Source organism: Streptopelia decaocto, assembly GCF_964273445.1.
Source record: "Streptopelia decaocto genome assembly, chromosome: 1".
NCBI lineage: Eukaryota > Metazoa > Chordata > Aves > Columbiformes > Columbidae > Streptopelia > Streptopelia decaocto.
Genome location: NC_138663.1, coordinates 95777258 through 96353973, shown reverse-complemented (window position 1 = coordinate 96353973; position 576716 = coordinate 95777258). Strand labels below are relative to the sequence as shown.

Genomic DNA, 576716 nt, shown 5'->3' with positions numbered 1-576716 from the left:
TGTGCTTACTGCACATTCCTCAGAAAAGCAGGTATTTTAGGACACCACCGGCTCCCTCAGGGCACTTCCCAGCTCCAGATGACTGACTGGCCCCACCTCACACCCCCTATCCCCTTCTGTCCCTCTTATCCCACACAGTGCCCTGACCCACAGGCCATCACCCACCACCGGGTGCTTGGGGACAGCCTCTGCCATGGGCCCAGGTGCGTCTGTCCTGGCCCTGGGGCTGGTAGGGGCTCCACTGCCCTGTGGGGCTGATGGGGCTTCCCCTCCCTGGGCCACCTGCCACTGTCATGATGCGAGGCCACCTGGGACCCTGCACGGTTCACACACAGTTGCTCACCAACAGTTTGGTTTTGCGGCGTTGTTTGTATTCTGAGAGGCATCTTTGTAGAAAGTCATAGCTAATGTTAATTAATAATTAACTAACACATTAATTAGTAAAATAGCGGTTCCCAAATGTTTGCAGAAGAAAAGTCCTCTAAGCATAAGAAAAGTCCTCTAAGCATAAGAAAAAAGGTTGGTGATGGAGCGTGAGATCCTCTGCAGCTTTTGCTGTGGTTATGTGTATATATATATACACACACCTGTATATATGTAAGGCATGGATTCTGCTGTGTCTTACAGAGTTTGTATGAGGGTGCCAGCCCGTCCGTCCATCAGTCAAGGCACTCATAGGTGTGTTCTCCTGTTTGTAGCAGCCTGTTTTCACGAAACCTATACAAGCGTTCCTTTTTTTGTTGTTATATTCAGGTTTGGTTGTTGTTGTTGCTTGGTTGTTAGTTTATTTTGTTTTGTTTTGTTTTGTTTTGATTTCTCTTTTTTTCCCCTTAGAAATTCCTTCAGTAAATTTAGCTGCAATATTCCAAACAGCTGATAACCTACAGCACACACACACATTTGAAAAAGCAGTTGCATCAACCTGGTTTCCTTAGGAGCCAATCCACATGCCAAGACCATTTCAGCAATATCTACTATGTACAAACAAACAAACAAACAAACAAAAAAAATCAGTTATTTCTAAATCTGAATAAAACTGAGTTGTTGTTGTTGTCATTGTTGGTTTTTTTTCTCTGTAGAAAATCTTTGAACTAGACAAAACAGTGTTGATGAAGGGTACTTTTCCAAATAAAAGGGCGTCTTTGAATACTCAACCTCCCAGTTCTGCTGCAGATTTTAGACACATAAATAATCACAGCACCTGTAACAGTATGGCTGGATCTGGATGCTGAAGTGCTGGTTATAGGTTGATGGTCTGTGACTGTGTCTCAGTTTGTCAGATTTTGACACATCCTCCTTTCTCCCATTGTTTGTTTGACATGGGTTAGTTAAACTGTAAATTTTTTGAGTTGTAGATAACCTCTAAGTATTTATGTGAGTCTGTCCTGACTTTCTACTTTCATCTATTGGTAATTATCACTAGGCATACTCTTTGCAATATCATACTACATTTCATAAGGTTCTAATAAAATTAATTCAAATTCACTTTAATTACATTTACCTACTTTACTTGCCATCTTCATTATCTCTAAACTATCTTTGGGTGTTTTAATTTCAAGCTGTAATTGATCTTCCAGACCTAGTAACCAGAAGGTATTTTCTTACGCTTTTATAACTGTTATGTATCTATAATACATGAAATAGGTATCAGATGTTAAATATGGAAAATAAGTATGAAGAGTGGTTGTTAAAATCTTACTGTGATTTTTTGCTAGACAAAGAAGATAAAATTGTAATGGTATGAATCCTTGATTCTTACACAGAGAGCTGAATTCCCAGGGTGACCAATGGGTAGTTTGTGTAGCGTGAGATTTCTGTATTATGATGAGACTGAAAGACTCAGGTTAAAAGCAAAGCTAAATCCTTCACAGCAAAACTGTAATCTTCTTGAGAATTTCTTTACTCCAAAGAGGAAAATTTTCTGCATCGTTAAGCAGAAGGGAAATCTTCATGGCTCTTCTCTGGAATATCTAAAGTCAAGATCTTATGTTGTACTGCAAAAATATGCACAATAATGCACAGGCAGTAAAATCTCTTCTTGAACAACTCACAAAGAAAATGAGCAGAAAGAAGAAGAAAAAGCTCTTTACAGCATAAAATAGAAAATGACAAACAATAATTTGACACTCTCCTGCCTGCTTCATCCCCTGCCACACATGCAGGCTTTTAAGGTGGTTGACAAAATATTGGCTATATTATATTTCCCTGCTTTCTTTTTATGTGCAAGTCCTGGCTTCCTCTGGGAGAGAGAAAGAAAATATTGTTATAACAAGAGAGACAGGGAAATATGGGTACTAACAAAACAAATCTGAAAGATTTCAATCGATATGACATGCGGTTCTCCAGTTGAGTATTGCACCACATTTAGACATCTTTATTGAAGTCTTTTGAACTCAAGTCAAAGCCCAGACATGTATTCTGATTATGTTTTACATCAGGGATTAGGATTAGGACATTATAGGTTTGTTTTCTCTTAACAAAAATCTTGAAAGGAAGAAATAATTTTTTTGTGAGGAATGTTTTATCCTTTTAAAAGTTTGAATATACACTACAGATGTACATGTGCTAAAGACAAAAGACTGAGTCATGAAGCAGCTTAGAAAGGAAGGAAATTACAGATAAGAAAGAAAAAGGGAGTTATTGATATATGAGAGTTTTGAAGGATGACAGACCAGAAAAACTAATGTCTGGTATCAGCATCTGACTAGCACAGTAAAACAAGGTGAAGATATACATAATCAGAAAATATCCAAGCTAGCCCAGGAAATAGAAACAACATAGGCATATCAGCATAGTCCTGTACTGGAAATGCTTGACCTTACCTTGTAGATTAATAGGAGTATTATATAGATCACACAGAGCACTGTGTCAATTTTCAGCTTCTCCACAGCACTACATTTACTCAAGTATATCACCGCTCATCTGGCCTGACTCATAAGAACAAAAGTGGCCAAAAGTCAAGTAGACTTGACGTTCAGTGAGAGTTAAAGTATCAGGATACAATCCTCTAATGACAGGGGCTAAGAAATCCTAAGACCATTAAAACCTGGAACTGGTGGGAGGGGATAAGCACTGCAGATGACAAAATGCTACAGAATAAATGGATGTGAAGAAACAAGGAGCCTTTCCAAGGAGAAGGCACAGTGTGATGATAGTCATCTCATGTTTGACAAAGAATAAACCTTTCTGACAGAGCTTTTTTTTCCACCCAGCAGAAGGCGGCAGCAAAGACATAAGAGAACCTCGAGAACCTCTTCAACGTCAGATCTCAATCAGGAACAGTGATAAACTGTGACCTTATCAAACTGCAGGAAGTTATGCAGCAGAAAGGCTTTCTCAGAGCAGTGGACATGTCTACATTGGATTAATAATTAGAGAACACTGTGTAATATCTACCTAGTGGTAGACATTAAAATAATTTATTACTTTTTAAATGCATCAGACTTTTGGAGAAATTACTCCTCTCTCCTCTGTGAAATTTCTGGCCTGTTGCTAAAGATACATCTCTGATAATACAAGATTTATATGCATCAGATATTGCACCTTTAAATACCAAATCTTGAGTGCTAGAAAGAGACAGGTCTGTTATTCCTGTTTTTTAAGGAGGTTCATCTCTATAAAACCATGGTAGGAAAGTTATTAAAATAATAGGAAATATAGTATGTGTACATTAAGTACAGAAAAATATGTAATTAACACCATTACTAACATTATGTAAGCATTTTAATAAAGTGAAACTCTAGCAACTTTTATATAGACCACACCTCTCACCTGGTAAGAATTAGATAAATTAAGATGTCAGCATTCTTTTCTAAACATTTTCTGTAAAAACACCTCATCTACATATTCTTTGTAACATGCTTGTGCTGCATTATGCTGATGGTTAATGCTACACATACGTCATTCCATCACCAACATTATTAAAGTCACAGAGTTTAAAGAAACAGTAAAAAGCAGAGCTGGATTTCAGTGATGTCTTATAAGGTCTCTTCACATAAAAATGTCTTTGTTTTGTTTTAGTTTAACACATGCTGAACTACCAAATTATCAAGAGTTATCTAGCTTTGTGGGTTTTTTTCTTTGTTTGGTTGTTTTGTTTTAGTTTTTTTTTAACTACTCTATTAACAGATGTTACACACCCTTTTCACTCTAAAGACAAATGATTCTGCATTTTACAACCAAAGTTCTTCTTTGTTATAACAAATAGCCTGGTGTCTGTTGTAGGAACTAACCTTCAGATAAATGCTTCAAAAACTTAATCTTGGCTTATACTTTCATAACCATCACAAACAGAACACAAATGACGAATAAGTGCAATCAATGTGACCAAAGGAAAAGAACCTTCTCAAGAGAGAGAACAGTACAGTGAGACTCCAGGACACTGGTAGTTCAAGATGAGAAAATCTCATGTATCAGGAGTCTGTTTGGATCATTTTGGAGGAGTTTTTTATTTATTCTTTTAATTTTCCTCTCCCTTAGAAGTCTTGGTAATTGCTTTCATAGTAACTTATAGTTTTATTTCCCTAGGCAGAAAGATCAGAAAATAATTAAAAACAGTCTCCGCTCAAGTTTTTAAAACCTTTGAAATGTTTCTTTAAAATAAGTTTTGCTGATCTTGAAGCACCTGCTCTGTATAAGACAAAACTGATTAGAGTCAAATACCTGAATGTGTTTTAATTAGGTGAACATTTTGAACATGTACTTCAATAGAACATAGAGCCACATAAGACAGGAATTGTTCACACAATGTCTAAATTGTGTAGGGATGCTGGAAGCCAAGGATAGGCTGTCTTGGCAGAGAAACGAAAAGACAAAAAGACTCTTGTCAGTGTTGTTACTCAAACATCAGTTTTGAGCTTGAACTTATTCAGAGTTATTCATTATACAGAGCAAAAGAGCAGGACTATGCTAACAGAAACTGCTACTAACACAAAGTCAGGAGACATCATTGCATACAAGGATGAGTAGGTGGTAAAGGAAGTTTTGTATGACCCTAGGAATTGTAGGAATTGGGTAGAAGACCATTCATTTAGGAACTAATAATTAGAATCTTGGTTATAAACCAGGAGCTCATCATTTGGAAGGCTGTAGAGGAAAAGAAAAATTTGATAGAATACTTGGCCACACAAATGACTGTGAGCAGCTAATGAAGTATGACTGTGAAAACATCAAATGTGATCAGGTAAGATTTTCCTAGTAGAGAGGAAGAAGCACCAACAACTCTGCACCAGGGAAATATTCTGCATAGTATTATGTACTTCCCTGAAAAGGACAACAGAGAATTAAAAATTCATCCACTTCCAACCTATTGTCAATACAATTTTCTAATTGGAATGAGCTATGAAGTGAAACAATGGAAGGACTTTCTATTATCCTAATATTGGCAATACTGAAGATAGATCTAAAAAGAGGCATCTGTCCTGTCTGCTCACTCATAAAAAGCCTGAAACATCTGTCCAGGTGTTTACAGAGTGTTGCAGGTGATTGTGGAAAAATGATGAAAGAGCACCTATGGTAGAGTATTCCTGTTAATTCCTAGCTTGAGATTTGATTTAGTCAATTTTTATTCTAGGAGTGATTGTTTTTTGGTTGTTAATTAGGGCACTTTCCTGGCTTGCAAGGGCATGTATATGAGCTGTAATGTGTGGTGTAAGGATCTGAGCTCTTAAAGATCAAAGTGGTAAAGCCACATGAGACAGCGCAGCATTGCTCAGATCCTGGTGCAGACGGCTGGGTGTCTCTGCACTGGCCCCTCTGCCTGTCTGGCTCTGATCCGTGCATGTGCAGGCACTCTGGCTATTTCTGCACATATGGCAGGGCACTTACTAATTAGGATTTGCAAACAACAAAATGACAAAATCCCTCTGTGAGTTAGCCCTGAGTATTTTTACATTTAGAGTTTTCTGAATAATTTGCTTTAGGAACTGAGGTGCCTTCAGGTTATTATTGGTTCTGGTAGAGGAGATAGATGGTCTGAGGGATAACACAATCTGCATTATGAAAAACTGCTAAGAATGGAGGATAAAGACTGAAACAAAGATATTCATTGTGTCTGTCAAGTCCCAGAGAGTTCTCACTGGGTGAGAGTGGGAATATATAATGAAATGACAAGTTTCTGTTCTTGAATAAAATAACCAACAGCTTTATGACTGTCTCACCATCTTTGATCAAGATATCATGAGTTCCCTCCAGTTGAGAGGTCTGTGTTCCAAAGAGGGTGCTGGTATGGTCACACCTTCTGGTGACCATTGCCTGATCAAAATGATCTTGAAATATTAGAGTCAGCAAAACACTTTTTCCTGATGAGATGTTTAGATGGACAGATGTTTAAGTATCTTTTCAGAATCTGAACTAAAAAAACCGAACCAAACAACCAAAAAAAAAAAAAACAAAAAAAAACAAAAACAAAAAAAAAAAAAAAACAAAAAAAACAAAAAAAACCAAAAGCAAAAGAAAAACCCAAACAATTCCAACAAGAAAAACAGTTTCATTAGAGAATTTTAATCAATAAAAGAACAGAAGGACAGACTGATATAATCTTACTCTGTCTTTATTTTTTTTAACTTTTATACATTACAACAAAGAAACTCAAATTATCTTTTAAAAAAATAGGTATAACTATTAAGTGTCTCTTTTGTAAGACAGGGAGGTTTAAGGAATGTTTTTCATCCTGCTGAAGTCAAGCCCTTGTACCAGCATTTCAGATCTCAGCAGAATTCTGTTTTCCTTTAGTTTAATACATTTCTAAAAATGTATTTTCATGGATCATTGATTTCCAATTCCATTCCTTTGCCTTTGAATCAGGAAGGAAAAATATTATCTAGAAGAAAGTTGTTTTGATTTAGGGGGCCTTTTGGCATGCTGCTTTGGGCATGAAAAAATATTTCCTTTTTTTTTCTACTCATTTCCCCCTTGTTACAGAAAGCATTTTAAAAATCTGTCTGACTCATGTTATCATGCTGCTTCCAAGAGATGCGGTTCTGTCTTCCTCAAACCTGCAGCACAGTAGCAAATGTACCACACTTCCAGCCTCAGATGGAATCTAAAAAAGACATAGATGTCTTTGCCAACAAACCCGGTGAACTTTCAAATATGACATTTCCAGGGGACAAATCAGAATCAGCAGAGTTAGACTGCTTACATTCAGAAGTCCTCTGGAGGAAGTCTGGAGGGCTTTTCTCATCTCTCTCTGTGCAGTGATGAGTCACTGCACTACACTGAAGGCAATCTACTCACATCCACTGAAGATGTTTTAGGGATACAGGCAAAACCAGGTGGTAGGAGGAAGATAGATGTTTGAAAAAATGAGTGAGAATTGTGGCACTCTGTCGGGATATTAATTTTATTAATTTACTTTGAAGATGCTTGGTTAGTAAAATTAAATTAATTAACACATGAAGAAATCAATTTACTACAGTTTGCTTCACCATGTGCTGCGAAAATAAAAAATTCCTTTCCTTAGCACTTGATACATGCCTATGAAATCACTCGGATTATAACCCAATTTATTTCCATGGAAAAAGGATCAAATGCTAAATGTTTCTATCAGTGGTGATTATTTCAGTCCTGATATTGTCAGAGAGGTTTCACATTTCCAAAAATCCTAGGTATGATTTATGTCACCAGTGAGCAAAGCTGTAACTACCTTTAGGAGATTCATGGAACAGAGCTGGCACTTAGGAGTAAGGTAGGAGATAATAAATGCCAAAAATCATAAGATTTTAACTCTAATCTTTTACAATACATTATAAATTCTAAAAATGCAAATATTAATATGAGACCTTAACTTTTCACCAGTATTGCATCTTCTTTGTCAGATTAGTGTCAACTCTTAAAATAAGCCTAGGGGAAATAAATCAGTGGGCAAATGTGGAAATGGCAGTCGAAGGCCAGGATGTAATAACTTGTCATGTAGTTCAATAATTAGATGAGTATGCATCAATAATGACCAGATTGTTCATAATTTTCACCAGTAAAGTATACAAAATGTGTTGGTAGATCTATATGTCTGTATCTATACCTATCAGAAAAGATTATTTGTTCATCATTAAACTACAGCTGTTAGACTGTATTAGCAACACAAGAGCATTCTATCATTTTCTCATGCTAATGAAAGCTTAGAGAGGAAAATGAAACATCACAGGAAATTTGATGTGTGCAAATATAATTATTTAGATTGGAATCTGGCCATACAAAATGAGCCCATATACACAAACACAAGCACAACTCTGTCCAAAGAACAATAACTGAATTTTGAAAAAGTGATAGCAACAGATGAGTTTTTGAAGCTATGACTAACCATCCAGGTTTTATTCTCACAGTTTGTAATTTTGTCTAAACTTTTGTCTGACTTGATTTATAACCTGATTATCTATTCATACCCTTCCATTAACTGATGTGCAATTTGCCATTATGCTCATAAACCCTTTCAGACACTGATTTACTATCCAGCAAAGTAGCGACTGAAGAAGCTAAACTAAACTAAAGTTGAATGATGCTTGACAAATGCCACCTCAGAGAATTCTGGAAACAATGAGCTGAAACTTTCTAGGGAATAACTTGCAGTGGGTGAGGTCTGACCCCTGCAGATCTGTGCCGGTATATCATAACAGAGAACATACCGTTTGGTGTGTCCAGTTCTGAGCTCATCAATACAAGAGAGACTGGAGGAAGGCCAACAAAGGGCCACGAAGATGATTAAGAGGCAGAAGCACCTCACATATAAGGAAAGGCTGAGAGAAATGGGACTGTTCAGCCTAAAGAAGAGAAGGCCCCAAGGGAATTGTATTAATGGAAATAAATACCTGAAGGAAAGGTGCAAATAGTATGGAGCAAGGCTCTTCACAGTGGTGCCCAGTGACAGGACCAGAGGCACTGGACACAAATGGAAACACAGGAGGGTCCCTCTGAACATCAGGAAACACTTTTTTACTGTGAGGGTGACAGAGCACTGGCACGGATTGCCAAGGGAAGTTGTGGAGTTTGCCTATATGGAGATATTAAGAAACTGTCTGAGCATGGTCCTGAACAAATGGGTCTGGGTTTTCATGTTTGAGGAGGAGTACTGGATAAGGTGACCTTCAGAGGTACCTTCCAGCCTCAACCATTCTGTGATTTTGTGATTAATGTCCTAAAATACATAAAACACAGGTAAAAAACATGAAACATACTATTATAATGTTTTGCTACTGAATGAAGAAGAGCAGAGATTCCTTCATGAATCAGATAAAATTATAGAGTCAGACCAAGGAAGGTATTAGGCAGACTCACAACAATGTCAGAAAAAAGAGGGGCATGAACCTGAGACACTAACAAGGACAAACCATAGAAGATAATCGTTCTTGGATCCTTTCACTGAGCTAGCTTCTGACATAGGATCAGGGTAAACTGAATTCATGTCTTAGATGCTGAAATTGGTTTAGTACCCATCTCTGCAAGCATCATGCTCAAGGTAAGCACAGCATGTATCTTCAAATGACATACGTAAGAGCAACAGGATCCAGAAAGCAGCTGTTTCCAATTATCTTTCAAGTGAAGAGCCCACTGAATAGACGTTCACACACCTAACATCCATCAGCAGAATCACAGCGCCAGTAAAATGGAGTTTTCTTTCAAAGCAGAGATGGTGGTATTATATCTCCCTTATTTGTTACAAAACAATGGGCTAAGCACTTACCCAGAAAGTGAAAAACCCAGATCACCATCCTTTACTTGAGCAGCTCTATGCCTGTTCCTACCAGACATGTCTGTCAATGAGACTAGTCTGAATGAAGGCACTTTTCAAACCTTCTGTTGAAACACAGCCCATTGTGTGAAGAATTCAATGAGAAGGGGTGGAATCCCGATTAGCTGTCCCTCATGTAGGCATGTCCATGTGCATCAGGTAGCTAAGTCTGTGGAGCTCAGGGAGCTCTCCAGTTGATCACCTGTATGTACCTGCTTAGTATGATCTGAATAACTCTCCAGAGCAACTGGATCTCCCCTGAGTTTAATGAGATCCAAGAACCCAGTATTTAATTTTCCCCTTAATATTTCTAGTTTCAGACCTTCTACTGCACTGCAAATATGGCTGGGCAAAACTTCATACATATGCAAATTCTCATGGCTGGCAGTGGAACTCCATGGATGCCCTTATTCATGATTAATAAGACTGTCAAGAGAAAGGGGGATAAGGCTGTGAAGACAGCAGGAAAATTAGAGAATAACTAGATAAGAACAATTACAAGAGTATGTGAAATACCTAACTTCACAGGGAGGGCAGCTGCTACAGAGTAGCCATCCTGCACAATTCTTTGACCACAAACAAAATTTCAGTGAATGTCTTTGAGTTGCTGCTCTACAATTCCACTAAGAAAGAGGACTTCAGCAGGGATCTGAAGGAGAATTAGGGAGTACTTGACATGCAGAAGGGAAATTTTATATAGAAAATTATATGAAAAAGGGTGAAGGGAATGACAGGCAGAAGTCTGTACAGTCACGGTGATGTTAACAATTGTGAACAGTTCTTGCATAATAGTTTTAGTTTCCTTAACAGAAAGGCATTTCTTCATCCACTGCAGTGAACAACAAAACCTACCAACAAACCTATCAAACTATCAGTAAAAAAAAAAAAAAAGTTGTAAATAGTGGAGGTTCAGTACATTCAAAGACACAGAAGCTGCAGAGAATACTATGTTCTCCAACCACCTAGACATTCACTGTCACTCACACTCAGCTTTTTGGTTAATACCAGTGGAAGCACATGACAAACAATTTCTGACTGCTAGTACTGAGCTGTTCTGAGAGTTAACACAGCAGGAAAAGTAGCCTGGTTCATCAAGAAGATAACCCAAAATTAGAGACAGGGAGTTTGAGTGCAGTGCATGAATTTGGAGCACAGGGAAGGTGATATTGCCGATGGCAGGTTAAAGTGCTAACTCTAAGGCACTAAGTCATTAATGGGTTCATTGATTCTAAGGCTACCGAGGACCATTAGACCCTCTAGTCTCACTTGATACAAAACATAGTCTACAAAATTTTTCAGAAAGAAGTCAAGTCTTACTTTGAATGCATCATGGGAGGGAGCCTTTCACTGTCCTTCGAGTTTGTTCCAGCTAATAATCATGCTAGTGCACTTTTAAAAATGAGCCTGCCACTTCTTAAGGGTGCTCTTTCTTGCAGTGCCTTTCATTTCTAGATGGAGTGTTCTTACTACCTGACATTGTTTTCCTCACCAAATACTGATTTAATAGAACTAATGCAACATGCAGTCTTTTTTCTAACACCTCACATGTGACCATCTCTGCCTTCATTCTGGTTTTCTTCAGTTTTGTAGATCTGTTTTATGGGCTTATGACACTACCTGCATATGTGGTATTCCAGAATCATACACAAATGCAGAAGTAGGATCTCACTAATATCCTTATTTATTTTCTCTTCATACATCTGAGAAATGCATTTTTTCAATAGTAACACATCTGGCTGTACCTACATCAAATTCCTTGGTGCAAGCCAGGTCCCCTGATCATCCATAAGAGAGAACTGTTATGAAACACACTCTGGTTCTCACCTTGGGGGTACATGAGTTTCTACTAAAAGGAATCATAACAAGCAGGGGATTCATCAAATCTCACAGTCGAGATATATTTAAGACATGTTTCCCAGGAAAAGGACTGTAAAAACTGTAAAGCCAATTCCATTTCACAAAAACAAGGCAATTTTGATTGCCTCATTTTAGCTGGAGTTTGGTTTCAGAGCTTCAAACTTTTCTTAAAAGAAGTTGAAAAGTAGACAGACATACCAGGCCTTCAGAGTGATTTTGGATAGACATTATTGATGTAGATATCATGAGAAAAGCTATTGTCTGTTGGAGGGCTGGCAAGAAAGGAAACATCTGGAGTGGGATTCATCTGACCTAACTATGTCTACATCTGAGCTAGCCTCCCTTTCAAGCCAGTAGAAAGAAGTGGTACTTTTTGTGTGGAATTCATCTAACCTGTCTTAAATATCTCTTTAATATACTTGAAAATCTCCCTTCATTTACTATAAAGGCAATGAAGGTTAGGTATTATAACTCAAATATAGACATAAGATTTTAGACAGATGAGTCCTACTGCAAGTAATTGACCCTGACCAACTTTTTTTGCCTATTTTCATCACCTTGAGGGCATGTTCTGGGAGGAAAGGAAAATGGAAGTGAAAGATCATAGCAAGAGGTGTTAAATTCTGGCACGCCTTGAAGTACAATGTCTTTCCCAGTCCTGACTTGTGGAAAAAAAAACACTTTATATGTTATGCCTCTAAAAAGTGTCAAGTATATAACTTTTCTACGTTATTTTTTTTTTTTTTTTGGGGGGGGGTGGAAATGTCAGAATGATGTTCACTTCTTTCACTCAAAGTTGCTTGATTTTTTTATTTTTTTTTTAATTCTTCCTGGAAAGGAATTAATGGGATGATACAGTTTTTTTCTCTAGCTCAAGGAAAAAGCAACCATAGTTGTAAAAAAAATTGCTAAGCAAATTTAATGCTTAAAAGCTTCATGCAGGCAAGTGCTACATCTCAATGATTGTTCTCTACTTGTTGCCTTATTAGAACGGTGCCACACTGTGTAATCATCCATTTTGATACACGCTCTTGCAGTAGAAATCAACTCTTTATTTCTCCTGTGCTGTTCAAACATGCCTTTTCAGAAGAGTTTTGAATTTCACATATTTAAAGGTGTTTTGTTAAGCAACCTAAACAATATTCACTATTCAATTTGGATGTGTAGCATGTTTGATAGCATGTTGACTCAGAAGTGATTTTGGTTGCTTGATTGTATGTCCTCAGGCTACTTGGTAGCAGAAAATGGTTTCTCCATTAGAATCAAATTGAAAAAAAAAAATAGTCAATCCTGTATACATTTGTGATTCAGAACATTGAATAAACTGTATTATATGTTTATGTCTCTTAAGATATTGTACTCTCTAAAGAAAATTAGCCTCTGTTTTCTGACAGTAGTGATAATCTATTTAAAACTTGTTCACTGACACCTGTTCTACTGTGTTTACTAAGACAGGAAAGAGGAAGGACTTGATCAGCACCTGTTTCCAAAATATTTTTAAGCCTGGTCAAACTGCCGTGCTTGGTGCAAGATGAGAAGGCTGGCAGAAGAAACTTTCTAGTGGTACATATGTTTCTGCCCTTGTGACTGAGGACTAAGCCTGGTACCATTACAGAAAGTTATTTTCAGGGTTTCCAGCAAATAAAACAGTTTAAAGCCATGAGTGCTTACCAATGTAAAATAAGCCATTTATTTGGCTTTCCATCATTCTCATTCCCTGTGCCTGTGTCAGTTCTTCCAGTCCCTACTGCAAAGGTTGCAACAAGCTCTATTGGTTGGAGAGAGCCTCACAGAGCAGAAAATGTCTCTGCTTTCATCAGCCTGCTGAAATGAATCTGAGACAAACTGTTCAACAACATATGGCTCTGTTCGGGCACTTTGAAAATCTCTAGCTCCATTAGCTCTTGGAACACCTGCTCCATGGGGTGTGAAAGCTGAAGCTGGCGCACAGGAGCAAACTGCATGCTGCTGAACCAATGCATCTGCCATCAGTTTGGAAGATATAAAACCAAATGCCAGTGCTGCCTGTGAAAGCTGGGAGCTACCTGAAGCCAGGAGTCATTTGCAAGGACAAGTCCGGACCTTGGATTAAGCTCACCAAAGAGAATTTCTCCCAGAATCTTGCTGCTTTTAGGCTGACTCTCACAGCTTTATGGAAAACAGCTTCTGTATTTTCCATACTTGTTGCAGCCTCCCAAAGTACTGCCCTGTGTATTTTGTTTTGCTTGTATTCAGTCTCTTTTTGGAAGTAAAAGCATGGTTAAATGAGTTAAATAATTCTGGACCCACCTGAAAAATAAGACAATCTTAAAAAATACAAATAACATGCTTACTCTTGCAAAGAAAAGGGGAAAGTGTTAATTAACAGGTTATGAACTCAACTGAAAGTCTCAGCAGCTAAATCTAATAAAATGTAAAATTAAACTATATCTAAGAAGCAGGTTCCTAAATAGTTGCTTTAGCATCTCAGTCATGGAAGGAACATTTCCTAGGGTGGGAAATTATACTAATTATCTCCTACCTTTACCATGGGGAGCTCATATCATTGAAGCGCTTTTTGAGCGTATTTCTTCTCCCTCCTTTTGCTTATCATACAAACTGGTTTTGCCCTACTCTTTAAAATTTATTTTAGCCAACACAGATTCAGTTTCTGAGGTGACATCACATAGAGTAATAGTACTGCTTCGTTTCTGTAACATTTTTTGGATACCAAATGTAGACTGAGACCAGTCAGGTCCCTAGTGTTCCTCCAAAGTAAATACTGATCTGTGTACCTTAAACAGAATAGTCCCTTTCTTAAACAGAGCAGTCCATCTGGCTGATAAAATTTCTTCCCAGTTAAAGCATATTCAAGGCAGTTACAGCTCTTTCAGAGATATGTAAGGACTATCCTATATAATTTCTGCATAGAAAAAAAGAAATATTTTGTGTTATCAGACTCAAACCTTCTGGACATGCCATGTTAATAGTACAGATAACAGACCACACAGAAGGGATCTTCCTCACCTCTCATCTATTTCAGAATTCAGCACTAACTGATACAGATGTAAAAACTGTGTGCCTGCTAACACACTAGTAAATAATAAAGTAATAAACCAGATTTTAAGGGGAAAATGGGTAAAACCAGGATCACTAGAGATAAGTTTGCGGGAGGCATGCCAAAGTCTGAGGGACAGCATAGTAGTGAGGTCCTTCAGCCTGTTCCACAATGTGCTGAATACACTGGAGCACATTTAAAATGCACACAGCACCTCAGCCATCTCAGTGGAGGCAGTGGATGGAGATCCTCGTGACAGTAAAGACATAGAACTTGTCAGTGCATTAGAAACCACAGATATACCTGAGAACAGTCACATAGGAATTAGGACTTCTGTCCAAAAAAAACAGCAAGAAACAGGAGGAGCTGGAAGCCATTGTGCAGCTGGAAAACTGAATGTTTGAGGGAACTGGGGCTGTTTAGCCTGAAGAAAAGGAGACTGAAGGGAGACCTTATCGCTTTCTACAACTACCTGACAGGAGGTTGTAGCATGGAGGGGGTTGGTCTTTTCTCCCAAGTAGCAAGTGATAGGACAAGGGGAAATGGCCTCAAGTTGCACCAGGGGAGGTTTAGGTTGGATATTAGGAAAAGTTTCTTCACAGAAGGGGTTGTCAGGCACTGGAACAGGCTGCCCAGGGAAGTGGTGGAGTCACCATCCCTGGAGGTGTTTAAAAGGCATTTAGATGAGGTTCTTAGGGACATAGTTTACTGCTAGAGTTAGGTTATATTTGGACTCAATGATCCTGAGGGTCACTTCCAACTGAAATAATTCTATGATTTTATGATCACAGGAACATGGTGGGATGACTTACACAGCCAGAGTGCTGCAATGGGTGGCTATAAACTCTACAGAAGGGACAGGCAAGGAAGGAGACACAGTTTCTTATTATACAGTCAGTCTTTCTAGAAGAAAGGAAGATTAATGAAAATGTAAGAAAGGAAGATTAAAAAAAATGCAAGTCTGCTGCTGAACGTGGTGTGTGCCCTGGTGACAGAAGATACAGAGACGACGGAGTTACTGAATGCCTTCTTTGCTTCTGTCTTTACTAAGACCAGCCCTCAGGAATCTCAGGCCCTGGAGGTAAGAAAGAAAGTCTGGAGAAAGGAAGACTTTCCCTTGATGGGGGAAGATCAGGTTAGAGATCATTTAGGCAAACTGGACATCCAGAAGTCTATGGGCCCTGATGGGATGCACCCACAATTGCTGAGAGAGCTGGCAGATGCTATTGCTAAGTCTCTGTTCATCATCTTTGAAAGGTCCTGGAGAACAGGAGAGGTGCCTGAGGACTGGAAGAAAACCAGTGTCACTCCAGTCTTCAAAAAGAATGACTCAGGAAACTACAGACCAGTGAGCCTCACCTCCACCCCTGGAAAGGTGATGGAACTGCTCATTCTGGATGTCATCTCCAAGCATGTTGAGGAAAATACGGTTATCAGGAGTAGTCAACATAGATTCACCAAGGGGAAATCATTCTTGACCAACCTGATAACCTTCTGTGATGGCATGACTCTCTGGGTAGTTGCTGGGAGAGCAGTGGATGTTGTTTACCTTGATTTCAGCAAGGCTTTTGACACTGTCTCTCACAACATCCTCGTAGGTAAGCTTAGGAATTGCGGGTTGGATGAGTGCACAGTGAGATGGATTGAGAACTGGCTGGATGGCAAAGCTCAGAGGGTTGTGAGCAATGGTGCAGAGTCTGGTTAGAGGCGTGTAGCTAGTGGTGTTCCCCAAGGGTCAGCGCTAGGTCCAGTATTGTTTAACCTATTCATCTATGACCTGGATGAAGAGACTGAAAGCACCCTCAGCAAGTTTGCTGGTGATACCAAACTGGGAGGAAGGGTTGACACACCAGAAGGCTGTGCTGCTCTTCACTGAGACCTGGACAGGCTGGAGGACTGGTTGAAGAAAAAACAGATGAAATTCAACAAGGGCAAGTTTAGTGTCCTGCACCTGAGGAGGAATAAACCCAGGCACCAGTACAGGTTAGGGGTGGACCTGCTGGAAAGCAGCACTGGAGAGAAGGAGTCCTGGTGGACAACAGGTTGACCATGAGTCAGCAATGTGCTCTTGTGGCCTAGAAGGCCAATAGTATCCCGAGGTGCATTGGGAAAATGTAACCATCAGATCAGGGGAGGTTATCCTCCCCCTTTACTCTGCCCTGGGGAGGCTGTGTATGGAGTACTGAGTCCAGTTCTGAGCTTCCCAGTTAAGAAGAACAAGTAACTACTGAAGGGAGTCCAGCAGAGGGCTACAGAGACAATTAGGGGTCTGGAGCATCTTTCTTATGATGAAAGACTGAGACAGCTGGGTCTGTTCAGCCTGGAGAAGGCTGAGAGGAAACCTTTTATATGCTTATAAATATCACAAGGGTGGGTGTCAAGAGAATGAGATCAGATTCTTTTCAGTGGTGCACGATGATAGAATGAAGGTCATTGAGCACAGACTAAAACACGGGAGGTTCCATCTGAGTATGAGGAGAAACTTCTCTACTTTGAGGGTGACAAAGCACTGGAACAGGCTGCCCAGAGCGGTTGTGGAGTCTCCTTCTCTGGAGGCATTCAAAACCTGCCTGGATGCATCTGCTCTAGCTGTACCTGCTTTAGCAGGTGGGTTGGACTAGATGATCTCCAGAGGTCCCTGCCAATCCCAGCCATTTTTTGATTCTGTGATTCTGTGTAAGTTCCATAAGTTATTCAATAGATCTAAAGCAGAGGTAGTCAAACAATAGAAAAATGGACCAATAATTTTCATTGAAGATTGTGGGATGCCTCACATGTAAAAATAATATCAGCAACTACTTGTTTTCAAAAGCTCCCACACCATGACTGAACAAATGCCATATGATCAGGTGATGCCCAGTCAGATAATCCTGATTAAAGAATTGTTAAAGAAAGTATTGCAAATGATCCAGAGGCTATATCTGAACAGTTGTTAAATGCCTAACTAGAGAAGTTTTGAACAAAAAAACTGTTAGTTTTTTTCCAAGAAAAAATATGAGAGTTTATTTCAATAACTTTTAAATAAATTATTCTAGCTTTTAATGCTATGAATATCTTTAGTTTGTAATGTTGAAAAGGAATGCAGAAATTTTACTAAGATGGAGAAAACTCAGAATTTAGATCTATTGGTGCTAATAAGTCATCCAAGTTCTTTACTTACTAAAGTGTTTTTCCTTTTGAGAACTCAGCCAAACTCAAAACTTCTGAGATTCGAAGTCTTGGCATGGACCATGACCATGTAGTCATCCAAAGTTACAGCTAATCTCAGTATGTTCTGTGGAATCGCCAACAACTGCGACAAGGGGAAGACAATTTTGTGCTTCTTTGTGATTCTCACATTAGAAAGAAGAACTGCTTGCAATCGAAGTGTGAAATTCTTCTGACTGTTGTGGACAATTGCAGGATAACTCCATGTGCATAGTAATACAGAACAGATAGAAACAAAGACTGTTCTGTTTTAAATTTGATTTTGTAAGGCTCCTTGATGGCAGTCTATTAGGGGGAAATTATGTGCTGGCTTAATTCTATTGATGTCAGTTAAATTCTGCCACTAGAAATTTTGGCCAATGAAGCAACAGACCATTTTTAATATAATTTTGAATCCTACAACAGCAAAGTTGAAGGCTCACAGGCAATAGTTCCAGAGTTTCCAAAAGCAATAATGATTTATGTTAAACACAAGTAGAAAGTAGCAGAGACTGAAATTCAGAATAACAAACCAGGAAAACAAACAAAAACAAAAATAAAAACAGAGCTATAGACCAATCTAAATTACCTTTAGTTGATTAATGATATTAATAGAATTATCAATAGAATGGGTTATTGCGTAGCATAGCAGACAATTATGAATACATCAGGATTAGGAGATGGCAAATATAAGATTATATAATAAATCTTTTAATACTATGCTACACCTTTGGGCTCTAGGCTTATAAAACATACTTAGTAGGGTATAAAGAAATCTTGTATTCTATTTACAGAATACAATGCATACGCTTGCAAACATCAATTACACTTACGTTTTTAATTATCTTGCATCTAGCAGGTGTTAGCAGTGGGTCATATAAGGCTTGCTCCCATGGGAAGTACATAAGATGATATGGAAAATGAACAGGAGATTTAATCATGCCATGCTCACTGAAACGTTCACTTAGTAATTGGTCTGACTGAGTCTGAAGATTATTTTGTAAAGATATACCAGTAGTCACCCCTGGCGAAGTCCCAGAAACATTTATCTGTCTGCCTACCTAATTATTTTTGTAAGTACTTGGTTGATCTTCAGAAAAAGAGCACAATTATCCTCTCTTGCTGTATAAGACAGACTGATCTATTTATGAGAAAAGAGAGATGTCCAAATTGAGAATTTAGTTGAGAACTTATTTGTGCCAGGCCAGGACCTTGCACAGTGCATATGCTGTGTGCAGCTCTCACAGAATCCAGCCTTCCCTGCTGCCGTTTGCAGTTACACAGAAGTTGCCTGTGCTGGTCTGTGCAGCTTTAAATTCGTTGTTCCTCATCACATTTAAAAGAATTTTCTCAGTGCTTGTTTCCAGTGCATGGGGTGACGTAGATGTATTTGAGCTTTTTAATGTACTGGAAACAGATGTGTGATGGTGAGGTGTTCTCCCAGAGTTTATCTCACCAAGCTGATACAGCATGGAATTTCCCAAGGCCCTTGTGACCCCTGATTTCCAGTGACGCAGTTGCCCTTGTTGCCTGCCTGCTCTTGAAATGGCAGGCAAGCAGCAAGATGACCTGCCAGATCTGAGGCTTTGGGGTCCAAAACTTAGCCTGAGGAAAATTTTCAGAGTACGGGTGTGTGGCAGAGACCCAGAGACCCCAGCTTTCCAACAGTACTCTGGGCAAGTTTCCATGGGAGCCCTCCCTCTGGTTGACCAGCACTACCCCCTTTGCAGGTCACCATTCAAAAGAAAGGCAGTTTCACAGGGCGTGCTGCTGTTCTTCATTGGATAAATTGCTCTCATTTCAGTTTCTTCATAATCTTGAATAATGCAAATGTTACTCAGCAAGCATTTTTCACACTAACATATTAACCCTGACAATCAGAGCAGTGGATGAATTAGTCTTGCATAGTACAGAGACATAAAGGAAATGTTCTTACAGGTCCTGCAAACTAATGATGCCCATGTCTATGGATTAATGTAACTGCAAGAAAAATGGGAACAGGAAGAGAGTGATAAGAAAAATTAAGAAGAGATCTACATTTAGAATTAGTTGTGACTAGGGTTTATAGTAACATAAATAAATCATCATAAATTTGTCTGCTTATTAAAATCCCTATGAGGAAGTCAGAACTACTTGTACAGTATTTTTAATTTCTTAAACTTCAGAATTAAATAAAAAGCAAAAGAAACACGGGAACTAGCAGGGCAGTGGTAGATAAACTTTAAAAATAGTCTATAGGTAAACAGTACAATAAGTGAGAGAAAAAACATCTAATTTTGTAAATGGAATAAATAATTTTAAAACAGTTTGGGAATACAAATCACAGCTGCTGGTGTCATCCTGAGTCATATAATGGCTTATTACACATATTGCCAGGGCACAGCAGAATCGAGCAGATGTACTGGTAAGCCTTGATGAGCAGTGCAAGAACACCGGAAGAAAGCGCTGGCACGGAACTGCAGAGAAGCATTTTCACATGTAGGAGGAAGAGTGAAAGCACTTGAGAAGAGAAAATACCTTGATAATTAGATCTGCTTTTTCCTCAGAGCCTGAAGTTAACTGTCCCTGCCCACAGGAGGATGCAGCTAGAGCAGGCACCTATTTATTGATAGCTACTATGTCCATGCCCATGTCCTTCAAACAGGAGGTCTTGAGGGAATAACAGTAAGTCAAGAGCGCATCACCTTGGTTAAAGCACTGCTAATGCTCATTAGAGAATGTGTAAGCCTCACCTACTTGTGTTCAAAGATTCACTGCCCACTCTTACTTCAGCCTTCCTCACCGACCCCTCACCCCCAATGATGAGGGTCTTGCACCCAGGCAACTGTTTGAGTCCAAGTAATATTGGTGCATAGCCACATGTCTGACAGATTTGAAGAAGCTCACTCAACCAGGCAGATGACTCATCAAAAATCCTTAGAATTGTTATTTACATAAATTAAAACAAACAAACAACAACAAAAACTTTTCAGTAGAACCATGTTTCATTTCCTCATAAGCTCTTCCCCAACATCATTTTGCAGTAACAAATAAAAGAAGCCAAATCAGTTGTGAGAAGGCTATTTATTTCTACCTGCAAGTACATCTCTCCAACTAATAAAACTATAAGCCTCTCGTCTTGTAAGCCTTGTCCTATACAGAAACACAGGGAATTTGTACATAAATCATACACTTCTGTCTCTGAAAACTCTTTCCCATTCTGAAAGACCATTATTAAGGTTGGAAAGCTAGTATGGAAATACCATTTGATTTAGGTTTGGAGAAGTTATAGATGAGTATAAATGGTACCTTCTGTTATGAAGCCTCAGGTGTTGGTAAGGATCAGCAATAACAAAAGGCAAACCATCTCCGCCTATGCTCCACTGCCAGCTGATTGCATTTTTATGTACAGCTTCCCTTTCCTTAGGCACTGTAAGTGCTCCAGGCAAAAGCTCCATTTCTTGTCTTGAAGGAACCATAGGCAACAAAACCCCCAAAATAATAAATAACAAAACTTTAATCTCTGTCTTCCTAAAGATATGCTTCTGGAAAAGAAAAAAGTGTTAGAAATTCTGTACTCAGCTTTACTGTGTTTTTTGTTGTAAACCTTCTGCTAAAGGCTATGCTAAATTCTGTTGCAATCTATATACAGGATGCATATAACCTTACAATGAGAATTTTCTGTTCCTGAAGTTATATGGCTTGTCTACATAACACTCTTCTTATTACCACAGAATAAATTAGAATGAAATTTATTACATATTAATAACTCAACACAAAGTCCCCACAAGGATGGTTACCTAATTCTGTATGTAATAGATATTAGCCTACGGTAAGAATTACGTCTCTTTTCCTATCATCAAATGAGAACCAGATTCCCCTAATGCTAAAGCAATGATGTTGTAAACTGCTGCTGAACCTTACAAACACTAGGATTGCTGTGAGAAATAATTCTAGAACATCTAGAATTGGTTTCTTAAAATATTTCGACAAGGTATGCTTGTTGGGGAGATCCCATAGTTTTGTTGTCAACCAAGGATGCTGATGGTATTATTTGGGTACTTCACATTTAACAAGAATAATAGAAAATATATGCCATGTATAAATTATGGACTCCTGTATATCTACTAGTCTTCACTAAGACTATTGCAGCTCCGCAGCTCACCAGAAATTGTTTCTTGGCTTTAACTATGGTCTTAATTACAATGAACGAATTGACCTTGGCCAATCTAATCTTTAAAATTTCTATTCCTGTCAGGAAAATAGCCAATAGAACACTCTCAGCACAGACCTTTTTAAGGTCTTTTACAAGAGACTCTAATAAAGATGTTTTATAAGGTATGTTGCTCCCTTAGAGACAGGATAATGCTTCCCTGCACATGATCATCCACACAATGAATCAGCAAAGAGTAGCTGTACATCTGTAAGTTAACACCCCAGCTTGTGCACTAAATTTTCCACGTTGACAAGCCCCAAGATCCCAGATCAGGTACACAGAACAAGAGGTGAAAGCTTACCTTGTTTATGTGTCAGATAAGCCTGCTTTGACTTCAGATGACTCACTCATCAAAGGACTATCCAACAGATAGGCCTCCACTTACAAGGGTAAGAATTCATTCATGAAATTGCGTACTCAAAGTGTACATTGTTAAATGGTCTATATGTTATTTCCTCTACTCCCTTCCAGAGTGCTTTATCTTATGAAGTCAAATCACCTTTTCAGAACAAAACCACTCAGAAAGTGGAAATAAGTTAGCTATGCAGCCGGTTATTTTGCCTTTGTGAAGCTGACAGCACAAGAGGGTCTTTTGATGCTCAGACTGATTCTGTTTTAAAAAGAAAAATCATATTTACCACCCACACACTTATTGGAGTTAAGGGAGGGGGAACATGATACGTAATAAAGACAAGACGGAAAGGATTTACTATAGAAGGTACTATTTGCAGGAAAGTCTTGCAGTGGGGAATATTTGAGTACTCAAGATGCCAGAGATGTATTTAAACTCATTTAGAACCAATTCGGCATTTCCATTGCAGAAATATAGGTTTCTCAGATTTTAACCATTTTCTAGACTCTTCTATCAAAACATAAATCCATTTTATGGCTTTGTGATTTAGGGTTAGTTCTTTAACTCTTGATGTTAGAGGAGACATCATTAATTGCATATAAGGAGAAGCACAGTAAAGTATAAGATCATGCTAAGAACACTCACACAATACAGCCTTCAATGAGGTCAGCTTAATGTCAACAACTCAGAACAGAAAAACAAAACAAAACAGATTATATGAAGATTTACAAGAAATTAATAGCAGAATAAAATTAATAGCAGAATAAGTACTGTGCCATTGTCACAAAAGTTATTTATTTTCTCTTCAAAGATGATGGGATATTATACTACAGTTATTCCAAAGGTGCTGTGCTCCAGCATGTATGTCCATCCTTTGTTTTTGAAGGGAAATGAGGAATCAAATGCAAAAGCCCTCAGGATGCCTGAAGTGTCCATGTGTTATAAAAAGATGTTCAGCAAAGAAAAGTTTAATACCGCTTTTTTACATTAAGAATCTGCAAAGAGGAGATGCCTGATACCTTGGCTGCCAGAGTGAATGGAACGATGACGGACTGAGTCATATTGAGTCCAGGATTTGCATAGTCAAAACAGCACAGACCAGCTTCATGCTGATGCTGCTGGTGTCTGGCCACCTTCTTCACAGGGAAGGAGGTGCCTCAGAAAAAAATGCCTGAACTCCTGGTACTGCTGAAAAGCACAAATGGCTGGGGTTTTCTTTGTGGGTGGGAATTTACCTACTCATGTCTGGAGAAGTTACATTGACAGTCCAGCTGGAAGAGTGACTGCATGGCAGAAGGAGAATCTGTATGATGGCATGGGAAGGATCCCTTCCTTTTTTCATCTGTTGAACTCGTTCTGCTCTCCTCTTCCTCCTGGGTCATATGGAAAGTTCAGAGACACTGGTGAGGGGCAGCATCTTGCACACCTGACCTCCAGGCAAGGAGACAGCTTCCTGCGTCAGCTCACCACTATTTCTCAACAGTGAGGCATCCTTAAGTCATTATACACAAAGGTGAGGGGATGCCCATTTTCCCTGCTCCTTCCAGGAAGATGAATACATGGGTACACTACTATATACCTGAGCACAGGCAATGTAATAATGCATTTAAAAGGAAAAACTGAAACTAGGAGTGCCATTGCAGCCAGCAAGCCTTCTGGGGTGGGTGAGAACAAGCAATGGCTGGGTTATGTGGTACTCATGATGGAAAACCAGGGTTCACCTGCTGTGGATAGACAATATTCCTGTCTGTACCTGTAGTGTTGTACCCTGGACTCAGGTGCAGCCATTTTTCCCAGAGATTCAAAGCCACATTGTTGCAGTGATGCCATTTACAGCTGGCAGGACACAAAAAGCACCCAGCTAATCTCCCTGCTGCTTTCCTTACCTCCCAGGTAGTAGCTATGTTTTATGTACAAGCTCAAAAGGACATTTCTACATTAAAAAGATTTTGTGAGTGACCTAAGAGAGTTCAGGTAGCTCTGAGACATTTTCTGTGGGTGGGAAAGAAGAGTTTCCTGCAGTCACAGCATGGACAGGGAAGTTGCTTAGTGATTTTGCTCCTTTATCAAGCAACAGTGTACCTATCAAGAATGAAGAGAATGAATGCTAATAAAGATATAGTGATCCCCTTAATCAACAAACACCTATTAGATCTCCACAGCTTGACATTCTGGCAATGGGGAGAATTTATGATAATGGATCAAAATATCAGTGGTGATATCTCTATTATTTGGAGCCTTAAGAGTTTCTTTGATCATAAAATAGTGTAGGATGCTGAGGAACTTGGCTGAGGTTGGATGACAGGCAGCGATGCTAAATGCTGATATATTCAGTGGCAATGCAGATATCATTTATTTTGTTCAGGAGTCTGCAACAGAAATAATACTGTACATAATTTCAAATGCTCTGGAGACATTACTAAATATTTATGGATAGTTTCACATAACATTTTAGTTTCAATTTTTTGGAAAAGGTTGAATTGAATCACAAAAAAATTATCTCTTTTATTGCACCCAATAACTTAAAAAACCCTGAGAATTATTTTGGAGCTGATACATTTCAAAAATGTGTATATAAAATACATATGTATGTATGTATAAAAGATTCCAGCATTAAATCTGTAAACAGCCTATAAAAGGAGAAAAATGTTTAGACATTACTCACAGTAGACTATCTTGCCAAGCATATACTCTTAATAACTCTGAACCTTCAAATAACATTGGATATTCTGTGAAAGAAAAATATGAAGATTTTGTTCGTCAAATACCAAAAGAAGCATGATGAATAGAAGATTTTTTTTTTGTGAAAATCTGCATTCCGTACCTTTTCATCATGAAGATATGTAAAATAAGACTGAAAACAGTGTGAAATATGCAACTACATCCCTAAATTTTTTTATATTTGCATTGCCTAAATAATGTTATAATGAACTATAAGAAGGTGGAGTTCACAGAAAAATGCTTTATGATGTAGAGAGGATGAGAAGCTTGGTTTTCCTTTGAAATGGAAAATGTGTTTATTCAAATTAATTCATCATTAGAGGCCAGCAGCAGAAATGAGACTCAATACTTGCACAATTCCATTGCAGCAAGAAGCTAGCACAGCTCAAAAACATCTCTCCATTCTAGTAAAGACCAGGTGGATTACAGTGTTTTCTTGCTACCAGGTATATTTCTTCACCAACTAACCTCCTCTGCTGTCAAGACACGTTAGCATTTGATCAGTCTCGTGGTTAAAACCAATGTTATTAGAAATCATAGATAACATGTTAGCTGCAGCTCACATGGCTGACCCTTTTGGCTTTGCATGCCTTGGCTTTCTAACCTACACTTTGTCCCTTGGAACTCTTTGACCAACTACAACAGTTTAATTATTCTTTATTTCTCAACTTGGTTTCTGTTCTTGCACAGGCTGACTTGCTGTGATGGGCAGGAACCATTTTGCATGCCGCTGTTCCCTCAGATGAGCAGGGGACCCTGTGACTGTGCTCACTCTGTCGGGAGGGAGCAGGCCGGGACCTCCCTAAGACCAGCATCATGTACCCGTGCTGCTGGTCTACAGCCCACCTCCCACCCTCGGGGGCCCGAGGGTGCCCATGCTGGGAAAGGTCCAGTGAGGACCAGAGGATGAGCAAGGTATGGTACAACAAAGCCCCAGCTGCTCACTTGCACACTGGTGGTAGAAAGAGCTTTGATGTATGCTTAACAGGTAACAGAGATGATGACATCTTCATGTTGTACTACCGCAGAGTTTCAAAACTGAGGCTCCTTTTGAGTCTTTAATTTGGATAAGATGTCAGTTTGGGATAACACTGACAAATAGATCCTTCAGAGGATCTTTTGACCAGTATGACCAGTTTCCTGCCAGGTGTAACATCCACCTTATAAAATTTATTTCATGAGTATATCAGTTTCTTTGTAACACTGTTTGGTTCCAAACACAGGCTTCCAAAGGCAGTTCCAGGAGCTTAACCCTTTGGTACATGCAAACCTTTTTCTCCTATCCAGTTTAGTTTTTCCCATTACTTAACTGTGCTACATTATATTTATCAACATTTTCCGTTGGCTTAAACAGGTCTCCATCCTCCATGGTGTAATATATTCATTTCCTTCCCCACCAATATCAGCACTGTCTCTGCTGTCCCTCCTCCTGTCTTCATCTGTTGCTATATCCCTTTCTACAAGATATTCTTTTTCCTATACTTCCGTTCTCCAAGAATTTACGTGGAAGTCATTTATAAGAAGAAGTCCTCATCCCCTGAAAGCTTTTCCTTGAAGAAGCAGACCCCAACCCCTGGGCCATAAATCTTTGAAACAGAGGGAAAGTTTGGGGCCAGGGACATGGGTGACATGAGTGTGGGGATGAGCCCATGAGGCTCCCTGCCTCTGCAGTTTGCAGCAGCACAACAGGCTGAAGACCAGCTGCAGGACAAGAGAATAAGGGTCACTCAACCTGCAAAATACAGTCTCACAGACATAGGGGATGGTGACAAGTATGGGACAGCATCAAGTGCACAGATAGCAGAGGACGGGATTTTTCATCATGGAGTCATTTTGATGCCCATAGCTATTTGCCCCTATGTCAACCACCTACTCTGCTTAAAATATGTCCTGACTACAGGTAGAAAAATTGGAAAAACTACTCTGACTGCCAAGGAAAAAAGACTGATCTCTTTCTTATTGAGGACAAATTGTTTAGGACATTCCTATTCCCTGCTCTCTGTTTACTGACCCTTCTGGTCACTATATGTTTTTTTTAGTATCCACATTGACTATAACATTATTCATCGTACCCCTGGATCCTCCCACAATTTCTAGTGGTACTTACATATCCCATCAAACAGCTATGCCATAGACTTAGGCCAAGCATTCTTGTAACTACCGCTGTGTATAAATAATACCTGATACTGGCAACAGTTTTCCTTTCTCCTCATAGCAATATAATATTTTTATTAGGGAATATAAATCTAGATGACAAAGGGCCTTGATCTCTCATCCTAGTGATGTTCTTATACCATTAACATTCTTACTTTTATTGGATATGTCAGAGCTCTCCTTCAGTATTTTTTATTGAGTCTAATTCAGTATTCACTAAGCAAGAGACAGTCTGATTTTACAACATATTCTCAGGGCAGCCAGACCTTTCATACCTGTGCCATGTACTCAAATCTTCACCTAGTAGACAACTATACAGCCATCTTCTGTTTTCCTGCATCTTCCCAAATCAGGATATTAATCATTCTGCACTCAAATTTTGATTATTCACCACCCCCTCGCCACCCTGGGATTTCCCATTTCCAAATTTTCATCTGCACCTTTACAGGGAAGCACGGATCCTGCGGACAAGTGAGTTGTTGTGGCTAACCATGCAGCCAGGCTGTCCCACACAAAACAAAATTGTCACATTTAATCACTTACATGGTAGCTCACTTCCACCTGAGACAGCATCTTCCACCTCCTAGTGCTTGCCCACTTAATCACTTACATGTGGATTCAGAAGCTGTGGCCATCCTCAGTTTGAGGCATTAATACTGAAATCTATGCACTCCAGAGAAAATACACACTGTTGATAAGAGGAGAGTATTAAAACATCTCTTTGTTAAAAACAAAACAAAACTGTTTATTTTAATTTAATTTATATTTAGTGGGATGCATAGCTATGCTGCAACACCACTTTTGAGACTGTGCAAATATAAACCCATCACCCAGCTCCACTTTTAGCAAAGAGATCTTACAACATTCCCACAACATAAGCAGCAACTTAGCACCTGCCAAGCCACATCAGCCTCAGTGTGATTAACATCACCTGTTTTAAATAGTCAACAGGGGGCCCTATGTGATCTTGCAAGCAATTTTCTGCTGAATTGCTCTTAAGCAAAAGCTCCAAGGAATGATGAGAGTACATCTGAAAATGTTTCCATTGCTTTGTGGGTGCCAGAGATCTTTCTCCCAAACTTCTCTTCTGAAACTTGTGTTTAGTTCGCACTTCCTGGTGAGCCATGAGCAAATTTGTTGCCTGGACATGTTCCTGTGCGACCTCACCTAGGCGTTCCTGCTCCAGCAGGGGGATTGGACTAGATGATCTTTTGAGGTCCCTTCCAATCCCAAACATACTGTGATACTGTGATACTGTGAACTCAAGTAACCTCAGCAGATGACAAAGGTCATCCTGGAGGGTGCTGTGACAGTGGAAGCATCAGGGCAATTGAAAGGACAGCACCTTAGAGCTGTTTGATACCTTGCTGTTCTCTGCATAGAGTCTTTCCTTCACTGCTGCAAAAGGAAGACGTGTTTTCTGATACGTTGATTAGCAGTCCATTCATTGAACAGAGGATCTTCCTAAGCCAAAGACAGTTTCATCTCCTCTGCAGAGACTTGAGATGCCCCTGACACACACTAAAAAAAAAAAAATAACGAAGACCACACACTATTTCTTGGGGCTGTCCTTCCACTGCAGGATTTTGGTGACAGGCTGAGGGCAGCATGTAGGGAAGGAATGAAGAAGCCAGGTCTGCTACTGTTGGTTTGGCAATCCATAACCTAGGAGATTAAACAAATATTTTGCCTGCCCAGAATTAAAACTGTTTAGCAGAAATACACAGAACTTCAGAAATCTGAAAAATGTTCATGGACTTTGGTCTTTGCATTGTTGCAAGGAACCTGTGGTTTTGTAAACCTCCACTGTCCAAGAAATGTTCCAACAAACAGTATTTTTTAATAATTGTTATAGGCAAGCGTGTAGGATAAGTGGAATATGCAGAATAAACAGCAAGGTAGAAATTGTGATAATTTGAACTATGCTAATATTCTCCCAAAAGGAAAAAAGTACAGCACCTATCATATATTCATGTCACTTTCTAACCATGTAGTTACAGGGACTGCATTAACCTTGGTTCCATTTCTGTTTCCACAAGGAAATTAATGTCTAAATCTTAGATGTTTGTCTCACATTCTGTGTTTAGAATGTCTCCATAAAGTACCCAGTTCGGTCTCTATCTAACAAAATCCTCACTGCTTCTGATTTCTGATGATTTGCCTTTTAGTTGGAGAAGTTGCCAAAGTTAATGATTATTTGTAGTTTCTCTGAAATAATTGGTCCAGGCTTATGACAGGTAGAAAACTGTCACCTAAAACAAGATGCAGTGCCTGAGTTGCCACATTTTACTTTGGATCTATTCAATGCCTTGATGGTGATTGAATGTAATGGACATGGACTTCAGCAGGGCTAACTTTGGCCTTTTCAAGCAATTGCTGGGGGAAATCCCATGGGCAAGACTGCTTGAAGGAAAAGGGGCCCAAGATAGCTGGGTGGCATTCAGAGATTGCTTCTTCCACGCTCAGGATCAGAGCATCCCCACACGTAGGAAGTCAAGGAAGGGAGCCAGGAGGCCTGGGTGGTTGAATAGGGATCTGTTGGGTATGCTCAAGCAGAAGAGGAGAGTTTACAGGTCATGGAAGCAGGGGCTGGCCACTTGGGAGGAATATAAGGCTGCTGTTAGAGGATGTAGGAAGGCAGCTAGGATAGCCAAGGCCTCCTTAGAATTACAGCTGGCGAGAGGGGTCAAGGACAGCAAAAAGAACTTTTTCAAATACATAGCAGATAAAACTAATACCAGAGGCAATGTAGGCCCACTGATGAATGGGGTGGGTGCCCTGGTGGCAGAAGATACAGAGAAGGCAGAATTACTGAATGCCTTCTTTGTCTCTGTCTACTCTGCCGGAGGCTGTCCTGGGGAGCCCTGTACCCCTGAGACCTCGGATGAAGCCAGGTCAATGGAGGAGATTGCTTTAGTCGATGAGGACTGGGTTAGGGAGCAATTAAATAGACTGGACATCCATAAATCCATGGGTCCAGATGGGATGCATCCGTGGGTGCTGAGGAAGCTGGCTGAAGTCATTGCTGGACCGCTCTCCATCATCTTTGCCAAGTCTTGGGAAACGGGAGAGGTGCCCGAGGATTGGAGGAAAGCAAATGTCACTCCAGTCTTCAAAAAGGGCAAGAAGGAGGACCCGGGTAATCATATACCGGTCAGCCTCACCTCTGTCCCTGGGAAAGTAATGGAACAGCTTGTCCTTGGTGCCATCTCAAGGCATATCAAGGATAAGAGGGTTATTAGGGGCAGTCAGCATGGCTTTACCAAGGGTAGGTCATGCTTGACCAACCTCATAGTCTTTTATGAGAATATAACAAGGTGGATGGATGATGGCAGAGCGGTGGATGTTGTCTACCTTGACTTTAGTAAAGCCTTTGACACAGTCTCCCACAGCATCCTCACAGCTAAGTTGAGGAGGTGTGGTCTAGACAACAGAGTAGTGAGGTGGGTTGCAAACTGGCTTAGGGAGAGAAGCCAGAGAGTGGTAGTCAATGGTGCGGAGTCTAGTTGGAGGCCAGTATCTAGTGGAGTGCCTCAGGGGTCAGTGCTGGGGCCAATATTATTCAATATATTCATTAACGACTTTGACGAGGGAATTGAGTGTACTATCAGCAAGTTTGCTGATGACACTAAGCTGGGAGGAGTGGCTGACACGCCAGAAGGTTGTGCTGCCATCCAGCGGGACCTGGACAGGCTGGAGAGTTGGGCGGGGAATAACCTAATGAAATTTAACAAGGGCAAGTGTAGAGTCCTGCATCTGGGCAGGAACAACCCCAGGTTCCAGTATAGGTTGGGAAATTACATATTAGAGAGCAGTGTAGGGGAAAGGGACCTGGGGGTCCTGGTGGACAACAGGATGACCATGAGCCAGCACTGTGCCCTTGTGGACAGGAAGGCCAATGGCATCCTGGGATTTATTACAAGGGGGGTGGTTAGTAGATCGAGAGAGGTCCTCCTTCCCCTCTACTCTGCCCTGGTGAGACCACATCTGGAATATTGTGTCCAGTTCTGGGCCCCTCAGTTCAAGAAGGACAGGGAACTGCTGGAGAGGGTCCAGCGTAGGGCAACCAAGATGATTAAGGGAGTGGAGCACCTCCCTTATGAAGAAAGGCTGAGGGAGCTGGGTCTCTTTAGTTTGGAGAAGAGGACACTAAGGGGGGACCTTATTAATGTTTATAAATATATAAAGGGTGAGTGCCATGGGGATGGAGCCAGGCTCTTCTTGGTGGCAAACAATGATAGGACAAGGGGTAATGGGATCAAGCTGGAACACAAGAGGTTCCACTTAAATTTGAGAAGAAACTTCTTCTCAGTAAGGGTGACAGAGCACTGGAACAGGCTGCACAGGGAAGTGGTGGAGTCTCCTTCTCTGGAGACATTCAAAACCCGCCTGGACATGTTCCTGTGCGACCTCACCTAGGTGTTCCTGCTCCAGCAGGGGGATTGGACTAGATGATCTTTTGAGGTCCCTTCCAATCCCAAACATACTGTGATACTGTGATACTGTGACATTCTTGTCTAATTATCTGAATGGAAAAGGGAAATATTCTGATATGTGTTAAGATACAAATATGATGGTTCGAACGCAATCATTTTTTTTAATAGTGAAAACAATAATAAAAAAAAAAAAAATTGAGCCCAGACGCAGTCAAGATAGAAATAACATAGCCTGGTCCCATCAAAACAATTATTTTTTTCAAGTAAGTGATCTGCATCTGGATTTGTAGAACAAAGATGAAATTCTGCACTATTCATCAATAGACCTGTCTTTTTTTGAAGAATAAATCTAATATGGTTGAGTTAAAATAGGTAAAGTACTTATTTTTCTTAATTGTAGTCGCTATTTTGAAAATACATTCACATTGATTAAATAGCTGCATTTAGAAGTCCAGTGCTGCTTATTTATATTTTTTTTCAGGCTTATGGAGAGAAAAAATAGTTTCCTTCAGGTCAAGATGTGAAATGGCTTTCTGTGTGCCACCTTCACTCCCACACTATGATGTAAAGACATGTACTCTATTAAAAAAAAAACCCTATAAATATCTCATCAACAAAAGATAGGGTTTGCTTTCCCTTTTTTCCTTATAATATTGATTACAAAAAACAAATTGTGGTTTGCTATGCTTTATGGAAGGCCTTCCTTTCTTTCTTTCTCTTTCTTTCTTTCTTTCTTTCTTTCTTTCTTTCTTTCTTTCTTTCTTTCTTTCTTTCTTTCTTTCTTTCTTTCTTTCTTTCTTTCTTTCTTTCTTTCTTTCTTTCTTTCTTTCTTTCTTTCTTTCTTCTCTTTCTCTCTTTCTCTCTTTCTCTCTTTCTCTCTCTCTTTCTCTCTTTCTTTCTCTCTTTCTTTCTCTCTTTCTTTCTCTCTTTCTCTCTTTCTCTCTTTCTTTCTCTCTTTCTTTCTCTCTTTCTCTCTTTCTCTCTTTCTCTCTCTCTTTCTCTCTTTCTTTCTCTCTTTCTTTCTCTCTTTCTCTCTTTCTCTCTTTCTCTCTCTTTCTCTCTTTCTTTCTCTCTTTCTCTCTTTCTCTTTTTCTCTCTTTCTCTCTTTCTTTCTCTCTTTCTCTCTTTCTCTCTTTCTTTCTCTCTTTCTTTCTCTCTTTCTTTCTCTCTTTCTCTCTTTCTCTCCCTCTCTCTCTCTCTCTTTCTCTCCCTTCCTTTCTTCCTTTCTCTTTATTTCTTCCTTTTTTCCTCTCTTCCTTTTTTCTTTTTCTTTTTCTTTTTCTTTTTCTTTTTCTTTTTCTTTTTCTTTTTCTTTTTCTTTTTCTTTTTCTTTTTCTTTTTCCTTTTCTTTTTCTTTTTCTTTTTCTTTTTCTTTTTCTTTTTCTTTTTCTTTTTCTTTTTCTTTTTCTTTTTTCTTTTTTCTTTTTTCTTTTTTTTTTTCTTTCTTTTTCTTTTTGTTTCTTTTTCCTTCCTAACCAGTGGGTTAGATGCTGCTGAGGCACTTTGGGAAGGAGCAGCCTCTGCCTTCTGCAATGTACAGGATTCACTAGGAGCAGGAAGGCAGCAGTCTGATGCAAATCTTACTTGCTTACGGGCTTACTTGTTGTTAAATCTTTAATGAAGTAAAGAGAGACAGAAGCCTTATAAATCCCAATAGTCTTCTCTTTTTTGAAAAAACAAAGCAAACCCACAAACATTTTTTTTTTTTTCTTCTCACTGTTTCTTTCAGCATCGAAATAAATTGTCATGCAATATTTTAATAGCCCTTCTTTACTTCTTGAAGGTCGTTCCTTTCTCCTTGGCAAGATGCTAATTTTCAAATTCTTCCTGTTTTGGATATCAAATCCTTCGGTCCAGATATTTCTCATTTTTTGTGAGTTAATACTCTATATATTTTTAAAACCTTCTTAAAATCTCTGCCATTAGTTTCTCAAAGTTTGTCTTTTCCTGATGTTTAACATGTCTATGATTCTCTTTCCGTGGCAGCTGCAAAACCTCTGTGCCCAACCATCTTAGATGCATAAAAGGTGACTGAAAGCTTTGCTTCCTTAAATTTTTGTAAAGAATTCAAGGGAGGAGGTCATATGATAATTAATTTCTCTAATTTCAAGTTTCCCAATACTCTTTGTGGAATAATATATCTTGAATGACAGGTAAAGCTGGAAGGATGCAGCTGTTAATGGCTTAGGCTCTTCAACAGTGGGAAAGGGAGTTTTTAATACCTCACAGCTGACAAATCTCCTGTGGTTCCTAAAAGTCAGTTGTCTGGAGGACTTAAAAAAAATTCAGGGTGGATAAGCCATCTTTAGCCAGACACACTGGATAAAAAAAAATGGAATACAGAAGCCAGAAAATTCATACATTATTCATAATTTTGAATGTTTCTGTGGTATAAATTCACAAACTGAATCAGTGTGATTTCTCCTATCACAGAGTTTTTCAGGTGTCTGTGAGCAGGGGAGAGAGGAGTTTCCAAATACAGGACAGAAGCTTTATTCTGTTATTGCTTCAAGTATGAAATCTCAATCCTTTTGCAATGAACACAAAGCAAAACCTGCACTGAATTCAGCAGTTGAAAGAATTCACATCCAGCTCAGCAGGTGTTCCAAAAACAATAATTAAGGCTCCTGTGAAATAAATGAGCACTATCACATTTTACAGATGGGGAAACTAAGCTATAGAGAAGCTATAGGATTTGCTTAGTCTTGCATGCAAAGTTGAGCACAAACCAGGCACTTACCTCGTAATCTCTTTTATAGCTGGACCACACATTCTTCCTAAATAAAGTTGAATGAGAAATGCTGTTTGGACTCTTTACAAAGTCATATGAGCCCAGTAAGTCACTGGTGAAAATTTTTCTGTGGCATACATATCTTGAACACTTTTGAAGTCATAGCAGAATTCATAATATAGATTTTTTTTTTTTTTTTTTTTAGTTTTTAAGGAAAGAATTTTCTTTTTAATAAGTAAAACTCAAATGTGAACAGCAGAGGTGACTGGGAGAAAGGCGTGTGCCAGTGGGAGCTCAGAGAAGGTACATATAAATATACTTACAGTGAGGAAAAATTCACCACCTTTCATCACCACCCAAGAAAACCTCAAGTGTGACATTGCCATTTGTCAGATGTTGCTTCCCTGTTTGCTTTACACACCAAGATCACCATTCACAGCCCATGGCCAGCAATGACCACTCCAGGATGTAGCATCTATGAAGTTGGCTATGAACTGATTAGCTCAAGTGCCTTATCCCATTCATTTTCTTCCAGCAAATATTCATATTAGAGATTTGCTTTGAGCCATGCTGTAGTTTGGCTTGTGGAACACTGATCCCTTTGCTGACTCCAACCTCTTCAGCAATTTCCAAGCCTGTGATTTTCACTTTCCACTAATGGCTATTGGGGTGGGATCAACCTGGTCACACTGTCAGCTGGTAATGCCTGATGCTCCTGGCTTGAACGCAGGCAGTTTTCTCCAAATTCATAACCAATAGAGGAAAGCAGGAATTTCTAGGTTGCAACTAATCTTATCTTGAAGACAATTAGAGACAGTTATGCCAAGTCAACTAGAACAGGTCAAATGAATCACACAATAGGATGCTCCTGCTTCTCTCTGTTCACAATTCAGGAACCTGAGTGTGCATGGCTTGGTTCTGGAAGGTGAGAGGAACCCCAGCCTTGACAGCTTTGACAAATCCTGGCCATACTTCTTTACAGGAATTAGGCCTTCAACATGTTTTGGTGTTTTTTTTTTTTTTTTGTTTTGGTTTGGTTTGGTTTGATTTTGGGTTTTTTTGTTTTGTTTTTTTTTTAATTCCTGACAAATATCATAAAGTCCTGACAAACAGCTGCTCCTTTCCCTCTCCCATGTAGAATGCTGCCAAACTAGCTCTTGGAAATCTGTAACTCCCTCCTGTACCCACCACTCATGCCAGTCACTAACCCAGTGACATGTTCCTGAATGAATATTCTTTTTATCTTCTCCCACCAGGACAATTCTTTGCTCTTTCATTTGAAGAAATGACAGCTAAGGAGTGAGTCAGGAAGATGAGGACAAGGGCACATAGAAAAAGGGAGTGATAGACAGATGAGAATCATCTTACAAGCACTGAACTTCAGCAAGGCTGGTCAAACTTCAGTGGGACGCATTCTGAGGAACTTACCAGCAGTCATGTCAGTGTGTACCTCACAATATCCAGGCAATGACAACCCCCAAGTCTGCCTTCCTCCTTTGTCATACTGCCAGGAGACCCAGCTCTGCTGATGACCTGGCTAAAGAATTTGACAAATCTTTCATTTCCAAGACAGCATCATTTCATTCATTCTGGTGTTTCTCATCAAAGGTGGCTTGTCAAAGTAAAACATCTCATTTTTCTAAGTTTTCTAAGTTTAGGACAAGCATTGTTTCGCACTTGACCAATTTCAGACATCCTTGTGATTAGATCTGGCAGGAAAACAAAGTTGCCAATCTGCAGGGAAAGCTGTTTAAAAAAGAATATTAAGGCTTTTGAGCTCAAACAATCCAAAGTCCTTATCTTTTTGTACTGTTTCTTACGAAAAAAATAATTCTGAGAAAGTGTGATTTAAGAATCACTGAAGATGTGATGTTACCTAAAAGAGAGATGCTCCCTGGACACTTACACTTTCTAACACTGGAGTCACCTTGGCAGCTCTGCCTGACAGCCTGCTCTGGCAGCAGTGACCTCAGGAGTCTGTTGCAGTAGCTCTGGGCTCTCTCTTTCTGCTCTGCAATGGCCCACAGGAAGATCTGAGAGCTGGAGTGTTCAGACTGCTCAGCAGAGACCAGAGAAAGCTGCTGCTGAATGACCCTTAACTACGCTTATGTAACAGCTTAATAACCTGCTTCTGGGGAAGTTGTTTTAATGATATATCTGCTTTGCCCACAGAAGTCCGCAGCACCTCTGATACACGGTGCAATAGCAGGGTAACCGAAGAAATCAGAAAGAAATAAAAGCGCTTTTTACTTCTGGTCCAGTTTCCCTCTCTGCAATCAACAGGAGATTTGTCATGACTTCAAAGGGGGCAGAAACAGTCCCTCTGTTTGAAGTTTAGTTTGCAAGCTTCTGAAGCATGCTACAGTGGCTCAAATGCAGGATGAAAATTGAAGGGTTGAAACCTTTAATTAAAAAGAAAATCAACAACCAAAAAACCCCAACTTTGAAGCTGTAAAAGAAAGCTTCATTGCTAAAGAATATGAACCTAAAACCCTTCAGGGATAAATTATTATAACTGTTAGCCTCATACCAATGAGCAGTCACTTCCACTGGAGAGAAAAATAGAAATCAAAAAAGGAAAGAATTTTCAGCTTCTGTTGATTCATTGTCATTTAACAATAAAAACAGAGAGGAAGGAAAGGGGAAAAAAAAATCCTAGCTGCTGTAAGGCAGATCTACTGCTGACTTCATCTTCTTTAGATCAGTCCAAAGAAAGCAGAGATTTGTTTGAAGTGCCCTGGTGAGGGATTCTCTGAAATAAGCAAGTGTCCCTGCAGGGAAACAGAGAGAATTTCTTGTTTTTCATTATCACAATTCCCTCAAAGAGGAAGAGAGGAAGGGAGCCAGTGCTCTGGCACACTGTCATGTGCTCCTCTAGCCCCCAGCAGCAGTTTCACCTGGGACTGCCCTGCTGGTATGGGCTCTCCTGCTCTCCTGTGTTGGGGTTATGGCTAAGTGAGCACTGACCTGCTCCTTTTCGATTTTCCTTCTCACTTGTACCCAGCAGGAAAAGGATTCAGCAGAAAAATGTGGCCTGAGCAAGGGACCTGACCACTGACAAGTGTTTGAAAAAAATTAATACATTTACACTGTTGTTGTCTTCCTAGAGGTTACTGTATGGATTTTACATAGGTCAAGACAGAAAAATTTGACTGGCCTAACTGACTGATTTCACTGAGGTACTTGCAAGCATTGGCTTTGACAGATGTCATAGAAGGTGTCTTGTCTGAAAGATAAATACATTCATAATAACTATGAGAGCTGATAAATAGCAACCAAGGTGATAAAATAATTATAGTAAAAATTTCTATATCTTTTGTGTTTATTTAAATGCACATTTAATAATTTTGTAAACTATTGGTGTGTGTGAGATAATAAGTACTATATGGAGACAGATAAAACAACAGCGGTGATACATATGTCAGCCTACAATATACATAGCAGTCAGTGTATATGTTAATCAAGGAAACATTGCTATGAGGAATCTGAAAATATGCTTTTTCAAATCATTTTTCACTATCCTTGGAAATGTATCACAGCTTTCAACATTCCAGCTTCTTAAGACATGACAGATTAAGTGTTACTATATGATCAGTCTCTAAATGGTTGGCTCCGAGAGTGGTGCTACAGGCAGGGCTTTGGAATTTTTGATAATGGTTGGTTTTATAAGACACCAGTCCGGACAGTGTCATGCGGGAAAGGTTTATCTCTTAGGGGCAAAAGGATGCTGGGGCAGGAATTAGCTGGGCTCATTTGGAAAGCTTTAAACTAGGCTCGAAGGGGGATGGGGTTGTAGCTGGGCTTGTCCCAGTGGGGCAGCATTCTAAAACTGATGAGGACCAGGTGGCCTCCTATGCCCCTAGGGAGAAATTGGTGTGCTCTGCTCGCTCCCTGAAATGCCTGTACACCAATGCGTGCAGCATGGGGAATAAGCAGGACGACTTAGAATCCTATGTTCGGTCGGGAGATTATGATCTGGTGGCAATTACAGAAACATGGTGGGACAGTTCACATGACTGGAATGTGGTCATGGATGGCTATGCCCTTTTCAGAAAAGACAGGCCAGCCAGGCGTGGTGGTGGAGTTGCTCTCTATGTGAGAGAGCAACTACAATGTACTAAATTCTGCCCAGGAGTGGATGACGAGCGGGTTGAGAGTGTATGGGTCAGGATCAAGGGGCAGGCTGGCAGGGCTGACACTGTTGTGGGTGTCTGTTACAGGCCACCAGATCAGGCTGAGGAAGTTGATGAGGCCTTCTATGGGCAGATGAGAGTGGCCTTATAGTCACAGGCCCTGCTTGTTGTGGGTGATTTTAACTTCCCCGATGTTTGCTGGAAGGACCATTCAGCCAGCCAGCCACAGTCCAGGAGGTTCCTCCAGTGCATTGATGATAACTTCCTCATGCAGATGGTGGAGGAGCCGACTAGGAGAGGTCCACTGCTGGATCTCATCCTCACTAACAAGGAAGGTCTGGTCGAAGCAGTAAAGGTTGAGGGCTGCCTGGGTTGCAGTGACCACAAGATGGTGGAGTTCAGCATCTTGTGTGGCAGGAACAGAATAGCAAGTAGAATTGCAACCCTGGACTTTAGCAGGGCTAACTTTGGCCTTTTCAAGCAATTGCTGGGGGAAATCCCATGGGCAAGACTGCTTGAAGGAAAAGGGGCCCAAGATAGCTGGGTGGCATTCAGTGATTGCTTCTTCCACGCTCAGGATCAGAGCATCCCCACACGTAGGAAGTCAAGGAAGGGAGCCAGGAGGCCTGCGTGGTTGAATAGGGATCTGTTGGGTATGCTCAAGCAGAAGAGGAGAGTTTACAGGTCATGGAAGCAGGGGCTGGCCACTTGGGAAGAATATAAGGCTGCTGTTAGAGGATGTAGGAAGGCAGCTAGGATAGCCAAGGCCTCCTTAGAATTACAGCTGGCGAGAGTGCTCAAGGACAGCAAAAAGAACTTTTTCAAATACATAGCAGATAAAACTAATACCAGAGGCAATGTAGGCCCACTGATGAATGGAGTGGGTGCCCTGGTGGCAGAAGATACAGAGAAGGCAGAATTACTGAATGCCTTCTTTGCCTCTGTCTACTCTGCCGGAGGCTGTCCTGGGGAGTCCTGTACCCCTGAGACCGCGGATGAAGCCAGGTCAATGGAGGAGTTTGCTTTAGTTGATGAGGACTGGGTTAGGGAGCAATTAAATAGTCTGGACATCCATAAATCCATGGGTCCAGATGGGATGCATCCGCGGGTGCTGAGGGAGCTGGCTGAAGTCATTGCTGGACCGCTCTCCATCATCTTTGCCAAGTCTTGGGAAACGGGAGAGGTGCCCAAGGATTAGAGGAAAGCAAATGTCACTCCAGTCTTCAAAAAGGGCAAGAAGGAGGACCCGGGTAATTATAGACCTGTCAGCCTCACCTCTGTCCCTGGGAAAGTAATGGAACAGCTTGTCCTTGGTGCCATCTCAAGGCATATCAAGGATAAGAGGGTTATTAGGGGCAGTCAGCATGGCTTTACCAAGGGTAAGTCATGCTTGACCAACCTCATAGCCTTTTATGAGAACGTAACAAGGTGGATGGATGATGGCAGAGTGGTGGATGGGGTCTACCTTGACTTCAGTAAAGCCTTTGACACAGTCTCCCACAGCATCCTCACAGCTAAGTTGAGGAGGTGTGGTCTAGACAATAGAGTAGTGAGGTGGGTTGCAAACTGGCTTAGGGAGAGAAGCCAGAGAGTGGTAGTCAATGGTGCGGAGTCTAGTTGGAGGCCAGTATCTAGTGGAGTGCCTCAGGGGTCAGTGCTGGGGCCAATATTATTCAATATATTCATTAACGACTTGGACGAGGGAATTGAGTGTACTATCAGCAAGTTTGCTGATGACACTAAGCTGGGAGGAGTGGCTGACACGCCAGAAGGTTGTGCTGCCATCCAGCGGGACCTGGACAGGCTGGATGGTTGGGCGGGGAATAACCTAATGAAATTTAACAAGGGAAAGTGTAGAGTCCTGCATCTGGGCAGGAACAACCCCAGGTTCCAGTATAGGTTGGGAGATTACATATTAGAGAGCAGTGTAGGGGAAAGGGACCTGGGGGTCCTGGTGGACAACAGGATGACCATGAGCCAGCACTGTGCCCTTGTGGCCAGGAAGGCCAATGGCATCCTGGGGTGTTTTAGAAGGGGGGTGGTTAGTAGATCGAGAGAGGTCCTCCTTCCCCTCTACTCCGCCCTGGTGAGACCACATCTGGAATATTGTGTCCAGTTCTGGGCCCCTCAGTTCAAGAAGGACAGGGAACTGCTGGAGAGGGTCCAGCGTAGGGCAACGAAGATGATTAAGGGAGTGGAGCACCTCCCTTATGAAGAAAGGCTGAGGGAGCTGGGTCTCTTTAGTTTGGAGAAGAGGAGACTGAGGGGTGACGTTATTAATGTTTATAAATACATAAAGGGTGAGTGCCATGAGGATGGAGCCAGGCTCTTCTTGGTGGCAAACAATGATAGGACAAGGGGTAATGGGATCAAGCTGGAACACAAGAGGTTCCACTTAAATTTGAGAAGAAACTTCTTCTCAGTAAGGGTGACAGAGCACTGGAACAGGCTGCCCAGGGAGGTTGTGGAGTCTCCTTCTCTGGAGACATTCAAAACCCGCCTAGACATGTTCCTGTGTGACCTCACCTAGGCGTTCCTGCTCCAGCAGGGGGATTGGACTAGATGATCTTTTGAGGTCCCTTCCAATCCCAAACATACTGTGATACTGTGTGATACTGTGATTAGTAATAGGGGAGGGCGATGGTTAAATTAAATAAAGACTGAACCACCATTCATGCCTCAAACCCAATTACTAAGCGAGAAAGACCGAGAACATATAAGACACCCATTTCCTATCATCCCTTGTCTTGTCATCCTTCAGTGAACCAATCTCCACCTACTCTCCACACTTTCATCATGTGTGTTTAGACCTGATTCTTCTGCACTTACCTTTCCTTTTGGTGGGGGCCGTGATGACCCTCAAGAGAAACCTCTGCTTCATCCTGACCCTCATCAGTTTGGAACAGGTGTCCTGTGGGAGGCTGAAATTATCCTAAAACTGCAAGACTCGGCTGCATTGGGAATATACTTTTGTTGGCAGAAGAAGAGAGAGAGTGGCTGTGCCTGCATGCCCTGGAGTGCATGCATTGTCTGTACAGCTTTCCAAGCCTGTACATCTATGTTTGCCCCCAAGATGTACTAACCAACAGCCCCGTATGGAGGTTTGCAGAGATATTTGCTGAGAAGCTGTGGAGAAGCAAAAGGGACACACATAATTAATTTGATGTAGAAGATCAACAGGCATACCTGCTGAATTACTAGCTTACTGGCAAACAGATACACCAAGCAAATGCAAGACAAGGGAAGACCTGTGCTTAACCTCTAACAACAAAAGTAAGGGTAGGGGCATATCTGCTTGCATTTATTTTTCAGAGACACAGTATATAGCATGACCGAGAAAACAATTCAACCAGTGCTTTCATCCTTAATACTATTAAATTAATAAAAAAATTGAAATCTATGTTCTTTTTGCTACCTTTTGTCTGAAGAGAACTTTCTCTTCCTTTTACATCGTTAAAAAAAAATTCCAGCTCTCAAAGAAAAGCTGGTGAGGGGTCTGGAGCACAAGTCTGATGAGGAGCGGCTGAGGGAACTGGGGCTGTTCAGCCTGGAGAAAAGGAGGCTGAGGGGAGACCTTATCGCTCTCTGCAGCCACCTGAAAGGCGGTTGTAGCGTGGAGGCGTTGGTCTCTTCTCCCAAGTAGCAAGTGACAGGATGAGAGGAAATGGCCTCAGGTTGCACCAGGGAAGGTTTAGGTTGAATATTAGGAAAAGTTTCTTCACAGAAAGGGCTGTCAGGCATTGGAACAGGCTGCCCAGGGAAGTGGTGGAGTCACCTTCCCTGGAGGTGTTTAAAAGACATGTGGTTTAGTGTTTGGCTTGGCAGTGCTAAGTTAATGGCTGGAGATGATATCTTAAAGGTCTTTTCCAACCCAAAATGATTCTATGACTATCAGACTAATTTTTAATTAGTTATGTCCATTTCTTATTCACTACCATTTTGTGGATTATGCCTGAGATTTTACCTTTTTTCCTTTTGGAAATTAGTTCAGCTCCCTTTAGGCACCTTTGCGAATTTCAGAGCTGAAGTGTAAGGTAAGATTATTTTAGAAAATTTTTAGTTTATAAAGTGGAGAGAGTTAGAGAAGAGAGTGTTTTAACAGGCAATAGAAGCATTATGCTATGAAGAAAAGAGAAATATGATTGGTTTCCTGGAGGGAGGGGGAAGAAATATGGAAAAATTTGTAAAATTACACAAGTCTCATGCTTCCCTCCAAATTTGACGGACATTTTCAAATGCTGTAGAGGTACACCCAGCACACAAACACATAATTGAGGAAGAGTGATCATAGCCTATATAATTAAGGGCATCTGCATCAGGTCCTAAGGATTTCTACTAAGGAGAGTGGAATTCAAGTAGTGTCTTGTCTCATCAATGCTAGAGTTTGGAGGTACATAAATAAGCAGACCTCAGTGCTTTAGGTGCAGGACAGTGCAGTTGAAGGGCTAACAGAACATTGTGTTTACTTAACTTGTTTTTTTCAAACATACTTTTAATATTTTTGATCAGTAAATGTAATCCCCTCTCTTTCTAGAGCACTCTAACTCTCTCTGGGTTAGACTAATAAATGTATAATTTCTACCCTGTAGTCAGACTGGTAAATTTCTAATTGTTTTTATAATGCTCCATTACAGCCATATCCTGAGAGCATCCTGGGTTCTGTTGTTTTCATGAGCTTCTTTGGCATAGTACCAAACAATATATGGCTTCTCTGACAATCAATACATAGGTTTCTCTTTTCAGAATAAGGTAGCCGCAGAATTAAGTTATTGTCACAGTATAATTACTAGTATATATATATATATATATTTTCATCTGTGAAAAAGACAAACAGTTCTTGACTGTCACAAATCATGACCTGAGTAGGGCAATGTCTGGAAATAATAATTTCTCACAAATTAAAAGCCTTCTTTGCTTATTGTTGGCATTAGAGTGGTCTTTTATGTAGCTGAATTCTTATTCCAATAGGATTACAACAAATAACACTTTCCTCTATATTTTGTCTGCCAAGGCTGAAGCTTTTCTACACATAAACCTCACCTTCTCTAATCTAAGAACTTTTCTTCTGTGACAGAATGGTAATGTCTGGTTTTGATGTCAACCTATCTTTTATCTGTTTCCACAAGTACTCAAGTTACTGTCTCCAAACATTTCCATCCTCCACTTGAGCTTGCAAAAGGCAATAGAACCTGACAGGTCTAGTCAGATATAGCTCATATGAAGGGATCATGCCTTCATACCCTACACAGTAACACAAAAGTCAGAGTGTCTGTTTTTTATCCATTGAGTTTATTATCATTCATCCCTTTCAGACTTTTGTTTCTTGAGTGCTTCTTCCATTTCTGCACAGTCTTACAAAACACTCTTTACTCTCTCCATCATGCACAGGCCATCAGCAAATTTTGTCTTTCCTAGATTTAGGATAACTTCTAGAAAATATTACATCTCTCTTAATTTCTTATAACAAAAGAGTTATATACAACATAACGTCAAATAATCCTGTTTATTGTTTCAGTGTTGTAGGCAGTTCAGTCCTACTCAACTTTAATTTGTTTCAACTTTTTCATCACTTAAAAGTAATGAATACATACCTATTTCTGTCTCCCCATTAAAGCATTTCATTTTATTTATTTTCTCTGTGTTTTAACATAATGAGTTTCATGCCTTGCCCTTCAAGACAATAGATCTCATAGTATCTCAGGTCTCAATTGAAAACAACATGGCATTCACCATCTTCTCTAGCACACCAGTCTGACAGGAACAGAGATATTCAGCCTTTGTTTCTAATGACCCTTCCGAACAAGTAATTTCACACAATGGCATGCAGCCCAACTGCAAAGAAAGTCAGGACAGAAGCTTTTTTTTTTTTTTTTAAATGTCACATTTTTCCAAGAGAAGGAAACCATGAAAATTGAATTTGTCCTCTCACTGTCTTGCATCATATTTTTTAAGGAAAGTACTAGAGAAACAAGCAAACAAGGTGGAGGGCAAAAATGATTGCGGAAAACAAAACAGCTCCTGTAAAATCACAACTGAAAACTTTTGGCTGTATAAGCAGCTCTTTTCCAGACCTGTGGAATAAAGAGCTGAATTCTCACAACAATTTTCCTCTGTTTTTTTCACTAGATCTAAGAGTTTTCTCTGGACTTTAGGCAATAAAGAGACATGCTTTGTAATCCACTGTATTAGTTAATCCTTATTTGCGTACAAAAAGTTTCATTTATAATAAGGTGTATCCCTCACCCTTTCTAAATGCAAATCATATTTGTTATATAAGAAAAATTCATGCTGCAGTCAAAACAGCCTGAAAGAGGGGCCAAGTGTTATTATAAAGTTGCTCCATTTTTACTGGATATGGTTATGCCTGGACAGTCAAGAGTAGATTTTTTCAATAAAATTAGCCTAAGTGTCTGACAAAGATACATATTTCCCTTTTTAAAAAATGTTTTTGACTAAATGACATGTGATATTGGTAAGAGATTTAGAAGAAAAACATGGTAAAGTCAGACCAAACTGGCATTTACAGAGCACTGATGTTCCCTGAAAACTGGAAATGGGCGCTGAGCTACCCAAGTCAGCTCCTGGCCTGGAAGGAGGATAATGCTGTCAGTCGCATTTGCTACCTAAACCGATGAGCTGTCCTGAGACGAAGGGTAAATTAGCCCATGGTCAGCACTGTGCAAACCCCTCTGCCCTTGGGACTGGTGCTGGCACTTGCAGAGCATTGTCCTGAGGAGTGCAGATGCACTAATCTGCTTGCAGCTAGCTTGGAAATGTTAACAAAATGTTTTCCTCATCTGAACAGGTATGTGTTACCTACCTCTAGATCTGTCCACCTTTTGAAACGCATAAATTCAGCCATCTCACTTAAATCTCTGAACCTTGATGTGATACCACAACTCCAGTAAGTCCTAGTTCACTTGAAATCATATGTTTGTTCCTGATTCTTAAAATACCCTTCAAAAATGTATCATCACTTGAAAAAGGGGTGTTACACCAGAAAGACATAGACAAAAAAGTAGAGATTTTATAGCTCAGTGGAAATATTTCAACCAGCTCTGTGTTCCTCCTGACAAATACACACATCTCAGTAATATTCATACCTTTTTCTTAAATTTTATGTTTGGGCTAAGAAAGAGAATGTTATAGCATTTGGATTTGGAAATCAGAGAATATATTTGACACAAGGAGCAGCAGCTCCAGCCCAGCCAAGTGCTCCTTATTCTTCTTAAGGATCCAGTCCCCCTTGCTTACCACAACCATGACAGGACCAAACACGCAAAATAAATTTGTATAAATATATATTAACAGTACTGTCTACCAACTACTGCATCTGCAGCTTCTAGAAACAACTCAGTCTCAATAAGCAATGCGAAATGCTGCAACTACAAAGATGTGACAGCAGTTGCAATACATGGAAATGGAAGCACTCTGACAGGTTCCTTGCAAGGTTTCACATTGGCCAGGCTGCTCTGTAAGTGTCCTTAACCAGGAGGACACTGTCCACTGTGGCACACAGGTTGTCAATAGGTGTCAAGTTTGTGATCTCCCCCTTGGCTCATTTACAGACTGTTGCAGTGAGGGACTGAGGATGTACAGGCAAATTTCTGTTCTGCAGCCATTCTCCTTTAAAAGCCAGAAGGACTGTACGGAGTTTCTGGGGTAACTGTTGAGTGACCCTGTAGTTACCTTTCGCATTTCTTTCAGTGAATCCTTATACCCACCCTTACACACCAATTCAGTATTCCGGCTCTGTGTAGTCTCTACCAAAGAAGGAATGAGTCTAGGGTGTTTTTTCCATCTACTTTTCCTACTTGTTAAGTTGAGGCAACTCCTTATCCTGCAGGCTGACATAATTGTGTGTGATCCTGGTCTCATCCCTTGACGCTTAAAATCCAGCATTAGCTTTTGTCATGCTATTTTCCTCAAGGCACCAGCACTCATTCATTGACCTTATTCAGGTGTCTGGATTGGTTCTACCTTCAAAAGCAAAACAAAAGTCTGTAAATCGAAACAGTGTTTCTTAGGAGGAAGAGGAGTGACAGCTGTCTAGGACAATACATGCAAAAAGGTCTGATTGATGTTATGAAGAGAAAACACGGTGTTTTTCTTTTCTTTGTAATCAACCACACATTTTCCATAAAACAAAAGAGCTTTGTGCCCTTTTCCACTAGCATGGCATAAAATAATGCACAGGTCTGAGAGATGGATTTATTTAGAACCTCTGGACCTGAAAGTCCAGTTTACTCCTGTCTGTTTTGAAAACCGTATTTTTCAGGAAAGACAGAGAATATTCTGTTCTTATGATCCAAAGACAGGATCCAAGAGGGATATCTGCTTCCATCCTCTTAGCTTTCCTTGTTTAATGAAGAAGCATGAGACGCAGAGAGTATGAACAAGTTCAGAAGGATAAACTATTCTTCACTCTTTTGTAATAGACTATCCTCTGGCTTTAGCATATGGCCAGGATATCACACAGAACAACAGTTTCTTATTATAGATTAGGAACAGCACTGAGCCAACTGCAGTTTCAAATCCATCTGCCCATACAGAAATAGTTTCTCACTGGGATCTTCCTTCTAATGCTGAATTATTTCTGCCCACAAATGTCTTCTTCTCAAATGACTTAGGAAACAGTGCACTTTTCTAAAAAACATGATTAAAAGGAAGAGAGCTCCCCCTACCCAGTGTCCCTACAGTGTCCTGACACTAAGCATGAGGCCCATAATCCTCACAAATCCTATTGGGATAACATTACAATGCATATTGCCATTGTGTTGATTCAGTAGTCTGTGAATATCCATATGCAGTCTTTCTCCTGCAACCAGATTTGTCAGAGCAGACTGTAGTATCTATGCCGTGGCCCTCTGTAGTCTATGCATTCAGGATCATTTGAAGGATCTGTGGCCTTCCTTGGGTATGCATCCACTGCATCATTTTCTAGTTTTCCTGTGTTCCCTAACAAAGATTTCTGGTTTTAGTGAAAAAAAAAAAAATAAAAAAAAAACAACGCTGGGTTTTTTTTGGTGGTTTGGTTTTGTTTTGTTTTTCCCCAATCTGAATGCTTTTTTTTCCTGTGTATTTTGCTGCCTATTATTTTTCCCACCTTCCCTGTTTTTCTTCTCACCCAGCTGATTTCCCTACTCAAAAGTCTTTTCTGCATAATAAAAAAATCCACCATCTTTTCAATCTCGTTTAATCCTTATCTACTCAAAACTAACTAAATTTTCTTCCAACAGAAACAGGAATTCTTCTGCAGTTTGTCCTCAGTTTAAATGTTCCTTCCCCAAATTGCCTCACGAAAATATCACCCTTAGTTGAAAAAGGGGAGGAGGATGTGGGATTAGGCAGCTTAACGTGAATGCTTTCTCTGTTGCATTTTGAATTCAGCACTGCAGATCAGACATTGTGCTGCAGCATGCTTCCCAAAACTCACAGGAGCCCAGCTCTCATCTCCTGTCTTAGCTGTATATTGGTTTAACTCCATGCAAGTCCATGAGGTTATACAGCAATAAAAAAATTGGCATGACAGATTGGACAAAGAGGTCTATATTGGTTATATTTTTTCAAAACCAAATCTTTTTCTAACTCAGTTCAAAGCATTCTGAATTGTTTCTAGCCATTCTCCTGAACGATTGTCTTCAATTTAGAGCCTGCTGCTGAAGTACCAGAAACAGGATTCCTGTATACAGCTCAGCCAATTTTGTGCTCCTGCAGCATTTTAGTGAAATTTACCAATGGTACATCACTCCCAGAATGAAGAAAAGCCTTTTGGACAGGTAGAAGTGGAACCTCATAAGCTGAAATGGATGTATTAAGTTTCTTATCCATAGTTAAGGAACCAGTGTGAAATTGAGATGGTAATCAAATCCCACATTAATAGGTTAACTGCCTACGTAAATCATAGCTGATAATCATGCATTTACTCAAGAGGATCTCTAAAAAAATCCTTGGACTTTCAAAAAAAGTTAGAGATTAATCAGAGGCTCAGAGTGCTTTTCAGCAACTAAATCATTGTCTAAACACATTACAGATACATCAAAGAAGAACGTGATTTATGTTTCCTATAAGCTGTTTAAATGCTTCTTGGGGAGTGACAAGAAAACCTGTGAGTAAATAAACATAAATTGCTGCAGACTATCTTGCTGTAATGCTTATTTCTTTAAGGTTCAATTCTGCTGTTGTGCCAGGACTCATAAGAAAGCCTCAAAGCCAGTTACGCTGACATTCCTTCAGGTAGAAGGCAGCTTCTGGACACCATAGTGGTAGTGCATGTGCCCTTTGCTGTTCCTCTCAAGAAAGATGAAAGCGGTACAAGGCTTCAGGCAGAAACCTGGAGGATGGAGAATTTGGTTTATGTGCTTCCCTACTGAATACACTCAGGCCTTTCTAACTGCAACCACATTCAGCAGGGTTGGAGTCTTTTCCAGCTGTGGATATTTTCATTATCCCAAAGACAGTCAACTTCAGTATAAACAATATAAGTCCTCTAGAACCTTCTGGTTCTTCTTTTTTTTTTTTTTTTCCCTCATTTTCTCTTTTTCTTTATTTCTTTTTCTTTTTCTTTCTCTTTTTTTTTTTCTTTTTCTTTTTTTCTTTTCTTTTCCTTTTCCTTTTTTTGAAAATTTTTAATTATGAGAATGATTTAATTTTCTCCACATTGGGTAACATATCCTGAGACATTTGACAAGGAATTGTGCAAAGTGAAAGACAATGAATGCTCCCCAGGAGTTTCCATCTTCTATGGGATGGTTCTTCTGCAGTCAGATTTACTGTGTTGGTCTCAGTCTTTGTTGCACTGGTCTAAGTAATTAGGAGACATTTCACAAAAGAGATGGCCCCTTTGAGATTGGAAGACATTTTCTCTGGCTGCTACCCCTCTCTGTAAGGACCCATCTGGCTCCTACCCCTCTCTCTTTTCATGGTGATTACCCAGATCTAAACTACATTTCCATGTTTCCAGAAAAAAAAAAAAGTAACAAACAAAAATCTCTAGGCTTCACCCTTTCCCATCAAAAATGCTGGAAACATCATCATTTTATCCTCACCTCCCAAAGACATGAGAATAAGATAAGCAATCATATGGCCTGTGTGCTGCATGTCAGACCATTCTTTCCCGTAGTAACTCCTGACTGCAGTCACCTATATTAAAGAAAACTGAAGTATGGGGAAAGGTCACAGAGATATTTTATTCCTCCAAATGTGAGAAAATAAGCGGTCTTTACATTGGTGTGGGTGGTGTTCGGTGCGTCAGTATTGAGACATACATAACTTTATTTACTGTGAGGATTTATATAACATGAAGCAAGGTTTGGAGAAATTTGCCATTAAGAAACTTCCACAGTAAAAGCAGTTGAAAATGTATTTAGATGCATGGCAAACACCAGGTTTAACTAAAGAACAAAGGTAGTTTCTGAGTTTGATGGACACAGCAAGGAAGAGATCTGGATCTCCAGCATGCTGTATTGTCACTGGGTTCAGCTAGGAGCAGCTTTCAGAATGTGTCAGTCCTATGACTTCTGAGTCACTGTGGTCTCCTGAAGTGCACTTACTGAGTCTTAAAAGAGAGGTCAGGGGAGCCATATACTTAGAAAAAAACAGGGTAAAACAGAGATAAAAAAGGTAAATGTTCTCACCTCAAAACTTGTTGATACAGACTCCCTTATGTTTCACAGAATCACATAACAGACGACGTATGAGAGACCTTTGGAAGTCTTCCGGTCCAATCCTCCTTCTCAAGCAGGGCCATCTAGACCAGGCTACCCAGGACCACGTCCAGGCAAGGTTTGAATACCTGCAAAGATGGAGACTCCACGAGCTCTTTGGGCAACCTCTTCATGTGGGTGAACTAGAGGAATTAATTCTTACATTATATGTGTATTTTGAAAAGCATATCCTTGTTTTTTCGGTTTGCGGTTTGTTTCTCTATAATTCAGAGTATACGGAATCATACTTTAAAAACCCAGTTTACCCTGGCTGGCAACAGTCTACCCTGGTGAAACCCCACCTGGAGTTCTGCATCCAGCTCTAGGGTCCTCAGTACAGGAAAGACATGGATCTGTTGGAGAGGGTCCAGAAGAGCAACACAAAAATGATCAGAGGGATGGAACATGTCTCCTATGAGGACAGGCTGAGACTGTTGGGGTTGTTCAGCCTGGAGAAGAGAAGGCTCCAGGGACACCTTATTGCAGCCTTTCTATACTTAAAAGGGGCCTATAAGAAGGATGGGGACAGACTTTTCAGCAGGGTCTATTGTGACAGGGCAAGGGGTAATGGTTTTAAATTAAAGAGAGGAAATTCAGACTAGACATGAGGAACAAATTTTTACAGTGAGGGTGTTGAAACACTGGCAGAGGTTTCCCAGAGAGCTGGCAGATACCCCATCCCTGGAGACATTCCAGGCCAGGCTGGATGGGGCTCTGAGCAACCTGATCCAGTTGAAGATGTTCCTGCTCATTGTGGGGTTGGACTAGATGACCTTTGAAAATCCCTTCCGTCCCCAAATATTCTATGATTACAAACATTTTGACCAGCTTTTCAGTATTCTCTATAAAATTCACTCAATTGTACACCTTTTTACCACATATCTAGCCAACTATCAATTTTTAGACACTCAGCTTACTCCTTTGTGATTAAGATCAGTCATTAATGAAAGATTTGCCAGAATAAGAAGTGGACAATTACTGATCTGGACAAAAGCTACCAAGAACATTTCTTAAAAAGATAAAATAAGGACAAAGGAAATTTAAATGTCAGTTTTCTGTAAAATTATTATAACCTGCAAGATTAGTACTCTTGCCCATTTGTTTTAACAAGAGGTCTGAAATAACAGTGCAAAGGAGACATTTCATCCAGCTTACTACATTCTCTCTATGCTTTCTTTCCTTCATTTTCCCTCTTTTGGTGGACCCTCTCAGCATGAGGAAGCTCACCCTTTGTGACACCAGCTGCAGTGCTGGGGCTGCGTGATGGTGTTCCTCCACCACAGTATCGCCCCAGCCTGACTTCAGCCCTATTTCATCTTTTTCTTCCTCATTCATAATAACTCTTACTCCTGGAGCTATGTACATGTTCTGGTTGCTTGGAAACCACTTCTGAATAGCTACACAGGATTTAGGAAAACTTGTCTTTGATAATTCTCCCACCTCCTTTCTTATAGTGGAGTACTGTATTAAGTACTGCAAGTAATTCTTTTAAACTTTCATTCTCATTATCTTTAATGTGGTTCTTAGGTTCTTCTCTGTTCTTACAAGCATCACACTTTTTTGCTTTCCTTTTCTTTCATCTTTATCTTCCATTATAACTTTTAGTGCCATAATTCTGTGATGTCCCTTTAATGCAATGCAACCAAAAAGAGTCATCACAGCCAGAGCCCTGAAAGCGGGCTTTGTCTGGAGGTAAAATGCAAAATGACAAAGAGACAGTACTCCTGAAAATGTCACAAGAGCGTAAATAAAACCTGCTCCCTTCATCTATGCTAATTCATTGCTGCTGTTGAATAAGGAGGAACTGCAGGGCTGGGAAGCAATAAGCATTATGAGACCTCACTTGATTAACACCTGGCTGTAGAAAAATCAAAGGCTAAAATAGATAGTAGACCCACTGTGACAGCCAAAATGGGGGCAGAAAAAAAGGCTCTTTGTCACCTCAATGAGTTAACTGGCTGAAGTATAATTCACCAATAACTTCCTATTACAGCTACACTTTGCTTTTTATGAACACCATATGTTTTCTTTGTATTGATTATCAATACTCTGATCTGGAATAACCATATGTCAAATGTGGGATCTTGTAACATACCTTATTATATCCATGAGGAGAGATAATATTTTCAAAAGAACAACATGCTTATGTCACTCTTTTGGTCTCTTTGGGACTTAAATCTGTACCCACATTACCTATAATTACATATAAAATTCTTAATACCCTTTTATTCTACTGGTATGTTTTTGAGCCTTAAGGATATTCTAGCTGATTGTCAAAAAAATTCTTTTGAAAGAGAAACAAATAATTCACTGCAGATGTTTGGTCATTTCCATTGAACTAATGTGTCTTAGGTACCTTGGATCACAAATAAATTTATTGATAGCTGAGCAGATAACTTCCCGTTTTAAATGGCTGTGGAAGTGTTTCTGGTTAAGATGAAGCTTAATGACTATCAATGACTCTGTTGAATGAGCCCTATATTCATGTGTCATATATGCTCCTTCGTTATCATCTCAGCCTGGACTCTGACCTTTCCCTGCATCCTGGCACAGATCGTTCCCTGACACACTCCAGTTACAACTGCTGAAGAGTCTGCAGACAACAGACCTGTGTGAAGGTGCATGAAAACAGCTGGTTGTACTATGTGTATGTAAGTCCGTGTTAGAACTCTCTTTAGTGAACACCGAATTAAGGAAATCAGTTAATAATTTTTCTTACAGGTATTTTATACAACTCCAGAAACAAAACTGCATTGCCAGCTGAAGCTTCAAGATGCTCAGAAGTGAGCTTTAGATCACTTAAATTTAGTTTGAAAAAATAAAGCTGTTTGTTATTGCTAAAACCAGAAGTGTGTTTGAAGCTGCTCAGTATAACTTCAGAGACCATACCCCTGCCTGGAGGCAGTTACGGCTTCAAGTGAAGACACAGTACAACAAGTGGTCACAAAGGGTCTCCCTGGCATCACTTACACCACCACGTTCTGCATTCTGTTTCTATAACCCACAAGAAAATCTGAGAGGATGTGTCTTTTCTGTCATTTGCCTGAGGAGTTGCATACATCTTGCACTGCAGAGGAAGTGCAGGGAACAGACTAGCCCTTGGTACAGGAGGAATGTCCTTCCCCCAGCCATCTGAACGTTTCACAGAATCACAGAATGTTAGGGATTGGAAGGGATCTCAGAAGATCATCGAGTCCAATCTCCCTGCTGGAACAGGAACACCTAGATGAGATTACACAGGAAGGTGTCCAGGTGGGTTTTGAATGTCTTCAGAGTAGGAAACTCCACTACCCCACCTGGGCAGCCTGTTCCAGTGCTCTGTCACCCTTACTGAGAAGAAGTTTCTTCTCAAATTTAAGTGAAACCTCTTGTGTTCCAGTTTGAACCTATTACCCCTTGTCCTATCATTGGTTGTCACCGAGAAAAGCCTGGCTCCATCCTCGTGACACTCACCCTTTGTATATTTGTAAACATTAATAAGGTCACCCCTCAGTCTCCTCCAAGTTAAAGAGACCCAGCTCCCTCAGCCTTTCTTCATAAGGGAGATGCTCCACTCCCTTAATCATCTTTGTGGCTCTGCACTGGACTCTCTCCAGCAGTTCCCTGTCCTTCCTGAACTGAGGGGCCCAGAACTGGACACAATTTACATCTCAGAATCTCTGAACAGTGCTTGTTTCTACCACCCTTCAAGTAATTTTATTGTTGCATCATACCCCTATCTTGAAAGTGATGAGTTTTAGCGTTAGATATGTAATACAGCCAAATTTCACTAAGCAGCATAAATTCAACCTTTTGAATTTGAATCTCTTAGGTACCAGCCTAAGAGTCGTGAGTTCTTCAATAGATCTGAGAAGATTCAATGGTCACTATGTTATTTTGACCTTCTCTTGTGATCCTCTCAATTCTCTTACTTTGTCCACTAACATTTTAAAAAGCAGATGAATACTTACATCTCATTGTCCCATATGCTTGGGAAGGAGGGGAAGGGAGCGAGAATCATTTATTTAGCTGCATTTATTCCCATGAGAACGACTAATCACGTGGGAGTAGAACAACAAGTTCTGCTAGGCACACAGAATCTGCTTATGAGACATCTCTGCATACTCTCGAGGTTTCATTAGCTTTAAGTGGATTTTTTCCACTCCTCCAGATCATTGTTATTTCAAACCCAAATTTATTCAAACTAGGGAAAGATACATCTCCTCAAGTATGCCAACTTCAAGCTCAAGCACAAAATGTACTGTATGTATTTTTTTTTAACCAGTTCAATGAATATAATGTGCATCAGTTATAAGAACGGGTTTATGGTAAAGTCTTTATTTCCACACTATAGGGAATGCTAATAATTAGTATGATTTCTGTCATCCTTCTAAGATACTGCCGAACCTGAAATTATTATGGAGAAATAATTTTTCTATAGTGGCTGTCTTGCAACAATAACCAGTTCTGTGTTTGTTATATGATTATCCAGGGAGAGAGTAACACAATAGCTACACCCAATGGCAACTTCATTAACTGCTATTTTTCTAAAGAAAACTGTTAGGATTTTCTTACCAGGGATGTAACAATCACAGTCAAACACAAATACATAGGCCAATTTTAACAGTTCCTTTTTCATGAAGATAAATCCATTTTTAAATGGTTTCACATTGAGTGATCTTTCACCTTCATAGTTAATTCTTTTCCTTGCAATTTATCCTTTAATGAACAGCAGTGTTTTTCTTTTGACTGGTTTATCATCTTCTCCAAGTAGTGCATTTGGACTAGCATAAAGTATTAAGTCACATATTATTCTCCTTACTGTCTTCTTAGGTTTGATATTTCTAATTAACTGTGGCAATAGAAGTAGCTTTGAGATTATGAACAACAGGAGGTGCCCCCATGTTACATTCGGAGTCTGCACAGAAAACTGAAAGTGATGCTCTGGTATGGATAAGTGTGACCTCCAGTTCTGTAGAATGTCCTGTTAGCCTCTAAGGATATAGATGCCAATAAATAAATAAAGAAGGGGCCCGAGGCAGGGGCGGGGGGGGGGGGGGAGATATTTTTTAAACAGTGTTTGGCTTCCAAATTTTAGTAGAACAGGAATTGAGGAGTTAGAAAATTTTTCTGGAAGTTTAAAACTTCCATTTTACCTTAAGGGGAATAAAAAACCAACTTATATACTTGTTCCGTAGTTACAGGATTATACCTTGAATAGAAGTACATTTGGGAGTTTTGCTACCAATTTAATCAGGCTAAGAAAAAATAAATAAAAGGAAGAAAAAGAAAATGTCATTCTGAATTTTTAAAGTCTACAGTGCATAGGAAATAATTTTGACATCACAAGTTGAATGTCAAAGCAAACTGAGAAATAGGAAGAAATAAAGCAATAGACTTGCAAACAATGCTTCTGGTGAAAAGTTGAGGTCTGTGTTCGATGGCTTTTTTTGTTTTATATTTGCACTGTGGCAAAATCTCAATTTTCAGTTAAGTTTTATTAGGGGAAGTTCCTGTAGAAAGTACCAAAAGAAGGGTAAAAATTACAGTTTTTCTTTTCTTTATCATATCAGAACTTGGATCTTTGTAGTGTATAAATGCATTTTCCAGTCACATTCCACTGGTGTAAAGGAAAAGAAATTCATGAGCTGCAGCATGCTTTTAGAGTTACAATGGCCCATGAACCTCAACTGCTTCCAGTCACCTGCTGCCCTGAGATGCTTTTAATACATGCCTGACATGCTTTTAATACATTCACAAAAAAAAACACCATGATGTTCCTTCTAAACAAATAAGAAGAGCTGATCCTCCTGTGTAGGAGCAAAGATGCCAAGGTTTTAAAAAAATACAAAACCAGACAAGGTGTAAGAAGATCTTTGGTATGGGATCATTAATGAGAGAGAAGAACTCTGACCATAACTATCTGCATCACTTGGAGTAAACTTTCATTCCCAGAACAAGGTCCAAATTTGGGTATGGCCTTTACCGTATAGCCATCAGCCAAAACCCACAAATCTCTGTCCTACCACTTTTCAACATTAGCCCCTCCTACAAATTTTCAACATTAGCAGGAGGGGAAAAACCTACAAAAAACCTACAAAATCCAGTTTGCTTCTCCCATTGCACTGCTCCAGAAAAACCTAGTTGGATGCCAAGGAAAACCAAGATGACACAGAAGGAATGGGCACAAGTCATCAATCAAATACACCAACATGTTTTGTCAGCTTCACCTGGATAGGCTTAGGGGGACAGCAAAGCCGCTGCTAAATCATGTGTGTTTTTTCCTCTGAGTGCCTAGCCATAATCAACACCTATGGAAATGGGACACCCTCACTGACACAAGGCATTCATTCAAGTCTGTCTCTCAGACCAACCTTCCACACCCAGCCCACTACTTTTGTTAAAAGGTTGGCACTGCTCTTCTGTGTCACAGCTGGAAGATCAACACAGCTGAAAACTCACCAGCTAGAAAACTGAACTCCAAAGTTAATTGCTTATTAGCAAAAATGCTTTTAGTGAGAACCTTGTAGATTGTATCATCCAACCATGTGTAGGAGCCTCCCATATCACATTTCTTAATCAAAGTTCTACTAGAACTAGTTATGCTTAAAGGACGGTTAAAGGTTGCTGGGAAGATGCCAGCATATCTGTTGCTGGAATGTATGCATTAAATACCCAATGACAGGCAAAAATGCAGCTGAAAGGCCCCAAATATTACAAGTCTTCACCAGAAATCCCTGTAGGAGCATGGAAGCCATTAAGTAAACAGGTTTTTAATTTGCCTGCATACAGCAAAACATTTGTTACACAGAAAGATCCTTGCAAAGGCAGGTTCTCCTTGACATCTGCCAACGGCATCAACAGGAACCTCGCCAAGGTGACTGGTCCTCACATAGCAATGTCCTCATAAGCAAAAGAAGCAACTTAGTTCTGCTGAGCATGTGTGTGTTCCTCATGTGAGGAACAGGTCTTCTTCACAGTGTTTGTCATTTATAAAGAAAATTGGGAAGAAGCTTGATGAGACTGATGATGACTCTGTGTCTTTGTCTTAAATCCAGAGCCATCAGGGATTACCCTGACCTGGCAAGCACCACCTGGCTCCAGGCTCTTGCAGAGCCTCAATACTGGAACTCATGGGGTAAAAAAAAAAAAAATAAAATAAGGAAAAAAAAAGCAGCATCTTTTTGAAGGGGTGGTGGCAAATCTTTCATTTTAACTCTTTCATCCACACTAATAAATTATCTTCCCAATACCTAAACAGCAAATTAAATTCAACATCCAAAATAAAATAAAGGACTTTGAGTTCACTTTGTAAAGGTTTTCCAGCAAAGACACAGTAGTGCTGGGTCCCTGTCATTGGTCTTTTACTACTGTAATGAGGTAACTCACAGAAGTACTGCATTTAGGGAATTATGTGTGACACTCCAAAACATTCAATTCTTGCATTTACTGAAGACAAGGGTGGAATTACCACTGACTCTGAGACAGGAATACTCTGACTCATCAAGCTTAAATATCAGTCTATATATGTAGCTGTAGCATATTGACTGCAACTAGCTCACTAGGTGAGCAAAGCAGCACCAGGAGCAAATGGCAATCCATGGGCATGCCCTGGTTTTAGCTCTTTTTCTGCCTCTACTTCCTTGCCCACTTCCAGGTTCATGCTAGAAATCAAAAGTATCTTGTTTCTTTTATTTTTTTTTGTTTGTTTTTGGCAAAGCTGCCTATTTACAGTGTAAAGGTCTTCAGGACTTAGACTGTGCTCTTTTCATTGACACCTGCCAAACATATTTGAGGAGTTACTGCTGCAATACTGAGCCAAGCCACTGTGCCTAGATAGGGAATGACAGCATCTGGGGCACACCACATGTGCCCTACCCACACTGACTAGCCACATCCTGAAACCAAGCACTTTCTCTCAAGTCACACCAACCCATGGGCATGCAGGGTGTTTCAAAACAACATGAAGTCACATTTCCGTACCCTGACAATTTAGAGTGGGCTTTACACAGCAAAGATCACAACAGACAGTGGGAGAGTTGGAAAGGGTGTCAAAGGACAGAGATTACAAGCATGGAAGATACTGAGATGGGCTTGATGTTGTGTATCCACTGTGGGAAGGAAGTATTTGGGAGAGCTTGCAGGCACACATGTATGAGGGGTTTTTTGTTCGTTTGTTTGTTTTTCCCCAGCATATAACATAGGCTGATTTTGCAGTGTTCCTCATTCAAGGGTAAACTAACATTTCCTTGGTAAAAACTGTAGAGGGTTCACATTTAGCTGCTTAATTCATTCACTTTAAAGGGTAATTAATTCACAGATACCACCACATCCTTCAGGCTACTTTTTATCATGAAACTAATACTGCTGGTGCAGTCAAATAATCAAAATCATTTATTTGAACTGAGTTATTTTTTAAGGTGGTGGTAGGGAAAATTGACAAAGACCTGAGTCAGCCCCACACATCCCTGCTGGCTGTTTGGTCAGCCTCATGTCGTTATTTGCATTCGTGCCTGGCTGCTGCAGAATGTAACACCTCACCTTGTCTGGGAAGCGAGCGAGTGTTCGGAACACATTACTCACAGGCTGCAGCTTCTGGCAAAGTCACCTTCATTGCACATAACTCGCGGGTATGGAACACTGCACAGTGACTGCAGCTTATGAGGGAACTCTCCAAATCCATTTGTCCCAACTCTTACAATATCCTGTTGATATCTACTGGGCGAGATCTTGCTTGGGTACAAGTGGCTCAAGACCTGTGCCCTGTTGCTTTTAAGAATGAGAAGGACCATTACAGACTTGTGATTTGATTTTGTACCTATCACAGAATGTGACAAAAGGCCAGCTTTTCCCTGTTGAGGCTACTTTCTCCCTGTGCTCTGCCTACAATCAAGAGAAAGGGAGGCCCCTGTAGATGGCTTTAAGTGCAGACTCCTTCTGCACTTGATTCACTCAGTCTCCTCTGATTATAACAAGAACCTAGCGAGATTAGCCCCACAGAGCTGATAGCCTTTGCAAAGACTTTGCAAAGACTTCTTATGTACACTTTGATGAATATTACTGCGCTCAACAACTCTCTAAACTGAACATTCATTTCAGAAAAGCATCTGTTCTTGAATTAAAGGCATTACAGATAAGATTATCTAATATCTCTGTCTCAGCCAGTCACCCTCACTTTGCTTTCTAGTCTCTGAAGAAAAAGAAGACATGTAAAATGTTTTGGGAAAACAGTACCCTCAGGTGTCTGCAACCTAAGGGACCATATCCAGAGGTTCAGGTTAGATGACCTCACCTCAAACGATGATGAATATACCATTGCTTTTCTGCTTTTGTTATCCTTTAAATTTTATTTTCATTTTTACCCAGTAAGGGGTTTTCCCTGATAACCAGAGAATCACAAGCAAGTAAAATCTCATCTTTCATTAAAAAAGAGAGATAGAAGGGCTTCTAGCCTGTGTATCCATCTGTGCAAGATGCTCGAAAACATGAACATCTTAGAGTCTCATAGATGTGAATGCAAGCTAAAAATGCCAATACACTTTAAAAATAAATCTCATGGTTTGCAGGCCTTCCTAATCTTTGAGCACTTAAGATTGACAACGTTGTAAATAGCAGCTTGTGGCCCAAAATGAAAGACAAATTTTATCATTTCAATTCAGAATGACACAGAAGATAAAGATGATCTTAAAACCCTATAAAAAGTTCATAAGATAAGCTGCTCAGGAGAAAGGTGCCACATTTGAAATGTCTACTTACCCCATAAAACTCTCATTCAGATCAACTCTGCAAGGCAAATAAGGGAGGAGTAGTAAGATATTTCCACCATCTGCCCTGGTGGAAGGAAAGGAGAAATATAAGGCTTCATCAATATATCCAGAAGCAAATCCAATCTTGTAGTCTGTACATCAGCTAGAAGACAATAATTAAAGTTTGGGCTGAGCTTTCAAAAGAGTCATCGAAGTATTATCTAGACCAAAATCCTCTTGCAGTCAAACATTCCTGTTGACAGCCAATTTCCAGTCCCACTCCACCGGGAGCTCTAGGCTTTCTTTCTCTTGACCCAAACACTAACCCTAACCAAACCCTAAATGAACCATGTAGACTGACCTCTTTCAAGCCCACACTTCCACTCCCTATCTCATTTTCACTCTGCCATCTCTGTGCAGACAGGATGTGTTACTTCCAGGAAGGAGCTGGGAAAGAAAACTGCACTGTGTTCAGGCTCAACTCCATATTTCAATTGCCCTATGGTATTCATACATCTGCCCTTGGCCTCTTTCCTGGTGCTTATTCCACCATCTTCAGTAGATTTTGTGTGTCTCCTTCAATAGTCTTGTGTGAGCCCACTCTCCAAGGTTCAAGCTCCAAATATGTAGGACCAGTTCTAGAAGGTCCCTGTTGTGCATCCAGGTGCTCAGAAAATTAGGTGTTTTAAGACAATAGAACTAGCTTAAAAGTGCATTTACATAAATATAAATATCTCATCCTGAGAAAGTAGGCACAGAGGAAGTGTTTCCAAACCCACACTTTGAAAGTCATTCATTAGATTCACAAAAAGTCTTTCTTTAGAAGAAGAAAGTATTTTTTCTCATTTATTTAGCGTTGGTTTGCTTATCATTAGCATGCACTTACACCTAGATTGTGTTTTCATGACTTTTCCCTTGAATATAGGGATTAAAAGGTATTTTGAAATGAAGAAACCTATCCTTAGACACATCACTCCAGGAGCCTGAACATTAACATGGGTGTCATACACTCAGAATAAAACCTTGACTTCCTGTAAGTACATTCATCTACAACCCATGATGATGGATCAGCAATGAAAGAAACTAGAGAAGGTATTTCCTTCTCAGATGCACAGCCCAGATCTTTCAGAAGTTTACTTTAGTTAGCAATACCAAATCACACCCCGAATCCCAGTGGAATTTTCTTTTAAATTGGCGTACTGGGTCTGTCTGGGACGGGATTAATTTTCTTCACAGCAGCTTCTGTGGTGGTGTATTTTGGTTTTGTGACTAAAACAGTGTTGATAACATATGAGTGTTCCAGCTATTTCTGAGTAGTGTTTGCATAGCCTAAAGGCCTTCTTTATGTCTCACTTTGCTCCCCCAGCAAGTAGGCTGGGCAGCTGACCCAGATTGACCAAAGGGATATTGCATGACACATAATGTCATGCCTAGCAATAAAAACTGAGGGGTGGGTGGTTTGAGGAAGCTAGTCATTGCTTGAAGACTGGCTGGGAATCAGTATCCTTGTGGGAGGCAATGAGTGACTCTTTTTGCATCACTTGTTTTTCTCTTCATCTTTCCTTAACTTATTAAACTGTCTTTATCTCAACTCAAGAGTCTTCTTGGTTTTGCTCTTCATATTCCCTCCCCCATCCCTCCATCAGGGCAAGTGAGCAAACAGCTGGTTGGTGCTTAGCTGCTGGCTGAGGTCAAACCACCACAACTGGGATCAATTTGAGTCAGGGAAAAACATAACTCCTTCACAGTCCCCACCTCCAATGATGCTTTTTGCCTTCAAAGGACCTCAGAAATTGTCCAAAAGTCAAAAAGTTGTGGTTTGAATCTGTTCACATGCTACTCTTGAATACAAGAACTTGAGCTCAACTACTGTGGGAGACAAAGCCTAACGCACAAAGTGGGGATGTGTACAGAACATGAATCCAAAGATATAAGCAAATGGTGTGTGCTGTCTGCTCACCACGGGTAAATGTGGGTACAGGAAGTTGAAGAAATACTTATAAAATATTCCAGTTGTACCACATGGGCCACTGTTTACACTAAATGAGTTGATGCTTCAGTAGGGGAACTCTGGTATGACTGGATCCATGGAAAAAATGGTGGTGTATCAAGGCTAGACCGTGACGTTGACATGTACTAGTGACTAATGCACCAGCAATGGTCTTGGTGGGGCTCGGTCCTACTCTTGACTTCACCGTGGACTTAGTGATAAATCCAAGCAGATTACACTACCTGCCTTTGCTGCTTGCAGCCACACACTGTGGGCAGCAGTCATAGATTCCATTGCACACGGCTTTGATGCCTCTGCTGAAGTGGCCTGGGCATCAGTATCTCACCTAGGAATCGCTGCCCTGCACTTATGGCAGATGATGGGGCCCTAGCCTAAAGTGTTGCTGGCCAAGCAGACCTTGAGAAGCTGCCAGAGTGGTGGCTGCAATCACAGGGCAGATGATGTGGGAGGTCCGACACCATGGAGGGGACATGGCGGCAGGGCTTGGTGAGAGCCAGCCCCTTGGGAAGGACACCAGAGACCCGGGAATCTCAGGAGTGGCATCACAGGTGTCAGCCCCTGCAGGGAGGTGGCAAAGGCAGGTCCTGTGTGGGGGAGGCGGTGGCAAGGGCTGCAGGCCAGCAGTTCGTGCAGCCAGCTGCCATGGGGCACCATCAGAGCCTCCATGGGTGGCCACAGCCAGGGCCAGGTAGTGACCTACAGTGAGGGCAGCACCCACAGCCAGGGAGAGCAGGAAGTCATCAGCGTCTCTCCACGGCCAGCATGAGGCACTGGGGGAACCGGCTGAGCACGCCGGCATCCCTGTTCCAGGGCCTGTCCCCTGCCTGGCAACACCAGCAGAGAGACACCAACCCTGTGGTGCACCCTGGCTCTGCATTTGCTGGGATGCTTTTATTCTCTGGGTAACATGAAGACATTAAATGTAAGGCCCACGTACCACAACCTCGGTTTTCCTGTGGCACAGTAAAAAGACTTTTACAGCCAAGCTCTGCTGGACTGGAAAAATCTTTTGTGAAGAAGGGCCCTGTGCTTTGCTTCATGTGAAAGATGGAAAGGAAGGACGAGGTTGTGTCATGGCACTCACTGCATGTGAAGGGTTTGCTCCTTCTTCTGCACACAGTTCCTGACAGAGATGCATGAAAAAAAATGAATCCAGAGACTCTTTAGCCACTTTTATCTCGACCTCCAATATCGAAACCGTGTAATCTACATGGCATAGCAGCTGTTACCTCAAATGACCGCGTAGTTTTCTAATGTTTTTCCTTAATCACGGCTGGTGCCCTCTAGGTAGACAAGTGCAGCAACAGCAACATCTAGTGGCGAGTGAGATGGTGGCTACACCAGAGCAGAAACCAGACACAAATGTACAAGAATAGAAAGTAGCAATAGAAAACCTTTTTTTCTGTGATAATTTGTACTTACAAGCTTTCTCGTGTTTACATGCATATACAATATATAGAATATATATATCTCAAATATGAACCAGTCTTAACTCTTCCTTTGCTTCAGATGACTTACGCTGTGTCATTACTTCAAACACCAATTGATTTGATGGCAATATGATTATCTCTTATTTAGTACTCTTAGACTTTAAACATGCAAAAGAATAACAGCAGAATTTCAAGGTAAATTATACATGCAATTATGGTTTTATTAGGTACTCAGGTGGTGAACAGTATGATCCTTTAAGCATGAGAGAAACATAAGATGTAAAATAAGACATTCAGGGTTCCTGCAGGGACAGGGATGTACCTTTCCTTCTCCACACATGGTTCAAAACAATTCAATTTTTTTCTCACTTTTTCCCTTCTGGCACTAATAATGTGTTTAACATGTCAGACACACATTATTCAAGATAGATTATTTCGTAGTTAAAACATTACATCTTGTCTTTATCACTGTACTGAGTCCAGCTAGATGGAGTTAACTTTCTTCACAGCAACACATATGGTGCTGTGGTTTAGATTTGTGACCAGAACAGTGTTGATAACACGGGGATGTTTCAGCTACTGCTGAACAGGGCTTGCACAGCATCAGAGCCTTCTCTTTTTCTTACTCTGTCTCCACATTGAGTAGGCTGGGGGTGGGCAAGAGTGTGGGAGAGGATACAGCAGGGACAGCTGACCCCAACTGACCAAAGAGATATCCCATGCCATGGAACTTCATGCTCAGCAATAAGGACTGCAGGGTAGTCTTTCTAGGGCAGCTGCTCCTCTGAGACTTGCTGGTCATCAGTATGCTGCTGGGAGGTGGTGAGTGATTGCCTTTGCACCACTTGTTTTGGGTTCTTTTCCTGCCCCTTTCTTTCACTGGTCAAACTTCTTTATCTTGATCTGCAAGTTCTTTCTTGCCTTTGATCATTCAACTCTCCCACCCCGCTGTGGCAAGGAGTGAGCATGCAGCAGGTGTTTGCTTAATTGCTGGACAGGGTCAGCCCACCATGACTAAGCATCATTTACTTCATACCCTCTTTTAAATAGGCACCTTACATTGTGTCCAGAATTGCCAAGTGTGATATTTCTCAGCCAGATCCTGGAAAAAAAAAAAAAATTAAGGACTTTCCTTCACAAATAGGAAAATGTATCTGTTTAAAACTCATGAGGCAATATCTGTTATGGATAGATATAGCTGAACATATACAGTTAGACAGAGATAGCCATTCAAATACCTGTCCGTATAGTCACACAAAATAAACAGACTGCTGTTACCTTACTACCTTCCTGAGAACTCAGATCTATCCTTGGTGATTTCAAAATGTACATTGTAGAAATGTTGCAAGACCCAGCTTCTGGTCTCTATATCATTTTTGCTTCTGCATATAGGCATACAATTCTAAATACAGTATCAGATAATGCTCTACTCAATCAGAATTAAGTGATGGCTGAAATAAGAGCATCGGCATACTGTACATTGAGTGGTATTCCACCCGAGACCCTGAGCTGATAGGTGGCCAACACTTCTGAGAGATGGCTTGGGGAATAGTCAATATAGCCTATGTCTGGATAGTGCCATTCAGCTGCCTTTTCACTCTTCAGTGGTTCAGAAGAGATTATTCTAGTTGTCTCTCAGACCCTCAATCCTCCCAGATTTCCCTGTGCAGTCACAGGGGTTCACAGCTGTACTAAGAGGGTAGAACTCGACACTGTGGAAGGATAACTTTCTTTGAATGAAGCTCCAGCTTGAACTGAGACAATACGTCAAAATACTGAACTCTTTAGCTAAAAAAAAGCCTGATGAATGCTAACATTGCAGTGTCACACACTCACAAGTGTGGAATGTCAAGGCTGAGGTAGTTTCTCTTTCCAGAACTTGGAAATCAGGCCTTGACAAGGAAAAAAATCCTTTCTTCTTATCCTAGTTGCACACTTCTTATACTCTGTTAAAAAACTGCATCAGTTGCTGAAGCCTCAACCAGAATTCAAACCACACGGACAGATACTCACTTCCCACCGCCTCCTCCAAATGCTTCCTGCATCAGACATCTGGGCAATCGCAAGCTGCACTTTACCAACTGATTTAAAGAAATAGCAGATGGCAAGTGGTAGAGAGATCCCTGATGAATAATTAGATCCTCCATTACTTCCCTCTGCCTAACAGCTGCTATTCCCTGGGCTCTCAAAAGTGTTACCAGTGCAGTAGCATCACTGCCCTCCCAACGATCATCAGGCTAGGCTGTGAGGTTCTCTTTTTCACAAGTGAATCTGTATTCTAAAGGAAATACAGCATCGTTTTTCATACCAGCTTCCCCTGGACCTACCTGATGTCTTGGCTTCTCCACAGACCTGTCCCTGGACACTTGCCTTACACTTGAATTTATCACTTACCACCAAAGACGCCATCCTTCAAAATTAGCACAACAAAAGCCAATCTGGACTTGTGTTCCTCCAAGTTTATTTCCTCATCCATGAGACTCTTTGCATGAAATACTTTTTCCACATATGAGATGATCCACAGCAAAAGGCTACCTTGCCACTCCATCCAGTTCTTTGTAAGAGAAAAACTGTCTTCAGGAGCAAGTTTCTCCCTGAAATCTGGTATTTGTAGGCTATTCACATCCAAAAATCCAGTGCTTAAATACTAAGGAGGATATGGAAGAAGTATGTTTATTCCTCTAATAAAAAATCATACTGTTGACCCTGTAAGTGTCCAGGCCTTTTGTGAGCACTGTTCTATACTCTGCACCAATGTGTGTCACAAACTGCAGCAAAGGAAGGAGAAATGTTTAATTTGGTAGGATTTTTTTTTTTTTTTCCCCACTTCAACTATCATTGTCTGCCCCTCAATTCTTACACTTTAGGACAGAAATACAGATTCAAAAGTGACCGGTCATGAAGAGTTAGAATTTACTCTGTGCTCCATCAGTCCCCAGGGAAGATGAGGAAAAAAGAAAACCTCACTACAGTGAACAGTCTTATTTTGCAGGGTGCAGAGTACAAATTAAAATTTGTCTTTGTCAAATACCATGTTACACTTGGAAAAAAAACGGAAGCAGAAACTGTGAACAGATCAGCAAGTATAAGCTCTCCTACAGCTACGTTTCCAAAGGTCTGCTTTTATCTTCATTCAGAAGCAATTTAACCAACAGCATTCCACCACCTGGTTAAATTAAGAGAAAATGTGTGCTGAGCTGTTAGAAGATGACGTATATTTTTCATCTGAGTTATTAGATCCTAACCTTTAGTTTCAGGAAGAAGAAACCTCTACATTAAGTCATATTTCAGCATCACAGAAGACAATGAAAGCAAAAGCATCAGAGTGTGCCTCTGCTTGGCTACCTAGGTACTGATGTGCCAGGGCTGCAGGGGATGCTACAGCTGGGATGGAAATTTTCCATTTCCCCCAGCTGAAATCCACAGAAGCTTACTGGCTTTGCTGAGAACCCAGTTCCACAGGCAATATTTACAAAGCTCAAGGGTTTAATGTGATGTTTAATGGGATTTTTACTACGATGTAACTTGTCTAACAGCACCATGTTATGCCAATTTCCTTCTGAGAGCAGCTACTTTAAAACAAAGTATCACAAAGCATTTGAGTGTTAATGCTTCCAAGAAAAATGTATTTTAAAGAGTTTGTGTATTTGTCTCATAGAGAAGCTACAAACATTGGTAGACACATCAGATAACTATTATATTAGATTTTATTATGTAGGAGAAAAAACAGCTCAAAAAGATGGCAGCTGAACCTGCAGCATGAAGCCACTGCAAGCTCTCTTCCCTTGGAGAAGGCTGAACTTCAGCAGATACAGGCAAGGAGCCCTCACAGCCAGGCCTGCAGACACAGAGTTCATGAGAAAAAAGAGACGCAGGCTGATGAGAGGTGAAATATGTCAGCTCCTACCTAACAGTGACACTCTTAGGGGACCCCAGGAACCAAACACTGTTACTTGACTTCGTCTTTCTGCTATTAGAGAGATGGGAAATGAAAAACAGAGCCACTCAACCAGGCACTGGGGAAGCAGCGATGGAGCTCATGAGGGAGCCTGATGGGTCCCATGAATCCTGGTAGCACTCAGAAGCGGTGGGACAGCGGATGCTGCAGGGTAAGTGGCTGTAGACGGTCTCTCAATATATATATGTACCCCATATCGAGTTCTGTCCAGCCATGAGCTTCAGCATTTCAGCATTAGTTTAATTTGGACACATTATTTTTCATATCTTTCTTATATTGTGGAGCCCAAAACTGCGCACAGTACTCGAGGTGAGGCCACACCAATGCTGTCTATAGTGGGACAATCACTTCTTTCAACTGGTTAGCTGTTCTGTGCCCAATACACCCCAAGATATCATTGGCCATTTTGGCCATCAGGGCAAATTATATTGTCCCAGGTGCAAAATCTGGCATTTGGTGATGGCTCAGCACTTGAATATATCAAAATCTTTCTGTAAGGCCTCTCCACCCTCAAGGGAATCAATGGTTCCTCCTAATTTAGTATCATCAGCAACCTAATTTATTATCATCAGCAAACTTTTTGATAACATCCATGAGAGAGAACACTCCTTTAGCTTCAGTAAGAACATGGTTGAGATTCCTTCTCAAAAACATGACACAAATGTGAATTTTGAAAACACTGTAAATTGTAAATGAGAAAAACCAAAACTGAATAAAAGAATTTTGTACAAACATGCATACATGGAAGAAAACAGCATCAGCAAACATTAAAGAAATTGAGACTACTGCCTGTCTGCATTAATTACATTCTGTCTGGAAGAAAGTCATTATAACATAGTCTGTATTCATAATGCTTTCCATCTGAAGGGATATAATATACAAATGTTACCAAACTCAGCCTGCTGCATAATAATTATGGGGAGGGAAGAAGATATTTGAAAAATCTTGTTCTTCGCATGCTATGATAATGGGATAAAAAGGCATTGAAGTCAATTCTGCTTCTCAAACTCCAAAAATTAAAAGTCAGAAGGAATCCCACCACCAAAGGAACACTCCACATAGGAGGCAGTCAGACAGCAAGCCCTCAGCTATAAACTCCTGTGTTTTTTATAAAGCCTCATGCAGAGACAAGGTCTGCTCATCCAAGCCCCCACAGGTCAGAAGAGTCTCAATAAAACTTAGGTTAATCCTGAGGGTCTGGTCTGCCTTACTTCGTTTTGGTTTTTTTCTTCTTTTTAGACTTTTGTCATGCCTATTTCAAGTTTAAAGTCAATGTAGTATTAGGATGCTTTATTATGAATTGTTTTGTTCTCAGACACATTAAACAAGGCTCTTGAGCATTCCAGTCTTAGACATCTGTCTAAGAGTGAGTTATATTTCTTACCTTTGAGACTAAAAATCCACTGCTGTATTGCAAGATGACTCGAGGATAGTCAAGGTCTTCTGTGGAACCCATTTTCAGGATTGAGGCACAAGTTCTCTGGTCCTTTTAATTTAAATAAGCTGCTTTCCACCAAGCACTGAGCACACCAGCTGATCCACTTAATCTCATTGCTTCTGAGAAACACACTGGTTACAAAACGCAGTAGCTCTTTGGCTTCAGTGGGTCTTTCTGCCAGATTCAGCTGTTTCTTTGGCTCTTCCATCATCAAGTACAAGGCTAAAGAAGCAGTGCAGATTAAAGCAGATTAAAATTTGTATTGTCAGTTCTGCAGTCAGTTAACACACTGGTACTTCAGAAGCACTTGAAAGCTTGTCACAAGCAAACCAAAATTCAGTCCAGAACAGCATCAAGAACCTGAACTCAGTGCAACAGGAGTTCATAAACCAAAGCAGAGTCTTACTTGGGGCTTGTTCAAAAGGAGCTCTGCTCCATCAGGCTGGCTTTTTGATGCTGGAAGACTTCCTGAAAAGAAGCAGAAGGTAGGAAGGGATAGAGTTTAATAAGAAGAAAAAACTATCTGTACTGATAAGATGCACAGCTTAGCCAAACAGGCATGCTGAGCAGCAGCTTGACCAATACCTTTTATCTTCCCTCCTCTCCATTTCCCCAGACTTGTTCTTCACCTACTCACTTTGATTCCTCCCTTTTTCTGCCTTTGGCCCTTTCACTAAATACAGTGAGTTTCTCATGATCCCCACAGTAAGTTTCCAACAGTAGTTCCCACAAACCCACTTAAATGTCTTGTGATGTTTGCTCTCTCTCGTAACACCCCTGATAACCTTGTTTCTGTCCTCCTTCTCAACTACAAAGATCTGGTTGAACCTCTTCATGCCTTTGAGGGCATCCTCCAGTGGTACCCCACTGAGTGGCCAGGGAGTAATGATGTTTGGCACTGTTCTCCTCAATACCTGTTTGCTAGCATTTGTACACCTAAGTTTGGTTTCTTACTGCTTCTATCTCTTGTCTTTGTCTATTAGGCTGAATAGCCCTTAACAAGATACCTCAAAACTCAAGTCTTCTTAATGTTATGACTATCTACATATCCTTAACATTCAAAATATCCTAATATATACAACTCAGAAACAGTAATTGTTTCTCAAGTTCTAACACCAGAGGTTCTCCTGTGTTACTGAAGTACTAGGTCTGAGCATACAAAAGCTTAAGCAAACCCCAAATTGTAGACACGTATAGCTCCTCATCCTGGACAACATAGTCTGGAATCTGCACAGCTTGCATTTAACAAGACATGGTTTAACTGAAGGAAAGGCCTGGACAGGAGGTTTCAAGAACACACCTACAGTAATAATGGACATCTTCCCCTGTTACCCTCTCCTCAAGGACAGCACATGATCATGGTTTCCACTTAGCAACTTCTGTCTGCACATGCACTAGCTGCCATCATGCAAAGTTCATTCATTTGCACAAATCAACACTTACTCTCACTGACCACATTACAGCTTTTTTCAGTTACTCACATCCATTACAAAGAAAATGGAAAAATGAAAATTTTCACTAAGTCTCCATCTTTTACCAGTTAAAATAGAAAGCAATGGACATAACTAGCACTTGCTTTTACCAGGCCATTCTTTGGGCCACTAGCTTTTACTTGACTATGGTCATTCACAGAATTGCGGGGAACACCTGTTCTGATGATGAAAAATCCTTGATTAGGCACTTGCTAGTGGGTGGAGATTGCTGATGAGGGTAACTGTGGTGCTACTACACTTGGTTTCAAGGACAGCACTCCTGAACATGCCATCCAGAGCAGGTAGAGTTCTCTTTGCAGCTGCCACGATGCATATGTGATTAGCTCAGCTAACAACAAAAATATAGTTCCAATCAGGCAGACTTAGCCCTACAGAAGTTTTAACCTACACCTATGGCAAATCTTTAGGTTGACCTAATCTACAAATTCACTGTGAGGCAACATGAGATATATAAAGAAGATAAGGCATGTGAGGGATACCACATCAAATGGATTTTCTCTGGTGTGATTAAAGACAGAATGTTGCATTCCATTTCAAAAAAAAACCTCAAGAGCAACAGTACTAGATGAAGTACAAAAAAACAGAGGCACATTTCCTCTTAGCAATAACAAAAAATACTTACACGTATAAGAACTAATGGCACCAGAGGGATCCATTCTGCACACCCAATTCTGAATAAGTGCAAGAAATGAGTAGTGGGTTTCACTGCTGCTTTATATTCTTCCCACAGATATCTCTGCAATGTGACCAACCATGGGAAGCTGCACTAGTCTACACATTTTTGAATTCTGCTGTAAACTCATTTCTGCCCACCTGTTGAGGCTGCATTTACCTGTAATTGATGATTTGTGATTTCATTTTATACAGCCTCTGTTATCAGCCTGTGCTTGTACTTCGGGGGCCTTTGACAAAATTGGAGGGGCAGAGTTCAGCAGCACTTAAGATATCAATTCCTGATAACTAATGTTTCATCAGCAAAACTAGTCAAACTCTCACCACAGTTCTACAGCTACAAAAGTAATGGTCCATTAGCAGACAGGTGGGTGGACAGATGCAGAGTAAAGTTTTGGTAATCGCTTTCTACCAATATTGATTAATGGGGCAATTATAGCTTGCACATCACCAAAATTGCTTTACCACAATGGTACGCAGATGGAAGACATCCACAGACCTCACAACTGAGGGGCTGGCATTGCTGTCTCAGGAAAACATCTGCTTTCTAAGTTGCCTAGTATGAATTTGGACTCTCAGTAAAAGCTTAACACTTATGGAGGAATTACTTGCGTTTGAGGATTTCCTGCACCTTCAAGGATTTCTTTCCCCATCTCTATCCTGTAACCCTGGGGCTGCTGTGCCAGGAGACGTGAGGACAAATGGTGACTCCAGCTTTTCAAATGCCAGACTACCTAAGAGGAACAAAATGTACAGGCTGGGTATGCAGAACACACAATCATTTCTGCTAAAGGGCAGTTTTCATTTAAACATCACAAGATACAGTACACAAGATACGTAATTTTTTTCCATGATGACAAGGTACCTTTTTCATCAGAGTAATTCTTTAGAGCCATGAATAGCTGCAGACATTTTTATAGAATGGAAGCACTATGATCACACATTTCTGAAAATAACCATTTTGCTCCATCATGAACTTCTTTACCAAACTGGTTTATGCTTATATGTGACACATTCACAAAGGGATTTGCTTACATACCCACAGTTGAGGAACCTCTGGTTTCCACCAGCTGATATTTCTTACCTTTCTCAGGACCATTATTTTATAAAATGTTGTTTTAAAACAGTCACTAAAGAATGCTCTGCAAATGGTACAGTCTCCTGAATCACAAAGTTGTATAGCTATACTTACTGGTTTGCAATCTTCCGATGTACATGTTACCACAGAAGACACTTCCATACTTAATTGTTGTGCATTTTATTCTTAGAAATAATAAAGCCTGTGTATTAGCACATTAAATGATGGAGGAAATATTCCAGCCAGAATCTTCCTGTTTGTATAACGTTTGACATCCATGGGGACACAGCCTTTGACAAGCAGCAATAATTCACCTCAGTCTGTACTAAAACTTATACCATTTAATATTTCTGTGTGGAAGCTTTAACCACATCATCAATCATCAGTGAGAATTTATTCCAAATGGGTTATAGGTCTGTGCTATTCATGATACCCCTCACTATCCCTAAATTTCCATAAAGAACTTAGGCGACTGTCTCTGTTTCTCTTTCCCCTGGAAGAAGAACTTTGCAACTCTCCATGGTGATTTTGAATAGCTGTGTTTCTCTCCAGAGAATTAGATTTCCATCTAAAATTTTACTTGATCATTTTATTCCCTGATCTTCACTGAATCTATTAAAAGGTTGTGAATATCACATGGTTCACATCAAAATTGCTGTCCTTCCTGTAATACAGCAAATAAGGAAAATATATCAAGGGAATGGCTAGCTGTGGGGACCCCACATTCATAAAGTTTAGATAGGCAACATCAAAGTAGTTCCAAAACTTTTATTTTACAGTACCCCAAATAAAGTTTGACCACACTGCAGGTCATTTTACATTCCAGTGTAGTGAGGTTGGTTTGTTTGTTTGTTTTTATGGTATGTTTGCTAATTTTTACACTCTATTTAGCACACAAGCCATTGATGGGAAACAATTCAGGATATTCACACAAAGATTGGAAATCACTTATACAAACAGATACTGATGTATTTATAATTCCAACTTCATAACTAAACCACCTGATTCTCCATCATGTCAGTCTCCAAATACAACTTCTTGACTTGTAAATGTTCACCTTAGATTAAAAGGCTTTTTGAGGGATCTGGGTATCAGCAGGGATCTGTGCTAAACCAAAATTATTCCATTTAGCTTCTGTATTTCTTTCCTAAGGCACTCCTCTGTGCATAAGTGACCCAACTGGGGGCTTTCCAGGGCAAGACTACTTTGCCTGCTCTCCATGCCAGCTTGTACATGCCTGCTTTCCTGTCCTGGACTGTAAAATCATTACAAAACCTGACTGTATCCCAATTGCTTGGCATCCTCCACAGGAGTCATCCTGGCAGAGCCCACAGTGGGTCCATTTGACCAGTTAGTGACAATGCTTTTTAGACAGCTCACGGTTCTGCTATTTGTGCCTCTGCCAAAAGCTGAACTCTACAAGCAATAGTTTTCTTGGTCTTTAAATGTACTGCTGCTTTTCCCCAAGCACTGCTTCTATTAGGGTGAAAACCTGATTAACCCATGAACTTACCTAATCTGTTATCATAAACCACCTTGTCCTTTCTACAATTGCAGCTGGTACCTCAGGCACTTTGGCTGCTATAGGAACCATCTGTGGGGTCACCGCTCTTCCGGTTGTCACTGTTGCCCACCATCTGTGGGCTGTTTTGCTGCCTGTTTTGAGCACAGGCCACACTGGAGACTGGCCATAAACAATAGGCCCCCGCACCCACCTGTAGCTGAATTCACCTTTCAAAGGGAGGCCACAGTCCTCCCTCAGCCTCCTTTAGCCAACTGCTCCAGTGTGGTGGACCCAAGTCAGGACCAGCAGCCAGTACTTTGGCCTGAACTTTCCCTTTGATCTATCTTCAGCCCATACTTCGAGAGTTGGCTTCCTCTAGGAATTGTCTCGGTTTCCTTCCAGATTGGAGCTTGGTCTGCCCAACACCAATAGATGGTTGAAATCTGTTTTTTCCTACCACCATTCAAGACACTGCATGAAACTGATTAACTAAAGGTGAGTACTGAGTTATTATTCCTCAAAAATGAGCTGCCAGACACATCATGCCTAAAATCCATCCATGTTTGGACACACAGAACCACAGGATGTTTGAGGTTGGAAGGGACCTCTGAAAGTCACCTGATCCAGTCCTCCTGCTCAAGTAGGTCCACCTAGAGCTGGTTGCCCAGGATGACGTTTAGACAGTATTTAATTATCTCCAAGGTCGGAGACTCTACCAGCTCTCTGGGCAGCCCATGTCAGTGCTCAATCACCCTAACAGTAACAAAGTGTTTCCTGATGGTCAGAGGGAACCTCCTGTGTTTCAGTTTGTGCCGGTTGCCTCCAGGCCTGCCACCAGGCACCACTGAAAAGAGCCTGGCTCTGTCCTATTTGTACCCTCCTTGGACACAAAATACTCCTTCTTGCCAATTAGATGTCCTTGCCCTCAGCAGCTGTAACACTGGGGCCTTAAAATTTACTGCTATACATATCAAGGCCATCACTTTTATTACCTTTTTAGCCTCCTTTTGTGTCCAAGGTTATTGAACGTCACTTTTGACAGCTAAAGGCCTGAAAAAAAATGTTTGTATGGTAATATTACATTATCTAGTCTCCAACTAAAAAATAAATCCTACCAACATTTCAGTGTTTCTATATGAAGTATTTAATTTTTTAAAAAATGTTTTTAATGAGCATTAAAAGGTGGAAAGTTTCATCACACTTTGGCATCCTTGACATTCATATCACAGCCTGAAACTGCAGTCTTCTTTTTGTGCTATAAATGCTGAAAGAATAACTCAGCAACGTGTCCTACTGGTACTGCTTCATTCATCACACCAAGGTTTATTGATCAAAGACTGTATTCCATTTCAAAAAGCATTGCCTGTTTTAAAGCTACAAGATACAGCAGAGGATAAAGACTAAATATGCACCTCTCTAACAACATGAACCTTAAGTAATTCTCAAAACCCAGCCTGAGACGTTGGAAAGAAATACCGATTTTATGTGCTTTTAGTCAGCTCCTGACAGCCTGATTGTGCTAATATGTAACACACAGTCACATTTCCTATTTCAGGAAATCTGTTTCGTTCTGTTACAATCCAATTGCTTTCAGCAAGCCAGAACACAGATACTCTGCACTATTTCAGAGGCTGCAAGGCGTGACAACACCCAGTTCTTCAGAAACACACTGACCTTCTGGAAGCCACTCTACCTGCAGCCTTGCAGAAGACATTGTGCTCAAGGAGCCAGAGGTTTTGGACAGATTATGTCTGCTCTGCTGGATCGCTCCATTAGGACTTGAGAAGCCCATATGTTATTAACATAATCTGTAGTTTATAATGTCTTTGGGAAAGGCATGTGCTTTACGGGGTGGAATATATTGATCCTGACCAGCAGCCTGCTGCACATTTGGAAGGTAGTGACGCACATAACAGTTAAGCTGAGCAGGTGCAGGCCTGTGCTAAACATCCAGGGTGTTCCTCGGGCCGTGCTGTGCTGCTCACGTCCCTGGGCTGCAGGATGAGCTCAGCCAGCTCATCAAAACAGAGGAGGGTGCTCCCACTGGATGCCAGAATTATGCCACATGCACAGCCTTTCTTTTGTCTAACAGTGCAGCAACAAGTTCTCATGACAATATCCTTTTTCTTGTAAGATGCAAAATGAGGTGCTTCCCTCCATGGACAAGATCTGCACAACACACTGTGGGAAAATCCAGCTGGGCTCCCATCCAACGCTTCACAAACATAGGTGCTTGGTGTCCAAAGGGACATCAGATTTACTTTCTATCTGTATTGCTCTTCTTATTCGGTCTTACTAAAATAGCTATTTTATTTAGGCATTTGTTTTCAGGCCTTTCATACTGAGTTTTGTACAGGGTTTCTGTAACTGCAGCTCCCATGGCAACAATTTGCCTTCTCTCTCCCCTCCATTCAAGGTCTTCTCCTTTGGCGGGATATTTCCAGGCAGCACTCAGCCCCCATTCTCCACCTGATCCAGCTACATACTGGGCTGTCATTTTTCAAGACAGAAGTTCTTTACTCTGCTCCTCCACCATTTTTTCTTGCCCAGTTGCAGTTTCTTTTGTTCATTGCATTTGAAGCATTTTTTTCCTGGTGCTCAAGGCTGTGATTCTTCAATAACTAATGACTGTTAGCAAATTCTTGAGGATGACAGGGCATCTGTCTTCATTCTGCACCTGTGATTTCAAGGCTTTTCTTATGATGAGGAAAGTTAAGTGTGGGATGACAAACAGCAAGAGACACCTGCTATCAAGCTCTGCTTCAGACAGTAGTTTCTGAAAACAGCCAGATAACAAGCCCCATAGGCCAGAGGTGGAGCCTTGTGAACTCAACATGAGGCAAAGTTAGCATAAGGCCCATGGTCTCTCACCAGCAACGGTAGTCCTTTTCTGACTGAGCCACCAGACTCATGGGCAAGAGCAAAACCTCTCCCATGCAGAGCCAGGAACTTACCTCACCTGATCTACTAAAGTCCTGGGAACTGATTTTTTGTTAACCCAAACCTAATTCCCACTGAAAAAGAAAAGACTGCCTTTTGCAGCACCAGAGTCCCTGCAGCTCTGTGGTTCTCGTAACCTTAAACCTAACCTTAATCCTATTTGCAACCAGAGACTTGGGCTCAGGTCCCCCCACATACATGGGTGGTCCAGATGAGAAAGGTGAGGGGGGAGCAGTGTTGGTGCAATGCCATGTTCCCCTTGGAAGGCCTTTTGCGGCCCCAGTATCCCTGGAGCTGTAGGCTTTGTGGCTTTTGACATCCTAACCCTAATTGCATCCAACAACTTGGGCTCAAGTCCCAACATGCATGGGTGGCCCAGATGAGAAAGGTGTGGAGGGAAAAATATTGGTGCCGTGTCATGCTCCCCTTGGCATGCCTTTTTCATCCCTAGTGTCCCTGGAGTTGTAGGTTTTGTGACTCTTGAAACCCACACATAACCCCAAAAAGAAATTAAACTGCCAAAAATAATGATACCTTTGATATTTGTGTACACAGCTTCTGCAGGGCTATAGCTAGCCTGAGCACCCAGGCTTGCTGGCAGACACCTTCTTGACTGGAGGTGTTGTTACTTGAGTAGTAGGAGACCACCTCTGCAGAGAACAGAGGTGAGAGTCAGCGACCCGCGGAGGTATAGAGATCAGATGGAACTAGCGGCCGTTGTTATATTCAAGTGACCCATGAAAGCATGGGTACCAAGAGGAAGGCTACTGGCACCTCTCACTGGTGCACCACAGGAGACATTATGGAAGCATCTTGGACTTGGCTCTTTTGCAGACAGATGGAAGGAAACATCTCAAAGAGACTTGGAGGTTGGAGATGACTCTCTTTGAGAGGCAGCAGCTTTCAACTTCCAGTCAGCATGTTAACAAGGCAAATTTCTCAGTTCCTCCTGCCCTCTGCTCTTTCATACAATTTCCACATCACCAGGCTGAAGTCTTACTGGAAACTTCTGTCCTACCAGAAAAAGGGGTCTTGGGGGCTGCTGCCTCACCCAGCCCAGCTTGGGCACAGCCAGTCTCAGCTCACAAAATAGGTTGCCTTTCTGGTTGCATTCAAATCTCTCTTCTTCTGCTCTTGGCTGCTTCACCCCACCTATGGGCAGGTTTTGTTCATTACTCCTGAGTAATATCAGGTACTAGAAAATTTATCTCAGCCTATATGGCTAAAACCTCATAGGATGCGGAAAGTACTCTGTATCAAACAGAAAACCTCCCACCCCAGCACCATGAAAGGGTCTGAACTTAGGAACTGCTTTCATTACTCAAAACACAAGGAACTTGGAAACCTCCACCTTATTGCTTTGTTCACATACAATCTTTTTTAACATTTAAATATCTAATGATAAGCAAAAAAACACAGCTGAGAGACATCATACATAACAAGGCGTCAACAGAAATACCTGTTGGAGCATGGAAACCATGAAGCAAATAAGACTTTAATTTGTCTGCATAGAGCAAAGCACTTGTTTCAGGTCTTCTTCACAGCATTTGCCATTTAGAAAAAAAAAGAGTGAGAGAGAAAATGAAAAATTGAAAAAAAAAAAAAAGAAAAGGAAGAGGCTCTGATGAGGCCAGTTGTGTCTCTGCTCTGTCAAGGAAGGTCTTAAGCTTAGAGCATTCTTGGCTTACTCTCTTCCTCTGGCACTGTCTTGTTCGGTGCTCATAGAGCAACCTGCTCTCTTTGAGTCATGGGAGAAAAGAGAGGATCTAAAGGAAGAGGAGTTTAAACACACTGTGGAGGTAACGTCAGAGGGGTGAAGAAGAAGAATAGGAAAGTATTCTTCTGAGTAGATAAACATAGTCTAATGGAAATATCACAAGTCCTTTATTATATTACTTTGTGGTTTCAAAGGTCCAGTTTCTGAAGGTGAATACAGAATTTTAGTATCTTCCTTATGCATACTCTAGTATTTCCTTGGTCATCTAACATAAGAGAGTAGCCAAGAATGCTTTAGCATTCTCCCAGAAACTCAATGCTCAAATGCCATCTAGCAGATAAGGAATCAACAGCTCAAGCTATAGCCAGCTGGAGGTTCTGCTTTGCACAGACAGCAGATATACACTGTGATCACATGTTAGTGTTTAGCTGCTCTGATACGGCATCACATCTGACCCTTAAAAGTCATTTAAATACCAATGATCTTCAAACTCTACAGTCACCATTCTGCACTTCATTCATTCCTACCTGTATTCCAGGTAATGATGTGACAATGCTGCTCTTTATCATGACTCAAACATGCTGAGTCTTTACAGTTATTAGGCATGTTAGAATCAGGTGAACATCTTGCCTACTTAAGTTGTGTCCAAACCACTCACTAGTAAGCTAATGACATGCAGAGCATGTCGTGAATCAGCTCATTGCAGAAGTACTGGATTTAGGGAATTTGTTTTGACAAACCAAAACAGCTTGCTAATGCTTTTCTTTCAAGTCAAGGGCAGAATTACTATTGACTCCACCAAAGACAGAAATTCTCTGATTCATAAAGGTTATATGATGTGTCAGTTTATATACGTTGCTGCAGCATGCTGACCATGACTGGCCTGTCTGCTGGCTTGGGAAACAGTGCAGCCGTATGAGCAACCACCAGTCCATGGAAATGCAGCTGTTTTTTGGGAAACAAAAATTGTATTAGAGAAAATCCAGACAGGAGTTTTGTGGCTTTCCCCCAGCATACTTCATTGGCTGCTTGGTACAGTCAAAGCAGCAAAATAATTTCTCTGAACACTTCTTGTTTTGGGATGTGAGGGGAATAAACAAAGACCTGGTCAGCCTCCTTTCATTATTTGCGTTCGTGCCTGGCTGCTGCAGAATGTAACACCTCACCTTGTCTGGGAAGCGAGCGAGTGTTCGGAACACATTACTCACAGGCAGCAGCTCTGGCAAAGTCACCTTCATGGCACATAACTCGCAGGTATGGAACGCTGCACAGTGACTGCAGCTTATGAGGGAACTCTCCAAATCCATCTGTCCCAACTCTTGCAATATCCTGTTGATATCTAGTGGGCAAGATCTTGCTTGGGTACAAGTGCCCTGTTGCTTTTAAGGATGAAAAGGACCATTACAGCCTTGTGATGTGATTTTGATATCACAAAATGTGACAAAAGGCCAACTTTTCCCTACTGAGGCTACTTTCTCCTTATGCTCCACCTACAATCAAAGGAAGAGGGCTCTTGTAGATTCCGAGTGGACTATCAGGCTCCTCTAGTATCCAGCTAAAAGTGCAAATGCAATTTGTGTTCAAGACACAGTGCAGGGACTGACTTTCTTTTGCCTTCTCCAAACGTTTCTCACTCCAGTAATCTGTAATTCTGCTTCAAAGAACTGGATGGGTTATGGCAGTTTGTGCTTAACCAAATGATTTAAAGAAATAGGAGGCATCCAATAAGGAATTCCCCAGTGTGTAACTGAATGACTTGGCTGCATCATTCTACCTTTCAGCTGTTGTCTCAAGGCCTGGCCTGTAAAGATCATCCCTGGGCTCCAGCCAGTCCTCAAGCTACAAAATGATTTTTCATAACTCAACCCAAAATCTAGAGAAAATAAAAAAATAATTTCATTTTTCATGCCAAATTCCCCAAGGCTCAGGCAGGATTTCTCCTGGAACTCTTAAAAGACTAACCACAAGGTAACATAATTTGGTCTGTTTATAGTAAATCAATTCACAGGAATGAAAATGCAGGTAACAGAGCTCAGAACAGTGATCAGTTTAATTTTGCAGCAATCCAAGTACAAGTACAGCTATGCTTTTGTCATATACAGTGTTGAAATTGGAAAGAATGAAAAAAATCAGAAGCAGACAAACTACCTGTTTCTTGTGGAACACATTGTTGTAGTTCAACTCCAGCTAGCAATTAAAACCTCAACAGCTGCTCACTTACTCCCTGCCTCCCCCACAATAGGGAAGAGAATCAAAAAAGAAGGGAGAAAAGTCACGGATTGAGACAAAAACAGTTTAATAAAATAACAAAGTAACACAATACTACTACTAATATATATTAAATAGAAGTAGAACATAAAAGATACTCAGTGCAATTCCTCATGAACTCCGTCTATGCTGAGCAGCCAGTCCTGGGAAAAGAGAGAGCAGCCTGGTCCTGAACAGCCAGTCCCAGGGAAAGAAAAGACCAAAAGGGCAGAAAGACCCAGAGGCCAACTACAAAACAGCCAAACAGTAAAAGGCTGAAGTAAAGGAACTTCCAAACACAACTCAACTGAAATGGAGCAGAACCACAACAGGTCTCTCCAGCCAGAAAACCCAGCTCACATTAAATATGAAGCATGACGCTACCAGCATGGAATATTCTTATTGATGAATCTGGATATCAGTCAAGGTCTGCCCCATCTCTTCCTCCCTTCCTGGCTGCCTCACACCTTCAGATAGAGTGCCCAGAAAGAACTTAGTAACAGTGAATTCTCACATCCTCTTTGTTCCAACTCAAAACCACTGGAAAGTTACTTGAAGAAAAACATTAACATTGTCCCTGCGTGTTATCTTCTTACTCTCCAACTAGATCCAAACAACAACTGTGCTAGGTGTGAAAAAGAAGAGTTTCTAACTGCCTAAAGAAAATTAACTTGCTTTCATTTAAACCAGAACACAGGTGTTGATTTCTTTCTCTCCCTTCCAAAGGCAAACCCTAATCAGTCTGCCAGGTTCACAATCCATCCAGGTCCCTCATTACTGATTCTCCTGACATATCAGCTTACAAAAAATTGTCTGTCTTAACTAAAAGCTAAGTTGATGATTGTCTTCTAAGAAGAGAATATCACATTTCTCCACTGTCTTGTTAGATACATAAAGGAGGTGCTATTATTTCCTTCCTAAAACTGCATCATAGAGTTTTCCAGTCCTCTTGACTTGAATGTCTCCGAAGCCAGCTGCCTCGAGAAGCTTGCTGTACTCTGCTGCTGTTCGCTCTTTTCCTTCTGTCTGGACCAACATATTAATTGAATACAGTTGGGTTTCCAAAGGTCCACTTTTATCTTCATTCAGAAGCGATTCAACCAGCAGCACTCCACCACCTGGTTAAATTAAGAGAAATAAAACACAGGCTGAGCTCTGAGAAGATGAGGTATTTTTCAGCTGAGTTACTAGGCCAGATCTTAATCTTTAGTTTCAGGAAGAAGCAGCTTCTACATTAAGTCATATTCCAGCATCACAGAAGACAAAAAAAGAGCAAAAGCATCAGAGTGTGTCTCTGCTTGGCTACCTAGGTACTGACATGCTAGGGCTGAAGGGAATGCTACAGCTGGGATGCAAATTTCCCATTTTCCCCAGCTGAAATCCACAGGAGCTTACTGGCTTTGCTAAGAACCCGGCTCTGTAGGCAGTGTTTTCAAAGCACAAGGGTTCAATGTGATGTTTAATGGGATTTTTTTCTATGACATGTACACCTGTCTATTTAAACAATACCCAAATCTCCAGTTCTTACACCTAAATGCCTTGAAGACAAGTCCTTGTAGAGGACAAGGCTAAAACTGGAAGCCAGATAAGGAGAACTTTGATCAGGCTTATTAGCTCAGCTGCACATGGCTGATTTAGGAAAGAAAAAGACTAAACCCAGAAACGCCTGCACGAAACTCTGCCACCCAAACTATGCGTTAAGACTGGTGTGCTTCACATTACTGACAGGCATGAGTTGCTTTGCTCTTCAAGAGCTCACACTTACCAGGTTGGCAAGCCTTGTAGACTTTTGTCAGCAATTGCCTGCATTTGTCATCATCCCAATCATGCAGTGTCTTGGATAAAATATACAGCTCAGCTTCTGGAATTGAATCATTAAAGAAGTCTCCTGTAAAGCAAGAATACATGTTACACAAAATCCCCAAAATATAGAGGACTGAGTTAAGTAAATATTTTCAGGTCTGTCCAGTTCTAAAGACTCTGGGCTTACCACATCCATCACCCATATCAGACAGCAACAGACTTACCAGGTAAAAGTCCTCTGTGGCACTGAAAAGGGGATTTTATTCTTGTTTAGTCTCAATAAGGCCAGAAACGTTTAAAAGCGGCAGCTCATCCAAAACAGCCTTTGATGCACCAGAAAATATTTGAGTCTAAGTTTTCTCCAATTACAGGCATTCAGATTCATAAAGCGTTAAGAAGAGGAGACAGTTTCTCACGGTTTCTATCATGGAGAAAATGAAATAACTTCCCTTTATGTAAGCAAATTTTCAAAGAACTTCAGTAACCACAGAGGTAAATCCATAAGGAAAAAATACACATCTCTCACCTCCCAGCACTAGCTTCATCATCATGTCTTTTGTTCAGCACCTGGTGTACTGCGTTCAGTCTTTGCTTTCTGCATCTGACTTCATTTCTGCTCCCATTTCTTTGCACCGCTAACACAAGTAACATTTCCTGTGTTTCTCCATTTTTGTATTTATATAACCACTTCCTTCCTCAAGGCTTCTTTCTGCTTTCTGAGCTTTAAGCAATATTGAGTCATTCCAACACTTTGAAGGCTTTTGTAACATTAAAAATTAAATCTCCCTACACTAATTTTCATCATAGATGTTGCAAAGACCATGAAAGATTTATGGACCAGGCAACAGGACTATGGGTTAGTTCTCACTCATTCAAAGCCTGAAATATCTTAGGACTTGAAAGTCAATCAGTCATGACCAGAGAAGGAAAACCCCTTCCTCAGAGCAGGCCTGGCATCCTGCACATCTGCCAGGAGGTCTTCACAGGAGAAAAGAGAGTGCGAGGAAGAACTATAACCTGGCATGACAGTTTTTCAAAATTGCAGGACTTTGTTGTTGTTGTTGTTAAAGTACCCTTCTTCTGGAGAAATCAAATAGCTTTGTTCAGGAGTAAACAGCTTCTGGGTTGCTGAATGATTGAATTGTGTCTCTAATGGAAGGTAGCTGCAGATACACAACTGGGACAGCCCTGTGGTAGCAATGAACCATAGACCTGGGCTGAGGTGGCTGCAGTCTGGCATAAGGGGCAGCTGGAGACTGGAGTCAAAAGGCTCAGGAGCCACAGCTGTGACAACACTACACTGCTGTCCACACCTACCTTCATGGAAAGAGATACGATGCTCCTCATGGGGAACAAATTGCTCTTTAGCTACTTGCACAACTTTCGGCAGGTCATAAATTGTGACCATGGACTTCGGGTACAAAGAAACACACTCCTGGGCCAAAGCTCCACCACCTCCTTTAGAGAGAGCAAAAGAAGGTCAGTGCTGACAAAAACCTAACCTGTTCATCACCATCCCCATGAAGTGATGCAGGCAATGGTGCATTCAGCCTCATGGAAGCTAAAGCGGAAGAGGAGCGACAGGAGAGGCCACCATCTCCACTTGCTCTGCAGGAAGCTCCAGGGCCCCCAGCACCCAGGCCTGTGGGCTCAGCCCCAGCCCTACAGCTCTTATGCACCCCCTCAGACAGAATCAGAGAATCACAGAATGTTAGGGATTGGAAGGGACCTCAAAAGATCATCTAGTCCAATCCTCCTGCTGGAGCAGGAACACCTAGATGAGGCTACACAGGAAGATGTCCAGGCAGGTCTTGAATGCCTCCAGAGTAGGAGACTCCACAACCCCCCTGGGCAGCCTGTTCCAGTGCTCTGTTACCCTTACTGACACCCAGCTATAGGTACTGGAAGGTGGGAAATTAAAAACAGAGCCACTCAACCAGGCACTGGGGAAGCAGCAATAGAGCCCAGCAGGGAGCCTGGTGAGTCCCATGAATCCTGGCAGCACTGAGCAGCTCTGGGGCAGCAGGTGCTGCAGGGTAAGAGGCTGCAGATAATATCTCAACAACACTGACTGAAGGGAAGGAGGTAAAGAGTCTGGTACCAGCAGAATGTATCAAGCAAGGCAAAAAAAAAATGCCAAAGCTGCCACATACACAGGGGAATAAGACACTACTCACACAAATGACACTCTGTAGAGAAAAACATTGAGCTTCCTAATACTCTCATCACTCTCACGTTTCTCTTTTTAGCCCAAGCAAACCAGTAAAATTCTCTTTTTATTGTTGACAAGATTGTGAAATATGTCCTATTTTCCATTGCTGTTCCCATCATATAACATAGGAGTTATTTTTCTTTTCAGAGCTTGTAAAAGAAGACAGTTCAAAGGCTTGTTAAAGATCTGACACTCACCTCCCAGGTCACAGATTTGCCTGAAAGGGGAAAGGTCAAATGCAGAAAGAACATCTCTGCCACATATACCCCATATTGAGTTCTGGCCAGCCATGAATTTCAGCATTTCTTCTTCTGATCTAGTAATGCAAACAGACACAGCACATAGAAAAGCTAACTTATAATATGTTTGGTGATTTCTGTCATACAATTATTGCAAGTTTTATCTTAAACTCTGATATCTGTTTTTAATTACACAGAATACAATCTCTTTGAATATAAAACTGTGTTGAGTCTTACTGTAGCAGAAGGGTACAGCTATAAATTCACACATTTCAATAGGGAATGAATACCATTCAAGTCCAATAGCCTATTAAGCTGCTAATTCTCAGGCTTCTGAGGGATTTTTTTTTTTCCTTCGACTACCATTGCCTCTGTGCCAGAGACCTGAGATACAGTTTTGTCCTAGTTTCAGCTGGGGTAGAGGTAATTTTCCTCCTAGCATCTGGTATAATGTTGTGTTTTGGATTTAGTATGAGAATAATGCTGATAACACACTGATGTGTTAGTTGTTAAGCAGTCACGGACTTTTCAGCTTCTCACGCAGTGCCAGGTGCGTAAGAAGCTGGGAGAGGACACAGTGAGGACAGCTGACCTGAACTGGCTAAAGGAATGTTCCATACCACATGACATCACAGTCAGAATATATTCTGGGGGGAACTGCTCAGGAGTACTGCTTCTTGCAAACTGGTTGGGTATTGTTTGAGGAGTGGTGAGCAATTGCATTGTGCATTGCTTGGTTTTTAATTTTTTATTATTATCCTTGTTATTATTAACATTTTCTCTTTCTGTCCTATTAAACTGTATTTATCTCAACCCATGAGGTTTACCTTTTTTCCTGATTCTTTCCCCATCCTACTGGGGGTAGTGGTGAGCAAATAGCTGTGTGGTGCTTAGCTGTCTGCCGTGTTAAACCACAACAGTTTTTCAGAATAGGAAATTATATACTTCTATTCAGAATATCAGTGTCCCAGTAATGGATATTGTTGAGAATGGAAAATGCTACATGATGGTTCTGATGAGTGGGATTTTCCCATCATCATATTTAATTGTCCTGAGCCATAATCAAAAACATTTTTTTTATCTACCGTAGGAAGAATTCTATTTCTATAAACATACTAATGATTACCTGTACATTGCTCCAAAAGGGTCTTCAGATGAAATGCCAAAAGCTCTTTCATATTGGTTTCTTCCTTCTCTGAAATAGCAAGCACAAAACACATGAGAGCATGGATTTGTTTTTCTCTTACCCCAAACACACCTTGGGACTGTAGTTTCAGCTAGTTCATCACTGTGGAAGGTGCTCAGCTTTGCACAGAATATAATATATGCCAGTCTGTCTATAATGGCTGTAAAGGTACCCTCATTTGCCACCCCAAAATATGCTGATATATTTCTCAGCCTTTCACTAGTACTTTTCAAGGCCAGGATGGATGTGGCTTTGAGCAACCTGATCTAGTGGAAGGTGTCCTTGGCCATGACAGAGGGGGTTGGAATTAGATGATCTTTAAGGTCCCTTCCAACCCAAACTATTCTATGATTCTATGATTTATGGGAACACATCTCAGGCAAAGATACAAGACTGGTGCAATCATCACCATCACACACACCATGTTTGACCACCAGTTGCACTGACTGGAACAAGCGAGACTCCAGCCCCATATTAAAGTACTCCTATACACCTTTGTAATAGAAGTATCCTCAGCCATGATTACTCCCACTGTAATGATCAAGTGCTTTCCTGAAGGTCAAACACACAGAAAACTGATTCCTAGATCATCTCTACCTTCAGAAGAAAAAGGAAAACAAGAACACACACAAAGGGAAAATAAGAAAAAAACAAGAACATATATTGGCTGTGTTAACAGCCAAAATGAACTCTTGTTTTTTTCTGAGACCCAGTCAACATCTTAATCATGCCCTTCCCCAGAAACACACCACTCAGAGGACCCACACAGATTCCTTACCTCACAGCATCAGCCAGGTAGTGCCAGCACAAGTAGACTGTATTGGAATAATACATCATAATATGATACTGAGACTTGGGACTTGATTTTGTAAGGTAGATGTTGGAAATGTCTGTGTTTCTGTAGAGAGCTAAAGGGTGAAATAAATACATTAACTAACAGGTATGATATACCACCTTGCCAAGACCATTCTACAGCATGGTATTTATCACCAGAAGTTGTCTATATGACCCAAGACACAACCACATCACTTCTACAATCATTCCCTCCACTGCAATGAGCGGTGGGTGAGGGCTGCTGAAATGTGTGTTGCCCTATTCAGTGTGAGTAAACGCTGTCTACCCACACTTACTCCAGCACTAAACATTTATTTCAAGAACAGCAAGAGGAATGCCTTATGAGGGTCATCATTTACCTATGGGTTTCTGCTATAAGAGGACACTTTTGGTATGCTCTATTTAAAGGAGAAGCCCTTGCAGACAAGTCTTTTTTCTGCTCAACAAGTGGGAGACAAGTCCCCAAAACAACATGCCAACCACACCTACCCTCTCTCAGTTCACTAGTGCAGGACCATCTGCAGACACGTGAATGTCTAAAGGACTCAAAGAAATCTCACCTATAGGACTGGCATACAAAAGGCATATAAAAGATATACCCTGCTCTCCCTAAAGTCATTGTGCAACTACAGTAAAAGCCCTAAAACAAGACAAGGCAACACAAGCCAGAGCAAGGGACACAACTTACAAGACTAGCTAGTCCAGACCAGTTTTCTGATGGCCACAGATGCCTTCTGACCACATGGACCCAAGGTTTTTGATGCTCAGGCAAACTTAAATCACCTCTCAGTTCAGATCAACAACCTAACAAAATACTTCACATGGTGGCAAAACATCAACAAAAAACAAAATACATTTTAAAATCATGTTGTTGCCCATTTACCCTTGCATTTTATCCTAAGGTTTAAAAATCACACCCACACCTCAGAGTTTTTTGAGACCAGCTCTGCAGAGACCCTGAATATCTTCCCCAAGGTCACCTGAGGCTCCGGCACAAAGTTTAGAGACATAGAACCCTTCACCTGGGTTTTGCTTTATACTTTTAATCATGCTGACATTTGCTGCTTCTCTTTCAGCTGAAGAATGGATGGTGTTCTCAAGTGATTCTCTCCTCCTTTCAGCAACTGGCCTTACACAAGATATCACCTCTCCCCACACACCTTGCCTCACTTTCAAAACCATCAGAGGTTTAAGTCATTTAATTTCTTCCCATTTTGCCTTTATTACCTCCTTCTTGTGTGAGCTCTACTGTCAAGAGCTTCAGTCCCACACAGGCATCCAGCAGCCTTTCCATCCCTGTGGTGCTGGTACCCAAACGTGCGGCAATGGCATCTGAAGAAAGAGGCTTTCCTGACTCCAGCAGAAGATCAAACACCCCCAGTTCACAGGCAGTGAACATAACCTGGGGGTAAGGAAAGGTGGGAATGAGAGATCAAGTGAAAGCACCAAAGCCTACCGCATTTCTAAACCTGCTCTGTTGGAAAAAATATACACTTTATCCATGTAAAAATCATATTTCATATAAAGTCCAATGATTAAACTGAAGCTTCTCCAAACACCAATAATACTATACAGTGCTTGTAATGCACCTTTTTCATTTCTTTCCCTTTCCTGGCAAAGCCAACCAATGTTTTTGGCTAACAAAGGTTCAGATTTAGAGACCAAGTTTTGAGTGTGAATGTTCCTGCCTCCTCCTTAGTTTCAGAGAACATTCTCAATCTCTCTTTCTTTTTGCCTGGAGACTCAATGACAAGACAGTGTAGTGGTGAATTTTTCCGTTGTTGTTTTTGTTCTTTAGCTAAGGGTCTAAAATATGCTCCAGTGAACTCTAGAGATTCTCCTGTGGGTTGCAGCAGGGAGGAATATTCCACCCTGTGGTCCCTATTTTCAGTGCTTGACTGCAGTGGTCTTCCTGAGGCAGGGAGGATTCCCTCAATCAAAAGGATTGTCTCATTCAGGCCAGCAGAACTGGAGGTGTATAACATCTCTAGGAAGAAGCTTCAACCTTCAGACAGACATATGTAAATTCACATAAGAAAAAGATCCTCCTTTAGCTGCACACAGTCAAGTTTACAAGTATTACCCTACTTATCTGGCCACACAAACACCCCTAAAACAGTAACAAATACAGGCAATCAATTGAGTTGATGCATCTACAATGATTTGATAAAGTCCACAGGAAGCTCCTTTTACCCTCAGTAAGAACATATTTAACCAAAGTTGAGATCGCAGAGAAGTTCTCAAGCTCAGCCTTCTGCACAGTACATAGAGACAAACCATGGGAGAAGGAAGCATATTCTTTGAGAAGACATTTGAAAAGTCTTGTTTTTTGTATGGTTTAACAGAAGGGGAAAAGGCAATTGAAGTAAGCTCTCTGTTTCTCAACCTCCAAAAGTGAAAACTGGGAAGAAATACCACCACCAGAGGAACATCCCACATTTGAGGCAGTCAGACAGCAAGCCCTCAGCTATAAACTGTGGTTTTTATAAAGCCTCATACAGAGACAAGGCCTGCTCATCCAAGAGCCCAGAGGGGTCTCAATGCTAAGTCTACTCTGAGAAATCAGGTCACTTTCAAATCTTTTTTCTTTTCAAATTTCCTTCCTGCCTAGATGAGCTGACAGGATGTTTTAATATGAGATGGTCTTCCTCCCAAAAAGTTACATCCTAACTCACTAACGTAAGATCCTTGAATATTTCTGTCTGCATCTATCCAAGACTGAGTTATATTTCTTACCTTTGAGACTAAAAATCCACTGCTGTATTGCAAGATGACTTGAGGATAGTCAAGGTCCTCTGCGGAACCCATTTTCGTTCCAGACTGAGGCACAGGTTCTCTGGTCCTCTTAATTTAAATAAGCTTATTTCCACCAAGCACTGAGCACACCAGCTGATCCACTTAATCTCATTGCTTCTGAGAAACACACTGGTTACAAAACGCAGTAGCTGAGTTCTTTGGCTTCAGTGGGTCTTTCTGCCAGATTCAGCTGTTTCTTTGGCTCTTCCATCATCAAGTACAAGGCTAAAGAAACAGTGCAGATTCCAGCTTGTATTTTCAGTTCTGCAGTCAGTTAACACACTGGTACTTCAGAAGCACTTGAAAGCTTGTCACAAGCAAACCAGAATTCAGTCCAGAACAGCATCAAGAACCTGAACTCAGTGCAACAGGAGCTCATAAACCAAAGCAGAGTCTTACTTGGGGTTTGTTCAAAAGGAGCTCTCCTCCATCAGGCTGGCTTTTTGATGCTGGAAGACTTCCCAAGAATAGAAATCCTTACATATGTCAGTCAGTCAGTCTAGTGATGTGACCCCCAAGGAAAGACAACAATTTGGCAACACAATTCTCCAAGTGAAATGTGAACATTCCCAGGGTGTAAGAGTGAAGGAGTATCAGCTCAGCTGAAAGCGGTCATGGCATGCTCCTGCCCAAGCCTGGCATCTCCCACAGATCTAATTCCACTCACTCCCCACTCAGACATATGCACAGGACTTACCTCCACCATGCTGAAAAAGAGACTTTCTCAGGCTCTGGGTCATGTACCCAGGGGCTCAGACCTCACCCACGCAAATAAAACAACCAGCATAGCTACTAAGCAACAGGCAAGAGCTGCCGAGGAAATAATCCTCCACACAAGGAGCTGAAGAATAAGAAAGCATCCCACCAGAGTCTGTGCCTGATATAATTTCCACCCAGGAGTGGAAAACCTGGGTGTGCTTCCCTGGCCTCATTTGCAAGCCATGCCCATGGAAAAGATAAAAGAAACAGAGACACATAGGCAGAGGGGAGTGGAAATGTGCTGTGATTGCACAGCTCCAGGTGACCCTGGGGCTGGCTGTGGGGTACACCCCATCCCTAAGTGCAAAAGCAGCCAGTCCAAAGAGAAGCTAAGGGTCTGTTTGTTGTGCTGCTTTGTTGCAGTGACTTGTTTGCACTAACGAGGATCACTCACATGAAATCTGCAAGGAATTAAATCTTCTCTTGTTCTATTTCTGTATTTTGCAGGTATCTCCCCACATACCGGCTTTGAAGGCAATGCCTGCTTGGCAGCTGCCAGTGGTGGTGGGCAGGGGTGTTCTACTTGTGCTTTGGCATGTTTTGGCAGAGTGGGGTGCTGAGGGAAGACAAATGGTTCTACGTTTTCTAGCTGACTGCCATGGTCTTCCTCCCCTGCTTCGCAAAACTAATCAGAGGCATGCAGAAAATCCTCATGAAGAAACAATGAAATGACTGCCAAGCACCAGATGTGGAATGGATTCCAACTTCACACAGAACATACCTCATAAGCCATTCATCCGAAAATTAAAACCCTGGATTACTTTCCTAAAACCTCTCTGCCCCACTGTTCATTGATCTGGCTTGTAAATGCCCAAAAACTTGCCTTTTCAGGCACACACTGCAACTCTTAGGTGAGAACAGATGTCAGTTATCATCCTTTTTCCCTTCTGTACACAACTCAGAAACGGTACTTGTTGTATGTTCTAACACCGCTGCGTGTCCTGTTTTACCAGAACACTGGGTCCAAACACCTAGTTTACAGCAAGCACCAATCTGTAGAAACACTTAGACCGCCACACCCTGGCCAGTGTAGCCTGGAACTACAGTGCCATTGCCTTACTAGTGTACCACACTTCACTGTCTGGTACAGCTTAGACACTAATGTTCTGTTTATTTTGTACTGTGGAGACTGGAGATCACAACATGCTTCTCTGCTGGAGTGACTATGGAACCCGTACAGCTTGCATTTAACAAGGCATGGCTCCTCTGAAGGAAAAGGCTGGACAACAGTTTCAAGAACACAGTATTTCTCTGCCAAAGGCCAATTCTGCAACTCTGCTTGCCTGCTACTGAGAAACAAATAGGTGCAATTTTGCCAAAGCATAAACATTTGCCACTTTTGGGATAACTGATTTCATAAGAGCTATTCAGATCCAGGCCATAAGCCATGCTGGAAGCAAATGCTCACCACACTGAGGTATACATTTCCATTGGGTTAAACAAAATTACTCTAGCTATAGCTGCTGCTCACCAGCTTACAGATCACTTTCCTCAAATGGCTCAGCCGCAGATTCGTAATCAGATATTACAGTGACATTTAGTACAGCTACATTTAAGATTCACGATTATGAACATGCTCAGTCCTTGATTCTTATAGTTTCAACTAAACAGCAGATGGTTATGTGCACAGCTGTAGACTAGCATGTCTGAACGGGCCAGAGATTGACTTAAGGCAAACTTACAGAGTACAAGAAGGTCTGGTAATCAAATGACTACACAGTTAATTAAACCCACTTGAAGTGCTTTTTCAGTTATGACTGAACCTGTCTGTTGAAGACACCAGATGTAATCATCTAATTGGATTACTACCAGTAGCAAGATACAAGGGATGAGGTTGCAGATAACTGACATGAGACTGATACAAAGCCACATGCAGTGTGTTGCTGTTTCCAAGTAAATAGTGAGGCTTAAAGCTTAAGCTCCTTTTAAGCTACAAATGCATTCATGAAGATGAAATTGCAATGGCTTGCTTTCTCTGAAAACTCCATCAAGGTTTCTGTCATAGCGCTTAGACCACATCCAACCTAAAGCTGTTACTTCACCTCCACGGTTTTATTTTGGTAATGAATTTTTCTTTCCCTAAGTGACTCACTACAGACAAATACTACACAAAAAAAAAAAAAAAAAGTTTTGCATAGCATTTGAAAGTAAGAAATTACCTAAAACAAAGCAGATTTAGTAAAATTAATGTGTCTGTCAGTGAGAAATGGTAGATCACACACGTAACCTTCCTTGTAAGCAACAATCTCAGGGATGTGACAATCATGAGTCTCAGTAATGCCAGTGCAGAAACAACTGTGCCTTGCTACCATTATTAAACCTCTAAGTATGCCCAGCTTATGTCAGATGGCCTAGAGGTGCATTAAGATCCCAAAATTTGTACCCTTTTTTTTTTTTTAAGAATCCTAAAAAGCCAAGATACTCAGTATCATACTTTTTATTTGAAACAGAACATCCAGTTTTAATGAAATACTAATTTTCTTTTTTTATAACTTCTAATTCTTCTCAACTTTTACAATAGAGGCATTTCCCTAGTAAGATAACTATTGTTTCTGTCAGTTTTTGACACCAACTAACATTATTTTTTTCCTGCTTACCATCACTTATACTACTGGCAGACATTTGGAATGTGCAGGAAATCCTGTATACCCAGCTCATTCTCTAAGCAAACCCTCCCGTCTCAGTTTTCTTTATAGTACAAAATCAGACTGAGAATGTCTTTTAGAGACCATCACAAGCAATCCAGAGTTGTTCTCAGTTTAACTTCCTGGCCTGCAAACAATCTCTCAACAAATAATTCAACCAAATAGCCATGGATATCTCTGTCAGAGGAGGGTCTCAGAAGATAAGACGCATAGTCTCCCTGAGGACAGACAGGTTTACTTGCTTAAAATTGTACAGGTCAAAATTTTAAAGAGAGAAAAAATGAAAAGAAAGACAGCAGCTGAGTCAGGCTTTGATGTCAGAAATCACTTGTGCTCTGTCAAGCATCACAAAGGCAATCAGTGGACACACAATTGCCTTGCACCGGCCATTTTACACTTGCTAATCTGACAATCTTCTCCATATCTTCAAAAAGAGAGCTTTAGAAAGAAGTAGCCCCATGGCAAGCACTCCAGGTGGCTCATCTCAAATGAGCCTTATGCTGCTTGATAGCTACATCAGGTGTGGTGAGCAGGAAGTAAAGACTTTGCCTGCCCTTCCCTTTTCCAGTTAAGGTAGAAAATAACAGGGCACTTACAGGCACACATCTGGGAATTTCAGAGAAGACCCCATCTAAGAGTGATCAGTCCTTGCTCAGACACTTGGTTGGCAGGTTGAGGCTGCTAGCTGGGAGTGACAGTGGTGCTATCACATCATCAGCCCTTAGCATTGTCCTGTAAACAGGCCAGCTGCAAGGACAGCTCTCCTGGGTATCCCCTCCACAGCAGGCAGAGCTCACTTCACAGGTGCCACAGTGCACATTGCAACTAGAGTAGGTACCAGTTTAAAACCAGTTCTGGTCAGCCTTAGCCCTTCAAAAGTTTTAGAACCTACTACTACAGAAAAGCATTTGTTTGGGTTAATCTATGATTATCTTTTTGGTGAAGCAGGAGATATATTCAGAGGATGCAGCCACTGAGGGGGAAGCAGATCAAATTGATTTTCTGTGCTATGATTACAAAGAAGAAAGTATGGTGGTACATACCATTTCAAACAAACCTCAAGAGCCCAGTATCAAATTAAGCACAAAAACATAGAGGTACATTTGCTTTTAACAACGATACTTAAACATGTAGGAATGTAAGGCACAAGAGGGATACATTCTGTACACCCAGTTCTGAAATATCAACTGCAACTAGCTTGCTGCTTTGTACAAACACTAGAGACAACTCTGCAAATTTATTGTGAGGCAGTAAAAGATACATTGTGCAAATAGCATGTTAGCTGGGTGAAGGAATGGATGGATCAACAGCATACAACATAAGCTTAATGAAATGTATGTTGTATCCAGATTATAACCAAACCTCGAATGCAGGATACCAGATCAAAACACAGGCAATACATATATTTCCTCCTTAACTTGTATAGCAATACAAGCTATCAGTGGTCAATTCTGATCACCCATTTATGAATTAAGGCACCTATCAAATTATTTAGTTTAATTGCTGTCTTATATAGAACCTAACATCTCTACCTCTGCTACCAAATGTGAGCAGCTGCAATGGTCTGTTAGACAATCCTAGACATGTTCAAGAACTGCCCTAAAGCTGACATTGGTGCGATGTCCAGGCAGCACTGATCTGTGATCAGCTCTCATTGGTTTGTGTTTTTAGCCTTGTGGTCCCTGCTACAGTCCTGTGCTTGCAATTTCAGGAGCCACCACAAAAATTCCCATTTTCCCTAACAGCTTTTAAGATGATGCTTCCAGAGAACATATAAAACATTTTTATATGCATACCTAATCGTGCATATGCCCTTATTCTAGGTCATTGAATAGATTACTCTGCAAAGGTGGAGTCAATTAGACAGAAACCATGGATATGGTCAACAGCTTTGGTAACCACTTCTTACTAATGTAATGACTTTGGGCAGCAAGACTTGTACATTATCAAAATTACCATAGGAGGCAGCAAGCAGATGGAAACTACCACAACAATCATATTGAAGGGCTTGGCCTTGCCCTTGTGGTGAAGCTGTAGTTTCTGTTGAATAAGCTGCTTCCTGAGTCACCTAGTGCAGGCTGAGGCTAGGAGATAAAAAGCAAACTGCAGGCTGAAAGGCTGGCAAGTGCAGAGACTCTTCAGCCCTCAGACAGAAACAGGAGATGTTCTTCTTTAAGGATGAGAACAGGACTGTGGGGTAACACTGTCCTTAGCAGCAGGAACTTTGATTTCTTACAGTTTTGAGGATTATGTTCTTCCATGTTTAACAAGGGCTGCAGAAAAACCACTCCTAGCTGCTAGCGCTAGCTGCCACAGGGAGGCAACAGCATATGCAGTGACAGAACACACCAGCTCCTGCACAGCACATGGAGGCACAGGAGCTTTGGCCAACAACCTTCCCACCCCATTCATCTCAGACCCATCTGCGATGAGCAGGGTCCTCGTCCTCAAATGGGAAGAGGTCATATGCTGCCTTGTATCATTAGATGATTTATACTCTTCTGAGCCCTACGCATCCTCAGGAGCAAGGTGGGTTCCCTCTGGCTTGATCCCACTCTCCTGGAACCTCTGTGAGGACAAAAGCGAGACATTGTGCTTTGTGGTGACAGACATTGACATCTCTCCTGGAGCTGAGATCAGAACAGAGGTGCATCCTCACAACAGAGAAAAGCTTCTTCCTGTCTCACTGTGTGACTTAGGACTCAAGAATGGGAGTCAGAAGAAGCCCTGGGCATTTCTGGGGACTCAGCGGAGTAGGGCTCAGAGATCTCACTCACTGCTGACAAGGTTTTCCAGCAGGCACGGACACACCACTGTACCATGGAGTTGCCCAACCCATGGCGCAATGGGATTTACACCCCATATTTTCCTGGTGTGGTGTAATTTTCTACTACTGAAGGCAAGACCATACCGGTAAACAGTGAAGCTGAGGTTGATTGGCTGATTGTAAAGTAAGCTTAAAATTAAATGACAGGTATGGCTGCCTGACAAAGAGCAAGAAGCTGGGAACTATTTGAGTTTTCTGCTTTGCCATGGCATGGGAAGAGATATAGAGTTCAAAATTAGGACAAAAAATGAAGTCAATGCACGGGATAAGCTTAATGCTTCTGGAGAAATTATTCCACTGAAGTCTTCCATAATCTTCAAGGATTTCTTTCCTCACCTCTACCTTGGTCTTGCCATGTGTTCAGTCAAGACGAAAGCTGACATTCAGGCTCCAACTTTTCAATAGTAGCCTAATGAAGAATAAACAAAGACTTAAAACAGCCTTGCTCACTCAGATCCTTGACGTTCTGGTACGAATAGTTAATAAATCTATAATCCTGCTTACAACCCTTGGGAACAAAGCCCCCAAAACAAAATCATAAGTATTGACAAATGGAATAAGATACGTAACGTTGATGCAATGGGACATAAGTAACATGCAATCCATGACAAGCCTAGGCAAAGAGAGTCAAGTTACTACCAGTAGATAATTCTCACTGACCAGTTTTACCAGTTAAATAGGCAGATACCTTTGCAGACATTCTCACTGGACTGGATTTCTAGCAGCTAAGGATCCGTAAGTAGAGGTAGCATAGTAGCTAAGTCAGACCCCATCCAATACTCAACCGTATCAACATATATTCAATGTTTCAGAAGTATTTATTTGTTTGGTATGTCTTTGGTAAGTGTTAGCTGCTAAATCTCATGTTCTTCAGTTCCTTTAACATTTATAACAGAACCCATGACTGCAGTATAATTTAAGCAAGGTAAATTTAATAATTAAATAAGAACAGTAGTGTGGTTTATGGGAACTCCTTCACTAACTAGAACAAAGTTTGTTAATCAAAGTTGGAAGCCCATTTCAAAAGGACATTCCTTTAAAGCACCTAACGCAACAAAGAATAGACACTGAATACTTTTCATATGAACTCAAGGTCACTCAACAGACATACAGTGAAATGGAAGAAAAGAGACCAACTAATTTTACCTGCTTTTAGACAGCTCCTGAAAGACAGTCTTGCAAATCCAAGAAATCAGGTAAGATTTAACCTATCAGCATCAGAACATTCTTCCAGAGTAGGGAAAAATATCAGTAACCGCAATATTTCAGCTTCTAGAAGCCATTATTATAAAGCCTGCTGGTATCCTAGGTTCTTTCATTTGAAACACTAAGACCCCTAGAGGATAACTGGTAGAAACATACTGACTATCAATACAGAACAAAGAGTAATTGTTTAGTATAAAAAATTACATTCTTTAAGTTATTGCATCAGTGAGGTTTTAGCAGTAGTACAAGCACATAACTCAGCCATAATAAAAACGTGAATAAATCACTTTGGGCACAGAATAATTTATATTTGTGACCTTATTGTAAGATTACAGTTTCAACTTTTTTCAAGTTTCCTTGCAGTTCAAAGCCTATCATCAATGAAGACCACAAGCAGACTGATATCCAGCCAGTCTTGGAGCAATGGCCACCTCAGAAAAACAAAATCCCTTATTTTTATTGTTGAGCATGATGTTACATGTCACAGGGTACTCCTTTGGTCAGTTGGGGTAAGCTGTCCCAGCTGTGTTCCTTCCAAACCTCAGCCTACCCATTGGGAGGGGTGCACACAAAATGGGAAACAGAGGAGGCCTCGACAATGTGCAAGCACCACTCAGCAATAGGCAAAGCATCAGTGTGTTGTCAACACTGTCACAAATCCAAAACACAGTGCCAGTGCCACACCAGCAGCTACGAAGAGTGTTAAGTCAAATCCCAGCCAGATCCAGTACAAGGACACACAAGGCAATATCAGTTTCAGGGAATTCAAAAGATTTTGGAGAGCTTTGATGCAAAACACATACCTGAAGCAACAATACCGCTAAGTGTTTGAACAGATAAAACTCTGCACTGAGGAGTTACTGGGCAACTTTAGGTGCTAGCAGTTTGAACAGGTTTTGATTGGGTTCAGCTGGCCGACTGCAAGAGGACTTCTTCCACATTCCCTCTCCATTTTGGGAAGTAAGCATTTGCGAGTAGCCTCAAGGTACTTTCAGGCTGTTCTTCCTGAAGCTGCTGTGAAAAGAAATAATATAAGCACTATAAACAACTGGGTTACTTTGTGTTACTGCACTTTTAGGACATTGTATGAAGCCAGTGCTGGATATGGTGCGTTAAGTTGGAATGATTGTCACGGTTGGAGAGCTGAACATCCCGCAGTTATCTTCTCTGGCCTCAGAATTTGCCTTAAACATCAGGGAAGCTCACAAAATGTAATGATTTCAGGGTGAGATATGGCGCCTTCTCTGGAGCAAAAAAAAACGATCAAGAACAGACTCTTTTTCATATTAACTAACAATACCTGCTGTATTCTTCCAGTATGACTCAATAACACTTTTTGGTGACTGCCACTGCTTTAACTGCTTCCACTCTTGGCAATGACACTGAAAATTCATAGCTTGATGACTTCCTGAAAGTAGCATTATGAACTAGCATCTCCCTGATTACTTACATAATGCATCAAGACCCCCACCCAACATATCAATTCCAATGGAAATCCACAGCAGAAATATACTGCAGAAATACCAGCAAGAATCTAATCCCGAGCTTAAAGACATTGGAAGTGACAGCCATCAGTTAAACTTCTAACATAACTGCAGGTAGAATACACTTCTTTTTAAAAAAGTGGTGTTACCATGGGCAGTGTGTCACTATTTAAGAGCAGGCTAAGCAGAATTGCATGTATTTACAAACAGGCATCCCACCAGCCTCATCAAATACTTGCAACCAACATTAGAATGGATTTTAGCCAAATCATTACTGAAGTTGAACTTGTCTTCAGGCAGAAAGGCTTTTAGCACTTTGACAAGGCTAACAGAAAAATGAACTCTCCACAGAAAGCAACTTCTCAGAATTCAAGAGAGCCATGATGTTCAGATGATTAGATAAATCAGTCTAGATCTCAACCCCTAAGACGATGGTGAAACTCATAAGAGAAGTCACAAAAACTTGAGAAGTAACATAATTTAGATCTTTAAAAACATGAAATGCCAGGAAAAGAATGCCTCTGTTTTTCCCCACAGCTAGTAGCTACAAAGATTTCAGCAGCATGATCTAGTAAGAAACAAGCCCCATATGGATTCACTGAAAGCAATGCAGACAAATTCATCCAGGCAGGGATCCAGCTGAGCTGCAGCACCAATGTGTTCCTCAGGCACTCCAGGAAAGGGATGCACTTTGATGTGATGCATCAGTGTGAGGAAAACAGCATCTGAAGTCTGTAGATAAAGAGCACACGCCCTGCTGAATTAACAGCTGACATAACAGGACCACCAAGAAGCATGGCTGAGCTTCATTATTCCAATGTGTCAAGTGATTTTTTCCAACAAGTGGGTTCTCATACAACATTTCTGCAGATTTTAATACACCGACATACGAAAACAGCAACTTCAGTTCACTGGAAACAGTTTTCTTTTTAATTTTACCATAAAAAGGCAAAATAAACTCTTTCACTGTAATGTTATAGCTTTTAATATTCCTGAGCTGCATTTTAGAAGCAAAAGTATTCTTAAATGGTTTTTACAAGATACTGCAGCCTTACTTTCCAACACAAGTAAAAATAATTTAGCAAGAAGAAGGCCCCTTTTTCAAAAGACAATGGCTAACTCTGTATGTACCTGAAAAATGCTTCAAGTGGTTCTGTGCCACCTGAAGTAATTACAAAGCCAAATATGTCAACAAAATAACAGAACAACTTTTCAACCATTTTATCACTGCTTCTTACTTCCTACATCAGTGTGCCTTTCTCACATGGAAAGTATTATTCTACAAATGCCATTACATGCCAGAATAATTAGGGCACCAAAGCCTGGCACCATACAGACATGTGACAGAATCATAGCAGTTTAAAAGATAACCTGCATACCTTTATAGTCAGTTTTAAGAACTGTATAAAACACCTGCTCTCCATCTCAATCAACAAAAACTCTTTGATAAATGTGATTTCATTGAATGCATCAGAAAGTATTTAAAATCAAACCTATATGTAATAGCTTGTCACATCTGGAGTTCCTATAACTGGAGTTCCTGTACTTCTCAAGCCAAATTAGGTGATAATGAGATAAAAACTAAATTGACTAAAATTATGGTTTAGAAAACTAAAAATCAAGAAAATAAGTTGGCTTTTAGCATTGTAGGAACTCAAGCACAAGCACAGGTGGTTATACCTACACTGTGGCAGAAACCTAGAAAGAGACAACAAAGCACAAAGGAACGTCAGAAAAACAGGCATCTATTTTCTTGATTTCAGGGACTAGATGCTAGTTAAGCATTGGCTGAAACAAATGCAACTAGAGCAGTCACACCGATGAGGTCTTGTTTACAACTTTCTGGCCCTTTTGTCCAACCACAGCCTTTCCAAGGAGTCAAGGCCTCCACTACCCACTCCAAGTACTCCTGTGCTTACTCAGTGATCTCCGGTGCCTTCGTCTCCTGCTCGCGCTTCTGCGACTATAACTTCTTTCTCTTCTGTCTCGCTTACGTTGGCTACTGCGACTTCTTCTGTAACGTGAACGCCTGGGGCTTACACTTCTTCGACGAGGACTATGGCTTCGTCGAGGACTGTAACTTCTGCTAGAGTGTCTATAATCCCTCCTTTCTTTCCTGCACCTTTCATCCCGATAACTCACATCTCTTCTGTGTCTGCTCCTCTCTCGTTTACCCTTACTCTCATCAGTTTTTATGCTGCTACATGAACGGCTCTTTCTTCTTCTTGACTCTGTGCTACGCTTGCGTGGCTCACAGTGAGAGTCCTTCCTGCAGGCATTCTGGTCATAGCTAGAGAGGCTCTTCTGCTGCTGGTTACTGGTGGGAACACATGACCCAGAAATTCTTTTCTCAGAGTTTGTGGTATGAAGTTTCTGACCTTCTTTGACATGAACTTTGTCATGAACGTTGCCATTCAAGTACTTGCACTGAGTGTTTACGCTCTCAGGGCACACTGCTTCTCTTTGAGAGCCGGGAGCCAGTTTCCCTGTAACAGCCTGTCCTGAGGTAGAAGTGATGCAGCTGGATGACACAGTGTGTGGAGCACCACTAGGGTCCTTCAGCATGTCAGACTGAGATGCTTCAGTTTCTTCTTTGTTTTGATTAATTGCATCCATTTTCTTGCTCAGAAGATTGTTCAGTAGTTTCTCCCTCAATTCCTTTTCTTTTCTCTGCAATCCTAGTGCTCTCTCTTTTTCCTCTTCCACACGTTTGAGCTCAGCCTCCTGGAGTCTTCGTCTCTCCTCTAGCTGCTGAAGTCGAATCTTTTCTTCATTATGCTCTTGCTCCAAAAGCTTTACTGCCTGAAAGATAGTCAAAGGGAAGGTAAGAGTAAACAAGAAAATATTTACAGACCTGCTCATGCTTCCAAGTTATACCATAACACAAAAGCAGCAATCTATCAAGAAAAGAAAATCTAACAAACAGAACTTAACCATCCCAAAATAAAATGGTTGTTTCCTTCTTAAAGCGAAAAAAACCCACAAACTAAAACAACCAAAAAGCCCACCAACATACAGCATTCGTAAGGTGCCACATTGGTATTAGTCCACAAACTCTTCTGAGTGTTAATTTCTCCCAGCTGTTTCGCAAGGCAAAAACAAATCTTGGTCTTTATGGCTCCTTAATATGACAACACTAACACACAAGCTAGAAGAACATGTGAAATTTCAAGTATTAAAATACTTTCATCAGAGTCAACATCTAAAGGTTTCAGTCAAATTTAAAACATTACTTTCTCCTAGATTATTGCAATCTGTGGTTACAATGAATCCAAAAATCCACCAAATAATTACATGTGTATTACGTAGAAACCAAACCTCTTTTGTCAACCACTTCAGAAACTCATAATACTTAAAAAGGTTCAAACTTTTTTTATTCTAACCCAGACAAATGGCTTAGCATATACATCAAACAGCGCTCTATTTTATCAGACAACCTTTCTGTTTCAGAGCTGCAAAGTTACAAGGCCTGCAAGAAGCATTTCTCCCTTCTCCTAGCATATGACTGACCACAGAGCACTGTATCAGCTCTAATTCAAAAACACTCCTGAGGTACACTGGCATCAAGGAAAAAATCCTGTGCTTTGCCACACAGTTTTTCATTACCGCAGAAAATACTTAGTATACATTACATTACACCCTAACATGACTTTATCCAAGTCTTAAGCCAATGACATTCTGTCCCAGTGAAAAATGACAATTTGTTAGAGAGACCAGATCTAACATTCAAAACCCTAGCTGACAGTACTTTTTCTAAAGAAAAATCATTCAGCACATTTTCAAACATCAAATAATGAAGGCTCATTCTCTGAATCTGCAAAGAATAGTTAACAGAACTGCTGAAAAGCCAGAAGAGAAATGGCATCAAAACTGCAATTAGAAATCAGGAGTCTTGCATCTTATGCTCTGTGTTTCGTTCCCTTTATCATGCTTACACAATCTTTTCCTGGATTTAAGAGCAAGCCTGCCAATTAGTTTATGTGTAAAAAATGCTATTCAGGACTACAGGTTCAAGTTCACTCTTCCATTTACCTATATGTGCACATTTTACCAATGGAGGAATACTCTTTCATTGCACTTTTTTGAATTTTTGGTCTAACAAATAGCATCTGAAGCAGTACTGAATCTGCTTTTTTTTTAATTAACAGCACTCCTCACTCCCTCTCAAGTCAGCAAAAGGCTTTGCTTTGCTGTGTTCTTAATTAGCTTCTCAAAGAAATATTGAAATTACCTTTGCCCTGCTTAGCAGTTCTGCAATTAGTCTAATGGACTGAAGATTCCTCTGAGCTAACAGGAGCTTCCTTTCTTCTAACTTTATCTTCTCTTGCAGTTTTTTCTGCTCTTCAGCTTGAAGCTTTTCAAGTTGCTTTTTATTTCGTCGAACTTCACGATCTTTCTGTTTCTGTTCTCTCTTGCGCAACTTTTCTTCTCTTTTTCGCTCTCTCTCATGTTCTTCAAGCTCTCTCTGCTTCCTAAAAAGAGATTAATATTTTCACCTTATCTAGGGCAGGTACAATTTTAGACTCCTACTCTACCTAAAAAATGTATTTTCTACTTTAAGTAAATTTGTTTCTAAATAAGTCTTGTTGATTACTGGAAAACTGAAACAGAAAACAGTGAACATTTTAATCATTACTTGTGACAGCAAAAAATCAGCAGTCTGTCAATACTTAAAACCAAGTTGGAATCCAAACATAGAGCATGGCTACAACAACAAAAACACTTTTTTAAACCAATTTGACCAGAGACAATAACAATACATTAGGCAGCTGGGCAGTCAGTTGTCACTGTAAGAAAATTACCAAGCCAATTAATGTGTACATGGGTTCGTGATTCTTATTTCAGCCATTAGGACAAAATGGTAGCCTATGTAAAAGGCTGAGGGTTTTTGAGATCAGGTATCTAATAGCATAACTTTCAGGAAATTTAATATTTTGCAGATTTAATATTTTGAACTAAATATAAGCATTAGTGATAATATAAATAACCTTACTGTTTCATGAATTGGTTAATAACATTAAGCAATGAGAATTTATACACATCAAGGCAAGTGGACACCAACATAACTGCTGAAACAATTTGCACCATTCATGTTTATATTCTGAACAGCTGTCTTACAACATTTGCATCCATATACATTTTCTTAAAATGTCACTGTTAAGATATGCTTGTATCTCATCCTTTTCCTGGAAAAAATACTGATGTTAAGAACGAATAAGCTTTATAAAATGAAAGTTACTTACTAGCAGAACTAGTGCATAACTTTCTATTGTCTATTTACAATCAGAATGACTATATCTCATGTAAATTCCCAGCTCCCGAAATTACAGTTCAATCCCTCCAAAAAAGTGTAAAAAACTCAAACTCTCATCATCCCTGAACCCTACTTCCTCAAAAGGACCACTTAATTCTCACAGTTTTAAGTGCTTCACTTTAGCTACAGAAGTAGAACTTTGAAACAAAATTTGTCTTTAGTTATTTTATATCTGTTGGTGCTGACATGGAGTAATTGCAGTTTTGTTATGCATGACTGTTAAAAATATAACTAAGCAATATGCAATAAATACCTTTCTTCCTCTTTTTGTCTTTCCTCAGCTTCTTTCTCTTTACGTTTTTGTTCTTCTCGCTGTTTTTCAAGTTCTTGAAGCTTTTCCCTTTCAAGCTGACGCTTCTTAATTGATGCATCACTGAGATGTTTTGTTGAGTCAAAAGAAACCTTCATAGGATACAATTGAAAATAGTTTTAAGTAGACAAAAAAATAAACCAAAACAAAACCAAAAACCTACACAAACCCCAACAATTTTAACCCAGCACAAAGGTATCCAAACTGCAGCATAAGTACAATCAGAAACATAAAACCTTTTTTAAAACTAAGGCAACTTCTCTGTGTGCCCAGAGCAAGTACCAGAGTACTATAACCAGATAACTGGGAACTACATGTCTGCACACTAGCACACTTAGGTACCGGTTCACATTTTTGTGTGTGTTTGACATACAAAGTAAACCCAAGTGTGGTTTAGGCCCTGGGTGTCCAATGTTTTCAACTTGTCAGAACAGGAACGTACAGAACTCTTTCAACTCATGTCTGCTATCAGGGACTGTAAAGCACTAGACAGAAGTGGGCCTTAACAAAGGCCTCACTTTCTGTCTACCACTATGATCCTTAAGTTCAACAGAAGAAACAGTTCTACAACATTCAGTACCTGGTTTAAGCCTCTTCACCAATTCTAATACCAAGATTCCCAAATTGAGGTCCACTGAGCTGAAGCTCCAAGTTTGAAAGAGGGAACACAAGTGAGAGGGAAGTTACATCTGAGCAATGCGGCCAGGGAAAACATTCAGCGTCCAGGACATATGGGCACACCTTGGCCATGTCCAGCTGCACCTTGGAACAGGAAACCAGAAGACATCACACCCTTGGTGTCCTCATCTCCCACTCTAGATACCAATGCCTGCGTAGGCAGGCAGGGGTCCATAACACATTCCTGAATGGCTGCTGTCATGAACCATGGGGCAGAGAACAAGGAGCACATACTCTGCAGTCTAATTAACCCAGGCTCTATGTAAAATGATGTTTCACTAACAGGCTAAAATGACAGGCAGGTAGAAACAGACAAAGTGTTGTGACCTTGTATGAAAGAGATCTGTCCTGACAGCATACAGAGCCCTCTTTCTTTCCTATCAATCCCCAGGGCAGCTGCCAGGAAGGCTTCCGCTTACATGGCCAAACTAAATTTGGGAACCCTGATCCACCCCATGAAAGTGACAGTTCGAACTTCACATCCCCTTGAAAACATTGAGGGTCAACATTACAAACCGTTTCCATGCTTCAACTGACAAACTTTGATAACAAGATAAAAGATTGCAGTATATTACTTATACTGACTAAACTAAAACTTAAATAAATATTTGCATATTCCCACATTGCACAAAGGAATACTCAAGTTTTTTCCTGAAATACACTTTCTGATTTGATGAATGACTATTGAGCATACTCAAATACATATGCAAACATTTCCAATAAGTAATATATAAATGCACAGACCATCTCCAAACATATCAGAGCAAGCTTTCTTCATGCTATACTTTCACAGATACTACAACTGAACAGACAGCCTTGTTCTCTCCTATCACAGCTGTTTTCTTGGACCATGAGGTTACAGAAAAAACAATCTGGAAAACTCAGTAAATAAGTATTATGAATTAGGCATACTGCATTCACAGGAAACCGAGCTACAGGTTAAGATTACCATTTAAACTTTTGTGGGGCCCTTCTCTATCTGAAATACGCTAATGATTAACTGTGTATTCCACAGGCCTTACAGGCCACATGCTATTAAACTTCACAGTTTTGACAGTCATCTGGTAGACCTCGTTATCCAAGCAGGGACAGGCTGAGAAACACTCCCTCAAAACTTCTAATTGTAGCGAACACAACAGAGAACAATGCATGTTAAAGTCTGCCTTTTGGTGAAAGATGTCTGAACTTATTCAGAATTAAAATTTTTAGTGAAATGACAGGATTTAATAACACACATTACTTTAAAAAAAAAAACCCAAACATTTAGCCAGTCATGTTCATGTACTTGGTCCTTCCATCAAGCAGTTTTTCATTTCATTTAACTGTCTTGTTAAAAAAAAAAAAAAAAATAATTAAAAAAAAAGTCCCATCCACTTTGTTCAGGTAGTCTAACAACACAATTTTTCTGCCATCATTTTCCTTTAAAAATTCTATCATGGCTGTTCCATAAAACCACCTTAATGCTGTTTATGTCACCTGTTGTCATTGCTACAGTACATAGATGTAGGTTTTAGACACTATGGAAATATATTTAGTTATACTTGTTTTTTTACCTGGGTTCCCATAAAAAAGCCTGCAGTTTCTCACCTTTATATTGCAAGCCACTGCTTTGCCATCATCGCCTTTATACATCAGCTTCATCCCTCGCAGGGCATTCATGGCCTTAATGAAACCTGCGTACTCACGATACTGAACATAAGCTTCAAAATTTAAATGGCCTCCAAAACTGAAAGTGTGAAAATTTCTGCCAGTCATTTCTTCTCTGTAAGGGTCCAGCATGGGTATGTCCACATTACGTATTTCTCCAAATTTACTGAATACTTTTATAAGGACTTCTTCACTTGGCTTTTCCGAGCCAGAGTCCTTTGCCGCAAACCACTTACAAGGCAAGCCCTCTAGGTGAATAGTATCTGGCCTTTCCCCTGGCAAAGTTTCATTCATATCTTTTGCATCACGGAAAAACGAGTCCCAGTCATGTCTGGTAGGAAAGTCAATCTTATATTCTGCAGCACGGACTTTTAAAATGTCAGAGAAGCCACTCAGCTTTATTGTTTTGCCATCAAGGCACGCCAGAAAAGATTTAACCAAACTCTTGTTTTCAACCTCTCCTTCAAACCGGATGAAATCCATCGTGCTTTTAGAAATCCGCAGAGTGGAAAACTGATGAGTTTGCACCATCCCTTTCAATCTTTCCATCACTTCCCAGTTCGAAATGGATTTTCCCGGTTGTTTCAGCTGAGGAAGTGCCACACTGATGGTCATTTTTGTAATGGGTTTAAGGTATAACCCACAGGGAGCACAGAGCTCTACAGCTTCTGATGTATCATGAACTATTGTTGCAGCAGCCATAACACAGAAAAAGCATAGGATAAAAAAAAGATGCAAGTTTAAGTTGCAGGCCAACAGTAGTCAAATAAAATAGCCCTTATCCGTAAATAATTTAATTCTTTGGCCACTTAACCATTCCCAAGTTAAAACAATATCTCCTAATACAAGAGTCAATTACAGAGTTAAAACTGAGTAGTATAAACATCTTAAATTACTTTATAACCACTAGATCCTATAAGTAATTAAACCTCCTAAAGAAATACAAGAAGCTGATGACAATCTTAGGAATACATGAAGTTGGTATGTGATGGCTCAGAAAGCAGCTACCCTTTTTACAGGAGGAAGAGACAGGCGGAGCGATGTCACACCGCTTTGAAGTCTACTTAACACCCAGTAAACCCCAGCAGGCTAGCGCCGAGGCGGCCCCCACGTTCCGCAGCACAAAGGCCTGAAAGGTGTCTGCAACGAGAGAAAAACGTCCCTTTGGTTTGAAAGCCAGAAGCCCCAACACCCTCGCAGCGGCGCTCAGCGGCCTCCGCACCGCCAGGCGCGGGAGCGCCAGGATCCGCACCGCGGACAGCGACCACCACCGGCCGCACGACCCGCCCGCGGGAAGGCCGGCAGCTGACCCCGACGGGAGGAGCCCGGGCGGAGGGCAGAGACCCCGCCGATACGCCAGCGCCGAAGGCCTCCGAGCGGCCCAGGCCGGGCTGAGCAAGGTTACCCGCACCCTCCCCCGCCGGCTGCCCTACGCGTTCCCCGGCCTCCCTCCGCCCCGCCGCAGGGATCCTCCCGGCGCTCCCCCCCACCCGCCGCCGCGCTGCGGCCCGACCTGGCCCGGCCCCACCGGCAACAGCCCCGCTGCGCTGCTCCCTATCCCCGGACCCTGCCCCGCCGCGCGCCGCCGGGGCTACTTCCGCTTCCGCGTGGCTGCAAGGGGGCGGGCGCTCTCTATGGGAGGCCTCTCTATGGCCGCGCTGTGAGGGCGACGCCTGGCGGCGGGGCGGGAAAGTGGCTCAAAACCAACATGAGTGCTGCTCTCAAATGAAATGCAAGCCTTTTTGCTTGCTTCCACACAAAGAAATGCGCTCTTTGGAGCACAAGTCTGATGACGAGCGGCTGCGGGAACTGGGGCTGTTTAGCCTGGAGAAAAGGAGGCTGAGGGGAGGCCTTATCGCTGTCTGCAACCACCTGAAAGGAGGTTGTAGCATGGAGAGTGCTGGTCTCTTCTCCCAAGTAGCAAGTGACAGGATGAGAGGAAATGGCCTCAAGTTGTACCAGGGGAGATTTAGACTGGATATTAGGAAAAAATTCTTCACAGAAGGGGTTGTAAAGCACTGGAACAGGCTACCCAGGGAAGTGGTGGAGTCACCATCCCTGGAGGTGTTTAAAAGACACACAGCTGTGGAGCTTAGGGACATCGTTTAGTGCAGGGCTGTCATACTCATTTTCACTGGGGGCCACATCACAAGTGGCTGAATGTAATTTTAGGACCGCATAAATGTAGAAGTAGTTACATTTATACGGTCCTAAAATTACATTTGGCCCTTTGAAAGCAACCACAAGGCTGGTTCAGCCCCCAGGGAAAATGAGTTTGAGACCCCTGGTTTAGTGCTAGAATTAATAGAATTAATGGTTGGACTCTATGATCTTGAGGGTCTCTTCCAAGCAAAATAGATTCTACGATTGTGTAGTGGGGTTAGTGTGTGAACAAGCAGTATGTATGAATAGGTATGTTTCCCAGTAAGGTAATTTCCACTATTTCCTTCTAGCAGCCTGGGGCACGAGGGCACAAACACCCTGTCAAAAGCCACCCAGTCGACTGGAGACCAGAGCTGTGATGTCTGGGGTCACCAGCTACCAAGGTGGATAGCCTCCTACTTGCTGCTTACCACAGATTTCCAACAGTTTGTGCTTTTTTTTTTTTTTTTTAAACAAACCCAAACTCTGTATTTATGAAAGAGTGGCACAGATCAACAAGACATAATTTAGTGGCATAAAAATAAAATCATAGAATAGTAGAATCATTTTGATTGGAAGAGACCCTCAAGATCATCAAGTCCAATCATTAACCTAACATTGCCATTGCCATTTCTAAACCTTGTCCCTAAACACCACATTTACCAAAAGCAACTGCAGACTACACTAAACACCTGCAAGATAAAGTCTAGCTTGCATTTTTCTGGGAAAAATGGAACTAACTGGGAAAGCAACGCAGAGACATCACAGACATCTGCACAGCAGGGCCTGTTTGCACTTCGCTAAGAAGAAAGGATTTATCCAGACAAAATTATACATTCAAGGATATGGACCAAAACCAATGTCTACAACTAAACAGAACAGAGGCCCATGTGGAATCAGGGAAAAGGGGTTCAATGGGGAGCAAGGAACCTGGTGGTGAAATTTTTCTATTAGACTGAATCTTGGTGTGATCTCTATAGATATAAAAGTTTGTAGTTTTCTATGCTTGGGCGGATCTCTGCATAGGTACCTGGCTTGAGTCAGCCCTTTTGTTATTTTACTCCATTAAATATTTTTCCTGAAAATTTTGCTTCCTGAGACTCTACTTTGCATGTGATTACGGGTCTCCTCTGAAAGTTTTCCTTTGGAGCTCTAAGTACAGGCTCCGGAGCGAATGGTTATGAGGGGAAGAAGAACCCTGAACGTTTGCATCGTGGCGGATATACACATCGCCTGAGAGTTTGCCTCTGGAGCTTCAAAACACAGCCCCTGGAGTGAAGACGCCTGAAGGTTTGCTTTGTGAACAAATACACGTGCCTGGAAAGAAGGCAAGCAATACTTGGTTTGGTATATCTCCCCCATGCAGTAAATAATAGAGCAAACCTGCCACCGAACTCTTTAATGTCGCGCTTCTCTTTAAGAAATCTAAACATTGTTCTGCAGCAAGCAGAACCCTAAATTACTCCCCTGCAACACACCTAGGCTGACATCTCCATTGCCCTATGGCATCTCGACAGAATCTCAGCCCCTATGCCAGGAAGCTGAATCCTGTTTCTAGGTTACAAGTAGGTACCAGCATGAAGACACAACATAGAATCATAGAATCGTTTCGGTTAGAAAAAACCTTTAAGATCATTGAGTCCAACCATTAACCTAACTCTGGCACTAAACCATGTCCCTAAAAACCTCTTCTATATGTCTTTGAAACACCTCCAGAGATAGTGATTTAACCATGTCCTTGGGCAGCCTGTTCCAATACCTGACAACCCTTTCCGTGAAGAAATTTTTCCTAATATCCAATCTGAACCTCTGCTGGTGCAACCTGAAGCCATTTCCTCTCATTCTATTGCTTGTTACCTGGAAGAAGAGACCAACACCCTCTACACTACAACCTTCTCCCGATGAATTCAGAGGTCTGAGTCTTTAACAGGATGACATTGTTGGTGTTTTCAATATGCAGGAATTGTTCATTCAACTGGCACCCAAATGGGAAAATATTTTCCTTTCTTCTCCTCATCTACATGGGGAGAAGAAATGGAAATATGGATAGTATCGTTGCGTCTTTACATTATTGTTCACCAATAAATATTTAAGGCACAAAGCACATTCCTTGAATGCTCTCTCATTCTGCACTGGTCCTCAGTTTATAGCAGTGAAAAAAGGTCTTTGTGATAGTGAGCCTGGGAGGCAGTTTTCCATTTTGTGCTTCTTTGGTTTTTATGTTTGCTTTGCCCACCACACAAATGAGGCAAAGGATTTGATACACCAGCAGATACTCAAGTACTGTTCTTAAGTGATCTTACACTATTTTGCAGATAACACATCAGAGCTTCTCACTGCAGCTTTGCTGCGAGGGTGAAAACTCATGGGCTCCACACAATCCAATATGAACTGAAGCAAAGCCATTTATTACAGAAATAAGCCTCCTTATATATGCAGTTATTTCCTGATCACTCGTCCACACTCCAAGCATGCATTAGCTGATTGGATATTGTCTATGTTCACAAGCTGTCCACGTGCCTGAGTCTCACTGCTAATAGGTCTGTTGATTTACATCGTGTTTTCAGCTTTCCAGGGTGGCCTTGGAATTCTTTTCGGCCTGGCTAGTTTAATAACAAATCTCCATCTAATAAAAACCCATCCACACATTAACTTCAAGAAAATCCCATCAGCGGATTCCTCATATTTGGGTTCGCTGCAAGTGCAGGGTGCAGAAGTTCCCACATACAACCAGGAGAAGTTCTGCCTCCATTTCCTGCACCACCACCCTCCAGATACGTGCTCCCACCTTCTCAGAGAACCCCACTTTCAACACTGGGACTGTAGTTGCATGGCCCTGCCTACCTCTCTCAACTTGCTGCCGCTCATCTCTTGCCCAACCTCCTGCCCTCATCCAGCGACTCGCCCTCTGCACTGCCTTCCTGCCCCTGTTTTAAAACTGGTCACTTGGATAAACTCCCACCATTTGAGAAGCCAGGACTGCAGCAACCTTCAGCTAACCACTGTGTGAAAATAATGAGTTTGAAGCATCCATTAAAACGCTCAGTGCTGAAGGTCACCATCAGTCCAGCAGCTGCAGCAAGACCACAGCTGTTGTGCAGAGGTGCTATTTCACAGCGCAGATGCTCGTAACTGCAGGTCATATTCTGTTTTACGGTTTATTTAAGTGCTAGTGTAAACGCAGAATCAGGAACTGCTGCTACTGTATAACAATTTGAAATAGTTTGTGCTTTATAGTGTGAGAGCCTGGGTTTCAGTAGCAGTGCAGTGAGACGATGCATGTGGCAAAGGTTTTGGATCCTGTCCATAGTGATAGCCCCACACCCTGAGACCGTGCCAGAAATAATTATTCTGTATTTAAAACTAAAAGATAAAATCAATACTCTGAAAAGCTACAAAATGCCAGAACTGAGGTTATCCATGCCATGATATCAGCCAAAACCATTACAAGTTTCATAGACTATTGTTCTGCTATACTCAAAAGAACTGTTACAAGCATTACATTTAATACTATTGTAAAGGATGTGGGCTGGAAGAAGTAGTGAAAATGTACATAACTTTTAAAAGATATAATCAAGCATCAGTACTGCAGTGTGGCAAGGGTAAACACTGTCTCTGCTCAAATGCAGTCCTCTGCTTTGGGCAGATGTATTGGTTTTATTATTTTTTTTTTCACTGTAATGAGATACCTAAATGAGTAACTGAAATGTTTCCCCTTGGGTTGCACAATCTGAACTGAAGGTCAGTAAAGCAACATTCTCACACCTACCAGGAAGAGGAAAGATGAACAAGCAAAAAAAGGTCAATAAGGGATAGTGTCCAAGTGCAATCATTTATGTAAATCTGGTTTTTTTTACTGTAAGACGTTTTCTTTTCCCTACTCTAACAAATACATTGTGCTAATGACCTTGAAAACCATCTAGCATGTCTAAAAGCTTGTACCTTTTTTCTGACTTCAACAGATAGTCTAGTAGAAAATTTCAATTTTGCTTATAAACTTTCTTATTCCTACCTTCAGTAATAACAACACTGAATCCCACAAGAGTTCACTAGAGGGAGTGCCTGTTATTTACATATAAATAATAGATCTATTCATCAACACAAATAAACAGCCTGTAAACAGCAGATATGAGGTTTTGTATCCATGCCAAAATACAGACCATTCTTCCTTTCTTGGAAGATTATATAATTCTCCCAACTATGCATGGTCTTATCCGTGTCCTGCTTCTGCTCTTCCTGAAATGCACCTTTTTCTTGACCTTAATGGTCATTTGCAGTAATGCATGCAAGATGTTATGTGGTTGTTTACATAAAATAAAACAACAACCCAGTATAATTCAATTTTCTTTCCTTCCATCTTCCTTCCTCTGCAAAACTTACTAAAGAAAAAAACCCTCTTTTTTGTTTAAAACTTACCTGTATCTGTCGGAGAATGATTTATCTCCTGTGCTCATTTAAATCTTTTCAACTATACAATATCCAGAAATACTCCTAGTACATGTCTTTTTAGAAGCAGGTAGAGTATGTGGCACCCTGTGGTTACTTTCAATGTGATTTCTGTTTTCTTGTGTCACTGAACAGGGGATGTCTCTTTATTCTCTCTCACACAGGGGGAAAACATAATGATTCACTGTGCAATCAAACAGTTTATGGATGGTATTTGAAGGTGGAGGCAGCAGCACAGGAGAATCTCTCAGATGAAGAGATTACGTAACTGCTGAAGAGCCACTGCAATGTTTTCTTCAGACTCTAAATAGCCTCTCCCCACAATGCAAAATTAATCCCTGAAGTGGGTAGGAACAGAAGAGTGAACCCAGAATATAACATTTTATATCCCGTGGTAAGAAATGGCTCTACAAATTGTTCGATTTCCTTTCATTAGTTCTACTCAATTAATTTTTTTAATTTTTTTTTTTTATCTAACTGAGTGCTGTGTCTCAGTGAAGTGTGATGGACTGGCTGCCTTGGAAAGAACACCTATTATTAGTAGAAGTTATACATGTGCTGATGTGAGGCAATTTTAATAATCACTTCCTGCGGCTGGCTCTCCATGGGCCTAATTGTTGTATTCTGTCTAAAGCAGTAGAATATGGCAATATAGAGAGAGCCAATTTCACTCACCCTAGCTTATCTTTATGGCAGATAATTGGTCTTGTTAGCACAAATTAGGAGCAAGCAATGCAGAGCAGGCCTTTTCTACTAATTTATCTCCATGCACTGTGCCCACTGTCATCTATCTTAAACTAAACATAAATGGCAGAATTTCTGCTTTTTGCTTTCACTGAGGAGGAATTGCACCTATAGTGGTACTGATTTATGAACTGTCTGGTCAAACTATAGTGCTGTAACATATAAAACATAAAAATTAGATTTAGGTTCCAGAGACACATTGTGCTATGCTTGCTAGCAAGAGGTATGTTTCAAATAGTTGTAGTACCATGCTGTCAAATGCATTATTTCAGTTTCTATAAAGGCACCCATGAGACACTTTCACATACTGACAGATTTCAGCAGCTATCACTAAAATAAGTCTGAATCTAAAAGACTGGGATTTTTTTTTTTCCTACTTTTTTCCCATTATCTGTTTAGGGGAAAATATTTGAATGTGATTCAAATTAACATCTGAAAATCAAGTATTTCCTCCATAATATTACATTTCAAATTTATACCAATCATAGAAGCATCTCATGTCTTTATGTACATTTTTTAAATCCAACCTTTTCCTTAGCAATTTTTGAAGTGAATTGCAAGAGATGTTGACCTATTTCTTCACATGTTTCTGAGGCAGAGAATAGCAATGGGTTAATATATTGTAACCTTCCTCACTGGTATATTTCTCTTTTGACAAAAGGATGAATTTCACCAGCTTTATTAATAGTGCCATTTTTGACAGCCTAAAGATATATATATTTTTTTTAAAGAGATGAAACTGCATTATGAAAATTGTAGAACTATTAATTTCTGAATAGCTTTTAAGCTGACAAGATCCCCTCTGTAGGTTCAGCCTGCACTTATTTTTCACCTGATCCAGAAAGACCAGAGACATTTGGGTAGATTTGGCATAAGTGTAAACAAGTATGGCATCAATTCCATGTTTCAGCAGCAGTGCCTGTAGCCCAGCTTTGCTTCCCAACTAGACATCGGGGAGTCAGGGGAGTTAGCAGCAGAACGCTGTGTTGGGTTTTCATTATTATTGCTTTTTGCTCCTGGCAATCCTTCTTCCTTATTTTCCAGGGTCTGACTGTGAAATCTGAAAAGCTGAACACAGGGAAGATGACCAAGCTGGATCACATCTGATTTGCTCGTAACACTGCTCTTTTCATACTGACAGAAACTGTTGATTTCTCTCAGAATGAGCTGCCAGGGCTCGTTCATTTTAAACTTTACATCTCAAAAAAAAGTTTTCTAGTAATTTCTGTTGCCCAGATAGTGGGTTTATACTAAGATGTGCATTAACCCAGCTGAAATAATCATCAGGTGGCCCAAACCACTGACAAAATTTTATTAAAGTTTGTTTCTGACACCTAATATGTATTCACTTCTATATCTATCTCTACATACAAATGGATACATGTGTACAAACCATACTATGCAAACTGCCCCCTAAACTCTCTCTGCAGCCAGGACAGACACGCAAGTTTGTGTAGGGAAAGCCCTCTGGTGTCCTGGTGATTCTGTGCGAGGGGATGATGAACCATCCTAGGGATAATTTGTAGATATTGTCCTCCCTTCTCTCCCTGGATGTGTAGATGTGTAGGTAGAGAGACCACTTCTGAAGTGTTTAGATACGAAAAAAAGCCTTGGTAGTCAGAATGAAATCTGACGTAGGTACCACATATGGCTGATATTGGACAACAATCAACTTCCAGTTAGAGACTGAAAGCTGCTGCCCTGGTTTCAGCTGGGATAGAGTTAATTTTATTCCTAGTAGCTGGTGGTTTGGATTTGTTATGATAATCATGTTGATAGCACACTGATGTTTTAGTTGCTGATGAGCAGTCAAGGAGTTTTCGGGTCCTCCTACTGCCCTGCCAATGAGAAAGAAGGTGAGGAGTGCACGAAAAGTTGGGAGGGAACACAGCTGGAAGAGCTGACCCTGACCGACCAAAGGGATATTCCACACCACATGACTTCATGCTCAGTATATAAAGCTGGGAGAAGAAGAAGGAAGGAGAACATTTAGAGTGATGGTGTTTATCTTCCCAAGTAATGGTTAGGCATGAAGGAGGCTGACTTTCCTGGAGATGCTAAACACCTGGTGCCCATGGGGAGCAATGAATGAATTCCTGGTTTTGCTTTGCTTGTGTGTGCAGCTTTTGCTTTACCTATTAAGCTGTTTTTATCTCAACCCACACGTTTTCTCACTTTTACCCTTCCAATTCTCTCCCCCATCTCACCTGGGGGCAAGATGAAAGAGCGGCTGCAGGGTCCTGAGCTACTGGCTGGGCTTAAACCATGACATCTCCCCAAAAGATTAGATTTTTGAACTTGCTGCAAATGAGTGAAAATGCAGGTACTGTTGCTTGAACATATCTGAGTGGTTATCAGGCAGCCTAGATTGCCTACACCTGAAAAGCTTCCATCACAGTCCTGGATGGAGTTCAGACTTTATGTTTCAGCAGCAGTGTTCTCATTTTGGGTTAATGCAGGACATTCATCCCACGATAGATATTTATTTATTATATAGAGTTTATATAGATTTATATAGATTATATAGAGTTTCCTATATCCAGATCGGGCTGGTAAATGTGATGCCAGAAGTGTGGATTAACAACAGACCATGCTCAAAGTAGTATGAAAGTTTGATTTGCCACCAGATGCAAGACCTTGCAAAGATCTTTGTGCACTTTCCTATTCCAGGTCTTACCATTAAATCCAACTGCCCAGACCAGCATTAGCTGGGTTCCACATTGGTGGATCCACTGCCCAATGTTCCTAGGTGAGGCATGGTGAAGGTAATCCTGACTTGTTGACTGGATTCCCAGATCAACCTTGGACTGGACTTGGCACCTTGCCCCGTCTGATGATCACCAGGCAGTCAGAAGGGCCCATCCCTGTCACCAGTCTCGCCCTGCCTGGGCGCTGCGGAACAGTGAGTGCCCTGATTCGTGAAGATGCTGCCGCATGGGTGCTGTAGACACCTATGGCTCTTCTTGCCTTAAGGAGAAACCCTGATCCTGCTGTTCCCTGACAGCTGGCTCAGGCCTTGCATTTGAGATGAAGATTCTGGGAAGTGTTCTCAAAATAAGCTGTATCAGAAAAGGTGGGCATTTGGTGAATTTCACAACGGCTGTTAATCTTCTATTTAAGCTCCTCAGAGAAATGGATGCAATTTGTGAGCTGAAGATGTCTTCTGAGCCTTCAGCTTACTGAGAACAGCATGAAGAAATGACGCTGCTAAATGCTTATTTATGATAAACAAATTCATAGACTACTTTCTCTTCAGCTCTCATAAGGATCTTTGATATATTTCCCACATATAGGTAATTCCACATAAGAGATAAGTTAAAACAGGATTCAGCAGTTTTCTAAAGTGCTGGTGCAACTACCTGGTGTTCAAAGCTTCTGACGAGAAGTAGTGACATCTTCTCAAAGAAGGAAAAAGAACCACAGTGGTGCTGACCACCTGCCATCTGGGATGCTTGACTGCATTCACAGCAGAGGATGAACTCACTGTAGAAGTTCACCAGGCTACTGAACTGCGCCTGGCACAGCTTCTGCTGGTACAGCCTCTGTCAGCCTGGAAGAACATCCCACTGCAAGCACTGATACTGTGATCTACTTGCAGCTGGACATGAGAGCTGCTGGAAAACACAGTACCTAATTAGCTAGATGTACTGGTGGCCCATAATATGGACAGATGTGGCCAAGTTCACCTGGGCCTCTTACTTCAGTCCTTGTACCAAACAGCCTTCTTGAACACCAGAGTGTTGCCGCCCCTCCCCAGTCCTAGCTGTTCTTGGTAACTTGTGTCTTGATGGATTCAAGACCAGATTTGTACCTCTTGCAGGGAGTCATCCTATTTCACCAAGGTGGGTCACTTCACACTCCTACCTCCCCCCTGAAAGAAGTTGTCTTGAGCTATCTGATTCTTCCTACAACACTTTGAGGCTCCTTGGACAGCACCTTACAGAGCAGTTCACAGCCACGTTTTAGAAGGAGGTCATGGGCCTCCTCCCCATGGAAAACCATTTTGCAACACCCAGAGATGAATAGACGGATGGAGAGAGGACTTCCTGTATTTATCTCAGATTTGGTTTATCACTTTGTCTTGCCTGATGACCACTCAACATTTAAAGGAATCTGTCCCCAACCTGGCCCTGCTCAAGTGCTACAGGACAGTGAGGGCTCTACCTGCCTGTGAAGTCTGGGTTGACATTGACTGCCTCAACTTCAAAAGGAAAGTACTGCAGTCTCTTCATTCAGAGTCAGTTTGTGGTGTTTTTTAAAGATTTCAAAGGAGGACACTGGCACCATGCATCATGGAAGAACATTGACAGATAATGACAATTGACTCTGCAAAGTTTAGGTACTATTCTACCCAACCTCTGTACATAGAATAGCTGTTATACATGCTATTAAATCCCATTGACTAAAATATAGTTAGTAGTTATCATCTGGTTTTTGGTTGCTTGCTTGTTTTTTTGGTTGGTTGTTATTTGTTTCGTTTGTTTTTGTTGGTTGGTTGTTTTTTTTAACAGTGGTATTCCTTCTGCAACATCAGGCAACATCATTTTCTGCAAAAAGAAAATCTTGTCTTCTATTTCTTTTCTATGTTTTTCAATTTCTTTCCTTCTTTCTGTGGCCAATGTTCAATAAAGATTGTAGAAAAAAATAGCTTGCATTCCAAATCTAGTGTAAAAGTCAGCACTGATGTGCTTAAAAAGCATATTGTAGGTCATATTGTGTATAAGTACAGTGATCCTTGGTACCCATAGTATGAGCTGTTTCTTTGTTAATGTCTTTTAAAGGCTCTTCTTTTCAATTTTGTCTGTACCACTGCTGCTGATTCAAATCTCTTTGGTTTAACTTATGGCTTTCTGTAACAAGCCCAAAGAACAGAGATACTGTAGTCTGAGTTTTCCAAAATTGCTTATTTCTATGGTTAAAGAAGCAGCTTTGATTCTGTTCCTTGTTTTGCAACTGATTCGCACGTGACTTTGGGCAAAATACCTGCCTATCTGAGCACTGTTCCTTACTGACTTTATCAACCGGAGTAGACCTGAAAGATGCAAATCAGAGGCATGTATTTTCTTTTTACAGTTTACTTGGAAGTGTATAATCAAAACGAAAAATAAAATGGATATCTAACATTTTTTAAAATGCTGATCTCTGTGACAAATAAATGATGGCATTTCTACAAGATTTCTATGATAAAGCATGAGAAATCACCCATTGCATGCCCAAGCAACAATCCTGCAGCATTCAGTAATATATTGAAGCCTATCAATCATTACTTGCTCACCATTTTTATCATGGGACAGAACTATGAGGAAAGATATGAGTGCTGTAAAAATAACCTGAAGAAGAAACGATGTGTTAGCAGGAAGTGGCAGAAAAGATAAAACTAAGGAGAAATGAAATAAGGCTAATAACTCTGTTCTAGTGACATCAGCTTCATGTATATTGTAGTTTGTCTAGGCCTGCACCACAGGATAATCTGACACATTGTCTCTGTGTAGGATTTACTTATTCTGCCAATGTCTAGGTACTCACATATATCCTGGGAGTTTCCAGTATTTTAGCTACAAGACTCAAAACATCACTGCATGTGAGCTACTTTTCCTAACTGGTGATTCTCAGCAACTGAATGAAATAAAACTTTTTTCATTAGTTTTCTGTTTAACCTGCACTTTCCTGTTATGTTTGTAATAATTCTATAGGCATGATGAGGAGACAGAAGAAGGAAGTTATTATAGGTTGTCTTTTATTTCAAATCTTTGGGCAGTAAGAGTCTGTGATATAACGACATTCCCATTTGAAGGATAAAGTGACAGTTTTCTGCAAGTGGAGAAGGAATAAAAGGATTCTTATCAAGTAATTTTAATTATAAAAGAACTAACGAGTTCTAACTTAACATTGTATTTTCCTCTACATATGGCACAGCCTAATTGTTGTCTCTCTTCTAATTCAATATGAAATAACCACATGAAGCAACCTTTACACCGAAATAAGAGAAAAATTATTCAGGTCAGAGCAAGAGGACCTAATTATGGGTCATAGGGCATGATTTAGAAAGGAAAAAAGTAATGATTGCAAGATCCTTTGACCTATAAAAAGGGGAAGTCATTATACCAGCCAGATTGTTCTGTTTAGAAGACTTTATAGGAATAAATCTGTCTGGGAAAAGCTTCAAAGCCTAAGAACTTTCTGTCTGTAGCTTCCATTGCCCACTTCACCCTTTGCTGGTGAAAACAGGTGGTATAGTAAGTTGGTATCTCCACTAGATTTCGGTGATATTTCTCTGGCTTCACAAGCTTGCCAGCATTACAGAGCACTTGTTACTTTTAGAAAGCCTTTGCTTATTGAATTAAGGGCTGGATTTTTTCATGTTTCCTTCTGATTATGTGTTTAAATACTTTACATATATATGGCTCATTGTATATTGTGGATTATGGTATTGTAAGAGGACTTGAAGAATTTAAATTCTACATCAGTGTTTATATAAAATTTTATCATACTTCCCTAAAGAGCTGGGCTACCCCAATTTTATTTACAAAGACAGATGTTGTTTCTGTAATGTCAGATGGTTTATCAGGGACCATGACTCTTCTTAAGTAAGTTATGCTGATCACAAGCTTGCAGGAAAGTATAAAGTTTTAGACAAACGTTCACAGTTGCCCCAGCTCTCAGCTTAGCACTCCCTTTTTGTGTTCTGCTTGTCTTTCACTGTCATTCTCACATGTTCTTACTAAAACAGTGAGTTTAGAAATATGGCTCATCAGTTTGATAGTGAAGCAACATCATTGTAAGAATAAACTCTCAAGGCTTGACAAGTCAATGTGCATGACAGCTCATAGTTACTCTCCACAGTACACAGAATAAAGCAATTTGATAGTTGAAATGATTATCCAAGAGAATTAAATTGAATCTCCTTCCCTGTCAAAACTTCTGTATAAAGCCATGCTGACTAAAGGAACTAAACATGGTGAGGCTTAAAATTTAAGTGTAAAAGCCATGTATCGACACACCTGGCACACAGTGCATGAAGGGAGGCAGTGATAGTGTTTACTGCTGTTCAAAATGATCAGTTTAAAAGATAAAGGAAATCTGTTTTAGCACCTAAATTGTCCATCACACAAAATTGGTTGTGAATGACTCTCTCAAAGGTCTGTTGCTCAGCCAGCAGTTACTGACCCCAAGGCATGAACCAGTGGATGACATTCTACAGCAAGGATGTCAAACTCATTTTTACCAGGGGCCACATCAGCCTTGCTGTTGCCTTCAAAGGGCCTAATGTAATTTTGGGACTGTATAAATGGAACTAGATTTATAAATGTAACTTCTCCTACATTTATACTGCTGATGTAGCTCCCAGTGAAAATGAGTTTGACACCCCTGTTCTACAGCTTGTGTGATGCTGAGGTTGAAGTCCACATGATGCTACTTGTAAGAAATATTTGCAGAAATTTTCATTTGCGTACACAGCGTTTTCCAATTATTTTCACTTCAGCATTGTGTCTTATTCAGATGTTTCATTTTAGACTGAGTCCAGGCATCCCTGCTGAATTCAGTAATGCTGGTCAAAGATAACTATGAGTGCTCTCCCATGCAGAAAGCAAGTCCCAGTCAGCCAGTTCCAGCCCAGCTGACCCAACTGATTTTACATGTGGTAATGGGGATTCTTGCCCCATACCTTCTTCCCCCAGCTGCTGGCTTGCAATGGGCTGATGGTGACTAAATCCTCAGCCAGAGTCAGGCAGAAGTCACTACCTGAGTTAAAGATGTTATCAACTGCAGAGATTAGATACCATGTAGCAGAGGCAGGAAAAATAGATGTTTGTTTACACCTCTGCTGCCCTCATGCACAGCTCAACTTATTTAACTGTGCAGGAGCTGAGAGCAAATGCCATATTTTAGTCTGCTGCAGACAGTGCTACAAGAGGTCATTTGTAACTCTTGACACAAAAAGTGCACTAAACTATATAGGGAGTAATTGAGGTCAGTGCTTCTGTACGTGACTTTGGGTTCTGCACTGCTGCCAGATTCAGAATCACTTCAATTAAATTGTGTGCTAGTGTAAAGCAAATCTGAGAAACAGCAGAAAGCCCAAACTTACATGTTTCTTTTTCGATCTCCTTCTCACCACTTATCTGTGCAGGAAACTGACTGCAAATTTTAGTGCTGCACCAGAGAAAAGAAAATCGCTCTATAGAGTAGGGACTTTTAGGTAGGCTTCTATAGATGCTGTATGTTGCTCTCTTTGTTGACTGCCATTTACAGTCTGAAAACCAGAAGAGTTCAAGCTGATTGCCCCGAAGTAACGAGGCTCTCACAGCAACAGGTGAAAAGAGCTGCATCTGACATGATAAAACAAGAAAGTGAAGAGTAATGAAATACAGACAACACACAAAGAATTCATAGGTAATAACAGTATACAATTTAGCTTCTATGTATAATGACCAAGGAAGAAAACAAATATTAATATTCAAAACTGAAGTTTCATCTTCAAGATCACTAACAGGAGAACAGAATAATAGACGAAAAGTCAAATGTAACTTAAACTGAGAGACTGAACTTCAAAGAGGGTCTTGAGGATCACTAGGCATGGGCACTGTAGCATAGAGACTAGCCTAATAAAAGAGAGAGAAGCGTATCTCCAAGCAAAGTACCTCTTTTACTAAATCAGAATGGTATTAATTAAGGCAAATTATTACTATTAACACCATTTTCAGCAAGTATTCCTAATTGTTATCAGGAGTAATACACCTAAAACTAACATAAGGTTTTCTATTCTATTCTATATAAAGAACACTAAATATCTACTGGTTTTAGTCATCACACATTCTGACTTCTGCTTCTTGGAAAGCCCCAGCTTACTTCTCACTTTTGGATCTTATCTCTGATGCTTTCAGGTTGTTCTGTTTCCTATTAGCATGAACAAAGCCAAGCTGGATGTATGCAATTATTTTCATTTTCACTAATGCTCTGAAAGCTGCTATGTATATTACTATCCCAATCTATTTTGCTGCTCTTTTGTACTGCTTAATGTATGAAGTTCTTTTAGAGGAGCTCATGTGAAATGATAGATCTGCTAAGGAGCAGATGGGTAGCTGAGGTAATAATTTCTTTCAGCATCACAGCTAGGTCTTGTAAAGGGCACCCTCTTCCCAACTCAGTCATTTGCACCAGTCAGGAATGATTCTCACCTCATGTGATTAGCACGGGGCACTACTGCTAATGAAGGCAACTTCTCTGTTTTATTAAAAGAGAAAAACTAGCAAAAGCTATCTTTTAGGAAGAAACCTTAGCATAGGAACAAATTTTACAGGAACAACAGAGGTCTGCTAAGGATTCTGTAGCCACTTTTGTCATTAACTAATGTGATATCTATGTCAGTGTCCAAAGCAAGCTATGCACACCCCAAGGAGTGTGAAAGACAATGCACAGAGGTCCAGGAAGAAAATATTTTTGTACCATTAATAAATAAAAAAATAAGTTTTTAAAATAGTGTTTATTTCATCTTTATCTCACACTTTTTAGTTTCTATTTTTTGTAGGTTTTATAATGTACATGATATATTAATACACTAGTACATGTATATAACTTATTTATAAATAAACATGCATATATTGGGGGGGCGTATGCATATACTGATAGAGTGCATATCAATGCAGTTTGGAGACCACTGCTGTGTGTTATATCAGAGCCACCTTGCACTGGACGTGTGTCTGACCAGCTGCAGGGCATGAGTCTCGGTACAGTCTTGGACATCCTCGTGTGGCTAATCTCAAATAAATAGCACTATTGAAACAGGTTACCTATTTTTTCCACTGTGGAAAATGAATCTTATGGCTGAATGACAGAGACATATATGGCTGGTAACATGAAGACAAACATATTGCTTCTCTCATACTTACGTTCGTCTTCTACTTCAATTGCACTCGATATTTTAATAAATTCTTTGTAGCTTTCCATGCTTTAATTAGAAGGTGGATATATGTTGGAATGTCACTGCTGCAAAACCGTATATCCATTCTGGAAAAATACCTCTGGCAGTGACTAGTATTTGTGATGTAAGGTGAGTGAAACAGCCATACAGTGCGCCATGAGTAACGGATGCATCTTCCAAAAATAGATTTTTGAATTGGGGAAAAAATGTGTATCCTTTCAGCAAATATTCTAAAATAGAATTGTCAGTGGTTAAAAGAAATGAAAAGAGGAAGTAGGTGTTACAATATAATACATTTCTATTGGCATCATACAGCAGAAATGCATTCAGTGAGAAAAGGCTGAAGAAATTTAATGTATGTCAAAAAAAAATCAGGTAAGAAAGCTATTTATTTATTAAGAATTCAGAAAGTCATTTGGAGCAGAAGTAACTCTTTTCAATGTTTGTTTGATTGACAGGAATCTTTGATTTGTGATAGTGTTTTTTCAGTCTTTGTAGTGTGAAGAGATTTAGTTTGTCTATCCTGGAGAACAGTGTGAGAAAAAGCTCATTCTGTGTATCCAGAGTGGGTAAGATAGGAGTTCCAGGCCCCAGACTGAGTGAAAGAGTCACATCAAGAACACTTTTTTCTTTGTTCTATTTTAAAGGTGGCACTTGAGCAAATTTGCATGAGGAAATTATATTCCTCATCATTCTTTCTAAGACGTTAGGTAACCATTTTATGTCAGAAATTGAACTGATTCTGATATAGGGAAAGGATTTCACCAAATATTATGCCATCCAGCTCTATTTCTTTTGTGAAACTGTAATTGCTATTTCTTATATTGTATTTTGAGTTACGCAAGGCTAAATCCAGGTTTTGTCCTACCTTCACATTGTCCAGCAGTGAGACAAATTCCTCTTGAAACCCTGAAGAGTAAAACCCCCCAGATGAATATTTGATTTATAAATTCCCCAAAGTGATGCGCTTTTATTTTTCTATATTAATTGTGTAATTATGTGAAACTATGTTGAACTGGGTACTATAACAAGATACATTTTCTTGAAAATGTCTGTATGGCGTTCACGCTTGACCATAGACACTAATAAAGCTGTGAAAAACTTCCCTGTTTAAGGCAACAGCTCTTTTCTGAAAACAGGGCTTCAGTCTTATAAATATTGATCTAACTAATTTATTTAGTTATGTATTTAGCTCTTTTGCTTGGTTGCGTATTTCCACTCGTGTTTTATGATGCCAGGTAATTTACATACCTATATCCATCTCAGAAAAGGGCTGAAGTTTTCAGAAATGCTCATGTAATTTAAGAGCCCAAGTCAGATTTTGCCTTCTGAAGTCACTTGGACTTCACAAAGAAACATTTTACTCAGCATCCCTTTCCAAGGGCCTGCTAGTGTGAAACATGGGCAAGGTGCCAGCAACAGCAGATGTGACTAGGATGGGGACAGCATAACAGTGAAAACCAAAAGTCAGAGAGCTGCTCAGTTTATTTTACTTGTGTCTCATAGGTTTGCTGCAGGGAGAGGGGCTGTTCTTGTCCATCTACATGCACATGCATTCAATGAGCTGTCAAGAGGGGAAGTGAAACTGGTGTGGTGAGAATGAGGAAAGGTGGATGAGATATGGACACTAGAGGGACAGTGAAGTGGAGGAAGGTGACCTGTACTGGTGTCAGCACACCATGGCCAACTAGTAAACATAGGGAGAAAATGGACTTTCCTGCAGAAAGCTTTCACTATCCTGGACAGACATCTGTGACTTCAGACACTGTGAAGAGGCTTCTGCACATTTGCGCAAAGCTGGTGAAGATATTATTGAGATAACACTCACTGCATTCAAAGCTTATCAATACTCAGGTTGGCAATATGCAGAGCTTTTTAGGTGTTTCAGGTAAAGCAAATCAATTATAATTAGGAAGAAGGTTCTTTCCACTGAGAAAATCTATTATGGAAGTGTTTTTTTGGTGTTTGCTTTTCCTGTAGGAGAGTTACTGAGAAAAAGTCTGGTTTCGGTTTTCCCTCGACTGTTTTCCTTGCAGGGCAGTTACTTGGCAGCTTAGGAGAAACCCCAGGAAGCCACTGGAAAAATACAGTGGTTTTCGCCAGTTTCTATATGACTTTTTTGAGAAGGATGACATGGTATGTATGGGAATTAATATCTTCTGTAGAAAGTCCCATTAAAGGATTAAAGCAGAGCCTGAAGTCTTATGGCTTCTCCTCTCCACTGCTATTTGATATGATGCCATAGCCAGAGAGATTCAACATTATAGCCTGATACCCCTACCTCTTCACCGAAAGGATAACTCCTAATGAGAAATGTCCAAAATACTTCCTTTTCTGTTCGGTTGTGCTCTTTTGATCAAGTCCTTGCATCTTCACACACACACACACACACACACACACACACACACACACACGCACACATACAGCAGCTGTATTCTAACCTTGTTCTCAGTTTTGTGCCCTGACTTTTATTTAGGAAATTACTGGAACTTGTAAAACCATACACACAAATTTGAATATCTGAGAAGTGAGCAGAAGAGCTCTCTTCTTGCTTTTGCTGTCCCGTAAGAATGTCAGAGGGGCTCTGAGGGTGAGCTGCCCCATGGGTGCGAGCCAGGAGCCAAAGGTGGCCCTGAGGCCTGCTTTTTCCAGAGGTGTGATCCCAGGTTACCCAGCAGGGCTGGCTGGAGCCGGGGCAGCCCAAACCCAAGGAACAGCGATGGGTAGCAGAGCTGGGGGCTGCACTTGGGGCCTTGGAGAATGGCGGCTCGGCAGCAGAGCTGGTCTGAATTTTTCTTGCGAGTGTCACTGAGAAATGCCGCTGTCTTACCTAAAGTGTTTTCTTGGAAACATATGGCATTATCAACAAAGTCACTGGGTCCCAACTGGGGCTCTCAGGGTCCTGAGGAGTGGGGCTGGTGGTGTGAAAAAGCTTTAGGGGCTGGCAGAGTACAATGCGGCCATGGCCTGAGGAGCCCGGGCTGGGAGCAGAGACTTCAATATATTTATCTGTGCAGCAGGCAATGGCTATACTCAGTAAATACCTCAGTAAAATCCTTGATGGTTTGCTTCACCAAATAAACATTAATCTTTCAGAAACATCAGTCTCCTGGAACAGTGGCAGCACCCAAGGTGTGTTTCATCTGAGGAAACATAATTTCTTGGAATTCTTGGTTTGTGAGAAATGAAAGAAAAAAAAAAAAGAAAAAAAAGTGTGTATAGTTTTGTTTTGACTCAGATGAAAGCCAAATCTCGAAAGTGCCCACACTTCCCAGAAACCTCAGAACTCTTTCTGATCATCTCTGGAAGGAAGCTTGCTCTGCCACTCACTATTTTGTTCCTTAGAAAAAAAAGGCTGATTCCTGCAAAAGCCTTCTTCAGGAAGGACGTTGTTCTTTCCTGCCTGTGGCTTAACTTATCCGAACAGAACATGAATAAAAAGATTTGAGGAGAGGAGAAGAGAGGAGAGGAGAGGAGAGGAGAGGAGAGGAGAGGAGAGGAGAGGAGAGGAGAGGAGAGGAGAGGAGAGGAGAGGAGAGGAGAGGAGAGGAGAGGAGAGGAGAGGAGAGGAGAGGAGAGGAGAGGAGAGGAGAGGAGAGGAGAGGAGAGGAGAGGAGAGGAGAGGAGAGGAGAGGAGAGGAGAGGAGAGGAGAGGAGAGGAGAGGAGAGGAAAAAAGAAGTCTACAGCTTTAATGCAATAAGGTAGATTGGAGTGGGTAGAAGCCTTGAACATTGAGAACATCACCCTTATTTGCATTTACTTTGTATAGCAAAAAATATGATGACTTTTTGTAGTGTGGTGTGGACTTACTGCTTTAGGGAGTGTTGAAAGGCAGACAATTTTGAAATGTCTCTCTATAGGCAGTGGTTAGACCCTAAGAGAAATACTGATAACAACAGGGCTTATTTGTCTTTCAATATGAAGTTTCAATGTGCTGCTTAATACTTCACTGCACTAAAAATATTGCTGAGGATATTACTGACATGAGCATGCAAATGAGCTTCATATCACTTTTTTAAATATTAAAGTGCCTTTCCAGGTAGTGATGTAGCTCAAGTTATACACAAGTAAAAGTTCTAATCTGAGAAATGTAGAGCTTTTCCATTTCTCAGCAGAGGAGCTCTTTTTTATTATTATTTATTTATTGCTACTTCACCATTCACAGCCAAGTGTAGGGATGTGATTTAAACTAAATCTTCTGAGCAATACTAGCTGTCTTGCCAAAACCACCTCAATATAAAAATCTTAATGGATTCAAGGAACTGGTCTGTATAGTCTGGCTGACTCCTTTTAAATGGCTTTTACTTTTGGCAGTTCTGTACAGGGTGATGCGTTTAGCTTCAGCTGGGCACAACAAAGTGAAAATTAACAGTGTCTGGTTTCTGGTGAGATCCTACAGGGAGAAACCAGCGATTTGTTGACAGTGTAAGTGCAGTTTCATTTATGGATTGAGAATGTGACCCAACCATACCATGAAATGAAAGCAAATGGACTTGGCTTTCTATTGCCTCATGTGTGCATGTGCAGTGGAAACTACCTTTTCTGTGTACAAAATAGGAAATAAATCATGCCTTAAATAAATAGGTTGAATGTTGAGCTTGTCAATTTTTTATGGATCTTTGTTTGAAACAGGTTGAAACTGGTTCTGTGCCAGTGAAGCTGCTCACAGACAAGGATAGCTAGAAGTTTTAAACTGTTGGATGTTGAACTGACCTGGTAATAAATCAGGGTCCTGGCTGTAATTTATAGACAAGTCATCAACTAGCTGTAGAAGTCAAGGAGCCCATTGCTAAAACACAAGGAAGGGAAAAGGAAAGCGATGAATAATTTGCAAATCAGTGCTTCCTTTTGTTCTGCCTTCTCATGCAGGTGATGCAATGTCCATTTTTTCAAAATCTATTAGTGAAACAGCTGAAAAACCACTCATGGTCCTTACTAACAAAAGGAAATGAAAATGCTATTTTTTGCCTTGTGTTTTATTCATGAGGTTAAAGTTCAGCACAAAATCAGTGTAAAGTCACATCATTAAAATGAAAAGACTTATGGTATCTGGTCTGAGTCAGAGCAAAAAAGACCCTTCCTTCAGAGGTGTTTCAAGTGTTTTATTACTGTCACAAAAACAGTAATAAGGGAATGAGCTTTCAGTTACAACCCTCCATTTGGGGGTCAGAAACTTGCCATTTCAGTCATACATCAAAGCCATGGCATTAAAGATGTTCTTCCTGCCCTGTCTTGGCAGCAGTTCCCTGGAAATGAGCAACAGGGGTTTTCAGCAGGTGCCACTGCCTCAATTTTGGGAATCCAAAACTGAGTCAGCAGCATCCCTCTCCTATGACCTTGCTCAACCTGAGGCAGGTCTCCCCCTAGCCAAGACAAGGGCACTTGCCCCTCTGTCCTCAAGTCTCAGTCTTCATCCAGGGGTCTCCTCTGACATGTAACCAAGCCATCTGCACTGAGCCCCAGGCTTGGCAGCCTGTCCCAGGAACTCTGAGGCAGGTGCAGGTGTTTTTCTACCAACATCTGGAAACTCTGTCACCCCTCAGCTGGGCATTTTAGGATCCTACGTAGAATTGGCTATATTCATGTTATCCCAATGGCTTACATGAGGACCAGCTCCCTGTAGTGTTTGTGAACAGGACTTTGAAGTTGTTCCTTGGACAATACTGAACTTTGATAATTGTATTGTGGGCCATTGCTTCTTGGGCTTTCTGTATAAATTTTAAAGCTTTTTGAATTAGACTTCAGGGCTATCTGGGCAAAGCTATCAGGACTCAGCAATTTTTTCCCAACTTTCCACTTCTCACTTGCAACCAAGCACCAAACAGCCCAAAGAGCACCCCAAAAGTGAGGTGTACGGAGAATCCCTTCTCTCCTTCTGCCTATACTGCATTATTTATCTCCTGCCTCCAAAAGGGCCAGATTTTCCTGCTGCTTGTGGCTCCTCAGCCCTCCAGATGAGCTCCATCCAGAAAAGGAAGTCAGACACAGTATATAGCTCTGCAGGTATGAGTCAAGTGGAAAAAGAGACAAAAGACAATCAAATGTTCAGTATAGATGAGTAAACTCTCCTTCTTAGGGAGTTCAGAAAGTAGGTGGAAGGCCCAGGGATGAAGATAACCTTCTTTTCAGGTTCTTGCTGTCTAAAAAAGATTGTTAAGATAAGTGTGGGGGCATGCTAGTAAAAGTGTATTATGAATACAAGTGGAAGAAACAGAGAGTATTACTGGACATTAGAGCTCACCTCACACTATAGGACAGCAGATATATGTATTTCCATTCCAAGATGTGCTGTCAGTTTTGATACCTGCTGACCAAAACCCCAAATTTTTCATTTTTGTAGCACCAGTTTTTCTGCTCATTGCTGATGAGCACAATCTTTTCAGCACTGAAACATCAACTGAAACTTTTAGCTCAGGACTGAATACATGCTTTTCAATTCCAAGGGAAGGAAAGGTCAACTGAGATAGTGTCAAAAAATGTATGAATTATATCAATAGTTGTTTTTCCTTCTTTTTTTTTTCTTCATGTTTACTTTACATTGTTGGTTGAAAAACAGAATACTGCTCAAAGGTCAGAGTAGCAAAACAGTGTCAAGAATTATCTTCTAGTGTTGGTTTCTACTACAACAAAGAAAGAGTGCTTGTATATGAAATAACTGGGATTTCTACAGAGTTTGGAGAAGGGCAAGTAAACCAGTGTAAACCAGTGGTGATAACTCCTTGTACTTGCGCGGCACCTTCTGGTTGGTAGTTATGCATCACTACAGCTGCCATATCCTACGTGCATGGTGGCAATTGGTGGACAAGGGTTTCAAGTTTTTCTACAGTTGGGTTTGTTTTCAAGCCCAGATGCACCCACGCTCCAGCCTATGGTTAAGCAGAGGTGTAGGTGAGTCCTCAAGCCTTTATCCTAGTGTCCCTCACTTCTCAGGGTTTCAAAAGGATAGGACGCAGGTGAGGTCAAGTACGGTCCAGGCTCAGCCCCTTGCAAATATTTGTTTCTGGTTATCCACAAATAGTGACCCAGAACTTTGACTAGACTAATGGGCAGATACGATAGAAATGGGGTATGAGGGCTGGGAATGCATAAACCCATCTCCTGCTTTGATGAGCAGTATAAACAAAACCTGTTTTTATAGCATGCATGAATGGCATTACTAGTCCTTTACATCCACACAGGCAGTAAAGCCAAGGTAACCCAGCTACAGCCACCCCCTGACTTAGGCAGACAAGGCAAAAGTGGGAATATGGTTATGTAGTTAAAGAGGAAACTTTCTCACAATGTTTACACAGAGGGAGAGTGATTTTCATGCTATTATCTCTCAGTTTCCACAAGTTTGACATTCCAAACTACTTTTAAAAAATGTCACTTAACATTTAACAAACGCTCGCCTTCCTTTTGGCTTTTCCTGTTGATCTGGAAACATTTAGCTTGCGGCCTATATCTCCATGCTGCAGCTGCAACAATATCCTTCAGAGAAATGTTCACCTACGTCTTGCACCAGCAGCGCGACTCTTCCCATGTCAGTGCAGCTGCCTGGGATTCTTCCACCTGGTCATATTCAAAATGGCTGATGATGCTGGTTTTCTCTTTTCCCAGGAGGGAAATATTTGTGGACACGTGGAACAGGCTTAGGTTCAACTCCAGATCACCTTAGATCCTTTTTTAAATTTCATTAATTGGTTCCTTTTAATTATAATTTGAACTTTTTTCTTCTCCATTTTTTTCTCTTAAGAGAAAGTTTTTCATCCCCATAGTTGCAAAAAAAGGTTTGAAGATATGAATCTCAATGAATGACAACCCATAAAGCAAGTATTTAAAAAATAATAATATTTTTCAAACAATCTCTCAGCGTTTTTCGTATTTAGTATTTCTAAATGTGTGAGATTGGCAGTAGGAGCTCCAGGTAAAAGTGATAAGGAATAAAAATACAATCTTGCTTTCTGGTCCCATGATCTAATTCTGCTACATTTAATTTGAAAGGTCTGTACGCTTAGCTAGCAATAACCTAGACTTAATCTGCCCGACCATCGGTTGCACCAACTTGTACTATCTTGGATTCCTGTTTTCAATCATTCTAACCTGTACACCCACAGAAATGAAACAGTTATATCTCTTTATGAGAAATGGTGGGGGGAGGGAGGAGGGAAGCAAATCACTTTTATACTGGTCTGTTATCAAGTTACATCTAAGCTTTACTCTAAAATAATTTAGTTTCATATACTGAGTATACCAAGGCCCGTTTTGGGAGGCTACATGTTGAATATGTGCTCAGCAATGGCAGTAATGAGTTTAACTCATTAAAATACCCATGATTTAAGAGTTGCCTTTCTGGAGTAAGTCACAAAGGATGGGATTCGGCTCATGTAAATTAAACAGTCTAAAATGTAGGTGTCTGGGTTAATCTTGTCAACCTGGTAGAGATGGGAGCTTATAGAAAGAGATTTCATTTTATTCCAGGACAGCTATTTCAGAGAGATGAGACAGACCTCCCTCCAGGCCATGCCTCTTTCTTCAAGGACTGAAATCTAGCCAGTGAGGCTTGTCAGCTTTTACACAGCTAATGTGATTCTTATCCAGAAAACTGTTGTGCTGTCAGTTGATTAGCACTTGAGCTTTAAACTCACACTTATCTGGCTTGACAGGGTAGAGGAAGATGAAAAGGAAATGGTATTTCAGCCAACAAGACAAGGGTGAAGGTAGCTACAAACTATAGCTGAGCCTGAGAGAAATTTGTCACTGCTAATCCAACTGTTTTCTACAACTGACCAAGTCTGAGTCAAGTAAAGTAACAGTGACAGTGAAGAGGAGGCCAAGGAAAGTGTTTGGGTTGCAATTGCTTCTGCACATAGAATCACAGAATCGTTTGGGTTGGAAAAGACCCTTTAAGATCATCGACCCAGCACTGCCAAGTCCACCATCTGCAGTTCAGTGCTAGCCTGTGTCTGGGCTTTGGACAAGAGGTGTTAGGTCCCTGACAGCAACCAAAGCTCCATATTTTCTGTTGCATCTGAGAGGCTGGACAGGTCCTTGGAGACCTCTCAGGCTCCATGAGTCACAGTCTCAACTGCCCTGGGAACATGGCACTTCAGTTCTGCAATGGGTCAGTGGGGCAGTACATGCCCTGCAGCAGTCTGAAATTGTATTTCCCAGGACAGAAACCTGCTCTGCATACAGCCAGAGCCTGCTGAAGGGAAAGAAGCGGGAGGGAAGTGGGGAGAAGGAGCAAAGACCTTGAAATCAGCAAGTTTGATTTTCTTGAAGCTGACCTGGCATAAGTTACAAAAACAGAGGAGCATTGCAGGAACTTGCAACAGGGGCTGAGTTGGCCGTCCCTCCTGCTGCTTTGCTTCCCTTCCCCAGGACAGCAATTGTTTGCTCCAGCAGGAGCTGGAGGATGTTCATGGTGACAGCTGTTGCTGTGAGGAAACTGACAGCACAGCTCATATCAAAAGGGGGGACCTGGGGACTTCTGCAGTGAAAGGGGATCTTACTACATGTGGGAGCAAGGGTTTCATGCTCATGAAGGTGCATTCCTTCGCATGAGGGAGGAACGTGGTGTCAGTCAGGGCTTCTACATTTGTGATGGAGAAAGTTGGCCTACCTAGCAGTTAAATTTAAATGCATTCAATGTAGCTCAGCGAGCTGCAGTTACTGATGTACTAACCTCAGTTTTTATTCTGTTTGCTCAAATTCTTTTTTCTTTTTAAATGTTGATATTCCCTAATGCTTTCTTATTAGAGAATGCAAACTAACTGTGTCATAAAATTGCTGATTTAGAAAACACATTTCATTTTTCTCCATTGTTATGGAAAACAATAGATGGACCTGACATCTACAGGAAGTATCCCTTATCATTCCCAGCCACGGGTTCGTTAAAGACTCAGCCTCTCACATTTGAAGCTATGTTTATAGTATCAGAAATTACAAACAAGTCACTGATATTAATAAAAGCTGAGGCTGCCCCTCATCTGTGTGTGTGGGTGTCGACAAGGAAGTTGAATAATATCCCCCATGTCTGAGGTGCTGTAGGAGGAATCTACAGGATAGGAAATCCAGTACAAGTTAGTTCATGCTGTGGGAACTGAGGAAACCCAGAATATTTTGATCTTTTGGAGACTTACATGTGCTCAGAGACTTGAAAATCTACCTGCTGCTTGGCTGCCCCTGTAAGTTCATAATCAAAATCCTTACATTTCCCAGCAAGGCCTTAAAGTTAAGGGTAAAGATACTTCAACGTTAGATAGGGAAAATGAAATCAAACCCAGATAAAAGTTTTCTTCAGGTCCTAGAAGGGGCCTTTTATTTTCACAAAGCTGTAGTACCAGACTACATAGGAAACAAAGAATTCCTGGAATTTATTTGCTTTTTGTTTTTTTTTTTTTTTTAATTTTCCTGTTTATTACTTAGCTCTGAGCTCCTTCTTAGGAGTTTGTTCAATGCTGAATTGGTCAGTGAGGACCAAGGAAAATGCTGCTGCAGATGCTTTTGGACTGACTTTTTACTCTCGGTCAACCAAACAGGCTTGTTTCTCTGCCACTGGATCCAGCTTCCCCAGAGGAGTCCAGGTCATGTCATCTGGTAGGACAAGAAGAAATGGCCTCAAGTTGCACCAGGGGAGGTTCAAGTTGGATATTAGGAAAAATTTCTTCATGGAAGGCTTGTCAGACATTGGAACAGGTTGCCCAGGGAAGTGGTAGAGTCACCATCCCCGGAGGTGTTTAAAAGCCATGTAGATGAGGTTCTCAGGGACAAGGTTTAGTGCCAGTGTTAGGTTAATGGTTGGACTCAATAATCTTGAGTGCCTCTTCCAACTAAAACGATTCTATGATTCTATGTAGGAGAAGAAGCAGCTCATAGCAGTCCAGCAGGCTGGCCGCCTCAGGTGGAATAACTACTGCTGCTTTCAGTGTCTCCACTAGAGCTACAGAAATACACTGGGAACTTCCTCCAAATGTCTTCAGATTCCTTTGCTCACTATGGGTATATGTTACTGCAGCTATAGTAAATGCTCCTGCACTTGCCGCCAGTCAAGGAGCTGTGAGCCCTGCTTAGTGACCTGCTCCCTTGCCTTCACTGAAGGAGGAGGGGGTTTCAAGGTGTCATTTGGCTGCTGCCATCAGGTCTGTAATATTTGCATATGACAGCATACAGCCTGTGGGAGGATTTCTCTGCCTGTCAATTAGTTGAGGATACTGGCGTTCATTGCTTCAGGAGCTTGGCACCATGGCAGAAGTCACCAGGAGGCACTGTTACGTATCTCCTCTCATGCTGGCCCAAGACTCTCTCCACATCTCACTAACTGCAACCGCAAGAACCATGGCAGGTGCAAAATTAGATTTGCTGAGGTGATGAGTGGGTCCTCTTGGGTGGAGGGACAGAAAAGGGAAACCCCACATAAGGCACGGGTGAGAAACCCAAAGAGGGAGGAAGCTTCACTGCATTAGTGCAGGGAAAGTGTGTTTCAGCCTCCAAATTCCTCCCATCCCCCTCATCTGGTTGCTGTTGTGGCAGGCTGTGGGGTGGGGAGCAGCAAGCAGTGACCCCACACACGTTAAAGGGGGTGAATCAGCGAGGCTGAGGCACTTGCTGAAAACAAGCAGCTGGGTGGGCTAAAAGCAGAGGTTGTCTTTAGGCTGATTGCCCACCTCTATCATAAAGTGAGGTAGGTGCTGCAAAGGTATTCCAACAGCTGTTAGCAAGTGGTCCCCCACCAGCACATTAACTGTCAAGACCCCAGAATAGGCTGGTGCTGGGGCTGCTTGTTGCCCCCGACTCCCTCTGTTTCCGTTTTGCAAGCTGTAAAGCCACCCATGCTCTGGTGACAGGTGGGAAAGAGGGGAAAAGGCATCTTGCAGGGCTGCCTGTGGCACTGGTGCCCCATGATGCAAACCAGGACTGTTGGAGTGCATCCAGTTCCTGTGTAAACAGTCAGGGTTCCACCCCCATTTGGAACAATATGCCTTCTCCAAAAAAAAAAGCACAGGTTTAAGTCCAAATAAATTTAAGAAATATAAACATATAGAGCACCTTCTAACTAGAATCCTTTTAGCAAGAATTGTACTGAATCTGAGTGATAAGAGAAGATGGGACTGGGAGAATGGAGAATAATAATAATTGAGTGGGGGTGAAAATACACATTAATGGAAACATTTATTTGGTTGAACAGCTATTCAGAGCACCTAAGAGAACATCCTTTCCTGATGTGTTGTGTACAAATGCCTAAATTGCAGTTACAACTGGGAGACATACTAAACACAGTAGAAAATAAGTTTAAAAAAAATTTTGTATGGATGAAAATTCATAGTATTTACTTAGATGAAAATAAAGAAGTTAAATAATTTCAGACATGTGAGGGAACTTGCTGCTTAAATATATAATATGTAAATTTAAAAGATAAATAAAAAGGGTCTTTATCCATTTGGCCTTCTTTTATTAAAAAAAAAAAAAAAAGTATTCTAGAAGAGTAATTTCAGAAAAGATCACCAAATCCATCCTACCTCGGTGGCATCATTAGCTAGCAAAACAGGGGAGGTGTCCAAGGTCTAATGCTGCAGGCTGCCCTGCCAGCCCTCTGCTTGCTCACTTCCTTGTCACCCGGGCTCCTGGCAGGTCCCCTGGAGCTGCTGGATGCCCTCGGCTCCCTCTGTAAAATTCTCCCTTAGCCTGCCCAGCAGCTCTTCGCTGTGTAGCATGAGAGACTTCGCTGCCAGCCTCCCACAGGGAATAGCTGGCTCTTTGGCTCCGCTCTCTGTCACACTGCCGCTGTTGTCTTCTGCAGAAGGAGGTGATGCTCCAGTTCAGGCCACATGCAGCAGTCCCAGGTGTTGCCCAGGAGCTTGTCCACTTGACATTTCAAAGGTCTGAGATGTTCAGGACTGCTCCTGTGGTGTGTGTCTTCTTCAACTCTTTTCTTCTACTTAGGAAGATACATGCACTTTTCATGACAGGAATGACAGACAGCAGCTTGCTTTGATTTGTTTGTAACCCCAACCTATGTTTTCCTTAAGAAACACTACTCACTTTAAAGACACTGTTTTGGCTCACAGGTCTTTTCTTGCTTTCTCCCCCCTCGCTAGCAATAGCATCACAATTATTCAAAAACTTCTTACTGAAAACTTCATACTTCCCATTGTACACAATTTGGGAAAACCAAAAAGCACACTAGTGCTTTCAAGTCTGTTTCATGTAAGATTTTTATGATGTGCTATATGCTTGATACAATGATAACAGTATTCCAGTTAGCCTATAATGCCAAACTGAAGAGTTTGTTTGGGATTATATAAGCTTTCACTGAAATCAAACAGTCTCTGCTTTGATCCTGTTGTTTATTATTGTGCTGCAAAGAATTTCAACAAAAGGCATAAATAAAGATCTGCAGATGCATTCTTGAGACATGCAATGGAAATGAAGATATGCCAAGAACTTCCTGAGAGAAGAATTGCAGAACTGAAAATATATTTAATCTGGAATAAATACACTTCATAGTTTTATTTGGGACCTGAAAAGACTGCTATTTTAGAGCTCAGATTGCAAAAAATCACAAAAGAGTGTATGCTGCTCTCTGCCAGAACACAATAGCAACTTCTTTGGGAGAAAACTGATGGCACTAAATACAGCTCAGGGTGAACAGCAAGAAAGGAACTGATCTTCCTTGGCATCAGAATACTCCAGCATATGAATATCTCTGAGTTAGGAATGCAAGGTATATGCGAGTGCAGGGGCCCTGCACCCTGTTGGACTACATTTCTTGGGCTTAAAAAAATCCTTCTAAAGCTTCTTTCCCATTTGCATTGTTGAAGGAAATGACTGAAGACAATACAATAAACATTCAGTCATGCAGCTAAGACCAAAATTAATTGTTGCCTGGGTCAAGGGTAAGTACAGATGAGTTGGCAAAGCCTGCAGTTAAAAACTGAATGATAAAAAGACCAACTTTAATCTGCCTACGTAAATTTGGTTTCCTCTTTGCAATAAGTATTTGCATTGATGATACATCCAGTGTTAACACATTGTATGTATATTTTCTAATAGAATCATAGAATCATAGAATGTCAGGGATTGGAAGGGACCTCAAAAGATCATCTAGTCCAATCCCCCTAACAGAGCAGGAACACCTAGATGAGGCTACACAGGAACATGTCCAGGAGGGATTTGAATGTCTCCAGAGTAGGAAACTCCACAACCCCCCTGGGCAGCCTGTTCCAGTGTTCTGGCACCCTCACAGAAGAAGTTTCTTCTCAAGTTTAAGTGGAACTTCTTATGTTCCAGCTTAAACCCATTACCCCTTGTCCTACCATTGTTTGTCACCGAGAAGAGCCTGGCTCCATCCTCGTGACACTCACCCTTTGTATATTTGTAAACGTAGTGGCAGTGCTGGAGCACAAGTCTGATGAGGAGCGGCTGAGGGAACTGGGGCTGTTTCACCTTGAGAAAAGGGAGCTGAGAGGAGACCTTATTGCTGTCTGCAACTGCCTGAAAGGAGGTTGTAGCATGGAGGGGATTGGTCTCTTCTCCCAAGTAGCAAGTGATAGGACAAGAGGAAATGGCCTCAAGTTGTGTCAGGGGAGATTTAATTGGATATTAGGAAAAAATTCTTCCTGGAAAGGGTTTCCAGGCATTGGAACAGGCTGCCCGGGGAAGTGGCAGATTCACCATCCCTGGAGGTGTTTAAAAGGCATTTAGATGAGGTTCTTAGGGACATGGTTTAGTGCCGGAGTTTGGTTATGGTTGGACTCAATGATCCTGAGGGTCTCTTCCAACCAAAATGATTCTATGATTCTGTGATTTTATCAGCGGTTTATGAACATGGACATTCATGTTATGTAAGCCCCTAGTATCTGAAGTACACAGCAAAGCACAACACAGCAGAAAATAAACCTGATGATTTGCATCCCTCCTGCCTCCAGGCACAGGCCTCACATCCTCACCTGCTGCCCCAAGTTTGTCACTGGGTATGTGTCCACTGCCCAGGAGCACCAGTCCCACGGGCAGCTTGGTGGGCCTGGGCTGTGCCCTTGGGGAGCCCGAGCCGTGTCGCAGATGTGGCACTGCCGGTGGCTGAGTCAGCAGGTTTGCATGTGGGGAGCAGCTCCTCTGCAAAGCTGCAGCTGAGGGGACACCTGCCACAGTGAGCACCCCACACAGTCTCCCCCCCAGCTGCCCAGGCACCCCCATAAAGGTGTCCTAAGCCATTCCTGCTTGCCTCCTTGCTTCTCTTCCTTCCCCACTGCCCCTGTTGCTTGCTGTGCATCCGAAGGTGCTGCACCCCTTGCACTCCCTCTTAATTGGCTCCCTGACTCCTTAGCACCCCAAGAACCACGTATGAGCTGGGTTCTTCCCTGAGTCACCCCAAAGTACCTTCTCTACCCGGAGTGGGAGCGTTTTGCATGCACAGCTTTGTGAGCAAAAGCAACAAGGACATAAGGAACAAAGCTTTTTAGCAGGGCCTGTTACAATAGGACGAGAAGTAACAGTTTTAAATTAAATTAAATTAAAAGAGCAGAGATTCAGGCTAGACATGAGTAAGAAATGTTTTATAATGAGGGCAGTGAAACACTGGCCCAGGTTGCCCAGAGAGGTGGTGGATGCCCCATCCCTGGAGACATTCCAGGCCAGGCTGGATGGGGCTCTGAGTAACTGATCTAGTGCAGGGGGTTGGACTAGATGGCCTTTGAAGGTCCCTTCCAACCCAAACTATTCTATGGTTCTATGATTCTGTGAGAGCTGTAGCCCCATAAGGATGGCAGTAAGCGTGGAATCATGCCAGGAGCTACAATGGTTTTACTCCCACCTCAGCAGAACTAGCAACACAATTTGATCCTGACTTTTTAAATTTGATGGTCTACAGGAATAATTACAATATTGACAGTACTGACTGATGCATGTATCGTAGGAGTAGGATCTGGATTTCTGATTTCAGCTGCAATACAGAGACCTTTGGAAATATGAATCACTTAACTTTCTGTCTCTCGCTCATGCCGTTTCCTTTCTGCAAGAAATAACACTAAATCTTTTTTGTATCTTGCTGAAAGAATTTCTTAGCAAATGAGTGGCTGGAAGAATCAAAAGCTTTTCTGGGTATAACTGCCAAACAATTAATAATAAATGAGCAGCAAGTTCATCAGCTTTTCATTTTTTTTTCTCCCCTTTCTTAAAAAGAAGGGGAAAAACAGATTTCTGTTGAGACACTTATGACACCTTCAAGCAATGGTGCATGATAAATTAAGAAACTGGGTGGAGTGCTTCCTTCCTGTAATCCGTTTGAAATCAGTGAGAAGTGAGAGACAAATAGGACGTCTCACATAACATCTGAAAAACAACTTTTTTACAGTTAAAAAAAAAAAGAAAGAAAGAGGCTCTCTCACCTCCCAGGTGGGCCTAATCCTGGGTGTCCTCAGAGGCCTGAATGAGGGTCTCCCTGCCTCAGCAGGCGGAATCACTGGTGTTGGCCAGCTGGTAACTCTTTTACCTTTTGTTTTTCCTTGTTGTTCAATAGGCAGGCTTGTTTCTTGCACACTTAGTGTTGGGAGTAGAGGTAAGCATGCCTTCAAGGGATTTTTGGTGGCAGTGAAGACTTGACAGCATCTGCTTACCCAAACATGGGTGAATATATTTTCCTAGCAGCTGTGTCATGCAAGAAGGGGACAGAAGGATGAAAAAAAAAAACAAAAACAAAACCAACAAACCCACAAACAAACAAAAAAAAACCCTGCAGGGATCCCACCATCCTGTATGAGACAGCCACAGCCTCATTTTTCAGCACCTGCTGCTATAGAGCTGATGGCTGCTCCAAAACATCTACTTCGCATATTCCAGGTTGTCACATACCACACCTGGGCAAGAAAACCTAAAAAAGCTACTTTCCAAATAGGTCAAAAAGAAAACTGAAACACTTTAGTTGTTAAAAAAACAAACAAACAAGCAAAAATTAAAAACAAAATCCATAAAGCATTAAAAAACTATTCTTTTTAACCACAGAAAAATACTTTGCTTCCATAAGATGAGTGTACTGACTTTTTGCAGGAGCTGACCACTTTCCTGCATGTTTTGTCCAAGAGTTAAAGAGCACAGTTGCAAGGAGTTAGGAAGCTGGGCAGCCTGAAGAAAGGCTTTCCCACTTGCGCATCCTTAATTTGGGATTGGACTGGATGATCTTTAAAGGTCCCTTCCAATGCAAACCATTCTGTGATATATCCATGTGATTGGTTAATTGGAGAACAGGCAGACAGGAAGCACTGGTTTCCTGCCAGTCTGCATACCAGTCTCTGAAGTGTCTGGGTTGGCTGAAGTCTGGCAGAAAACAAACCTTGCTTACAGTGAAGGTAACCAAACAACCTTGATGACCACCAGCAAAGGTTCTGTCCCTAGTAACACAGTTTTTGACCAAAGTCTTGCCCCTACTGACTTCAGTTGGTCAATGCCCAGGTGTTTCAAGGCATGTTCCCAGAAACTGAGACCAAACAATGGGTCCACTTTGGGAAAACTTTGATTGAAGTGGTCTTACTAACATATCCCAGGAACTATGGGGCAGAGGACCAACACAGAGTTCAGTTCCAGGGCATCACTCAGTTGCTTCAACCTTAAGAGTGTAGAGGGACCACTAGACCACTGCCTTCTCCAGAAACTTAGAGATTTGTCTCTCAAGATGATCTACTCTTTAGGAGGGCTTCAGAGAAATGGGTGTGTGGCCATGTCAGCAGAGAGCATCATGTTTGTCTAGTCCTGGGGTCCCAGCTCAAGCAGGTCCTCAGAGAATGGCAGTGAGTGCATTTTCTTCCAGACCAAGTCACCTGAGCTTCTCATCACTCTGCTTGTTTCTGTCTGGGAGAAAGTTCCCTCTGCAAAATGCAATAACCTGATGGACTGAGGTGGGGATCCTGCTTCCTCCTAACCCTTCTTCCACAGAAATAAAACTTGAGGTGCTCAGTCCTAAGTCCAATTCTTAGGCTGAAATTTAAATATATCTTTAACAAAGACAAATGACAAACAGAATTGGACTTTATATGACTGATGGAAAAATGACCCCAGTAATTAAATACAAAGTAAGACATTCTGATCCCTGATTTCTTTCTTTTTTTTTTTTTTTTTTTATCCTTTACACTGCCTGGGGAAATTAAGGGAGACCCACTTAGGTGGGGATCATACCCTGAAACAGAAATAATAGCAAGAGGAAGTCACTTTTAAAGTCTGGCTGAGTATCAGGATTATCAAACTGAAATCAGCCTGTTAGGGGTTAGTCAGACCAGCAATCAGTTAGAAAACACACAGTTTTCTAAACAATTTCAAAAGCACTCGCCAGTTTTCTCGAAGCTGAGTCAATTCAAGCTAAGGCTCTAGCCACTGTGTACTGTGCAGGTGGTTTTATTCAGAGTTTGCTTGTGTCCTGCTACACTTCCCTGCAGTCTGCAGTGAAGGCTATGATCAAAACTGTCAGAGTCACGTAGTCAAAACCTTAAAATTCCTGGCATAATGAGGATCAGGCATAAAAATTTCAAGAATTTTCAGTGAATCAAGAAAGGTGTATTTTATTTTGAGCTGATGAAAAATTTATTTCCAGCCCAAATGCATATTTTTGTTTGGGAATTTTTTGGTAAAAATGACAGTGCTACAATCACAGGGGTGCTGTGAGCTGGAAGCCACAGACCTGGAAGCAGAGCTCTGGTGCTTTACAAAATGGGCTTTGGTTTCAGCTGCAGGAAACTGAAGCACCTCTTGGTTCTTGATCCAAGTATCACCTCTCTTCCAGGAACAGTCACGTGTCACCAGACTGCAGATCTGTTCTGCACAGAGATTAGGTCAATATTTATACAACACAGAACAGAAAAGACAAATTCTGCATCTAGACTTGCACTTTGACACATGCCACAGTGCATCTGAGAAGCCTGGTTATTCCTGATTTGCAGGGTGTGCCCCTTGCCTACTCCTACTCTAATTCAGGCTAGACATGAGGAAGAAATATTTTACAGTGAGGGTGGGGAAACACTGGCCCAGGTTGCCCAGAGAGGTGGTCGGTGCCCCATCCCTGGAGACATTCCAGGCCAGGCTGGGATGGGGCTCTGAGCAACCTGATCTAGTTGAAGATGTCCCTGCTCACTGCAGGGGGTTGGACTAGATGACCTTTGAGGGTCCCTTCCAACCCAAACTGTTCTGTGATTCTATACCTAAGGGCTCTTTCCCTGCTCCCCTGCTTCTCCTTCTCCATCACACATCATATTCATTCCCTGTGGAGGGGTTTTGATAGATAAAGATCTGTTGCTGAGTTAGTCAGGCTCAAAGGAATCTCAAGGCCGCTTCGAGAAGCTAAGAACAGAATCTGCTGTGAGAAAGAGGGGCGTTCCTCAATCAGCGGGGTCCTGGTGTGGCGTGAATCATCGGACGTATCATCAGTGAGACTCCAGTGCATGGACAGCCCATGATACTCATTTAGCGAATCCATGCTTGGAGCGTGGACGCGTGATTAGAATATAGTTGCATATATAAGGAGGTTTGTTTCTGTAATAAATGGCTTTAGCATGATTCACATTGAATCGAATTGTTTGCTGAGTCCTTTATCGCTCCAACAATTCCCCTCTTCCATCTGTCATCATTATCCCTCTCTTTTTTCCAGACTTCTTTTCACCCCTTGCTTGCAATAAGGTTTCACTCACCTGTTCCCACTTTGCCTTCAGACAGCACAGAAACCCTTGCTCAGACAGCAAGAAAAACACAAGCCAGGAATCTTGTTAAGAGAATGCCTCCAGTTTGGCATAAAAATCAAGGGGCATGTGTGAGTGTGTTTGGAGTAAGAGGAGATGTTGAGAATCTGAAAGTCTTGAGACAGTTCAGTTCTGGCATGTAACACTCACCTCAATATAAATAGTAGGAAGTTTCCCTAGATGTGATAGAACAGATCTATTTGGAGAGATCCTTACCACAAACTACGCTGCAGTCCAGTGACTAAAATGAATGACCCATATCATGCACTACTACTGTTGCTACCGAATTAGGCAGCTCTCATTTCCTATGACAGAAATTTCCTATGCTGACATGAGAATATGTCAGTTTGAAAATGCTGAAATGAATCTTTTTGGCTTTCAGTTTTTCCCTTCATTTTCTCTTAGGCAAAACTACATGAACCTGCAGTTTTGGGGATGAATAACTTAGCTGAAATGTTTTGACCCTGTGAAGGCTCTGCCATTGAACAAGGAAGCAGGTCACACCTCATTGTGCAAGGAAAAACAGTTAGGTAGGTTTCTTTCGCACCATACCATCCTTTTATGAGCCTAGAACAAGGGTGTCAAACTCATTTTCACCATGGGCCACATCAGCCTGACGGTTGCCTTCAAAAGGCTGAATGTAATTTTAGGACTGTATAAATGTAACTGCTCCTAATTTATACAGTTCTAAAATTACATTTGGCCCTTTGAAGGCAACCATGGGGCTGCTGTGGCCCATGGTGAAAATGAGTTTGACACCCTTGGCCTAGAACATTGGGGTACTGCATTAACTTGAGAAGTAATTGCCCAAGATTGACCATTTATTCCTTGGAGAGCTAAGAGGAATGTCTTCTTTCTGGAGAGCTCCACAGGTGGCTGCATGTTAGCACTAAAATGGACGATCAGTCATAACTGAGGTCTGGAGTTTCATCAGTTGTGTAATGACATCATAACACAGCCAGCTCAATGGCATGGGCAAAAATGAATTTTGCCACCTGGATGATGAACACCGAAGTAATGTATTCTGTTTGTCCTTGTCACTGTTGGCATCACAACTCAGTTCTGAGCTCTAGAGGTGTTAGGGAGCTTGGAGATATTAGGATGACTGTGAGGTCAGGGTGTTCTCTTTCTTTTCACTGGTTGACTGCCTTCCCCCAATCCCTCTTCAAAGCTCACCTTGTTGTAGGAGATGTCACAACATGATGATCTTGCCTGACTAGAATGGACCAAATACCTGAGCCCTGGAGACCTGCCCAAGACCTCATTTTGTTGGATGACAGAGAAGCAGAAATCTCCCAAAATACTCTTCTCCTTTCCTTCCCCTCTGCTATGATACAGGATGGATGTCACCAGACCCTCATTCCTCCTACCCTCTATTCTGCTTGCCCTCCTTCCACAGTTCTGGGACTCATTCTCTCAGCCTTCCTGCCTCCTAACCACCTTCTCTCCTTTCTCCAGCCCTCACAGCTCCTCCTTCTTTCCATACAGATAAATGCTTACATGTTCTTATTCCCAAAGCATAGGATTTCTGTCTCCAGGTTGCCCACCCTCCACCACCCAGTTCACAGTCCCATAGCACTGTGCTTACAGACCCCTACACCACCACCTGTGCAATTTCTCTTTATCTCCCAATGCACCCCAAGCTGAGGTGAAGAGCCATGTAGGAGGAGCACAATGACAGCTTGCCTCTCTTGCTTGTTTTCTTGTCACAGCTGACGTGCCCTTCAGTGGTTAAATCCCGCTCTGTGCATTGACTGCCAGGCTGGGTCCATCAGAAGGACTCAAAGCATGTCCTGTATTTAAACTGCAATAGTGCATTACCCCAGACCTTTCTCAGTTGTAGAAGAGAAGCTAGTGTTTGCTTCTCTGGGAATAACACTGCTGTTTATGCATAAACACATTTAGCCTTAGTGCAGCTCCTCAAGGCCACTAGTTTTTTCTTTATTTTTAAGAGTTGGTATGTCCTGAGGCTGGGGACCCCTCAGGGACCTGTGCAAATTAGATCCCATCTGCGTTTGCTTCCTCCAGGCACCAGGAGCTGGAACCACATTCAGGTCATCCTCAAGGTTGGTGCAGATTCACCCTAGAGGAGATATACTGAGGAACTTTCTAACATCACTTTAAAAAAAATGAAATCTAAAATATTACCACAGTAGTCTAAAATATCTTACGCAAAAGCCATGTCCCTGTCTCCCAGGAGAATATAATCAAAGTGCAGAGTCTTACCAACAAAGGCAGGAACCCAAATACTCATAAACTGCTTGAAATAGCCCCAGGGAGGACTCGCAAGATGAACTCTTGACCCTACTGAGCTCAGTAAGAAGCTGACTATGGACTTACAGAGGGCTAGAACTTCACCCAGAGGAAACTGATCTATAAAAATTCACCGGATGGCTCATAATAGTTCTGAAATGCATTATTAGTCTTCAGAGTGATGCTTTCTTAGTATCTAATTGCTTTCTGAGGAAATTTTAACATGGCCAAATGAGTCTCATCAAATTGATCGCCTTGTAGTAGTAATAATAATAATTACATCTATTATTACTAAACTTAATTTTAATTATATTATGTCACAATATACCCGAGTATATTGTACAGCAGTATTAATTAATGCTTATAATCATGATACCATATAATACTCAAGGACTCTAAAATTTCATATTTTTTTACCAAAGTAAATGCTGACTTTTTGGTTTGGTTTGGTTTGGTTTGGTTTGTCTTGGTTTGTTTTGTTTTGCTCTGAATGTTTCTTCCCTTGTTTTTAGAGATGAAAAGTTCTTTAAAAAGGGTAGTGAATAGAAGTTGTAAAATTTTAAATACTTATAGCCTTAAGGATCAAAAAGTGGGAAAAAAGCTCTATTTCTAACCTGCTATATTTGAACTGAAAGAAGATTGTTGCTAAAAAAATACCAACCTAGGAAGAAAACCAAATCTCATTAGTTTTTAGGAGGTCTGATTCAATATTTTTTGCATGTTTGAGGTTGTGAGACTGAAACTCCTTCCTGTTTACCTGTAGGCTCATGATGAGAAGCGAGTCTGGCAGCTGACAAAGACTGACAGTTGATTCAGTTCTTGTATGTGAAAGTGAGAGGAGTTAAGGCAAGAAGAACTTGAGTTTCTGTCCTGCAACCATGTTCAATGTCAAACACCCCCTTCCTTCTGCATATGAAGCCATATAATAAATAGCCCTAGCTTGAGGAATCACCTGTATGTTTTGGCCTCCTTTCAAAAAATAAAAGGAACTAAGCACCTGCTTACACCAAGCATCCTGAGTATCCATGTTATTTTTGTAGTGGACTGTAAAAGGATGAACATCAAGTGTAGATCACACTCCTCTGTCTCACAGGAGCATGCCTCAGGAGTCGGTATTACTGGAAATAATTTCTAGGAAGACAATGGAAGAACTTCAAGAGAATAAGGATTTTATTCATGGTTTTTATAAAATCGTGGTTGCATAAAAAATCTTACAAGCATATGTATATATATAGCAGAAGGAACTCCTACTTGCCTGTTAAAACTCCCAGATAAAGAACCTTGCAAAGGTCTGTTTCTCTGCATTGCCTATATTCAAGAGTGCTTTGAGTATCTCTGGTGTAAACATCTGCAGTGCAAATGCCCAGAGCTAGGTGAGACAACCCCAGCTTCATCTCAGATGACCCAAATAGGAGGTCCCTCCACAGCCTCAGAAGCTCCACCGGCTGAGGAACCAGACCTGCTGTTGTCTGGGGAAGGAAGGAAGCACCCCGCGGTGTCTGCCTGCCCAGAGGAACCTGAACCCTGTCCAAGGCAGGGTGGCTGTGAGCAGTGCCAGGGAAGGTGGTCCTAACCACCTCAGTGCAGTGATCCAGAATACTGGCCCAGGCAGTAGAACACTTTCAGTCTGGACAGGTTCAAGCTCGCTATTCCCACTTTCTGGGATAATCCCCTAAGCACACAGCTGGGATGTGTACCATTGCCAGTCCTTTTGGTAAAACTGGAAATGGAACTCTGCTGAAAGGAATCCGAGATGTGAGTGGCCAGGTCTTGTAAGTAGTAGTAATCTAAGAAGCCTCCTTCTGAAACCCACCATTCATCGAGAGCTGGACAATGCTAAGACCTAGTTCATGTTACTAAAGTCATTTATGTAGTTCACACAAAGCCTCTCCCATGGAAAAGCCTGTGGAGCACAGGCTCACTGACACATCAAGTCCTGCTTAGTCAGCTCAGCTTTGCTGAGAATGGACTAGATCCCTACTTCTTCTGGCTTCTGTGGACTTTTGAAATGCTTTATACCCAAAACAGGGATTTAGCTCTTCTCAAAGAGAAGACTCAACACAAACCATCACAGCTGGATGCTTGAGCTATGAAACTGTCTTATAAAAGTGCATGTTGGTGACATTCTATTCTCTCTTCCTCTACTAATATCCCACATGCAAGGAGTGACACTTGCCTCTCCTTTAAGGTTTTTAAAATAAAACACACACATGCCTAGGCAAAGAGACTTCAAGGCTGTGGAAAGGACACATGTACACATATGTCCAGGACTTGTTTTCTAAATCATAAAACAAAGAAGAAAGGCCAAAATACAGGCGTGGCTTCAGTGTTACAATCTGCATTGTTGGAAGTGTTTTCTTTCTCAGCCTGCTGTTTTGTTGGGAAGAATCCACTCTGGGTGCTGATCCCCCCTTCACCTGCACACAGAAAGCCCAGGTACCACCTTGTGTTCAGTGTGGAGGTGTCTGTTCCCCAAAGGCAGCCTGTGCTCCTGCCTGTGCTCTTGTGTGGAACTGGCCTTTTCTAGCTTTCAGGCTAACAACTATATATCGCGCTCAGGCTCAGAAATGCTTTTCAGTCCAACGGCTACATTCAGCCAAGGGACACAGGCTTTTAGGGGCAAAAGGTTTTTATGTGCAGAGAGCCTAACTCCTGATATTCCAGAATGCCTGACTTTCAGCTAGAGAACCTCTGTGCATAAAAGTATCATACACCATCTGTACATCACATACCTGTCCAGACTGCAATGGATGCTGCTCCTTTAAAATAACTTTTTTTTTTTTTCCTTGCTCTGTTGGGCACTACAACACTGCAGTAATGTTGAGAATATTGCTCTAAGCTTCTTCTAAAAATGAGACTCAGGTACTCAAATCATTACTTAGTCATTTCTGCACTTCATCACATAAGCTTCACTCAACAGTAAAATGTACTTGGTCACAGTTATGCAGAAGACACTGTAAATTCTCTCTTCCATGAAGGTGATCAGAGTAATCTCCTCTGGCCACCTGCATATTCTCAGTGTGAAACAGAAATCATGTATAAGGCATGGCGTTAGTCGCCAAAACTGCAGTGGAAGGGTAAGATGGATTTTTTTACCGTACTTAAAGACGTTAAAAGTGAGGAAGGAGTTAATTGTTGCAAAATACACGGTCATTTCCTGAGCCCTGTGGTTGGATGAGTACAAACTTTCAACTATTTCTAATTCTTCTCTGTCATTTAAGAGGCTTTCAAGGTGCACTGTACATCCCAGACCAGGTAAGGAATACAGATTTTCACTTCTTGATTGTTAATTCAAAGTTGTTTTTCAGTGGAGTCAGACCTGATTAAGACTGATTTGTTCTCCCTCCTATTATTTACATCTGAAGGGAGAACAAAGTTCATTGCAATTCAAGAAGTACATGCGTCTTTGTGCCAGATGACTATGAGCTGTAGAAATGATGAAAGAACTGTATGGGTTAATAATAGAGCAATAATAATGAAGAAGTTATATTACACATATTCAGAAGTCAGAATTATGACAGCAAACACTGCAGTAAAAGAGAAAGAAAACCCTTACCGCCAGTTGTAAAGAGTTCACTCTGCACAAATCGCTATCAAAATAAGGGTTTCTCAGGTGTACAGTTTGCTTTAGTAAGGAGAATAGTAAAAATCATAGTGTGCCTTCAATGATATTTTTAAAAGGAGGAAGAATGACCTTCTACATATTGGGGAAAAAAAAAGCAAAACCAGATAATTTTGGACCAGTTCTATTTGTAAATTTGGACCTGATATCTATCTTTAGCTATTGCAGAGTCACGTATTGTAGTCATCCTGAGACTGTTCCTGAGGTTTGCAGCAACCAAACACATACACAGAAGTGACTGTGGAACCATATCATAGAACAATTTAATTTCGTTGGGGTCTTTTGATGCATAAAAACTGAGCTCAGACAGACGGGCACCAGAAGGAAGTCTTGTAACACAGTGCATTCTTTCATACTGCATTTGTTGTCTCTTAATAGGCAGGGAGAGAGACTATTTGTGTGAAGTTTTTTTTAATAGCTCAGAAATAAGTATAAAATAGCCATCTGTAGGGAAGTCATTGTAATAAAGTGCTGTCATCAAGTTGCTCTACAAAAAGTGAAATTATACATGCTGGGAGGATCCATAAGTGAAGCTTTATGCTGGAGATTCAGGTTTTTGGCATTTGCTTTTTATCTTTTCCTTTTTCTTTTTAAGTTTTTGCTTGTAATCAGTTTTAATATTTGGACGTTGGCTCCTTGACTGTGCTCAGTGTTTAGTATAAACACTTTCTGGATTATATATGTAGTGGCTGGGAAAATCTAACTGGGGTTTTCAAAAACATTTGTTAAGTCCCATCAGTGTTTGGACTTGCTTCCCAAATCACCTTCATCTTACCCATGAGATTGCTACTACAGTAGCACCTGGACCTCTGTATTGAATTTCCCCCTTAAAAGACTCTGAGCCACAGAAGTTTTGTCACTGCCATCTACAGCTGAGGAACTTGGGTGAATCCCAGTTGAAGCCAGACTTATATCCTGGTTTTCACAGTTTCCCAGCACAGACAATCTGATCAAGAATCCCAGGTCTTCCCTTGCAAACAGCTGTACATCAGTTTAGACATGGCCAGAGAGATGTCACCACTCTGCTAGGGAAGATGCTATGGCATGGGTAGGAACACTTGTACCAGCCTCAGTCTTCTCAGTTTGAGTATTGATGCTAAGCAGTTTGCTGTTCCTTACAGATCTGTGTGCTCTTAGCTGCTAAATATGTGCAGCCTATGCTACATCTTGCTAGATGAAAGCTGGGTGAGGTGTGCCTACCCATCCTGCAGTCGCGTTTCCCAGATACTGCATAGACACAGCTCAAGGGACAGAGCTCAGCAGCTTTGTGTGGGAAGAGCAAACTGAACCCAGGCCTCCCCTCTCACCAACGAGCAGCTTACCCATTGATTCTGTCTTCAGTTTTCAACATCCCTTCAGGTACATTTGTTGCAAATGGCCTCCGGTTGCACCAGGGAAGGTTCAGATTGGATATTAGGAAACATTTATTCACGGAAAGGGTTGTGAAGCACTGGAACAGGCTTCCCAGGGAAATGGTGGAGTCACCATCCCTGGACGCGTTTAAAAGATGTATAGGTGAGGTTCTTAGGGACATGGTTTAGTGTTAGAGTTAGGTTATGGTTGGACTCACTTGAGTGTCTCTTCCAACCAAAATGATTCTATGATTCACCTTCTGTCTTTCAGGTTGGGTTTGGGTTCAACTCAGATGCATCTGCCTGTGCAGATAATTTTGATCTCACTGATGACTGCAAGTGCAGAAAAGACCAGCTTAGGTGATTTTAAATGTTTGCCCTCAGTGGTTTCTCTCAGCATGAGTATCTTTCTTTGGTGTGGGAAAAGAGTGTACTCCTCCGCTCTCTGTTGGAGGGAGGTGTACATTTTATGTCGTGGCATAATAGGATGGAAAAGAAACAAGCCCTAGAAAAAACATTCCTTGTATGATAAATGTGGTCTCCTCCAGTAACTGCTGTGTTCTGTCCAAGTGGCTAGAGGGGACAAACCCGGCAGCCCACAGCCCAGCCTCAAGATTTATCTTGTGGTGGAGTCGCTCTGCCCTGCTCAACAATGAAGAAACACTAGGATTTTTTCTCAGTGTGTTTAAAAATGTGGTGGTGTTCTGCACATGAGCTGCCACCTAACAACTTTACTTCATATTTGCATAGTTTCCAGATAAAAAGTTGTTTTGAAGCAGAAGTCTAGAGGGCTTTACCACTGACAACCAAAGTTTGCAAAGCCTCCAAATGGACAGAAAGAGATTTTTCTTATCAGACCGATTTATTGACACTGTTCTCACAATTTTCACAGCATGCAAAATGAGCCTGAAAATGGACCACTCCTCTGAAAAATTACTTTATAGAAATTAAAGTGTTTGGCCCTTGACTACTGCCTCAAAACTTCATGGGTGAAATGAGCCAATTTCATAAGTAAATGTCTTTGGGACTCTTTTTTGGGCTTGTTTACTCTTACTGCCAGCTCTCAAATAAGAAGGTCAAGCTGGTGTTCCTCCTGGGCTTACTATTTCTACACAGGAAACCTGAGAGGGACTCAGCCTGAGTGTTGCTATTTTAAATTAGGTTTGAAATAGATAATATAATCCAATTTTTGTCTAAATTTAGGTGCTAATCAATAGGAAATATCCCACAGTGTTCATTTTCTACATCCTTTGAATCTGGTAATGTCAGTTTGATCTGGTCTCTTTTCAGATATTTTTGATCAGCAACCTTCCGTCCTTACCGACATTTTCCATTGGTAGTCTTAATTTTCAGTTTGTTTTCCAGCTAAAGCTAAACACTCGGACAGAGAGAGAGAGATCTGTATTCACCTCATTCAACAGCTCAGTTTTTTAAAATGCTGGATTTTTGCTCTCATTGATACCATAACAGATAGATTCTGCCTTTTTGCGTACAGACTGATGAGGGTCCGAGAGTTGTTCAGGCTGGGGCGAGGCATCTATAAGCTTGTTCATCAAGAGCTGCACATTTTTGTCACATTTTCACACTACTGCATGAGGAATTCAGGCTCAAGAGCTCATGAATTGAAAAGAATTGTACCCTCATATCCTCACTCTCCCAATTGCTGATTAAGCCTTGAAATAACAGCAGAAATTACACACCGGTACAAGCTAGAGTTACTACCAGATACACTGCATCTGACTTAGATCTGCAAAAATAAGAGGAGAAAATATCAAGTCACCAAAAAGTATGTGTTCTTTTATCTTCTCTTCATCTTCTGATGTGGATTTTATACATCTTTATTAGTGCTGCACAGGTACATTTTACAGCTAGTAAACTTTGTTTTAAAGCTATGAAAGGCAGTGTTATCAGTGCTTGTTACTGTTCAGCATTATCTTTAGATGTGCTCCTTTTAAAAAAATTTGTTTGTAACAACTGATTCTTAAAAGATATTTTTTTTTGTCATTTCTGAAGCTCTTACTCATAGAGGAAATCTGATCTGCTACAGCACGGAAACATCAGCAATGACCATGGCGAGACAAATTCCTTAGGGATCTGCCTGTAAGTCTGATCAACATTTGAGATGAAAAGTTTTGCATTTTCTTTGACAGGATGTTACACGCAGAGTTTAGCTGTATGAGGCAATTGCTGAGGCAATAAGGGAATATGCAGGAACACAAGCCTCTTCTTTGAATAAGTGAGTAAGCACAAAGAAAGGAATAATCTTGTAAAGAATCTTTTTCTTTTTTCTTTCTGTTTTTCCCCCACAACTTCTCAAAAATATGATCAGTCTTTGGGACTCTCTATATCATGCCCAGTTGAAATGCTGTTCTTCCAGGATCCTGGGTACACTGAGTAGACCCTATTTGTGGGCTACAATAGTTAAGCAGATGAAGGCTTTGTGCTTTTATTACTTCATCTTGTTACAGTCACGCAGTGCAGGGGTCGAAGGAAAATCTTCCAGGAGCACAGGGTGGTGGCAAGAGTTAGGGTAGGAAACTGTAGATAAGCAGAAACAGAAATGGTGAGGCAAAAGAAAAAAAAAAAAAAAAAAAAAGAGAGAAGAGGAAAACTAATAAAATGAAATTGAGGTAGACAAGGACAGAGGGCCATGTCTGGACAATGTTTAAGGACAGAAAGATGGACTTTGGGTTACATGCTACAGATGATGTAGCAAACTAAAAGAGGGAGATTCAGGCTAGACATGAGGAAGAAATTTTACACAATGAGGGTGATGGTGAAACACTGGCCCAGGTTGCCCAGAGAGGTGGTAGATGCCCCATCCCTGGAGACATTCCAGGCCAGGCTGGACGGGGCTCTGAGCAACGTGATCTAGTTGAAGATGTCCCTGCTCATTGCAGAGGGTTGGACTAGATGGCCTTTGAACGTCCCTTACAACCCAAGCTATTCTATGACTCTGTGATTCTATGTGAATTGTGGAGGACAGTATGATGCAATCCTTCAGCAATTTTCCTCAAAGAATCTGGAGAAAAACCTGAAATATCCAGGTCTCAGTAACTGAAAAATATTCTTCAGGTCAAAGTAGGTTTGTCTGCACCCTCTAGTGGTCCAGACAGAAAACACGTTTTTACCAGCTAATTTTGCATTACATGCATTTGCTAGGTCCCATCATAGTCTGGTCTTCAGCTTATTTGACGCATCTGTAACAACAACTCTTCTCAGCATCTGTAACATGATGGTTGCATCCAAAGTATTTTTTGGGAATGGTCTTTGGTCTATGATAACTCCTAAATCACACAAGATGGTTGTGTGTGGCCCAGAGTTGCTTGAGGGAATCAGAACTGTGTCAGAACTGTAACAGCCCAAGAAAGTGAATTTCATGGCCTAAGCCTAGGTTCTGACAGCATTTAATTTACTAATATTGACATACTCTTTATCTAGTAACAGCTCCCTTGTGCGTGTGGACTGTGGTATAGCCCTCAATCATCTAAGATAACAGAAGAATAATTACATTACAGAAGAATAAATCAGCACACACACACACACACACAAAATCAATCAAGAGCCCATTCAGAGGGAGACTGTTGCCTGACTGCCTGGTCAGCCATGATCTACTTACAGCTGGAAGACACAAGCTAACTAAGCAGTTGGACTGCAAGAAATTACAAAGTAGCCTCATGATTTTGGTGGCTGAGTTATGTCCTATGGAATTAGGTTATGCCTTGCGTGATGCTGAGAAAAGGGCATCTCCGTAAGAAATGGATACATGAGAAATGCCTGAAATGGAGGTAGGGTGGAATTTCAGAGCTTCGCCTCCAAGTGGGGATGATTCTCATACAGCCTTTGACTACTAGGAAATTATCCCCTAGTAGTTGTGTCTCATAACACAAGATTGCAGTACTTGAGACAGCAGTACTTAAGGTACTTAAGGACAAGTATAGAGCAGATATCCATTTGCAATTACAGAGCAATTGGATTTTGACTGGACTGAGAGAGCTGGCCTAGGGCCAGTAAGGAGCGTGCTTAAAGCACATCAGATCAACAGAGTTTCTCCTTTAGAAATATAAATGCTTTCTTTTCAAATACAGTCAAGGATGAGGAAATAGTGTAACTCCTCCTCCAGGGCACACTCCTAGGAGAAAGAATATACACATTCAACATTCTCTTTGGAAAATACTTAAAGCCTTATCCAGCTCCTTCCTTGCTAGCTGGCTAGTATGCTGGCTACTACAGTCTGGGCTGATTTTCACCTGGCCAGCTGAAGCTGGAAAAACAAGCAGTGGTCATTGGACAAAAAAGGAGCAGAAGCCTGAAATATTGTTCAGGCAGAAGGAAAAATACCTGATCTCTACTCCCACCTTCAAAGACACTGTTTCACACTAAGTAGTCACTGAATAACCCCAAAGGCCAATCTAAAGAGTAGAGACCAAGCCCTGTCTACTGCCTTACAGATTACTCGCCCTCTCACTAGGCTAGAGAATATCTCACCCTCCTGTACAGTGTTTTCTTTTTTTCCTCAGTTGTCATATCTATAATTTTTTATTGTACATCTTTGATGTGAAATATGGGCAGTACCCAACAGCTTTGTGGTTAAAACAATCTCCTGCTCAGATAATAAGTCCCATGGTCAGACTTGGGAGGCAACTTGAGGCATTTATTTCCTGACCTTAACCGCTACTCTATCATTTAGTCAGGGAAGGGAAGTGTTTCTCTTCTATCAATCATCTTAAAAGATTGAAGCAAATAATATTCAGTCTCCAGAAAGAATAGGCAACAGGGAATCTTCATAAAAGGAAACTTCACTAAAAGGTTCAAGGCTCAGGTCTCCCAGTAGTTTTCCAGCAAAAGAAAGGATGTTCTGTGAGATTCACAGAGATTCACAAAGATTCACAAAGATTTTTTTGCAAGTTTTCATGTTTCTAAGACTCATCCATAATCTCCTCCAGATGACGTTTGTATGTAGCATGTGAAGAGTGTTGACTTCACACTGTACCTCATCATTTTGCTGACTATTTCAGATCTCATTCTGAGACACCTAAGAATTCATTAGTGCCTTAATCCTTTCACCTATATGATGCCCATCTTACAGAGCCTGAAATCCTGTTTCAGATCTGGCTTAAAGGGGTTAAGCTTTCAGAAAAAGACACCAACTCTGAGTTCCTCATTTTCAAACGCTTCTTAAAAGACACCTGGGTCTAACTTGCAGAAGTATTGAGTACTCACAGATATAGATATAGTCAACAGAAATGTGACTTTGAAACAATAATGTTTTATGTAATGCCAAAAGCTCTTAGGAATGAAGTCCTAGGAAACTCAGGGCTCCCATTCCTCACCTTCCTGTTTCTAATATGAGGTTAAATAATCTTCGTATTAGAGGAAAGCTGCAAATAAAAGGTTTGTGGTTCTTCTTGAAGCACTTTGATGTTACAACAGTGGATGCCACAAAAATGCCTACAAATTATCTGTTTGTTATTGAGGACAAGAGTTTGAATAGTGCACTCTATGTAGGACATAGTGTCACTCATCGAACAATGAAGATAAGAGTCTAAATGTTTCTGATGGAGTATTTTGCCTTTGGAAAATTGCTGGGAGGGCACCGGTTCCAACAAAAATCAAATGGAAACAGGTGGGCTTGAACTTGTCCATTTTTCAGCCGGGTGACTTGTAAAGTTTCTTGGCAGCTGGGTTGATTTGCTCTCTTCAGCTGGTTGATTTCCAGCTTTTCACTAGTAAGATCATTAAACAGCAAAGCAACCAAGGGAACCTGCTGAAGAAATTCTGGCTCCCAGGCTCTTCACCTGTTTATTTGTCCAGGCTGCTAGAGCAGTAACCTTCCTGAGCTATGTAAGTATTGTGAGTATTTTGACAAGGAAGGAAAAGACAAGATATTTTCATAATGGACATCCTCCCCTCAATTGCAGGTCTCTGCAAAGTTGATGCTCTCAGTTATTCAGTACTTAAATAATCAGTGCAATGATCAGAGCTGTTGTGGTCATTAGAAATAAAGTCAGTCAAAAAGTTTGCATCTTATCCATGATTGCAACTAACAGAAGTTGACTGCTAGTACAAGAATGTGAAACTGAGTTAAGCAGGAGCAGGATCAAGTCCTTAAAGTGAACTAAACACTACTTTACACATTGCATACAACATCTCCTTATGCGCCAAATTCATGACCTAAATCTGTACGTGCTTGTTAAAGAAAATATCTGGAACCCACTCTTTCACATGAAGAAATGCCTTCTCAGTCATTCATTTCTCCTGTGGGACATAAAGGTAGCGTTAGCACCTCTGAGAAGATGAAGAATGACATTTCCTGCTAGATGTCTGGCTTTAGTGATCTCAGCAATTTTCTTCTGTGTTGATACATGAGCTTAAAACCTGTTCTTGGTGGATGAAATAGCCTCAAACTTATGACTGAGATGTTTCAAGTTCAGTGTATGTTAAATGTTCCAGATTTTAAATAATATATACTCGTAAAAGCTTTTTTTCAGATTTTTAAGTGAAAAGTTTTCTATCAACAACACTTCTCAGAGAAACCAACAGGACATGGCACAGTTTTACAAGTTATAGTAGGCTGATAGGTTTGCTCAACTCACTTCTATTCCTGCTAATATTTGTGTGCTCTCTTAAATGTGTACATGAACCCCCATATGAGAGAGGCAGAGATCATAACCAATCTGGAAATCAATGACATAGATTGTTGGTCTATCCTCAGCTTGTAACTGTTTACACTGAGTAGGGTGGATTCTCAGCGCCTCCCAGTTTTTGCAGCTGCAGTGCTGCAAAAGTGAACTTCGAAGTCTCTCACAGCAGTGTCTGTGGATCACTTTGTTTTACGGAGAACACGAGCAAGTGTGAAGATTATTCCTATGCCAGTTAGCAGCAGGAGAGCAGAGAGACACAAGTTGTACTACAGAAGTATTGGCTCCTTTGGTGGTGCTTACTCTTCTGGCTGCTCTAAGTTGTCTCTGGGACTAGTGTAGCCATGAGTGTAGAAGGAAAAATAGGTGTTCAGGAACATCCTTACCTACTTCTAAAGAGCGTGGGGGTATCTGGGGATTTGACTTCCTCATGTTTGAAATAAAAAACATAGTTTTGCAGCTTGCTATCAGCAATGTTTTCACAGTTCAGACTCACATGTTACAAGAGCTGTAAATGCTGCTTTGTCCTCACCTGTCTCAGCAAAGTAAAACATTCTCACCTTATATCATCAGCTTAAATTTTCCTAGTAAATTAAAAAAAAAAAAAAAAAAAAAAAAAGTAGAGGTTTGTTCACAAAGGACTGGTGAGAAATTAAAAGCGTGCCAGGCATTAGAAACAAAGTTACGCTTCTATATCAAAAGATATTTTTGTGTCCAGCTGTGGGGCCAAGAGAGCAGAATGTTAAATGCATTCTTCTCCTGTTCACTTCAATGGAAGATACATATATTCATTTGCTGTTGGCCCATTCATAGTTCAGTCTGTCATGTTGAGTCAGGCAGGATTTGGTGTAGAATTTACAGACTGTTTTTTATAATCACATGAAATACTCTGCCATTTATTCTGATCTATGTTTTTCTTGCTTTGATCCCAGGCTGAAAAACAGGTGGGTAAGAGGCATTTTGAGCAGTTAGCATGAGACTTACGGTCACACTCTCCCAAAAGGGGAGACAACACCAACAAGCTCTCTGGTGGCTCTGTAGGCAGTAGCAAACACTACCCTATTTTCTTACTACAGTTCTGTGACTTCCAGTGGATTACTATGTAATGAAGATTGTCATTATTATCGTTGCACATGTCCACAACCTCCTCCTGAGTTATTATGGCCATGACACACGGAAGATGTTATGCAGCTGCAGAAATCAGGGAAAGGAGCTGAAAAACGCTGGGTGGAATTATAAATGTCTGAATCCCAGGCTTTCATCCAATTGGCCAAATATTTTTATGCAATGCACAGAAATTTAGTTAATCTTGGGACCTACACCCTTTATCAAATTTGACTAGAATTAACACATTCAAGTTCAGTGAGGGGGAGGGGAGAAATGTGAACATAGACCAAAGATCCTTTTCAAACAAAGCTGAAAGGTAGCTGCGCTTAGTAGTTGTTTGGGTTTTGTTTATATTCTTGCTTCTAAATTAATGATAAAGTGATGAAGTAGAAGTGTTTGATGCCTCTGGCTGACAGTCACCCAGGACTCCCACATCCCCTTCTGGATTCTCCCAAATGCCCATCCACAAAACTTCATTTGTCAGGTAAGAAGGTGGACTGAAAATTCCGAGTCTTTCACTTTTAGGTCCAAGAAGACTATGCTGTTTCTGTGAAGAGCATTGGTTGACTGGTTCATAGAAACTATTGCCTGGCCTGGCATCTTAGTGTATGTCATCCCCACAGTGGTCTACAGAGGCCTGGCCTTCACCTTCCATTTCAGTAGCCCAGTGCCATTATGTTGTTTTACTTTCTTCTGAGAAGACGACAAACATAAAATCCTCCTCTGAAATAGATTCATCTGCACTTTCTGTGTCAACATGAATACTGAAATGTTCTCCTACAGAGGAGGAGAAATGCATTGTAGAGACTGCCCTGTGGGTGCTTATTTCCTTTTTCAAGGTCTGAGCCAAAGGTTAGTTTTCTTGATGTGTAGCCATCAAAGACAGTGAAGACAGACTACTCACAGTGACACTGGTAAACAAAAATCTTACAGACTCCTACGTGCTGTCTTATTGCTTCATGCACAAGTGTTAAATGGGATTCTATAGAAGCAGAAAGTTAAGCTTGCAGCAATGAAGCCACTAAATAGCTCTGAAGGTCAAGATTAAATCTTTTCAATTTTATCTATTTATTTATTTTCTATTAATTTTATTCACATTCATTTCACTTGTGAAATAAATTAATCCAAAACCATCCACAAACTAAGTCCTTTTCCACGACAACTCACACTGGTGAAACATGGTGCCATAGATTTTGGCAATGTCCTATGTACAGACAGTTACAAATGACAGCATTTTTGAACACACATCTGCAAGACACAGTGGCTTCAGCATTAGAACATTTTTTTCTATATTAGGGCTACAAAGATTGTACTGCTGCTGAATGACTACTTTCAATGATGAAAAATGGCAAGAGTGTTTTCCCAGTGGAGAGACAGCCAAATATATGTTTTTAAAGCCAGCATAACATTCTTAGATCAGAATTATAGAGTATGTAAATGTTCTTTGCAAATCATGGACACTGACAGTCCAGCTGTCCTTAGTGGCAAACCTCAAGGTAAAGTACTTAACTTTGCTCTGTTTTATATAGTTTTGATCTAAAATATCTCAAATGAAACAATTGGGTAGAAAAAAAAAAATGGTGCTACCCTACACTGGAAGGGTTTGGAAAGCAGCCTCTCTTCTTGATATTAGAAATAGCCCCTTCACTTCATGTTTCAGTCTGGGTGGGTGAGAAACCTGTATTTGTTCTTTAGCTAAAAATGCAAAGTTTCCGTGTCTGATGTTCCCATTACAGTTTCAACTAGTTCTGAAGGCCGGTCCCCTACCATCCCCCCCCTCAAAAAAACCCCAACACCTAGTCTGGGGCTCTTCTGTGTTGTTTATACACTCTTTAAAATGTTATCAAGTCCTTTTTAACTTTTTGTATGCTTCAAAGCAGATTGTTTCAACCACTACTTCCTTATTTCTCCTCCCTTCCTCTTAACTCTTTAATATACAATCTCTTAGATATTCTTACTTTTCTCCTTCAGTTACAGTCTATGAATAAGTTGATATATGCATCTTCCCAGCCAACTGGGAGTATGGAAACCATGCAAATTTTCAGGTAGCTTCTCATCGGAAAAGCCAGACAGGGTTGAAGAAGTGACAGCAGTCTATTAGGAGTGGGGTTTTGTCAGGCTTATACCACTGAGAATCTTACGGTCTTCTCATTCATCCTTGAAATAGTGTTTTATTTTGATGAGCCTACATCACACATTGCATAGGATGTATCAGGATTGCTTGCTACCTGCCATAACACAAGACTAAAAATGACCTGATCACCTGCTACTTCCCTCAAACTCTGTCCTTCGCAGTGATGACTCCGCATGCCCACTGATACGAATTAGTCATACCAGCAATGACAGGATGTCACAAGAGATAGCTCAGGTCTCATGCTGGGGTGAGGAGGTGTGTGTAAACTACTCCATGTGTGTCCCATGAGCCTAGATCTGTTAAAAAGCATTAGGTTAGTCTCCACTCTGAGGCCAACCTGCCCCACGCTGTAACTCTGTGAGTTCAGCTTTCATTTTTATCGAAGTCCTTTTCTCTGGCCTTAAAAAGGGGAAAACAGGTTCCTAGGTATCTCCTTGTGAAATTGCTCCTCTTATCCATAGTAAGTGTAGTAATTGTAGTAGATAAGTACAGTCAGTGTAGCTGTAGGATCTTTATATTGTCCTTCTCCCATCTCAGCCTAGCAGGGGGGTGGGATACATAAAGGACCTCAGCAAAAGAGGTGGAGCAAGTAGAGACCTATACCCCTGTGAACTGAGGCTCATCATCCTTCTGTGAACAGCCCAGGAAATTAGGCATGTTCATGCAACAAGAAACAGCCCTACTTCACTCCTGCCTGTCAGGAGGGAAAGAAACACGAGTACTCAGCCTAGTGATTTGCAGTGAAGGCACCATAATGACCTGTCAGACGCATCATCTTGCACCACCACAAGTCCCTTATATCCAAACAACTCTATCTGGGAGAATGTTACAAAAATTCAGAGTTCAGCCAGGTAGCTTTTGTCTGATGGATGTCTGTCCTAGTCTACTGAGACATGATATATGGACAAGATATCTCTCCTGCAGGTGTTTGGCAAGGGAAAAATTAAAATGTCTGTGGACACACAATGATCTGGGATGACTGGTTAGCTGATTGAGCAATGGTACAGTATGGGATACCTGCCAAGGCTTTTGACCTAGAGAAGAACTATTGGGACTGCCACAAAAGCAGGAAAGGCAAGTACTTTTACTTGACTGCTACTGAGGTTTACAGCAGGCAGCACAGGCTATCTAACAGGGTGAGGCCACGCTCACCACAGGATGATTTAGCTGCACAAGTCAAGGAGGTTTTTCTGCAAAAGGGTCACAATCCCAGAAGGCAGAACAAGGCAAATGTGCACTTGTGGCTCACATCAGATGCCCAGCATCAGGCCTCTGCATATTGATATGCCTGACATACTTGTCATTCACCCCAACCTCACACTAAAGGATAAAAGATTTCTTCACAGGTGGAATTTCCAACATATGACCTTAATGCTAGCATTGAAAAAAGGGCTTTAGGAGCCTAAATACTCTCTTGTTGTCACTCTAAGTGCTAAAACTCAAGTCTGAGGTCTTTAACTGCTCAGCTTTTGCTAAGGGTGCCCAATATCAAAACTATGGAGCCCTGTTACTAACTGGTCAAAAGCACGTGTATCCTATTACCCCACTCAGACTGAAAGCCTGAAATGATCCACAGTTGTGGAGTGGGTAAAGACTGCTTCTTGTGCTGTATCATTTTGAGGACCAAGTATTCCATAAATAGTGAAAACACTTATTGGAGACTTACTAGAGTAGACCCTGCATGGGATACAGCCAGAATAAAGGTGGAAATGCCATAAACTGTTTAATCCTCTGGATGCTTAGATCACTCTCTGCAGACTAAGGATGTTTATCTAATCTGATTGGAGCCAACCATTATTGCATAAATGCATTAACGACCGTGTCAAAGTTATTTATCTACAATTTACCTTTACCACTGCACCCGAATTTGTTCCAGTTTGCATGGTGCAATTGGGATACAAAGACCATGGGTGAAAAAATGACTGTTCAGTACCTGAGAGGAGAAGACACCAAAATTTCAGTTCCTATTTTAATGTAGTTTATATGTTATATGAAGTGACTAATAGAAAATCTTGGTGGGAGTTGTAGATTCAAATCTCATCACTCTGAAGAGAGAAATTAATTAATGTCTCCCACATTCGCATTGAGTGATACTTGGGAAACGTGAGCATTACTGTTGTTGCTGGTTTGGATCCTTCTATATTTTTGTGAGATAAGACTGATGCAAGCACCTTGCTTCAGGAGAAAATTTGGTCATAATGTATGGTTGTAGCTAGAGGTAACCTGGAAACCCTCAGCAAAGTGTCAAAAGCTGCTACTTTCTCAGGAACCAAGGCATTTCATAGTTTTCATGCTGCTCAATGTCCTGTTTTTCTGGATCTCATGCTAAAGTGCCCAGCTGTGAGCTGGTGAGGTATGGGACAACTCAGCGGGGGCCATGGAGACTCCTGGGCAGGCAGGTGCCTCTGTCTACTTGTATTTCTACAGCCTGGGGTAGAGGAAGTGTGGATGGTAGATGCTGTAGGCTGTCTCTAAGGATTTTTATTCTGTATTAACTGCTTCTAGGTACTTTTTGCTTTCCTGTGTCTCTGTCTTTTTTTGTGATTAAGCAAAACTAACCACAATCGTTTTCTACACCCAGTTTCTAAAGAAACTCCTTTAACTGGTTTTCAGCTGAACTGTGGCTTTCTTGAGCTTGACTACTGACAAGAACAAGACATCAGAAATCCTGTATACAAAGTCATACCCTGTTTTTTGTGATATGAGGTATTCAGTTATTTAGGAACCAGAAAATCCTGTTGTAGCCTGCAGTTTGTGGAGATTTTTCCACTTAGGATACGTTGCATTATTATAATTTGGGGAAAACAAACAAACAAACAAACCCACCCCACTACCTGTAAAGAAATAATTTTCTGGTTTTATAATTGATTTGGGAAGTCTCATTATTTGGATATCACAATTTAAGCACAAGAAAGTGCTCAATTTAAAAATATCTGAACACAGTTTTGGCACATGCAGTCCCTTGAATATGGCTTGAACTAGACGCTCAAAAAGATGACACAAAAACTCATTCAAGAGCTTTCTGTCATACTTTTCGACAATTTCATCAAGTTTACTGCATTGTTTTAAGAAGCCACTGGAAGGTTTGTAGGGGTTATAGCATGAGAGATCTTGGTGCCTTGTCTAGGAAAAACGTAGTTACAGACCATGAGAACAAGTCTACTGACTCCAGTAAACTAACGTTAATTAATTAGATTAATATTTTCTGTAAACCAGGATACAGAACATATCTAACTTCTTAAGGCATTCTAGAAAAGAATGGAAAACCTTCTAAGTAAAAGCATAGTCTCTTGCAGCAAGAGTTTTCATCTTAGAGTAAGCAGGCAAGTATAGTCTTTACTTATTGCTTCTTTAGTTAAAAGCAGCTACTGTGCCAGCAATTTCAAAAGCTGCTTGTTCTCCTTATAATACTTGGAACATTTACAAAGCAAGACTCTAATATTTCTTAAGCCATCATCTGTGAAGTAACTGAGTAGTGCAAATATATTAGCACAAAAAAAAAAAAAAAAAAAAAATCAGAGTAGGAAAGTGACTTTTTAAAAGGTATCGAGCAAGTGAGAGAGCACTAGAACTGAAGACAATCTGATTATCATCTTCAAGGAGACAACTACAGTCTTATCAACTCTCAGAATAGTTCTGCTTCTTAACCATCTACCTCTCGTTATTGCAAGGAGGCTTTTTCACAAAAAGATACAGAGAAGTTGATAACATTTTCATTTCCTTATTGACATGGCTTTCTGCAGGAGTGACAATGAGGAAGCTCATTGTGGATGTTGTCCTCAGCCCCTTCAAGCCAGCACTTTGGAAGTGCTTCTGGAGTGCCAGAGCCATCCTTTTCCACAGGCATGCTCAATAAGGTGGATCCTTACTCTGATCTAGAAAGTCATAGCGTTTTGCTTATTGTGCCATTTCAGAGAGGTCACTGACATACAGATCCCCCAGTCAAAGTATCATTACTACTTTTTCATGGATAGTTTTGGCAGCAAGAGAAGAGCTTGATTCTGCTTTTGGTTTTGCAGAAAGATTCATGGAAATCAGTCAGGAATGCTACTGCTAAGGACTGATTCCTTAAAAATATATGGACGCTTAATTCCTTTTCACTACTTAGGCCAAAATTAGCATCTTTTCCAAACATTGTTTTGCTGCAGTTGCTTAAAGAAAACAAGAAAAAAAAAGGCAATAACTATGACACAAACAAAAGCCAAACAATTAAAGGTAAACTAGCTAGTTCTCACTCTTTGCTTCTATCAGATTCTGAATTCAAGTATAAAAACTAAGAACAAAGCAAGAATGAAGTATGATCCTATTATCCTTGAAGACAGCAGAAGTTATTTCATCTGAAATTAAAATACAAATGGCAACGACAAGGAGTTGGCATGTGATGGGACCTAAAAATAGGAGACTGGTATAAACACATGTTCAGCCTAAAAAGTAGTCTGTCTTGTGATTAGTGTGACTATTTCAAAATATTTCCTGTTGTGATTGTATAGCCTTAAAAAAAAAAGAATAGGTTTTAGCTGATTAATTGCTAGGGGTCTTCTCTTTTTACTAGTCTTGGTAAAAGAAGGATAGATTTATTTTACAGTACAGAAACAGGCAAACAAAACTAAATAACAAGCCTCAGTTTTTCAGGTAGAGTAGTTTATAACATGATGTAACACAACGGTCTAAAACCTATCAGACTATACAGTGCAAAAACAAGTAACTTTTATGTGTAGTTTATAGTATGTCTTAGAGGTAATATCTGTAGAGATGGTGTGGGAGTGGTGGGAGGTCTGAACTGAGGAAACCACTTTTGAAATTTTTTGTTGGTTTTTTTTTTTTTTTGTATGTGTGTGCGTGTAATTTTTTTGAAGAGTTTCAGAGAATTGAAAGAGGAACCTGCACTGAGCAGCTAGTCCTAACTTGTACAAAACTTTCCCCACATCATGTGATAAAATGGCTTTTATCATTGCACTCTTATCTTTAGTATCTGAGATGTTAGAACACTATGGTTTTCATCACCTACATGGCTGGCTGGATGGTTCTAGAAGGGGTTATGAGGGCTCTTTTGTGAAAACGTGATCCACAACCTTTACTAAAACCCAATCCTCAAGAAAATTGATTTATTTTAAAGCTCAAAGCTCTGCTTTCTTTTTCTCCCACTCTTCCTTTCTGGATATGTGTATGACTACGCAGCAGAGCAAGAGACAAGCACACAGAAAAATAAAGGATACTAAAGCTTCTCTCATTGCCTTTATGTTTTTATAAAAGCCTTGCTGAGACGTTAAAATAGAACGGAATTGGACCTGTTTCCTTCAGTCCTCTGAAGGAGCTTCAAAACACTATTTTTTTTCCATCACTTGCTTGCCAAACCACATCAAACCCCATACGGGCTGTAATGCTCAGTGACTGTCACAGGCACCGGTGACTCCATCTTGCACACCCTGCCAGGCTCTCCATCTCCTGGCTGGTGCCACATGGAGGAGCAATCTGGCCACCACGAGCAAATAGAAGAGCTGTGCCCTGGCCCTACGTGATTTCAGCAGGGCTGGGAAGAGCATAGGCTTGGCAGGTCTGTGGGAAAACCCTGAGATGGCCACGAGCCTCTGAACTTCCCATGAGCAAGCATGAGCCATAGGTCCCAAAACAGAGCTGGGAACTAAGTACTGGCAATAATTAAATGGTCTCTGCTATTCTCAGAAAGAGAAGTGAGAAAGTAGTTGGTTCCAATCTTCCTTCACAATGGGCAAGGGGGACGGGTTGTGTTTACAAATGCACCATCCCATCTCTACTCCCAGGAAGCTGGGTGCATCCTTGGTGTTTCAGAAGAGAAGGTGGCTGCTGTGGGGGCTGCAACCACATTTCAGCTACTGCCAAAGTATCAGGTGCCTGCCAGGGAAGGTGCTCCCAGAGGCAATTCTTCTGCCAAATCTATGGCACTACAAGAGACTGAAAAAGGGAACCAAAACTTTTCAATAGTGAAGCCCTCACGAGAGCTCAGTTTTCAAGCCTGCCGTTTTCTACCAAGTCTCATTTCTCATCAGATATTTCCATGTATTATGCATTTATTTGGGGCTAAGGAGTTGTATTTTTACATTATATCAATGCCAGTAGATTAATCAGCTCCAAGGAAAGGTTTTGGGCACTGGAATGTGCTTCTCTGCACTGTTAGCTCACAAGAAGGCTCCTTGATGCAGATTCAGTATGTGCTAGCTGATTTCTCCCCACTGGCTCCCAAGCAGGGTTCAGCAGCCAGGACCATTGCGAGCAGGCAGGCTGCACGCCATCACCTGCTGAAGAACCCTGACAGTGTGGGCAGAGGCTGTCCCTGGCCAGCCAGCCTCCACAGCAGAGAATGGTCCCAAGTGCGCATGGTTTATTAGCACCAAGTAACACTCAAGAGTGCAAACTAAGGGCTCTCTCTACCTTCAGTCAGAGCAGCTGCTCCTCTGGGGACAGGAGGAGGTGCTTTTAAGAACAGGGATTCTTTAATGATATTAGAATTTCCTTTGGTATTTCTCCAGGCCCTAATTTTGTACTGGTGTAGCTCAGGGCCAGGTTCACCAGTAGGCTCCTTTCTTTGTTGGGCTTTGCAATAATCCAGCTCTGATTGTGCCAATGGCCCAAAGCAACAGCTGGGACAACCTGTTGTGTATCTTCCAGCCAAGCACTTTAAGGATCCAGAAATAAAAGCAAAGGAGAAAGTCTGTCTCCTTAGACATGTCCACTAAACACTGGTAGGGTCAAACTTCACACAGAGACATAGAATATTATTTTTTTAATTAAGCAGCTGAACTTGTAGAGATGAATTTGCAAGAGGCTACAGGCCAAAGCTCTTGGGTGTCTTGATGGAGGAGCAGGAGACCCCAAGTTGTTCTAACTACTGCTGCCGAAGCTCAGGATGACAGAGTCTTGAGTCAAGAGCTGCCTCTCCTCACCTTGCAAAGAGCTCCCTCTGGATCTTGAATGGATGGTTTCCATGAAGAGTTGCACTTGTGGGTGCCTGAACACACACATCACACCTCGGTGCATTTTCCCAGATTTTTTAGAGGTACTTGAAGGGTTCTCTTATTTCCCTATTTTTTGCTCTCACAGCTGTTTTTCTATCCCAAGCACATTGCTGCCACATTTTCCACCTTCATTTTGTGACTGATGATAGAGTCCTGCGGTTACAGACTTCAGCCCATGGAAATTCTGTCTCATTTGTTGATGCAGCTGAATTGTTTACTGGATATGACACAAAGCTTTCTGTGATACAATAGTACCAATCCTTCAGAGACACGGCCTATTTCGACAGGGCTATACCAGTGTGTGCCTTGGCCATATCATCTCCAACAGTTACTTTCTTTCAACAGACTTCTTAGTTGCCAAATTAGGTCAGATTCACAGCTGAAAACCAGCGCAAGCTGCCTCAGCAGTTTTACAATTTTTACATATCTGTAGAGGCACAAATATATCTTGGGGTTTTTTTCTGCCTGTCTGTTTTACATGATCTGCTTCATACACTTCACACGTAGAAACTGTTTGTCTTGTTCCTTCCTGGACTTTATTAATAACTTTTCCTGTCATTTTTCCTAATAATACAGTGGATTTAATAACATTCCCACCCCTAAGTATGTGTCATCTTGAACTATATGCTTTTCTGTGCCAGTTGGCTTTCTCTAGTCTTTTGTTTAGAAACTATAACCTTAACGTCTAGTAACAGAAGCCTTGCCCTGTTTTGGTTTAGGGCAAAACATGTTTTCCTGAATAGGCACCATCTGGACAAAATATTTCATCCATTCTTAGTACATTTCTAAAATTTTCCTATGCATCTCTTTTCAAGTTACACATTGAAACTGCAGGAGTGCAGTAATATTTCAGAGCATGTCACTTAGAGGTTTCTAGGGCCCCTAACACCTCAATTTTTGCCTCTAGAGAACTGTCTCCTACTGCTCTATTCCTATTAGTATTTTGTCAGAGCATAATCGTACCAGTTTGCAAAACTACCTTAGAGTTTGTCTTTACATATCCCATGAGTTTCACAGCCTTCATCTCCAATGGGTCATTTTCACACAAACTGAAGTATCTATAAAGCTCATAATCAGCTCCCCAGGGGCTAAAATTTATGTCTTTTTATCAGCTGATATTTTACTCTGTGCCACTGAAGGAACTTCCATCTGTAGGAGCTTTTTCTCTAGTTTGTCGTTCCTCTGCCAGTAAATGCCTGTTCTCCTCAGAAAGGCAGGAGCTGCTCATCTGTGTTGGAACTGGTTCTTTATGGTGTGCTTGCAAGTTTCTTCATGGTATTTCTTTTTTTTCTTTTCCTGATTTTTGCATTCATTTTACTGTATTAATAGGTATTAGCAGAAAACAGAAGGAGTTTCATTTCGTTTTCCTTTTAAATGATTCAGGTGCAGGGAAGAGTGGTTGTTTTGTCATTTTCAAGTGCCAGAGGGTAAGAATATTGTGTTTTCTTTTCCCACACCTGAATTCTCACCACAGCCCCTGTAGATTCATTTTAAGATCTCATGTCACCCAGGGGCCCCCTTCTTGTTCTGACAAAACTATACACTTTGTTTGAATTTAGACCCCAGCCTCCACTAGACCTCAACTAAACCTCAATGGTTTGATCCACAGCCAGGAGATGATTAATTAAGGGCAATTAATTAGCTGCAACAGTGAGTGGTACCTCGCTAAGGACTGAGTCACACCAGACCTTATATATATAGCCATGTTTGGAATCACCTTAGCTCGCATTTAAAATACATGGCTTTGTTTTCCTGTTTAGGGATTAAGCTAAACAGATTTTTAAAAACTAATGCAGTTTTGTGTATTTGTCCTTGTCACTGCATTTCATAGACTTAGCATACCTTTCCAGGTGCTGAAATTGTAGGCATCACCTTAAAAGGAAATTCTCTTTAAGACTAGCTGAGCTCTGGAGCCTGCATTTTTCTCTATAGTGTTTTGGACCAAGTGAAATTCAAATTTTAAATTCAGTTTGAGCACTTTTTATATTAGGACTTGGAGCTCCTCTACTGTAGGATTTTTTCCTGTCATTTAAAGGTTTATCCTACAAACACTTAATCTGCAAATAGCTGAAATTTCACGTGTGATATTATATCAGTAAATTATCATAATAATATCTCTACCCAATATTCAGTGTGTAAGTTGGATAAATAAGAATGCTTACCTGTCCTGGTGATGGCTTCCCACCTCTCCTTTACTTGGCTGGTGTACCCTGTCCTGAGGTGGTACCTGCATCACAATCATGCTAAGGCTGCTCTTACGCTGTACCAGCCTGTGCTGCTTGAGTGTTGCCACCATTTGAAATATCTCATCTGTGTTTATTTACCTTAAACATATGGACAAGCAGACAAGACAAGCAGACAACTCATGGCAGAGACAAAGTAGGGCATAAGGTGGTAGTATATTGGATGTAGTATAGCATGTCCTAAGGTATAGTAATTAATATACTTTCTCACATGGTAATCTGGAGCTATTTTGCAAAACTTTGTCCCAGAGGGATAAGCAACTTTGTCTGTATGAGTGAGATCAAATACATAGAGTTGCTGGTGAGATACGTATTCATACCTTTGCTTTGTAGGAATGCGTTTGCTTGCCTTAAAAATAGCAGATCACAGATTTATGTTGTAGAAGAGATCGTGAGATACAGACTGCTCACACATGTAATACTCAGAATTAGCTCTATTAAGACACAGCTAAATGCCAAGGTCGTAAAAGTTATAGTTAAGAGACTAATTTTTAGTGCATAGGTTGATAAATAACACCCTTCAAAGCACAGCGTCTTCACTTTCATTATTTTTTCTCAAGATGGCAAGATTCAAGTAAGGATTTGCAGAGCAGCAATGATCCAGATATCTCAGGGCATTTTGCTGTCAATAAAGAGGGACTCAATTAAAGCCAATAACAAGCTGTCGACACGTATTTTCTGTTGGTAAAAGCAGAGACTAGCTCCCCCAACAAAACCAGCTGCAGAATACATTTGACTTCTGCCTGTGACTTATTTTACAGGTATCATTCATATAATAATATATCAGTGTATATCTTGACTATAATTAGAGCATCTATGTACTTCTCAATGCAGACGAAAGTATGTCAGACAAGGATAGAATCCCATTTTTGTCATGCATTTAAGTTACCTAAGTGTAGTAAGGACTTGAGAGGAAGACCAAACCCTGAATATGAGGGCATTTGCAGTTTGGTTCAGCTGAAGAGCTGAAATTTGATGTGTTCTCTCACCTGCACTCGAGGACTTTCAGAAGAATCAAACAATAGCAGATGTGGTTTCAGGGTGCTATTCCTGTTGTATCTCTTTGTATTAGCATGATAGCTTAAGTAGTCACAAAGAAACTGAACAAGCGTGAAGGTTTTGTTAGAAATCTTATTCTTTTTTTTTTTTTTCCCCCTTTTATAATCTCCACTACTTGTATGGTACCAGTCATAATCCTAAGTGGTACCAAGTTGCCAAACAGAAGAGAAGCCAGGAAAAAAGTGTTAAGTCAGGGGAAAAAAAGAATATAATTATGCTGGCTCTTTCTTTTTCCTTCGTATATAACACTCCTTTTAAATCTAGGTCATACAATTTATCTGCTCGTGTAGTTAGCTGTTTGTGAGGTTCCTGTTAAATGTACGTTGTACCTTTAGGTTCATCTGCTCAGCACTGTTCAGGCATGTGTGAATTTATACCATGCCTTGTGGAAGCCACAAGCAGCACAGCTGCAGCTATTGATGCTCAACAGTAGCCCTGAGCTTTTGCAGAGAAGCCAGCTTTCGGTCCTTTCGTCACATGAATGACATGAGTTTGCATGAGCTCGGCCAGAGTGACCTGGCTTCTACCTACCAAGCAAAGAGCTCTGAGGTTCTGTACACATAGCAGACAGAGCTGCCTCAGACTTTGGTGGGAATTGCATGAATATAAGACCTGCAGGACTGGTTCCGAGATAAATGAATCCATCTGGGCTCCAGGGCAGTATAGCACGTGCCCTACGTTGCTTCTCTCAAGAGAGATGCAGGTGACATGTGGCCGTACTAGTAACGCATGCCCTGATCATGATCTGACCATAACTAGAAGGCAGAATCAGCCAGAGCACCCCAAGATCATAGCTTGAATACTATTGACCGATGATGGCAACATCGAAAAAAATGAAGAAACTTTCTCTAGCAGGGAATCACAACCACTCTAAGACCATATACATGAGCAACTGAACATCACTCAGGAAAATTACAGTGATACATAGCTCAGCAGTATGGCTACAGTACAGGGTTCACAGTCTGAGCTGTGATGATTAGCAGCAAGAGAAATTATGCAAAGGGAAGTGTTGTGACAGTGCAGGATTTCTCATGGAGATCACCCAAGGTGAGCCTCAATCACTCCTCCCTTCAGGTAAGGCTGGGAAGGATTGTCCAGAGTGCCAGGGAATGAGAAGACAACCACAGAGCTCACATGTTTCCCACTGCCTTGGATTGCACACATCGCTACCTACTTGCCCATTGTTACCCTGGGCACATCCCTCCTCTCGAAATACATGTGGTCACCTGTTTTCAATGGGTTCGGACAGGGTGTCCAGGGGAATGAGTAGACACAATACCAATTCTAGCAGCCTATTTTTTTGTATCAAAGCCTTCCAGTGAGAGGCACAGTTTGGCATGAAGCAAGGTTCATTCTTTCTGTGCATCTAGTTCTTCTTGCCCTTTCAGAAGCAGAGAATCAAGCATGCAATAAAGCTGCCACTTGCATGTCAATTTAGCTCTTACAGAGCCCCTGATCTCATGTATTTTTCAGCCAAGACTGTTTTCACTAGTGCTGATGTGAGAATCACTTCTAACTGCTGTGTGAGCCTGGAGAACATCCAGTCTGCCAGGAGTTCATGGCCAGTACATTGCAGAAGGCACCTGGGGAGAGAACGGAGCAGCTGGTCTGTCAATAAAGGCTAAGTGATGTGTGCTGAGCAAGCACAGCAGCAGGACCAACAGAAGACAAAATAATTTTTATTCTGGGTCCCAGCTGTGGCATCTTCCCTACACAAACATTTTTACAATCATGTAAAACAGACTGTAGCTTTTAACATACTGGTGGAAGAAGGTGGGTACAGGTAAAATCATGCATTTGATCCTATTCTGTGGCAATCCATTTTCACACAGAAGCTGACCTAGTCATTTTAAAGTGGCAGCTGAGTGGTCCAGCTGTGAAAGGGGACAATTACATTTTAGTGGACTAGTTCAGATTTTGACAGAAACCAGGCAATTACAGGTCTCCAGGAAACAAGGATCTGAATCAATGGGATGTTTTAAATGGGCTGGATTCAGCTTCAAACATGTGCATTTGCAGTGGAAGTGACTACGTATGAGCCTGGTATAGCCGCTGGAGGTCTGCCCACTACAGTCAGTGGCATCCACACTTTCCAACTCACCCTAAAATAGACACTTAGATTTGTACAGATGCTAAATCCATGGCAAAAAAAGGTGCTAGCTATACCCAAATCCTGCTACTTAATGCTACTGCTCTGGAAAAAGAGTTATATATTCAAATAGATCTTAACAAGAATAACAACAATTTAGCCTGTATTTACATACCATCAGCTGTTATGTATCCAGCACGGGATTTCTGGGACATGTCTATTAATCTAGGAGGTAGTAAGAGGTTTTGTACATACTGAGACCAAATAGTGGAAGTAGTGGAAGAAGGCCTATCTGGAGATGGCCTACATGCTCAGCCAAGTTCTTTGATTCACTCCTAAGAAAACTTTTTCAAATTTCTGGCCTCAGTATCTTACATGAATGTTAGAATTACCCTACATTCATTTCTCAAAACATTTCCAAAATATCATGAGAATTTATACTTTTAGCTACACCTGCAAAACTTGGTTGACTGTCCTGTTCAGGGACTCCATCATATGTGAAATCAATCAACAGCTACAGACTGCCATATCCCTAGTGTAAATGCAAGAAAAAGCAACGTGTAAGCTTTTTTTCTTTTCTTTTTTTTTTTTTTTTTTAATCTCTAAAGATAATCTTCAAAAACAAGCATGCAGCTCTACCTCAATTCCTTTGTGGACTGCACAGGAGAGGAAACATTAAAAAAGAGTTTCACAGAAAAGAGAGATGAAAAGATAGAAAGTACAGATTTCAAATAGAACATATATATGCACACATATGTTTATATGTGTGTGTGTGTATATATACATATATGTTTGCTATAAAATGCCAATCAAACCATACAGATTCAATGTAAGACCATACAGTCTTCTGAAATTTGAGGGATTCTGGTTTGGGAGTGTGTTATTTTGTTTACCATGAGCAGGTTGTGTCACCAAACTGTTACTTCTTTTCCTGGCATTTGAGGTCAGAAGGGAAATGATCAGCTATGCTTTTTCCTTTGACTTTCACAACAGCTATGTGAGGCAATTACTTGTAGTAGGAAGTAATTGCAGACGGGAAGCCACTGTCTGTCAATCCTGGACATAAACAATATTTGAAAGATTTAAAGTTATAAAAGAAATCAGTTCATGTGTTATTTAAATTTAGCTTTGATCAGGTATTTTCTGACACCTAACTTCTATAAAAACATAAATGTTTGTCATCTTGATATAACTCAACATTGTGTGATAATAGCTTAGGGGCAAGCTACCTGCAGGAGGGCCCTCTGGCACAGGATAACTCCACACTATCCAGGATGTCCCCCAGAGTTGTTAAAAGGAGCTTTGTGAGCTGGTTGTCCACGGCCATGCACCATCTGACAAAAACTGTAGTCAAGTGAAATCAAGGTTCCCTGCCAGACGTCAGCAATATTTCAGTAATCTCTTGTATGCACACTCTTCCTCCATGATACCTGCAAGTTAAGTAAGTTAGGGAAGTTACATTGTGCTGTTGGTAAGCAGGAGCATGCACATGGGCAGTGACCCCAGAGGAGCGTAAGTCCTGTAGAATGAATTCCTGGGCTGTTATGTTGAATTCCATAAAAGGGTTGCCCTGGTATTGCTAATCCTTTTAAAAATATCAGGCTTGAAAAAGCTTTAAAAGTCTGTATATGTAGGAAAGACCAACATATATATATATAATATTCTAGCTATTAGCCCACAAACTTGAACCTTTTTAAACCCAGTTTAGGATGCTCACTCTGACTGAGATTTAAACCAGCCTAGAAAATCTGTCAGTGGAGTTGCACAAGTTGGGTTTCAGTTGACCTAAGATTTGGCTTACAGAATTTTTAAAAGCTGGCTATACTGCATACAAATAAAGAAAACTGCAAACTACTTCATTTTATAGTATAACTAGCACTTGAAATGCTTCAGATGCTGGGAGATTTTTTGTTAATACTGGCCCACAGGCTTATTATTTCCATAAACCTGACTACTGCCAAAATTAACTTTTTAAAAACCACATTGACTAGTTTCACTCTGAACAGGATTATTGACACAGATGATAGTGGCTGAGTTTATGCAAACCTTATCTAAATTAGGATGAACATTGCTAACACCAGCACAGAATCCTGACTTTACTAACTTATGGTTAGAAAAAGGTGGAGGTTCAAGTGAACTAAAATTCAACTGCCAGCAAAACTTCGTAGTCCAGGACAGGCATAAGAAATGTAAAGGTAGCTGTGTACAGTTGATTTTACTGCTTGGCTAGTTCTGGAGAACCAGTTCAGTATTTCCTTGTGATTATTTTATTTATTTATTTATTTCCCCATTAGCTGTATATTTAGATTTCACACTTAGTAAGACTACCTTGGCTAAATCTTGAAAACTGCCTGCTTACACTCTCTCAGGCTGGAGAAGTGCTCTCTAACAGGTAGAAATTATAGGATTAACTTTCTTTGCTTTTGAATAATGATGCTTTCATCTAGATTTATATACTTAGCAAGCTCAACAGCCTTGTACCCCTCTGCTACAGTGAAGTTGGTAAAGCTTATATGTTTTCTTACTGAAAAAATAGAGGTTTTTTCACTTCTCAATGTGAAATCCTTGTGGACAGAAGACACTCTTGTTTTACCTTGCCCTAGCTATTTGAGGTCAGAGCTATAACCACCATTGGGTTAACTTTGACTAGATGTATTAAGATAAAGACTGGAGTCTGTCTCTGCAAGAATTTTTCATTATTTTAGCAATTATAATGTAAGTCTTTTGTTGTAAAAGTATCCCATCTTTCACAGTGAAGGCATACATATGATTTTCTTATGTCATTTATCTGAATACCCTTTGGTGAAAAATGAGATTTTTTTTTTTTTTCCTAAAGTAAATTGACATAGAATGTCAGGTATATTGCAGCTAGTTAGATGTTTTCAGATTTCTTTTGTTTTCTCAGAAATACTTGTACACACAAGTGCATAGAGGGTAGAAGTCCCATTTCCCAAATGTATTTATTCTTAAAAGAAGATAAGCTAAAGCCTAGTTTGAAACAAGACAGTTGTGATAACATAACTACAGGCTCAGCAAGAGTTTCTGATCTTTGCAATAATGATACTCAGAACAAAACAACAGAAAAACTACAAAAAAAATATCAGTAGAAAGATCAGGGAAGGCCCAATATAAAAAATTTCCTTAGAAGGGTTCAGATGTTGACTGAGTGAACCAAAGCCTTGGTTTTTAGAGATGTAGAGATGTAACACTACAACACAAAATTTGCATGAAAGTTTATTGCAAGGGTGAGAAAGAACCACCCAGACAAAACCTGCAGCCTCTTTCGGTAAAGCTCATGTTCAGTTTAAGGAACACACAAACAGAGATACACTCATTTACATTCCTCAGTTTGGTGAACTTGAACATTTGCAGAAGTGTTTCTCTGAATCGCATCAATGATGCTTTAGGAACAATAACTGAGTGCATTAAAAAAGGGTACTTTTTCTTCTTGTTCCTCACAGTAAAACCCCTTACTCTATTTAAATATCAAAGTGTTCCCTTCTTATCCCACAACTGAAGATGACGAGCTCCTGACTCCTTGACTTTCTGGCTCCTCCTTCTCCTCATACACAGCCCATAATAGCAATTAAGTGTCTGTTTTCTGTGCTTGTCTAATATTCGTTCATCTCACTAGCAATTCAGGCAGTCCAGGAGGGGCTGAATCCTTAGCAGGAACACTGCACGCTGATGATCCCATTTTTCACCAGTTTTAGCTACATTTAGGCAGACATAAGCTATCCTAACCCTTCAATTATTGTTACTGCTTTGTAATAGTATTAAATTGAGCAAGTAAAAAAAATGAAATTATTTTTCAGAAACTGCAGTGTTTTGAGAAAAAAAAAATACATTCTTCAATGACATGTACATTGATTAAAAACTGTTCATATTATTTCTCTATGTGCTGACAATAAAATCTGTGTTTTAATTTTGCTTCATTCTGAATCAGTCTGCAACTGAGTTGAAATTGCATTTCAGTTTGGTTTTTCTGTACTCTGAAATATGCCATACTACATTCTTCAGTTGGAAGGATAGCTTTCCAAAAGTGTAACAATATCAAAGAATTTATGGAATAAGGCATTTTTATTCTACACAATAGTGCTTTGACAGGTAGTGAACCAAAAATGGTGAAACATAATAGGTTTTGAAAGGCTTTCTGATGCATGATATGTTTTGAGATTTATTTTTCCATCTCAAATCACAAAAAAAAAAAAAAAAAAACCACAAAACTTTTTATAAAATAGTAATTCTGGTTATCGTTTGGCACAGGCTTTTCAGTGTTTTTCACAGGTGCACTTGACATCAACAATAGACAATATATGTAAGAGAGGAAATACACCAGTTTTATTTAGGAGTCCTCTTGAAAGAAAGTTGACACATCTCTGTAATTACTCTTCCATGGCAAGGAAATAACACAGTCCTCTTCTGATTTTTTCCTTTTGATTTTCAGTATACCCTTTAATATTTTATTCATCATCTCTTGTCAATTGAGGGGATTCCTGTCAAAAAGGCACGAAGCAGCAATCACCTTTGCTTATGATTACATCTTGGATGAAAACCTAGTGTTATTGAGTTTCCAAGTGAGCTTTTGGTCCAGGGTGCCATAAGCCAGTGAGTACAAAGAGGAGCAAAAAAATCCTACCTGGATTTATCGAGAGTTACCGCAGAGGATGTAGGTGCTCTTAGCACCTAATGCAAAACTAAAATACATCCACTCACTAAAGTTTTCAGAAATGAGGCAAGCAGAAAAGCTTAACATTTCTATGTCAGAAGCTTGAAGACTGATGTAAATGGCAATAAGACTGGACCTTCTCACTTGAAGAACCATTACTGAGTTTTTCTTTCAGTCTACCTGTGTGTCCATTTGTCTGTCATAGTTTAAATATGGCTCTTCCCAAAATAAAGGCAAAATCGTGTCTTTTTAACAGGGATATTTATGTAACAGAGCTATTTTTTTTTCCAGATTAGGCATGTGAAAGCTGAAAGCTGATGTTTTAAAATGATCCTGCAGCAAAGTTACTCTTGCATAGAATCTATGCAAGCTCTACTGATTTGAATCCTGTTGGAAACATGAAATTGAAAGAAATCAACTCATAAAATGTAAGGGGAATTTAATTCTAATCTTCATAAAGGTTACTTTCTCGCTCGATTTATGACATTTTCAAGTTAAACCGCAAGAGACAGACAGGCACTGTGGTTGAAGTAGGGGAAGGACATGAAGTTACCCTGAACAAGATGAAAGTGTAAATACAGTGTTACTAAACCCAAATAGATGCAATAATTGGAGAGGTAAAGTACATTGAAATGCTACATTGTAGCTTCAGCAGCTTAACCTGGTAATTTAAAAAGCAAAACATTACAAGGGTGACTCAGAGCAGGAGTTTCTGCTATCCCAGGCTTTCCTGAACAAGGAATTCGAGGTTAGAGCCCCAGAGGATTTGGCAAAAGGAAAGGCAAAGTTGGAAGGAAGATTTTCTGTATTCCACATTTCCCCAAGAGGCTCTTAACTCTCAAGGATGACTTGCAACAACAGTCTTGTGTGGTTTGCATGCCTCCTCCTCCCCTGCAGAAGACACTAAGGAACTACCTCATTGTTCTTTTGCTCCTTGTGATGGACATCTTCCTTACTGAAAACCATGCCAGGGGGACCCACTCTTTTTGGAGAGCTCTTGTAGGCACCTAACCACAAAGTCTGGTGCCTTTCAACCCCTATTCAAGACACGCTTAAATTTGGGAGGCATGCGTGTTTTACCAACAGGTGTGTTGCACAAGTGCATAACATCTGCCTTTAGCCAGGGCACAGATCCCGACACTGGTTTGTGTGCTGCAGCATCTGTGCATGTGTTTTTAAATCTCCTTCTTATCAAGGATGTGTTCTTGGAAAAAGCAAGTTTAGAAGAAAATATGCTTGTGATTAGCGCTAACACAAAACTGAATGTTAAAAGGTATTTGATAGCTTTATGATCAGCGTGACGGATCTAACAGATATTTTCACCTATACTCCTACCTCCCAAGTGCATACAAGTTCTATGGATATAATATCAAGGGGTGAGAACCCTTAGCCTGTGAGAGCAAATCTCTTTTACTTGCAAAGGCTTGTTATTAGAGCTCGATACAGAAAAAATTTTCTGTTTGTTTTGGGAAGTTTAGGGTTGTCAGGCACAAAGGGGTGTCACTTGAGAAGGACTTTTGAGACAATAAAGAGTTCATGGATAGGTATTTACTATGGTAGGTCATACACAGAAGAGTTGCAATAGATAGCATTAAGATTTTTTCAAGACCTTTCTGTCAGCAAGTGCTTTTTCAAGTTCCCCTGAAAACTGAAGAGTTAGTTTCATTCTTGATATAGCTCCACTGAGAAGACCAGAATTTCATCTGCAATGGATTTGGCTCAAAAGGGGTTTTTTTTGCAGTTGTGATCATTTGAAGCGCTCATTACTTGGAATGTGTTTGCTCTGGGTCATGTGTATGATATACCAAGAACATGTCTTTGGCTTCTTTGCAATTCCTATTTTCTCGTGTGTTTTTCTTGGCTGCCAGCAGTTCAGCTAGAAGCTCCTGAAAGACTGGCGTTAGTTGACATCACTTGTCATACACTGACTTTCGCTACTTCTGGATATTTTTAGCTGACATTCTAAGCAGTATGTCAAATTGATCAGATAAGCAATAACAGGAATAAGCCACCACTGAGGTTCTTGCTGCTGTATAGCTGTGCAAAAAACTGGCTCTGCACTCGGTTTATTTCTAGAGTTGAGTATCTCTCTACTGCACTACATACAGCCTTCAGGAGAGACTTCGTCTTTGCCAGATCTCATCAACAGCTAATTTGTGCCAGGGCTAGCAAGCTATTCAGTAAGAGCATTTGTCAGAAATCACAGTTTTTGCGAGAATGATTATTTCCAGATACAGTTAGCCAGCACTGAAGGCCGACCATGACTCTGAGGGACTGACCTGTTACACTGCTCACGGGCTATGACTGCACAATTAAATTAGGTGGTCTTGTGTAGAGTCTTGCATCTGGGTATGAACAACCCCAGGATCCAGTACAGGTTGGGGAATGACCTATTACAGAGCAGTGTAGGGGAAAGGGACCTGGGGGTCCTGGTGGACAGCAGGATGACCATGAGCCAGCACTGTGCTCTTGTGGCCAAGAAGGCCAATGGCATCCTCGGGTGTATCAGAAGGGGGGTGGTCAGTAGGTTGAGAGAGGTTCTCCTTCCCCTCTACTCTGCCCTGGTGAGACCTGGAATATTGTGTCCTCTTCTGGGCCCCTCAGTTCAAGAAGGACAGGGAACTGCTGGAGAGAGTCCAGCGCAGGGCAACAAAGATGATTAAGGGAGTGGAGCATCTCCCTTATGAGGAAAGACTGAGGGAGCTGGGTCTCTTTAGCCTGGAGAAGAGGAGACTGAAGGGTGACCTCGTTAATGTTTACAAATATATAAAGGTTGAGTGTCACGAGGATGGAGCCAGACTCCTCTTGGTGAAAACCAATGGTAGGACAAGGGGTAATGGGTTCAAACTGGAACACAAGAGATTCCACTTAAATATGAGAAGAAACTTCTTCTCAGTGAGGGTAACAGAACACTGGAACAGGCTGCCCAGGGGGGTTGTGGAGTCTCCTTCTCTGGAGACATTCAAAACCCATCTGGGCACCTTCCTGTGTAGCCTCATCTAGGTGTTCCTGCTCTGGCAGGGGGATTGGACTAGATGATCTTTTGAGATCTCTTCCAATCCCTGACATTCTGTGATTCTGTGATTAAGTGACACCAACTCACTGGCACCCATGATTTTTAATCTAACCCCCAAGGGCAGGTGTGTCCTGGAAAGAGAGGTTTGGATTAAACAGTGCAGGTGATCAGAGTCCACAAGTAGGAGTGTGTGTCTGAGGCCACTCTCTGCCCTTCTTTTATTAAAGAGTATGGATGTGCCCAGAGTTTTTGGCTGCTTGGCCTGACACCCTTTTCAGGCTGATATTGCTACTCTTCACAGAACTTGCTGTTGCTCTGTCCTCTGCTTTTCTCATAATTCATTGCCATTTCTTCACTTTTCAACCCTGTACTTTCATGAGATTGCATCCCTGCAGTTGCAGCTAAATGAAAGTAAGCATGCATGCATGTAGCACATTGAGGTACGAGTTCTTGTTTGCAGCTGCGAAATGCCAAGAAAGATCTATATAGGTCAGACAGTGAAAGCATGGTTTTGCTCTGCAGACTGCAAAATTGAAACTAATTTTGCAGAATTACAGGTGATGCCAGTAAGACAGCTGCAAGCAGAATATTTGTTAATAACTTACATCTTGCAGAAGCCAAAACTCAATAGCTATTGTTTTTGTTAGAAGAGCACTTGTTACTTCTTTAGCCTGGCCCTTTCAGCCTGTAAACCGGTCCAAGCAATGCAGTCTGTCCCTGGTTCTAGATTATACATGCTATTTTCCTTTCGGTCTGTTTATATTATTAACATACCAAGAATAATTGATTGCATATTCTCCTTTTCCCAGTTGAAAAAAAGAAAATTTAAAAAAAAAAAAAAATCTTTCACTTATTTGAAATGGATCGCTCTTTAGTTGGGGAAAAAAAAAAAGTCAGAACATACTGTGTATTACAAGAAGCAAGGTCATGACATCCAGCGTAGCTAGGAAGGATTTAGGTCATGGAGATCCTATGGCATAGTGTTCTTATGCAGACATCAATTTAGTTTCAATTTGCAATATGTGATTTTCTTTATGTTACAATAACATGAGGTGTGATAATGTATAGACTGCAAAAACTATCAGAAAGCCATTCAGCGGGGAAAAAGTTGCTGTTCAAAGCTGGGAAGAAATAAAACTAGTAAAACATTACCACAATTTGGAGGGAGAAGAGAGTTTTAATGAGATAATTTTAACGCATTCAGCTCATTCAGAGGTAATTCGTCAAACTACGCAGAGCTTTTTCTTGGATTGATTAATAGAAGAAGTATGTTCTTAATTTCTGTTGTGACATATTGCTTTTCTTGACATTTGTCCTCTAGGTTTTTAAGCCAAGTGTTCATGATAGGATCCATCTGGCTTGTAAGGATCAAGAACTTCATTGTGAATAATGTTTAAAAACATATCCCACCTGGACGCCGAAACACTGGCAATGCTCCAGAATAAAGCTATCTCCATCACTCTCCCAGTTGTGTATACACTGGTGGCTATTGTCAGCATCCCTGGCAACTTGTTCTCCCTTTGGGTGCTCTGCTGGCACATCAAACCCAAAACACCTTCTGTTATCTTCATGATCAACCTAAGCATCACGGATCTCATGCTGGCCAGCTGCTTTCCCTTCCAGATTTCTTATCACATCCAAAGAAATCACTGGAGCTTCGGCAAGACCCTTTGCAGCCTCGTGACTGTGATGTTCTACTCCAACATGTATTCTTCCATACTGACCATGACCTGCATCAGCATCGAGCGATACATGGGTGTGGTTTATCCCATGAAGCTGATCAAGTGGAGAAGAAAAAGATATGCCCTGGCTGCCTGCCTAGGTATGTGGATTCTCTTGCTACTAGCCTTCTACCCACTGGAAAGCACCGATCTGACCTATGAAGTGAAAGAACTTGGGATTATAACCTGTTTTGACGTCCTCAAATGGGATATGCTGCCCAACTTCCCAGCCTGGGTAGCCTTTCTCCTCACACTATTTGTTGTGCTCTTCCTGATCCCTTTTGTTGTAACAGTTGGATGCTACATTGGCATCATTCGAAAGCTTATTCAGACATCGAACAGATATGGTAACAGGCAGAAGACTAGATCCATATACCTGGCAATGATAGTCCTTCTGGTATTCATCACTTGCTTCGCCCCCAACAACTTTATCCTACTTGTGCATATGATCATCCGCCTGTTTTATGGCAGGAGTTTGTACCCTGCCTACAAGCTCACCTTGTGCCTTAGTTGTCTCAACAACTGCATCGACCCCTTCATTTATTATTTTGCATCCAAAGAATTTTACCAGAAGTTCATGCAAGTGTTTCGCCCTAAGGTACTGCTCAGTGACAGTTTGGAAACCAGAAGGGAAAGCTTATTCTCTGGCAGGACCATGTCAGCCAGATCAATGTCAAGTGGACCTATGGATGGGTTAGAGGGAGTAAAGGTCTATTTGCAAAGGCAGGAAAGTGTTTTTTAGCCTTAGACATGCCCAGAAGAACCTGTGAGATCCATGAGCAGACACAGAAAATGTTTCTTTTTGAATGGCTACCCTCGAAATACCTTGGTCAGTGACAGAACTCAAGCCATGCTCATACTGCTCAACCTACTTCAGTATTTTCTGCTGAGAAATGGAAGTGTTAAAAGGAACTGAGTTTATTCAAAAAGCCACTGAAGCAAACCCAACATTGATAAGTAGGGCCTGGCCTGGAATTAGTTCAACTGCATGAAAGCAAGGGATAAGTTTAGAATAAAAATTACCTTCAGGTTGTATGATCTCAGTATCTAACCAAAGGCTTGTGATTCTCAGAGAATGTGAAATATTACTGTATATGAATTAGAGGATACACTGAAGCTGGATTTGGAGTAGGGGAATTATTTTTCTAAGCAACATGCTGGGGGTTTTTTGTGGTTTTTTGTTGTTGGTTTGGTTTGGTTTGGTTTTGGTTTTATGTATTGCTTTTTTGCTTTTTGTATTTCTATTAAAGAATGTACAAAAACAGCTTGTCATTTTACCATTAATGCATAACACATAGCCACTGTGAATTCACCACAACACTCACCCAACTGTTTATCACAACCAAACCACACTAACCTTTGAAAAGGTTAGGTTGACTCATGTTATTTATTTCAATTTTATACAGCGAAATATCTCATGCAATAAAAGGAAAGCTAGAATTAAAAATATTTAAGACTACTTCAGCTGCTGATATTTTCATTTCTTGAAGTTAATTTCTCAGGACAGTGAGGAGCAGTTGAAAACAGATTTTCTCACATTGACCTGCTACAGTAATAATGCTGCTGCTTGTATGTGGTTGGTATGAACAAGTCATTTTCACCAATTCAGTATAGCCTATACACAGAAGCACCATCAGCCTCAGCAGAGAATTTAGCTTTATATAGTGCATGGACAATTAGTTTATCTTCCTTACGGTGGTGGTGTGGATTATTAACCAGATTTTCAGCTCGATATATGAGAATTCTACCACAGATTGGAGTGATTCTGTGACAGCAGAAACCATCTGAAAACCTGTCCCTATGGCCAGATGTCAGAAATGTTCTTCTGTCAAGCAGGCAAACAGGAAAAAAGAAGAAAAAATGAAAGCAATGCTTAAGAACGGAAGATGTACCAAATACCTGGTAATATGCTATGGCAGGTTGATTGTGTAGTCCTGTGTCTGAGACTCCTCTCTGAAATATCCTTCTCCAGGTTGTCTGCATTTACTGTGCCATGTTTTAATTCTTCTCACATCTCACCAACAGCCTGTGTGCTTGGAATGACAGCTGCTACAGGACACGTACTGGGGACAAAATTTTTCCTGTAGTATTTTCAGCTTTATTACCCACCTTTGGCCCTCACTGACAGTGAAGAGCCAAAAAACACCTGAGAGAGACAGACAAGTTCCCCCCCTCAAGCAAGGCAAAGCTATACCATAACCTTTTTCTGTACTGCTGCTCTATCCAATGCTGAGTAGGAGGCTGTCTTCAACATCTTGTATAGCTGGTTCAGACACCACAAAGCTAAGCTATACTGATTTCTGAGCTACTGTGCCTAAGTAAAAGACAAAACCCAAGGCCCTTAAAATCTGTCTTTTTTCTTTGTGTATGACATGACCAAAATACAGGTTTCCACCACTAATCACCACAAATTTCTTCAGGATACAGGTGTGTCGAAGGTTAAGATTGCGGGGTGACAATAAAACCCTGGCAGATGTATTGTTAACCCCCTCTCCCCCCCACTTCCCCCTTTTTGCCCCTCCCTCTCCCCCCTTCCCACTCAGGACAGGCGATCGGGAGGGAAAGAAGGACAGAGAGAAGAGAGTTGGAAAAATTAAAGATGTTTTACTAATGCTACTAATAAGAATAGAGAAAATAATACAAAATATACAAAACCAATCTTGAAAGTCTCAGCAACTGCAGAGCCGGCCACCAAAGTCCTGGATTAGACTCCGCAGCCAACCGGAGCTGGATTCAGTCTCTCACTAGGCCTCAGTTCGCAGGGATGAGTAGCAAGATCCTCTCCTAATGTCAGCCATAAGGAAAAGGAACGAGATCCTCGTGATCTCCCGCTTTTATATGAAGTATTCACGTGAATGAAATGTTATACACAGTTGGTCAGTTTCTTAGTCACTTGTTTCTCGTCGCCCCTCTCGCGAGATGTCCATCCATGCTTATCAATAAGTTTGCATTCCATTGCTAGGTTTACCAAAACATGTGTCTGGTTCTCCAGGAAAATGCAGCTAATATGAAGGCTTTAGCTGACAGGCAAAATTCACTGAAAGAGAAACTTGTTTTTAACAAAACCAAGACAAGGTGGAATCAACTCCAAGATATTTGTAAGTCCTATCTTCTGCTAAAGTATTGCCAGTTATTTGGGGCAGGATAAATGTCAGTGGACATAGAAGAGTACTACCTTTGAAAAGCCATCTGAAGTGTTTTGTGGCATCTCACAGTATTGGTTTTAATTGATCTGCACATTTTCTGCTGACAGAGCCAACCTTAGTGATAAATAATTTGTCCAACTTAGCAAGTTGCCTGGAAGCTACCTTGCACTACCAGTGTGCTGGGTACATATGTGTGATGAGATGGGCTTGCTACTTTAAATCACCTCACGTGTGCTGAAGGAGAGGAGCCCATCGAATATGTTCCTATGTGAGTCCAGGGCTCTGAGCTCCTGTGTCAGCTCTAGCACCTGCTCCAAAATGCCTGATTGCACCAGGTCCTCCAAAGAAAGAACAATGGCTCTTCCTAAGCCGTCCCACATCCACCAGGCAGAAAAGCAGTTAGTTCATTTATGTTTTGCAAACCTGTGTTTAAGTTTGTGATTTCACCTTGCTGTTGAAGTCCCTTCATCATCCACTATCACAGAATTCTAGCTTTCTCACTACCAAAACTGTTTTCAGCATTTTGCTGTGGCTGAAACTTTTTTGGAGGTTATACTGAAATCTCTCTCCTCTTTTTTTTTTTTAAACACACAAGTATTTTTACAATGAAAACCATTACTTGTAGCTCTAATGCAGATTTTCACTTTGTTTTATCTTGAACACGATCCTCAAGTGCTAAGTGCCTCCTAAAATGTGATGCAATGTGCCTGAACTGTAACTGACACCAAATAGAACCAAAAGGGCAGAAACTTTGCACTTTGAACATCAACTGCTGTATTTTGAAAAATACTGAATTGCTCCCTTTGCAAGAGAGAAAAGATGCTCATAACTGACCAAAAATGCTCTTCTCTCCAGCCTCACACAGCTCGTCATAGCACTTCATCCCTCTTCTGATTTTGTCTAAAAAGGATGCCTCCTTCAGGTACCTCTTCATGCCATTTTACTAACTAGCCTCTAGCTAGCTCAGATTAGGCAAAATTCCCATTTGGGTCAGTGGGATTGATCCTTGAGAAAGGAATACAGAAATTAATCCAATGATTGAAATATTTTGAATCTGACAGTGTATACTGTGAAGTTTTAGAGTGTTTTTTTTTAGAGAGGAGCAGAAGAAATTATTAAAGCGGCCCAATATACTCTTCTTTGACAATGGAAATATGTCCTTCTGGGGCATGATGATGTAGCAAGACTTCTACCCTCCTTAGTTAGTGAGTATGAGTTGACATATATATAAATATATACACATAAATATAGAATGTCATTTGATAGGTTATCGAGAACTTCGTGTCTATATTGCCTTTGGTTTGGGGAATACAGATCCTGGGAAACATGCTTACTTGATTGCTTCTGTGGTTAATGTAATTTTACTGAGAAGACATGAATGTATAGGCTTCTGTTTGGTTTTGAGTTTTGATTTTCTGTGCCTTTTTTTTTTTTAATTATAGTTTAGCAATTTAATCTATGAATGTACTTGGTATTTTTGTATATATAATAATAATTAAAAACCAAACAAAAATGTAAAAAGTAAACAGAACATGATTTAACATTCTTTCCTTTCTTTGCACCTGCCATGTGTGGGAAACTTCCAAGCTTAGAAGAGGGCAGGGAAACCAGGTTATGAAATAAAATTAATCCATTTCCCATTGCTATTGTGCTTTTTTTAGATTTCTGTATAATTTTAAGTCTCTCATTTTCCCTAAGAATTTTGGAGATTGATTTTTTTTTTTACTTTTAATACCTATTAATTTTTTCCTTCATTTATATATATCTTAGAAGCTGTCAGTGGTGTACTCCCTTCACACAAATTTTTAAAACAGTGATATTTCAATGAGATGTTGGCTAACTTGGAATCCTCCCCCTTGCCCAACAGGTGCAGCAAATACATATATTTTTAAATTTCATTGTGTTTCTGAATGGCCTTGGCAGCCAGGACCTGTCCCAGCCCCAGTCAGGAGCAGCGTACTGGGGGGCACTGGAGCAGCCCCAGTCCCTGAGCATTGGGCACCTCCCTGGGGATGGGGATGGGCTGAGGCCAGGCCAGGATGTGGGCCCATGGGTGGGCCTGACTGGGCAGAGCCCATGACTGGGCAGGACAAAGATGTGAGGAGCTAGAGACTGTCCCTGTTGCAGCATCACTGGGGCAGGGGCTGGTGGCCCTAGGGGGCTGACATAGGGTACTGGGCCATGGGCAGGGTGGGGGGAGCCCCAGGGGCTTGGGCAGGGACAGTCAGGGCTGGTGGTGTCTTGATAAACATTCCCTAGACTGGCTATGCTCCATTTTGTGTTCAGTATCTGGCTACATTTATGCTGATACATGAGAGGGACAGAAATCATCCTAAAGTCATTTAATCATTTTTTGTCATTTTTTCCAGTTCAGAGTGTTTTAAAATAACAAGAGGTCTACATTGATACCCACCAGGATGGTGTTTCTCTAAAGAGGTGTTCATGGTATATGCTCCCTACTCAAAGGTGTGCATGATAGCATGAATGTTTAAAGGTGAAATTCAGTACTGGTAAGCGTGAAGTAACGCACATAGGGAAATCCTGTCATAGCTTTGTGTACAAAATGATGTCGCTTGGCAGTGACCACTATGAATCATAATAGATAATGCCATGCATCAGCTCAGCATTGCAGAAATCCATGTGTCACCCACACCATGTTTACTTTGTGTACTTCTGGTCTCTTCATCACAGATAGAACTGGAAAAGGTCAAAAGAAGGGTATGTGGCATGATCTAAGGTATGAATTTAAAACCTTATGAGCTAAATAGTTTAAGACTCTTCAGAAAAGAGCCAGTGTAAGGTAGGTCGGAAAGAGGACTACAAAATCCTCAGTGGAGCACAGAAACTGATAGGGATGAATTTAACTGCCTTTGACCAATTGAGAACTGAGGGATAACATATTAAGCTAATGAGATCCAGGCTCAAGGACAGGAAAAGCTAGTATCTCTTCTCATAACACATAGTAAAATTGGGGAACACCTTCCAAGGGTGTTGTGGATGCACATAGTATATGGGTCCACAGAGAAACTGGAAAAGCATATGAAAAAAGAAATGAATTGTCACTTACTAAATAGGCAAACAACAAGAGACTTAGGAAAATACCTAAGTTTAAGATGGTCAGAGGTTGGAGGAATATTAAGAGGAAGTAACATTATGTGACTGCCCAGTTCTTCCTTTCCAGAAATGCCAGTGCTTGAGGCAGGACACCATAAGCTAGACAGCCCTTTGGACGACTCTACTCTCAGGCTCCCATGTAAGGCCTGCTAGAACTGACTTGGTGCCAGGCCTCCTCCACTCTGCCTGCTGGGGTGCTGCCAGTGGGGGTTCAGCAGGGAACTTTGCCTGTTATGGTGTTGGAAGAGGCTATCCCAGAGTCAGCGAGGAAGCTGAGAGTGCCCCAGGGGGCAAAAGCTTGGCCCTCTTGCACTTAGCCATCTTGACAAGTCACAGATTCACAGGATGGTGAGTTGCACCAGGGAAGGTTTAGATTGCATATTAGGAAAAATTTCTTCACAGAAAGGATTCTCAGGCATCGGAACAGGCTGCCCAGGGAAGTGGTTGAGTCACCATCCCTGGAGGTGTTTAAAAGGTGCATCTACGAGGTTTTTAGGGCCATAGTTTAGTGCTAGAGTTAGGTTACGGTTGGGCTCAATGATCTTGAGGGTCTCTTCCAACTGAAATGATTCTATGATTCTATGGTTGAGCTTGGAAGCGACCTCTGGAGGTCACCTCATCCAGCCCCCCGATCAAGTATTCCCTCACATTCAGGTAAAGATAAACTTGTGTATCACCTTTCAACAAACCCCTCTGCCTGCTGCTAACAGTTAACCCATTTTTCTTCAAAGCATATCATTATGAATTCCATTTCTAACGTATTTTCTCACCTCTGCTCTCATTTTTCCATCACACGACTCTCTTGAAGGCTGCTGCTGTTGCAGATGATTAGGAGGAGACCTAATTGCCCTCTTGAGGCAGGGTCGTCCCCAGTTGCTGTCTTGCTTTCAGCTTCTCAGGGAGCAGCCTAGTCTACTCTTAAAAGCTGTCACTGCTGCATTAGTCAAGAGTATGATTCCCTGGCCTCAACTGTCACAAAAATGTTGGCAAGACCTCTAGTGTTCCTTTGCTGAAAAAGCATGTAACACTGGTTTCTTTTTCAATGACCTGACAAGTTCCTCCAGAGAAGGTGATTTAAGATACTCTGACAGCATCTTGTCCTAGTAAAGTCCATTAGGGGAATCGGTTTTATTGGCAAATATTTTAGATTTAGCTAAAGCTGCAGGTAAGTGCCCAAAATGAAAATGACTCTCACAAGAATGATTAGGACACAAGCCTTGTTTTTTGTACTTAGTAATTAATTCCACCCTGGGAAAAAAAAAAAAAAAAAAAAAAAGTCTTTATTGGAATAAATCTTGTACTGTATTTCTTCATTTATGGTGCAGTTCATAGTCTTAAAAGGAGTTATTGAGAGCAAAATTTCAAACATATTATTCAACTTGATATATTTGGACTACATTTGTTCTGGATTTATTATTTGCAAGTAAGTGTTCTTTAGTCAAACCTATAAAGTGCAACCTGTGGAGAGCATAATAGAGTAGGGCATATTTTTTATCTGAAATATTTTTTAAGCTTTCTTTATTTTTGACAAAAAAAAAAACAAGCCAAACCAAACAGCAACAACAAAACCAAACCAAAACAGAAACACCTCTGCCTGTATGGACTCCTCCTGAACATCTTCTCTTTCAAGACTTGGTTGCAAGTATTATGACTTCTGGTATTTTTCCTTAAAGTCTAAACAGCTGGCATTTGTTATCAGACAAGGAGACTCTCTGTTCTCCAGCTGCCAGCCAGAATACCTTTCTAGCTTTTAGCATAAATAAACAACTCAGCACACTGCTTTGCTGTCTTGGCTCATGATGATGTCCTGCAGTCAGTATTTTTCATTTTCTTCTGCAGAAATTTTTAGCACTGGGCCACTGATGGTCCTCTTTCCTCAGTTTCTTCACCACTGCCCACGTGACCTGGCTCTGGCATGCCACGATCACTCCAATGCAGAAAGTCAAGTGTGCATCTTGCCCCGCTGGGAGCTGCCAGGGCTAGCTGTCCTTTGAAGCTTTCCCCAATATCTTCCACACTCTTAATTGCTGTTGTTGGATACAGTGAGGTACCAAAATAATAGGGAAGTGTTTTGTTGAGTGCCTTAAATCTGAGGAAACTCGAAAGTTTGGCTCTTCTGCTGTATACCCGAGTAGCCTTGTCAAAGGAGAAAGGACAACAGACTTAAGGGAGGTATAAACAGATTCAAAATAGAGATGGGAGACAGGCTGAAGAAGTAACTTCTGTGGCAGTGGAAAGGAGAAATAGACTGAGAGTTTGGAAAAAGATCCAGAAAGATAGTCTCTGATAGTCTCTGCAAGAGGGTAACTGCAGTTAGAGAATGTCTGTAAATAGTTTTCTTCATAAACACACAGTTTCGTTTTAGAAACATGGAGCCCCTTCAGGGTGAAAGTTGGAAGCGGCACCAAATCTCCACATCTCTGCTGTAAGGAAAGGAATGTGATTAACAGACAAATAAACCACTACCTAGATACCGAGCAAACATCTGACACAGGAGCTCAGATCTCGGAAATGTGGGCTTGCCAGGCACAAAAGATGCAACTTATCCGATCAAAAGTTGATATATCATGTATTGTGCTAAGCATCTTATTGCTTGGTAGCATTCATGTTGACTGCCTTCTCTGTTTCTAAAACCTACACAACAGCTGCTTTGGCTGTTAGTTGCACTCAGAGATCCAGACGTTAGTAGACTTCCACATTACACTAGACTCACACTACAAATCAATGTTGCTATCCCAAGATTCTTACTACCTTCTTCTTGAGAGTTGTGTTTGGATTTTGTCAACTTCATGCTTGTAACAGCAGCCTGTTCATCTGATGGAAAGCAATGTTGGCTCATGACCTGGGAAATAATATTCCTGGGAACCTCAGCAAACACTTACATAGGCTGCAGGTCTTTCTCACCTCCCCAAACCTATATGGCTTCAGAAAATAAAGACAAATACAGCAGTTAAATTACTGGAAGCCTCTCCCCATGATTTACCTCTACAAAGAGAAGTTACCACCTTCTCAATTAGAAATCAATGGCTTTTTCTCCTTCAAAAAGTTTCAGCACTATAACACTAATGGTTCTGTTTCCTCAATTCCTCATTATTGTCCACAGCCTGATATTTTCTCTTTCCCTGTTTCACCTTGTTTTCCACAGTACAGGCAGAACATATCAGTATCTCACCCCATTCCGATGAATAACGCAAATCACTCTGTACACTTTTACCTAAAATATCAATACATTTGAGCTTTTTTAACAAGGCAAGTGTTCCTACATATTGCTGCTAAAGCTTAAACTTCAAAGGAGTACAAAAATAAAATACAGCAAATAACTTTTCATCAGTTGATAAATATTATCAGATTGAGAAGATAAAAGACAAATATAAAGCCTTTACTCTGACAATATTTAGTCTATGTTTTCAGTTTAATATTCAATAAAGTTATTTGGGTCACAGGGTGGAATTATTCCTGTTCTTACAACCATGCAAATTTGCTGGAGAGGCCTTAAGCTCTGTTACAAACATATCTTAGCATCTATTAATATGTTTATGATGTCCCATTAGCTCTGATTGTTCCTATATGTATATACATGCATGCATACCCAGTTATATTAAGAGATCATAATACTTAAAACCAGGAGATCAAATGTTTGTGGTGCATGGTCTTAAATACTTACAAGTTACAGCTTTCTACAGCTCTTTGAAAGTCTGTCAGCAAATACACAGGAAAATTATGGGATGCACTGCCCTCTTGTGGAAATTTAAATAACGAACTTGATAAGAGCTCCACAAATGTTCTTCACCTTGGAGCCTCAGAAGTCGTTTTCTGGAAGAGCTGTGGTTCCAGCTGAAGCCAACAAACCTTCTCTCCTCTGCATCTTACCTTCATTTCCCCTAACTTTATACTGCTGTCTTTGAAGTAATTATTATACTGTACAACTAGAATGAAGATTTGTTCTTCATACTTAGGCAAATACATTTTGTATTTTATATATGTATTCATGTGTTTTATATAAATACACACACATATTTAGCATGTGCATGTTGTGTATATAATATATACCTTATGTACACACACTCATTTTCTGAAAATATTTTATGAGCCTGTTAATGTGTTTTTCAAACATAGACAATTCAGAAACAGTGGTCCTTATAACCTGGTATACTACCTATTTTTCTCTAGAGATTCTGTGTTAACAGGAGTTAACCATGCTAGCTAAGTATCAGTTGTACACAAAAAGGTAAAAACCAAACCAAACCAAACCAAACCATAACACAGGTAATATTTAATGATACAAAGACGTTTTTAAAGAGGGAAGTCCCTGATGGTGAAATAGAAGCTATCTTTAAACCACTAATGTTCTTTCCTCTATAGTAAGAGAAGCAAGATATGTTAATTACATCATTAACTGTGCAGACACATTGGACTATGGCAAGGATTTCAATGGCAGAAAGAGGCTCCTTGAAACACATAAGTCTGAGCTCGCTGAATTAATGACGTTATTCTAGAAAAGCCAAGCTGCCTTGTGGAAAGTGAAATGTTCATTCCCTTCATAGTGATGTCCCTAGGATTCTCCAACTTCTTCACAATGGAAGTGCATTGTTCCCCAAGCAAGTTGACCTTGTGCTTGTACAAGTGACTCAACCAAATAATACATTCAGGTGGAAACAGATACACTCACAGTGATACACGTAAAAGTAGGCACAACGATTCGATTATCATAGTGTTCTTTACATTCTTAAAGGTATTACTATCATGGCTGTAGCATAAATAAGTAGGCAGAAAAGCAGAGAAGTCCAGAGCAAAAATATCAAGGAAAGGTCTCTGCAGTTCAGAGCTCCAACTCCTACTTTGCTTTTGTTCAAAATACCCTGGGTATTTGAAAAAGTCAACAGTTTCATAACCAACCTTGGACAGGCTAATCTTTGACTAGCATAGTCAGCCAAGACAGAAACTTTTGTGATAACTGCTGGTGTCATTGATTTTCACCTCAGTCAGCTCACTGCAGCCTCACATTTGTTCTGCCTGATGCCTCCAAGGCTGCAGTGGAGCAGTTAATGACAATTACTTGTCAAACCTCTCCCAACCACAGTAGCTTATGTTATGTGGTTTAGCTTTTCTCATAGGGTTCTTTGGACTTATATTTAGATCAGCATAAATAAAATAAAGGTAAATGAAAACACGCATTTCTACAGCTTCACGGTTTTGTCTTTTAAATAAACTACATCACTCTTTGTCATGTAATTTTATCTGAATAACAAATTTACTAATTATGACTCCTTAAAAATAATAATAAAAAAAACGCACCTCATTTTCTTCACACAAAACATTTTTTGTGATCTCCATTTTTGAACATTGTCTGAACTTTCACTGGAAATAATCTATAAAAGTTCCACTTATTTATTTATTTATTTTACCTTCAAAAAGTCTGTTGTGCAAATCAGAGGAGCAGCATACAAGCTGAATTCAGCCAAGGCAGATGTCATGCTTGTCATACTGTTAATACAATGCCACATGTAAGAAAAATGAGCTATGCTGCATGCATCTCTACAGATGACTACAGACAGATATGTCTTCCATTATTGTCTATCAAAACAAGCTGTCAGGAACAGAATGTGTTCTTTCCTATGGGCTGGAGTCACGACTTCATTATCTTGTTTCTGTGCCAGTGAAACTATACTGGAAGACTGAATAAAATGAGAAAAACAAGAAAATCAGGCTCTTTGGTTTGAGATGGAAACTTCGCATTATTGTCTTACCCCTCTGGAGTGTCTAAATTTATCAAGCTTGCTTATATAGCACACAAAGCAGGGCATAGTATAGAAAGATGACTCTGGATAAGAAGTGTGTCCCAAATTCTAGGAGCATCCATACAACTGTAGTTTCCTTTTCTTTGATCAGTATTGTAGTCATGTTGAAGATGTACACATATTAGGATTTACAGTTATGTTAAGCTCGCAGACATTAGGGGTAGGGATGTAATATTTTTCCAAGTGGAATTAACTCCACATCTTTGTCCTATGTGTGCCAGGAAACACGTTTCTGTTACTTGATGAGATCCTCGTCCTTTTATTCAGTCAAAAATTATATCAGTATCATACGAAATACACTCTGGTTTCCATTTCTGTAGTATCTTTCAAACCTCCTTGTTTGCAAAAAGCAGTGTCATAGTTCACAGCCCTGAAAAAGAGCAGGGAATTTGTTCTGACAAGCTCTATGACAAGCACGGACTATTCCTCTCTGTTTCACACAAGCCCTTTCCTTCTAGTTGTGTCGCCAGCTATCCCAGAACTATTTTCAGTATTATGGATTTTCTGAGGACAGACATCTACATTCACAGTTGCATTTAATCTAAGCATTTTAGACTGATTTTCAATTCAGTATAATTTCCCTAGGTTCTTAGTATTTTTTAATTAGTTGAGAAAAAATGTCTTAAAAGATAAATTTTCAATTCTCTCAGGTCACTGCCACCCATTGAAAAAAAATCTAATTTAGAAATTTAAATTCTGATATTAGGATAAAGTACAACCTGTCAGGTTATGGTGACAAAAGCCTGATCCCTATGCACCATGACAGGAGCAGGACACCAAGGGTGGGAGGAACAGGAGCCCTTTCTAAGGTCTGCTACTAGAGGGGTTCATATTGCACATAGGCACATATTTATGTGTATGTGTTTATAGATGTATTTCCTGCTAACAGACCTTCATCCTGAGCAGCCAGCAAGGGGGACAGGAAAGGACCTTTGGGGCTGTGTCCATGTCAGTGCTGTTGCTCTGTGTGGTTTGCCATGCATCCATGTATACATGTTGCATAGCATGTGCCTGTGTGCTGGCAGGCAATCCACGCTCAGCAACAGGACACTGTGGGCACAGAGCTCACAGTCTCACCTCCATTAGTCTACTGGATTTGGCAACCCCTAACACAACCTATGACAGATATGGTCCATTAAACAGATGTCAAGAGAGTGGATTATTCAATGCAAACTGCTATTGTAATGACTGGATGTATCTTTTTAATGCTAGAGTACATATTTCACTTCCTTACTAACCAGCTGAGAAAATATACAGCATTAGAAAGGGTGTGGTTAGTAGGTCGAGAGAGGTCCTGCTCCCCCTCTACTCTGCCCTGGTGAGACCACACCTGGAATATTGTGTCCAGTTCCGGGCCCCTCAGTTCAAGAAGGACAGGGAACTGCTGGAGAGAGTGCAGCGCAGGGCAACAAAGATGATTAAGGGAATAGAGCATCTCCCATATGAGGAAAGGCTGAGGGAGCTGGGTCTCTTCAGCTTGGAGGAGACTGAGGGGTGTTTGTTTATAAATATATAAAGGGTGAGTGTCATGAGGATGGAGCCAGGCTTTTCTTGGTGACAACCAACGGTAGGACAAGGGGTAATAGGTACAAACTGGAACACAAGAGGTTCCACTTAAATATGAGAAGAAACTTCTTCTCAGTGAGGGTGCCAGAACACTGGAACAGGCTGCCCAGGGAGGTTGTGGAGTCTCCTTCTCTGGAGACATTCAAAACCCGCCTGGACACATTCCTGTGTAGCCTCATTTAAGTGTTCTTGCTCCAGCAGGGGATTGGACTAGATGATCTTTCGAGGTCATTTCCAATCCCTAAGGTTCTGTGATTCTGTGATCACACTATTTGTAGGTTATTTGGAATAAATCCAAGTTTCTGTGTTAAACTTTTCCTACTTGCTTAAAAGGCCAAGTAGTGGACATCCCATCCACTAAGATTTGCATCAAAACAGGTGGTGATAATGGCTCCTTCTCACCGAAAAAAAGAAATTAAAAAAAAAATCACTTTTTTGCCAGATGCTCACTTCATTAAAGCCGGGGCGGGCGGGGGGGGAGGGAGGAGCGGGGGAGCTGTTAAACGTGGCTCCTATGGCAGGAAGCTTGCCTGTGCCACCCAGCCCTCTTCACTTAAGCCTGCCGTTAGGTGCTGTACAGCTAATTACTGGTAAAGCTACAACTCCCCACGGAACCACCCTCACCCCTCACCGAGGGGCGGCTGCCGAGGCGCGTTTCCCACACGCCGAGTCCACTGGCGCCGAACGCCGACTGCCGCGACCCCGCGGCCGAACCTCCTTCCCTCCCCGGCCCTGGGGACTCCCCGCCCGCCTTCGCCCCGCCAGAGCCACCGCGAGTCGCTGTGGCGGTCCCACCCGGCTCCGCCCCGAGGCCCCGGCGCCATATAAACCCTCTCCCGCCGGCGCCTTGCCCGAGCTGTGCGGAGCGGAAGGGCGAAGGGCAGCCTGCTGCCATGCTGCTGAACCCGGTGCTGGGGAAGCTGGTCAGCAAGCGGGTGGTGCTGGCCAGCGCCTCGCCGCGCCGGCAGGAGATCCTCACCAACGTGGTGAGTGCGGGCGGCCCGCTCGCCTCCCCTCGCCCGGGCAGGGCCCGCTGCCGCCACCGAGGCCGCGGCGGGGAGCGGGGTTGCGCAGGCGCCGGGCGCGGGAAGCGGCCGTTTAACGGCTGCCCAGCGGCCGCCTGGTGCTGGGCCTGTAGGGTTCGCCGCCTCCCAACCCTCCCGCTCGTCAGCTCCCGGGGAGGGCGGGCAGGAGCCCGAGCCGTGCGTCCTGCAGCAGCCGGTTTTATGATGTCTGGGGGCGATGGCGGCGGCGCAGCCTCTGGGCTTCCCGGAGCCCGCCTGCCAGCCTGGGCAGCGGCGTGCGGAGCCGGGGCCTTCGGAGCTTCCACACCGCCAGGCCGGCCCCGGCTGCCGTCGCGGTTCTGCCCCCTGAGCTGCACGGCGGCTTATGGACTTTTTTTTTTTTTTTTTAAATCCCGATTCTCGGTCAGGTTTTCTCTGTAAGCAAGTACATCTGTGTCAGTTTTGTGTCTGATCAGATTAATATGAGAGTGCATTGAAGTATCCTGCTGACAGGGAAGTGGTGTAATCACCACTGGAGACATTCAAAACCCACCTGGACACCTTCTTGTGCAACCTCATCTAGGTGTTCCTGCTCTGGCGGGGGAATTGGACTAGATGATTTTTCGAGCTCCCTTCCAATCCCTGACATTCTGCGATTCTGCAAATAAAAGACTTTTTCTGACTGAAAAATGCCAGTGTAATTACTTCTAGCATATAACAGGAAAGTTTGGAGGGTCTTACAATGCACTGAAGTAATTAAAAATGTACTTCAGTTGCCTTTATTTCAGATACTTAATCCTTAAAGTTCTGAAAATTTGACTTGGGCTTCTGAAATGAGTGAAAAATTAATGGGATTAGTATTCTGAGTGGGGAAGAGGAAGCAGGGGAATAAGGTATCCGTGTATCTTTTTGTAAAGCACTTGTGGAGCACAGAGGAAAACTGTAACGATTCATCCAGACCATTTGGCTCCTTTGGAAGAACATGCCAACCTCGCTGGGCAGGCTTTAAAAGGCTGCTGAATGATGCTTGAGTAACATAATGCATCAGATTGAGATTGTTTAGTGGTTTTACTCTTCATGGAGAAGCTGAACTTAAATGGGAAAAAAGTCTGTTCTTTTCAAAATAAAGAGATGTGGAGAACCACCAAAGTTCAAGCATGTGCTAAATTATTAGAAAAGTAATGTGCCTGCTGGGTGTAGTAAATTTACAGGTATAATTTGGAAGCAAGAAGTAGGATGAATAGGGTGTTTTTTTTTGACAAAACCATACAGAAACTGGCTCTTCTGGTTTTCTGTTGGCCACATGTATAACATGTAAAGTGTGAGTGGTAAGGCTCCTGCAAGAATGTGTGCTACTGGTGCACAAGTGCTATGGTTGGATTCAATATAAAAAAAAAAAAGATAATAGTCTGCTTATAAAGTGCATAAATTTTACACAGTTAGATTTGTGTAGAATGGTGAGATTACTAATGTGATTGATCTCTAATAATAGTGCATTAGTTTAAAAGTTCTTTCTGACTGAGTTTTTTCTTTTGGATTGCTTGCAAATTATCTGTATATGCCAAACACTGTAATAGAAGCACTGTATTTTCCCCTGTGTGTTTCTGGTAGAGGGTGTGTTAAAGTGGAAAGAGCAAAACTCAAATTTGTCACCTGTTTAATGTGTTTTGGGAACAACCTTTGATAACAAGATTAGGTTGACTTTATTGTTTTCCTTTGTTACAGGGCCTGCGGTTTGAGGTAGTTCCATCCTGGTTTAAGGAGACACTTGAAAAGTCATCGTTTGCAGCCCCTTATGAGTATGCTATGGAAACAGCAAAACAGAAAGCTCTTGAAGTAGCAAACAGAATGCATGTAGTAAGTTACTAGCTATTTTGGCAATGAAATTTTTGTTTAAGTGATGTGATGTGTGCTATTGTGACTTAATTTACATGTACTTCTTAGCTGGTCTCTGAGTGCCTTATCCCCCTAAAGGGAAATACAAGTTTTCTGTCATGTGTGAAAGACAGCTTCCTGAAATTAACTCATCTCATTAGAAGGAGGTCTTGTGCCTGCAGTTTGGGCTTTCCACAAACAGAAGTGGTCTGCATCTCTCGTCAGCAGCACACCTACTCTCGGTCAGGGTATACACTTGGTAGTTCCTTCCAATGGTCAGATGTTTGGCTGGGTCTTATCCTCACATAGGATCATACCTGCTTATTCCAGGTATTTGTTAACTGTGGAGGCAGACCCTGTGGAAGAACACGGGGATGTGAATCTAGTGCATTGCTGTAGCTTTCATTGAACAAGATTTCAGTGAACAAGACAATAGCTCAGAATTTGTGAGTATAGAGGTGCTGGAGGGAAGAAGAACAAGGAGACACGTTCTGTTCTAAAGCATTGTGGACAAAGAAACTGGCAATTATGTTTTAAGAAGGGAGAAGCTGGTGTGATTTCAGGTTCTGTAGTCAAGGCATCTATTTTGTATCCTAAATATTATCAAAACCAGTGGTCTGTCTTAGACTACCAGTGGCCCTTGGCTGTGTTCATTATGTTTGACCACATGTACCATAATAATTTCTTAATACTATAGCTCTGAAATAGAGGGGTATGTTTGTCGAACCTATACTGATGGCAGGAAAGGAATGTTGAACACTTCAAACCAGCAATGTTGCCAGATGTCACCATTCTTCAAAGCAAATATTGCATGAACTCCAATGTAAATCGTTAGCCAGGCTTCAGTCAGCTTCTTTTCAGAGAATCATATGACATGAGGAGAGTGGATTTTAAACCCAGCCTTGCTAACTGACTTACATTGGGCTTTTGTTGCAAAACACCGTAGTGGTGAAAATGCTACTTCAGTGGATTTCAAAATGCTTCTTCATACAGGAGTTTTTTTAAATTATAGCTGTAATTAATTCTATTATTTAAAACACATCAACAGCCTTTCTATAGAAGAATCACCTCCCTACAAGGATTTTAATATAACAATCATAGTTACAGACAAGTTTCCTGTCTTGCTGTGTTAATAACTATGTATCTCATAACATGCAAGTAGATCAAAACTCATCTCTAAGGACAGATTACAGTTTAAAGCCAAGAAAAGACTATGAGGAATCTTTATATCACCCTACCTTTAAGTTCCCAAAAATGGACTATAAGTTCCATTTTTGAGAGATAAGTAAAGTATAGCTAAAGAAAGGTGTTGAGTTTGGGTTGTTTTTTTCAGCAAAACTTGGCTTGGAAAAATTATCTTAGAGGTCTTCAATATCGTACTCCCTGGCTTCCATACACAGGGCATTTCCTTCAAAAGAATTCTGTCTGCCACCTTGAAGATCAGGTTGACCTTTGAGAATGCAGTTAGTTCTTTACTGAATGCATTTGTTCATCAGTAACATACTTGGGCAAAATCATGACTTGAGACCGGTGTGCTCAAGCCTCCTGTTTTCCTCACTTTTATGGTGATGTAAGTGATTACTATTCTGTAAACAGTGCAAAAGGAGAAATGGTGACTTGTTTTCAGATCAGTGTAGGGCCTTAGCTGTAAACCAGTGAACTAAACATTTGATTACCTTAAGTTTTAAAAGTTTTCGTTCTTTCTGCCTCTTTTGAGAAACACCTTCTTTATTTATGCCTTTGCAGAAACACCTGAGAACACCTGATGTTGTTATAGGAGCAGACACTATTGTGGTAAGAAGTCTTATGTCATTTAGCATTGTTTTAAGTTATTACAAGTGTAGAAAATACTTGTATCTTTAGGTTTAAAGTTAAAGTTTGAAAACTGTTTTCACCGATAAGTTATACCTGCAGTATGATGTGTGTTTTGGATTTTGTGAGTGTGGGTTTTAAGTTTTTTTTTCCCAACAAGGAAATTTTTGGTATCTCGAGTGGTAGAAGCCTTGGAGATGATTTTGCAGATAGACTAGTAGTGTGTAAAGATAAAGCAGCTGACTCTGTCTTTCTGTTTTAGACTGTGGATGACCAGATCCTGGAGAAACCAGTTGATAAGCAAGATGCGTATAGGATGCTATCAAGGTCTGTAGTTTTAAGTAAGGTTCCAAATGTGTATATTAAGAAGTTTTCAAAAGATATGTACAGATTCCTTGATATATGTGAAGAATCCGGTGGACACAAATTTTTCAATCATTTTTAAATAGGGTAAGCCAATTCTGCCACTGAAAAGGTTAGAGCTGCTTTTATGTTACTCACAGCTGCTTGCTCTTGCCCTTTCACCTTAGGAAGCTGATCAGTGACATAATGAACCATTTTGTTTTCACTTGGATTAATTTTCAGAGCCACTTACCACAAGACTGTGTGTATACTTCTGCTGGTGCAGAATGGGGAGATATGGAGAAGAATCAAGATGGGAAAGAGGACAGAACCATCTCATAGAAGTGGTTTGAGGCTTGACATTTAGTGGAAGGTTATTGCATGTACAAGAAAGTACATGGTGGTATATGTTTGTGGACAATTGCTCTAAATTCCGCAGCTTAGTTGAGGAAGGAAAGTCTGTTTCCATCAGTGTTCTCCATGGATGGTGGGCTGATGTTTTTTGAGCCTTCTGCTTTTTTCCTAAAGGATACTTCTCCTTACAAGCTTAATATTATTGTCCAGCACTCCCTTTTTTTAAGACACACCAACTAAGTAACTTTAGTCACCTCCTTTCTGAAGGATGGTGTGATGAATCTACTAGCCATGCTTCTGTTTTATAGGGGGGAATACATAAAATGTGCCCCTACAAGTTTACATTCTAACTCAGGCATCTCCTAAAGAGAGAACACAAGTGACTTGGTAGTTTTTGCAGTTTTGCTCTGTAAGTCTGTTTTAGATTTATTTATTTTTTTTCATTGATGACTTAGGCTGAATTTTTGATCCTTTGTGGCTTTGTGGTATCTTACTAATTTAAAAGTAGTAGTCTTCAAAAGAAAAAAAAAAGAGAAAGAGCAGCATATGTTATTAATAGGAGATTCCCAAAGGAGCCTGTCTGGCAAGAGATTTCTCACAACTATTTTTGTTTGAAATCATGCCAAGTTTGGTTTGTTCAAAAATTGTACTGTTTTTTTTTTTTGTTTTTTTTTTTTTTAATTACAGAGCTTAGTCTACTTCGAACATATGCCCATTTTTTTGTTTGTTTGTTTGGGGGTTTTTATGTGTTTTTTTTTTGTTTTGTTTTTGTTCAAGTTCGATAGGTCAGCCTCTTAATCATAGATGTGAAGTGCACTTAATTTTATTCTATATGAACAGGAAGAAATGCTGACTAGATATATATTGGCATATATTGAAGGTGTCAGATTAAAATTTTCATTTACTGTTTCATAGAATCATAAAATCATTTCAGTTGGAAAAGACCCTCAGTATCATAGAGTCCAACCGTAACCTAACCTAATTGTAGCACTAAACCGTGTCCCCAAGAACCTCATCTAAGAACCTTTTAAACACCTCCAGGGATGGTGACTCCACCACTTCCCTGGGCAGCCTGTTGCAATGCCTGACAACCTTTTCTGTGAATAATTTTTTTCTAATATCCAATCTAAACCTTCCCTGGCACAACTTGAGACCATTTCCTCTTGTCTTATCACTTGCTACTTGGGAGAAGAGAACAACACCCCCCATGCTGCACCCTCCTTTCAGGTAGTTGTAGGCAGTGTCTCTCAGCTCCCTTTTCTCAATGTGAAACAGCCCCAGTTCCCTCAGCTGCTCCTCATCAGACTTGTGCTCCAGGCCACTCACCAGCTTCGTTGACCTTCTCTGAACCGTCTCCAGTACCTCAATGTCCTTCTTATGATGAGGGGCCCAAAACTGAACATAGTATTCAAGGTGTGGCTTATGTGGGATCTTGGGGGGGACAGTAAGTATGTGAAATGCTTCTGATCACATAAAATAATAGCCTAGCTAACCTCTAGGAGACTATTCCTCAACTAGTCTCTCCAAAGATAATATTGAAGTTCTCATGCTATTTATTATACTTCCATTGCTTACATGTTAGATAGCTAAACTTAAAGCCCTCAAAATTAGTCAGCCACATTGTGGTGCCCTGGAACCGCTACAAAAGGGAGCACATGGCTCTGGGTTAGGTGCATACAAGCTCTCTACGCTCTGCTTCTGCTACTCTACCTTGCCATGGGGTCCCTGGGGGTCAGTCTGGATGCAATGACTACCTAAGCTCTGGTTGTCTCTCACTTGTTTAGTCTAAGTTGCATCACCTAGCTATTCATTGCCAGCTTTCAGTGAAGGTGCCTGTAATGGTAGTGTTTGTGTTGATTGGCTTTTTCTGACATGCTTGAAATAGTCACTTCTCCTTATGTACAGTAAATAGACTGATACCACAGACTGCTTTTCCAATTGTGGACAGCAGTACAAGTGAAAGGTTTTGGATACTTGAAATGACTGAATCTTTTGATAACTTGTTTTGTTTTGCCAATATGTTTTCACCTATATTGAAATTTTAAAAAATATTTAGGATACATATCAGAGCCATTAAGTGATATATGAATATAATTGTTGGTTTCTCAGGCTGCAGTAACATAATCATGTAGAACATTTTTGCACATGATAGAGTTCATAAAACTGTTGTGTAATGCACATTTTTTCTCTTGACAGGTTGAGTGGGAAGGAGCACAGTGTTTTCACAGGAGTGGCTATTATACATTGCAGCAGTAAAGGTACATGTGTCTTTTTTTAAAGCTTGGTATTTTCATTAAAAATTATTCTTATAAGGACTTGTACAAGTGAGGAAACAGGATGGAAAATTTTCATATACAGTCTGAATTGGCTTCTTACTCAAGATGAGAATTACCTTATCAATAAATTAATTAAAAACTCCCCACCAAAGGTGGCCTTCTTACTGTATTCAGTTTTTACACAGAAAGGAGGATGGCAAAATGCAATAGACTTTTAGAAGTACTGTCTCTGAAAGCTATGGGACTAATTAAAAGACCAGTGTAAATTGTGGGAATATTCTAAATGAAATTCAAGTGAGGCACTACAAACTGTGGGACTAAGCAGAATCTGATGCAAATTAACTTTATTCTTTTGTTCTGTTTACACTAGCTGATGAATACAAGCTGTATCCGTAGTTACTTCATTTTTTCAGTAAATAAGGAACACTTTAGAGCTCATTTTTAGGGGATGAGTAAAGTAATGGCTTAATGCCTCAGACTGTTAATGAACTGTAGGAAGCAATATGTCAATGTTCTTTATCACATAATTTATATAGTAAGCCAGTGTTTTTTATGACAACTATACCATTAATATAATTTGAGGAGTGTTTGGTTGTGGAACTTCCTCTGATAACTATGCCAATATTCTTTTAGTGGAACTTTTGCAAGGATCAATTCTCTGAAATTTCACTGGACATAGCCTTTTGGTAGACAACTTATTCATAACTTTTAAACTTTACTGGAATTATTGCTCTTAGCTCCCATAACAGAACCATTAGTGGTCCAGTACCCTTACTAATATGTTAGTACAGTAGAAAGAGAGCTGCTGCAAAAGAAAGAAAATATCTTATCGAGGGGTTCCTGTGAGCAATCCAGCAACAATAATAATGCCTTTCATTGTTTAGGAAGACAGTAAAAGTGCACAGAGCTGCAGTACTTATGGTATGACAGCATGTCTTGTTTCAAGCTTACAGATTTAAGTCACATCGTATTTAGATGAATAAAATTCTCACAAATCTGCATATTCCCCAAGTGATGCAATCAGTGGAAGAATTTTCAAGAATACATCTTTAGCTTTGGTTTATAATTACAATGGTGTTGTTAGCTACCATATATATGTCACAGATGGAATTTTCATATTGAGCTGGTTGGGCTTTTTTATGAATACTGGAAGATGTGGTAATCTGTCTTCTTACGCAGCAACTTTTTTGTTTCATCTGGGTCACTAATTTTTTTTTTTTCAACACACCATTAGCATGTGGTTAGTATTCTTCTCTTAGTCTGTACTGTGGGTCTTTTTTACTCCTCATTAAGCATTTCCACTGCTATCAGAAACAGTAGTAACAGGAGATGCTGACCTTGATTTTTATAGGGAAGAGTAGAGAGGACCAATAGTCTGTAACACGCCCATTCATTTGTGCAAAGCTGTTTCCTATTGAACATGTTTTGGAAAAGCCTTCATCTGCAGTGATACCAGGTTCACAGTGTACCACATGCACATGCGTTCTTTCAACCACTTCTAGATACAGAAGTCTGAAATGGTCTTACCATTTCTTGAGAGATGATATGAAAATGACACCGATGGTTACCGATGGGACTGTGGGATGCTTGAGTCTGCAGTATGGATGCAGCTGCACATTCACATTTGAGCACTTATAACAGCCATATGTTTAACTCTGTTCTTTGATAACAATCAAAGTTAGAAGGGTGTTTCTAGCCATTGTACTCTGTGTTGGATGCATGTGCTAGCAGTCCACAAGTAGCTCTGTGTAAGCATCATTAAAGAGTGCATCCCACACAAGGAGAGCAACCTGTTAGACCCGAGACAGGACTGCAGAGGTTGAAAATGCAAGTTTTTGATTTTACAGGGAAGTTATGAGTCCACTGTCCCTTGAAATAAAACTGAGATGTTTTGCTCTCTAAACTTACAATTTGTGTAAGACCTCTTCCTTTCTGCAGATAACCAGCTAGAGACAGAAGTCACTAACTTCTATGAAGAGACTAAAGTAAAATTTTCTGACCTGTCTGAGGAGCTTTTATGGGAGTACATTCATAGTGGGGAGCCAATGTAAGTATGACCCTGAAGCTATCACACAGTACTTGAGAATAGGCTTTACAGTACATTATTAGCCACCAGCATAAAACATTTTGTCCTGTGTTCTCTGAAATTTTACTGTGTATATATGATAAATGATAGCATGGGTGATGCAAGGTGAGTGTTCACTTCTTGTCTCGAACGATCATTGCTTCAGGAAAAGTGAACTACATTTTAGTAACCTAACATCTGAAAAGTAAAGACTGTTGAAATAGTCTGGATTAGAGCAAGCACTCATGTAGTATATAATTACCTCTCTGTTAACAGAGGCATTCAGGGAGCTTGGATACCTGTGACAATAAATAGTTTTTATTATAAAACAGGTGAATAGAGTAAGTATTGGTAAGCAGGATATTGGAGAACCTCACTGAAAGAAACTAGAACTTGGTTTATTTAGTTTATCAAAATTACACTGCTCTGATGCAAGAAATGCCAACTTAATTTTAACTTATTCTTGTGGCCAGTTTATATGTGTTCTTATACAGTAATTGTCTCTCAGCTTATGTGTTTCCTCTACCTTTGTGATATACTAATTACTTACTGACAACATTGATTCCACAGAAGAAATAGAATGAGAACAGAATGCCTGCCTACTCCTGAGATAAAGTTAACTAGATTGAGTTTTTTTGTTTGTTTTGGTTTGGTTTTTTTTTAATTTATTTTTTTAAGTACTTAGTTGGAGACAACAAGGTAATGTTTGTGGCTTTACAGAATTTGCCTTTCCTTTGTGTTAGCTGAAGCTTAGTGAAGGCAAATCAGGCCATAGTTAGAACTATGGACTGCATATCTAGTGATCTCAGGCTCTGTGACTTCAATTCTGACTGTGTGAGAATATCAGTTGTGATGCTTTTTACACTCATTTGTGCTATAAAACAATACAGTGGTGTTTTACTGGAGAAAGTGGAACCAGTGTAGACTTTGGATTTATTTAAGTGCTTATGTGTAAATGAGGCATGCTTTTTCCACATGTAAGGTTCTCAGTTTATTAAAGAGACTGAAGCTAAATTGGGTTCTACAGAGAAGAATCATTTGGCAAGAATGCAATTTGTAACAGAAATTCCTATTTAGGTTTTATGGAAGGTGATCTTTAGTATGCAGCTGATCAGAAAGTTGCAGGCTGAAGGAGAAATGGCTGTCGACTTTTAGGAAGGATTTCAGGTTGAAAAATATTTTGGAATACTCTTTTTTTTTTTTTTTTTTCCCTCTGGAAGAAAATACGCTTTAGCAGTGCTGTGCTGCAGCAAAATGACTCATAAGCAGCACTGTGTAGTTCTGTTTATTCTACTAAACAGGGTGTGTAACAACAAGGGTTTCTCAGGGTGCAAAGGTTCAGAGGATATATTTCATTATTCTCTGGAGCAGAAGCCAACCAATCTTAATTCATGTAATTAAGAGGATAGGAAGCATTTGGTCTGGCCTTGCAAAAAATGAGGACACTAAGTATAGTGTCCTATAAATTTTGCAAAACTGCAAAAAGTATCTCCTGGGTTTTTTTGTTTTTTTTTGTTTGGTCATTTTTTCTGTCCCCTTCTCCATGGCCATCCATACTGGTTACACATTTAAATGCGTACAGGTTTTTCTAAACACTGTTGCAGTTCAAGTGACCATTGGTTTATTTTTTAATAGCAAATTAATTTTGTGAAATCATACAAGACTTAATGATCAGATGAACAATTAAAAGAAAATTGACTTGTTCGTGCTGTTGAGGATTAGATTGAGTTCTCTTTTCAGCAAGGACAAAATTGGCATATGATATTTTAGAAGGCGGTCACTGGTGACGTGGGGACTAATTCTGAAAATATGTAGCTGAGTATGAATAAAGGAGTAGAGGAAAGCACTGTCTCAAGGTAGACTGTGATGAGCCTATAAAACCCCTCAAAAATTCTGGCTTCAGAAAAATGGCCTTTTTCTTCCTGTTTTATTCCTGTTCCACTTTCCAACCAATGATTTTCTGCCTGCTGGCCGGGTCTCTCTCTCCTTTTCTGGATCTCTGTAGAAAGAAGACTGGACCACAGTAATCCAAACTGTTTTGGGTTTATGCAATGAGTAGATTGAGTTTCTGCCCACCTCTTTGACCCAGCTTTTTGTTTTGTAATCTTTCCATTGTGAACAACTTCCTCTGTCTCTGCTCACAACTTCCAGTCTGAAGGTCCTGTGTGGGTTTTGGTAGCTTTGCTCTGAATGATGGCAGTGAAACCCAAGGACCCGACTGCACTCTGGGAAAGAGATGGTTACAGAGGCTGGAGCTCTACACTTTCAGACTTGGCTATGGACTAATAAAATGCAGAATGTAAATGTCAAAATTTCTTCCCTTGTATGATTTCTCTTCAGAGTTATTTCCTTCAAAGCGATAGCAAATGTATAATATCTTTTGGATTTTGCAAATAAGTGCAGTCTCACAGCCCAAATTATCTCATGGATTGCTTGAGGTTATCAGCCCTTATAGCATATGATCAAAAATCTTCCAGGTGCAGAATTACAGAAGTAACGGGAGTTGTGCTGTTCTTATGCTACAGTTAACTTTGAATCTCATTTTTAATCATGTTACTACAGTTGACTCCTCTGTAAAACAAAGAGTTATTCTACATTCACCAGAACTTACTAGCAAATACTTTTTCTTGTACCTGCTACTTCTGCTCTTTTTGCAAGTTCTTTTGCAAATGGAAACACATCTCTGGCTGAACATCTAGCTGTTGCTTCACCCAAGAGATAGGAGGCCACATTCTACTTCTGATCTCTGTCATGCCAGTAGTTTTTGTCTCTGCCCTACAAAACCATTAATTTCATATTTTAAGGAAGTGAAAGTGGGAATTGTCTAATTTGTAGATATGTGAAGATAACTAAGCTTGATATCTAGTCAACTAACAGTTGATAGAGATGCAAGAAATTAGTTTACAGCTTCTAACAAATTTTGAATGCTTACTTCAGTAATGGTTAATTTTGTCAGTGATGCACCTATATCTTTCTGACTATTAGTGAAGCCCAGTCAGTATCTCAGATGGTCTCTGTATAACGTACCAAAAAATTGTCTGTATTTCTACTAATGTGACTATGGGCCAAGACACGTGTAACTGCCATACATGTGTTCTTATCTTAAGAAACCCACCTAAAACCCAACCAAGCATCTCCTTTCATCTGTAGGAGTAGTGATTTCAACAGTGATTTCTTTGATCATTGGCTCTATGTTGGACAATTCAGATACTGTATACACAGATATACTCTTTTGGGGCATGACAGAAGTTAAAGTTCTATAGTTAATAAAGGAAATGTGATTTAATGTTGCATTTTCAAGAGTTACCTCTATTCTACCTCTTTCTTAATGTTGTTCCCCCATTGTATTGTGTGTGGGTTTGATTGTGTTAAAAAAAAAAAAGAGTGGATGTTGTACAGATTCCTGCTGCATTGTGTGTGGGTTTGTTGTTTGTTTGTTTGTGGGTTTTGTTGTTTGTTGGTTTTTGTTTGATTGATTTATAATCAGTGGATGTTTCATAAATTCCTACTGAAATTATGTATCCCCCACAACACTCAGTTACTGAAAAATGTTTTGGTTGCAGCAGTGGTCTTATTGTTTGTCAAAAGGTCTTTAAAGTAAGTTCTGTCGTGCACAGTGTTATAAATTAAGCCTTAAAGTTAGTGCTGTGCTAATAAAAGTACCAGTTACAAAAGCCAGTCAGGTTAGCCAGTGCTGGTTATGACAGCTGTGTAAATACTGATATATTCTGGGTTTTAGCATGGAAAACACTTATTGAAAAATCAGTGGAACTGTTACTAACTATATAGCCTCATGTTTTTGGACTAGAAGCTATAGCTGTAATAGAGAATCCTACTCAGGATCCAATGCCGGAATGTAAAGTTCTGCATAAAAATGTTGTGGCAAATTGTTTTAATGTCCTTGCTGGCAATATGATAACAGTACTTTTGATGGTCACAATGTGTTTTGCCTCCCTGTCAGCATATACCAGAATGACTTCATCTTACTGGACTGCTGCTTTATTTAAAAATGTAAAGACTTTTTAGTCATTAGAATATTCCTAATTTAGGTGGTGTAAGTCTTAAGCATGTTATAAAAGAAGGAGTAATTTAAACAATTATAGAGCTATACAGTGGTGCTTAAAATGCAAGATTAAAGGAAAAGCCCCATTCCCCGATCAATAGCAACTGACAAATCCCATTTGCTGGGATGCTGATTCCTCTGTTTTTCTTAGGAGGCTATTGGAAAGGGAATCCAAAAATAAGTTCTAGAAGTGTAAAGAGCTGGTTCTGCTCAAATCTAAGATAAAAATCTACAATCTTCTTTGTGTAGTAACCTTCTTTCACAAGTATAGCAGTTTACGTAATTCCATACTATCTGAGTTAATACATCTGAGACTGAGTGACCTTTGGTGTCAAAGCTTGCTGACTTAGGTTTTCAGATTCTGGTGTTATCAGATAGTAAGCATACTTCTTTGTTCTTTAAATATGAACAGTAAAACTGGTGTTTCTAATGCAGCTTATCTGCCTGTATGTATTTCCATTCCATGCTGTGGAATTTGCATAATTACACCTTAAGACAAATCAGATTTCCAAGGTTACTTTCTGTGAAAATATATTTGTGTGCCAAATTACTAATATTACCATGACTCTGTCTCAGAGGGTTACAGAAAAATTTGATGGGCTTGAATGGGATAGTAGTGGATTTGGTATTTTAATAAGTTGCTCCTCCCCGAGGAAGTCCTCTTCCTTATCCTCAGTTTAGATATTCCTGTGACTGGGATCTACAAGATGTATACTCCAATCCTTTGGGTTCTAAGATATCCTGTTCATTGTGAGCTCCTTTTGTGTGTTCCTGAAGGCCCTTCAACTTCTCGTGGAGTAGAGCTAGGGTCAGTATGCAGCTGGCAATGTTGTTCTGAGTGACATTTGCTGTTACCTTTCTGGTAGCCAGGACTTGGAGAATGTTCGGTAACCTATGGCAACACAATCTGACTGCAGTCAGCTGATGTACCACCTTCTTACGTGACTGTGGCACTTGGATTGTCTGAAGCACAGGGTACTTGCCCTTGGTAGCAATAGTGATCTTGTATTTATCTTGTGATTTATAAGTTAAGTGTTGGGCTTAACTGGTAAATGTAATCTGCCTCTAACTTGAGTACACTAGTCTTTATTCTATACTCTGCAGTACTAGTGTATTTATATATACACATATATATACCTTTACTCTTAGCCTTAATTAGAAATATGTTGGTTTTGCTTTCTCTCTCCCAGGGACAAGGCTGGTGGATATGGAATCCAGGCACTCGGTGGAATGTTAGTTGAGTATGTCCATGGAGACTTCTTGAACGTGGTGGGATTTCCTCTGAATCACTTCTGCAAAAAGCTAGCAGAATTGTACTATCCGCCCCCTAAACATAATATACAACATAAAAAGTATGACTCTATCCCTTCCGTGGACACTTTTGAGAACCTAAGTGATGGAGAAAGTGAATCTTCAAATTTCACAGAGCAGAAAGCTGCTATTAAGTTGGACAACAGTGGGATGTGTTCCTCAGGAGCTATTTACAATTACGAAAACAGTTCTAGTGTCAAAACTGGTTTTATGGTACCTTTGGAAAATCAGAATGGAGTGTCGGAAAGTGCAGCAAAACTTCCATCTAAAATTCTAGAGCTGGTGGATGGTTTTAGAGCTTCAAAGGTAAGGGAAGAAATAAAACTACTTATGGCATTGCTGACTGTGTGATTGTTTCATTGGACTTCAATATATAGCAGGTAATGTGAAATACTTGAGATGGGCTAAGAATGTATTAGCAATTAGTGTAAAAACACCACTGAAGAGAGCTGAAACTTCTGGGGCAGTGCAAACACTGCTTTTTTTTGGTATTTGGTTTTATCTGTTCTATGACATTTCAGTTACCCATTCAAGGAAAAAAAAAAAGTCTCTTGAGAGGGGAAAAAAGTCTTCAGAACATTTTTGTACTTGCATGGTGGACCTCAGGTATGAACAGTGTAATTGTGCTTCCAGGGTGTTTGGAAAGAGTGTGCTCTTGCCTCCCATATATGCCTTTTCTCATCTAATTAAATGCAGTTTATGCAAGATTATAATGTATCTTTCGTTAGCTACATCAGTGATTTTGGTGTAATTGGGAGGATTCAGAATAACAGAATGACTTCAGAAGTAGAACACTTAACTCTGCAAGTTAAGTGGAGTGTTGTAGGGAAACTTCAAAATGTTTAAGAAATTTCTCACTAATATTGTGTTTGATTTATTTTTTTTCCCCAATCACAAGAGCATGATCAAGCAGGAAGTTACCTGTATATACTGTTTAAAGAAAGCATTTAATATGGTTAGCTTATCTGACTTAAAACTGCGACAAGAATTCTATCTATTCTATTCCCCTTCTAACTTCTAATGCTTAGTGTTAAATTCTCTGGAAGATTTTTTTTTTAATTCCCTATTAAGGAGATTATTTTTATATCCTGTTTCGTGTTCCAAGTGTCTTTAGCTGATAATTTCCCTGCAGTATCTGATGGAGATGCACACATAACGGCTTACAAACAGAAGGTCACGTGCTCTGTGTAGCAGCCAAGTGTGATGAGAAATGAGTAGCTGGACATTTTATCTTCTGCCAAATTTCTACTCGCAGCTCCAGTGTGGTGAAGACAGTAGTGAAGAAGGTGATGGAGAAATGAACATTAATAATTCTAATAGATCACTGGTCTTCATCAAGTTATTGATGTTTTAGGAAGAAATGAAAAAGCTGTTAAAGTGGCAGTGAAATTACAAACCTGGAACTAAAGATACGAAAAATTTGAGGGGGCGTGGAGGGAAACATGCAAGATGGTGAATAATGGTTTTGCTGAAACAGCAGGAAGTTGTACTCAGATCTGAAGGAAAAACATAGTTTGATCACTGTAGATCTGTGGGTGTGCTGCTTGCAGGCATGCAAAACTGTACTGAGAGGTTTGGAATAAAGCAGCCTTCAGACTGCTGTGTTTGTGAACTTGCTTGTGTACTCACAGGAGCGAGTTTTGATGTACTTGAGTGAGTGACGTGATGCTTCGCATTTCTTCAGTTTAAGTAGAAAAGATATACAGAATCATCAGCATTTTGTTGCATGTTATTTACACTGTTTACAGGGATGTGATGCCAAATTGGGGTTTGTGTAGTGAGAGACAGTGGAGGCTGTAAACTGAAGCAGAAACTTTCCTTTCCCACCATTCCATACAGTGATCATCTAGTCCAACTGCCTGAGTTGCTTGCAAAGAAATAGAATCTGTGTTGCTATGTGTGCTTCTGCTCCTGTCCCTCTACATAAGTTCCTTGGGTTTAGGTGTTTTAACTGTTTCACAATACTGAAACAGCAGAACTGCAAATTAATTTCCAACGGTAAGGTGTATATATCATCACATATTGTTGACTTTCCTCTCTGATTTGATTGTCGCACCTCTACAAGTTCAGTTAAGTTTTTCAGCTTATTCACCTGCATTGCCCATGGGTTTTTCTTCACTGTCAGGCGGTAGCTGATCTCTCTCCCTCATTCCACGTGTACATGTCCTGTTAAGGTGTGCATGTAGCACAGTTGTGCTCTGAAGTTGTATTCTTTTTTTTTTTCCTTTTATTAAACAGACCAACATAACAACTGAAGTTGTTACACTGCATTAGTGAAGTTTCCCAGTTCCTTACTTTTTGGATATATCAAATTTCATTTGATCTTTTGGCATTGGTTCAGATGTTTAAGAATGTTTGACCTTATGGAACAAGCTTATAGATCAGGATATTCTCAATATCTGAATAAAGAGATGGTTTTAATACAAAAGCTGCATTCAAGATTATTTTGAGTTCACTTCTCTCCCAAATACCTCTGTTCAAAAATCTGTTACTTGGCTAGGATAATGAAACCCTCCGAGAAAGAAGGAAATACAGCAATTGATAGTAGTTTTGTTAAATTGTGTTGCATTTCTTAAAGAACAATAGTTGTGTAGAATAATTCTAGGCAAAAGGTATAGATCTTTCGTTTCTTGATTTCACTCTTTTAAACACAGCATGCTAACCATTTTTTCCTACATTTAGGCACTGTTTGTAGCCTGTAAGCTGAAGATATTTGATCATCTGAAAGATAAGGGTCCACTGAAAGCTGTGGATATTGCAAATGAGATTGGAACCTCTGTGTGTGGAACAGAAAGACTCCTTGATGCATGTGCTGCTCTTGGGTTATTGGAGAAAACATCAGAAGGTGACTATTTCTCCTCCTACCCAACTGCATATAGTACTGAAAGACATGCAGGGCTGGAAGAGATGCTTTGAAGGTCACAGGGTCTGACTTGATATTGTGGGTAACTTGGATTTGGAGGAAAGGAGAATGGATTGTTGTTTCTTTGCTTTCAGTATTAGTAGCCAGAATTATGTAATTTGCGGGAAGATTTCATCTAATGAACACATTCAGACCTCCTTTGCAGAATCCTTAGGTTGCTTTTGCTCTCTGGACATAATACTGACCAAGTTTATTAGAAAAAGTTATGTGGACAGTCCCAGGTAGCAACGTAATAGCTCCGATGTGTCATCAGCACTTGTGTCACAACAAGCCCATGCAGCACTACAGACTCAGGGAAGAGTGGCTTGAAAGCTGTCTGGCGGAAAAGGACCTGGAGGTGTTGATTGACAGCTGGCTGAACATGAGCCAGCAGTGTGCCCAGGTGGCCAAGAACGCCAACAGCATCCCTGCTTGTATGCAAAACAGTGTAGCCAGCAGGACCAGGGCAGTGATCATCCCTCTGTATTCAGCACTGGTAGGGCTGCAACTTGAATCCTGTGTTCAGTTTTGGGCCCCTCACTACAAGAAAGACACTGAGGTGCTGTAGAGAGTGCAGAGAAGGGCAGTGAAGCTGGCAAAAGGTCTGGAGCCAAAGTCTGAGGAGCCACTGAGGGAACTGGGGCTGTTTAGCCTGGAGAAAAGGAGGCTGAGGGGAGACCTTATTGCTCTCCACTACTACCTGAAAGGAGGTTGTAGCAAGTTGGGTGTTGGTCTGTCTTCTCCCAATTAGCAAGTGGTAGGGCAAGATGAAACAGCCTCACATTTTTCCAGGAGAGGTTTAGATTGGATGTTAGGAAAAAATTCTTAATGGAAAGGGTTGTCAGGCATTGGAACAGGCTGCCCAGGGAAGTCGTTGAGTCATCATCCCTGGAGGTGTTTAAAAGATGTATAGATGTGGTGCTTAGGGACATGGTTTAGTGTTGGACTTGGCAGTACTAGATTACTGATTGGACTCGATGATCTTAAGGGTCTCTTCCAACCTGAATGATGCTGTGATTCTATCTAAAATAAGAACCAAATTCCATTCCCTGCTGCAGCAATGCAAAGTCACAGCCGACAGCAGAGAATCGAGGTTTTAATGAGGATTGCTCTGCAACATGTCCCTCTTCACAGACAACAGCTTAAATTCTAGTGCCCTTAACTGTAACAGTGCTTGAAGGTGTATGTAAGTGAGGGAGTCAGTATTATGATTAAATTTTTCAGTCTGCACTATGTAGTTATAAATTTCCATACGCATAATTTACATCATAAGACTTGAAATGGTCAAGTGCCAAGAGAAGGAAATAAAGGAGGCTTTCAACTCTGTTAGAGGACAAGACCAAGGAGAAAATTCTGAAGGCAAAGCAAACTGGAGAAAGTTTGAATTTAAGGGAATGAAAAGCCAGGATCTAAAGAAAAATGCAGTCAAGAATGAAGACCTTCCAGTATTCTTCCTTGAATATCAGATGTATAACTGAGGTATTGTGGTTTAAAAAAAAAAAATGCCTAACTATATCCTGTGGCATCTAAATTATTTTTACAAAAGAAGTACCTGCTCCTTTAAGAATGAGCAGACCTTTAGAATTATTTCATATAAATCTCTTCACAAAAAAAAATGTGAGCCTGAGATCAGCACTTGCTAGCTCTTTAACAGCTAGACAGGAAAACATGCTTTCAGATTTTAAATGACAGTTGTAAAGTACTGAAACAAAGCTGGTTGCAATTTTTTTCTTCCTATAAGGTTACAGAAATACGAATTCAGCGAATACCTACCTAACCTCAGATGGTGAATACTCGCTTCATGGCTACATTATCCACTCTAATGACCACGTTTGGCCTCTATTTACACACTTGGAGTCTGCTGTCAAAGAAGGCAGCAGGCAGAACCATCGGGCCTTTGGAAAGAAAGCAGAGGATTTATTTAAGGTAAACTCTTTATTAGTATCAAAACTTACTGTGAGGAGTCCAGAACCGATCTAGGGTCAAATGGAGACTGAGCTGTCTGAGAAAGTGGGTCAGTTTAAAAAACCGTAAAAACAAAATGCAACTTGCTAGCCTCAGATTTCTGTTCCCTTCATCTTTAGGTTCTAAAGTGCTGAAGCAATCACAGAATATACTGGGAAATTCAAGTGCTAATGAAAATTCTCTGGCCGAAGTGTTGTCCCTCCAGCTAACACACTCTCAGAATAACCGTTGGGCCTGTTTAATTTACATTTTTGTGGCCTTTTTATAACACAAGGTAGTACTTTATCACACATGCACTCCTTCTGTATTGGATGCCGGTCACTTGTTACTGATATGCATCCAGTTCAGTCTGTGCTGACTGTGTAATCAAATCTGTTTTCAAAGTTGCTTTGTGTTGATGCAGTGGAGAAGGGATGCATTCTCTTTTAATGAAGGTTTGTAGTTTTGTATGTGCCTCAAGCTGGTAAATATTGATGATAATCAGCTAATATCTCTGTAGCACTCCTTTTCTAATGCTGGCTCAGGTGGATGTGTTCAGAATGGAGAATCACTTGGGGTTATAATTAGCCTAATTTATCAGTTATCCACCTGATGAAGCAGGTTGAGGGGCATCAATATTTGTGCCTCTTTAATGAGAGGGCTAGTAGAGTGAGCAGGAGAATATGTCAGGGCTCCATCTCTAATGGTAGTGCTGGGTTAAAGTGTACAGACTACATACTGAGGTTCTTAATTTGTACTTCTAGATGCTGATGAAGCCTGTTTCCTAAAGGAGATGTCTGCATCCCTCATATACAGTTGATGGAAGGAAATAAGGGGGTTTGGAGACTTAAGAAGGTCCTGTTAGGCTAATGTTAGTACCTGGATTACTGGTGGACAGAACCTTATTTAGGAATCCTTCAAAGGCTATGTTAAAGGAAGTTTAGATACTTTGCTTTAGGATAGCTGTTGCAGTGGATGGTTAAATTTATGTGCAAATTAAGTGTTTTAACATAGGTGAGCTTGATCTTGTCCTTTATTAAACATCTGGATTAGCAACCTGAGTTTGCTTGGGTGGTGCTTGTGGCAGGAGTCACTACCAGTTCAGGCTTGTGCTCCATACATGTACAGCATAGTATGTCCAAGTAGAATATATGGTCTGCCTGTAGCAGTATGCATACCACAGCTTGGAGATACTTTCACTTAGTGGTAGCTGTAAAGCCAGACATAACTGATAAAATCTGTATGAAAGTGAGACGTAAAGGGGTTCATGCTTATGTATCATTTTAAAGGTAAAGGCATTGAGTTCTGATATTGAATGCTTTCTTCTCATCTAATAAAAAAAACCAGTATGAACTTTAATGTTTCTAGTTTAAATTGTGGTCCGATAATCTAGTTATTTTCCCATCATGGGAGAATAAATGTCAGAATTAAATGAAAGCAATTTATGAGTAGATCAAGAAGAAGGAGGAACACTTTAGGAGACTGAAAGAAAAAAAACAACTCATTCTGTCCTTTCACACAGTGTAAAGTCTGGAGACATCTTACTGTGGAGTGAATGTGTTAGTAAATCTATATCAAAGACACAATATTTCTTTAAAAAGAACTTTTCAGATTACCCCTTCTCTCTCTTATGCTGCCCAGCTTCAATGGGCAGAAGTGTCAAATTTAATTTTAATTTGAACCAAGACAGGTTCAAACCAGCTAAGTGTATGTCATTTGAGATGCAGTGTAAAAGATGTCTATGTGATGAAAATTTTGGAGAGGATGCAAAGTCTGCTTATCATTACAGTGAAACAGCAAAGGACTTTGATGAGCAATTAGTCAATGGTACTTTTTACTGAACTAATCTTAATGGTGTGTACCTACTGCCTTGGTTGTACATAGTTTTGGTTAAGTAACAAAAATAGTTTTCAGATAATGAGTTTCCGCCCCCCCCCCCCCCCCCTCCCTTTTTAGGACTATTATCACAGCCAGGAGGTGAAACAACGTTTTATGGCTGCCATGCACAGCATTGCCCACCTGACAGCAAGAGATGTGGCTACAGCATTTGACCTTTCACAGTTTAAATCCGCTTGTGATTTAGGAGGTACTGACTGTAATTGAACTTGTATACAAATTAGAGGGGAAAAGCTTGATTTCAGTTCCATATTTTATTACTTAAAACATACATTTTCCTTTTTTTTTTTTTTTTTTTTTTTTTTTTTTTTTTTTACTAGAACTGAGTAATATTATCTACTGTTACTTTTATGGTATTGTAATGTCAGAATAAGAGGGCTGAGGTCAGTTAACTGAATGCAGATTTACTTAGATGGAATTTGAGTAGTTTGAAATAAGCAACTGTTTGTCACTATCAGCTCCATTTTCAACTGTGCTTTGGTATGTCCAAGATTTTCAAAAGTGATGAAGGATTGATTTCTGAACCCTTCTGTTTTGGGGTGTCAAACTTGAAACACTGCACTGCTAGAACAAAAGTTTAGATTCTTTTAGAATTGGTTTGGTTTGTGTGTTGTTTTAATAATTAATATCTAAGATGACCACCAGAATGTCGAAGACCAATTATACACCTGCAGAACTCCTCTTGTTAGTGTCCTTTTTCACCCTGTGCTTGGAGTTGCACAGAGGGAGTGTTATTACATAGGGAAAGATCCACTGAAGGAAGAACACTTTATTTAGTGTCTGGGGAGGCTGACAGCACGTCAGAGGAATTAACACAATACCGATGCGACCTTTGCCACTTGTGCAGAGACTCCAAGACTTTACCATCCGTGTCCTTCACTGTGCCGGACAGTATTTGTCAAACTTCAGATATCAGCGCTTGGTAAATAGTTCTAGTGCTCTTCATCCACTCTTTCATTAATGTTCTTCTATCCCTGCAAAAAAAACCCTGAGGTACTGGTGTCAAAGGTCATATTAGCAATTCTATGACAGTAAGGAGTCATGTCTGCATTCCCCAAGCTCTAAAGGACTGCTCTGTCCACCAAGAAGTGCTATTGCTAACGTTAATTGTGGAGCTGACTTTGTCTCTAATTCTGATTTGGTGTCTCTTTTTTCATGCTATATACAGCCTCGTCTTTAAAAATGTCTGCAAATGCTAGGAGAAAAGACTTGATTTGACTTTTTTAAACTTTCAACAGGTTGCACTGGAGCTCTGGCTCATGAATTAGTACAAATATACCCAAATCTCAAGGTCACAGTGTTTGATCTTCCAGAAGTCATTGCAAACATCTCTTACTTTCAACCTTCAGGACAGTGCACAGCTCCAGTGACATTTGTATCAGGTAAACATAACACATGAATTTTTGTCTTCTGTTATTTTGGAGCACAGAACAGGCTCTTGTGCTGCAGAAAATAGTGTGCCATGCTGCTCCAACCCCAAACATGTCCTTAGTACCAGGCAGTGTAGGCTCATCCATGCTGAATGGGGACATAGTATTTTTCAAGCCTGTGCGGATAAAAAGAAACTGGCTGCAGTTGGAGAATGTGGATAAATAAGTATGAATTAGTAATTTCTGAGTACCACTGAGTGTAGAGGCTGTGTGTCCTCTTAGGCTTTTTTAGGTAAAATCAACATGGTAGCTTCAAAAGACTTTGTCTCCTTCCTTGCTTTAGGCTTTCTCTCCACTTTGTGTTACAGAATTCTCACCTGTGATCTGCTCTTCTCTTTAACTACACTTTTCTTTGTCTGCAAATCAGTGCGTCCTATGCCCGTTCTTTCTTGTTTCTTTTTTTACCCTGCCGAAGCTCCTAGTTCTTCTGCAATGTATTAATTTCATTTTGTAGGAAAGTACTCTGTGGTTTCTGTAGGAATGTATTAACTCTGCTTTCGAACAGGTGACTTCTTCAAGGATAATCTTCCAGAAGCAGATCTTTACGTTCTTTCACGTGTTCTTCATGACTGGTCTGATGAAAAGATACATGTGCTGTTAAGCAAGATATCAGCTGTTTGCAAACCAGGTAAGTTTTTTTTCATCTTGTGGGCTTAAAGGTACATGTTAACGCATAAATATAATGAGCAATCATAAGTTCATAAAAACAAACAAAAAACCAGCCCAAACCAGACAACCAAACAAACACCCCCTACACACAAACAAAACAAAACAAACAAAAAAAAAACAAAACCACAAAAAAAAACCCCACATATTTTTCTCTCCAGTCATAGTAGCTTTTGAATGTCTATGCTTGCATTATGGTAATACCTACTAAGAAAAAAGGAAACAAAGCTGCTAATAAAACTACATAAAACAAGCTCTTACTATAGTTGCAGACTTTACATACAATCATGTTCTCTTTCCTATCTGTGCCATGCCCAGTCTTTCTTATTAAGCCTTATCTCATAAAATAACTGTGTATGTGCTTATTTCTATATATTGAAGGAACTTTAATTTGACTACTTGAAGTTAATCAAGAAGCAGCAGTTTATTTTGCTATTGTTTTGCTATCTCAGTAGTGCCCAGAATATGGTATACTGGAGTTCAGCACTACTTTATGCACAGATTTTGTGAGATATAGGTTGCCTCTTCTGTTTTCTCCTACATTTGAATCATAGAATCTCTTAAGTTGACAGAGACCCATAAGGATCATCAAATCCAACTCCCTGCTCCTCACAGGACTACCTAAAACTAAAATGTAGGACTAAGAGTGTTGCTCAGACACTCCTTGAACTCTGACAGGCTTGGTGCTGTGACCACTTCCCTGGGGACCTTGTTGCAGTGACCGACTGCCCTCTCAGTGAAGAACCTTTTTGTAATATCCAATTTGAACTTGCCCTGATGCAGCTTCATGCCATTTCCTTGTGTCCTGTCACTGGTCACCAGAGAGAGGAGACCAGCGCCTCCCACTCTGCTGACCCCCTCAAGGAAGTTGTAGATGGCAATGAGGTCACCCCTCAGCCTTCTCCAGGCTAAACAAACCAAGTGGCTGCAGCTGTTCCTCATAAGTCTTGCCCTCAAGACCTTTCACCTTCTTGGTTGTCCTGCTCTTGACACACTGTAATAATTTGATGTCTTCCTTATGTCAAGGAACCCAAAACTGCACACAGTGCTCCGGATGGGGCTGTGTCAGTGCAGAGTAGTGTGGGACAGTTGCCTCCCTCAACCAGGTAGCAATGCTGTGCTTGGTGTGCCCCAGGACATGGCTGTCCCATTTGGCTGCTGGGGCATGCTGCTGACTCATATTTGGACAGTATTAAAGATCAAAGGAGCAGACTAAAAGCAGAAAAGCCTGACTGCTAAGATCAACTGTTTTCTTAATCCAATAGGATTAACTGTAGTTATGAAGTTTGTTTTTTTTTTTCATAGGAGACCACTCAAAATTAGATCTAGGCCATAAAGCATTATCCTGTTTATAAATTATGAAAGAAAACTGTGAGCTATGGCAGATGCTTATAGGAAAGCTCATTAAAACACTGATCTGAGGGACCACTATAACTGAACAAAACATTAGAAACTTGAAGCTAGAAATACTTTATTGAACCACTTTTGATTGTTTTGGAAATGCAGGAAGTGCCTTGCTATTGGCAGAAATGGTGCTCGATGAACAGAAGACACACCCTTCTAGAGTTGTACTACAGTCCCTCAGTATGACTGAAGGCAAGCAGAGAAGTGGCTCAGAATATAAGCAGCTACTGGAGAAATATGGATTCACAAATGTAGAAATTAAGATCACAGGAAACTTACTAGATGCTCTTTTGTGCTTCAAGAAGAATCTGTCATCATAGTGTGCCCAGAACCAAACTGGGATGCTGAATTTTTACAACACTTGTGCAATTTACCTATCATCAACCACCACATATTGTCACTTTAGGATAATTTTGACCCTTTATCAGAAGGCCTTGAATAATAATTGGACTGCAGCTTCAGCAGGAGTAAGTTCTATGCATTTAAAAAGTGGGGCAGGCTGAAACTCCTATGTATTAAATACCTACACGTCCAGTGATTTTGGCTAGTTTACAGACCATATTAAGCTGAGACTTGACGTAGATGTATAGGATGGCAAGTTAAAACTACAGGCTTTTATGAGCCACATTAATACCTTTGTTTTCTTGAACTTTAAAATTAAAGAGAATTCTCCCTCTGCAGTGGTTACTGCTCATTTTTACCAGAAATGAAGAAGGAAAAAAAAAACCTACCATCTGTCTGAATTTGAGGATGCTAGCCCTCTTTTTTCATGTTTTTATGGGGCTTTAATGAAAATAATCTCAAGGATACCCTTTTTAAAGTACATTTTTCACAGGCAAAAGTGAAAATAGGACAAACCTCCACCATCTTCCTACAGCAGCTATAATGGCACAGAGAAACTTGAGAAACTTCAGCAGCCTCTGCCTTCCAGCCACAGAATGTTCCCACACAGGCTGCAGTTGAGAGCTGTTCCTATCAGTTTCAGGTTTTTCTGAATATAGTTAAATGGCCATAGATGCTTTCTGTCATGTATGTGTATATATATATATATGTGTGTGTGTATACATATATATATCCCATATCTTCAAGTAATTTGTCACTGATGTCACATTTTCTAACGTTTATTTTTTCCTGATACTTCATTGATATTTATTTTTTCTCTTTAAAGTGTACTTTATAGTGCAAGCCTTCCTGGAGATTAAACTTACACTTTCAAACTCACTTTCTTCTCTATCAGTTGTGAGTTTCTTGCCTGTCATGCTTCTGCAGCAATAATCCCAATAAAACAATGTAAAAGAAGCCGTGCCTATGCTGAATCACCCACCTCGGGAAATTAAAGGGAGTTGATGAGCAAGGTCAAGAGTTGCATCTGCCTGGTAGATTGTGTCTTATTTTACTTTATCAGAAGTTACTTTGCTCTTTGAGCAGGGAGTAAAGCAGAAGTGCCACCGTGATACAATTCATCATGAGAAACATGCTTACTACACAGCATTGCAGCTGCACAAAATCAGGGAAATGTCAGACTTTAACCACACTGGGGACTTTAATTCTTAGCAGAAGGTTTTTATGAATGGAAATTTGATTGATCTCATTTGTATAGACATTTAGGGAGATAACAGTTGGCACACCTGTAACTGTCACGGACTTTAAAACTGTGCCTCTAAGTACTATGTGTGAGACTGTAAAATTTGAATAGAATGTGCTCAGCTACCACACAACCTCAGCGTACTCTGTGATTAAAGCACAACACTGTATACACACTAAGCATTAGTCCTGTGGGCATGGTGTCTGTGGTAATGCACTGCAGCTTTGCACTCACAGGATAATTAAACATTGGAGCAGGTTGCCCAGAGTGGTTGTGGAATTTCTGTCCTTGGAGGCTGGTGGCCTCCTACCTGCCCTGGGTCAAGACAAACCACCACATAAGATGCAAGGCCAAAAGACAATGAGTAAAACAGTGCTTGTTTTGTCAGTAGCCCTCTCTTGGCTTCCCGTTCCCCTCATGGGTCTGAAGATGAAGGAAGAGGCTGTGTGTAAACAGGATCATTTAAGTTCTACTTGTATCCCTAGGTCAGTCCCACCACAAAGACCTCAATTCCTACAGAAATAATGTACAATGTTGACTTTTGCACTCTTTCTGTAATGTTCACTATCCACTCTTTTGTCTGCTTGGCACCATTTCAACATGAATGTGAAGCAGCAATGTATCCCAAAGAGATGCAACTTTTATTCCTGTCTTAACTGTTTTCTATAACCCTCAAGCCAATTCTACCGAAGTCAGCCCTTCTTCCCCTAAATGCAGAGACATGACTTGACTTGTGAGTGTTTGATCCCTCTCTAGTGTGGAAGGGAATTTCCTGGGTTTGTGAGAGGAGTGGGTTATACATTTAATAGTGGATTAGTCATTTAATAGGAGAGCAAATCCATACATGATAAATGAAATCACCTGTGTCTTTTACTTTGCACATTTATATATGGTAACAGAAATTCACTTGCCCTGATAATAGATTAGTGTTGTTGCATGTGTTTGTTTTTAAATTAGGCTGTGGGGTTTTGCTGGCTGAAATGGTATTGGATGATGAGAAGAAGAACAGGAGCACAGCTCTGCTGCAGTCTTTGAACATGCTTGTGCAGACAGAGGGAAAGGAGAGAAGTGGCTCTGAATATCGAGGCTTACTGGAACGACATGGATTCACAAATGTCAAAATCAGATTGACAGGAAATTTGTTAGATGTCATTCTCTGCATTAAGACCTAGAAAAAATGAATTTTTTTAATAAAATCTGGATATCTATGGTCATGTTTTGTAATTATGCAAATACATTCTCAGTTTCCTATCAGTATCATAAAGAAGAAATGCTCTGTCAGCTTTCTGAAGTTACTTTTAAAAAGGGGAAGAGATTGATTGTGTTTATTTTGAACTTGAATAAAATAATGCCAGAACATTCCAGCATCATTTGACAGCAGTGATACTGTGGCTGCCCAACACCTGTAGTGTCCTCCGAAACAAGTCTCCAGCTGCAAATGGTGTACACAGCCCTCCACCAGTATTCGCATTGCTGAGAAATCACAGTTTCTTCATACTTGGTGCAATTTGAATAGTCTGGGGTTTAGACCAGCACACATTGCTTTGCCCCTGTTTCAGGAAGTTACTGCAAATCACCATCTATTTTAATATCATTTTATGTTACACTCTCTACTGTAAATAAGGAAATATTCTCTAATGAAGCCTGGAAGCTGCTACTGCAATGGCGTAGTCAAGATTGGAAACAGGAGAACTGGAGCAGCAGGTTCTCGAGAGAGTCAAGACAGACTGCTCTGCTCTGTGTGGGGTTTCTGGAAAAAGGCAGTTGTATAAAAGCAGAAGTTTCATTTGTGATTATAATTGGAGATGAAATGTGGGGGCACTACATTTGGTTCAAGAACATCATCCTTCTTTTTAGCCCACTTAATTTGTGAGCTCTTAGGAAAGTGGATAGCAGAATATGAGATTAGATAAAGAACAGAAAAGAAAAAAAGTGCAGAAACAGAAGGAAAAGCACAGTGCTAAAGGGAGAACCATTTTCCCAGTCAATTCTGAGCTCCCAGGGTGAATGGGACAGGACAAGTATTGACTGAATAGTCTCCTATAACAAAAGTGATGTATGTTTTGCCTTAATTTTTCAAGTTGACATTTCAGAGTCCCAGAGTATGTTCTTTTTTACTCAGTAGAAAAAGTTATGGGGAAAAAAATCCCAGCCTCGTGCATATTTTGTTGTGCTATGAGAATATTAGCATGCAGTTATGAGCTTTTTATTGAAAAGAAAAACACCACACTAAGCTGTGTGTGCCTGCATGAGAATATGCACCCACAGCCTTTTATTAATTACATCCAAAATGCAGGCCTGTAACACTGTGTGCCTGAACCTGTGTAGGCATAGGAGTCACTTCACTGTATCTGTATTATGATTTACCATACAAAATAGCACACAATTTACTTTGTATCTTTTGATGTGCAAAAAAAAAAAAAAGGTGTAGTGACAAAATACATGGTATATCCTACTACAGTAAAAACAAAGGCTGCACCTGGCACATCCTGTTCTCACAACACGCCCTCTGGGAGACACGCTCTCATTTTGAAATCCTGCAAAGTACATTCATGTGTAAGCAGTGGTTTCAGACACCTCAGCTATTGCAACTTCGTGGTTCACCAGTCATCTATTTTAAAAAAATAATGTTTGGCTTTATTTACTTTTGCAGGAATCATCCATTAAAAGTGAAAGCAATAGTAAAAGGTGTGTGTGAACTAATGCCCTCCAGCTAGAACTATTTCAAGACTTAGTTTTAGAAAGAATCGGTATAATTTCCAACAGAATTTTGGCCATTAGTTGTAAAATTTCACTCTCAGCATACAACAAAATTAGCAGAAATTACTGATGGAGACCAGGCCTGAGTATGTAGGGGGCCCTGCCATGATTGCCTACTCAGGCAACCTGCAGAAAAGCTTTTCAAGGCATATAACTTTGAGCACCCAAACAAGCCAGGATGCACACTTGCCCATCGCTGACACCAAGCTGAGTGGTACAGTTGACACGCCTGAGGGAGGGGATGGTATCCAGAGGGACCTGGACAAGCTCAAGAAGAGGGCCCATGCGAACTTCATGAGGTTCAACAAGGCCAAGTACCATGTCCTGCACCTGGGTCAGGGCAACCCCCAGTATCAATGTGGGCAGGTGGATGAAGGGATTTAGAGCAGACCTGCAGAGGAGGACTTGGAGGTACTGGGGATGAAAGACTGGACATGAGCTGGCAATGTGCACTTGCAGCCCAGAAGGCAAATCATATCTTGGGCTGCATCAAAAGGAGCATGGCCAGCAGACTGAGGGAGGTGATTCTGCCCCTCTGCTGTGCTCTGGTGAGACCCCACCTGGAGTCCTGTGTCCAGCTCTGGAGTCCTCAGTACAGGAAAGACATGGACCTGTTGGAAAAGGGCCAGAGGAGCAACACAAAAATGATCAGAGGGCTGGAACAGCTCTGCTGTGAAGACAGGCTGAGAGAGTTGGGGTTGTTCAGCTTGGAGAAGGCTCTGAAGAAACCTTATTGTGGCCTTTCAGTACTTAAAAGGGGCCTATAAAAGAGATAGGGACAGACTTTTTAGCAAGGCCTGTTGTGACAGGACAAGGGGCAATGGTTTTAAATGAAGGGAGGCGAGATTCAGGCAAGACATGAGGAAGAAATTGTTTACACTGAGGGTGGTGAAACACTGGCCCAGGTTGCCCAGAGAGCTGGTAGATGCCCCATCCCTGGAGACATTCCAGGCCAGGCTGGACGGGACTCTGAGCAACCTCATCTAGTTGAAGATGTCCCTGCTCATTGCAGGGGGGTTGGACTAGGTGACCTTTGAAGGTCCCTTCCAACCCAAACCATTCTATGATTCTGTGATCGTCCCTTTAGGAAACCGTGGGTACATTCTCTGGAATTTCATTTTTCTGGATCGGTTCAGTGACAGGCAGAGAAGCCTGGTGATGTGATGCTTGGCACCTCAATGGTGAGCAGGAGCAGGTGGGAACAGAACCTGGAAACACTGGAATGCTTTCAATCGGCATTATCTTGAGGATGGTGAGCACCGAGCAAAACCCGCTGGGACCCTGACAGTGCCCCAAATCCGCGCCCCTCCTCCCAGCGGCTGCTCATGCGGCGTCGGAGCAGTGTCCCCGTCCTGCGCTGGCTTCCAGCAGCCGTCACCAAAGCATCTTCCCGGTTCGCCCGGTTGTCCCGCTCACCGACCGGCCGGGCTCGCAGACCCGCACCGCAAACCCGGTGCTCTGCCGCCTCGCACTCCGCTTCCCGGCCGGTCGTGTGAGGCGCAGCGTCTTGGCGAGACGTGCCCCGCTAAGGCTGTGCGGGTTCCTGTGAGCTCCACCGAAACGCTCCAGACAGCGGCCGATGTGAAAAAAAAATCTGTGTGAGGAGCGGTGACCTACACACTGCCCTGCGGCCTGGGCGACGCTGGGCCGGGCGGGCGCCGGGCCGGGGCGGCGGCGAGGCCTCTCGCCCTTCACAGGTGGCGTCGGCCGCCCGACCGGCCCGAAGCGCCCTGGGCGACGCGGCGCTGCGCCACTGGCGCCGCAGGGGCGGGGGGAGGGAGCGGCGCACCCCACCACCCCCCATAACCGCCGCTTTGAACCGGCCCGGCTCCTCCCACCCGGGGAGGTGAGGCCCCGCCTCTGGGGCGGTGCGGCCAATGGGGGACTGGGGGGCGGGGCCAGCAGGGCCCGGCATTTAGCTCATGCGCGGAGACGATCCCGCCCTTCCAGCCTGAGCGGCAGCGGCGTCTCTTTCCCGGCGGCTCCGGTGAGCGCGAACATGGCGGACCAGGCCATCTCCTTCCTCAAGGACTTTCTGGCGGGCGGTGTCGCCGCCGCCATCAGCAAGACGGCGGTGGCCCCCATCGAGCGGGTCAAACTCCTGCTGCAGGTCAGCGGCGCGGCGGGAGCGGGGTCAGCCCGTCACGTTCGGCCGCGGGCGCCCGCCGAGGCCGGGCGGGAGGTGGGGAGGGCAGGGAGGAGGGCGGGCGCGCGCCGCCCACGCGGAATGGAAGCCGCGCGCGAGGCGGCGGCGACTGCTGCTGCTGCTGGGGGGGAAGGGGGCGAGGGGGGGGGGTCACGTGGGCGGTGGGCGCTCGCGGCGGAGAAGCCGGTTCCGCTATGCGGGGCGCGGCGCTGCGGCAGGGGCGGGCCGGGGGAGGGGGGGCTGGAGGGAGGGGCGAGGGGGCGGCTGCCGGTGTCACTTCCTGCCGTCCCGCTGCTGGCGCCGGGCGCGCAGAGGGCGAAGGGGGGAGGGCGGCAGCGAGCCGCCATCTTGGTGACCTTCACGTGACGGCGTGGCCGGGCACCGCATTGGCCCCGCGGCGGGGCGGGGCCGGGCCGGTTCGGCGCGCGAGGCCCCGTGTGACCCCTGCGGGCGGGGTGGGGCCGCCCGGCGCCCCAAGGTGACTCGCGTGACCTTCGCGGCGGCCTCGGCCTCGCCGGGAGCGGCGGCCGCTGCTCCGCCGCCTCCTCCCATCTTTCTGGCCGGGAGCCCTCTCGTCGTCAGGCCGTTCTCAGGCTCCCCCTCCCCAACCGTAGGCTGCCCCTGTCAGGGTTGTCACCTCCAGGTCACTCAGGCCTTCACGTACTTGTCGTGTGGCTGCCCTTGCTCCTCGCAGCTGGCCCTTATCCAGTTCTGGAGAAGCTGGGAAGCAGTGCCTTTTTATGCTTCTTAGCATTGTGTGAGATCTCCCATATCTTTGACTGTTCCTTCATGAACATCCTCTGGTTTCACGTGTGTGTGTAAAACCCAGGCTTGTAATTCTTGAGAATTAACTCAAATTCATCCTCAAGTTCTTTGGTCTTCAAAATATGAGTAAATGACAGTTCTCCTTAGTCTTTTAAGACTCAGACTGACCCAGTAGCTTTTGCTTGGGAGTTTGCTATCGTGGTTAACGGAAGCTTAATCTCCATGCGCAGCTGCCATCAGGCATTCAGGCTTAACAGCTCTTGGTTTCATGGTATAAGCAGGCTTAACCCCAGCTGTACGTCAGGCCTGCAGGGGCATATGATCAAACTGCATGTTTTTATTTGCAGGTACAACATGCAAGTAAACAAATTGCCGCCGATAAGCAGTACAAGGGTATCATCGATTGTGTAGTGCGCATTCCAAAGGAACAAGGAGTGCTGTCTTTCTGGCGAGGAAATTTGGCAAATGTCATCAGATACTTCCCAACTCAGGCTCTCAACTTTGCCTTCAAGGATAAGTATAAGCAGGTGTTCTTGGGAGGTGTAGACAAGCACACTCAATTCTGGAGGTATTTTGCTGGTAACCTGGCTTCTGGTGGTGCTGCTGGAGCCACTTCCCTCTGCTTTGTCTACCCCTTGGATTTTGCAAGAACCCGTTTGGCTGCTGATGTTGGAAAAGCTGGCGCAGACAGAGAATTCTCTGGTCTAGGGGACTGTCTAGTCAAAATTACCAAGTCTGATGGTCTGCGTGGCTTGTATCAAGGGTTCAATGTCTCTGTCCAAGGCATCATCATCTATAGAGCTGCCTACTTTGGGATCTATGATACAGCAAAAGGTAAAAGTTCAGAGGGGATCTGACAAACGTATTGTCAGAGTTGTATTGTCTTTTTATGTCTGTTTCTGGGTGTTAAACTGTCTGTCAGTAGGAACTGTGAGCGTGGAGGTAGAAAGGGAGGGGAAGTATTAGTGCCAACATCAGTGGTGCTGCAGTGTTGAAGGCCACACTTGGGCATGTGTAGGTGGCTGCAGACTGCTTTCAAATATTCCTGGATTTGTTCTTGTCCTTAAAGGAGTTCTTCCAAATGCCATCAAAGCATGTTGGTAACCATACACAATTACAAGCTTTTTTTTTTGTTCAGTGCTTTACTGTAGTTCTGTTAGAGCAATTAAGGTGTGTTTAACAGAGTGGGATTGAGTGGTGCTTTTACAAGGCACTTGTTTGTTAGTCTTGACATTTGGGCATAAAGGTCATTGATATTAGCTTATAGTTTAATGTAATTCACAAGGACAATGACTTGATTTGGTGGCATTTATTTCTAGAAAGAGCAGGGAATAGTGAAAACTCTTCTCATGCCATTTAGAAAAGAATCCTGGTGTTCTAATGTTACCTGTTTTGGTTACTGAGAAGAAAATCCTCTGCATTTCCTTAATATTTTTATATTGTATCAGCATGTTTAAAGTTTATCAGCTCTTTTGGTGCAGCTTTAGAGATGGCCTTACAATGTTTCATAATAGTTCTAGTAAAGTAGCTGTCATGCGGTGAGTGAACTGGAGGAGCTTGTGCAAGATAAAAAGCCTAATTACTTTTTTTCTGATTGCAGGCATGCTCCCTGATCCCAGAAATACTCATATCGTTATCAGTTGGATGATTGCCCAGACAGTGACTGCTGTGGCTGGTGTGGTCTCCTATCCTTTTGATACTGTGCGGCGTAGGATGATGATGCAGTCAGGACGCAAAGGAGGTGGGCTGTTTATTCATGCAGTTCTTTAAGCAGCATCAATAAGACAGGGTTCTTTTTTCCAAACAGTCATCTCTCAGCACTTGCAGTTCCCTGTTCCATAAATGATTTAAGTTATATTTAAACAACATGAGTAAATGCAGTAGCACTCATAACTTGTGGTGTTTGTCAGGAATTACTCTGAGGACTTTTCTTTATAGAATATGAAGTGCCTGTTTGCAGTGACAAATTAAATGAAGGTGACTAGGGGATAGTACAATTGCTGAAAAGAGCACGTAACATTTTTATTTTGTGATTTGGCTTTTAATAACTAGGCAAGCAGACAGGAAGCTTTTCTTTTGCCTGAACTAGGTATTGTGTTACTGTCTTAAAACTGTAGTTTGAGACATCACAAAGTAGCTAGGGATACAAAGTAGCTGGTTTGATACAATTATAGGAGTTTAAAATGACTCTTTGCTTTTTTTTTTTTTTTTTTCTACAGCTGATATCATGTACTCTGGAACAATTGACTGCTGGCGGAAGATTGCAAGGGATGAGGGAGGAAAGGCCTTCTTCAAGGGTGCATGGTCCAATGTTCTCAGAGGCATGGGGGGTGCTTTTGTGCTTGTGCTGTATGATGAATTCAAGAAAGTCATTTAAACAGCCTAACTAGAATTGGAAATCAAGTTGAGCAGATCATGTAGAATAACTACCATTATGGACCATTGACCTTCAAGAAATTCCTGTGAGTCTTATTTATCGGAGCCAGATGATATTTGTAGATGGGGCTAGAAACTGACACAGAGGACTGATCCATTTCTCAGTAACATGCATGAAGACACTGAATCTGGCAGTTCAGTGTGGCGACTTTATATATATTTTTTTTTCCAGCAACGAGGAATCAGTGGCATTGGTTCTGGGTCCAATTTAGGCAGAAAAAAAAATTGTTTGCCTGTGGATCAGTCTCCAGTTTCAAGTCCTATCTTCTAGGACCATAAAATTGTATTTGAAAATACTTGCTAACAAATCATGGTTTTTTTCCACTTGTACTGAAGCACTATGTACCATTTTGCACAGCTGAACATCTAGCAATTTTGTTCTTAAATTGGGGCATTCTGGTGTAGAACAATAAACATACTTACTCTATCTGTGTTGAAATTATTACATAAAAGCTTTGGGAAAGCCTCTTTTGTTTGAAAACTTGTTTCAGATGATGGTTCCTATGATACACTTACACTGCACTCTGTAACAGGATAAGCTTGATTTAGAAAAAGAAATAATTGAATGTGAGAACTTCAGGGTGTGGGGTGGGGGGAGAAGCATGGGTTATACTAATAAAAACCACTCCCATTCTTTGTGCCTGATAGTGTATGATGAGCTGCTGCAAGTGGCTTTTTGCATGATTCTTAGAAACTGATTTGCAACTTTTCATATTTTAAATGGAGGGTTTTCTGTTGTAGTGCTAGGAGAACCCGAAGTCCCAAGGACAGTCAAAAAGTAATGCTCTTGCCCTTGGTAAAACAGCTTAAAATTAAATTTAAAACAACATGGAAAGCAACATGACATTCATGCAAAAATCCAGGAACCTAGTAAATGCCTTCGTCTTCTGAGTAACCCATGTATTGTGTTATTGCTGCTATTTGGAAATGCTGATTGTGCCGTTCAAGATACAGTTTGGCCTGATGTATAGCAGTGATCAATACCTCTGGGGAAGGTGATCTGAATCTGAAATGAGGTTCATTCTAAGAGGTGAAGTTGATGGGCTGTGTGAGAGGGAATATGTGTGCTTCTGTGTAGCTGTAAAATATAGATCAAGATAGGTCAGCCTTCAATATTAATGGATTAATGTCTAGTTCTGAGGATTGTCAGAAGACCAAAATCGGATTGAGTAGTTTCTCTTACTGCTATTTAAAAATAATGTAATGCCTATGTGCCGTTCTCCATATGTATATAACCTTGCTTTTGTACTTCATAATCTGCAAAGACATGGTAGGGGGACCAGTAAATGAAAACAAGGTGTTCATCTTCCAGTCATGTTTGTAAGAACTCTCCCTAAATCATGAGAATGAAACAGTGTGTCATTGTATAATGAGTCAATGAAGGCTGACTGAGCTGTCTTAAGTTCTTTTGTGTGCCTTCTGAGGTTGCTGTTCAAGATGAAGTATTTAAATTAACTACATGGCTTTGGCTGATTATTACCTTCCTCTCCAACATATAATTTACCTTTTTCCTTTCACTGTTGCACAAGCACTGCTTTCAGCATCTGTATGTGAATGTAAGTACATAACACAGCTGCATTGTACCTGCTGCAAGTGTTTTATCCTGTTTGGTCATGGTGGATTCCTTGTGGTGCAGGCAGGTCCCTTGATGTTGACCTTGCCAATCAACCTGCTGTTTCAGTTGGAATTATACTGATCTTTGGGGGCAGGGGAAGAGTTTTTGTCTATATAAATAGAATTACTTAGGAGCAACTTTCTCTATCAGTGGCTTGGAAGGTGGAGGTAATGATAGGATACTCCCCTAACGTATGGTGGCTCTGGGTTTGTGAGGAAGAACCAAACATGACAATTACTTGAGCAGCCCTTGAAAGGGCGAGGAGATCTTTCACCCCACCTTCCCTCTTTACCTCCAGAACTAGATTTTAGCCAGAAGAAATAGGAAAAGAAATCAATGCAATTGTGGTTATTTGGGTTTTTTTTTAAGTGGGACTGCAATTTAGCTATGCTGTGCGTTCAGCATGTACTGCTTGGTGTTCATTTTTTTTAGTATATGGCTTCCCTTGGTCATGCAGCAGCAATCTTCAATGTGTGATTACGCAGTGTGGGAACATAAGAGGCAAACAATAAATGAGACTTTTAAAGAAAGCATTTGTTTTTTGCCTTATTGAAACATTGACGTATTTATTTTGGAAAAAAAAAAGGAAAACATCTGGAATTTGTAAAAGAAAATAGTGGCATCTAAAGCCTGTATTTTTAAAAGGCATTGGAAATAAGGCTTGCACCCTTTGAAGGGAATAATAAAATGCATTGGTGTCGGGAAGTATTTACATTTAAAATCCAGTTAGGTCATGTAACAGGTTTTATTTCAGTTCTCACAAATGTTACACTGGATTTTTGAAGACTCAAATATTATCCATGTGAGTTGATTCACGTTTGCATTGGGAATACTGAGCCCATGAAATGGCTGACTGGCAGCCCAGTATTAATAGTTATTTTTGACAAGTGCAGGTTTTTTTCCTACTTTTCTGTTTTGCATAAAGTTTGTTGGATATACTGTGACAGTTTGGTATTGCTGATTGTGATGTTGAAGGGCATTTTTAAACATTTTCAATAGCTAAGTTTCTGCTTCCAAAAATACTCTGGGTATATAAATATAAGCTGGTAAAATTAACTACTGTGGCATTCTTAAGCAGTCCTAGCATTCTACAGGAAATCATATTTGGAGGAAAGAAGCATCATAGCAATGAAGACTGGAAATCAGAAGTTTCTTCTGCGTTGTGGGTGAGAGGCCTTATCTCGCACTGTGAAGAAAATCTCAGCAAGGCTTAAGGAAGTCTTCACAGTAGGTGTTTGCAGAAAAGCTCAGCTGTCAGGCATTGTGTTTTTGAACAAAGGGAAAAGTAAATTTTAGGAATTTTTCTCCTTTTTTTCCCCCATCCCATTTTAGGTGGGACAAATAGTTTTGTAGGTAATGATACTCATTTCTAGTCTGTGCTGTGAAATAGTTCTTTGTTAGGAGGATCCGTGATTTTCTTTCATGCTGGGGAGTCCAAGTGATCTTTATGTTTTGAAAGTTAAGTCATCTCTTCAACCATAGTTATTTCCTCAGTACAACTTTTTTTGGGTTGATGTACATATTCTGTCTAAAGAGAAAGAAAATTCTGTAACATGCAGTAAGCCACAGAGTCACTTGATCAGAGAACATTTCTAAACATTAGGTACACTAGTACTAGATGCACCTCCTCTTGGTGTTTTAATACATAGGAAATGCTTGCAAAGCAGGAGAAAACAGTTTTGAGGACAGTTAAGGACTGTTACGACTTTTAATGTGTATGATCAGTGCTACCTATTGTCAGCTGAAGGAAAAAAATAAAAGTTGATTTAAATGCTGGACAACCTTAACTGAGACAAGAGAAGAAATGTACTCGGTGAGTAGTTTTCCATGTATAGGCACTAAGAGAGAAAACGTTTTGGTTGCTATTTTACGTTTTCAGGAGTGCTACAAGAGTGGAAGTTGCTGGGTAAGATCATAGCACTGAAACAGGGCTTGGGGCTTAAAATATTGAGGAGAGATAAATTTGACTTTTTTAAAAAGTAGAGGGATAGTGGGGGGGAGGGCAGGCAGTGTTGCTGGGAGAAAGAAGGGAAAAAGCAAGCTGGCCGTCATGTTAAGGGTATGTTACAAAGCATCAAACCAGGATGACTTGGTGAGGAATTCTGTCTAGGAAATCTGGAACTGGCAAGTGCTGCAGGGCTTCAGAATCATGGTGCTTTATGCTACTTGGCCTTTCACTGAGGAAAGGAATGCGTCTGCACACAGTGTGTCTTGCGAGTCCTTGCAATACAGGAAGAGAGGAAAACAAAGTATTGTTCTGAGTGAAGGTGAGGAAAGTATTTGGGTGAGAATAGCCAAAAAGTGAAGGAAGATTAATAAAATGGGTTAGAGGAATGCAAGGTGTCTGCACTGGGTGAATTGGTTGGTTGGATCTTCCCCATGGCAAATAGGAAAACTGGCAGTTCTTTAACACGAGTGTTAAGGATAAAAGTACAAACTCAGTGCGGAAAGATTAGGGTTGTAAATAATGAGTTTTTTTCAGTGATCTAAGGAAAAGTATTGTGAAACAGGACAAATAATGACAAAATGCGAAAGATCGTTGGGTAAGTAAGGACAAAATGAGGAAATACAAGTTTTAAGAAGGTGTGATTAGCAAGGGACATTACAGGTTTCAAAATGGCTCCTAAATATATTAGCACTAAACGCAAGGAAGAGATAGTTCTGGTGTGCAATGGAGGAGGAGAGCTCTCCATACATAACCTATTTATGCTTTATTATCTGCTTTGAAGAATTACAGCATTCAATCAGTGTTAAAGATACCTGAGTGTGGAGAGAAGAGATAAAATAAAACTAAGCTTTAAGACTAGATTAAAATAGGGAAAGAAGAGTCTAGAAACTGTTTAGACACGACTTAAAATTTACCTTCATGGTGCACATGAGGTAACATGAGCTGAGGGCTGCGCTTGAACTCTGACAACTACTGATAAGGTGCTGCCTGTGTGGAAGTGCCCACGTCACCGTTTACAAAACCACATCCACAAAAGCTTCTGGGTTGTGTGGAGTGATTTTAAGTATTTCTGATAGTGTAAATACAGGATATACAGTTTAGCAAAAACAAGCAATCCAGAGGGTCTGCTATTTTTGAAGTACTGCTTGCTATTTTGCTACCACTTACTATTTAATAACTTGATAGACTATGGACTGCTGTGCTGTAGCCTTAGCTCTGGCAGCCTGATTTGAAGTGAGATATTGGGTATTTATGACTTAATGTATACGAGGAAACTCATCCAAGTTACATCACTACCTCTCTTCTATTAAAGCCAAAGATGGCAGGACCAAAGCCAAGTAAGTTAGGACAATGTGCTGGTATATAGTTACCAAAACTGAAGAGCTTGAGTAGCAATGGCTTTGTGATTTTTTTGTAAAGGATGGAAAGAAAATTTCTGTGTCACTTTTGGAAGAAAGCCTCTTTGAAAAGGGTGGTTGGTGTTGCTCCCTGAAACATGGTTGGCAATGAACAACTAGCATGCTTCATTGACTTTAAGAACATCCTTGTTTTATCCAGCTGATACAAAGCATTCTCTCACTATGCAGATATTGTGCAAACCACTCTTCTAACAGACAAACTGGAAGAGAAACCTGAATGGTTTGGACCCTGGTTGTCATGACATGTGAAGAAAGATTGGAAGGGTTAGTTGCTGTTGGCAGTGTGCAAGTTTGTAAGATGCTGTAAACAGGAAAAGAATAAGATGTAGTGGATGTTAAGTGCAGTAAAACAGGCTGTTTAAAAAGCTTTCTAAAAGTAAGGATAATTAAACAGGCTGCATAGGGATACTACAGAATATTGGTCGAATGCAATTTGCACAGAACATCAAAGTTGTCATAACTAAAGCTATGCTGAAGCACAGAGGAAGGGTAGTTAAACACTGAAGATTTTTCCAGTCATGCTTTTCATGATTCAGTGCAACAGTTGTTTTGTTTTGTTTTGTTTTTTTAATGTGTATAGCCAGATTTATAGAAAGTATTTTCACATTGTATTATGACCATGGATATTTGAAAATGCTAACAGCAAATGTTTTCTCGCTTAGGTTATTTTCAATGCATGAACAGCAACCTGGAGAAACTGGTACATGCAGAAGTTACTGGTCTCATTAAAAATTATAACTCTGGAAAATCACTAGCATTTGGCATAGAGGATTTTTATTTTCAAAACAGCATACTTTGCATGGGAACGAATTAGTTTTTAATGGACCAAATTTAATGCTCATCCTTATATGCCTGTTATTCTAGTCAAGCCGATTGTGGTTTACATTAACAAATTTAACTGAATTGAAAAGAAAGCATACCTGGGTGTCTTCATCATTTGATGCGTTAAATTTATCTCTTGGTTGTGGAATGGGAGAAAATAAACTTTTGAAACTGCAATACCTTTGGGTAGAAAACAGGATTGTGAAGAAATTAAGAATACTGGTAATATAACTTACACGAACATTTTACGTTGTACCTTAAGGACATTTTTTACTTTCAAGATTGAATAGCTATTGCTCTGTCACTAAGTGAGAAGGAAAATATTTTGAGTGTTGACTGGTAGGTAACTGTTATTATGCTAATCACTGGGGTAACTAAAATTTACTTTGTGGTGAGAGTCACAGTAAATACTTTATTAAACAATGACTTTCAGTAAATCACATGATATAACTTTCTTCCACTGCTGAGAAGTTTTATCAAAATAATGACAGGCTAATTTATCCTGGTTCACTCTTGTCTGGTACTGTATGAAGCCAGTGGCTTCAAAGCAATGTGGATGTTAAATGCTTAAGAACAAAAAACTTTTGCAGGATTTGGTGGAATCAGTCACTAGCTTTAACATCCTTTCCCCCTTTTTCAGTTGTCATGATTTTGCATGCCAAGGTGCCATAAAAAACAGTACTGGTAATAATACTTCATTACATTGATAATCAGATTGTTTAAGTTTGAAGGGAGGAGACAGGAGGAATGTGTTTCATAGAAATTATACTATATCAATAGTTTCTACATCAATACGGTTGACTTACCTTTTGAAAAGACAATATGAGAGCAGTGTCACCGAGATCGTTCCAAGTGCTATCAGAAATAAAGTCACAAAAATGAAGTAATCTTTCCCTTGACCTGGAACATCCAAGAGAGGGAAATATCTTAGCATACCAAAAAGCTGGGTTTATGGCTGTCAATAATGAATGCAAATTTAACTCATTTTTTTACGTAATCAGAAGGACTTCAACTTGACTTCTTACAGAACCTTGTCGAAAAATTTCAGGTACGCTTGACACATTTTAAACCATTTTGAACGTTTCAATTGTAGAGAGTTAAAGAAGAAAATCCAGAAAAGGAGATGAAGAAAAAGTGTCACAGAATGAAAAATACAGCAAAAGTGGTGGAACTGTAAAAAGAGTGTTGAGGAAATGATGAAAAGGAAGATGTGGAAGGAAGAGGATGATATTCCTGGCAGAAACTTGAAGAACTGAAAGGCAGCCTCAACACCCTGGACTGAAGACAAGACTTGGGTCTGTCTCCGACTGTTCCTGTAGCCCTGGTATCTGAGAAACTGCTGCCTTCGCAATCCTGACCAGCCAAAAGCTGGTATCAGCCTTTGTTGCAATAGTACTTAAGCATCTCCCCTGCTTTAGGAATTTGCACTCGGTTCCTTCCACGTAATTGGTAAGAATTGACTTTTTATTTGTATCTTTGAATGTGAGGGAGAACAGGAGGCAAACATACTGAATAAAAAATACTGAAAAAAACAAACAAACAAAAACAAATGAACAAAAAAAAAAAACCCACAACAAAAAACAATATAAAAATATTTCACAGTCTTACCAAACTCGATGGGCTCACTCCATTCTCCCCAACTTGAGTTTACAAGACAGTTTTTGCCACGTGCTCTGATTTTCAGAATGTATTCTTTTTTCTCATTGTAATTTTGGAATTCGTATGTGTTGTTGTTAACCTAAAATCAAAGCAATCAGACTGTGCATTTCACCTCATAGGCAAATATTAATAAAATTTTGGGTTTAATTTCCTGAAACAGTTTCTATAAAAAACTATTTTATATGATTTTGTAAGTATGTAGTAGTTACATGTTCTTCTCCACAAATTTGAAACTGTGATAAATTAGTTAATCCTGCCACCGAATCTTACTGGTTTTTGAAGTTTATAGCTGGATTTTGAAGTTTGTTTTGTCTTTTATTTGTTATGCTCTAAGTGCACTTTTTTTTCCCTGTCCCTGTTTATTGATCCTAAAAAAAAACAGAACAAAAAGCTGAGAATTTGGAAGCACCCTGTAAATTCACCTCTCAACGTTTACGGGGATTAATCATGCAAATATGCCCTGAACGGTGTCTGTTTTTGTTAAACAGACTCAAGATTTTTGAGACAGTCCAATAACAGATATGTATCATCTGGCTCCATGATACTTTATATGAAGTTTGGAATCTGCCAAGCCCAAGAAGCTTCCAGGACTGAAAGGACCAGTTCTGTGTCAGATGATCACTGACAGTGTGTATAGGAATCCAAATTAACTTCCCCAGGTTTTGAAGATCTCGGCACTGCCACTGTCTGGTTGTCCTGAACCACAGAGGCATTTTTCACCGAGAGTTACAGGAAAGACAATATTTCCATTTTGTATTAAGCAAAGTGTCACATCTGTCTTAATCAAAATCTATTTGTGTGATAAATAGAAAGTATGAAGTTTTGTAAAATTCATGGAAAATTTTGCCTAGCGTAAGCTACCTCATCTAAAATGGATATATTAAGGAATTTCTACATAAAGATAGCACAGCAATGTATCTTCCTGGATTCTTATTGCTATATTGATACAAAAACTATAGTTCTATACTATAGAAGCAACTATATTCTGTATAAAGGTACTTATATACTTAAGGGGGAAAAAGCACAAATTTGTATAAGACAAGAATACTTACTGTTACAGGAGTATCCCTTTTCCCTTCTGTGGGCTTATCCTGCAAACCAAAACCAAATCTTCATTTTTATTATTTTCCTGTCAAATAATCAAATATTTCTCCCTCTTTTGTTTTTATTTTCTTGCTTATAATTATCATAAATAATTTTAAATTTAAAAATCAATGGGATATTCTGCTCCAGTAATGTCCCAGAATGTAGTACTTTACTCAGAGTTTTGGCTTCCTCCATTTCATCTTTGAAAAGGAAGGAAACATGAATTATTTATCAGTGGTTGTGAGAAGCTATATTTGCCTCTAAGGGCATATTTACACTGTGCCCTCTCATCCAGCAGAAGTGTATTCAAATTATGCAAGCAATCAAATCATCATCCAAACATACCAGATTTGAAAGCTGTGATTTTTGCAATAGTTTATAACATGGGGCAGAAAGTTGATGTGAACAGCAAATTTACCCTCCTACCAGTCAAAGTCTCTGTTAGACATCTGAGTGATCCATGCTTGGAGGCTTTCCCTGAAGTACTGTGAAGGGCTACTTATACATTCCATACAACTAAAATTTTATTAACTGGAATCGAACACTGACCTAGGTAAAAGAACCTGAAAATTTTGAAAAATGGTTAGGTTAAAAAATGAGTGAACAAAATCAACAGCAGTAGCTTTAGGAATGATCCCAGAAAACACTGAAAAACTGATGTCCTGGAAACATCTATCACATGTAATGTCAGAAGGATAGCTGGCACAATGGAAAAGTCAGAAAGATGTAATTGGAAGGAATTCAGATAATACACCTGCCATGTATGTTACGTTATAAAGGAGAGTAGTATTTCCCCGTTACTCATTGTCAGCTGAGCTCTTTCAATTTAGGGCATGATGGATGTCATCAGCCTTTGCTGTGAACAGGGAGGGTACAACTGAGTTGCCTAAACTTGGATGTACAGTCCCATTCCAGCTGCTATGGAGTATCCTGCCTTGCCTCTGATGACCCCTCCTTATCAAATTCATGGGCTCACGGGTTATTTCTCGCCTCCTTATCAAATTCACAGGCTCAACGAATTTTCCTGCCCTTTGTCCTTAGGTGTGTTAAAATCAGGTTCTTCAGACAATGAGATTTATGGAAGAGGATTTAACACCTCAGCCTCTCTGTCATACTTGGTGGAAACCAGACATACCTCAGCTACGATAAAGTGACATGCCTTGTGTTGTCTCCTGTGGTCGCTATGGTAGATTGGTAGTGCTCTGCCTATAGTGTAGGAGAAATCCTAGCTCACTTTTGGTACATATGTGTTTCCACCTGAGATAGCCATCTTGGGTTCCTCTCTTACAGCCAATGGAATAAGGGCATGTAGGGTCTGTCATCTACCTTGGAAGGAGGTGGCTTAACACCACATCTGACTGCAGAGAAGGTAAGAGGGTAACTCACTGAAAAGTGAACGCATCCATTGCAGATCCCAACCCTGGGCCTGTGTGAACTTTCCCCTGAGTTGCTGGTATCTAATTTTTCAGAAAAGTGTTTTCTATTTTAGCTGTGGTTTCAAAACATGAGGTTTTGGCAGACACCGTGTAGGCAGGTGGGGGTCAGGTTGGCTCAACCAGGCTCCAGGAGAAGGATGGTGTCTGGGGGAAGGCTACCAAAGGGCAACAGATGGTGGGAGAAGCGTGGATGCTGAGTAAAGGCAAAACAGTCCCGCATGTTGAAACTGAGGGACAGCTGTGAGCTTTCCAGCATTTGAAAAATGCCATCAGGACAGCTGAAGCTGAGGTGCCCTGAGCCTGAGAAGCCCTGGCCTGGGCTGGAGGCTGTCACCCAGGCAGTGCCCTTGCTGCAGATCACAGGCTGCCATCCCACAGTTATCTCCTGTGGGACATGCTTGTGCAGGAGAGTTTCTCAGGTGTTCTCCTGGTCTTTTGACACACATCCTTCATAGCATTTCCCTGCTTTCCACTGCTTTTCTGCTTTGCATCTCTTGTCAGTTTGAAATAAGGTCATGAGCAGTGGGAATGTGAGACCACAAAGGCTGGAGCAGGAGGACGCCACAGAAGTTAATCAGAAGTATAGACATTATAGACATATAGATATAGAAGCATGTACATTATAGATATGCATATTAATAGGTGTGATGCCAAATACAAACAAAAAATTGGTTTTACCTTATTTTGTATGCTAATTTCATACTGAAAACAGTTTTTGTTTTCCACATGACTTGTAAAGGGTGGTTGCCATGTAATTATGCAACCTGCTGGATCTTTAGTGCAATTGACAGCGACTTTTGATGGTGGAGTGAGTATTTCTGGAAATAAGTGAAATCATTAATGTAGATACTATCAGTAATCAGCTACAACTCATGTGTTCATAGCAAAATACATGTGAACTTGAGGCAACTGATGTACAGCTGTGTGCTACTGACATTCGCAAATGTTCTCTGTTAAACAGGAGTAAAATACAGTAGCAAAACTCAGGAATATGACACTTCAGTTGATGGACATCTGTAGTAACTGAAATTCATGTAAAAAAAGTATGAAGAATTTAATGTAATTCAGCAGTACAATCAGCACAGTGCCATTTCATTCTACATCTAAATTTCACATTGACAATGCGAGTCTCTGTAGGAAAATAGAGGGAGGTTTTTGCTTGTGTGGTAGTATTCAGTTGCAAGACCAAGTGATCAGAATTTGAGTGCCTACAATATAGCTGACTAGGTGTGACCCAGGTGTCTCACTGCTGTGGTCAGTGGGGATCTCATCAGTAGTGCCAAACTGCAAAGCTGTTTGACGTACTATGGACCAGACGTGCTCGGCTGAATAGCTCTGGGCTTTGCAGCTGGCACTGGCTGCAGGCAGGGGTCAGGTGCATTTCAGACCACACAGGACACCCAGGAGGACCCTGGGCTCTCACAGGTGCCAGGCCACATCTGCAAGCCTTGTGGATGCCTCAAATGTCTGAGTGTGTCTCAAACAGCAGTAGTGGCATGTTTTTAGGCAACTGAATCCTGTCCCAGATCTCTAACGAATCTTAGACTCTTAGCTCACACAGGTACCCATGTATTTAACTAATGCAGTCTTAATTTGCAAATTGAACGCTCCCTCTGGTTTTATGACATGTAGCTCCTGTGGCTCTTGGAGAGGTATGGAATTAAGGGTTGGCAAAATGGGTCCATCAGAAAGGTGGCCTTGAAAGCCTATCCATTGCATCGCATCACTTGAATTACATGGATATGTTCACACTACTTCTCCGAGCTGCTATCTCAGGCTGCTTCTGCCTTTCGTGTTTCAGGTAATTTTTAGAACTCTATCCTGTCAGCTGTCAGGACAGAAGTCTGTTCTGCAGTGCAGCATCCTGTGATAGCTGCATACTTTGTTTCATGCTTCTTTTCAGAGAAAAATTCCCCACTTCCTTATTTTATAAAACAATAATATAATAAAAATGTTTCCTTACTTACCAATTTTATACAGTTGAATATACTCATCATAGAACTGGATCCGAGAGTCTTTACTAGACCCATTCACCAGGAAGTAAGATTTTTCAGTCACTATGCTCACATTTTTGAATCTACATCCCATGTTTCTGCCATTTTCACCTTTAATGTAAAGCTCACATTCCGTCTCGTCGTCATCTCTGTGTATAGTTATTTTAGTTAAATTTGAGCAGCGTGATGTGTTAAATGAGAATTCAGACTTCCCTAGACTCAAGTAGACTTACTTACCTTGAGTTCTGCCAGTACAGAAAATACTGTGTATCCCCTGGAGCATCCCTGCCTGCTTGCCAAGTGCAGTTCATGAGGGAAACATTATAAATCACACAGGAGAAGTTTTCAATGGCTGATCTGTTCGTGCCTGCAAACACAGGAATATCTGTGATGAGGAAAAGTCATGTGACTGCTCCACACTGGAAGATCCTGGCACATGCTTAGGTATGTTACACACCTGCAACTCCAGCTGATTATTTCAGGGGTTAGAAATGACAACTGAGAGGAAGCTGGACTCTCACCCTGTTTTGACTGACTCTGAACTGTGAAACCCGGGAATGAGTAGAGCATTCACACAGGTAAAGGGAAGCACATTACCTTTTAATATCATCCTCGGTACTACAGAGGGAAGTATTTCTCCTTTTTCAAAAAATGCCCAGGAATTTACTCCTGAAGCATTTACAGACAGCATTTAAAAAGCTGGGACTTTTAAAAGTAAGGTGGGGCTTATTTCTACTTTGATCAAAGAGCCTCCTGGCTAGAACTTTCCACCCTTATGTGGGCAACAGTGACTTGATCTCTTCCTTTGGTGGAGCACACTGAAGTGGGAACCTTGTTTCTTTGGAAGCTCCCTCATTGCTGGGCTGTGAAGACATGTTCAGCCTCATTCTGCCTTCTTCAGCCAATTTTCTGCTTCTTTGTGTGGTAACTTCATTGAAAAGGTGGAAGCTCCCTCTCCTGGTACCTCCAGCCTGCAATATTAGGGCTAGCTGGGAGGAACATCAAAAGTAAGAGGGTTTAGGTGTGTCCTGGCTTGTATTTTGAGGGTCACCATGAGAGCATTTGCTCTCTCAAATCACTAGGAAGAGCAGGGAGTACTTTCTCTACTCAGATATGAGCAAGCTCCTAATCAAATCACCTCTGTCAAGCCTGAAATACCCCAGTTATGTACAGCTGCAGGAGCACTGGTGAACGGGCAATTTTAGTAGAGAGGTCTAAGTTCAGAAGGAAGGGGAAAAAGTGGTGTAAAAACTTCAGGTATGGAATTATGAACCTTGGGTTTCCCTGAAACCCACTTTGACTAACTCCCACATGGGACTGGCTCAAAATGTCTTTGTAAACAGTTACCTCAGCTCAATGTGTGCACAGCAGCTTTGGGAACCCACACAACCCTCTGTGTGTCTGTGTGTGTACATGCACAGCAGGGCAAAATTAGGAGATTGCTACATTCAGTTTGCTCCTACCTGCTTATCACCGGAGGTTATCCTCTCTCTCTACTCTGCCCTGGTGAGGCCACATCTGGAGTACTGTGTCCAGTTCTGGGCCCCACAGTTTAAGAAGGACAAGGAATTACTGGAGGGAGTCCAGTGGCGGGCTATGAAGATGATGAGGGGCCTAAAGCAACTTTCTTTTGAGGGGAGACTGAAAGAGCCGGGTCTGTTCAGCCTGTAGAAGAGAAGGCTGAGAGGGGATCTCATTAATGTTTATCAATATTTCAAGTATGAGTGTCAAGAGGATTGGACCAGACTCTTTTCAGTGGTGCCCAACGATAGGATGAAGGGCAACGGGCAGCGACTGAAACATAGGAGGTTCCATCTGAATATGAGGAGAAACTTTTTTACTCTGAGGGTGACAGAGCACTGGAACAGGCTGCCCGGAGAGATTTTGGAGTCTCCTTCTCTGGAGACATTCAGAACCCACCTAGATGCATTCCTGTGTGATCTCCTCTAGGTGAACCTGCTTTAGCAGGTGGATTGGGCTAGATGATCTCTACAGGTCCCTTCCAACCCCAACCATTCTGTGATTCTGTGGTATTTCCTTTCCTCTCCTCCTTCCATTTTATGACTTTCACTGATCCCCAGACTGTGCCTCTAGCTAGCTCTGTGGTCTGTTCTTGACAAACTCATCAACAACCCAGCAGAAAAGCATTTAATAAAGAAATGAGTGCTAAAATCTTAATTTGCAATAGCTGGAACAGTTATTTGAATCCACCCTTAAACCACTGTAATTTAGCAGCATTTTGGAGCCCTAGTATGAAAGAGAATAATGCAATTATTGATACATTTGTAATACTGCATTTCTTGCAAAATTGTGGAAACATTCATTTCAGATAAGACAATTATAGCAGATCTGCAAAAAAACATTTTTAATAGTAAATAGAGCAGTTAGTTATGGTGTAGGTGACTGCTTTCTAAGGCAACACCTTTAAAAGATTGCAAATGGAGAAAACCTTACCCAAACCGTAAACATTACCTCCAGGGATAAACCTGCAGTCTTTTGAGATGTTTGTGTTTGCCACTTCAATGATAAAGAATACCCCTTTGTGCCGAGGCATGTATAGTTCCACTGGAAAACTGCATAGTGGACTGTTCCCCTGAAAAAGAACATTTTGATGTTTTATTTCTCTGTTTTTTTTTCCTCTGCTAGTGCTTGATGGTGCTGGCTATGTGCAACCCAGAAACTCAAGTTATAGGACCAAAATCCTCTGTGTATGTTTATGTGTTTTAGGTTCAAGAGCTAACTCTCTCCCTTACCACTTGAGGGTGTTGTAGAATGGAACTGAGTAATCAAAAGCATAACTACACAAAATTCTTTGTAGTTCAGAAATTGGATGCTACACTAGTGTGCAACTATTAGAGAAGACAAATAGTACCCCAGTGGCATAACAGGAGATAGTTAATAAATGGGAGCACCACAATGGAATTTAGTGAAAGGATAAAGTAAAATATAATAGAAGTCCTCATCTGACCTCCTCAGGGCTCAGAAAGATATGTGATGTGTTTTTGTAATATGTATTACTAATTTAAAACATCTGTTTTGCTAGGCTAAAGTCAAGCTTCTTACTTTTATCTTTGGATAATATAGGTTTATGACATAACCTGTGCTACCAGCATGATTTAATTTACTGGCAAACAAGTGGAGAATTTGAGGAAATGAAAATCCATGGCAATGTTTGGGGAATTAACTTTTCATTTGAAGCGCCTTTTCTCTCTAAATTCTCTCAGGGTCTCACTTTTAGTCTCACAGTTGCTCCCTTTTTTCAGTAGCTGCATCCCTGTTCATGATTCAACACAGGTACAGTTCAGGCTGTTGTCTCCTTTCCACTTCAGTGCCAGAACTTCAGTTCTGTGGTATGCACGGGACGCTCCTCCTGCAGCAAATGCACCCTGGCATTGGTGATGGCTTTTCACCGCCCCTGGCAGATGAAGCTCTAGACTACAATCAATCACTGATCAGATTTTACCTGCAACTGATTCATGTTTTCAGAGTAAGTGAAATCAATAAAAGGTAAAGAGCAAGATGAAATTGTTTGTCTCAACAAAGAGCAAGTTTACCTCTGACTCTACATCTGTCACGTCCACGATGGTGCATTTGTAGTTAGAGAAATTCTTGCTGCTCTCCCAGGACAGTTCCATTTTTCTCCAATTCATTTTCACATTTGTAATAGGTGATTCTTGTGCTTCTGCTGAAAGTGTTACAGAATCAGTTCAGTAAAGAAATGCTGTGGTTTTTGTTGAATGCAGAGAGTAGTATCTGCCAGGCTTAAGATTAAAATTGCAAGGTTGATTGCATATATCTCCAGTAAATGAAGAATTAAACCCTGTTTCTCAGATTATATCTGCAAAAACATACTTACACCTCATACACTGGATGTCAGCACGCAAGGCTTGAAATAGCATCATACACCACCAAATGATGCAAATGAGTCCAAGAGTATCAAACATCTTTTCTTCTCTGGAGAGAGACAATGAAGCATTCAGGAAAAAAACAAAACACCCACAAAACAAAACAAGCAAGCAAACAAAAAAAAACCCACAAAAAAACAGAAGAAGAATAAGAAAAAATTATGCCCAAGTGTATTTTCATTTCTGCAAAGCTTTATCTTTTTTTTTTTTTTTTCCATGGGTAGGGTCAAATATTCTGTCTAATTCACCCCTAGAAAATAATCTTTAGAAAAGGCAAGGAAAGTGTGTGCTTCAGGACTTCTGGCAGGTACCTCTTCTTTGCGAGGACTGAGTAGTCTCACTATTGTCTATTACAACACAGCGGTTTGAGACAGAAGCCACAAACTCTTGTCATGATACATACACTCACTCTATTTGGTGCAGAACTATGATTTAGGATTAGTGTTGTCCCACATATCTATCTGAGGGCTGCCATACCAGACATGTTGGAACTCCAATATGAACTAGAGTTAAAGGCAACCAAGAGGAGTGCTACAACTGATATTGCCAGTGTGTTTTTCACAGTTCCTTTGGCAGCAGAGAACAGGCCACAGTTTGCTTTCACATGGAGGGGTGTACAATACAGCTGGAATCAACTGCCCCAAGAGTGGAAGCACAGTCCAACCATTTGTCATGGACCGCTTCAAACTGCATTGGAACAGAGTGATGCCCCAAACATCTGTAATACACTGACAATATCACTGTGTGAGACAATAAAGCAGAATAACTGTTTGAGAAGGGAAAAGAGTAATTCAGATCCTCTGAAAGCTGGTTTTGCCGTCAAAAGAGGCAAGGTCAAAGGACCTGCACAAGAGATACATTTCTGGGGATTAAAATCGCAGGATGAATGCTGCCACATCCCTATGGATGTGATTTATAAGATAACAGCTATGTCCCCAGCAGGTAAGAAGAAAGAAACTCAAGCCTTGTGGGATTCTGGAGAATGCATATTGCACATTATAGTCAGCTTGTGAGCCCTCTGTATTGAGTGACTTGGAAGAAGAGCTATTTGGAGTAGGGATCTTAGCAACAGGAAGCCTTTGAGCAGATCAAACAGGAGAGAGCTTGTGCAGTAGCTTTTGGGCCAGTCTGTACAGAACCTGCTGTGCAAAATGTGCTCTCCACTGCAGCTGGAAAACATGGCATTGCCTGGAGCCTCTGGCAGAAAAAAAAACAGGTGAAACTTGAGTTTGACCTCTAGGGTTTTGGAGCTGGGATTGTCAAGGATTGGAAGCCCACTACACTCTGACTAAAAAAGAGATACCAGCAGCGTATGAGGGGGTTTGAACTGCTTCAGAAGTTGTTGGTACAGAAGCACAGTTCCTCTTGGCACCACAATTGCCTGTACTACACTGGATGTTTAAAAGAAACTTCCTATCTACACATCACACAATCGATGTAACATGGAGTAAGTGGCTAGTATTGATCATGCAATGGGCTCAAATGGAGAACCTCAACCACTCAGGAATCCTGGAAGACATCATGGACTGTCGAGAAAGCAGAGATTTTTGAGCACTGCCTGAGAAGGTGACTCATGCCCAACAAGCACCACCATGTAATAAGTTACCAGAAGATGAAAGGCATTATGCTCTGTTTACCAATGGATCCTATAATCTTGTAAGGAACTGTTGGAAGTGGAAAGCTGCTGTGTGGAGTCCCACAAAACAAGTTGTTGAAGGAGAAGATGAGTCAAATCAGTTTGCAGAAGTGAAAGCCATCCAACTGACCCTAGAGACTGGTGAACAAGGAAAGTGGACAGGGAACATGATGGTGAGCTATTAATATTTGTAGCTTGATGGACACATCAAACATTGGGATGTCTAGGGAAAGCTGCAACATACAGATGGGCTTGTGATCAAGGGGTGGACCGGGCCATTATGGTCATCATGCAGATCAGCCATGAATGTGAAAAATTTGCCACCATCAGGTGAGCCATGTGAGTAAAGTCTTCATGGAACAGAGGGCAGTGGCTGGGGTTTTGATATGGCAAGGCCTGGCAAATGGACCATGTTGGGCTGCTGCCACGAACCTGCCAAGGCAAGTGTAACACACTCACCATGGTGGAAACAACTAGGTGGCTAGAAATATACCTGTAAATGATGCCACTGCCTGAAACACCATCTTGGGCCTTGAAAGGCAAGTTCTATGGCAATATGGTACCCCCAAAAGAAGTGAGTCGGGGCTTAGCTCTGAAATAATCTCGTAGACTCATTGGTCAAGAAACACAGCATTGATTGGGTGTATCACAACCCCTATCACCCACAAGCCTCTGGAAATACTGTGTGGTATAACAGGCTATTAAAAGCCATGCTGAGATCTTTGGGCACCAGGGCAGGAAAGTATTGGGATTTAAATTTAGCAGAAGACACCAGAGGATCTGCTACCAATCCTGGACCTGCCCAAACAAACCCCTTGCATACTCTGCGAAGAGATAAAGTCCCCATAGTGCAGATACGGAAGTTATTGGGGAAGGCAGTGTGTGTTCTTCCTCCTTAGGAAAAGATAAGCCCATTTGTGACATTGTCTTTTCTCAAAGACCTGGGTTTACTTGGTGGACAATGAGGCAGGATGGGGAGATCCAGTGTGTACCTCAAGGAGACTGCCATGGAAACATGCAGCTGTCCAGACCTCAGGGTGCAGGTAGTGCCAGAGCCTCTCACTGGTATGGTATGGTATGGTATGGTATGGTATGGTATGGTATGGTATGGTATGGTATGGTATGGTATGGTATGGTATGGTATGGTATGGTATGGTATGGTATGGCAGGAGAGAGAACAGCTGCGTGAGGTGTGACCAAATGGATGACATGCTCAGCCTCATGGTAGAGCTGAAAGAGGAGGTAGAAATGTTGAAAAGCATCAGGGAATTGGAGAAGGAAATAGACTGGTGGGATCAAGCTCTGGCCTCCCTGAGACAGGAAAGGTCACCACTAAGAAACCAAAACCAAGGGAGTTCTGTATCCTCCCCTGACCTGATCGAAGACAGAAGATCAAGGGAAAGGGATGAATGGAAACAAGTCCATACCCGAGGTGGCAGGCAAAACCCTCCCTTGCTCACCCCATCATCCCAGGTGCCTCTCTACAACAGGTACGAGGCTCTGGATGTGGAAAGCCAGACAATGGCTGAGGAAAACAAAGGTCCATCTATAGCACAGGTGCTGACAGGATTGGAAAGGCCTATTCACTATATTATGACCACCACCAAAAGGAAGAAAAGAAGGGCTATATTTGTAAGTGTTTCCCTTCTGGGGCGTACAGAGGGGCCAATATGCTGGACAGACCCTCCTCTTAGGGAGATCTGCTGCCTACCAGGGATCTGGGTTAAGGACATCACTTGGAAACTTCCTAGACTGATACGGCCCTCGTATTACTACCCATTCCTGGTCTTCCATGTGGGTGGTGATGAAGTTACGACACATAGTCCAAGGGTGATTAAAATAAACTTCAGGGCCTTGGAACTGTTGGTGAGGGAATTAGTAGCACAGATTACTTTCTACTCTCTCCTTCCAGTTGCAGACAGTGACATTAGAAGTAGCAGATGGGAACACTCTATTAATACATGGCTCTGTGGTTGGTGTCATCAACACAATTTTGGCTTTTTTGATAATGTGGTGGCCTACATGGCACCAGGTTTGCTGGCGTTGGAGGGAGTTCACCTTTCTCAAAGGGGGAAGAGGGTTTTTGCACATGAGCTAGCAGAGCTCATGGATAGAGCTTTAAAGCAGATATGAAGGGGGAGGGGGATGGAACCAGGTTTGCCCATGACATGCTGTGGGGTGAGACACCAAGGACAGAGGGGCTGGAAGAGGCAGGCTTTAAACTGATGAGCTTAGGGGGTGGGGTCCAAACTGGCAATGCTTATGCCATCACATCCAATCAGGGAATAAGCCAGGCCAACCAGAGTAACGACAGTTCCTTAGCTGCCTCCCAAGGTGAGAACCAGAAGGCCAACCAACGCAAGGGTACATATGGCTGTGGAGGATCCTTTTGCACCCCTCATGAGAAACCCACATGCTTGATTCCTTCTCTGAAGTGTTTATACACCAATGCACATAGCATGGGGGATAAACAGGAAGAATTAGAGATCTATGTGATTTCACAGAGCCATGATCTCATTGCTATTACAGAGATGTGGTGGGACAGCTCACATGACTCAAATGTTGTAATGGAAGGCTATGTACTTTTTAGGAAAGACAGGCCAGCAAGGTGAGGTGGAGGAGTTGCACTTTATGTGAGAGACCAACTCAAATGTATCAAACTTTTCCTTAGGGGAGATGAAGAACCTTATGGGTAAAAAAAATAAGAGAAAAGCTAACAAGGGGGACACTGTTGTGGGTGTTTGCTACAGACCATCTTATCAGGAAGAGGAAGTTGATGAGGTGTTCTACAGACAACTGGAAGTAGCCTCACAATCACATGCTCTGGTTCTCATGGGAGGCTTCAATCACCCTGACATCTGCTGGGTGGGCAACACAGCTAAGCATGCACAATCCGAGAGATTCCTAGAGATCATTGGTGACAATTTTTTGACACGGATGGTGGAGGGGCTAACGAGAAGAGGCAAAACCAGGACACTGGACCTTGTCCTAACAAACCAAGAAGAATTAGTTGGAGATGTCATAGCTGGGGGCAGACGCAGCTGCAGCAACCATGAGATGGTGGAGTTTAGGATCCTGTGTAGAAGAAGCAGGAAAATAAGTAGGACTAAAATAATGGATTTCAGCAGGGTGAACTTTGGCCTCTTCAAGGTTCTACTTGGAAGAATCCCATGGGTTAGGGCTCTAGAAGGTAAGGCAGTCCAAAAGCGCTGGCTAATGTACAAACATCACTTCCTCCAAGCTCAAGACCAGTGCATCTCTATGAGCAAGAAATCAAGTAAAGGACATAGGAAGCCAGCATAGATGAGTAAGGAACTCCAGTCGAAACTCAGATGGAAGAAGGATGTTTATGTAATGAGGAAAAAGGGACAGACGACCATGGAGGAATATAGGGTGGCTGTTTATGTATGCAGAAATGTGGTGAGGAAGGCCAAGCTCTACTTGGAATTAAATCTGGCTAGGGATATCAAGGACACCAAGGAGGGCTTCTGAAAATACAATAACAGCAAAAGGAAGATTAGAAAAAATGTAGTTCTGCTGCTGAATGAAGTGGGTGCCCTGGTGATGGAAGATACAGACAAGGCAGAGTTACTGAATGCCTTCTTTGCTTCTGTCTCTACTACTAATACCAACCCTCAGGAATCCCAGAACCTAGAGGTTAGAGAGGAAGTATGGCAAAATGAAGACTTTCCCTTGGTTGGAGAGGATCAGGTTAAAAATCATCTAGGCAAACTGGACATTCACAAGGCCATGGGCCCCAATGAGATGCACTGACAAGTGCTGAGAGAACTGGCAGATGCTATTGCTAAGCTGCTCTCCATCATATTTATAAATAACTTACAGGAGAGGTGCCTGAGGACTGGAAGAAAGCCAACGTCACTCCAGTCTTCAAAAAAGGCAAGAAGGATGACTCAGGAAACTACAGACCAGTCAACCTCACCTCCATCCCTGGAAAGGTGATGGAACAACTTATTCCAGATGTCATCTCCAAGCATGTGGAAGAAAAGAAGGTTATCAGGAGTAGTCAGCATGGCTTCATCGAGGGGAAATCATGTTTGACCAACCTGATAGCCTTCTATGATGGTATGACTGGCTGGGTAGATGAGGGGAGAGCAGTGGATGTTGTTTACCTTGACTTCAGCAAGGCTACTGATACTGTCTCTCACAACATCCTCATAGGCAAACTCAGGAATTGAGGATTGAATGAGTGCACAGTGAGATGGATCAAGAACTGACTGGATGACAGAGCTGAGAGGGTTGTGAGCAATGGTGCAGAGTCTGGTTTGGAGGCCTGTAGCTAGTGGTGTTCCCCAGGGGTCAGTACCGGGTCCAACCTGTTGTCCAACCTGTTGGTCCAAGCGTTGAAGCTTTAGGATGTTAAAATAAAAGGAAAATAAATGTGAGAGAAAGCAGGATGAAGAGACTGAGTGCACTCTTAGCAAGTTTGCTGATGATACCAAACTGGGAGGAAGGGTTGATACACTAGAGGGCTGTGTTGCCCGTCAGTGAGACATGGACAGGCTGGTGAAATTCAACAAGGGCAAGTGGAGGGTCCTGCACCTTGGGAGGAATAACCCCAGGCACCAGTCCAGGTTAGGGGCTGACGTGCTGGAAAGCAGCATTGTGGAAAGGGACCTGAGAGTTCTGACTGACAACACATTTACCATGAACCAGCAATGTGCCCTTGTGGCCAAGAAGGCCTGGGGTGCATTAGTGGAAGTGTGACCAGCAGTTTGAGGGAGGTTATCCTTCCCCTCTACTCTGCCCTGGTAAGGCTGCACCTGGAGTACTGCATCCAGTTCTGGGCTCCCCACTTTAAGAAGGACAAGGAACTACTGGAAGGAGTCCAGCAGAGGGCTACGAAGATGAACAAGGTCTGCAGCATCTTTCTTACGAGGAAAGGCTGAGAGTGTTGGGTCTGTTCAGCCTGAAAAAGAGAAGGCTGAGAGGGGATCTCATCAATACTTATAATAAATATCTCAAGTGTGGGTGTCAAGAGGATGGGACCAGACTCTTTTCAGTGGTGCCCAACAATAGGATGAGGGGCAATGGACACAGAGTGAAGCACAGGAGGTTCCATCTAAACATGAGAAGAAACTTTACTCTGAGGGTGTCAGACCACTGAAACAGGCTTCCCAGTGAGATTTTGGAGTCTCTTTCTCTGGAGGCATTCAAAACCTGCCTGGATGCACTCCTGTGTGATCTCCTCTAGGTGTACCTGCTATAGCAGGTGGGCTGGACTAGATGATCTCCAGAAGTCCCTTCCAACCCCAACCATTCTGTGATTCTGGGAGATTTAACCTTGGAGAAACATGTTCCATGATGTAAATTGTGTGCTGTAGGAAGTAATGTAGCAGGAACTAGCTGAAATGAGAAAGAACGAACTTCACGAAAAACCAGTGAGTGCAGTAATGACCCAAACTGAATTGGTGTCGGCACCCAACAATCAAACATGCTGCTTCTCCTGTCCTGAGTCATGACCTTGATAGATGGGCCAAAGTCATGTCCTGTTCTTACAGACATTTTGGGGGGTGACAGAGGCCCACTGAATGAGGAAATAATATCTGTTTATTAAGGGACAGGGGATTTTAATGAAAATGTATAAATCTGCATGTTGGATATGAAGATGCTTTAAGTATATAGTATAAGTTGTAAGTGTTGGTAAGTGGGGATTTCAGGAATGAGAAACAGGTACAATGGGATAGTCAGAAGACATGTAAATGTAACAAAATATGCGGGACCTGAACATGACACAAATGGTGTGGAATAAGGGGGAAAGATTGCATTGAGTCCCACTGGGATGGAGTTAACTTTCCCCAGAGCTGCTTGTATACTGCTGTGCTTTGTATTTGTAGCTAGAATGGTGTTGATAACACACCAGTGTTTCAACTGTTGCTGAGCAGTGCTTGCATGGCATCAAGGCCGTCTCTCCCACCCTACCTCACCCCACAAAGCAGTAATCTGGAGTGGCAAGAGGGGCACACCATATAACATAATGCTCAGCATTAAAAGCTGGGAGAAAGGAGGAGGGGGTGGGAGGAGCCATTTGTTATGGAGGCATTTGTTATTAAGGCATTTGTCTTCTGAAACAACTGCTGTGCATACTGAGGCCCTCCTTCCCAGTGAGTATCTGGATACCACCTGCTGATGGGAAGTGGAGAATAGAGAAGGGGAGGAGTAAGAAAGAGTGTTGGTCGGCACCTGGCAGCCGGCCAAGGACAAACCACCACAGTATTTTTTTTCCTGTTTGCTATCACAAATGGCTCTCCACTTCTCAAACTGGATTAACTCCCTCTGTTCTTAGAGGTTTACAACCCTCACCCCAGAACAGTTTACTTCAAATTCTTGCTTCTTGCAGTTTCAGAAACTGAGGAGTCAGGTCTTACAAATCACTTCAGGAAATTTAAATTACTAAAGAAGTGTGAGAACCTGAAAAGGGTGACTCCTTATTAATTCATGTGGTGTGGAGGTCTGAGTAGAGCTAGTCAAACACTGGCATCTGCTCTTGTCAAGCATATCTGTATGCTAGGTACAATTTTCCTTTTCTCAGAGGAAGATAAAATGCTTTGGAAGGGACTTCTATATTACCAGCGCCTCCTCTCCTCTCCTCTCCTCTCCTCTCCTCTCCTCTCCTCTCCTCTCCTCTCCTCTCCTCTCCTCTCCTCTCCTCTCCTCTCCTCTCCTCTCCTCTCCTCTCCTCTCCTCTCCTCTCCTCTCCTCTCCTCTCCTCTCCTCTCCTCTCCTCTCCTCTCCTCTCCTCTCCTCTCCTCTCCTCTCCTCTCCTCTCCTCTCCTCTCCTCTCCTCTCCTCTCCTCTCCTCTCCTCTCCTCTCCTCCTTTTTCTTTTTTTCTTTGTTTTTGTGCTTTGTTTGTTTGTTTTCTACATAAAGAAGCAACACTGGTAATTTATTTTTTTCTTTAGTTTTTATTTTTTCCTAGTAGTGTAACTTCGTAGTATCAATTTTCTTGATTGAAGGTATTTCTAAGGTTAATTCTAAGACTATGAGGTAAGTTCTTACAAGCTTAGGAAAAAGAAACATGGTAATGTTTGGTTACTTGTCTGTACTCCTGTATTAATTTTTGTGGTCATTTCAGAGTACTGATTCTAGACTAACTCCATTTTGTGAAAACAAAACCCAGACAGACCCTCCAAGCAAGCTGAAGTGTTGAATGTTTCCAGGAAGCACCTCACACCTAATGGAAATTGGCTTGATATGACCGGTTCATCATGGTCTTCAAGAAACAAGCAAGGATAGGACACCATGTTGAGGTTGCAACAGACTCTTCACTGTTGCCTGATTCTTCTCTGCTTATCTCTTGCAGCATCAATCTGTTTTTTTTGTATGTCATCATGCTACAGTAAGGATGTGGCCACAGCTGCTGGGAGACGATACTGAAGAATCTTAAGTACAAATAGTATGGAGGACTGGCCATGAAACGTTCTGTGAGATGTTGGTCTTAACAGTAATTTCCACTTTCCCACGCTCTCAGTGATCTCTCCACTAATGCTCATAAGAACCTTGAGACCTCTTGTCCTTCTAGTCTGCCTCTTTTCATACAACCATATTTTTCTCCTTTTTGTGCCATCTGTACAGTCACTCTTAATCTTTTCTCCTTACTTTCCTCAGCCTGTGTTCCTTTTTAGGCATTTCTTATTCTCTAGCAACTGTCTGCTCACTTTTCCTTCATAGTTTTAACTTCATTCCTTCATAGTTTTTGCTTCATTCTTCTTGTCACCTCCCTCTGTCTGCTCTCATGACTCTCTTCTGCTTTCAAAGTCTCCCTCAGGTTTCCTGCAGATGACAGCAGCTCCATGCTGCAGGTATTCTCCACATTTTATCATGGAAAGGCTTGCCTGGAGCACTGCCAAAGGAGTCATCTGCAGCCCTGCCTCCTTAGAAGAGTGCTTGCTTGACACCGTTCCCGCCATGCTCTGGACGTGTCATTGGGCTTGCAGTGGGAATAGCAAGGCCTGTAAGTGTTGTCTTTCCTCATAAGAAATGACTGTTTCCACTGACCACAGCACTAAGGGGGTTTGCTTCTCAAAGGATTTGTGTTCCACGGTTGCCTGACTTTAAAACAAATTACACAAGAAAGGATTAGTGTGGGGTTGTGCCTATGTTCTATTTACCCAGCTGAAGGTGCCAACACATAGCCAGGTCCTCTGGCTTTTCTCTGGCTTACTGGCAGGATAAGACATATAGGAACTGTGGTGAGCCCTAAGCCATCTTCCTGACCCATCCATACCATCTGCCTGGTGGACAAGGAAATGTCTCCAGCACCACACCTGTAGGAGCTTTTTGCACCGGGACTTGCACCCTCTCCTAGAATGGTCTTTTGCAGACAGGTGTGGCAAAACTCCCTCTGCTCTAAACAGACCCCAGTATTGAAGGTGTCAGAAGGAACACATGTCAAACTGGTTGAAAATGTTATTTGAAGGATCAAACCAGAAGAAACAAATATATTCTTGTGTAAGTGGTATTTCCTCATATTTCATTAATATAAGAGATAATACAGAATATGTTAGGATGAAAACCCCATCTTTAACTCCATGGCTGTTTTTGCTTTGCATCTTTCCTTTTTCCTCTCCTGGTTACCCTCACAAGTGTCTTGATCTCTCAGCGTCTACCCTGCTACACAGAGGAGGGCCTCAGAGGGGACTCAAGCACCTGGTTTCCACAATCTTCAGTTCTTAGCTCATGCCCTGGCTCTCTCCAGGCCAGGTTTGCTATAAACCTAACTTAACTTATCCACATAAACTATGTGAATATGACTCAGTCAATGATACCTGGAGCTTCATTTTATGTAGAGGTATGTGCATAGCCTGTATGTTTAATTTTTCCACTAGCAAAATCTTATCAAGGAAAACATTGCAAAACTTATTATCAAGTTGTATGATGTGTCTTACTCAGAAGTAGTGATCATATCCTTGGTAAGCTGGGTGCTAACAAACATGAGTCCGTTTGGTCTTTTGTAGCAAGGCGTGGTCAAATTCAGTCTGCTCTAGAATGGTGTCAGTATCAATGTGTCAGAAGGAAAACACAGTCACATTTAAAAGCTATGATATGCCTATAGTAGCTTTTACAACAAGCATCCAATACATACTGACCTAAACATTTTCAGTTCTTACCCTCATAGTCTAAACTATTGTCTATTGTCTCTGCTCTTAGACTATGAGTGCAGGATGATATTAGAAAACGTCACCTGAGACCAATGTTCCTTGGTTCTAATTCCCAGCTTTGTCAGTGACTTTATTTTCTTGAGTGGCTCTGGGAAGCTTACTCCTGCCCATGACACACTTCCAGAAATGAAAATTTGAATTTTACTCATAGGGCGATGTGAGGATAAACTGATGATTATACATTGCAGACATATGGAGAGTACCATACACTTGCCAAGTGAACTAGGAGGCATAGAAATAGGAATAAACACCTTGCAATGCATACCACGCAATGAAACATTCCTCTCAGACTGCTGCCTAAATGCAACTTTCCCAGAACCAGTTCAGTCTTTATATCAGTATTTTGATTTCTGTAGATTATACAAACCTGGGAAAAGTGGTTGATGTACCACTATTTCACTTCAGAGGGACCTGCACATGCTGGAGAAATGGGCTGACAAGAATCTCATGGAATTCAGCAAAGGGAAGTGCCGAATCCTGCACCTGGGGATGAACAACACCTAGCATGAGCAGGGGCTCAGGATGACCCTCTGGAAAGCAGATTTTCATAGAAGGCTCTGGGGCTCCTAGTGTACAACAAGCTGATGATGAGTCGGCAATGTGCCCTTGCAGAAAAGAAGACCAAAGGCATCCTGGGCTGCACTAGGCAGAGCATTGCCGGCAGGTCAAGGGAGGTGATCCTTCCCCTGCTCAGCATCTGTGAAGCCAGACCTGGAGTGCTGGTTCTGGTTCTTGGATCCTCAGTACAAGAAAGATATAGAGTTACTGGAGAGAGTCCAGCAAAGAGCCACAAAGATGGTTAGGCATTCTGACATATGAGAAGAGGCAGAGAAAGCTGGGGCTGTTCAGTCTGGAGAGATGAAGGCTCAGGAGGAACTTATCCATGTGTACGAATATGCACTATGGGAAGGAAGGTGGAGCCAGACTCAGCTCAGTGGTGTTCAGTGACTGGGCAAGTGGCAATGGGCAAAAACTGAAATAATGGGAATCCAATTTAAACACAAGAAAACACTTTTTACTGTGAGCCTAGCCAGCCACTGGAACAGGTTTTCCAGGGAGATTGTGGAGTCTCCGATGTTGGAGATACTTAAACCTGACTGGACGAAGTCCTGAGCAATCTGATGTAGCTGACCCTGCTCCGAGCAAGGGGTGGGACAGGACAACCTCCAGAAGTGCCTTCCAGCCTCGACCACCCCAAAATTCTGTGATTTACTTTTTTTTTTAATTTCCCCCAATATATAGAAATCCATATATTTCTGGTTAGATAATTTATAGAAAGGATACAGAAAGTAGCATTTCCTTCAGTTATTGAAGAATAGATGTTGGATAACAAATGTCAAATAGTGCAACAGACATCAGAAACATTTTATAGTCTTCCTTGAATTTCACGGAAATCTTTGGAAATTTTATATAAACAAAAATTTACATTTTTAATCAAATAAGCTAAAGCATTACCATAATTTTTCCTAGACTTTCTTAAGCAGGAAGCTAATCCAGATTTTATACATTTGCTAATATCACTATGCCTAACTTAATCCTTGGCAAACATTTGTATTCTGCACAAAATCTTCAGTGGCACAAGAAAATCAACAGACATCAGAGAGAGACATACCTTTTCTTGAAAAAACCCTCCTCCTTTATCTTGTTTGATTTTGGATCACAGCAGCAAGGGCGCTTGAACTTGTAGCTGTGGTCATGCAGACATGAGTGAGTATTTTGGTCTGACAGTTAACTTTTTTTACTGCATGCTGGTACTAAGTAGCAAATGCTGCAAGTCAGAAGTGACTCAGTTTGTCGTTTCCCTTACTGCTCTCAAACTTCCTTAAATGTCCTAATTTGCAGATGTTAACACAAACTGATCACGCAATTAACTCTTCCTTCCTGTCATGTTGGATGAACTAAACATTAATAGTCATAATATGCAAATTCATTATGCAAAAATACAAACATACTGAGTAGTAATTGTACATGCATATGATCATAGAAATGCCCCTCCTACAAATAAATACATTTTCATAAATAATACGTTCTGGAACTAATAGCACTTTTGTGTGGCTAGTCCATGTTTAAAGTGCTTACAACATGACCACTTGTTTCTGTCAGGACCTGCATGGCTGTATACATTGTTTAAGACTCCTTCACCAGCCCAGGTTCTCCTTTGAGGAAGATCAATCCTTAGCATGCATTTGCAAATAGCCAGGAAAATTCTGTCTTGCATATTTGTAGGCAAATAAGTGGCAAGGAAAATATGAGATCCAAATTTCTGAAGATATTTACTGCCTGATTATAGGTTGGTTTTGTTTGGTTTATCTTAAGCTATGGTATCATGGGTTATGTGCAAAAGTGTCTGAATTTTCAAATTAAAAGAAAATATCCAAAGCCTTTACTGAATTCAGTAATGCCAAATTCACAAAAGACTTTGCAGTCATATAAATTTGACAGTCTAAGCCACAATATTTACTTCAACTTGCAGCAACTTTAGATGTGGTTCTGGGTCGTGCTGTGTTAGCCACTTCCCAGTTTGTTGTACATGATATCTGGCATGCAGATATGTAATCTTCATGTAATAGATTCTTCTTATTTCTTGCTTTTCTCAAACATTTGTAGCTAGAGTCATTCTAATTACCCCCTACCCTCCACATAGGCACAATAGCAGGAAGGTGAAGAGGTGAAGAATTCCCCAGGCTTCTAAGGAGAGAGGCAGGACCCTTCGCAGTTAGTCTGTTAGAGGAAGAACTATTTATTCTTAACCCTACTCTTTTTTTTTTTTTTTTTTTTTTTTTTTCCCCTAGTTTTTCTGCTCAGATCCACCAATAGCAAGTTACCTCACGGGCATTACAAATTTATAATGTTTTTGTTTTTCAGTCCACACTTCTCAGTCTTGCCCACCATAACCCAGTGATTCCCACCAGAAGGGCATGTTATTAATGTTTTCCATTTTAAAACCCTGAGGTTATAGATGCAAAAAAAAAATACAGATAATTTAAGCAAGTACTACTGAAGGCAGAGCTTATGTGAGACAGTGCCCCAGCTGCAGGATTTGGTCTCTAGAACCTAATACCTTGCATTGACTGAGTTCTTGCCAGCTCTTTCCATACCTTGGGAGCAGGACTGGCATGTTTAAAATCTTCTAGCCACTAAAGGATTTAATTAGCTTATTTTATGTAGCCTAAAAAGAACACAGCTAGTACACGGCTCATTGTGGTCTGGAATTGTCTGTTTGTCAAATATGCTCTACTTGGATACCACTAGCTCTTTCAGTGACAACTGTCACCTTTCTTAACTTTTCTATAGCACCATCCTCTCATGACATACGTACTTTTTACACAAAGTCTGTGTCAGTATGCCCAGTTAATGTTGATAAGGGAATTTGCTTCTTGTGGCCTGTTTGGTCAGGTTCTGGGTGACCTGAGGGTAGTCTTAGAGTGTCATCTGACCAGTACCTCCAGTCTGCCTAAACAGTGATTGAATTAGTTTTGACTGATCTGCTTTAAACTCTAGTCCATATTAATTCATTAGGTCTCTGTGTGCACCAACTGGCATAGCCATTCTTCCCTTCTTCTTGGGATCTGGCAGCCTGTGCTCCCTTGCTGGGTGGTGTAGAATGGGCCCTGGTCAGGGAAGGCATGGCCCTGCTGGCTCTGTGGCTCCTCTCAGGTCCTGAACAAGCCCAGGACTCTGACTCTCCTGGGCACCAGCTTCCTTCAGGACATATGACATTTTTTGTGTTCCCCTTCAACGGGACCCACCTTCTTCTGGGAATAGTCATATCAACAACTTGTGAACTTCCAGTCTACAACCTGGTGTTCATGATAAACTAGCAATGATTTTGGGTTTGTTTAATGTGCTTTTCTGTGGTTTATTCCAGTTCAGTATTGGTAACATAAGCAGCTGAGACTCCCCCAGGAGTAGTCAGGGTTCAGCAGAGTTCTCTCCAGTTCTCCCAAGACAGCTCCTTTCAGCACCAGAGATCTTGGTCCACAGGTGAAGGGTGGTCTGCTGGGATATCTTGCAGGTGGTGTTCCGCACTCTTGATGTAGATATTTCTAGCCAATTCATGAAGAGCTTGTCATAAATGAAAGACAGAAAATTCAATCTGTATGTTCTGTCAATTCTGTTAATAATAATGTCTCTGTATAACATTAACATTTACAGTGTTAGGAGGAGCTCTAACAAAAACGCTGGACTAATAAAATCTTCATAAATGTTACCAACTTTTCATAAGAAAGGAGTAGATGGAACAATTGTGTTCATATTCTTCAAGAAGTTGCCAAATATTGTATGAAGCTCTTTCATAAGAGATTAACAAGGGCTGCTGTAATGCACAGAGTTTTAGGAAACACACAGCATGATTTTTCAAAACACTGTTTTGAACATTTTCAAATAATTTTATACATTGTTTACCTTTTCCTCTTCTGGACTATGTAAATTCAAGTGAGTAGTGAATGAATTCAAGGTTCCTTTTGGACTGTTTCTTCAGCCTGTATGGATCCCCCTGGATGGTAGCCCTTGTCTTGACCAAGTCAGCCAGTCACCCCAATTTGGTGTCATCTGAAAACATGACAGTGTGCTCCGTCACTTCCTCCAGTTCATTGACAAAAACATTAAACAGGATAGGTCCCAGGACAGACCCCTGTGATACACCACTTGTTACAGGCATTGACCTTTGGTAAAACTATACAGACTGTTCATATAATCACAGAACAATTTGGGTTGGTGTCGTGGGGGAGTAATTTAGGGTTCTGCTTGCTGCAGACCTTTGAAGGTCACCTAGTCCAACTCCCCAGCAATGAACTGTGACATCTTCAACTAGATCAGGTTGCTCAAAGCCTTGTCCAGCCTGGCCTGGAATGTCTCCAGGGATGGGGCAATATACCACCTGGGCAGAGTGTTCAGTGTTTTACCACTCTCATTGTAAACAATTTCTTTTTCATTTCTAGCATGAATCTTCTCTCTCTTAGTTTGAAACTATTACCCCTTGTCCTGTCACAACAGACCCTCCTAAAAAGCCTATCCCCATGTTTCTTACAGGTTCCTTCTAAGTACTGAACAGACGCAATAAGGTGACCCCAGAGCTGGATGCAGTACTCCAGGTGGTGTCTCACCAGAACGGACCACTGGGGCAGAATCGCCTCCCTTGGCCTGCTGGCTACGCTTCTTTTGATGCAGCCCAAGATGCAATTGGCCTTCCGGGTTGCAAGAGTGCATTGACAACTCATGTCCAATCTTTCACCCCCTCGTGCCCCCAAGTCCTTCTCCACAGGGCTGCTCTCAATCCCTTCATCCTCCTGACTGTACTGATACTGGGGGTTGCCCAAACTTAGGTGCAGGACCTTGCACTTGGCCTTGTTGAACCTCATGAGGTTCTCAAGTTTGTCCAGGTCCCTCTGGATGCCATCCCATCCCTCAGGTATGTCAGCTGAACCACTCAGCTTGGTGTCATCCACAAACTCTTTGAGGGTGCACTTGATCCCACTGTCTATGTATGCCATCGATGAAGATATTAAACAGTACTGGTTCCAGTATGGACCCTTGAGGGACATCACTTGTTACTGGTGTCCATCCAGACATTGTGCCATTGACCACTACTCACTGAGTGTGACCATCCAGCCAGTTCCTCATTCACTGAAAAATCCACCCATCAAATCCATACCTCTCCAGTTTACAGAGAAGCATGTTGGGGGAGAACGTGTCAAAGGTCTTATAGGAGTCCAGATAGATGATATCCGTAGCCTTTTCTTTGTTCACTGATGTAGTTACTCCATTGTAGAAGGTCACTAGGTTGGTCAGGCAGGACTTGCCCTTGGTGAAGCCATGCTGGCTGTCTCAAATCACCTCCCTGTCCTCCAGGTACCTTAGCATAGCTTCTAGGAGGGTCTGTTCCATGATCTTCCCAGGCACAGATGTGAGGCTAGCAGGTTGGTAGTTCCCCAGGTCCTCCTTTCTATCCTTTTTAAAAATGGATGTGATGTTTCCCTTTTTCTAGTCACCAGGGACTTCACTTGACTGTCATGACTTCTCAAATATCATAGAGAGTGGCTTGTCAACTACATGAGCCAATTTCCTTAGGATTCTGGAATGTATCTCATCAGGTCCCATTGATGTTCAAGGTCCTTAAGTGGTCAGGAACCTGATCCTCACTTACAATGGGAGGGATTTTGCTCCCCCATCCCCTTTCTTGCAGTTCATTCACTTGAGGAGTGTGGGAAGAGAGCTTGCCAGTGAAGACAGAGGCAAAGAAGCTGTTGAATACCTCAGCCTTCTCCTCATCCGTTCTAACCAGTTTACCAGTCTTGCTCTTCAGGAGGGGTACACTTTCTTTGACCTTCCTTTTCTTGTTGACATACCTGTAGAAGCCCTTCTTGTTACAGTTCAGCTCCAGCTGTGCCTTGACCTTCCTGACCCCATCCTGCATAACCAGGCAGTGTCCCTATACTCTTCCCAGGATACCTGTTCCAGCTTCCACTGCCTATGCATTTCCTTCTTGCCTTTTAGTTTGACTAGCAGTTCTCAACTCAGCCATGCCAGCCCCTTGCCCTCCTTACCCAGCTTCTTATACCTGAGGACTGAGAGCTGTTTTGCTCAATGGAAAGTGTCCTCAAAGATCTGCCAGCTCAGTGCTGCTCCCTTGTCCCTGAGGGCAGTTTCCCAGGGAGTTCTGTTGACTACGTGAAGAGCTAGAATTTGGCTTTCCTACAATTCAGGGTCCTGACTTTACTTTTTGCCTGTCCCACATCCCTCAGGACTGCAAACTCCACAAGTGCATGATCACTGCAGCTCAGGCTGCCTCCAATCTTGACGTCACCAATTAGCTCTCTTATATTTGTTACCATGAGGTCTGGTGTTGCATCTCCCCTACTAGGGCTGTCTATTATTACCTGGCTGAGGAAGTTATCCTCAATGCATTCCAGGAGTCTCCTGGATTGCCTACAGCTCGCCATGCTGCTTTTCTAGCAGATGTCAGAGTGGTTGAAGTCCCCCAGCAGGACAAGAGCTTGTGAGCATGATGCCTCCTGTAGATGGAGTAAGAAGGCTTCATCAATAGTGTCCCCCTGATTTGACATCCTGTAGTAGACACCAACCATAAGATTTCCTTTGTTGCCTCGGTCTCTGATAAGCTTTCATAGATGCTCATGGCTATTCTTCAGAGACAGCCCTTCACACTCTATTCATCTCTTCATGTAGAGGGCAACCCCTCAACCCTTCCTGCATTGCTAGTCCCTTCTGAACAGCCTGTAGTCATCGATTGCCACACTCCAGTCATGGGATCTCTCCCACCAAGTTTCAGTAATAGCCACTAGGTCATAGCCTTCTAGCAGCACAGTGGCTTCCAGCTCCTCCTGTTTGTTGCCAATGCTGTGTGGATTGGTGTAGAGACACTTCAGCTGGGCTGTTGACCATGTCACCTTCTTAGAGGAACACCCCTTAATTCCTTCGCAGTATTTCACAGATGCTTTCCCATTGGCCTATATTACCTCAGGAGCCCTGGCTCATCTCCCTAAGACTTCAAGTGTGCTCCAGTGAGGCCAACATGTGTCAGGGCCACCAGCTGAGGGTCCTCACTAGCACCCCACCCCTCTATTCTTGGTGTCTCATCCCACAGATTGTCATGGGAAAGCCTGATATCCTCTCCCTCCCCCATCATGCCTGGTTTAAAGATCTGTCAATGAGGCCTGCTGGCTCATGTGCAAAGGCCCTCTTTCCCATTTGAGAACGGTGAACTCCATCTGATGCCGGCAAACCAGGTGCCATGCAGACCACCACATTATCAAAAAAACCCAGATTGTGATGGTGACACCAGCCACAGAGCCCTGTATTAATAGACTGAGTCCATCTGTTTCTTTTAATATCACTTCTCAAAACTGGAAGGAGAGAGGAGAAAATAACCCTTACTCCTGATTCCCTCACCAACCATCCCCAGGCCCTGAAGTCTCTTTTGATCACACTTGGACTTCATCGCCACCCACATGGAAGACCAGTAAAGGGTAGTAGTCCGAGGACCATACTGGCTTAGAAAGTTTCCCAGTGACCTTCTTCTCCTTAATGGTCCAGAAGTGTGTTCCAAGAGGACTCATGGCATGAGTTTTCCAGGTTGATAAGCCTGAAGTTCATTGGGTTGAACCTTTGGACTTTTTTTGAGTATGGGTGTAACACCTTTCCTGAATAAGTTGGATTCTGTTATTCTTTTCCAGGAGAAAATAGGAAACAAATGAGGAGTTCATTTAGCATGTATTTAACAAGACCATAATGTCATCTCCTGAGTGTCTCAACAATGTATTGTACTTTCCTCTTTCCTACAGAGAGCCAATGAATGGTTCATAGCTGATGGCTAGCTTTTGGTGGATTAGAGCCAAACTATGCTTGCTCTGGCAATTTTGCCTAGGAGGAAAGACATCATGAAAGGTTGTATAAACTAGTGTAGTCTAGTGCAACTCCGTCGTTCTTTTAACAAGTGACTGTGAGCATTCCAACTCTGGCTATTGCTGCATACTGAGAGAAATACAAAGGGGGTTTACATGTGTGTCCAGCATGAACTCATCCTCATTAAGAAATTGGACTTGTTGTTCTGATACACTGCAAAAAGCTTCCCAGGTGATTCTTTGACCTAAAAGCAATCATTAACTATGTCAAAGGCAGTAGTCTGCCAAGAGCTGTTTGTATCCAGCTACTGTAGACGTTGGACAGTGTAGAGGATGACCCCCAGCTGCACTGATAACTGGAAGGCTACCCAGCACTGGAACATGTCCAGAAACAACAGTTCCCAGCACTGGTTTGGCCAGGATTTGCAAGCAATGTCCTGAACAACACCTGGACACAATCCAGAGATTAGCTCAGGTCAGGGCTAATTTCTAAAGGGTGTTTGCATGTATCCACTTTATTCAAAGGTTTAATAAAATGTATCTGGGCTCTTACATGGCAATTGGCTTCAGTGCCAGAAAGTAGTCCTGAGAGTATTTAGTCTAATAATCAAATGTCTAGCATCACTATAAAACAAGTCTAGTAATCAAATAGCTATGTTCAAATGTCTAGTATAGAAATTTAAGACTTTGAGTCTCGAAGTGAAAATCAGTTTTACACAGAAGCATAAATGTGATGTGTCAGTAATTCCTTACCCAACTATGAAAAACACTGCGAGAAAACACAGCTTCTGATACTTTCTGATTGCAAATACTAGTTCTTCTTTTGGGATTTGTGAGATGCAGAGGGCCATTCCAGTCTGTGAAACAAAGAACTTTCTCTAAAGGATATTATTCCTTTTCCTAACTCAGAAGGACCGCCAAAACACAAGTAACCTGAGTTTCTAATCTTTTGCTATACTAGGCTTTCCTATGTTTCCCCAAGCCCTAGTCCAAACCCTAAGGCTATGTATTAGGTGGAGAATGCATAAGGAAATGAAAAAGAAATGCTGACTCAAACTGACAGCTCAGTACTGGAAAGAAAAAAGATCCTTCTGAGTCAGGCCCTGTTCCCAGGTAGAGGATGCATGTGTTATGCAGTAGTTGTCTAGGCAACTGTACCAGTACATAGTACAACTCCAGCTCTCCCAGTCGCTTTAAATGTACAGATGTGTCCCATTTTTTCACACTAGGGACTTATAAAGCCTGACCACCTTTGACAAGAGACATCTTTCCTAATTTAAAGAGTTAGAGAAATATTTAGGTTGAAAGCTACCCCTGAAGATCATTGAGTCCAACCTCACACTTAAAGCAGAGCCAGCTTCATTGTCAGATCCAGTTGCTTGAGTTCCTGTCTAGTTGTGTTTTGAGTATATCCAAGGATGGAGATTTCACAGCCCCTCTGGATGACTGTTCCAGAGACCATGCAAATAATTTTTTTCCATATACCAAGTTTTAATTTGTCTTTCTGCAGCTTGTGACTGTTCCCTCTCATCCTCACACTGTGCAACTCCCAGAAAAGCCTGCTTTGTCTTCTCTACATGCAGTGGAATACAGCGGTAAGCCCCCTTAGTTTCTGTTCTCCAGGCTGAAAATTCCCTGTTCCTTCAGACCTTGCTGAACTTACCAGTTTGTCAATGTCATTCTTGTACTAGGAGGCTGAAATCTGGGCACAGAACTGCCTGTGCACACTCCTGAGTGCTGAGCAGAGGGAATAATCACTGCACAGTCCACTTCTCCCAGTATAGCCTAGTGTGTAGCTAATTTTCATTACTATAAAGAAGCACTACTGACCTGGTTTCACTTTGTTGTCCACCAACATGTCAGAGGCTTTTCTGCAGATCTGTCAGTCTTTCTCTAGGATACATGCAGTTAGTTTTTCCTGTATACTTGCCTTCAGGAGGTTCCTAACAACCAGTCTCCAGCTTGTCAAGAGCCTTCTGAATAACACCTGCACTCCACCACATCAGGCACTGTCCTCAGTCTGCTGTCATCTGCAGACTTGCTAAGTCCCGTTGTCTAAGTTACTGTTAGTACTAAACAAGATGAGTCTCAGCATTGATCCTTGACAAGTGTCACTCATAACCAGTCACTGCACTCAACAACAGCCAGGGCTGTTTTCCCAATACCTGGTTCTAACACTATGTCTCTGAAAAAATAACGTCCACCTGGGTAGTAAAGGCCTCTGTTTGAACAAAAGGACACAGAGATTAACTGAGTCATGCACTCAATATTTTAAAATACTAAGAAGTTAAAGAGGAATGGAAGTAGCAAAAGGGCAAAAGGGCAGTAAGAACATAAAGAGAATATCTACAGAAGTAAATTCTGGGCTGTTATCAAGTTAATGGTAGCTGATCTCTTAACTGTAAGTAACGCATTTAAACTCTAGTATTAGTTAGGGTTTTAGACATACTCCTGTCCATTGAGATTCCTATTGGTTACAGGCTACCACTCGATGTGTCAGCCTGTTTTCAATCTCATTCTCAATTTCCTTTAAGAAATCTGAGGAAACTTCAGGTATGAATAGTCTCATTCTTGACAGCAGAAAAATGACATTCAGGCATCAGAAGTGGAAAAAAAAATGTCTCAATAAATTAGTTTTTATTATTTTTAATTTGAGACAAAACCATTATTTTTCCCTAAACTAATTAAAATGTAACTAAAACTTCTTGACTGAAATATTTCAATCATATTCACAATATGGAAGATATCCAATAAGGACAAGTTACCCAAACAGTTAAAGTTAGCCAAAATTAAAAGAAAATACGATGTCATTTAAAAAAAAGTTACACGTGAGGTATCATTCTCTCTCAGCTGCACTATTGTTTTTGCCAAGAAAAAGAAGAAAGTGACAAAATCCTACACAGTATTGCAGACTTTCCACAGGGAAAGCTAAGAAATGCACTTTCAAATTCTTCAGTTTTTCTTGATTATTTCGGTACATCAGCAACTAACATAATCTCTTCATTTTCAGATTTTATGGACAGAATTTTGCTTTCCATCAGCTGAAAGTAAAATAAAAACCTCCATTAGTTTTATATATAAGGTTAGACTAGCCTCTACTTATGTGCAATTCCAAGAGTATTTCAACTTTTGTTGCATATTTTATATCAATATTTCATTTCTTATTTATCTTATACACTTTCCTTTGCTGGACACAACAGTGAAATTTCATCAACTTTGTAATGCTGACACATTACTTTTGGCTAGCCTGGAAGTGGACAGGGAGAACGTGTGCTTTTCTCCAAGGCACCATGCAGATTACCACAAAAATTATCAAACAAATTAATACAAAAAAAAACCCAAACAAACAACAAACCTTTGCTAAGGCGTAAAAGTAGATGAGCACACATTGGCCCAAAGTTTAGTTAATTGAACAGACCATGAGAAATTACTGGAAATAACATGAGAAATTGCTGGACAAGAAAGGGCGCAAGTGAGCTGCTGGTGAGTGTGCTGGTCTGATCAAATGCTGTATGTGACTACTGCAGTCTGTCTCATTACTTTACAAAATCCTATTTTCAACTGTCTTCTGTGTCACCTTGCTTTTCTATACTGTGTGTCTAACTTGCAAGTGAGTTTCATTCAAGCTGGACTAGTGGGTGAGTAGGAGAGACCTACATGTGGAGAGACCCACACCTGGAGAGGCCCAAGGTGAGTGCTGGGGACCTGGTGGGGGGACCCAGGGTCTGGACACAGAGTTCAGATGCGAGGAACTTGCTAATTTATGGTTGTTGTGAATGAAGAGAGTGAGGGTGTGTGCACATCTCACTGGCAAACTTCAGCCCTGCTCAGCCAGAGAGAAGCAGGAGGACTGGGATGTCTGCAGCCCCGCTTATGTGACGGCAGTTGGAGTTGATGTGGTGCCAGCAAAGGCACCTCTGCTGGCCTTTTTGGCTGGCTGCATTAGTGTCATCTCTGTGTGTCTTTGTACATGTGTGCCTTGTATTGCGAAAACACACAATTCTTGCTGCTGTCTGGACCTACCAATAGGAGCATCAGCCCCTGTACTTGTGAGACTGGAGCAGGAGAAACACCCTGGTTCTGAAAGAGCACTGCATTCGCCTTCCCTTAACAAACTTGCCTGCTGGTCTTCTCTTGCAATTCTTCAAAATAAGGCAAAGTGTTATTCCCTTCATTAAGTTCCTTATCGTTTAAAAAATAGCTACAGTAATCTTGTATGTATTTCATGCATTTAATATAAAATAGAATGAAAACGTACCTCTGGATTTGTATCATGCAGTCCATGAAATGCATTTTTTGGCTCTGGGATTTGTGGAAATGCTGCTTTCCAACAGCCAGTCCTGGAGATCAAAAGAGATGGAATAGAAAAGAAAAATTAAATAACCACCTCTGTCAAAACCATTGCACCCTTGAACCAGATCTTTTCTTCCTCTTCCAGAATAGAAGGGAAATGAAAAAAATACATCTTAGCACAGAATGAACACATATCAGGAAAGCACTAAGAATTTGAATGGTAATGGTTTAATTTTTTGTTAAAGATTCATTAGTAGTTATTTCTTCTCTAAAAAGAAGCAACTCCCAATCGTCCTGCCCTTTTTGTCACTAAAGCAGTGAAAAGTGGATGTAAAAATTTTAACTAGTTGGAAGCACAGTATCTTATCTGAATTACTGTATATTCCTATACAAAGTGTATGACATGGCAGAATAGCCTTTTTCTTTCTGCTTCACTTTCATAGTTTATTTCAGGAAGCAAGCTGCTTAGCTTATGTGCTTTCAAATACATTCAGTTTGCTGAGACAATTCTAGTGAACACTGCAAAATCTTTACTGGTAAGTACAATCCACCTGTGTGTTTGCAATAAATTGAGCAGTTCAAGAAATCAGAAAACCTATTGCATAGATGGTCAACATTGCAAATATTCAGAGCAGCTGTACTGATAATATGAGTAATTAGATATAATTGCTCTCCTTGGCATGTTGACAGGAGAGGCTTGGATAAAGTTGTGCAGAACAGCTGGGGAGGGACTTTGAGCATCACCATTTTAGTATCTGCCTCAGGATCATTAATTTGGATTAATTTCTATGCTATGAGAGTGAAAAAGTTTTATCTGTACTACAGGGACACTTCTGCCTTATTTCTGTAAGAAGTACACACAGAATAATAATAAAAAAAGAATAAATTGTTTACCTTTTGCAGAACAAAATTGCAACAATTGTCACTAAGAGCGTTGCAACTGCTACCACGAGTAAAATACTTTCTGAAGAAGGAATAATTTCTTCATTTCCTGAAAGTGAAATAGTCAGAAAGTATTATTTGTAATAAAAAGGAATACATTTGCAGCTGGATCAAACATTTACCCTGATGACCAACTGGTGAATGTCAGTCTGAAAGACTTCTATTGGAATAAAAATCAACTCTTTCATTTAGCACCTTAGTAGTAGTGTGTTCTGGGAAGGATTAGCATTGTCCCTGTTTGTCCATCCCCTGCAGTAAGCAGGTACGTACTTCAGCTGCAAATGTGTACATTTTAATATTTATTTCCTATGTCAGAGTGTTAAGTGATGTAATAATTATTTTCTTCCTCTTCTTTTCAGTAATGTGGAGGGAAACAAAATGTTTGCCAAACCTTTACAAATCTGTGTGTCCATAGGAGCACAGCAGTATGTGATGCAGAAAGGACATCGCTAGGGAAGGGTAGCCTATGGCATGGATTTTCGTTCTTACCAAACTCAGCAGGTGTGCTCCACTCTCCCCAGGCTGGACTCACAAAGCAGGCACTGCCTGCTGCTCGCATTTTCAAGAGGTACTTCTTTCTTGTATTGGATCTTTGAAATGTGTGACTATTTCCTCCTTCCTAAAAACAAAGCAAAACCAATTTGTTTTTCTTTGTTGCATGTCTAGGTGTTCATAATATGCAAGTTCCATTTACCAGTGAAACTTTTACAAGGCTAGGAGAATATTGCTTCTTACAGTAGACTGCTTTTACAAAGCAAAAAATAAATATATGCATGTTTATTATGTATATAATATGTATATATCTGTTTATCTCCTTTAAAAAATAACCTGTCACTCAATAAACTTTTTATGATTAGAAGCTTTTTGCCTTTGAAACTACATCCTGTAATTTCTTACATTATAGTCCGGTCTATTGATAATTTCCCTTGGCACATTGACAGATACAGAAAAATATCTTGAATTGTCTCATTTTGATACTCCTAGAATTGAGTGATTTAAGAAATAAACAGTGCATGCACTTCATCTTCCTCAGTCTTTGCATTATGACTTCTCAGGAAAAGCATAACTTTCCAGCTAAACCTGTAAAATAAATATAAAACTGCAATACTTAATGTTACTAGAATTTGCTGAAACATGCTTGCTCTTGTATACTTTCAGGATAGAGATGAAATGTGCAAGCTGCACTGATTAGAAGGAGGTGCAGTGTACGTGGAGGACAACATCCATCCCAGAGGGTTCATGATGTAAAGTAATGTGAAATGGAAGGCCTCCAAAATACTTGCAGAATAGTAATAAAATTCTGCCCTTGAATGTAGGATAAATAATATATAAACATCACGATGTTTTAGTAATTTGATATATTTTTGGAATTTAGAAATAAGGATCCCATAAAGCAGAGGACATGGAACACATGCAGATTTAAAGGTGTTTGCATACTATTTACTTTTAATAAATGACTATGGAGCTAACATGTATTGTTGATGAACAAAGAAAGCACACTTACTTGTATAGAAGTATATATGGTTTTTCCCTCAGGATTATCCTGTAAATTGAGAAAAAAAAACCAAACACCTTTATTTTTATGATTGCTTGTTGCGTGTTAAGATGTCATTTTTATCTACTCTCCTCTTTCTCTCCATTACTCTAGTTTATGTACTTGACAGTTTGGTCAGAAGAACTAGTAATTTATCTAACATTGATTATCTAATATATAATTAATCTACAAAGCCAAGTTTATATAGTAACTTATATGGAAAAGTGCAGGGTGTTTCAAAAAGATGGACTCAATTGTACATGCATACTACTTTGAAATTGGGTCCACCTTTTTGAAACACCCTGTATTTGTTTTCCTTACCATCAGAGATGAGAAATATATTTTATTTCAGATTGGTGATTAAACTAAAACATGAGCAAAACGGACTTGAATGAAAACTGTAACTTTATTCTTAAACACACCAGAAAACATTAAAAAAAAGAAAAATAGAAGACCATCTGTGAAAGACAATTTTTAGTTTGCATCTAGTGTTTGCATTTTACAGTGTGTCATTATATTTAGTGGCAAATACTATGTAAATGTTGGTTCCTTTTCTCTCAGATGACAATATTCAGGAGTGACATGGATTCATGGATATTTTAGGCTGCCCTCTAACTACATTTTTGATAGACAGAATAAAATTCACTCATTTCTTCTGAATAGCCATAAAGACTATCACGACGTGTAGTGACCACCCACAACTAATGACTGGCAGACTATACGATCTGCATTAGCCTTTTATTCCAATGTCAAACAGTTTTCTATAGGCTTCTTTGCTGCAGTGGCCAAGGGACTCAAAGAAGCAATACAGTTTTGTAGCAGTTAGTCGAACTTGCAAGAAAACTCATCTATGAAACAGCAAGCCCCATCCAGACCAAAAAGTTCGAAACAGCAGAAATCTGGGGAACGCCTTAAATCAGATGCTAAATGGCCAAATCTGGTTGTAGTACAAGCAGGTTTTTCCTTTGTAGCCACTATCTGTCACCCTGTGGTCACTTGACGCAATTCTGCCGTAGTTGGAATAGTTCAGATCTACTCGTTTTGCAGCAAAACACAGCCATCTCACTCCTTCCTTATTGCTGCAAAAAGACCTGTAAAGCCGAGGTCTGAATTTGACTTTCGGCAGTTTAAACAATTCCCTCAGTAACCTGTGCTTATTCACACCGCCTTTCTGCTTTCTCACACACTTATTTTCCTTTTATTTTAACATCATAAAGCTTCAACTCTTGGACCAACAGCTGTGTTGCTTATGTATGATATCTAGATAAGTTATTTACATTTCATATATATATATATAAATTTCATTCACCTCCACGAACTCATACTTGTTAAGTGGATGCACATTTCTCTGTCCAATATTTACAGCCCAGCTCTGTGCTTTCACAGAGATACAGTCACCACTGGAAGGACTCCAGGACATCTCCATCAGGTCTTAGTGAAAGTGCCTTTTTATTATGTCACAGCCAAAGCTGAAATATGTTTAAATCTTGGTTAGCCATGCTTCTCCTCTTAGTCCCACACAGGCACAGACATCCAGTCTTTCTCCAGCAATATCCCACACATGGAAACAGGCATTAAAAAATGGGTCAGTGTGGCATAACAGGGTGCCTGAAAGGCACAACCACACAGGAATATGGTGCTATGTATGAGGAAGGCTACACCATACAAGAGAGACTGGTTTTCTTTTTATCCGTGTGTTTTGTAAATAAAAACATATGTATCAAAATTAAATGTCGGTGAAGAAATTCCTCTTACCTTATACTTTATGTTGATTTCATATTTAAAACACTTATCTTTGTTAGAATGACTTATCTGGGGTCGTTGCCACTGAATTATGCAATCATTTTTAGTTTCATCACAGCTGACAGTGATATTTGATGGGGACATGAGTTTTTCTGAAAAAATATAACCAAGAATTCAAATAATTGAAATCACTTGATTTTGTTTTGATAAAAGTACAATTGCAAATAACATCTCCATGAATAAAGATACTTATTTAGTATCAATTTTTCTTAGGAACTCTGTTAAAAATAATTGAAATATTAAAGTTATTTAAGTCCTGTGCCCAGGATCAGAAAAAATAGGGATGAAGACAGGGAATATGACTTAGGACCATACAGATACAAGCCCACTCTGTTTACTTTTCTAGATTAGTAAGGTAGAGTTCTGTCTTTTTAAGCTGATGCTAACCCTAATGCAGGAAATCCAAAGGTCACTTTTTCTTCAAGGCTTCTCACATGATGCTTCTGTGACATGAAGGTGTTGCTTAGTTGCTGTTGTGAACTGTGCAGTTTATCACCCCCTTCCAAAAAATTAGCCATACAAATTTAAGAATGACACCTATTCACATGTCTTGCCTATTTCCACAGATGTGCATGCAACAATGAAAATAAAGCAGAAAGAAATTATTTACTTACCAATTTTATACAGTTGAATATACTCATCATAGAACTGGATCTGCAAGTCTTTGCTAGACCCGTTCACCAGGAAGTAAGATTTTTGAGTCTCTATCCTCACATTTTTGAATCTACATCCCGTGTTTCTGCCATTTTCACCTTTAATGTAAAGCTCACATTCCGTCTCGTCGTCATCTCTGTGTATAGTTATTTTAGTTAAATTTGAGCAGCGTGATGTGTTAAATGAGAATTCAGACTTCCCTAGACTCAAGTAGACTTACTTACCTTGAGTTCTGCCAGTACAGAAAATACTGTGTATCCCCTGGAGCATCCCTGCCTGCTTGCCAAGTGCAGTTCATGAGGGAAACATTATAAATCACACAGGAGAAGTTTTCGATGGCTGATCTGTTCGTGCCTGCAAACACAGGAATATCTGTGATGAGGAAAAGTCATGTGACTGTTCCGCACTGGAGGATCCTGGCACATGCTTAGGTATGTTACACACCTGCAACTCCAGCTGATTATTTCAGGGGTTAGAAAAGATTTGCTTCACTTTAGGTAGTAACACTGGAAGATACATACACTGACAGATTCAAAGAAGAATTTGTCATGGATAAATCCTCCAAAGATATGGTAATAGCTGCATCTGATACAATAAGTCTCAGAGGAGACTACACTGCTCTGGTAGTGGCTGATGCCTAACGTGTGCCACTGTGCTTTGAATTGTTCCTGTTAAAAAGGAGGCACTGGTGCCACAGTGCCAGAACCTGAAATATTTACCTGTCATCTTTCAGTACCCTGCCACAGCATTTCTATTTAAGAGATGTTCTTCAGCACCCTATCAAATGAGTGGAAAGCATGAGGAGATTCTCTGTGGACTCCAGAGAGGGAGAGAAACCCAAGTATAGAGCTGTGAAGTTTTTCAAGACTTCAGGGATGTGTAGATGCAAACTGATGAGGTGTTCTTGCTCTGCAGTGATACCTCCTTCCACCTGAGACTAACATGAGGAATCTTCTGATCACAAACATATCAATTTACTCCTTAACTTCCACCCCTACAAAAAGCTAATAAAAAGACTAAATATACAATTCATACAAATTAATTAAAGAATGAGGGATTTCAGTTTTTCTTTAATCCCCAAGCCATTGGAAATAGGCAAATCCTTTCCCAAAGTCTAGTGTATAACCTTGAGGAATATATCTGCATATGCTTGAATATGTGCCATTTGTTTTCATTGATGTAACACAAAAACTTTCCCTATTGTGCAAAGGAGGTGTTATATTTCCAAACATGCACTTCATATTCTCTGCCTGAAAGACACCATGCAGAACGTTTATTTTTTTTATCTTTCCTCTATAGGTTTACACAGTGCTACTCTCTGTAGAAAGGAGTGCTTGTGCTTGATTTGTAACAGTAGGACTACTACAATAGTGAAGTAGGTACTGACAGCTTCCCAGGGTGGAGAAGTTGTTTCCCAGAAGCTCTGGGCAATGAGTCTTTACCAGTGCAAGGTGAAGAGTTCAGTGCTTCCCTCCAGAAAACAGACTAAATCAGAAGCAGAAGTTGCCTTTTCATAAAGTCATGGCACTTCTCAAGTAATCTGTTTACACAAGGTCTGAGTTCTATTATAGATCTCCTGCCTGCTATCAAAACTTTGGATCTGAATTAGAGCTGAAGTTTGGATCTGATATGGAGATGAATTTGACAAGGGATGTCAAAAATAATAAGGGCTTCTATATGATCATTCATCAGTAAAGAAAGATTAAAGAAAGTGTACCACCGCCAATAAATGAGACAGAACTAGTGACAACTGAAATGGAGACGGCTGAGGTACTCAACAAATTTTTTCCTTTATGTTCACTGGTAAGAACTCTTCCCACATCTCCTAAGTCCCCGAATCTCAGGGAAGGGACTGGGAGAATGAAGTCTCTCCCATCACAAGAGAAGATCGGGTCTGAGCATATATAAGTCCATGGGACCCAATAAGATGTATTCTAGGGTCCTGAGGCAATTGGCTGATGTAGCTGCTGAGATACTCTCCATCATATTTAAAAAGTAATGACAGTCAGACAAAGTACTGGTGACTACAGAAAAGTGAATATCACACCCATTTTTAAAAAGTGTCATAAGGAGGATCCTGGAAACAACTGACTAGCCAGCTTCACTTCCATGCCTAGTAAAGTCATGCAACAAATCCTCCAGGAAGTTATGTTGGAATATATAGAAGGCAGGGAGGTGATTAGAGACAGCCAACAAGGGCAGATGGTGCCTGAGCAATCTAGTACTCCTCTACAAAGGAGTGACCACATCAGTAGGTAAAGGGAGAACAACAGATGAAGGGAAGTCATCTACCTTGATTTCTGTAAGACCTTTGGCATGGACGCCCACAACATTCTTGCCTCTAAGTTACAGAAATATGAGTTTAACACATGGACTGTTGGATGAGGAATTGACTGCATGGGTGCAACCCAAAGACTTACAGTAGTCAATGGCTCAATGTCCAAATGGAAAACAGTAATGAGTGGTGTCCCTCAAGGGTCCATACTGTGACAAATACTATTTAATATCTTTATTAATGACACAGCTATTGGGATTCAGTGCACACTCAAAAGTTTGTGGATTACAACAGGCTGAGTGGGGCAGTTGATATTCTAGAGGGAAGGGGTGCCATCCAGAGGGACCTTGACAGACTTCAGTAGGCCCAATTTAACCTCATGAAGTTCAACAAGGCCAAGTACAATGTCCTGCATCTGGGTTGGGGCAACCCCTGGTATTGATATAGGTTGGGGGATGAATGGATTGAGAACAGCCCTGCCAAGAAGGACTTGAGGATATTGGTGGATGAAAAATTGGACATAAACTGGCAATGTGTGCTTGCAGCCCAGAAAGCTAATTGTATTCTGGGTTACATCAAAATAAGTGTGGCCAGGAGGTTGAGGGAGATGATTCTACCCCTCTACTCCACTCTTGTGAGACCCCACCTGCAGTATTGTGTTCAGATCTGGGGTCCTCAGTACACCAAAAACATGGATTTGTCAGAGAGGGTCCAGAGGAGGGCCACCAAGATGATCAGAGGAATGGAACACTTCTGCTCTGAAGAAAGGCTGAGAGACTTGGGATTGTCCAGCCTGGAGAAGAGCAGGCTCTGAGGAGATATCATTGTGGCTTTTCAATACATAAAAGGGGCTTATAAGAAACATGGACAGACTTTACTAGGGCCTGTAGTGGCAGAACAAGAGGCAATGTTTTTAAAATGAAAAAGGTTAGATTTATATTGGATATAAGGAAGAAATTTTTTTTATAATGAGGGTGGTGGGACACTGGGACAGGTTGCCCAGAGAAATTGTGGATGCCCTGTCATTAGAAGTATTCAAGATCAGGCTGGATGGGGCTTTGAATAACCTGATCTGTTGAAAGATGTCCCTGCTCATGGCAAGGAGGTTGAACCAGATGATCTTTAAAAGTTCCCTTCCAAGTGAATCCTTTCTATGATTGTATGAACCTGTCTGGCCCCCAGGACCCACTTCAGAAATACTGTGTCTTCACAGGCTTCTGTCACACCAGTCAGACCTGAGAAAGCACATCACTGCATCTCCAATGTTCCAGAATGCTTATGACTCGTTTTTAGGTAAGTCAGTAAGAACCCAGGTATCTAATTCAGTCTGTCTGTTGTGCTTAAAAATTCTAATCCAAACAATATAAGATGCTTCTCACCAAAGTTCTTGTGTAACCACAAAAAGACACGATTTTACACTTCAGTTGCATCAAGGCCCTGATTCCACACAGTTTGTCTGAATGCAAGAATTTCTCAAGAATGGCCAGAGAGGGCAGATATGCCTCAGTACCAAGAAAGGTCTCAACGAAAACTAGAAAGTACTGCTAAAACACAGACTGTATTGTTCCTCCCAAGGGCACTTTGTTTTCAGTTACTTAAGGATATCAAAGAAAAAGAAGAAAGTGTAATGATTTATCTCCATTAAAAATTTACATAGCAAATTTACCATCATAGTCTTGGTAAAATTTCCTGCAGTCACTGAACACCAGTCCTCAGTGAAATTTGTGCTGCTCATCAAACTCAGTCCCATTTTCTACTGACTGAGCATCAAATTTCTGCTGCAAGTGTCCCATAACAGGATCAGTAAGGTGCAGGACTGATTCTCAGATTTTTGTGTGCAGAGGTTACTACATGGCACATCTAAGACAGAAGGCAACTTAAGCACAAGTACCCATAATGAGAAGCGTGTTACACTTCCCCCCTAAAAATTGCCCCATAGATGTGTTCTACTCACAGTTTGTGCAGTTCCAGCCAACACACAACTGGGTGATCAGCAGCATCCACTGGGCTATGAAGATGAATGCAAGAGGAGAAACCATCTCTTCCTCCTTGGATACAGAGAACAGTGAAACTTGCTCAAGGTGAAAGATGCCAGCTTGAATCACTGTCTCTTGAATTTGTCTAGTCTGGCTTGCTCATATTCCTGCTTCTACACTATATGCAGTTCTGGTGGGAGGAAAGATCAAATAGACTTCTTAAGCAGTCAGAGAAATGTTCAAATTAACTGTAATAAAGTTAAAGAAGTTGTCTTTTTCTGTAACAAAGCAATTTGTCAGATGCTTGGTAAAGCACTGTATAAATGTTACATACATACATTTGATGACTGATATCTTAAGGTCTAAAGCTTATTTAGCTGTTTGCTATATACAAAGGTTAGGATGAATAGACATCAAGCAGTTGGGTAAACAGCTGCAAACAGAAAATACCAGAATGAGTCACAGCAATATCCATCAGGTTCAGTTACCCAACGATAAGCATGGTAAGTTTGGTGAGGGTGTTAGTTCATTATAGTTCATGTATTTTCAAGGTTGTTTTTTGAGTATATGTTTAAAAGTGGATTCAGGAGTGGTGTCTAATTTCTACAAATTCGGTATAAAACCCAGTATAAAATAAAAACTGTGACTAGGATAATTTTTAGCAGGCAGTAGTTACCTCATTTGCAAAAAAATTCAGTCAACTTTAGCTCCACATATTCTTCTGGTAGCTTTTTAGATTTTTCCTGGGGCATCACCTCTCCAGCCCTGGCATGCCTGGAGTCTCACTGTATACCCCAGCAAACAAGATAGTCAGAAAGACATAGATAGACCTACCTTCTATTTCAAAATGTCTTTATCTTGTTTATCTTTCTATCACAATCCTCAGGCTCAGAGAAGGTGGAAAGACTCGTATTTTAAATGGTTGCATAGCTATAAATAGGGCTGTCTCCCTTGCTGCTTGTGTTTTGGGGAACTGTTGTGTCATCGGAAGTGTTGCAAGATATGATGTTCATCACTTCCCATCTCATTCTTACCAAATTCATGTAATTTCATAACTTGTGATTTCATATAACATGAACAAGCAGTTGGCTGGTTACATTTTCCTTTCTGTTGTACAGAGTCCACTGGTGCTTAGGAATCCAACAAATGCATAAAAATCCTTTGTTTTACAGGTATTTCTCTCCAGCTCTAAATAATGATGAATAGTACAAAGCATCTCTCTATACAAACCACGCTTGTGGGCTGCGGGGGTTGGAGCAATGGGGGCTTCCCATGGGGACCCAGGGCAGGGCCCAGCAGCCAGAGTCCATCCCAGCCCCAGCCAGGAGCAGGGCACTAGGGGGCACTGGGGCAGCTCCAGGCCCCAGCATTGGGCACCTGCCTGGGGATAAGCTGAGGCTGGGATGTTGGACATGGGCCCAGCTCAGGGGGGCCCATGACTGGGCAGGGCAGGGCTGTGGGGAGCTGGAGACCAGCTCTGCTGCAGCATCACTGGGGCAGAGGCTGACAGTCCTGGGGGCTGTCATGGGGTCCTGGGCCCTGGGCAGGGTGAGAGGAGTCCCAGGGGGCTGACATGGAATCCTGGGTCATGGGCAGGGTGGGGAAGCCCTGGGAGAACAGGTGGGGATGCATTCAGGGAGATGACAATAGGATCTGTAAAAATTCCTGAAGCCTCTGGAAAAAGAGGATTTCAAACCTTGGATATGAAGTCTACAAATAAGCTATGTAAAGTTGTGATCTGGGTTTGTTCTCAGTCAATTTCGCCCAGTGTCACAACAACCAAACCACAAACCACTGCAAAAGCAGACAAAAATTTGCAAGTAGTAAGCATTTGACTACAAAAAGCCACTCTGTGGCCTGCTGCTGAGCATTTGTTCCCTTCTCAGGTCACAGTTTTGCATTTCCCAATGGAGAGGGTTATTATAAACAGTAAAAAACATCAAAAGCTCCCTCATACCCTGAAAGGCTTGCTTCACAGAAAACAATGTAATTTACTTAATATGGAGATTAATAATCCATGTAAAGTAATTTTATTTCTTCACATATTGAAATTGAAACCACTAGAAAATAGGACATTTTTCAAACAGCAAGGTATGTCAACATTTTTTTTCTTAAAAACAGGCAGATCCATTCTGCTGGAGTCACAGAATGGAATGGTAACACTGCTTTGATTTAGCAACAATTTAGGATTTATTAATGCAGATTACAAATTTAATATATGATTTCTAGTAATGCTTAATCAACAGCTGATTAAGAAAATGATTTAAAACAATTCAATGGGATTTGTTACAACTAAACCAGTGACTTCATTATAGATTTGATGATGTCAAGGGTCACGCTGTACTTACAAAGTTAAATCACTTACATATAGACACACAGACAGAAGTCTATCAGTAAAAGCTGAAGTACACATCTATAAACACACACATACTTAAGCGTATTAATCCATGGATATTTGAATATATTCACACATACTAACTTATAGCTTTGTGCATATTCATTGGTTCATCACAAGGTGTCTCTGAGGGGCGTCCCACCTTGGAGGGACATACTGACTCACAGCTGCTGCGATCCAGGAGAGCTCAAAGGGCCACAATTTAGGATAGCAATTTGTAGGGTAACGAGGTGGTTGCTTTAGACAGTGTTTTCCCCTGTAACCACTCTTAGGATAAGGTAATATTCTGGCAGCATCCAGAGCTCTCTAAATTGTGTAGTTCTGGTACTGTTTCAGTTAGTCTGAGTTCCAGGTAGCAGGTGTACCAAACTGTCAAAAGTGACTGATGGCCAATACCTTTTCCAGGAAGAAAGGGCACCTTTTCCCATATGGTAGTAGTTCCAAGAGTTTGGAGGCTGTGTCTTCATGTCTTGACTCATTGCATTTGTGCCTCAGTTTTCCCAGCTTCACTTCACTTACACAATGAAGGATTGTTCTTGGCAGAGCTACAAGAATACAGGGAAGGTTTACCATTGTTCTGTCTAACTGCACTCACACAACGGGATTTGTTTTCTCCAAATCATGCCTGAGCACCTTGGTAGCCAGGTAGTAGTCTGACCCAGGAGAAGAGAGGAGGGGTTGCAACCACCACAGAGATAACCATCCATGTGCTTCTCTACCACTCTCATCCACTCCCATTTCTTGGCTACTATATTTAGAAAAAAACACTTGCTGTCCAGCACCTTTTCAGAATGCTCCAGGATTCACCTTTATCAAAATCCCAAGTTTATTCCCACCCTACTGTTTCTTTACTGACATATGGAGTGATATAACCATATCAGCAGTAGGTCATATATCAGTTATTCATACCTAACTAAGATATAGTTATTTCTGAAGGAGAAAGCTAAAGGTAGTGCAGTGCTGATTGCCTTTAGAGACAAAGAGAGCTTACTTTCTAGACATCCACAAATGTCCAGGCTCATGAATATTTCTGCTTCCTCAGTTCCTTCTGGAGTGTGAGGTTGATGGCTGATGAGCTGTAAGTGTTTTGCCATTTTCCAGGTTCATTACCTTACGTTGCTTGTAAACATGAATGATACTGAGTTGTCACGGACACCAGCCAACATCCTAAAGTGGATATCTGTCCTGGTTTTGTTAAAAAACAAGTTTCTCTTTTAGTGAATTTGCCTGTCAGCTAAAGCCTTCATATTAGCTGCATTTTCCTGGAGAACCAGACACATGTTTTGGTAAACCTAGAAATGGAATGCAAACTTATTGATAAGCATGGATGGACATCTCGCGAGAAGGACAACGAGAAACAAGTGACCAAGAAACTGACCAACTGTGTATAACATTCCGTTCACGTGAATACGTCATATAAAAGTGGGAGATCACAAGGATCTCGTCCCTTTTTTCCCTCTTTTCCTCATGGCTGACATTAGGAGAGGACCTTGCTAGACGTCCCTGCGAACTGAGGCCTAGTGAGAGACTGAATCCAGCTCCAGTTGGCTGTAGAGTCCAATCCAGGACTTTGGGGGGCTGGCTCTGCAGTTGCTGAGACTTTCAAGATTGGTTTTGTATATTTTGTATTATTTTCTCTATTCTTATTAGTAACATTAGTAAAACATCTTTAATTTTTCCAACTCTCTTCTCTCTGTCCTTCTTTCCCTCCCGATCGCCTGTCCTGAGTGGGAAGGGGGGAGAGGGAGGGGCAAAAGGGGGAAGTGGGGGGGGGAAGAGGAGGTTAACAATACATCTGCCAGGGTTTTATTGTCACCCCGCAATCTAAACCCTTGACAATATCTGAGCTGCTTTCTTCTCCACAACTCATACAGTATAAAGGAAACAGGTGTAGCACAGCACGTCTACTCATCATATTAGCAGCTTTTTGACAGCAAAAGTATTTTCTACAAAAAATAAAAATTGAACCAGCTCAACTTCTGCTCACATGCAGTACTAGAAGCATAGAGCAAGGCCTGAACTGAAAAGCAATGTATAAAGGGACATCCTATGGTTGTGTTCATGCATTTGATCATGTCTGTCAGTAACTTGGTATTGGTTGAGGAGATGAACAACTCATCTTGAGCATCCAGAACTTAAAAATCTCCAGTCATTTCTAGAAATCATAATCATGAGAAAATCAACAGAGCCTAGCCTGGTCTTGTGGTTTCAGAGGGGAAGGTCTAAAGCAATGGTGGTTTTATGAGGACCAATTAATAGCCATTCACTTTTTTCACGTGCCAGGAGGGAATACAAATGTAATCAAGTTTTTCTGAGGCATAGTTATGAAACAAACAGTAGGAAAGAGGAACGAATAAGGATAGGTGGATATTCTACCAAAAAGTAGATTTAGTCATAGAAGTTCTTTTTGATAAGAATCACTGTCACTATATCACATTAAAGGTGTCAACAGGCAAATCAACTGAAAGTTTAGACTTCAGGTCTGGGCCCATAGTAGACATTCAGAGGGAAAAGTAGTCCATTGACAGAAATTTCACTGAACTTACAGATTAAAGAAATTCCATACTTATTCATGTAGGTATTTTTTTAACACTTACTGTGCTGTGAAGTCAGAATAAAGGACTTCTGATTACAACAAATGAAAAATAAAAATAAACAAAACCAAAAAGTCTTTATTGTGTCCTCATCTTTAGAAGAAAAGCACTCAATTTTGAGGTGGTAACAGATGGCATTTCAGGGAGAAGGGAGAGTAGGGAGTGCCCAAAATAATACAATCAGGGTCATAGGAAATGTCACAGAGAATCAAACGGGTTTCTGGAAAATTAAGGAAGACAAAGTTTCTGTGTATGTGCCTTTTTCTTTCTCTCTCACCCAGCCTTTCACCTCCCTTGGTCTCTCTGCTCCAACAGGTAATTTCCCAGTGCATTAGGCAACCTCCCACTCCTGCAGCAGACAGATCCAAACCAGGAGCTCTGCTCACCCTCTGGCACCTCACACTGCTGGAGCGGAGAAGGGAGGGAGTCGAGGTGAGCCATGCAGCCCAGAGATTTGGCTGGTGAGGAGGAAGGCTAGGATCAGTTGCATCAAAGCTGCATTTGCTGATCCTGCACCACTTTAGGGATGGTGTTTAAGGGCATCTGTTGCTGTGAGGCAGGTGTAACTCCACACTCCTCTGGAGATTTCTTGGCAGAAGCAGTTGGACCACAAGGCTGTGCCTATTGACAGCTGTGACTGGATTGGTGGGCAGTGTCTGTATCTGAGACACCCTTTCATCACACTGTTTAGTGTTGATGCAGTGGGATGTTGACTGCCCTGAGCATCTGTGTGTTTTTGTTGTTCCTAAATCTGGTCCTGGGAAGTGCCATCAACTTCCATCCTTGGAGTCATCCCAGTTACACATCTTGCAATGGGTAGACAAGGATAAACACATCTCTCCAGTGCTGGGTTTTCTTTCTCCAGTTGAACCCTTAACTGTGTGACTACTCATGCACTCCAGACAAAGCCCCATGCTCTCAATCTGAAGATCTCCCAAGCTTGTAGAGCAGGCAGCAGAGGAGCAGCCTGATCTTTGGTGCTCCCTCAGTTTAGGCACCTCTGTAACACAATGAGGAAGTCTCGGTTTTGACATTTTGGGGTTTGGGTACTTTTTGTTTTTAAACTGGAATATAGTGCAGCAGAACAATCCAAACAGCCCACAAGAAAAGTGACATTACCACAGACAACTCTCCTACCCAGGGGATTTCTTTGTTTGTTTATATTTAGGGCAAGTCCTGCCCTGAGGCTTTCAAAAATACAAAATATAATAATAAATAAAAAATCCTAAGCAAACCCGGTGCTGTTGATGGTGTTACCATATTCTGTTATTTTTTAGAGGCCATAAAATTAGTGTTGAATGGCCTCACCAGGAGCTTGAAGAGACATGAGAAGAAAGAGAAAGAAGAAGACCATTTTTAAGAGGCTTAATCTTGGTCAGTTTTCAGTGAGTTTTCATACAGATGACAAATTTTTATTCCTGGTTACAATCTCAATATAGCTGTACCTTTCCCATGGCGTTGGACCACTGGAGATCTTGTATAAACCCTTTAAGTTTGGTCGTTCTTATTTTATTCTTTTGCATGGTGTTGAAAAGCAGTATAATTACTTTAAAATCACTACTGAAATATTTTTTGCTGAAACATCGCAAGAATATTCATCATAAGAAGAAATAAAAATAGTTCAACCAATTCAAATTATTTATGGAAAATTCAAATAACTACAAAAAGTCCTTTAAAGACAGGCTCTTGGGGAACTGTCTCTTCAGGTGATGCTATTTTCTCTGCTTGCAAGAGTGAGAAAATATGAAAAACCTGTAAATTATTGCCAACAAGATATGCATGTTCAAAAAAAATCAAGTTGTTCCTTTTACTTGCATGCCATTAGGCCACTTCTTCAATAATTGTTATTATGTCTTCAGGTTCATCCTTTATTAATATATTCTTATATTCTCTCTATTAAAGAAAGAATAAAACATTCCATTAGTGTTTCATGCATGAGATTAACCACTAGTTTACCATTTATTAATCTCTTGGCAATTAGAAAGTTGTTATTTGTTATATAGAAGGTGTAGTGGGACTCTGTCAATGAGAGGACTGAAGCAGACATGCCTCCCCTCCATGAGCTGCCCAAAGAGGAACAAAAGATTTTTGAATTCAAAAGCCAGAAAATTCACCTTTTTAAAAATGGAAAAGATAATATCATGAATGAAGAGATAGTTAAAGGATTTATAAAGGCTTACTAATGGTGATTCAGTGTGTACTTGCAGGCACATTCATACTTCCAGACCTGTCTATAGCCAACTTAAAGACTTTCGCAAACTACAGCAAACTTTGTAACATGCTCTCTAGATGGGCAGTTCTCCTCTGTTACTTGGAAGGTCTGTCTGTCTGTTCCTTCTTTTTCTCATGAATCTTTCCAGATCTTTGCATAGGTTAGAACCTCTCAGCTTTCTGCTACACTTTCTTGCTTACCGTATCTTAGAAACTTTTCCTCCTTCGTCATCATTGCTGAATACTAACAAAGAATCATAGAATCATTTTTGTTGGAAAAGACCTTTAAGATCATTGAGTCCAACCGTTAACACAACACTGCCAAGTCCACCTCTAAACCATGTCCTGAAGAACCTCAACCACACTTCCTTTTTTTTTTTTTTTTTTTTTTAACACCGCCAGGGATGATGACTCAACCACTTCCTTGGGCATCCTGTTCCAGAGCCCAACAACCCTTTCCATGAAGAAATTTTTCCTAATATTCAATCTAAACCTCCCCTGGTGCAACTTGAAGCCATTTCCTCTCATCCTATCACCTGTTACTAGAGAAGAGACCAACCCCCCTCCACACTACAACCTCCTTTCAGGTAGTTGCAGAGAGTGATAAGGTCTCCCCTCAGCCTCCTCTTCTCCAGGCTGAACAGCCCCAGCTCCCTCAGCTGCTCCTCATCAGACTTGTGCTCCAGATCCCTCACCAGCTTCATTGCCCTTCTCTGAACTTGCTCCCGCACTTCAATGTCTTTCTTGTAGGGAGGGGCCCAACGTTCAACACATGGGTCTCAACATCTGCTATAGCACACCTATCTTTGGCCATCAGTAGATTTATTTGTCCCTTCTGTCCCCCTGGCTGACCAACAGTCTGATTCTGCATCTTTATTGTGCTGAGAAGCTTAGGCAAAGCACTATTCTTGTTGGAGCATATGGCTTATAGGGAGAACAGGGTGAAATTGTGTATTTTCTCTAGCGCTGCATGTAGATTGAAGACAATTGTTTCAAAATGGAAAAGGAAAAACAGAATAATTATTTGCATATGGACCTCTTTCAATAACTCAAGAACAAAAAAAAAAAAGAAAATTATCCTTTCTTCTGTTATCTTTCTGACACTTTGCTCATACTCCTGTCACTGCAATAGATCTTTATTTATGACCAATTTCAGACAAATGGAAAGAAAACATACCTGGAAATCCATTGAAGAGCGGCCATGGAATGGGTTTCTTGGCTGTGGTACTGTAGCAGATGTTATTTTCAAATAAATTCTTCTACAGTGACAGAAAAGTTTGGTGAAAAAAAGACTTAGTATGGAAACATATGAACAGGTAGCATATAACAATGCTCCTGAAGCATTATTTTATTCCCCTAAGACAAAAATAGTGAAAGAAAAACTAAAAATTACATAGGCTGAATACGATGGTATATCTTCATTGTCCAGAATTTAGATAATAATAATTTATTTTATGACTTATTAGAGAATCATAGGACATGGCTTTTTTAAGTATCTGAAAGAGAAATATTCTCCTCAGAACAAGGAAATGATTTCATGCACCACCCATCTACATTGCGGAGTCTGATGTCAGGAAAGCAGCATTGGTATAAAGCCTTGTCCCAGTATTGGAAGGTGTTTTGTTATATTGATCAAGTGGATAAGAAGTCTGGGAATCAGAACTATAGAACACACTTGAGGAATACCTAGCAGGTCATGATTCCTGACACAGTTCAGTGTCAATTTTCTCCCTCCCTCCCTCCCTCGATCCCTCCTCTCCTTTAAAAGGAAGTTAGAAATCGTCTACAGGGGAAAGAGGTGTTATTTCAACTACAGAATGAAAATTTTGGACAAGAAATAAGGCTTACACTGTGCAAAGAAAAAGTACGAGACTTGCTACCAGCACTGGTATCACAAATAATGTATATGATGAAGCAGATGTAAGTTGTCCTTTTCCTGAAAAACAAGAGATCATCAAAGTATTGATGAGTATCACAGAACAGGAATGATCAAACAGCCATCTACGATCTGCTTTGCAAGGTAGTGTCAAGCACTGGTATGAAGTGGCTTCTTCTTTAGCTTAGCACCTCATTGCCCTGTAACCTGAGGAGGAACAGGATGGATGACAGTATGTGGATTGCCCATGATAACTTGAGAACTCACCGAGCATTTTGTGAGGAGCTGAGGCCTACTTCAAAAACCAAGGTGGCAGAGAGTTACAGGGAAAGAGAGTAGTTCATAAAGCCAGAAATAAAAATAGAACAAGAGCTAGCAACAGACCTAAAAAAAGTCTGCTTTTTTCACTGTTTCTGTACAAAAAGCACCCAGTGTCACACCAGAATGTTTGGAGACCTCCCCCCTTTTAAGAGATATGCCAGCTCTTTGCTTCTTTTCATCCTAGCAAATTAATGTGCAAAAATCAATATGTTTCCATCTGTAAGGATGAAGTAATAAATGAGGCAGACAACTAATAACTGAGGGAGCTGGGGCTGTTAAGCCTGGAGAAAAGGAGGCTGAGAGGAGACCTTATCGCTCTCTGCAACTACCTGAAAGGAGGTTGTAGCATGGAGGGGGTTGGTCTCTTCTACCAAGTAGCAAGTGACAGGACAAGAGGAAATGGCCTCAAGTTGTGCCAGGGAAGGTTTAGACTGGATATTAGGAAAAAATTCTTCATGGAAAGGGTTGTCAGGCATTGGAACAGGCTGCCCGGGGAAGTGCTGGAGTCACCATCCCTGGAGGTGTTTAAAAGACATGTAAATGAGGTTCTTAGGGACATGGTTTAGTGCTAGAGTTAGGTTATGATTGGACTCGATGATCCTGAGGACCTCTTCCAACTGTAATGATTCTATGATTCTATGAAAAACTAGGTCAAGGAAGTGATATTCATTCTTACCAAACTCTATGGGTGTACTCCACTCCCCCCAGCTTGGGCTCACTAAACAACTGTTGTCAGTCGCTCTGATTTTAATGCTGTACCTTTTTTCTGCGCTGAAGCTCTCAAATGTATAGGAGGTTCCTGTGACATTTATTTCCTAAATATGAAACAAGAAGACTGAGAGTTTTTTATTCAAGTTCATTTGATGATGCAAACTATTACAAAAGAAAATTTTACACATACTTCTGTGAAGAGACTAGACTGAAATAACAAATATAAAGTTATCCCTTAATAAATTAGCTTACTCCATCCTGATTCCTTTTGTCTGAACTTTTTTGTTATTGGTGATGTGAAAATGAAATTTGCAGTATGCTTTCCTGGATCTCCTTAGCTTCTGATGAACAATCAGTAAATGTTTTATTTCACTAAAATATAATTCTTGAAAGACCTAACATTCTCTTACTGTGGATGTTTCAAAATATAAAGTGAGTTTAAGAGCCAAATTATAGAGAAGGGAAAAAAAAATGACATATACTGAAATTCTTCTTAGAATATCGAGCCTTCTTGAAAACTTGATTTTTTTTTTCTTCCTTCTTTTCCTCCATCCCTGGGAAAGTAATGGAATGACTTATCCTTGGTGCCATCTCAAGGCACATCAAGGATAAGAGGGTCATTAGGGGCAGTCAACATGGCTTCACCAAGGGGAAGTTGTGCTTGACAAACCTCATAGCCTTTTATGAAGATGAACGAGGTGGATAGATGATGGCAGGGCGGTGGATGTAGTCTACCTTGACTTCAGTAAAGCATTTGACACAGTCTCCCACAGCATCCTCACAGCTAAACTGAGAGAGTGTGATCTGGATGATCGGGTAGTGAGGTGGACTGAGAACTGGCTGAAGGAAAGAAGCCAGAGAGTCGTGGTCAATGGGGCAGAGTCCGGTCGGAGGCCTGTATCTAGTGGAGTGCCTCAAGGGTCGGTGCTGGGGCCAGTACTGTTCAATATATTCATCAGTGACTGGATGAGGGAATAGAGTGCACTGTCAGCAAGATTGCTGATGACACCAAGCTGGGAGGAGTGGCTGACACGTCAGAAGGCTGTGCTGCCATCCAGCGAGGCCTGGACAGGCTAGAGAGCTGGGCAGGGAAAAAATTAATGAAATATAACAAGGGAAAATGTAGAGTATTGCACCTGGGTAGGAACAACCCCAGGTTCCAGTATAAGTTGGGGAATGATCCATTAGAGAGCAGTGTAGAGGAAACGGACCTGGGGATCCTGGTGGACAGCAGGATGACCATGAGCCAGCACTGTGCCCTTGTGGCCAGGAAGACCAATGGCATCCTGGGATGTATTAGAAAGGGGGTGGTTAGTAGATCGAGAGAGGTTCCCCTTCCTCTCTACTCTGCCCTGGTGAGACCACACCTGGAATATTGTGTCCAGTTCTGGGCCCCTCAGTTCAAGAAGGACAGGGAACTGCTGGAGAGAGTCCAGCACAGCGCAACAAGGAAGATTAAGGGAGTGGAGAACCTCCCTTATGAGGAAAGGCTGAGGGAGCTGGGTCTCTTTACCTTGGAGAAGAGGAGTCTGAGCGGTGACCTTATTAATGTTTACAGATATATAAAGGGTGAGTGTCACGAGGATGGAGCCAGGTTCTTCTCGGTGACAACCAGTGATAGGACAAGGGGTAATGGGTACAAACTGGAACACAAAAGGTTCCACTTAAATTTGAGAAGAAATGTCTTCTCAGTGAGGGTGCCAGAACACTGGAACAGGCTGCCCAGGGAGGCTGTGGAATCTCCTACTCTGGAGACATTCAAAACCCGCCTGGATGCCTTTCTGTGTAGCCTCATCTAGGTGTTCCTGCTCTGGCAGGGGGATTGGACTAGATGATCTTTTGAGGTCCCTTCCAATCCCTAGCATCCTATGATTCTATGATTCTATGATTCTATGATTCTATGATTTATGATGGCTTAATCTTTCAGGTCCATATCAACCATTAATAAAATTCTTCACATTTTATGTTTCTAAGTGTAAAGTGGAATTATGATCCATATTTCTCTCTATATATGAATATGGTAGGAAGTACAAAAGACAGTCAAATGGAAGATTTTGTGACTTGCACAGAAGTAATTTAAAGTTCTACATGTGCAGGTGTTTTTTGTATTATGTTTTATAAATAGCAGTTTAAAACTTTGAGTTTAGGAAAGTTATCAATAAAAAGCATACACAGTATAGCAAAACTGGTAGTGTGAAATCAAAGCAATTTGCTTGCAGGATGCTCTGATGTAGGTGAAATTTCAGCCCAGCATAATGTTAGATTAATAAAGACTTACCATTTTAGAAGTGGTATTGATGTTTTTGTTAGGATCAGCCTAGAAACAAGAGAAAGTTTCAATCTTTATGGTTGCTTTTTTATTACTGTATAATAAATGGTCCTCCTTTATAGATGTTTGATTTTCAGGGGGAAAAAAAAAAGTAGTGCTAATATTTTAAATGCTTTCTTTTAAAGACTGTGAAGTTAAACTGTTCTTCCACTGAAAGGTTACTGCTCACCACTAGTACTCTGAAATACTGTACTTTACAAATTTGATTGCAGAACTGAGTATCGTAGAACTAAACAAGAAAAGGCTCAGGTTCCCCACCAATTAAAATTACACATTTACCTGTACAAAACAAAGTATCTAAAAAAATACTGGTAAACCATGATAAAAAAAAAAACAACTGGTAAACCAGGATAAACTTTTGCCTGTGTAGCTTTTACATTCTTTAACATTTATTTTAATATCTTTTTTTTTTTTTTTTAATTTTTACTGTTAGAACAACAAACTCGCAAATATTTCTGCAAATATTTCAAACTTTGTTTTTAATGGATATAATACTGTTCTCTGTATTTATCTAAGTATTCAAAACTCTTGCTATTATGGAAACATATGGTAACAACCATATACAGTAAAGACCTTGAATGCCTGGATATTCTGTTCCAGTAACCTGACAGAATATTTCTTTTTATTCAAAGATGTTAAGTTAAGGACATTGGACCTAAAAAACCCTACAATGGACAGATGCTATATCACTGCCTCTTATATCTGATTGTGACAGCTGCAACCAGCCTGATTGTGTACACTTTATTGTGTATACCTCAGCTAAACTTAAACTCCTCCAGCAGCACCCCACTGGTGTCAGTAAACTGAGGCAACAGGAGAAGAAGGCAAGTTAGGATACACAAAGGGCAGGATGGAAAGTATGAGGGTCCAGGTGGAGATACCTAATTGACCTTGCAGCACCTCCTATCTTACAGGTCCACCTTTCTGGTAAAGCATGTGTTACTTCTTTGGACCTAGTTTAGTAATATCATAAGCCTGATTGAGCAGTAGTGATTACAAGAAATAAGAACAAATGCAAAATGAGTCTGTGAAAGACACGATAAAATTTGACTGATGGGATAGAATACTGCAGAGAGGAAAACCACTGAACAGGAGGTCCTGACCTAACTTCATGAAAAAACAGAAGTAGGACTGAATGACTACACTAGGACCCAAACTGCCTTATACGGACACATGAAATCAGTTGCATCCAATTTAACAGTAGGTTTTGTTTGTTTGTTGCTTTTTTTTTTTTTTTTTTTTTTGTGTGTCGTATAGTTAGAGTTCATTTGATGTGTCCTATAACTGTTCATAATAAAGTTGTCAGGTAATATGGTCCATCCCCCTGTATGTCCTTGAGTAACTATTCACCTTCAGTGTGGGGAATCCCTCACCCAGTTTCTTTAAGGACCAGCTGTACCATGGATTGAAAGCATTCCCTCTATTTCCTGCCTGTATTTGTGAGCTGTGGCAGTTCTCAGCTCGTGTGCAAGCTGGATACTACATATCAAAAATAAGAGAGAACTAGGGAAAGAGGACAGGTTATTGGTTGTATGGTAGTGTGTGTGGAAATACAAGCCTACAAAATGCTATTAAGAGTCATAATTATTCTTACCTTGTGTTCTATGACAAGTCCATATTTGAAACAAGCACGTCTTTTCACATGACTTGTGTGAGGTGGTTGCCACCGAATTTTACAAGAATGAGAATCTTCTCTACAGCTCACAGTGACATTTAAAGGAGGGGTCAGTTTTTCTACAATAATGTAATTAGAAATACAATTGATTAATAATCAGTTCTCTTCACTCTGCCTTTTAAAAATATAGGTAGATTTTCAAGCAACTGGTATAAAAAGATGTACGCATCTTTACCAGAATTATTATATTCTGCCCATATTCTGAAGCAGGACTTCCTGATTTAATGCTTCAGTTGAGAAGCCTGAAGTATCAGCAGTAACAGTAAGTAAATTAAAAAACATGAACCATTTGTTAGATTTTACTGAATTCACCATATAATCTGTGCATTTTTTAAATGTATTGTGTTCTTATCAGAGAAGTATTACTTTTATTTTTCTCCTTGGTGATGTTCTTCCTTTAAAAAAGAAGGTTTTTGCTCACAGTGTTAAGGTAATTGGTTCTTTCACATCATGTGAATGAACAGAATTACAAGTTAATGAAATAATAATAATAATAATAATAATAATAATAATAATAATGAAATAAACTTCTACATAGTCCCACTCAGGCATCCTTAGCTAGTTAATCACAAAATATGACACCTTTCTTTCAGAGAATAAATATTTGACTGAAATGTTCATAATTCTCTGCCCTATGATTTCAGATGGTCTCTGCATTCATTTGTTTTTGTTCATTTGTGTACTTTTGACTTTTCAACCATCAAGGCTGGTGAAAAGGAGGAAAAAAAACATCTGTCCTGAGGAGGAGTATTTTTAAAATGTATGCTTTTTTCCAGGGATGAATTCTGGAAATAAAATAATAAAGCAAACAAAAAAAACAAACCAAAAACAACAACAGAAAACAAGCCAACTTACCAATTTCGTACAGAAAAATCATCTTCTCATATGTCTGAATGTTTTTTCCACTTTTAGACCCGTTTACCAGGAAATGAGCTCTCTTATTTTCTATTGTTACATTTTGGAATCTACATCCTGTATGCCTTCCATGATTATCTTTGATGTAATTCTGGCATCCTGTGAAATTTTCTTTCCTTCACACGACATATTGCATCAGTTAAATATCAACAGTGTCACATGTCAGACCAGAAATCAAAATTCCCTAGATTCAATCAAACCTACTTACTTTGAGTTCTTCCAGTACAGAAAATATTGGGTATCTCCTGAAGCAGTCCTGCCCACATGCCAGGTGCAGTTCATGAAGGAAACATTAAAAATGACACAGACAAAATTTTCAATGGCTGTCCCATTCATGTCTGCAAACACAGGAAGAATATCCCATGTCCACTCTGCAGAAAGACTGTACAACTACTCAAATAATGCAGATGTCTGCAAGCTCATTTAGTAATTTTTAGCTACCTGATTAGTAAATCCAATTGTATATTGTTTGGGTCTTGTAGTTATGTGCTTACTTTAGGATAGCAATGATTTTATTTCTGTTGAGCCATGAGGATTATCTACCATTGTTACAGATGCTGAAGGTGTGACTAGGATATAATCAACTCTTTAATCAACTCAGTCACAGTGATGTAGTGGAAGTTATTTGCAAAGCCGATCACTGTTGTGTCCTTTGTTTAGACCCCTTGTTTATCTAAGGTCCGGTCTACAGTGGAATATAAAGTCTGTTACCATGAGCAAGGCAAGTTCCCTCTCCCGTGTTTGTCTGAAGTGCTCTGACCCTTGATTAACTTATAAAGGACTAAGGATTTAAAATAAGCTGCCCAACACCTTTTTCTGTGTAACAGCTGGGTGATTACAACCTAATCCTGAGACTGTTTCTTGAAGCTAGTCCCTGCAGAAGCATCATGATTTTGAAGAGACAATGGCATATTAAATTGAAAAACAGTTGCCATTCTGGCACATTTGGTTCAAAGATGGGGGAATTTTGCTTGCACTGAACTTGATAGAAACAGGCCTGCATATCTATGCCATTAATGTAAAACCAAGACAAAAACAAAGCAGAAGCTGATAGATTGCCTAAGTTAGGAGACTATTCAGGTTGTGTATTCACATGAGGAATGAATTCCTTGTGTTGTTTCTTTCCTGTCAAAAGGTGAGATCTCCTACAGAAAGTAATAATCATGCAATATCTCTTCTTAACTACTGTCATCATGAAGTGAAGGGCTGGGTCACAGCTTCCCATGACAGTGGTTCATTAAACTTAAGAACCACCACGGCTTACACTGCTTACCGTTACATTTACCTCCCCAGTTAGCCTTAAAGTTTCCCACACATCTATGTGTAATGTGAGGAATGTCAATTGTTCTCCAGAAGAGAAGGAGTTCAAACGCACTCTTGTACCTAATATTTTTTCATGGCTTGCTCCAGGCAGCGACTGTGTTGCATGAAGGCTTTTGGGACCACTCTACAGAAGGAAGATTCTTTCATTTGAATGTACTACATGTATAGGCACATACAAAAAGAGGTTAGAGTCACAGTTTCCAGAGCAAAAGGCTGTTATCTAGGAGACTTGATCTAATATGATGTTACATAGCTTACCTATAAATAGAGCTTGACAAGTTAAACCTCATCCCTCCAAACAACTCGGTGGAAACATTCAGTTCACACTCATCACACTGGGAGTCAGCATGTACTAGGGAAATATTGCCATGGACACGACTTTGCAAAGGACTCCCAAGAATAGCACCTATTTGTTTCTTAAAACTGGAAATAAAGAGGAATTATTGAAGGATAAATAATTGTCAGAGTACTCCTAGATTTATGGAAAATTTTCTCTCTTCCAAGAGGAAGGTTAAAACTGTTTCCAAAACTTGGTTTAGAAGCATTTATTTCACAGCAGTATTGGCCTAAGCATCCCCTGTCCTTCTCCATCCTCCATTTCTCCTTCCTGATCCCATCCTGCCTCCCTGACTGTCCTAGTACCACAAAGAACCAAAGGACAGCTGTCTAAGCATTTCTGACACTGAAAGAAATGTAAATGTTGACCCTTATCTAGTTGCTAGGGGCATCTAAGCTCTCAGCTTAGACAGAGCTGCTTAAATCCAATTTATGTGTGTTTATATGTATATATCTGTAACAAACCAAAAGCAAACAAAAGAAAAAGAAAGTACAGCTTTGGCCTCTTCAGTGATTGTCTCAGTTATTTATATCTGAGAGAAGCACATAGAGATATACTCAGATGTTATTTAATTAACCTAAGTTCTACAACCAGAACATTACTCTGCCTACAAAACAGCCATGGTCAGCTGCACAGTGTCACGTTCATAACAACATCAAGCACAGGCTGGGGGTGATCACTCAGATATGTGTGAGTCACCCTTTGCTGATAGGACTTTTTTTCCAGGTTTTGAGGGGATTTATTTTTCACCTTTATTTTATCCACCTTTGTGTGGATACGCCAAAGAAAATCTAGCAGAGTAGACAAGTTTGACTACCCTTCTTTTAAGGTTTATTTTTGGGCCTCCTGTATTCACCCACAGTGTAACTGTTATAGTTTTACTGTTATTTTTAGCAACACAAAGCTAAGTCTTCATGAGATGTTTTTCCCATTATCTCCCATGATTTCAATGAGACACTGAAATTTTCTTCTTTCCAGTTTATACTTGATGACTAGCTAAATTGTTCTGGTGGCTTCTCGTCTAACCGCTCCTCTTGCAATAACCTCATATTTATCACATTTTTATAATCATTTCCTTAAAAAAAGAGGTAGGACCATACTCTCATGATCCTTTTCTGCAAGCTATGATGCAAATAACAGTTTTGGTTCTCTGTAGTACATTCTTCTTTCTGAACTGCCTTCTATATTCTTTGTTAATAAAATACAAATGCAAATATACTAATATCCTCACAAACATCCTTTGCTTCATACATGAATAACTTATTTTCACATATTTTAGTATTTATAACTATATTTGAAATCTTCCTTGACATTCTTTATATCTTTTCAGGAAAGATGTAACATACTTAACTGAGATAAATATGATGATTGTGATTGCATCTAGCTGCAAAATGACACATAGTTTTAGGCACACACAGTACTATCTTTCATTTATTTACTTTTATAGTCAGCCTAGATTACCTCCATCTCTTGGGCAGATGTTAGAAACTGTGCAGGAGTAGTAGCTGCAGAAAAATACCAGAAAAAAAAAAAAGACTCTGCAATCCTTCACGGTAATCAAGATTATTAATGAGAATGGACAAGATGTCACCTCTGGACCTTGAAGCCAAGAGAATCTTTACTTTTATTCAGCAGTTCTTGAACAGAAAATGCATAAACTGCACTTGACTCTTGGAGACAATGGATCAGATAATTTGTAAAGGATTGTAAGTAATATAATTGCTATTGGAAATAAATGAAAGGAAATTAAATTGCTTTAACCTTTTAATCTAACCCTGAAGGTGCTGTCAGGTGTGGGGTGGAGTTTGTCTTACCTAAACTTACCCAAGTGCTGTATAGATATGCCCATAGGGAAATCTGTAATTTTACCCTGCCCTAATAGTGGCTGGAAAGAAATAGCTACTTAAGACACAGCTTATTTAACCTAGTCAAAGACAAGATGAATGAAGGCTTCACTATGTTTCTTTCTTGCCAGTCATAGAAAACATAGTCTAGGGGGACCAGCCCAGAAATATCCCTCTAACACTAAGCTATCCACCTCGGTCGGGTCAATCCAGGAGGATTCATTCCTTTCCCCTCTTACATCATCTGGAATCCACATGTAAGTACTAAACAGAAATGCTTCCACTATTCTTTTCTCACTAAAAACTGAAAATTAGTTTTGAAAATGCCTTTTCATCCTCTTTCTTTTACCTGTACTGGTGTCATGTGTTTCTTCTCAATAGAAAAACAGGCGCAGTAGCAGAACAGTACTGTTTTCCCCACAGGTGATCTGAATTTCCTTTCACATCTCAAATAATTCCCTTCTAGATTATTGGTCAAAATCTGAAAGAAACATCAAGTATTTATGTATGAAGCTATTTCCTTTCTACATTGTAGTTTATAAACTTTATTTGAAAATTGGCTACTGCTAGATTCCATGCTATAACACAAACCACTCTCAGTTACCTCTCAGACAATGCTGAATCTCGACATATGTCCATAGGAGATGATACTGTTAGGAATTTGGAAATATCAGCAAGGTTGAAATCCTGCTGCAGTGGCTATTCTCGTCCAGGTTGATTAGAGACTTGATTAGATGAGAATAAAGACTGTCCGATAACCTGCTGATTACAAGTAACATATAACACCATATAGCTTACCATGTCTCAATACTGCTATGATTTTTATAAACAATGAAAAGGAAGGTTGGTAATCGAAAACAAAACAAAACAACAAAACCTTATGCTTTGTTTTTGTGTAACTTTTTTTTTTTTTTTTTTTTTCCCCTTTAAGGGAAATATCTGTGCTGGGTGTGGTACTTAAGACCAGACCTCTGAGATTTATTTCCCACCTTTGCCTTTAATACACTTGGAAAGTTATTTTTGTCAGGGGGAATATATGAAGTAGAGTCACTGCTTACATGCTGAATGTGTTGTCAGGATAAAATTATGCTTACATTCCCGCACCATTTTCAGAAAACTATGTATAAGTGAAATCTTCTACTTCAATACTAAAATTGTAATAAAAGACACTGACATATTTCCATTCTACTGGTGCCTAAATGCAGTATTCTTGAAAGAGATTCACTCTGTATAGTGATGTAGCTCTATGGATGTAAAGAACTAAAATCTGAACATTTCCACTTCTGCTGTGTTCTTAAGAGAAAGTGACATAGACACTTTTCAATGCTGTAAGGCAGGTTTTAACAAGCAAAATACTGCTATGTGGATGATGCCAGTAATACTGGAAACTGCTAATTTTAAAATATTGTATATACAATTATTTTCAGATTGTATAAAAAACAAACTATCAAAATCTTAGCAGACACATTATTTAGAAAAAAGCATGCATTTGCAGGTAGCTTCTATCCACCCCTCACAGTTATTGTAACAACATTAAAACTAGCATGAATAACAAAATGCAGTATTTCTTTACCTAGCTTCCTTGGAGTAAAAACAAACAACAGACAAAGACAAAAGTAAACCTACCTCCTCCTTGAAAACTTGTTTCCCTGTGCCAGTTAGGGTAACAAGGCATAAAAAGGACAGAAGCTGTGAATTTGCCCTGGTGGCATATTTTCTTGTGCTTTAACAATGTGATTTCATTAAGTTCTTCTGAACCACTCATGCAACAGGGTGTGAAAATCCCGCCTACGTCTTACTCATTTCCCTTACCCTATACTTCTGTAATGTAACAGGGAAAATGGTGATTACAGCCGTTTTTTTTCTTTACAGGAAGACAAACACATCAGAATAGATGAACGCCCTCTTTACCACTTTATCCAAATAATTTTAATTCATTTCTGTCACACGTTTTTCATTTTTACGGGGCACAGCCTCAAAGGTAGGCGAATATGTGAGTCTACCTCCTGGCTCAGGTATAGGTCAGGTACCATCGTTTCAAGCCACACCACTGTTCTCTGCTTATTGCTTACGGCCACTGTCCTGCAAAGAAAGTAAGCCTGGTGCTCTGGACTTCATAACAGCTTTTTCCTAGTTCTGCACTAGCCAGCTTCATTTGCTGCAGATGGATAACAAACCAATGTCACCAGCCTGAACAACTTTTCCGCTGTGACATGTGTACACATTTTTCTGGGCTGGGTGAATTCAATGTACAGATTGGGAAAAGCTTCTTCACACTACATCACTTGGCTGTCCTTGTCCTGGTCCCAGGTAGTGTCCAGTCCCCCTTGGCCTCTGGCTGCAGAGTCTGAACATCGTCTTTCTAACTGCATTCAACAATGCCTGATGCTAACATGGTTGTGCACTGCCCAGGCGTGGACATCCATAACTGCCCTCGTTAGCAGCCTCTGAAAGGAGTAAACCTAAGGCTTTTAAAGTTTTGTTTGTTTGTTTGTTTTGGGTTTTTTTAAATCTTGACTGTTTTTGATACTGAAGAGTGTGCCTGGGTCCTGAAACCAACTTTCTGTGAACTGAGAAACGTAGCACCTGCATTTCACGTACCCTACAGTACAGTCTGATTACTGAGCCCTCTGCCTTTCTCATGTTTAAATAATTTGACCAGGAAAATGAAGTTTTTTAAGTAGACAACAACATTTAAATCCGATTACTTGCTCACTGAGTGTACTATTCTTACTACATGGATCTGTTATATCTCACTGGAGAAGTAGTAAATCAGATAAAATCTGTCCTGATTCTGTCTGTCTGTATCTCATAGAGCTTCAGTCCCATCAGTCTTTGTTCTTGTTGTTCTTTTGGGCAGAGGAAGAATCAGGGGTGTTTCTTGAGATGTTTCCTCTTCTTCAGGTCTCAATTCCTCAATTTTATTCATAGAGTAGGCAACAGGACACTAGCACGTTGTCTGCTAAGACATTTAATTTCAGGACCTGCAAAAGTAATGGCTTTTGTTCTCTTTCTCACTTTCTGTTGTAGACAGAGTGAATTATGATTTGGGGACAGATTTGTGCCAGTGAACCTGAAACCTTATTTTCTATAAGGTATGGACAACCTGCCCAGATAGATGACAACAGTGCTGTGTAGGTTGGAAGCTAAACAACTGATTCTCCCCCTTTGGGGGAGGGTAAGAGGAACCTCAATCCATCCGACTCCTACTAATATGATGTCAGTGCCAGCAACAAATGCCCAGAGCCTGGAGAAGGATTACAGGTCAGCAGGAGAACACCTGAAGAGCAGCACAAAGGAATTCCAGCTAGTAAGTCAGCTTAATTGGGGAAAAAAACTTAAATGCATTTATACAAATGCATGTAGCATGGGGAATAAACAAGTGGAGTTAGAGACGTGCACATACCTGCAGGGCTGTGATCTTATTGGCATCATGGAGACATGGTGGGATGGTTTTTATGACTGAAGTGTTGGAATGGAAGGGTACAGACTCTTTAGGAAGGACAGGCAGAGGAGACAGGGAGGGGAAGTCACTGAGAGAGCTGAGACAGACCTGAGACTGACAGAATCATGACCAGCTGGAGTGCATGCTGCTCCACCTCAGGGTGGATGAGGAGCTGACTGACCGAGAGCTTATGGGTCAGAATTAAAGGTGAAAGCGGAAATAAGTGGCATTATTGTGGGGATCTGCTACAGACCATCTGACCAGTAAGACCTAACAGATGAGGTCCTCTATAGATAGATAGAAGCAGCCTCACATTCACAAGCCCTGCTCCTTCACTGGGGACTTCAATCACCCTGATATATGTTGGAGGGACAACACAGCATGGGATAAGCAATCCAGGAGGTTACTGGAATGAGTTGATGATAACTTCCTTCTCCAAGTGGCAGAGGGGCCAATGAGGAGAGGTGCTATACTGGACCTTGTTCTCACCAACAAGGAGGGGCTGGTGGGGAACGTGAAGCTCAAAGACAGCCTTGGCTGCTGTGACCATGAAATGGTAGAGTTCAAGATCCTTAGGGCAATGAAGAGGGTGCACAGCAAGCTCACTACCCTGAACTTCAGGAGAGCAGACTTTGGCTTCATCATGGAGGAGCTCCTGGACAAACTCAAAAAGAAAAAGAGGGTGGAAGCAAGGACAGGTAGCCTGGGAGGAATACAGAGAAATTATCCAAGCAGCCTTGGATCAGATTAGGAAAGCTAAAGCCCTGATAGAATTTAATATGACCAGAGACACCAAGGCAACAAGAAAAGTTTCTGTAGGTATGTTGGTGATAACAGGAAGACTAGGGAAAATGTGGGCCCTCTCCAGAAGGAAATGGGGGACCTGGTTACCCAGGATATGGAGAAGGCTGAGGTAATCAATGACTTTTTTGACTCAGTCTTCACCAGCAAGAGCTCTAGCCATACCACCCAAGATGCAGAAGGCAGAAACAGGGACTGGGAGAATGAAGAACCACCCACAGTAGGAGAAGATCAGGTTCAAGACCCTCTAAGGAATCAGAAGGTACACAAGTCCATGGAACCTGATGAAATGTATCTGTGAGAACTAAGGGAACTGGTGGATGAAGTTGCTAAGCCACTAGCCATCATATTTGAGAAGTGACAGTGGTCCAGTGAAGCTGCCACTGACTGGAAAAGGGGAAATATAAGCCAAATTTTTAAAAAGGCAAAAAAGGAAGTCCTGGGGAACTCCAGGCCAGTCAGTGTCACCTCTGCACCCAGCAAGATCATGGAGTAGATACTTCTAGAAACTATGCTAAGGCACATGGAAAATAAGGAGGTGATTGGTGACAGCAACGTGGCTTCTCTAAGGGCAGGTCACGCCTGAAAAATTTGGTGGCCTTCTACAATAGGGCTACAGTGTTGGTGGGTAAGGGAAAAGCAACTGACATCATCTACATGGACTTGTGAAAGCATTTGACACCATCCCGCATTACATCTTTGTCTCTAAATTGGAGAGACATGGATTTGATGGATGGACCACTTGGTGGATAAGGAATTGCCTGGATGGTCAGTTGTAGTCAAGAGCTCAATGTCCAAATGGAGACCTGGAATGAGTGGCATTCCTCAGGGGTTGATATTGTGACCAGAGCTGTTTAACATCTTTGTTGGCAACATGGACAGTGGGATTGAGTGCACGGTCAGCAAGTTTCCCAACTACAACAAACTGTGTGGTGTGGTCAACACACTGAAGGGAAAAAATGCCATCTAGATGGACCTTAACAGGCTTGAGAGGCAGGTCCATGCAAACCTCATGAAGTTGAACAAGGCCAAGGGTAAGGTCCTGCACATGGGTCAGGACAATCCCAAGCACAGATACAGGCTGGATAGAGAATGGATTGAGAGGAGCCCTGGAGGGAAGCACTTGTGGATGTCAGTTGATGAGAAGATCAAAACGAGCTGGCAATGTGCTCTTGTAGCCCTGAAAGCCAACCGTATCCTGGGCTGGACAGCAGGTTGAGGGAGGTGATTCTGCCCCTCTATTCCCCTCATGTGAGACCCTACATGGAGTTTCATGTTCAGCTCTTGGGCCCGCAACAAAAGAGGGACGTGGACTTGTTAGAGTGAGTCCAGAGAAGGCCATGAAGATGATCAGAGGTTGTTCAGCCTGGAAAAGAAAAGGTTCCAGGGAGACCTTATAACAGCCTTTCAGTACCTAAAAGGGACCTACAAGAAAGCTGGAAATGGACTTTTTACATGGACCTGTAGTGATAAGACAAGTGATAATGGCTTTAAACTGAAAGAGGGTAGATTTAGATTAGATATAAGGAAGAAATTTTTCACTTTGCGGGTGGTGAGGCACTGGAACAGGCTGCCCAGAGAAGTTGTGTATGTCTCCTCCCTGGAAGCATTCAAGGCCAGGTTGGATGGGGCTTTGAGCAACCTAGTCTTGTAAAGGTGTCCCTGCCCATAGCAAGTGGGCTGGAACTAGATGGTCTTTAAGTTCCTTTCCAACACAAATCATTATATTATTTGATCAGTCTATGATTCAGAAGTTTCACAGAATCACAGATTCACAGAATGTTAGGGATTGGAAGGGACCTCAAAAAATCACCTAGTCCAATCCCCCTGTTGGAGCAGGAACACCTAGATGAGGTTACACAGGAAGATGTCCAGGTGGATTTTGAATGTCTCCAGAGTAGGAGACTCCATGACCCCACTTGGAAGCCTGTTCCAGTGTTCTGTTACCCTCACTGAGAAGTTTCTTCTCAAATTTAAGTGGAACCTCTTGTGTTCCAGTTTGAACACATTACCTCTTGTCTTACCATTGGTTGTCACCGAGAAGAGCCTGGCTCCATCCTCGTGACACTCACCCTTTATATATTTGCGAACAATAATAAGGTCACCCCTCAGTCTCCTCTTCTCCAAACTGAAGAGACCCAGATCCCTCAGCCTTTCTTCATAAGGGAGATGCTCCACTCCCTTAATCATCCTTGTTGTGCTGTGCTGGACTCTCTCCAGCAGTTCCCTGCCCTTCTTGAACTGAGGGGCCCAGAACTGGACACAATATTCCAGATGTGGTCTCACCACTGGCAGAGTAGAAGGGGAGGAGAACCTATCTTGACCTACTAACCATCCCCCTTTCAATACACCTCAGGAGGCCATTGGTCTTCCTGGCCACAAGGGCACAGTGCTGGCTCAAATTTCACAGAATAAAACGGACCTTCCATAGAAAGGATGTAAGTGCGTAATCACATTGATGTCAAAGCATTTCAATATGGCAGGAAATACTAGTTGTGGAGTAGCAGACACAATCTGCAATCCTGTTGCTATTATTTTCTACTTTAGTAAATTATAATTTCTCAGAACATTTAATATTGTTAGAGGACTGAATTATGCAGGAAAACAACTGTAATAGTCCAGTGATTTCTTGTATTTTTTTTTTATTATATTCTTTAGTTCACTGGTAGGATTCCTGCTTTTCAAAGTGTTAGTTAATTCTGCACTCACTTTTAATGAACTATTGACAAAGCACATTGTTATTGTGTCCTTGAACCTGTTAAGGGCAAATTGCCTAGGAAAAACCAGGAAGATAAAGGAATGAAAAGATTTAGAAAGGTCAGAACAGAAAAGAGTCCAAATCTTGTCAGTGGTACATACAAACTCCTAGGCAATCGGACACTCGATATACATTCCCTACATGCCAACCAGGAGGAAAAATGTGAGACCTGATGCAGAACCATAAGCTTCACTATGTAATTTAATATCACTGAACACATGAGCCTTCATGAAGCCACTCATGAAAGCAGAATAAAACTAGGGATGTTTTATTTGTCAGCAGGAACAGAGGAAGAACTTGTGTTTGGTTTTGGTTCAGACCTTCATATTTAATTTAGGTCCAAGATACGGTATCTGGTGAGCTTGCACTTGCTATGACTTCCCTGAAACAATATATGAATTGTTTGCAACTAAACCCCAGAAGTCATGACCTAACCTCAGGAAATAAGTGAAACTGTCAAAACAGAAACAAAACATCTTTTGTGATGTGTTCTCTAAATAAGGTACAAACGTACACATCTTTCAATTTGACTGGCGGGTTGTACAGAAAACAAGATTTTCAGCATTGTTTCTTTTTCACTGTTCTGTAGTGTACAGAAGGGCAACCATCAAGTTGTGAAGTACGTTTTTATATTATTATGCTCAGGTAGAACAAAAACTAATTGATGATCTTGGAACTAGTGTGCATTCTCCATTTGGACACCGAGGAAATCTCATTACTTCTGACATCTTGCAGTGACTGGAGAAAATTCTGTCAAACCTAGTCCGCCTCTGTAGCATCTGTGGCAAGACGAAAGTTTGCACCAGATGAGCTGCAAGCCTGTAAGACAAATGGTCTTATGACAATCCAGCCTGCAAGTGAAGAATCATTCAGCAAACTGATTTTTGTGAGATTAAATGTGAACTTCTCCGAGAAAACTGGCACTTCAGGTGTGTTTGTTTTCCTGTAAAAGGCTCCCCCTGAAAACCAAATATATTGCCAGTGGTGAAGTTGATATCAGAGGGTTTAGTGGTTTAGGTTTTATCTCTCCTTCAGTGGTGCTTTCATGTTCAAACTGAAGGTGATTGCATAAAACATTTCACAGGATAAACATACCAAGAAAGGTTAATGTTGTGATTTCAAATAGGAATAAAGGGAGCCTCTTTGAGCCTAGTAGAATGAGCAAACTGCTGAGAAAGCCAAGGGATGTCAGTAAGAAGATATAGAACTTACTTAGTCTTCCAAAGATTATGCTGCTTCATGCTGAAATCCCTTCAGCAAGAGAAACAACTTCCTGAAGCAAGGAGCTGTATCACACACATGCCAGAGCATGTGAAATGATAGTGGCACCATTCTGAGAAGAGATGTGTTATAGGTCTATTTATAGTTCTTCAAAGAATACTTGTATCAAGCATGTCCATAAACAGTAGGTGAAAGGAGAAGTCCACAATTACACCACAAGTTTATTTTGACAAATTACATTATGAAAATTTCTGGGAGGTTGAGAGACTTATGAATTATGAGCCAATGCATTTAATCAGTACAATTATTGTCTTCAGAAAACAGGAAAGGGGAGAGAAGAAAAACTTAGTTGTTGTGATTGCTGCTCTGTAGAGGAATTGAAAAAGCCTTGTTAGACAATAAAGACAGTGTGGAGACTTCTGTGTCTATTTAGCTTCCGTAATTCTTGAAACTGGATCCTGCCTATTCTCAGAACAGAATTATTCTTGGAACCTCGAGCCCCAGCACTAGAGAAGCTGGGCCATGATATAACTGTTACAATGAATCAGGATACAGAAAACTGGAGTGGAACAAAAGCCTTAATTTATTGTCACGTGAATTTCCTTAATTATGACTTTTTCCATATAGATTGGAAAAGTTAAACCCTTCAATATTTATACAGATAAACAGTATGTGATCATTTTCAGTACAGGCAATTTAACTAGCTATATAGAATGTATGACTTAATGAAAATTCACAAAATGCTCAAGATCAACACTTCAGAGGATTTAGGGTACCACATATGCATCACAGTCTTATCATTCAGAGTTTTATAATCAGAATTTGACCTAAACATGGATATTTTCAACAAACCTATCAACTTGAAGATAAAGTTTCCCTTAATTGCTGTGCAGTCTGAAGGGCAATTTGATTTGTCTAGCGAGAGGGACAGGAGTTGCCTGCTAGAGCAGTTTAAAAGCATCCTTTATCACAAACTTTTTGCATCAGTCTGGATTCTTCTTACAACCAGATTAGTTGTACAAGCTCTATATGACTAGTTTTGTAACCTTTAATTTAAAACATAAGAATTCAAAGATTTACCCTTAGTCTTCTTATAACCACTGCTAAGAAGGAATACAGCTGCCGTAGTCAAGAAGTTGATAATCAAAAGATAATATTTTCTTTTTATTTTTGTTTCTCTGGCTTAATCTATTTTAAATTTATCACCTCTTATGGGAGGTATCAGAAGAAGAAAGCAACTTCGATAAGGCTTAAAACTTTTTTTTTTTCCTTTTAATTTCACCAAAAATTATACACATTTGTGTAGCAGAATTGCCCAAGCCTGAGACTTGCTTCAGGGCCAATGACATTTTCTGCAGAACACAAATATTGTCTTCACCATTTTACATGATCAAGCTATGCTTCAGATCTTACAAGCAGAGTTAATACCCTTCCAAGAAACAGAGGTTAAGAATTTATTGGCTTAATCTGGTTCAAATATGCAAGTACCAGCAGGTCTCCTCAAACTACAGAATTGGCTGATTTTATCAAAAAACTTCTTTTCCCTTTATTTGTAGTACACAGTCAAAACTATTTTTGAATATATAAAGCACTCTGTGGCAGGAGACTTGTTTAAGCATTTTGTTCCTTCTATTTTGCACTTTAGAAGAAGAGGAGAAATTGCAGACAACTGCAGTAGATGATATGCCGACCTCATGTGGTAAGGGAAGTGTAAGCAGAAGTTTGCTAGATATGAAATGGTCCATAATAGTGCAGAGCTCCAGACACCTAGCATGTCTTGGTGTGGGACTATCCAGTAGGACTATCCAGTAGGGACTATCCAGCCCCTCACCGTGTAGCAGTGACTGGTTCCAATGTTTGTTTTGATTTGAGTTTACAAGACGAAGTGATTTTTCACCCCATTTCCTTTATTTTTGTGATTTAGCTTGCTTGTCTCTGATCCTAGGCTACCATCATGTGGCCACTTTGAGAATCTTCCTAAGTAATACAAACAAAGACTGATAGCCTGGAAAGCAGCAAGGTACTGCTTATGTACAAGATGAAGGGCACATGTAGCTTTCAGACAGTTTAATTTTTCTTCTTGATTGTGTTCAGTTGTCCCTTACTTAGACACTCTGCCCTTTGGTTTGTGTATTGTGTTATGCTTTAACTACTCCCTGCTTCACCCTCCCCCTCAAATACTATCAAAACATACTCTAATTTCAGAAGGAAAAGGTGCAAAGTTTTCTGTAAGTTGCACCACTGGGTACTCCATATATTAAACTCTAAGATATAGGTTTATCTATGTTGAGCATTTTTGTCCATGCATTACAAACTGAGAGTTTCAAATCATTCCTATGTAAATCTCTTTCTAAAAGCCTTTTGATATGGTTCCCTACAACATTCTTGACTCTTAATTGGAGAGATATCAGTTTGCAGATGGACTGTTAGACGGCTATGGAACTGGCTGGGTGGGCACATCCAAAGACCCACAGTAGCAAATGAATCAATGTCCAAGTGGAAACTAGTGTTGAGTGATGTCCCTCAAAGGTACATATTGGGACAAATACTATTTAAAATCTTCATCAACAGCATGATTGAGTGCACCCTCAGTAAGTTTGCAGAAGACACCAAACTGAGTGGTTCAGTTGATGCAGTAAAGGGATGGAATGGCATACAGAGGGACCTTGACATTGTTAACTCCCGGTCCTAGCTATTTCATTTCATTTTATTTTATTTTATTTTATTTTATTTTATTTTATTTTATTTTATTTTATTTTATTTTATTTTATTTTATTTTATTTTATTTTATTTTATTTTATTTTATTTTATTTTATTTTATTTTATTATTTTATTTTATTATTTTATTTTATTTCATTTTATTTTACTGGGAATTAAAACTCTTAAAAATTTTACCGAAACATAAGTTCTGTTAACAGAGTTAATAGAATGACAAGGAGTAGGTCAACACTCAATTTGCAGGCAAGCTGACTGACCAGATTAATTTATACTTTTGTTACAGTCATTTTATACATGGCCAAAGAAGGGCAATTAAGCCAGTAAAGGGTCTGGAGCACAAATCTGATGAGGAGTGGCTGAGGGAACTGGGGCTGTTTAGCCTGGAGAAAAGGAGGCTGAGGGGAGCCTTATCGCTATCTACAACTACCTGAAAGGAAGTTGTAGTGAGGTGAGTGTTACTCTCTTTCCCAAGTAACATGTGATAGGCAAGAGGAAACATCCTCAAGCTGTGCCATGGGAGGTTTAGATTGGATATTAGGAAAAATTTCTTCACTGGAAGGGTTGTGAAACACTGGAACAGGCTGCCCAGGGAAGTGGTTGAGTCACCATCCCTGAAGGTGTTCAAAAAATGTGTAGATGTGGTGCTTAGGGACATGATTTAGAGGTGGACTTGACAGTGCTAGATTAACAGTGGGACTTGATGATCCTAAAGGTCTTTTTAAACCTAAATGATTCAGGATTATATGATTCTATACATTATAACTCCATACACTGAATGTTAAGACTTCAAGGATAGGATTCACTACCAAAGCGCAGATTAAAACTGCGTATTGTAGTCATGTGTACTTTAGTTATGTGACTGTTTGCTTAAGACTCTGTGAAGAGAAATGGGTGTTTTCTGGGTGAAAATGGACAGGGTGAGAGGAATGTTTTGTCAGAGTGTATTTCTTTTCATTGGCGATGATAGCTGAACCTGACTTGTGCAGATATAAATGTCTCCACTGAAAAGACATTGCTTCATTTCAGAATTCCTTTGCTTTTAAAGTCACAATGGCAATCATCTGATTATTCCCAGAAAGGTGACATGCGTCAGACTGAAACTGTGGTTATACAGCAGTAACTGTACCTTCCTTTCTTTTGCATGCCCTCATGATTATACTGTGACTCACAGAGAACTGTGCTCAGGTTCTTCAGTCATTTCCAGTCTATGCTGTGCTGAGTATTGTGTGAAAAAATACTAAGGAAGTAAACTAATGGTGTTCTTCCTCTGCCCTTCAGTATTTCTTGGTAAACTTGGGCTTGTCCTGTTCTAATCCTTACTTTCTAGTGAAGTTTTGCATTAGACCAGTTTTATTCTTAGAAGTACCTAATTCATTGATGTGTTCAAGTTCATGAGAAATATTTTCCAGGCTAGTTCTCTTCCGCCCCTCCTTCCTCCTCACCCCTCCCCTCCCCCGCCCCCCCCCCGAAGTATTTTTAACAACTGTTTAACCTCTATGTTTCAAGTTGGTGTAGCTTTTCCTTTGAGACATTCTGTGAAAAGATACAGTACTTTTTAAACCCTAAATACTGAATAGTTAGTACTCTTTCCACCCATATGGGGGTAGCCTCTGTTGCAGCAACTCTGTTTTCAGCTGTGAAGCATCACACACCGAGCTGTTGACCCTGTGAGACTGCCTCAGCCTCTTTAATATGCACTTCGCTGTATCAGCAAGGGGATTCCAACAAGACATAAAGGGGTGCAGTGCAGGTAAGAAAGCTCTTGAAGCAAATCTTGTTTGTTTTTAAGGCACTTCAATTCGGGGATCTGTGGGGGCCTCTTCTGGTAGCCTAGTGTATGAGCATCTCTAATACGACAGCTGGTGATGGAGCTGTGCAGTAACAGAATACATGTCGTGCTCTCTTCAAGACACAATTGCTTGGTGACTCTCCTGTGCTTCAAACTCTGACAATCCCCTCTTACCACACAACCTTTGTTTTGGTGATAATGCTTGTTGAGTCCAAATCACATGCAAAGACCAGCTGAAAGGACCTGCATAGTATTTGTCAAACCGAGACACGCTGAACACTTCTGGCTCTACAGGGAGTGTATCTGAATATAATACTTGTCTAGAAAAGTTGAAACGGTGAATAATGACCAAAGTCTCATGACAAATGAAGCCAACACATCTCCTCCAAAGATTAGGTTACAATCTCACAACAGTAATGGATTCTGCATTAGCGTTATTAAATCAGTAAAGCCTTCCGTAACATATACAGTGTGAAATATTCCCAGACTATTACTGAATAAAAAAGACCTCAGGCCTGGCTGCAGTCCATCTTCGTCATGCTGACACATCTTTCTCAGATTTAGCAGCCTTCTCTACTGACCTAATGATCACAATTTTTTCTTTATTTGGCTAAGTTTCTTTCTGTTCAAACAGGACATGTCAAAAACTCGGCCCCATGGTCATAGGTCTAATCTAAAAGGAAATGATCAATGTTAGTCTTTCATTCAGCAGAAGGGCTGGGTTTGGAAGAAAAGCACCTCTTCAGCAATTTCATGTGCAGATGCTGGTAACTCTAGGTGAAATAAGGTAAAAGCGTGTATGCCAGCTGCAAACATCCTCTGCTTATGTAGCACTGTATGGTCTAAATGAGGTAAAAGTTATATTTTGGTGCAATACAATGGTGGGTTAGCCATTTTCTCACCCAGTTCCTCACTCCACCTACTCATTGGGACAGGGGAAGAAAATAGGAAAAGAATAGGAATGAGAGTTCATGAGCTGAGATAAAGAAGAAAGATTACTTACCAGTTACCACTGTGGGCAAAACAGACTTGACTTGGGAAAATTAACTTTCATTTATTGCCAATTAAAATAGATATGGGTAGCAAGAAATAAAAGGACACGTTAAAACACCTGCCTCTCTCCACCCCTGCCCAGGCTTCACCTCACTCCTTCACTTTACACTTCTCTGCCTCCACAAGTGGTTCAGAGGGGATGTGGGGCTCAAGGGCCCCATGATCAGTACATGAACAATTCATCTTCATTGCTCCTTTCTCCTCATGCTTGTTCTCTGCTCCAGCCTGGCTCCTTCATGTGCTGAAGTGAATCTCTGTTCCATGATGTAGCATGTCCAACTCCTCCTCCTCCTCCAACCTTGGTGTTTCCTCTGCATTTTCTCACTCTTTTTGCTTTTTTTTTTCCTCTCTCTACCCACCATTTCCCAGACATACACACACACCTTTCTTAAATATGTTTTCCCAGAAATACTATCACTCAGCTGTGTCCTACTGTGAGTCCATTGAAACTGGCTGGAATAGGATACAGGACAGCCCCTGGTATCTTTTCACAGGGTCCACCCATGCAGTCCTGGCTATACCTGTCACCACATCAAGCCACCTACACTCAATGCATGTTAAAATAAGCTTCTAGTGCTTTGCTTTTTCTTCATAAAATAGAGAGAAAGTAAAATAAAATTAAGCTAGAGTTAAACAGCACCTTCTCTGGGATGTTACCTGTGTACACTCATTCTGACCAGCAAAATAGTTAGAGGTCAGAGGCTTTGATTTAGGCATGGGTCTATTTTCCTAAACTGAAATCTTAATATAATGGATATCTACAGGTAAATTGTTAGTAGAAAAGTAATTCCAAATCAATAGGGTGGGATGCATCTCTAATGTTAACCATCTGAAAATTATATCCAAGTCTGATCAAGAGTCTTATTCAAGAAGGCAAAACTCTGAATTATCCAGAGACAACCCCACTCTACTTTATGGAATGAGATTAAACCTGTAGCAGGCACCTAAATCATGACAAGATCATGAATCCTTATTCTCTGTGAGGGAAATCCAAGGATATAAGCCCAAACTTAAGGTTCTTTAACCTAAGTAATTGCAGATGAATCTTATCCTTCTGATGCAGAGATTGATCTTTGTACACTGCCACAAATGGCTTCTTTGTTAATACTGGTAATGGTAATTTTAGTGATGAGGTTACCTACTACAAATAAGCTATTGATTATGCAGTGTTTACTTTATTTTCCCCTTAGTTTTTTCCAGCTATTGGAACACTGTTTGACTGAAATTGAGTTTATTTTTATGCAGCTAGATTTTTTTTTTAATCATTAACACAGTCTTTGTTTTAGATTTAATGTAAGAATAATGAGGTAACTCTGTGATAGAGTTGGTGTTTTCCTTCCAGTAGCTTTCTAGTGTTTGGTATGAAAGGAATGCAAAAACATTGATTTCTTGGCTGTTACCAGGGAAACCAAGGATGACTTTGGTCATTCAGCTACAGATGCAATTTGAAAGGAGGAGGCCACTGATGGGACAGTACCTTGACTGACATCCAGGCTGATGAATGAAATATTCCCTGCCATTAGCACCATGTTCTGTATGGAATTAGAGTCTGCTTTTTTGGCCAGTTAGTTTCATTAATTCTATTAGTTCTGTTCTGGTTTTCTGGTTTGCTAGTTCAGTTAATTCTGTTTGGGAGTTCCATTCCTTTGGAAGGTTGATGTTAGTTCAGCCTTTTGCTATTCTGCCATTTTGCAGTTGGCTGTTGGGCCTTTTTGCCTTTTCGCTCTCTCCCTGACATTGGCTGTCCATGACCAGGGTGCTCCTCTTTCCAGGACCAGCTGTTCTGTGTGGACAGAGTTCCTGAGAAATAGCCCTGAATATAACTTTTTTTTTTTTAATTTTATATATTATTTTTAGTAGTAGTAGTAGTAGTAGTAGTAGTAGATCATTATAATTATTATTTTGTCTTAATTAAACTGGTTTTATCTCAGCTCATGAGCTTTTCCCTTCCCTTTTGGTTCTTTCCCCTACTTGGGGAAATGAGTGAGCAGCCATCGTGGGGTTAAACCATGATGAACACTCCTGGTGTTTCTTTAGAAGTAAACCTTTGTTTAACTAAGGAACAACTGCTTAAAAGGAAGGAGAACATTTAGCCACATACACTTGTCAAATAAAATGAAATGAAAGTGGCTGTATTAATGTGACTCAGCCTAAGGCAGGGAGCAGTTTAACAGAGTGATGACAACCCTGACTCATCCAGGCAAACTTTGAGTCCTCCTGTGTCAGGACAGCTGGTACTGCCTGCATCACCAAGTGCATGAGTAAGGGCAGGAGAAGAAAGTAGCGCCTGGGACTGAACAGGGATCTGAGTGATTTACTAGTTAGCTGATCTGGTTGCACATAAGGAGGTGAGTAGGCTGATCTGTGGGCAAAGGGCAAGTAATACTGGACTGAGTGCAGGAGAGGACTTGGAAACATTAGGCAAGCTTGACCCATAGAGGAAGCTACAGCTTTGAGAAATTGCCTTAGAATGAGAAGCATACATTGTTGGGACTCTCCAGCATGCTAAAAGGGGAATTACCTTAGCTTCGCAGTTGGAAATAGCACTGTATAGGGCTGTATATTTTTATCTTCTCCATCAGAAAAGTGTGTGTTCTTCTTGTGGGACTGAAGGAGTGAATCATGGATGGACTGCAACAGCTGTGAACCTCTGCAGCAGGTAGGTCCTAACAGCATTCCTTTTTTTAAAATTTCAGGCAAGATTCATTCCCTTCTCTCAAAGTCTTCCCAGAGGAAGAAGCTCTCACCTCCTCTTCTGTCAAGGAAGTCAGGGCCGTCCTAGAGCAACCCTCCTCTGACTGACAGATTTTAACCCAGCTTCTCCTCCACCTCATTTGTTTTCTATCCAGTAATCCTCAAACAAAAAAACCTTATTGTTTAGTCAGAAAAATCAAGTACCTTCCACTGGGAAACTGAAAAAAACAAACCAAACCAGAACAACCAAGCAAACTTGAACTCTCAAAATACTTTCAGGTAAAGATGTAGATTTCAGAAGACTCTTCTTATGAAACTTTTTAAAATGTAAAATAAATCAGATTTGTTACATGTCTTAACATTTTAAGATTTTATAAAAATATTATCTGATTTTTTTTTTTTTTATCAATGACAAATAGCAGCACCTGTAGATAAGTCAGCCAATGACAAAGATTTTGTTAAATAGTTCAGTTGTAAAGAGGGTGACATTTTGGAACTGGGATTAACAAAAACTGTTTCACAAACTAGTCATTTATTTACTTGTTCTTGGAAGGTGGATAGACATTTTCCATCTGCCTGTCTCTAGTCAATTTTATATCATCAGACTGTTTGGCAATAAGACAATTTTCTTTCAAATGAGTGGTAGATGCTGCTCTTCACTGTTGTGATCTTGGACAACTAGAATTTGGTAGAGGAGGAGTGTTATGAGAGTGAGAAAATTTTTCCTAAATGATGGCTATAGCAGATGAAGAGATGTTTTTCCTTTCCAAATTTGGCTTTGTAAAGAACACCGATATGGTTGTCTTCACTGAGAACCTCATCTGCACATATATGTTGTCTTTCTTGGCTAGGCAATGAGCACCCCATTGTAGCACTAGAAGATTTCTTATTGAATATCAATTTATGAGTTGACATTTTAAAATGAATTATATAAGGGAAGAATGGAGAGAAATTAACAGTCCTCCATTAAAGGTATGGAGTGAAAAAAAAAAAAGTTTTTATTTAGACCCCATTGCTTTTTTCAGTCTGCCCATTTTTAAAGGTTTTATTCAAACGGGGGGAGCAGACATTGTGTTTGTAACAACTTAAGGAAACTGAAACTTAATTGTAATGAATAAAAATCTAATCAAAGCAGTTTCCCATGTGACTTATCAGATTTGTTGTATGGGTCTACCTGAGGGTGAAATGAGTCTCCTCCTTCCCCTTCCCCCTTCTCTCTGTAATTGACACATTACTTAAGCTAGAACTCCATTAGCTGTAATGGAAATGTGAACAACTAGCTCCTCATACATATCAGTTTGCAGATGTCTGAATCCTAGTGCTAGACTGCAGAAACCCAAACCTGGGGTTAATCCCATTGCCAGACTTGTGACTGAGAAAAAACTGAGCAGGTATCCTAAGGCATTCCCAACATGTCTTCTCCTAGCATGGCCTGCTTACTCATTCGTTCCCTCCTGTTCATACACTGCGCACTCCAGGTAGATAAAGTCCAGCAGGAATGCAGTACGGATCTAGCAGGAAGATACTCTACAGACTGATGCAGTATTTTAGTAGCTCAGTTTCATTCTGTTGATTGGGAAAGACGAGTGACAAACAGAATTAAAGAAGGAGGCATTGAGGCTTCTGTTTCCTTTCAGTATAGTAAGAATTCCTAACTGTTCTAGATATTCCTGGTGTGATTTGTAAAACTTGTATCATTTCCTCACTCAGAAAAGTTTAGGGGTCTGTTTTCCCCTCATCTTTCCATCCCCTTTCTCTCTCCCCCATTAAAAGTAGTGCATATCCTAAAGTAGGTGTTAAATGGCTCTGGTTTACTTTAATGGATTTGTAATCACAATACTAACAACACTACCTGTATAATTCAAACCTTTCACTGATTCCTCCTGATTAGCTGAGAACAAGCATGCCTATATAGTAATGCACTCCTTTATAGGGCTCATTCCACCCCTGATGCAAAGTCAATATACCACACAGTGTACCCCAAACCCACACACTGCTGTGTCATTAATCTCTGCATGTAGGATTTGATAGTAATTGATATTAACCTTTACAGATGTAGAAAACCACAGAAACTGGAACAGAGGCATTGTATCTGAAGTTTACTTTCACTGTCAAAAAATGTGTATTTGCTGTAACTGATAATTTTTGGAAAGCAAAGAGAGGTCTTCTCCAGGAGGTTACTTTCCCTGTCAAACCTTGTATTGATATATGCACATATGCATCTAGCTAGCTTGAAAAGCATTACAAAAGTAATCCACAACAAAAGAAACATTACATTTTGGGACAGCAGTGGAAGGCCACATGGACAGCTGCCATCCCTATAATGTGAAAAAGAAACATGAGATCAGCTTCGAAACAGGATTAAGAGACCCAAGTGATGGTAATTTAGTTACTGCAGTAGAAAACTGTGATATCAAAATTCCCATCTGCTAATAAGCACATATCACTTTCAGGACACTACCTCACTGATATTCTTCAAGCCTGCCTCGCTACTTATTTGCAGTGAAACATTTCATTTTCAACAGCCCAAATCTCTGAAATTTCATTTTCACATCAGTGCAAAGATAAGATGAGGTTTTCCCCTCTTCCTCTCTTATGTAAACAGAGATGGAACTAAAGAACCTCCCAAATGCCCCTAGCAAATAATTGCAAACAGTAGGGCTTCTAACATGACAAGCAAGACTTCAAGGGAATGTGAGAAGGGAAAACCCATATTCTTTAGTCACACACATGGGACTTCACTGGAACTAACTGAACACAGGGTTCAGATGACTACAGATCAGCCCAAATCCATATGCGACTCAAACACAGCACTTTGATGAACTGGAATTATTATTCAGTTCAGTGTGAGAGTCTAAGAAGGATGGAAGAAATTGTTGAATTCCTACCATTCTTGCTTTCCTGAATAATTTATAAATGTGTGAAAATTTAAAAAAGAAATAAAAATCCCTGAGGTGTAGCCTTCTTCCTTTTCATCTTTATTTAAATGATAAGAAAACTTCAGAAAACATACCACCAGGTAATGAATGCCTTTTCTCTGAAGTCAGTAATGGTTGTATGTTATTGGTGTAAGAAATCGGGAAGAAATACACTGCAATTACTAATGTTCTACCAACAATTCAATGTACAAAGCACACTTAAACCAGACAAAATTTATATGTTTTGCTAAAAAGCAGAAGATGCAATGGGAAAAAAGGTTTTCTATATTTTAAAAATGAAGTACTGGGTCTGTGGTCAGGTTTGCTACTATTACTATTGGATTTGAGATTCTAAGTCACACTCCTCTCACTTAAATGCATCATAATATTAAATATAGTCAAAGTTTTCAAAAAGGATTTACCTCCCTTTATCTAGTTTCTTGTTAGAAAACTATGGTTTTATACACCTTAAGCTCGTGTCTGATAAACTGCAGAAGAAGGGGGCCATTGGATTGAAGGCATTAGAAGTAAAGGCAGTTGGTTTGGCTTTACATTGTATAAGTGCATTATCTAGTGTTAACAATAGAACAACACAGGGACCTGAATACATTATTTTCTAATCTAAAGCAAAGATTAATTTATTGAATCTGTGTGTAAGGGAAATCTGGATATAAAACAGTCACAGTAATCACAGCAAAAAATACATTATTGAAAGAAAAAGGCACATAGTGTACACTCAAGATGTAAAGCAGCAGTTTTTAAGGCTTTAATAATAATGAGTTGAAACATTCAACTGAGTTTTTACATGATATCTCTTTCATTGTTTTGTTTGTTTGTTTGTTTATTTGGTTGGTTGGTTGGTTGGTTGTTTTTAATGTGTATTTTTACCATACATACTGAAAGACTGAAATATTTCCATACTTAACTGTAACATCCTCTGCCTGGGAGGAGGATGAAGATCTTTATGTCTCAACCACTTCATCTAAGAAGCCATCCAGGCGAGGGGGGTGCACCGGATCTGTCCTTTCCAGCATTTCATGATGTGGACCCAGTAGCTAAGGATGGGGAAAAGCAAAGCAGAAGAGCCAATTTCTATGCTCTGAAGGAGAACACACCAGTTAGTAGATGAAAGAAAATATACTCCTTGATCTCTTCAGCCTTTTGTAGCAGTGCTTGTGAAATGAGACTTTTAAGACAATAATAGCTTGTCCAGATTTGACTGAAAAGACAGTAAATAGTGCATTCTTGACAACATAGTTTCATTTGTGCACCAAAACTTGGGGTCAGATTCTTAGTGAATAAACTTTATAACATGTATGAAGAGGCATATCTATTCCAAACCACATTCCCAGAAAAAAAAGGAACGTTTTTATCCATTATTCTACCTCCAAATTCAGCTTAGGGTGGAAAGCTAGAATGCAAAATATCACCTTGTATGAATAAAGGGTAAGTTGGTTTCAAACTCACTTATTATCAAGGCAGTCAAACTCCCCAGAATGCCACTCATATCACCTCAGTGTGGCTCACAATTGGATAAGGGAAAACTGCAAACTAACCACATTTACAAAATAAACGGGATAAAAGTAGGACTATTTCAGAGGTAAAGCTGGGCAAAGCTTCAGACATAAAGAATAAAACAGACAGTGACACCTCTTCAAAATTCAAGGTTTGTTTGCTCTTTTTCCTCCATGAGTTCTCGGACTTTTGGTTGTCTGTCTAGTATGTGTTCTTTTTTTTGGCCTTTTTTTTTTAATGTAGTGTGCAGTAAAAGATACTTATTAGCCACTGAAAAACCAAGAGAACAAATAGCAGGTGGGGTGTGATCTTTGTGAGATTTTAATTTCATAGCAACCACTTGCATTATGCGATTTGATTTCTTCTATAGTGTCTTTTTCTTGAAGGATAAAAGCTCATTAAAATAGGTAAAAAGTTTTGAAAACTTCCTCTTCTGTAGGTAAAGAGAAAAAATAGTAACTCCTCTGACTAATGAGCTAGTTATTCAGAGGTGTGTCTCTTTTAGGGTATTTTTTAAGAACTTGGGTGAGGTTCCAGTTGTGTTCACGTATTTAGATGTGGGCTCCAGTCCCACAGTGGGAAGTGGCAGTGGAAATGGGCTTTTCTGAGGGGGTGTCTTGCAAAAAAGGAAGTCTCTTGAATCAATTTCTCATTGTAGTCTTAAAGCAAGACATTCTCCAGCGCTGAACTCTCCTGCTTCTCAGCCTCAATGATGGATAGGTATCCAGGATTTAACATGCATTAAAATGAAGGTAAGTTTTGAAAAAATAATGTAAATGGTCCTGTTGTTTTGACTCTTCAGCTACCCAGACCTTTAACATGTATTTGACCTATAATGTTTATTTCATTATTCCTTAATCAATTTCAACATTGTCTACTATAAAATACAGGGGCTTGAAAAATATGAAATTACAGCCTTAAATGAAGCATAAGTTTTAAGTAGTCTTAATCAAACAGTCCTGGTGATTGTTCTTAGGTAAGACTGTGCATTAGAGCCATTAATAAAAGATTTCATTGCTTAGTGGTTAAATTTGCTCTCTAAATTAGGCATATTTTTCAAGAGCACTTGAAATTGTCTTTTTGGACAATGCTACTATTTTTTACAAAGAAAACATTAAAAAATAATCTGTTTCTTAAAATGTTAACTTTTGTATTTAGGAAGATATAATAATCAACCCCACAAAATTTTCAAAAATGTCTTTGTTCAAACACAGGGACAGTGAACAGAACTACAATTCAGGAAACTTTTAGGCCTCCTGAATTCTTAAAATTAAACTGTTTATTTCCCCTACACTCAAAGTAACTGTTCTTATGTTTTGTGAAGATTGGTTTCACTACTTTCATTTTTCTTTCTGTGAGGGTCTAGTTCCCAGATTCGCCAGGTGGGTTTTGCACAAGACCTTACAATCTCTACAGCTGCAGCGGTGTGGGGGCTGGAAGTTCCCCCCATGCTACCTCCCCTTTCTTTACTCCAGCAACCCACTGTTGTAAACCAGACATTGCTGGGCAGCAAAAAACAGGCATTGACTATAGTTGAAGTTAAGTAATGAAACCAAGGCGATAAGCAAAAGACCAAAAAAAACCCCTAAAATATAAGTGTAGTACTGTTTTTAAGTATTAAGAATATTTCTCTACTAAAAAAAAAAAAAAAAAAAAAAAAGTATTTTTTGAAAGTGCACTCTTTGGAAGACAATCAATTATTGAGATAGTTTATATTGCATTAGATTGACTGGACGGTCTGTAAGTGTATTTAGTTAGTGTGCATTTCTCTGGAGACAAAAGGACTAAAAGGTCTTTTTTTAAAAAAAAAAAAAGTCAAGCAATGAATTTTATTTTGCACCTGATGGACTGAATTTCAACACCGTATGCTCACACAAAGCTCTTTGCAACACAGCATTAGAAACGCACAGTCCTGTCTGTGTATGTTTGAGAAGAAATGTGTCATTCTGCTCAGCTACGCTGGCATAAATAGAAATATGCATTATTTGAGAAGTCGTGGGTTGAAAGCCTTTATGTATGGATTATGATGGCTTTTCATTCCTCCTGATGACCTTGGGTGTCCTTACATTGCAGTGCTTTCACTTTGCTGTTTCCTGTGGACCAATTCATTCCATATAAACGTAAGAAACACCCTGTGAGTTCAGCCCCACGGCCCATCTGCTATTCTCTCTGCAGCAGCGGCATCAGGAGGTGCTAACTGGATATAAACCTCAACTCTGGCCACCTCCTGCAGCCCATTCTCCAGGTATTCTCCCAGCATCTACAGCTGCTGAATTAGGGATGTCAGAGAGTACATCCATCTCTAATACGTTTAAGTACCTTTTCACCTTCCTGCTTTCCATGAATTTGCCTGGTCCTGTTCTCAGCCTGCTGGCAGCATTTGCGGGAGCAAGGTTCAGGAGTTCACTGCATGCTGAATGGAGAAGTGCCTCTCAGTGCTGTACAAAAGTTACTCCTGGGAACAAGTTACCTCTGGGAAACAGCACTGACCTCCCCTGAAATACCTTTCTTTGACTCAAATTAGGGTTCTGTTGTTGTTTTTTCTGAAATTTATTCAGAGTTTAAAAATCTTCCTTCTCTTGCCCCTGTGTTTCCTCTCTCTAACTGAATGCATTTATATTATGCCACAGATTATTTCAGGTTTTAGCACCAAATGTTGTTGCTACTTTAAGATTTATTTTATTCTTTTTCCTATTTCAAGTCCCCTTTTGACTTTTTTTTTTCCACAAATGTAGTCATGTTACTGACAGGCACAAATATTGTTACTTGCTCAGTGTTTTCCATCCTCATTAATTTCCCTTTTTCCTAATTCAAATAAAGTTCATACATGTGCCTAGGACTATTTTTGATAGTTCCATCTCATGGGAATGGATGAGGCTTTTACAGCCACTATATGTTGAATTGTAAACCCTTGAAAGCTCCTTGTTTTCATTTTATATTTTTCCCGAATTTTACTCTTGCCATACACTGTACTGTTCCAGGGGCATCATTAATGGGAAGTGAGGGTAAGGACAGCTCAACCCTCTCCAGGCAATTAGAACTGACTTATTTCCTATAAACACCCAGCAGGAATTTTTTTTCTCCCGTGCACATGGTGTGACATGCACACTACAGCTGCTGCTGCTACAGCTGAGACCAGTGCCAGGATGAACCAGGTGGAGGAATCTCTGCCTTAAAGAGTTTTGTTATTTTTTTTTTATAGCACTTCATAAAAAATGACGGCATTCATTAAATGACCTCTTATTCATGTCAATATGCAAAAATAACACTACAAATGAATGTATATGTGTATTTTTTTTCCAGATAATCTCATTGCAGATTTTTTGGATGTGCTGAACATTCACACATTTTCCTCTATATGAACAATGTCTCTTGTTAGTCAATATATTGTGAACATTTTGATACGGCTCCAGTGGTCTTTTTGCTGATCCCTGGTTAACACGTGTAGTGTGTGAGGATTTAGTATTGAAAACAATTGCAGCCAAGGCAAATCAGTTAGTTTGGGAGTGAAAGCCCCCAGACACAGAGGCGTAATAATTCTGTGGAGAACTTGTAATATATCAGAGGTTGTTTTACAATAAAGCAACCTTTGTATGAATACTCAGCCATCAAACAGCAATTACGTCTTTCTAAAACCAACTTTGATCAGTGTGGAATCTGTTTGCTTCCTGTATCCCAAACTTAGCAACCACCTGATATACTCCAGCTGATAGTCATTTTTGCAAATGGCAAGATTTATCTCTCCTCAAATATTTACAGTTCATGTCCTCCTAAAGTAGATACCTAAACCAGGTAACACAAATCACAACCTAGAAGTGACAGTCGCTCTGCTGTCACTAGAGGCTGGATAACTCATACGGTTACAGCTGCTGGTTTTGTGTCTAACTCATGTCTGGTGGCTCCTACCCCAACTGTCTGCTTTCGGTATCAGTAGTGTCATATCTGTGGTCTGGCCTTGCAGTCAAAGTGGTACTGTCATTCAAAACCAGCTCAGCATGTCACACCTGTCCTCTTTGGCCCTGGCACCCCGTTAAAGAGTGCGCTTAAATAGAAACATCCTGGGAATAGAAGGCACCAATGAGCAAGATCCTTTAAGCATATGTCATTTCATATTTACTTCTTATGCTTCAGACATCACTTAACTGGTGAAGTGACTGTTTTGTCTTATTTCACAGATGCAAAAAGAAAACATCGTGTTCTAAGTGCTTTTTCAACCAAACTTGGAACTAAAGAGTCTCAGTTTCTACAGACCTGAGGCCCAAAGCATTTGCTATGGCACGTGCCACAGTCATTCTTGTTGTGCCAATATTAAGTTTTTTCCAACCTAAGACAATGTTTTCCACTAGCCTGACAAGTGGACAACCAGAAGTAATAGGTAAGTAAAATATTAAGCAATAGTTCATCCTACACTAGCCATCACAGATGTCTGATCTGAACGTGTCATCAAGGCACTTTCTACAGCCCATAGAGAGAAACGGAGACCTGTGCTAGGATATATGTCCAAGACAGGTAAAAGAGAGTCACATAACATTTTGTGAGCTGTGGATAGGTAAACATGAATCTCACTGCCAAAGTCATTCACGTTCAACGGAGCTCAACAGCTACCTGCTGCATGTAAAAGCAGAGCTCCTGGGGGAGCTACGGGGTATGTAAGCCTTACTGAGAGCCAAGTCCTTTGTCTATGCAGTGGTGGGCTCTCTCTTCCTCTATGTAATCTCATTGTAATTGCAGATGCACTTCGGCTACATAATGTTCTGTGGATTACCAAGCATGAGTCAAGAGTTATTCTGTTCTGGAACAATAACCTGACAAAAGAAGAAACAGAGAAGTACACAGTGAAGTATATTTTGAGTTACAAACTCTTCAATAGCACTCATGAAAGGAAAGTAAGTTGTTCAATGGTTATGCATAGTTTAAAGTGAAATCATATTATTGCATTCAGTAGATGAATTTGCACAATTTCACTCTCAGTGTTTAGTGCCATCTACCTTTGTGCAATTCCTTCTTCCTCCTCTTAGGAAAGACTGCAGGAAAAGAAAAAGATAATACATCTTGAATTATACTCTGGCTTTAATGCTAAAGTTAAAACACAACTTTTTGCAAAAGGAACAGAAGATGTAATTAAGGAGAGTGGCTGGACAGAATTTATTTACAAGGCACCTCCAGGTCAGTTGTTTCCTACATGCTGTTAAGACATCCAAGCATTTGTGATAATGTTCTGTCTCAGCTGGAGACATAGCATTTCTGAAAGCTCTTTATTATCTTATGCTACTTTTTTTGGCATGGATTTTTTGAGCAGGTGACACATAACACCTTGGAATATTGGAGAATTCTTTCCTTTATTAGGCATGTTCAGATTCAGAAAACTCCAGCTCTGCTGAACAAGAACTCAGAACAACCCAAACTCTCTCTCCATATTCCCTAGCAACTCATATCTCTTGAAGACTGCCTTCTGGATCACCTGGTTTCAGGAAATCTTAAAAGAGCAGAAGTTTTCAGCTAATACTTTGGACATTTTTTTTCTTTAAGTGGGTTAGTAAGGCTGTTGGTGGCAGTAGCAATTGCACTTCTCAGTTGTCATTGTCCAAAAAGCAGAAAGACACATTTGTTCTCACCTGCCACCTATTCACACTTCTAGAAATAAGGCTCCATAGTGGCTTTGTAAAGGAAAACATTTTTTTTATTATGAAATCCATGTAAAACAAGCATCACTCTTTCTTTTTTCCCCTCTCTTTGTTGCAGTGTATATTCAGAATCTTTCATGCATCATATATAACATTTCTTGTTTCAATTGTACCTGGCATATTACAGAAGAAGCTCCTGAAGATATTCAGATCTTTTTTTCACATAGGTAAGGGTCTTGTGCAACATAAATAGGAAACCATGTTTTTGTGCCTAAGTCTTTGACTTACAAGACTCATACTTCCTTCCCACAGACATGTAGGAAAAGATTTCAAATGCCAGCAATATATAAAGAATGCAAGGAAAAAAAATATTGGTTGCCATATGAAAGAAATATATTTCCAACCATCAAGGAAAATCAACTTAAACATAACTGTAAGAGATCTGAGAAATAATTCAAGTGGACTGTCTTATTGCAAAGCTTTTACACCTCAGAGAATAGGTAAGTACTATCTCATTATCTACTATGAAAAGTTCATTTATTGCATTATTTCCTTGGTCTGGAAAGCAAAGAAAGGAGGGATGTGTGACAAAGTCAGAATATTAATTTTAACTTTTTATGCATTTATCTCTCTGGGAATCTTACACAAAGATTAAACAAAATGGATTATGGCTCAAAGGTTTTTATTTTTTTCTCTGATGGAATATCATTGTTTATCTATAACTGACATTTTAAAAAATTGATAGGTTAGTGTTAGAAAATGCAATTTGAAAAGCATTTTACCTTTACTTTCTCCAGTTTTTCTCTTTACTATCTTTTTCTCTTTTTTTATAGTACTGAAGAAAATGTGATTAAAAAGAAACATAAATAGACAAAAATGTCATTCATAACTGAATTTAAGAATATGAATGTTCTCAAACATCAGTAATATTTCTATTTATTTATTATGTCCTTTTCCAGTTAAAAGTACTTTGACAGTTATTTGTAATTATCTACAGTTTTGAATAGTCATATAAAATTATTTTTTCTTACTTGTCTGGGAAGTTTGAATTAATCTCATGGGTAAGAAATTCACCTGATTTTTAACACAGACTGCAGATTCGCATACCTTTAAAATGTGAACATGTTGATCATATTCCAGACCTATAACACAGGAATCAGTCATAACTCAAGGGATAGCAAAAAGCTCATTCAAAACTACCAAAATTTATTTTGAGTTAGTTCTCATTTATTCTGTTTTAACACATTAGAATTATTTTCTTTACTTAAAGAATTACATTGCAGTCAGAGCCAGTTATAAGCAAGATGCTTTGTTTTAGCAAAATAAAACATTTTTAAGAAAATCAGATTTTCTTGGAAAGACAGTAATAATAAAAAGAAAATTAAAAAAGCAGAAAAATTATGTGCAGAAAGACTGTATTAGGTGTTTTCATAGCTGACTGGGAAGATGCTCACTTCCAGACTGGCTGCCTGGGTCTGATCCCACCCACAGTTTCCAGAGCAGAGTTGCCATAGTGCATCCAGTCTTAGGATCAAATGCTTCATACAGCAACAAAAGCCAGGTAATGTTCAGGGGTGATTCTTGAGCTACTCTGATTTCCATTACAACCTCCCAAGGGCTTGCCCAGCTCCACCTTGGTAGTTTCATGTCTTCTTCCACCCTTCTGCTACTCCTCAGGCAACCTTCCCACCCAGGGCCTCCCCAGGGAACACAGGGCTGGGGTGGGCAGGAGTGAGTGAGTGGATAGGTGAGAGGTAGCAGGATGTCCCTTTCTTGCTTCTCTCTCCATCCGCTCAATCTCCATCCCCTTGCTCAGAGCAGTCACCACCTCCTCTTTGCAGAGGCCAGACTGCCAACATTTGCTTGCTGTCCTTCTTCCTTTCCTGTCTTAGCCATTTTTAGCCATCAGCAGGGTGCACACCTGTCAGAGCTGGCTCAGCCAGCAGCTTTCCCTCATGCCTCAGCACCAAACACAAACCCTGTTAACTTGCCTTGCCTCTAAAACCCATTGCCAAGCTTTGGCAGGGCACCACAAAATCTGATTGTGCTTGCAGGGGATGGTTTTCACTTTGCAATTACTGACTCCAACACTGCAAGCCTCAGTTGTCTTCTCTCTCCTAAGAAGGTGCCCTTCAGGTCACACACATCAAAAAGGGTCATTTATACCTGGGCTCTCCTTAAACAGGGAAGTCTCCAGCTGGGCTTGACCTCAGACCTTGTGCAGTCCTGCTGGGAGTTACCAGCCCCTGCAATCCAAGCTTCCTTCCAGTAACATGGAAGGACTTGGGTGTACTGGTGGATGAAAAACTGTACACAAGCTGGGACTGTGCACTTGCAGCCTAGAAGACCAATCGTATCTTGGGCTGCATCAAAAGGAGCATGGCCAGCATGTCAAGGGAAGTGATCCTGCCCCTTTGCTCTGGTGAGACCCCAACTGGAGTGCTGCATCCAGATCTGGGGTCCTCAGTACAGGAAAGACATGGATCTGCTGGAGAGGGTCCAGAGGAGACCACCAAGATGATCCAAGGGTTGGAACAGCTCTCCTACAAGGAAAGACTGAGAGAGTTTGGATTTTTCAGCCTGGATATTGTGACCTTTCAGTACTTAAAAGGAGCCTATGAGAAGGATAGAGACAGACTTTTTAGAAGGGCCTGTTTTGACAGGACAAAGAGTAATGACTTTAGACTAAAAGAGGGAAGATTCAGGCTAGACATGAAGAAGAAATTTTTTATAATGAGAGTGGTGAGGCACTGGCCCAGGTTGCCCAGAGAGATGGTAGATGCCCCATCCCTGGAGACATTCCAGGCCAGGCTGGACAGGGCTCTGAGCAACCTGATCTAGTTGAAGATGTCCCTGCTCATTGCAGGGGGGTTAGACTAGATGACCTTTGAAGGTCCCATCCAACCCAAGTTATTCTTATGATTTCACCATGACATATGGTCTGATAAAACAGGATTCATGCACACCCTGTGCTGCAAGCATCCCAAAAATTACTCAGTTCTGGTTGTCTGCGGGGGGAGGGGGGAGGGGGGCTGAAGAAATTTCCAGATGATAAGAGAGAATAGCATGAAAAAATTGTTTCCTACTCTTGGTATGTTTGCTGAAGGGAGAGATGCTCTGGGAATAGTATTTCTCAGACTAAATGAAAAAAAGGTTGCTGCTGACTTTCCTCACCTTTCATGCCTCATAGTGTGCCTTCACCCTCAAACACAGGTGTTGGTCACTGTCAACAGCCTTGGGGACAGTCAGAAGCTAACAATTTTACAAGACCGAGATAGCCCTGGAATAAGTATTTTTACTGACTTTATAGGAATTTTGCTTAAATAGAGGAGACTTCTCAAAGAGGGGAAGGAAAAAGAAAAGTCTGAAAGGAAACCCCAGTGTGACATACAAGTCTGTGGACAGACATGTGGTCACACAGCCCCAGCTACTAGAGCAAGTACAGCGGCTTCATGGATGAGTAACACTGCCACTCGCCCTTTCTGTCTCTCTCTGACTTTTGTATCCAGCACCACATTGCAGCCCTGTTAGTCCCAGACCTCACTGATCCTGTCCACAGACTTGCCACGCACTTCTGCTGCTTCTAGGAGAGTTTTTCCAGAAAACTTCAGCTGCATTTCCTCCCTTCGCAGCAATGCAACAGCAGCCAGAGGGGACTCAGTGTGAATGTTCCAGCACGCACCCAGGATCAGTACCCTAACACTAGAAAACAACTGTAGACTTGCTTATCTAAACCAAAGGCTAAAATCCTGGGAGGTCAAATGTCCCTTGCTTACAACCCTGTACCTTATCCTTGTCTAAAAAAAATCCCATTGTCATCACACTCCATGCACTTTGTGACTGGAGAACAATGGCAGGAGGGAGATTTTTTGTTTGCTTGTTTACATCTCCTAAACACGTTGTGCTTCCTCCATAGCAAGTGCTTGCCTGCTCATTTAAAAGAGAAAGAGAGAGGGAGATTTCTGAAGCATCTGTAGCAAACTTCGTATATTTACTAAGACCTGCCAGGAGCTGGTATCTTTTCAGTAACCTCTCAGTGAGAGACGAAACTCCATTTTTTTTTTTTTCAAAGTTATGCTACTAGGCTCATGGGCAGACTTGTGGTAACCCACCAGACACAGTGGAAATTATCCTACATGGCAGAGAGCCTGTAGCAACTCAGATATCTCCTTGGCATCAACCCTCACTCTGGAGAGTGAACTAGAAGGTCTCAATTCTCCTGTCCACCCTCGCTACCTTCCCTGGAAAGATAAATGAAACAAAAAAAAAGACTACCTTTATTTTGAGACGGAAATGGATGCCATTTGGTGAGCAGCACTTTCGAAGAAAATATGTCACTCACTGAACGCCTTCTTTCGGTGTGATAATCTCCCAAAGAGTCAGCAATATATTTTAAGGACTAACACACTCTGTTCGTTTTGTGTCAGCATGAATATGAGAAAAACCATGAGGTACACAAGGTCTCTCTGTGCTCTTTTTTTCAGAGAAACTGAACCCACCCATCAACGTCTCAGTTTCCCTTGAAAACAGAAGTATTAAAATTCACTGGAAACCCCCGCCTACTATTGGCTCTGCAAGTAACAAGTGCTTTTTGTACCAAGTGAAAATAACAGATCACAAAGTAAGTGTTTTTTTTGGTAATACACTTATTCTGCATCACATAACTTCCATAAAAACTATGCATCCCTTGAATTTAATAGAATTAAAATCCATACTTTAAAGAAGTCCCAAGGTCTTTCATGACTAATCTAACTTTTTTTGTCTTTCTTGTCAAAAATGGAAAATCAACACATGAGGTCTTTCAGAGTCATGCTTGCATTGGACTGGATTTGTTTTTTCTTTTTTTTTTTTTTTTTGTTGTTGATTTGTTTTGTTTTTGGTTTTTGTTTTTCTTTGTACATTACTATTGCAGAGATTATTGAATTTTTTTATATAGAAAAATGAGTATTGATAAAAATTAAAGTTTAGCAGCTACTTTGATAATATTTTTAAAGAAAAAAATCCCATGTTATTTCTGTTATTTCTATATACATGACTAAAAGAATGATCCATGTTGTTTGCATGTGCTAGATATATTTTAAAAACTTTAATGGTGTGTCAGCAGCTTCTTTTAAGTCTTACCAGTAAGAAACAGAACAGCATTATAGTTTAGGCTGTGACATATGGTGACTAAATACCATCTGACATAACCTGGTGACATTTTTAAATTACCTGGAAATAAGAGCTGAAAAATTTTCACGGAGATTCTTATTTGAGCCCTCACAGAGTAGAAAGACAAGCACTTAGTTCAGAATACGGTAGGTATGCAATTCAGATGTGCGTTGAAATGTGAGTTTTCTGAATCTTTGTTGTTTTCATCCAGCTGTCTTTGAAGCTGTGTTTTTGTTTAAGAACCTAAATTTCAGCTAAGACACACTTGAGTCAGTGCCCATTACTCTGACGATAAAAGGCTTATCTAAGCTGGCTGCAAACATTTTAAAGGTGATTAAGCCCTGAAAGAACATATGACTAAATTGGTATGCATCCACGCCTTGTTAGACACAGTAGAAAGGAGAAGTGCAATGAGGTAGACACGTTATTGATCACATAATGTTATCTTCATAAATTACAGTAGGGCTTATTAATTCAGATGCAGTGCTAATACTTCCAGGCAGTTTCCAGAACTGGCCTTTTTCTTCCCACATTCCCTCATTGCAGCACATGGAAAAACAGCCAAGTACTGTACGTGGGCATGTCAAACGTTCCCAGTCTTCTTTGGGTTTTTGCAGAAGACAGACAGGTACCTTCCTTCTAGGCCACCTCTGCAAATAATTGTCATTCCCCAAACCATTCCTAAGTCTCATATGTCAAAACCTCTGTCGCGCATCTGGGGACTTGTCCTTGTCCGTTAACATAGATCCTATTCACTAAAGGCAGTGAGCAGAGGGAGAAGGGGGGTTCATGCCAGATCCTTGTTGTTCTATCCAGACACATGATGAGGCCCTTCTGATCCCATTCTGCCCATGTACACAGATTTTCTTCCTGTTTCAAGACTCAGAGCAATCCACAACATTCATACAGCCACTGCAGCCCCTGTTTCCAGCTTCCTAACACCTTCCACTCTCTGGAAGTAAACATCAAATACATAAAATAGTCTAGTACACCCTTAGTTAAATGGAATAAACCTCTTTTATTTTCCTTGTCTTATACAGCTGCCCCTCTGCTTTGTACACATTTGTAGGATATAAACATAGGAGAGGAAAGCAAAGAATAATCATTTGGGCATGGAAGTATATAAACATCTAGAGCAGTGGAAAATCATGTTTTGTTTTGTTCTGTTTTTTCCTCAGATGGGATTGTTTGGGAATACAGGAGAGAAGCAAGTGTGATAACAACAACAAAAACAAGATATATGAGGGTGTGAGATACATGAGGGGGCTTTAGGGTAGATTTGAGGAGAATCAGTGTCAAAGTTAACAATGACTACAATAGTATTTACCTAGCTGAGGAGCAAAAAAAAAGAGGGGAGGTGGGAGTGCAGAGTTAAGGAAGAAAAGCGCAGCAGTTGCTAGAAACATAAGAGGGATAAGAATGAAGCAAGCCTGAGATACTGTTTCCTGGTCAAAGCAAGGTCTTAATTGCAGTCACAGAGACTTAATGAGTTCAGGTATTAGGGTGTCCCAAAGTAGGCTTGTAGATATTTATTGAAGAACAGGTAAGAGTTTAATGATTAAAATATACAAGTCTACATTTATTTATTTTTAATATTTGAAGAGATGAATTGCTGAATACTTTAGACACACAAATAATGATATTGTGATACAGATCGCTAAAACTTGAAAATAGGGAGTTGAGTCTGATGGAAGCTAGGAATGGTGGCATGCACTGTGGAAACAAGATTAGAATCTGAAATGTTGGGTAAGTCTGAAATCAACAAGTAAAAATTCAGTGATAAGGAAATATCCTGTGATTAGGAAGTACAGGTCAAATGTGAAAACACAAAATAAGGAATTAACACATAGGCAGTACCGCAGAAGAAAAGAGGTCTGTGGATTACACTGAACCACAAACTGACTCAATAATTCCATGTTATTACACAAAGGTCAAAGGTTATTCAAGTATATATGACAGGCATGTCACATGTAAGATGTAGGTTGTGACTAATTTGCCTTCCTAGCTACTGAGTTTCACCTGAAGTTTCAAACTGTGCTTTGGGCACCACCACAAAATACATGCTAAAAACAAGGTTCAGAGAATGTCAGTGAGAGTTCTCAAAATGAGCATAGGCTTTGAAAATATGCTCTAGGAATGGAAGACTAAGGGACATAGTCTAGAGTAAAGGAGTGTAACCTGTGTTAAAGAGCATAGGGATCATACTTACCCATGCCAAGTTATGAATAGGAAAAAAAGTGACTGGCCAAATTTGAAGCCAGGAAAATGTAGGCTAAGAGTTAGGAAAAGTGTCCTAATTCCAAGGAAAGCTTAGCACAAGAAAAGGTTTCTGAGGCTGCTTGGGGATGGCTCTGTACAGAGACAATGGATTCGACAAACATGCTGTCACGGAGGCACCCCGAGGTTAATTTAAGGGACAACAGAGTCCAAAACAACTTTTATTAAACCGGTGAGAAACAGTGTTTTAGCACTCCAAAAGTGACTTAAATACAGGTTCGGATATCAGTTGAAGAAAATTATTAAGGGGCAGCAACTAATACAACAGGCGGTCCACAGTGTGCATGCACGTGGCTTCACCCAAAACAATACTGGAGCTGTCCCTGGGTCCCGGAGAAGTACACACCTGCCTAAACATGGTGTGGGATTATTTTTAAAGAGATACACGTACTCGTAGTGAGTACGGGAAGTGTACACTCGCGATTCTGCGAGGGTAAATTTATAATACACTCGCAATCCTGCGAGGGTTAATTTACTTACACGTGCAAGTGTGCACGGAATCCTACACATGCTTATGTGGAAGCACGGGAGGAAAATACACTCGCGATTGTGCGAGGGGCTCTCGGCGGCCACTCGCGATTGTGCGAGGAAATAATTTAAAGTACATGTGCTTATGCGGAAGCACAGGAGGAAAAATACACTTGCGATTGTGCGAGGGGCTCTCGGCGGCCACTCGCGATTGTGCGAGGATTAATTTTACACGTGCTAATATTGAGCATGGAAAGTTACGCATGCAAATGTGCACGGAAAGTTACACATGCAAATGTGCACGGAAGGAAAAATATACTCGCAATTCTGCGAGAAGTTTTACTCACACCCGTGGCGGCGAGGCAAGCAGAGTCTCCATCCCGGGGAGGGAGGCTCTCCGCAGCAGCATCTTGCTCGTGCTCCGAGGGACCCGCGACAATGGGCAGAGTCGCCGACCAGAATCCTGTTTTTATACTGGCTGATCAGATCTGACTGTGGGCATTCTAGAAGCTTCTCTGCACCCCCACACTGGCTGTGGGTGCCCCTGAAGCCTCCAGACATCCCCCATACTGGCCGCAGGCGCCCAGCGGCTCAGTGGCGCCTCAGCACTCCCTTCTCCTAATGGCCCTGGCCAGGGTGCTCTGGGGCCCAACAAAAGAAGCTGTTAGCCTCAAGTAGCAGAGAAAGAGGGAGATGTGTCTACTCCTTCCATACTGAAGGAGGGAGGGGGAGAGAGGGGCGTTTGCATTCTGCCACACATGCTCCATGAATGGTCTGGGTAGATGTGATTGAAAGTTTCTGCACGTCATGACTGCCAGAAGGTGACTGACTTGGTTTTGTAACAAGACTTTCAGTCCTGCATTTTGAAAAATTCCTATGATGACATAAGCTTATTATTGGCTCCTCAGGAAGAAATTCTCAAGCACATCATTTGGTTAACGCTTCATCTTCGTAGTCATTTACAACTAACTTTTGAAAGCCCAAGGGCTTTCCCTGATTTTTCTTACTTTTGAAAAACTTAGCATGTGAACCTTTGGACCTATTTTTGGCAGCAGATCTGGAAAGATCTTAAGGAGTGTAAAGGAAGAGAAAGAAATGGCATGGTACACAGGGTCAAATCCATACCACACCAGTCAGTATAAGGAGAGCAGGAGATCACCTATTCTTAAAGCTGACCTCATAATACTACATAATTTGCTTTCTGAACACTAAAGATGAAAAAATTCTGGGCCTCTCTGTGTCTGAGACACATACTTTCTACTTCTTTGCAACTTCCTGACATTATTTTAAAGTTGCATAAGCAGGAGTTTCCTCTCCTGCTTTCTTTTTTGTTTCTTCTTAAATTCTCAACATCGTTTATTTACAGAAGCTGGTTTTAGTTTTAAAAAGTGATGACTGATTCAGAGATCCCTGTTTTAAACTCTGATATTCCTTGTGTGAGCTCAATCTTTTGTAGTAACGTGCTTTCTTTTATTGGCACAGCTGAAGATATTTCGAGATAGTCACTACAATAGTGGGTATCCCTCACCACCAGTCAGCTGAAAAATGCAAGATTTTTTTCTACAAGACAAGCAAGTTTAGCACAGTACCCACACCAAAACCTTGAAACTTGCAGTTTCATAGTTACTGTATTCATCCTGCACTTGGTGTGATAAAAAAATGAAAGGGGAATCAGTGTTTTCACATTCTTACTGTCCTGCTATAGCTGATACCTCCTTCCATATTATCAGTTCTAGGTTCTCCTTAATTTTCAGTCCTGAGTTATAATACAAGCCATGTAGGAGTCAGATTGTGTCTGGACATAAACACTTGTTTGGAAAATCTCTCCTACTAGGTTTGAGATGCAAATAATAGTATTTGACATCCCCAGATCTGTATCTGTTTGAACAGCAACGTGAAATCACCTAAAATACCCCCTTAAACCTTTCTTGACAGATTGTAGATGTCACTGAAGAGAAATATGAGTATCCCTTTCATAAGCCAGCAAAAACATGTGCAGCACAAGTGAGGGCAAAGAAAGAGATATGTATAAGAAACAAGATATGGAGTGAATGGAGTGAACCAGTCTTTATTCATGATGGTAAGTTACCATGTATTTACTATTCGTAACCCTTATCATTGGATATGTTCTTACTCTTCAATATATTTGCTTCACTACTACCTCTGTTCTTGTCCTTGCCCTATTCTTGTACTGTAGCAGTACCTAGAGGTCCACACAACGCACCAGGCTCACACAGCTCTAGGTGCTGTAGGGAAAGGCAGTCCTTGGTTTAATGAGTTGTATAATACCTCCTTGGTCCTAAAGCAGTCTAGCACAGGGCTGTTCTCAGAAATGTTATATCTGACTCTTGACAGCCTTTAGAAAACAAGAATGGTCAGCAGCTGAGAAGCTCACTACAGCATAATATTAATCAAATCACATAGTCCTCAGGGACTAAGCCTAACATTTCTATTACTACATCAGGGGAATAATTTCTTATCTAACAGAGGTAAGAAGTGGTTTAGCTCTCATTTAAACATATGTGCTCTGGCCCCTAGAACTCACTTCAGCACAAATTATACAATAACCTTGTAATACTTTTCCTTCACCTCCTATGACTGGATTTTACCATTCATGTGCTAATAAGGGAAACTTGTGCTTTCCATGATGAGAAAAATACCTTCACACACAGCAGTTTAGTGTCAGGTTAGGTAAAGGCAAAGGAGTATAATGGAGTGACACTGTATTTATGGAGAGAAAATGATGCATAGACTTGTCTCTGTGCACTGGCATGCAAAAAAAAAAAAAAAAAAAAGAAGAAAGTACAATACTAGTGATAATTAAAAAAGATAGATATCTTTATTTAATGCAACAGATTGTGTGTTTTGGAATATATCTTTTTGATCTGTTGAGCTTCTAGTACATATTTATCTGAAGACAAAGGAAATAAAAGGCCAGACATTATCATTTTTGCAATGGATTGGAGGTAAACTCAGTTATGGGGTTTATAGGATGTTGCCTGCCTACTCTATCAGATGCCTCACCACATCCCACTGGTCTCATCCTACCTCTCATCTGCCACCTTTGTTAGCCCAGATTCATTCATTTCATTTCATTTCATTTCATTTCATTTCATTTCATTTCATTTCATTTCATTTCATTTCATTTCATTTCATTTCATAAAGCATTTCACTTCTGAAATGCTTGGAGAGAGAAGTGTAGTTACTCCACACGCTCATTGTGGTGAAGGAAAGAACATGTTCCAGCCCATTGGGGATTTGAATTACCCTTTGGAGATGCTTCCTTCTTATCACTGAAGACAGAGAGAGACTAGGATCATAGCATGGCCAGCAGAGAGGTCTACCTGGTGTCAGGCTGGACATACCTGATGGGTGGGCAGTGGAGGGAGGGGAAATTAGAAGGGATTTTTCTGGTGGGGGGATGTAGGTTTATTCACTCACTGCATGCCCCTCACCAGAAGAAGGAAATGGAGTTGAACTGTCACCCATCCTGGTTCCAGCTTACCAAGCCTTGCTCTCAGCAGCTGCAAGCCTTCTACAACTGTTTTCAACCCTGCTGCTCTTCCAGCTTCCACTACAGCTGTTGTTGATGCTGAACAACCAAAGCATTTCTTCCGGTTCAGAAAAGCCTATGGCAGAAAAGTCTATATGCAGCCATTGCATATAAGCTCTAATACCTCCATGTGTTCAGTGCAGTGTATTGACTTACCCCTTGAGCCTAATGCACAGATGCACAAGTTCACGTAGTGTGGCCATTTCTCTTCTTCCTTCCTGTATTTGAAGAGGATTGGTGGCTTTTATAATATGAATCTATGAATATATGACATAGAGGCACCACATGCTCAGGCAAACCTCTTTAAACATCTCCTTTGATGCTGAGAGAAAGTTTTCTGCTTATTAAATTTGGGAACATATATAAGTGGACATTATGAAGTGCGTTTTAATATTGCCTAGATTAAAAAAAACCTCGTTATTAGGAGTATCGCTCATGGTAACTCCATGAAAGTCGGGTACCTAATTTCAGAGACACAGTGAATTGAAAAAATCAAATCTTTCTGTGGAGTAACTAGAAAGGAGAAACATTCATTCAGAATTTTTAATTTTGCAAGGTGTCAGTTTTTCTACTGAAAGCCTTGATGGAGCATGCAATGACCTACTTTTTGTTTACTTCTACATGACATTCCAATGTTTCATCTAGGAAATGTACTACATTTCTTTAAGAATGTGTTTTTGAGAGTCATTTCAGCCTCCTTTTAAAAAAGCTGAAACATCAAAATGAAATAACATAATTCAAAACATAACTAAAATATTTGTTCTGAAATGTTCCTTTGACATGAAAAGAATTTTTTAATTTTCTCATGGGAAACACACTCATTTTCCATTGGAATTAGCATATGCTCTTGAAAAAAACCCCGCAATTTAAACTGAACTGGACTGTTTATTATAGAAACTTTCTGCTAAAAAATGTTTGATCAGCTTTATTCACATATAGAAACTCAAAATAATTGGTCTGATTTTTAAAGCTGCTGAGGATTCATAGATCACTTTGAAGTTAATAGTAATTCAGAGGTGTTCTGCATTTTTGCAAACCAAGCCACTTGTTTTAGTATCAAAGTTCTGTTATTTGTGACTAAGATTAACCATTTGCATCTGAAGAAGAACCACCATAAAATAGTCTATCTAAAACAATACACATGCTTCTTTTTCTTCCTCCTTTCCAAAGTGCATGAGGCAAGAAAGCAAGAGAACCAAACCTCTTTGTGGCTTGGCTGGTGTAAAGACCACTGCTTCCTCTTCTCTCGGCTGTGTATGTGATACGGGGTTAGCAGAATGATGCAGAACAATTACCTCAAACAAAATAATTTCTACTACATAGTCCAGAGATTGTTCAGAATATATCTTCTGTGCACTCATCTCAACAGACAAACAGGGAAAAACTCCTTTTTCATCTTAAAGTGAATAAAGAATTGCTCACAGGTTTGTGAGTTTTTTCTTGGATTCACAGCAAATTTGTGGAAATTCATAATATCCTTGGTTTACAATACAGATGGGTTCAAACTAGGAACTTTTGTACGATTCTTTTGTTCTTTGAATTAGACCTAAATTGATCCTAAAACTGTTGTGTAACTGGCCTCAGACTATTAACATTTTAAGAGCTGTTCCTGCCTGTTTTTCTTCAAAGTACTTAGTTCAAAGAAGTCCAAACTAATTCTGGTTCTAAAGCTAGGTATTAAGCAAAACCAAACAAAGCAAGCCAGCCAAAAATACATTTTTGAGTCAAGCAAAGACTTGTTATTTGGAGTATTTTGGAGGAAGGAATACAAGGTACAGATCAGTAGTATTTGTTGAACAATATAAATATGTATTGCTGGCATTTCTATGTCTAGAAGGCTTAAAACAGATAAATACAGTGGAAACCAGGTGTTGCTTTTTGAGTCAAAGCAAATATTTTGTTTGACAAAAAGCTTCCATTTTCATTTTCATTTTGCCTTAAACCAGTTACAGCTGTGAAGGGATGAGGAGGCAGCAGCAGGGGCTGATGGTGCGTGGACATGGGAGGTGGCAATGGTGGGAACGCAGAAGCAGCTGAGGCAACAGCAGGAATGTCAATAGCAGATGGACAGAAGGTTTGATATCCAGAAGAGTAAAGGCTGGATGGAAGTATCCAGTGGCAGGACAGTCCACATGTGTCATGTGAGAGCAGAACTCCAAAGCAATGAGGGGATGGATGCCACTGGAGCAGAGGAAACCAGGCAAAGTGCTGAATAGAGGCAGCAGCAAGGCTGAGAGCTCAAAGGAGGAGGCAGGAACAGTGCTGAAGTCAGAAGCCCCTGTTTCCCCTAAAAACCTCCAGGATATGATTCTTTAAAGCTGTGTAGTTTGGGAAGAGTGCAATATGTACGAGTTAACATATAGTTCATATATCTATGAACTACCCTTTCCCACATTATTAACGTCACCTTTCTCTCTTCTTTTTAAGAAAAGACAGTAGATGCCATGCTGCTAAGCCTCCCGTTTTGTCTCCTGGTTTTCCTTGGAGGTTTGCTGATATGTGCATGTAGAAGGTAATGTACATTTCTGGAAAGTAATATAAATTTCTGGTGGAAGAGAGATCAGGGTAAAAGTAATAGCAGTGGTCATGCACCCACCAATAATTAATGCAGCCAACTTCCTCCATGCCACTACTTTTCTGTCTGGCTACGTATGTTTCCTATTGACATGGTAAAGAAGGCTTTCTTGAACTCAAAAATAAATGTGTTCAGGATAGGATGGTAACTCAAGGTGCCTTAATGTCTGGAAGGTACAATAAGTAAATGGATTTTCTGTTAAAAAGTAAATTGATTGTTTAATTAATGACTAAATACTATTCATTATTAAGATAAGTTATCATGTGCTCTATCTTCTTTCAGTAAACAAAGATTCAAGGAACTATAGATATGAAAGAGCTAGTATAAGAACACAGATTTAAAAGTTTCCCTTGGGGCAAACAAAATGTAATTGAAAGCCATCTGCATCTAAACATAAAACAATATTCAGGTCAAATAATGAGGAGTGACTCTGGTCTCAAGAGAACAGCTCGGCTGGCAGATCTTTTCAATGGAAAATTTACATAATACTCAAAACCAACCTTTATGCTGAAACAAAATGTTTTCATGGTTTTGCACATACACCACTCAGTCTCAAACATAAATTTTGCTAAACGTCAGCTAATGAGTTAAAAGATGTTTTTGATGCTATGCTTGCTCCCTATAATTCAGCATTTCTCTCTTTGATTATTGCATTTCATAGGTAAAATTTTTAATTATGAGAAGCGTATATAGGTGTAGGGTTTTTTTTACCTAGAGACATAGTAGCATGTTGCAAGCTCTCACTTTGCTTGGAAAACATATGTTTGCACTTACCTGTACAGTCCTTTTGAATCCCTAACAGGCTAAAACCCAGTCAGGCTGAAGAAGAGCTGGGAAAAATGTTGAGAAAAATGTCTGCAGTGACTCAAAAAAATTACAGAATGGCTTTACAAACAGTAGATTCCTGACTAATTGGTGCATCTATTACAGAGCATTATTGACGGATCTGTTCCTGCAAACATTTAAGAGTCACACGTCTGTGTCTCTCTCTTTTAGGTTTAGATGCCTGGAAGTTATAACTATGCCTGTTCCACATCCTTCAGATAATATCAAAACTTGGTTAGCTGCAGATGAGGCTCACCACCAGGTAGAGTGTGTCTGTCTTTCTTCTCTTACCACATTGACACGCATGATTCTAGTTGTGATTGGAATGGCACAGCATTACATTTGGAGCAGCGGGTCAGTTTTAAGACGAACTGAGAAAAAAGTATGCAGAGTGTTTGTAGTGAAGCCAGAAGAGAACAGAAAGCTTGTGGAGATTACTGGACAATGATTTCAATAGACCGAATGGAGAAAATCCTCAGCGGAGTACTATCTCAAATGTGCCTCAAAGAGAGTGTTTCAGCATATCCACACTTAATGGGCCAACATTTTAAGGAGTGATCACCCCAACTCCCTGCAGAATAGTCGGTCATGGGATATTACGTGTATAAGCATGTGGGCAAGTTATCAAAGAGAAAGTTTTTGTGGAGATCTGCAAGTCATTTGCTATGTTGTAGTAAATGTGCACATTCTTATGGCAAATAAGAGGAGGCTCCACAATGCACACAACATAACTTACCCCAACAGCATACCTGATGCAGGATAAAACTGTGTACAGAGATGTTCGCTTTGGAAGAGCTGATGTGCTATAAATTCAGATACTAGCTTATCTCATGGCAAATTACAAGTCTCTAGTCAACCAGGCAAAACATAAAATAAATATTTGCAATATTTGTGTGGCTGTCATCAATTGAGGTCTTTGACTGGCACATCCAAAGCTTCTTATCTCTATCATTGTGTAAGTTAGAGGGAAAAGCGTGCTAGTCAGGCAGTGATCTATATCCCTATAAATCCAGTGAAACTACACAATGAAATGTTCTCTGAGGTACAGTAAGTTTATATCTTATCTGGTTCTCCTGATGAGAAGGTGATGATGTGCCCAAACTATGTATTTTTTGAGGGAAACATCATCAAAATAGAAAACTGTAATGAAGATTTTTTCCATCCGATGTACTCAAAACATTTGTTCAGAGCCTGTACATACATATTATAATTGTATCTAAAATATTGCTGATACCCAAAATAGCAAAGGCATTAGTTTTAGACATACTGTAAAAGTTAAAAAGATGGTGCTGAGGTAGTCTGTTTTATCCAACAAATAAATATAACCCCTGAAAGCTAGGCTGTGGCTTTGACATAAACCTTAGGTACATAGTCATATGATCCTGGAGGGTGACAAGCAAGAAAATTAGAGCTCAGAGCACCTAAGTAAATTTTCCATGAGCAACTTCTAGACTCAGAGAGTAACTCATATGACCTCTGTATTCCAGTTACGTGACAGAGTACGTAATCTGTACTGATCCCAGATAAATCAAATAAATAGCATGCTTCTAACAATTTGTAATACCATTGAATACAGGCATTGTGCTTAATGTAATTTTTATCCAACAGAAACCAATGTCAGTTGAAATGGAGATGCACTCAGAGGTTGGTTTGGACGTTCCAGAAGAGAATGGAGATGAGAACATCCAACGACCAAAATGTTTGAAAGAATATGGACTACAAGACCTGTGGGGATGACCCCTTTTTTTATTTTCATGCAAGAGTCACCTTTCTATGAAGGGAACAATATTCTGACAGATCTAAGAATGGCTGATACTAGAGTTTGTCTGAGTCCAATAACTTGCAGTATTTTGAGCTCTGATATTGTGCAACTCTTAAAATGATCTTTGGATCACAAAGGCAAAGCAGTACCTTGCAGTTTGTCTCTATTTCTGATCTGCAGTCTGGTAAAATTACAACACCTCAGACAATATGGATGCCATCCAGAGGAACATGGACAAGCTTGGGAAGTGGGCCTATGTGAATCTCATGAGGTTCAACAATGCCAAGTGCAAGGTCCTGCACGTGGATCGGGGCAACCTGTATCAAGACAGGCTGGGGGATGAAGGGATTGACAGCAGCACTGCAGAGAAGGACTTGGGGGTACTGGTGAATGAAAGATTGGATATAAGCTGACAGTCTGCTTGCAGCCCAGAAGGCCAACTGTATCTTGGACTGCATCAAAAGCAGCATGGCCAGCAGGCCAAGAGAGATGATTCCGCCCCCATGGTCCATTCTGGTGAGACCTCACCTGGAGTTCTGCATCCAGGTCTGGAGCCTTCACTACAAGAAAGACATGGACCTGTTGGACAGAGGCCAGAGGAAGGACACCAAGATGACCGGAGAGTTGGAACACCTCAGCTATGAGGACAGCTTGAGAGGGTTGGGGTTGTTCAGCCTGGAGGAAAGAAGGCTTCACGGACACCTTATTGTGCCTTTTGCTACTTGAAAGGAGCCTATAAGTAGGATGGGGACAGACTGTTTAGAAAGGCCTGTTATGACAGGACAAGGGGTGATGGTTTTAAAATAAAAGAGGGTGGGATTCAGGCTAGACATGAGGAAGAATTTTTTTTATAATGTGGGTCATGAAACACTGGCCCAGGTTGCCCAGAGAGGTGGTAGATGGCCCATCCCTGGAGACATTCCAGGCCAGGCTGGACGGGGCTCTGAGCAACCTGATCTAGTTGAAGATGTACCTGCTTATTGCAGGTGGTTGGACTAGATGACCTTTGAAGGTCCCTTCCAACGCCAGTCATTCTATATGATCTAATACTGAAGTCCACTTGGATTAAAATGGAGTTAGAGTTAGTATTTCGTAATGCTGCAACAACTTCCAAGTACTGTCTCATAGATCAATGCCTTTGAAGATCAGTTGTTCATACGAATCTCCTGCTAGCTATTCAACATCTGATTGAAGTGGTCATGAGAGAGGCGGAAGCAGTGAATATTTCTAGAAACAGCAGCAGAAGCTCACAAGGCTTCTCTAAAACTCAGAAATAAACCCCAAAACTTTCTGAGGCACTGCATTGTGTAAAAAGACATTGTCCATAAAGAAGAGACACGTGTGAAGACATAATGTCTTTTAATGTGATGGACTTATTCCTTTGCAGTTAGCAAAAGGAGAAGACTTCAGACCAGGTAAAAAAAACAAAGTTTTCATCTGTATTGTGATTGTTTAAATAAGTATAACTCAGAGAAATTCAAGTTCAGAACTGACCAACCATCGCTAATTATTTTTCCCAGTCCTTTTAAAGAAATCTTTCTTTCCATTTCCATGAGTTGGTGTTCATTTTGAGGTACACAACCAGGGCAGATTATTTTAACTCTTAGTTGGGACAGTATTTATTTGATTACAAGAGAAGAAATACATGGCCTCGATTTTGCAAGAAGTTTCTGGTTTTTTTGTTTGTTTGTTTGTTTTTGGTTTTTTTTTTTTTGTTTGTTTGTTTGGGTTTTTTTGTGTGTGTGTGTGTGTGTGTATGTGGACAATCATTGAGTTTGTTTGCCATATGAACAAGTTCATAACCTCAGGAGAAAACAGTAATTTTTACTAGGTAGTGTTACCTTTTCTGTTGCATTGTATTTTTTACAAAATTTAAGGATGGTCATACCTTTGAACATCCATGCTCCTCCCCCTGTACCTGTCAGCCTGATGCCTATGCAAATCATCAGGGAGGAGAGGAATGGTAGATATCAGGTACTGAATCAAGTTTCAGTAATGACAACTCCTGTAATGTTTCCTTTTCTGTTTTGAGTGCAAATGGGAAAAGCAGCAATCAGCATATTTGTTTTTATCTTGGATGGTCGGACACCCACTCTGTGGTTAGACAAGGCAGTTTATCTTGTCAGCCATGGTCCAGACATGTTTTCTCAAGAGGGGGGAAGAATTACTACTTCAGTTAAAAATCATTACAGGAGGCATTTAGAAAATAAGTGTCATGAACTTACAAATACCTTTCTTGATTCAGGATATAAAACTGATATAATGAAAGAATCAGAACATATGTGAGCTAAGTGGGGTAAAGAAGTACCACACATTGACCGAACACATCTGGAATCCAGGCCTCGTATAGTGAAATCAGGTCACAGTGAATATTATATAATTCCTTAAAATATATTTTATATACATATATTTTATATAGTTTTGTCTTGCAGTGTTTGAAGCCCACAGCCAGTGCCAGGACTTAAAATAAGACAGAGGACCCATAAATTAAAGTAATTTTAATATTTTACCTGAAAATAGAATAATTCTTCTAAATTAAAGTTGCTTTGCTTACAAGAGACCTTGGTTTCAGTCAGTGTTGTGGGGGAGAAATTTGGGGTTCTGCTTGCTGCAGATCAATGTTTAGATTTCTTAGAGAGAAGCGCGACTTAAAATAGTTTGGTGTCAGGTTCCCTCTATTATTTACTGCATGGGGGAAATATGTCAAGCCAAGTGCTGCTTACCTTCTCTCCAGGTGCCTGTATCTGTTCACGAAGCAAATTTTCAGGTGTCTTCCCTTCCTGATAACCATTCACTCTGGGGGCTGTGCCTTGGAGCTCTGGAGGCAACCTCTCAGGCAAGGTCTGTGTCTGTCGTGGTGCAAACTGTCAGGATTCTTCTCTCCCTGATAACCGTTCGTTCTGGAGCTTATTTTTAAAGCTCCAGTGGCAAACTTTCAGACGAGGCCCTTAACCACACGCAAAACAGACTTTCAGGAAACAAATTATCAGAAAAAAATTTAATGGAGTAAAATAGCTAAAGGGCTGGCTCCAGCTGGGTACCTGTGCAGAGGTCCACCTAAGCATAGAAGACTTAGCCTTGGATCATTGTTTTTCTCGTCAGTTCCATTTTTCCCAGCAAAATGCAAGCTAGACTTTATCTTGCAGGTGTTTAGTGTAGTCTGCAGTTGCTTTTGGTAAATATGAGCTTAAAATTTTAGCAAATCTAGTCCACTAAGTAACGTGAATCTAAGAGTATACTAAAAATCATACGACCTTATGTCTCTAAATAATCCATCACATTTAGTGTGCATCTACATAAGCTAAATGATTAATATTGAACTTGAATTGGGCTCATCCACTGACCTGTGAGTAGTAAAACCATTGCGATACAGCTCACTTATTTAGCAGGGAGATCTCAGAGTGGGCTCATCCAGGCTGCTGTATTTATAGAATGAAGTGGTTGACTTGTAGTCAAATTGCATACAGTAGGAAAAGTCTGCACGAGACGCCCTGCACCCACAAGCCACCGGTGTTCAGTGCCGTTCTGCTTCCCTGTGGGTCTCCTGGCAGGAGTTCTTGGCCTGGCTGCAACACAGGCCCTTCACTCCTCTGGAGCCTGGAACAAGCTGCTGCTGGTTTGAATGAGGCGGGGGGCTCGAGTGCATCCACCACAGTCAATATCCACAGTTTGCTCACATGCACATGGCAACCTCCAGACACACAACACACAAAATGGAATATTATCAGTTATATGGAAAATTAATCCTAAAGTATAAATTTGATAACAAAAAAATCAATATCTGGACCTGTCTGAGAAACACTTGACCAATTTGTTTACAAAATAGTATAATATTTTCCTTAAAATAAGAATATTATTCTAATCTTATCCTACACCTATACTCCAATAGTGGATTAATGCGCAATATATACATGAAGAAGTATAATTATCTGAAAGCAAAACTGTACCATCCTCAGTACTGCAATAAACACTTAAGTATACACAAAATCTTAGCTCAGCTGGCTTGCCCCTGTGAATGAAGCACTTCTCTTCACCTTTCCTGTGAACAAAGCTCCTGTCAATAAGATTTCACCTTCTGCCATTCAAGAGGCATAACCTGATGAGATCCTGGGCAGTGCATTGCAGATAGATTGATTTCTGTTCCTCTCCACATATGCATGTGGAGAGGGCACTGGAGTGAAAATCCCTTTGTCTGGATCATAAAGCACTGTCATATATAATTACTATGTATTTTTATGCTTTCAACTCCAAATTCCCACTTATGCCAACTACATGTAGCACACAGGGACCTAGGGCTAGAAGTGTTATCCAATGTTTGTGTTTTTTCCTGAATATCAGTGACCAGGCAAATGTCAGGTATACCTTACTGTAGCTTCTGAGGGCTCAACAGCCCCTTCCCTTTGCTTTCAAAGGAGGATAATTACAAGAGGATAAAAGGAATCAGCAAAGCGACCCTTATACTTGGGACTCTCCCTGAGTTGTCCAGCTCAGGTTGTCCATTGCTGCCACCTACAGTCCAACCAGCTGCTTTTAATGGGAAATATTCCTCAGGCTTTCCAACTGGTTTAACTCAAGTCAGGTCTGCTGCTTTAAGTGCACTGAAATAATGAAACCAGTGCACCTCCTCTCTATCTTGAAGACCTGGCCTTCATTAGGGGCAAGATTAATCTCCCCTAATTTTATCCTTCCCACAGTTGGGTGTCTAATCAAACATAACTGGCCAGAGCCCTGGGATACTGAGGGAAGGCTTCTGGTAAACACTTTATTCCAACCTAAAACAGGTGTCAAGGCAGGATAGGATGACTCTCCCTTCTGGAGGTGCTTGTCTCTTTCTCATTTGAGCCTAAACGATCAGACTCAGATTAGATACCTGCATGGGTAAAACACTCTCTTCTTAACCTACTTACTCTGGCTCTTCTGATCCAGGTGAAAGGAGATAGGTTGACCAAAGAACAGCTTGACAGGCATAGCCTTTGCCTCTGGGAGAAACAAGTCAAGACCGAGGGTAGAGAATCTCATGCTGCAGTATTTAAGCTAAAGTCTGAGAACACAATTTTATTGTTCTCACTATCAAACAGAGAGGCTCAAGGATGCAAGCGTCTAACTTATGTGTAATCATATATATTATAAGATTGAAATGTATCAAACGATACATCAGAATGAAATGTATCAAATGATAAAGAAAGCGTGGGGTGTGTGGGGTGCATGAGGAAGGAACTTGGTCAAGGAAATGTTGTCTGCATGGATAAAGGCACCAGCATTCATCAGGGCCAAGTGTCCAGTGCATGTCGTGTTGCTAGCATACTGCCTGTATTTCTCCATTACAGCTGTATACGTTATCTGCTGGTATGTGAATAGCCAATGTTAGCTGATTGGTACAACTTGACCTACATCTATCTAAAGGAACCAGATGGCCCCTGCAAAGTAACGCTAAAGATAAAGATAACGCTGAGAAGATAAAAATGCTTTGTTGGCTGGTGCAGCACTGGGTTGCACTAAGAATTGTATTACTACATCTCATCAGAATATACTTACTTCAGCATAGTTTCAGTAATCTTAGAAAAACTCCAGGTCAGTTTTGACTACTAATTGCATATGAAACTTGTCACCATGATTCTGGTTCTCCTGAAACCTGGCAGGTGGTCAAACCCCTAGCTATTGGACAAAGTTAGAGAATATGATTGTGATATTTAGTTCAGGAAAATATTTGGAGTGGAATAGGCACAGCAAAGCAGTCAATACCTTTGAGTCAAAACTACTATAGCTTTACTCAACTTTTCTATTATCATGCTATACTTTCATAAAAGCTTCTAAAAAAGCACGGTCATACTTATCTAGCTGAAGTAAGTCAAAAACATGTAAGCATAAAAAAACCCCATAAGCATAGGAAGATATTAACAAAGAAGGAAAGAAGAGATGGAATGGATGAAAGAATCAGTATTCCAGACCATACAAAAATATTACTGTGTTTTTATTATCTTACAGAATTATTCTGGATCCAGCAAGCTGCCACTTTGCATTGTCACAGATAGAAAATAATTGTATTTTAAAGCTGGTTTTGGCTTCTGACTGTCATGTATTGTTTTGACCAAAGAAGAAAATAAGGAATGTAGTGATTATGTAAACATTCTGGACCACAACAGTTAATAGATACTAATTTCATCCTTGATTTTGTGCAAAAGGCTACTATGGGGGGAAATATTTTTCCAATTTTAAACTATCATAGAATCATAGAATAGTTTCGATTGGAAGGGATCTTTAAAGGTCATCTAGGCCAAATCCCCTGCAATGAGCAGGGACATCTTCAACTAGATCAGGTTGCTCAGAGCCCTGTCCAGCCTGGCCTGGAATGTTTCCTGGCATGGGGCACCTACCGCATCTCTGGGAAACCTGTTCAGTGTTTCACCACCCCCATAATAGAAAAATTCTTTCTTACATCGAGTCTAAATATACCCTCTTTTAATTTAAAGCTGTTACCCACTGTCCTATTGCAACAGGCCCCACTAAAGTTTGTCCCCATATAAAGCTGCTTGCCACAGGATGTTGAAAATGTATGTGGGTTCAAATAGCAACTGGACAAAACTATGAAAAAATATCTATGAAAGTCTTGCTAGATACAAAGTCAATTCCTCTCTCTTATGTGGTCCTCCATTCCTAAATTGTGAAACACAGGGAGAATACATCACCTTTTTACTTTCTCCCCTAGGCGCCTACTACTATCACTATTAGAGAGAACACGGACCACTGCTCTAGGTCAGCCTTTCAATTGATCAACTGCACCCATGCTTTTAGAGTAGTTGGAGGAGTCACTGAGGCATCATATGTGTTTCCCAGCTGACAGACTAGTGGGTTCACTGCTAATGTTGAATCCAACTGAATGACCTCTGTCTTTGGGAGGACAGCAAGGCACACTGCTCAGCTAACATCCAAACTCAGAAACCCTCAGAACTGGGTGGCTTCATATAGTCATCCAGTTCATCTTCACTGTGTTAATGTGAGGAAACTATTAGCCTGGACTTCCAGTGATGGTATGGAGAGGGGATCTATCCACTTACATAATTTCAGTAACATCTTGCATTACAGGTGTTGATTTTTTTTTTTTTTAATAGAATAAAATTCTGTATTTAAAACACGTGGGATGGGAAAGCTTTATCCATGATCCCTTCTGGAGATTTAATAAAAAGAAATTGTGATGCACATACCACAGACTGTTCCAACATCTGGCAATGATAGAAAGAAATGGACACAAGAAAAATGTGCCCACTTTCAGGAGACTGAGGAGAATTTACAATGACATATATTCATTATATTGTGAATGTTGTCAGCTTTGATTTATTGTAAACCTGCACTACTTGACTGAAGGGTCTGTGAAGTATGAAGTATTCAGGATTATATGAAAACTAAAATATTTGCATTCTTAAATATCTGAATTTATTTCTTCATGAAAATCAATAAAGAATAAGATAACAGAATACCTGTCCCATATGTAGCATATATTTCAGATTCCTTTAGATTGAAGACAGTGTATGTTAAAGGGAAGGGCTGTGCCTGGTGAGTAGGTTAGTCCTGGTAATTTGAAATGAAGAGGCTTAGAGACAACCTGTTTGGGGAATTTATGTTGCACATCTCCTGCCATGTTCCTAGCACACAGACTTGTACTGAAAGTGGTGAGGAAACCACTTTCTTAGCAGTGATAACTGGGACATTGCTGGGCTATGCAGGAGCATAGAGATGTCAGGGCCACCGCTTTGGTTAGTGGCAGGTCACTTCTCCCACAGCTCTAGAGCCCTGGGTTAGTCATAATGCCACAGAAAGGTCCGAGATAGAGGCAGCACACTTAAGATAATTAAGTTAGTGGAAACATGATGATTATCAGGCTGGTAACCCAGTATATCCTGCAGTCTCTGTAAATGCTACTTTTCTAGGGCACCTCAGCCCTCAGCTTGGAGTATTGCCAATGGGATGGTACTTTGAAACAACTGGGAGCTCTTCTCACTAAAAATATCCCTTTTTGGTTGTTTTTATGAACCTTTTTTTTTTTTTTTTCTCCTCATGTGAATAGATTTTAAACACTAGGTGTCAGTCAGACACCTCACAAAAGCAAACTCTCAAGTCATCACACATTTTTCTTTGGCAGCAGAAACTTTTACAGGGAACACGTACAATAATCTACACATTAAGTAATAACTGCAGTAATGCCAAAATTATTTGCAGCAGTTATTCCACAGGACTGTTCTTCAGCCACAGAGATCCCAGAGCCAGGGAACATGGAGAAAACCCTTTTGTAGAAAGACCCTTTCAAACAGTGTATTGAATATTCACAGTGTCTCTGTAAAATCCCTCTTAATCTGTTTCCTAATGCTACAGGTGATTGGTAAATTCCTCTGGTAGACCACCCATGGAGCATTTGTAAAAAAAATATATTTCAAAAAGAAAGGACACTCATCAGCTAGGTTGAAAAACAGGAGTTCAAGCAGCACCCTGCTGCATTTCCTAGCCAAATTAGGACATTGGTAAGGGGTCATGAAACTACATTTCAGGAAGTTATGGTCTCCTCTTATTTGTCTGACATTGGAGGGCATCATTGGGATACAGAAACTTATGCCTGCAGCCAAGTTTTTGTGACAACTGAGGGCTGTTTAAGCTAAATGCACAACAATTGACAACAATTTAAAGCTTGCTCCTTTTGCCAGTTCTCCAGCAAAGATTGATGTGGATCTTTAGTTTTGTGGAGCTGTGTTTTAGTGACCTGCTGACACAAGAGGTGCAGATATAGCTGAGCTGTCTACATAGAGAAATGATACACAAGAGAAGCTGTTTGCTTAAGCATCACATATTCAGACAGTCTTTCTTGGAACCATACATGTATCATTTCAAACACTCAACTACTTTTAAGACAATGCTACTGTGTAGCGCAAATGGAACTTTAGTCTAGAGCTAGGGTGTCAAACTCATTTTCACCAGGGGCCACATCAGCCTCGCTGTTGCCTTCAAGGGGTCAAAAATAATTTTAGGGCTCTACAAATGTAACTACTCCTACATTTATACAGTACACCCTGGTCTAGAGTGTATGAAGATTCTCTGACCTCTACTCTTTTACACATATATTTAAAATTACTGCATCTTTGCCATGAGCCTCTGAGAAGTGTCTTTTATGACATGCTGGCCTCATAAGATATATTTTTTTCATTCAGCCTGTGAGATCCAGCCTATGCTGCTCTGGACTATCTGATCTTGGGGTACAAAAGGTTGGGTTAGTGCAGCTCCCTCCACGTGTTAGTCCAACAGGATGAAGGACCACTGAGGACATGTCATGAGAGGAGGCAGGCAACAGCTTTCAGGCTAAAAGAACAAGGCTGGATTTTTCACTGCTCTATACTTTGTGAGGCAGAATACAGCCATGTGCAGGGCTACCCCGTGAGAGCAGTTGTGTTTCCATCCACTCTTCACTCATCCTGCCTGAGCATAGGTCACTGCAGAAGGTGAAGGGACTGGAGAGCCAGTCCCTTTGATGTCTAGACGATCACCGTGTTTGGGTCTTTTTTATATTACTTTGTTTGATCTCACACCAGAGCTTTAGTACATTTTTTCCCAGTGAAGGGAAGAAACAGCAGTGAATTAGTTCCTCATCTATGTACCTGTTTTCCTGCTGTGATCACTTGGCCATGCTTTCTTGTTCCCTTTATTTCAGGGTAGTTTTGCACCTGTACATCATCATGATGGCCATGACAGCCGCTCAAATCAATAAAAACTAGACATATTTGTATGGCAAGCCTTCTACTAAGACAAAGGATGCCTTGTGTGGAGCAATATGCAAACACCTATACGCAGATTCATCCCACTTAAGTGAGGTGCCTCTGACAGAAAACCAGAACCCCTCTATAGCCCATGGAGAAAGACAGACACCTCCAAAGGGTGGTTCATTACCCCTGACTTGCAAGAGCTCCCTCCTGCTATCCTTCTTACTGCAAGAACTCTAATTCAGCATTTGAAGTTAGCTGAAAAGAAATAAGGGAAAAAAATAAGAGATACCATAGATGTAGCAACACAAACAGAAAACACAGTTAAAAAGTAGAAAATGGAAAGATAGGGGGAAGCAGTGTAGTGGTGAATAGGAAAATGTCTCTCAGATGCCCTGTGTCCTCAGACCTGTCATCAAAAGGTACCTTGTTTTGACCATATATGCTTGCTAATTTGAAAGTTCTGTCATTTCTATAATCTGTCTTTTGAGCAGATGCAAGACTGATAACTGTCACCAAAAATATTCTCCTGATTGCTTGAAGTAAGCATTTATGACTCTTTTTAAAGGCAGTTCAGAAAAGTGACATGAATTTTGGACTCTTCTGCTTGAAGCCTAAGACTGACCTGGTGTCATCAGTACTATCTTTGCCTTGCTCAGAACTAGAGCCCAGAACATGGAGCATGTGATACTAAGCTGATTTGATTTGTGAGATACAGCCATAAGCTAAAAATTATATCCTTCCAAATCATCATGTGGGTCTTTTGTTCCAAACTGGCTATATGAAGCTGAATTTGGTGTTTTACTGCTGAAGTAAAACAAATGAACACTGTAACAAAAGAACTCTGTGTCCTTTGCCTGTGGGGATCCTTTCATGGCTATGAAAGTTGAATGAATTGGCCTGACACAGACTCTGCCCTCTCCCTTAATGACTACTTCTTTAATGTTTGTGAACACTGAATATTTATCAGTCTTTTACTTTCAGTCAAACTCTGGCTGAAACTGTCTAGCATAATTAAAAGGAGAAAAGAAGAGGTGACTGAGACGTATGTCCATATGCACACACAGACATAGGTCCATAGGCACACACAGCATGATCAGTCCAACCTCATTTATCTAATAAATCAGGCTCAAAGTTCTTGAAGACACACTACTACCCTGAAAAGTGAAATTTTCAAAATACTAACATTCCATGCATACCATCTGACCTTTAATGAGGTTAGATAAATTTATTGAACTCAATTAAATTAGTCTCACACATACTTAGAAAACTTCAGCAAACGAGCTGATTGCTATGGTTCATACTTAATAATAACTTTGAAGACTAAATTCTATTTTTGTAATCAGTAGGAGTAAAAGAATTCACAGACTCATAAAGTTGAAGTTTTATTTTGCCTCTTTAAAAGAAGATATTTTCTTAAGTGAACCTGAGTGAAGTGGCACTCTGAAAAAAATCAATTGTTTTACAATGCATGTAAAAATATGACATTATTTGTCAAAGAAACCAAGTGGTACATATACACTGAGCTGTTTGGAAATAAGATTGATTTATTAAATATCTGATTTTAAAAGCAAATCATTATTGTGGTTGCACACATCCTAAAGATATATTCAGTTCTGTCATTAAAATATAATTTTTGAACTCCTGGTGGGTGCAAATCAAACTATCGTGTAAACTTTATGAAACCACACCAGTCTCGCTCACAGATAAATTAATAGCAAAGTTCTCACTGAGTATACGGAATTTCTTTATTCCACTGAAACACTGGAAAGTGCACACTATGCTTGCACAAAGCCTGCCTGTTCAGCACAGCAGAGTCTGATTTCAGAGTCCAGTGTCATCCATAAAAAAAAGAAGTAGACACCACCTGAGTATGACATCAGGATGAGGAAATATTTTCCTTGTCTTAAAAAGCCAGTATAATTGTGCAAGCAGGAATTATTTTATAACAATTTTGAAGCTCCTGAAACAAATGTTATTTAAATATAACAAAAATCACATTAGAGACAAGATTAAAAAACATTAGTTTTGGTTGGCTGGCTGGGATTGGTTTTCTGAGGTTTTGCTTTGTTTCTGTTTTGTTTCATTTTTTTTTTGCCAAAGCTAGATGATACTTGATATAAAACAGCAATTTGAACTGTTGGATCATAACACAAACATCCTGTCAAAATAAACTGATGGTCTATCTAGTTTGGTTTTTTTTCTTATGTCTGGGTGTGCTTTTTATCTATTATTTCTTGATTTTGAGACTGTTTGGAATTAATAAGAAGGTAATAAAGAGAAAATATTATAATATTATAATGACATTGTAAAATTTCAGGGTGTATAAGTTCAAAAACTGCATGCAGGTCTGGTTGTCCGACCTAAAAATAATACAATAAATCTAGAAAGCAAATGACAACAGCAGTGAAAAGTGTGAAATTTCTTGCACCTGAGAAGGAACTAGGTGGTCTAGGATCCTTCATCCTGGTACAAATGTAGTTAAGGGGAAAGGTGGTTATTCTAGCTATAAACTGAATGACTGGCTATAAACTAAACAAATCAGATACATCTCTTCCACCAACATGCATTGTTAACCTCTGAAAAACTTTTCCAAGGAGTGCTCTGGATGCTGGTGGTCAGTATGGGTTCAAAAGCTGATTAAAAAAATCTCATAGAGTAACCACTGATTCACCAAGAACTATCAATGAATAAAGGATGTAGGAAGCCCCTGAGCTCCACAGAGCCAGAGACGAGGCTGCATACTACACTTGTCCCCTTCTTAAATCCTTCCCTTGGCCTCTCATGATATGCCAGCTGGAGCTCTTCCCAGCTGCCCTGGGACCTCATCATTGGCATGGAATCCTCCAGACTGGAGGGACTAAGGGACAGCCCTGTCTGCCTGGGAAGGTGTGTGCTTTAGGAAGACCAAGGCATGCCTTCTCTGGAAGGGAATACAGAGGAGGTTTAGAGCTGAGTTCTGGCCTCTGCTTTCTTGTGCACCTCTTGTCAAGGGGAAGAAAATATATAGTCTTTGAAGTGTAGATAAGCTCATCACGTTAGATAGGGGTATGAGCAGGTGTGGCCAACATATTCTTCCTGGAATCTGTTTACTAAAAAGCTATATGAAGTTCCAAGAAATCACAGAATCACATAATGGTTGGGGGTGGAAGGGACCTCTGGAGATCATCTAGTCCAACCCACCTGCTAAAGCAGGTTCATCTAGAGTAGATTGCACAGGAATGTGTCCAGGTGGGTTTTGAATGTCTCCAGAGAAGGAGACTCCACACCCTACCTGGGCAGCCTGTGGTGAAATGTAAGCAAGGTTAGAATAAACTCTGGCACAGTAACAATGTCATATAGAACAGCCATCCATGATTTTGGTCAGGGGCACATTACCTTCTAGAGGCCCTTTTTAATGGTTATACTGGCAGGGTTATTACCTCTGGGTTATGGATGCAGGCACAGCACCGGCTATGGCAGCTCCCATCTCTGCATGAGAATACATGCCATGCAGAATTGTCTCATCTACAACTGGTGCACATGTTTCATGTTTTGAGTCCCTCCTCCATCTTCTTCCTCTCCCCTTGGAAAGAAAAATGTATGTCCAAAGATGCCGCTTGAGCATGGATGTGAAATAGAGAGAAACCATTTTGTTCAAAACAAAACTTTAAATTTGCTCAGTGTGTTCTGCTATCTCTGCTTTGCTGCTTGATAGAGGAGATAATAAAATTGGAGATAAGAGAAAAAAAAAGAAAAAAGGCCTATCATGATCTTTCCCTGTCATCGTCCCCCCCCACCCCGCCCAGCAAGTATTGCTTTAGGTGTCATTAAACTTTATTTCTCTTGCTTAATGAGCTATTGACTTCAGCAGAATTATTTTGTCGTTCATCCAGCTTGTTGTCTGTACTAATCTGAATTTATTCATCATTAATTTAAGCTTGTTTTTCAATGCAGAACTTGGATAAAATGTGAACCTGACTGACACTTAATTTGCTTTTCATGTGTATGGGACATCAGAGACAGGCTGCAGCCAGTGCTGGCTCCACTGGGACAGCTGCCAGGCTGCAGCTCTCCTCAGAGGATAAGGTGGGCTTCTTCCTTCAGTGAAAGAGCAAGGAAAATCTTGTCTTTCATATTTTCATAGCTGATAACTGATAGATGGGGAGAAAAACTGAAACCTTCCACTCACAGGCTTGCACTGAAGACAGCAATTTACACCAGGTGAAAGCAAAATAAACTCAAGGTGCTCTGTTGTAGCATAGTTTTACGCTCATGCACAAAGAGCAGTGAATCAGTGCATATGTTATAAAGCACTGTACATCCCGGCTGACCTTTCTTAGCTGTGAGTGAAGGTGTCCCAGTTTGGTCCTTTCGTTGCACAAGTGAACCGAGAAAGCTTCTGCTCTGAAAACTACTCAGTTAAAATGACACAAATGGGTTTATATGGGAGAGGGGCAGAGCAAAAGACAAGCAGCAGAGGTGGGAAGTGTGTTTCATCAGCAATGCAAGTTGATAGAGGTGTGACATACCAACCTCTTGTGAGTGTATGATCCCAGGAAGTCCTTTTTACTTAGATTCTCCAAGACTAATTTGTATGACTATTCCATATCACTGAAGCACCTTCTAGTGTTAGGATGTAACTGAGAATGGGCAAGGAGTTGGCTCAAATATTGTTTCACTGTAGTTATCCATGGATTGCTGAATGGATTTCAGAAAAGAAAAGCATGGAATATAACTGTATAGATATGAAATGTCAGTGTAACATAAAAACTTATTTGTTTACATTTGTGTGCACAGGGGCTCTGTCATACCCAAACATCAAGTCAACGGTGAAATTTTCAGGGAAAGCAAATACAACTTTCCAGTATGATTTTTCCCTATTAGTACCACATTTCAAACTGAAATAAAGAGAAAGGAACATCTTGAAAAGATGTTCTGTTAACAAAAGCAGAGTTCTTCTTTCCAGCCCCAAAACAACATGATCTTTCCATGAGCCCTCCCAGCCTCTACTTGCCCTTTTCAGATTGCCTTCTAAGAAACACTAAGAAAAAATACCCTAAATGCACGTTCTTCCCCTTTAGATCTAATTTGATAAAAACTGCCACCCTCCATTCCCCATACGCCTGCTGGTCATGGGCATCACAAAGTTAATACTGTTACCAGAAATGAGCTTAACATAACTCAAAACATGTGTTTGCCTGTACAACAGTGTTTTAGGAAACTTTGCTTATATTTCCCCATCCTCAACTTTTCTATGGTTTGTTTGTTTGAAAACAATATCTGAAATTCAATTAAGTTTACTGCAATTCTTAGAAGGGCCTCTGCTTCCTTTTAAAAACAACTCACAGAAGAAAACAAAATGGGGACTATCAAAAAAAGAGACAAAGCTGCTGCTAGTACACAAGATTGTCTCTTGGGTTTGGCTTTGGCCTTCTTCCTTTAAGCAGATTTCCTATTTAAGAATATTATTTTGTGCATACCTCACTTCCAATTAGTCTTGTGCTGAAGAGTTCTCTCAGCAGTCAGTAATAACTATACGGTAACAAAGCAAGAACACATCCTAGCTGAAGAGTCCTGCCCCAAGCCAAAATTAAAGGACATTTGTGAAAAAATTGCTGAAGATTCAAACTCTCCCTAGACACAATGACCTAAGACATCACATTGCTTTGATCATACAGTCATCTTTTAGAGTATTTTTGTGTGATTGCCTTTCTAGATACAGGAAATCTTCAGTGTAATTAAGGTCATTAAAAGGCACAAGAACATATTGTTGTTAAAAGCTCAGACAGCAAAGAATGAACGATGTGAACCACATTCCCTGATGCAAAATCCTTTTCCCTGAGGATAGAGGATTAGCAGATCTCCAGAGTCTAGAACCCCATCTCTGTCTCCTTTCCAGTAGGAACACCATCTACAGAGTATATACATAAGTCTCTTAACTCTCCCACAAGATCTGCTTTAAAGCTTCAGTACTACCTGGGACACAAGCAACACTAATGGTAACAGAACAACTACCTTCTGAAATTTGAGATTCTGATACAATTTTGCAGAAATACGGATAAATGGGAGCCTGAGGGAGCAGAAACATCTTCAGCCAGTTGTATGATGGGCAGCTATTTGGTCAGTGGAAGGGAGTATCATTAAGCATCCATTTATCTCCCTGTTTTCTTTGCCACTATGAAGCCTTCTACAGTTGCAAAGAGCCCAAACCTTCCCCAGGCCATTATATCCCATTCTGGTATAGTGAACTAAGCTAATGGCAGGCAGGATAAAAAGCTCTCACACAGTGTCCAGCACTGTCTGTTAAGTATTGAGATAGTATTGCTTTTAGGGAGACCCCAAAATTTCAGATGGATGAACATGACATAAGATTTCTTAGTAAGGCAGGGTGGGTAGGTGTGAGTAGTTTCCACTATACTAGAGATTCACCTCTAGTCAACACGGGGAAGAAAACAAAGGAATGAAATCTTATTAAACAAAGTATGTGAAAAAATATCAAACAATAGACATAAAATACAAATATTGTAGACTTTTAAAATACGACTTTTTATGATAATGTAAATAAAAATATGGATAAGAAAAAAATTCTCATGCTGTCTTTTCATCACATTTTTGTCTTCTGAAAACGTTGAATTTTGCTATCATGGGCTAGAACAAACAGACAAATTGTTCAGGTTATATTTGGTTGGGGTTTTTTGTTTTTGCTTTTTGTTCAAAATCAAACCAGGAAAAAGACTGAATCGGTGGAGTTAACTTTTCTTTGTAATTTTATATTCATAAACTTTTACATATATGGGTTCACTTGAGAACAAATGAAAAATGTAAAACACAAGAAGATTGACATGAATCAACATATTTCTGCATTAACCAGTAGTATGTAAAGGAGAAGTCTGGGGTTTGTAAAACCTCATGACATTGAAAAAAGTTTCACTAAGCATTTCCATTTTTACTACTTTATTACTTCAAATAGCACTTTTTAACAATTTAGAACTATTTAAAATATATGGCTATAAATAAATACACAGCACCAATCAGAGCTATTCATCAAGCAAGAGACAGATGTTTACGTGTAATCGTTGCATATTTTTATGGAGGCAACACTGCTGGGTAAACTTCTCCAACCAGAACCCATTCTGGAAAAGCTGTCAAATGACAAAACCAAAAACTGTATAATGTATATATGCACATACTTACCAGTGTGGTACTTTACAAGTGTTCAGAAGATTTAGCTGAAGTCAGATCTTTCACATTTAAAATAAATCTTTGTGAAAAACACACCAATACAAAATGTAGTCAAAAAAAGAAATCAGATTTCATTTCTCATTTTCCTTAAAAAAAAAATAAATAAATAAAAATAAAAAAGGCAATTACCAGGGAGAAAACAATCCCATTCTTAAGAATATTTTAATATTAAAAATACATCATTAGATCTATGCAGGAATATGTAGTTACAGAAAGTTTCCCAAGAAAGACATTGTCTTTTATGAAGCCAACTCACAGATCAGGAAAAAACCACACAGAAGCTTTTAAGCACATAAGTCTGAAGTGGTTGCAGCAATTTTAAGGGTGCACAGAGTTTGCAAACAATTGTTGTGGGTTTAACGTAAGTAGGTTCTCTTAAACTTTGTCATAAAGAGAGGGAACTGATGTCAAATATGAACTTGAATGAATAAAACAGATTGACTGTTGAAGAAAGTCTGAACAGATGACTACTATTTTTTGAAACCATGGTAAGCCAGGGTGACTTCTTGTTTCCTTTAATTTCCATACAGATGAGATTAGGATTTAAGCTAATGAGACCCAGTTTGTTTTCCCTGGGGACAGGGGAGGACAGGGGAGGGGAGAAGGGGAAGGAGATGGGAAAGCAGAGTGTTTGATTTGTTTGTTTTTTGTGTGTTTTTAAAGAGAGAACTAGATGTTTTCCATGCCTTTGGGAGCCCACCAACATTCCAAATATAATTGTACAACATGAATCTCATGTGCTGAAATATTAAGCCTATGCTGGCAATACCTGGAGCAGAATGGAGGATAGTTTAGGCAATATATTTCAGTTGTCCTCTGCTGAGCTTTCCATGTGGGCTAAAGGATTGAAGATAAATTCTTCCACCTCATTAGATATTCCAATGACTTAGTTTTTGCCGACTTATTTTCTAAGTTTTACAAACATGAAAAATATAAACTTCTAATACCCAAAATAATTCAGCTAAAATCAGGACCTCCAGCCATTTCCTAAATACATGACCTGTCCTGATGACTTGCACACATAGCCTTGCACATGCAAGCTGTTCAGCTGAAATGAGTGATACATCCTTAGTGGGAAAAAAATAAAAAAAAGATTGGATCTGGAAGACATATATTGTGAGTTTCATGGTCATCATTTGAGAGTTCTATAAAGAGTACTAAATTATTGATTTTATCATTTGGAATAGTCATAAACATTTAGTTTATACTTTTAACTATTTATAAATTAACTTTTATAAAACAAGATATAAAAACAGATTATGAAGTTATAAAATATATTGGTCTGAATCTTCTCCTTATATTGACATATCTGTTTAAGAATTATCATAGAATGTCCTGAGTTGGAAGGGACCCACAATGATCATCAAGTCCAACTCCTGTCCCTGCATATGACAACCCCACAGTTCAGATGGCATTGTCCAGCCAACTTCACGTTCCTCTTCTGGACACTCTCCAGTAGCTTTTTATCCTTTTTATTGTGTGTTGCCCACAGCTACACACAGAGCTCCTGGTGAGGCCGCACCAGTGCAGAGCAGAGCGGGACAATCACCTCCCTGCCCGGCTGGCAATGCTGTGCTGGATGCACCCAGGACACAGTTGACCCTCTTGGCTGTCAGAGCACACTGTTGGCTCATGTTCAACTTGCCTTCGACCAGAACCCCCAGATCCCTCTCTGCAGAGCTGCTCTCCAGCATCTCATTCCCCAGTCTGTATGTACAGCCAGGGTTGCCGTGTCCCAGGTGCAAAATCTATCACTAGCCCTTGTTAATCTTCATGCAGTTGGTGATTGCCCAGTTCTCCAATTTGTCCAGATCCCTTTGCAGGATCTTTCTGCCCTTGAGAATGTCAACTGCTCCTCCCAGTTTTGGGTTATCAGTGAATTTAGTATTCCCTCAAGTCCTGTGTCTAAGTCATTTATAAGGACATTAAAGAGTGCTGGCCCTTGTGGAACCCCACTAGTGACTGGTCACCAGCTTGACATAACCCAATTTAGCAGAAACCTTTAAGCCTGGTCCGTCAGCCCATTGCTCACCCCCTGCATTGTGTGTTTATCCAGCTGTATGCTGGACATCTTCTCCAGGAAGATATTGTGAGAGACAGTATCAAAGGTTTTACTGAAATCCAAAAAGATCACATCAACAGGCTTCCCTTGGTAAACCAGGTGGGTAACCTTGTCATAGAAAGAAATTAAGTTGGTCAAGCAAGACTTTCCCCTCATGAACACATGCTGGCTGGGACCAATATCTAATTAGCATTAAGACTACAGACAAAACCACTGCCAGGAACAATTAAATACAAGCTTTTTCTTTTTGAGTTGACAAATGCATATTATGGCTTCATTTGCAGCAAATGCTGTAACAGAATTAAGGTTTTACATTTGCATGCCCTTTTGAGACTTAGAAACCAGCGATGAGTCCATCCAGACCAGGCAGTGGTCAAAGCACTCTGAAGGACTCTGAATGATCTGGGAGTCATCCCCACTGTGTCGATGGTGTTTTGGCACTGGCTGACAGCGCTTCTCAAACTGAGCATAAAATTGCAGCCTGGCAATCTAAAACTGCCAAGGATCTAAAGGTAGAAAACATCAGGCATTGCTCTGGCTACAATTTTTTTTTCAGTGTATTGGTTCTTCACTCCTTCCTCTGCCCTACGCTATGTGGGACTGCTGAATCTACCTGTGGGGCAACAAAGGTTCAGTAAAAAATTAAGAGTTCTCCACAGATGAGTGTGCTTCTACTAGAAGTGCACATGAAATTTTGAGTGCCAGCGTAATCAAAATGACCATTCATATGCTTAGCTAAACACGTGTCTAATTTTACTGAGCTTATTTGATTTTCTAAATCACTTTGGGGCATAAACTGGTATAAATGCAAAAAAATCATCTAATGAAACTAGAATTTTATGCCCAGGAAAAATGCCAAGATTCATAACCATTCCCCCAGCTAAATTCTACTTTGCCTTATTTTCTGAATTAAGTGGTGGTAATTATGTGCCTAATATGCATTCCTAGTTAACATGCTTGTCTCCATAAATTCAGTAATTGCTTATTCAAACAATGCAACAGGCATGTAACACATAATTGGCATGCACAATTACCTCATTTGCATCAGCAGTCACTGTAATTTCATGTCACACTGATTATGCATGAAATCATGAGTGTATTTTGGAAGACATTTGAAACCCAAATGCAAAACAGAGACACAACATAAGTTTCTAAATCAATAATCTTTTCCTCTCTCTTTAAAAATCTTTTACTTCCACAGTGATTGTCTTCATTTCTGTGTGTTTACTTGTGTTTATTTATTCATTTTTACTTTCCTTAGCTCACTGTATTGTAGCCAGGTCTGTAGAACATTGCGAACAGCTGGTTCCATGAAAGGGGCAGAGCTCATGTGTTCACCTGTATCAGCTAAATGGTGCTTGTGTTCTTTCATGTATGTTAAAAGAGACCTAAAACTTTCAATAAGCAAAAGCTGAAGCATTTTCATCCAGGCATGGATGAAAGTTTTCTCTAAACATAGTTGATTTAGTGGTGATTATGTATTTGATCCTCCCAATTATTGACATTCTTATTGCTAATTTTTAACTAAAACCATTCAAAAATGCTTTCGCAATTATGATTCAATTTTTGATTTAATTAAATTGGAACTTTGGAGAAATTACCATTTTCACTTCTGAAAGCTTTACAGTTGGCGATTTAGATACTTTAATAGTTTCAATAAATACCAGTTTAAATAATGTTTTTCATATGCATTTTGTTTGCTAAGTAAATTAAAACATTAAAACATTTGTTTTGTTCTGTTTTGTTTTTTAAAAAAAAGACAACTCAATATTGATGGAACTAGTTAAAGGAAGCTATGCTCCATTTTTCATTGTGGAGCGCAATACAGGGGGAAAGCAAGGCATTATAGTAACCAGGTGAAGCACAGGTAACTGTAACCTTGCTGATGTCTTTAGGCTGGGAGAGCTCAAGCTGGTTCAGCTTTTTCAATACCTGTGCCTGACTGTACCACAGTTCTCAGCTCAGCTCTGCAAGAACTTAAATGTTTAGTTTTAAAATTTATCTGGTTTCCAACTTTTCAGTTACTCAGGATTAAAAGCCATTGTATTTCCCTGTGTTCCACGAAGTATATCTGCTTGAGATCCATGAAGCTGCTACTCATTAGTCCAACATCTAAATTATTGACAGAAGAGTATTAAGTAGATGCTATTTTGTCTTAAGAAGTCTGTGCAGGAGTTCATCCCCATACAGTTTATCCCCAATCTCATAGTCAGAGATGTGCATTCAAGTGGTTATGTCCTCCCACAGAAGAGGCTGTTTGAAGCCTGAGCACAGAGCTGGAGCTCTCACCCTCCCAGAGCTGCTCCTGGACCCACACTGGATGAGGTCCTGAGGAGCACTAGACAGAGACTGGTGCCAGTGGATGGTGATACCTCCCTGGGAACTTGGACCACTGTGTTCCGGGACTGCAAATAAATGGGAGGAAGACAAGAAAAATATTTCCACTCTGCAGGTTAAAAAGATAGAAAGAATATCAATAGCATTATAGAATTACTTTACAAATGTGAATAACGTAGAAATATAAGACTTAAAAGGAGCAATGAGAAAACTTCCAAATACAAAGGCATGTTCTTGATGCTCTGCCTGCCTACTATGGAGAGCCATTGTATTATTTTTAATGAATTTTATCCAGTTTACTAACCACATCCATTATTCTCTTGAGGAAAACCATTTTAACTGAAAGATTCAAGACTGTATACATACCACTTTAGTGTCAGGGAAACACAAGTTCCTATTTTTTGATCTCAGGTTCAAAAACCAGAGTTCATCATTTAATATGCCTTCCACATTTAAGGAATATTTATTGTTTATCCCAGTTAATTCTCATTTGGCTTCATTTGGACACCCAGGTACTCTGCCAATACAATCTGACTCAGAGGCCAGAATGTATTATTCTAGTACTAAAAGTCATGCAGTCAGTTTCAGAGCTGCTGATCATGTGCATGCTCCATTTCCTTATATAAGAGTCAAACGAAACACTGGCCACAATGCTGACCCATAACCAGAAGCTGCTGATATGGAAGGTGGCAAAAGATGGAGTGGTTTTGCTGTGCAGGTGGAAAAGGCCGCCAATGATCTCTCACTGCTGCCGACGTCCCGGCAGCTTCTTTTCTGGTGCACCATATCAAGAACATCAGGTAGAAAAAAATGAAGAAAGCTTAAATTCTCATGTGCTGCCATTATTTTCATGTGTTTAGGTCACCTGGCACCCATCTTTGCTCACACTTATTACTGCAGAGCTACAGGGACATGTGGAAGAGCAAATCTAAAATCTGAAAACAAGGTGGATGGATGATGGCAGAGCGGTGGATGTGGTCTACCTTGACTTCAGTAAAGCCTTTGACACAGTCTCTCACAGCATCCTCACAGCTAAGTTGAGAAGGTGTGGTCTAGACAATAGAGTAGTGAGGTGGGTTGCAAACTGGCTTAGGGAGAGAAGCCAGAGAGTGGTAGTCAATGGTGCGGAGTCTAGTTGGAGGCCAGTATCTAGTGGAGTGCCTCAGGGGTCAGTGCTGGGGCCAATATTATTCAATATATTCATTAACGATTTGGACGAGGGAATTGAGTGTACTATCAGCAAGTTTGCTGATGACACTAAGCTGGGAGGAGTGGCTGACACGCCGGAGGGCTGTGCTGCCATCCAGCGGGACCTGGACAGGCTGGAGAGTTGGGCGGGGAATAACCTAATGAAATTTAACAAGGGCAAGTGTAGAGTCCTGCATCTGGGCAGGAACAACCCCAGGTTCCAGTATAGGTTGGGAGATTCTATATTAGAGAGCAGTGTAGGGGAAAGGGACCTGGGGGTCCTGGTGGACAACAGGATGACCATGAGCCAGCACTGTGCCCTTGTGGCCAGGAAGGCCAATGGCATCCTGGGGTGTATTAGAAGGGGGGTGGTTAGTAGATCGAGAGAGGTCCTCCTTCCCCTCTACTCCGCCGTGGTGAGACCACATCTGGAATATTGTGTCCTCTTCTGGGCCCCTCAGTTCAAGAAGGACAGGGAACTGCTGGAGAGGGTCCAGCGTAGGGCAACGAAGATGATTAAGGGAGTGGAGCACCTCCCTTATGAAGAAAGGCTGAGGGAGCTGGGTCTCTTTAGTTTGGAGAAGAGGAGACTAAGGGGGGACCTTATTAATGTTTATAAATATATAAAGGGTGAGTGCCATGAGGATGGAGCCAGGCTCTTCTCGGTGGCAAACAATGATAGGACAAGGGGTAATGGGATCAAGCTGGAACACAAGAGGTTCCACTTAAATTTGAGAAGAAACTTCCTCTCAGTGAGGGTGACAGAGCACTGGAACAGGCTGCCCAGGGAAGTTGTGGAGTCTCCTTCTCTGGAGACATTCAAAACCCGCCTGGACATGTTCCTGTGCGACCTCACCTAGGCGTTCCTGCTCCAGCAGGAGGATTGGACTAGATGATCTTTTGAGGTCCCTTCCAATCCTAAACATACTGTGATACTGTGATACTGTGAAAAGAACAGCCTGGGCGGGAACACAGACCAAAGCCAGATGATACTATTGGTTTGTCATTCATCTTGTGCTAACTGTAAGACACAAATAACTTTATTCTGTGTGTTTGCAATTGAAAAGTTGCCTTGTCCCTGACAGAATGTGGAAAGATATGTGTGCAGTTTGGGATGCCTTAAAACATCCTAGTTGTAACATAGGAGGGACACAGTTCCTTGAACTAAGTTATAAAAAATTGTCAATTTACGTGTTTCATTTGTGAAAAATAACAAATCTTACTCTTGATATTTCAGTTAGTTTACATGAAACCTGACTGGCTTGTGAACCATATTTTCAGGAGTTCTCATTTACTAAAAACCCCTTGAGACCTATCAGAGCCCAAACTTGCTTTCAATTAACTTACCAAATGCTGAGGGCTTGACTGGCTATTGTTTGTCATTGGAACACGTTTTCTCTCGATCCCTACAATGACAGCTCTCATGCCAGCCTACCTCTACAGAAGAGCCTCTGGTCCTCCTTGGATAGCCTCAAGCAGTAAGTGCTTCAGAGAGCTGGACACTTGCTAGGGTGCCTTGTCTGCTCCTTTTAAGAATCACAGCAGGCTTGCATGGGAAGTACTTGCTGTTAGTCAGATTGAAATCACCTTTTATTAAATGCAGGTTAAGGTAAAGTGGAAATATATCTTTTCTGGAGTACAGATTCAAAACAGCTGTTGCCTATAAAATAATTGGGAGAAGAAGTGAAGAAAATACACAATACAATCTTCCTAGAACAAGCACAGAACTTAAAGGCTTTGATACCCTCTATTTTCAGCTCTCTGCTCATTGCAGATAACAATCTTCAGAGTGAACCCTTTCCTGATAAAACACATTAACTTCTGCAGACAACCTATAGCTCTTCTCAGGGTCCTCCAAAGTTTAAGTAGGATTCAATCCCTCTTCCCAAAGCTTGTATCCTAGCAAAACCCACTGGTGTTCAAAGCCTTGGAAAACTAAGGACTGTTGCCATCTGTAGCAAATGCTACTAGAGCAGTACAGATATTATTTGCACAAAAGGATCTGTTCATATTTTCTTGCCTCAATGAGAGGTAGAAATCCACACCTGTGACCGAGGTTTAGCAACATCTACAACATCTGGGTAGCAACATCAACATAAGGAGATTGTGTTCCCTATGTGTTTTCCGTTCATGGACCCCTGCTCTTATATTCTGATTTCTGTACTGCTCTGTAACTGACCGAAGTTCTTGTTGATTTTAATCTTAATTTAAATTAACTCAATACCTGACTTCAAGGTCAAGAGAAAACCGTTCAAAATATCTTCGGTGTTATTAGATTTTGTGCAAGATTTAAACTTGAGAGTACTGAAATATGTTCAAACAATAATTACAGTATGGAATATTTTTAGGACAGCATCAACAACAATGACGGAATGTAGAAGTTTTCAGGAGCAGTGAGTTCAGTTGCTTCATGGGAGATTTAATGTCTTATGAAAACTAGAATGAGCATCACAAGTCCACAGGGCTCAGCTCCCAAGTACCAGTTTTGCAGATTTTTTCTGTGTTTGAATTTAGACATGTTAGAGGTGAAGAATGCTGATTCTCAGTCAAACTCTATGTGGAAGAAGAAATGTAGTGATTTGAGAAAGCAAATAAAAATTCTCAAAGGGAGTACCAATAGAGATCAGTTCCACTTCTGAAAATAAAATCCTGTGTTCTTGGAAGTCATTGTTCATTAGATTCAGAATAATGGAACTGTTAGTATGCTGTAAGTTTTGGACAGTTAATTCTTGTGAAGAGTTAATCTTATCTAAAAAAGGATAAAGACAATGCAATAAACTGCTTGATGAATGAAATGAGTGTGGTACTTGCATCTTTCAAAACAAATACCTGAGATAAGAATTAAAATGTTTTCCAAAGATAAGAATCTGCAGTCATCTCAGTACATCCTGAGGTCACTGACTACAGAGTCTAACATTATTTCACACTGATCAGTTGATTTTTTTTTTTTTTTTACATATATATATATTTTTAAATGAGATTGGTTCCAGATACCACAAAAGTTTTCTGTCAACATTTGGGCACAGACAGTAAGTGTGGAAAGCACTTAACCTGTTTCAACACACCCTCCACTGGCAAGCTGCTGAAACACCAACAGCATTTCATAGCAGCAACGGGTGGAATCTGCTGGGGTTTAGTTTTTTTCAAGGTAAGTCAGTGCACATTGTTACTGGAACCCGATTTCTTGAAATTAATTGCTAGCTGGAAGGTTATAAGCACTGGTTTTGTTATTGTTGTAGCTCTCAACATCACAGCCATAGAAGAAGCAGCTGGAACAATGTGTCACTTGGTGTTTTCAAAGGAAAAGCTCAAATGACTGTAAACAACAAAACAGATCTATTTGATTAATCTAATTTGACACAGAGGGTCAAATTTGGCACTCAGCAGCAGAAAAATCCAACAACTGCATTTTGTCATAACACATGAAAACTACGGCATTCATAAGAAGTAAAAAGTAATATGGAAAAAATAATTCTTAAAATTCTTATCTTGGTTTCAGTATCTTCTATACAACTGCATGTGCAGATGCTTCTCCGGAAGAGCTCTTAAACTGTGTCCTTATCTCCCCCCCATCAATGTCTGCAGCAGTGAGGAGAGGAGGGGGCGGAAAGCTGGCTGGAAATTCCAGGGTGCATCTCATAGAGTTTCCCAACCATCTGGGACTCACCAATATGCACAGGAGCCTGCAACACCTTATGAGAACACTAGCACGAAATCAGCACCTGCCCGATACCTGTCTCATGCCCATCTTCTCCATATCTGAGCGACCATCTGTGTTTTGCAGGCAAAAACCTCTTGACTGTCAACCCACTTGCCCACTTTCCTAGCAGGCTCATCCCACACAGTCCACGCAGTACTGTTGGGTATGATTACTTTATTCCCTACAGAAGCAAAACACTGCAGATCAGGCTTTTACACACTGCTCTCTGCAGTATTTTTGGTGAGTTCACAGTTCTGAATGCTTACTTATTGTGGCTACTGCTAGCGAACAGGCAATGCCTGAGAATGAATGAAAGCTCAAAGTTTATAGTCAGTTCAGAAAACAAGTACCGTTGGGCAGATGGTGACAATATCATGCAAACAAGTGCAAAGCAGCAGGAAGCTTTCAGGTCTGTTTAGCAATAAAAGTCTGTAGTGCAATCATTGATGGGATTTGTATTTAAGCTTATTTACATTTTAAGGTTAGAAAGGCAACACCTCTGGTGAGGGTGGACGGTCACCCACATAATCCATTGACTGGCCTTTCACAGACAGAGCCTCACACCTGTTGTAAAGAGGCACCTGGGCAGGCAAGGTGGGCAAGGAGGGGGCTCGCTTGCCATCTTGAACATGGGCTTGTCTCTATTTGCTCATTTCCTTTAAGCTACTGCCTTCAGCCTGGTAGAGGGACGATACAGTATCCCCTTGATCCTGTGTTTTTTCTGGTGGTTGTTCCTGTCTCTGTCTCAGGGAGGACAGAGCATGGTCCCACCAGCCTCTCTCTTTCTCAGACTCCCTGATGCTCATTAACCTTTCTGCTTCCCCCCATAGCTCTGCCACCAAAATCATCTAGTAGGAGTAGTTACATTTATACAATCCTAAAATTACATTCAGCGCTTTGAAGGCACAGTCGAGGCTGATGTGGCCCCTGGTGAAAATGAGTTTGACACCCTGGACTAGTCCAACACCCCTGCTAAAGCAGGTATACCTAGGGCAGGTGGCACAATATCACTAAGATTTCCTTAGGCTTCCTTTTACTATTTATGTGCTTGTAGATCAGTTCTTGTTGCCTTTCACATACTTTAACAGACTCAACTCCAGGTTGGCCTTGACTTTTATAATCCTATCCTGCAAGATCAAAAAGCAGCTTTATACTGTTAGGTCATATGTTTCTGCTTCCACCTCTTGTACACTTCCTTTTCAGGTCTGATTTCACATAGGTGTTCCTTGCTCATCCATGTAGACCACTTGTCATCTTTGCTTGTTTTCTTCCCTCCATTGCTTTCCTGTCTTTCATAAAGAAGGCTGGGACAGGCCAAGCCATGGTGATATGAGGAAAGACCAACAAGTGGCACTTTTTAAAGTTATTGCATAAGAGCATGAATATTAAGAATTCCAGGGACCCTTGAGAATTAATCATCTTTGCCCATGGGTAGAAGATGGGCCCAAAAAGTACAGTAGAGTTCTTCACACACACACTGGAAGCATATTACTAAAGGGAATCAAGTTCTCTGGTCAGAAAAATAGGCTGCACGGGTTCAAGATGACAAAGCTGTTTTGTCATGGAGTGATGGGACTCATTTTCTATAAACGGGTCCTTGTTCCCTTTATCCCACCCACTTGAAGGACAATGAAATAACTTCTTGTTAATGCTAAAAATCATTAGCAAAAAAAGAGATAATCTCTGCTATTTTACAGGGCTTATTGTAGAGTCTGTTACTAAGGCCATTGGTAAGCAACATTGGATGGAAGTCACTCAAAGGCTATTGTTTGTTTGGGTTCTAGATGAAGGAAGAAATAAACTGAGTCAATTTGCTTTGCTGAACTATGAGGTGATCAAAGACCTGGTTTACACCACTGGTGAAATAATAGGAAGGGGAATAAAAAGAGAGGAAGGAAGCTGATGAAAGTCAGTGAGCATGCTGAAGGTTGTAGCTGACAAGCGAAGACACCTCTGAGAGCTGCTGTCATGGGTGAAGGTGTTGGCAGAGGGCCAAGGCCTGTTTGTGTGGTTTAATCCAAAGTGCAAAATGAATTCAAAAGGACTTCTTTTGATTTACTTGCTTCACTTACATCGTCTTCATTCTCTGGGTATCCTGTTAACAACTGTCTCTACTTGCAGTCAAAATCACAAGCCGTCGGTGTTAATTTTCAACTTGGTCTCACTCTTTGCTTTCCCTGTTCCTGCGTGAAGTTTCAATATTAGGATTAATCTTGTTTTCTCAGGCCAAACATGCCAACATTGCACTGTGTGTGAGCCCTGAAGAGGGCCCACACTGTGACAATGCTCTGTCCTTGTCCTCATGGGAACGATGACCTGAGGATGTGGGCAAGTTAATCAGTTACTCTCCTGCAGGCAGGCAGAGAAGACCTGGAGGAGAACAGATCCTGTGGCTCATGGATGGCTCTTCAGTTCATGGACTGGGATCACCCATGCTTGAAAAAATCAAACCAGGTAATCAGGTCTGGCATCCAGAAAGCAGAATCTGAGACAGGTGGTTGGGCCAGTGTCTGCCTGCATGGGGGGAGGTGGAAGGTGCCCAGTCCCCATGTCCCTCAAGTGCTGAATCTGACGTTTCTCTCAGCAGCAGCAAAAAATCTCTTGGCAGTGCATCAGCTTTATGCAAGCAGTTTGTTTGACCCGGTCATTGGGTTTTATTCTGCAGCACCTCAGCCCTAGGTTTTGTTTCTAAAGGATTAAAAGGAGCAATTTTGTTTGCCTTCAAGATGCCCTCAGTATCTTTAAAGGAAGCAGAGACTGGTGGTAGTGACAATTACTTGAGGTACCAAAATACCTGGTAGGAGGAAATAGTCAGTGAAAATACGCTGTTGTCCACTTGAGATTTAGGCCTTATTTTAGATGTAGTGACTCAAAATCATAATAATTATAAGCCAGAGGATATTTTAGATACCTTCTATTTGCATGTTGTCTCCCCACATCCTTTTCCTCCATAGAATGAACCATCTTAGGAGAACTGTGGTTTGGTGTGTTTTAACTGTATGAAAATCAGATAGGGCCAAACTTGTCTCCATCACACTCCAGTGAAGACAAGACACTGCAAAGAAAATGTGGTTTTAACTCAAATGAAGACATGTGGCAGTTGCCCTGTCACCAGGAACCAGAGAGTTTTGGCTCTCTGCCTTCATTTTTTTATCACACTGGCTTCTGCAATGTTGACTATGGAAACCGTGAGTGATTTCAGCTTTCCGTTAACTATCACCTAGTTTAGTATTTGAGTTCTGTATTGCTTGTTATGTTAGTTCCAGGAATTAATGCCTGCCCGGAGGCACTTGAACAAAGCGGGGACTAGACATTTAACAGAATACTGTATGTGTGTCAAGCAGTTGTGCAGGGTTTTCCAAGAGTCACTGGGATTTGAATAGGTCTTCTTGGGACATACAATGGATAAATCAGTGAAAGCAGCCAACCCAAGAAAAGGAATAGCCAGATCAAAACTGGTACCACATCACCTGACTGAAAACTTTGATGATATGACAAAGCTAATTAGGGTCTCATTTGACAAGCAGTACCGTTGTGTTAAAAAGTGCAGCGAACATGTTAAGGAAGGCTCTGAAACAAATGAAAATAAGCCTAAACAGAAATCATGGCAGAACTTCTGGGTGTATTCCAAGTCACAATCCAGCTCTCTATTTAGTACCACATGCAGCAGACAAATTTCCATTCTCCCTACTTTAGAAACTTGAGGCAACAAGGAGTTTAGGGGACAAGGTCTCCAAAAAGCCAAATGGTCTGTGTGCCCAGGCCACTTTGCATGCAACATGACTGAGTCATTCGTCTGCCCAAGCATGCCCCTGCATGAGAAGGCTCTTGTACTTTTTTTCATGCAAGAAGAGAAAAAGTTTGAGACCAGCTAAGAAACAGAGGAATTGAGGACTATCATTTCTATTTTTACCTGTTGATTTCATGGACTAGCTTATTTTGTGTGGTGCTGAATGAGGAGACAGACTAGATTTGAAGTACATGGGTGTATTTGCCTGTTTCACATATTCCTAGAAAAGTGAACAGTAAACCTTTATCAGGATGTGAAGGGAGCAGCTGGCAAGCCCAGGGAAGACAGCACTTGGTTCCTCAGCACTGTCTTCTTGAGCTCTTGCTGGAGAAGGGCAGCAGGCTGGGGCCACACTGACTTTTCTGTCCAGATTAGGACGAGGCTTGTGACGTGAATCTCTAAATCATACTCATGTTTTTGTTCACACAGTGGAGCACCAGGTTCCTCTTAGGTGAACATAGACCACCAGAAGCTGAGCTCCAAGAGGGCATCTAGCAGTCTCTGACTGCTAACAGGCATTTATCCCACAGGGCTGGACTGGTACTAGTCTAGGGAAGACTTCCCCCTGTCACCACGCACACTGTCTGGCTCTTGGGTCCTTAGCACCAACTGCTTCGTCCCAAGGCTTAACCACCTCTGCTTGCTGCACTACTGTGTGGAAGTAGCTAAAGCTCAGTTTACTGCAGATCTACAGACAATAGGCTTCTTTAGATGTGGTAATTGTGATTACTATAAGAGTTTAAGTTCTGCAGTTTCTAAAATATGTTTGTCTCAGGAAAAACACTCTTCTTTTTCCCAGTTTCTATGTATAATTTTAAGTATATTGTTATATAAGGTGTAGGTATAGTATAGATACATGGAATGTTAGGCATATGGATATATTTAGAAGATATAGCAGCATATATGTGTCCAGGTAACACAGGAGGAAATTAATCCTAGTGCCACTCGTTGTGTAATAACCTCCCTACTCCTGGTATCTCAGGTCTCTCTGTCACAAAAGGGCTCATGATTTCTGCCTCTGATATGGGGAAAGAAGACATTTAAGCCAGCTGAGGTGCACCAGGCATGTGGAATGCCCATATAAGCATCTACCAGCAGGAACAGCTCCTGATTTGTAAGCAGACTGTACCTCTCATACCTTCAGGTCACTGGACACTTTGACGTCAGTGTATTCATCGATGTGATATGATCACAGCTATGCACAGCCACCTGTTCCTTACTTGGATCAGGGCTACAGTCACCTCTGGTACAGCTTTGAAAAGATAAAGCAAAGTGCTGACAGGAGACATACTTCTATTCTGAGAAAATAATTATTTTTGTTTTATAAAGTAGGAAGAATGTAGGCATTGTGAAGTCCTGATCTTCTGATTTGTTTATAATTAGAGATATGTCAATTTTTCATTTCCTGTAGTCACTTCCTCCAGTTGTCTCCAGCGTCTGGTATGAAGTGATTAAATAGTAAAATCCGGAGATTACGTTTACTCATCTCTTTACAGTCTGTTGTGTCATTCCAACAATGAGCCTCACCTCCCAAGCATGTTTAATGATCTTCACACTGGGCAACCTGGTGGCTTCTCAGTCACAGTCTCCTGGTAAGTTCAAATGCACAGATACTTATTTAAGAAATTGATATATTAATTAGAATATTTTTGTGCATACTTTACCTCATGTGTTACAATATTCAGTACTTTTTTGGTGAAAAGCATCAATCAAACAGAAATTGATATCCAGCAGAGATGAAAGTTGCTTATTAAATTTTTTTTAAAAAATGATGATGATAAGAGATTTCTATGAATGTTTTCTATTTAAAAATCAAGGCAAAACTTGGTAAACTTGTGTCTACTATTAAGGAGAGAAATACTCAATTTTTTTAAGCAGGACTACTTACTGTCTAAGGTGTAGTTTCTAACAAAGTAGAAGGCATCCAAAAAGACTAGTCTTCACGTTGAACAAGGATGGAAAAAAACAATTCTAGGTAAGACCTCAGTGTTTAGTAGTCTGGAAGAATGAACATGATGGGAAAATATCTAGCAATGTATTGTGCCTGAGAAAGCATCAAGATAAAAATACTATTAAAGAGAAGAACTACTAAAGACATGGAAGCCTGGTTATTTGACTACCTAAATATAAGAACAACTCTATGTCAAGTGTTTGTCTGCAGTGCCGTTATTTGTAGCTTGCCAAAGATAAACGGATTCTTAGAGAAATCAAAGATAAAGCCTAACACATAGACCAACAATCTAATCTTTGCTCTTGTTAATTTATCACAAGCTCCCTGTCATTAATTTTATAAGGAGAGAGAAATACTTTAAAATTATGTCCTCTTCTTATCAACCTACAGATCAGCTCTCTGTTCTGTTGTGTGTATGGTAAGTACCATTTTCAGCAATGCAGCAACACCAGATTCTCCATTGTTAATTTCTTCTGTCAATCACTGGCTCTTCTGTGAGGGGACATGACTCTTCCTTGCCCTGAGTGGGGTAAACATCTATAGCCATGCTACACTGATGGCATGATTTTGTGAAACTGAAGATGAAAATTATAATTGTGGTGCTTATTTGATGCACAATGTGGTGATGCCTAGCAATGGCTGGTGATATTCTGAAAACAAAACAAAACAAAACAAACAACACTCAGTTTGATGGGTTATAAGAATTAGACTACAAGGACTATGCCTTGACTCAAAATGCCAATTAAAAAGTCTCTCTTGCTGTCCTGTTTCTTGAAAAGAGGTTTTCTATTAAGTCTCTGTACTGTACCTTCAATTTAGCAATCTTGTGCACAAGGAGTTGCACTTTCGCCTACATGTGTTTCTATTAATGAAATGAAACTGTTCTCATAGATTAGTAGTATTAAGAGTAACAAAAAACTGTAGACTCAAATCTGGGTCTTGCTCTCCAGTATTTTCTATAGTGTATGCTACAATGTGGAAGTTCAACGTGTGGTTACTTATCAGGTTTCATCAGTGTCAGGAAATCAAAAGTGCTTTTTCTTCTTTGTTATGTTTCAATTATGTTGCAACTGTTCCAGTACACGCATGTTCCATTCTGTTATCTTTGCAGAATGACATTCTGCCTCTTCTTTTTGTCTTTTTTTTGATCTGTTCCATGACATTTAGCCTTTTTTTTTGCAATATTCCCCTTCAATATATTTTTTTCAGTAATAAAGTTTGAAAAGTCACTTGGAGGTGGAATGTGATTGCTCATACTCTTGCTCATGGCTGTGTCTGCATAATTTATTGCTCAAGGAAATTTCTTTATTTTCCCCTGCAAAAACACTTTATCCACACACCGCAGTGGTATTTTCCACGCTTCTCTGATCTGAGAACCCCTAGGTGCCCTGCAGTTGCCTGTGATGTTGAAGTCTTGTGTGGAGCCCTTCTAGTCCCTGTCTGTTTTTACCAAAGAGGTAGACTTGGATAATTCTCTATGAAGCTTAGAATCATAGAATCACAGAATGCTAGGGATTGGAAGGGACCTTGAAAGATCATCTAGTCCAATCCCCCTGACGGAGCAGGAACACCTAGATGAGGCTACACAGGAATGTGTCCAGGCGGGTTTTGAATGTCTCCAGAGTAGGAGACTCCACAATCTCCCTGGGCAGCCTGTTCCAGTGCTCTGGCACCCTCACTGTGAAGACATTTCTCAAATTTAAGTGGAACCTTTTGTGTTCCAGTTTGTACCCATTACTCCTTGTCCTACCATTGTTTGTCACTGAGAAGAGCCTGGCTCCATCCTCGTGACATTCACCCTTTGTATATTTATAAACATGAATAAGGTCACCCCTCAGTCTCCTTTTTTCCAGGCTAAAGAGACCCAGCTCCCTCAGCCTTTCCTCATAAGGGAGATGCTCCACTCCCTTAATCATCCTTGTTGCGCTGTGCTGGACTCTCTCCAGCAGTTCCCTGTCCTTCTTGAACTGAGGGGCCCAGAACTGGACACAATATTCCAGGTGTGGTCTCACCAGGGCAGAGTAGAGGGGAAGGAGAACCCCTCTCGACCTACTAACCACCCCCCTTCTAATACACCCCAGGATGCCATTGACCCTCTTGGACACAAGGGCACAGTGCTGGCTCATGGTCATCCTGCTGCATCCAGCTTATACTGCAGGGCACTGGTATGTGTCCTACAGCAGTGCAGCATCCTCCATAACTAGCTAGACCAGCAGGCCATCCTGACAAGAAGATGCTGCAATCTCTCTTTAGCCTTTAGTTTTTAGGGACTGCCTAGTCGTAATATTATACTTTTGACCTTTCAGTCTATCCATTATGATGATACAAAGAATAATGATAAATGTGTTACTTTGGTCTATTGTGTGCTTCTAGGATCATTAATAGAAGAATGCTTGAAATAATTACAATTACTGTGGAAGAGCTGGCACGTTAGCTGAGAACGATCCATGAGGATAGAAGTGGATTCATAAAAATTCCATCACAAAAAAGGGAGATAAATGGTCCCCTCTATTCTCTTTCTCCCTATCTCTTTCCATTAACAAAAGATATGAATGATTCTGCCTCCAGAAATACAGGTGTATAGGTCCAAAAAAAAAAAAAAAAAGAGGAAACTAAACACATTTACAGGCAAAGTCATCATCAGAGGATTTGATGTTATTTTAATCCAAGTTTTAAGAATCTTACTTAAGCTATGCATCTTCTAATGTTGAAATGTGTATTATGCAACATATATGTGCTATAATTTGAAAATATGCATGCAAATGTTGCCTGAACACTTACACAAAACAAAATTCATAGCACATTCAAAAAGGCTAGAAAACTCAAAATTAGAAAGCAGAGTAGAAAATTACCCTGACTAGAGCTCTAGAAATGCAGTTTTTAATAATAGAAGTTTGGTAAAGCCTTTACTGTCCTGTCTAGCTCATTAATTATGTTAAGACTGATTTCTTATGAAGTTCTGTGCTGCTATGACTGAGAATGAATTAATTTTCTTCATGCAGTTAGAAATCTTTCTTTTTTGTAGCTAGGACAATCATTGTTTGAATTTAGTTTGAGAACAAGACGATAACACATAGGGACAGATTTAAAGTTTTTAATTGTTGTTGTCTGGGAGCCAAGGTCTTTCGGAGCTCTGCCCACAGGTGTGAGGCAGCCAGGAATGGAGTCATGGATGAGCAGACTTTGCTGGGCACCCAGACTGATGAATTAGCATTCCATTTAGCTATTCCATTAACATCACACTTCATATATGAGGAGAGTCGAGATCTTTTGGCTGAGGTCAGAGCCAGGACAGAGCAAGACACAGACCTGTTCTGCTTCTGCTCTGTTTTGGGAGAGTTCTGTTTAGGAGTTTCTTTAGTTTGGCCTTTTGCCATCCTGCTGTTTTGCAGAGGCCTCTGTGCCTCTCCGTCTTTTTCTCTCTTCTCTCTCTGGGATCAGCTGTTGAGACCAGGTGCTGCTGCTTGGGACTGGCTGCTCAGTGCAGATGGAGTTCATGAGGAATTGTATTGAGTATTTTTTATTTTATATTCTATTTCTAATTTATATATTATTAGTAGTAATAGATTAGTAATATTTTGTTATTTTATTAAATGGTGTGTATCTCAATCCGCAAGTTTCACCCTTCCCTGTCAATTCTCTCCCCCTTATGGGGGAAGGAGCAGTGGAGGAAGTGAGTGAGTGGATATTGTGGTTATATTGCTAGCTTGGGTTAAACTACATCAAGTTCTTAATAACTAGAGCAGAGGAAAGAACACATATATATCACCAGATAGTTTATTACAATTTCTGTTTCTTTTCTATTAAATGTTTCTATTTAATTTTAAAGTATTTAATAGTGTATTACCTTCAATTTTAGTCCATAAATAACTGTGATTGCCAGAGTTTATATTTAAATGTTAGAATCCCAAAGTTTCAATTTCTTGCAGAAAAAGGTTCTGATCCTAGAAAGATTTATATGTGGTTTTAAGTTGATGTGCTCTGAGTAATCCTGTTGAAGTTGAGTGGACTACTCAGAGCGTGCAAAGTCCATAAATAAATCACTGCAAGACTACAGCCAAACTGATACCCTTTTATGTCATACAAAAAAAATATATGCGTTGCCAAACCCAGAATCTAGTGTGCATCTCTGAATTGCAGCCTCTAATAAGTAGTATACAGCTATCATAACTGAAAAATAGAGAATAATGAATGTTGTACAAAGCTCAGAATGAATTGGTGACTTTTGTTGTGTTCCAACAGGCCAGTCAGATCAGACCCTCAGGTTTTACATAGGGACCACTCCTTAGTGTGTGGAAATCCTGTGTGGTGGCTCTAGTTTCCTTATTATCCATCTCTAGAACCAACCCACTGTGAGTTTGAAGAGGTCAAACACCCCATAAAGGAACTTTATGGGATTCAAGGCTTTGATGATGGTGTCCTTTTTTGCATTGGAATTGAGGGAAAATGTGGCACCCTGAAAAAGTTTTTCAAGAGTGGACCTGCATGGAAAGGCAAGGGTAGGTTACCACTTTACCAAAATACTTGTTTTAATTTCTCTGCTGGCAGTGTCAGGGTTGTCCCTAACATTCTGGATTCTGTGAGTCTGTGGCATTCATAGTCACAAGTTCGAGGGGCTTCCCAAGCACACATCACTTATTTGAGAGGCAAATTCAATCCAAATATTAGCGCCACAGTTTTTCTTAGGTGTATACAAAAAATTTACACGAGCAAATTCTGTACTTTCTCACAATTAATGAACCAGTGCTACGTGTGTTAGTTCTACCAATTTCCCCCCAAAAATAATAAAAAAAGATTTCTTTACACTGCCCAGTAAGAGAAAATTCATTCATAAAGACCAAGTAATACAATATTATTTTACCACTCTCAACTTACAGGGATAAAACTGATAACATTGCAGTATTTTCCTCTTGGAGATATTTAAAATAAGATTTTCCTCTCCTTTCTTCTCTTCTTTCAATGGTGCTACCTACTTTAATTACAAGGTCCCTTTTTTCTCTTTCTCACTTTTCTCTGTACCTGTACAACCCTTGTAACCAAATTGACTGAACACTTCAGAGCAATTAAATTAAGTTTTCACGGCAAATTCAGCAAGATCCCCCAAAATTTTTAGCAGTTGTTTGACATCTGCAAGTACCTACTTTTCACTTCTTTGCTTTACAGTTCTGTGGTACAGCCAGACAGAAATGGGAGAAATGCTGGGTGCTTCACCCACCCTCCAAATAATGGAAAAATCGCTGCTGCGGATTTCATTGGGGCTGCCCAGGTGCCCAAGTCCAAGGGAGCATTTTGAGCTGGCACCCTTCCTCTGGTGAGGGTCCTGGAACAACCTGGACTAGTTGGCCAAGCCTGAGATAGGACTCTTGGACACCCACCATTTGTTCCTTGTGAGACTGCATGCCTCCCTGCTTAGCACACAGGCTATTTGAAATCTTTTTGTCAAGCTCAAGAAGACATGTGTTCACAGCTCATGTCAGATGGAAACAGCATGGTAAATCAATTTTGAAATGAATTAACATTGAAAATGCATGATTAAGAAAGCAAGTACACTTCCTGCTTTTATTTTCATAATTGAAGCATGTACATTAGCAACTCCTTCTCAAAGTGAAAATATCTGCAATCAGACTAAATATCGAAAAGTGGAAACTACATATTTTGTTACTTCTAAAGAGAACTGAAAGGATGCATTCTACATCATAAAAATTATCTCATGACAGTACAGTATTCTCCATTCACCAGTGTTTATATTCTTTTCTATAACAATAATTTTATTTAAAGACGAAGAACATGTAATTATACATGCAAATATGCATTAAAATATGTTTGACTATCTTTATAGAAAGTCTAAGTCCAAGTAGTCATATGGATTTCAGTTACACTAAGCATAACACTATATACTACACAGCACAACCATGCTAGTATTTAGTCTGTAAAAATCAAAATGTGTTAGTGCAATTACTAACCAAGAATCCACCGTTAGTCACTTTGCCATCATATTTCTTACTGGCTTTAGTTAAAGACAAGATAATCTTTTAGACTTGCTGAGGGGACTTAAAAAGGGCTTGACGATTTAGGAAACAAGGGGCTAGGTAGTCTTATGTAAGAAAGGTAGAACTGGCTGGACAAATTCCTTTTTGTGATAGCTTATGAAGTTTTGAAGTTCTGTTTTTCTTCAGTGTGTTATAGTTTTGACTTCTCTATTCCTCAGAAAAACACATGAGACTTTCAGTTTTGAGAAAACAACACAGAACAAGACTGCAGGCATTAGTTAAGAGATGGAGAAGTTTGTTTCAAGTCCTTCTCTTCAGTAAGAGCAGAATCTTTACCAGAACTCCATAAATCACATAGCAAGGACCTACAGTGACATCTACCCAGTGTCTCTTGGATTTCTGCCCTAACTGTGTCTTGAATCATTTTGACAAAAAAACACAGCTACACCTGTACAATAATGTTTTGACTCAGTCTAATTACAGAAGTCATGAAATGCCTAGACACAGAGATATAGCTGTGAAAACAAGCAACATGGTTATTTGAACCCATGTGTTTCCACATGCCTTTCTCAGATTTTTAGTGTTGTTTACTGAGCAAAAGACAACAACCTTGAGGATAATTAGGCCTGATTCCCATGAACATTCAGGATCACTGTATGTGATAAAACACTCATAAGCAATGTTTTTCCACTGTAAACCACATCAGAAGCCCTGAGTGGCATATTATTTAGGCAGCAATCCCCCTATTCTCCTGATGGGCAGGAATATTCCAGCAAAAGTTTTTAGTGGTAGACACTTCATGTCTGGAGACAGCAGTCTGCAAATTTTACCCCTAAGTGGTTTCTTGCTGATATTCAAGATACATTTTCTTCCTCTTTTTTCATTCACGTAAATATAATTTCACATCTTATAGGATGCAAAATAAAGAATTCATCCTTCTCCTTGATATAGAATGGATTTCCTTCTGCCTTCTTAATTTCTCAATTTTTCAATGTCAGTTATCTTCAGTGGCTGAGTGCGGAATCCTGACGAACACAAATTAAAATATTTGTGTCCCTAGCAAGAGCTATAAAATGAGAAGATCAGGAGAGGAAATAATATCTGCATGCAGGCAGAGGACATTAAATGGTCTTGCTTGTGTGTAAGGTGGAACTGAACAGAACCATATGTATCAAATATACAGTACACCTACTTGTGCTGATCTGCTCTGAGTTCCTATGGATTTTGACCCAGTATTGACCTGTGATGTTAGTCCCTTGTTTATCAGAGTAAACATTTGCCAGTTTACACACAGGATCTATGGGCATTAGTTCCCAAATAGTTTTCCATACCAGGAAAACTTTAGCAGGTATTTTGGGTGAAAACTGCCCTCAAGGTACAGGCCCTATACATTGCATGCACATGAACCAGTCTATACCTTGCGGCCCAGGGACCATGGGGTGCTTATTTCTGTTTTGAAATTCTAGTTTCAGCCTCTCTAGTTTATTTTACTCCACTTTCTTGCATTTTAGATATTCTTCTTATTTTATGATCACCTGAGCGTATTGCATACATATCTTTGAAATACTGATTGCCTACCAATGTCAAAAGGGGTCCTTTTCATACTCACTGCTGAAATCATATTCTCTGTCAATGTACTGGGCAGGTCGGAAAGATGCCATCAACACCACAATAATCAATTTCAATAATGAGAAGATGCAGATCACATGGGCAGCAAGAGAATTATTTCCCAGTGAGAATGTGTCGTTTTCTTATACGTGAGTACTTACAATGCCAGTTCTCCTTTTCTTAAAGGATTTGCTTTGAGAGACTCAAATATCTAAGTCCGTTTGAGTCTTCTGTGAACTGCGTCTGAAAATGCTTTTAATATTTTTCCATTATCCAGCATGAAACCTGTTTATAGTCACAACCTGCTATGGGAATGTACAAATCAGGAAGCCTGCTGAATAGCCAATCAGAAGAGACATTATGTGAAACATTTGACCCTCTTTTGTCTTTATGCTAAATATTAATGCTAATTACACTATTGGAAGTGTTTTTTTCCACATCTATGTGTATATTTTCCTTGTTAACAGATGTCACTAATGACTAATAGAAATTTAATGTTTTGGTTAAAGACAGTCATGGAGCTTGATCTTCCCTGTTCTTTCTGCACGGTGTACACGAAAGAACTTTTAGCAGCACCATCTTGGAAACAGGTCCGTGAAAACGTGTTTGAATAAAACATTCTCTTGTTAGAAAACAACAACATCAACAGCATGAAGGAAACAATAATTTCAGACTGCAGCAAAACACAGGGCTGAAGAGTTGGTGAGGTTTGGGTAATGAATTCCCTCACACCACTATGAAATATGGTGCTTCAAGAAATTCCATATACAGACTTCCCTTGGTAGGAGCATTTGAAAAGAAAAAAAAAAAAAAAAAAGATATAAAGAAGAAGGAACAGTAACAAGAAGGAATTAACTTGTGTTAACTGGTAAGGCCTTTGCATTAACCAATATTATTTCATTTATAGATTTGATGAAGGCACTCACAAAGTTTGGAAGCCATGCCCAACCTATTTATTGGATCAAGGTTATAATTCTGGATGTCTTTTTAAGACAGAAGGACCCACTCTTGCCATCTCTATCAGGAACAACAATGGAAGTGAAGAGATTTTTTCTAAAGGATTAAAATCTGACTTTTATAGTGAGTATGTAAAATCACAACTACTTGGTCGTACTAGTGTCTTCACTGATTCTCTAGTTGTCCTTAGTTTGAGAATAAATCGGTCATACTGGTGTATAAAATATTACCTCTGTGTGTGCCTGTATGGGAATGTAGCAGAGGATTTGGCAAGGAGATTAGTTAAATGTAAATACGCTCAAGTGACTTGCACCTGTCTGTAGAAAAAGCACATACATCACACTAATTGTTTTACTGACCTTGTGTGCTTGATGAGTAGAACCTCTGTGTTAAATAACATAGGCTCGTGAGAAACTCTAGGCACCTCATCACTATGAGATTCCTGCTTTGTTGCGAGAAAGAGCAGGAGGCTGTACCTGCTTGAAGCCTTGAAATACAGGCGAGGTCAGCAGGCCCAGTGATCTTCTTAAAAGGGCTGAACTGATCAGCGCCTGCGTCCCCACTGGTGTCACCTCTGCCTGGGAGCTTAAGTGCCACTTCAGATATCCCCCAGTAGAGAGGTAACTAAAATAAAACTTGCTCTTTGCATTGCATTCATGGCCTCTAGTTCTTCTAGCGACGTGCCTGTGTATGTGTACACAATGCCAAAACCAAACTACAGTTACTTCATGATGATTTTCATCCCTGCCGTCACCTGTAATTACACAGGCCTGCGTGCAGCTGCAGCTAAGTGGGATTACATAGGACAGTCAAACTTGTTCCAAACCAGTATCAAAATTAGAATGACAATGTTAAAATATATGGGTGTGCTTAGTCTAGTGTAGGCTTGCTCAGTATTCATATCAGGAAAATTAATAAAAGTTGGTAGTATCTTGTCAGTCCTGTCTGTGTGACCTTCCATTCTTGTGCCATCTTCCATGGGATGTGAGGCAGCAAACTACTTCTTAACAAAGAAACTGTCATGAAACCGTGATCAGATGCCAATAGAAATTAGCTGAGAGGCTCTCGTACAATCTGGCAGTGTAAAAGAGACATCCTCCTACTAGTAGAGAGATCATGTTCCTTTTTTTATTAAATCCATTCCATCCCCAAATACATATTTCACATCTAGTGTGACATTAGTCTATCAAAATCTTCTGGAATTGCACATAGTTACAGGATTTAAATAGAGGAATGTTTTTTTCTGATAAAAATAATGCATAAAATATACAATGCAGAATTACCTGGAAAATATATTCCAAATGTATTACTGACATTAATTATTTTAGCAAATGAGATTAAACAAAAACCCCTCAAGATATCTAACTCTGATAATACTTTTATGTCTTGTAATTTTACCAATATCTGGTAAATTATGAAAACTGCAGCCTGGTCCTTGAATTTTACCTATTAAACACTCACTGATAACAACATGAATTTCAAAAGGGTTAGGTAATAAAGCACAAATATCAAGGCTCAGACTTAAGTCTTTGAATTAGGAAGGCAGAATTTTCATAATACAAAAAGGCAACTAGAAGGATTGAGAAAGCAGGTAGCATTCTTCTCACCCCTTTATTTCCGACTGCTGAAGATTGACCAGCTACATAGATCAAACCACTGCATGCTCTTTGGATCATATGAGAACAGTGAGGGGTAGTAGATTCAGGTGTGCACAGGTGGGCACCCAGTGCTTTTTGCAGATACCCCAGCATATTCCAGACAGCCTCCAGCAGCTGCACAAGGGTGTCTTGTAGGTTTTATGGTACTGAATTTGTCAGTCCCTTCCCAATGAAGAAGCCTCTTTCCCTTGGTGCAGGGAATATGAGGAGAATGGACTTCTTACTTAAGTACTTGCAACAGGTTCCTGACCTGAGATAGTAACTACATTTGAATGTGGCACCTCAGATGGTGAGCAGTACCATGGTATCAAGCTCTATTTTGATGTTTAGTAGGGAGGTCAGCTACAAAAGTGCATCCTCCATGAGGAAAGTCCACCTTCTTCACGTACTGCTCAGAGAAACATCAAGACAAGGAAGGAATGTCAATAAATTTAACTGTAAAGTACTTATTTTTAAGAGACTATAGCATTATTTGTTTCTTTTCTTCTTAGTAAAGCCAAATCAACCAGAAAATGTGACTTTCTTCTGGAAAGAGGACACTGTTACTGTAAGCTGTAATAAACCAGAGAGAGCTGTGAAGTGCTTGAGACTTGAGCTTCAATACAAAAGCAAGTATGACAAAGACTGGCAAGTGAGTTGGACATGACATTTTTAATGAATATTGGAAAAGGTTAGGAGTAGCGTCTGCATAGAATGTAAAATAGAGTTGTTTTCAAACTGGTCTCCCATAACATATTTTCAAATGTAACTGGTAGCAGAAAACAGAATTTAGGATCCTGGATCCCTGCCATGCTAGAAATCACTTAGTTTTTGAGTTATATATAGTTCCCACCAAAAGAGCTGAGGACAATCTAGGGGAAAGATCATACATTCAGAACAGAAGAGTTTTGGAAGACAAAAGTAAAAAGCAAAGTTAAAATGAGAAAGGAAAATAAAGAAAAAAACTTTAAATAGAATGAGATGACACAGGATTTTTGTTTTTACTGAAGTTATCTGTTAAGTATTTCTAAATATTATTTCATTCTTAAGCATTTAGTCATTCTGAAATATAAATATTTTTGTGGATTGAAGTGTATTTGCATATTGTAAATAAGCAACAGTAACATAGGGCACTGCGTAATGATTGCTATGACCTTCAAATCAATATCAGACAATGAGGAATGGATATGAATAGTGAATATTTAGTCAAGAAACAGAACTCCTCAAATCTTAGAGAAGTTAAAAAGAAGTTCTGAGGTTTTGGGTTGGCCTACCCCTTGTTCTAGTTGTGACCATGAACGAGTGTAGTATTCTAAAGCACTGCCTTGAAAAACAGAATTAATGATGATATGCCTTCCTTCTCAGTCCAGAACTTCTAAGTGTTGCAGTGTTGGAGAACAAGGCTTTGATCCGAGGAAATGCTATTCTTTACGGGTCAGACTGAAGAGACTAGTACCATTTTGCAACGTAGTACATTACAGCAGTGACTGGGAAGCAGAAACATTATGGATGAATGGCACATTATTAGGTAACAGCTGTGCTACGTTCATATATTGTCTAAGTGCAAATGTGGAAGGGGTGACTGCAAAAGAAGCTGGGAACATGCAGCAAATTAAGGTTGCACTGTTGTGCTCCATCTTCTGTTATTAAAGAAAGTTCATGTGGTGTATAATTGCCCATGTTTGACTCCTTTCCACTTTGTTTCTGATGTCCCATAACACTATCAATTTATGCCATAATCAGAAAAGTTAGGTGTCTATATTATTTGTGTTACAAGAGTGTATAGGGTCCACCAATGACAACCATGTGAAAAATAATGTGTGTGTGTGGACATCATATGTGGACATCAAACCTGAACCCTAAGAAAATTCTCAAAGCCCTGTTTTTGAAGACGGTTTATTTTGAAAGTATGTCCAGCTGAACTACAGGACCAGAGGTCATAGCAGTCTGATGCTTGTATGTGCTTGGCTGATCAAAACAGAGAGGATGAGGTATAAGACATGACATGGAAGCAAAATCAGTATCAGCACTGTTTTCACATCAGACAGATAGATTTAACTGAGTGTGACTGACCATCTTTAATGCTAAAAGTATTTCTACTGTAATCAAAATGAAAAAACAGATTTATTGTAGTAAAAAAAGACTGTATATCATCCCAGAACATTTGTATCATATCAGCTAAGCACAAAATGCCACCTATTAGGCTTTATCAGAACTATGAGATACCCAGATGCCCAGTGTACCCAGATCTGAGTTCTCTAAAATGTAATAGTCTATTAGCTTACCTGAAGGAAATTTTTTTGCACAAAGGTGGGATGAAATCCTGACACATAGGTATGTCACAACACTGACCTCCAGAGAAGTCTCCTCCACCATGCCAATTATGATCCTCAGGTGTGGCTGGCAGATGCCCTTAAGAAAACACAGAGCACAATGTCTCCCTGTGCTCCTCTGAGAGGTGTCCATAACAGCCCCACCTGAACCATTTGACTAGAGGCTGCCAGCAGGTAACTGCAAGGATGGAAAGCAAGAAAAAACAGACTAATGTTTCAGTCGCTCTGGGTGCCCCTGGCTGAGGCACAGCCCCTTCACTGGGGCAAGTACTTCACTTCAGGACTTTAATGAGTTATTATTGCCTTCAAATTTAACATCAGAGGAAGCCATGAACAAAGCCGTGCTCAAGAAATTTCACTGACTCTGAATACCTTACACAGGGATCATGATTTTTCTTGTGGCTTTCTGGCAAGCTCAACAAAGTGGGAGGGTGGACAAGCCAGGTACTTGCTCCTGTATGAATGAATAATCAGTTTGTTTTTCATAGTATTTATGTGGAGAGCAGAAGTTCAGTAGGTGGAAGTGCAGCTTTGAGGTGGCATCACAAAAACTGGAGGAAAAACACTGAGAATGCTGAAAAGAGCACAAATACATTAGGTATATATACTTGTCACTTAGATGATATCCTGCCACTAATTACTTTCAGGGTATCAACACTTTTGGCTAATCATTATTTTGTTTGCTGGGATGGGGGAGATTTGTTTGTTTTGTCTTGGGAAATAAGACATTAAGGCTACATGTTAAATGGCACTTGCAGCTCTGGTGATTGTAAGTAGTTGCATGTAATATAGACCTTAGCACAAAGTTGCTGTGTCGCTGTCAATCCAATGTGATGAAGATGAGAAGAAATTAATTTAAAACACCTCTGTTCTTTGTCTATAAGCTTGCTCCTTTGTCCTGTAACAGGTCAATTTAGGTAAATAAAAGTACAATTTTTCTTTTGTTGTAATGTTGCGTAAAGATGGTTTCCCTATTTGGTTTCAATTGAACAATTGAACTTGTCTTATTTATTCTTAGAAAATTTTTTGGTTTTGTCTGTTTGTTTGTTTTAAAAGAAAACTCAGTGTTCTAGTATGATTAGGAATATTTACTGCTAAAGCAAAATATATTTTCTTCACATGCTTTTTTATGATTATTCCTAGATTCATGTGATGATGATATAAAATCTCAGTCAAACACAGTAATTGTTTTAAGTTGTTTGCTGCCAGTACTTCTAATGATACTTATCCTCTTGATTCTTCTGTGTAAATGGCAGAGGTAAATATAATTTTATTGGTTACTACTAAATAATCATGTCATGAAAATTGCACTATAATTCAGGATCAAGTCTTTTAGCACTCAAAATTTTTATCTGATAAATGAAGTCATCATGAAGATGTAGAAGTCATTAGCTTAATTACTGTTTGAGGAATAGTGCATCCTGGGCTTCCAAACATCAAAACATTTAACTTCCAAAAGCAGAAGAATTCTGATGAAATACGATGGTTCAGGATAAAATTCTGTCTCTTCCACTTAGTTTATTCTTTCTTTTTAGAAATCTATTTAAATCCTAAGAAGTCAATGATCTTGATTATTTACTCTGAACTGACATTATTTTGTGAAATTTTCATCAGACTCAATGTCTGTTTGCAGTAGACTGAAGTAAGCTTCAGTGCATTCAACTTTAATAAGATTATATCAAAATTTATATTTGCAGTTGAATGACTGTTCATGTTTTAAAGCTATAATAAAAATAAAACAAATACATACACACACACACAAAAAAAAGAAACAACAACAAAAAGGCCAAACAAACAAAAACACACCACAAACAAAACCTATGAAGACTCCAATTTTTGGCCAGTTTTTCATTGGGAGAGAAAAAAAAAAAAGAAAAAAAGCCAGAAATGCAGTATTTCAGAAAATGATCTGAAAGTATATTGGACTCTGATAACCTTTTAGATCATAATTTGAGGGTTTTTTCCCCTATATTTCTATATTTCAAGTTTACATTTGTGTTTGTCAGCCAATACAGCTGGTTGCTGCACCAACTTCCCTGCCTAGGGGAATGTGGCCAGGGAATGTAAAGCTTTGTATTCTTCATTGAGCAGAATGGCACTTACTGACTAGCTGGAGGTTTGTATAGAGTCCAAATTTTATTAGGAAGGGGTTGGTTCAAAATTCAGCAGGAAAATCACTCTTAGCCTGATGGTGTCATCATACTTTTATAGCTGCTTGCTGGCTTCAGAACATATTTAAAAAGTATCAAACCAAGAGTACTGTCATGTAAAATGTATTTGTGGCTACAGAACTGTTCCAAAGTAGATTTTTGAATGGATGACAGCACTATAACAAAACATCACATCAATTTGTACTTTTCTTTCCTCTTTGCAGGCTTCAAAAGTCAGTTATGCCTGCTATACCAGATCCAAAATATGTATTTGTTGATCTCTTCAATGATCATAATGGAAACTTCCAGGTAAACATTTCCCTCCTAGAAAGGCAGTGAATTCTACAGTGTTGAGAATGATATGAAAGTAGCAACTGGTACTTGCTCTGCACAGATATTACCACAAGCACTCTCTGACCTAAGAGAAACCCTTTTCCCTTGTGCAACATCCCAAAAGCATCCACAGATCAAACGTCACACCACATGCGATAAGTACAATGTTGCTTTGGTGCTGTCGAAAGACACTTACTATAGAAAGAGACAGAGAAATTGCCAGAGAAGGATTTAAGGCTGTCCAGAGACATAATATCCAGTGAGATGCTATTGTGGTGTTTATATCCATTCCTGCACACAAGCTCAGGGATCCTGTTTCAGCCTGATCTTAACCTTTATGTTTCTGAAATGCCATAAGACTTAGTGCTGAGCTGGTGATGGCACTTGTGCCTTTGAAGACATCAGTCACAGCAGGAAGTGACCTCTCTTAGCCTCAGAGGTGTATGGTTGCTAAATATTTAAGCAAGAAAAGGTTGTCAAATGAACAGACAACAGGTTTTGCTTTTGTTTTCTTACTGCTTCTTGAGTCCATGACATCACATATATGATGTATTTTTCCTTATTAATTGGGTTGCCTTTGTGTTAATTACTACTAACTTTACTTTGAGTGGACACAGGTCAAATATTTACATTTTCAAATCAAATGACAGTATCAAAGAGCAGTAATAAACTTTCAGTGACAAACTGAAAACTTTCTATATATAAGATAGCTTTAAACTGAAACTGAAGAAGAAATATAGAAATGCAAATTAATGCTGAAGCTTTAATACATGAATGCTATACTGCATAGATCTCCATGTAAACTCACTCTCAAGTTAAATTAAGTCAGGGGTTAGGTCAAAGAATGTATGAGTCTATCAAGGAGGGAACATTAGGTATTTTACACATCCAAAGTTTTCTAAAGGCCCTGGTTAAATATGAAGATATATTTAATGTGGTCTTGATAATAAGTTGGAGTTTGTATGAATTTGTGGAATCCTGTCTGCTTTCCTGTCATTTTGCCTTTCTTCCATCCTGCTATCTTAAATCTTGTTTGTCTATATTGCTGCCTTTTCACCTTTTCCATTGTGGCTTATAATGGAAAGATGACACTACTAAGAGAAAATAATTGTCTGTACAGCCAAGTTTCCTTTGATTGATATCTCAGTTCCTGCCAACATCAACATTTTCATTTTCCTAGGAATGGATAGACAAAACTGATCATGCAGTGGTACAAACCAAGCTAGAATATGAAGAAACAGAGTGCATCATTGAGGCTGAAAGCCAGCAAGAAGACGAGAAGAATAGTGACAAACAGGGCCCTCAAGAAAAAATCTTCAGGTTCTCAAGAGCAGCTGAAAATAATGATCCCAAGGCAGCTCAGATTGCCTGCCTGATGTCAACATCCAACACTACATCTTCTTTTGCTGGGCTCCAGATTTTAATGAAAGATGACATGTATGTGATGTTATAAAACTTGCATAATGCAGAAGGTGTTAGGAAATTACATAAAAGACCCTGATGAGTTTTGGGAGTGGCTGAGTAGAAAAGGTAGTCATAAGCAGACTCACATCAAGAAAGACACCAGGATGTCTTATCTGGTTTCAGGTCTGTTCTTTCCCAAGCACTTATGACCACTTGAGCAGGCTCAGTGTTTGAAATAAACACCTGATAATTTACAGAGTTAGGATTTGTTGTTCTTATTGGGGTTTACCTCTAAGACTAAACTGAACCCTATTTTCCTGCTATGGACAGGAGAGAACAAAGGCTCCTCCACAATACATATTCGCAGACCTGAGACTCAGTCCTTGCACTTCTGGAGTATGTAGACCAGTGAAAGGTATGATGTTATTCTTCCCAAATGAAAAGGTAAAATAGAGTTTTTTCAGGTAATGGATTTTGTCTCACAAAGATCAAACCATATACTGCTCATTTTCACAGGGACGGGATACTGCTTTGCAAGCCTCCCTTTGCCTAGAAGTGCTTGCTTTTGTAAGCTGTTTCTCCCATTGTGAAACTTTGTGAACACATCAAAAGAAAGAATAAGCCTCATGTTAAAGCATAGAAGAGTGAGGATGTGCAATACTGAGTCATGTTTTATTCTGCAGCTACTGCTGTGTAGGCAACTTCCTCCAGAACAGCAGGGCTTCATGGGCCTCCTCTGAGGTCAGGTCCCTCACTGTCTTACAGTCTTTGTGTGACTAAGCAACTTCTAGAAAGCTGAGGTTCATTTTGAACAATATGTCTGATCGGGACAGTCTTTTAAATATAGACTGTTGCGATAGGACAAGAGGTAATGGTTTCAAATTAAAAGAGGGGAGATTCAGGCAAGACATAAGGAAGAAAAGTTTTACAGTGAGGGTGGTGAAACACTGGCCCAGGTTTCCCAGAGAGGTGGTAGATGCTCCATCCCTGGAGACATTCCAGGCCAGGCTGGACAAGGCTCTGAGCAACCTGATCTAGTTGAAGATGTCCCTGCTCAGTGCAGGGGGGGTTGGACTAGATGGCCTTGGAAGGTGCCTTCCAACTCAAACTGCTCTGTGATTCTGTTATTTCAATATTTATATTTAACTGAGTCACATTTATTTCAAACTGTTTGTTAGCACAATCAGGAGCTGTAGATCCATATTAGACTTTCTATTTATATTGCATATACCAGACTCTTTTTATCGAACTGTCTTCTAATATTTTATAAACATCCCATCTTCTAGAATGTTTAATTTTAAATTTAAAATGCAATTATTATGCAATTAGACGTCATTAAAAAAATCTTGACTATTCTGTGGGTTTCCCTGTATCACTTATGTTATTTGACAGCAAATTTTGTAAAAATGTTTAAGTGCTAAAAACATCTATGATACGGTTAAACTCTTGTAACTATACTGTGATTATATGTTGAAACAGCTCCTGTTATTTACCTGGATATCAGCCACTCATTAAAAGACTTTATCAGTTGACTAAGTTTTGCCAATTGTGCACTTTTCTTGACTCTTTTATAGTGTAACTTGAAAATTGCATGTATCAGAAAATTACAGTGATCAGTAAAATATTGTAATTCAGTGTTTAAAAAGTTCAACTTCAAATCTCCTTGGGAATAGTAAACAGTAATATGGATCATTAGGTCTCAAAATCTGTTTCTAGGTGACCCAGTTTGCTCTACAAGGAAAACTCCAGATATTATCTGGCCAAATACTAACAAACTTAACTGGAAGAATAGTTCAGGCACATTCCCACAAGTTTTACTAAACACTATCTGAGTTTTGATTGTTCACTAACAAGACTAACATGCTAACAAAGAATTTCCCATAATCATGAAAACTTTCCTGCCTTTTCCTATCTAAAACAGACGTGTGCAAGTTTTGGGGGACCTTTTGTACACTCCATATTTCTGAATTTTCTTTATAAAGGTAAGCATACGAAGTTTCAATAGCAGTGTAAGAATGCAACGGATTTTAAACCAATGTAAGCTGTATATAATTTGATGAGAAGATTCTAGCTCAGCTCTTCTCAGCTGATATAAATTGGCATTATTGCATGAGAGCCAGAGAAGCTACACTGGCTTACAACAGGTAAGAAGTTGTTTCAGTAATGATTCAAAAAATGAAGTTGGATGTAAAACCCAGAATGTATTGCTTGGTTACTTCATGTTTGAAATGTGCATACATATGGTTGTCTACAGAGCTAGCTAGATACCTTAATTAAACAACTTTCAGTTGAGTAAATACTCTTCTGTCTGAATTCAGAATGTTTATTTTCCTGAAATTTTACTCTAGGAAAAAAGAAGAAGTCATGTTGAAGTGTGCTGTTTAAGCAATGTTCCTGAACTGCAACCTTTTTTTAGCACAAAGTATAATAACTTGTATTACATTTTGTAGACCTAAAGGTTATTTTTGTGTATGTATACAACCATATTCACATTGTATATAACAGACTAGAAATAAAACAAATAAAACATCCACATATCTCAAATATTTATTTTAAAAGCAACCCCCCTATGAAGAAAATAAAACATACGGAAATATTGATATTCATGGAAATGCATTTTTTTCCCAAAAAACACCTTCCATTCTTGGGAAGTCTCAAAAAATGTGTACAAAATACTGAAAAACATGATTTAAGCAACAGGAAAGGTCCCCCCCAAAATGCTGATGGTGACATTGTCAAACATACAGCAAGACAGATGTCAGATTAGCAACACTCATTGCTTGTGGGTGTTGGGGGAGCTGGGGGAGCCCAAGCACATCCCTGAGCTCTTCACTCCTGGAACCTGCTGCTGCCCATCTGTGATGAGATGTAGACCCTGGTAGCCCTCAGCCACAACAGGCAGCACTTTCCTGGGAAAGATGCTGGATGCCCACCACACATTCCACCCCAGCTCCTGGCAGGAAGAGCTGGGAGCCAGTGCTCCTGTGGCTTTGGGCTGAACCACTGCTCAAACAAAGATCAATGAGAAAATCAGCCAGAGTATGAGAATCTGGGCCTAAACAATAAGTGTCTGAAGAGTGGAACAAAATGTCTTTATGAAAAGAAGTGATTGCATGCTTTCTACACCAAATCTAAGAGGGTTTGGATGGATCTGGCACTTCAGAGAGGAATACTGGCAAAATCAATAAGTTCAAGAAAACAGTTTCCTTTCAGATATGCTGTATAACCAATCACTCTGTCTCCATATCAGGATTGGTTTCTCCTTTATGACATATTGACTGCAGTAATACCTTTAGCTTACAGAGGTTATAGACTTGCAAGGACATCACTTTGGTCCCAAACCATTCAGGAGAGAAAGCTGTCCCCAAAAAAAACCTCTTAATCTTCTAAGACTGTGGCAAAAGATGGCATTACCTTGCTGTTCAAATAAGAGGTACTTTTCTTACATTACAAAAATGCTTTCTTATGCTTGTTCACCTATGGCTTACTTTGCAGGGGAATGCTGGGTAGCTCTGTAGCAAAATTCAAGAGCCTCTGCTCCACAATTTTACTAAACAGAACAGCCAACTGACTCACTGTTTTCAGCCACCATGACAAACAGTGACAAGTTGGAAAGAGAGTAATGTGAGGTTTCTCTGATCACCCATCTGCCCTGTTCTATCACTTTTTTTTTATCACTTTTTCTTCTGTCCACTCTCCTCTCCTCCCTTCCCGTTTCTCAGATGGTCACACAGCCATGCAGCCTGTCTCTCAGAAGAGGCTTGCAGTGATCCATGCAAGCCTGGCTACAAATGAGCAAATTAAATGGCCGCGCAGAAAAAGGCCTGTTCAACTCCCCACAGTGAGAAGAAGGGTACATGGCAATTTTCACATTTTCTTTCTTATTTATTCAAAAGTTGTCATCTTCTTCAAAGGCTTGAGTCCCTCAGATGCTACATCTTGTTCCTAATTATATCGCACAGAAAGGGAGAAACTGTGCATCATATGGTAGTCCAGACTAATTGAACTGTATTTTCTCAACAGCAGAACAAACAGGTTGTACATTTATTCCTCATGCAATTTGTGTGCTAGGTATACCAGTACTGAGCCAATTTACATTGATAGATTGAGCATCTGTACTGTTTGCTTTGTTTTTTGATGTCTGATGTTTAGTGAGAGGAAGAACAGGAGGAAATCACATGTTTTTTTAAACAAGTAACAGGACTTATTGAAGATAGTCTCACAAATTCTGCTTTGGGTTTTTCTTTTTAAATTATAGTAATGTTTTTCAATTTATTTTTATTTTTTTATTTTTAAATTTATTTTTTTATTTTGTTTTTCACAATTATCAAATGCGTAATTTTGAGCAGAAAATGGTTTCTTCTTTTGCAATGAACCTAGAAGTTTCTTACAGTGCATTCATAAAATCTTTCAAAACCATCCTTGATTTTGTTGGTGGCTTACATTTTTACAGTCATTAAACTCAGCCATGCAAAACATAGTTTATTTTTTTTTTCCTTTTCCTGAAAACATTGTGAGCTGCAAAGATGGAAATGGAGGGTCACATTCACTGAAAGTTTGAAAGACTGGTCTAGATTTTTTTTTTTTTTTTTTTTTAAAAAAGCCACACAGGTCTAAACTTGTCAAAATACCAAGGGCAAATAGTCAGCATTTTCCGTGAGAAATGAAAACATCACCCTAACTGAACTTTTGTCACTGAGTATCTAAGTAGACATCTATCATCAACTAATCTAGTGGCCAAAAGAATGGTATTATGCAATAAGAGAAGGAATGCAATAATAACTCATACTCCTCTGGAGATTTCTCATAACCCTTATGATTTATGAGCTGAGTCAGTGTCACCTGCAGGACTTGCACCTGCTCAGTTTCTTGCTGGCAACTGCTGGCACAAGGTTTTGTGGGTGGGAAGTAGCAGGTATACTGCTATTATAGTGAGGAATATTGGGTCCCTATGTGCATCCACGCTTGTCATACAGAAAAGAGAAGCCCCAGACTTGTAAGAGGAGAAGCTGTAGCTGCTTGGGGTTCCTCTCTCCTCCTCACCTGGGTGTAGGAGGGCCAAGGGAGCTGGTGGTGGCAAAGCTTGGTTTCCCTTCATGCCCTGCAGTCCCGCAGGTAATGCTCATGGGCTGCAGATGAAGGAACCTGTGCCTGTTTCCCAGTGCAATCACACAATTTCTTTCTCAAATAAAAATCCCTGGGATTAGAGATAGGATTCATGCCTGCCTGCTCTGTGACTGGAGCTTCTGGTTTCCTAGTCTTAGAAGATAAGTGTGAGAAACAAATAGTGTGCAGCTGTGGTTTGCTTTCTTCCTCTCTCTTTTCCTTGTATCAATGTGCTCAAGGATCACCATTTTTGATAAATGTTTTTGTGCCTTATTTTGCTCTGCAAAATACTTCAGTTAAAAAGTAGCCTTTATCGCTGTGTTCTTGGAAGGTTATTAAAGGGAAGAATATAATCGGTTTCAGCTTTTTTTTTTTTTTTTATAAGAAAACTAGATGGGCTGATAAATTGTATACAATAAGTCTTGTAAGGTGGAGAGACAGAATGAGTTATTTCCTAACTTTAGCTCTCTGGGCCACTAGGTAATTATAAAAAAAAAAAGAGGAAACATTTCAGCACAATCCCCTTAAAGGACAAGATATCCCCAATATACTTATAGAAGCTCAGATACCCCTACACAGCATATGAGTCAATAAGACATTGTCCTTAGTATACCTCTTAACTAGGGAAGAGCTTAAAGTTGCCAATAGTAAGACAGAATGGGACATGGATTACCTATGCTGCTGTATCTCAGCAGAAACAGCTCTGCTTTGTTCAGTGTCTCTTCAATGTCATGAGGTCCGTGGAAAAAGGATCAGCCCTGCCTTTGGTGGGCATCTGTGTCTCTGGGCTGCGGAGCCACTTATCATCCTACCCCTCTGAGCCAGCCAGTCTGGAAGACCTTTATTTTTGTGAAAGAGACGAACTTCCAAAGAAAGATGAGAATAGCATACACAAATGCACTACAGTTTTTAATAAGAGGTCCTTCTTACTAAAAAGAAAAGCAGTAAGAGCCTGACTTCTACGCATCCTGTGAGTCCTATAACTGCTGAGCTATAAGGTTAAGCAGAGAGAGTGTGATCTAAGGGTCACTGCCTCCCCCTGGTAAGATTAAAGGAAAATTTCAACTTTTCCTGTACAAGGAGGACTAAATTTCAAAGCCATGTTTGGTCAATTACAATAATAAACAAGTGGGTTTTCAAATATTAATTGTACCACCACCTAAATGCATTCAAAGAGGCATTGGGACAGCACAACCACTTACCAGGTCACACAAGTGTTGCACAGCATCTCGTGGATATTCAAGCCAAACAGACAGCAGAACCAGTCATACCGCCTACCAGGCAAACAATAATATTCCCAGTGCATTAAATTGTCATAGACCAGATGAAACTAACAGAGACAGACAAAAGTTGGCCTTTACAGTAAACCTTGCCATTAACAATGTTGTTACCACTAGAAAATGGACATGTTTTGGGATTTCTCTCATTAGGTAGCCAAGCCCTTAATCTTCGTTTCTATCCAAAAGATTCTTCATCTAGAAGCTGTGAAGCTGAAGCAAGCTTAGTGTGGGTCTACTAATACCTGCACCACCTCTGAGTATTTTACTTTTGTGTACCTTGTACTTTTTTAAATAATAAAAGAGGAGACAATGCCCCAAACAGCCTGGCTTCAAGTTTGCATATGAGTCACTAGAAAGGCACAATACAGCAAAGCCACTGGAAACAGATGTTTTTGTTTCCTATCATATTCTTCAGATGTTGTTAATAAAAAAACTAAAGTTGAGTTGGGGGGCCTCTTGTGCAATTTTTTCCTCATTCATTCCAAAATATTTGAACTTCAGTACAAAGAGCAGCAGTAAACAAAAGGTCTAGCAGATGTTTGAGAATGGAGTTATCACTCATGGTATCTCAATGCGTGCAAGTATCTCATGTCTCTTGCATGCTGTTTTGCAGAAGGTACAAGATCACAATCAACAACATAAAGGATTTGAACACCCAGGTGCTGGTGATGATCTCCACATCAGAAAAGCCTCAGCCAGTTACCACCCCCCAGACTAAAACAGGTAGCACAGCTAATATGGTGTAGATGAAAAACAAGAGGTAAAAGAGGATTTCCTCTTAATTTTGATTAAACACACATCTTGGGTTGAAATTAGTTAAATCAGAATTGTTTTCAGTGCAAACATCCTACCTGAGGTGCTCCTTCTGCTATCATGGGACTCAGTGGGAGGACTGTCCCTCAGCAGTGAATGTAGGGGAACGGAGGGAAAGCGGTCACATTTAAGTGTCACAGCTTTAAGAGACAAAGCTCAGAGAGCTGAATGGTATGTTTCAACAGTACAATTTTACCTCAAATGTTATATATCAGCCTTTTATAGCACCATTTGGTTTGATATGAAAATGTCTTTAAAGAAAACAAGCAAAAAAAATTTGCAACGTGCATATAAAGCTACCTCAGGATTAACTGGCTCTGTTGTACGTCAAGGAGAAATCTGGCAGCGTTTCCCTGTATTCTGCTGGGCAGTTGGCAGAAAGTGATATCTGTTGAAGGCTGAAAGAAAATCTAGTCGGCATTTGTTCTGTTGCAAGATATTTTGATGTAACTCTTTAAAGCTGACAAACAAAAGGAGTTTTGTGCCTGTGCTGCTTATGCATCAACAAGGAAATTCATAGAAAAATTAAATGACTCTTTGAAAAAAAGAAAAAGCGATCTGACTGGAAGGACAGTTTTAGAAGTGATGACTAAAAGTCTTGCTTAAATAAGCCTCTATGTGATTTTGTACTGTGAGTATATTAGCTGTATCACAAAATCAGAACATTTATAACCAGTGCAACATAGACATCTTCCATTACCTGTTAAAATCTAAATTTTATTCTAGATTTCCAGACATTGTTTAGGAAAGACACTTAGTCATTCCTAGACAACAATAACAATAAGCCCTGAAAAAAAAAAAAAAGGAAAGTCAGAGGGTATGCTCCTCTTTCTTTCTTTCTCCTTCTGAAAAAGGGCAAAGTACCTTTTGTTCTCAAATGTACGGCATTGCTTAGAAGAGAAATCACAGGTCCACACAGAATCACAGAAAGGCTGAGGCTGGAAAACATCTCTGAAGGTCATCTACTCCAACCACCTGCTCAGAGGAGGGTCAGACACAGCTGGTTCCCAGGATCATGTCCAGTTGGATTTTGAGTATCTCCAAGGATGGAGACACCACAGCCTTCCTGGGCAAGCTGCTCCCGTGTTCGACCATCACCACATTAAAAAGTGCTTCTTCATGTACAGATGGAATTTAATCTTTTTTTGGTTTGTGCCCATTGCCTCTTATCCTGTCCTTGGCCACCACTGAGCAGATCTTGACGCTGTCTTCTTTACTGCCCTCATTCGAGTACTTATACACATGGATAAGATTCCCCCTGAGCCTTTCCCTCTCCATGCTGAACAGTCGCAGCTCTCTCTGCTTTTCCTTGCATGAAAGGTTCTCCAGTCCCTGAATCATCTTTGTGGCCCTGCACTAGAGTCACACCAGTATGGTCATGTGTCTCATGTACTGGGAATCCCAACACTGGACCCAACACTCCAGCTGTGTCTTACCAGTGCTGAGGGACGGATCACCTGTATCTAAATGCTGGCAAAGCTTTGTCTAATGCAGCCCAGGAAGCCGTTGGCTTTCTTTGCTGCAAAGGTGCATTGCTGGCTCATGGTCAATGTGTTGCCTACTAGCTTTGCCTTCCCTGCCAATCTGCTACCCAGCTGGTCAGCCCCAAGCCTATGCTGGTGCCTGTGGTTATTCCTTCCCAGGTGCAGGACTTTGCACTTTGCTGAACTCCATGTCACCCTGTCACCCTGTTTCTTCAGCCTTTCAAGATCACTGTCTAAAGATAAGTAAAGTATTTTTCACTGCTGACTGTTCTGTGTAAATGCAAAATTTGTGGTTCCTCCATACTTTTGACCTGCACTGGTGTAAGAAATAGCACATTGTGGAGGTTGACAGTTGATAACACCCATTGTTATAACGATAGTATAGTAAGTTACTGTTTATTATGTTTAGAAAAGTAGTATTTAAAAGAAAACTGAGTGTGGGACACTGTTGTACTAGAAAACATGCAAGAGTGCACAGAATTATAGGCGAAATCTACAGAGAGCTGAAAGCTGAACAAAAAAAAGAAGAAGGGATGTAGGTGGGCAAGGAAGGAATAGCACGCAGGCTGTAGTAAACTTAGCTCTCAAAGAGCAGAAAACAAACCTTTTTGATATCTTGATACAATTCTACTCTCAGGGCTCTAAACAAATCTAGAGTTGAAGATGGAATGCAAATGCTCTGATGCCATTCACACATTCTGTCAGCATTTATAAAGGCATTTGCAGCTTAGTCTTTGCAGACAAGGAAGAAACTTTGCAAACAAAGTCAGCCTGAAGGGCAAAATAATTCAGCCAATATAATAAAAATATGTTCTCTAAGATACAGATAAGCTATTGGACCACACACCAATGTATAAAGCATCTTAGTAGTATCAGATGTATTTCTGTCCTTGTAGTACTCAGAAAATACAGTCAGCTGCCTCTGGTTATTTTGGAAAAATATCGTTATCACAACATCCTATGTTACTTTGCATAGAAGTTCAGGTTTTTGCTTCAGTACATTGACTTTTTAAGCACAAGAAGCCTTAAAGAGTCTCATAGACTAGATAATGTGATCATACCCATCATAACAAGGAGGTCTATGAAAAGTGTTAGGCATCTGAAGACAAAGAATAGCCTTATTGATCAGAAGAACTGACACTGCAAGTTACAAAGTTTGATGAAAATAAAGAGAGAGGTAGTTTGATTTCTGAAGATTTCCAGTGAACACAACAAATTGCTTGAAATATCAGTTCAGCAACCATCATTCACATCACATATTCCTGAATAGAATATTGTTTTCACTCTGGTTACATGATGAGAATAGCTTGAAGAAGTCTGTATTTCTTCCACCAAACCCAACCCGAAAAATAACTCAGTACGCTGTCCTTCAGAACATCCTCCAAACAGGTGGTTCTCCCTGGTGCAATAACCCCATCAAGCACAATGAAATCTCCAGGGATAAAATCTTTCATGCTGCTTATGTTTACAGTCTAGTGGGACGTGTACACAAGAGTACTATCTTTCAATTTCTGCCTGGCTTACTACTATATGCTAGCAATATAATAATTTGAAACAAGGTTTCAAGTACAAAAGTCATTACAATGCTTTCTCTAGACAAATACTGAAAAAAATAAGTCCAAACTAATCTTTCAGGTATTTATAAACAAGAAAAAAATGAGCTCTTTGTTTTGTCTAATGTTACCTCTACCATTCTCAGAAAGTGAGAACTATCTTTGCTTGCCATTCTTCCCCGTACTTTATTCCGGGAGAATATTTTTTCCTTCTGGAACCCTAGTACTAATCTTCTTTTTCAAAGTCTCCAGTAAAGATATCTCACTGATATCATCATAGTATCTGGAAATAGAATGGTTAGCTTAAGAAACAGAGGAAGTGTTTAAAACTAAATTTACACTGTCTGTTCTAAATTCAGATAAAAGTGTGAGTGTTAACAGAGTACCCCTTCAGCCTACTTGGAAGATTTTTCACCTATCTGTATACAGTATATATAGTGTACTAGTAACAGCAGCACAGGTTAATAAATTTGTTTTGTTTGATTCAGTATGATAATTCCTATATTTTTGCTTGTCTTTAAAGACCAGAGTTTGAAGGTAGTTTTCCATATACTGTGGTGAGGAATATGGTTCAAATACCCCTGTGGACATCCATCTCACAGGACCCCATACAATGAGCAACCAGCTTTCTTGCTCATTAGAAACTGCCATCTTCTGAATGTAAGTTTAAAATAACTCATGGGGAAAAGCTACATAAAGATTCTCTGGGACTCTCTTACTCACACTGGTGAGCCCATACACAACCAAGGTAGAGAGAGGCAGCTTCCTGAATAAGTTGTGAGAAAAGGTAGCAATTGTTGCTTGAATTAGGTGCTACTGTTTCCTCCCTTGAAGAGGTTAAGGACTGGGATAATACAGCAAACTCGACTTCTTTGCTGAGCTGATATTGTAAGTTTTAGTTGCAGACAGAGGGCTGCTGTTATAACCTCCCTCCACCATTTTCAGGATTAACGATGCCTCTGTAAAGCTGACTTTGTTTCAGAAATCCTTTGTAGAGTGCTGCTGGGTGGGTGGTGGTCAGAGCAGGTGTGGGTCATACTATCATATGTGGCCAGCACTAATGCAGACATTACCTCAGAGCTGGTTACCCTCCACTCCCTTTGTAATCAGTACAGATAAACCAGCACTATTAATTTAATCTTAAATACAACATAAAAAGTAGATCAGGTGAGTTATACCCCAGACTTGTCCCTCTCTCTGTTAGACATTAATGTGGGCTCAGGACAACGGACTCAGATGTGAGCCTGCATGCTGTAACCATTTAAACTGAGCTGGGATGAGAGCTACCTGTGGTCTCTTTTTATGTAGTATCCTTTCTCAGTGAGCCCTGGGTGTTTCAGAGAATATATACACCTCCAAACTCAACAATTAAATGACAAAGGAAATTTCCTCTGTCACCTTAATGCCAGGTGAGCAGTGCAGGTCAGATTGATCACCAAGTTGCAGGTATCCAAATGTAAATATCTGAATCCAGGGGCTGGATTTAATCGTACACGCATAGGTATCTGGCAGCACCTGAAGAGCCCGTAGTGTTGTGTCTGGTCTCCAGCTGTCATGTTAGACTTCATAATTCTTCAGGAGAGAAGAAAAGAAAGCAAATCATCTAGTGTCTCCTTACAAAAAGCAACAGGTATCTCTAGAGAGCAGCTCCTCCCACCTGAGATATCAAAGTCAGTTTGGACAACTTCTGGGCGTTCCAGTTTCTCTCCATTGACTAAAGTGCAGCTAAGATAGCCAGCTCACACTGGTCCACTAACCTACACAATTGCATTAAGTAAATATTGAAAATGGTCCCATATAAACTAAGAGGTTATCTGGAGATTTTATGAAATACGTACAATGAATGTCAAGAGCTATTGCACATAGCTTTCAAAAGAGAGATTCCCTTATACAGCAGTTACTCATTAAAAAGCCTTACAAAACATACCTACAATTATAGGTGAAACAGCAAAGAAAGTGTATGCAAATGTCAAGTTTCCTCAGGTCTGTCATCAGGTTTGTCCACTAGAAACAAAACTCCTTCCCAGTACTTACATGGAAGAAGTTCCTAAGTAAGCATTCACACATAATGTATGTTTTGCCTAGATCCCATCTTCAAAGCATGGTTTGGTGGTCCATTTATAGGTATGAGGTAGTCTTTTTCTTCTCCCTCCACATAAAAGTCAGTCCTGAATCTCAACCAATAGCTTCCATGTGAATATGGTAACTACCCAGGGGGTACTAGCAGAAATCTATAACAAGCTTTGATCTTCCAATAAGATAATGTAAGACCACACGGACAACTGCCCCTATGAAATATTAAATGCAGATTCTTTTGATCTCAAGAAGTAAGATACTACTATAATTTAATATTATTCTCTGAAATATGAAAATAAATAATAGCAAATGAAAACATACCAAATATTAATATTTTTAATGTGGGTAGAGACATTCCATATCATTTTTATTTGTATTCTTTTGAGGTAGAACTGGTCCGGGTTATTAGAAAAATATTTTTATCTGAATAATTTATTCTTTCAAAGCTTTTATAACCATTCAGAAATTTTTAAAAGCTGAATGTCTGCTTTTATGAGTCTGTTTCCATATTTGGCCATCTAAAACTAGGTCCATGGCATCAGAGTTGGAGTATCTTTCAAGTTTATTAAAAAAGTTGCTGGCCAAAAAAAAAGATCAATAAGTCTATAAAAGATTCAGTGTAACTTGTGTGACAGATCTTACTGTTACAGAAATATATCCTGATGATAGGTGACATATTCACACATTGATTATATGATTTCACTGACTTTATCATGTTACTGTGACAGAGGAACCAACATAGTTTATTGTGATGAGGGCAGTGGAGCATTTTGACAAAGCCAGTTTTAAACATACGAATCAAGAACATGACATCAATGAGTAGGTCTTCACTGAGTACTTGTTTAAGCAAACATCTGTCACTGATGTTATTTCATGGTTTGTGGTAACTATACAAAATACAGTACAAAATTCTTCTTTACTTCCTTATGGAGCTCTGGTAATGTTTAGAGTGGGTTTATAATGCAGGAGGTATGCAATAGATGATACAATGTTACCTAAAATTCACAACACTACACAGTTTAAAACTCACTAGCTGTTTATAACTTGGCAAACTTCAGCTACAGAGCTGAAAAACACCATGCCATAGGACTGCTGAAGGAAAGCTTTGTTTCTGTTATGCTTTTTGTTTTTAAGGTTTTGAGTAACAGAGGTTACTTTGCTGTTCAATACAAATAGTGTAGCTATTTCTGAGAATGACATTACATAAAATATTCTTTAAAACACATTACAAGCAAAAGAGGAAAAATATAAAATTGTGCATTGGAAATGTTCTGACTCCTCCAAAATTTGATATAAAGATAGTATTCATATAAGGACTGTGCCTTGTACTGTGTAAATTTGCCCAAATCTTGCCAAGATGTACACTTGTGAAAAATCATATATCTTCTACCTCTCTGAAACCTCATTCACATTTTTAAGGTTTTGCCAGTCTGAAAACAAAATGGGATGGTACTTGACCATGTGAGTGCCACTCTTTGGGCAGCTTCATCCCAAGCACAGCAAAGCATGCTCTGCGAGCATTGGTTGTGGATGTCATGCACATCTACTCTAAGCCCACACCATGTTCTTCCATCCCTGTAGCATGCCATGGGAGAACTGCACTTGGAAGTGGAGTAGGAAACAGGAAGAGGGGTAGGAAGGTAGGGTGGAGGAGAGGGGAATAGAGGTTTGAAAGAGATGTGGTGAAAAAAAAGGTATTAGGAGCTGAGCAGAGCTGAGATGGAAAATTCATCCCTGAGAGACGGAAAATGATTAAGGAGGAGCATCAATAGCAGATAATGTAAGTGAGTAAGAAGTGTTCAAGCAAGACACCAGAAGAAAGAAAATGAAGAAAATAAGAGTGTCACAGCTTTCCTACTGCTTTCCTACTGCTCTTCCAATCATCTGCAACCCTTAACAATTCCTCCTGTAAAAAATCTCAGCACTTCTACTTTGCTGCAAGGCTGCAAAGTCAAATATGGCCAAACGTGTTCCTCCGCCTCCATCTAGTGGGAGGTCCACACAGCAAGCGTTTCCTCCCTTTTCCAGTTACCACCATACTTTCAAGAATAAGGGGCTGCTCTGTGCACCTGACAACCCCAGTTCTGCTTCAGTGAGTTTGTTTGTGGGGGGACACATGCATACATGAACGCTGTTCAATTTTTCTTTTCCCACATCCTCTGTGTTCAAATTAATTAGTTCTAAGCCATGAGGCTACATTGAAAGAATCTTTAAACTGTGAAGTTGCCCAGTATTCCAACATTAGCAAATGTCCAAATAAAGTTAATTCATCACTATATGAACATGTGTTATCCTGGGGATTGAAATTAAAGATCATTAGACTCCCACTTCATTAAAAATATAGCATGAACAGTGCTTTGGAGTGAATCAGTTTTGTGTCATGACTGGAGATCACTTGATGATTTGGAGATGGGCTCTGCGTGAGGCAGATGAACAAGAAGGATTGTGTTAAAAGTCACTAAATGTTCCTGGAAAAACAGATTCCACCTAGTTGTTGTCAGACATTTTCTATGAAAATCGTATAAATTCTCTGTTACTACATTTTGGACATACAACTCATGATCCTGTGATCTTTTTTGGAGAATTGCCAAGCTTCTGCAGCAGTCACTAAGATAAATAGGAGCACTACACTGAGTATATGTACTGCTATATAGTCTGAGAAATCAGACCTCAGGCATCTCAAATTACCACCTCAAATTAACTGGCATTTCTGACAATTCCCTATCTGTTAAATGTGGAGAATGATACCACAGGGACATTATGAAGATAAATTCATTAATTTCTGTTAATAAGTAGGATACTATGAAAAAAAAGCACCAGGGAAAAGCACATTAGGAAATGAATAATTTTGTATTCAGTGCAAGGTTTGTATGGTGTGCAGAAAATTAGGCACAGGGACATATATTAAATGATGATAAGAAAAAGAAATACTGCATGGCTGCTCATTTTGTGAGCAGGATCTCTCTTGTACACCAAACGAGGCAGGGGACCTGTGGGTGGACATCAGTGTGTAATTAAAGGCTGCATCATAATGCAGGTAGACAGGACACTGTAGTTCTCTTATTTCTCTCTTAGCGTTGTGACACGGTAATCCTAGTATTTCTTTACTAAGTACATTGTTATAAACTTATTCATGGAATATGAAATAAATCGCTGAATGTTACAGGTGGGAAATTGTTACTTCCTAGCTTAATAAATGCTGGTTTTCCCTAATTTCTTTATCCAGTGTAACCTGCTAAGTTTGTGGGACAACCTGAAGGACTACTGCTTTGGACACCATTGAAATGCAAGTTCTAAGTGGTTGAAAGCCTGAGCTTCTGGGGAAAGATGGTAGAAGTCTGTAACTGTGTTACTGCCAGTGCCACTTGTGATACCACTGTTGTGAAACATCACAGGCACTTCAAGACACGTTGTATAATGAACATCAGGTGAATCTGAGGTCTTCCCAGTGAATGATTTTTTTTTTTTTTTTTCTGCCCTTGTATTGGTAGTCGGTTGCTTTGCCAAGCTACCTTATGATTGCATCTGTGTTAGGTTACCTGCCTTTCACAATCTACTGTGAAGTTGTCAAACTAGTTAGTTCAAAGCTCAATAAAATCCACAAAAATAAGCTAAAATTGGTTTCACTGTGGATAGCATCAGTTGGCACTGATCTGCTCAGCCACAGGGGCTGAAGGAGTTCGTCAGCTGCTTCTGCACTGAGCTGGCGATGTCTGGGTGGCATCTGGCTATTTACTTTCACAGTACTTGGAAGATACAAGACAAAGGTCAGAACGTCTTCTTAACTTCTTCTGAATAAGGGCTAGATCAGGCTGCCAGACAAATTGTTATATTTCTCAGCTGAATAAAGATTTCAGGTAGAAGAGAGAGTACTAGAGTGTCATTTTGTAAGTGGATTCATGGGAGGTTTTCAGCTCGAAATGCTGTGGACGAATGGTTTGATTCTTTTTTTTTTTTTTTTTTTTTTTTTCCTTTCTTTTTCTTTAATTTCTGAGGTGCTGCCCTACTGTAAATCTGCATAATATTCTCTCTGAAGTGATGTGGGGAGAAATTTACTAATATAAGTAAGTAACTAAACATGAGGGAGTCACCTCATGAGTGTAACAAAAAGCACTGTAAAGGATGAAGCTGGTTAAGCATTTCTGAAACACCTCCTTCAGATGTACTCACATATTTTGCTACCTAAAGCATTTGGGAAATCAAGCTGTTAAAATGTTCCTCATATGTATTCTCTTCTATAATTGTTTATACCTGAATTTCTCTTAGAGATGCAAATGCAACTGACTACTAGCCTAACATAGCCCTCTCTAGAAAAATTATTTGGCATGAGTTCTGCTTTTACTTGGGAGGAAATGAATATACCTTTTTTTCTAGAAAGGAATGCATGTATGAATATGTTTGAATGTATGTGTGTGTGCGTACATAGGTATATACGTTATGTAGAAAAAGCTTAATTTCATCTACTGTTTTATTGGTTAGTCATCAAACTTAATAAAGATCTTGCAGTTCGTGCTGAGGAACAACTTTTATTGCTATGGTATTAGCAGCCAAGTTAAGTACCTCTGGTGGCTTGGACAGCATTAGACTATGTCAAAATAAATTGAAAACTATATAAGCCTGACAAAGGCCAGTGTTGGCTGAAATGTAGAAAGGCTGCAACATGGAATGACAGACATACTGATTTTCCAACATAAACTGAACTTTTTTTTTTTTTTTTTTTATTGAGCTTCCTGATTAAGCAAGTTAGCACCAAAGCAAATTGCCAAGTAGTGTGCAGGGAGGACTTTGTTTCAGTTTAAAGTTTATTTTTGTTACTGTTTTATATTTGGTAAAATAAGGACTTCTGCTTTATATGAAGTTTCACCCTGTAAACAAGCCCATTTAACAATTCTCAGTTGATTGGTGTATTTCCCTTAAATGATCTCCATTTCTAATGTGACATGTTGTAAATGATTATTTTCCTCTTTGTCAGGAGGCTGTATAGTGACGCTCATTGGTACTTAGTCATAAAATGCTAATTCAGCAAACAGCAAATAAGACAAAACTTTTGCTGTGTGTACAAGCCCACATAATTAGGTGAACTGCTGCATTAAATGTAACTGAATCACAGGAACAGGCTAAACCCAATGGTTGTGATGGATGATGTGGCAAAATAATCTAACTAAATAAGGGGTCTGTTCAGGAACAATTAGGCTCCAGTGCTACTAGCGTTTATTAGGCTCAATTGTCATCTCCAATCTCAGTAAAATCTGCTGTTGTGGAGGAGGGAGGGAGGATGAAATTGGGTTCTATTACTTTAGGGTGAGGGAAATTGAGTTAGCAATCCTAATAGATATAGCTGTCAGCACGAGAACCCCAATTTGATGAGGGAAGAGTGAGAAGATGCTTGAGACCCTGCCATACTTACAAACATGGTGAGTTACACTGCCTCTGAGTGATAAAAAACAACGGCAGCTTTCCATTGCTGCCCATGGAGAACTGCTCAGAGATGCTCTAAAATGTCTCCTAAGGCTCTTTCGGTGCACGTTGCATCAGAAGAGGGATGGCAGGAGGTGAGAAAATGAGTGACTAAACAGGACCCGTGATGTGTGTGTGAAGCAGATGTGACCTTGCAGCGCCCCCTGCTCTTGCTGACGCAGCGCTTGGTGTGTTAGACCAGCATTCAGAAAGGACCACTGGAGGCGAGGTGTGAGGAGAGATATACCGGTACCTGCAGCAGAGGAGAAATGGGGCATTTAACATTTCCTTGTCAATCCCTCGAACTGCTCAAACTGGCTCTTCTGAATCTGTATTTCAGTGATATCACTTTCTGTTAAATTTGACACCATTTGAAGTTTGTTTTAGAGTGGGTTCCTTAATACTCTGGACATTGCTTTGTCACTTGGAGATAACTTTTTATTTCCTACAACAATTGTCATATGCTGTCATTACAACTGTGAACACTGATAGTTGTCAAGCATTGCATTTATACTTAATAAACGCCATAAAGGTGGTTTTAATGCCTTTGGTATATTTCTAAAAAGGGAAGAGAGATGTAAGTAATTCCTTGATAGTGCCCTAATGCAGTTAAAACTTTTGTAGTTGTATTCTAATACTGAAATGTTACTAGTGAATGTATTTTTAATCAGAAGTGTACAGTTAACAAAAACGAAGGCTGTATTACAAATATTGGTTCTTAAATTAAAACAGAAGATATATAACTTCCAAAAATACCTATTTTCTTAAAATTAATATTAGCCCAGCACTCATACTTTTTTTCTCCTCCATATTATTTGCTCTTTCAGGCTTCTTTTCTGGATTTGGGAAATGAAATTTGCCTATTGGGTTGGCTTGGAGACATTTAGCAACACGGAACATTAGGAAAAGGTTCTTCATTGAGAGGGTCGTCGGTCACTGGAACAAACTCCCCAGGGAAACGGTTATGGGACCAAGCCTGTCAGAGTTCAAGGAGTGTCTGGATGATGCTTTTAGTCATATGGTTTAGTTTAAGGTAGTCCTGCAAGGAGCAGGGAGTTGAAGGCAAGGAGCCTTATGGGTCCTTTCCAACTTGAGATATTCTATGATGCTGATTCTATGAACATGCATTAATTCCACTAGGATATTACAAACACATACTCCCTTTCCAGCACAAAGAAAAAATGTTTGATATCCTCTTAGAGACTAGCAGGGCAGAAAACAGAAAATTCCTTTTGGGACTGTCTTATAACAGAGTGAGAGAGCAAATACACAATTAATTTGAGGACACATCTCTATTGTACAATCACAGCTTTAGTAAGGAACACAGACAGTAATAGTTCATGTATCTCTTGGAAAGAACTTGATGACCTTATTTATTCAGGCAACTCATAAACAGCAGTAAGCAATCCTACAAACACACCAGATTAGACAAGTGCCTAAGGCTGATGTTATTATAACTTTACAGTAGAAATCATTGATGACAAGTTTACTGAAATTCAAATAATCTCCACTATCTAGGGAAACTTTATATCATTCAATATTACTACTAGTATTCAAAATGTCTGATTTGGGATTTAAGTTCACTGAATCTGTAGTATGCCTTGTGCATCCTACAATGAACATTTCACATTTCTAAATACCTATGACCCCTTTGCATCTTCTCTAGAAGTTTGCCTTAACAGAATAATTACTTTAATATCCAGATATCCCATATCATATTTTCCTGACTAACAGGAGAGGAATGAAAATTTTCTTACACATTTAAGCAATATCTTTACCAGAAGTTATTCACTGAAATGTCAGTAGCTTTTGTTTGTTTGTTTGTTTTCCTTTCTATTCTGCACAAAGTGAATTTTCTTACATGAGAGTTCAGGAGACCTGTATGGATACTGCTATCCACTACAATGGTAATTTCTCTCCAGCACACTCGTACTTCTGAGCATAACCACTAGACACAGAAAGAGGAGCTTCTTTCTCTAAGGTTATTCCAGAAAATTGCATGGCTTATAGTAAATGCATTGGTCCTAACTGGAGACACCTTGTATTACCATATTATTTCATGCTACTTTCTCTGTGTAAAGCAAGTAGAAAATATATAACCTTATTCCAGTTCCAGCTCAGTATCTTTCCTAAGATCATCTTCCAAAATCACTTTCTGCTTAAATCTCCCTATATCTTCCTTTTCATTTATTATTTTCTTTCAAAGCTAACCCTTTTCTTCTTGAATTACTTTTGTTGTTCAACAGGAGTGCTTCAGTGAGTGTTTTGATACATTTATTTTTATTTTTGAAATTCTCATGTGAAAATATTTGAAAGAAGATTTACTTTTTTTCTCTAACAGGGGTCATCAGAAGTTTCTTGGTGAGAACTCATTATTTTTAGCAAAGTTAGTTAATATGCATGGGAAAGAAACTTTTTGTAATTATTCTCTGATATTCAAATAGCTTGACTAAATTAGTAGCTTTTACTTTTTACCAGTCAGAATTTTTTTCTCTCAGAAGACACCTAGGAAACTTAATTCCCCATGTCATTATGCTCCAGTCCATACCTGTGAATAGTCTGATCAATCAATACATAGATTTATGCCATTCTTCAACTGAACTGTATGAAAAAAAGTCTTGCTAGTCAGAAAGCTGTGAAAATGCTCTTCTTTGAGGGTCAGTATAATGCAATATTCACATGCTTGGTCATACCTGGACACTCTTCCAGGTGACATACACACCCACCCTTTAAAGAGCTACCTACCTATTATACAAAGTCTACATGGAAATTGAAAAAGACATTTAAGAAAGAAATTTATTGTAACTGCCTTTTCTTCTTGAAAAGATCTTTTTTCCTTCCTATTACTTAAGGCCTTTCATTATTTTAAACTTGCAGGTGTGGGGAGAACTAGTTCGACAAAGTGTCTCATTTCTAATGTTAGTGCACCACGTTTAGTCTTTATTTGTCACTGAGAACAAAATGGTTGTGGTACTCATGAAAGATTTTATTTTCCATAATATAGCAAATAAGGGTTAATTAGTGTCTCTTCACAAGGCTGCAACAGATAGATGAGCAACCTTACCTGCTCTCATGTTTTTCTGTAAGGTTCATCTTTAAGCATTTTATTTCATTTTGGCTCAATTGAATTTGTAGTTTTCCTTACTTTCTTTCCCCCATTCTAATTAAATTTCCTCAAAAAAACAGCTATCTAACTTTCCTGGATTTTCATAATTTATTTTATATTGAGAAGTAGAGCTAAATTTACATGTTTACAGTACTATTACTTTTAAAGAAAAAGTTGACCTTGTACAGAGAATCACAGGACCTGTGCAAATTGAACTATCTTCCTGTTGCCTCCCAGGTTTGTGCCCTATTGCTTTCATATGAAAATTACTAAAGCTGAATATTTCATGGGTAGCATAAAAAAATGTGAAAATGTGCATTATTCTTATTAAATCTGAGAATATTTCCATTGCCTACCACAAAACCGCCAGCATTTCTATTAAAAAGCAGAAAAATATAACTCCTCTATTTATCTCCAAAATCTTTAAAAATATTTATTCTTTTATGTCAAACAATTTTTCTTTATCAACAGAAAATCTCTGAGAGATATATTTATTTTTTTCTGAACTTGTTCATTTATTCTGCAGCTTTGGACTTTGATAGGTACCCTTCTCTCTTGGAAGGGAAATAATTTGTTCCTTAAGCCATCAGCTTTCTCAGAAGTTTGTGAATTTTTGTGATTGTAGTTGTCCTCAGGTTCTTAATAAGAATACCTTGTGAATTAAAGTTCTCCAAAAAAGTCTCTGTTTTCTATTTGCAACTGAAGCAGGTGTAAAACATGGAGATGACCTATTTCTCTGGCCTCCAGCTCTGAAAATTTGAAATCTTTCACAGAATTGCTCAAGTAATATGGTGTCTCTTGAACTACGTACTAGTGTCTCTAATTAAAATGATTGCAAACCAGGCATTTTCTCTGAAGCCCTTTTGTTATAGATCTGCCTGTCCTTTTCTCTGTCATATTCTTTGTTTTAACTGTATCTTAAGGTTTGTTCCATTTTACTGATTTACAGGAAGCCAAAATTCTTCTCACTTCCAGTAATTTCTTATAATTGTTGGACTCTCTAAAATTATTCTAATTCCAGGATTCTGACAAATGCTGTGTCTTCTTTGTTCTCGTTCTCTATTTTAATGATGAGAAACTTCAGTGAGAAAGCCCACAACATTTTTTAACCTATTTCATCTTTAGCATTTTCTGCTAGAAATTTCTGAGAGGTGTCTGTATAATTCTTGTACTTTGATGAGGTCCCACAATATAATTCTGCTCAGTTTTCATCTGTACTGTTTGCTATTTGATTACCAGCATAATAACACCAAGTGTAAGTGATGGTGGCAGCTGATTGCTGAGGAGAATTTGGGAGGGAGGATATTTATATATCCTGTATTGTGGCAGTGAACAGTATGTGTGAGTTCTAATTCCAAAGTTCCTTAATTTCCAAATACTGTACAGACCTCATTTTTCTAACACTTTACTAGGTCTTTGTATAACTTCCTCTCTCCAGTTATCAACAACCTTGACCTACAAGGGGCAGCTTATGGCATTTCAACAGTCTCTTGCTCCATGGATTTTTTAAGATACCTTAAAACGAATAAAAATGAAAGAATTGATTCTGTCTATGGCTCATAGAAAAACTATTAGTTGTCATTCCTCTTTAGATGACCTCTAATTTACATCTTCATTCTTCAGACTATCTCCTAAAAAAAAAGTGACTTTTAGCTAATAAATTGGCTTTCATTTTCTTGGCTCTTGTAGAGAACAAAGTGCTCTGTGTATTTTTCATCCCCAACTTGCAAATGGTGGTTTTGTTAAGGTAAGATAATAAATATCCTGGCTATTTCTCAGTCTCCCAGTATATATGGTTTACTTTTTTTTTTTTTTTTTAATATTCTTCCATCATTTTATATAACCTACATCCAAAATTAACTTTCTTAACCATAGTCACAAACAGCTAAGTATGTGTCTTCAGAGCATTCCTCAGTCTTGCTGCTTCCTCAGTTGAAATGCCCTTCCATGTGGGTTCCCAAATAATCCTTTCCACATGCTTATTTTCCTTTACCACTAAATATGGAAACTCACACTCACCCAGTGATGGTGAGGAACACCAATCCCCTCTTCACCTTGAGGTGAAGTCCCACCTGGGGGTTTTCAGTTTGCCACCAATGTGAAGCTGCAGCATCGTGTTGAGGTATCAGTGTTTGAGTGGAACTGGGAGGCGGATTGCTCACTGTTTCAGGTCATCCTTCTCATTTCCTCTGTTAATCTATACCCACCTCTCTTTCCTTTGTGGTGGATGCACTCGACCCCCCTCACAGCCAAACTGGCAGCAGTTTGGTCCAGGCTCTAGAGGAGCCCTAAATTACTTCCCTGGAACAACTTTCTTCTTGGATTTAGAATTATGCTTTTCAATAATCATTTCATATTTATATTACCAACAGTAGCACTTTTGATATTTTACATATTATTGTTCATTTATTCCTAAATTCCCTCAAACAGTCACAGCTACATGATTTATATTTACCACTTTTCCTTTCCTAGCTCTGTGATGCTTGCATTGTTTTAGATTAGAAAAATCCACTTCTCTGAAATGGTGGAGCTTTTACCTTTCCGACGTATTTGGTTTGCAATTTTTCGCACTATCTCCACTAACATCAGTTTCTATAGGACTGCATTCCTTTCTTTTCTCTCCTTTTTGATATGCTTCTATTCTCGATATGTTAAGTACATTGCAATGTGAACTGCATTGAAATGAAAGTGTCCTCTGACTTTCACTTATTAGGATATGCAGTAGTCTCATTCAGTTCTTTTATTTTCCTCATAGTAGGGCTATGGTCATAAAGCACCTGTGCCCCTTGGTCTCCCAGACTAAGACTTTCCAGGCCTTTTCAGAATCCACTATTTTGAGCAAACTTACTACTGTGGTCTTGTTTTCAGCTACAGAAGACAGCAGATCATTACTTAAAACAGTTATTAGAATCTCCCTCTCTCTCTTCTGTGCCTTGTGGGAAACAGATACTTTTTAGATTATTTCTTCCTTTATGTTCTAAATCCTCTTGATTTTATTTTCCAGATCGATACCTAATTGTAGCTTTGCACCTCTTAGTCAGTATCTGTAGATTACTGATCCTATTCCCAGCTCCTTCTAATTGATTTTAAACCTGTCCAATCCTGATTGCACTGGGAATTTAGGTATAAGATTACTAAAATTAAGCAAGAAAAGATGAAGGAGTAGAGTATTTTCTCTGGGATATTAATTTTAAGGGGTTGCAGATTGTGCATTTTTCTTCAGCTTTCAGTCACAATATATTTGCTCAAGTGGTATGCAGTCAAAGAAGTTCATTTTGGCATTATTCTAGCAGTATTTTCATTTTTGTGAAAATCAGTAAAGAAAGTTTTTAAAAGCATCCTGTCTTACTCATTACACTCCCCATTATTTTGTTTACCAATCAGCAACAAATCAGAGAGAGAATGGATGGAAGAAGAACACAAGAGTGAGAACACAGCTTGTTTTATAAATTGCAAGACATGCAAATAAATATCTTGATAACTGAATGCAGTTCTACTTTGACCAACTGCATTCAGTACAGTCAAACAGAAAAAGTGTTTTACACAAACGTATTGGAAATGGATGTGTTCATTAACTACTTCAACAGCTGTCTCATCCAAATTCCATATTTTCCAGGTTGGCTATTTGAAGTTTCAGCCAGTTTAGTATTTTCTGCCTCTTCTCTCTGCACAAATGGAAAATATTTCTCTTTCTCTCAGTCCCCAGCTCAAGGTAGAATTCATCTTACTATATAAAGAGCTCTTTGCCTGTCCTACTAAATTCCTTGTAAAGTTGACAGAGGGAAACAGGAATTTCTAGGATGAGATTCATCATCACCTAATGGAGATACCTATAGTGAGGCAGGTGAATGATGAATGAAGCAGTCTATTTCTTGTTAATAACTCTAAGGAAATAATAGATTGTCCAGACCAGACATAAGCTGCAAGCAGAATCCCCCATATGTCTCAGCTATACTTATATCCACAATAAATAACATTAATTACTGGCAGATGTACATGGTTTTGAAACTAAAAAGGATCGTTATAATCACATAGTCTGATTTCCTGCATAACCCAGACCTGGTGTTTTGTCTAAAATCCTTTCACTGAGCCAAATAACTTGTGGCTCAATGAAAAAACTCAATTTTTTCCTTGCCTGTCTTCTTCTCTCTCTAAGAACAAACTCTTGGACCACCTTAAATACAAAGCCTATGAACAATGACAAAAAGCTTTTTTCTACAGCTTAGGGCATTTCCAAGACACAATTAGTAGATTTGTTTTCTGCCCACAGTTTGCCTCCTACCCAAAAATGTGTACTCACTGCTTACTTTAAGGACCTCTTCGTAAAACAACGTAGTCCCATGCTCAATGCCCTGAAAATCACTTCATATTTCCAAACCTAGGGTTTAGAGTTACTCTATTTTTGGTATTTTATATATACTTCACTATATTGTGGAACTGCTTTTGTTTTGTCTTTTTATTGTAGTGCTAAATTTGGCATTAGGTTTTAATAACTGCTCAGTGCTTTGAGACCATGCTGAAAGGTATTTTATCAATTTAAGTTACTATTCTATTATTGCTTTGCCCCAAGGCTCACCTCATTTTTAGCAAAGCCCACTCAATTTTGTGGAGTCATCACTTTTCCCCTCTATTCATTCAGCCTCCCATTTCCCCAACCTTTTCTTTTGCATTGAGATGGGTCAAATTAACATTTTTTTTCTAAAGCATGCCTCCATCTGGTAGGATTATTCTGGATTGTAACTTGCCTGGTGCCACCTTCCTCAGTAGCCAAAGGAATCAGATATCACATCTGCAGGTATCCTGACTCTAGAAAATAGGAGTATAAGAGATGTATGAAGGTCCACAGTCAGGATTTTATATTGGGTTCGAAAGTATACAAAATATACATTCAGACTTTGGAGTATTTAAACTCTGTTTTCATGACTCTCCCAACTAGCAAAGCAATACTTGGGGAAGATAGGAGAGTATTTAATCTAGCAGTGATGGATGAATTTTTTATATGTGTCGAGGGTTTAGATTGCGGGGTGACAATAAAACCGTGGCAGATGTATTGTTAACCTTCTCTCCTTCCCCCTCCTTCCCCTTTCTGCCCCTCCCTTTCCCCACTTCCCACTCAGGACAGGCGATTGGGAGGGAAAGAAGGACAGAGAGAAGAGAGTTGGAAAAATTAAAAATGTTTTACTAATGCTACTAATAAGAATAGAGAAAATAATACAAAATATACAAAAACAATCTTGAAAGTCTCAGCAACTGCAGGGCCGGCACCCAAAGTTCTGGATTGGACTCTGCAGCCAACCGGAGCTGGATTCAGTCTGTCACTAGGCCTCAGTTCGCAGGGATGACTAGCAAGGTCCTCTCCTAATGTCAGCCATAAGCAGAAGGGAAAAGAAGACAAAAAAAGGGATGAAATCCTTGTGATCTCCCACTTTTATATGAAGTACTCACGTGAATGGAATGTTATACACAGTTGGTCAGTTTCTTCGTCACTTGTTTCTCATTGCCCCTCTCGCGAGATGTCCATCCATGCTTATCAATAACTTTGCATTCCATCGCTATGTTTACCAAAACATGTGTCTGGTTCTCCAGGAAAATGCAGCTAATATGAAGGCTTTAGCTGACAGGCAAATTCACTAAAAGAGAAACTTGGTTTTTAACAAAACCAGAACAATATGTCATTTGTGTTAAGCGATAGAAAGTCTCACTGATTCACAAATCTTGTAAGTATTTTCATGGGAGAGGAGACCTTTTCAGGTTCTTGCCTTGAAGCTTTTAACTAAACTCACTGTCCTGGTTTTGTTAACAAAACAAGTTTCTCTTTTGGTGTCCAGAACTGGACCCAGCACTCCAGGTGTGGCCTCACCAGTGTTGAATAGAGGGGGAGGTTCACCTCCCTCAACAATCATACCATTAGACTTCTCTGCAGCAAGGGCACTTTCTGCCCTTTTCTGTTTTTCTGCCAAGCTGCTTTCCAGCTATGCAGACCCCAGCACACACTGATGCATGGGGTTGTTCCACCCTAGGTGTAAGACTTTGAACTTCCCCTTGTTGAATTTCAGGAGGTTCCTATCATCCAGTTTCTCCAGCCTATTGTGATTCCTCTGGATGGCAACATGACCCTCTGGTTTATCAGCCTCTCCTCTCAGTTTTGTGTCATCAGCAAACTTGCTGAGCGTATGCTGCCCCATCATTCAGATCATTAATGAGAATGTTAATGAGAATGTTAAACAGGGCTGAACCTAGTATTGACCCTTGGGGTACACTGCTAGTTACTGGCCTCCAGCTAGGATTCACCCACCTCTGGACTTGACCATTCAGACAGCTTTCAATCAACATTATTGGTCATCCAGCCTACACTTCATCAGCTTCTCTGTGAGGATGTTATGGGAGACAGTGTGGAAAGCCTCACTGAAGTCAATGTAAACAATATCCATTGCTCTCTCTATCAAGAGGAGAGAAAGGATTTCCAAAACCTCTTTGTCTCTGATGGAAGCCAATCCATCAAATAAGTCATCTTATGGTCATCTTCAATTAAAGTCATCTTCAATTAAAAAAAAAAAAAAAGCATTCATAAATTTTCCATTATTGTTGCCAAGAGAATAGTCTTGATGGCCCTTCTTTACAGAGAGAGGGAATCTTCCAAGGTAAAGTATTTATAGCTTGCAAGTGGGACACTTAGATTGGATTACTTACCTTCTACAAGTGCTTTTCTCTCTACACCTACAAAGGCAGCCTAGAGTACAGTTATATTTTTGGACCTCATCTAATTTCCTAAAGCTAGATTGGCTGAAACTAGGCTAAAATTAAAGTGCATTTTTCACCACTCCATACCTTAGCATTTTGCTGCCTCAGTGTGTTTGAGTAGAACTGTTTAACATAATTGCTAGTCATTTGGGTATGATGGTGAGTACTGAGATGGTAATATTTGCAGATGATGCAATTACTTAAATGACCAGGACTGAATTGTCTGTCACTAGCCTTTCTTGAAGGCTATGCAGATCGCTGATCTGATTTGGCATTTCCTGTACAGTGTACTCCCTGTCTGATGCCTATACTGAGCTTTTATCACTATTGACTAAAATCCATAGAAAAACAGCAGCAACAGCAGCAGAAAATTCTCCAGTGGATTTCACACACTGCTCTTTCTTACGGAATCAAATTCTTGCTGAAGAGGAGACAGAAGTCTGAGGCAATTTGAGACATCTAGGGTTTGAGAAAAGAAGAATAGAGTTGTATTATGAACCTGAATTCTGGTCAAGAGGTTTTTTTTTCCCCAAGAGGAAACTTTTGAAATGTTTCCTGATCTTTGTTGGAACATTGTTCTATAGCAAAATCCCTTAGCTGCATTCTCTCAGCCAAGAAAGTTTGATTCCCAGTTTTCATACATTTTACTCTGGATTCCCAGCTCAGAGGAAGAATGGAAAAGAGGCTCAACCACTACATTTAGTCCAGGGAAGAAAGATGACAATGTCCTTCTTGAAGTATCTCAACACCTGTGTGCCCAGTGCCAGCCACAAAATGAAAGTGAAAAGGCACGCAAACAATTATGGGTATTGAAATTTTTTTTTTTCTTTAAATCTTTAACAACACATGAGCTTATGAAGGAGCTCTTATATTATCCATGTCAGTTTTCAACTCTAAAAACAAAACTAGCTGGCAAGTCAAGAGTTATGCAAACACTGGACATTTTTTCTTTGCTGCAAATCCAAAATACAGTGGGATGAGAACTAAGAGAATACCTCTTACTTATTCTTCGCAGCTTAAAGACAGCTCTATCTTTGGCATGAACAAGCATGGATTAACTTTAATAACAACACAAGACATAGTGCTGTAACACAGGTTCATAAGTTTCTTTTTCGTTGCCTTCAACAAAACCACCACTTAAATCAAACTCTCCTTAAGAAATGCTGATCTGCAGAATATTACCAGATGGGTCTCCTGCTTTCTGAAGAAAGGGGGAAATGAGAGAGCCTCATGTTTAATGGCATATGAAAGAAGAAATACAATGTGTAAACTTTCCACTGACGGATATAATAGTGTTCTCACTTTTAAAGAAAAACAGTACTTCCTAGCAGGAGGCCTGCAAGAAATTTAACAATTACTCAAGATTTAGTTGTACAGCATGGCATTTTCGAACATGTGCAGAGTCTGTTATTTTTTGTAATTAAATTAATTTAAATAATAAATAATGTAATTAAAATACATTAGGACTGTGCAATCCCTAGGGCTGGAACTGTGTGTGGAGAAGTGATGCATATTCAATGTGAAGTTTAATGAGTAAGAAAATGCAGAATGCTGGAAATCTGGTAATGTGCAATATAGTTTTGACACCCTCCCCCTTCTTCCCTGTTCCTTTTCAGAGTAAAAGAGGGCCCAATTTATCGAATCAGGCTTTAAATCAGTCAAAAATCTCTTTTGCGAAAAAGAAAATGTTGCTAGTGTTTAGGTTTTTTTCAGCACAACATGTGGTTACCCAAATGTTTCCCTACAATAGTCCTAGTGAAAAGTGATAGGAAATTGACTCGGTAACCCTGTAATAGCAATGTTTACTTTACCCTCATCAGAATTTTACAGACTATAGGAAATCATTACTTGTCTCTTCGTTACAAGGTTGACCCTGATTAAAAACTCCTGCAGAGACTTTCAGAAGAGACTAATGCTGTCAGAGCTTTGCTTTTAGAGATCATGACCATTCTTGATGTTTTTGAGGATGGATGCTAAGTGTTTTCTGAATATCAGCCTCTGCTAAGCTCTTCAACAAGAACTAAGGGTCCCCAGTCCCTCTCCTGAACTTGCTGAAGACTTTCACTTTCGACGTTGCCTGTAAGATCAACACAGCTTTGTCTCTGTGATCTGGGCTGCTGATCTCACACAGGACTTCGTTCTTCAGGTATGATTTTCCCCATTATGGGACCAGGCCCACCATTTTTACTTTTTTTTTATATAGTGAGAGTGGTGAAACACTGGCCCAAGTTGCCCAGAGAGGTGGTAGATGCCCCATCCCTGGAGACATTCTGGGGCAGGCTGGACCGAGCTCCGAGCAACCTGGTCTAGTTGAAGATGTCCCTGCTCATTGCAGGGGAGTTGGAATCGATAAGCTTTGAAGGTCCCTTCCAACCCAAACTATTATATTCTACACTTGTGTATGATCCAGATATCTCTGCCTTTGGTCAAGGGACACACCCCATCTTGGAGGCACAGTGGCACCTGGGACCGGGAGATGGGAGGACCTGCAGTGTGCAGGCAGAGGTGCTGCAATGTGTATTCTTCCAAGGTGCCAGGGCTTGCTCCTTTGTGGAAGGACAACAGGAGCCTCATGTGTGGAGTCTTGCTTTCTGGGGTGGCCAGGTTGGGCTGGCAAAGCTCATGAGAACTTGAGCAATCAGTCTGAGCCAGGGATACCTTCACCTCCATAATGGGAAAGTACCCATGACTAGACGGCATCTTGAGGGGGCTCTAGCATTCTGCACACTGTGGTGGGCTGCAAAAAGCTTGCACTCATACAGCTGGCTTTTCTGATTTCATAACCATCCAATATTTAACATTTTCATTAGTTGTTTTCTTTGTGTGTGTGTGTGTGTGTGTGTGCTTTTTCTCCCCTTAAAGCCCCAGTTCCTGCAGTCAGGTAATCACAGGAGAAGCTGAGTTTCACCTAAAAATTTTCTGATGAAAATTTAAAACACAAGATTGTAAAGATTCAAAAACCAGATGAAAAATAAAAAGAACTCTTACATCTCTATGGTTGTCTTAAGCACTGATGATTTTAAGACCTGTCTAATGGTTTCAGGAGGCCTGAGTCAGGGATCTGAAATCATTAGCAATATTGATGCCTCTGAGAAGTGAATGCTTAATACTTTCTTGTGGCTGACCAAGATTACTGTTCAGCCTGCTACTTTTCTCATAGACAAAAGAGCCTTTATTTCCAATGGTTAAGGTCAGAGGTTTGGTGCTGAAGACCCAGGAAAATATCCTGACAGATTAATATGGTGTACACATGTGTATGTGGCCACTTTCTGTTATATTTAGCTATTATCAGTATTTACATACCAGAGTAATTCAAGGTTTGAAATAAGTGATTACAGAGCAGTCAAAGGATTGCCTTCTGAGTGTTTTAAAAACTCCAGCAACAGGAATAGGCTGTTCACACACATCCTTTTCCATTCCTGCCATGCCAAATATTGCAAACTACCAACTTCAGAGATTCTCAATAAATGAAAGTAGTGACAGGGTCAAAGTTGTTGTGATTGTTTAGAATAAGCTAAGTTCTGAGGCTGTTTCCAGTTTTTAGCACAACACAGAAAAATATTTTGACTTCTAACACTGACTGAGGTAACTGCAAACTTTGGGTACCTGCACTGAAGCTGGACACAAGAGTGTGACCCCTTCCTTAAATACTTGGCTCAATATTGTATTAAATTCAAAGTTCTCAGTGTATTTTTGATGAAAACTAATATAATCTATAGCTGTAGATGACAGATGGGTATTTTCACCATTTAGTGAAATGTAGCCATTTCTATTTCCACAGCCCTGTTTATGTATTGGGGACATGGAAAGATTTCCAAGCCATCAGAAGGTGGCAGCAGATCGCTGTTTCAGTTCTCCTGAAGTGATATCAACCTCTGCAGCAGCTCAGAAAGAGAGACAAGAAAGAAAGAAAGAAAATAATAAAGTTTAAAATTAACTTACTGAGGAAAAAAGGTATCTTAACTTTAATGCCACAGGTACCTATGAGAGGACTGCCTCTCATTTCTGCTGATCACATTGCGCTACTTCAGTAGCAGGTCCCTCACCGAATGACTTGAAGATTCAGCAGAGAAGTGGAAGCATCCCCATCAGGCCAGGAGCAGCCTGTAAATGGCAGCTTGCAGAGCGGCAGCCAGTGGTCAGCCTCAGTGGATGCGCAAGCAAGGGCAAAGTGCCCTCCACTCTCACACCGGACACATCAGCATTGTAGTCTTTACTCACACTGAGCAAATGCAAGTATACAAGCCTGATGTGTCTGTAGTTGAGTCAACGTGTTGGCTAATGCAGATCTCATCCCTTCCAAGAGCAGACCCCCCTGTGCCTTGCCATCTTGTCTGGGAGCAATGCCTGGGCAGAAGTAAAGGGAGGGCCTCTTTTATTCAAAGGGAAAAGCTGCTCCTTCTTTCTGTGAACTATGTTGAGAAAATCTCCCAGGTGATCACAATGGATCCTCCTCAGATGGGGACCCTTCCATCTATGCAGGGCTCTCCAGGCAGTGCCTGGGCCTTAGCAGAACCAGTGCCAGAGGCAGCCCTGCCAGGAGCAGGTGCCCATGGCAGCCTGTTATGCTTGCTTTGGGTGCTCACCTCCTTGAGAGATACTTAAGAAGGCAGAGACTCATATCATAGAATCAGAGAATCAAGGATCCTGATTTAAACTTCCACATTCCTGTGAGTTCTGAAGGCTGTCCCTGCACAGTCGCCCCTAAATAATCCTGGCTAATAACAGGACCAAAGAAACAGGAGTCATTGCTTTGCCTGTCCATGTGCTGGCTCCTCCTTTCTTTGTTGCATTGCCTCTTTCTAATAAACTTTTTTCCGCTTTTGATCTGTGGATGTTACTTACATGTTACAACTGTTCCAGTCTATTAGCCAGCAACACAGAAGGTTCACTGTTAGAAAGGAAAATAATTTGAAGTAAAAAGAGGGAACTGCTTAATAACAGTACTAAAAAGGTCATAATTAATGATTTGGCTGTAAAGGTGAGAAGCTAAAGCCCAACATTTACTAAATAGTTTATTGTTGAAAAGGGAAACTTCATCTGCGGTAGTATTTTTAAGCAGGTGAGGTGGAGCTTAGCAATGAAGGGAAGCTTTCTTTTTCTTGGTTGAGTTTAGGTGTCAAAACCCATTTCAAATTAATTTACTTCCATTGCTGCAAGGCAGCCAGTTTTGTTTGTTCAAGGATTATCTCTGATTGTTTTATTTAGTTTCTTTGGAAATAAAACAAAGCACTGAGATGGATTCACAGATTCTTAAATCCAAAGGGAAGTCGTGTGAGCATCTCATCTGACCTGGGGAACAACATAAGCCACACTCTTTTGCTGCATTGAGTCCAGTGATGTGGGTGGCTAAGTTGGAATAAATCTGTTATGAAAATAATAGTGTTTGACTTAAAGTCTCCATGTGAAGTGGTGAAGTAGTCCTGAAGATTAGTCCGTAGAACGGTTAAAAGTTCTAGCTTATTTCCACTTTGAATGTTCCTAACCAATACAGCAAGACAGCAACTACAGAATCACAAAGACAGGTAATAAAGTGGCAGGAACTTGTCAGAGAGAGCATGAGATATCTAGAATAGGAAAGGGAAAATCTTGCCCCTCCATCCATCCAGATGTTGCTCACTACGGTACTCCATGTACTCCACAGTTTTCTTCTGTGTCTGTTTGCCTCCTAGAGAATCCACCACCAGGAAAAACCTGAGTCCTCAGTGTGTCAATATTCAGAACTTTGTTACAGATATGAATATATTTCGCTGGACAGTGTTAAAGAAATAAATCATAATGCACATCACCAAGTTGATAGCTGCCTTGTCATTGACCAGATTCTCATGTTAAGGACTCTCCACCTCTCCTCATCTCCTGTGATTTTCAGTGGATACTGTCAAGCTCGGCACTGGTGTTGTCAGTGAAGTTATGCCACATGACTCTCCAGACACTATCTTTTATTTTCAAAATATTTACATTCCATTTAATTGCAATATTGATTTTTATGATGGTTATTTCAATTTACTCTGAGTATAATCAAAAACAGAATATACCTTGTAGCAATTATTATCAAAATTATCAAAATTGTTTTGCCTCCTTCCCAGAAGAGTGAAAAAGTTCAGAAAGACTTTTTCTAGCAGATTTTTTAAGCCATTATCTCAGTAGAAATGAAGGAAAACACTCAAAAAATGCAACTACTGTCATGAAAAAGAGGAAAAGAATGAGACAAGCAATTCTTAGCAAAGGTTTCAAAGGGTAATGCTGTTTGATGGAACTATATCAGATGAGTATTACAGAACCTTTCAAAATTACTTACAGGAAGAAGCTCAGTTTTTAGGAAGGGGCTAGCAGAAACTAGCAGAAACAGTTCCACTATCATAAAAAAGGTAGTTTTGGAAAGGAGGTTGAGATCAAATCACTTGGATCCTTAAGGTAGAAAGAATAAAGGGAAGAGATTTGGAACAGTCTTGTGCCAAACTAGTCAACAGATGGTTCAGGGCCAGCACTCAGCCTGTAAGGACATTTTTTTGGCTTGGGGAACACTGGCCAGTCAGCAATTGGCCTGTTCATATATAATGCTGTAGGAGGGAAAAGGTGCAGATCTGGATTTGGTCTGGTCAGTTGGAGCAACAGTGAAGGAACATGTCTATATCTGTTTGGCCCCGTAGCATGTGGCTGGGAAAAAAAAATAGCTTTTAGGATATGAAAGTTGGCCATTCATGCTTTAGAGGATGAAAGAAACCCCAAGAAGGTGTGAGGGGCAGACTCTGTGGGACATTGAGTTCACCTCTGTTAGCTCAAACTGAAACTGGTATGAACTGAAGACACTTTGCCCCTCTGAATACTAAATGTGAAATAATAATAAGGGACACTTCTTTCCTAGTGTTTTTTTTCCAAGCCATTTTATAAGATTAAAGGATGATGATTTCTCTTGCATTATAATTATGACACAAAAGCATTTCCAGTTACAAAACCTTTATTTCTGAACTGGTAACAACCTGAACTGATTGTTACTATTATTGATAGACTTAGCCATACTTAAATATTTCCTTTAAAAGTTTCACTAAACTCTGCTTGGCTACTTTTGTAATTCCAGGTTGTACAAAAAAAACTAAATCTCACTGTGGTTTTTACAAGTGGCAAGAGATGTGTTACTACAATCATATCACTATAAAGTAACTAACGTTAACACAAGGCACAAAGTATGAGACGAAGTTCAAAACAGGGTTGGCAAAAAGGTATTATATTCTACACTGGAGGAAATAATTTGCAGGTCAGTCTCTTGCCTGTTCATGTCATGCTGGCTCTGCAGATGCATGGTTGCATTGAATCCAGTCACATTTTTCTCAATTTAGACTTGTGCTACAGAATAACTGTAGGCAAAACTATCAAACACTCCAGTGTATTGATGTCAGTGAAGATTACTGCCTCAGTTGTATTCAGAAGGTAAGAAGTAATACAGAAATGCCAAAATGTATGCAATAACTTCTACACTACTAATCCAAAGCATTGTAGACTAAAGATAGCACTGCTGAACCCATACACTGAAGAATACAAGTTCTGAGCCTTTAAATATTAGGAAAGTATTCATATAAAATACCATCTCTGAATAGGATGGGTTAAGCTGATCCTTTTTTAAAGTTCTGATGGCTCATCAAAAGTTCAAAGGTTATTTACCTGGAAATTGGGAAAGCACTAGGAAGTCCTGATTACCTCTTCCAAGCTATGATGCTTGAGCTACAACCTCACATTGTACTTTTGACTGACAGAGGGGAGAGTGATTTCACCCAGGGGCCCTAGTGAGGAATCTGTTTCCTGCCTTAGTTCATCCTGACTAGAATCCATACCTTTGAAACCCAGTACAAAACTCATTTATTCTGAAGTACATTTTCTGAAAGAGAGACCATCTGGAAGAACATGAAAGGAAGAATTTTGCTATTGCTTTTAGCTACTATTGTTTGTATCTCAGGACTACGTTGTTTAGAAGGGAACCACTGGTCATACAGCATGACACAAAACACAGTTGGGCTTCTTAAGACAGGCTGTACACTAGTGCAGTGAAGGCTGGACAGATGAGGAAAACCACAAGAAACTAAGAATGTCGTGGTACATCAGATCAAGTGTCCATTCAGTTTCATATGTTCTAAAAGAGCATAAAAAGCTCAAAATTAATAACAATACTTCATGAATCACATTCCCCATGTCTATTTATTTAAGGTTCAAGAGGACCTTTGCACGTGAAGGCATCTTTGCATTAAATAAAAAGAAAGCTGAACAGGCTGCAGTGGAAGGAAGGGGCAGGCATTTAGGACAAAGGATGGTTGTGGAGATAGTAGAGGGGTTGAGAGCGGGAGGAAATAGCAGGCACATAATCTGATTTTAATAAAATGAGGAAATTGACCTCAAGCATAGGGAAGACGCACCTGTGAGCTACTGAGAACTGGTATTTGTTTTCTTACCCATAGTGTTCAGTAACTCTCCTCATATAAACCCTTGTTAAATCCATGGGACCATTTACAGACTACAGTATTACCCCCTTACGGTAGCAGGCTCAGAAGCTGACCAAAACAATGAGAACTTTTTCCGAGTCCTATGGATTATGTAGCTTGGACTTTTTCTGATGTCGTCTTGAGATAATATGAGCTATAGTGTAAAACTTTTAGATATGTTATTGTATATATCTACCATTCACTTGTAGGAGCAATATTTAGAGCAAAGGAGGACTATTGGTGCCAAGAATGTTTTACTTCATAGTAAAAAGGAAATATTTTAAGGCTACTTTATACGGCAGTAAAGGAGCCACTCTTTAAACATGACATCCATATTCATAATGAGTGCACTTTGATCTGTAAACAGTCCTTAAAAACTAAGTAGGGATATTGCTTTTAATAGTGCATTTGCTAGTCCTGACCTACAGGTGTGCACAAAAAGAGCATGTTTCCTACTGCAGTCAATCGACTTCCCCTGATTTACAGCATTTTCAGTCCCTGCTCCATGTGCTCCAGAGGTTTTAGTTCCATTTTCTCTTTCGACCTGACTTGGATTTATTTTATTTTATACCCCTGCTATTCCAGACGGCAAGATAAGAATTACTTTCACACAAGCGTCTTTGTTTGCATAACACTTGTTTCCACTTAGTAAGAAATACATGGGTATTTCAAGTTACATTTCCTTTGAAAAACAATGTTTTAAATTGAAGCGTAAAATGTTCCATTGCACTCCCCTTTTTTCAATTTTTTTTTTTTTTTTTTAATATGGAGCTTCAAGTAAAATATAAAGGACTGACTTGAGTTTTATGCCTGCTTCTGTTCATGCTTGTTGTTTTTCATGAAGTTTCACAGTATCACAGTATCACAGTATGTTTGGGATCGGAAGGGACCTCAAAAGATCATCTAGTCCAATCCCCCTGCTGGAGCAGGAACGCCTGGGTGAGGTCGCACAGGAACATGTCCAGGCGGGCTTTGAATGTCTCCAGAGAAGGAAACTCCACAACCTCCCTGGGCAGCCTGTTCCAGTGCTCTGTCACCCTCACTGAGAAGAAGTTTTTTCTCAAATTTAAGTGGAACCTCTTGTGTTCCAGCTTGATCCCATTACCCCTTGTCCTATCATTATTTGCCACCGAGAAGAGCCTGGCTCCATCCTCATGGCACCCACCCTTTATATATTTATAAACATTAATAAGGTCACCCCTCAGTCTCCTCTTCTCCAAACTAAAGAGACCCAGCTCCCTCAGCCTTTCTTCATAAGGGAGGTGCTCCACTCCCTTAATATTCTTTGTTGTCCTACGCTGGACCCTCTCCAGCCGTTCCCTGTTTGTACTAAATGGTCATTTTTAGAGACAATGTGTCCCCTGTGCTGGCCCCACAGCCACAACCGCTTATCAACAAAGCTATTGGCAGCCCACTGCATGCAGGATGTCCCTTCTCTAAATCCGAAATCCAAACACAAGAATACCAAAGCAGTGACTTTGACATTTAAGTTAACTGTAGCCAGGTTATTCTATTATCAGTAGCTGTCCAGTTGTGATGGAAAGGAGCTCAGCATGGATGCCACAAGGCTCTCCCGAGTGTTCTTAACCTCTCGGCTGAGGAAACCCATGTGAACACAGATATGGTACTGTTGGCTAGGGCAGTAGGAAGTTAATCTCAGGTACTCCAGCACCATGTCTTTGGATGCAGTGTCTGTATATCCCGACGATGCAACACTGCATTGTGCTCCCCATGGGTCTGCTCCTCCTGGCAGTGACATTTCATCCTGCCTGTGCTGGAAATCTGTGCCCTGCACCTACAGGATTCCTCTTGTCTGGGGGTCCCAACAGGTTTTTATAAATACAAGGTCTCAACAGGATGAACTGTTAGTAGCTGAATGTAAAACTACCTGCAGCCCAAGGTTCTTCAGTCCTTTGGTTGAAAGAGAAGGTGGGTCTAATACCAATGAAAATCTCACTAACTCAGGTGAGCAGTTAAAACTAGCCCCTTTTTTACTGCAAATGGGCTCACTTTTACGTGACACAGAACTTGTTTGCTTGTTTTGCCATGCCTGATATAAGTTGGTGGCAGAGGGTTAAGTGAATATGACACTTGGAAGGTTATGAGAAATAACAAATGTTTAAAGCCCTTTCACTGGAGCAGCAGTAAACTCAAGAAATATATCAATAATTCCTTCTTTAGAAAGTTACATAAAACAAAAAATTGGTATACATGTCAGCTTTACTTTTCATAAGAAGCCTTTCCGGAAGTTAAAACAGAATTCGAACTATAGTAAATCCCAACTGACCTTTTTCTATGAGTAATAAAAATTATGTCTAATGTTAGTCTTTTCAATTAAAAAGTGACTTAAGCAAGTATTTTTAGTTATTTGGAAATTATTTTTTATTGAATTTATCCTTCTTGCATATTTATTAAATCCCACCATTTTTTTCCTGGCATGAGCATAGCACATTTTATATTAGCCTGGTAAACATTCACATCAGTACAAATATGGCAGAGGGTGTGTGGTTTCCTTCCGAAACAGTTAGACTGGTGCAAGTCCTGCTGGACTGTTACCTTAGAATGAAGATACTTTCTCTTGATCTCATTACAGCAGTCCAAAATTTGCAGTATATAAGGCCTTGATACATATAGTAAAAATGAGAGTCTGTCTTTAACGGATCTTAATCAGCCTATTAAGGACAAGATGCTCTTATGCCTGATTACTTAATTGTACCTTACCAAAGGAAAAACTCTCTCACCTGCTAAAGTCAGGGCCAATGTTCATAAAAAAAAGAACAAATACCTGTAAGCTACAGGCTGTACCTTGGGGGAGGTCCTTGAGCCAGGGAAAGAAATGAAGAAAGATAATGAGGAAAAAAAAAAGAATGCATTTTTTGTCACTTATCACAGATATCAGAAGAGAAATAACTTAAAAAAACCTGAAAGATAAAACAGCAGCTGTAGGCATGCTCTTGTTAATTCAGATTGTTTGCTATTCTTTTCAATTTTAATGACTCACTAAGGTATGCGACTACAACTGGCTATTATATTTTTCATAATGATTCTTCCAAGACAATATCTGACTTCAGTGGTCTCAAAATGTAAACAGAAGATTTTTTTTAATGTTTTGTACAGTTTTAGCTAGGTGAAGCTACATATATGCATTCCCTATTAGCCTGCTCTCAACATAGCTTTACAACTTTTTCTCAGAGAGAGATGCTATTTGCTTCCCTGTAGGAACAAAACCATTCCAAACAGGGACCTTAGAACCCAGTCACCCAGTTTTACAAGCTTCCAGAAGAAATCTTGAAGACAAATTAGATTAAAAACAATCCAATGCATGCAGAATTGGGTGTCTTACAAAGTGAAGCCAAACATCCTGTGTACTAGAGCTAACTGGTAAATGAGATGGGGCCGGGTGAAGAGAAATGGGAGAGGGGGGAGAGAGAAAGAGAGACAAGCAGTAGGAAATATTGGACTACAGTGTGAACATCAAAAGCTGTTGCTTTGTATTTTGTTCAATAATTGCTTGATATAAAGGAGTATTATGTGTTTTATCTGAAACTGTCAATGGATAAAATGCATAAATAAGGCATCTTTGGAGAAATGGAGGTGTGGGCTTTTGAATCCTGACAGACAACCAAAAATTTAATGTGAGCCTTCTGCATCCTGGTCAAATGGTCTCTGGCTATCACCTTGTCATAAAAATGAGTGTGCTCAAACCATCTCCTGCTCTGGCCACTCTGTGATCTGTGATGAGTTTTTCTCCCACCCAAGTGGTTTTGGTGCGCCCTCAGAACACAAGCTTGCTTGGTGGCTTCAGGGTCCTTCAACAGAGGAAGCCTGTCCTCTGAATCGTCCTCAGACTTTGCCAGGAGATAGGACCCAGTTAAGCTGTGCTTCTTTGCATGTAGAGGAGCACTGAAGTGCTTCTTGGCATGTAGGGAACTTTGTTTTTCTGGGAGCCTTCAGTGAGAAAAAATTGTCATATCTTCACAGCTAAGGGCAGTTGAATTAACATTTCAGTCATTTTTCCAGTTGATTTTAAGTGGTTAATGCCTCATTTTGGAGCTCAAGTGTTTTGTCCCCATACTTTTGGACAAAGGACAAGGAAACCATGTTGAAACATGTCCACATATACAAGAGCCATAAGTTTGGGAAGCAAATGGAAAAAAAAATAAGAATATATCAGGCAGTAGATACAGAGCTAATTCAATAATGTTAGACGCATTTCAGCTAATAATTTGTGGTTTTACATAATTTGTGGTTTTGTATTAACCATCAAGTCTAAACACTCCTTTGGACATGTTATATTTGAGGCAAAAAAGATTGTAAATTGTGCAGACTACGAAAATGCATCTGTTAGTACCATTTCCAACTGCATCTAGAAAGGAACAAGTAAATACATAGGATGTACCATTTTTTCCAACATAATCCATACACAGCTGTTAGCCATTCCCCTTGAAGCTTTGACAGAACATCAACTACAGCCATTCTGTAGATTCAAGATGATAAATCAGAGGGACCTATGGAAGGAACAGACATCAGTAAGATGCAGAAAGTAACAAATGAGTTATCTTTTTAACTTTCATGTTGAAATCTGCACCGTCCTGTTCCCCAGACCTACAGAATAAGGACAGTAAGCACATGTCTGCCAGAGTTTTCAAAGTTTGCAAGGTGCACCTCCATATATTCCAAGTCAACAATAGCTGTAGAACACGCAGTTGACTCACAAATTAAAAATAATGAAATGCTGAAAATCTTGTCTCCTCACAGAGTATAGAGGCACAGAAACCAGACACTACAGGCTCCTTGCTAGCATTTTATGTGTAGGAACAATTTGCATCACAGAAACATAAAAATCAGAGCCAGAAGAGGTGTGGCTTGCTTACAGGATTCGTCCTTTGTCAAGAAAATCAGTGTTGGTTATATATATATTTAATAGGACAATGTCTTTCAGTCAGGTAGACTAATTCTAAATTCAAAAGATTATGGTTTTAGAAAGTCCACTCAGTGCCTCAAAGTTCCCACTATATAAAGGAAAGGAACCCACATGAGATTTTTTTTTTTTTTTTTTTTTTTTACTTCCAGCCTGTTACCAATCGGTAAGATGCTTTTTACTGTCCAAAATAATCTCCGTTCTCTCTTCAGATGTTTATGGTCTCACACCTCTAATTCTTGTTTCTTCCAGCATTCTGAGACAGTGGGGTTTTTTACCTTATAATCCACTAAATGAATCAATCAATATATTTGTAATAAAAACAACTTCAATATAGGAACAAAATGTCATAGGGCAGTGCATAAAAGTAGTATGGAAAACAGCTCCATGACATAATAGTTTCTGAATATAGACACACCAAGAAGAAAAGTTGTGTGGAGCTTTTTACTATTCACTATCATTACTAAGTCTCTCTGCATCATTTGTTTCTTCCTCCTGTGGAACATCTGCCTTCTGCATCACAGTATTTTTCCCTGCTTGTATCAGTTTCCTCAAACTCAGATTTATTTTGTCCTGTCCAGATTAATATCTTCCTCTTTACTACTTCTCTATTGTTTGTAACTTTTTTCCAATCTAGCATTAACTGTGAATTTAATTAAAGTATAGTCATTAATATTCATTTTATATGCCTTACTAACAGAATCCCTCTTCTAGTTCTTAATGACGCTTAAATAAATAAAACCTATTAGAGATCCCTGCGGTACCACACTAGACACCTTAACCTAGTTTGATACTTGCTACTTAACTGTTTACCAAGCTCCTTTGAACACCCTTCAAACCACAGAAGAACATGTAGATTCAAACCAAACTGAATTAATTTTTTAGTCCAATTTCAATGAGACTCCATATTGAATGTTTTAGCTGATGCAAATAACTTACATGTCTCACTTTTCCTTTTACCTGTGGAGGCCCTGGTTCTTCAACACTTATAATCATGCTTAATTTTAAGCATGTGTTTAAAGTAAGTGTGAGTAAACACTACTTGCAGTTAAACGAGTCATGCATGTGTTTGCAAGCTGGTGACTTATTTACCTAGATCAAAAATGGTTACCATAAATCTGGGGTCTTATTGTACATCAGTTCTTTACCTCCAGAAATACTATTCCTTCAAAGTTTAATGCAAAGTGCTATATATCGTGTTGAAATCCCTGGTGACAGGTAAGTTTCAATTTTGCTTAGTACTATACTTAAGAAAAAAAAATCAGAAACAGTGCAGTAATAAAGGATGTAATGATAAATTCACATACCAGTAATCAAACTTTTTACAAAACCTCAGGAAGAAAAAAATTGAACAAAAGCCTTTGAAAGGCCTGTAGAATTTTTTCCAACCCAACTACTGGTTAAAATTGACATTTTTCTATCAGAACATACAACTGTGTTCTTGACAACGTTAAACTTGTCAAAAGTGAGACCAAAACTTTAAAAAATATATGTCAGTGGCAGGCAGACTTATAATTTTCTGGAGACTTCTATAAAAATATTTCTAATTTCTAAAGCACTGATTTCTCAGCCCTTTCAATTACAGGATCATGGGAAAAAAATTACACTAGAACAGGAATTTAAATACATAAGATTATTTCATAGAATTTAAAAAAAAAAGTTCAGAGTTAAAATAGGGATTTACTTTGAAAAAAAAATTATAAAATCACTATCCAATTTGCAGGTGGCTTTGTTCACAGCCCCTGCCCTATTTCCATTACAAAAAGCAAAGTCCAAATTACCCTTTTTCTCCAGCAGTGGATCTGACATCTTCTGCACCAGGGCTGACTGATGATGAGCCATGTCATTAACACAGCGCCTTTTGTTGCGATAAATGGTTCATGGCATGGATGCTGGCTCAGATGACGGATCCCCTTGCATCCTATACAACAGGAAGACAGGTACACAGCTTTTGACGTTGCCTGTGAATGTAATCCTTATGAAAATGGGTGAAGTATTTAGACATGGTCAGGGAAATGAAAGAATGAACACAAAGAACATCTGGTTAGACTCACTTTAACAATAATGTCCTCAAAACCTTAAGCTGCCTATGTAGAAATATTGTATGCATTGTACATTTATATACACATTTGGGACAAATACATTTTACTTTACTGGAGGTGAGTAGCCCAGTTAAGGCCTATGGTTCCTTTAACCAAGTGTGCTGAGGAAGTTCACTCTTAATTTGGAGACTATCAAGATTTCCTCACCGAAGGCCTTTATTTAGGAAAAATAAGGCAATTTTAAAGAGAAAAATCAGTGCAGGAGAAAGAAGATTATATTACTTTAACTGGGGTATCAGAAGTGACTTATTTTGTCTGTTCACAAGTATTGATGTAATTTCCTATAATCTAGATGTATGCATATGTTTATATAAGTATGTGTGTGCCATTTTTCTTTCAGTAGTCTAAGTACTTTATGGATAATACAATAAGAAGAATACAGTATGTCATTTTATTTAAAATTATGTTGGTGATGTCCTACATATAGAATGTTTATATATAAATATTTTAAATAAATCAATCTCACTCAATCCCAGTGAACAGAATAAGTTACAAGACAGCTTTTATTTAAAATGAATAAACTGAGATACACTGAGACCAGTGAAAATTACTCTAAGTGGCAGACTGGGGAACAGAACCTGGGAGTGCTAAGTGATGCCAACAGTTATTAGATAACCTCTGAGAATCAAATACTCAACAAAACTCTTGGGACTGCAATATGGGGAAGGAAACTGCCTAATAAGAACTTCCTCTCTTAGGTGTCCTTGCATACCTCAAATCCTTCTCCCATCGAGCATTTCAGCAGCTCCCATGTCAGCTCTGCTTAGCCATCAAGAATCTTTAAATTTTACCCTGGTACCTTTTCCTTGAGCAATTGTGCTGCTCGGGTCCATTGAGATAAAAATGCAGAAGCATGGAAAAAATAACAAGAAAGATGCTTAACAAAACCATAATGAAGAAATTATGGCTCTCTCCCATGGCAACCTGTTGAGAGACCTCCTGTGAGGATTCTGTTTCCTCTGAGAGCAAACAACTTCTGACAAATAATTCAGTGAGACAGGACAAGCTAAAGTTTACATTGAAATAAATGTAAACCATACTTCTTGTAGCAAGCAAATTATAATTTTCTATTTGCTCTTCATTTCTGTCCTGTGCACTATGAGTTGAAAATTTTATTTTATCATTTGAGAAGCCTATTTTATGTGGGTATAAAATACAGACCTAATGGTCAATGGACCGGTGGAATCTAATACAAAATATGAAGTTCAGTTGGGCTGGACTCCATCTATAATTTTGCCAATATTCTTCACATGAAAGAAAGTGCATTAGTTCAATTGACTGAGGAAGAGTTTCATTTTATTACAGTGCTGTATCTTCTCTATATTGTCTGCTTACATACCATTTTTCTCTAGGTTGTCTGAATGAGCAAACATGAGCAATATTAATATTATTCTATGAATACAGATGTTTCTATGCCTGTTTCATGTGTATAAATCTGAAAATTCTTTCCATTCCTAAAAGAAAACCTGAAGATATATATGTTTGCTAAAATTATTTACTACTTTCACATAGAATTAAACTTTTCTTTTGTACTTAAGATAGCTGAAGAAAATATTTTAGGTTCTGATCTAGCTTCTTCAGAAATCAATGGGAATCTAGTGATACTACACTGAGTTTGATAAAATTCTTATAAAGATATATTTAGTTTGGTGATTATTTTAAGATTTCTTGTGGGTTTTGAATGTTATCTCAAAATATTTTTGGCTTAAATTTTTTTCAGCAGGAAAGTGGTTCTAAGTAAAACCTTTTTCAGTTTATGAAAATGTGTGCTTTTGGTTTCATCCTACCTCTATTCTAAAGAAAATGGTGGTGATGTCTTCTCTGAACTCTTCATCTTTAAAACTTACTTATGAGATTTCCTGTAGGTCATGCTGGGCTATCAAGTAAACACCAATCAAGACTGCATATGTTACAATCCAATTCCTTTGTATTATATTTAATTTACTGCACAGACTTAATTATGTAGATGGCTCTATTCTAGAATCAGCCTCAAAAGACCATTTTCCCATGTTTTACACATATTCATAGAAAGTGAAATCTCCCTGCATGTTATATTATAACATTAATTACCTTGATGTTTGATTGTTTAAATAAATCACTTACCCTTTGTTGACATTATGGTTAATAAATCCATAATTTTATAGCTTTCAGAGTCTCCTTTCCTAAAGTATGTTCAGATATCAGAGATGACACTTAAGTATATCGAACCTCTCTTGTCCCAGCAGATAGGACTGACTATATGTCTTGAACAGTGACTATACTGATGTATGCCTAACGTAGTGAGTTTGCCTTGGTTGAACACCAGGTGCCCAACAAAGAATTTTGTCATTCACTTCCTCAACAGAACAGGGGAGCGAAAATATAACGGAAGGCTTGTGGGTTGAGATAAGGACAAGGAGATGACTCACCAATTGCTATCATGGGTAAAACAGTCTTGACTTGGGGAAATTAACTAAATTTATTACCAATCAAATCAGAACAGGATAATGAAAAAAAAAAAAAAACAAACAACAAAAAAAACAACTTTAAGACACTTTTCCCCTATGTCTCCCTTGCTCAACTTCAATCCTGATTTCTCTACCTCCTCCCCCAGTGATGCAGGATGCGGAATGGGGATTGTGGTCACTTCATTACACATTGTCTTTGCTGTTCCTTCCTCCTCATGGAGACAACTCCTCACACCCTTCCCCTGCTCCAGCATGGGGTCCCTCCTGCAGGACACATTTCTCCACAAACTTGTCCAATGTGAGTCCTTCCCACAGGCTGGAGGTCCTCACAACTGCTCCAATCTAGGTGTCTTCCACGGGGTACCATTCTTCAGGAACAGACTACTCCAGTTTGGGTTCCCTGTGGGGGTCACAAGTCCTGCCAGCCAACCTGCTCCAGCCAGAGCTGGAACCTGGGTTCCTCTCTCCACAGGTTCACAGGTCCTGATGGGAGCCTGCTCCAGCATGGGCTTCCCATGTGATCACAGCCTTCTTTGGCTGCATCTATCTGCTCCAAATTGGGATGCTCCACAGACTGCAGGTGTGCCACGCGGGGACAGCCAACCTCACCATGGTCTGCACCACCAGCTGCAGGGGAATCTCTTCTCTGGCACCTGGAGCACCTTGGTGCCTGCAAAATTGTTTCTCTCATGTATTCTGACTCTTCTCTCCAGCTGCAGGTTGTCATACAGTTTTTTTTTCCCCTCTTCTTACAAATGTTATCCTAGAGGTGTTACCACCATTGCTGATGGGTTCATTCTTGGCCAGTGGTGGGTCCACCTTGGAGCCAGCTGGCAGTGTCTCTGTTGGACATGGTGGAGGCTTCTAGCAGCTTCTCACAGAAGCTGCTCCTGTAGCCCCACAGCTTCCAAAATCTTGACACCCAAACACAAAACACCTAACCTTTAAAAGAGGCCTTTCTTAACAGGAAAGAGCTTATGGGTATAATAAACTAATTCTGCTATATTCTCTGTCATACATCACAGAACAGTAACACTTAGGAAACCCACGTCTTGACCTTTGGTCACCAGCTACCTAAATTCTGTTTTTTTCAGCCCACAGCAAATAATTCTGCTGAACAGAAACAAAGGAATTTAATTAACCAGTCTAAGAGTCTCTTATAAGAATTTATCTGTTCTGCATACACCTGCATTTTTTCATCATGGTGAAAACATGTATTTTCAAATTTTTTAATCACCAAAAGGGGTCTGATTTTCTCCTGGCATCTGGAAAAAACATTTTCCACTTCTTATCACATCAAGTGTAGCTTTTAGGACCAAATAGTAAGAAATTAAACATTGGGATAAAACATTTCCTTTTGTAGATGTATATCATTGACACGAGATCCAAAGTAATAAACTGAGATTGCAAAAAAATGTAGTACAAAGCCAACACGGAAAATGCAGTGTTCTCCAGAGTGTTGGATTTTTTTCTCTTGTAGATAGTTTTCTCTGTTTCTCCAGATTGTATAACAATTTTTACTATCTTTAGTAGAAATCTTGCAAAAATACCCAAAATTCTCCTTCCAAAGTACTGATAAATACTGAATTAGCCTCCTCCAAGGTGTTCTGCCCTGCTACTATACTCAGCTGGGCAGACGTGGTAAGATCTCTTTGGTACTTGAAGGATAAGCACCCCTTCCTCCTTGGCAATTCCTTACCAACCCATTGCAATCCCTTCAGCATCTTTCTAGCCCACAGGGTCTTCTTGTCTTCATTTCTCCCCTTCACATGTGGCACAGGGCCTGGAGAGGCTGTTCTGAGAAGTCATGAGGTCCTTAAAGTCTCTCTGTCCCAGGACCTTTAAGGGACACTCCTGCTTTCAAATCTTTTGCAAGATGAGTGCAGAGAACAGAGCTCACACACCAGCTCAGGGAAAGTCTGGAGGTAGCACCTTTTCCTGTCACTGCTAAAAATCCACTTCACAACAGAGAGCATCAGATAAAGTATTGTTTTCTGCTATTGCACTGCAGTCCTGTTTCAACGGCTTTGTGTTGTAGGGGACGATCAAGATTCCTGATTTTAATGGCAGTTAAAGAAGCTCTGAATCCTAAAAAGGAGACCCAAAATGCATTGATGAGGTTTTCTTGAAAGGCTTTGGTTGTTTTTGTTTGTTTGTATGTTTTTTCTTGTAATTTAAACAACAAAGGCAAAGGCTGAGATGCTGGATTCTAAGATGCCCTCAAATGCTATCTTTTTATTAAAATGAGATAAAAAGCAAAAAGTTGTCAGGGAAAGACATAGGAAAAGAGTAGTTCTTAGAAAAAAAAATGTGTTCAAAACACAGCTCATGCAACTCTGAAAGCTTCTGTCTATTACCTTTTTTTTCCTTTTACAATTTACACATTCTTTGTTTTAATTCTATTCATCTTTGTTTTACCAGGACATTCAGCAAACTAGTTATGCTCAAAACCTCATCACATCACTAGGAAGTCATCACATGAAATAGAAATACATTTTTTTTCCATATTGTAGTAACAAGTTAATGTACTGTAGTACATACTGACTTATTTATTTTACATCAGCATTATCCACGAACACTTTACTTGAGATCTTGGTCCTTCTTCTGCTGAGATTAATTCACCAATATTATGGTAAAATTATGATACCAAAACACTACAGTATACAGCTTGCTTGCCTAGGGAAGAGATCATCACAGCTTGCCTTTGCATTGTAGGTCTGCTCCAGTTCCCACTGGCTGTGCTGGAGGACTGGACAAAAGTGCTGCGTGGCACCACAAGCCATCCTGGTCACTGTCCTCGACAGGAAAAACAAAATGCCTCATTTTCATTCTGCATGGGGATTTTTTTTTTTTTTTGTTGGTTCGGTTTGGTTTGGTTTCTTTGTGTTTTTTAATCCACTAAAGTAAAATAAAAAACAAACAAGCACATGCAGCTTAGGCATAGCCCCTGAGACTTCTGACTTACTATTATACCGTACACAGTGGTGTACACTCAGGCAGGCTGATGCTGTAAGATGCTAACAGTGTAACATATGCTGCCATGCTGTGCTTTTCTAGATAAATACTCCCTGAGCTATTCAAGTATGATAGTATCTAATTTTGGTTCACAACTAAAGGAGAAATATTTTGAAATCCACCTTCACTTTGCAATTAATAATGTCATTTAGAGTCAAGCTTGGTCCTGCTATATCTGGATAAATGAAAATACTAGAAAGCAAACTAAGTAGAAACCACCAGGAAAGGAATTCAGAGAGCTACTTGTAGTCCAAAGCAGAAGTCTACTAATCATTTTGGGCTGGGTAGGTGCTCCAATTGCATTCTGTGGCTGTTGTTTGGGAGTTGCTCAGGAAAAAGTTCTTTAGTACAAGGCAAAGCAAGCCAACAGCTTAACAGGATGATTTAGTTTATTAAAACATGTGCACCCTGATTTCCTCCTTGCTTTTCCAACAGGAATAGTCTTCTACCCCATACCAGGACCATTGAGCTGTTGTTTCCTGAAGCCATAGCCTCTCTAATGGGGAAAAATAAAAATACTAGCTAGCAAAACTGGTCTTAATATGGCAGAATGAGCATCTGTTGCTTTGTCTACCACAGGACAGCCAAGCGGTGATGTTGCGTTATGGGATGAAAGAGTTACACCATGTGATGTCTATCACAACATTCTAGTTTCAGATGAATACCTAAAATAAAGACATACACACACACACGCACATATATATATCTACATATATATACATGGGCTTCACATTCCAGACAAATTTCACTATTAGGTATCTTTTCTTCACTAGTCCCTATAAATTCTAATTTATGCTAAGGATCCACAAAAAAAGAGAAATACACAACAACTTGCCAAAACCATTATGACTTTCTAATTCCATGTCTCTCATCAAGACCTTTGATCTGGCTTTCCCTTCCTGAATCTGATCAGCAAGATGAAGCATTGTGTCTTAAACTTATAATTCAATTTTGTTTTTTATGAGGTAATTATAGTACTGCATTTATTTCTATTGTAGTACTGACAAGAAGTTGTAGTCAGGAGTAGGATTGCAGTGTGCTAATGCTAAGTAGACACAGAGGAAGAGAAAGCTATTACCTGATGAACCAACAGTCTAGAGCAAAACTCATCATGGATAGGAAAAATAGACCTAGCAACTTGTCTAGGGACAAGTAACAAGGTCAAAATTAGCACCAATCTGCAAGATGTCACTGGCTGACAATACCTCTCAGATACAAACAAAGGTTGCCAATTCGGACATCCTAGTTACTGCGGTGCAACCTGCAGAATGCTGACTTGTATGGCTTTTGTTAAAAAAACTACCCTCAGACACTGTATGAAGCAGTCTGAATGGATCTGACGCTTATTGGAGAGAGTGTACCTTCTACTTCATTTACCTCTGAGCTGAGAAAGTAGGATATAATTGAACATGCTTCCCTCTTTAGCATAATTTGTTCATGAACATTGTTGCGCCGAGTGCAAGTGGGCATGAAAAGCCCTCCTTTCTCGAGGAGGGAAAGAATGTGTGCACATTCTTACACAGCCTGTGTACAGGAAATCATTCACAAACCTTCAAAGGCATTGAGAGGGGGAAGGGAGGAGGCTGGAATGGCATTCCTTGGGTAAGAGCACATGAAAGTCTGGTCAGATTAGTGTAATATATTACACAAATGTGACACAAAAATGTTCATGGATTACACTTCCTTCGCTGTATCATATTAGCACCTCATCATCCCAGCCTACCACAAACAGATGCTAACAAGATATGAGAAGAGAGCTAGAATACACTGAGGTTTCTGTCTCACATTAGCAATATACTGTGATACTGCTTGCCAGCGATGCACAATTTACTAATGCATAATCTATGAAAAAAAAAAAAAAAAAACGAAATCAAAACAGCAACAACCAAAACATTACCACAAAAGTGTGTTTACAATGTGCTGCAAAATGAAGACGTTTGCTCTATGTGGGGAAAACCTATCTCACCTCCTGGAAGATCACCAAGATACAAAGGGGCTTGTTAAAGTCCCTAAATAGTACTCAGTAGAAATGCACTGTTCCCTTTCAGTGAGTTTCTCAAGATATTTTTGAGAAAATCCTAAGACACCGATTTACTCAAATTGTTTTATTTTAGCAAGCTTCATATGGATTTTATTTAACCGGTTCTTTCCTTGCAAGTAAAGTTGGCCTTGTTGTTGAATCTGAGGATACAGAAAAGCACCAGCCATGCGCCAGTCCAAGCTCCAGCAAAACCTCTGGGAGATCTCAACTCAGTAGAGTTTCTTCCTCACATTCAGTCCTACAATTCATTAAATATGATGACATTACACATATACAGCTGCCCTATTATACTGACTAATTGACTTTTAAAGGGCCAGAAGACTAGGCAGATGCACATGCTCACATTTGCACAGTAAAACCTACTTTTGTGCTATATAGCCTCGCTTGCCATGCACAGACAAAATCAGGAAAAAATGTATGTGTGTATTTGAAAACGCCTTTTTTTTTTTTTTTTTCATGAGTAACAGATGAAATTTGCAGCTGCTGAAAAAACAGCCTTCCAGATTGCCATCTAAAGTGCTTTACTGCACGTTAATATATGGGAAATTACTACTACTAATAATAAAGAATGAAATGAATACTACATAAACTGGGTTAAGCTCTGTGCATCAGAAGTTTATTTTTGTTTTGTTTTAATATATTTACATGAGGGAAATAAATATGACAGATAAAATCTTTTTGGCTTTCTCTCTTGTAACAGTAATTATGCCAGGCCTTCAGTGCAGTAAGGTTACGATTATACAACCCTGTTTCTGGTTTCCTCTAGACATATGCGCAATATATACATTGCACATAAATTGGCTCAAGCTAATTATTTTTAAATAACATGTACGCTTTTAAAAATAGCAAGCAAAAATGGAACTGCCTAAATCTATTGTAGGTCATGTTTCGTTTTTCCCCAGGCACTAAAAACCTGTGTCTGATCTTTTCTTGAAAACATTTTTGAGGGGGGTAGGGTAGGGCAGGGGGAAGATTTCCTCCTAGGTTGAAAACCAGATATACTTTGCCCTGTTCTGTGTCCATCACAGCCACAGCACTCCAGTTTGAACAGAAACTCATCTGTTAGAACTCAAATGTGAGGTTGCAACCTGAAAGGATTTTTTTCCCATGTGATTATAAATAGGAGTTTATAAGGGATGTTTGGACACAAACCTGTTTCATTTTACTATGGAAAAACTTGCTTGTCAAACAGCTGAAATATAACCTTTGAAAAATTAGTTATTTATAAAGTAAACTACAACACATTATTTCATAATGTATGACAAGCATATTGTGAGAGGAAGGCTGTAGCTGCTGATGGCATCACTGTGAATGTGCATGATGGGTACTTTCTTCAGGGACCTCAAAGATGCTGAAAACAGCAAAGTCACTGCAATCATGTGGAATTGTTGGGAAAACTGTAAAGCAGTGATGTCTCAGCACCACTACCACCTGTCTACAGGAGTCTGATGCTCCCCAGTACTTCAAGAGGAGGTTGAGCTCCTTCTGTTACTTCTGAAATGTCATTACTGAGGTTCATCTGCTTTTTCCTCGGGTACTTTCACCGTTTATAGCATCCTGAACCAAAGAAAGAAACTCAAAGAGAACACATGGGCAAAAGATCAATATATTGAATTACTAGGAAGTGATAAGCCCCACATGACAAAGTTCACAGATCTAAACACTCAGGATGAGTAGGTTCCCTGTGATCAGAGAGCAGGAGAGTGGCGGGTGTCGGTGGTGGAGGAGGACAAGTCAGAAATCCTGATTTCCAGTTCCCTATCCAATCCCAGAGGCCCAAACGTTTTACACAGTCCTTATAACTGGTTCCTATTTCACATTTAATATATTTAAAAAAAAAAATAGAGGAAAAAAATAGTACACCTATGTTATCTAATTGAATGACATGAATATCAAATAAAAAATGAGAGGGATCATTGCCATAATTCAGACTTAATTCTCTCTGTCGTCTGAAAAAGGTGGTGATCAAGGGGCCCAAGGCACGCTGCCAAGTGTGTTCATTCTCGAAGGCTTTTTCCTATGGAGAGTTGGATGGGAGGAGTTTGAGTTTTCCTCACATGTTGTTTGTTTATTTGAGTATCCTTGGTTGACATTGTGTCAGCTGGTTAATGAATGAATTTGGCTTTATGGCTTTTGCACATGTGTCTAGAGGTCACCCTAGGGATATTTTCACAAATTAGAAAAATAAATTAATTAATTAAACTTATTTTCTACTGGGAACCTGTGCACCTGAAATAACAACTATTTTCTCCAATGTATTTAGTTGTGCTCTGCCAGGAGGCATTTCTTCCCCCTTTCTTGGCTTAAAAACTGTACTAGACAGTAGGTTGCAATCAGGCGCTGCTGAGTTATAAGGACTTTATAAGCTGTCATATACGCAGCTAGCCACAAGTTACCACCTACTTCCAAACAACACATTTTAATTCTTTAACTAAATTAGGCATTTTTTCTTCTTGTCCTATGCATAGATTTTGCAGGTAACATTTATCCTGCTTCATATAGGCCACCTGTGCAGGTGCGAAAGGCAAGATGCTCACCTCCTGCACAGAGTTTCTCCTGCCTTGATGCCTCCTCACATGAGGCCCATCAATGGGGACAAGCTATTTGACAACAGTGACCATCAGTGAAAGGTTTGGAGATTTAATTTTCTGGGGAAGAGGGAGACAGATTAAAGCCCCATCTCCTAGATTTATTTTTAGTTAGGAAAAATCCGCACTCTTAGTTAACTTTCTTATGGAGATAAATGTGTGTGTGTGTGTGTGTGAAACAGTAATGAACACGTGTTTACTACAAATCAAAAATCATTTTAATCTTTTTTTCTTTCCTCAAATTTTCTAAGACTCTCCTCTTGGACTTTCCTCAGCTTGGCTACATCATTCTCAAAGAATAGTGCCCAAGATGAAAAGACAGCAAAAACTCTTTTTCATGAAGTAAGATAAACACCTGCTTTGACTTATATATGATGATCATGTCACAATTCAACTTTTTTTTTTTTTTTCCCAGTAGAGCCTTATACTGATTTTGTATAACTGTTTACTTTTTACAGAAAAATGTATATGAAATCTGCATGCTGTATCATAAAGTCATTTTTGTATCTTGTTCTACATCCTTTCTAAAGGAACACAGTTGTTTTAAAACTGAAACTTCTGTATACACTCTGTGTATACTGAGATAAATCCTGGGTAAAACAAACAAACAAACAAACAAACAAACAAACAAAAAACAACAACAACAACAAACAAAAACAAACAAAAAAGTAAAACACCACAATACAGTGAGAAACTTCCTTCTTGCTTTCTCCTTCTCCTTTTTTTTTTTCTTTACCATATAATTTGCATTTTGCATTCTTGCTGAGAGATTTAAAATCACAATGCTTTCTCCAAACATGTAGGTCCATCTGGGAGGGAAGAGGATCTGTAGTACATTCCTGAGGTGAACAATCATGCAGGATAAAATAGGAATCCCAGTATTGACAACTAAACCAAGGATACATGATTTGGGAAAATACATTGACTGAAACATCAGTTCTGCTTGTTAAAAAAATTCAAAATATACCTTTGAAAAATTTCAGCCATTCTGTAACTTTATATAATCTGATATAGCTGCATAAAGCAATGTGTGAAAAAGAAAAGTTGCATACGAATGCAAGCTAAAACAATAATCTTTCTTATAGATGTGAAGAAGGTGACTAAGTGTTTTTTTTGCCTAATTTTCAAATTTTCTGGAAACTTTTATTGTGATTTTTAGCCCTATATTTATTTAGCCTCTTTCTGAATAATTGTTCAACAGAGATATTTTACAAAGCTATAGATTAGATCCAGATGAAACATTACATTTCCTAAATGTTGACAATTGTTTTGTAAAATTCTCTTAAAAGTGTACTGCTATGTGATTTTTCTTGCTTCCTTCACTCCTTTCAAAATACTTTAAAAAATCTCTAAGTATATTTGTTACTACCAAGGGACTTTTATGATTAATACATGTTATTCATATTCCCTAAACACAGATTTGACTAAAATGCTCTGTGCTTGCTGCCATCACACTTATAAATGTATATTAACTGAATGCAATTTGAAAGAAAAATATTCCTAATATTTTCAATAAAAGAGTGAATAATTGGCAATAACTACAGTATTTTGTACGTTTCACTTCTTTTTCTAAATGCACAATTTCTGTATTTTATGATTTTGGCAGTTCTGTTAAGTAATTTCCATAAGTTTCGTTTGATACATGACGTAGTATTATTCATTTGAACTGTGGCATATCTGAACAACATTATTAGTGATTACTGGTCTGTTATGTGATGCTACTTTTGTCCAGTCACTACATAACTCTTGAGTTCACAGAAATTACGTTCATTTTCCATTGTATTGAAACAGGCTAGCTTTTTTTTTTATCTTTTTCATGAGCAACCTAGACTGTACAAATGTTCACATAAAGCCAACGCAATAGGGGAATAAAAGCAGATGAAGACAATTCATTTGAAAAATCAAAGCAATGCTCACAGAAATATGTTGGCAGGATTCACCCAGCTCTATTTCAGTTGTTTAAACACAGTATAGAGCAGAAGAGAAATGGGAGTAATGGTTTCTCCTGGAATCAGTTCAATCAATTAATTTGTCTCTTTTTTTTTTTTTTTTTTTTTTCTCTCACTCATTTAATTACCACTGTGAAAAAGCAGGGGGAATTAAGTCACAAAATAATCATTCAGATAACATGATGGATCTAATTGAAGCCTTCGTGACTGGATCCTGGGGTAAGGCTGAAACAGCCTCATCCCACCCAGTTGTGCTCTGGCAGAGTGCACCACACCACCTGCTGACTTTGGATGAGAGTTTCTGCACAAAGACCACATTTTCTTGCCTACGTGGCTAAAGCCAGACCTTGCATATAGCCAGTGAAACTTTACAGTGGTGGCGGTGGCCAAGTCTTCTGCAGAGGAAGGGGCACCACCGTGCAGGGAGGGCAGCCGTGGCTGAGGTGGCCCCTCTGGCACCACTACACTCCTCCGAGTTGTCTCTCTTCGGGCTGGAAGAGAAACCATGGGCCCACCTGTGTCCAGGGGGTCCCTCTTCGCTGAAAACACACACTATTTCCCTGTTAATCATTCCACTTTTTTCACCACTGTGCACTGCCTGTCCTGCCCAGTGGCAATTTCAGGGCCCCACTCCTGCAGGAGGTGGGAGGCACCCTCCTCTCCACAGGCACCCCAGACTCACCTTCCCCAGGCCAGGCTCATTTTTGGATCAAAACTATGGGCTTGCCCTGAGTGGCACAGCAGGGTTGGCAGCACCACCCCACATGCAGCTCTCCTGCCAGCACCTTTCTTGCCTTTCACCATGGCAAGCAACGCACTCTGCCTTTGCTTTTGGATACTTTTTTCCTCCCTCATAGGGTCAAACTCAAGGGTGATATCAAACTCGCACCTCCCAACACAGTGCAGACCTCCAGAGCTCACCCACACAAGTCATAGAATCATAGAATGTCCTGAGTTGGAAGGGACCCACAAGGATCACCAAGTCCAGCTCCTGTCCCTTCATATGACAACCCCACAGTTCACACCATGTGTCTGAGGGCATTGTCCAGTCTCTTCTTGAGGACTGTCAGGCTTGGGGCCGTGACTCCTCCCTGGGGAGCCCGTTCCAGTGCTCCACCACCCTCTGGGTGAAGAACCTTTTCCTAATGTCCAACCTGAACCTCCCCTGGCACATCTTCCTGCCATTCCCTTGGGTTCTGTCACTGGTCACAAGAGAGAAGAGATCAGCACCAGTCCCTCCTCCTCCCATTGTGAGGAAGCTGTAGCCCCATGAGCTCTCCCCTCACTCTCCTCCAGGCTGAACAAACCAAGTGACTTTAACAGCTACTCATACGGCTTCCCCTCCAAACCCTTCACCAACTTTGTGGCCCTCTTCTGGACACTCTCCAGTACCTTTATATCCTTTTTATCCTGCAGTGCCCAGAACTGCACACAGAGCTTCAGGTGAGGCCGCACCAGTGCAGAGCAGAGTGGGACAATCACCTCCCTTGCCCGGCTGGCAATGCTGTGCTTGAGGCACCCAGGACATGGGTGGCCCTCTTGGCTGGTAGAGCACAGTTGGCTCATGTTCAACTTACCGTCGACCAGAAATCCCAGATCCCTCTCTGTGGGGCTGCTTTCCAAGTGGTGTGTGCTGCATGAGTTTGGTGGCCAAGCTCCTGTCCCCATGCAGCAGGGCTGGACTGGGGCAGGTGTCTGCTGGGGGACACAGTAGGGGAATGCCAGGGCAGTACTGATGCCATACTGGGGGAAGAGGTGCCTGGATGTGCTTGCTTTGCCTTGTTGAAGCAGCATAGCTGCAAGCAACACCATTGATTTCCTTCTGCCTGCTGCCCTGTGAAAGGACTTGGGCACTAATTAGTCTTGTTCTTTCTCCTCCTCCATTATATTTCGGTGCAGAGAAGATGTAGGTGAAGCGAGGAAAGCCTTTCATGCTCTCCAGCCTGGGCAGAGGAGGGAGCAGGGGAGACAAGGCGGTTAACCGATCCATTCCCCGGTAGGGGGCATCCAGCCCCCGCCGATCCAGCCGGGCTGGCGACGGACGCGCTTCCACTCAGCCGCCTCAACGCTGGTACCAAAGTGCTTGTAGCGCTGCCTGATCCCAGCCCTGGCAGGATGGACAAGGGTCTATATTTTATATTAATATCAAAAGACTTTTAGTCAGAGGTTCTTTGTTGATTTGGGGTGTGGTTTTTGTTTTTTGTTTTTTGTTTTTTTTTTTTTTCACCACAGGTACGAAAAGCCCCCCCTGGGTAATCAATTTCCTGAAATTCTTGAAGACTTCGTAAGCCGTAACAATGAAAATCATAACCAGCAAGCCTTTTCATTTCCTTATTGTGTTATTTAAGCAATAAGACATGACAAGGTTTGTGCTATGCTGGGATATCTCACTGCCTCGGGTGGGTTGTGTTAGGCAGAAGGCCGAAAATCGAGAGCCGAAGGCACGTGAAAGAGAGGCTGTCCTGGGACGCCAGGAGTTTTTTAGCATTATCCAGTGGACCTGTATAAGTAGGCTCAGGACAAAAAGGCAGAATTAAGGCAAAAACACAAAAAGAGAAATATTATCTGCCTTCTTATTATACCATAAGCAACAAAAGTACATCTCTTATTTAATCTACATCTAATTTTTCCCTCTTATGGCTTCAAAGTGACAAATAAGCACTTTAAACTAATTAAAAATAATTAATTACCTAACATTCTAATTTCACCATTTTTTTAATATATCTTCAGTTTCATGAAACCTCTCCAGATTTCTAAACTAAATGTACATAAAATAGAAATAAAATTGTTTAAATCTTCAGTTTCAACTTAACCTAACTAAAATTATGGGGTTTTTTTTCTGTCTTTCACTGAAAAAAAGTGAGTTTCAAAAATCAAGCTTTCTTCTTGTCCTTGCTATAGAGTATTTTCCTTAGAAAAATGATGCTGTTTCATATTTCATGTTTCTTCTATCAGCTATGTTATTATAGTTCTTATTGTCTGCTTTCTATCTTTTGTCACTTGATGGTTAGCAATGTGTATCCCATCTTTGTCTCTGAAACATTCCACCTGGTTAAATTGCTCCAGTAACAGTAAAATCAGTTAAATGTCCTGGAAGAGAAACTGAAGGAGTTGTTCCTATTTGCATCAACAGTGGTGTGGGGAACTTCCCTGCACCTTAAGCACATTCTAGGGGAGGAAACCTCTTCTCAGAGTTCACTTTTAAACCCCACCTTTGAAGACAGCAGCACATCGCACGAGTTACACAAGGTATTGTTACACCAGGGCAAGAGAATACTTGAATCTTTGTCTGAAAAAAAACACAGTTGAATCATGAGTGTTTTACAAAGCTGTGCCTCTATCCCAGTCTCTCGGCCTCAGGTCAAAACAGACTCAACTCTCAGAAAGTTACAGATGTGTGGAAGTGTTTGCAAGATAAAGTGCTTGACTTTTGCAATTTCTTTTTTTTTTTTTTTTTTTTTTCCCACTATTAGCTTTAAACTCAAGTACTTTAGGAAAAAAAGAGACAGAAGTTAGGAGTATGGCGCTTAATACCCCAAATACACATGGATTTCAGTGAGCTGGATGTGCAAAAACTTCAGAATGAAGCCCTGCTAGAAAAAGACAGACACAGGTACAAAGTAGGGGTGGAGAGAGGTGGATGGGAAAAGGAATCCTACAGAGAGAAAGCAGGGGAAAGGGAGGCAAAGGGAGAGAAACCTATACAAGGAGAAGAGACAAACAGGAAAAAGAGGTGGGAGGCAAAACCAGCCCCACAAGGTGATTTACCAGACAAAAGCTAAGAGTGTCATTAAATATATAAAAATGGCTGTATTTTTTCCTAGAAATGTAAGAGAAGGGTTTGAAAAAGTCAGAAGGAAGAAGCCTTGTTGGAAAAGTTTAATTATTTATCACCTGTTCAATGAAATATCATTAAAAACAAGAGTCATTGCAAAAATAAGAAGCCACAGCAATATCTAGCAATTTAAAGGCACCCAAAGCCAAAGGCTTGGTCTAGTTAATGGGTATTACCTTCATGTTTCCTGAAAACCCACTGATCACCCTTATGGTGAACTGAAGCAGAAAAACGATTAGTTCAGTTTCACAGGGCAGCATCAGAATCCAACAGCGGGAGCTCTTAGTGCCACTTGACATCAACTTGTGAGGATGTTTAGGCACTATTTGTAGAGAAAACCAAAGACCCTATAATTTTGGATAATTTGTCTCAGCATTCAGGAATAAGGAATTGCTTCAGTTGTGTTGGGGTCAAAATAACATGGTGAACTGTATTGGAGGCTATCCTGACAGCTATTTATGTTAGTCAAAGACAAAGTGCACTATGTACTTTTAATTATAGCTGTGCCATTCTCACTGTGATAGATAAAGTTGTGTCAGCACTTCCATTAAAAAACCCTATTTTTAGGGGTTTATAACTCAGCTGTTAAATTTCGCTTTAGGCTGAAACTTGGCATGTAAAGCCTCAGCCTGCAAGCACTTTTTCCCTCCTTCTCCGAATCCTCCCCCCCGCCCCAATACGAAATAAATAATTTTGGTCACTTTTCATTTTATAGGAAAGAAGATTTTAATATTCAGTCATTTCTAACTCTGAAAAAGTTTCATTATTTGAATTTTACAGGCTTGTCCATTACATGTCATGCTGCATTTTTAAAAATAGCATTGCTTTTATTCATGTTGGCAAATTGGCTACCGTCCATGAGCAGTAACTATTTTTAATCATGTTTTTAAGCATATATCCATATTTATATTGTTATGATCCATGTTCCGGACTCTGTAAGAAATAGTAAATGACAGGCCATGCAGGCTTGAGCACAGAAAAGAACCGCAACAGCTGTTAGTTTGCAACAACCACACAACTTGGAGGGTAGTCTTCTACTCATTAGCATAATTAATTTTTAATAATGACAGCGTTCATTTGCTGCCTGAGAAGTAGAGTGTAGGGCCTTCTTCCACTAGTTCTTACTTAGACAAATCTCATTTAATCTACATCAATTTTATTGTATAAGTGGAAAAGGACTCATGTCCTTCATTTGTGACTTGTGAACAAAACTGTACTCTGTTGCTGTTTGTGCACCTACATAACCAGCCCATAGGAAACAGAGATTCGGGTGGGATACCTTCCTTCATCCCGTTTGTTTTACAACAGATAGTATACCAACAGAGAGATGCTTATGGCATGTCAAAATGTACCACAGAGGGAGATGACCTTTCCAGCCTTAACCCACTAAGTACACTATAACTCATGTCCTTTGGTAAAATTATTTTGCTTCTAAAACACCATACATGACCAAGGAATTAAGAATTTTAAGTAGATTGTATGGGTTACCTTTGGCGATGTCTCTATATATGTTCAAAACATTAGTTAAAATATCTGATCTATGTAGGATGTACTTTAACCTGTAAACCACAGACTATTTGCAAGCAGATTTATATTGTGTTCACTCAAGTCCACTGATAAAATTAAGGATGCTTGGATGACATTTTAGGCTACAATCATATGTGTCTGTAGAAAGCAGTATATGTGAGTGCAGAATTTGGCCTGCTGTGCTAAGTAAAAATGAGAAAACTTTTAAAAACCACCTCGTCTAAGTTAATGTCTAAGTTCAACAGCACTTATTCCATTGATATCCTGCTGTTGCCTCTCTTATTTTAGTTTGACTGAATGGCTATTGCCTCCGTCTCAAGAGATCTAGCGTAAAAAAAAAAAAAAGAAAATAAATGAAGACCCACCAAATAGCAATATGTGTATAGACTTGTAAAGATGATCGGCTTGATCTTTGAGTGTCTATCAAGTCTGAGCTCACACAGACTTCAGAGGGGTTCTAGCTTTGTGGCTGCCTGACAATCCAGTCCTTTGATTGAGCACCAAACCACAGCAATCCTTTCCCTCTGAAAGCTAATACATCTCCATTCTGGCTGACCACTTTTGCTTTTACTCATCACAGCAGTACGACTTAACCTAGGCAATTTGTGGCTTGTAGTTTTGACACTGTTTTAAAAAATATTCTTAACTGATCATTTTACATTCCAGCAAAGCAATTACGGCCTGATACCATTCAAAGAGGATGACATAACCCTCCTGACAAAGGGCATCCCCATTTCTTCACTAGCTGGTAAACATGGATCTGCAGGAATCCAGGGGAGCACAAACACCTCCTCTCTTTAACCCAGCTGTAAACTATACTAGAGAGAGAAACATCAGTAAACTCACGAGAACCCCCAGTAGTGACAGTCTAAACTGGAACCTCACTGGTTGCTGCAATAGATAGGTGAGAACAGGTAACCAGGTAATTAGTCCTGGCATCCACAGGCAGCACATCAGCTTTGAGCATTACATCCCTCTTCTAAATAATATTGCCACTGCCACCAAAAGGAAAAGCAAAATAGAGCCAGGCTTTATTACCAAGAAGGCACTCTCCATCTCCTCTGCAGACAGGAAGGGGAGGGGTCTGGTTATTGTTGCAGATTTTTTCCCCCTTCTTTCTCCTGGTCTTTAATCCCAGACTTGGCTTGTTGCGCTTCAAATTGAAATATCCTGAACAGATGTAAAAACACATGTGAGCCACTGCTCACAAGCTGTGCAAAGCTTTGTTTCATCTGCTGATGATGTGAGCCTAAAGGAGATCTTTTTAAAATTTCATCACTATTCAAAAGGATAATTAATACGTACCCCCAGGCTTTGATTATGCTATACCCAGTGTGTACTGCTGGTACAAAAATAATGAGGCTCTCATCAGGCCGAATGAATACTTGCAGCAAACATTCAGTTTCCATAAGAAATTTAAGATTCAGCAGCGGTACCATGTAGGTGGCTTAATCTAATTTTAATTTGTAACACAATACAATAGATAAGATCATTTGTTTGTAACCAGCACAGGCATTTTGTTTACATGAAACCCCAGTCAGCATTCAGCAGATGGTCTTTTTAAAGGCTTAATTGAAGTTTTCTAATCTAACCTTTTTTCCCTCCTTCATGAAGGGGGAAATAAGACACACAAGGAAAAAAAAAAAAAAAAGAAAAAGAAAAAAAGGAAAAAAAAAAGAAAAGAAAAGAAAGAAAAGATGGGAACCACGAGGAAGCAAAAAAATAGCTCAAAAACGTTTTTGCAAGGAAAGCACAGAAGAGCATTTCTGCCTGCTGTCAGATGCACGTTCAGTTAGAGCCAGGAAGATGCTGAGGTCAGAGTTTTTAAGCAGCTCCGGAGGGGTAAGAATAGGGGCCTTTGCGCCCACCTTTGTTGCTAGTGAAAAGGTTGGCAACAAATCACTGCCCCTGCCACAGCAGCCCTTCCGCCTCCACCATGCTCCTGAAATGAGCTACCTGAGCCTTTCCACGTATGAGGCATCTCCTCCTCATGCTGCCCTTCTCAGAAGCTTATTATTAGATTATTATTTCTGTGTAACTTCTGTGTTCAGCTGTTCTTGTTTCAGTCTACTTCTGCTCTGTCCCTGCTGCCCTTGATATTACCATGCTGACCACAATAAACACTTTCCTCCTCGCTGGCTCCGGGCTGCCTCTGGCAGCCTTCCAGTGATGTGTGCTGGAATACAACCTTTACCAAACATTTAAATCCTCCTCACATAGTGTGTATTCTAAGAGTTTGGCTCATTGGGGTTTCTTACAAAAAAAAAAAAAACAAGTGAGGCATTTATTTTCCTTTTTACAGGCTGTAGGGATCACACAGAAGGCAGATGCCAGGCTTTGGGTCCTTTGGAAGTGATGAGCTACCAGAATGCTAGTGCAGAGGAGATCACATGCTCCCTTGGCATTTCTGATGCCATGGCCTTGATGGTGCAGTAAGATTCTGACTGCCTGTTTTGATCCGGTCTCACTACCACCACCTCTGCAATAGGGATAATAACAATGCCCCATGGCCCAGTTCCAGAGCTTTACTCACTAAGTTATAGAAGAGATAAGAAACCATACCACATAATAAAGAGAAATGAGTTTTACTCAGAGTAAATGGCTTGAGAACAGTGGCATTTGGCTTTTTTTAAATGAAGAACTATTCACCATTGAGGAATAAGCAGGCACTGCATGCTTGTGACATCATAGTAAAAAATGGCGTGGGTTGGATTGCTATTATACCTGTTGGTTCATAACCATAAGGGCAGAATTCAAAGAAGAGGGCAATTAAAATAGAAATGAACTAATACTGGTAATTCCACTGGCCTAGTTTTCTTTAGGTATGATCCATGCCTACACAGCTGTCCATGGAGAGAGATATTCATACCCTTGTGCCCCAAGCCAAAGGGAAACAAGCCATCTTCAACTCAAAAGCCATAACACTGTGTAAGAACAATGAAGGGGCCAAGATAATAACACTACACATAATAATGATAAAATGACCATCAGTGTAAGTGGAGGATTGTACATGGAGTGATTTATATGCTGAAAGAAAACAAATATCAGTGTTAGGATAAAAATATCCTCCAAGGAGTCCACAAGCCAGCTGGGCTTATAAGGTCAGGTTCAGCACTGCATTCATGCAGCTCTGTGGTTTTTGGCAGGGGACTGTTTAAGTCCTGCTGACTCAGAATCCACCACATGAAGAGGAAGCTAACAGATGTGCCCACACAAAATTTGGAAAAATTCATAGGTTCTCACAGAAATAAAAAACCTCATGGGCTATTGACCTATACTTTAAATCAATGTTGTTCTAAGTCCATATTCTTTTCCTGTAGAGAATGGGATTGCTGAGGAAACACTGTTATTGTTGAGATAAGTTTGTCTGGGCTAGTCATTCAGAAAAAAGGCACAAATGTCAGCAACGTTCATGTCTGGAAGCTGACACTATCATTAATTACTTACTGGGGCTGTAACATGGAATCACCTCACTCTCAGTGGAACAGTGCTGGTTTACAGCTGATTAGATCTTGACAGTGCTTCAACATGGCCATAGGAGATTCTTCTCCAAAAGGCACCTATAACACCTAAAGTGATGGAGACTATCTCTTTAGCTGTCAACCACGTCTGAGTTGACTTTATATCCTCTTTTTGGGCAGCACTTACAAATTAAGATTATCACTCACAATTTAATACATCTCATTCCAGAAGAGACAAACATTAGCACAGATAGGATGCCATGGATTATGGGTGCAGCAGAAGGACAAAGAGTGAGAGATACACAATAATTGCAATGATTTCCAATTATATAAATGTAAGTCTCTGTACACAGGGTGATTGAGATGTTGGAAGAAAATTAATGCCAGTTTAGGATTAAGATTACTCCCAAGGAGAACATAAACTAGGGAGCATTTCTTGAACTGCTTTTCTGAAGTGAAACCCAGGAGAACCCATTAACCACAAAATATATAAGTTGATGGGGCTCTTTCCTAACACTATTATTTTGGTATGCTGTAAGGGTATTCAAATAGAGACCTTGATGTAAGATGTTCTATTCAAGAGCAAGGAAAACATCTTTGGATATAAGGTTTCACTTTGTTAATTTCATCATATTCCATCAATTTAACCTTCAAAGTCTCTTTAATACTATAATGTTCACTTTAAACCTCATATTTTCAAGGTAGCGTGCAGGGATTTATCCTCATCCTAGCAAGTTACATAAATCAACTGCCGTGTCAGTTATTTGAAGACGCAGGTACAAACCTAATGCTTACCTTTCCTGTAATTCTACAGGAATGTGGAACATAAAGGCATGGAATTCAAATGTTTATTGACTGAAAAATGTATGTCGGAGAGAACAAGTGCCACATTACTTTCCACTAGCAGACTAGAGTGGAGAAGCACGAGAAACACAGAAGTGGACTTCTACATTCATCTGTATAATATAGTCCCAGAAATACAGTTTCTGAGTGACGGGTCTACCCGGTGGGAGTGCAGAGGTAGCTTCAAGAAAATCAGGAGTACAGGTGAGATACCACTGCCTTTTCCAAAACCGCCGTCAAAATGGAGTACTGTCATGAAACACTTTCATGGCAACACTCTGATATAACTTCAGGGAGCATGGATTCTTCTCCATCTTTTCATGTGTCTTAAACCCACAGTTTAAGACAAATTACCTGGACTTCAAACTGGTGTTGCTCTTTTTAACTTTTTGCATCTCTGGCTAGGCAGCACCCTTCCAGAACAGCTGGAGGCACACAGTTCCTTTGAAGATGCTTATTTAAGGGCCTTATTCTGTGAAAATATCAGACCTATAGCTTAAATCTGTCTGACACATCAAAAAGGTGTGTCATCCTAGTTGTTTTATACAAACCTTTGGATGCATGATCAGAAGAACTCAGTTGTGTATCGTTTCTTGCACTATAAAGAACAGCAGCCATTCATACGCCAAATCCCTTATGAAGTACCATGTCTGCTCACTAAGAACGAGTATTTCATAATCAGTTGGAAAATACATAAGAAAATACGTCAGACATAAAGTCACGGTTTCAATTGGTTGTGCATATATTACACATATAAGTCTCTAGATTCAGACTGAAAATCATGTTCCTTAGATGATACATCCTTCTGGTTAAAGGACATCAGCTCTTTTGGGCCTGGTTCAATAAGGGACCATGGCTTTTTGCATGTGTAAGATTTATTTAATATAACTTTATTGGCTGTGAATCTTAGAAGAGCTGGCATTTTTACAAAGCTGATTTTCCCCAGTTAAATCTGAATACAAACCTATTGCCAGGCTGGGATTCTGTAACCTGACATGTGTTCACATTGATTTGCTGGTAGACCTGTACTGAAGGTATAGTATGTAATGTCCAGAGTCTTAGAAAAGAGAAAATGTATTCCCCTGTGATCAAATTGAGATATAATTGTCACATGAGCTAAAGAAGCAGTTTGCAGTATCTAAGAAATTCTGTTCTACTAAGCCATTGAACTTATACAGTTCCTCTCAAGTCATTCTGCATTTTACATGAACCTGCCCAAAGCAGAAGGACATAAGAACAAGGGAGTTATTTTTAAGATTAAAGTTCCCACAGGTAGTTCATTGCAGGATGTTTGTCTCCAAACTAGCATGTCTAGCAATTAGTTACTCTAACTATCCCATTCACATCCAAATACCCTGGTACTGCTGCCACTGAGGACACTGCTAAGGGACTACAAGTGATGTGACACTATCATCTGCACCCTGCAATGTGAATTGCATAGCCAGGTTTACATTCAGAATGCATTGAAAATGACAACCTGATAAAATTCAGAGCTGGAATTCCCTGGAAATGGAAAGTTGTGGAAAAGTTCTCCAAACTACCTATGGACAGGAAAAAAATGAAAGACCTCCATGTGTCTTGTAAGTGGGGAATAAGATCATGGCTGAGTACAGATTCTTTCCAACTGATGATGAAACAGTCCCCCAGATCTGATTATTCTTATGTTCCTTCTATTTAAAGTGTGGGTGGACAAATGAGCTTTCATGTGCACACAAGCCAGGCATGGGAAGAGCTGCAAATCAAGCCTGCACAGAAGACTTACACATTTGCTGCATTTCCAGTGCTGTGAGGCTATGCAAGAGATGATATCCTTTCTGTCTCAACAGGATTCATACACCATCTCTTTTTCTGAGTGTCCCGGATTTGTTAAAAACAAGACAAGTTCTCTTTTAGTGAATTTTCCTTTCAGCAAAGTTGTTCTAAGTACCTTCTAAGTAACTGCATGTTTTCTCAGACACTGCACTCCAGACTGGTAAGAGCGACCAATTGAATGCTGAAGAAGCTCATGTTTAGATTTATTGCTATATCAACCAAGGATTCTGATAAAATTCCACATATTCCATCATGAGAGGGGCATATTTGCAAGGAGGGGTGGACAGAACAGGTGACTAAAACTGACCAACTGAGTATTCCATCCCATCCATGTCATACACCCTATGAAAGAGGGAGATCATGAGGGTCTCTGTTTCTTCAACCATGGCCAGCATCTGAAAAGAACCCTGCCTGTCGTGCCTGCAAATCCAAGGCCTGAGACCGTACATCCCTGAATCCAGTTCCGGTTTGCTGTGAAGTCTCACCCAGGACTTCTGGGTGCCTGCCCTGCAGCTCCTGGAGCCACACCAGCTCCATCCTCTGCAGAGGTGGGGGCAAAACTGCTCTACTCCGGGATGTTCAAGATTGGTTTTGTATATTTTGTATATTTTCTCTATTTATTAGTAGCATTAGTAAAGCCTTTAAAACCTTTCTAACTTGAAGTCTCTCTTCCTTATCCTTCTATCACTTTTTTTTCCTATGTGGAAAGGGCGGGGGGGCATTAACAGAGAGCATCTGCCACAGTTTATTGTCACCTTGCAATTAAACCTTGACACTGAGCCTCAAGTGACATTATGCGTGAAGCAACTTGGCATGAGCACCAGTAAGGTTGCATAGGAGAAAGTTACAATGGGTATTTTTTTTTTTTTCCTGGCACTTAACAGCTAAATACCCTTGTCTTGTTAACATTACCTTGATGATGAACAAACTTTTTATTTTGCACAATTTTTTTTTAATGTCCATTAACATATGCACACATGAAGATGATGAAATACCTGCTACAAGACTTTCTGTTGAGATCCCCATAAGCTCATTAGAGCCACCACTGGCTCCACAGCCATCCTTGGGCCACTTTCAGGCTGCAAATGCCATAATTTTGCCATTCTGGAGACTCTAACACACCAGGGTCTGAAACAAACAGCCTTGGTGAGACCAGAGTCGTGAAACAAAGACTCTTATTTCTGGAAATAAAGATATACATGGAGAGCGAAAGACAGGGTTGAGGTGAATAGCATGGTCCAGAATTTCCAAAAACATTGATAGGTACCAAAGATGATTTAGGGACTCCCTGATGGACCGTAAATCTGAAGTGATCTTGCAAATACCATACTATTCACCTAGTCACTGCCCTGTGTTTCTCCCTGAACAGGCACCAGCAGACTTACATGAATGCACTGGTTGTGATGCAGAAATAAAAATATCTACATGTTGATCAACAGACTTTGAAAGGTCACGTAAATAATCTATAGGCACTAGGAAAGGCAACTGTCAAGGCAGTATCAGAGGCTGATACTCTAAGTTGCACTGCAAGTGTCTGGTCTACCTGCTGAAATGCTGTGTGACAGAAACTTTGGTAATCATAGTACTTGGTACTAGGTACACCTTAGTGAGAGGATCAAAACACACCACACACATCTGTCCAGCTAACATTGCTGAGCACAACTACAGCTGGGCATAAATGTCTGCAGCAGGGGGCAGGCAGTGGCTATTGCCTCTTGCAAAAGTGTAAGCTTGACTGTGGAAGTCAGAAGTTAGTCTTCTGGACCTCTAGCATGTCTTCTCCCACTCTCTTTGCTGTTTAACTCATCAATCTAACTTTAGGACATCAGTCACCAGGATGTGCTTACCATAATGCAGAAGACACACAAACAGAGGTATTTATCAGAAAAAAAAAAAAAAAAAAAATCCAAAGAGATGTTTCTTCTTGAAGGAAAGCATTCAAATCACCTTCTAGTGCATGCTATTTGGTCCCTTTGAGTGAAGACAGATATGGTTTCAGGCTTGACATTCAGATATCCATTCTGCAGTTGATCTCATTTGTTTCTTCCAAACAAAAGAACATTTTGCAGTCCTCTCCCTCCTTTACCCCCACACATTCCTCTACTAAGGTAAACGATCAAATCCAAATCCCGGGTTAATGAGTGCCAATCATAGCTTCAGCCCCTTTTTTCGGGCTTGGCAACAAGTTCCCTGAGCCTTAGCAAACAATTATCATTCAGCTACTGTAGAAATTGATTCTTGGGTTGACGAGAGCAGTCCTCCCTCGGCTGGTAAGGTCCTGCCATGGGAAGCAATTACTGCAAGATGCCAGCTGACAGACTCATTCCGTGGAAAGTCAGGTTGTCTTGATCCTCAGGCACTCTCTAGGCAAATTGTATCCTTACACTCATCTCAAACCTCTTACGAACTGTTGGCTTCTATCAGGAAAAATGGATTGTTCCCTTTGTTTCTGTGGCATTTGATAGAATAAAACTGGACATCCTGCCTGCACAATACGGAGATTTAATTTTAAAATTCTCACACCAAAATGCTGCAGTATGATAAAAAAAAGAGAATCATAAAGCAATGAGGATTGCTATTTGCCTAGGGAACAGTAACACAGTGCCGCTACTATGACACTTTTTTGTGTATAAAAAGACCCAAATTCCATTAGCAGTGGCCTGTGTCTACTGATCATAATTGTATTTTCCCCTTAATTTTCAAATGATTTGTAGTAACATTTTCACATCACTTTGTCTGACATCTTTTTATTAGTTTTGGGGATTTTTTAATCTTTGTTATTTCAAGGTGGTCAACCAGGAAAAAACAAAAATTTTCTGCATAATTAGCCTTTGTGACAACATCTGAACTGTGACTGAGATTTTGTCAAACACTGATGAGACAGAGACACAGAGCTAATATTAGCTAATAAAAGACAGTGGCATTTAAACTCAGCTGAAAGTGATTAGTCTTGATATCTATCATTAGAAGATTGAAATGTGAGACCAGCTAAATAAACAGTAAACCAAGCAATCCTCTTCAAATCCTATCAGTGAGAAAGAACACTCTTCTTCATAAATGTATAAAATAACTCTTGGACAGCATATTTGTTGTTACTTGTGCTAGAAGCTTATCCCTGAAGACATCAAGATATATAAAGAAAGATAATAGTAAGAAAAAGAAGATGTAAGGACTTCTAAAACTCACCTGGATTCTAAGTTTTACTCCAAGGTAACTGGACAAGTGCTGGAAGCAGCATGAGTGATGCAAGCCGTTAAGGAGGTAAAGACAAATATACTGTAAATGAGCATTTGCAGCCACAGATGCTTGAAAAAAAGACAGAATTATTGATGGCCATTTTAAAATGGGTTTTTACTAAGTGCCACATCTGCAAAGAGAATCTATAATGTCTCCAGAGAGTCAAAAAAGTTCACTTACAGTAACATCAGTTATTGTTTCTAATATTGCTATAGCTATTAATCCATCAGCTCTGCTGAAATTCTTAGGACCTGAAGAGAATTTTAAAATATATTTAATCACCAAACTCAATAGCATTAAGCATCCGCTGTGCTCAGTAGAGCTGAGCAGACTTAAGATGCTGAGAATGTGGCTAGGCTTTCTCAAATTCTGATGAAACCTTTGTCAGGATTACTCCTAATTAATTTTCAGTCTTTTTAGTCTTTTTTTTCCCTTGAAAAAACCTTTTACAATGTATTTTCACCTTTTCTTTTTGCATTAACTGCATTCCAGATTCACTGAGTGCTGAGTACACCCTCAGAAAGCCTTTTAACCTGGCTGGTAAGTTAAAACTCTCTAAATCTCACATGCCCACAGGGTTTCCCACCTTAATTAATTAATAACCCCCTCCTTGTCCTTTTAACTGGGTCATGAATTAATTTGAAAAGTTAATTATGCAATTCTTTCCTCTCCCTTTACTTATGCCTTTCATCCCTGTGTCCATTGGCTATAAACAATGTGGAAATACAGCCATATAAGCAGGGATGGACGTTATAAGCTTTGGACTGCTGAGAAAAGAGAAAAAACTCAAGCATGTCTCATCCTTATTTTCCCCTTCTTCCTTTTTGTTCTGCTTTCTATAGCAGGCTTTCATAGGCTTTGGGGAGAACAATAAATACCACCAATAACTTTAGCAATAAATTAAGGTCTTAATTTTTTTTTTTTTTTTTTTTTAAGAGAAAAGAAAGAAGTAAGTAGAAGTAGGCTCAGAGGAAGTAGAAACCATGAGCTGGGTAAAAACAAACAAACAAAAAACCCAAACAAACAAACAAAAAAACCCCAACCAACCAAACAAAAAAAACACAAAAAAACCCCAAACCAAACAAACAACAAACCACAAACACAAAAGCAGCAAGTTACTTTGTTATTCACTTGAACAGATGTACTCACCCGATTATTTAGAGTATAAAAGGGGTTACTGATTCCATGTAGGGTATGTAGGTACAGAACATTCCTATTTGGAGTATTTCTTTCCAGGCATACAGAAACAAGGACGATAACTGTCTACAAAGGGGTTTTATACTTTTCATGAATGATGTGTAGAAGAAAAAACTTCTTGGACTTTTTTTTCTTCTCTGAAAAAACATTCTGAATTTTAATTATGAATGGACCTAAAGAAAAGGTGTAGCTGTTGTTTGATCTTTGTCACTGCCTAAAATATGAGAATAAACTATGAAACTGTCAGCTTCCCAAATACATCCTTAAGGATACGCCTTCAAACAAAAACGTGGGAAGTTATCCTAAGAAACAGCTGCAATAACTTTTTGAGAGTGTAAGATTAGAAAGTTATTCTTAGGTCAGGATGTTAAAAGCTAACTATTACAGTCAACCAACAAAATAGCATGACATACGGTGTCCAGTATTAATTCTAGTTAGTATAATTAGAAAGCTTTACCATCCAATCCCATATGGGGTCCCAGTGTGTATTACCAACTTAGCTAGAAAAGGTGCAGAAAACCCCCTGGGACTTAGTTAACGATAATGTTTCCTCTTTGACAAGTGAGGGAGCTGAGACACAGAAAAACGTGCCCATTGAGAGTGTGGTGCAGACAGGAATAGGATCCGACATCTGAATCCCTGTCCGCAGCTGTAGCTACCAGATATGCTGCAGAATGCTTCTTTTTAGCATTACTGTTTGAATGATTAATATTTCATACAATCATCAAGACAAAGGACAGAGGTTGACATAAGGCTGCAATATTCTGTACAGGAAGTAGTATCTACACAAAGAACACTTGCATCAAATCTAACATGCACAGCAGGGACCATTTATCTTGGCATATTGCCCATTAAAGCCATTGCTTGCTTTTTCTTTCCCTTCTTCTTCTGGAGTAAGTGACAAATTTCAAACAGTAAGAACATCTTAACTTTGTAAGCAGATAACAGGAAATATGACTATGAATGAACCTGCTCTGAGGATTAGCTGAGGTGAATGCCCATTGAAAATGCATAAAGGTTTCAAATGTTACTCATGTCACTAAGGGGACACTGCATATTCATTAAGGTATCACAAGGAGCTCATTTCGTATTAATGGAGAGGTCATACATCCTTCCAGAGGAATTCCATTGCAGAGCTGCGCAAATCAATGTGCTATTATTTTAAGTGTTACCAATTTAAACCTCTCCAAATTCACAGAACAGCCTGAATTTGCAAAATGATTTAGTCACTAGCAGAAATATTAGTGACTCCTTTTCATCTAGAGGAGGTATAACAGAAATTTACTAAGTGTCTTTATACATGGAAACTCAATTGAAACTGCACATTAGGTATTCCCTTTCGGTGCTCAGGAAAGCTTTAAACATTATGTAATATATATATATATATATATATATATATATATATATATACATATGGTATCAGTGTTCTGAGGCTACTTTATTTAACTGCAGTACAGGAGTTTGAAAGTTTGAACTTTTTTACAGAGTTCATTTTTCTAATCCTCTTAATGTTTACACAAGTTCCATTAAACTTTCATAATAGAAACAGCCAAAAACTTCACAGATATATACCATATAAGGATCTTTATAGCTTAGTATTTCGATAATTCGAAACAGAGAATTATTCAGTACATAAAAATTTGCATTCAGGTGTTACATATTTTCTTGCCCCTGCTTTTAAATGTTGGAATAATAAATCAGTGCTGGCTACAACACAGGTCTAAATCTTTCTCCACTTTGCAGAATAAAGGTACCCCAGTTATCGTATGTTACTAAAATCTATTATCAGCGGAGCTAACTGGAAAGTATCCGGGCACAGTACATGCCATAGGAAAATGGCACTTCACTGAACCAGCAGTGCTTTGCATTTGAGGAAGAGCCTGGAAGTCCCTTCTGGTAACAGCACAAGGTGCGCACATGTTCCCACAGGTGGAAATCTGTTTGTGTCTACATGTTTGCCAGGAGAGTGAGCTCTCGTGGTCCAATCTGTTTTCATGCCTCTGGGTTGTGAAGAGGCTGCTGGCTCTCTGAAAATAAATTTCACATTTTCAAAGAATCAGGCTGGCTGTCTCCCCAGAAGAGTCTCCACACCTCAGCCACGCTGTCCTGTTGCACAAGGACCCTGCACATCAGCATGGCTGGGCATTAGTGCAGGCCTAACCACACCAGCTTTAACCTCTCGGGGAGGGAACTGTGCTGCTACGCTTGTAAGGGTCTGGAAGCCAACACCATAGCTGAGGAGTAATTTGTCTGTTGGTCTTAGTTTGCTGCAATCCCACCTGAACTGCTCTTGAGGCAGACGTGGTTGTGACTATGCTGCAGCCAGAAGGGTCCAGCTGCCCTGGGTTTCAGGCACACAGGGAGACAGATGTTTTGGAAGTCTAGATACCTATGGAGGGAGAAAGGAAAGGGATGCAAAGGGAACTGTCTGAAGACTAAATCCTACAAGCCTGGCAGCTGCAAAGAAAAGTGACATGAGCATGTCAGCGCCTTGCAGCCCTCTGCTGAAGAGGAGTTATGAAGCTGACTGGAGTCAAGTCAATACTTCTCTCAACAGCTTTCGGTGGAGGGAAAGGTAAAAGTAAGGAATGCTCTTAATTTAAAAAGCAATGGTCACATGAGTTTACTCCATGAAATTTTTCAGAATTTCCATTTTGTGATGTGTTCTGAATAGCTGGAAATTGTGTTAAATGAGAAAAAGAAAAAAAAAAAAAAACCACCAAAGTTGTCTTTGCCAAAATTTCCTATGAAAGGTAAAATTTCACTTTGCAGCCAGCTACAATTTCAAGTAGGTGTTCTTGAGTAGAGAAACATTTGCAACACATTTTTATATAAGAGGGAAAATAACAGTCATGGATTAAGGATGGAGGCTGAGATCTGTTAGGATATTTCAAGTATGTTCCTGTCCAAGACAGTCCTTCAGATATTGTTAATTGTATGCAGTGGTCCCTCAGATTTGGTCTGTTTTGGCCATTCTCCCATCCCTTTTCCAGGCCCTCCTACCCCCTTCTCTTCCTCTCCTTCCATTCTGCCTTCTGGGTTTTGCAGCTTGTTGAGAAATGAAACACTCTGACACAATGGTTATACAGTTAGGAATATATTTAAATACACATTTAGGAAACATAGTCTGTGTCATGCTGCTATGATACCCAATTCAAATTGTTTAGATTAATGACAGCTACATGTCTAATTTATTACTGTAATTATTGTGATAATTTAGAGGAGATAAATTGAAATCTATTAGAATTTAATGTAAAAAGCTGTAATTAGTCTGCTTTGGAGAGGGGAGAAAGCCAATGCACATAACTGAAAATCCATTAAGCCAATTATAATGTTACTGAGGCAGAAAATATGCAGCCCTCTAAAATATGCCCATGACTTTAACATAACTGTACCTTAAGCATACAAGCCCATGTGTTAGATTCTTTCATTAATTTAATAAACACATCCAAGAAAAAAAAAAAAAAAAAAAAAGAGAAAATTCCTTAATCATCATAATTATTGCATATAGTTCAGGCTTAGAGCTGGGGTGGGGAGATGGGGGAGAATAAAATTTTGTTGCCATTGAGCAATTATCATGTAAATAAAATCACAGCAAAAGTACTGGAAGGGGTTTACAGGAGAGGAGGGTACACCACTAATCATGGCATAGGCTTTCTGAGCTATTCCCAGAAGTGCTAAAAGCTGTCCTGGTGCAATTAAAAAAATAATAAAAATAATAAAAAAAAGAGAAGACAGCAATTGCTATCACCTATTTACTGTCAAATTAATTCAGCTGCTCCTGAGATGCCATCTGTATCAGGAGAGCGAGGGTGTCACTAGCTTTACGATCCATCAGGAGAAGTGAGAGCGCTGTTCTGTTTGATGGCTCTGATAATGGAAAGAAGCTAAGCAATTGCAACAGATACATCATAGATTTTCTCATAATTACCTGACCTGTTACACTGTGTCACTCTGCCGCCAAACACACTGTTTTTATGTCAGAAGCTGTATGGGCATTCTTTACTTTGATCATTCTGTATTCTGCAGATGTCAGCATTACTGTATTTTAATTGACTCTGGGGTAGCATTAAAAAGCACCTTCTATTTCGGTTGCTTAGACCTGATGAGACTGACAGCCTGGCATTTATGAGCATTAGGCCTTCACGGTAACTGTGTCAGGAACTGTGTTTTTCCTAAATCCCCTAGGTATGAATAGCAAAATGATGTTAGTAAACCAGCTGAAAAAACAGCGTCTATGCAAAGAGCACCTCTGACACTCTAACCATAAAGATGGCAAACCTTTTCATTAAATTATACTCTGGAGTCAAAGTGCATGTTGTATCCCAACATGCAATTAGGAATTGACTGGTATATTGAAAGAGGGATATAGCTGGTGAGGACTGAAGCTGTGGGTAAAAGTGCTGGTAACCTCAAGAATTTCTTGACAACTTCCATATTCCCAGCATGCCCCATTTGCCAGGATCATCCTTTCCTCCTCCAGTAGGAAGAGACAGCTAGCTTTGTTACTACTTAGGTCTCTTGCAGCAATCTGTAATCCTCAAAAATGACAGTCCAAATGGCAGTAATTTTACATTCTGCTGTAGTGGAACTAATATTGTCTTTTTCTTTTTAGGAAATATTGTTCACTGAGTAAAAATACACTGGACTGCATATGAATTGTCCATATTTCCCCCTGGGCTTTACCCAACAGTTTATTTCCTGAGAAATCCACAAACTCTACAAGCACCACCAAGGCGCTGAGCTTGCTGCTTGACTCACTGTCAATAGCTACCAGTAATTGCAAGAGAAGTGGAAATCTAACTCAGAGGCTCGGAGTTTAGTCCTTGCCTCCTTCACCAGTGCTGCTTTAATAGATATTGAACAATGGGTTGTGAGGCAACTCTCACTTCACCACTGACACGCAAGGACAGCACGCCTATCCTCCACCACTCCCATGGGCAGGAATGTTCCCCTCTTTCCTCCTCAGGTTCCAACAAATGTAGTTGGAAATTATGCTTACTGTTAAGGTCCTTCCACTCAGATACCAATAGTCCTGGGTGGTTGTTCCTCTTCAAGTCCCAGCAGTATCACCACATTTTCTCTTGTTGATAAATTAAACTATGCCAGAATACTTATGAGCTGTGGTAAACATATCTGCCTTCAGACATCAAAAAGTTATCATGTTATGCATATGTTGCATATTTTGAGTGTTTGTCAAAAAAAGTTCTCCCAAGGCTTCCTGTCAACTTAACAGAGTGACAGAAGTGTTTGAAAAGGTTATAAGAGAGAGATTCCTGTTGAACTAACATATAAAATTCAGCAGGATTACCCTCCAGAAATCTTCAGAAGCACTCACCATTTTCCATTAAACTTCGGCTGTTCTTTCAGGTGCTCCTAAAAAGAAACTTCAAGCTAGAAATCTGACGTAGTAATTTAGGCATCTAAGTTATCCTCCACTGCAACTTTCCCATAGCTAGCTCTTCCGCATATCAAGACCACAGTGGATTCTGCTTTTCACATTTGCTTTATGGTCAGTTTTTGAAATAGCATTTATAAACTACTGGTATGTCAATGAACACTCCCAGCTGGTCTAGAGGGTTGGCTTTTACATAGGAACGAGGAAGATATCAGTATCATGCAAGTAATACCCTCTAAATTTTGCAAAGAATCAAAACTCAGAGCTACAGAAGTGCTTAAAGACTGCATTAAATGTTCACATTAAGAAGCAAGGAGAAAGGAGAGTTTTTCAGAAATAAGACTGAGACATAGTTTGATTACAAAGTGTAAGAACCTCTATGGCAAAATATAGCAGGTCCCATCAGACTCAACGGTCTTACAAATACAGATCTTACAACAACCACTGGCTAGAATCTGAAGGCAAAAATATTATGGCATTTTTTTTTAACAGCAAGCATCACTTGAACAGCCCAAAGAAGTGATGAATAATGAATCTTGTGCTGCTCAAAAAGCATCTTTTTTATTTGTGAATTATTATATTTCACTCAGGTTTGTCTGTCCAGCAATCTAGGTGTTTGGCTGATTCTTTCTGGCCTTAAACTCCAGCTTTTCTCCTTCTCTCCTGCCCATTCCCAACCTCCATACTACTCAGCAAGTGAGGAAATCCTGGTGAAATCATTCACTAGGTTCTCCCTTAAACTCACAGAAACCTAATCGAACATTGTGGAGATCCTGTAAACAAAAAAGTTCCTTGCTTATGGTGATGAGACTCATTCAAACTCTTCAATTTAAAAACAAAAGAGAGCATATTTCAGGAAACATATTTCAGTTCACAGTCAATTACAATATTTCACATAAAATATATAAGAATGTCTTGACTAGGTCAGACCATCTAGTCATATATCCGGTCTCTGTCAGTGAACGATATGAGCTATCTGGGGAAGACAATGAATATCAGAATGCATGTAATGATGCTTCCTCCCCTTCCTCCAGAAAACAGGTGACTGAAGCTTGAGATCTTCCTGAGCAAGAAGTGGTATTTTTGTGCAAAACCTTGAAGTTTTTTTTCTTTTGCAGTTATCTGGAAGCCATGTATGCTTTCATATTATTTTTCACACTGTCTGCGGCAAAAAACTACACATTTAGCAAAGCGCCTTGTTGTTCTTTTTCAACCGCTTAGCATCATTTTGATGCCCCTGACTTCATGTATTGGAGGAGACAGTGAATAGCTGCTCCACATTGATTTTCAGTGTTCTTCAGATCTCCACCATTCCTTCACTTATGCCTTTTCCCAGATCTAGGTATTGCTTGGATACATATTATCTAGTCCCTTTCCTTGTCAATAAAGGATGCCCCTGTGGTTTTCCTTGTGCTTTATTTGATACAAGGAGATGTTTCAATGTTGATGACACTTCCCTACACATCCAATGGGAAACTGTTCTGAGTTTTGGCAGAATGCATCCCAAGGAACTTCTCTACATGATAGAAAGGGAAAGCAGATCAGTTGCTGTCATCCTGCTGATGACTTTCTACCATTGATTACTCTGGATTATGAGAGAATGAGTATCAGTAGAAGAAACCAAGACTACTTGAACAAATGGGGCTCTGACAGTTTAATTTCCATCACGATAGATCAAATGTATTTTACATACAATATTGTCAGAACTTCTACACGTATATTTAAATGAATTCCTATACTATTTTTAGATAGTATAGTCTTAACAAACTGTTTCAGGGTGGGTTTTTTTTGGTGTGGTTTTGGTTTTTTAATTGTTTTTACCCACAAGAGAAAATTGTAACATATTTTTCTTAGTTCTCATAACATCTTAAAAGCAATACCAACAGAGTGTGAACAAATTCAATACATAGAAAAAGCATATACTGTATTACAAGAATGGCTTTGCCCACAAATTAATAGAGGATTTTGCCACCTAGGATTGCCAACTCCAAGATCTTAAGCAAGCATGAAAAGTTAATTGAGAACAGTCCAGAGAGAAAAACGGATCCCAAGCTATTTGAAGCCCTGAGGTAACCAGCTGGTCTGAAAATCTAGTGGGAGGGGAAAAGTAATTAGATGTTCCAAGCAAATTGCCCCAGAATTATTGATATTGATTTAAAATCCAGAAAATCCTCTGTATGATTTCCAAAGGAACTGAGCAACTGGCTTATTTTAAAAATATATGATAAAGCATCACTAGTTGTTGACTGTGTTTACTGCACACACCCATTCACTGCTATACTTCCTTTTGGCAAAATGATACAGGCAGCTTCCCAGAGGCAATGAAAGTTTATCCTTATTTTCAGTAGAAGGCAAGCAGAACTATAGCAAATCTCACGTTACAGTTATACAAGTTTCAGCAAAATTGAGAAATAAAGTAACTTCTTGTTATTATCTGCCACTGACAGAGAAAACATCCTAAATGTATGTTACATCATTATTGAAAGCTTTCAGTTGATCTGAGTTGTATTTCCACTTATTGACTTTCTTAAGCAACTTTCTACAGTACAGGACGAAACATCAAAGGTAAATCAATCTCACCAAAGCCTTAACATTTTTATTTTGAAAGGAGTAATAGATCTTCTGATGGAAACAAATCCCATCTGTTTAACATCCTTCTAATGGTGACAGTCTCAAGGCATTTGTTTGTCTATTCCCCGAGTTTTAAAGCACTCTGAAATGACGACACCTTCTATGTGAAGTGGCTAGGTATGTCAGGAGTTGCATAAACGGATTGATCCTGAGGTTCTCCCTGTCTCTGCCAAAGGCCAGTACCAGGGTCTTCAGGATTCTTATCCAGAACTGTTCTTACTAATGGTGGTTACCAAATATTCTGCTTAAGATTATGCACATCGACTCACATTTTGAAAATAATCACAAAGAAAAGCAACGGCAGAGAATTACACAACCTAATTACATAATGCATAAAAAAACATTTCCTTTCACAGGTTTTTAATTGCACAGCTTTCCAATTAATTGTGCCTACCTTTAAAGGGCAAGGTCACCAGCAATGCCTACTCTAGACAGCTCGTTGCTCTTCTTTCTTTCTTTTGAGGACAGCAGTAACATCAAAATATAACTTAAAGGAAATGACAGTTTGTAAGGGGCAGCCCACAGACATCAGGGGTGATGCTTGCTGGGGAAGCAGACCTACTGACAAACCGTCTAGTGGGAGTCTCCTTTGTTTTAAGAGCATTTCAAGATGAATCTTTCCTACCTGGGGCTACCAACCTATAGTGTGTTTTTTGTTTGCTTGTTTTTTGTTTGTTTGTTGTTTTGGTTGGTTTGTTTTTTTTTTGGTGGAAGTGGTTCACTCACCTGTGTACTTTCTTCAGCATCTGCAGTACATAGCAGATGAGCTGCAGCATCATGGACAGAACTGCTGGGAGACAGAGGAAGGTAAGGCAAGCTGTGGAACAATGAAGTGATGCTTAGATAAATGGCAAAGATCTCTCTATAGTTTTCCATTTTTGTGGTTGGCTGGCCTTATTGGATCCCACGGTGTCTCAGCACTCTCCTTTCAGTGCTGAATTGTTTTAAAAAACCTTCCTTTAATCTTTTACCTGATTATCTTTTATAAAAGAATTTTTTCCTTGCATCAGACTTAAAGTACACTTTTATTCCTAGAGGAGGGGGAAGAGGAAGAAGTAATCCTACATTCTTACATTGAATCATAAGTCTATGGGTTTTTCTGAATATATGATCCCCTCGTGATCTCCATAACCACCAGTAAATTGATCCATGGCATTTAAAATTTCTTTTTATTCCTTTGTAATTCATCAACATTTGTATTTTCACTGCTGCTTTATACTGCAAAGTCCCTTCAGGTGGGAACACCTCCTTCCTCCTCATTTTTCTTTTATGCATTATATAACAGACACAGTCTATCACTGAAACTCTCTCAACTCTTTCAAGTTTCCCTGTGAGGGAGAGGTACAACTCAACTCATGAGTAACTTCATTGTATTACAGGACTTTGATTTTTCATTTTAAGTGTAGTGACAATGTGAGCAGGTCAAATCCAGCAATGATTTTCCTGTTGATCAACAATGGGATCTTATGAACTCCCATGTGGTGCTGGAGATCAAAGCAGATTAGTAATGGTAGCATTTTTATGAATGTTTTGCTTTCAGAAAAAACCCACAAGTCATTTGGAAATGTTTGCTGTGCAAGGCATGCAAGAACTGTGTCACAGAGGACATTGATAGCTTTGCTCCGTAGAGTTAGCACAGCTGTAGCTAGAGTGGAATAAAGAACTGTTACAAATATTTAAATTATTATCTACCAAATCATAGATAGGCAGATTACTCAATATAATTGGATTGAAAACACAATTACAGTCAGATTTCTGGCTGTAAATCCCAGAGATCTTATAAGAACTGAAAAAAATAAAAGTGACAATCTGTCTTGGGTATGGAGCCAGCAATCACTCAGGTCAAGGAGAAAATTCTTGACAGCCTTCAAGAGAGACTGGAACTTGGAGGTTAGTCTGCAAGTGTAAAAATTCCTCACCTGCCTTCTCTATATTGTGGGTCACATAAAAGTGATTGAGAAACCCAGCCCCCTGACCATTTCAGTGGCAATGTTACAGAGAATGCTGCCAATTACTGAGTCATTGACCTAATTCAGACCTAAGGTACTACTGGAGAATTAGAGGATAATAAATACTAGAAGTGATGAAAGAAGACAAGGAATTCTGAGCCAACAAGTCACTCTTTTTAGGGAATCTGGAAAACATTGCTTGATCTGGCAAAAACCAGGCAATTAGCACTGCTCGTATCTCAGTAGAAGCAGCGTCTTCGCAAGCTTATGTACCCACTGCACTGGTAGAGCCTAAAGGGTTGCTCAGGGGGATGGACGTGAGTTAAATGAATACTTCAACCAGACTGAAACCTTCTAGACAATATGAATGGAAAAGTTCAGCCACAGATCTGTGTTGATAAAGAGGAATGGCCCACTGGAACAGGCTCCCTAGGGAGGCCGTCAAAGCCCGAAGCTTGGCAGTGTTCAGAAAGAGACTGGACAACACCTTCAGACACACAGTGTGAACTGTGAGGTTGTCATATGCAGGGGCAGGAGTTGGACTCGATGATCCTTGCATGTCCCTTCCAACTCAGGACATTCTGTGATTTTACAAGCTTCAGACATTTATAGGAGAGAGCCCACCAGGCTCTCTCTGGGACCTGGTGTTTCACACAGGGTCTTTCCCTGCTCTGTCCCACACGTGCTCACACTCAGCTCAGCTCCACATCCGGGACATGGCCCCAGGGGCAGTGGGGAGGCAACTGGGCTGGGGCTGGCTGGTGGAGACTCTTTGCCAAGAGAGAGAAAGTTTCAAGGGAAATTATTCTCCAGGAAGCACAACAAAGTTCCAGGTCTAATGATGGGTTACTAAGGTTCTGTTTGTTATTGTTGTTGGCATCCCCTGTCACTGAGCCATGGATCACACACTCCTGCATCGATGCACAAGAACAGAGCACAGTGAAATCTAGGCTCCAGTGACCACTGCTGCTTGCGCTGCCCTGCAAATGCATTTATATTTTATTTTATTTTCCAAGTTTCTCTATGTGCTGCCTCCAGGGAAGAAGAGAAGCAGAAGACATTTTCCAAGCTAAGACTAACAGGGCTGCTAAAAACGCCATCTTGCATAAGAGAGGCAACTGGTGAACATCCTTGCAGAGGAGTGTTGGGGAGGAGGGCTGAGGTCAGGCATTGACACCCAGCAACTGACGGGGCACGGAGGGAAGGGAGAGTATGAGGGAAGGATGCACCCACTCCCGACACCTGCCCTCTGAAGGCTTTGGAGACCTCCTCACCAGGGGTGATTCCCAGCAGTGTGCAGTGCACATGGTTGGGCACACAAGGTTTTCTGATACCAAGAGAAGGCTATGGGACTTCTTCAATAAACATGAATATCTCCATTCTGAGGGAATGGATGGATGTGTCTTGTAAACTACTGCTAATTATTACAGCTACTGAGCATCTGGAGATTTAACTTTGCTTTTCAGAAAGAATTATTTAATTAAACAATCTAATAGGCTTTACTTGACAAGATTTTTCCTCTGCTAAAACAACGTAAATGTTCATTTTTTATTGAAACAATAAAAATAAATGCATGTTTGTTAATAGTTTTGATAAGAATAGTAGACCAAAGTGAAGGACAATGGAGGGAAATGAGGAAGGAAACATGTAGGGCTGAAATAAGTATTCTTATGAAAGGTAAAAGATTCCTATTAAGGATTAAAAGTAAAAAAAAATATGAAAGCATATGTTCACAAGAATGAAGCAACCTAACAATGTATAAACTGATCACAGAAATGAAAATCAAGGAAGAAGCAAGGCAATTGGTGCTGTTCATTTCAGAGAGAGAAACAGATATAACAATACAGAAGTAATATGTGCTTTTGGATTAAGAAGGGATAATATGTGGCAAAAGAGAGAGCTGTGTTACCAGAAATACATCTGAAGATGATGAGTAAGTCATTAAAAGGTGTGACATTTAGTACCAACTGCTCATCTGAATGACTGTGTTCCCTGTAAAAAAAGGTCACCCTTTTCTCTGTTTTATTTTCTGTGTATTCACAATCTTGCTGACGGCCCATGTGGGAACACTTCTGTGCATATTTGGTACTCGTGAATTTTGCTTGATGAAAGACTGCAAAATTAGATCATGGGCCAAAATCTTGGCTCTGTTGAAGCCAATGGCAAAAATATCCCAGCTTCTGGATAATCAACTTGACTGTCTTAACCAGACATATATTACCAGTTGTAATCCTTTGCCAAACTGCTTTTAAAAGGACTTTGTTTTGGCTGAACAAGTAAGAAAAAAATATTCTGAATGTAATATTAATATTTGAAACCTGACATTTTCCTGCTTATTCCTCAACTTTAAGTAGCTGCACATATTTATTCTTTAACCAAAGGTATGAAACACACCAATAAGCTTGCTTCCTGTGATCTGGTAGGGTACACTGTCTGCTAAAATATGTAAATATATTAAAGCGATCTTGAAAATAAAATAATGCAATTTCAGCATAAATACTCCTTGGTAGTATGACTACAGAAAAATAACATGTGCAATTAAAACAGTGAGAGTTCATTCTGCAGCCAAGTGAGGTACAGATGCTATTTCACTGTGAAATCTGGAACACTTGGTATCTGTAACTGTGATGAATGACAGGCACAACCAAAGTCTGTCTTGTACTCCTTTTCCATTATAGCCACTGAATGGCTATGTGAGAGAGCATCAAAGTCCTTCAAATGTATGCTTTTCTTGGTTGTTCTTAGGTTAGGCTCTGTGTAGATTCATCTCTGATTATAAGCCCTTCAAACTGCACAGGCATTTTGATCACAGAAAAGCAAACTGCTGTCTATGAAATCCAAACTTCAGTGAACTAGATCCTCTGTAATGCCAGTGAACCAGGTAAGTGTTTCAAAGGCTGTCTAACTCTACTTCAACATCAATTGCCAAGCTCCATCTAAGAACTTTTCACACAGGAAAAGAGAGCAAATATTTTAAACTCCCCTCCTTTTTTTTTTTTCCCCCTCACAAAGGCATGCCAGTATGCCCATTTTTTAATAATAAGGAATGAGTACTCCCAATTGCTTTCAATCAAGGCCACAGGCTAAAAACCTAAAAGACAATGGTAGCAGAAGCCTCTTGGGATCTTGGACTGCTGCATTATTCCATCTCCAATATGCAAGGCTAAGACATAACAAGAGTTAAAAAGGCTGTGTCAGGAATATCAACTCTGACATTTCTCTTTGTAACTAATTTTGTAGAGTTATGTTACTGAACTCCACCTAAGCTGTTCCCTTGGAAAAGAAGGGAAGGAAAAACAAACATCATGTGCAAAGTTAATGTAGGAGATAGCAACATTTTTTTCAACAATTCTGCCATAGTGCATGGGCATAGATATATTTTAATGTTTTATAGGAAACTTGCCTAAGTAAATCTTTAAAACCTAAGCATGCCGCTGTACAAGCATAGATCTATTTGTCTAGCTTCAGCTTTTCTCTAAGGGCCATTTCCACAATATTTAAGTGCCCTGCAACAGATTAGATTATATTCAGACAAACATCCAATCGTTTGCTTCATCTTCTGTAGGAGTTTCTTGCATGTGCATGTATGTACACACATTTAAGGACATACATACAATTACATTGGTATAACTGCAGACATTTTCATAATTTTTAATCAGAAAGGGTATTAAGGCTTTATGCCCCAACATCTTTAAGCTGACAATTTTGCTGTAAATTGAAAAAGACAAAAAGGTCTATATTTTTTGTATTTTGACCATTGTTGTGTCTGTGCCTGTAGACTGATACATTTATTCAATTTGTTACAGGATCTAGATTAATCTAATTTGTTCTTTAAACTCAGTCCCTGAATGATTACTGGAAAAGCACATGTTTATTTTCCAATATGTGTCAAACACTGGCTTAAACATTGCTTGAGCAGAAAGGTGCTGAACAGAAGTTGCCTGGTGAGACCCGGTGCAAGTGCTACCCCATCGCACCTCTGACCCTGTGCATGCTGCAGCACCACACAGATGCTGGGAGACACGGCAAAAGTCCCTGCCCAGCTTTCATCTGCTGGAAAAAATACCCAGGTGCAAAGGGGAGCCCAGTTAAGCCTGGTGAAATTGCTGCTGTGCCCTCCAAATGCTGAAGATGATGTACAAAAGGCAGTAAGAAGGCTGCCCATGTGCCCTTTGTTTTCACACTGTCACGGCTAAGCTGTGAGGCCTTATTTAATAGGACTGACAGCAGAACCTACATGGCACAGCTTTTTTGGCCAGTTCTGAGCATTAATTGTACTTTATTTATTCGGCACTTGAGCTATCAAAGGGAAAAAGTGCCCATGGCAAGCTAGGTTGCAGTAACAATCTGTGCATTTTAAACTGCCTGCATCTACTTAGTTACTATAACTACTCCCAACTGCGTGATTAAATACAAATGATGTTTCCATATATTAACAGCAAGCTTCTTTCCAATATGTGCTGAACTTGATGCTTAAAACATGTGATTCTCAAACAGAATAACATTTATGGGAGTAATTTCCCAAATGTCTATGGTTATCACTTGCAAGTCAAAATCCACAGTATGATGAGAAATAATTTCCAATCTCTGAGAATGGAAACAGAGAATTAAAATTCTGCTTCTCCACAAAGAAGTCTCTCATATAAATCATCTACCTGTTTGTCACTCAGACTTTAATATAGGGCTCAAATTTGTGCAATCTGCATGCTATTTTTTCTGTAGTAAAAATTACCTATTTTACAATATTGGTACTGTCTTTAGAAATTATATTGATTTAAATAAAGGATTTAATGTTTGAAACTATCTCAAATCCCTGCTCTGTCTAAAAATATGAACTGATATTTCATCAATGGACTGCTGAATCTTAATGAAGTAGTTGTGTTAATACATTTTGAACTGAAGAATGAGCAAGCCAGTGAGATAAATAAAAAATGGGATAAAATTAAGAATGGTAGATGACTCCAAATCAACCAGTTATCTCCTTCTTCTAAGACTACTGGCTTTGTAAGCAAGGGAAATTTGATTGCTCTGTTTAATCTGACCTTTCATAACACATTTGATAAGGCTTGTGTAAATGGTTAGAAAAACAAGAAAGGCAACAGAAAGTTGTCATTCAGAAGATGGTGAGGGAAGAGAAAGGGGCAATGTGAAGTGCTGGTCTTAATTCCAGTCTGAGCTCTAAAATTGATTTCTGAGTAAGCTACCAAACCTTAAATTGCCTACTTTCGACACCAGTTCATATCACGAGTTTTTAAGTGGTTTGTTATTTGTCATTTGTCTGTTTAGTCATTGAGAGACACTGGCATGAGAGAGACAAACATACTGCCAGGATGTGGAGAGACACATTTCTAGCGAGGGAGGGAAGAACTAATGCTTTTACACATGACATTGGGATTAGATTTATCTGAAGTAACATGTACTTCACATCCATATTCAAAAAGACAGACTCACACAGGAACAGGTGCAGAAGGGGCTCTGAGGATGATCGGGGAAGCAGGTCTCAGATCAAAACTGTCAGCAGTCTGAAGGAGGACCTGCCTCTAGTCAGCTTCTTCAACCTACTTTGTTAACTAGGCACTGTGGAAAGCTGTCACTGAAATCTCCTCCCTCACTGTGGTTTAAGAATATTATCCTTCGTCTTGAGAGCTTGTGATCCACTCCTGAGATGAAGAAAACTGAGAATGTCTCTCCATATTTGCTCTTTTGTGAAGAGGGTTTGCTGGTCTTCAAAACCACTAGTCAGATTTAGGTACTCCCGAGGGCAGAGACATACAACCTGCCACCAGTATATTCAGGATGACAGTACTTTCTGTGCATCCTATTCAGAAAAGTGTTGGACATGAAGCAGAAACCAAATTAAGTGGGGATATATCTTTCATGTCATGGTCAGTGCTCTAACAGGGAAGAGCCAGAGTGTCTGTTTCCAATACATTGTTCCAGCATAAAAAAAATTACCCCCTGTACACTACTGAAATAAGGAGAAAATACTGGTGCTTGAAATTCCTTGCCCTGTGTATGGCACAGAGGACTGAAGGTAATACTGATTTCTGCTTCCAGGCTCCACTTATAGGCAGAGCTGTAGAGAACTCCAACTTTCCTGTCTTCTGGCAGATACTATTGATCTCACCATCTACTGTTACTTCTTCTAGTCCACAGTGAGCCAGTGATCAATAAATTCCATGCAAACACTACCACCTGCATGTGACTCATCAAACGGGAGGATTGTTTGGTCAAAGCAAATAATGTAATGCTACTAAAGGAATAATGACTTTCTAAGGTAGAAGGCTTAGAAGTATTATCTCACTTTTGCAAAAGATGAAAGAAGAGAAGATTACTTACCTGTTTCTCCTTCTTTGTATAATGTGTATCCAAGAAAATACTGGACTATTACAATCACTCAAAAGTAAATGATCAGTGAAAAATAACATATCCATATGTTGAAAATGCCTTTAAGAAATGTGAGTATAGTCTCAGGATTTTATGTCTCAAAGTAACTGTTATTACAAAAGATGAGGGGAGATTTTTTAATCTTAAAAATATTCCTCAGGCGAGCCTGAAGCAAAATGGACTTACAAAGAAATAAAAAAAATTATATAAGTGATATCTAACATATTTTTATCTATTAAAATACAAGTAGACTAGGTTTTACATTACCTCATATTCTTTCTTCTCAGGTGTGTATGATTCTGAGTTGTAGATCAGACTGAACGTGACAAAATCTGCAATTTCTGCTTATTTTTGTTTATTGGTGTTTTTTTTTTTTTTTTCCTTTCCTGGCTGGACAACAAATGTTATACTTAATGTTTCACATTTTAAAAATATGAGCTGTTCATGTAATGATCACAGCATTTAGAGGAAAGTATGGAATCTGACAGATTTGTGTAAGATAAGAGTTTTGTACTTAAATGTTTTCTGTTTCTTCATCTTTGTGTTTACAATGTAAGTTATATATTTTGTTTGAGTTCTAAAAATACAGTCTTTTTGGATTCAGTGCTTAATGAAAACAGAGTATTATACTATGAAAGGCGACCTATTGAAGGCAAAGTGTTAATAAGTAGCAGATTGTTCAACATGACCTAAACCCTTTTTTTATTGAAAAATGAGATCTACAAAGGTACTTTGTAACATGTTTCATAAGGACTTAATTTTGCTCAGCAATAACAGGGCTATTAAATCTACTTAGAATCTGGATTACAAGAAAACAGGGATATTTGTATTCTATTCTACCTTTTTTCTGAAAGTAAAAACGCATGCCTCTTGTACTCCCTTAACATGTTTTCTAAAGAAACAACAGAAACTTACTAAAATCTTGGGGGGTGGGCAGAGTTGGAGAGACAAGGGCAAGGCCAGGGCAGGCAGAGGATGAGCTGTGAAACTGACTTTTTTCTACCTTTAATTAGAGATTATTGTGTAACTCACAAGAGGCCTAATGAGCACTTCCCTGATGCAACCAAGTGGTTGTCTGTGGAGCAGCCACATAGTCTTACACCCACCAGTCCCTGCTTAATTACAAAAGTAATTCCATTTCATAGACGCATTCACACAACAAGTGGAGCCAATGGCTGAGCAGTAAACATACTGTGACTGCTGCTGACCAGGATTTTTGCTCTTGTGCTATTGCTACCTTGCAGGGCCAGCTCTTCATGCAGCAATTTACTTCTCAGACTAACCCATTGACACTGGTCTCACATCTGAACCATGAATTCTTCAAGACCACTATTTCACATCTCTTTGAAGAGCATGTCTTGCTGATGAATCAGTCTGTTAGATTAGATATTTAGCTGTATCTGGAATCTTCATCTGACCCAGATTTACAGCAAGTGAGTTCAGGGAAAACTCACTTGCTCAGACAGCACTGTGTGGGAGATCCTCCAACACCTCCAAATAAATTAAATGCTCGGTGTTATTCCCTAGGTTTACCATCCATCAAGATCCGTAACCTCTATCATATTTATCTGCAAGAAGAAAAAATAGGTCAGGATCTGTGAGGGCAGTAAAGAACCCATAGAAAGGTCTGGGAGCATCTTCTACAGTGATTACATTTTTTCTGCTGCCTCTGAGGACCAACTGGCAAGCCAAACAAGCTAAGAGAGGAGAAGGAAAATGTTTTACTTGGATCCATGATGCAGCAGCCCTCTGTCTGGCCTCAAGCAGGTCGCAGAAAGAACAAGCATCTGGAAAGGCATGGGTGCAGCAACCAGCATCATCAGGCCATGCTTTACCCTGTGGAACCTTTGCCATTCATACATGGTGCTGACACTCACCTCCATAACACCTTGGGAGGACCATGCACTCTTGAGAGAAAACAAAATACTGAGCAAGAGGCGACAATACACACCTGTCCTCTTTCTCTGATACTCATTACCACATCAGTGTAGTTCCCTCAATATTTAGTGATTATGCACCCATGAAGAACTAGAAATGGGGCACTCAGATCTCCTTATACCAGTAGCATTTGGGCTGCTTGTTCGTGATTTTCTCAGATGCCCCAGCAAGCAGGAGAGAAGATGGAAACTGTCTGATGCAGCTTCTTCAGACCTATTTTCATTTACTGTGGGCACCAACTGGGTCTTCTGAACTCCTAGTGCCAATGGGTTTACTCTCCCTTTTCCTGCTTTATTTCAGTGTCCCTGGTGATGAGATCCCATTCACGCAACAGCTGCAGCTCACTAGCCTAAAACTGGGCTTTTTGTAAGGTCTATCATGTACATGGACTCATTTGGAGGGAGAAAAGTAGGGAAATGTTTGAGGTAGCAGTTTATGGAAGTCGCTAAAAGTTTTGCATTATGAGGACTTCATACTATTGGTCTTCTATACAAATAACAGTTTACCTTCACTTTTTTGTCTGCAATTTCTTATTCCTTTTTATCATAAAAAGACCTCAAATCCTCCTTCTAGTAAACTCCTTCAGTTTCTACTTCAATAGACTTTTACTACAGAGTTTCTGGGATAAATTCTGGGATGGTTATATCCCTAGTCAATGCCTTGGAGAAAAAAAAAAAAATGGCCAAAGCCAATCTCTTGGTTCCAGCAGCTCGCAGAAGTATAACATGACTTAATCTTGTCTCTTGTGGAAGAACCGAGTGAGGGAGATGGGGATGGGATCAGGAAAACTCAGAGATGTCCCAGCAACACATTGTAATGTGACCTTTTGTCGTTGTACAGATTGCCACCATGACATTGTGAGTTAAAGCTAACCTCTCCTCAGCCTGAGACTGGTACCTGTTCCTCAGCACAGCTCAGATACATTGCTCCGTCAGCACAAAACCATCCCCACTATGGTACAAGTACAGCCATGCTCATGGTGGTTTGCTGACTCCAGGAAAGATGTGCAGCAGAGCAGGGAAATAAGGCAGCTCTCTTGACTGTCAGGCCACTGCTCTAACCTCTAGAACACACTTCATAAATATTTGAATCCTTAATAAAATCTTCCGGGTGTCTCCTTCCTGCAACACTCTTTTAAAGTATTCATGTGTTATTTGTTTATGACTCTTAAACAAATCTATTAAACACTCTGCATTATTTTTAGTTATTTTTTACCCTTTCACTTTAATAATTGATATTGTTTTGGATACATAAATATGTCCTAAGAGTATTTGTCATTTTCTAATGTTTACAGTGGGGATTTTTTTTTCTAGATAATGGTGGGTTTTTTCTTCCATATAGAGTATGCTTTTCTGTTACATGCACATTCCAGAAACAGTCACAGACATGCATCTGGCAATAGCATGTGGATTTGCAGGAACTGCAGTTTATGCTGTTTGGAAAACCTCATGTTTCAATTTCTCACTCATCATGTGGTCACAGAGAACAAGGACACCCCTCATATAAAATATTACAGAATTCAGTCAGGTGATGGTTAAAAAGTGATGGCATGCTCCTATCTATTTTCAACAATTACTGAATTAGGACTTTATGTCTAACATACTGAAAATAGACAGGATCGTGTAATGGAGAACAAAAGAGTATAGAGGAACACAAGTTTCTTAGATAACAGGCTTATGGCATGCACCTCAGAGATTGAACTGCTTTTGATGTAATTCTTATTGTATGTAAAAAGTGGATGGAAATCCTGAACTGCTCTCTGTCTAGATTTTGCAGCTAGAAATAGACAGGAAAATCAAAAAAGAGCTTACACACTCCTACTTCAAATTGTTAGTTAGTCCTGGATGTTACTTTCTATGTTTCTGATAACTTCAAGAAAAATAAATAATAAAGAAAGCAGATAAAAAGAAACTAGGTCTGCTCCACAATGAACTTTTTAATTTCTTTTCTTAAAAAAGTGGTGGTGTGGCATTCCTGAAGTCACTAGAATCACCATGGCACAGATCTTGTGAAAATAGTGTGGATTCACTGAAGAAATGCTCCATGTAGAAACCTGCCAGCTGATATGGTCACAGATGCAAAATCTTGCATTACTTGTCCCGCTCCCTCTGGAAAATTAAAGAGAACCTTCTACTTTTTATCTCCCCCTTGAAAATTATTCTTGAGTCCCTCGTGCTTGAACCACTCCCAGCTACAAGAATGTGATGAGAAACAGTAAGTGCAACAGGTCAAACCTGCCAGTTGCATGAGCAAGTAATGCCTGTTATTAGTGCTCAGGAAAGCTGATGGACAGCACAAAAGCCCAGCAGAAAATCTTCCACCTTGTACTCTTCTACCTCTTTGTATTTGAGTCCAACTTTTTTGACTGTAGTCAATAAGCTGTATATGCAATTGCTAGTGGAGTGAAAGCATTAGTTTACAGACCAAACTCACCAGGTGGCAGTGCTATATACAGCCTATAAGTGCCAGTGGCTGTAAGAGAAATGTCACGTTGCTGCCAGTTGAAAAAGGGACAAAAACAGGGCAGCTTTGCTCAGGAATAGTGGAAGGAACGAGAAAAATGGGTTTTGCCTCCTCAAAGGCCAGAAAGGGCAGGAAGTGTTTGGTTTACATTCGCATGATGGTGACAGTATTGGGGGCAAGTAATAGTCTGCTAAGGTACCTGGAACTAGATCCCAGGGAAGAAACATAGTTTTGTAGACGACATCCTTCACTCTGCCTGATGTCTGTGTCATCTTGCACTGTCCCTGCTCCTGTGTCAGAGGGGTGAGGAAACAGCAGATGGTGACAGTGGAGATTCAACTATTAGACACTCAGATAACTTCTTGTGACCGGATGGTACCTGGCCTCTTGGGCACAAAGGGGAAGACTTCACAAGCTGCCACTATAAACTAATGCTTATCTATGATCTGTCCTAAACTAGAGAGTGCAGAAAACGCATAGGTATGGAAGAGCACCTAGAATTATGCACCATACAAGCTGGATGTGGCTCGTGTGCAATGTACCTCTGAAAAGGCCAAGAGGAAATAAAATCACAACTGCAATAAACAACCAAGGCAAGTTAGATTATGTACAAAACCATTTGAATTGCCTGGGCAATATTAAACAACAGAATAAAAATTACAAGTGTTTTTACACATCAGTACTAAAAAATGAACTGGGAGATAAATTTTCTGGAGACAATAGACAGCTTCTTCCTGGAACAACTAGCCTCAGAAACCACAAGAAAAGAGGCTATTTTGTGAGTGATGCACAGGACTCACTTCACTGAGAGCCTCCATGATAGTGACTACAGTACTGAATTTCAAGAAAGGGAACTGCATAAAAAAAGAGGTAACTGGTCAAAAATGAACAAATAAACAACCAAAAATCTCATAAAAGCACCTGTCCAAAATGAAAGAAGCCTAGTAGCAGCCTGGAGGCTGTTGAAAAATACAGTGCTAGAAGCCAGGTAAGAAGAGTGCCACCATTCAGAAAGAAAACAAAGCAGTTCAGAAAATCCCTTCAAGCTTTAACTGGAAAGTTATGCAGGCTCTCACATGGAAAAGCATTTTTGAAAACTGGAAATCTGGCCCAAAAAAGGGGAATAGGAAAGTCCATACACCCAGAAATTTGAAAGTAAAAAAAAAAAAAAAAATGAGAAGGACTGCAAGGAATGTGAAGAGTATGACAAGGAGCCCCCCAAAGGCACCCGTGGCAGAAAGCAGGCAAGAGGATTAGTGGGACCATATGGCCACCAAAGTATAGAGGGGGCTCACAGGCCAGGGTAAGTCCTGTGTACTAAAGGGCTCTGGAGGGGTCCAGGAGCCACAGCCCCATCACTCTGTCTCCCGTTCTTCCCGTGCTAGTGTTGGCTGCATTCAGCAATGACCAGGGAAAGGCAATGTGCAGTAAAACATGCAAGTCTGTCTTGGGTAGACAGCATTCACAGATTGTAAGAATCCCCAGGAAAACCTCACATAACTGAATGAGTTGGAAAAAAAGCAGACAGATGAGTTTCAATATCAATAAATGTAGTGCAGCTAGGGAACAATAATATAATCCATCTTTGCATGACACTGAAACTGAGATGCAAATACCAGAAAGAGACCTTGGAATCATAACAGGCTGATTTTCAAAATCATTGCCTCAATGCACAGTGGCAGATGTAAGAGAACAATCTTGGGTATCATCAGGCCAAAACATCAGCAAGGTATCATCACTGAGAACAAGACAGACTTTTTGCCACTGTGATAAGCTGGGATGTGCCGTACCTTGAGTGCTGTGTGCAGTCCTGGCTACGTGTCTCAGGAAGGAATTACTGGAGTTGGGGTGATATTGGAGAGAAGCAATGAAAAGGATCCAGGGTATGAAATAATTGCCTTCCAAAAGGAGACTACAAAGGCTTGGGACCCTTCATTTTGAACAGGAAGGATAAGCATGACAGGAGGGTGCTGGGTAAGCTGAATGCAGAGCTGTTGTTGACCGAGTCCTTGATCTTGCTGAAGAAAGAGGCAGAGTGGTTTAAAAGAAAGTGTTCCTTTACTGAGTGCATAGTGAACTCTTTGTACCTCTTCCCACTGTGGGAGTGCAGACAAGCAGTACCACCAGGCTGAGAAAGGGAGAAGACAAACTCATAGTTAGTAGGTCTATTAACAGATACCAGAAAGACTAGACAGGAAAATATCCTCTTACATCCTTAATTCAATGACTGCAGTGTGAGGAAAATGGTCTGCCATTAAGAGTTCAGCCTCATGTGCTAAATTTTCCACTGCTGTTTCTGCAGACTGGATGGACCACCATTCTATTCTTTCGGGCACCTCTTGTCTTACATTCTCGTATAATGTTGGGCTTGGAAAGGGGAAAATGTGTAATTCCAGAGTGCACCAAGGAGTCTTGCTGTCTGGCTTTATCTCTGTACCTTTCTTCAAATCCCATTTGTGCGGAAACTGCAGAAATAAATGATTATATGCCTGTTGATTGCAACTATACCTGCTACAGCACCAGCTCATGCCAACAAGAAACTACACAATAAATACACTCAGATTCTAGCTGGAAATTGCTTAGGTTTCTTCTATCAATTGACAGAAAGGTGGTATCATTGGAATGGAAACAAACAAAAATCTTACACTGGCAGAAATATGCTTAGTGGCCAAATATACCTGGAGGGTGAGCTCAGGTCCTTGATTCTGAGATCAGCTTGTGATGGAATTTTGCAACTTCAGAGCTGCCTCCGTGCAGAAAGCAGAGCTTTTCCCAGATATTTTTATAGCTATTCCTAGTTAGCTGCTGTTCCAGCCCTCATCCCTTTCCTAGTATTTGCTCAGCTCTGTGACTATTTGCTCAGCTTTCTTCCATTTTCTCCTTGACCACATCTATCCTTCTTGCTTTTGTGATCCTATTTACTTTCATGTACTGCACTCAGAGGCAACATATAGACCTGCCAGACCAGGGCAACTCAGACCACCGCTTTTATACCTTAGATGAAGTGTGAGAATCACTCTAGGTTGCCAGTTTCTTCTCCTTCCTTCCTGTATCCTTGCAAGAGGTAGCCGCAGACTTGACTTCCCCCCTTGTTATTCTCAGTCTTCCTCAGGTTTCTCCCACTACCATTCTACAGTACCAGTTGCTTTCATACAGTATAGTAGTATACATATCCTGATATAGACTGGAGGGCTGGCCATTAGTAGTAGCAGTTTAGCTCTTGACTAACAAAATGACTGTTCCTGAAAGAGGCTTGTGCGGTACTCTAAGAATGTGAGGCAGCACAGTCATTTGGCACGGAGGAGCTGGCTTGCCCAGGTTGGTTTCAGAGAGCGCTGTCACATAGTTCAAGTGGGGTGATGGCCCTGGGGTGTGAAGTCATATACTGCCCTTTCATGTCAGGGCAGCTGGCTCATGTCCTCCCTTCTCTGGTGTTCGTCTTGCGTGTGTGTCAATAAGTTATTTGATCCATGCTCCTTCGCTAGTCTCTTGAGCTTAACTGCCTGGGAAAATTCGGAAGCGTGAAAGCAGTTGATCTTTGTGGGCTGTTTAAAGTCTCCTTCTATCAGGAAATCTCAGTGTTTGCATGGCAAAAATCAGAGGAGAGAGAACGAAAGGAGAACATGAAAGAGCTACAAATTATGTTAACAGAAAAGTCACAAGTAAAAAATTACTATGATGTACTAAAAGCACTTCCTCCTACAAGCATTTCTATTTCCACCTTGACTTTCAAATTCATAAACCACAGGAACACTGAAGGAAAAATGATTTGTGCACAGCCCACTGAATGCTCATTTACTATCAACATTGATAGCTGCAGATGCTACAGCGCAGCATCAGACCCACTGTCCCACAACTATTGCTGCTCCTACTGCACTAAAATACATGCAACCCAGATACTGTTCATAAATTTGTCTCATGTTTTCCCAGGCAGCTCCTGAGGCTGGTTTCTTAAACAAAGCTAACCAGCCACTCCCTCTTGGCAGCACCAGCCCATGGTTCTGGGGTGGTATGGTGTCGAGATTGTTCCTGTTGCCTTGCTAAAGTCTCTTCCTCACACCAATTTTAAGGTGTTTTTAGAGTGATATACTTTAATACTGTCATAAACAGATTTTATGTCAGCAGAATAATTTCCAGACAAACATTTGGCAAAACATAAAGAATCCACACTAAGCTTATGACTTCTTCTATGATGTCTGAGACATAAAAAGGGATACTAGCTGGGTTTTTTTCTCTCATATCGAGACTTTCCGAGATTCTCATGCACATGCTCTTTTCCAGTGTATCCTTAAATATTTATTAGCCTCAGTCCATTCACTGTACCTTTAAACTGCTTGTTTTGGCATCTCTAATAACACCTCTTATGGCTCATAGACATAGATGATACTTTGCCTTTTTTTATCTATCTTTCCATACTATTTTTTTCCAGAGTAAAGAATATTCAGGAAATTATATGCTACTTGGAACATGGGCTTACAGCTTGACTACTAGAAGAGTCAGAGTGAAGAAATTCCATTTTGAGTATTTTCTCAGAGCTGGTGCTGGTTTGGGGGTGGAGAAGTTAAGTGAGGAGGAGGAATGAACAGGGAAAAAAAGGCAAAATAAAAGGGTTTGTTCTATGAAATGGTTTATGCAGAAGGCTAAACCTTGCCACTGAGGTGGTAGAGTTGGCTTGTGGCTCACAGAAATATTGGTGCATTTTCTGAGTAAGTGAATGTTCCTTAGAAAAAAATCCATTTCATTGTTTTATATATACCTTCTTAGCCATTTATGGCTATGGCTTTGCTATTTTTACCACTGTGCTTGAGAAGTTGTTATTTCTCATTGCCAGGGTCTGCCACTCAGACCATGTCAGGTGGGAGGACTGTCTTTTACTTTTCATATTTTCTGCTGTTCTGAATACTCCTGTTACTTATCTCTGTTTCCAGTCGGATGCAGTTATGTGTCCCAATTTGCAAACACTGCATTTGGTATACCTTTTCATATAATTATGATTTGTTTCATTCTTCAACTTGGATGAATGTGAGCACATCTAAACTTCCATATCCCAGACTCTTCCAAATACAGACAAATGTGAGTGTATGAAGAGTCCAATTTGCAAAATGAAACTCATCTTAAGTACAGCCTAACATGAAGGAACCTGTTTTTGGTTTAGGTTTGAATTATATTAAACCTTTTTAATGTTTTTCCTCTCTCTGAATATTCTTCTTTGATATTCTAGCTGAATGCAACATGAAGAAGTGACTAAGACTCCCTTTTACTCTCAGAGTAAAATCTTCGTGATAACTGCCTCTGTGAGATTTACATTCCATGTAATTTCAGTCCAAACATCAAATCTACAAACTGGTTCACCTGCAGATGTCAAATCTCTATCAATATAGAACTTGAATCTAAACACTTCTTGTCCACATGTTTAAAGTATATAGAACATGTGTAAAAGTAAATTCAATGCATTAATTGCTAAAATGCTGTCTCAGTATTCTAAAATCAAGTTTATTTTAAAAGGAAAACTCTATTAGTAATTAATATTGATGCTGTTTGATCTTAGAAAATCCTCTGAGTCTAGGGCAATTCAAAGTGCAGAGCATACAAAGTGTAGAGATACATGCTGAAAGTCTAAAAATAAAACAGAGGATGCAAAGACATGAAAAACTGTCAAGAAATCTGGAAGAATTCACATGTCTGTATATGCTCCTTTTGAAAAAGAAGTTATAGTAAATACTGAGCTGTGAATTCCAGGGGGACAGGGAAGCTATAAGGTGGGAAGACCAGGAATGTAACAAAAATGTGAGTTCCTTCTACAAGAAGTCTTTTTATTTGTCAGACAGCAAGAAAAAGATCTCAGTGGGTAAACTTTGCCAAAAAAACAGAGCATTTCTTGCGCTGATAAAGCACAAGAGCAATATAAAATGGAATAAAAGCTGATGAATCACTGTCTTTTCTATTGGTAAAAAAGCAATACAAGATCCTTCAATGTCAACATTAGAAATGAAATGTGTTTCTTGACATATTAAATTGCATTTTATTGAAACAGCCAAGGTAAATTTTAACTCTTGACTACTCAGACTATTCACTTTTATGCTCTATGGCATGGAGCATAAGCTTTCCACTAGCAAAAGGTTCCACAGAAGACCACAGACCCATTATAGGCAACCTTGTGAGATATCAGATGCTCAATGGGGTTCACATTTCTCCCTCAGTGGGGACCAATGAATGACTTTTCATATAAGCATAAACACAGACCAAGGTGAGGACAAAAGGCCAAGGGGGTCTCTGGGAGAGGAATGGGGCTGCTGGTGATGAGCCCTGGAGTAAAGCTCAAATGAAAGCTGATTGGTCTGTTCCTTGGAATCCAAGAACAGAGAGAACAGGGAGCATCACGGGAAAAATGAGCGGCAAAATCATAGAATGTGTAAACATAATCTACTTTTTAGTCTTACTAGGAGTTTATTAAAGGAGCCCTTGAGGAAACCCTAAAAGGCATGTGAGACTGAACAGGTATCAAGTAAAAGATGTCTGTGAAAAGTAGCCTTAGGGTTGCACCTGACAAGAGTTGTGAGTAAAATGGTGGTGGGTGAAAGATCTATTGGAGCAGATAAGGAGTTGTACATTGTTTTATTGGGAACTCGAGACACTTTATAGAACTAAAAGAGAGGAGACAATAAAACTAATCATCTGGAAGACTAGGTTCTCCACATATACACCTCTAGAGACCAGGTCCCTAGAGGCATTCAAGCATAGCGAGCTTTATCACACAGTGTTATCAGGTAGTATTAAAATATTCTGAGCATCGTAACACATTGTTTTTAAGATTCTTTTGGAAAAAAAAAAAAAGTAATAAAATGTAGTCAGGTCATTAAAAAGAGATTTTCAAAGGTTTAGAAATTTCCAAAATGTGGTGATTTTAAAGATCTGTTCTTATTGTAATCACAAATGTAAACAAATAACACCATTGTCATGTTGATGCTGCATAACACTTAATCTGTTAGGGGCAGATTCAAAATTCACTGAAGGTGATAATACAAATTCTACCCAGACCAATACGCCTTAGTAACTCCATATACTTATAGTCACCTTTCTTTCCATGCACAAGCATTAATTTTTATACCCATTCTAGCTTCTAAACCCACAGAATTCATTTATTTTTCCACCCATTAAGAGTGCTTGCTTATTGGCTTTTTGTATGACTGTAGGTTTTTAAAGACATAAAATGATGGATTTTCTTTGCAAAGGGTCTCTCCACTGCCCTGATATTCATTACAGAATCCACATACCCATCACCCTCCTGTCCACACCACCTTATTTGCCTGAAAGTAATATAATTACATTTATATACCATCTATTTAATCTGTGTTTTGTGCTAGTTAAATCAGTTTTTGTGCATTTGTTTCATGCATTCACCACAAATTGATATGTATAACCTATGCATATATTCATCTCGTCAAGTATTCATGTACTGGGTTCCTGGGTTCATTATTGACAGAAATTATTCATCCTAACGAATCCATGGGAACACCAGAAAGAGCACATAACACAAAAATAACCTAAATTATACAAAACGTGCTGGGAAATGTGTGTGTATGTGTACGTGTATAAAACTAGCTCAGATTAAAAAAGAGGCAAATCTAAAAAACCACTTGTGCATGTTGACTGGATGTGTGGATTTATAGAGCCCTTTTACTTCTCCACCAGTGTGATCTGAAGGACCCATGTGTCAAGTATACAGTTCTTTCAGGAAAATAAGCAAAGAACATTTTGCATAGTCATTATGTAGTTGTTGGAGCCCTCCCAAATACAGAAAGGGGAAATCTATGACCATTAGCCCCCATTAGTTCTCCAACTATATTCAGTGATTAAAAAAATAATACTAGTAAATGTATGACTGATAATGGACCTGTCTGGGCCAGTCTGTGAGAACAGTCGTTATGGGCTTGTTGGGTGTTTTTAAGAAGGTGTGAGAATTCAGGTTCAGAGTATAAGACCAGCCAGCTTCACCCAGTTAAAAGGCATCAGCCTTTGCTGCTGAATCGGGTGTCATTACAGCAGCAGAACTCAGGTTCACACTACGTTGCAGTGGAACACACACTGAGGGACTGGAGTGTATGAAGATGGAAGAGACTGTAAGACGGTCACCCTTCTTAGGCTGCTCAGCTTTGCAGGACAACACAAAGTGGTCTGCAGGCAAGTCTTAAAACCTGCAGCATACATAGGATGTGTGGAGGTTGATGTTTCTGATATTATGACAAGATGAAGAGAAGCAAGATGCTACCCTGAAAGCTCCTTCCACTCTTCTCATGTGCTAGAACAGGAAAACTTGGCCTCCCTGGTCCAGCTCTCCTCTCAATTAATTAATAAGGTTTTTAAGAAGGGCTACCTAGTCATACAATGCTCTATAAAATGTAACTTTGACACTTGAGTGGATTGACCTTGTGTTTCTGATTGCCTCTTTTTACTGCTTTGATCCCAAGATCTTAAAATGCTTTATAAATATTAATGAATAAAGACTCAGAAATATTCAGTCATTGTGTTTATGCTGTTGCTCATGTTACAGATGGGGGTAAACATATTAAGGCTATGATTTATTCCACCTTACTTTACATTTCTGTACATGAGTGAGTTATTGTAGTTCTTCATATTCAAGGGAGGTAATAAGAATTTTTAAAGTCTGACTCATTTAATCTATTTTATACATTTATTTATAAGGAAAGGAATGATTCTCTAGAAGTATCTGTTTCCCTCCATCAACTACGAAGGGACTCTTAAGGTCACTCAGATTTAGACATCTGTATTGTATGGCTCTGTGTTTGCTAAGAGAGATCATGGCTCAGTTTTAGACAAGTCCAACTCCCCTAATTTCCACTGCCACTTTTTTACTATATGTCAAATATTACATGTATTACAGAAAGTCCCCTCATAATTTATCAGTGTGTTAGGTAGCATCTAATATGAAAAATAAGAAGGTAGTAAATTTTCTGTCAGCATTCAAAAACTAAGAGGTTACTGGTTGATTTAAAGGTTATTAGATCAACAACTCTCCCTGGAAAATAATGGAAAACCAATCATTCATTGCCATTATTAAAAAGTCTAGGATTTTATTAACTGTCACTGTATTCTTGAAGAGAATGTTAGCAAACAAACCCCATACATTTTTTTTAAGCTTGGCTAATAAGAGTAGTCACATATGTATACCTAAAATTTTGCAAAGTATTTAAAAAACATTGCAAAATATTAAGTTTAAATTAACACTAGTAAAAAAGTTCACGGTAATCAATCAAGATCATGTCAATGGTTGAGTATTTGGCTGAGAAATTTCATGACATTGCTACACTGGAGTAAATGTAATGTTGTTCCAAAAAAATCCTTACCAATGTTGGTGCTATTTGGTATATTTTTAAGGATCTGAAGGAAAACGTAACCACTACTGGTAAGACTGGCAGTCTAGGACATAAGAACAGGAACACACATTAGAAAAGTAGCCTGAATTGCTTCGTAAATTAGAGCAATTCAAGCATCAGTCCAACCAAGTATACAAAAATAGCACTTATTAGAAACAGGTCATACATTTCTTTTCATTGAGACACAAAGATGCCTACTTTTCACAAGAAAAGGCAATGAATATGAAAAAGGTTTAGGGATCTTAGTGGAGAAGCAAGTCAACACCATATAATTTTGTGTTTGCTCTTGTAAATGAGCCAGATCAATCCTTAGAGCAGTGAGTAGGAATAGGGAGACTAATTTCATGTCTATGGTTGAAAATGATTGCAAATAACCTCAGAAATTAGCAATAGTGAACAACAATGTCCAGTCCTCTTGTCCATACTTAAAAGGCAATTGAAGACTTGCAAATGAAAAATTGAAGAGAGTACAGAAAGAAAGATCTAAGAATTTCAGTTCTAAGCTTGTTTAAATTTTTTGAGGTTACTGTCAATGTTTCTACAGCAACAGGCAGTGTAAATTATTTTCAGGTGCTAAAGCTCTTTGCACCTCCCTTGGATGCAAAGTGCTTATGTGCACCATTGGTGTGGGGAGAATTATTTCTTCCTATAAATATCTTTAAAGGAAGAAAATACTGGGGATTGGAAATCTACATTTTTATTGAAGATGCTTCTCAGAAAGTATAAAAGGTAAGTACCTCTAAAATGAAGGGAAGACAGGAAAGAGAATGACAAGACTACTGCTTTGCAGTTCTGGATGTTCACTTAGCTTACAGCCAAGCTGAAAGCTCTGGAAAAAAGTATCTACTTGATTTCTGCCTCAAAGACAGACTTCAGGATTGGCAGCAAACTAAATAAATCTGTATACTGTCATTATTATCATTAATCATCTTTGTCTATTTTTCTTCAGTTCTTGAGTTAATACAAACCATGGGTTCAGGGAAAATCATCTAGTTTGTATCAGACTAACATAATATGTTACCATTGTTGAATTTAAAGTTTTTTATTAGGCTACAATAAAGCATGTGTTATGATAAGAAGATACTAGTTATCAGACAAAGATGGGATAGATACAGAATAATGTAAAAAATGCAGAAAGGAATAAAGGAAACATTAAAATTAGTTCAACTGAAAGAAACAGTTATTGATTTCAGTTAAGAATCCTACCAAGAATCCTGAAGGTCTGATTGTCGGACTGATTTTATCTAGTATTTAGCATTTAGTATTTTAATTAATAACTTCAGCACAGAAATCATGAGATTGTTCATTAAATTGCTGATGACATAGAGGTGGCAGTTTTTCTTGCCATAGAGAAGCATTGGAAGAGCATACAAGAAGAGCCAGTTGACCAGGAGATGAAGAGAACTAGAAATGTGGGGAAATAATGAGGCTCAAAATGTAAAGAAGTTATATAGACATCCAAGGAGTGAGAATCCAAACAGTATGCCCAGTAAATGTGCAGGTAGTCAACAACTTAATTTTACAAGGGGATTTCATGCATTTGTGAGCAGATGCTGACTGTAATATAATTGACCTCATGACAGTAGGGTCTGGAGTCAGTGGTGTTTTCATTCTACATTCTCTGTTTCTCTCTTTGGAACAGAATTGTTACTAAATATATGTGTTGGCTGTTAATTATTAATTGTTTACACATCAACTGTAAGTGAGGGTGATTATTTTTAATATTATATGAACATCCTAAAATTGTATAGGCTTTCTAACTGAAGAATGTTATTTCCAGGAATGTTCCAGTAACTGCACAAAATTTTCTTACAAAAACCATTGCCATCAAACTTAAATAATTCACATGCAGCCCCATACATTTCATTTTCTAAAATAAAAAGTGATGGTCAAGCAGGTAGAATGTTTTCACAACTTAATGTAGATAAACGCTATCTGAGCACGCAGGAAATAATCCTTATTTTTGTCTTTCTCTCTTTTTTTTCTTTTTTTTTTTTTTAATTAGCTGGGAATACTAGTTCCTTTATATGGAAGTCATCAAAAATGTATAATTCTGGACACCCACATTTATACTGTTGTATTAGCTTTCCCTGATTTATATGAGACAGAAGATAACTATAATCCACAAAGTATGTCACGAGACAATGCATAATGAAACTACAACAGATATAACATACTTTATCTTGAAGTATACACACATATTGCCAAATGTAAGTAGAAATCTTATCCACTGAAAAGGCCACAGATTAAATGGAAATAACTAGGTAAAAATGTTGATTTTAGCCATTTGAAAGTTAAACCTCTAGAGTAAACTAGTGATCTCAGCTTCTTCCCTATATGCAGTAGAAATAGATAGGCACTTCCAGCAGGCGATTTATTCCTCCTGTCTAAGGAATTTACCCTAAGTATTTGCTCCACAGTCATGCCAGTAATTTTCCCAGAGAGAGATGCTATGTAATGCTGGTTTATTTATTGCTTTATTTCTATTAAGCTAATGTCAAGTGAAGTGAAATCTGTCCATCAGTGAAAAAAACTCTTCTTTTGTTCCCTACACTAGCTCAGAGCTATTGAATTTAATTTCTGTGACTGCAGGTAAGAACAGGAACACAGACTGAACCACCCACATCACTTGTCCAAACAATTTTGGTTATGTCTTAAGCAACCGACCAGTGCTGGTTGGAGCACCTTATTCTTCCTATGCTGGTAGGGTTTAGCTTTCTGTTTCTGTTACTGCAAATCCATCCCATTTACAGGTCAACAGGAAAGGTATCCCAGCAAAGCCAAGAAAACACCTTCTTTCCAGGACAAGTCATGAAATGTAATTTCTCATCAAAACATGAGATTTCTAGATCAATATTGAAGGCCTTTGATTTCTGGAAAAATAGCATTATTGAGTGATGAATGCCTGTCTGATGACAAAATAACTAATAGAGTTTTGCAATTTCTAGCATCATCACTTGGAGCAACTTGTAACACATTGAAGAAATTGTTGAAAATTTTGTATGATTATTAAGACATCCACTGCCTGGCCTTTAGCTCCCACTATAAAGAATATCTCTGTATGACAACATACTTTCATTCAAACACAACTTAAGATTTTTGGGGGCTCAGAAGTCTTCAAATATGAGATGAACCTTATACTCAAATGGTTCTGTTAGAAAGGTTAGTTGGGTAGGTTGCCATAATGACATATCTGGTGGGCAAAAAAACTATGCTTTAAAGGTCATTCTCAATATTTGGTTCTTGAGCAGTGTAATCAATTGTGTCTGTGGGTTTATTTTGGTTTTTAGCTTGTTTAGTTAGAAGAAAATCCCTGGCCAGTTTTTCTAGCTCAATGAAAATGTCAAGGTCAGTTAGGGTGATGCAATACTAATGTAAATGGCTGAGTAGAAAGTGGGTAAAAAAGGGTAGTAGAAAACCTCTCATTCCAGAATATTCTGGGAGCATGAAAAGGAATCAAAGACAGTGGGGAAATCACCTTTAACAATTTCTGCTTGGATCACATTATTGTGATAAGAAGAAATGCCATCCTGATAGCTGCCATAGAGTAACTATGCACAGAGATTAACAGGCTCATTGTGCCTTGAAGGCTGCAATTTAAACAGTAAGATTCTTCATTTTGTAACCTCTCACATTTAAACACTGATCAGGATATACCTTCTGAATAAAAGATTAAGACTTCATATATCAAAAAGACTTGTCCATTCTTCATGCTGCCACAGTGAGATAGCACAGCTGATGGAAGAGGAAATGCCCATTCTGAGGTGTACCTATAACATCTGATTATTAGATTTCAGTAGCTGATATTTTTTGATGAATACCTGAACACTCAGCAGAGAGAGGGCTTTTTTCCCCCTCTACATGACAGCTGTGCCTTTTGAATCACACAGATTGGCTGAGAGGACGTGACACTCCATAGGCCAAACATCATTCAGTACCAGCTGAGCTCACTAGAATGCAAATGCATCGTCTTGATAGTCTTGCTTGAAAGACATCTGTAGTCACAGCACAGATATGGAGAGCAAGGGCAGAGTATGACATATTGCAGTTGTTGGGGAGAAAAAGACACAATTCCTGAAAATATTTAAGTCTATTGCAGAAGCAATCACCACCACAAAAAATCCCAGTTGTACTAGAATGTGAAGAAGTGGGTCCAAGAACAATTATAGCAAATCTTTGACAATGCACCATGAATTAACTGTGGTTTTGATAAAAATAACCTGCATTGCTTTCTGTATGGTCACAAACTAGAGTGGAGGAAATGTTGGCTCTTCTACTTGGCTGATCTGTATTTTAATAGGAAGATCTATGAAGATGACACAAAAGATTTATATATCTGGGGATACTTCTCAAAAAGTAATCCAGTCTAATATCTGAAAGCTACCCAGGTATATTCCTGTTACAAAGTTTTTCTGATTTGGGGAAATCTTCTGTTTACCTCACTCAGTAGTGGTATGTAGGTACCTCTTGTTTTCTTATTCACCCCATAGCAATGATAAGATCAGTTAAAAAAAAAAAAAGGGAAAGGACTATCTGGATTCTTAGGCTTATAGCTATACTGTTACAATATTCCGTATGATAATAGGGTAGGTTTTCTCATGTACATATGACTAAATTATCTTTCTCCGGAACAAGATGATCTCATAGATACTGCCTGCTGGGAACACTCTTAAGCTTGTCCCTGTGTCCCTAAGTATTACACAAGGTTCATCAGGAAACAGCTATCTGGAATAGGGCAGAACCTTGTCAGGTGCTGTGCTAGAAATGTAATGCTATGGACATTTGTACATCAGCACTTGAGTCTGTGCACAGGCTCTGTGAAGTTTACTCGTAAAGTCCTGTTGCTGAAGGTTATGCTACACAGAAGCAGTTTCCATCCTCATCAATAGTTTTATATCTTTCAATGTAGAGTAGCTGCAGATGGTTTCTGCAAAGCAATTTGGCAACGTAAGCTTCGCCAGGTACAAAACTTGTAATAACAGAAAAGAGCTTGTATGTTTTGCTCCCTTTTCATCTTTGTAATTCAGCCTGTGGGTACAGGTGAAATCTATTAAACTCCTGTGGATAAGGCATTTTCATCTTTGGCACATGCTCACCAGAAGTGAGATGCATATGGATAAGGAGTTCCAGTAACTCCCCTTCTCTGTATTTGTTGCCTTCCATTCTAATAGAAATTTTTGATTAGAAGGGAAGAGCTTCCTTGAAAGGTGCAACACACAGTTATTCTGCTCTTCAGTGGTAATTGCACCACTTCAAACAACCTTCCACCACCTTATGTGTCTATTAATGACAGTGCTGCCAAAAGAGCATAGCTACCTTGATGGACCATTGAGTTAGCCCCTGATCTGTTGATGGCTCTGAAGAACAAGAAGGCTGTTAAAAATTACATGAGGTAGAAGACATGAAGGGACTCAAGTTAGTGGGTTTAGCAGGAAGTGGTGGATTTAGAGGCTTTATTAGAAACAAAAGTAGAGCTGAAATGGAATTCTCTGTGTTTCAGATTGTGACCGTTACCTTTTGTCCTATCAGTGAGCAGGTTGGAGAGGAATCTGGCTCCATCTTCTTTACCAGCCTTCCCTCCCCAATCAAGTTAGTGGTTAAGATGCCCTTGAGCCTTCCTCTTCTCCAGGCTGAACAGCCCCAGATGTCTTTGACACTTCTTATACAACAGATGCTCCTGTCTTTTATTTTCATGGCCTTTCACTGGATTCACTGTGGTATGTCCATGTCTTTCTTGTAACATCCACTGCAGCACTCAGCTGTGTGAGCTATCCTATCACATCTCCCTGATCCCAGTGAGTTCATAGACATGTAACTGCATATAGAGATCTAATTCCTCCTGTTTGTTCCCCATGTTGCAGATATTAGTGCATAGCACTTCAGGAAAGTACCTTGTTGTGCTGATTTCCCCAAAAAAGTGGGTGAATTTCCTCCATCATGCTGGCCTCTCATCACTTCATTATTCGCGCACATACACTTGGGTGGGCACCTTTCTGCCCCGTTTTTCTTGATTACAAGATCTTCCCTGTCCACATCAACTTGCACCTTCTACTTATCAACCCTGTCCACACTCCTTGAGTACCCTTGATCTTCCTCGAATAATGTAATTTTGGTAAGATCTGGCTGTTTTTTTACTCATTTTGAAGAGCTCACAAAGACACCTCATGTAATGGAATTCCTCCCAAAAGCACCTGTTCATTTGATAAAAGCCCTTTCTATAAGATGATCTAATAAATGTCTGCAAAATACTAAGAAACTTCAAAAGTTGTCATCTGAGCACACTCAGAAAGAGTGCAGGCAGATGGAAGAGGTTTTCAGAGCGTCAGAAGACAAGCACTGAAGGTTACAAGGCCTTTGGAAATAATGGGAAATCATTGCCTTTGTCATGACTTCTATATTTTCTGTGGTGGAACATGATTTTGGGAAATAAATTCAGAAAATTAAGAGAGAATATCACATTTTCAGAATTATTCCTGTTGTTTTAATTCTTCTATGACAGCAATGGATGAATTTATTATCTTTCAGCATAAGTAGTAATTCTGTGTTATATTGATCATTTGAAAACAAATCTGTTTTGTTTCAACAGTTGGTTAAACTGTCGCATAAGTTTATATTGACCCTTCCCTTCCCTTCCCTTCCCTTCCCTTCCCTTCCCTTCCCTTCCCTTCCCTTCCCTTCCCTTCCCTTCCCTTCCCTTCCCTTCCCTTCCCTTCCCTTCCCTTCCCTTCCCTTCCCTTCTTCTTTTGATAACAAACATCATAAACCACTGAGCACTGTGCATTTTAGTTCAAATGCTAGAATATGAAACTATATTCCAAAGGAAAACCATGTCATATTTGGTCAGGGAAGGGATGTTCTACAGCACTAATATGGTCCTGCCTGTAATGAAAGAAAGGGACTTTAAAGCAGCTAAGGCTTTTGGAACTTGCTAAATAGTCAAAACTACAACCATTGTAGGCATGTGAACTTGCAGTCACCTTTTTTTTATTGGCAGGCAGAGATCCTCTGGAGTGCAGTAACGAGAAAAAGCCTCTGTGACTCTGTTGTGGCTGCTTTGCTGAGGGTGGTAGTGACAAGATCAAATGCCATTTTGGCACTAATTGTAAGTACGTTGAGTCTCCCTAAGTTGTACAAATACACTAGTCGTCTTATGCTACCGACCTCCAGATCAGCACAAAATACTGAACGAGATCAAAGAGGTGATGGAATCTACTGAAATAATAAGAATGGATGGTGATAAATACTCACAAAGAGCCTGGTCAAATATCACAACAGGACAAGTTTAAGGAAAAAATTCTTTACACTTTAAATGAGCATGTCCTGGAACAGTTACTTTGTTCTCTGATATCCAAGCAGAGACTTTTTCTTTATGTTAGTCCCTTCTACCTCATGCTATTAAAAATACAAAGGCAAAATACTTGATATGATATATCAAATTTATATTCAATATTATTGAAATCTGTTAGTATGCAACTCAAGTTTAGAAAGCGCAAATCACATAAACACAGCAAGTTAGTTTGGAAGTGAGGAAATTAAAACCCTTCACCTCAGTGCAGATACAACATGAGCAAAGCATAGCATCAAGTACTGCACTGTGCATTACAAGGTTATGAGCTCACATGAATTGTGACCATGTGTGTAACTATGTGCACACCTAATAAACACCTCGAGCAGGAACTGTTCTCAAAGAGACATTATTCAGAAGGTAAAACTTCTGAATTTATCTGGCTTTAGTATACTTTTAATTAATCAGTTTACTTGTTTCCACTGGATGGATCCATCATATTACATACTAAGCACCAGTCAGAGATTATATTGAGTTATACATACTATTCAGAAACCAAGGAGAACTGTGTTCACCTCAGTTATATTAATTTCAGGCAACAGCTCAATCCTTCTCTAATCTCTTTAAACTGCCAAAAAGCTTTCTAATTAAAGATAATTAATATGCATAGTGCTTCTGCACAGTAGGGGAGAGTGAAGAATTCCAATATTTTGATAATTTCTAGGCCCACCAGTCAAAACATTTATAGTAACACAGACAGAGAGAGAAATGCAGGACTACACAGTAACATTGCAAGAAGGAAAGATAATGTTAGGGCCAAAATATTTAACAAAGGCCCTTGCTAAAGTCTTATATCTAGGTAACACCTGAAGTGAAACTAATGAGAAGGCACCTTATATCAGATATCATACTATTATCTAACAAAACTACTAAACACTCACTCAAGATCCAGGTCCTACATTTCTGTTAGTAAATTAAATATTCTTTGTCTGTTCACTTGTTTCAACACTGAAACATTCGTGGCAACTTACTGGGACACAAATACTATACTATACTGAAGCAATATCAGTAGCTTGCACATATATGACATATAAAGGGAACTAGAAGTCTTTGTGTGTGTGGTAGATGATGGATGAATGCCAGTGCAGTGACAATACCTGCGATACATATGCTCTTTAAACAAGCAAACAAAACAAAAAAAACCAAAAAAAAACACAAGGAAAGAAAGAAGACATATTTACCTGCCAAAGGCATTGACAGAATGAAGTGGGTCTATAAAACCTAAAGTTTGATCACAGTGGCACATGCTCAGAATGTGTGTTGACAGGGTGTCATTGCACATGCTGTCTGTGTGTCTGTGTGTCTCTGCCATGTTTCCATCTGTTTCAAAAGGGAAGGATTATTACTTCATGACATTGTGACAGAAGTTTATTTCTCTATCAGAATTTGCATCTAATGTACAGAAGCCCTAACTCACCTCCTGGTCAACAGGAACATTTTCTCAATATTTGTGGAAACAATTTATAAGACTGAATTCAGCAGCTTGTTGAATTAAAAAACAAAAACAAAACAAAACCAACAACAACAAAAAAACAAAAACAAACAAACCCAAAACACAACTAATAGTTGGCACTACTAGCATTCAAGAAGATCCTCCATCAAGGGTCCTAAAGTAGCAGAATATATTTTTCCAAGTAAGTGGCTCCTTTTACAAAGTTAAGTAGGTTTTTTCTGTGTTGTTTTTGTCACATTCATGGGAGTGTTGGTGCTTCTTTTGGAGTCTAATTTAACCCATGGACATTCCAGCCAGTCTTCACTGACTGGTCGATACAGCCCTGTGGATTATGCATTTGGCTTTGTTTCAGGAGTCTATGAATACAAAGCCTGTTGAGTATGTGGTTTCATTCAAAACTCTATCCATAGTTATTTGTTTTCTCCAAGTACTGAAATGGGTGAATGTTGTTACTTAATTAAGCTATTATCAAACCACCACCCTGAAGAAACTGTGATATCTGATTAAAAATATTTGACATCAATAAAAAAAGCAAGTTAGAAAACTGTTCGGTCACACAAAAAGTGTGATAGCTACAAAAAGAGCCAACTTACAAAAGGGTTAGTGAATCACTCAGCCAAGTTAAACAAGACACAATTGGGGCTAATTGACTTCCCTCCTTCGACCTCCCAAGCATGAGTTTATGAAAGCCTGGAAAGCTAAATTAACCCCAATTGTGTCTTATTTAACTTGGCTATTTAAGTTAAACGGATAGCCTTTTTGTGTTTTGGCTCTTTTTGTAGATATCACACCTTTGGATAATTAACATTCTGTCTCTACCACCTTTCTAAATCAGCTTTTACTTTAGTTTACATGTTTTCATTTGCAGTGGAAGAAAAACTTTATTTTTTGAGCAGACAAGCTCCTCACTCAATCAAGCAAAGCAAGAAATATGAAAGTACATTAGAAATAATTAAAAAGTACCAAATCACAGTAGGAATTCAAGGAGGATACGTGGACTGCAGCAAGAAACTGGTAAGATATGCAGTAGGTAAGGCAGAACTCTAATATAAAAGGAGAATTCTCACCTTTTAGATATTTATTAATTAGCACATAATATCAAGCCACCCAATTCACACTGTCATACTCAAATGAAAACTTACTGGTGACCACGTGAGTATGAAGGCATTCCCTCTGACTTCAGCAGATGTTGTTAGACACTAAAAATATACCAGAATAAGATTATAGCTGAAATGCTAAGATATGGGTTGAGGAGTCTTGTGTAGGCCTTCACTTTTCGGAAACCTGGTTTCTTTTTATTGCAGTATTATTATTGGGGGTGGCCTTAGTATTGTGGCTCACATGAACTGAAGATACCTATGAAAATGAACTAAGATGTTGTCATGAAACAGATGTTGATGGAATTAGAGGGCAACTCCTGGAAAGATTATGGTATGAAAATAAAGAAGGTTGATTTAAGTCAAAGAAAGTTTCATGGATTTTATCTGTGGAATTTTCTCTGTATCAGTGTCTGAAACACTGCAGTATTCTCTGACCTTGCAAGGCATCTAAATGAACAACATGCCTGTGGCAGGAACAGCATCTGGAGATGGTTGTTAAGACAGGTAGTGAGGCAAATCACTGTCTGGAGGTGCTTCTCACACTCCTGTGACTGTAGAGGGAGCCTAGAGGACTAGCTTCAATAGATCAGGTTATTGAAATAAATCCAGCCTTAAGTGCTCAATGAGGGCCATAGATCAGCATTCCTGAAATTACACCTGCCTAATAGAATCAGGTCCACAATACTTAAAGAAAATGGATATGTGAAATAAATATAGGATGTGTTAGTGGAATATTCTTCTGTGATTTATTTAATGATAACCATGATCCCTGGAACACACATCTTTGCAAAACCTGGGAATGCTGAAGTATAAAACTCAAAGTTGACTGTTGACATTTTTTAATAATCAGACATTGCATAGAAGGCTTTTTATATAAAGAGTTTTATGAGCCACATTCATTTGTGAAATCGCCAAGACTAAAAGAATAACTAAAATGTTGTTAGCTCCCCTCATGCTATCTAGCTAATATAGAGGTCTACATGTGTAAGACTTTGTAAAAAAAAAAAAAAAAAAAAAAAAAGTATGTTACCTCTAAAGTAACACAGGCATATTTATATACTTGTATAAGTAGGTCTTTGCATTTGTACTAGAGACACTCCTGAGACTTTCCTTGCAATACATTAAAAAACCAGTCCACAATACTAATAGCAAATATAGAGAAAAGAATAGTTATTAATTTTAAGGATTATTCATAATAAAACAGGTAGGAAAACAGATACAAGCTTGGAAAAGAAGAAGCGAGAGTTCAGAACAGTTTATCAATGTGAAGAGATTCAGAGAAGGGTCTGGTTGATTCTGTTCTTACCTAGTTTTGTGATCAAATAGTTTTCTAAGAACAGCCAGTTCATGGTTAGTAACAGAGTTTATCTCAGCTTTTTCCAGTTCAAGCCCCAGTACTGTGAATGGTGAGACTTTATTGACCTCATGGAGAGATGGACTGGTCCCATCAGTTCTGTACATTGACCAGTTCAGAGCTGGGGGTGTACACAGCAGACATCCATCTCTGGTCAGGCAAATGCCATGACTTTCAGTAACTTAAAGGAGCAAAACTGGTGTTAACAGCAGGTTGCAATTGGTTTCTGTAGGTCAGAAAAGTTCATTAATTCTTTCTATGCTAGGGTTTGTCAATAGTTCTCTTGTCTATTAGGCAAAGTAATGTGATGATAACTAGAACCTGTAGCGTCCCAGCTTAGGCTACACTGCACAGGTATATTAGAGAGAAATGTGCTCCTTCAGTGACCTTTATGATACTGAATTTTCTGTACAGATTAAATCTTAACTCAGCATTTGGTCCACTCCAGGTGTTCTGTACTTCAAGAGAGAGAAAAAATACTGAATCCAAAATGTCTTGATTTTCAAGACAGGTGAAGTCCCAAATTCTGTCTTGGGCTGGCTTTTAAATAGCCTTCATAAACATGGAGTAACCAGTTTAAATTCAATTTCTACACTCTAGAGCATTCAAAGTAGGAAAATTCAGGTTTAATCCTTACAGTCTGAACCACTCTCAATTTAAAATTAAAGATTTCCAGTACTAACAGAGTATTAAAAAACAAAAACAAACAAAAATAAACACAACAACAGAACAAACAGTTTATTTGGAAAATAAAGCTGCCTTGATATCTCATGTCATCCCACCTATTGAAAGCTGGAAGGTATTCTGAAAGCAGATGTAAGTTAAAACCAGAGATCTTATGCTCAAAGTTTGTTTGCCAAATGTCCCACTGTTCAGTTTATATGCCCATAGTCAATATAAAGGCAGAGAGCAAGTTAGAAAAGATGATTCTTCTTAATGAACTTTCTCCAACAGTTGCTGCAGAATTGGTTTTAATGTTTTTTTTAGTTTTATATTGAAGGGTAGTCAGTGAAAAATATTATTTGTAATGGGCTTTTCAAATTTGACTTCCCTAGGGTCTCATATTTCAGGAGGCCTCTCCCTCCTACCCTGTCCCATTCTAGTTACCAAGCACTTTCCTCTCATGAATATAATAATTATCAACTTATTTTTCACTTAAGGGGGGGAGGAGGAGGGGGAATTTAAACTGCCTGCTTGACAATGCTTTCAAATGGTGATGAAATGTCTTCTTCATATCTGAAGAGAACATGATTATTAGCACTGAATCTGACAGACACGATTTCTGAATATTTTTGTGGCATTAATTTAAATCAATGTAATGTTTGAAAACATTTCAGCCCCTCAAACAGCTGATGCAGCTTAGATTCAATTATAACAAATTGCAACACACTGTCAAGTCTTTTTACCAAGTCATTAGTCAGGGATTTTGAATGCACGGCCTCCAAACGGAGTTCGGCTGGCTGACAGCTCTAATTGTTGGGAACTGCTAAAGGATTGCTAATGAACTGGGGGATCTGTTGGGCCTGTAGCTTTCTTCAAGGATGAAATTTTTGAAAACTTTCACAAGATCAAAGCAGCATAACATGGACCATTTGCTAAATTGTCAGCAGTAGAGTGAAGCAGTCTGAATGCCAGCTTTAAAGCTGAAGCTTCAGTAGAAAACACCATGCGACTCCTGCCCCTGAGCTTTTTTCATGTGTCAGTAAAACCATACCGAGAAACAATGACTTGAAGAAAGAGCCCCAGAGCCATAATGGCCACTATGGCTTAATTAGGAGGAGCAGAAAGGGAGACAAAAATTCCTCTCTGTTGTTAGTGGGTACAAGAGGGACAAAGTGTCCAGCACTGTTACAACCAGCCTCACAGTTACTTATTTTGCAGCTTCCAAACTTATTAACAGTCAGAGACATGCGTGATAGCACAGAAGCAACAGGAAGGCTTCTCCTCCCCCAAAAAAGACTGGCAGTGAAGTTGCCAGGTTTGTCTTCAGGACCCAAGGAGAGTTTGGCCTCATTGAAGGCTTTGTCATCAGCTTCAGAGGAACTCAACCTTACTTTCCAGTACCTGCTCCAGCGCCCACAGAAGGCAGTGGGAACATTCCCATTGAACTTCGTTGGACACTGGATCCAGCCCTGCTGTATCTGGCTGGCAATACACAGCCAGTGAATAGTTCCCAGCTGCTGCTGCTGAACAAATATGTTGCCTCGTGTTACTCAGAGGCAGAAAGCCAATGCAGTGAAGGGAAACTTTTAAACTGATCTTAAAAGAAAAGAAAGATATGAAAATGTGTCTCCACCATTCCCATCTGGTTTATATTTTCCTTTCATATTCAAGTCTTATTTAGGTCTGTTCATTTTTACTTTTTTTTTTTTTTTTTTCTCATTGAAATTTACTGTGGTATCCTTTTACCAAAAGAAAATAATGCCTGCTGAGCTACAGTAACATTGGTCGATTACCCAAACATCTTAATATAGAAGTCTGCCAGGGGGAAAGAATGTTTGAAATAAGATTTACATTATTACTTCTTTAAATTAACACTTCAACAGGACTCTAGGAAAAACAAACTCTTTCCTCCTCACACTGTGTGAGGTATAACACCAAGCTGATGTTATCCTCCCCAAGACAACCTCTATGTTTAAAAAACAACACTGAAAAAGATATACTGAAAAATTTTTTGAATGCATGAAATGGTGACTGTGATTCTGAACATCATTACAATGTGGAGTGTCTTAGATATAGATTTTGCCACTCACTTCTCCTTCTAAAAACATATATCATATCTCTATTACACCCCCTCTCTCCTGCTACCAGATATATATCAGCCATACAAACCCTCTGAAGATATTACTTAGCCTTTCTGTAGGGCTTCTATAGGCTCTGGTCAGCAGATGTGGAAGACATTTCCTTGAAAAAAACTTGTCTGTAAGCCATTAGCAATTAATAACTGTCCACTACTATGACTTCAATTTATAGTCAAATATTCAACCTGGAGCTAGGGTTTGTTTGTTTGTTTTCAATTGAATTCTTAAACTAGACATTTATGTCAACAATGTTGATCAGCCTGCAAGAAAGTTGTAGTAGTATAATGGTCACTATCAGTTTTCAACTGGTGATCAAGGTAGAGAAAATTCCCATTCAATCACCCACGGGGACTGGTTTATATGGTCAATCTACCATTGACTTATAGCAGCAGAAAATTCACAAAAAGATCTAGCACTGCTTGGTTTAACATTGACTACAGCAATAGCTGCAGGTACTGACTTGTATTCTAACATTAAACTTAAATCCCCAAACTAATGTGTAATCTTCCTCAGTTTTCACTAGGAAAACCCATATGGGAAGTTTTCCTCTCTCCTCATTTTAGGGATTCTAAGGATTCATAAGGATTCTCCTTATGCTTGTTGGGCGAGTCACCCTATTTGTTTTGGACACATATCTTGTGACTGAACAAATGACATGGCAGAGCATCTTTCTGCCTAAATTGGCTCTAGAGGGAGCCCAAATGACAAAATTGGATTACACACCCAATTTTTAGAGTTGAAGTTAGGGCAGAGAAAATCTAACTGAGTGTGCCTGGAGACCTCATTTTGGATAAGCCCCAGACTGATGAAGTCTTGCCAGTTCTGAGTTCCTTGTCCATCTTCAGAAGAGGACAACTTGTGGGAGCTCACTGACAACACAAGACTCAGTCCATATTTGCTAGTAGCAGTTTGCACACCAGTCCTGAAATGTGTGTCACTTAGCCTACAGCATAGTGTATTCCATCCCCATGCTCACTGAGAAGTCATTCAGTTCAGCTGACAGCAAGACATTGATGCTGCTTTAGAAAAAGAGTGAAGACAAAGCCAAATCAGAATTGCAACAAGGGTGCATCCTCCTGCCTCCAAAAGAGAGAGTTTCATACTGATAATCTTATCTAACTTATGTTAGAGTCCCACTGGGACATAAACACCAGATTATTTTATTGTTTTTTTCATGCCAGTCCAGGGCAAGTAGGTATTGCCAACATGAAGTGCTGAGCACCGCAGCAAACATGGGTTATAGTAGCATTACTCAGCTGCTTTGCTGTTGGAGCATTGTATCAAACTGTAGGAGTGCTTTTCTACTTGAGAGTGACTGTTAGCCTTACCTCCCAAGATAAGATCCTCTAGTTGACTCATTCTCACAGATTCTTTCTTTTCTTTTTTTTTTTTTTCTTTTTTTTTTTGTATCAAGCAGCTTCTGCTCAAGTTGCGTAGAAGGGGAACAGAGACAAAGAGAGGAGAAATTTTTATCTTTGTGATATAGAGCAACCTTGGGAACTGGGACACTTCTCTTCTAGTCTATGATGCTTACTATGAAACATGTTATGAAGTAACAGTTTCAGGGTAATACTACTGCAAAGGATTTATATCTCTGAATTCAAAGTGAAGCCTGGATTTCAGAAATTAACTGTCAGAGAGTAGCTTATTTTAAAACAAACTCTCTCCATAGCTATCCTACTGAGTAGCCTAGGTAACTCTTGGCAGGCTGCATTTTGCAGATCCCAGTCAGGGATGCCTGGGATCTCACTCCTCTGGACAGCAGTTTTGACAGGCTGGCAGCAAGTTCACCTTCTCCCACTCAAAACACTCCAACACTATTTCAGAAAAATCTGCATTGACTACCAGTCACATGCTTTCTGGCTACACCTAGGAAATGCTACACATGCATTAGTTTCAAACTGTAAGAACATCATTCTGGCAGGCTGCAGCACAGTCCCTTATTATTTCAGGCACTCTGAACTAATTAATCACACAAAAAAATAAGAATCAGGGGTTGGGACACTGGAACCCTGAAGAAATATAGGTCAAAGTACTACGTGATGCCAGTGCAGCTCTAGACGAGGTTGATACTGAGCAGCCTGGACATAAGCCAGTATATGCCACATGGCCTCCTTTTTTATTTAGTGGTATAGATATATGTTTGTTATGTTTTCAATGTGGAGTACATACAGATCATAATGCCCCTGTTTATCTGAAAACTAGGGATGGCTATACTTCCTTAGACCCCATAAGGACATGGTAAAGGACTAAGATGCTTATTAAGTAACACTTTACAAGGATTAAGCATAAGAGGTCTACACCATTATGGAAGGCAGACACTAGATTAGGCCAGCAATGATTAATATGTTAATGAATAGCTTGGGTTGCAAGGGGAAAGTGACAAGAGTCTTGATGCCTACTCAAAAGTTGTTATATCTACCTGAATAGCAGTGGCATCTGGACCAAGAGTTCAACTTCAGTAGTCAGCCAGAACAATGTCTAGTAACAGCTTTCCTTCCTGGTTTTTGCTGTTTCCTTTGTGCTTCCTCAGAAAATAACTCAGACCTGAATCTCTGTTTACAGAAACCATGGTTTACCAGCTGTTGTAAAGTGTTACCTCTTGTATTTAATTCCAATTTACTAATAAAAAATATTCTTTCTGTCAGGGAAAGGCAATTTCCTTCTATCTGTGTCTCAAAACATGAGAAAACAAAACAGATGCTTGTTGCATTTAATAAAGAACATGCATATGCATTTAAATAACTTCTAGCTTATTTTTGTGTGATGCCAATATTTAATTATGTTCATTTTGCATTTGTAATTAGAGGACAGAACAGATGGTGAAGGTGCAAAGTAAAGGAAAGTGTCCGTTCATATAACCTGCTATGTGATGCCAAGAAACTCCTGTACTCAGAGTTTGATCCAAGCTCTACCAAATCCAGTATGAGTGTATCTGTTATATACTGGGGATCTGGAAGAGACCACAGAGCAGGGATTTGCTGGTTAGCCTGTTTTCCTAGTGTGTACATGATGAAATATGTTGCTCTCAGGGTTAGATTGTGTTTTCTGATTTTAAGTCAAATTTTGGTTCAGTTTGATGTGTGTCACCTGATGACTTTCTTGCTTTCCTGTAGATAAAAATAAATTGTTTGTGAAAAATAAATATTAATTCTGAATCTTATCTGGGACAAACGTCTCACTGTATGTTGCATTCCAACAATAATAATTCATGCAGTTAGCAGCATAATTCACATAAAGAGCCAGGTAAAAACAACTTATTTAGATAATTTTCAATATAATTGAAAAGTGAAAGCTCAAACAGATTAAAACTTGGGTCCTGCATGTTATTCAAAGACAAAGAAAATTAACCATTGTACTTACTTATTTTACAAATGATACATTTTTATTTCTCTTTCACATTAGCATAGTTGTTTCAAAAATATGCCAATTTTAAATAAAGAAATATTTAATAGATCGAGTAGGCTTAAATAAAGCATGTCATTTTCAGTCAAATGAAATATTTGTATTGACAAAAATTAATCTGGGTGTATTTGGTGGGTTTGTGTGTAACTGAAACTTCTTTTTTTTAAGTATGTATGATTCATCATTTGTCTGGCAACAGTAACAACGATATTTTTCCTGATTTCTGAGCAGGAAATGGATGTTCTTAATCAATATGTCATGAACTTTAGCTATATAAATGACACTGCTGAGACTGGCAGTAAAATATTAAAGTATGTCAACAAATTGAAGACAGTATTCAGAAGAAACTACTATTTAAGCTCTTAAATAACACACTTACAGTAAACAGCTCAAGAAACTTGATCTGGTTAGCTCATGAAAAAGATCAAGAGGTGACTTGATTGTGATGTGTAAGTACTTTCACAAGGAGTACTGGCATAGGAAATTGCTAACAAGAAGAGCTAAGGGGAAACTAAAGCCTGACAAATTCATATTATGAGCAAATAACATCTCTAACATGGAGGGTTATTAATAATTGGAAGAACCTACCAATAGCATTGCATTGTCCTCTGCCTCTTGAAATTATGCAATCAAGAATGAATGGAGGATGTAATTTAATTCAATAGTTTCTAGTCCTCTTTGATTCCTAGTGGAAGAAAAAGAAAGAATCATCATATAGTGAATTTAAGTCCATTGAAAATATGCTTCCTTTTCTCAATAATCTTTTGCAGATCCTTTTAAAAGGAGTCTGCCACTTTGAGTCAAGACGAATTATTAGGCTTAACTCAGGGGAAACTGACTGTACAGATGTTCTGAGTAGGTGGTCTTGTGGTGCTCTCTGACCTTCAAAATCCATGAATCAGGAATTTTTCCAATATACGTATTTATCTATAAAATATCATTACACATAGGTACAACTGCATTGATTAATTACATGTGATTTTCAATAACAGGAAAGGACTACCAGCACAGTGCAAGTGGTAAATTACTGACGTTTTCAGGAAAAAACTTCAGTGATCTTCAGACACAGAATTAGTCACTGAAGAGATCTGTGCATAATTTGGCAATAACTAATAAGCCCAAGAATTTTACAGTCTATTTGAGAACAATTTGCAAAGAGAAAACAAAGCAAAATTCTTCAGATAAATTATTCATTTGAATTAGTCATTTAGCTCTAGTAAGGAGTTGTAGACTTTTTGAAAATATGTGGCAAGGGGATACAGTTTTAAAGACACTGAAGTAAAAATATTCTGCTCTTCTAGAGCCTGTTTCATCACATGTTCTCAAGGTACTTACCATTAATTATGCTGAATATTAATTATAACCATTTTACATTTGAATAAACTGAGGCACAGTGCCTTGCCTATGGTCATACAGCAAGTGAGGACAAAAATTGGGAAAAAAGTCTGTCTCACTAACCATTAAATATGCTTTCTGTCACTATTCTCTTAGGCTTTGTTACCCCCCTACATTATTAAACTTAATTTTTGAGGGAAACAAGCTTTATGTGGCCACACTCTCTACCTGTGTGTTAGCTATAATAAAGGTATTATAAATCATATAAGTAAATCAATATGAATGTAACAATAGTACATTTATAATACTTCTACCTTAAAAACAGATTGATTTATTTTTCTTATTGACAAGGGCAAGCAAATTTGAGAACACAGAGATCTCACGGTTATTGAGGGAGGGATTTACTTGACCAGCTGCAGAAATCTTCGACGCAGGTGCCTACATCTGAATCTGTCACTGTACACTCTCTTTAAGGTCAGTGTCAAGAAACAGGCACATGTAGGGTGCAACTCACCTTACCCAGGAGTTGATGCCTACCTTTGTCAGGTGTGCCCCTCTGAACACCTGTTTGTTGGTTCTCAGAGCAACTCAAGGTAGTTGGTTCAGATTCAAGTAAAACCACAGAGTCCTACAGGTTGGAGAAGGCCTCTGCAGGTCATATGGTACAACCTTCTAAGCAGAGCACCACCAATTTAGAGAAGGTTGCTCAGGGCCTCATCCAGTCAATTTTTGGGTAGCCACAAGGATGTCTTTGAGGCTATGGCAAAATCTAGATGTAACAAACCCCACTGTGAATTGCAACAGTCCTTGAAAGGAGCAGCCTGACAGAGAACAGAGATCCCAACTAGAGCTGTAACAAAGCTGAGATGACCATGTGAGCTAAACCAATTTATTGAACACAAAGAGTAGGATTCAGTCAGCTGAACAGGTGCTATGGAATATCTGTATCTGCAGAAAGATGCAGATCTCCCTGTCTTGCATCGTATCTAGTGATCTGTGCAGATTTCTCTGATACTCTTAAGTATCAGAGTTACTTACTCTGATACTCTTAAGATTTGATCCCAATTTATAAATTTATTTGTAGCTGTTGTGTTTTTAAATGCTGCCTTATTTTTTTCAAGTTCACAGGATACAGTTAACGAGACAGTTAGCCAGTTTACCTATTTCTATCAAGTGAATTAAAATCTGCTAAGTTGTTAGATTTTTTAAATGTTTTACTTATATGTTACCATACGGTTCCCATTCTCTGTTACATCTTCCAAATCTCCTCCTACCTGGGATTTCTTACCAGCATTATGATTGATTTCTTTATATCTATGGGGCACTTAGGAAATTGTCCATGAACATTTTCCATTTTGGAGTTAGTTGAACAAAATCTTAAATGTTTTGCTGAAGTATGGTTCATATATCTCCCATGGAAACATAACTACTTAAGAATGGTAGCACTATGAAAGAAGGTCCAACCTAGTATGTGTGGAAATAATGCGGAAGCATTTATTAACATATAGTTAAATGAAATCCCCTATACACCTTATTTGCTGTATTTCTTTCATACATTGCTGCAAATTCTACTTTGATCTGTCTGGTATATCATCAAGTCACATGGCACTCTAAAATACCAAAACTTATTAAAAAAATACACAAAGAATTTAAATATATAAGTAGCACAAGTATGTCACATTTTTCCCTGTATGATAATAGATTAATATAAGTTTCAGTCATGGAGTTAAGCATCCTGGAATAGTTAAACAGGAATTTTAACACAAAGCAAGTGAACAAGCTATGTGAATACTAAGAAGCCAGGTGTCATGCACAGATAAGAACAGAAGCCTGGATGGATCAACGAGCTCTATCTGCTCTCGTTTTTTTTTAAGTGCAAATATTTGGAGAAGATGAAGAAGATGAAGAAGAAGAAGGAGAAGATGAAGAAGAGGAAGAAGAAGAAGGAGCAACAGGAGAAAGTGGAGGAGGGAAAAAAAGAAAAGTTAATTTAGGTATAAAGAAAATATACTTCTCATGAGAAATCTGATCCAACACTTGTAATGTCTTTTCTCTATTATTAAGGCACACCAATAATACTGTCCGATAATATTTTTCTTAAAGTAAATATAGTGCAACTGCTATTAGTGTGATCAGATTTCCAACAGCAGCAGAATAAAAGGAAAATATGTTTTATGGCTTGTTCAACCCTCATAATAACATTTAAGTGGTGATACACGTATTTTGACAAAGTAAAACAAACAAACAAACAAAAACAACAAAAACATGAGGAAAATATATATGTAAGCTTTTTTTTTTTCTGTTATTTTAACAAAATCAATCAGAACTATAAGGATGTTTAACATTTTCAGTCTTATTCCTTTTGAAAGGAACATGGTATCATCAGGAGATTATTTCTAGTCTCACAAATTCACTGACACATTTTCCATGGTAGTTTCTTCCCAGATACTCCACCAGCAGTTACTCAAGTGAAATGTTTGTTGCAAACATTATTTTTTAATAAGTCCAGTAAAAATGTGGAGGGTGAGACTTTTGAACTTAAACCAAATATCAATATTAGACAGCTGATTAGAGTGATTATATTTAGCTAATCATCTAACAGAAATAATACTACACTTACATATTCAGGCCAAAACAGTTTATTCCTTAATCCTGTAGATTTATGCAATGCCAAAGTGTTCACACTGTGCACACACAGGTCTTTTGAAAGGTGCAGGCCTAAGATACTTCAAATTTTTAAATTCCAGTTTCTGATACCATTAGGTGTTTCAAACGACTCATGGTTAATAAATAGTTGTCCAAATTTGTTACCAAAATACTTTGTTTTAAGAAAAAAAAAAAAATAAGCAAGAAATTGATACTGGTACACAGTTTGGATCAATTTTCAAATCTCCTTAGTGGACTACAGGACTATGAAATAACATAATCTGGAACTTGAGCAATGAAATGTTTGAATGTGTGTACCTGTGAAAATCGTGTGCCTGGCTAGCTGGCTTTTTCAATATGGTTTTAGAGATCTGTCAGGCTATTCAAGTAAGTCAATGAGGCAACTGGTTCAGAATTGAAGCATGTGATTTTGGCCATCAGAGCATATCTAAAATAACAGTCAAAGACTGTAACTTTCTAGCAATCCTAGGGTTCTAGTCATGCGCCAGAGAGGTAATTTCTGCTTGTCCCTGTATTTAATGTGATTAAAAAAGAGAGCAAGTACACTGAGCAGCCAGGTGGAGGTTAGTTTATAGAGAAAGGAAGACAAGACATCATTACAGCATTGGAGGAGTCCTGGGTTCCTTAGAAAATTATCCAGTAAGCCACGGCAAAAAAATTGAAACAACAGCCTGCAATGGTATAATTGCAAAGAAGCTAGAAGGGAACAGACAATGATATCAAGAATCAGCAAAATCAGATGGAAGTATGCAAGAAGTCTTATTTACAATGTATCTATCTGGCCTAGAGCAGCAACATGATATCAACTGTCTACTTTTTTATAATGGTTCCCACAGCTATCAATGAGCAATAATTGGTTAGACAGTGTCCACTCTACATGCATTTCAGAGTGGTCTAGTTCCAGTCTGTTGACATCCATTAGCCTCTTTAACTCGATTTCATTAAAAAGGAAAAAGGCTTGTACTCCCCAAGGCTTCTCCATGATGTGCACTACAGCAGCATAAGCAAGGACAACTGGGCAATTCACTTTAGAAGTGCTGGGTCTTCTGATATGAGCTGTCTCCAGTGCCAGATACTACCTGTATGTCCCTCTCACTGCAACCCTCAGTAATTTTTTCCCATAGAAGTATTTATACATTTTGAGCAATTAAATAAAGTGCTCCTTGATGGAAAACAAACAAACCAATCAGAAATGTTTCTTAGTGTGAACATATAAACAAATCACAGCAAGACAAATTAATATATGAACCATTGATTACTTCTCTGTAAGCTCACACCTGAATTTCATCCTTGTTGCTCATTTAAGTTTTAAGTTTTTCAACTTTGTCTTCTTCAGTCATCAAAACATCTTTGTAGTTCTTCTTATTATATATACAACCCTATTTTTGAAAGTTGAATTGTAATCACAAGTGCCTGTATAGTTTAAAAATAACTGGTAACCTGCTAGAAGGCAAATCTTACCTCAGTCCCTTTCTTCTTCCCCATCATCTTATTTGTAGTGAATTCACCAGTTTCAAGCACATTCTGCTTTCAACACATTTGCTTTGCAAATTCCAGCTTCAAGCTGAATTGAGCTGTCCTTCTGGTTCCCACTGTTGTTGCAAGAGTAGACTCCAAAATACCACTCTTGGAACTGTGCTAAGAGAACTAGAGAATACAGAGAAAAAAAGCTTGAAAATCCCAGCTTAATCCATGCAGGTGAAATTCATCGGCTCACAAGCCTCACTATCAATGTAAACAGGTTTCAAATAATCTCAGCTATCTATTTGTTTTTTCTTGTTCTTAAACAATTTAATGGTTTGCATCTCAAAACACATAAGCTATTGTAAGGAGTAGATCTAGGGGAATTCTGAAGACACAGGCTTCTCCTCCAAAATTAAAAAGATCAGATCAATTTTGGAGATGACCTAGAGCTATTTCCTCAGTTTTATAGATAAGTTTCTTCAATGCATTTCTCCTCTATCACAAAAATTTGCAAGTTTAGGTTTTGTTATATAATCCAGGCAGCCACAGATAATTTTTTAATTTCAGGATAGATTCCACAGATGAGGCAATAGATTTCCCTAATGTGACACTTTCTATTGTTAGTTGGAAAAGTAGCTAAGCAACCTGGATACAATACAACAGACGTGCTTTCATTTATTATCTACAGTAGAGGGCCAATAGTTTTAGTAAATAGAAAGCAATTTGGAGAAAAAAAAAAAAAAAAGGAAAAGTAAAAGAAAATCCCTTGGCAATTATTTGGTAAGTCAACTCATGATTTGGTGAGACAACATTCACTGTGACTGCTAATATATTCTAAAGCTCAACAAGAACACCAGCCCTGATTCAGGGCCAAGGGAAGACACAGATGGTCTTTCAGTAAAACTGGCATGGGATTAAATTTGACTGTTACATTAAAGCTAAGATAGAAAACTGGAGATCAGAAAGACAAATATAAAATTCATAATATTATGCTGTGAGGGAATTGTGATTATTTCTAAGAGGTCAACAGAGCTTGATACTTAAGAATAAAGTGCAGGTTGGAAAACTAGTACACATTTTAGGTGTATGATTGGAAGGAGAGAAAAGTAAGAGAATGCAAATTAGCAGACTCTGAAACAGAGCTAGGTCACAAAAGCATTAGAAAAATGGGAGCTACTCCTTCATTTTGGCTTCAGTGGAAGAAGGCTGCTTTGCTGTACTGTTTCTGATTCCTCCTGTTAGTACTGTCTCATTTTAATTAAGTCCTCCATTTGTTCAAGTTCACTCTGTCTTTGCTTGTCTCTGATCAAGTCTTTGCCTACAATGTGTCTATATTGGTTTTGTCTGAGCTTTGTGGGTGGCAGCTTCTACTTTTCCCTATTCTTTCTTCACTTCTTGGGAATTGCAATGATTTTTCTCATTTTAAAATAAATATCTAAAATAAGTTAATTTGATATGGCCTGGAAGTTGACATATTGCATGATGTCTACAAGGGATGATTAGGCATCTATAGCATCTAGACTTTAATAACATTCATCTGACCAATTTTTTCTCAAGATATGCAAAAGTAAGATAGTATGTCCTCTTCTCATAATGTTGCACCTAAATACAATATACTAATAACAATAATAATATCGGTTCTAATGGTGATAACAATACTAATGATACAATAGTAACCTCTTGAAAATTCTATTGTATGCATTCAAGAAAATCAATCCTGCAGAAAACCTTAAAGTGCCAACCAAGACATTAATACCCTTTATAAATTAAACACTTGAGCCATTCTCATATTAACAGATAATGGAATGAAAAAGTACAAAAAACTATTAAAATTTCAGAGAAAAAGTTTCAGGATTTCTGGCAGGGATAAAAAAGGAATAGAAAGAAAATCATCTTAAACACTAAAACTTCTTTGAATCACCTCTTCATTTTGGGAAAACTTTTGATGGAAAAACACACATCTTACAAAAGTTACTGATAATATTGCTACTGAATTGAAAATGTGGATTTCACAGAACCACAGGATGGCTGAGGTTGGAAGGGACCTCTGGAGGTAATCTGGTCCAACTCCTCTGTTCAAGCAGGGCCACCTACAACAGGCTGCCCAGGACCATGTCCAGATGATTTTGTATACCTCCAATGATGAAGACTCCACAGTTTCTCTGGGCAGCCTGTCCCTGTGCTTGGTGACCCCGAAAGTGAAAAAGTATTTCCTAATCTTCAGAAGGAACCTCCTGTGTTTCTATTTGGGCCCATTGTCTCTGGTTCTGTCACTGGAGACCACTGAAAAGATCCTGTCTTCTTAACACCTTTCCTTCAGATATTTGTATACATGGGTGAGTTTCAGTGAGTTTCCCCCTGAAATGAGTTTCTCCTTCCAGGCTAAACAGTCACAGCTCTCTAAGCCTTCCTCATAGGAGAGGTTTACCAGTCACTTCATCATCTCCATGACCCTTTAATGGACTCTTTCAGGTATGCTTGTGTCTGTCTTGTACTGGAGAGCCCAGGACTGGACCTCTCACTCCAGATGTGACCTCACTAGATACGAGGGAATGATCACCTCTGCTGACCTGCTGGCAATACTTTACCTAATGCAGCCTAGGATACCATAAACCTTCTTTGCAGTGAGGACAAACTGCTGGCTCATGTTCATCTTCTTGTCCACCAGGATCCACAGGACTTTTTCTGCCAAGATATCTTCCAACTGTGTTGCCCGCAGCATACATGGTTGCATCAGGCTGTTCCTCTCTAGGTGCAGGACTGTGCTTTTCCCTTTGTTGAACCTCATGAGGTACCTGTCAGTCCCTTTCTCGAGTCTGTCAAGGTCTCTCTGGATGGCAGCATGACCCTCTGTCATATGAGCCATTCCTCCCAGTGTTATGTCATTGAAAAACTTGCTGAGGGTACACTCCATCATCTAGATAATTAATAAAGATGTTGAACAGGATTGGACTCAGTATTCTTTTTTGGGGTTCACCACTATTTACTGGCCTCCAATTATACTTTGTGCCTCTGATCACCACCATCTGATACTGACCATTTGGTCATTTTTTAATCCACCACACTGTTTTCTCCCAGCCTACACATCAACATCTTCTCTATCAGGATCTTATGGGAGATAGTGTCAAAAGCCTGACCAAAACCAAGACAGATGACATCAACTGCTCTCCCCTCATCTACCAGGCAAGTCATTTCACCATAGAAGTTGTCATGTTGACCAAGAATGACTTCCTCTTCATGAATCTATGCTGATTACTCCCTAACATATTCATGTCATCCAGGTGCCTGGAAATAGTTCCCAGGATAATGTGTTCCATAACCTTTCCAAGCACCAAGGTGAGGCTGACTAGCTTGTAGTTCTCTGTGTTCTCCTTCTTACCTTCTTGATAGGAGTAACACCTGTTTTTCTCTAGTCCTCAGGCACCTCTCCTAATTGCCACTATCATTCAAAGTTTATTTAGAGTGGCCTCAGAATGACATCTGCCAGCTCTCTCAACACTCATGGGTTCATCCCATCAGACCCTATGGACTTATGTGTGTCCAATTTGCTTACATGTTCTCCAAACTGATGCTCTTCCATCAAGGGTAAGTCTACATTGCTCCACACTTTCCCCCTGACTGTCATTGTCTGGGTTCTCTGAAGACCATTCTTACTAATAAAGTATGAGGCAAAGAAAGCATTCAATACCTGTGTCACCAGGTCATCTTCCCCATTCAGCAGTGATCCCACATTTTCCACAGTTTTGCCACTTAAGTACTTGCAGAAGCCTTTCCTGTCACCTTTTAGAACCCTTGCCAAATTTAACTTTAGCTGTTCTTTGACCTTCCTAACCACATCTTCGCATTCTTCAACAATGCCTCTGTGTTCTTGGGTTGCCTGTACTCTCTTCTGCATTCTGTATGTTTTCTTTTTATGTTTGAGTTTGACATGGAGCTTCTTGTTCATCCATTCAGGCCTTCTGGCATTTTTGCCTGACTTTTCAATCATTGGGATGAATTACCCTTGAGCTTGGAGAAGGTGATCCTTTAATATTAACCAGCTTTCTCCGACCTCTTTTCCCTCCAGAGCCGTACCCCATAGGACTTCAGAAGTCCAGGGTTGTGAGCTTGATTTTTGCCTTGATTTCTGCCATTAAGATCCTGAACTCCACCATCTCATTGTCACTGCAACAAAGGCTGCCTTTGACCTTCACATCCCAAATGAGTCCTTCTTTGTTGATCAGTATGAGATTCAGCAGAGCACCTCTCATTTTGGGATACTCTGTCAGTTCAGGAAGTTCTAACGGGTGTCCTCTAGGAACCTGCTGGATTACTTATGCCATACTGTGTTATTCCTCTCTGAAATACCAGGGTGGTTGAATGAAGGCCATGAAATACAGGGCTTGTGAACCTGAGGCTACTTCAGACTGTCTGTGGAGGGCCTCATCCACTTGTCCTTCCTGGTCAAGCAACCTGTACAAAAACCCACTACAATGTCACCCTTACCTGTCTTTTCTTTCCTCCTTACCCATAAAGTCTCACTTGTCTCATTATCTAGCCCCAGCCAGAGCTCCACGTGTTCCAGTTGTTCTCCCACGTAAAGGACAATTCCCCCTCCTCATCTTCCTTGTCTGTGTTTCCCATGGAGCCTGTAACCCTCCACTGCAACCCTCCAGTCATGCGAAAGATCCCACCACATCTCCATGATCCCAACACAACCACAACCCTGCATCTATTCTGTAATTTCTGTTTATTCCCCATGCTATGTGCATTGGTGTACAGGTTTGTATAAAATTCACTACAGGAAAAATAGTATATCACTCTAATGCCTACTATCATCACATAGCAGCACAATGATGAAAAACTAGTTTCCAAAGAAAACAGACAGAACGGAAAGTTTTAAAGAATTATGAACTACACAAAATGAGACAGAATGGGTAAGTTTATTGTTGATTATATGAGTCTGTAGAGAAGAGAGCTTATGGAACACATGAGACATAAGTACAATTTTTCAAAGGAAAGGCTATCCCCTGTTCATGACAGAGGAAATGATAAGAAAGCTTTCCATTCCTTTATTATATAGTAGATTATTCCATCAATGACTTATGATCAAGATTTTGGCAGTCAAAATGAAAAGATAAGAGTTCAAATGCTGTTCTATTGGGTTTTACATGTCTGTCTTAGAGTCTGCCTCATACTAGAAGCTTTCCATGGAAATTATTTATTCCAGGTAGGCAAATGCTCAGGGCATCAGCACTGACACAATCATAGACAATGCAATAGTTTAAGAGAGTGAGCATCGAAGAGCATAACTGTTTATGGAATGAATTCTAGGTCATCACAAAAAAAGATTCCAGTCACAAGTCACACAGCAACTGCAGTCAAGCCCTATACAACATACGTATATTTTGTGACAGTTTTATGTGCTGTAAAGAGGAAATGTGTTATCCTTAGTTTGGCTGAATTTTTAGTAAAGACCATTAGAAAAAAACAAACATAGCAAACATAATTTCTCTCAGCTTTCTCACTCACACTTAATGCCTTTTTTATTTTATATGACCAGTTAGATTTCCACGTCCTGTGAGACATGAATGAGAGGAACAGGAGTGATAGAGGGGAAAACCTGTCTTGTGTGCAGTGTATGAGAATTATGCAAATATATCACCACTCTTGTACAAAGAAGAAATTACCTAAAGTCCATATACTTAGTACTAGTAATTAGATAATAACATTATACAAGTATGTGTATTATTATAGGAATGTCTCAGCCATTAGTTTTTTTTTAATTCTGTGAAATTTTGATTCTTTCTTCAGTTTAAAAGCTCTTAGAGGAAGAGCATGTTTAAAAATATACAAATTTATACACTAGTCCAAGATTAAAATTCTGGCACATAAAATACAACAATCTAGAAAAACAGGATTCCTTTATACTTCAGAAAAAAAGATTAAGGATTTGTGTGATCATGAGTGGTAATATTCATTGCCAATTACATGTGTAATGTATTTATTTTATGTGTAAACATCTCTTAAGTGTTTGGACGGGATTCAACTAACTGCATGTCAGAATCTATAGCATAGATGTCTACATTTCTGTTAATCAGTGTGGGTCTATTTATAGTTAATGAAAATAAACAGACATTTCTAGAATGTGATTCATCTTGTCCAAAGTAGACATCTACATAAAGTGAAAACTGTCACCCCTGGAAAGCATGTTTCTCTCATTACTGTTGAGGGATTTCAAGAGCATTAGGTCATATGTAGACACCCACAGACAGATGTAGACATACAAAGTGAGGGGAGAGATTTTCTTGTCCATCCTCTGTGCAAATGACCTAAATGTCATGTGTTATCATGTGGCTTACCCTCAGGATCTACTGTTCCAAAATGTATGATATACCATGGATATTAAACGGTGTGCAAATTGAAAACAGGAAGTTCTATATTATAAAATGTGAAATTGTTGACTGTAAGACTACACTTCCTTTCATAGCTTTGCTGTCTTTTTGTTTCATATTGGACTAGAGCATTAGCAGATAAGAATGCAAGCAGCAAGCAGACTACAGAATGGCAGTTCAGGAATATGTGTGGGTGTTTGATTGCCAGAGCTTCCCAGGTTTAAAACCTTACTGTTAGTCTACAGGTTAATGAAAACTTCTGTCTTCATCCAATTTATGAAACTATCTCTTTGTTTCCTTCATTTTTACAAAAGCATTCTCATTTCCTTTACTTTATTGCACTATTCTTGCAAAGCAAAGGCTTGATTTTCAGATTAATTCAAATACATCATGCCCTCAAAGAGTGTATCACTCTATTCAGAGTTTTAGCAAAAGTAAAGGTACTTGATCTCTAAGACCATATTTAAATTGTAGGACATGGAAACATTTCTAATCTTTTGAGTCCATATGCACACACTTGCCATGTATCAACTGAATCCTGTGTGTAGAGAGAGAATTATCTTTTCTTTCCGGTCTCAACTATTGTCGCCTTATTTTTTTTTTTTTTTTCTGGAAATGTGGAAGTTCATATGTGTAAGCTAGATGGGAGCCCTGATGCAATCCAGTTTTGTACCCAACTGAGACATCTGATGGACTGAATTTTTAAGATGTCCCATAACATGCATCTTCTAGGTCTGCTTTCATGCTTAAGAGCTCGAACACACTGTGGTGGGAAGAGTAATCTCAGTGCCCTCCCAGAATAGAACTGAACTGTTTCATTTATTTTGAGAAATTATACACAAAACAAGTCCAGCTCAGAGTCAAGGGCAAGGAGTGGAGAAGTATGTGTCACTGCGTTATCACTGCAGGGAGAGATGGCTAGGCAGAGCTTAGTTACTTAAATTGCATTTAGCCAGGTCTAACACCTAGGGCTCCTCAAGAGGAATTGTCAGGTAAGAAAAGAAAATACTGGCATGATTCTCAATTGTTTCTTATTTGTTAGTGGTCACTCTAACTCAGTGTGACAAGAGAATGACTGCAAGTAGGTGCAACTGAGTCCTATCTGACTGAAAGGGAATATGTTTGCACAACCGCATAAGAACGCATACCATTGCTGAGAGTCTGCAGAATGTGTATAAATTGGGGCACTGACCTACGGGAAAAGGTACAGGTCCAGTGCTGAATGGCCCTAGATCTTGTGCATGTTTCAGTTTGAACCCATGTTTAAAAATAGCAGGATAGTGTACATTGGGACCTTATCTTATCCTGTCTCCCAGAAAAGCCCTGAGGAACTCTGTATGTTTACAATATTCCATTAGTTACACAGTGACTTTTTCCCACTAAATAGTACAAGAAGGTGCTCTGCTCCCTATATATTTATAAATGGAGACATGTAGAAATATAGATATATTTTTTTGTTAAATGTGATAGTGATTTACAAGTGCGAACATTTCATGGAACTGATTCATTAGCTCAGCTAGTACAGCTCCATTTGTGGGTTTACAACATCAAATTATTTCTGTTTTTCCATTTATTAGTGTGTAGACATCTACAGTACATCCACATATAAGTGGCAGCAAACTTCTGAAGCTGTTACATGTTCTAGAATATTTGTGCATTTTGTCTGGTAAGGAATATTGACAAGTGCCAATGGGTGCAGTAAAAGAAATTGACAGTATAAAGACAGTCTTTCTTCCTTGCTGTCTGTGGGGATTAGAGAAACAAGGCACTGAACACAAGAGAGGATTTTTTCTTTCCTGATGTAATAACTCTATGTAAATGATGTTTTAGGTAGCCTAGTGAAATTGTCATCTCAAATGGAAAGGAGGTAATTTAAAATCTAGATGTGAATAAATTCATAGCATCTGATACAGAATACTGTGGCTAAGTGTTTAACTTTCAAATAACCGGTAATTCTATGTAAAGGTTTTAAATGAAATGAATAAATTTTAAGGCATGTTGTGGGTTTCAGGATTTCTAGCTCTCACCCCAAAAAGCAGCCATTAGACTCCAAGCTTCCAATTAATGGTGAGATGCATGCAGTACAGCACTGGCTTAACAATTCTGAACAGAAAGGTTTGAAACTAGATAACAATCTGTGAGCTGTAAACAGAATAGGCTTAAGTCTTGCTGATTTTAATGTGTTCTGATCAAGCGGACTGTAAATGAAAGCCTCTGCTCTAGCTTGCCCACTAATTTGAATTGTGCTCATTTGACTTGTTTCCAATACCAGCATTATTACCTAAACATTTATAGTATCATAAATGAAGAACAAAAAAATCCTGAAAGATGTATGGTGGATTTTTTCTTAAACTAAATATGCATGAAAAGAATATACCTGGAGATGAAATGGAGACATGTAGAAAAAAATAGGTTGTTCTCTAACACATTTCCTTTATTGTTTATGAGATTTCCCACTAATTGCCTATTCAACCAACCTTTCCCTGACCTCTTTTTTTCTTAACTTTTTTTTTTTTTTTTTTTTTTTTTTCCCCACCACATGTGTAGGGTTACTGGTCAGATTGTGTTTAATGGGAGCTGAGGGACATACAAAGTTTGGATAGCAGAAAACTGAAAATTAAAAAAATGACAACAATCTACTATAAAAGTATTTCAGAACCCAGGAGGAACTGTGCTGATAGTCATCTGAGTGGGGAAAGTTTTTGCAGACTGCAATAATTACCTAGATTTAATCATGTTTACTCCTAGCAATAGTTAATGCACTATTATCAGAAGCTCTTCTGCCACCTTGTAGATATTTCCTCAGTAGGCCCTTCCTCCTTCATGGGATAAAAATTGCTTTCACAGGGTGAGATATCACAGTACCATGAGACATTTTGTGAAGCCAAGACACGGCTGATTATGTCCTTTCTACTGGTATCTAAGTTTGCTGCCATATTACCAAGTCCTTGACTATGAGAAGAACATCAAGATGAAAGCAGTAAGTGGGACCAGTGCCTCACTACGGTGAGCTCTACAGCCCTGAGACATCAGGCTAAATTGGAGGCTCTGCCTCACCTCTCTGTAGGACTGTTATTGCAACAATGTTTCAGTTGCTGTTTTCATTGTAATTTCATTGTCATAAATATACTGTCTGACTTCCACGAGAGTTTTCTTGCTGGAAGAGCAGCTCCATCTGGCCTCCTGGGGGGTCTTGGGATGGTGGAAAGCTCAGGCAAACTGCTGGGTACAAGGAAGGAACCAGATTGGTGAGAGACTGGATAAATCACAGGTCCTGGCTTGGCGCTTTGTCCAGATGCAGTGCTGCAGGCAGCTTCCCGTGGTCACAAAGTCAATGGGATGTAGAGGCAAAGGTCTTTGGAGGCTTGCATTGAAGTTGCACAGCAATTGAGGAGACTGCCGTGAGAGACAAGTTCAATGGTTTGGATCTGGCAAAAAGAGTACAAGTAAGGAACACATTATCTCAAAATGATCTTATTTTCCTATGAAAGGCACATGGAAGAATAAAATGAAAAAGCATAAAGAGCTCAGACCTCTAAGTTTACAGCTTTGCAAACTAAAAAAAGTCAGTTTGGACATTTTTTTTTTTTTTAATTAAAAATATATTTATGTTGAAGTTTTTCTATCATGAATACCCAATACTGAAAGTCTTTACTCTATGTGTAGGTTGTTAAACACTGAGATCCTTTGAAAATTGGACAGCTCATCTTAATCTAGCTCATAGTGCAATTGCAAAAAAAATAAAATGTTTGCAAAAACTATTCACCAGAAACATTCTAAAAAAAGTGGAAATTTGTTCATGTCTTCTGAAAAACAAATGTTGAACAAACAAACAAACAAAAAATAGGCAAACTGAACTAATTGCCTAGATTAGTCAAAGTAAACAATTAAGTTGGCCAGCATAACTGCAGTTCCAGATGAGTTTTTGGCCAGGACATTAGTGCTAATATATTTAAGCTCACCGAGCACGCAATGGCATACAGCCATTACAGGAGCAGGACATTGGCTTTTGCCAATATGGAGGCATCAGGTCTATTTGTGGGCTGATCCAAACATACAAGGAGCTGCTTCACGCCTGGGCCAGGGAAGGTCAGAGGCTGCCCCATTGCTTGGTGACCATGGCCACCTCCTGATGCATCCTGAGCTCTCCTTCGAGACCTCCTGGGCAACCCTAACCCAGGCTGACCCTCAACTCACTTAACTTGTAAGAGCTGATGAAGGATTGTGTAATCTCCCTACATTGCACAGTTTCAACTTAAAGCAATTTACATAAATCCCAGTGGAAGAAACAATGCTTGTTGTCTATTCAGTAAACAAGAAACCAGGAATCCTGTGTTGGAGACATTTGGCTGAATGTCTAGCAGCTTTCTGTAGTGTTTGTAGAATGTCTCAATGCTTGGAGTTTCCATCTCACCTTTTTCTGACATTTCACAGTTTAATTTTTTTTGTGCTTTAGAATGAAAATCAATCCCCAGAAATGGATATAATAAAAACATAACAATTCCTTTCCAGAGCATTTTGTTATGCACTGCTTACATTATTAGCTGCATTGTTTAGTACACTATATTACTGACATCTCAAAAGGTAACAGTGAAATATGTAAAACAGGATACTAACATGAGTGTTTTCAAAAATGCTTACGTGCCACCAGTTGGTCTTACCTAGACATTTTTTTTGTGACAAAGCAACATCAGCAAAACTCATGTCACTGGCTATTTTCTAAATATTTTCTTAATATATTGAATATTATTATTAATGCCTATCAAATCCTGACTGTAATGTATTTCAAAACATCAATTTTTAAAACTGATTGATGAGGTAGTATGACATGGTGATGCGTTCATATTTTTCAGTTGTCTTGAATGCACACAGAACACCTTATTTGTTTCTTGGATAAAGGTGACTCATAATTTCAAAGATAAATTCTCAAATTATAAAAAAAAAAAAAAGAATGGTATTTGTATTACACGTGATGCAATCCCAGCCAATAAACAAGAAGAACGTATAGAGAGAAGTAACACAAGCTTTGTGTTCTGACACCACTGCTCCTTAACCAGCACTATTAGAACATGAACTAATTAAGGTAATTATCTTCTGATGTTATTATCTGATATAATTTACTATATTTTCCAGGCTTCAGAGTTAGTATTAACTTTTCAGGCATCAAGCAATGAACAATGACTCAAGGTGTCCTACACTACCACTATAGACATTTATTCCTTGTTAAGCTAAACCTTAAATTGTGAATACATCGGCACAAGTCGTATGTATGAAGCTCTGCAGGATATCTCTGTTTTTCTCTAGGCAGAAATGAAAACTTGATTTGACCCACAATCGTTGCAGTTTATAGACTAGTCTTTTATTCCACTACCTTGAAAACACTGAAATGTACAACCTGAACAGGAAATTTCACACACACCTCTCTGTCTAGAGTATAGCAACCATAATGGTTTCGTTATGCTCGGATGTTATGTGCAGCAACTGGTCCTTACAGAAAGGGATTTGGTTTGGTGATTAGCATGTTCCAGTTGACTGTAATAGTTCAATACTTACATGCATTTCTCAAGCTTGCAGGCTGACTTTCATAGTAGATCTCCATTTGTCTACCACAGCAGGAAGTTAAACCAAGTTCCTTGTAATTGATTCATTTCCTAAGGGCTGAATTATGGTTTCTACATGTTGAAGTACAGTAGGATGGCTAGCAGCCTGGACTTTTAGCTGTGAAGAAGGAAGTGTTATGACTGGAAAATGTTACTGTAGGAAGTGAACTTCAAAGCGTAAAGGAGAAGAAAGTGCCAAGCGCCCTTTTGACAGGCACCTTAACTACCATATAGATAGACCTCCAACTTAACTAAAGTTCTAATAATAATTAATTCTACTATGGGGAAACTGTGTCCTCTTTAGCAATGCAACTGCAGCATCTTTGCTTTCTCAATATACTATACATGCATTTATATATTTACATGCTTAAAAATTTTGCTTCTGTGGATGGCAGACAACTCACTTGCAATGTAACCCAGCTGGAATACACAGGTCTACACAGATCGACATGTGTTTTTTAAGAAAAATTACTTATGATTTTGTCGGTTTTCAGTAGAAAAAACCGACAGCATAGTGAGAAAGTGCACATTGACATTTATTTATCCCCTTCAACAAGAACAGCACAAAATGAGCTAAACTGAAAAAGCTGTAGGTATTTCTGCCTTTTTAATGTATACAGCTTATTTTCTTTACTAAGTCTTTCATTTCCTTTCATGTGTTTTATTTAAAAGTGCAATTTGTACTTTAGATGAATAGCATTTCTGTAGTCTGTTGGGAGGTTTTGTTTAGGTTTTTTTAGATATTCTGTTTCATGATGTTGAGAAATTTTTTCAGAACAAACTAAGATTGTTTACTTCCCTGAGTTTTTAAAAAATCATTAAGAGAAAAGGTAGCTTTGTTTATAATGTATGTTATTTTAAAGTATTACTTTTTGTTAGTTTAACTTTTCACTTCTGACCAAACAAAATAAATAAAAAATACATTATTTTCCATTTGAAAAGCAGTTAGAAAATGTGAGAAAGTGGAGAAAAATCTACTTAGATATAATATCACTATTTGAAATATGTAGAAATTTATTAAAATTTTGGTAAATAGAGTTATTTGTTAAATAGAGGAAAGCAGGTCTTCTGTAGCTAACGACTTACTAACAGGAATACATTTTTCCTATTTTTTTCATATAGAAAAAAAAAAGGTTTTTTTCCTTCATTGATCTCTTAATTTATTTCAGATGAGCCATTCTGAATGTGAGACTACTACAGGTGTGGAAGAGAGATTGCTGATAAATCCTTACATTTCTCAGAAAAGATGTACCAATGTAGCTAAAACTCTGTAATTCACTCTTCCTAACTGAGACGCTGTTATGTATAGGTGAAACAAGACTTTAGGTGAATAAAAATGTTCCTGGATAAGCAGAGGAACAACACAATACTGGTTTGGGACATTTTTGTGTATTTGCAACTATGATCGTGGTATGGGATGTGTCTATTTTTCTTTAATTATTTTTTTTTGTGAAAAGTTTACCTCACTTAAAAATGATTTGTCACGATATCTGTAATTACTTTTGTATGCAAATTAAACTTGATTAATATATCTGTTAGCGAGGAGCACTCTCTAAATGAACATTTACATTTTGGGAGTTACCTTCAGAACAGGTCTAGGCCCTTTTCACAAGATAAAGGAAGTCAATACCCCATCATATGCATGTAAGATACCCATGAGAGTTGAAACCTCCTCCAAATCAGGCATGAAAAGTGTTTGAACTTATGTACTTTGTCTACATATTTCTCAGAAGTCACTTTTAAGGTTAAATTTGATGTAGAATTTCAGCTTACATTCTCCATTCTCTAACACCTAAATGATTATTTTATTGTTTATAACAAACTAAAAATAGTTACTTCCCCATCCTGGGAGCTCCTCTGCCCTAATGATTCCAACATTCTTTAAAAATATAAGAAATTCAAGCCCCTGACCTGAATTTGGTCTATCTGGCTGCTTAGACCAGTGGGCTATAAGTCACTGAAATTTTGTAAGTCCTTGAGAGGTAAAAAAATTCTGAGTATTAATAAAATGTTCTGTTGAACACAGAATACTTTTTATCATTTGAAAATCTCCCAACTAAAATTTACTGTTTATATTATTTATAATTATGTGCTTGTAGCTTTCATCTGTATTTTTCCTGAAGGTGTTGCATTCTCCATTTCTCACTCTACCACAGCTGTACCTGCATTAATGACAACAGCATAAATGATATGATATGAATGATATGACCAATGCAGAAATTTTCAGACATCTGTGACTGCATAACAAACCGTTATTTCTCCATCTATAGAAAAGGCTTTTGACAGAGTTGAATGTGAATAGCTACTTGTTGAACAGCTGCAGAAGCAAAACACAATGCATTTTATGCTTCATAATCTACTGCTGCCAAAGGCGTGAGGGGAGTCATACCGGCAAGTGGGAAAAGTTTTCTGGACAGCTCAAAAATAAGTTTGGAAAACACAAGTCCCACATCTGAGGTCAATAACCCTATGTATTCTACCTCACCTTACACCAGAGTCTTTTGATGGACAAAGCCCAGGGGTATGTCCACCCCACTGACCTCCTCAGTAAGTGGAAAGAAGCCTTCTGAACCTCAACATGGGACTGCCTTAGGTACTTGCCAAGTGATTACTTCAAATCATGTGCTATCATTTCCAGAGATGGGAACAGACAAACTCTTAAAAGAGAAGCTAACATGCGAATATCATGTGTCTCCTTGATGTTGGATGTTAATGATAATGAAAAAGTGTGTGTATTCCCCTAGAGACACCGAAAGGAGATGTTACCAGCACTGACAGATATCTGTTCTGACCCACAGAAATGGACCAGTATAACCAGACACTGTGGATAACCTGTGGTTACCTTACATACCCCAAATCGCTTGATTACTCTCCAGCACAAACCAAGCTCCAAGATTTCCCAGGAACCATCTGAATGACTCTGTCAACACTCACAGAAAAGATTATCCATACAGCTATCTGTGAACCCAATCACAAGCCTCCTTCTCTAGTCACACCCAGGGAAAACACCCTTCATGACAGTTCTGGGAGCTGAGGGTCTTCTTTCCAATTGGGTAGAAGGCCATCTTTCATTTAAGTCCCAGAATAAGTTTTCCAGACTGTCTTTCTACCAAGTGTCAACTCATGTAAGTCTCCTTAAGAAACTTTCTCTTATAAACCTTTGGCATCAGGGTGCTCTGCAAGGTCTGCCTTCCTCCTTCTACTGTGCTTGGTCATGCCATGGGGAAGAAGTGCCCCAGTGTGGCTGGGGAAAGATTGATCTCTGGGGTGGGGTATGGGCAGCTAGCTGGGACACAGGAACTGCACCCACATCTGAGTGGTTGAGGGTTGTCTCTGTAACTGGGTAAGTCACCCAAGCAAGTCAAGTGATTCAAATTCAGTAGGCAACACCAATGACAGCCTTATAACTGAGTGAGAGAGTGATGATGTGGGGATACTGATCATCTTGTTTCTGAGCCAGTTCTACAACTCTTGAAAATAATATATAAGAAAGATCTTGAGCACAAACATTCAGACAACAATGATGGCTGTGACTCCAGCCTCATCCCATGCTTCCCCTTAACACCTGCTGTTGTCCTTCATCCAGATCCAGAAGATTTAGAAAGATTTGTCTTTCCCCAGATTAGGCTATAATCCTGAAAACATTCTGGTACATTGCATGTATACTCCACTGAAATTTTATGGGCCTGTTTGCAAAACCAAAATTGTAACTTCTACAAGTTCGTCTTATAATCATAGACTTACAGAAACATATTTTAGTCCTCTGAATATTTTGCACAGTGCTGATTCTCATAAATGAAATCACAATAGTTTTATAGCTCATAATGTGGTATTTGTGTATACAAGGCTGCTCAAGCTACTGTCTGGGTAGTTGGAGTTGCTAGAGTCTGTGGAAAGTCATTTATTTAATGGGATCTTATCAAACCTGCATATTCAGAAAGGAGGATGTTATCAGAGCTGTTGTCCAAACAGATTGACTGCAGTTTTGTATTCAGGCATCATTATAAATATTGATAATATTTTGTAAAGCTCTTTAGAATTTGTGTCGTATTGGTAGAAAAACACTTCAATCAGAAAGGAAGAAAAACTGGGAAACTGCCATTAGGCTCAGATAAAAACTGATATGCCTCTTTTATGCCCAAATATTTCAACTTTAATAAGAGTTCCTGCTGCACATACCATATCAATTAGCAGACCAGGCTTTCGTTCCTGTCCTTAATACTTGTCAGTTGTCTCTACTGATGATACAACATTATCACCCCTAAAACAGAAAAATGTATTTATTTTAAAAAATATAACTTTGTTTAAAGAAGACTGCAGAAGGATGAAGCATTTGCAATTTTGTAGTGTTCAGAAGAGACTCAAGATGTGTGCCTGGCCCTAACAGATTGTTCCCTCTCCCTTATCAGGGAAGCAGGAACATTAGAGGTAATTACAGAATTCCCGCTGCTCCCACTGACGGCAGGATCATGTTGTATCTCTACTCAGTAAACACAGGCTAAGAAAGTGCCTTGCAGAGCTCCCAGTCAAAACAGACAAGACGAACCGAAAGCAGGACAAAGCTTTTTTGCTTTGTCATAATTGCCATTTTTACCACCAGAAGGATAACTCTGCTTATAACTATACCATCAATAGTACAACCACAGAAAAGAAAATATGCAGACAAAACACTGTAAAAGGAAAATGAAGGGGCTAAGTAATTTCTTTTTTTTTTTTTTCATTTTAAACATTTACCACTAATGCTTTATAAAAACAGACATTTTGTTTAAAATATTTCAGAAAAAATAAAGAATGTGCCTTTCTCTTCCTTTACATGAAAGAAATCAGAGTGTAGAACAACAATAACTCATTTAAGGGAAATTCAAAAGATCTTGGCTCAAAATGCTTAAAATTATTTGTTTAAGTGGGTGGAAAATTAGATACTAGAGCTCCCTGTGCTTTCATACCAGAACTCTGGTTCAGAGTGTTGAGTTTTCTTCCCTGATAAGTTACATTAGACTCCAAAAGCCTGGCAACAAACAAAGCTTTCTGTGCTGTTTAATATGCATACCTGCTTTTGAGAAAACATTTTGTTTCTCTTTTAGAACACTTTAGGCTTCAGAAATGTTATGTGAATTATATTGTTTCATTTTTTAAGTATGTGACTGCTTCCAGAAACTGACTGAAAGCTTCCAGCTCCCTTTATCATTTGTTGGATCCCAGCAAGTCACAGTGCTTACTAGAAAGAGGAAAATATTCCACTATTATTTAAAAATTTTCACTGGAGAAGGTTTTTTCTGAGCTTTACCCATAGTTTACTGAATTAAAGGAAAATGTCTTACTGAGCTCCCATTCTTCTTTCTGAGCTTCACTGAGCTTTCATTCCTCTAATTTTTTTTGAGTTTGCTTGACATGGTTCCTTCCCAATGCAATATATATATTCATTCCAGTAAGAGGAGCAAAATAGTTTCCTCTCATTTGAATGTTTTTGCATAATCAAGGCACCACTGCCAAGGATAAATTATTTGCCATTGCATCCAGTCAATCTATCCTGTATTTGAGATCCTTCTCCTCATGGTAATAATCTTTACATACAAGGCATCCTGTTTGTTAAGGAAGTAATTCCCCAGTCTTCACTCTTACTTCTATAAAAGAACAAAAACATTTCTCTATATCACCCCTTAGTCACAGGATTTTCTGCACTTCACAGCTTCTGGAAGAGAAAGCTGATGGGAAACTTGAGGGCCGTCTCTATTCCACTTCCCAGACTGAAGTCAGAAATTGAGAGCATTTCTACATTACCTCTTCCCTAGGAGATTTCCTGCTGTGGTGTCCCCACAACAAGTATTTGTCAGATAATAGGAAGGTCCCTCAGACCTGGCCTTCATCTATCATTGCAGGCCACAGGTCTTCAGAGGGTCCCATGCCATTTGACCCATGAGCTTCTCTCAGACTCCTGGGACTGCTGTGTAGGCAACTTCATCCACAAATGTTCAAAGACTGGACCTATCATATGCCATGAATCTGGTATTTTCTGAAAGGATTCATTGAGCTCATACTGTAGAACTACATTGCATGGGTGGTGTAGACTCAAATGGGACTTCTGGATGTGTGGCAGCCTCTCAGTCCTTATTGTAGATACTCATTTGAATCTGACTTGATAGTACTAGAAAAATTTCTGTCATTATTGAGGTAGGGGGAGGAGAGGAAAAGAAAAAAAAAAAAAAAAAAGGAAGGAAATCCTACAACACAAAATCTTGGCAGAGGGGAAAAAAGACATGGTGAGTTTTGTGCCAATGTGAATGCATTTTCTTACCCTTTCTGGTCTGACACTATCAGTACATCATTATCTTTGCATCCAGGACAAGGAACACCATAACACAGTCCTTACTTGCCTTCTACACTGTCTTTCCCTTCCCACATAATCCCCAACACAATTTAATCAAAGGTCTCAAGTCTTGTTTCAAAGACTGTTTTAGTGGTTCCTGCACAAAGAACGGTTGCTTTAAATCATTGGGATAAAGGAGATTGCAGCGGGAGGCACTGATAGGATGAGATGAGCCAGCTGGCAGGTTTTATTGTAACTGAGGCAAACACCAGTTTCAATATAATCAGCCAGGAAACTGGAGCAGCCCTTGAAAACTCAGGACATCCCCAGAAATAGGAACATCTGGTCATCATAAAGATTACATTGGTAGATTCCAGTTATATTTGAGATGGGAGTTCTGTGAGGCGAGCACTTACAGCAATTGTTTCATTTATCTTTTTTTTTGCAGTACTTCTTGAACAATTTAAATAGGAAACCTGATCTTCTCTGGGTACTTTGCCATTGTCCGCTTCACAGCAAATTTCCTCTGAAGCTCTAACTTGAGTTTATTTGTTGGAGTTTCATTTCCCTGTAAAACCTGCCCTGCAACATAGAGAGGAAATTAAGGTACTGGTCTTTCCACTTTTCCTCTTCATCACCTTCCCTTGTGGTAAGAAACACTGATTAAAAAAAAAAAAAAAAAAAAAAAAGTTTATTTAGCCAAAGTGAAAATCAATAGCATCAGTCAGGTTATCTGTGAAAAATAAATGAGTTATAACTCTCTTTCGCTTCTATCAGCTACCTTTTCTTGCAGAACCTGGAAGTAAGACTTAGTAACAACTTTCTGGCCTACCTGCCCTAGCCCTAATAACTTTCTGGTAAAAAGTTGAGCCTGGAATTTATTTATTTACTCTAGAAGTTCTGCTAATTAAATTGCTTTTGCAGTATAAGACAGCACTTGTTCATAACTAAGTAGCGCTTTGTGCCTGACAACGGGTTAATGGGCCAAAACAACTCATTTTGAGAGCGTCGGCTGTTTTGGTCCAGCAAACTGATTCCAGAATCTCACACATCCCACATTCCCTTCGCACATCTGGCCTCTGCACGGACAAAGTTTTCTTTCATATAAACTGTTTATTGTTCTGTGAGATTGATGCCGTTAATATTGGCTTTCAGAATGACAGATTAGCATCACCAGTTAATCATGGCTATTAGCAGATAAATATCGGTAATTTAATCACTACAGTAATTTCTTTTCCAATAATAAGATTTACAAATGCAAGTGATTAAGTAATTAGCTTACATCTCCATAGATTACAATTCCTCTGAGCTTTCTTCTCTCACTTTTTTCCCAGAAGATTTCAGTATTTAATTAAAGTAACTACTCCCTCCTTTGTACGCATATGTGAGGAGTGGTTGTTTTTTTTGTTTGGTTGGTTGGGTTTTTTTCAAACCAAACTGTACCTCTTGTACATAATCTCAAAAAGGAACCCCCACTTCCAAACCTCTTCCATCTCTCTTTAAGGGTTAATATCCACCTTGACAGTGCTTAGCAGCTATAATCGCTCCCAGTACCTTTCTCAGTCCATGCAGCAAGTGGGGTGCACAGGGGAAAGAATAATTTACAGGAAGGGGGGAAAAAATTGCCAATGGAAAAATTATGTGCCCTTGATAAAATAAGAGCCCGGCTTTCTAAAACAGTCTATCCAAACACTCCTCAAGGATCCCTTTGTTGCTCTTCCACCGACTTGGCCCTAGGGCAAAAGGCAAGTTCTACTCCTTCCAAACTTATATTCTCCTATTTGCAGGGTAATTTGACAGTTACTGTTAATTTCCTAAATGCAACATGAAAGCTGTAGAAGGAAGCCTGAAAAAAGGGCGGGGAGGGGGGAAGGAGAAAGAGAAATTCATAAAGAGCAGCAGAGAATATGGGCAAAATTGCTTCCATGTGTGGTGCACAGGCAAGGCTTGGGCAGAGATCTGTGGCCTTCCCAGAGTTTGACCTCTTGAGGTGGTGCCAGTTTGCTGGAGAAAAGGCATTGCTCTTTAATGAAGGCCTAATTTTTATTGCCACTCCATCGACTTCAAAGCACTTCAGGTTGCCAAACATAATTTCACTGGAGGTATTTTCAGGTGCAGAGCAAATACTTCATAAATAATTTCCTCGTTAGATTACAAATTCCATTTTAAAGGGGGGATGGGAAGTAGCTTTTCTAAGGCTTTTTTGGAAGCTGATTTAAAAAATCTTTCAGAGGGATTCTTTATTACTTTCATTCTGAAATAAAATAATTAAACAGTTTTAATTCTTTATTTATATTTTTAAATGAACACACAGCTTGGTGAGGTGACCAAGTACAGTGGAGATGTTTTTAATATGATCTCAATTAAAACATATAATCTGAGGTTCTGAGTGCCTATTCCTTTTCCCTCTCCTCATCCTCAAATTGCTACTGAGCCCAGTGACTGCCAGCAACCCAGTGGCAGCCTCGCTGGAGCCCCAATTAATTATGTAGATCAGTCACACTTCTACATTTTTCATCAGTTTCCCCTTCTTCTCGAGTAAAATGCCCATAATTAAAATACACTTCCATATATCGTCTTTATCCTCCCCCCCACCCCATGAAGCCAGTGCAGGGAGCTGCTGAAGCTGACAAAGTGCTGTTGTCAGTCAGAGGGAACAGGGATGATTTGAATGGTGTTTATGTTTAATGCACTTTGTGAGCCAAGACAAGCCCGCAATCAAGGCAGAAGGGAGGCTGACGGGGAGGAGACGGAAGTCAGGAGCGGCTAGCCCCCATCCCAGTGCTCCCGATGAATTACAGCACCAATGGACTGTGTTCCCCCCCCCGACTCCTGCCTGTCACTCCTGTGTCCCCATCAGAGCTACTGCTGTGATGTTGCTAAAGTTTAATGCATTGACATTTGCAAGCCACCCTCAACTCACTGGACAGAAAGACAAACACCAGTTAGTATTTGGGAACAGAGCAGTTCTATCGTTTTTCAGGTCTAGTCTTGTTTTTCTTGCTAATAATTCTGCAAATGTAACAGGTTATACTTTTTTCATTATTTCCTCTCAGAATGGTTCAGTTACCCTAGAACATGAAGAACAAGTGAAAAAACATTTAAAAGAACAAAGGTAGGGAATTACCAATAGTTTTGCCAATGTTAAATTTATTTTTCGATTTCTTTTTCTAGAGAGCACTAGTTGGAAGATGAAAGTTAACATAAATATTGCAGAAAATATTTTCTTCTGTTGTCACCTTGAAAATCACCTGGATTTAATTATATTATAGGTTTTTAAAACTGATATATATCAGTTTATATACTGCAGCTGTATACCTGACGTAGGACTTGTTAAAGATTTCTTATCTCTAAACCTGCCCCAAGCAGGCTCCAGCCCCAATTCCTTGTGTCTGAGCCTTCATCTGACTACACAGCAACCATCTGAATAACAACAAAAAAAAAATATTCGCAGGTCATATCAGAAGTGGTCATTTTAGTTCTTTAAAACCAGTGAAATGGGAAGGGAGCTAAGAGTTACCTTCGACTATACTTTCTCACTGACCAGGGATAAGTGTACATACATCATTGTTTCACAGCTCTGAAGTGCAGAGTCCATTAGCATCCCACACTCAGGTTACAAAATAACGCAGCTATGGAGCTGCTAAGGGTCTCTTTTCTGGTGCTTACTTTGGGGCTTGCATCTCCCACTCGGGATGAATGTATCAAATAAGTGTAGATACTTGACTGTTCTCTACAGCAAAGAGGCTACAGAAATAAAGCTGAGATTCATGGTTTTTCATGTTCCTTTGACATATAACAAAGGCTTGGCGTAAGGCATGGAGAAAGTAGTTATAACTCAGAGAGAATAGCAGCTTTCTATTTTCACCAGTTATTGCTTTAGCTTAAATTATAGAGATATGTGTGATGGATCTACAAAGATCCCTGATTCAGACAGCTGGGAAACAATTTCGTCCTTCAGCCTAAAACAATTTTGATGAAAAAAACAAACTCAAAACATTAAAGAAATAGCCAAGATAAAACAAAGCTTAAAAATGAAGAGACATTCTGCTGCTATGAGAGATAAGAAATACGTTGCTTTAGTTATTCTGAGCACAAGATACACGATTCAAATATTCCACCATCCACACCACTTTTGCTGATGAGAAAGTACAGAAGAAAGGATAAATGAATGTCAGAAGTGGTGGAATGTCTTGTGCTTTTTCACTGGCTTACTAAGATCGTGGGTTACTTTAGGTGCATCTGCATTAGCATTCCAATTCAGATCTGGAGTCTGTCTTTCAACCAAAAACCTCCAGATTTTCCCCTCTTGCTGTAATTTGGTTCATACCTCGGAGTGCTCATACAGCATCAAATGAAACTAAACTGAGGGTCAAAGTCCCAGAACGTGTCTAATGTGGTCTAACCATTAACAGGAAATCAGTTTACAGGGCTGACTTAGTTCACAGACTTAGTCCAAATTCAAGCTTTCTAAACTTCATGCAATGTGGACCTTGGACCTTCAACACCAGCTGCTTGACTCCGTAGACCTGCTCCTTTTCTTCTTTGCTGTCTGAATTATACCAGGTACCACTATAATACCACACAACACAGGACTGAGTTTGCAGTAGCTGCTTTTATTCTACTGCATTTTAAATTCAGTTCCAAACTTATCTTCCCATATTCTTTTAGCCTAATGCTTTTTGCAAGCTATTTACACTCTTCTGCTGTGCCAGAGGGAAGAGGAGGATCTGAATTGGTAAGAAAATGGTGAGAATTATGTAATACCAAGTAGAAATTTAGGCTTCACTCACAGAGCTAGGAGAAGGTGGGAGCCTAGTGGAAGAGAAGCTGTTGGGGAACAAAACACTGTCTGCATGACTAGCTGTGCAAAGCTGGGAAGATGAATGAAATTGAAATGGAAATTCAGTGTAGGGCCATTTTTCTGAGGAGATAGCTGAACACGGTATTTCTCTTTTAAGCAGAATTTAAATTCTAATGACTAATGTTTTACATAAGATAGGTCCCTGCTACAGCCATAAAAATATTGGAATTTTTTGCTACTATTGCACACTACACTGCTATATTAGCCAAATGTTGCTGTGATACAGTCAGTTTTAGATCATATTATATATAATACAGAACGTCTGCAATTTTTCTTGTTTCCCTGGTAACAACTGTAAATGCACTAACTCCCTGGACTGCTCCACCCCTCCTGCTGCTGATGTCAGGCACAGGAGAGGCACATGTGCAACTCAACTCCATACCTGTCAAACCAGGCGGACGCTCCGTTTGATCACCCATGTTTTGGTCCCACAAAGACCATTCGTTTGGTGATCAGAGGGCAGTGTTAATTTAGTCAGCTATCAGGATACTGGGGGCGAGGAGGGGAGGGGGGAATTCACCCACTTGTGCTTTGGTTTTAATCAACAAAGAGAAAGAGAAGGCTAAAAGAGTGATCATGTGGCTACAACCGAGGCAACGTATTCTTTGCTGAAAAAGCAAGGATTAGAGCCATTTCTGTTAATGTTAATAATTTCCAATAATTGGGTGCTGTTCAACGCCAAAGTATTCTCAAATTCCATACTCTGTCATATGCATGCCAGCAGGGTTCAGCATGAATAACGGTAATACAATGAAGAAGGAAGAAATGAATGAGGATTTTCCATGTGTTAGCTGACAGGATCACTTTGAAACAAATGATCAGTCCTTATTAATGCAGCTATTATTTTGATAAATCAACAAGAATGAATGTGGTATTCATGAAAATGTGATATACACCATCATAGGAATCCCAGTGTAATTTTACAATTAATTAAGGTACCTGTAGCCATTATTGGAAAAGATTATGATCTGACCTTAATATCCATGTACTAGGCTGGCACATTGCCTGTTTCCACCTCAGCATTAATGAAGATGAACATTTGCATGCAAGTCTGCCTCTTATAGTCATTTTGTTCAGTGTGAGTTTATTTAGATATTTCAGCATTTGTCTCAGTAATTACAAGTCAGCATACAGCTACAGTGAGTTTCAGTGTGCTAAGGTATATTTTTTATCGCCACCCATGGAAGTACATACGGTTGACCAGGATAATGCAGAGGCTTATTCGGTGACTGTGGATGAGAATAGTAACTCTTGCTTTCTGCAGTTACCATCCATCTTGCCTCCCTTTGTTTTGTCAATAATACACAGTACAACCAATGAAAAATCTCAGCTTGAATGTTTTTAAAAGGGAAAAAACCTCTCTTACTGCAGGAGCATATCTCAAAAAAATAGCTACCTTCATTTAAAAATACAGGTTTTATCTAAAAGATGTGTCAGTCTAAAGTTGATTTTGTTGTTTTGTTACAAACTTTTTAGTTAGCTTAGCTTAGTAAAATGAAGTTTAGTTAGTAACAGTTGTAATTAGCAGCAGTAGCAATTTTAACAGTACTATTACCAATAATTTGTATTAATGCTCAGAATTTTTAGTCAAGATGACTGTGCTGGGGATTAACAAAACAGGTGATCATTGGGAGAAGTGACAGTCTATATCTTCTACTCTGCAGAATTTAAGCAAGACTGCATATATGAGCAGTCACCGTGGCAGTGGGGTCGCTTGTGTTCATTTGAGATTTCCACATTACTAGGAAACAGAGCAGAAGCAGAAAGCAAAACAATGCCAAGGTGAGACTCTTTTTGAGAGGGTAGAGTCATTACCTTAGATAGGGGTGACCCTATCGAACCAGTCCAAAATACAGGAGCTGAAAGTAAGGAATTCAGGCAGGTTAAAAATTCTTTCTTTCTAGCACGAGTTCTAATTCAGGACCTCCTCCAGGCAGGCACAGATGCCTGACTAGTGAGAAAGTTAGGTCTTTTCAGCTTTTCAAGACGAGGTGGCAAACCTTGAGATAAAGAAGTAGAATAGACTATTTTTTGGTCCCCTTTGCTTTGCAAAACTTCAGTGCTATTATACAGAGTAAACGATATTTTGCCAGAAGAAGGTTGTTTGGTTACTCTGCTCACCTCTCTTGGTAGAATCCCAAAGGGATAAGCTGCAGATATAGCTCTTCCAAGGATACACATACCTTTTACTGTCAAACACAAGCTTTCTCTGTTTAGACTCCAGGCTACATGGATGCAAATGAATTCCAGATCAAAACCGTGCAGCCGCATTTAATGCCGTGCTGTGTTCCAGGCAAAAAACCCATTTAGCTGGGCTCTCAGGACATGTTATCTAGAGAAGATGGTCATGTTAAATCTCCTGTTTAGTGACCATTTTGGGCTTTGCTTACATGTAAACTACTTGGACTGTTGTACTGTGAAAAAAAAAAAAAAAATCACATTATTGGATTGGCAGGTAGCCCTGCTTCCTCACAATATGATTGCAATCATTATCATTTTGCAGTTTGTTGTAGGCATGACATTTCTGATGAAGGTTTTTAAAAACAAATCTGGGATGGGATCCCATTCCAGATTCAACATTTAAATGAGGTTGTCAAGATGTAAGCAAGGTGTCTAAACACCGATAGAGTCAATGGAGAGCAAACACTACAATGAGTAGGGTCCAGATAGCTATTAATCTGGTTAAATGTGAGGACCTGATTGCCCACACTTGGTGGTCTAACATTATTTGAGATACCACCATGTCCTGAGTGATCCACATAAGAATCTTGGACATATTATAGAAAATATGAGAGACCTTGCCTTTCTGAACTGACAGCGTGAGGACTGGAAAAAATGTCATGAGATGTATTAAAAAGCACCAGACACTTGGGTGTGGTTTAATAAATTGAACTCTAATTGTCTATTTCTAGCTGCTCTGAATAGCTCTTAAGATAGATTAAATCTTCATTGGCTCCAGGCGGGAGCATAGATACCTTACACATTGATGTCAACACTGTGGAAACTTAAATGTAGGCTGCTGAATCTAAAGTTTGAATTCCATTCTTAGTATGAGGTTCTACTGCCTGGCAAGTGACAACTGGATATACCACAGGGTATCTTGGCTTCCAGCTGCCCAGAGCTGTCCCTGGGCATAGATGTCCCATAGATCATTTGTGTACTTGCCAGATATCAATGTCCTTGATACCTCAGGGAATCCCAAATGACAAGGATACCTGTGTTTACATAAGAGAACTGAAGAAACAAGCCCCTGCTTGTTGGTTTCCTGATAAGCCTGTTGTTCAAGTTTCCTCACAATTGAGATAACGGTGTTAAATAAAGAATGCATGAAGTCCCAAGATGGAATTTGTTGCAACCTGAAGGTAATGTGCACAAAAAGGTCTTGATGTCCATAATTTAGTTTTTAAGAAATGCCAAAATGACATAGAAATATGCACAAGCCAATTACAACTGCCTATAAAGAAAATATTTATCAGCTCTCTTCAACTGGGGACATTCACTAAAGACAAATTTATTTTTCCAACACATATAAACATTCCAAAATGGGTCCACCCATCTCTGGCTGAGATGAGAATTTAATGTATTATTTTGGTAACTAAATTACTCAAAATTTCTTTTTTCTTTCCTTTTTTCTTTTCTTTTTTCTTCTTTTTTTCCTTTGTCTTTTTTTCTTTTTTCTCTTTTTTTTTTTTTTTTTTTCATCAACCAGCTGGAATTCAGAAGTTGCTGTAGTGCTATCCAACTTTTAATATTAAAAATTCTGTCTCATAAAAAGTGGATCTAACAGGCATCAAAGACTTGCATTCCACTGCGATTTGGATGGTAAAAAATGTAAAAGTGCAGATCTACACACCTTAATATTCCAATAAGATTTTCCACCTTGCATCTTTTTATCCTTTAACTGGATGTGACTGTCAATTGGGTTCACATTAAAAAGTAATAAACTTGCACTGGACACAGCATAGGTATTTTATAGGTATCTCTATGTAATTGAGGACAAATGACATCTTGATTAAATGATAATTCATGTAGACACTCTTCAGTATCATTATATTTTCCTGGTAGCTACATTAATGTTTTAACATTTGCTCTCTTCTACCTCATACATTCTCCTATGCTTCCATGAGGAGCTTGATGAAGTCAAAATTCTGTGACAGTCTCTTGGGCAGTACAGTTGCACAACAAATACTGTTTATTGATCTTGTGACTGTCCTCAAGATCCAATTTATTTGAAAAAATTCTTTTTTAATTGTAGTTTCTCTTATGACTCATAAGCATAATTATATATTTTATATCTTTGGCAGTAACATAATTTATAACAATAGCAATAATTTGGCAATAGTAATGATTTATAACAATGACAAACATCTATTGCTCTACACATCTGTGGAATAAATCAAAACTTTTCACATCCAACACATGTAAAAAAATTTTAATCAAATATATATAATCTATCACTCCTCAAAAAGTATAAAACTTAGACTCTTTCAGCTATCCTACATGTCCCTTGACCATTTCCCATACTGCCTACAAAACTAGAGAGGAACTTTGTAAAATATTCACATGATTAACAAATCAGTCCTGCTGCACCAAGGGAGGAAAGTTAATTGCCGAGACAGTTAAACTGGTGGGTTTTTTTTGTGGACTACAACATGGAATCCTGTCTTGAGTATTTGCACTGTTTCTTGGTCATCACAATTCTTGCCAAAATGTATTCTAAACAATCCAGAGAATAAAACTTATCTGCACAAGCTAGCACAGAACTGCTACATTTCCTAGATTTTTTTGTTTATGCATTCACTCTAGGAATTTCTGCTTTTAAGTTTTGATGCAAACCTGAGCAGTATTAATGAAAAATGATTGCCCAATAAGAGCTCAAAAGCAATGAGTCTCATTTCATTCCTTGTGATCTCAAGGTATGGGTTTCTAAGCAAGGAGTACAAGAAGTATATCTGCAAAATAATAGCGTACAAGAGAAAAAGAGAAAAAAAAAGGGGGGGGGGGGGGCAGAGGGCATTATTTTCATGCTCTATACCCAGAGGAATCAGCTGCATCTTTTTTACCAACTTGTTGTGGTTTAACCCAGCAGGCAGCTAAACACCACACAGATGTTTGCTTACACTCCTCCCAGTGGGATGGGGTAAGATAAAGACTGTTTAATAGGACAGAGAAGGCAATACTAGTCATAGTAGTAATGAAAAGAATAATAATGGTAATAATAATAATATACAAAATAAGTGATGCACAATTCAATTGCTCACCACTTGTCAATCAAATACACAAACAGTTTCTGAGCAGCAGTCCTCCAGGCCAGCTTCCCCCAAAATGTATACTGAGCATGATATCATGTGGTATCGAACATGCCTTTGGCCAATTTGGGTCAACTGTCCTGGCCATGCCCCCTCACAGTTTCTTGTGCAGCTGGCATGGCATGAGAAGCTGAAAAGTCCTTGACTGCTTAACAACAGCTAAAACTTCAGTGTGTTATCAACATTATTCTCATTCAAAATCCAAAACACAGCACCATACCAGCTACTAGGAAGAAAATTAACTCTATGCCATTCAAATCCAGGACAAAAGTTGAGATGGAGAAAGTCTCCTATCCATTGCTATTACTCAAAAGAACTGATGTCAGTTCTAACATGGTCCTTTAGTTGTAAACCTGAATGAAAAATGGCAAATACACTTCTTGGTAACAAATACTGGTATAATTTTCAAGAACTTAAAGTTCTTTTCAGTAAAAAGCTCAAGGTGTTACAGAAACTCCTTTTTCAAGTTGCATAGGGATTCAGACTCATACTTTTCCTGAAATCAATTTCTTACAGTTTAAATAATACTCTAAACATAATTTAATACTTGTTAACATTACAGTAATACTTAATGCTCCATTTTCAGACAGGCTTATCATGAATCTCTGCTGGATTGTGAACTTTCTAATACAGAAGGCTGATGCTTGCCTATGTCCAACCCAAAATTTCTACTTCCTCTCCAGTGATCATATTGAACTCCAAGGAATTATTTCTCCCTAAGTTATGCTGTCTCACTTCTTCACCAAAGGTAGAACTTCTCTGCCTGAATTCTTCATTTATAATAACTGTTAATATTAAGAAGAAAGAAATAAAAAGGATTTGTTAATTGAGAAAAAAAAACAAAAAACAAAAAACAAAATAGTAGATTAGTAACTTTCTGGATTGAGTGTAAACCCAGTTTTGTTTGTTTCACAGATCAAAGAAAGTTATAGTACGCCGAATAAATAAACAATAAAATAAGAGAATCAGAATCCAGATTATCTTTCAAAATTATAAAGTCAAAAATGCCTCCGTGTAATGGCAGATTTGGTGCAATATACTGTTAAGGATAGTATGGAACAGTAGTACTAAAGCAAAACCCTTTATCGATGCAAATGCTTTCTTGCAACATCCGTTTGCTTTTCTAGGTAAATATGCTTCAGATGGCTGCATATCCTCACCCATGTTGAACACATATTTTCCCAAGAAAACTTCCTCACAAGGGAAGGAAGAAAAGTAGGCACCGATCTCTTCTCTCTGGTGACCAGTGACTGAACCCAAGGGGATATCAGGAAGATGTGCCAGGAGATGTTGAGGCTGGACATTAGGAAAAGGTTCTTCACCCAGAGGGTGGTGGAGCACTGGCACAGGCTCCCCAGGGACATGTCATAGCCCCAAGCCTGACAGTGTTCAAGAAGAGACTGGACAACATCCTCAGACACATGGTGTGAACTATGGACTTGTCATATGCAGGGACAGAAGTTGGACTAGATGATCCTTGTGGGTCCCTTTCAGCTGAGTTGGAAGAGACCCACAAGAAACATCGATTCCACCTCCTGTCCCTGTATATCACACCATATGTCTTAGGGTGTTGTCCAGTCTCTTCTTGAATACTGCCAGGCTAGGGGCCGTGACTACATCCCTAGGGTAATACTAATAGCTAATACTTAATGCTCTTTGATGATAAGATTTTTTTATCTCTTTCTAGATATATTGTGAGAGGTTTTGTGGATTTTTTTTATTATTCCAGTAATTTCTGATACATGACATGACTGATTTTCAGTTAATCATCTCCATACTATCTTCTCTTATGTCACTTCTTTACTAAATTCAATAAAATACGACTTTAATAATTTCCATTTGTCTCACCTCAAAGTAGATCACACTCCAGAAATAATAACATACATACTAAGGTCAGTGTTAAGACCTTCCCTTCCAACCACTGCAAATCTTTATTGACAAATCTAAAATTACTCTGCAGAATCTGATAGGCCAGGGTTTTGCTCTCAAAGACATAGAAATTATCTGCATAGGGGAAAAAACGAAAAAAAAAAAAAAAACACAAATCTTTACAGGATAAAGACCAATATTATATCAGGGGAATTTTAGCTTGGAATAAGAATAGATATGTCCTGCCTAGCTTTTGAGGCTTAACAAAGGTAATTGCAAAACTCCTCCCTTCTCAAAACTGGAGATTCAAGAAAGGTGATTAGCTCCACTAGTAGGTGAATATGTTCTTTCCACTGAATCAATAAAAGAAAGTCAGTCTGCCAGTGCCTTGAAAGCTGCCATGAAATAAAAAGAGAGCACAATGGAGTTCCTCCTCCAACATGGGTCTAGACACTGTCCTGCCTCTAGGATTCATGGATATGAGTCTCACTGAGACTAGGCCTACTTAATTTTTCCTCCTATAAACAATCCTACACTGATATTTTATCTCTCTCATTTTCAACAGCAAATCTCAGATGTGTTTTTTTCCAATACTCTTTTTTAAATAAAAAAAAATCTTCTGAAAATACATGTATTATAAGAAAAGACCTGATTAATTTATTTACAACTAACAATAACTACTCGTTATCAGAGCATTTTTAAAGGTGCCATTGAAGGATAGTTTTTGATTATACTCTTTATTAGAGTTTTATATCTCTCTAGCTTAACCAAATAAGACAAAATTGGTGCTATGGATTACAATAAACTTGGAGATGCTCTGGAGGAAAATCTTTTCTCCTAAGAGGACAATGGCACAATTCAGAACTTAGTTACCTATTTTGGGCATCTAATACAGAGATGCTGCCTAGAAACTGAGTTCCTAGCATCATCAAGGAACCTGGATCCTCTAAACAGAGGAGTCCCACAGACAATCAGTGCTGCGGTTCCACAGAGTGAGCACAAGGTCACTTTACCACGAGCCAGCAGCTGACCACAGCCGTGTCTCAACTCCTACCTCCCTCCAGAGTAGAAGTGCTGCTGTCACCTCAGGATCAGTGGGGACAGGCTCTGTCCAGAGAACAGGTGTCTTACTAATCAGGAGACACAGAGCACTACTAAAAATTAAACTGATATTTACAGTCATAAAGCAGAAAGCAGGAAACGTTAATTTCATTTCTGCCTTGGCCTGGAGGGCTCTGAACCACTATTTCTCTCTTCCCTGGAAAATGCCTTGGTTACAAAGTTATAGAGCACTTAGCCTGGCTCCCATCCTTCCACTTCAAACTGCATCAGAATATAGCATGCAAAGGACAAGCAGTGTGGTCAAGAACAGTTCAAAGAGAAAAGGTTTGCCTCCTAGTGGTTGGGATACTCTCTCAGAAGTGAGGTCGATGTCTATGCCTTGAATTAATTTCTTTTATCCCATTTGATTTCCATACCCTGTCTTATCACAGAGTCAGCCTTGCTCTTACCCTCCTCCTTTTGTGATTCCTCTCTTCTTCTAAACAATTGCCTACCTTCAGCAGGTGGAAACAAGCCTCTGTCTCCCAAACTCTTGCTGAGTGTTTAAAATAATGGCCTGATGAATAAAAGACAGATAGTCCCTCCTTTTGTGATATTTTTGAAAGAAATTACGCTTCTTCTGTGCTTTTTACTGGGCTCGGTTCTGGCAGTACAGCTTCAGGGTACTTGGCATACATTCCAGCAACTTGGGTAAATTTTCAGACCTTCCACAGTTTTGGTGAATGGTGAAGCCTAGAGACAGTGATATTCTTATTTTCCCAAGTGAAAGTACTTTGTGCTAGATAAGGTGCCCAATCCAGGGAGCTTAGGAGCCTGGAAAACAGGTGACCATTCTGGATTTTGGCATCTCTAGAGCAAAATCTCAGCAAAACTAGCTTAGGATAAGGTTTTAGATTTCTATGACATTTCATTTTGAACACTGAAAGACAGTGATATGTCTCTGCTGATCTAAGATTTTTTTCTCTCTGTATACTTTGTATTTACTTCTTAGAGTTTGTATGGAATTTAATGGGTCTGTTCCACCAGGGAAAGAAAGGATGGAATTCTTGAGCAATTGTGTTCAGACAAACAGTTAGATTCATCAGAACTTGTGCCAAAAATAAAGGAGATGTGGGTGACTATAGAAGATAGATCATTTCCTGGAAAAAGGCAAGAAAAAGTCTGGACTGTTTGTTTTCATTACCAAAAATTCTCTCAATTTTCTTAAGATACTTGAAGAACAACATAAGATGAAAAATTGTCTAGAGTTTTTTAGTTTTTTCTAGTCACAGATAACATTCCCCACTGGACTACACATACAGGATGAATCTCATAATTAATGTAGACATGTCCAGGTTTTGCGATTTTACAGTCAGTACTATGACATAATTTGCTTTGCTCCAAGATCCTCTTTCCTTTTCTTTTCCTCTCAATAGAATTCAAGGACATTTTTGGAGGATAATACTTATTCTTGGAAAAGAACCAAGTTGTTGAATAATAAAATTTGACAATAATTACAAAATTGTTTGTGTGGGTTAATGAACTGTGATCCATTGAGTCATGGATTTCAGAGCAGGTGTCTGACTGCAAGCCAACAACAAAGTTTTGTTTTGTTTTGTTTTCCTAGTTATTTGTCTAGGTATGTTGCATTGTCTGTTTCTCTTTTGGAAGTTATGTTTTGTTTTGGTTTGTTTTGGTTTGGTTTGGTTTGGGTTGGGTTGGTTTGGTTTGGTTTGGTTTGGTTTGGTTTGGTTTGGTTTGGGTTGGTTTGGTTTGGTTTGGTTTGGTTGAGTTGGGTTGGGTTTTTTGGGTGTGTTGGTGTTGCTTCCATCTAGGATCTCTATTCTCAATTCATTTGCTTTTCCCTAAACTCAAAATCTCTCTTTTTCTTTTCTGTTGAAATTTAATTAAGTCTGAAACTAGAATGATGAAAAGGCAGTGATCTGGAGTTATTTGGGTGTAATTAGGATCTTTGAAACTGAGGACATGAAACTAAGAATGCAAATTTTACTTCCATTTGTGATATCACAGAAAACGACAGGGAAAAGTGTTATGTATCCTGCACAACATTGAAGAGGAGAGGCTATGAAGCAACACTTGGGGAACATCCTCTAATGTCTTTCCTAAGAAAAAACATGTTTCTCAGGGCTCTTCAAATGCACAAGATGGACATTTTAATAATTTCTGGTGAAAGTGTCCATCAAACCTGCCAAAACCAACCCACGCAGCTATCCAGATTACTTTGTGGAACAGGGTTGTGAAGTCGCTTCAGTTTAAGGGTCCACAGACACTTCCAGAATTCTGTATTAGTATTCCTGGGCTGGATACGAACCAAGGTCTGAGCCCTAAAGTGCCAGATTACTAGACTAAGAAATGCAGATAAGATAGGACTAGTGTTTTAAGTCCTGTAAAAGGACTCCAGAGAAACCCACTCTTCATCCCATACATCCTGAGACATACAGTTCTTATATACTTACTGTTTAACCCTGGCAAGCAGCTCACCACCACCCACCTACTTGCTCATTCCCCCTGCAGTGGGATGGCGGAGAGAATTGAAGGAGTGAAAACGCAAAAACTCATGGTTTGAGATGAGGATGGTTAAATAGGTAAAGCAAAAGCTGCATGCACAATCAAAGCAAAGGAAGGATTTCATCCACTGCTTTCCATAGATGGGCAGATATTTAGCCATTTTCACAAAAGTAGGTAGGGCTTCATCACACCTAATGATTACTTGGTAAGACAAACAGCATCGCTCCAAACATCCCCCTTCCTCCTCCTTCTTTTCAGCTTTTATTGCTGAGCATGACATCATATGGTGTGGAATATCCCTTTGGTCAGTTTGAGTCAGCTGCCCCGGCTGTGTCCCCTCCTGGTTTCTAGTGTACTGCCAGCCTGCTCACTCGTGGGATGGTGTGAGGAGCAGAAAAGGCTTGACTCTGTGCAAGCACTGTTCAGCAACACCTAAAACATCCCTGTGTTATCAACACTGTTTTGTTCAAAAATCCAAAACATAGCACCACATGAGTTGCTATGAAACTCTACACCAGCCAAAACCAGTACAGTGGTAATGGGTCCTCAGACAATGCATTCAGCCCTTCCACAGCATTGTGGGCCCCGTTCACAGTGTAGAGGTTGCCCAGTGCTGAAATTGTTTTCGTAAGGATAGTACACAATGTTTACACAAGACCCCAAAATATTGGTCCACCCACTACTGCAAAAGTGCCCTGGGCTGGTACTTACACCTCATTGACGCTACAAGTCATATTAGAACAGCTCATACACCTCACTACACATTGTTCTGCTCCACAGCAACTCATTGTATACCTCTTATGCATTGACAGGATATCTATTCAGGTACAGTCTGAGTTTTGTGTAATTACATTCTGAAAGGGTAACGTTGCTAAAACCCAAGGTTTCATCTGGTTTCATATCCAAACTGGACCACATGACAAGCTGTGTCTGATTTCTGCACAGAAACATGAAATGTTATGTTCCAGCAAGGCATGAAACCAGGCATGATTCACATGGCTTATACTTTTGTTTTGAACTTCTGCAGAACTCTGTTCTGTATTTCATTACCTGTCCCCGAGAGACACTCCGTCTCTGGCCCTTAAATAGGGATTTTGTCAGGAAGCATCTCATATAAAGGAAGATTTCATTTTTGGCAAATCAGATATCTCAAGGAAAGTGGATAAATGGTATCGGAGATGAGCTTTCCTAAACAATTTGTGTGTGTGCATTTCTCACAGAGAAACAATGAGGAAATAATTTGAAACAACATAAGGGTACATCTCTAAATGTGTTCTGCAAGATGATAAAGATACAAGCATCAACCCATGTTAGACTAGACTGCAAGATCTGGTATATTGCTTGCCTGGCTCTTGCCATTGGACTGTTCGTTTGCTCTTTTGCTGAGCTAATCAGATGCCACTACGTTCTTCATCTTCTCACAGCCACGTCTTTCAGTTTTTTATCTTGGAAAAGGCATGCTTTACATTAGACTAACACTGCTTGGAGTTGCGAACACAAGCTTCATGAAATCCTACTCTTTAGAAAAATTTGACTGTGTATTTTACAATTGGAGCAGCTTAGGAAATTGTTGTGTGGGAAAATAATAGGGAAAATACATAAATTCTTACTGTGTTCCAGCCTATCAGAATTATGTTTTACAAAGTAGAAAAAAACACTATTTTAAAAAAAATCTTACACCCTGTAATCTTAAAGGTTTCCAGGCCTACAGATTTAAATGGAATACTGTTTTGACTCAAAAAAGGTCTGTTTTCCTCAAATTTTTTTATTTCCAGCCCAGAGGTTCAAATAGTAGCTGAACCCATTGCAGTCACCAGCCAGCTATCTATGCTGAGTACAAAAAGGCTCTCCAAGCCTCTTTTACATTCCTCTTCCATATTGCTCCTGTTTCTTTATCTCAGTTTCCTTTTTCTTACTATTTTATTATACAAAGTCAGCAACTGCAGGACAGGCTTCTGTTTGCTGTCATGCTCCTGGCTTACTAGAGACCATGCAAAAGCCCTGGATGCTGTTCATGCATAATATGGTGTTTCTGGTTGAGTGAACAGTATTAACTTCAGCACAGCATCTCTTGTTCGGAGGTAGTTATTCTAAAGCCATTGGCATAAAGACACAGCAAGGTGAGCAAAGGGTTAGGTAGATTTATTGTGTATCTAACGTAAAGAACACAGTATGTCCCGACTTTATGCGGATATATATAAATTCTATTCTGGGGAGTGAAACCGAGAACCACAGACATTATTCCAGTGTTGTGTCTACTTGAGCAAATAAGGTAACCCTTGGGTTGAGATGGACTTTTAGCATTCTAGGAATGTAATGCTGTCTAACTCACCACCATTTCTAGAGTGCATCTTCATTCTTTTCTCCATACAGCAAATGCCTACCCAATACAGACACAAATGTGCTACACGTGTTTCTTTGCCACAAAGGCTTGCAGCATGAATGTAAGCAGCGATCAAAGCAGAACATTCTGTGCCTATTGAGGCAATTCTCTCAGATTCAGTGGGAAAGGGAATTCTCAATATTTCCCAGTTATTTATTTCAGAACTTCCAACACAGAATATTTTAAGGTCATGTTTTCTCTTGCTCCTTCTTCCTTGGGGAAATTATCTTTCAGTTTATTACACCATACTGTAACCCTAGCAATATTGGACCTAATCTTATGCTGCTCTCATCTCCTGTTGCCTGTCAGCTCTCTGACAGTGGCCTTCATTTTAAACATTGCTTCTTGTATCACTAAGAGTGCATATATTCAAATGTAATGATTTTAAACATATCTGATTGAACAGGACAAAGTCATATCTTATCCAAAATGCTTTCTGATTTATTGTTACTTTTTGAAGACTACATTTATCAACCTGATTGGGTTAGCAGAGCAGCTAATAAACCAATGTGCTTACTCTTTGACAGCCTCAGGTAAATATGTATGGGTGAGAACTAAGATTAAAAACCTATGTAGCAGAGGCTGAAACTAGTTCAAAGCAAACATTTAGGAAAAAAGAATTACAATTATGATAAGGTGCAGCAGGTAGCCTAGAAATTATTTAATAGTTTCTTCCACAGAGAACGCTCAATAATATTGCCTGTCCTCAAGTGATTAAAAAGCTGTATACCCTACATCCACCACTAAAGCATTTTCTCAAATTCAATCACTGTTTAGTAGTTGAAAATAATACTTTTCAACAGGTTAGGAAAAGAGAGAAAGCAAGCAGTGGAATAATTATACACTCTCTAGCTGGTATTTCAGAGACTGTTGGAAATTATAGCAATGGCTTTTGAAGAAGATGCCAGCAGGACAAACAAAGTTCAAAACTATAATGTGACAAATTATGCTGGAAATTTTCATATCCACAAATGGATGGTGTATAAATTTTAAAAGTTATGCCAAATTCTGCCTAACACTTGAATGTCTGTGCCTCTTCTGTGGAAACACAGATCAATTAGTGTCACAAAGTTGTACGTGGAGCATATAACTCATCTTGTCTAACTTTAGATTGTAGTGTAAATACATACATCTGAGCTACCCTTCAGCAGGCCCTTTGAGTTTCAGTGAAAAAAGGAACTTCTGGGATGCAATTAGTTAGATTTACGTCTAGATAAATACCTACTGAGTTTATGCTCCTTATGTGCTCTTACACAAAATTGACCAAGTAATCTTTTCTAATACAGGATTATGACACATTGGATATAGGGTGAGATTTTTGATGGGTATAGCACAGGATGATATAATTTCAAAGGCTATATGCAAGGATTGGGCCTCGCAGTACACATTATATGTAAAAATGAACCATTTTTAGACAAAGTTTTGGTTTTCAGCCAATGTTTGCAATATTTATTGTTGAAATGTACTTTTTTTTTTTTTTTTTTCCTGTGTTCTAGATTGCAAGTATTTCAAAAGTCTGGGAATTATTGAATATTTCTCTGTATTCTTTCTTTCTTAATTCTTTCCTCCTCTTTACATATTATAGTAATCCCAAATCATGACATTTGAAAAGATGTTGTCATGCTTGGGAACTCTGATTTACAAATATCAAAATAGCACAGGTTCACAGTTGCATTACACTCATTCTATATTTAGATATGAACAACACCTCTGAGAAATGGGTGGACATGGGAATTCTTTCAGCTTGGTGGAAACCTAATGCCTGCAATCTTCCATATTCAGCAGAATTTCTATAATTTAGTCAATGAAGGGTAGATAATTAAAATTATTTTGGGTACACTGACCTTGTTCTCTGGGAACAGTCTGATCCTCACCTTTCACACGACTTAGTTGTTAGGTCACTCTCTGACTGTTTAAGATCCACCAGCTTCTCCAAGAAAAGAGCTGTGTGTATTTGGAGAGGTAATTCCCATCAGTGACAACTCCCTCAAAGACGTAATAATTCAACTGCAACAGTAAGGCTCCCCATCCAAGTTAAAATGAGTTCAAGAGTCCTGTTTAACATCACAAATGCATTTGTTGACCTCTGTGGTCAGATCTGTGATGAAGTGAGTTCTAGTTCACCAGAAATCTAGTGAGTCTTTCCTTTCCTTTCCTTTCCTTTCCTTTCCTTTCCTTTCCTTTCCTTTCCTTTCCTTTCCTTTCCTTTCCTTTCCTTTCCTTTCCTTTCCTTTCCTTTCCTTTCCTTTCCTTTCCTTTCCTTTCCTTTCCTTTCCTTTCCTTTCCTTTCCTTTCCTTTCCTTTCCTTTCCTTTCCTTTCCTTTCCTTTCCTTTCCTTTCCCTTTCCCTTTCCCTTTCCCTTTCCCTTTCCTGAGATACATGTGCCACCTGACATATTGTAGAGTTGGTATGCTCCTGGATGTGATCTGTCTTACCAAAACGATTTGCCACCACAAACAAGATGCACAGCTGCGAGTTACTTGCCAGCCTGGACACCTGAGCCTGGGTTTTCTATCTGCCTGGTTAGCGATTTCCTGTGCATAGCAACTGGCGTGGGCAAGAGGTCCTCAGAGGCACAGGAGCAGTTCATTCAAGAAATGGCTCTGTGGGAAGAGCATTGATGCCTTTGAAGATGAAGCCATTCTCTAGAGGCAGGACTGGCCACATAAACTCCGTATTTCAGCCTGCTTTATGGATGAGTCATTCAACCCCTCTCCTTTGACGTTCTGCTTCATTCTTTTCATTCAAATGTTTCATTTCTTGGCAGTTCAACGACTGAAATTCTGAGTTTGGAGTTAATATTGCACCCTCAGCTTTGAATATGAGAAGATCTGTAGAGAAGTGGAAGCAGTCTTCACATTAGCAGAGTGCTCTGTCCAGGCTCAGGTTGGGAGAAGGTGCATTCACTGAGAGTCTGCTGCACTCATGTGGTGAGACAGCTGATAGTGTTTAAGATACCTTGGGTATCTCTGCACACCACTGCACTCTTCCAGGTGGACCTTCCATATTGCTTGATGAGCTCTTTCCAGCCTGAATAGCCTAACAGCTTTTATATATGGTCTTGAGACATTTTAAAGAAACAACAACACAGAAAATAAAAATCCAGCATGCAGATAGAGCTAACACTTCCCTATTTTTTCTTACCTCTCCAAGAAGTCTAGAGGTTTGGGAATGACAGAGTAGAAGGTGTTGTGAGATGTCTCACTCCTGCCCATTTAATGGTCTTCAGGGCTATTTCATTTTCACACCAGCAAAAGGAGGCTTCTCTCAGCATCACAGATTGATTTCTTGGTTGTATCCTTTTGACTATATTTACTATAAGACTATTGTGCATGTTCCCTTGCAGCTACCCAGAAGCAGCCATCAAATAAACTCTGAAAATGCTAGCACTGTGTTAACTTCCCTTCAGGCCTCTGTTCAATACTCTGGTGACTTTGGGAAGGGTTCCTTGTTCTTGCCAATTGGGTTGCATTTGAACTGGTGGCTTCGAGATGAGCTATCATTCCCCTGAGCTATCCTGTACTCCCTTTCATTTTTAACAGACACAGTTTTGTCCACCAGTTTGCTTGGTCATCTTTTTATTTTCACAGGAAACTAGTGTTTAAATATCCCTTCTTTCTTCCTAGCTAAATAATTCCTGTTTTCATATCTGCCCTCTAATCATTTTCCCCAAAAATCTCCACCCCTTTTAGCTGTCTACTCAGAGTATTCCCCAAGTTAACATTAATTTACATGTCTTATCCAAATTTACTTCATATTTTAAATAGATTAGGACTCCATCCTTTGAAGTAGTCATAATATTTGACAAGAAGCTTTCTCTTCTCCCCCTTGCCCCCCTACCAGATGAATGCAATACCCTTGGAAAGGGCTGGATGCTGCAGTGCAGTCCAGGGGGAGTGAGGAAGACATCTGTGTGTATACATAGGTACACTTACAGATTTGCATATGTTTGCAAGTGCACTTACATACATATAGTCATTCTGAAAAGCCGAACATGTCAGAGAGTCAAAGCAGCACAGGTTTCCTCCTGTACTGCTGAGCCAACCATCCTCAGCTCTGACCTGCAGAAATCACCTCTGTAGACACAAAACATTTGTATCCTATTAAGGAAGCTAAAAAACTACTTTTCTAGAACTGTAAAGTTTGTGCAGCATGAAAGAACAACTAATTTGTGAGCAGGAAAAGAGTATAACCAATTTCTGTCAAGAGTGAGGGGTAGAAAGGAAGAGGTACTGCCTATTATTAAGCTACTTGGTCACATACTTCTTTTCAAAAGAGAGAAGGAGACATTAGCAGCAAACAGAGGAACATTGTCATCTGCAAACATAAATATTTCAGATTTCAGGTACACTGGGAATGTCATTAATGTAAAAACTGACAAGAAGGGGCCCTGGAGTCAGCAATGACCGTGGGAGGCACTTCAAGAGACAGAAGAACAGTCTCTGACAACAAGAACTGTAATAATAATAAACTCCTTTGAAAGCCTCGCAGGAGATAGGTAGAGATTCAGGACAAAGAAGCTGCATCACCACATTTCAGTTTGAGTTTGGAGGGGTGGAGGAGAGAGGAGGAAGAACTTGGCTTCTCATGGTGTTAAGGGTTCTTGCTGCTGGGGGTTAAGTAAGTTAGTGCCCGTGGCTTGCCCTCCATCCTGTGGCTGAGAAAAGGGCATCAATAAATTCAAACAGACCCTTGCCAGTGAGCTGGTGAGATGAAGAGAAGATATAAAGGGAGCAATTAGTTAGAAATAATTTAGATTTAGGGTGGAGACGGATGATATTACTTGCCAACAGGATCAACAGATAGAGATTAAATAGGAGCTTCAGCAACATGATGTGTTATTTCCCTGTCAGCCGGAATATTGTCCTGGAAGTCTGGAGAGGCAACAGAATAAAGGAGGTGAAAGGGTCAGCAATTGCTGTAAAGAGGACAGGCTAATTCCTTATTGAATGAACATCTAAGTAGGATGGTCAGGGTCTTTCTTCTTTATCCCATTTCACATCTAAAGTGTTCATTTTAATGACATAAACAGACACTAAACTGCTTAGCAAAATGACAAAAAACTCAAAATTGAAAAACCACAACAGATCACACGACAAATTTTGATTCCTTATGTGAATGAAAGCTATTCTTATATGAACTTGGATTCATATCTGAACTGGAAGAACCTCCACATTATTCACCATCAGGGTTAACAAAGACTATTTATTTCATATCTATGTTATAGAATTACACAGAAATCCCTCTGTAGTTATTGGAAGTTTTAGACCTATAATTAAAGAAAATAAAGTGAATGGAGCGAGAAATGTTTTCAACAGCTGTCATTTAGTTTTTCATTACTTATGATGAAATTACATCACATACTGGTAAATGTGCTTTAGTATATTTTTAAAGAAGTCTTAATGATTCTGAATCTCAGTACAACACCCTGCTATTATATCTTTTCTGAGAAATAGGAAGAGACAAATCAAGCCATTATGGATGCAAATTACCACATGGTAGGGAGTGAGGACCTCCTGTATTATTATTGCCACTTTTTCAAGCAAGAAATTAATCCATTTCCAGGGAAGAAAAAAAAAAAACAGCGCAAGCTTGTTGCTTTTTCAAATTGTTCCTGATCCAAAGCAGGAGCCCTAAAGAACTTCCCTCGTCTAAATTTCCAGACTGAAACCAATCGGTTGACCTTTGGCCTTTTACAACTAACTGCCCTAGAAGCTCTGAGTATTAAAGGAAATATGTTTAAAAAGCATGTCTTCATTTGTTTTAATGTTTTGAAATTTACCATGCTAATCAGTAATTTAGAATAATCTTGAAATATTAACTGGCCATTTGTAATCTTTTTATCAACTACAAAGAACACGTAAATGGATCCCAGGTTTCCTCCCTGGGGGAGATAAGGGGTTTTTCAACTGATACCTCCATGGCTGGAAAGCCTGGGATCACTCCATAACACATGGAGTCTTCCAGACATTATTACATTTGCTGAATGAAGAATGTTTGTCTTTATTAATGTACCCTCCGGACAGAAGTTACCCAAATGTAAGCAACTTTGCATCACTCAAACACTTGAAAACAACGCAAAGATCCAGGAAAAAGATGTCAGCCAGACAGCAAAAAGACACTGCTATATAGTTGAGTGGTTTATACAGTTATCTAAAGGGCTGAAATGAAAACTACTGGCAACAGTCTGACATGATGGGTATTTGGCATGTCTTCTGTGGACTGATTAAACTCAAATGTGCTTAATTCACATAAAAACTTTAAAAGGACCCTAGAGCAGACGTATAACAGAAGCAGCACCTTCCTTTAGTTCTTGCATTTGAAAAGAAAAAGACACATATCTAATACAGAACAGAGTAAGCTGAGACTCAGGCAAGCCAATTTTAGTGAAGAGAACAGCTTTATTTCTCTAAACAATCCATCAAGCAGAGAGACAAAGGTAAGAGAAAGATTTACTTCTTCAATAAGTAGTAAGCAACATGATTTCATTCAGCATTGAAGGAGATTTACACAGCTCTTCCGTTCAAATATGATAAAGGCTACCAATAAAAACAGGAAAAGTAAGGAATATATGGTCTGATGCTATTGTTCTGGCCAGAAGATGCTCTGATTTGGCGTAGTTATCTATTCACAATGCTCTAACTTTGACTGGCAATCTTTGTTAGGCATTATGCTGGCATACAAGGGCAAGATGGCACCTGCATCTTTTTTTTTTTTTTTTTTTTTTTTTTCTGGAAAACAAGAAGCAAGTTGATCATTGCTGTTACTAAAAGACACATGATCTGCAAGTGGACACATGCAAACAGTAAGGTAACACAATTATGCCACATGCATGTCAGTCGAATAATGCTAACACACTGTTCATATTAGTGACAAACTGGAAGAAAGTTAGCAAAAACTACAAAATGTACACAGATGGCCACAGAGGTGATAACTCTTACAAGGACAGATTAAAAGAACCAAACAAATTACTGCACCCTTGTGCAGTAATTATCCACAACCACAGCACCTGAAATGTATAAGCATCAAAAAAGGGAAAAGGTTTTCCTGCTAGGGTTGCAAAATGTGGGACAGTGGAGCAGGGAAACACCATCCATTAGATGAGACCCTCTCACTACATGCACACAGGTCTGCCAAAATCTGCTTAGGAAAAAGGAAGGACAGATTAACTCACAAAACTGTTTATATGTCTAAATCTCAGCGGTGTGAGAGTTGTCAGGCTAAAAAGATAAGTGAGAATGCATTTTGCTTTTTTCTGTTCTCACACTATTTCTCTGTTTGTCCTTCCCACATACTCTACCAGGGACTCCTAAATCTATTGCTCAGTTTCAACCTCCTTGACAGGAAGTAATATTTTAAAGGAAATTACGTATCTACACACATTCTTAAAATAACTGTTCAGATAACAGAGATTCCTCAGCAGTATCCCTGATTGAGGAAAAATTATGAGACAGAAAACCGAATGCACACAGCAGAAAGATATTACAATGTTAAAACCATGGAAAGAAGAGCTTGTAATTTGATCAAGGGACTGTACCTTATTAGATACTAGAGAAAACAACCTCAGGTATCTAATTCATTCATTCATTCATTCATTCATTCATTCATTCAAAAAAAAAAAAAAAACAACAAACAAGCAAGTAAACAAACAAAAAACCCACAACAAACAAAAACAAAAAACAACAAAACAACAAAACAAAACCAAGAAAACAAAAACAAACAAAAAAACACAAAACACCAAAAGTCCAATAATTTTATGCCGAGGTGTAGGCATCTATATACAAGGAAGATTTCTAAGCTCCTGTCAAAGAAGATGATAGTCAATGAAGACCTAGCAAATCCCGTCCATGGCCTGGAGAGCTACACAGCTGATCTCCACTGGTGTCTACTTTGCATCGAGCTGAACATACCGTCGGACTCCTTTGGCTTTATTGACAAGATCTTCATAGGCTATAATAGCAATGGTCTTCAGTGGCATTGGACAAATATATTTAGGCAACTGAAGTGAGCCCTGAAACCTACCATAAACTTTATTTGTTTTACTGATAGCAGAACTGCTAGCATTTCTGTGCTCCCTAAACATTTTTCTTCCTGTTTTGTTTTTGTTTTTGTTTTTTTTTTTTACTGTCATCATTCTGCCCCGATCAGATTACTGCAACAAGAACATCTGTCACTGCCATCTTTGCATACTGCTATCTCTACACACATTTCACACGTTTCTCTTTACCTGCTGCATTTTTCTTGCATGATTGTGTGCACATAATAGCCACAGACATCCTTGAGCATGGACCACGAAACAGATCATCATAGCTTCATAATACATGTGAATAAGATTATGTTGAATAAGGTGCTACTGTAACTGAATGGATTTTTAAGCAAAATATATGTGTGGAACTTCATAATCATTATGAGATCACAAACAGTATCTAATAGTTCCAGGATTTTGTTGCTTACCAGACATTATTGTTTTGCTGATTCTTTAATGCCTTTAATAATGTAGTAATATGCATCTATTCAAATCAGTATTCTTATAAAAAATAGCTACAGCTTTCTTCGTACACATTTAAAGATTTTTAAAGAAAAACTCTCATGAAAAATACGTAGAGAAAATATTTTTTTCAACATGCATTTTTTCCCAATATGTTCTTCCATATAGTGAGAACACAATTTAAACAGCAAGATGTGACAGAATGAAAACAAAAAATATATTTGAAAGAAAAATCCCTTATGACCTGTAAATATTTTAAATTCAAGTTCTCTACTTTTATAATGAAGATCGTAGGAGCCACCAAAGCACTTCCCTGTGCTCAAGTAAGAGAATTTTCAGAAACTTGGCAGCAAGAACCAATCTAGCAAGAGTAAACAATATAACAAAAACTGAGCTTCCTTAGTGACCAAGTTCAACAAGGACATTTATGTCACTTGTCCATCAGTGATGTGATACCTTGTGGGAAGTCTTGAAGTGTGAAAAGGTAGAAGAGCTCATCGGAAAAAAAAAGTGATTGATGTGAACAAACAACCACATTGATAATCTTAACCCTTTTGTCTAAACAAAGAGAAAGACAAACTTGAAGCTCAGCCATAGTTTTTAAATCTCAAAGGTGATATTAGCTGGTACATGGACCTCTATGAGATTCTGCACTAGGGCTAAAGCAATAAAGTGTCCCCAAAGATGACTTTCAAAGATGCAAAGCCACAGATGTGCAGACATGAACAGTCAGAAAGGTGGTGACCTTCGCGATGGAGAGAGGAATCCATACCTGTGAACGTGCCATGATTAGAATCTCTTGTATAGTGGGACAGGGCAATTAAATGAGCCCAAAGGTTGCATTAGGCAAAATTATGTTGCCCACCTACAGTCTGGCAGGATTAATCCCTCATCCCTGTCCACTCTCAACCCTTGCACAGTTCATCTACCCAAATCTTGTTTGTTCAGGCTTCATGTCAAGACGAGAGGAAGCATTGCCAACAGGCAGACTGCAGACTACAACTATTTATAAACAGGGAGAAAGAAAAGAATCTGAAAGATTCTTCAGGCTGCTCATATAACTATTAAATTCATGTGGAATGTAGTGTCACCCCTGAATGCACTGAGAAAAGGAAGCATTCAATGAGGAAAATTTAATAAAAACAAACATATTCTGATAGGATTATAGCATCAAAAGTGCATATGTTCCACATGTTTTTATTTATCTTTAAGACAAGAAAAAGTATCTTCGCTTGATGTATCCTGTAGGGCACTAAGCCAGAAAACACTATTATACCATTTCTTGCTTCATAAAGAATTTCATTTAAACTATGAACCTTGTGATAGGTAATTATATGCAGGAAGCAGAGCACATATGAATTTTATATTTATGGTCTACATTGAGGTCACAATTTAAATTCTAAAAACTGCCTTCAGAAATACCAGTTAGTGTGTCATTTTTATTTTAATTGCATTTCCTCCCCTCTGGTACAGCATGATCAACTGAAAATCAGAACATATGTTTTATGTAACATATTTAGAATCTAGCAATAAACTATTGCCATCCATATAAACATTAAGCCCATTTGGAATGCTGCTGACGGAGAAGGGGGTAGGTCATGGGAGGTGCTAGTAGATCCTTTTGCCCAGGAGAAGAAAACAGCATTAAAAAATTTTCACATGCTCCTCATAAAAACTGTTTCTAATGAACTGCTCTCCCTTTTCCCACAGTGCAATCAGTGTATCTTTTTATTTCCAAATACAGACATCTCTTAAAAAAAAGATCTACCATTTTTTTCTTTCTTTTTTTATGCCAGTTAAATAGAAATGTGTCAGTTCTATTCATTGTAGTAAGCAATGGCATCAGAACTATTTGAGGGTCAGAGATTGTCTAGTTCAATAACCTGTCCAGCCAGGAATGTAGAACTGTGGAACTGACAGTGCCAGAGACTGGGATTGTGCTGTTCTTCCCCAAGGGTCTGTTTTTCATGGTCTGATACAGAATATGCTCTCAAGTCTGCGAACTGAACTTTGATCCAAATTCTGCCCTTCTGGATATGCTACTGGTAAAGCTCAGTCAAAATGTCCTTTGCTCACTGACTTTTGCTTGTGTATTGTGGCTGATTTCCAAAAGGGTGGCAGTGACTACTCTTACCCAAGATGGTTGTGTGGTCATAATGTCCTAGTGGTAAGAAAATGTATTCTGTCCATCACTATGTTAAGTCCTGCCTAGAAACAGCACTCTATGTCCAGGTGTTAACCACCTCTTGTACAAAAAAATGGGTGTGCAAGCTAAGCATCTAGACTCCTTCTATAGTCAAGGAGAACTCCAAAATCCACTAGAAGGAGATTCAACCTGTCATAAAATCCACTAGAAGGAGATTCAACCTGTCATAACAACTGATCACTCCCTAGGCAGTTGTGATAAATGGCTTTTAAGAGGGCTGCCCGTTTCCTCTACTGAATGCACAGGACAAGACCCTAAGAGTTAGAAGACAGCAGTCAAGTGTGATGAAGAAAAATAGCTAAATAAACATAAATAAACGTCTCTCAGATTATCGACATTCATGAAACCAATGCATTTGAACTCCTGCATGGAAAAACAGATTCCAAAGATGAGCAGTTTAGCTTCTGTGATCCATTTAGACCTTGGTCACTTCACTGTTAGCGATGACAGGATTAGACATTTGAATGATGTTTTTATGCGACATCTTCACTTCAAATGCAGTGAGCTATCACTTCATTGTGACAGTTCAGGTAGGCAATCGGTGTATTGGTGGTTGGACAGTTTCAAATATATTTAATTTTTTACAAAAAAAATCCTATTTTTTTATATTTCTTATCACCTATGCTGAAGGAAATGTCTGGATATTCAAAATTCAGTCACCATGATTTGAACATTATATACACCTTTGACCTTGAATTTTAAAAACACTATATAACACAACTCCCTGACTTCTAGTTCCTATCATACCTTCAGAATTTGTCATAGAGAATTTTTTGATTGACTAAACATAGATACTTAATATACATATGCTGGAGCTGAAAAAGCCAGTTCCTCAACTAGTACAAGTCAAACTAGTTTTATTAACATAAATTGAAACTGACCGATTTATACCAGCTGAAAAAAGAGTCCAGTATCTAATAAAAATCTGAAAGGGCCCTACATTTTACCTGACACTTACAAAGGTTTTAATCAAATTCTACATTTGCTTGTTTGATTTTTGGCATAAGAGAATTTTTTCTCAGTATTTATTGTGCCTCAGGATTAAAAAAAAAAAAAAAAAGTTGCAAAGTGTTACAATTCCTGAGTAAGATATCTATGTGATAATTATAAACAAAAAAGAGCTGTGACCAATAGCAATATCAAGCTGTCAGCTGATAGACAGCTGAAAGCAGTGACATCTTATTATACAGAGGGCTCTCATATTCACTTTCTCCTCAAAGAAAAACTTTTCATGACGTGGAGATAACTACATAGGGCAATAGAAATATTTGCCCAGATGAAAATAAATGCTAGCTCTTTTAAAAAATTAGTAGATGATTTTTAGACATTATTATCTGAATTTCCTGATGTAGTCAAAGGAAACTGAAAAATAAGATCCTTATTCTTTAAACTTTCACTACATAATCAGTGATCTCCATAGTTTTCTATCTATGTTAACACTGTGATGAAAGTTGGACATATGCTTATGAATACGAAGACATTACCTCTGGTTAAGGAAGTCCCAGAGCCATAAATTACTAAGGAAAGATGAGAGGATATTTTGAAAAACCACAATGATATATCAGTTTTGTTACAGGATATAAGCTGATAAGGATTGTGGGCTTAGTGGAACTTGGTCTGACCCAGTAAGATTATGATTGTGCTCTTCTGTTCAGCTACAGACATCTGAACAACATCTGAACTCATAGGCTGTAAACAAACTCAAACCACAAAAATATTATTGAAATAGGGTTGTAAATTGATTTAAAATTTTTACTTGAATTAATTTCTATAAAATTCATAATATTGCATTTTAAACTCTCTGACTTTTCAATGGAATTTTCAAAGAAATCTAAATAAATTGAAGAAAAGAAAATAAGAAAAAAACAACCAATGCATTTGGCATCACTAACAATTTTTTTAAATTTCCAATGGGGTAGAAAAATATAAAATTTTCACATTGAATATTTTTAAAATATATTTAAAATTCTGAAGATCTAGCCATTTTCAAGACTGAAAGAAGCACTTACAGGTCTTTTGAAGCAGATTCTGAAATATCCCTTTTCCCACATGATCCGGGAATTTGTACAACAGCTGACAATATTGGCACTTTCGATTTGCATAGTGACTGGATCTTTGGGAGTCCTGCAAGTCTCATAAATCTTTTTAGATAATAAAAGTCCTTGCTCTCTGATGAATATAATATTAGGAATATATCAAAGTCTGATATCTAAAGTCCAGAAACCACACTCAATAATTTGTGCAAATGCATAAACACAAACAAGAGAAAAGAGAGGATCCCATGAGGCAGGGTAAGGGCTATTTAAAGGAACAGTATCTAATTCATATATACTATGATTTTTTTTATAGTCAAACTGCAAATAACTTTTTGATGCAATATGTTATGAGGCATATGCTGCACTGAATTCCAAACACATGACCTCCACTGCATTCCTTTCATCTATTCATTATATAATTCTGTCAGCAAGAACAATCAAGTTTGATGTGCGTAAGTGTTTATAGAATTGAGCTTAGATATTCTGAAAGTTCACTCCCTTACTATTGGTACCATTATTATGTATGGGAAAGTAGTTAATCTCATAGAATGATAAATATCAGGATTTTTTTTTTTTGTAAAATCACTATAATAGTTCAATTATTTAATTTTGAACCATTATTTTCTCCAGAAAAAAAAAATGATCAGCAATACTGAAGTTTCTTAGTTAATTTTCATAGCAATTCAGGATATGCATTTCTTGTCTGAGCCAACAGAAAAGGAATGTCAATTCCTGTAGCTTTACAGCAGTCAACAGAAGTTGGTCAATACATATCTTAAGAAGAGCTGTTTTTAAAGATCAAATCTTTCCACAGCTTCCTTCTTACACACCAGTAACAAACATAACTCACAGAACCAATCTTAATGAATTCAAGTTGAACATGAAAAGACAACATTTGTAGATCATTCAAATTCCACAGTAATCAGAGCATTATGTTACAGAAATCAGCAGGTTTTAGATGAATAATTATGGTCTTGTATTTTCTAACACTTCTGAAGTGTGAGAGAGCACTTTTTAACCTGAAAAACTAACATTTAGCTAAAGCATTTCTAATGGTGAAGGTTTACCTGACCAAATAAAAATAATCGAGATGTCGACATGTCAGTTAGTTACTCCAGGCTCCTGTTATAGTCAACAGAAATAAGCAGGCACTGCATTTTTTTCCAAATAGTGTCTGAAACAGGTCAGATGAGCAGTGACCTCAGAGCGCCTATTCCTCTCCCTTTCACTACGAAGCATAAGAGACCGTAGCTCTGAGATTTTCACTGTTCTTGTTGCATTCTCTAGAGCTGAATTTTCATCGATATTTTGAACTGTTTATCTGAATAACTCAGCCATAGGTCTCCTTACAAATCACCTGGACTATTCAAAAAGTGCTTGCTCTGGTATGATTTGTTCCCATTTTTCATAGAAACATTTTGAAAAGTTTTTTTTCTTAACATCTTGGAATTTTTATGGGAGGTGAACATCATTTCCCCTTTGTTTTTATGAATAACTGCTTTTGCTATTTTAGCTACATATTTACAATCAATACAAGTGAGAATGATAAGATAAACTGAATACTGATGGATCACTTAATAGCATCAGTTGTGAAAGAAAAAAATCATTTTGTTACAGGAGAAAGTAAAAGACTAATCAGTGAGATTTGTTTCCAGTTCTGAGATCCAAATGAGCCTGAAATATCAAAAGAAGTGAGAATAAATATATTTATGTTTATATAACATCAGCAGACAGATCTTTGTATTGGTGATTTGATGGCCACAGGTGAGAAACATCACCAGTATGTTAATACCCCAAACTGACAGTTACTCAGGAAATATGTTCTAGAATAAAAAAAATCCAAATACTTACAGCCGATACACAGAAAAGAAGAAAAAAGTCTGCAGTTCTCATAAAAATTCAACACAGAAATGGGGAGGAGGTCTATTTTTTTAAGACTGGGAACAACTATTTGATATCAGACAGTGATGAATGTTTAATAACCCAGAATCAACTACTCATAACATCTTTAAGTTCCCAGGTTTGCTGTAGAAATCTCATTTTCTACTTTCCTTCTTGGAAAGCTGCATACCCTCTTCAGACAAGTATAACAGCAAAATGAAGGAAAAGGGGCTCCTGCACACAGGGAAGTCCTTCAGTGGAGTTGGGTGGAATAGGATTCTCAGTGACCCCCCCAGCACCTGCCTGTCCAGTCCTACTCCCAGGCAGAGAATGAGCAAGGTGGTGCAGTGCCTCTCACTGCGCTTTCTGAAAAAAAGTCTTAGTAGCAAATCACCTTGGTAAGCCACACTCAAAAGATGACTTTTCTGGACTGCCAAGACACTGTGTGTCAGGATAGATTTGGGAAGAGTGCCTGTGCAAAGCTGTGCTCCCAAGCAGCAGCAGCTGCCTGACTACCACCTCTGCAATGTGGAGCTGCCCCGTGCAGTGTGTCCCCTTCTTTCAACCACTATTTTGGGGAGAAGAAGGAATGTCTGTCTGCTTTCTGGCCCCTCTACGGCTCTCTTGAAACGGGTTCTGCTCTGGGCATCTCCCATACCACAGGTTGCATCCTCTGGCTGTAACAGGACAAACACCCAGTTGTTTGTGTGCGCTGCCTCTGCATCTCCTCTTTGGGATGTGGATGTACTTATCAGCCTCCTTCCTACCTTTCCTTCTGCTCCCTTGCAGTCCCCTCACTCAAGATGTCAGAATCATGGGGCTGAAAAATCAAGTGCTTTACACAGCAGTCACATTTACCATAAAGTTGGTGCAAATAAAATTTTTAAAAGGCTGCAAGATATTTTTAATAATTTGTCAGAATTCTGAGCTCTTTGTGTTCAAACCAATTATTATGATTATTTGTTTTCCAGTGGTCTTTGAAAAGATTTAGACACGTCATATATAACACAAGTGTCACAAATCGGGCACCAGCCTGCATTTCTTTCACCCAAGTCTATCTCACCTACACTAAAGAAACCTCTTTAATATTTCCCATGCACAACTCAGCCAGAATTTGCAAATACTAAACATCTCAGGAGAATGCCAGATCTTATCAGATGTTCTGATTAAAAAGGTTTAGCAAAGTCTGGATAAACAAGCAGTGTTTTATTTGCCTTGCTAAACTATATTTTCGAAGTTCACCCATCACTAATCATAGTCTGATAGCTTGTCATAGATCATTGCAAAGAATTCCCCACTGTAAATAAAAGCCGTATGAACACAACTAGTTATAATATTTTGGATTTAAATTGATGTATTTTTGGCAAGAGGGGTCTGTCAACATGTATCAGGGAGATAGGCATACATTTTATGTTGTTTTGGTTCCACAGCTAATTTGGGCAGCAAAATGAGATTTCCTTGTAATGAGTACAAAGCCACCTGCTTTGTCTCTTTGGAGGAATTTAAAATATTTAGCATATGAGGTATAAGTATATCAGAAGAGTTCTCATAAATATCAACAGGAAAGCTGTCTAGTCATAGAGATCTCCTGAGTAAAAGAATCAGTATTTAATAGCTCCCTTAATCTCACTTAATGTTAATGGACAGTTGGAGAAAACTACTCATCTGGAAATTACTTTAGCAAATTAAACGTGGCCAAACATCTTTGCTTAAGTGAATCTGAAAGATCTGAGAGCCAGTGATCCATCTTACACAGGATTTTAGAGAAGTATTTGAAGTCTGAAGACTGTGTGTCACTTATGGGCTCACATCAACATATTGCATGCTCAATTCATGCCTAGCCAGAGTTCAGTAACCAGTCTCTTAGAGAACAAACTCTGCTTACAGGCACTACACCTCAAAAATTATGAAACACAAAAGCTTTTAAACATTGTGCTAACCCCATTCATGTTGTTTCATGTTTTTAAATTTATTTTCTCCTCATGAGACTTGCTCAAGTTCATTGTTTATATTTTGTACAATGCTACCATGCCAAGTGCTAATTGTCACGTATACTATGCCATCTCCACTACCACAAGGGCATCAATGAGTTTCACAAATATGTTCAACCTTAATTTAATTATAAAATGTTCCTCAGCATAAAAATAAGTGTATTTAGCCACCTTCCTTACTACTCAGTACATCTTATGGTGTTTCAATAAGGTAAGTAAATATTACTCAGAAGCTTTTTACTAAGAAGTGAAGGTACAATGCAATTATCTGCTTTACAAAAGTACCTATAAGCATTGCCCTGAATCTATGATTTGTCTTCAAAAACGGTATCACATTGCACTTTAAACCACAGTGCATGACTGAGGGGGCTTGTAATGATCAGACAGCACATTTGAAAAGCTATGAATCCTATATTTTGTCTTCATGTAAAATGTGACTGTCAGGGAAGACATTGACATGGAACACTGGGGAGTCCAAATACATATGAGTCCAAACATAATGCAGATGCCTGGAGGGTATGTTCTTCAGTGGCTATCAGCAGCAAGGAGATGGTGTGATCCCTGTCTCAGGAAGTGTCTTAAACTGCTAAGTGCCAAAAAAACCTATATCAGAGAGAGATTACTGTACATATGGTCTGCTTGAAACTCTTCAATAAGCTTCTGGCAACTACTGTCGGGAAAATACTAGATTCCATAAAACTAATTTTTATGTAAATTTTCCTTACAGAATCAAGCAGGTAGGTGGACATGTTGCAGACAGTGAGGATGTAAGACTGAAAACTTGTGGACTTCATTTATTTCATACTTGGCTTTTCTACTTGCACATGTTCTTCATTTGTTTATGGCTTTTTGTCTTTCATTTCTGTGTGAAGTCTTGGTCATTGACTTAAATTCACCTCACAAAGTAAATCAGAGAATATTTTTGACAGTAGGAGACCACATTCATGCCTCGCAAATTCTAGTCACTTCTAGTTAAATTACACTCAGCATGAATTTTGACTGGAGTGTTTATTTACTTTGAAATGGATGAAAAATTGTTTAAGTACCTACTAATAACTCCATTTAGGTATCTGAGGATAAATTAATTCTCTGTGTAGCTCTATTGAAACCACTAGGGATGAATTTGATCTATTTAATTCCTATTGGAGAGGAAGGATTTGGAATCATGTTATACATTGTTCTCTGAGTACTCTCCTATATTTTAGCACTGTAACTAGTATAAAAAGATATGTATGTGTTCATTATGTGATGGAGAAAAAGTGGTTCCTGAACTATACACACTACATCAAAAGAGGCCTGCAGGATTCTAAGATCCATAAAAATTATTAAAAAAAAATTATTTTTGTTTGTTTGTTTGTTTCTGATCATTCAGAATAAGATCCAAATATTTATATGGATACATCCTTCACCATTTTTCTAACATTCTAAAAGAACTACTGGTATTCTGGAAGTATGAGGTGATCAGTTACTACAGCTGACTGGCAAAGTTCTGCCCTAACACAAGCCTAGTTGCACTCCGAATCAACAGAATTTGAGATATTTTATAAAATTATCTCATTTAGATTATTGACTCCCAGCTTTGCAGGCAGAGAGTACACTTAAATCAAAAACTTGTCTTGCAAAAAGAAAAAATGCATTCAACTTCTAAAATTATTTCCTAGCAGTATTGTGTATATATATAACTTCAAATATGTTTTAAAAATTGTTGTAACTGAGTGTATATGCAATGCTTTACTTTTTAGCCAATCATTCTAATATAGAAGTTCATGTGTTTCTAGGTTTCTTTATTGTCATCCTGTTAAAAAGGATCTAGAAAATAAAGCTGTGCATGTAAACACTGAATTAAGCTTCAGCTTCTCATTTTTCCAGAATTCATCAGATAAATTTAAAATCAGATTAGTTTCATATCTTTGGACATTTGGTTCATGTTCTTTACAGTTCTTATGTATTTATCAGCTTTTCATTGAAGAAGTCTCTGGTGTATTTTTAATCTCTTTTCAGTTCATATTTTTTCAATTTTCAGTTGATGTGAGAGATATTTAAACACAGTTTGCAGTTGAATCTAAAAAACTGTTTCTCTTACTCAGACCAAATGCATGTAAACATAAGCCATTGTTCTTCAAATTAGGAACAGAACTTCTTAAATAGAAAAAAGAATGAAATCTAGAGCATTTCTTGAAGAAAGGGAGGCAAACAAATTAAAATAGTTGCTCCTATTCATGCAAAAACATTTCACATCAAGTTTTATTTTTCACTTACCACTTAGTAAACTTATCCCTTCTTATATATCTTTTGCTATGAAATGTAAAATACCTGACATGCAAGACAAATAAATATATACATCACACTGAGTAGCTTATGATGTAATCAGGAAAATCTTACTTAATGTAGAATCAGGCCATGGTTGAGTAAATCATGATCTAATAATATCCAAATATAGTATAACCTCACTTTTTGATGGTAAATAGTTCAATGTGGGAAATGAAATGAGGAAGGATAAGTTGTTAGAACCAGGCAAGTATTGCAGGGAACTTCCATCTGGCTTCACCCTCACATGATCACAGTTTTTCACAGCAGTGCAATGCCAACAAAAATAGCTAATTTACTCTGTAAACCCTGAGTAAAGTTTTTGGTGAATCAAGTCCAAACATATTTTTGGTGTTAAGAAGATTCATGATAGAACTTGTTCTCTCAACAATTACAGGCACACTTAGAAGTATATCTAGGGTAAGGCTTTATTTTTCCTACACTGGAAGTATCTTCTACCTGTGAAATCTCTCCTGGAGATTTGATGGCCTCAAGGAAGGAAACATAGTGTGTCTAGAGGTTTTGAAATACATCTGGACTGAGTACACAGAGATATTTGTATCACCTCTGGGTTAGCAGACCATAGCATATGTGACCCGCATACCAACTCTTTTCCCTTGCTGCCTGAAAATCATAATAGCATATGAGACACACCAAACACTTTGAAAAACCTCAAAGCAATGTAGCAGGCTCCACCTCACCCATGTGCTGGAAACTGTGGGGGTCCTCAATCAAGAAATGTGACTACAGCTTGTGCTAGAGACATGGTGACAGCAGCAGACCCAAATCTTCTGTGCATCGTGCATGGACAAGTGACATTTAACTCACCTTGAGTTGTAGCTCACATGCAAATTTCAGGGAGCCCATGTCTGAGCCTTCACCCATTAACAAGAACCAATTACTCAGACAAAAGCTCTCTTCAGAAATGTAACTAAATATTATGCCAAGCCAATTCTCCTTTTGTGGAGAATAGAAAAACATGTAACTGTGTAATAGGTCAAAATTGAAATTTCTATTCAGCCTAAAATAGTTTCTAAACAGCTAAATACTGCAGAAAATCATAATTCTAAATGCTGATGTGAATGGGCTTTTGGCAAATCCGTGTGATATCTCTGCTCTACTGTCATGCTTGGTCTGACAGCTGCCATTGCCTGACAGTCATTTCAGTAAACATGATTATTATTTTTTCTCCTATGGGTAACAATAATGTTTTGAATTTACCAGGTATACATTTCCTTTTCCATTTATAAAAATACAAGCATATACGTCTTGAAGAAATGCTACATATATTCACAAAGGAGAGGAGGAAAGGAGGTTAAAAACCCAATGTCTTGATGACTAATAAAAAGACAAAAGGAACAAAAATATTTCTTATTGAAAACTGTGGTGTTTTTTACAAAAGGTACTGACAATTTATGCATGAAAATAAGGAAACCAGTCACTCCTGTACAAGTCTTTCTTGCAAGAAATACAGCAGATGCGTAAAAGTTTTCAACAGGCTGGAATCCACTGCAACTAAATTTAGAACATAAAATATGTCCAAATTTTTCTTCTTGATCCAGAGTCTTGATGCGCAAGCTCTCTAGAGCTATAGCAGAAAGAGACAGATGCCACTGATAAGCAGATGCCTATCTTATCAGCGTAAATTAGATGGATTGAATTTCACCCCTAGATTTTTCATTTTATTATCCAACCTGTCCTTCTGTGATCTTGGAAGGAATCTAGGCCATGTTTGGGGAATTGTTTGGGAGCTAAAAAGCCAAGTCCTTTTTCAGCATATTAACACAACCACCTTCAGTCCCAACATCCTGCTTATCTTGCAGTTAGAAATAGGAGAATAAATATTTCTTTAATAGTTGCTTATTTTTAACCCCAAATTTTGCAGTCTTTCATTGGAAAAATGGGCAGGATAGATACAGGCCACATATACCACTGGAGGAATTAATGTTGCACCATGGAATGCTCCCTGTATTGGATCCAGCGACCTTTTCCCCTCCTGAAAGATCAGGCCCTCAGGAATCTGACCCAGTTGCTACCAAAAATTATACAATGGCTGTTTAATTTTCTTCTTTGTGACTGGAAAGAGCAACTGCAAATCACACTAACACATTCTAGGGAAGAGACAATATCTGAAGCCACCCATATGACAGCAACCACATCCCAGCACACTATGCCAAGCTGTACATGTTCTTGACTCCAGGAAATCCCATGTCAGTGGATGTGAAATGTAAAAGACGTGCATAAGCTCTATTAGGAGTTTGATCCTCAGCTGATTAAAAGAAAGGAGTCAGTTACTGAAGTCAGTACAGCTGCAATAATTTATATTAGCTCAGAACCCAGCCCTAAGCTTCTTTAATGCATGTGGTTTTATTTTTTAATAATTTATTAAGCATGGTTTAAAAGACAAATCATGGATGGTGATTCCTGTCAGAGAGAAAGCTTTCATGCTAGCTGCATTGTGTCTGACAAGGCAACACATACGGTGGTCCAGCTTCTATTGTACACAAAGAACAGGATTCAATTGCTTAAACATTGGCATCTGTTGCCGCTTGAGACATCTCAGGCGACCCCACCTGGTCTCCAGCTGCCTGTCTAGGAGGACACAGGTCTCTTGTAAGTTCTGTGACATACCTGTCAGCCCCACGCAGATGTCTCCAGTATCTGCGGGCATATCAAATGGAACTAGACACTTATGTTCAAGCTACTGAATCCCTCCCAAGGTCTGCAAGGGTAGCCAAAATAATGTGTATTGTATGGCTCCTCTTGATTTGTTGTCTGTTTCTTTTACTGTTTTAAAAAACCTTTGCTACCAGACTTGAATTTAGTAGCATTTTTAGTAAGATAAATTTATAAAGCAAATGAGCTTTCTTGCACTGTTTTACCTGTGCTAGGGGGCTATGAAAAATATTAAATATTATGCAGCTCAGTAGGTCAAAAAAAGCTTTCAAACCCCATGGAAGACTACCATCTACAAAAGGAAAAGCTTTCTAAAATGACAGATTTTATTTTCAAGTTTGCAAGAAGTTAATTAATTTCCCTGAACTTTGGAAAAGTGTTTCAGCACCAGACTGCAGATATCTGAGAACTGAATGTAGGTAGATTATCCACATCTGAGAAAGATGTGAAAGTTCTCACAACAGTACATGTAATCTACAGCTCAATTTACTCATACCATGAAGTACCATCTTCCTCCTCTTATCAAATGGCGCAGATCTTCTGCAGACCCGTGTTACGTCTGACTGGCAATGTCTCATGTATGTCAAGCCATCCTGGATTGCAGTAGATACTTGTGTTTAGGTAATCATAAGGGGTCCAGTCAGCAGAATATGGAGTCTAGAGAACTACAGCCTCATCCCAAAGAGCGCACCTTAGGCTGGAATCACTCGCAGGAACCTAGTAAAATTTTATGTGTCCTATGCCATCTCAGACATCCATAAGGGCTGGAAGACATGACACAAGACTTTGAGATTAGTCCATGGCTGGAAGTCAGTTTGGATAACTTCAGTCATCTTAAAAATCATTGGACATCCTGTTTAGTCAAATGTGCATATGGGCTAATCACTCTGGGCTTCCCTTATGATCAGTGGACAAAAGCAAGGACTTTCAGGACTCAGTTTATTACACGTATTAGAGATGGGCACATTATAGCAAGGTAGACGGTGCCATTACAACGTGCATTTTCCCCCACTGACTAAAAAACAAATATAAGGTGACTAATGGATACATGGATATCCACAGTGAAGGCTGCATATGATTAGACAAATGCCTATAATTTCACACACACACACAAAAAATGCAGTTAAGCAACTGTTTTGGTCTACTCTTGACTTCCATATTATTAAAGAGATTTGCTAATGACATTGAGACAGATCTGACCAATTTTTTTAACATAATAACTATGAAGGTTAGAAATAGTTCTGCCTGTATTTATAGAGCAATTTTAAATACTGTTTTGTTTTACAGCTTCAGTGCATCATTAATATGCAATGTATCTAATCACCTGATACCAATATTTCTTGTTTGGCAGTTTGTGTTGGCAAATGAAAGCTTCATACTGTGTATTGTGGAGACCTATTCACCGTTAACTCCAAAGGCCACTGGGAAAGCCTTGAAAGATCTTCTCTAATCCACTCAGCTGCACTTGATTTACTGCTGGTATTTTAGAAGTTTTCTAAACCTAGATGGGATAATATTCTGGGCATTTTGGCTGCCCGCTTTTCTTTTCTTGTTTATGTTTCTGAACGTAAAGCTTTCATTGTTCATTGAACAGAGAAAGTTCTTGGGATCACTGAGGTACTCCTTGCCCACCTAATTATCTTTCTGAAGAACTACAATTATCTATATAATTAATGTTTTAATGAATATTTAGGTTATCTTCATGGGAAGCTTTTGTTTGAGCCCAAACTTCTGATGGAGTCATATGTATCTCTTTTAGTGCAACAAAATCAAGTTCAAGTTCTTTCAAAAACAAAGTCAGTACAGTTCCTAAAAAAAAAAAAAAAGGAATTAAGGAATTCCTGTGGGTTTGCCTCGGAAGAGGTGTTGGATTTAAATATTAAAGACTCAACAGCATTAAACACTACAAAACAACAAAATCATTGAATTGAATATATTCTAGAGAACATTTTGATATATAATTTATATATGTAAATTATTTAGTACTTATGCAAATTAGTCTATTATGAAGCACCCCTGTGCTGTGAATGGCACTTCAGCCTATGGACCCATCAACTAGTAATAAAATAAATATTGAGATAAAATTTGGTTTTAGTTTCAATTTATGTATACTGATGGCATTTAGCTGCAGAGAAAGTTCGAGAACACAGTGTTCCCTTTTGTACTGAAGATTTAAGAAAAAGGTCATCTAAGCACCCAAAGAAAAGGCCTTAATAACGTGAGTGTTCTGAAGTAAATCCCAGTCAGAATTACAATTGATATCATTATGGGCTCCAATTGAACTACGAGAATTTTTTTGTAGTCAATGTTGTACATAAAAAATCGGTCTACCCTGATGATCAAGGCAACTAAATGGGCAAAATAAAAAGTAAATTCTAGTCACCATTTAAACACAGGTAAAGGCTGTCACAAGACAGGATGTGGTCAGGAAAAAAAAAAAAATAAAAAAAGGCAGAATAAACCAGAAACAAACAAACAAAAACAAAACAAAAATATGAGAAACACAGACCATCCTTCTCATCCTTCTCTGCAAAACAGTAAAGAACTGTGTTAGTTTGCCTAATTAAAAGAAAGGAAGGAAAGAGCTTAACAATAAACTGTCATTATTGTCATAGATTTAGATAAGTACTCTCTTGGTTCACCTTTTTAAAACAGCAGCACAGTACCAGTGAAACTTAAAATCCTTGTTGGAAATTACCTCTTACTCATTGTGTGGATATTTCAAGGGATTGTGAACAACAACCAACTCAGGGGGGAGCAGTGCAAGTGTGTAAAACTTCTTGTAAGAAACTCAAGCAGTATACATGCTGGCAACCACTGATTTCTAGCAAGATGGAAAAAAAAATAGTCTTTTCCCTTGCTGTGATTCAGTTCATCTTTGATGTGGTGAAGACAATATTATTATTGATCTGAAATAAAACATAGTTTTACTACATGGGGATGAAACAAAGGTCAAACGTTATGTGTCAAGCAATTTCCTTATGCTGGACCTAGCAGGTCACTACTAGGTAAAACTGAATACACAGGAAAAACAAAAACAAAAACAAAAGAACCAACCAAAAAAAAAAAAGCCAACAAAAAACCAACAACATAAAACCCCATATATTTTAGACAGAAAGCTTTAAAAAGGCATAAGAATGGAGCACCAGAGGGGATTTCATGGGTCATCAAGTCTGTTCCCCAGCTGTCTAATTAGGGTTTTCTGTTCTTTCAGCTGGAACAATCTTACAAAGCTATACTAGAACCTTACTTTAGTATCAGGACTTTCTTTTACTCAATGTTATTCATTCATCTATAGAATTATTTTCCCTCTCTACTGTGTATTTCCACACACATGTTCTTCCATTCATATTATTGGAGTAATCACATCCTTTTTAAAATCCCTCTCCACCAAGATCTGCAAGTTAAAATCTTTCTCTCCTATTTAAGCTTTTCATCCTCTGTTCATCTTAACTGACCCTGTTCAAGCTTAGTTTATTGCTTCTAAATATTGGGCAGTAGATTGGTATTCGAGGTGAGATCTTGCAGAGCCTTGCAGCGTAACAGTACTGCCCTTCTTCTGATGCTGGAATTTTTTTACCTCTCTAACAGAGAATCACAAATTTCTTGCACCCAAGCAACTTCCATTGCGTATTTCTTTATGATTTTTCCCTCTCATGCACATGCTCCCGTAATGTAGGAATTTGCACTTTTTGATTGGACCCTATTTCTGTTGTAACTTCAGAATGAAGGATTCAAGATGGCCAAAGATGCACCAAAAAAAAAAAAAAAAAAAAAAAAAAAGTGAGAGTAGCGAGTAGCTTTGTACAATAACTATTTAATCTAATTCTCAAAGCTACTCACAGTACACATGGAACTGAGCAATAACAAATACAGTGTTATGACCCCTCTAGACATCTGCAAAATGGTTGGTAGAGCTTTTAATGCATAAGCACCCAGAATCACTGACAAGGCAACATCGGATTCACAGCCCTCATAGGAAATCAAGGAAATAGTACAAAAATGGCAAGAAGGATACCTCCTGGGAAGAGTTTTCAGTGCCAACTACACAGTTTTGCTCCCAGTCATGAAGAAACTACACTAACACACCTAGATCACAATTACCTCTGGGCAAGGAATTTGATCCAACCTATTCAGAAATAAATCCAGGTCATACCAACTAATGGCAGTTGGCTGTGCAGCTGAAGTGATTATGGTTTCAAGATGGAGTAGGAAAGGGGGAACTTGTTTAGACAGATGTCACTGCAGAAAATAAAGGTACTATTCCAAATCTTACAGTATTATATTCCCTCTTTTACAAAACAAATATCCTAATTGTGCTTCCTTTCCTTTCAGTCAGTGTCTATAGCCAAGGCAAGAAAGAGAACTGCTAAGCTGAAGTGACACTGCAGCTTTGACAAGCCAAAACAAGATCAGCATGAGATGGAAATCCTGTGCCGATGACTTTACTTGGCACATTTCAGTTTCCTTTAGATCAGGGGTGTCAAACTCATTTTCAACAGGGGCCACATCAGCCTCGTGGTTGCCTTCAAAGAGCCAACTGTAATGTTAGGACTGTATAAGTGTAGGAGTAGTTACATTTATACAGTCCTAAAATTACATTCAGCCCTTTAAAGGCAACCACGAGGCTGATGTGGCCCCTGGAGAAAATGAGTTTGACACCCCTGCTTTAGATGATGTTAAGTTTTCAGGTAAGAGAGGAAGAAGAATTCAAAACTTTGTCTTCTCTTTAAAAAAACAATCTGTAAAGGTTCAGTTGTGCGAGGTCAGAACACTCATAGATTTCATAGAAGGACAATATCTTGCACTGTTTGATATGCAACATCATTCCTTAAAAAACTAATTGATCCTGTGTGAAAGTGTAAATAAAACTAAGAATAATTCATGTTTAAAATCTGGCCAACCACTGTTTCTGGGTTGAATTCTCATTCTATGATAGACCAACACCTCAGAATGGAAGAAATATCATGGACTGAATTTGTCTTTTAATACTGAACACTGTACAGAGCACTGATGTTTATTACCTTAATTCAAAAATAGCCTTAAAATTGTAGTATTGAGTGATAAACAGTGCAGAAAATTCACTTATCTTAAATAACTGTAGTCCCAGCAATTGGCTACTGAGTCCAGTGAAAGTCTTCTTTGGGTAAGAAAGGTGGGATTTAGCAAGACTAACTGCTCAGGAAGCATAAAGTT

General features: G+C 39.8%; 10 protein-coding genes and 1 long non-coding RNA gene across 33 annotated transcripts; 5 read left to right on the top strand and 6 right to left on the bottom strand.

The window, feature by feature from the left end:
* Positions 1 to 80476: 80476 nt before the first annotated feature.
* Positions 80477 to 89734, bottom strand: ASMT (acetylserotonin O-methyltransferase). The gene is made up of 8 exons (XM_082058810.1): positions 89455 to 89734; positions 87946 to 88120; positions 86663 to 86792; positions 85825 to 85893; positions 84657 to 84775; positions 83565 to 83705; positions 82210 to 82332; positions 80477 to 81562 (listed from the first exon to the last, which is right to left on the bottom strand). Exons 1-8 carry the CDS (start codon positions 89524 to 89526, stop codon positions 81351 to 81353), a joined length of 1041 nt encoding a protein of 346 aa, XP_081914936.1. The 5' UTR covers positions 89527 to 89734; the 3' UTR covers positions 80477 to 81350.
* Positions 89735 to 94120: 4386 nt separating this feature from the next.
* AKAP17A (A-kinase anchoring protein 17A) lies at positions 94121 to 107991 on the bottom strand. Of its 6 annotated transcripts, XR_014184650.1 has the most exons (7): positions 107898 to 107991; positions 106325 to 107524; positions 104003 to 104151; positions 102667 to 102907; positions 100355 to 101237; positions 96892 to 97965; positions 94121 to 96154 (listed from the first exon to the last, which is right to left on the bottom strand). XR_014184650.1 is itself a non-coding variant. In XM_082058765.1 (6 exons), the coding sequence occupies exons 2-6, from the start codon at positions 107084 to 107086 to the stop codon at positions 97943 to 97945; spliced, it is 2058 nt and encodes a 685-aa protein (XP_081914891.1). In that variant the 5' UTR covers positions 107087 to 107524; positions 107898 to 107991; the 3' UTR covers positions 96312 to 97942. The 6 variants fall into 6 exon arrangements, 5 of the variants coding, with proteins under 5 accessions (XP_081914891.1, XP_081914892.1, XP_081914893.1 ...); XM_082058765.1 differs by lacking the exon at positions 94121 to 96154 and having other exon boundaries at positions 96312 to 97965; XM_082058766.1 differs by lacking the exon at positions 94121 to 96154 and having other exon boundaries at positions 96312 to 97962.
* A 40789-nt stretch (positions 107992 to 148780) lies between these two features.
* On the top strand, positions 148781 to 187087 carry P2RY8 (P2Y receptor family member 8). Of its 5 annotated transcripts, none has more exons than XM_082051491.1 (5): positions 148787 to 148844; positions 152577 to 152663; positions 177789 to 177925; positions 181835 to 184661; positions 185310 to 187087. In XM_082051491.1, exon 4 carries the CDS (start codon positions 181903 to 181905, stop codon positions 182974 to 182976), a length of 1074 nt encoding a protein of 357 aa, XP_081907617.1. In that variant the 5' UTR covers positions 148787 to 148844; positions 152577 to 152663; positions 177789 to 177925; positions 181835 to 181902; the 3' UTR covers positions 182977 to 184661; positions 185310 to 187087. The 5 variants fall into 5 exon arrangements, with proteins under 5 accessions (XP_081907616.1, XP_081907617.1, XP_081907619.1 ...); XM_082051492.1 differs by lacking the exon at positions 148787 to 148844 and adding an exon at positions 150907 to 150923; XM_082051490.1 differs by lacking the exon at positions 177789 to 177925 and having other exon boundaries at positions 148781 to 148844.
* A 2908-nt stretch (positions 187088 to 189995) lies between these two features.
* LOC309446339 lies at positions 189996 to 191402 on the bottom strand. Its single transcript, XR_014185446.1, has 2 exons — positions 191243 to 191402; positions 189996 to 190917 (listed from the first exon to the last, which is right to left on the bottom strand). It is a non-coding gene; the product is annotated as an uncharacterized lncRNA (long non-coding RNA).
* A 5282-nt stretch (positions 191403 to 196684) lies between these two features.
* Positions 196685 to 224001, top strand: ASMTL (acetylserotonin O-methyltransferase like). Of its 2 annotated transcripts, none has more exons than XM_082064727.1 (13): positions 196685 to 196844; positions 198588 to 198719; positions 200484 to 200531; positions 200812 to 200876; positions 203442 to 203503; positions 205460 to 205568; positions 210840 to 211266; positions 213643 to 213805; positions 215604 to 215788; positions 217763 to 217892; positions 218941 to 219084; positions 219638 to 219760; positions 223745 to 224001. In XM_082064727.1, exons 1-13 carry the CDS (start codon positions 196752 to 196754, stop codon positions 223957 to 223959), a joined length of 1896 nt encoding a protein of 631 aa, XP_081920853.1. In that variant the 5' UTR covers positions 196685 to 196751; the 3' UTR covers positions 223960 to 224001. The 2 variants fall into 2 exon arrangements, with proteins under 2 accessions (XP_081920853.1, XP_081920852.1); XM_082064726.1 differs by lacking the exon at positions 223745 to 224001 and adding an exon at positions 221305 to 222423.
* A 3475-nt stretch (positions 224002 to 227476) lies between these two features.
* On the top strand, positions 227477 to 231321 carry SLC25A6 (solute carrier family 25 member 6). Its single transcript, XM_082058464.1, has 4 exons — positions 227477 to 227657; positions 228806 to 229292; positions 230059 to 230199; positions 230678 to 231321. The coding sequence occupies exons 1-4, from the start codon at positions 227547 to 227549 to the stop codon at positions 230833 to 230835; spliced, it is 897 nt and encodes a 298-aa protein (XP_081914590.1). The 5' UTR covers positions 227477 to 227546; the 3' UTR covers positions 230836 to 231321.
* LOC309442506 (granulocyte-macrophage colony-stimulating factor receptor subunit alpha-like) lies at positions 230175 to 261783 on the bottom strand. Of its 6 annotated transcripts, none has more exons than XM_082058385.1 (13): positions 259206 to 259339; positions 257321 to 257415; positions 246729 to 246826; positions 246427 to 246557; positions 245345 to 245465; positions 243110 to 243239; positions 242846 to 243021; positions 241557 to 241696; positions 239409 to 239447; positions 238306 to 238435; positions 237504 to 237597; positions 236796 to 236877; positions 230175 to 230289 (listed from the first exon to the last, which is right to left on the bottom strand). In XM_082058385.1, the coding sequence occupies exons 2-13, from the start codon at positions 257365 to 257367 to the stop codon at positions 230266 to 230268; spliced, it is 1212 nt and encodes a 403-aa protein (XP_081914511.1). In that variant the 5' UTR covers positions 257368 to 257415; positions 259206 to 259339; the 3' UTR covers positions 230175 to 230265. The 6 variants fall into 6 exon arrangements, with proteins under 6 accessions (XP_081914511.1, XP_081914509.1, XP_081914510.1 ...); XM_082058383.1 differs by lacking the exon at positions 230175 to 230289 and adding an exon at positions 233026 to 234037; XM_082058384.1 differs by lacking the exon at positions 230175 to 230289 and adding an exon at positions 233026 to 234033.
* A 6776-nt stretch (positions 261784 to 268559) lies between these two features.
* LOC309442531 (granulocyte-macrophage colony-stimulating factor receptor subunit alpha-like) lies at positions 268560 to 280399 on the bottom strand. 2 transcript variants are annotated; one of them, XM_082058441.1, is made up of 10 exons: positions 280265 to 280399; positions 279409 to 279620; positions 275404 to 275533; positions 275140 to 275315; positions 274478 to 274617; positions 272693 to 272731; positions 271678 to 271807; positions 271141 to 271237; positions 270212 to 270293; positions 268560 to 268994 (listed from the first exon to the last, which is right to left on the bottom strand). In XM_082058441.1, the coding sequence occupies exons 2-10, from the start codon at positions 279491 to 279493 to the stop codon at positions 268920 to 268922; spliced, it is 954 nt and encodes a 317-aa protein (XP_081914567.1). In that variant the 5' UTR covers positions 279494 to 279620; positions 280265 to 280399; the 3' UTR covers positions 268560 to 268919. The 2 variants fall into 2 exon arrangements, with proteins under 2 accessions (XP_081914567.1, XP_081914568.1); XM_082058442.1 differs by having other exon boundaries at positions 279409 to 279502; positions 280265 to 280397.
* Positions 280400 to 283510: 3111 nt separating this feature from the next.
* LOC309447937 (granulocyte-macrophage colony-stimulating factor receptor subunit alpha-like) lies at positions 283511 to 299719 on the bottom strand. 7 transcript variants are annotated; one of them, XM_082069074.1, is made up of 11 exons: positions 299588 to 299719; positions 298566 to 298723; positions 296039 to 296203; positions 294666 to 294713; positions 294398 to 294573; positions 293462 to 293601; positions 291817 to 291855; positions 289587 to 289642; positions 288479 to 288566; positions 287808 to 287889; positions 283511 to 286312 (listed from the first exon to the last, which is right to left on the bottom strand). In XM_082069074.1, exons 2-11 carry the CDS (start codon positions 298598 to 298600, stop codon positions 286302 to 286304), a joined length of 840 nt encoding a protein of 279 aa, XP_081925200.1. In that variant the 5' UTR covers positions 298601 to 298723; positions 299588 to 299719; the 3' UTR covers positions 283511 to 286301. The 7 variants fall into 7 exon arrangements, with proteins under 7 accessions (XP_081925200.1, XP_081925194.1, XP_081925195.1 ...); XM_082069068.1 differs by having other exon boundaries at positions 283512 to 286312; positions 289504 to 289642; XM_082069069.1 differs by having other exon boundaries at positions 283512 to 286312; positions 289504 to 289642; positions 298566 to 298720; positions 299588 to 299711.
* Positions 299720 to 314328: 14609 nt separating this feature from the next.
* LOC309453075 (interleukin-5 receptor subunit alpha-like) lies at positions 314329 to 341083 on the top strand (the record flags this gene model as incomplete). The annotated part of the gene is made up of 13 exons (XM_082076219.1): positions 314329 to 314405; positions 319532 to 319625; positions 320947 to 321118; positions 323049 to 323248; positions 323605 to 323759; positions 323892 to 324039; positions 324616 to 324724; positions 324810 to 324997; positions 328982 to 329118; positions 334329 to 334473; positions 338374 to 338458; positions 339518 to 339608; positions 340955 to 341083. The coding sequence occupies exons 4-13, from the start codon at positions 323146 to 323148 to the stop codon at positions 341081 to 341083; spliced, it is 1290 nt and encodes a 429-aa protein (XP_081932345.1). The 5' UTR covers positions 314329 to 314405; positions 319532 to 319625; positions 320947 to 321118; positions 323049 to 323145.
* Positions 341084 to 342461: 1378 nt separating this feature from the next.
* Positions 342462 to 389779, top strand: CRLF2 (cytokine receptor like factor 2). The gene is made up of 10 exons (XM_082071787.1): positions 342462 to 342523; positions 369715 to 369813; positions 372646 to 372741; positions 380736 to 380847; positions 381606 to 381778; positions 383805 to 383944; positions 384658 to 384820; positions 386769 to 386883; positions 388000 to 388084; positions 389289 to 389779. Exons 2-10 carry the CDS (start codon positions 369756 to 369758, stop codon positions 389559 to 389561), a joined length of 1215 nt encoding a protein of 404 aa, XP_081927913.1. The 5' UTR covers positions 342462 to 342523; positions 369715 to 369755; the 3' UTR covers positions 389562 to 389779.
* The last annotated feature ends 186937 nt before the right edge of the window (positions 389780 to 576716 follow it).

Excerpts from the sequence above, each read along its gene's own strand:
- SLC25A6 (XM_082058464.1), top strand. The coding sequence starts at position 227,547 with ATGGCGGACCAGGCCATCTCCTTCCTCAAGGACTTTCTGGCGGGCGGT. Across the intron at positions 227,658-228,805 it reads GGGTCAAACTCCTGCTGCAG|GTACAACATGCAAGTAAACA; the intron begins GTCAGCGGCGCG and ends TTTTATTTGCAG. Across the intron at positions 229,293-230,058 it reads GATCTATGATACAGCAAAAG|GCATGCTCCCTGATCCCAGA; the intron begins GTAAAAGTTCAG and ends TTCTGATTGCAG.
- LOC309442506 (XM_082058383.1), bottom strand. The coding sequence starts at position 257,367 with ATGTTTGTTAGCACCCAGCTTACCAAGGATATGATCACTACTTCTGA. Across the intron at positions 246,827-257,320 it reads GATATGATCACTACTTCTGA|AGAAGAAAAGATGTTTGATA; the intron begins GTAAGACACATC and ends GTCTCTCTCCAG. Across the intron at positions 241,697-242,845 it reads TATTCAACTGTATAAAATTG|AAATACTCACTCCACCATCA; the intron begins GTAAGTAAGGAA and ends ACTTATTTCCAG.
- AKAP17A (XM_082058763.1), bottom strand. The coding sequence starts at position 107,086 with ATGGCTGCTGCAACAATAGTTCATGATACATCAGAAGCTGTAGAGCTC. Across the intron at positions 104,152-106,324 it reads CAGTGGCTTGCAATATAAAG|GTTTCTTTTGACTCAACAAA; the intron begins GTGAGAAACTGC and ends TATCCTATGAAG. Across the intron at positions 101,238-102,666 it reads AACTGCTAAGCAGGGCAAAG|GCAGTAAAGCTTTTGGAGCA; the intron begins GTAATTTCAATA and ends ACTATCTTTCAG.
- CRLF2 (XM_082071787.1), top strand. The coding sequence starts at position 369,756 with ATGGATGGCTCTTCAGTTCATGGACTGGGATCACCCATGCTTGAAAAA. Across the intron at positions 380,848-381,605 it reads AATGTGTCGTTTTCTTATAC|ATTTGATGAAGGCACTCACA; the intron begins GTGAGTACTTAC and ends TTTCATTTATAG. Across the intron at positions 381,779-383,804 it reads ATTAAAATCTGACTTTTATA|TAAAGCCAAATCAACCAGAA; the intron begins GTGAGTATGTAA and ends TTTTCTTCTTAG.
- P2RY8 (XM_082051490.1), top strand. The coding sequence starts at position 181,903 with ATGTTTAAAAACATATCCCACCTGGACGCCGAAACACTGGCAATGCTC.
- ASMTL (XM_082064726.1), top strand. The coding sequence starts at position 196,752 with ATGCTGCTGAACCCGGTGCTGGGGAAGCTGGTCAGCAAGCGGGTGGTG. Across the intron at positions 200,877-203,441 it reads GCGTATAGGATGCTATCAAG|GTTGAGTGGGAAGGAGCACA; the intron begins GTCTGTAGTTTT and ends TTCTCTTGACAG. Across the intron at positions 203,504-205,459 it reads TATACATTGCAGCAGTAAAG|ATAACCAGCTAGAGACAGAA; the intron begins GTACATGTGTCT and ends TCCTTTCTGCAG.
- LOC309442531 (XM_082058441.1), bottom strand. The coding sequence starts at position 279,493 with ATGGTTTCTCCTCTTGCATTCATCTTCATAGCCCAGTGGATGCTGCTG. Across the intron at positions 272,732-274,477 it reads AAATCAACATAAAGTATAAG|GATAATCCTGAGGGAAAAAC; the intron begins GTAAGAGGAATT and ends CTCAATTTACAG. Across the intron at positions 270,294-271,140 it reads GCAATTTTGTTCTGCAAAAG|GACTGGCTGTTGGAAAGCAG; the intron begins GTAAACAATTTA and ends TTTGATCTCCAG.
- ASMT (XM_082058810.1), bottom strand. The coding sequence starts at position 89,526 with ATGGGTTCCGCAGAGGACCTTGACTATCCTCAAGTCATCTTGCAATAC. Across the intron at positions 84,776-85,824 it reads CCTTTTGGAGCAATGTACAG|ATCAGAAGAAGAAATGCTGA; the intron begins GTAATCATTAGT and ends TTGCATTACTAG. Across the intron at positions 81,563-82,209 it reads CTACAAGGCTTGCCAACCTG|GTGGTGGAGTGCTGCTGGTT; the intron begins GTAAGTGTGAGC and ends TAATTTAACCAG.
- LOC309447937 (XM_082069068.1), bottom strand. The coding sequence starts at position 298,600 with ATGGACATATGTCGAGATTCAGCATTGTCTGAGAG. Across the intron at positions 294,714-296,038 it reads TTGTCAAGCTCTATTTATAG|GACTGCTTCAGGAGATACCC; the intron begins GTAAGCTATGTA and ends GCATGTGGGCAG. Across the intron at positions 288,567-289,503 it reads GAGTACACCCATAGAGTTTG|GAAAAGGACAACTTACATCT; the intron begins GTAAGAATGAAT and ends CTTGTTTTTCAG.